The sequence below is a fragment of the Aotus nancymaae genome, unplaced genomic scaffold (genome assembly GCF_030222135.1).
Source record: "Aotus nancymaae isolate 86718 unplaced genomic scaffold, 86718_ANA_hifiasm-v0.15.2.pri h1tg000014l, whole genome shotgun sequence".
NCBI lineage: Eukaryota > Metazoa > Chordata > Mammalia > Primates > Aotidae > Aotus > Aotus nancymaae.
The window spans coordinates 102,562,532-103,139,247 of NW_026988425.1; the positions used below are offsets into that span (position 1 = coordinate 102,562,532).

A 576,716-nucleotide genomic window follows, 5' to 3' on the forward strand; every position below is an offset into this window, starting at 1 on the left:
CTTTGTAGCGATTGTGAATGGCAGTTCGTTCTTGATTTGGCTCTCTTTAAGTCTGTTATTGGTGTATAGGAACGCTTGTGATTTTTGCACATTGATTTTGTATCCTGAGACTTTGCTGAAGTTGCTTATCAGTTTCAGGAGCTTTTGGGCTGAGATGAGGGGGTCTTCTAGATATACAATCATGTCGTCTGCAAATAGAGACAATTTGACTTCCTCCTTTCCTAATTGAATACCCTTTATTTCTTTTTCTTGCCTGATTGCTCTGGCTAGAACTTCCAGTACTATATTGAATAGGAGTGGTGAGAGAGGGCATCCTTGTCTAGTGCCAGATTTCAAAGGGAATGCTTCCAGTTTTTGCCCGTTCAGTATGATATTGGCTGTCGGTTTGTCGTAAATAGCTTTTATTATTTTGAGATACGTTCCATCGATACCTAGTTTATTGAGGGTTTTTAGCATAAAGGGCTGTTGAATTTTGTCGAAGGCCTTCTCTGCATCAATTGAGATAATCATGTGGTTTTTGTCTTTGGTTCTGTTTATGTGGTGAATTACATTTATAGACTTGCATATATTGAACCAGCCTTGCATCCCCGGGATGAATCCTACTTGATCATGGTGGATAAGCTTTTTGATGTGCTGTTGCATTCGGCTTGCCAGTATTTTATTGAAGATTTTTGCATCTATGTTCATCATGGATATTGGCCTGTAGTTTTCTTTTCTTGTTGAGTCTCTGCCAGGTTTTGGTATTAGGATGATGTTGGTCTCATAAAATGATTTGGGAAGGATTCCCTCTTTTTGGATTATTTGGAATAGTTTCAGTAGGAATGGTATCAGTTCCTCTTTGTATGTCTGGTAGAATTCGGCTGTGAACCCATCTGGACCTGGGCTTTTTTTGGGTGGTAGGCTCTTAATTGCTGCCTCGACTTCAGACCTTGTTATTGGTCTATTCAGGGTTTCGACTTCTTCCTGGTTTAGGCTTGGCAGGAGGCAGCTGTCCAGGAATTTATCCATTTCCTCCAGGTTTTCTAATTTATGTGCATAGAGTTGTTTGTAATAATCTCTGATGATGGTTTGAATTTCTGTGGAATCTGTGGTGATATCCCCTTTGTCATTTTTATTGCATCTATTTGATTATTCTCTCTTTTCTTTTTTATTAGTCTGGCTAGTGGTCTGTCTATTTTGTTGATCTTTTCAAAAAACCAGCTCCTGGATTTATTGATTTTTTGAAGGGTTTTTCGTGTCTCTATCTCCTTCAATTCTGCTTTGATCTTAGTTATTTCTTGTCTTCTGCTAGGTTTTGAGTTTTTTTGATCTTGCTCCTCTAGCTCTTTCAATTTTGACGATAGGGTGTCAATTTTAGATCTCTCCTTTCTTCTCATGTGGGCACTTATTGCTATATATTTTCCTCTAGAGACTGCTTTAAATGTGTCCCAGAGATTCTGGTATGTGGTGTCTTCATTCTCGTTGGTTTCGAAGAACGTCTTTATTTCTGCCTTCATTTCATTGTTTATCCAGTCAACATTCAGGAGAAAGTTGTTCATTTTCCACGAGGCTGTGCGGTTCTGGGTTGGTTTCTGAATTCTGAGTTCTAACTTGATTGCACTGTGGTCTGAGAGACTGTTTGTTATGGTTTCCGTTCTTTTGCATTTGCTGAGGAGTGATTTACTTCCAATTATGTGGTCAATTTTAGAGTAGGTGTGATGTGGTGCTGAGAAGAATGTATATTCTGTGGATTTGGGGTGGAGAGTTCTGTAAATGTCTATTAGGTTTGCTTGTTCCAGGTCTGAGTTCATGTACTGGATATCCTTGTTAATTTTCTGTCTCGTTGATCTGTCTAATATTGACAGTGGTGTGTTGAAGTCTCCCACTATTATTGTGTGGGAGTCTAAGTCTCTTTGTAAGTCTTTAAGAACTTGCCTTATGTATCTGGGTGCTCCTGTATTAGGTGCATATATATTTAGGATCGTTAGCTCTTCTTGCTGCATTGATCCTTTTACCATTATGTAATGTCCTTCTTTGTCTCTTTTGATCTTTGTTGCTTTAAAGTCTATTTTATCAGAGATGAGAATTGCAACTCCTGCTTTTTTTTGCTCTCCATTTGCTTGGTAAATCTTCCTCCATCCCTTTATTTTGAGCCTTTGTGTATCCTTGCATGCAAGATGGGTTTCCTGGATACAGCACACTGATGGGTTTTGGCTTTTTATCCAATTTGCCAGTCTGTGCCTTTTGATTGGGGCATTTAGTCCGTTTACATTTAGGGTTAATATTGTTATGTGTGAATTCAATCCTGTCATTTTGGTGCTAGGTGGCTGTTTTGCCCTTTGGTTGATGCAGATTCTTCATTGTGTTGATGCTCTTTACCTTTTCGTGTGTTTTTGGAGTGGCTGGTACTGGTTGTTCTTTTCTATGTGTAGTGCCTCCTTCAGGAGCTCTTGTAGAGCTGGTCTGGTGGTGATGAACTCTCTGAGTTCTTGCTTGTTCACAAAGGATTTTATTTTTCCTTCACTTATGAAGCTTAGTTTGGCTGGATACGAAATTCTGGGTTGAAAGTTCTTTTCCTTAAGGATGTTGAATATCGACCCCCACTCTCTTCTGGCCTGTAGGGTTTCTGCTGAGAGATCTGCAGTGAGTCTGATGGGCTTCCCTTTGTGGGTAACCCTACCTTTCTCTCTGGCTGCCCTTAGTATTTTCTCCTTCATTTCAACCCTGGTGAATCTGATGATTATGTGTCTTGGGGTTGCTCTTCTAGAGGAGTATCTTTGTGGTGTTCTCTGTATTTCCTGGACTTGAATCTCGGCCTGCCTTGTTAGGTTGGGGAAGTTTTCCTGGATAATATCCTGAAGAGTATTTTCCAGCTTGGATGCATTCTCTTCGTCACATTCAGGTACACCTATCAAACGTAGATTAGGTCTTTTCACATAGTCCCATATTTCTTGTTGACTTTGTTCATTCCTTTTTACCCTGTTTTCTCTAATCTTGCCTTCTCGTTTCATTTCATTGAGTTGATCTTCGACCTCTGATATCCTTTCTTCTGCTTGGTCAATTCGGCTGTTGAAACTTGTGCATGCTTCACGAAGTTCTCGTGTTGTGTTTTTCAGCTCCATCAATTCGCTCATATTCCTCTCTAAGTTGTCCATTCTTGTTAGCATTTCGTCAAGTCTTTTTTCAAGGTTCTTAGTTTCTTTGCATTGGGTTAGAACATGTTCTTTTAGCTCACGGAAGTTTCTTATTATCCACTTTCTGAAAGCTGATTCTGTCTTTTCATCACACTCATTCTCCGTCCTGTCTTGTTCCCTTGCTGGTGAGGAGTTGTGATCCCTTGTAGGAGGAGAAGTGTTCTGGTTTTGGGTGTTTTCATCCTTTTTGCGCTGGTTTCTTCCCATCTTTGTGGATTTATCCACCTGTTGACTTTGTAGTTGTTGTCTTTCTGATTTTGGTAATTTTAAGTCTGCTGTGGCAGAACTCATAAACCCCCTGCTCTTCCCCCGAGGTGTTCTGTCCCAGGGAGTTACGGTTTTATGATGTTCCCCTGTGCGGTTGCTGTTTTCCCTGCCCACAAGGTGGCAGCCTAGTCACACTCAGGTTGCAGAGGCTTCGCTAAGCTGCTGTGGGCTCCACCCAGCTTCCGTGTGAACTTCTGGGTGTAGTTAGAACTGCTTCCGCTATGTTGGCCCGCCCCTGTAGTGACGGAGTCTCTGTAGTGGTGGATTGCCTTGGTAGAGAGCAGCAGGGTGCCTATGGAGAACGCCCCTCCTCCACAGAGCTGGACCATCCCGGTTTCAGTTGTGTTTCAGGTCTTCTTGCTGGGTAAGAGGGGACACCGTCTCATCTGATCTGCCTCCGGAGCCGCTGCGTTGGCTATAGCCGCGGCTCTGAGATTCGTGGCGCTGGCCTGGCTCCCCGTTTCAGCTCCCCTTGCTGGCTTATAGGGGACTCAGACTCTCTCACTTTATACAGTGAGCCGTTGCCTCAGGGTGCCGGTCCAGTGGCTGCGCCGTTCAAGCCAGCGGCGCCAGCGGCGCTGGCGACCCGTGTGGCTTCTCTGCGTGTGAATCTCCTGGTCTGTGGGCAGTAAAAATCAGTCTGGAAATACGGTGTCCACTCACCCTCTGTGCTTTCTCTCGGAGCTGCATTCCCGAGTTCCTCCTAAGCGGCCATCTTGGATCTCCCCAATCTTTTAGGGATATTTTTAAGAGAAATGTAATTTTGGAAAAAATATGCTGTGAATTGATAGCAATTCTTTTTGGTCTCAGACCTTTATTAAAGCAAAAACATTGCAGCCACACAGAAGTTTGAGTCCCAGCTTTAACTTGTTTCACATAAAAATGCACCAACCACAGTATTCCACAGAAAAACCTGGAGTTTTCAGTGCCTTTAGTTTTGTGGTTTTCTGATTTACGTGGGACATTGTGCATAAATACGCATCCTACTTCCTTGATGATAACAGTCTTTTCTTTTTATTGGTCTGCATACATTGTGCTAAATTTCTCTATATGGAACAAAATTTATGTTGAAAGCTGATTCAAGGAACAATAACTTGACAGGATTTCTCCAAATGTAGCAGAAGTACTTGCTTTAATCGTAGTTCCCAGTGGCTGAGCTGAGTGGATAAAATCATAAGCCAACCATGTATTAATGACAATAATATGATTACTTTTATGAAAAATAAATCAATTTAGGAAATTATACATTGCAGAGAACACTATCCATTTTTCATGAATTTCTATGTAGAATTTCTATTTATCTTCACTCAAGAGACCTGTCATAGTTCAAAAAGTCTTCAGAAACACTCTTTAAGAACTTACAGTATTTTCTATAGTTTCCACCATTCTTTCTAAGCATGTTAGACAGATGTTTTAGGCAAGTTTTGTGAGAACCACACATATAACTCGATTTTGCCCTATTCTGTGTTTCACCTCAGTTCTTGTTGTAACTCTTTCAGGGAAGATATTGCTCAGGCCTTTTGGTAAAAGCTTCATATCACACTTCTTTTCCTTTCATCTTTCTTTCCTTCTTTCTTCTCTTCTTATTTTTTCTCATCCTTCTTCCTTCTCCACTTTCTTCTTCTTTAATGTTTCTATCGAATACCCTCTAATACAATAGGATTCCAAGCTGAGAAGCTTTCATCACTTTAAGTCTCACTGATGACTTGTAGCATCACTGATATTGAGACTATTAAAATAGATACATTCATCAAAGGAAGTGTATTGGCATGATCTGTAGGCAAGTCTCCAAGGTCATCAGTGCTGGAAAACATAGAGCATGTTTCCTGCATCCAAAGAATTTACAGATAAGTAAGTTGTAAAGGCAGGATAGTGGGAGAGACAGTAGGCTAAATTGGTGAAAGTTTAAGAAATCGCTTTCTTTCTGTTTTCTAAAGCATTCCCTTGCCTCACCCACACATATAAGAAAAGAACATTTAGGGCTTCATTTTTCCTTGTTTGAAATGTCTTTGTTTGTAAACAGAAATTATCTTTCAATAAGTGTGATTGTATATTAAAATCATTCTATTTATAATCCATTGGAGATTTAAAATATAATTTTCTAAACCACTTAAGGATAACTTTTCAAAATCAGATATGCAATTACATGAAAATAGTGTTTGAATGGAACCATCACCATGCAAGACTAGTGTGCATGAATGTGACATTTTTCACTGGACCAGAGTTTTCACCATAGCACCTGTAAGTTAAGTCTATTTCATGCAACCAGAACAATAGTCTAAAACCTAGGTGGATTTCACACTTCTTCTAGTGCATTTATTGAGAAATTGACCTGCTAAGAGAGTTATAGTGGCTATGTGGTTGATACAAATCAGCTTGAGACCCATAGTGAAATTTGAGCACACTGCCCTTAACTCTGACCCTACATAATGTTGATTCCACTTTTGACTTGCCTTTAGTTCTTTGAGGTCATTTGTAGTTTTCATGTTACTTTGTGCTGGTGAAGAGAGGTTTTCTGAACCACCTCATTTTCAACACAGTATTTTTTTCAGTTGCATAATAAACTCTATTTTTTTCTAAGACTAAACTCTTCATCTGGCTTTCGAGGTTTTGTTGCAACTATCTGTGGTAGCTATCTGGAGAGAGAGTTTGGCACTCAGCGTTCATTCTTATGCCTTTTTCTGCTTTATCCTGTGGGTCAATGCTACAAGCCTGGGAACTGTATTTTCCAGACAACTTTTTCTTTAGTGTTCTGAATACATTGACTTTTGCCCAGCAGATATAATTAGGCAAGATTTGGAAAGAAGTAGGGAAATGGAAGCTGGAAGCCATTTTATTTTTACTCTGACAGTGGACTATGGGCTTCACAGAGATCAGTTTTGTAATGATCTGTTTTAATTTGCCATTCACCTGGCACAGGTATGTGAAGGATCTTTGAAACTGTTATTAATTCCGCAAGTTTTTAACCTCTAGATTTTAGTTTCTGACTCTGTCCGGGCCTTTCCATAATTTATAAGCTTTTAATTCCCTGTGTTTTGTCCTTTTCTGTTTTAAATAAATAGAATGACTTCCATTTTTCTACCTGAACACTGACTATGTAATATAAACCCTCCTATAATAAAGGCTCATCAAACAAAAAGCAGAACATGAACTGACACCATGCTTTGGTCAATTTCCTGTCTTTCCCTTTGTTTTGCCTATTCTAATCCATCTAGGTCTGCCTCCATGTGGTGTTTCCTGCTCCTGAGCCACAACTATAACCACCATTTTTAACTTTTTTGGTGGTATCAGCTTATAGTAAACAATTTCTGAGTTTCAATTTTAATACTCTTTTGTACTGGTATTTTTAAATCCTGTTTGTCTCTTTAGTATCTACCATTAAATTGTAAGCTCTCTGAGACCCAATCTATTACTTTAGTTTTCTTTTGACTTGCTTCCAGAGGCAACACAGTATGTGATGCAAAATGGATGTACTAAAAGCCAAACAAACAAAATTTGTAGATTTGTTTTGTGGTTATAAAAGTTATGTATGTTATTATATAACACTTGCAAAGTATAGACATATATAAAAAGATAGAAAATATTCTTTTCTAATTCAGAAATGATCACTATTAACAGTACTTTTTTTTCATAAATATTTAAATACAATTTGAGCTACATTAGATATAGGAGTAATGTTTTATATATCATTTTTTCTGTGAACATTATTAAACAAATATTTGCTATCATTAAAAATTTTACATGAGCATTGAGATGGGTTTACAGCACTTGATTATACAAATGTGCATCATTTAGTTAACCACTTTTCTATTGCTAAATTTTGGGTTGTTTTCACATTTTTTACTATAAGTAATGCTGCAGTAAAAATCATTGCACATAAATTTTGTTAGCATCATAAAAAGTTCTCAGCATATTGTTTCCTTAATATTAAAGATACTTAGAGTTTATATATTCAAAACAAATAGTATTGTAAGCAGTTAGCAAAGAGCTATGAGAATGCAGAAGGAAAACAAATAATTTTTTGATGGGATGGCTTTCCTCAAATGACTCACAGTTCCGCATTGCTGGGGAAACCTCAGGAAACTTACAATCGTGGTGGAAGGCAAAGGAGAAGCAGACATTTTTTCCACAGGGCAGCAGGCTGTAGTGAGTGCAAAAGGGGGAAATGCCAGATGCTTATAAAACCATCAAATCTCATGAGAATCACTCACTATCATGGAAACAGCACGGGGGAAACTGCCCCCATACTCCAATTATCTCCACCTGGTCACATCCGTGACATATGGGGAATTACAATTCAAGATGAGATTTTGGGTGGGAACACAGTCAAACCATATCAATAATCAAATGAATTAGAGAAATAGACCTTGTATTAGGCCATTCTCACATTGCTATAAAGAAATAACTGAGACTGGGTTATTTGTAAAGAAAATAGGTTAAATTGGATCGTGGTTCTGCAGGCTGTACGGAAAGCAAGATGCTAGCATCTGCTCAGCTTCAGAGGAGGCCTCAGAAAACTTACAATCATGGTGAAATGCAAAGGGGGAGCAGGCACATCACATGGCAAAAGTGGGAGCAAGAGCAGGAGGAGTGGAGGAGGCACCACACACTTTTAAACAACCAGATCTCATGGGAACTGACTCAGTATCATGAGAGCAGCACCAAGAGAATGGTGCAAAACCATCCATGAAAAATCCACCCTTAATTAATTAATTCTATTTATTAATAGAATTTGAGATTTTCAAGCTTTTCTTTCGTGAAAAAAATTGATGAAAATCTGGTCCATATTAACACTGTCAAGTTGGAATCCAGGCAATAAGATTATTTCACTTTCCATTTTAATTTAAGTACAAATCACTGAAGTTCAGTGAAATCCACAATAAGGTTATACTGAAGGCCCTTGGAAGACAAGTAGTGGCACTTTGATACTGTGGTCTACCTGAGTAGAAGCAGATTGCGTGGAAGTAGGAAGGAGGCACAAAGGAATATTGATGTGAGCTAATGCAAATGTTCTTGGCTGACGGAAGTATTTTAAGAATTAGTCATTTTAGAGGACTGCTCTCAGGACTATTGCCTAGCTGAGCAATATGACGAGATCATTCTTCAAATGAAGGAGTTGCAGTGAGTGAGCAAAGACAGGTATTTTCAAGTTAGCCTCTGGGCAGTCAATTCATAGAATTGGCATTTAGCATGTTGGACACTTATGGTTTCTTTTTTACCACTTTGGTGCTTATAAAAATGGAAAATCATATCACAAAAATATAATAGAAGGAAAATAAAGGTCAGACTTTATATAATAAAGGAAATCAATTTGCTCTGCTGACAATCTCTAGAACTTCAGCACTCAGGATGTTCAGAGATAGCTGAATGATAAAAAAAAAAAAAAATCAGAAAAGGAAGCGTTTTTAAAATTACCGCAAATCCAATGAGCAAGATGCCTTTCAAAAGTATTCCAGAAGAAAATCTTGAAAGAAGGAAAGCACAACATGAAATAATGTTGGTTTATGTAATGAAATAAGGTTTCACTTTGCAGAAACTTCTAGACAGCCTTCTCTTTTGTTTGGCATGAGTGATTAATAGCTGGTTCGGTCCATAATTTGTCTTCTCCCACACTGGGCTCTCAGCACCCTGATGTATGTGCAGTCCACAGAGCTGGAGAGGTGGTGTCTATCACAGCTCTAACTTTGGGACTGGATCTTGACAGGAATAGTACTCAAGGCAGAGTGTGTATTCTGTTGGTGCATAGTGTTGGGTGACCTAGGAGTGGATACACGGTAGACCTTCCAAATATGCTTTAATAAGGAGTCACAAATGAGATTTTCACTCTTGAAGACAATAATAAGCGTTTAAGAAAATTACTTAATTTGAATCTGACACTATTTTAAGTACCTTATGTATATTAATTCATTTAGTCTTCACAACAACCATAAGAGATAAGTACTAACATGATCCCCTATGAAGAAAGTAGGAGCACACATAGAAACATGTAGAATTCAAAGGATTTTCCTAAGTCACAGAACAGAGAATTGAATCTGAGAGTTGAATTTTCTGGGATTCAGCGCAACACCCTTTTCCTTGAAATCTCTTTGATGGCTTTCCAATGCTATGTAAACTAAATCTTTACTAGTCTGGTCCCAAACATCTTCCCTGTCTCATCCCCTGCTGCTGCACCATGCATTCTGTATTCTAGGCACCCACATAATTCACCATTTGCAAAATGTTATTTGACTCATCTGGTCCTCATCTACCTGATGTACACTTTGCCTCTTTATTGTTTGGCATATTTCTGCTTCAAAGCTCAAATGTAAGATCTATTTCTAAAGTCAATATAGACATCTTTGCAAGAGAAGGTAATTGTTCCTTTCTCAGTTCTCCAGTAGCCTTGCTTCCTTGCTCTGAATGGCAATACTCATGTTATATCACACAGAATTTTGCTGTCTTTCAAATGGTGTTCCTTCAGAAGAGTAACAGGAACAATGTGCTACTCATTTTGTTAAAATCCCTCATCCATAGCAGAATGCATGATACCTAATATGTCATTGATAGGCTTATGTTGAACTAATAACAGCAAATAAATTATTGGCAGCATAAATAATTATCAAACATCAGAAGAGTAGAAACATTATCAAATTAGAAATAAATGGTGATTATCTATCTAAATTTAAAGATAATATCTGTGTGATATGATCTAATTTGCTGGTACTGTTATATATAACATCTGGAGAGGGTAAACGGCTGATTTATCCAGGACATTTTTCCCAGAAAAACATCTCCAATTTTTGCTTCACTTCTACCTTCAACTTTTGCTGTTGCCTTCATGTTACTCTGATCTGGTCATTTTCCATAGAAATCATGGACCATGAGGTCAGAGAAACAGCTGCTGGTGAAGGATCAGCACTCATTTCTCACCCTTTTCTCCCTCACAAGACTCTGATTCTTGGTGATGTTTAATTATTTCTTCCATAAATATTCATGAGTGACTTCTACATATCAGACAGTGTTCTAGGGGCACAGAAGAGTATTAAGAAAGACACTCTTCCTTCCCTCATAGCGTAGCGGGAGTAAGCACTGGAAAAGCAAGCAAGCAAATGATCACTCACTGTTTTAAGGTCTTCACTTCTCCACTTTCAGTCTCCTGATTCCACTCTTGGTGAGACCAGTTGCCAAGACTAGAAACTTTGGTTATGATCAATAATAGGGAAGGGGTTATCCCAAGAAGCCAAAACCATCTTGAGCAAAAAGAACAAAGCCAAGGCATCACTCTGCCTGAATTCAAAACCTTCTACAAAACCAAAGTAATCAAAACAGCATAGTACCAACCTAAAAACACATAGACTAATGAAACAGAGAGCCCGGATATAAACCCATGAACTTACAGTTAATTGATTTTTGACAAAGATGCTAAGAACACATAATGGGGACAGGACAGTCTCTTTAATAGTTTGTGTTGGGGTAACTGGATATCCTCATGAAGAAGAATGAAATTAGATCCTTATTTCATGCCACATATGAAAATTAACTCAAAATGAATTAGAGGCTTAAATGCAAGAAAGGAAATCATAAAACTACTAGAAGAAAACATAAGAGAAAGCCTTATAACATTTGTTCAGGCAATGATTTTTTGGGGTATGACCCCAGAAGAATAAGCAACTAAAGCAAAATCAGACAAATGGAGTTACATCAATTAAAAAGCTTCTGCACAGCAAAGGAAACAATCAACAGAGTGAAGAGACAGCCTAAAGAATTGAACGAGATTTTTTAAACCATACAATTGATAAGGAAATAATGTTCAAAATATATAAGGAACTAAAATATTCAGTAGTAAGAAAAGAACTCAGTTAAAAAATGGGCAGAGGACCTCAATAGACATTTCTTAAAAGAAGACATACAAATGGTCAATGGATACCTTAAAAAATGCTCAAAATACTAATAATTAGGGAAATGGAAATCAAAACCACGATGAGATGTCACTTACACCTGTTAGAATGACTGTTATTAAAAAGACAAGAGATAACAAGCATCTGTGAGAATGTGGAGAAAAGAGAACCCTCACACACTGTTGGAAGGAATGTAAATTGGTACAGTAATTTTGGAAAATGGTATAAGAGGATCCTAAACTAACAATAAGGTTACCATATAATCCAGAAATCCTACTTCTGGATTTCTAAGATATCTACCGAGATATCCTAAGGATGTAAATCAGAATGATGAAAAGGTAGCTGAACTCCTATGTTCATTGAAGCACTATGTACAATAGCTGAGATATGGATATAACCTAAGTGTCCATCAAAGAATAAATGGATTAAGAAAGTGTGGTATATATAGGCAAGGAAATACTATTCAGACTTAAAAATTAAGAAAATACTATCATTTGTGACAACATGAATGAACCTGAAAAGCATCATGTTACGTGAAGTAAACCCAGCACAGAAAGACGAATAGTGTATGATCTCATATGTGGAATCTTAAAAAGTCAAACTCTTAGAAGCAGTGAGTAGAATGGTGTTTCCACAGGCTCAGAGATGGGGAGATTATGCTGATGAAGAGATGAGGGGATTGGGGAAATGTTGGTCAAAGAATACAAAATTTTAGTTAGAAGAATAGGTTCTAGAGATCTATTGTAAATCATGGCAACTACAGTTAATAACAAAATATTGTACTTGAAAATTTGCTAAAAAAGCAAATTTTATGTATTTGACCATAAAATAACAATAAGTACATTAAGTAACACATATGTTAATTATCTTGATTTAGCTTTTCCACAATGTATCAAAACATGTTGTACATAACAATATAATATTTATTTGTCAGTTAAACAACAGCGAAAACAGAGTGAAGGAATTTTGAGAGGAGACTAGTATGGCTAGGGTAACAGGTGAAATGAGTAGAAAGCAGTGAGACAGAGGCCTACCTAGCAAGGAGAGGAAATGGAGAAATTCTGCCACAGTGTATACATACTTTCCTCTGACAAAAGCGTTCATATCACTTTGAGAGTAGAGAAACAGAAAAAGCAATAAATAAAACAATAAAAGCACATAGCATTTATCATATAATACTGTTCTAAGTATTTAGCATATTTTAACTCATGTAGTCTTTATAAACTTCATAAGGTAGCTGGTATAACCCCCATTTTATAGGTGAGAAGACTGAGGTATGAAGAAGTTACATAAGTCAGTAAGTGACAAAGCTAGGATTTGCACCCAGGCAGTATAGCTCCAGAGTCCTTGTTCTGAATTACTAACTGAAATGTCTCTTAACAAAATACTTCTTTAAGTAAAAGCTGACGTAAATTGTCTTACTACATTACAGAAAATCAAGTGCTCTGAAAGTACTTGATTGCTTTGAAAGATGGTCCAGCCAAATTTTAGTTATTATGAATTGATTTTCTGGTATGTAGATAATTGAAGTGTTTCGGTTTTGCTTCCTCTCTATGGACCATTTTTGACTCTGCTGACAAACCTTGTATGAAAGAGAACAAAGAGGAAAAATGAATTGCACCATTTCATTAGGCCTAACCATTCAGTGTTCCTTTGTGTCTTGACACCAGGAAAATTTAAAAACTTAATGCTATATATGTAAAGCAATTTTCTGTAGAAATGTATGTAGAATTTATTAATAGAATTCGAGATGGTCACTAGGGTGGACTATGGAGAGAGAGGGGGAGTTGATGATGCTGAAGACCAGTCTCATGTAGGAAACAGGCACTAAGGTTGTGACATATCAGCCGTGGTAGGGAACTGGATAAACTTCCAAAGTAAAAGCATGTGGGCCATTACTACTGAATAAATATGACTACTAAAGAAAAATTAGTCTTCATAATGGGTTAGAAAAGGGGTCAATGAACTTTCTCTGTAAAGGCTCTGTGGTAAATATTTTAGGATTCGGAGCCACATGGTCTGTGTCACATACCTACTCAGCTGTGCTTCTGTAGCTCAAAGAGGCTAGAGACAATACCTGAATGAATGGGCGTGGCTGTGTTCCAGTAAAACTCTATTTATTAAAACAGAGAGTGGGACAGATGTAACCTGTGGGCCATAGTTTGCTGATTCCTAGTTTAAAACCATAGATGAAAAAGTCAATTGCCACTGAAGAGTATAACTCATCTTCTCACTATTTACTATGCTTCTTTTAAACAGTGCAGAATCAAAAGACATTGGTCATGGTTCAAAGGAGAACCTCTCTGGTTAGGAATTCAATAAACCTTACCTTAAATAATAGAAGTGTTAGGATGGATGGTGGAAGTAAATATATAGACAAAGGGAAGAAGAATGGCCTGAAGTCCAGGAAAAGGTGGTGGAAAGCAGATAAAGAAGTAATTTTCTTATTTGAGGGCTTAGAGCCTAGGACTCCAACCATCAGGTATAGGGGCCAGAGAAGATGCAGAACAATGGCCTCACAGTCTAAGGCCTGTGACTCCATGATGCCTCCAGGGAGAGAAATGGAGGCTGCTGAGGAAGCCTCCAGGTAGTTGCAAGGCCATCCCACGTCTGTTCTAGGATAAAAGAGTGACATGAAAGAGGTCAGGAAATGTTCTGGGGCTTGGGTATCTTGTAAAATGTAAGGCTAGGATAACTTACTTACCTTAGGATATGGAATCTATATTATATAGACTCATTGGTTTCTATGTGTTTTGTGTTTTATCTTTATCTCATTTAAAAATGTTTTCCTAAAGTTTTTTAAAGGATTATTTTGGAAAAATTTCAAGTTTCACCTTCTGTAGACATATCCTTGCCTAGCTTCCTTTTTGTCAACTACCACTGCCTGCATTCAGGCTCTCGGGTTTCTAGCATGGATTATTGGTCAGATTAACCAGTTGTCTATCCATAGCCTTAAACGTTCTCTTCCAGACGGTAATATATCTATTATTTGAAATCTGACCATGCCATTTCTTTGTTCATAAACCCTTTGGTGGCTTCCAAATATGTACAGAAAAAAGTCCAATGACCTTAAAATGGAAAAAAATTCCTTCACTTTTTTTCTGCTTATCCAGGATCTCTTTGCCCATTATAGTAATGTCCCACATGATGATCTTTTGGTTAATGACAGACCACATATACAACAGTGGTCTCATAAGATTATAATAGAACTGAAAAGTCCCTATCATCTAGTGACATCATGCTGTCATACATTGTAGCGCAAAACATTACCTTCTCTATGTTTCCATATGTTTAGGTACATAAATACTTACCATTATGTTACAATTGCTTATAGTACGCAGTACAGTAACATGCTGTATAGGTTTGTAGCCTTGGAGCAATAGGCTACAGCATCTAGCCTAGGTGTGTGGTAGGATATCTCATTAGGTTTGTGCAAGTACACTCTTATGATGTTTGTGCAATGACTAAATCTCTTAATGGCACCTTTCTGAGAACATATCCTCATTGTTAAGAGATGCATGATTGTACACTCTGAACTTCATATTTGAGCAACATCAAATGATTGTTAGTTTCCTACCATGCCGAACTATTTCTTCTCTTTGTACCTTTGATCATGCCAAAATCCTTCTTCCTTTACAAGTCTGCCTGACTCTCATCCAGGCTTTAAGACATAGATCCAATTACTTTCTCTCAATCTGTGCACATTCTCTGATTGTGTTAATAAAATATATTGTTTCTTTACCTTCTCCTTCACTAGAGTGTCATCAGGGTCTGTTTTCCTGTGTCTATAGCACAGGGATTGGCACATATTAAATACCTTTCAAATCAATAACAAATGAATAAATAGGCATGATAACTAGGTGAGAAGAATATTTCCAGGGGCAAGGTTCAAAATGGGGAAAGAGGAGAGAAGTCAAAACATGGGGACAGAGGAACAAATACAGCACATGTACTAATTGCTTTCAAGCTAGGATGAATTGTGGATTAAAACAAATTTTGACTAAATGAGAAAAATATAAGCCATTCCACATAGTTTCTTTGTAATTGTTTTTGGGAAAAAATGACACATATGAGTCTGTATATTGCAGTTTAAGGTGATTTGGGCATTTATATGAACGCTGAGCAATACAAGTACTAATAGAAATGTACACATAATTTTTTTCCCTGTCACAATTTATAGCCTTAACTTTTAATGATGGCCTCTGCCCTTGGATCTGCAGACATTCAGAACAATTTGGTGGGGCATTTTAATGTGCAGAAAAAATACGTAATGACATTATACAATAGATGAATTTTTAAGTCTTTTCTGCACTTATGTAGCATGATGTAGCTGCATTAGCTCATTACCATGGTGATAAATAGTTGGTGATGCTATCCCTAAAATTTCCTGCACAAGCCAATAAAAATATCAACATAACTATTTATTGTTGGTTATGCCCAACATCATGATAAGCACTTCACATGCATAATTCCAACTAATCACAATAGGTCTATGATACAAATTAGGAATCTCAGGTGCAAGGCCACTCATCAGCAGAGAAAGGATTCTGACTCCAGTGACTATGCCCTTTATCATCACACTATGTATTTGCTCTAATTTATTAATTCCTTTAGGTCTTCTTATGTTCCGATGACTTTAATCAACATACCCTCTGTGGGATCTGCACACCTACTGGAAATAGCATGGTCTGCTCTATTCCAACCCTCCAGCTGACTGTGTAAGTCAGTTCCTAGTTTCTAGCTCAGGCTCAAAGTGTAGCCTCTTTTATGAGATTTCTGGCAGCAAGCTGGTGAAAGAAAGAATTCAAAACCATTTCTTTTGTTGAGAGAGACATCAAGCAGTTGGGAGGAAGTGGGGCTGTCTGTCTGACAGAGCTCCATTCAGCCTACAGTCTAGTCTCTTGGAGGGCAGCACTAAAGTTTTCCCATAATTGCCTTCCTAGAAGGTGGAACATGGGATGTGCAATGTCACAGCAAATGAAGGCGTGCTGAACCCAATACTACACATCAGTGAGATGGCTCAGGGATTAGCGAGGCACCCTTACCCATTTTTCTCATTTTGTTTGATTCAAAGAAATACTGCTTAAAATATGCAGCAATAACCTATAGCTTAAAGTGCTTTCTTCTGACAGCACATATTAGTGCATGATTAGAGTTGAAAACTGAGAAACCAATCCTTTTTCAGCAATGACTTGCAGTGTGGAATGTAGTTGGATAACCTTCCTGAGGATCAACCAGACAGCAAGAATGTATGTATTAAGTACCTATTAGAAGTTCAGTGTGAATTTTTATGGTTTGGATACCAGTGTGAATTTTTACGATTTGGGTATCAAGAAAAAAGTTTCAGCTTAAGATAAGTGAAACAATGAGCAATGCACAAGACAAGATAATGCATTTCAGTGCTTAAATGACTGGCAGTAACTATAGCTATTGAGACCATAATGAGGTGAATGATGGCTGGAATGGTCAGGCATAGTGGGCATTTGCTCTTCCTTTCCACAGTCTCCTCATTTTACCTCTTCTAGTATGATGCAGGTTTTGCTCTTAAAAATCATACATCTCTCCTCTCGGGCCGTTTAGTTTGGGTGATGACTAAGACAGAAATGGGCCAATAATTGAATTAGGGCCAATGGGGATATCTTTAAAAATATTCCTAGGTTTCCTGTGGCTGAAGCCAAACTTACACAAGGAGTTTTCAATTAGATGAAACAATATATTCTCTTTTTCTTAAGCCAGTTGGCACTGGGTTGCTTGCTACTTGCAACCAAAAGTTTTCTCACCTGGATTCTTTTGTTTCTATGTCGGGTTCCATAGACTTCTGCTTCACGATAAGGTACAGTAGGTGCTGGCATGTAATGTTCCTACTACAAAGCTAGAAGCAGGTAAATTACAAAAATCACGTTTTTGGCTGCATGAGAGAGCTGTGCAAGTAACAAGGTTGAGATAAACCCTAATTCCTCAGAGAGGAGAAGTGAGTAGACTACCTCCAGCCATTTTTCAGTCTGGGCTCTCTGCCAATTTTTGGTATGACCCAAGGGCTAGTTGTGCTGAAGCAGCAGGACTCTGCTGGTGGCAGGAGGAAACACCAAAGTTTTAAGCAGTCAACTAGGAGTAGTGTAGCAATTTGGAAACTTGAGGAGACTGAGTTGCTTGTTTTCCTCAAGGGACATTTGCCAGAGCTCCAGAGTGGCTAAATCAGAAGCTTTTAAATGCAGAAAAAATATTCAGAGTCTGTTGGTGCTTGAGAAGAAAGATCTGCCAATAAGAGAGCTTGCATCAAGAGCATCACCTATCAGTAACTCAAGACATTTGTTAGCAGGCTGGCAACAATGACTGAAACTTATAAAGAGCAGAGATGGAAAAAAATGTACTCTTCTGGGCCTCAGCAGACAGAGTCTTAGCAGGGTTCTAATGAACAATCTAGGAAGCTAATTCCTTTGAAGCAGTGGAATCAGAAATGGACTGAATATTACAAATATTGCAATCTGGTTTTGTCTCAAATTAATTTCTAATTGAATTGAGGTGAGAACACTGGAGATAAAATGATTGGGACCACATGGCACTTTTATTCATTGTATTTGGCATACAATAAAAAACTAGTAGACCTGTGAGGAGGGAAAATGAAAGAAGAAGGTAGAAAATAGATGTCAAATCACTAATCTAGGTAAAAGAATTAGCATGTGAAGTATTTAGAATAAAAATAAGTAATATGTTAATGAATCATAGGAAAGGAAATAGATGAAAGGATATCTATAAAAATCGAATAAAGAACTAAGGAATATACAGTTTTTAAAACTTAAAATTAAATGGATGGGTTTACCAGTAGCAGTCTGGATGCAGTAGAACACAGAATTAGTTAGTTCAAAACAGGTCAATAGAAAACATCCAGAATGACACAAATATGGGCACATCATAATAATTTTGGTAAAAATAATTAAAAGGAAAATAATCTTAAAAGCAGAGAAACAATCACATTGCCTTCAAATAAAATGAAATAAAATTCTTAGCCGACTTTTTTATAAACACAGTAAAAGCCAAATAGTAGTGGAATAATATCTTTAAAGTGTTGAATAAAAATAACTGCAAAATTAAAATTACACACCATGCAAGAATATCTTAAAATGTAACTGGAATGTTTTTAAAGGCTATGAGAAAACTTTTCTCGAGTAAGTCTCAGTAAAAGGAAACCTAAGTAGAATTCATCTGCTGAAGGAAGATGATCAAGCTAGAAACAAATGCAAGAAGGAATGAAAAAGACCAGAAAGAATGAAGAATAAATATATCACAAATACATAGAGATATAGAGATATGAATTTGATGATATATTTACATGTCAATATTGATTCTACAAAACTATTTTATGTCTATGGAGTTTAATTTATATGTAGAACTAAAATGACTAAATAAGGCAATGAAAGACAGGAATTTAAAAGTCGTAAGTTACTCTAAAATAATATATGTAATAACCTGTATTGGACTGTATAATTCAAGAATGTGTTTATAATATGGATACTGCTAACAGAAGGTTATATGAATATGTTTAACACATAGTAGATAGAAAATATAGAACAATAAACACATATGATTTAACCAAAATAAATCAACAAAAGAAGAAAATGAACAAATAGGAAAAAATGGAAAATGAGTAAGATGGAAAATATAAACCAAAGTAGTATTAAAATTAAATATAAATGGACTAAATTCTCCAAAGAAAATCTAAGATACTCAGACTGAATAATAATTAAAAACCCTTTTATGCTTCTGACCAGAGGCACACATTACTTTTAAGGACATAGTAAGTTTTAAAGAAATCAGAAACATATGTTACTTTATAAACATTGATCAAAACAAACTAGCTGATTTAAGGGACAAAGTGACAATAATAGAAAGAAGCAGGGATATGATATAATAAGGTTAATCTAACAGAAAGATATCCTCATTTTTCATTTGTATACAACTAGTATTATAGATTTAAATTAGATAAAACACAAAAAAAAAACTAAAATGACATGTGAAAATTCCTACAATTAAAGCTGATTTTAAAAGCTGACAAAAAGTAATATAGATGATCTGAACACCAAAATTAATAAACACGACCTTACTGACATATATAGAACACCTTATAAAATTTAAATTACTGTTATGTGCACATGATAAAACTGATTATATGTTGCGCCAAAAAAGCCTCAAAAAATTTCAAAATGTTAAAATTATTGTTTGTTTTATAAGTACATTGGAATTTAGCTAAGAATCACTAACAAGCACATATTCAAGAAAATCCCAAGCTCATACTTCTAAGTAATCCATGGGTAGAAGATGCAATCAAAAGGAAAATTAGAAAATAATTTAGAGAACATTTTTAATGGAATGACAAAAGATATTAGCATATCAGAACTTTTGAAATTAATCTCAATCAGTGTTTACAGGAAAATTATTAGCTTAAAGGCCTTTAAACAAAATTATAAAGGTAAAAATAAATATTTTAAGCTTTCATTTCAAGAAGCTAGAAAATAAAGAGCAAACAAATTTGAGTAAAATAGAAAAAAAGAAATTATAAAGGTAAGGGCACAAATAAATGATATAGAAAGATGATTTAGTAAAATAAATATTTTCTATAGAGAGAGACAGTGAAAGAGTGAGTGAGAGAGAAAAGTGTCAGTACAGATTTTATTTTAAGGATAAGGAAGATGTTATGGACTTTCAGCAGATAAACTTGATAATTCAAATTAAATGGGCAATTTCTATGAAAAAATACCACATAACCCAAACTGACAGAAGTAGAAATTAAAAATCCAAATAACCTTGTATCAGCTAACAAAATGGAAATCTGTTACTAAAAATTATTTTTCAAAGAAAACTTTAGACTCACATGACTTCATTAGTGGGTTGTTCTATTTACTCCAGAAAAAAAAAAAAAAACACTCAACTTGGACAAATGATTCCTAAGAAGATAAAATGAAGGATCAGTTTCTAATACTTTTTATGGGGTCAGCTTACTTGATTTCAACTCTTAAGAGAGAAAAATTACAGACATATTTCTGTCATGAACATGAATGCAAAAATCTTTAACAGAAATTAGCAAATTAAATCTAGTAATACATTAAAGAAGCAAAATACTTTACAATCAAATGCAGCTTATCCCAGACATGTAGGGTTTATTTACAGTTTGAAAAATCAATTTAATTTGCCACATTAATAGAGAAAGAAAAATTACATGATTGTTTCAACCTAAAGTATACTCTGATTAAATCATGCTAAAAAGCACTAACTCATCTATCAGGGATGAATGCTTCTTGACCTTGAAGCATTAATATGAAGAAGAGGCCCTGTTGCCTGCCCTGCTAGGCTTTCCCACTGGGGATGTTGCAGATAGAATTCCAGTATTGAATCAGGTTCTACAAGACGACGACGAAGTTGGCTTTTAACTCCCTGAGCCCATGATTCACATTTTTTATCAACAACAAATTGAATTATAGTTTATCAGCTTCCACATGTGCTTACCAGTATAGTCCCAACTTTAAAGGAATTTACCCTTCAAAGAAGTAGATAACAGTTAACAGTTTGATAGTAGTTGCCCAAAATAGTTGAGGAGACTTTTTTTAAAAAGAACCATATATGCTGTTAACATAAAGACTATAATTTCCTTGTTAATTTATCCAGTGAAACAAAAAGACAATGTAGTAGAAACCTTAAGAAGATGAGCTTTGTCATCACAATACTTCCTAGTGTTTGGGTTCTTGCTCTGCTTTGCATTAGTTTTCTCACCTTTTGGATTCTGAAATCTTTTTTTGCCGAGAAATCTGGGTGCTAGTGACCTCTATTACCTATAGTTTCTTACAAATCACTGAAATGACCCTCTGTACAGAAATTCTCCCAAGTATTTTTATCTGTAAAATGAGAATAGTAAAAATAACTTACTCATTGAATTGTTATGAAAATTCAAGAGATCATTTCAGTAAACGTTTAATACAGTACCTGGAACTTACTATGTGCTCAGTATTTATTAACTGTTATATGAGGAAGATTATTATTCTGATTTTCTTTCATGTAAGTACTCATAGAAGCGTAATTCTCACCATCTCAGAAATATTGCAGATGTTTTGATTTGGCTCTGGTAACCACTATTGACTTTCCCAGTAAATATATATATATATATTTTGCACTTGGGTAGGTTTGTAAATTAAAGACCCTGTCATCTTGCTGGCTTCCTTACTTAATCCAGTAGCCAAGCCTTTCTAAAGCACAGTGAGACTGACCACAATAGCGAGGTTTCCCTTTTGCTTTAATCTAATTAGATTTCTAACAAATGAGAACAAAATAGAAAGGGTGTTAATTAGTTTTTATTGCCTTTCCTTGGTGGTTACAGCGATAAAAGCATGCTTTTATTTAGAATAAAAGTAGGCTTTACGTGTGGCCAGGAGCTGGGTGGATGGCAGATCACTGTGGGGGTGGTTTTATAAAGCTAATTTCTCTACGGGCCAGAACAATCCCCAGTCTGATAAAGAGGCGAATGTACAAGCAGTTCCGTAGACAGGAGTCTCATCTTCTTTAATAAATCCTTAGTGTGACGTTTGTTTCCTCTAATCGGTCTTATCTTTATGCATCAATATTTATTATGACTTATAGGCTCAGCAAATAGTAGGGTAAAATGGGCTGTTTGATTACGAAAGAGAAGAAATCTTTCTGGTGACCCATGGTAGAGATTTCCCATTTCTAGAAATAGAATTTTTTTTATGAAACTATAGTTAAACTCTCATCATAGCTTAAGTAATGTGGTTTGACATAGATTGAAGTTCATGGTGTACTACCTGCTAGAAAAGTATTTTTGCCTCTTGGGCATCTGCCTGAGCTGATAGTGATAGAAGTCTGATTTTGGAGGATGTAATATCATTCATGGTGGTATGATCCCAATAAAATGGTTCATAATTATCTATAGGCTCTGCCAGATACTTTATAATTTCTGGAGGCAGCAGGAAGAAATGTTCCTTTCTCAGCTACATCTCCCATCTGCTACTGCAAGAAATCTCGTCACTCAACGGCACAACCCCTCATTCTAAAATAAGCAAGATGTTTAAAATGTCAAACACTCCTAAGAGAGGTAACATGTTGACTTAAATTTAGCCTACGTTACAAACGTCTGTCTGCAGAAAACTTCCGGGACCGTTTTTTGGCTATGGATGGTCCATTCGAGCTAGCAGTAGGTGGAGCACCCTCAAGGGAAGAAGACAGTACTCTGTAAAGAAAATATTTATCACTTAGTTTCATCCAGTGTCAGTCTCTGCGTTGCCTAAAGTAATATCTTTCAAGGTTTTGGGGTACCTTAAAAATTCACATTTCTGGGAGTCTCATCACACTTGATGTATCTGGTGGAGGTGGGCAAGACCCAGGAACCTGCATTTGTCTAAGTTTCCATATGATCCTTTGCACATTCAAATTTGAGAATCTCCATCTTAGGGCAATTGACTCTATGCATGATTGGGTACAGCCATGTAGAAAGAGGGTACCACACAGGACTGCAAGGGTAGGCTCAACTTGGCACTCTGCTTGCCTGCTTGGGAGGGATGCCATTTAGGAGGCTGGACTTGAGCAGCCACTCTTGACTCTGCTCTTTGCATATTTATAGCTCCTAGCATGACTGAAAGCAGACATCATCCCCTTCATCATTTTAATTTTTTTTTCCAGAATCTCTGCCCACTAATACTTTTTCCTTTTCCAAACCATTTGACTTATTAATGCTACCCTGAAGAACATGCAGCAATTGTTTGCAATACCCAGGAAAACACACACCCCTTCCCCCAATACCACAAGCCACTATGTTAGAAATATGAGATGATTAATTCTTGCTACTCCCACTCCTATTAGACAGCCTGGTGTTCATGTGTCCTAATAAAAATAAGATGTCATCGTCATACCCACCCTTTCCATTATACTCGCTGGTGCAGCTGCCGTTTGTCTGTGAATCTTTTCAATAACAGCCACAGGATTCTGCTCCGGAGTCCAGTTCTTGTCTTGGCTTTTGTACTAGCTGGTTTGCATGCATTCAACCTTCAGTCACCGACAGCACTGCTCTCTGAATCTTCAGCCCTAGTTCTAAAGCTTTCTTTGAAGAGAGAGAGAGAGGACAGAGAGAGAGACAGACACTGACCCTTAGTGGCGGCTCTGCCTTGCTCCCAGCTCCTTTCCTTTCCATCCCCCATCTCTCATGCTGACTTGTTATCTTTATATCTTTCTCAGAAGTTATGAGCTTATAGGCATCACTCTCTAGTGGACTCAAGCAAGCTTTGGAGGAGGTCACTTTAGCTGAGGTGAGTCTGGCCTTGGGAATAAGCATAGACCTTACACACTGGTCCAAGGGGATGGCAGGTCTGTAGCATGGTCACTTCATGTTACAGGCCAACTGACAGACAGGTTACCACTGCAGGCATAGAAGCTTGGCTGGCTTCGGTGACAGTCTCCCCAGACCCTCTGGAATCTGCAAAGTGCCTCCTCAGTGTCTCTGAAGTGGAGGAGAACATTCCACATGGGGAACCTTTATTCTTGGGCCTCATTAGGCTGTACAATAGCTGACAGACTGCACACACCCGCTGCCCCTCCCTGCCTCATGGCCTGATAGTATAAGGGCAAGCCATAAGTGGTCTGACTCATGCAGGCTTCACAAGGCTCGGAGAAAGAGCAATGTTACAAGTCAGAAGGATGCGAGCAGGTTTCACTTTGTGCACAGACAGCATTTTAAAATGGTTAAATCTCTCTTCATTATGTAGCTTTTTAAAAGGAGAGGTAAAAGGCACATGCACAGAAATAGATCTTTTGAGTTTGTATATGTGTGAAGGGACAAAGAACTATAAAAACTGTATTCCTCTCTTTTGCCAGACCAGGGATATCAGCTCTGTTCCAACCCTATCAGGTTAGAGGCAGCAGTGTTCGGTGCTTTTCCCTCCCCCACAGCCCCTCAGTCTCCCAGGAAAATTGGGGTCTCACATCACTGATGGGATACCAACCACTTCTGTAGATAATTAACATCCTAAACAGTGCTTGGCCAGCTTGAGAGATGTCAATAATATAGCTTACTCAGTAATAACCCATGACATTGAAAGAAATCTGAAAAGCTTTCAACTTTTCAAATGTCCTCAGAACACTGAGTAGCGCTGGTTCCTTGATCCGCTCCTTGACATGGATTTTCTTGTTTCCTGTACATAATGTTTCTGAAGTGATGGCATGGTTCAGGTAAAATTTGATCCAAGTCTGAACCAGATATACTTTTTATGTTTAGTTATTTTCATGTATTTCTGTTACTAATTTATAGGATTTGAGTTTAATTGTTATTTTGTTTCTCATTTGGCTTAAAAATTCTCCCAGTGCACATGCACATACAGGACAATTTCTGTTAGAGCCAAAAGCACAGAGGTAATTGAAAACACTTGATTTCCACTTTTAATTGTTCCTTGCCCCTTAGCCTTTCCTGAGCCCTGGAGGACAGAGATATCATTGAGAGTGTTTCCAGGGAGAACAGATTTAGGATGGTTGCTGAGAAAGATGAATTGAAAACATAAAAATGTAACAACAAAGAGTTCATTTTCCAGGTGAAGAGATATGGAGGTGAGGAGAGGCGTAGCTCTCAGGAAAAACACAGAGGAGAAATGAACACAAAGGTTAAGAACAGGAAACGATCAAAGGGAGGAACTGAAATAAATCTACTAAACTATTGATCTGGTGTGGACCTGCTTTAAAGAAGCAGATAGCTTTAAGAGGTGTTGAAAGTCAGGGATAGAAACATATGTTACCTTCTTTCAAGTGTGTCTGCTAGTCATAGCTGGAAAAAATGTATATACACAAAAACTAATAAGACAGTACTACCCCTCAACAAAATCTGTGCACAACAGCCTTTGAACAAATATATGGAGGTTGTCAAAAGCTGGCAAATGATCACCGTCTAGTACCCATCACAGGGAAACACATTAGACAAGGTGACAACTTTCTTATTTAATGCTCTGCAGACACGCCTTAGCTTCAGGTATGGCAACTACTGCCATGTCCCCAAGATCATTTGAACATCCTTCCTTGAAGACCTGGAAACTGTGACTGATAATGCCAAGATAAATAAGAAATCTGTAGCTTCCTCTAGGCCCACAGTAGAATCTCCTCAACTGGAAGCCACCTAAAGGGTCTTGGATTGAAAAACAGACCGAGAGAACGAGCCTTCTACACTAATCACAAGGCTAGAACTCTTTGGGTTAGAATGCTCATGTTTTGAATGCTACGTGTTAGAGATGGGCTGATCAAAGCGTGGTAGAGAAACAGGGATTGTTTTTATGAATCCGTACACATTGTGTGTATGCATTAGCAATTGGTATAGGAGTTTCTAGACATTTATTGGATCTAGAAATTTATAGGGAATATTGGGCTAATGCTTCAGTTTCTTAACACATTTTATGTTTTCCCTCTTATTGGAAAACAAAAAGACTTTTTGTTTTTTCCAACTAGCATCCAAACTTTCTTCTTAGCACTGCTTAACTGTGGCCCAATACCTCTGCTTCTGATGTGTCTGCTACTTCCTTTGCCCTTGTGCAATGTGATTTTTATCTTCACAACTATTGGACCTTCTGTCTTGAGAGTCACTAGTGTCTCCCTCTGCCTTACACAATTCTTAAGTGTACCATTAGACTCTCGAGAAAGTTTCTTCTTTAATCTTTATGTTGGCCTGGTTTCTATTACACAAGACTTCCTGGACTCTGCTACTGCGTTTCATGGTTCTTTTTCCTGTTCCTTCTTCCCCATCCTTGTTTTTTTTCTTTCTCATCTTCCCTTCCTTGGTAGGTAGGGAAGATGGTAGATCTTCATGATTCCTTATCTTGTCCCTGTCTTTTCTCTCTATATGTTCATTTTTTACTGAGGTCATATATTTTTGTATCTATAATATCACTGTGAAGAAGAGGACTTCCAAACTGGAAATCAACAGCACCAATTTAATGTCTATAGTAAGGATCTAATGTTATAAACTTGTCCGACCATCTAAAAGTCAGTATGTATAATCCTTTCTCACTTCTTTTCCCTCGAATTAGATTCCCTCTCCTATTTCAATTTCTGTCTTTCTAGGACTAAAGTTAGGTTGGGAAGGTCCCTGTCCTATGTAGCTTTTAGCCTCTCTAAAAGCTGCTGCCGTTCTTTTGATGTGTTCTTACAGTTGTGCTGTCCATTTTCTTCCCCATTGCCGCTAATTCCATCCAGGGCTTCATCTCATTTTGCCTAGTTTACTGCCAACCCTGTTCTGAACATGTGGTTGGAGGTTGTGTTTATATTTGAGATGAGGTGTGAGGATGGTGGCTGACTACTCTCACCCTTACGTCTTCTTTTCCATCCTTTTCTCCTATTTCCCTAAAATTACCTTCAGGCTGAGCCTTCAAAACTGCTGCCATCAAGGCAACACTGAGATGTAACGCACTGGAACTGGTTCTTAAGAAACAGTAAAAATAAGAAAGCGACAACAACAGAACAATGCGTTTGCATATTTAGGCAACTGGTCATGGTAAGAGAGAGGTGAACTTGGGGATGGCTTGGTATTTCTCAGGTTTGGTAAATTAGGACAAGTCTCAACCTCTCTGTGTCCCTGTTTCCTAATCTGTAAAGTGAGCATGTTAGTAGGTAGCTCCATTGTGTTATAGTAAGGATTCACCAAGATGGCCTTAATGTTTCTTTCAGCTTAAGTACCTTTTAGACCAAATTTCCTGACCCTTAGTCTAGATGGAATCTGACTAAGTTTCCTTCTGTCCATTTTTTTTTTTTTTTTTTGAGACAGAGTCTCACTCTTGCTCTGGCTGGAGTGCAATGGCGCCATCTCAGCTCACTGCAGCCTCTGCCTTCCGGGTTCAAGCAATTCTCCTGCCTCAGCCTTCCGAGTAGCTGGGACTACAGGCACGTGCCAATGTGCCCAGCTAATTTTTGTATTTTTAGTAGAGATGAGGTTTCACCATGTTGGCCAGGATGGTCTTCATCTCCTAACCTTGTGATTTGCCCACCTTGGCCCCTCCAGGTGCTGGGATTACAGGCGTGAGCCACCGCACTCGGCCCTCCTTTCCCTTTTCTTAGATCATCTACTTTAGAAAACTATAACTATAATAATAAATTATTCTTCTGCCATTTTGAGATGTGAATCATAAAATGCCTCTTTCCACTTTGACAACCCAGGACTGTCTTTCTTAAGAACCTGGGAGTCATTCTGTGAAACATAATCAATCATTAAGGAATATAGAGTCCCTAGACATCCTCCTTGTGGGAGAGTGGGAGACTAAATTTGGTGAGTGCCTTTTCTTTTTATCTCAGTTGTAAAATGATCTCCTGTCATGAAGATAAGTAAAAGCTTACTTTTCCTTTAGGTAAGGTGAGTTCACACACATAGATGGCCTTTGGTCCACCCATCCCATCTCTTAAAAACTCTCCAGCCCTTTGATTCAATGGAGTTAAATTCAGACTTAGTTCTGAAAAAATTATGAAAATCCTACCATACTATGCAAATCTTAAATATGATTATAATAATCCTTTCGGCAGTGTACAGACAGACCAGAAAATGTTCAGAGAATCCTTGATTTTTGTACCAACAATAAAAAAAAAGTTGGGGATGAAGGAGGGGACGGGGTCATCCAAAGCACTGAATGATCTCAAACTCATTGTGATGTGTTATGAGTCCTGAAGTGGGCAGCAAACCAAAGTCCAAGGTTAGCTGCACCCTGAGCTAATGCACCAGCTGGGAGGCAGGGCACACAGAAATCTGCTGAAGGGCAAGAGGAAGGCAGGCTGTTTTTTCCTGTTTATTGTTTGTTTGTTCGTGTTTTTAAGTTGCTAGAGTAATTGAGAGTTGATGAATTTTACAGAATGCCATTAAGTCCTTTGGTCCATACCCCCTTATGCCTTGGATAATTCCCAATTATTAGAGTTGAAAAGAAGAAATTAGAGATAAGATTTATTGCCATACTTAATGACTCACTTTTCTTCCACTACACACACACACACATACACACATACATTAAACTAAACTTAAAAAACAGCCTCAGCCATTTTCATTCATTCTTCATTGTTGGCCAAGAGGAAGTAAAGTCCAGTAGGGGTTCTTCAGATAATGGTTTTCTTCACAATAGAATTGCTGCTTTTGGCCTCAGGGCTATTTTCCAGAGGACAGAGATTTCCTGTATTGCCTCAGTCTGGTGCTATTATCTCCCAGTTGCCTTGGACTTCTTCTCCTTGCCAGAAATACAGAAGGACCTTGGTTATGCCTTCTTCCCAGCTACAGGTGCCAGAGGAATGAATAATCACTGGGGAAAGACAAGACTTGTTAGTAGGCTGTTGAATCTCCCCTCAAAATATCTGATCAGTTAGTCTCCAGAAATCTGCCTATTCTGAGATAAGGAAGATAAGTGAGTGTGGTGGTAGAGTGTGTGTATGTGTTTTGTCCTCTTTGTGTGTATGTGTGTGAGGTCTATTTACAGTGATGGTAGCATCTCAAGTCATTCAACAGCAAGGTCTTGCTGAGACTTATTATTGCAAAAATAGCAGTGTCATAGTATTCAGGGCTATAGAAGGTCTGGGGGAGGATTGATCCTGGAGTAAGGGGCCCAGAACACCCATGATAGACACCAAATACAGGCAGAAGAGAGAGGCAGCACCAGGCTCCTCACCACTTCTGCTATGTTGTCCAGGGTGAGGGTCCTTCACTGTTTTCACTTTCTACTCAAGTTCTAAGAGATATAGAACAAAGGGACTTCACACAGTAACAGCTGAATGTTTCCCTGGGCCTGAGTTTCTTCCTTGGACCTTTTCCTGCCTCTTCCCTATGATAAACCATACTGGACAGCACCAACAAATGACTATTTTAAGACTGTCTGTCTTTAGAGCATTCTATCCCATTGTCTCCATAGGCACATTAACTGAATTCTTGATTCAGTTGTTTTTTTGTTTCTGTTTTTGAAAATAAAAATATCCTAGCAGTTTAATTCCTTTTTTTTAAAATTGTACTTTAAGTTCTGGGGTACATGTGCAGAACATCCAGGTTTCTTACATAGGTATACATGTGCCATGGTGGTTTGCTGCGTCCATCACCCCATCATCTACATTAGGTATTTCTACTAATGCTATCCCTCCCCTAGCCTCCCACCCCCCGGCAGTCCCCATGTGTGATGTTCCCCTCCCTGTGTCCATGTGTTCTCATTATTCAACACCCACTTATGAGCGAGAACATGTGGTATTTGGTTTTCTGTTACGGTGTTACTTTGCAGAGAATGATGGTTTCCAACTTGATCCATGTTCCTGCGAAAGACATGAACTCATCCTCTTTTATGGCTGCATAGTATTCCATGGTATATATGTGCCACATTTTCTTTATCCAGTCTATCATTGGTGGGCATTTGAGTTGGTTCCAAGTCTTTGCTTTAGTGAACAATGCTGCAGTAAACATACATGTGCATGTATCTTTATAATAGAATGATTTCTAATTCTTTGGTATATACCCAGTAATGGGATTGCTGGGTCAAATGGTATTTCTATTTCTAAATCCTGTCACACTGTCTTCCACAATGGTTGAACTAACTTATACTCCCATCAACAGTGAAAAAATGTTTCTATTTCTCCACATCCTCCCCAGAATCTTTTGTCTCCTGACTTTTTAATGATCACCATTCTAACAGGCATGAGATGGCATTTCAATGTGGTTTTGATTTGCATTTCTCTAATGACCAGTGATGATGAGCTTTTTAAAATATGTTCGTTGGCTACATAAATGTCTCCTTTTAAGAAGTGTCTGTTCACATCCTTTGCCCATTTTTTGATGGGGTTGTTTGTTTTCTCCTATTCTGTAGGTTGCCTGTTCACTCTGATGATAGTTTTTTTTTTTTTTCCTATGCAGAAGCTTCTCCATTTAATTAGATCCCATTTGTCTATTTTGGCTTTTGTAGGCACCCTAACTCATATAAGAGCAAGCTGCAGATGAGCTGCTGCTATTCCAGGTACCTTAGTTTATAGGTTCCCAAGAGTCAACTCTCCCTTCAAAATAAAAAAACAACACATGCACATATGAAATCCTCAGGAAGCTCCTAAACATTTGTTTATTTAGAGTTATTGTCCTTATAGAGTTATTGTCCTCATGTTGCCAAATATCTTGTCTCCCACTGGGGGATTTCTGCCTTTGCATTTAGTTGAGACCATGAGATTAATTTCTTGCTAATTAAAAGTAAGCAAATGTGATGTATAGAAAGCATGGGAAGTCTCTTTCCTCTCTTCCTCATTACTTATACTGATGCTTAGAATGTTGCTGTGATGGCTGGAATTCCAGCAGCCTTTTGCACTATAATAGGGGTCATATCCTAGTAAGAGTCTTCAGTGACCCTGGAGCTATTATTCCAGCCCAGGCCTGGCCACCTTCATACTTGTTACAAATGTTTAAGAAATAAACTTTTATTAGCCTTTCCAACTCTAGTTGGAATACTATTTTTAATAATCTTTTAAATACATTATCAGCGTGTGCTAACACACTGAGCTTGATTTTCTCCTATTGTTATTCTGTATTATATTTTTATTGTAGATGTTAACATCTTTATATAGCTTCCATTTTAACCTTTCCCTTAAACAAACTTCAGTGAAAACTAATGTTCCAGGAACTATGCCAGGTTATTGGAAAACAAAGATTGGTAAAATAATACTTCACAGTCTTGAAACACTCATTAGCCCCTCAGTCTACAGAGGTACAGGTGAGAGACATGAGATGAATAACTAGTATTACAAAAATCTGCTTTGTTGTAAGCATTAAGAAAAGAACAGGCCTAGTTTCTGGCCTTGGAAAAATTTTTGCCTAATAGTAAAGGAGAACAGAAGGGCATAAAATAATAAATGTTTACAAGCATTCAGGGAGAGAGCTAGATTAGTGCCTCTTTTGCTTTCAGGCTTATTGTTGAAAAATTACTAATCACCTGGAGGCCTACTATTAAAATGGAGTCAGCAGTGACTTCATAGGGAGACCAGGACTTTCAAATTGTATTCCCTCTTCCCTTCACTGATTGGGAGCAATCCAAAAATGGGATGGCTATGAATGGCCAGACATCTGCAAGACAGTTTTTCTTTTCTCTAATTTTTGCAATTATTCTAATTTATATTTGAAACAAATAGTACTTTCAGTCCTTGAGCCCTGTTAGAGCCTTCTGAAAACATGGATGAATTTATACAAGGAGAAAATACCATTTTTTTTTTTACCTTTTTCCCCCAATCTAGGGTTTTTGAGGTTGGCTAAAAGGACTAAAATGTTCAGTTAAGCCAAGTGCTCTTGAAGCTTGCAGGATGAAAGCTGAGGGTTGAGGTATGAGTATTATTAGGATGCTGACTGCTCCCCCTCCTCCCGTTCGTACCCCTGTGACTACCAGCTTTGCTGTGCATACTGTGCACTAGATACTATGCATTATGGCTTTACAGAGATGATCTTTTTAATCCCCATACTCATTCTGTAAAGTAATATAAGCATTGTTTTACAGGTTAGTAAGCTGACGCTTGGAGAGATATAACCTGTGCCAAGTCACATAGCCAGGAAGTGCTGTAGCCAGAATTTAGCTCTAGGCAGCTTGACTCCACAACTCTGTTTTTAACTGCGATGCTGAAGTTTTTCAAATGAGAAGAGCTCATAAGCATAAGAAAAGACCAGAACCTTGTCAGGACAGGGAGCTAAAGCCTCTGTAGCAAGCTGCCACCTGCCTTCTTTCTGTCACATGGATATGGGAGGTTATGATCTTGTAGAAGGAGGAATCTGGAAGAGAAGTTAATTTAAACTTGAGCATATAATAACTGCCATGAAAGTCTAACTCTCTGAGTGGGCCATGCTCTAGCCCCTGGTGTGAATCTCATGATAGGTTGTGCTATTATGAAATAGCACAGACATTTGAAGGTAATTTTCATTACATAAAACAGGGGGTTGGGGTGAGGGGGCTGTTACTTCAGGAGGGGTGGGAGACATGTCCTAGTCATCTGTGATTCTTCCTTTTCTGATGTTAATCTCCTTTCTTTTGAAGCTGAGAGGCAGTCTACTGGTTCTCTCTCTTCTGGTGCATCTGGACCACCTGAAAGGACAACCTGTCAGAACGGAGGCCACACTCATACACAGCTCATATGATGGTGGAAGACTGTCTGGGTCAGGGATCAAGTTCATCATGCTCAAAAGTAAGTTAAGCAAGGTGATAGGCTTTATGTTGGCTCTTCTCTTTGCCAGAAATGCTCTCTCCTTCTTGCAATTCACCTATTATGTAAATTTTACCTCCCCATCTAGGCTTTCTCTGGGCAGCCAATCTTTAATATCTCCCTCTAATATCATCCAACCCTGCTTAATTTTCTTCTGAGAAAGGATTTTTACTCTCTGAAATCCCTAGTTACAATTACTATGTAGTTACAGTTATCACTAGTTTTAATGATATATACGAGTTATATCGCTAATTTTATAACTGATGATATATATAACTAGTGATAAATGATAGTTATCACTAGTTATAAGTGCATTGTTATCACTAGTTAAAATTGCATTTAGGACTTTGGTCTTTTCTTGTTTCACACTAAATCCTCAGCTTTAACAATTAGTGCCTGGTATACAGAGGTGGTTATTATTGTTGAGATGGATGAATGAGTCCAATTCTATTCTTTTGATAGGACTAGTTAAAACAGCCTGTCAAATACAATTAGAGTTGGCATAGGTTGGACAAAGTTTAGTATGCATTTCACTTTACAATACAGTCCAGAATATGGGAATATTCTTTTCCCCAACTAACCAATATGTGTGCTATATAGCTTGGCCAATTAACTTTAATAGTTTTCAAAGAGAAACTATGCCCTCCCTCCATTCTTGCCTCCTGAAGAAAAATTACAAACTCTTCCTGAGCTAGTTGTTCTGTTTTCTGCAATTGTCTTGTGCTTTCTTTGTATGTGTGTGTGTGTGTATGTGTGCGCGCGTATGAGTGTGTACATATGCATATGCATGTGTGATGCCATCTAATATAGTATCATGCTATAAGGTGCTTTAGTGTCTGTCCTACCTCCAGATTAACCCAGTAGGAGAATATGTGTGACTGACAGGGACCAGATGCTGGTTGGAGTGGGCCAGGAACCTTGTCAAGCCACTCCCTGCTGGAACTTGAATAGCAGACAACACCTAGAAATGAGGGAAAATCATTCACAGACTTCAAAATAGAAGGGCAAAAATAAGATAGACTTTGCTTTGTAACCCAAAATGAAGATTTTGTACAAGCTTATGGCATTTTCCACCTGTCTCCATCTCTAGTGCTACCAGGGGGCCTAACCTACTTAAAAAAGCAGGCATTTCAGGTTCCCAATTGATTAATCCTCTAAACCATCCATTATTCATTGTGTACCCTCTGTGCTCAGCATCTTGCTAAGTGCTATAGGGGACACAGAAGACATGGCCTTGCACTCTAGGATCTTATATTCTGGGAGGGGATATGAGACTAATCCTATTTATCACAGAACATAATTAAGACTACGTTGGCTTTCAGGACAATATTGTGTTGTCATAGCATTGTTTCAGGTTTGTAAATCTTACATACAAAAAAAGATTGTGAATTACAGGGATTGTGTGATGTACTTCTACATTTTTAGTGGCAGTAACTGATGCAGTCCTAGATACGTAACAAACACTCATTGAAAAATGGTGGCTTCAGTGTTATGGAGCCTTACAGGTTCTAGAGTTATAGAAGTCAGTCTAGGCTGCTGTTTTGCAAACTGAAAGGAATGGGAGGCCGGGTAGTGTTCCTGTTCTAATACCAGGGCACCTGCAAAAGGTAGAGTTACATGAGCAATCTCAAGAAGCACCACTAGAAGGACATTGAATTCAAGTTGGATCAGAAAGTTTCAAGGTGTCTTTAGAAAAGGTGGCAGCTATAGGCTGGGTGCAGTGGCTCACACCTGTATTCCTAGCACTTTGGAATAATCTGAGGTCAGGAGTTCGAGACTAGCCTGGCCAACATGGGGAAACCTCATCTCAGCACTGTTCACAATAGCAAAGACTTGGAACCAACCCAAATGCCCATCAATGATAGACTGGATAAAGAAGATGTGGCACATATACACCATGGAATACTATGCAGCCATAAAAAAGGATGAGTTCATGTCCTTTGTAGGGACATAGTTGAAGCTGGAAACCACCATTCTCAGCAAACTGACACAAGAACAGAAAACCAAACACCACATGTTTTCACTCATAAGTGGGTGTTGAACAATGAGAACACATGGACACAGGGAGGGGAACATCACATACCAGAGCCTTTTGGGGAGTGGGTGATAGCAGAGGATTGGGGCATTGGGAAGGACTAACATTAGGAGAAATACCTAATGTAGATGACAGGGGGATGGGTGCAGCAAACCACCATGACACATGTATACCTATGTAACAAACCTGCACGTTCTGCACGTGTACCCCAGAACTTAAGTATAATAATAAAAAGTATAAAAATTTTCCAGGTGTGGTGGTGGCTGCCTCTAATCCCAGATACTCAGGAGGATGAGGCAGGAGAATTGCTTGAACCTGGGAGGTAGAGGTTCTATTGAGCCGAGATCATGCCACTGCACTCCAGCCTGGGCAACAAAGAGCGAGACTCCATCTCAAAAAAATAAAATAAAACAAAAAAAGAAAAAGAAAAGGTGGCAGCTATAATATGACATGTCTGGGAGACCAGAATGGTGCTTTAACACTCCCTATTTAATTACACTGTTGCCAGATCCTCAGGAGCCCTGGCTCCCTTAGAGGCCTGGGAAGCTCTGCGTGGCCACAATGCCATTGTCTGCCTGCGTTTGTTGTTGGATTCCCTGCTCCTTCCCTGAGCTTAAGTTTGCCCTTCTTTTGTTCAATCCCTTTTTTTTGACCAGCTGCCCTGAACCTCATTCAAATGCCATGTGCGTGTTTCTGAAACTTGGCCATTTAATTCACAGAAGAGCCTTGGGAAACTTTTAGGTTTTATGTTATGCAGGGGTCATATTGCTTTGAGTTTTAGCCTCCAATTGATGCTTTAAAAAGATTCAAAGAAAGACGCCAGCTGTACCTTCTGAGTTTCACCAGGTGTATTAGCAGAAGCCAGCAGAAAAAGAAGCCAGGCTGATTGGAACCATGTCACAGGATTTCAAATGGATTTACTGTACTTGTTATATGATATTTCATAAATAGCTGTGACTGTTCATCACAATAAATGGAAAATACAAGAAGGGAGGAATCAAAAGCCACCAGTAAAAATAATCAGTCTTGTGTTACTGGGACCTCAAGCTGAGAACCATAGTACTCAGGATTCCATTTGTCCCAGCTCCAGGCTGCCACTGCTGTCTGTTCTTTCAGCTGAGGCCTTTGTATAAACCCCTGGATTCTGCAGACCCCTGCAACCTTATCTGTCAGAATGAGGAAAAGAAACCCTATTTGGCTTCCTGGGACCTCAAGACTAGGAATCATGTCTCAGTGGAAAGGTATTTTGGAAAGTCAAATGGCTTTGAATCTCAGAAGCAGAAGTGAGGAAAGACCTCGGGAAGTCTCATACCTTTTCTCCAGAGCAGTGTTGCCACCAGCCACCCCAGAGATACTCTTATTTCCTGTTTTATTTTGTAAATGTCCCTTAAAAATCAAATAATTTCGGTCCAACTGTGTTGTCCACTCCCTCTTTTATGAAGTAGAGCTAGAGCATATATAATATGACATGACTAATTCCCAATAGACATAAAGTGAGTGGGTCTCCCTGAGTTATTATTCCAAGCAGAAGATAACTCTGATTGGGTGTGCCCCTGGTGTCTCTCTTCACTTTCACTGGGTCTTCGAAATCTGCTCCTCCAGTATGCTCACCCATGATTTGATTCTCAAGTACAGATTTGCCAGTGAAGAATTATTTAGTTGTTAGAAAGAATGTCAGGCACATGAGGGAGTGTAAAAAATCTGAAAAAATGGGGGCGCTTTCTCTTTATAGAGGAAGCTAGCAAGCATGTTTGCAATTAAATGTTTTTTCTCAACTTTTAAGTCTGTTGGCTCGTGGTACAATTCAGGCTTTTAGTTACATCATTGCTCCTTCATAATGAACCTGCTATTTCTTAAAGCCAAATCCTGCCAGGTTGAAAGTATTTGAAACTCTATACTCATCTACAATCTCATCTCAACAAAGGACTTTCATTTTTCCAGAAGCTTTTCAAATGAACTTCATTCACAGGAAAAAAAAAAATTCCTTGCACGCGTTAAGTTTTCTGGACATTTATTTTTCTTTCCTAACTGACACATTGTCATTTCCTCTGTCATACACAATTTGGCCTATTGAATTCTTTGCCATTTGATCTCCTTAAGTGCCCCAGCTTCAACAGCCTCTTCTCTGACATTGAGAGGTTTTGCTCTGTGCTGAATGCAAATTGCCACTTTCCAGTGCATGAAAAATGGCAGGGTTTCTGATTTTATCTGGTTTGTGCATAGTATTATTAAGTATCAAACATAATAAGTATTCAACTCCAAGAAAATATTCCCAAGAGCTGAGGTCCAAAAAGTGGACAGACCTAAATTTAGGTAAGGACCAAACTTTTTGGCTCTGAAATTCTTCACCTTGCTTTGTGCTTTTTAGTTTATGCATCTGACTTCAGTTATCTTTTCTTGAAGCTCTGACATTCCACTCATCAGAAGAATAAATGTTCTCTCTGCTTAAGGTACTTCATTTATAAAATGGAGAAATTAATAGCAATTGGGTGGTTGATGGATTAAATGAGATACTACATGTTAAGTGTCTAGAACAGCACCTGACATTTAGACATTGCTCCAAAATGTTGAATCACTATTGTTCTTGTAATAATTACTGAATTGGTTATTGAAATGGGCATAGTTTAAATGACTTTTGGTCCCAGATATCAGGTATTAGAAATTCTGAGATTATTTATGACAGAAAAGGACTCTCTGAATGTACAGCCACATGACCCTGAGGCCCTCCAGGTACACCCTGCGGCTCATTAGACTAGTCACCACCATTCCAAATAAAAAGAATACTGCTCTCTCACTTTTTTTTTTTCTTTTAACTCTCATACTCCAAGTGTGTGTTCTTACTGAATCTGGCATCCCTTGTACTTCCATTACATTAATCCCTAAAAATGCCCACTTTTAAATAGATGAATTCAATAGACAATGAGAACAGATGCTTTCCATATTTTGCATGTATCACAGAGGTCAATCAGGTGTTCCCTCTACCAACAGATTGGATGCCAGTGCACTCAGTTCAGACACTGGAGATATTCTTTAAAGTACTTGCAGAGAAGAGCACTGCACATTGCCATTCGTAATTTGTGCCAAAATACTGTATAAAAATTTTTGTTTGACCCACATATGTGTGTCTTATTAGCTTTATCTTCTTTGTGTGGGTCTGCTAAGATACTTAAAATAATTTCCCTAAGGACCATCCTATGCTTTTTATTTTTGTTTTAAATGATGCTACTGCTAATTTTTCCTTGGTATTATGGATTCTGTATGATCTGTTAACTCAAGTGCAAGGAAACCCAATTCAAACTGACTTAAGAGAGATTTAATATATCACTTAACTGAGCAGAGCAAGGATGGGGCAGCTTCTACTGCTGTTTATGTCAGGAGCAAAGGACATCACTTAGACCAGGTTTATCCCTCTCTATGTCACTCTCTCTTCTCTATATTTGTTCTATTCTCCTGAAGGTTCTCACTTCACCTCCATAATATATTCCTATAGCTCTTGATTCATTTTTAGCTTCTAGTTCAGGGGCAAAGAAAGGATCATAGTAAAATAAACAGGTTTTCACAAGCATCAATTACAGAATTATGATTAATAACTGGTGATAGGGATGAGTCCTCTAGCAGGGTGCTGGGATCAGAACTTTTGGGAAGGTGATTTTACATATATTTTTAAATTTTTAAATTATTGTGGGTACACAGTAGGTATATATATTAATGGGGTACATGGGATGTTTTGATACAGGCATGTAATATATAGTAATAATATCATAGAGAATGTGTCCATTGTCTCAAGCATTTATCTTTGCATTACAAACAATCCAATTACAGTCTTTTAGTAATTTTAACATGTATAATTAAGTTATTATTAGCTACAGTCATCATGTGCTATCAAATACTAGGTCCTTTCCATTCTTTCTAACTGTGCAAGGTAATTTTTTTAAGTAAGGGCTACATAAAGAAACAGCCATAAGAATGTTCTAATAAAGATTGATTATCCAAAGCAGAAGAGACAGCAGATGCACATTTCCTGAGACAAATAAGAGCCTGTCATATTCTATGTGAAAAAAGGCCATTTATAAAGGACCTCTTTCCTTTTTAAATTACTCATTCCTAGGTATTACTTTGTGAATGATAGGATTTGGAGGAAGAGAAGCTCAGAGGTTGGCAGGGTTACAGTTTATGGACCCCTATAGATCACCACAAAAAGGAGTTTGGGTTTCATTTTTATACTGTAGTAAAATAAAGCCACTGGAATATTTTTACCAGGATTTATTGATTTGAATTAACTTTCAAAAGCTAATTTCGACTGCTGTCTTAGTCTGTTTTGCACTTCTATAAAATAATACTTGAGACTGGGTAATTTATAAGTAAACAGACATTTATTTCTCAGAATTCTGGAGGCTGAGACATTCACGACCAAGGTGTTGATGTCTGGTGAGGGCCTTCTTGCTGCCCTGCCAATAGCACGGTGGAAGGCATCATGTGGTGGAAGAGCAAGAGAGGGAATAAGGAAGAGAATGAGAGAGGGAAAACTGAACTTGTCCTTTTATAAGAAACCAACTGCTGTGATAATGAACTCACTCTCATGATAATGGCATGAATTTATTCTTATGGGGAAAGCCCCCATGTTCTAATCACCTCTAAACAATAGAACTATAATCCTTATAGTTCTTCCTTTTTAAAATCCACAGAAGATTGTATCTAAAAACAACAGCAGCTGGGTCTTGTTGTTAAAAGCTCTATATTTTTCTATAATATTGAATGATGAACTTTCCAATTTTTGTTGTATTTTAATACAGATAAAAAAGAACAAATTATTTGAGAGTGAAAGATGTTGAAAATAGAAAACTGAGAAGATGCCTGCTGGACTTGATTATGTTGCCTTATTATAACAATTTTTGCTGAGCAATCTGTTATGGGGTCAGGCATTTATTTAGCATTTTGATGTATCTATGAATAGAACTTTATGATTTGAATGAAGCACTTGAAATATTTCATATATCTCAGTTTATTTGGGATCTGAGTATATTATAAAAAATTCTGTGAGCTAATTTCAATTTATGATCACTTATGTCTTAATAACTAAAAAAAGGAGTACCTTGAAGAAAATAGGAAACATGTTGAGAGTAAAGGGCCTGACACCACAATAGAAGATAAGAGAATGACACATCTGCCTGTTTGTGTTTTGGGATCAATAACAAGGTGAGACTCAGGAGAGACTGTGCCTATCTTTGCACTCAGCAGAGGGTCAGCAAATACAGAGAGAGAACTCAAGTCAGGAGGCATTTAAAAACATCACACTAAAAAAGAAAAATAAAGAAGAACCCCCAGACTGTGAAACATAATATTGTTAAAGTTTTGTGGAAGAATTCCCAATAAAAATAAACAGGAAATAAGGACACCTCAAGCAGAGAATAATGTTGCACAGATCACTCAAAGATCAGGTGGCTAACCTACACCCATTTGGGGTAGTAAGAGAGGAGGAAATATCTGAGCTTGAACCAATACACATAAACTGTGCTGAAGGGCTAGCTGTCTCCTGGGATCCATGTGTTCTTGGGGAGGACTGATTTTCTAAAAATTAATTTCTTCATCCTGGTCTATGATATGGTTTGGCGGTGTCCACACCCAACAACTCATTTTGAATTTGATCCCCATAAGTCTCACATGACAAGGGTGAGACCAGGTGGAGGTAACTGGATCATGAGGTTGATCTCCCCATGCTGTTATGATAGTGAGTCTCATGAGATATGATGGCTCTGCCTTCTGCCATGAGTGAAAATTTCCTGAGGCCTCCTCAGCAGTGAGGAACTGTGAGTCAATTAAACCTCTTTCCTTTATAAATTATCCAGTCCTAAGTATTTCTTCCTTTTTTTTTTTTTTTTCAAGATGGAGTCTGGCTCTGTTGCCCAGGCTAGAGTGCAGTGACATGATCTAGGCTCACTGCAACCTCTATCTCCCAAGTTCAAGTGATTCTCCTGCCTCAACCTCCCAAGTAGCTGGGATTACAGGCACTGGCCACCAGACCCAGCTAAGAGCAGTGTGAGAACGGACTAATACATTTTACTTGCCACTTCCTTTAGGATTACTGTTCAAATATACAAATTTGATCTGTTATTGTTGAGGTCATGCTTTTCTTCCTGATGTATCTATGATAACCCACTTACTTCTCTGATGGCCCTAAAGAATTTTATACTCCCAGACTTGGGACTTCTGTTTGTCATAGAAGTTAATCATACACAGCTAGGTTTTGCTTTCCAATATAATTCTCTCTCTCCAGGGGTCTTTTCAGAAGAATTCAGTTTTCTTGCCCCAGGCCTTGAATCCAGAATCCAAATTGTAGTTTAAGCATAAAGGAAAGATAGAGAAGCAATGCAGACAGACACAAAACACAGGTAGGAATCCAATTGCACAGCAAAATAAAACCCTGCGTTGATTTTGTATTTTTTGAGGTAAAAACACGCTAGGTACTATCACAGATAAACATGGAAATCTCAGCAACTCTATAAAGTAAAATTTTTGTCTTGTTCCTCTCAGACTTGTTCTGGCCAGTATGTAAACCAGCCCATGGGTAGAGGGGTCAAGTAGGAGGGTATTCTATTCTACACAACCATTAAGGAGTCAAGGTTCCTGCTTTTCATGCCTCAGTCTTCTGGGAATGTCTTCTCTGTCTTCTCATTCTGATGGTGGATACAGACAGTTCTGATCTCATGTTGGGGAGAGGTGGGTGTGTGAGGTCCCTGGCCAAGCCTCAAAATGATACGCATCATCTGCTTCTAACCCATTTGTCAAAACTTGGTGTAAAAGGCCACATCCTGGTCAACATGGTGAAACCCCGTCTCTACTAATACAAAAAATTAGCTGGGCACGGTGGCGCGTGCCTGTAATCCCAGCTACTCAGGAGGCTGAGGCAGGAGAATTGCCTGAACCCAGGAGGCGGAGATTGCGGTGAGCCGAGATCGCGCCATTGCGCTCCAGCCTGGGTATCAAGAGCGAAACTCCGTCTCAAAAAAAAAAAAAAAAGGCCACATCCAAATGCAAGGAAACTGTGGTACATCTGTTTTCCCAGGTGGCACCAGCAAGCCCTGCCACATGTATCCTGTGTCTGCTCCTTTCCAGCCCATTTGCTGTCACTCAGCCCATCCACCAAATGGAGGGCTGGAGGGGACCAGTGCCAGTTCACAAGAGCCAACTGTCAAATTTCCAAGAATTTTGAAAGCCAGTTGTTAAACACAGCCATTATTAAAAATCTATAAATCTACTATTTAAAACTATTTAAAAATCACCTGCTATTTTAAAATTAAAGACAAGACAAATATTGAAAATGCATAACTTCTTAATTATTTTACTATACTTTTTCTTAACTATGCTCGTGAAGCTATTTCTGATGTGTCTGTGTGGAGGAAATCCTACATAACAGCATGCTACTGTACTACTCCCCCCAAATTTGCATTCATTGACTTTTCATTGGTAACCTGAAATCAGTCATGGTGGGAATATGCACACTCTGGCAGTTGGCAAATAGTACAAATCAGGGCTTGATTTATTGTTTTGTTGATTGTCTGAATTTATGAAAGTGATTGGGAAAGTAATAATAATTCAGAGTAAATTTAAAAGTGTTGTAAGCATTGCATAGCAGATAGCACTAAACTTAAAAATTCCTTCAGTAGTTAAAATATTATCCAATTCAGCAGTGCGTTCACGTAATTGAGGAAACAGTGGAGTTCTGAAATGTGGTAGCACAGAAGCCAAAGGAGGTTCTGAATTAATGAACATAATTTGTATTTCACACAGATTCTTCACATTAAAAACAGAATGACCAAAGGATCCAGCAATCCTACTTTTGGGTATATATCCAAATAATTGAAATCAGGATCTTAAAGAGTTACTTGTACTCTCATGTTCATTGAGGCATTTTTCACAATAGCCAAGATATGAAAACAACTTACATGTCTATTAACAGATAAATGGATTAAGAAAATATGATATATCATACAACGGAATATTATGAAGCTCTAAAGGAGAATAAAATCCTTCCATATATGATAACATGGATGGACCTGAAAGGCATTTTTCTAAGTGAAATAATACAGTTAGAGAAGGACAAATACTGCATGAGTCTACTTACATGAGGTATCTATAAAACAGTCAAACTCACAGAAGTAGAGAATATAACAGTGGTTGACAGGGGATTGGGGACCTGAGAAATGGGGAATTGTTCGAAGGGTATAAAGTTTTAGTTACATGAGATGAGTAAGTTCTAGAGATCTGTACAGCATAGTGTTTATTGTTACAAATACGATCATGTACACTTAAGCAGGGCACATCTCATATTAAGTATTCTTACCACAGAAACTCCCCAAACCAAAACCAAAACCAAAACAAAAACCAAGCACCCAAGGAAACTTCGTGAGGTGTTGGATATGTCTATTACTTCGATTGTGAAGATGGTGTCACGAGTGTTTGCTTATGGCCAAACTCATCAAATTGTATATTAGAGATATGTTCAGCTATTTGTATACAAATTATCCCTCAATAAAGCTGTTTTAAAAAATAAGTTTTTTATAAGAAACAGATGTAATGACAATAAATTATTAGGAAAAGTTAGTGAATTGATATGCAACACTAATTGTCAAATCATAATTGATTTGAAACTATAGGTTGATCAAAGATAGAAGAGTTTGGTAAAAACCAACAAAAACTTTTTTTTCTTTTTAAAATTAGTTGACTATATGGGACTTACAATAAAGAGTACTATATATTTCATTAATATTTGTAAATAAAGGGCATATCATTCTGCTGTTGCACTGGTATAAGGAAATACCTGAGAATGGGTAATTTATAAAGAAAAGAGGTTTAATTGGCTCATGGGTCTGCCGCCAACAGAAAGCATGGCTGGGGAAGCCTCAGGAAACTTGCAGTCATGGCAGAAGGCAAAGGGAAAGCAGGCACATTTTACATGACTGGAGCAGGAGGAAGAGAGAAAGCGGGGAGGTGCCACACTTTTAAACAACCAGATCTTGTGAGAACTCTATCACAAGTAAGCACTAAGGGGATGGTGCTAAACCATTAGAAACCACCTCCATAATCCAGTCACCTCCCACCAGGCCCCACCTCTAAAACTGGGGATATCAATTCTACATGAGATTTGGGCAGGGACAGAGATCAAACCATATCAATGGGCTACGCATCATTCATGTCAGTCAAATTTACAATAAAGTTACATTTATATGTTTTTATAGATTACGGGTCTATATATACATTTATATTGTGTGTAGGTACATTTTCATCCCTGGAGACTCAGTCATTAAACGTTTACCAGTAAACTTCTGCACTTACCTCTCACTACAGCCAGGTGTATCTCCTAGCACTATTCTGAATGTTCTCTTACATCTCTCTCAGATGTAAGATGCTGTTTCTTCTCTCTCCTCTCCTTCTCTCGCCCCACCCTTTGCTTGCACACATCTTATTTCTTATAAACTCACCTCAGCTGTCATGTTCTTCAGGAATTCTTTCCTGGTCAAGTTTTCACCCTTCAAAAAATATACATATTTTTAAATAATAAAAAGTAACAATACAACAATAAAAATAGGATATAACAATTATTTACATAGTATTTGCATTGTATTTGAGGTATTATAAATAACATCGAGATAATTTTTACAAGACTTCAGTATCTGAGGATTTTGGTATCGGGGGGCAGTGTCCTGGAATCAACATCCTGGGAATACTGAGGAATGGCTGTAATACATTTAAATATAAAAAAAAGTTTTGAAATGTATATAAATTATAAGATATAGATGTATTCTCCTAAAACTTGCTTTCTACTCAACATTTTGTGTCTGAGACACGTCTATATTGAGGCCTATAGCTACAGCACACTTATTTTCACTTCAGATTGGCATACCATTGTATGATTGATCACAATTCATCCATTCTTTGCCTGAAGACACTTAGGGATTTTCACCCAGTTTTTCACTATTGAAAGCACTTAACTGTTAGAAGCATGAACATTATGATGTGTGTTTCCTAGTTTTCATGTGCATGATACTAAAATTTAAATTTATTAAGTAATACCAAATTATGTTTTGTTTTGTTTTTATTGAAACTTTCATGAGCAGTATCTGTACATTTCTGTTGGCCCAAGTTCATTTATACATTTTGATCATTTTTCTTACAGATTGCCTTTTTCTTGTGTTCTTAACAAATTTTGTAGCTTCCATTTTTACTTTGTGGGTTTTTTGGTAAACACAAGTTCATAATTCTAATGTATTCAACCAGTCATTTATTTTATGGCTCCTGTGCTTTGATAAGAAAACCCATTGGCACCATTCTCTCATATAGATAATATCTTATATATCTTCTGAAAGTTTTAAAAAGCTTTGCTTTTCCCCTTCAAGTCAAATCTAATTTTGGATGACAAATTCTTTCCACAGTTGCATTTATCAGATTGTCTATCCATTCCACCCTGATTTATAATATACCATGTTTCAATATATTCATGGATCTATTTCAGGACTCCGTATTCTGGTTCACTGGTTTTTTTTTTTTAATTAATTAATTTATTTTTTATTGCATTTTAGGTTTTGGGGTACATGTGAAAAACATGCAAGGTTGTTGCATAGGTGCATACATGGCAGCATGATTTGCTGCCTGCCTCCCTCCCCTTCACCTATATCTGGCATTTCTCCCCATGCTATCCCTCCCCAACTCCCCAACCCCCCGCTGTTCCCCCTCCCCCCAACAGACCCCCATGTATAGTGCTCCCCTCCCTGTGTCCATGTGTTCTCCTTGTTCAACACCCACCTATGAGTGAGAATATGTGGTGTTTGATTTTGTGTTCTTGTGTCAGTTTGCTGAGAATGATGTTTTCCAGGTTCATCCATGTCCCTACAAAGGACGTGAACTCCTCGTTTTTAATGGCTGCATAATATTCCATGGTGTATATGTGCCACATTTTTCCTGTCCAGTCTATCATCGATGGGCATTTGGGCTGGTTCCAGGTCTTTGCTATTGTAAACTGTGCTGCAATGAACATTCGTGTGCATGTGTCCTTAGAGTAGAACGATTTATAATCCTTTGGATATATGCCCAGTAATGGGATTGCTGGGTCAAATGGAATTTCTATTTCTAGGTCCTTGAGGAATCGCCACACTGTTTTCCACAGTGGTTGAACTAATTTACACTCCCACCAACAGTGTAAAAGTGTTCCTATTTCTCCACATCCTCTCCAGCATCTGTTGTCTCCAGATTTTTTAATGATCGCCATTCTAACTGGCGTGAGATGGTATCTCAATGTAGTTTTGATTTGCATTTCTCTAATGACCAGTGATGATGAGCATTTTTTCATATGTTTGTTGGCCTCATGTATGTCTTCTTTTGTAAAGTATCTGTTCATATCCTTCACCCATTTTTGAATGGGCTTGTTTGTTTTTTTCTTGTAAATCTTTTTTAGCTCGTTGTAAATTCTGGATATCAGCCCTTTGTCAGACGGGTAGGCTGCAAAAATTTTTTCCCATTCTATTGGTTGCCGATTCACTCTATTGACTGTTTCTTTTGCCGTGCAGAAGCTGTGGAGTTTGATTAGGTCCCATTTGTCTATTTTGTCTTTTGTTGCCAATGCTTTTGGTGTTTTGGTCATAAAGTCCTTGCCTATGCCTATGTCCTGAATGGTTTTGCCTAGGTTTCCTTCTAGTGTTTTTATGGTGTTAGGTCTTATGTTTAAGTCTTTAATCCATCTGGAGTTAATTTTAGTGTAAGGTGTCAGGAAGGGGTCGAGTTTCTGCTTTCTGCATATGGCTAGCCAGTTTTCCCAACACCACTTATTGAACAGGGAATCCTTTCCCCATTGCTTGTTTTTATCAGGTTTGTCAAAGATCGGGTGGTTGTAGATATGTTGTGTCGCCTCCGACGCCTCTGTTCTGTTCCATTGGTCTATATCTCTGTTTTGGTACCAGTACCATGCTGTTTTGATTACTGTAGCCTTGTAGTAGAGTTTGATGTCCGGTAGTGTGATGCCTCCCGCTTTGTTCTTTTTGCTTAGAATTGACTTGGCTATGCGGGCTCTCTTTTGGTTCCATATGAAGTTTAAGGTGGTTTTTTCCAGTTCTGTGAGGAAGGTCATTGGTACCTTGATGGGGATAGCATTGAATCTGTAAATTACTTTGGGCAGTATGGCCATTTTCACGATATTAATTCTTCCTAACCATGAACATGGAATGTTTCTCCATCTGTTTGTGTCCTCTCTTATTTCATTGAGCAGTGATTTGTAGTTCTCCTTGAAGAGGTCCTTTACGTTCCTTGTTAGTTGTATTCCTAGGTATTTTATTCTCTTTGTAGCAATTGTGAATGGCAGTTCGTTCTTGATTTGGCTCTCTTTAAATCTGTTATTGGTGTATAGGAATGCTTGTGATTTTTGCACATTGATTTTGTATCCTGAGACTTTGCTGAAGTTGCTTATCAGTTTCAGGAGATTTTGGGCTGAGGTGATAGGGTCTTCTAGATATACAATCATGTTGTCTGCAAATAGAGACAATTTGACTTCCTCCTTTCCTAATTGAATACCCTTTATTTCTTTTTCTTGCCTGATTGCTCTGGTTAGAACTTCCAGTACAATATTGAATAGGAGTGGTGAGAGAGGGCATCCTTGTCTAGTGCCAGATTTCAAAGGGAATGCTTCCAGTTTTTGCCCATTCAGTATGATATTGGCTGTCGGTTTGTCATAAATAGCTTTTATTATTTTGAGATACGTTCCGTCGATACCTAGTTTATTGAGAGTTTTTAGCATAAAGGGCTGTTGAATTTTGTCGAAGGCCTTCTCTGCATCAATTGAGATAATCATGTGGTTTTTGTCTTTGGTTCTGTTTATGTGGTGAATTACATTTATAGACTTGCGTATATTGAACCAGCCTTGCATCCCCGGGATGAATCCTACTTGATCATGGTGGATAAGCTTTTTGATGTGCTGTTGTAATCGGCTTGCCAGTATTTTATTGAAGATTTTTGCATCTATGTTCATCATGGATATTGTTCTGTAGTTTTCTTTTCTTGTTGAGTCTCTGCCGGGTTTTGGTATTAGGATGATGTTGGTCTCATAAAATGATTTGGGAAGGATTCCCTCTTTTTGGATTATTTGAAATAGTTTCAGTAGGAATGGTATCAGTTCCTCTTTGTATGTCTGGTAGAATTCGGCTGTGAAACCATCTGGACCTGGGCTTTTTTTGGGTGGTAGGCTCTTAATTGCTGCCTCGACTTCAGATCTTGTTATTGGTCTGTTCAGGGTTTCGACTTCTTCCTGGTTTAGGCATGGGAGGAGGCTACTGTCCAGGAATTTATCCATTTCTTCCAGGTTTTCTAATTTATGTGCATAGAGTTGTTTGTAATAATCTCTGATGATGGTTTGAATTTCTGTGGCATCTGTGGTGATATCCCCTTTATCATTTTTTATTGCATCTATTTGGTTATTCTGTCTTTTCTTTTTTATTAGTCTGGCTAGTGGTCTATTTTGTTGATCTTTTCAAAAAACCAGCTCCTGGATTTATTGATTTTTTGTAGGGTTTTTCGTGTCTCTATCTCCTTCAATTCTGCTTTGATCTTAGTTATTTCTTGTCTTCTGCTAGGTTTTGAGTCTTTTTGATCTTGCTCTTCTAGCTCTTTCAATTTTGATGATAGGGTGTCAATTTTAGTTCTCTCCTTTCTTCTCATGTGGGCACTTATTGCTATATATTTTCCTCTAGAGACTGCTTTAAATGTGTCCCAGAGATTCCGGTATGTGGTGTCTTCGTTCTCGTTGGTTTCGAAGAACATCTTTATTTCTGCCTTCATTTCAGTGTTTATCCAGTCAACATTCAGGAGAAAGTTGTTCAATTTCCATGAGGCTGTGTGGTTCTGGGTTGGCTTCTGAATTCTGAGTTCTAACTTGATTGCACTGTGGTCTGAGAGACTGTTTGTTATGGTTTCCGTTCTTTTGCATTTGCTGAGGAGTGATTTACTTCCAATTATGTGGTCAATTTTAGAGTAGGTGTGATGTGGTGCTGAGAAGAATGTATATTCTGTGGATTTGGGCTGGAGAGTTCTGTAAATGTCTATTAGGTTTGCTTGTTAGAGGTCTGAGTTCAAGTCTTGGATATCCTTATTAATTTTCTGTCTCGTTGATCTGTCTAATATTGACAATGGTGTGTTGAAGTCTCCCACTATTAATGTGTGGGAGTCTAAGTCTCTTTGCAAGTCTTTAAGAACTTGCCTTATGTATCTGGGTGCTCCTGTATTAGGTGCATATATATTTAGGATCGTTAGCTCTTCTTGTTGCATTGATCCTTTTACCATTATGTAATGTCCTTCTTTGTCTCTTTTGATCTTTGTTGCTTTAAAGTCTATTTTATCAGAGATGAGAATTGCAACTCCTGTTTTTTTTTTTGTTCTCCATTTGCTTGGTAAATCTTCCTCCATCCCTTTATTTTGAGCCTTTGTGTATCCTTGCATGTGAGATGGGTTTCCTGGATACAGCGCACTGATGGGTTTTGGCTTTTTATCCAATTTGCCAGTCTGTGTCTTTTGATTGGGGCATTTAGTCCGTTTACATTTAGGGTTAATATTGTTATGTGTGAATTTGATCCTGTCATTTTGATGCTATCTGGCTGTTTTTCCCATTGGTTGATGCAGATTCTTCATTGTGTTGCTGCTCTTTACCATTTCGTGCATTTTTGGAGTGGCTGGTGCTGGTTGTTTTTTTCTATGTGTAGTGTCTCCTTCAGGAGCTCTTGTAAAGCTGGTCTGGTGGCGATGAAATCTGTGAGTACTTGCTTGTTAACAAAGGATTTTATTTTTCCTTCACTTATGAAGCTTAATTTGGCTGGATATGAAATTCTGGGTTGAAAGTTCTTTTCTTTAAGGATGTTGAATATCGGCCCCCACTCTCTTCTGGCCTGTAGGGTTTCTGCTGAGAGATCTGCTGTGAGTCTGATGGGTTTCCCTTTGTGGGTAACCCGACCTTTCTCTCTGGCTGCCCTTAGTATTTTCTCCTTCATTTCAACCCTGGTGAATCTGATGATTATGTGCCTTGGGGTTGCTCTTCTAGAGGAATATCTTTGTGATGTTCTTTGTATTTCCTGGACTTGAATATTGGCCTGCCTTTCTAGGTTGGGGAAGTTTTCCTGGATACTATCCTGAAGAGTATTTTCCAGCTTGGATGCATTCTCTTCGTCAAATTCAGGTACACCTATCAAACGTAGATTAGGTCTTTTCACGTAGTCCCATATTTCTTGTTGACTCTGTTCATTCCTTTTTACCTTGTTTTCTCTAATCTTCCCTTCTCGTTTTATTTCATTGAGTTGATCTTCGACTTCTGATATCCTTTCTTCTGCTTGGTCAATTCTGCTGTTGAAACTTGTGCATGCTTCGCGAAGTTCTCGTGTTGTGTTTTTCAGCTCCATCAATTCACTCATATTCCTCTCTAAGTTGTCCATTCTCGTTAGCATTTCATCAAGTCTTTTTTCAAGGTTCTTAGTTTCTTTGCATTGGGTTAGAACATGTTCTTTTAGCTCACAGAAGTTTCTTATTATCCATTTTCTGAAAGCTGATTCTGTCATTTCCTCACACTCATTCTCCGTCCAGTCTTGTTCCCGTGCTGGTGAGGAGTTATGCTCCCTTGTAGGAGGAGAGGTGTTCTGGTTTTGGGTGTTTTCATCCTTTTTGCGCTGGTTTCTTCCCATCTTTGTGGATTTATCTGCCTATTGACTTTGTAGTTGCTGTCTTTCTGATTTTGGTAATTTTAAGTCTGCAGCAGCTGAACTCATAAACCCCCTTTTCTTCCCCCCAGGTGTTCTGGCCCAGGGAGTTAGGGCTTTATGCTTTTCAGCTGTGTTGCTACCGTTTTCCCTGCCCACAAGGTGGCAGTCTAGTCACACTCAGCCTGCAGAGGCTTCGCTGAGCTGCTGTGGGCTCCGCCCAGCTTCGGTGTGAGCTTCCCTGCAGTCCTGTTTATATGGGTGTAGTTAGAACTGCTTCCACTATGTTGGCCCGCCCCTGTAGTGATGGAGTCTGTGTAGTGGCGGGTTGTCTTGGTTATGGCAAATTGTCCCGGGAACTGCAGGGTGTTTCCCGATGGAGGACGCCCCTCCCCCACAGTGCTGGACCTTCCCGAGTTCAGCCGTGTTTCCAGTGGCGCCCTCTTTGCCCGGGAATCTCTTGGCTTACCTCCTTGCCTCAGCTCCCCTTGCTGGCCCAGAGGGGACACAGTCTCGTTCACTTTGCTCAAGGAGCCGCTGCTCCCTGACCCCGGTGTAGGCCGAGTGGCTGCTCCGGTCCGACCAGCGGCGCTGGGAACCCGTGGAGCTTCTCTTTCTGTGAATCTCCTGGTCTGTGGGCAGTTAAAATCCGCTGCCCTGTGTGCTGCTGCGTCAGCCGTCAGCTGAAGCAGCAGCTCTGAGATTTGTGGCGCGCCCTTGCCCGGGGGTCTCCTGGCTTGACTCCCTGCTTCAGCTCCCCTTGCTGGTTCAGAGGGAACTCTGTCTCTCTCGCTTTGCATAAGAAGCCACTGCCCCCCACCCCAGGGCGTAGGCTGAGTGGCCACGCCGCTGGGGCTTCTCCTCCTGTGAATCTCCTGGTCTGTGGGCAGTAAAAATCCATCTGGAAATGCGGCATCCACTCACCCTCTGCGCCTTCTCTCGGAGCTGCAATCCCGACTTCCTCCTAAGCGGCCATCTTGGATCGTCTCCCGGTTCACTGGTTTTATCTGTCTCTGTTCTTGTACCATGTTATCTTAATTCTATTTTTTTTAAATTGTACTTTAGGTTGTGGGGTACATGTGCAGATCATGCAGGATTGTTGCATAGGTACATACATGGCAATGTGGTTTGTTGCCTCCATCCCCCCATCACCTATATCTGGCATTTCCCCCCATGTTATCCCTCTCCAACCTCTCTACCCCCACACTGTCCCTCCCCTGGTACTCCCAACAGACCCCAGTGTGTGATGCTCCCCTCCCTGTGTCCATGTGTTCTCATTATTCAACACCCACCTATAAGTGAGAACATGCAGTGTTTGATTTTCTGTTCTTGTGTCAGTTTGCTGAGAATGAAGGTTTCCAGATTCATCCATGTCCCTACAAAGGACATGAACTCATCATTTTTTATGGCTGCATAGTATTCCATGGTGTATATATGTCACATTTTCCTTGTTCAGTCTGTCATCAATGGGCATTTGTGTTGGTTCCAGGTATTTGCTATTGTAAACAGTGCTGCAGTGAACATATGTGTGCATGTGTCTTTATAATAGAATGATTTATAATCCTTTGGATATATACCCAGTAATGGGATTACTGGGTTAAATAGAATTTCTATTTCTAGGTCCTTGAGGAAGTGCTGCACTGTCTTCCACAATGGTTGGACTAATTTACACTCCCACCAACAGTGTAAAAGTGTTCCTATTTCTCCACATCCTCTCCAGCATCTGTTTTCTCCAGATTTTTTAATGATCACCATTCTAACTGGTGTGAGATGGTTATCTCAATGTGATTTTAATTAGCATTTCTCTAATAACCAGTGATGATGAGCATTTTTTCATATGTTTGTTGGTCTCATATAAAGTGTCTGTTCATATCCTTTGCCCACTTTTGGACGGGTTTTTTTTTTTTTAAATCTGTTTTAATTCTATGATATCCAGAAAGGAGAGTTTCCCCACCTTATTCTTATTTTGAAGTGTCATAGTTATTTTGGACTATTTTTTACTTGATGTCCATTTAAAATAAACTTGTCAAGTTTAATAAAATACCTTGTTGACAACTGATAGGTCTTGCATAATCTTTATCATAATTTTAGGAAAAGTGACATCTTTACGTTATTTAATCTTTCTCTACATGAACATAAACCTCCTTTCTCCACCCCACCCCCACTCTTGCTTCTTTATCTCTCTCATTTAGGCTTCTTTAATGTCTTCTAATAATCTCTAATAAATTTCTCCATTAAGAACTTGTAAATTTTGTTAGATTTCTACCACAAAATATTATATCATTGTGACTACTATAAATGATATATTTTTAAAATTACATTTTTAACTATTTGTGTGTGCATGTGAATGTGTGGGCTGTATCATATCATGTAATGATAGCTGCTCAAACAAAAAACACCAAAGCAGTATAAAGTCTCAAATTTATTTCCTGCTCACATGACAGTATTTGGCAGGTGATCAGGATGGAGGAAGGCACTCCTTCATGCATTTTCTGGGACCCATGCTCAGTGACATTCCATCTTTGACACATTGTTTCCAAAGTTGCCTTGGAGGATTGAATCCATTTCATCCTGCCTAAGGGTAAAAAAGTTTGGAGGACACTGCTGGAGGCGTAACAGGCCTCAGGTGCACATAGCGTCCACCACTTCTGTCTCTTCTGTCTTATCCCAGTGGACAGAACTTGGACATTGGACCATCTTAACTGCTTGTATTAGTCTGTTTTCACAATGCGATAAAGACATAACTGAGACTGGGTAATTTACTAAAGAAAGAGTTTTAGCGGCCTTACAGTTCTACATGGCTGGGGAGGCCTCACAATCATGGCAGAAGGCAAGGAGGATCAATTCATGTCTTACATGGATGGCAGCAGGCAAACAGAGAGCTTGTATTGGCAAATTACCATTTTTAAAACCATCAGATCTCAAGAGACTCATTCACTATCACAAGAACAGTGCAGGAAAGACCCACCCTCCCACAGTTCAATCACCTCCCACCAGGTTCCTCCCACAACGTGGGAATTGTGAGAGTTACAATTCAATATGAGATTTTGGTGGGGACACAGCCAAACCATATCAATGCTGAAAGAGAGCAGGGTCAGAAGTTCAGTCCAGGCCTGGAAAGTCAATTTCCAGAGATAACTCTGCATTCCTGATGTGAAGACATGCAATTCCAGTGGACAGTTACCTGTCCTTGACAAAGCCTACCCCACTGGTTTTCAAATATATTTTCACACTTTGTGTCCACATATAGACCATGCCTCCTGATTAATCATTACCCCATCTAGCTCAAAGCCTATAATATCTGGGTGTTACACTGTGCCATATGTTACGCTTAAAGAGCCTTCATGTCCAGCAACCCAGGATCTAAGAGAGCGTGCTATCTTGAGAAGGATGCTGGGGTGTTCCATTTGGACCTCCATTCCAGATTCTAGAATGTGCTAGACCCAGTACTAGGTGAGTGTTGATGGCTGACAGAAATTAGCTGCCTTCTCCAAGGTCATGCTGCTCTCTGAGTTCTAGTGACTGTTCACTGTGGGGCAAAAAGACCCAGTTTTGTCAGTCTACCTCAGGATAGTACTAAGGGCACATTCCATCTTCATGTTTAGAACTCTTCATGGGGTAGCTGAAGCTTGCACTGAGACTGTTTTACAGACCTACTTCTCCATCGTCTTAGTCCTGTTTCGTTTTTTTTTTGGTTTCTCACAGATGTTGTTCACAAGAACATTCCCTAGCAAACCTCCTGGTATTAATCTCTGTGATAGAGTCTGCTTCTTGCCTGACATTACCAAATAGGAGAGTCAGGATTTAATTAAAGAACTTGTTCTACTGTCAGAGAGGGGACCTCGGAAGGCCTGTCCTGATAGTTACTTCATTGCTATAGATTAACATCTGTGGTGTATTTCTTATTCTTCCCTCTTCTAGATGGACCTGTGCACTCCTGTTATCTGCTTCCAGTTGTACTATTGTTTCCTTGGCTGTCTTTGATAGAGGTGGGGGACAGTGTGACCATAAAGCAGTAGCAGGAGGAAATTTCTGTGGGGTCAGGAAATTTCTGTCTTACTTTGTCATTGTGATGGTAGTTATATGAATCTGTATACATGTGATGTATTTCATAAACTCTAAGAACTAAAAGAAAGATTATGTAAAAATGTGTGAAATCTTAATAAGGTCAATGGTTAATAGTATTATATCAAATACAACTTCCTAGTTTTGATAATTTTATTATAGTTACATAAAATGTCATTAGAAGAAGCTGGGTGAAGGGCACACAGGAACTCTTGGGAATATTTTTTGAAACTTATACATGAAACTAAAATTATTTCAAAATCAAACATTTTTAAATTTTATACATTGCTTTTTAAACTTAAGTTCATGGTGGATATTACTTAACTAATGAGTGAGAAAAATCACTCTTGGTTTCTATAGAAGGAGCCTGAGAGTGATGGAATGAGAAGGGCTACTGACTTCATCTCTGTCAGTCAGTTGCCACCAGAGGGCATTTACTACATGTAAAGCACTACACTACACTTCACTTCTAGGTCCTCAGCAGCTGGGACTTTTAAGCCTCAAATAGACTAGATTTTCTATTTCTGAACTTCCCAGAGGCTACCCATTTGGGGACACTGATGAATGGGAAATAGGTATAGGAGAGACCAATGCTGTTCCCAAAGAGCTTATAGTCTCATTTGGGAAGCAGAAGAGGACAAGTGAAAGGATTTGTCCCTCCCAGGTAGCACATGAATACCTGTAAACAAGTAGATAAGTAAATAAACAAAAAGGCAGTGAAAGTGGTGAGGTGGTACTATGAGGAAAGGACAGAATTCTAACCAAACACTTCAATAAGGTCGGTTTAGTTTTGTGGTAGAATAAGAAATGGTTGAAAATTATTTGATATTCTTCCCATTGATGCATTGGGTCTCTTTCCTGTTTCCTTGACCTGGGTTGGTTTGTGACTGCTTTGATCACTAGGATACAGTGGTGTTACAGTCTTTCTAGCTAGTCTTTAAGATGACAGGGCAGTTTTTGGCTCTTTTGGAACCACAAATCTCCTTGTTACAAGTTCAAATATTCTGTGGAACAGATTACATAAGAAGTAGAGGGGTCGAGTAGAGCCCAGTTTTCAGATGCCCTGCCGAGGTGTCATGAACGTGGCTGAAGCTGCCTTTGACTCTCAAGATAGTCCAGCTGCCAGCTGGGGACCACCTAGTAACCCAGCCAACAATTTAGGACAGGAGAAATGCCCTGCTGAGTTCTGCCCAAACTCCTAACTCATAGAAGTGTGAGATGGTTTTGATCACAGAATAAAAGACCTGAAATAAATGATTTATTACAGAGATTAGATGTTATAATACTGTAAGAAACAGGGAAGCATGAGTCCAGAGGAACTAATCAGGGACCACAAAGGGAAAGGCATCTAAGGAAAGCTATTGCTTCTGCAATGGGAGCAGGTTGTAATCACTGTGGGTCACAGACAGGCAATGGGAAAGACAAGCTGGATGTAGGTCAGGGACATAGGAAGCTGTAGGGACAAACGGAATTGACAAGGACAAACTGGAATCCACGTTCTCCCTACCTCTCGCCTTGATGATGGAGAAGACCTGCTGGAGGATCTGAAGCATTTTGCTGTAGAGCTGCATATGAACCTGGAAATAAATGAAAGAGGAGATTTGGTAAGAGGCAAAGGACTGCAGGCCCAACCTGCCCTGAGTAATGCAATAAGGTGAGTTATCAGATCAGCAGTAGTGTGTAAGAGCTTTAGAGGCTCCTTCTGGGCATAACGGCTGCTGCCCACCTCTTAATCCTGTGCAGATGTCCCCTGTGGCCAATTCTGTCATGAACCACACAGAGAAGAGAGATCTGAGAAGTGTAGTTCCAGCTTAGCTAAACCACAAACACCAGTTTCATATCTGAGTTATCTACTTACTATTTAGAGGCTTTAATGATGGTCAGAATAGGGCTTTATGAACTTTTTGGAGGGACTGAATGACTTAGAAACACCAGAACCTCATGTGTTCTAAGATTTAGTAAACGTGAACTCGAGAGAAGCAAAGTGAATTGGTTGCTTATGGTTGTTTTAATAAGCCAGAAGCATAAACAGGAATGAAAACCAAGATCCTTGGCTTTGTTTCCACCTCCTTTCTTGACAAGTTGAGGAAACACTAAATTCATTCGTCTCACTTGTGCCTTTCTTCAGAAGCTCAGAGTCACATAAATGGCTTCTTTTTCTGAGAGGAAGGTTTGTTGCATTAGTTATTTCCTCCTGTCAGGACTGAAAGTCACATCATTAGCAGATGACATCATTTTCATGTCTTCTCGGGGGACTCGATGGATTGGAGCTTTAGCAGGAGCATTCCGTGGAGACCATAACCTGCGATTTGGGTTAAATGTGACATAATACCTTAAGTACTCAACCCCTTCACACGAAAGCAGCTTTATCAAAGATACAAGGTTGTTCATGGCTTTCCAGGATTTAGTGTGACCTCAGAATCTTGACACTTCACGCTTCCTTTGAGGGAAAACGAGCTTTTCTCTCTTGTTGTTTTCATGTCTAATGAATGTGTTTTTCTTGAGAGGCTTTGATGTCAGGTTATTTCTCACCCAGAGCTACACTTTAATGTGTTATCTGTGGAGTGCAACTAGTAGAGCTTTACAGTGCTATTAAATTAGGTAGGCCTGGGAGCTACTGCAGCAAAGGAAGGCTGAAATCTTTTCATTTTATTATTAAAGAGTCCCCATTGGAAAGGGAAGTGGGGAATAATTTTTGCTTGGTCTATAGTCTTATGAGGGAAGGAGAGAAGAAGATTTCTCATTTGCGTTCTGCCGTTATGGGATTTTAAATAATATACGAAGGTGATTACAGTTAATTTTAGGCTTCATGAGAACTTAGCTATCAGGGTTCAGTCTCTCTAGAGAGGCTGGTTTGCAGAGAGAACAAAAAAAATTGCTGGTTTCAAAATGAGAGAAAAATAACAACATTAAGAAAAAAACCTCCCCGTTTTGTTCTTAATGCTTTGGGAGTGGACTCCAACACTGTTCTTAGGTTATTCCTAGTACCAATGGGATGGCCAAAACAGATTTTCAGTTCTAGGGATTTCTGAGCTCCTACAGGTTAATGAGCACCTAGACTAACAGCGCTATTGTGAATTCAATTTAGAGTTCTATGTAAGGCAATATCCACTTCTCATGAGTATAAATTTTTTTTTTATCTACGCATAGGAGTTGGCTCTTGGGATTAAAACAAAGTCATCTATTGGGTAATTTCTTCTCAAATGCTTTATCCAAGCTAAAACAACAGTGAAGTCCAAATTAGCCTATGATAATAATGATGATGATTAACACCTTCAGTTTTTTTAAGTTCAGTATAGCTTACTCTTGAGCACAAACATAAACTGACTTGAATTTATGCACAGAAGCATCATCAATGCTAAGAGACATGCTACTCTGCATTAATGAATGTGTTGTATTATAGTTGGCTAGCAGTGGTCTCTCCGCAATAGAGATGTTACTAAATGTCATTATTTTTGGATTTAGCTTTTGTGACCTTTAGAGGCTAGCTAAACACTGGGGAAGAGAGGAAGACATATCTTACTGTGCAGACAATGTACACTGTAAGACAGGTGGCAAAAAGCTATTGGTTTCATCACATAAATCTCCTCGCCTCAGAGATGCTGAAAAAATCTTAGTGATTCATGGGTACAAACTTTAATTTACTATTTTTTCCTGGGAGGCACTGAGGAATGATAGGAAGGAGAAACCTTATTACAAGGAGCATTATTCTTGTATTGAAAAAAAAAAAAAAAGGATGTGAAGGGAGGATTCAAGAGTTGCTTATCACCATGCATTTGCTTGCTATCAAAAAGACTGAATAAAATTTCTTTGCAAAATTGAGAAGTCTTGCAGCTCCATTAATTTTCTTTTGAACTGCTCACAAACACCAAGGCACTAGTCTGGTACTTTGAATAGTTAAGTTCTCTGTCATGTTGGGATAACTAAAGAAAATTATTTTCCCAAGCATATCTTTTTATGTGTGCCCACTTTTTTGGTCTCTGTTGAAGTAATGTGTGATAGATGAAATAGTGTTGAAAACATAGTGAGTGACAAAATATACAGAGATATATTGTGTACTCTTTTTTCACTGGGATTTGTCATGCCTTTGGGGGGAGACGGTTCAAAATATAAAAACCAGGTAGGAAAGAACAGCCTCTTTTGTCTGTGATCTATCAATTGTTTGTGATGTGCTAAAAGAGGCCTAAAGCATCCAGACTGCGGTTTTGCCTCTGATAATGATATATGGACCCATTTCCCAGCACTGTGGTGGAGTCTTTTTTATTATTATTATTTCCAGTTATCTTCAAGATGCAACAGTTACTAAAACACATCTCTGCCAGAGACCAAACCCAAAGCATAGATGCTTCATCATCTCATTTAACACTGAGGCAGCAATGTCAGAGACATGAAGCCACAGGAAGTCCCTCAGAAATTGACTCCCCAGTGTTCACAGCACCAATAGAAGTTCTCACACCTGCCAATAATAGGCATCCCTGGCACTGTTTTGCAGAACATAAATCTCCTTTCCCAAGGCCCTTTCTAAATAGAGGCTCTCTTGAGGTGACACTCTAACACTGGCACAAACTCTACAATGTACCCAGAATCACAAGAGCGCAAATCATGCTGGCAAACAACATTTAATAGATAAATCAAATAGCACACTCATTATCTCCAAGGACCTTAAAACTAGCACTGGAAATTAAGTTGAGTTTCAGGCTGCCTTGGTTCTGCTTTGAGAAAAACAGCAGATAATTGGAAATATTTTCATGGACACTAATAATACTGTAGTTTGGGAATGCAACCCTTAGTGAAACTAGTGGTCCATACATCTTGAAAATAATAATGATGATTAAAACAAAAGGGAACTGTTTTTCTTTCCTCAATATTTATAATTTAATAGGCAAATCACATCAACTTAACTGAGATCATGAAGCAAGTTCTTTTATATGCTCTTTGCTCCTGGCATAGCAGGAAGAACATTCTAGATTTAATGCCTATCCCTCAGAGGCTGATAGACTCAAGCCAGCTTACTGTAATCTGATACATGCTATATTGGAAAATTTGCCATTTTTTTCACTTATATGTCTTTGAATATTCTTAAATTGTTCTAAACCCATAGGCATTGTTTTATGTGACAGTATATTACAATATTAATTTTTATTTGTATTCTCATTTCTTTTCCCAGCAGGTAGACAGCTCCTTATTTTTTTCATGCTTCGAGGTGTTTTTGTAGGACCAAAAATAAAGCCACCTGATATGGTTTGGCTGTGTCCCCACCCAGATCTCAAATTGTAGCTACCATAATTCCCACATGTCGTGGGAGATAACTGAATCATGGAACCATTTCTTAAATCCTGTTCTCATGGTAGTAAAAAAGTCTTATTAGAGTAGATGATTTTTTTAAGCGGTTTCCCCTTTTGCTTGGCTCTCATTCTCTCTTGCCTGCCGCCATGTAAGATGTGCCTTTTGCTTTCCACCATTGTGAGGCTTCCCCAGCTATGTGGAACTATGAGTTCATTGAATCACTTTTTATTTATAAATTACCTAGTGTCAGGTATGTCATTATCAGCAGTGTGAAACAGACTAATACACCACCTAGAGTCTGTATTTTCTTGCCTTTTGTAATGGCCTAAATTCTTTGAAGGAATGATGTTGGTGTCCTTGAAAAGGGAAGGGGAAATGGGCTACTCAGGAGTAACCAGTGCAAACGTTCTGGATGCTGTTGCACAGAAAATGACATTTGCAAAACTCTGGGGGAAGAAGGAGCCACAGTAATGACTGTAATTAAGCTCAATATTGAATTTAAATTTATTTAAAGAGAACACAATATTTCCTATATAATAGAGTTTTCAGGATGAAATCATACCCTCCCTTGTATTTTCTGTGTTCTGGAGATTATGTGATACTTCTTTTAATAGTTTGCATAAATCATTCTACTAAATTGTAAGCTGTAAGGGTGAGCTAATGAATAAACTACTGTTATGGTTTGGATGCATCCCCCAAAAATTCATGTATTGGAAACTGAACTGCCATTATAACAGTATTAAGAGGTGGGGCCTTTTAAAAGGTAATTAGGTTATTAGGGCTTTACCCTGATAAATAGATTAATGGCATTACAGAGAAGTGGTTTAGTTATGATGGGAGTAGGATTGTGATAAAAGAATAAGTTGGATCCCATTTCTCTCTCTGTCCTACATGTCCTCTTGCCCTTCTGCCATCTTATAACATAGTGAGAAGGACCTCACCAGATGCCAACATTGTGTTCTTTAAATTCCTAGCCTCCAAAGCCATAAGCCAAATAAATTTCTCTCTCTCTCTCTTTTTTTTTTTTTAAATAAATTACCCAGGCTGTGGTATTCTGTTACAGCAGCAGAAAATGCACTAAGAAAATTAGTATCAAGGAGTGGGACTGTTGCTATTAAAAAAAAAAAAAAAAACTGAAAATGAGAAAGCAGCTTCAGAACTAACAAGGAGTAAATGCTGGAAGAATTTGGAGGAGCAGGCTTTTAAAAGCCTATATTATGGTGAATAGAGTGTTAGGAAAAATTCTGGTGAAGGCTCAGAAGAAGACAAATGTAGAAATGTCTGAATCTTCTTAAGGATTACTTAGATGATTGTGACCAGAATGTTAGTAGAAATATGGACAGTAAAAGCCATTCTGATGAAATCTCTAATGGAAATGAGGAATAAAGAAGCCATCCATTTTATAAAGTAGCAAATACCTTGGCTGAATTGTTTACTTATTCTAGGACTTTATGGAATGAAGAATGTAAGAGTGATAAACAGAAGAACTATCTAAACTTCAAAGCATTTAGGCTGTTGTGTGGTGACTTTTAACTGCATGTAGTAAAACATGAAAGAAATGGAATGACTTTAAGACAGAATTTATAATTAAAAAGAAGGCAGAGTGGAAAGCATGAGAATTCATAGCTTGTCCACGTAAAGAATAAAAAGACAGCTTTAGGAGATCAAATCAAGGGACTGGCCAAATGACTGTTTGTTAAAGAGATTGCCATGGGTCGAAGGAGCCAGTTGCTATTTCTCAACACAATGAAAGACAGAACCCAAAAGCATTTCAGATATCTATGAGGCTGCTTTTCCTATCACAGGCCCATAGCTCTAGAAGGGCGTATTGATTTTGGCGAGGTGCCCTCTACAAACTATTTCTCTGCTCCACATGTTTCAGCACAGCACTCCTCAGCCACCCCAGCTGTAGCTCAAGTGGGCCCAGGTGCAACTTCACCTATAGCTCCAGAAGGTACAATCTGTAAAGAGTGGTGGCACCCACAAGATGCTAATTCTGCAGGTGTACAAAATGCAAGAGTTGTGGGAATATGCTTATCTCCACCTAGATCTCATGTGACAGATAGCCTGGAGCCCAGGCTGAAACCTACCACAGGGCAGAGCCACCATGTCTCCATTAGGATAATGTCTGGTGAAGCCACAGGAGTAGGAGTAGGATCACTCACGGACTTCAGAACTATAGAGCTACCAGCAAGCTACTCCAGCTTGGGAAGGAGCAGACATGTGACTCCAACTCAAGAAAGCTGAAGTGTGTGCTGAGCCTAGCAAAGCCATGGGGGGCTGGGTTGTCTGAAGACTTGAGGCCCAATCCCCACTCCAGTATATCAAGGAAGTATGACATGAAGCCAAAGATTATTTTCCAACTTTAAGACTTAACTTTATTTTCTTTGTTGGGTTTTTAACTTAGTTGAGACAAGTTAGTCCTCTTTCCTTTTTTCTTTTTAAGAGAGTATTTTTTTTATTATTATACTTTAGGTTCTGGGATACATGTGCAGAACGTGCAGGTTTGTTACTTGGTTATACATGTGCCATGGTGGTTTGCTGCATCCATCACCCCATCATCTACATTAGGTATTTCTCCTAGTGCTGTCCCTCCCCCAGACCCCCATCTCCTGACAGGCCCCAGTGTGTGATGTTCCCCTCCCTGTGTCATGTATCCTCATTGTTCAACTCCCACTTATGAGTGAGAACATGCAGTGTTTGCTTTTCTGTTCTTGTGTTAGTTTGCTGAGAATGATGGTTTCCAGTTTCATCCATGTCCCTGCAAAGGAGTTAGTCGTCTTTTCTTATATTTCTCCCTTTTGGAATGGTAATGTCTACTCTATGCCTGTCTTACCATTGTATTTTGGAAGCTGATAACTTATTTTGATTTCACAAGCTCACAGCTTGAGAGAATTTGTCACAGAATAAATCCTGTCTCGAGTCTCACATGTAACTGGTTTTAATGAGATTGAGGACTTTGGTTTTTTCAGATGCTGTTGAAATGAGTTAAGATGTCTGGGACTAATGGGATAAAATGAATGTATCTTGTATGTGAGAAAGACATCAATTTTAGGGTCTAGATGTGGAATGCTATAGTTTGAATATGTTCTCCTAAAGTTTGTGCTTTGGAAATTTAATTGCCATTGTAACAGTATTAAGAGGTGGGGCTTTTAGTACGTGATTACGTCATGAGAGCTTTGCTCTCAGGAATTGATTAGTGCCATTGTCGAGGTACTGGGTTAGTTATTGTGGAAATAGGCTCTAGATGCAGGGATGAATTTGACCTCATTTCTTTCTGTCTTGTGTGCCCTCTTGCCCTTCTGCCATGTTGTAATTCAGGTTCCCACCAGATGCCAACATCATGCTCTTGGACTTCCCAACCTCCAGAATGGTGAGCCAAACGAATCTCTCTCTTGCGCTCGAAAACAAAATACCTAGCCTATGGTGTTCTGTTGTAGCAGCAGAAAATGGACGAAGCCTGCTACTGTTTGAAGCTGAAAGCCTCGAATCCCTGGTTTTGTGCTCTGCTTTGTGATGCTAGGATTGAGACTCTATAGCCACATATATGCTTTGCTCTACTTATTTGCTTTTAGGTTCTGCCCATAGGAAAACTAGGAGATCAAAGATTAGAAAAAAAAGAAGAGGCACTTACCTTTTCATTGTCTTCCTGTTTTTCTAAGTGCTACCCTAACAACACCTCTGCCTTTCAAATATGCCAGGAAATTCTACTAGGAGCGCTTGATGTGAGTTTGTCGCCTTCCCACTTAAAAAACCAACAGCACTTTGCCTTCTCAGATTCCAGCACCAGCCAGCCAGCCCTTTGCATAGATCTGATTACTAGTCACACACATCTCTTCTGCTGAGCTGAGAGACACTAGTACCTACAGGCTGACCCTTCCTCAAAGGTCTCAGTTTCAGATCTGTGGTTCCTACCTCCAAGATTTTAAATTTTTAAAATTCCATCCTTTTCCCTCTAATTTACCAATCCCAGGGATAAAAGCTATGTCCTACTACCTTTGTGATAGCCAAGCATCTCATTGATGCCTTTCAGTTTTGTTTTTGTTTTTGTTTTTGTGAGCCCCAGTGCTGGGTGTTGCCCCTCCTCAAAGGAGCTCAAATTCAGTTTCTTTTAATACAGTAGTCTTCCCTTTCTGTGCTTTTGCTTTCCATGGTTTCAGTTACCTATGGTCAGTCACGTTCCTAAGATATTACATGGAAAAATTCCAGAAACAAACAATTCATAAGTTTTAGGTTGTGTGCCGTTCTGGAAAACATAATGCAATCTTGTGCTTTGTCCCATCTGGAATGTCAATCATCTGTTTGTCCAGCATATGAGTGCTGTATTTCCTACTTGCCCATTGGTCACTGATATCATCTGCTCCAGACTTCCAACCATCAACATTACTTGGCCCATTGATGATCCAGAATCAACTGAAGCAGCTGATTCATCTTCTGCTGTATTTTCCGAGGTCAATAGTAGACTAATGTTACATCGCAGTGCCTACATCATTCACCTTACTTTCTCTCATCATTTAGGAATTGTATTATTTCACATCATCCAAAAAGGGCAAATATAGTACAATAAGATATTTAGAGAGACAACATTCATGTAACTTTTATTACAATATATTGTTATAATTATTCTATTTTGTTATTGTTAATCTTTTACTGTGTCTGATTTATAATCTTTATCATAGGTATTTGCATATAGGAGAAAACATAGTATATGTAGTGTTTGGTGCTCTCTGTGGTTTCAGGAATCCACTAGGGATCTTAAAACGTATTCCCCACATGTAAGGGAGAACTATCACAGCTAGTTTATTGTTCTGTACATTCTGTATATAACATTTTTCCCTCTTAAAGTAACTTATATGATTTCTATCTCCTGACTAGACCTTGATGGACACAAGGTAATTTTTCTTGCTCATGCCACTTTTGCTTCAGATGCTAGAATGACACCTTGGACTTAATATGTGCTTAGTAAATATGTCTTAGTTTGAATTCAATGCCACAGTGTAGCAAGAGGGTGGTCTTTAAAGCACAGTGGTAAAGACCAGGGGCTTTGGAATTTGACAGACACGGGTTCAAATCTCAGTTCTGCAACTTAGTAGCTGTACTGCTTTAGGCAAGTTATTTAATCCTTCTGTGCCTTAATTTTCTTATCTATAAAATGAATATAATAAAGCATTCACCACGTGATGTTGCAGTAAACATCAAATGGGCCACTCTATGAAAAACTCTGAGCACCTGGTAAGTGTTCTATAAGTGGTAGTTATTATTATTTCTACAAAGGGGATCAAATTCAGAGGAAGAAGGAAAATGACTTTGCAAATCGTACAGCATTGAAGAAAAGTGAGAGAAAGCAAGAAATGGGGCAAGGTTAGGAAAACAAGAAAGCTGAGTGTGTATATGGGGGCTGTTGAGGGATGGATGTTAATACAGGGAGGAAAGTGAGTAAATGGTAAAGGTACCTGAATTGATTTTTAATAAAATATGTAATCATGTATAAAATTATAGTATAGTTCATGCTTTCATTTGTCCACTTAGAATAAAATCATGACAAGTCACAATGATGTTTCCTTTATTCAGTTCAAGATAACTGAATTTCTGAATATCAAATATTTGTTCATATTTGACTGCTTCTGTTGGAAATATTCCTTAAAAAGATTACATATTCTATTACCTTCTTTTATTCTTTCCACTGCTCTATACTTTAGAAGAGAAATATTACTTTCTACTTTGATAGCATGTCAAATGTTTCTTCGTATCTCTTCCTAAAAATGCTTCCTTCTTTTCTATTGAATTCAAAAGTCCATGCCCTTAAACATGGATCTTGTAACACTTCTGTCACATCCCTAAATGGTATTGTAAAAGCATAAAACTCATTTGCTCAAGCTGAGATTCAATTTTGTGGGAATGACAGACTGCAATTTGCCTACAGGTTTGTGAACCAATAATTGGACTGAGCTCATATCATACGATCTTTTTCCTGGTATATTTTCTAGTATTTGTATGTTATGCTGAATGCCATGTATAAATCAGTCAATGCCCATAAAATGCATGCTGGTGAGATTGAAAACAGTACTTCAGGTCTTCAGAGGAGGTCTCTTATAGACCAAATTACTCCTTATATGTTGTATTTGACAAATAAGTCAGTAGGGATGACATAAACTTGAGCTCACCTGTAACCACTGCTCTGTTTTGAGAAAAAAGTCACTGTATTTGCCACAACACTCACATGTACACCATTTATACTGGTCACCATGAATGTTGTACAGATTTATTTGACACTATACTGAGTGGTTCCAGGGGGCTATGATTTATAAAGACAAGGTAGAATGGTGAGAACAGACATAAAAATCTAAAATAAAATTCAACTCGTATTTATTTGTGCAGCAATATGGATCAATATGTATGTACACATATACATATTAGGTGTACAAATATATGTGTGTATATCACATACACAGATGTTTCTTTTAACTTTCTCCACTGTTTGTTTTCAAGGGCTTCATGGTCTCCTTTCTCCCTATCTGCCCATTAACCACTTCTCTCTGTTGTAATCTACTGGATCCTACTGGAAAAAAAAATGGGCAAAATTACCCTGATGGTTGTGTGTTCTAAGAAATTAAAATCAAAGATGAGGCTTCCTTTTGGTTACAATCCTAGTGCCTGTATAAGTAAGGGAAGCATCAAAATGATGTCTTTGTTTGTGTCACAGAGAAGGAAATGTATGTAGGATGTGTGTGTGTGTGTGTGTGTGTGTGTGAGAGAGAGAGAGAGAGAGAGAGAGAGAGAGAGAGAGAGAGAGAGACTGACTGCTAGATAATGGTCAAGGCAGAAGACTGTTAGAGGCACCAGGGCAATACGAGGTGGATATCAAGATGCAAGGAGCCAGTAAAGATAGAAGAATAAGTAAATTAGAAAGTTTGAACAAAAGGCAGCTTGGTTAAAAACAAATGACAGTGTCAATGACTTTGTCTGGTCATTTATGTGTATAGAAGCTACATCTGTATTGATTGACATGAACAATTTTAAGGGCTTGAGACAGAGCAGGCAGCAATTGCCAGTCTGTCTTGAAACCCCCAAATTCATTTTCCTTAACTTTTTCTGCTATAGTCTGTTAGGCCTTAAAAATCCAGGCAAAAATACTGTTAGCCTGTTGTTCACATTAAAGTTAAACAGTTGTGAATCCACAATTGGTTTGATGTGTATAATAGATTCCTGAAGATTACTAGTTTGTGTTCTTTCGGGAGAGTAAAGGTTTTTGCGTATGTAACTGATTTTAAAAATAGATTTAAAATAGTAGTTTTAGCTTATTAAAAATTTTATCTGTAAATTATAACAACCAAATATTCCACTAGAATTAAATTAAGTATTATAAATTCACTGTAAAGGCTCTGCACTGACAAAGGGGTTAAAAAACTAATATGTTAATTAAAAAATCAAAAGGTAAACTGGAAGAAAATTTAAAAATTTGCCTGTACTTATATAAAAATTATTAGAAGTATATTTCCCAATTAAAAACTTTTTTTGTCTTTGTTCTGAATATATATTTCTCATTCCCTTTGGTTCTGCCAAAATCTCTTCTTAATAAATTATATTTTATGTATTTATTAATGAATTTAAAGGACATCACTGAGGAGCCTATCATATGCCAGAATCATTCTAGCCATAAACAATAGAGTGGTAAACAACACAGAAATGATCTTTTTCCTCCTGGAACTTTCAGTGGAGGAGACAAAAAGTGACTGAGAAATCCAAGGAACATCCTATGTTTTCAAAAGAAGTTCTCAAGAAAAATAAACTGAAAAAGAAAATGGAGAGGAAACACATAGGAGTATATTAGATGTGGTGATGAGTTAAGCTTCTTTTAATAGGTGGCCTTTGATTACTGTTGAATGCAAAAAGTGAATCATGTAAGGATCCAGGCCTCCTAGATAGAGAGAACACCAAGTTACAGAATTTGAGACAAAATGTGCTGTCACGTTCAGTGAAGGGCAAGAAAACCTTAGGCAAAGATAAAGTGATGAAAGGGAAAATGGTAGAAGGTAAAGTTGGATAGGTGTTTCAGTTATCTATTGTTATCCATTATGCACAATTAATATCTGGAAGTAGCAACCATGTGTTTGGTCACAATTCTGCAGTTTGGGTTGGGCTCAGCTAAATGGTTTTCTATTTATAGTGTGTAGGTTGCAATCTAAGGTGGCTTGATTGGAGCCAATGACCTAAGATGGTCTTACATATCTGATGGTTGGTCCCTGGCTCTTGGCTGCTTATGTATCCCCAATCAGAGTTGCTGTACATAGTAGCATCAGTATTCTAAGAGAGTAAGTCCTATTTCCCAAGTACATAACATGCTTCTGCTTGCATCACATTTGCTGATGTCCTAAACAGCAAATGAATCACATAGTCAGGTATAGGATCAAGGTGGGAGGAGATGTCATGAGCGTTAGAATACTGCAAGACATGAACCATTGGGGGTTATAAGTATGAAATATACCACAGAAGGTGGGAAGGAGCCAGGTGATTTTATTTTTTCTTATATCATTACTCTTTCTACATTTTTTCTCTTCATTTATTCATGCTCTGGACTGAGCATAAATCTATAGTTTTTCCAAGAGCTCAGATATTTATTTATTTACAATTTTTTCCTTTTTCATTTTTTAAATGTTTATGGGTACATAGTGGGTATATATTTATGAGGTACATGCAATGTTTTGATATAAGCATGTAATATGAAATAAACACATCATGGGGAATGGGATATCTAGCCCCTTAAGCATCTATCCTTTGAGTTACCAACAATCCAGTTACACTCTTTATGTTAAGGTGGACAATTGAGTTATTATTGACTATAGTCACCCTATTGTACTATCAAATAGTAGGTTTTATTCATTCTTTATAATCATTTTGTTGTACCTGTTAGCCATCCCCACTTACTTCACCAGCCCTTTGCCGGTTTTCCCAGCCTCTGATAACCATCCTTCTACTCTCTATGTCTATGAGTGCAAGTGTTTTGATTTTAAGATCTCACAAATACAGTGAGAACATGCAGTGCTGCTTTTTCTGTGCCTGGCTTGTTTCACTTAACATAATGATTTTCAGTTCCATCCATGCTGTTGCAAATGGCTAGATCTCATTTTTGTTTATGACTGAATTATACTCCATTGTGTATATTTACCATATTTTCTTTATCTATTCATCTGTTGATGGACACTTAGGTTGCTTCTAAATTTAGCTATTGTAAATGGTGCTGCAATAAACATGGGAGTGCAAATATCTCTTTGAAATACTGATTCCTTTTCTTTTGGGCATATGACCACAAGTGGGATTGCTGGATCATATGGTAGTTCTATTTTTAGTTTGTTAAGGAACTTTCAAACTGTTTTCCGTGGTGGTTGTACTAATTTACATTTCCACCAACGGTATATGAGAATTTATTTTTCTCCATACCCTTGCCAGCATTTATTATTGCTTGTCTTTTAAATATAAGCCATTTTACTCGGTTGAGATGATATCTCATTGTAGTTTAACTTGTATTTCTCTGATGATCAGTGATGTTGAGCACCTTTTCATATGCCTGTTTGATAATTGTATATCTTCTTTTGAGAAATGTCTATTCAGATTTTTTGCCAATTTTAATAAGATTTTGAGATTTTTTCCTAGTTTTTCAGCTCCTTACATATGCTGGTTATTAACCCCTTGTCATATGGATCGTTTGCAAAGATTCTCTCCCATTCAGTAGGTTGCCTCTTCACTTTCTTGATTGTTTCCTTTGCTGTGCACTTTTTAAATTGATGGGATCCAATTTTTCCATTTTTGCATTGGTTGCCTATGATTTTTGGCTATTACTCAAGAAATCCTTGCACACTCTAATGTCCTGGAGAGTTTCCACAATGTTTTCTTTTAGTATATTTAAGGTTTGAGGTCTTAAAATTCTTTAACCTATTTTGATTTGATTATTGTATATGCACAAGAGATAGGAGTCTAGATTCTTTCTTCTGCATATGGATATCCAGTTTTCCCTGCATCTCTTATTGAGGAGATTATTCTTGCTCAAGTACATGTACTGGGCATCTTTGTGGGAAATGGATTTACTGTAGATGTATGCAATTGTTTCTTGATTTTCTATTCTCTTCCATTAATCTATGTATCTCTTTTTATGTTAGTACCACTATAGTATAATTTGAAGTCAGGTAATGTGATTCCTTCAGTTTTATTCTTTTTGCTAAGAATTGATTTAGCTATTCTGGGTCTTTAGTAGTTTAAATTTTAGCTTTCTCTTCTAATTCAGTGAAGAATTTCATTGGTATTTGATTAGGATTACATTGACTCTGTAGATTGCTTTGGGAAGTGTAGACATTTTAACAATTGATTCTTTCAATCCATAAATAGAGGACGCTTTCTGATTTTTTAGTGTCTTCAATTTCTTTTATTAGTGTTTTATAATTTTCATTATAGAGATCTTTTACTTCCTTGATCTTAAGTTAATTATTAGGTTTTTAATTTTATGTGTGGCTATTGTAAATGGGATTAATTTTATTTTCTTCAGTTTGTTAACTATTGGCATATATATTTTTGTATTTTGAGTTTGTATCTTGCAACTTTACTAAATTTGTTTATCAGTTCTAATAGTTTTTCTCTGAGGTCTTTAGGTTTTTCCAAATATAAGATTATATCATTTGCCAACAAGAATAATTTGACTTCTTTCTTTCCAATTTGGATGCTCTTTATATCTTTCTCTTTTCTGATTGCTCTAGCTTGAACTCCTAGTAATACATTTAAAAACAGTGGCGGAGGCCAGGTGCAGTGGCTCACACCTGTAATCCTAGCACTTTGGGAGGCTGAGGTGGGTGGATTACCTGAGGTCAGGAGTTCAAGACCAGCCTGACCATCATGGTGAAACCCCATCTTTGTTAACAAAAAAAAAAAAGAAAATAACAGTGGTGGAATTGGGTATCCTTGTCATGTTCCAGATCTTAGAGGAAAGGCTTTCAGCTTTTCTTCCTTCAGTATAATACTAACTGTGGGTTTGACATATATATCGCTGTTATTATATTGAGGTATATTGCTTCCACCAATTTTTTGAGGGCTTTTAACGTAAAGGGGTATTGACTTTTATGACATGTCTTTTCAGCATTACTAAAAATGGTTTTACATTTTACCATATAATTTTTATCCTTCATTATATTCACATAATGTATCACACTGACTGATTTGTACATATTGAACCGTCCTTGCATCCCCAGGATGAATTCCATTTAACATCCTTGGATCCCCAGGATGAATTCCATTTAATTATGATGTATGACACTTGTAATGTATTGTTGAATTTTGTTTGCTAGTATTTTGTTGAGGATTTTTGCATCAGTGTTTATCAGAGATATTGGCCTATAGTTTCCTTTTTGAAATGTGCCTTTGCCTGGTTTTGGTTTCAAGGTAATACCTCGTAAAATGAGTTTGGAAGTATTCCCTCCTCCTCTATCTTTTTCAATAGTTTGAGCAGGATTGGTATTAATTCTTCTTCAAATGTTGGGTAAAATTCAGCAGTGAAGCCATCAGGTGTCAAGCTTTTCTTTACTGGGAGACTTTTATTGTGGCTTCTATCTTGTTACTTTTTATTTGTTTGTTCAGGATTTGAATTTCTTTCTTGTTCAACCTTGGTAGATTGTATGTATCTAGGAATTTGTTCAGTTCTTCTTGAGTTTCCAATTTATTGACATATAGTTGCACACAGTAGCCACTAATAATCCTTTGAATTTCTGCATTATCAATTATAATGTCTCATTTTTCATTACTGATTTTATTTATTTGAATAGTCTTTTTTCTCCTTAGTTTGGCTAAAGGTTTGCCCATTTTTTTTAACTTTTCAAAAAAATCAACTTTTTGTTTCACTAATCTTTTGTATTTTTTTTTTACTTCATTTTTATTTATTTCTACTTTTATCATTATTTCTTTTCTTCTATTTATTTTGGTTTTTATTTGCTCTTGCTTTTCTAGTTCTGGGAGATGCATTGTATGTTGTTTATTTAAAATTTTTCCTCTTTTTTGATGTAGGCAGTTATAGCTATAAACTTCCCTCTTAGTACTGCTGTTTTGGTATATTGTTTTTACATTATCATTTGTTTAAAAAATTTTTCAATTTCCTTCTTAATTTTTTCATTTACCCACTTGTCATTAAGGAATATATTGTTTAATTTCCATGTATGTGTAGCGCTTCCAAAATTCTTATTAATTTCTAGTTTTATTCCATTATGATCAGAAAAAATGCTTGATATTATTTCAATGTTTTGAATGGTTTAAGATTTGTTTTGTGATAACATGTAGTCTATCCTTGAGAATAATCCATGCTGAGGAAAAAATGTACATTCCGAAGATTTTGGATGAAATGTTCTGTAAATATCTCTTCGATCCCTTTGATCTATAGAGATTAAGTCTAATGTTTCTTTGTTGATTTTCTGTCAGGAAGACCCATCCAATGCTGAAAATGTGGTGTTGGAGCCTCCAGCTCTTAGTGTATCAAGGCCTATCTCTCTCTTTAGCTCTAACAATTTTTTCTTTATATATCTGGGTGCTCCAGTGTTGGTGCATATATATTTACAATTGTTATATCCTCTTTCTGGATTGACCCATTTATCATTGTATAGTGACCTTCTTTGTCTCTTCTTTAAGTTTTTCTTTTGAAATCTGTTTTGTCTAATATAATTATAGTGACTCCTGCTCTGTTTTGTTTTTTGTTTTTGGTTTTTTTTTTTTGGTTTCCATTAGCATAAACTATTTTTTCCATCACTTTATTTTCACTTTCTGTGTGCCTTTATATATGAAGTGTGTTTCTTGTGGCAACAGATCAATGGGTCTTGTTTTTTCAACCATTCAGCCAGTCTATGTCTTTTGATTCACAAGGTTAGTTCATTTACATTCAGTGTTATTGTTTATAAGTAGGAACTTACTCTTGCCATTTTGTTAATTGTTTTCTGGTTCTTTCATGTTATTTTCTTCTTTCTTCCTTTCCTTCTGGCCTTTCTCTAGTGAAGGTAATTTTCTCTGAAGATATCATTTAATTTTTTGCTTTTTATTTTTTATGTACCCATTGTATGCTTTTTTGGTTTGAGGTTATCATGAGGCTTGCAAGTACTATTTTATAACCCATTCTTTTAACCTGATAACAACTTAACAGTGCTTGCATAAACAAACAATCAAGAAAATTAATAAACTTCATGCCTTAACTTCAACTCCCTGCTTTTTAACTTTTTATTTTTGCTATTTATATCTTATTTTACTGACAATGTCTTGAAAAGTTGTAGCTATTATTTTGATTGGTTTATTATTTAGTCTTTCTACATAAGATTAGTTTACACACCATAGTTACAAAATTATAATATTCTGTGTTTTCCTGTTTACTTACTATTACCAGTGAGTTTTGTACCATCAGGTGATTATTTATTACTCATTAATGTCTTCTTTCCAATTGAAGTACTCCCTTTAGCATTTCTTGTAGGACAAGTCTGATGTTGATGAAATTTTTCAGCTTCTGTTTGTATGGAAAATTCTTTATTTCTTCTTCATGTTTGAAGTATATTTTCACTGGATGTATTACTCCAGGATAAAGTGTTTTTTTTTTTTTTTTTCAGCATTTTAAATATGTCATGCCTCTCTCTCCTGGCCTGTAAGATTTCTACTGAAAGTCTGCTGCCAGACATAGTGAAGCTCTATTGTATGTTACTTGTTTCTTTTCTGTTACTGCTTTTAGGATCCTTTCTTTTTTTAATCTTTGACCTTTGGGAATTTGATTATTAAATGCCTCAAGGTAGTCTTTGGATTAAATCTGTTTGATGTTCTGTAACTCTCCTGTAGTTAAATATTGCTATCTTTCTCTATGTTTGGGAAGTTTGTTTTTATTATCCCTTTGAATAACCTTTCTAATCCCATCTCTTTCTTTACCTCCTCTTGAAGGTGAAAAACTCTTGCATTTGCCCTTTTGAGATGACTTTCTAGATGCTGTAGGCAAGCTTCGTTGTGTTTTATTATTTTTTCTTTTGTCTTCTCTGTGTATTTTCAATCAGCCTGTCTTCAAGCTCACTTATTCTTCTACTTGATCAATTCTGCTATAAAAGACTATGATGCATTCTTCTGTATGCCTAGTGCACTTTTCAGCTCCAGAATTTCTGCTTGATTCTTTTTAATTGTTTCAGTCATTTTGTTAAATTTATATGACAGAATTCTAAATTCCTTTTCTGTGTTATTTCGAGTTTCTTTGAATTTCCTCAACACAACTATTTTGAATTCTCTCTCTGTAAAGTCATATATCTCTGTTTCTCCAGGATTGGTCCCTGGTGCCTTTTTCTCCAGGATTGGTCCCTGGTGCCTTTAGTTCATTTGGTGAGGTCATGTTTTCCTGGATGGTGTTGATGCTAGCAGATGTTCTTCAGTATCTGGGCATTGAGGAGTTAGGTGTTTATTGTAGTTTTCACTGTCTGGGCTTATTTTTAACTGTTTTTTTTTTGGGAGGGGTGTTTTTAGATATTCAAAAGGACTTAAGTGTTGTGATCTAAACTGTATCTGCTTTAGGAGCACCCCAAGTTCAGCAACGTTGTGGTTCTTCCAGAGAGGTACTGCCTTGACAGTCTTGGACAAGATCCAGGAGAATTTTTGGATTACCAGAGATTCTTTTTCTCTTCCTTTACTTTCCCCCATACATATAGAGTCTCTCTCTCTCTCTCTCGGATCAGAGGCACCTAAAGCTGGGGGTGGAGTGATACAAGCACCCCCATGGCCATAATTACTATGACTGAGCTAGGTCAGACCTGAAACCAGTATAGCACTGGATGTCACCCAAGACCAGTTCCTGGCTACTGCCTATGTTCACTCAAGGCCCTGGGGCTTTATAGTCAGCAGATGGCAAAGCCAGTGAGGCCTGTGCCCTTCCCTTCAGGGCATTGAGGTTCTACAGGCCATGGGGTGGGGGGTGGTGGGGTGGGTCTGGGGTGGGTCCTACAGCACCATCTGGGAGTCAGGAAGTGGTCAAAACCTTAGAAGTTTATCTGATTTTCTATTGTATTGTGGCTAAGTTAGCCCTCAAACCACAAGATGCAGTGCTTTTCCACTCTTCCCTCCCCTTTCTAATGGCAGAGGAGCCTCACTTCATAGCCACCACCACTCTAGGCCCAAGGAGTACTGCGAGACTACTGCCACTTGTTCCCATGAGGCCCAAAGTCTCTTAAGTCAGCATTTCATGAATGCTGCTTGGCCCAGGACTCACATTTCAGGGCAATGGACTCCTCTCTATCCCAGGGCAGGTCCAGAAATGACATTTAAGAATCAAGACCTGGAATCAGGGACCCCAAGATAACTCTTGGTACTGTAGCCCCCTGAGGTTCTACTGGTACCTAAGTTGCAAGGCCAAGTCTCCTTTACTCTTCCCTCTGCTTTTCTCAAGTGAAAGTTTTCCTCTGTAGCCACCAAAACTGGTAATGTGCTGAGTCTCACCTGAAGCCAGAAAGTCTCAGAGGCTCACTCAAGGCCCCTGATGTAGTATCTGGTTGTTGCTGCTGATTACTCAGGGTCCAAGAGCTCTTCAGTTATCAGGCAATGAATGCATCCAGGAATTGGTCCTTTTCTTCAAGGCAGCAGGTTTCCTTCTGGTTCAGTGCATATCTATAAATGTTTGGAATCCAGTGACTGGAACAGGGACCTTATGACCCTGACTGTTGCCCTATCCTGCTTTGGCTGAGCTGATATCCTAGATGCAAGACAAAGTCTTCCCTACTCTTCCCCCTCTTCTCCTCAAGTGGAAGAAAGGGGTCTATTTGGAGCCAGAGCTGTGCAGCCTGAGTTTAGGTGAGGGGTGATACCAGTACTCCCTTGGCTGCTCCAGCTGGTTTCTCAGTATCTTGCATGCTGCCTCAGTCTACTGCCTCTGGGCCTAGTTTAGCCCTAGAACTCACCTGAGTGTTACAGTCCTTATGGCCTAGACTGCCTTTCAAGTTTATTTGGAGATTCAGAGTACTGTAGACATCAGTAGCAAGATTTGCAGGCACTCATGTTTGGACCACTGCGATGGGTGATTCTCCTTTGGCTGGGGCCAGTTTAAATGCTCCCTCCATGAGTGGGCATAAGCTGAGTTTGGTCTAGGTTTTCTTTCTGCTCTAACAGGACAACACAGAGTTCAGTGCCACACAATTGCTGTGTTCTTTCTCCCCTAAGGACTAGAGACACTGTGCACCATGCTGCCACTGCTGGATGTTGGAAAGGAGTGGCATCAGTAATTCAGGACTATTATTTTAAATCTCTTCAGTGTCTCTTTCAGTGACATAAAGTTAAAACTAGATACTATGAATGCTCACCTAATTTTTGGTTCTTATAAAGTGTTTCTATGTAGATAGTTGTTGACTTGGTGTCCTTGTAATGGTGGGGGATGATTTGTGGAGCTTTCTATTATGTCGTCTTTCTCTTTCCTCTCTCTCCTAAGGGTTTAGATGAAATATTCTGTCATTCTAGAGCAATTAAAAACAAGGGGACTTTCAGTTCCAAAATGGCAGCATAGAAGCAAGCTGGATCCCCCCATCAATAACCTTGTAAAACAAAAAACAGATATACAGTGCAGAGATTATTACCAGAAATATCCCCAAGCTCAAACATAAAGATAAAACAATTCCTGGGGTCACAGAGAAGAGAAAAAACATAAAGATGGTTGTAAGAGAACCAAACTTTCACATCCATGACAACCCTCCTTCCCATTCTGCCCAGTACCAGGTGTACAGAAAATTTTGCCCCAAATCACTGCTTTCACTCTGAAAAAGTGGTATCTAGGTAGACAACAACTTTCTCACCTCCTCAAATTCCCTGGCAGAATATTTGTCCTTGCCTTAACCAATAAGAAACATCTCAGGCGCCAGAAAGGAGAAATATCTCTGAAAAACATGCAGAGAAAAGGAGGGGTGGGGGACAGAACTACCATCCCCAATCCTGGAAACTCTGCTTTGTAACTCAACCAAAGGAGATGTAACTCAGCCAAAGGAGAAACTAATACCAATTCTCAATCCTTAATCCTCAAACTCTTCAAAAGAAATAGAAGAGGAAGGAACACTTAAAAACTCATTGGACAAGGCTGGCATTACCCAGGCCTAACCAGAGTGGCTGTTTAGCAGCACCACACCATAGGAGATGTGTTTCCTAGGTCCCAGAAACAACCCCTTCATCAGCCTTTCACACTGCTAGGACATGCCATTTGTAATCCTTCCCCATTCAGAAAGGGTAATGTTCAAATCATTTACCAGAGGCAAAGCAAACCTGAGCTTAAGGATCTGGCCAGAGTCATGGGTTGGAAAGAAGCAATGACAAAGAGATAAAGGGATCTCTAAGAAAATATATTCAATAAAAAACAAAACAAATCAGACAGAGAAGCCTGGAATAAATCCTTTAATACAAAGACATAGACATATATCCACAAGATACAACAGCGAACAGGAAACCATAAAGCCCATAACTGGCCCTAATGAGATGGCTATATGCAAGCTCTCTAACCAAGAATTCAAAGTTAGTATTTTTAAGGAAACTCAGTTATCTCCAAGATAACACAGAAAAGCAGTTCAGAAATTTATCAGAGAAACTAAACAAAGATACTGAAATAATTTTAAAAATCAAACAGAAATCTTTGAAACAGAGAGATGCATTTGCTGAACTAAAAAATTCACTATAGGCTCTCATCAGTGGAAGGAATAAAGCAGAGAAAAGAATCAGTAGAATGGAAGACAGGCTACTTGAAAATATATAGTCAGAAAGAGAAAAAAAATAAGGAATGAAGACCTCCTACAAGATTTGGGAAATCACCTCAAAGAATTAAATCTAAGAATTATTGATGGTCAAGGGGGAATTGATTAAGAGGTAGGGGTAGAAAGTTTATTCAAATAAATAATAACAAAAAAATTTTCAACTTGAGAAAGATAAAATATTCAGGTACAGGAAAGTCAGAGAACACCAAACAGATATCCAGACAAGACAATCCCAAGATATATAATAATCATGTTCTCAAAGATTCAGGACAAGAGAGAATCCTAAAAGCAGCAAAATAAAAGAAGCAGATAAGAAAAAAGGAGCTCCAGTTGGTCTGACAGCAGACTTCTCAAAGGAAGCCATACAGGCAAGGGAAAGTAAAATATTTTTAAAGTGCTGCAAGAAAAACACTGTCATTTAAGAATACTGTACCCAGCAAAGTTATCCTTCAAATATGAAGGAGAGATAAAGTCTTTTCCAGACAAAGAAAAGCTGAGAGAATTCACCACCATCAGACCTGTCTTACAAGAAATACTAACCAGAGTTATTTAAGCTGAAAGAAAAAAACACCTGATATGGTCTGGCTCTGTATTCCCACTCAAATTTCATGTCAAATTGTAATCCCCACATGACTTGTTGAGGGAGGGACCTGGTGGGAGGTGATTGGATCATGAAGGCAGTTCCCCAAAGCTGTCCTCATGATAGTGAGTTCTTATGAGATCTGATGGTTTAAAAGTGTGGCACTTCCCCTTCCCTCATGTCCTGCCACCATATGTAAGACATGTCTTGCTTCCCATTAGCCATCTGCCATGATTGCAAGTTTCCCATGGCCACCGCAGCCATCTGGAACAAGGATCTTGTGACTCTGACTGGTGCCCTAAGTCAGTTAAACCTCTTTTCTTTATAAATTACCTAGTCTCAGGTAGTTCCTTGTAAAACTGTGAAAATGGACTAATACAACACCAAAGTGCAAAACTAAAATGATAAAAAAATATACAGAATATTTAAAAGTTATAAAACTCACTGGCAATATTAAGTAACTGGACAAACCCACAATACTCTAATATTGTAATTGTAGTGTGCAATACACTCATAATGCTAGCCCAAAAGATAAATCTATCAAATCAATAATAGCTACAACAATCTATTAAGAGATAGATGATATAAAAATATGTAAATATAAAAGTAAAATGTGGGGGAGATGGAGTTAAAGGGTAGACTTTTTTTCATTTTCCTTTTGTTTCTATTCTTTTATATTTGACCTAAGATAAGTTGTTTTCTCTTTAAAAATAGCATAATATCTATAAGATGGTTTTTGTAAGCCTCATGGTAACCACAATGCAGAAACCTGTAATAGATTTGCTAGAGACAAAAAGCAACAGATTAAAACATACTTCCAGAGAAAATCACTTAGCCATAAAGGAAGAGGATAAGAAAGGAGAAAGGAAGAGATAAGTTACAAAACAACCAGGAAACAAGCAAAGAAATAGCAGTAGTAAGCTTTTACTTATAAATAATAACATTTAATATAAATGGACTGAATTTTCCAATTAAAAAGCATATAGTGGCTGAATGGATAAAGAAATAAGACCCATCTTTATGCTCCATATAAGATACCCAGTTTACCTGGACACACAGACTGAAAGTGAAGGACTGGAAAAAGGTATTCCACGCAACTGGAAACAGGAAAAGAGCAGGAGTAGGTATACTAATACAAGAGAAAATAGACTACAAATCTAAGATGGTACAAAGAGACAAAGAAGTTCACTACATAGTAACAAAGGGGTCAATTTAGTAAGAAGACGTAACAGTCATGAATATTTATGGACTCAACATTGAAGCTTTCAAATATAAAAAGACAAACATTAAAAAATCTGAGGGAGAGAGAGACTGCAGTATGGACTTCAACACCATACTTTTAGTAATGGGCAGATAATCCAGAAAATAATAAACATCAGAGTTAAACTATACAATACATCTAATTGGCCTAAATTACATTTTCAGAACATTTCTCCTAACTACTGCAGAATACACATTCTTTTCTTCAGCACATGAAACATTCTTCAGAAAAGGTATCTTAGGCCACAAAACAAGTCTGAAGAAATTAAAAAATACAGAAATGATATCAAGTACCTTTTCTGACCAGAATAGAATAAAATTACAAATCAATAACAAGAGAACCTCAGAAATATTACAAACACATGGAAATTAAAGATGCTCATGAATTACCAATAGATCAATAAGAAATTAACAAAATTTTACAAATGTCTTGAAACAAGTGAAAATGAAAATACAACGTACCCAAATCTATAGGTTGCAGTACTAAGAAGGAATTTTATAGCAATAAACATATATATCAAAATAGTAGAAAGACTTACAAAAATAAACCTAATGTTGCACCTCAAGAAACTATAAAAGCAAGAATAAACTGAACCCAAAATTAGTAGAAGGAAAGAATTCATAAAGATCAGAGCAGAAATCAATGAAATTGAGATTTTTAAAAAAATACAGAAGATCAAAGGAACAAAATTTGATTTTGAAAAAGATTAAAAAAATTAATAAACCTTTAGCTAGATTAAGAATAAAAAGAGAGAAGACTCAGATAAATAATATCAGAGGGAAAAAATAACAACTGAGACCATAGAAATATGCTAAATTGTTGAAGAATATTACGAGGAACTATTTGCCAAAAAATTGGAAAACCTAGAATATATGAGTTAATTCTTGGACGCATATAAACTACCAGGATTGAACCATGAAGAAATCCAAAACCTCAATAAATCAATAATGAGTAATGAGATAAAAGCTGTAATAAATGTCTCCCATCAAAACAAACAAAAAAAACAAAAAGCCCAGGACCTGATGGTTTCACTGCTACTGCTGAATTCTACCAAATGTGTAAAAAAAGAACTAATACCAATTCTCAGTCCTCAATCCTCAGACTCTTCAAAAAAGTAGAAGAGGAGGGAATACTTACAAACTCATTGTACAAGGCTGACATTACCCAGAAACCAAACCCAGACAAGGACACAATGAAAAAAGAAAACTACCAGCCAATATCACTGATGAACATAGAGGCAAAAATCCTCCACAAAATACTAGCAAACCAAATTCAACAATGCAATATAAAGATCACTCACCATGATCAAGCAGGATTCATCCTAGGGATGCCAGGATGGTTCAACATATGCAAATCAATAAAATTGATAGATGACATTAATAGAACCAAGAATAAAAACGTGAACACTTCAACAGACGCCAAAAAATAATTTCATAAATTTCATCTATTTATGTTTAAAATCTCTCATCAAATTGGGTATAGAAGCAAGATATTTCAAAATAATAGACTATATATGACAAACTCAAAGATAACATTGTACTAAATGGGGAAAAATTAAAGACATTTCCTCTAAGACTTGGAACGAAACAGGGATGTCCAGTTTTAATGCTTTTATTCAATATAATATGGAAGTTCTTGTCAGAACAAGTAGGGAAGAGAAAGAAATAACGGGTATCCAAACGGAAAGAAAGAAGTCAAATTAGCCTTGTTTTCAGATGACATAATATTATACTTAGGAAAAAAAAATTTTAAAATCTGACAAAAAAACTGTTAGAACTTATAAATGAATTTGGTAAAGTAGCAGTATACAAAATCAATATGCAAAAGTCAGGAGCATTTATAAATGGCAACAGTGAGTAATCTAAAAAATACATCAAGAAAGCCACCCATTTATAATAGCTACAAAGTATATAGATTATTTAGGAATCAATTTAACCAATGAAGTAAAACATCTATACAAGGAAAACTATAAAACACTGATGAAGTAACTGGAGGACAACAACATCTACAGTCCATATTCATGAATTGGAAGAATGACACTTCTATCAAAAGCAATTTACAGATTCAATGCAATTCCTATCAGTGACATTCTTCACAGAAATAGGAAAAAAATTCTAAAATGCATATGGAATCCAGTAAGAACCCAATAACTTAAGTAATCCTAATCAGAGAACTAAACTAGAGGCATCACACTACTTACTTCAAAATTTACTACAAATCTAGAGTAAACATATTTATTAGCATGGCACTAGCATAAAACAGACACATAGACCCATGAAACAGAGTAGAGAACCCAGATATAAATTCATACATTTACAGCCAACTAATCTTTGTGACAAAAACCCCAAGAACATGAAATGGGAAAAGGACAATCTCTTAAATAAATGGTGCTGGGAAAACTGGATAACTATATGCATAAGAATGAAAATAGACTAATATGTCTCACTATCCCCCCAAAAAAATCAAAATGGACTAAAGATTTAAATCAAAGACCTAAAGCTATGAAACTACTAGAAGAAAACTTTGGGAAAATGCCCTAGGATATTGGTCTGGAAAAAGATTTCTTGAATAAAACCTTAAAAAAAATCAAATATACGAAATCAAAACAAAAATAGACAAATGGGATTATATCATGCTAAAATGCTTCTGCATAGCAAAAGAAACAACAAACAAGGTGAAAAAAAATCAGAATGGGAGAAAATGTTTGCAAAGTAATACATCTGACCAGGGACTAATAATCAGAATATAGAGGGAGCTCAAACAATTCAATAGTAAAAACCCAAATAATCTCATTTAAAAATGAGCAAAAGAACTGAATAGGTATTTTTTCACAAAAAGACATCCAATGGCTGACATTAATATTTAAAAATGCTCAACATCACTAATAACCAGAGGAATGCAAATCAAAATCACAGTGTGATATTACCAAAGTGGCTTTTATCAAAAAGACAGGCAATAACAGATGCTGGCAAGGATGCAGAGAAAAGGGAATCCTCATATATTACTGTGTAAATGTAAATTAGTATAATCACTATGGAGGACAATATACAGCTATCTCAAAAAACTACAAATGGAATTGCTATATGATCCATAAATCTCACTGTTGGGTATACATTCCCCAAAAAGGAAATTAATATATCAAAAAGACATCTGCACTCATATTAGTCAGGGTTCTCTAGAGGAACAGAATTAATGGAACATATATACATAGAGAGGAGTTTATTAACTCACATGATCACAAGGTTCCACAGTAGGCCATCTGCAGGCTGAGGAGCAAAGAGAACCAGTCTGAGTTTCAAAACTGAAGAACTTGGAGTCCAATGTTTGAGGGCAGGAAGCATTCAGCACAGGAGAAAGATGCAGGCTGGGAGGCTAGGCCAGTCTCTCTTTTCACATTTTTCTGCCTGCTTATATTCTAGCCATGCTAGCAGTTGATTAGATTGTGCCCACCCAGATTAAGGGTGGGCCTGCCTTTCCCAGCCCACTGGCTCAAATGTTAATCTCCCTTGGCAGTGTCCTCGTAGATACACCCAGGATCAATACTTTGTATCCATCAATCCAATCAAGTTGACACTCAGTATTAACCATCACAAGTCTATCCCTTGTCAATGTAGACCCATACACATCTCCTGAGATCATACATAATCTTCATATAAAAACAATAAGGTCATAATTGCATCTAACATAATACCACTATGCTTCGTACAACCGGAAATGCACCAATCCCCAACCGAAATACTATTACATTTAAGTATTAACAATACTTAAATGCTGATGTGATATCAATAAATCTTATGTCACATGATAAAAGAGAAAATAAAATGAAGTTATTTTCTTAATTCAAGCATATACATGCACAAACATGTTTATAACAAAAGGAGAAAATACTCATGTCAATTACAGTCCTCGTTTCATATCTGGTATTAATGACTACCTTCTTCTACACATTATGCATTCCCTTTGCCTTCAGTGAGCACCTCAGCAGTTGTGTTTTTTTTTTTTTTCCTGTGGAGTGACCCAAACCTTCATTCCTGAAGGGTCTAGGCCATTTGTAGTCCTACCTGGATTTGGCTATTGCAGTTTACCATTGACCTTAATCACAGGGCATGGTAATATGAGTGTTTCAAGTCCTTGATGGCAGCACTAATCACCGTAATCCTGCCAGGGATGCAAAATTGTTTTTGATTTACTATTTTTCTAGGTAGAGGCAGCTCTAAAGGCTTCTATTCAGCCCTTCCCACCATAATGGCCCTTATCGTACAAGTCAGGGAGTCAATGTGGGGGTTATGCCAGTTGATAAGTATGTCTGTGCCAATTGTGTATTCTGGCATTGGGGAAATTACCACAGAACAAGTCCAGGGACCCACTGGGCCCACTGTAAGTCAGACCTGAGCTAAAACTCCAGTAATTACTTACCTCCATGAATCCCTACTTTAACTGGAGGACCACAGTGACGTTTTCAGACCCCTGGAATCACGTCAGCTTAGAGCCAGCATCCAGCAGTCCCTGAAATGTCTGATCATTTCCCTTTCCCCAATGCAGTTGCCCTGGTAAAGATGAGAGGTCTCCTTGGGGAAGGATGGGAAAAATATTCACTGCATGAATTGTTGATAATGTAGTGGGGTCCTTCCTCAAGGAGACCCAGCCAAGGGGTTCTGGGTCTGTAAACTGGCTCAAGTTTGGAAACTGAATGAGGGGCTGTGATTCTCTGTTTTTAAAATTCAAATTAGTCTCTTGTCCATTTGACCTGGAAGTTTTCTGCTTATATAAATTAAGTAGGAATGCAGTAGGCTTCCTATCAATTTTACTTCTAGGAACACTGTGATTAATTAGCCACTGCCAGAGCACTATATGAGTCACACTATTCTGATTGTCGCTTTGCCTGTGCTGTCCATTATGGTAGCTACGCCCAACACCTACCTTGCTTTTGAGGGTTGAGTACTGCCACTTGGCCTTTACCACCTTGGGACCCAATTATTTCCATTGTATTTAAATTTTATAGTTGAGTGACTGTAGTTTTCACTATTAGATCTGCTATACAGAAATTACAGGGCTCTTCAAAGATGCAGGTTCTACCCTCACAAATGTATTTCACAAGGCATTGGTCAGGGGTAAATCCTCTGGACCCTTCCAGCTGGGATGAGTAGGTCCAAAGTGACTACTCCTCTCCACCATCCCAGTCTCCCTCAGCCTTTGGATCCCTTCCTTTACATTAAACCAAATGAGATCATGCATTTTCAGCTTGCTCACAGTGGGCAATCTTTTAATCCATACTTCAGCTAAACAAGCAAATAAACTATTAGAACCTTTATTAACTCCCCAAGTTCCAACATTAAATGCAGAGTCCCTACTTAGTGGTCCCAAATCAATAAATTCAGCCTAATCCATCTCTATGTTTCTTCCATCATTATCTCACACCCTTAGTATCCATTCCCTTGCCTGTTCTTCAGATTTCTGTTCACATAAATTAGAAAACTCAAGGACTTCTTTCTGAATGTAGCTCACCTTCTCATGGGTCATACTCTCAACTTTACCTCTAGGGGCCCACCAGGACTTCAGTGTAGTTATAAGTCTAGAAGTAAACAGGGTTGCTGGGGGTGGTTCCTGAGGAGAATCAACATTATTTTTCCTGCCAACTGCCTCAGGGGAGGCCATCACGGTTAGACCTTAGGTAGTGCAAGGTTTATCTCCTCAGACAAAGGTGGAAAGGCTGATGGCAGCATGGGTCAGGGAGGGCATGTTGCCACTACTGGGGATGGAGAAGCTGTTTCTTCTGGCAGAAAAGGTTCATCAGGGTTTACAAGCTCAGTGTCTCCAGCTTCATCAGGGTCCTTGAATACATCTCCATTCTGAGTTGCAGGGTCCCATTATTTTCCAATCAATGCCTTCACTTTAACAGGAGACACCTGGTGAGGCTGTGCATGCACCTTTCATTGCAGGTCAGCCACTCCCATGATAAAAGCTTGTGTCTGATTTTCTACAATTTTAGCTTTTCCCTGAGTTCATCATTTTCTTTCATCACTTTGTCCACTGAACTTAGGGACAGCCAGCCAGCTTCAGTATGTGCCTTGGTTCTCCACACATGGTCAAAGGTATTAGGTATAGAGTCACTAAACTTGCCTCTTATGAGCGGTGAATCAGGAGTGTCAAATGCATTTACTTTGCATAACTCTCTAAAGAGTTCATGCCAAGGACTATCAATGTTCTTCATACTGTTAGAATTAGAGTTTGAGCATTTTTGGGTTAGTCATATTAAGCAGCCAACTCCAGAAACCCCAAAACCAACAAAAGAAATTCATGCTTAATATTCCGTTCCTCTAGAACCACTCCTAGCATCAAAATAAGTATTAGGGTTTACTAGAGGGACAGAACTAATAGAATATATACATATATGACATATACATATACACATAAAAAGGGGAGTTTGTTAAATATTAACTCACACAATCTAAAAGCCCCACAGTAGTCTGTCTGAATGCTGAGGAGCAAGAAGAGCCAGTCTGAGTTTCATAACTGAAAATCTTGGAGTCTGATATTCGAGGGCAGGAAGCATCCAGCATGGCAGAAAGATGTAGGCTGGGAGGCTAAAGCAGTCTCTTTCTTCACATTTTTCTGCCTGCTTATATTCTAGCCATGCTGGCAGCTATTTAGATTGTGCCCACCCAGATTAAGGGTGGGTCTGCCTTTTCCAGCCCACTGACTCAAATGTTAATCTCCTTTGGCAACACCATTACAGACACAGCCAGGATCAATACTTTGTATCCATCAATCCAATCAAGCAGACACTCAGTATTAACCATTACAACTCCCATGTTTATTGCAGCACTATTCTCAGTGACCAAAATGTGGAATCACCCTAAGTGCACATCCACAGATAAATGGATAAAGAAAATGTGATAGACATATATATATACACAATGGAATATTATTCTGCCATACAAAATAGTGAAATCCTGTTATTTGCAACAACTCTGATAGAACATGAGTCATTATGTTAAGCGAAACAAACCAAGTAGCCTGTAATCCTAGCATTTCCTTAGGCCAAGGTAGGTGGATTGCTTTTGCCCAGGAGTTAGAGACCCACCTCGGCAACATGGAAAAACCCCATTTCTACAAAAATACACAAAAATTAGCCATGTGTGATGATGTGCACCTGTGGTCCCAGCTACTCAGGAGGCTGAGAAGTGGGAGAACTATTTAAGTCTGGGAGGTTGAGACTGCAATGAGCTGAGATAGAGCCACTCCACTCCAGCCTGTCTCAAAAAAAAAAACAAATAACAAATAACAAAAGACAAATAACACAGACTCTTACTTATATGTGGGAGCTAAAAACGTGGACCTCATGAGGATTGAGAGTAGTTTAGTGGTTGCTAGAGGTTTGGAAAGGTGGGGTTGAGGGGGCGGTGAAGATGATTTGATTAATGAGTACAAATATGTAACTGATAGAGAAATAAGACCTGGCATTAGGACAGTAGGGGGACTGTAGTTTAAAATAATTTATTGTACATTTAAAATTTGCTGGAAGAGAAGAACTTGAATGGTTCCAGCATAGAAAAAAGACAAATATTTAAGGTGATGGATATTCCCAGTATACTCATTTGATCTTTATGAATTATATGAATGTATCAGATTATCACATATACCCTGAAGCTATGTATATCTGTTATACATCAGTACAAAGATTAATTGTTCTTCATAATTGTCATAGTACAGATTTTTATATTTTCCTCCAGCATGGGCAAAGATTAGGAGAAATAGCTATATTTCAACATCAGTGAGATGTTTATCCAATAGTAGTTACTTAAAAATAATTTAGGTGATGGGGGGATGGAGGCAGCAAACCACCATGGCATGTGTATACCTTTGTAACAATCCTGCAAGATCTGCACATGTAATGCCGAACTTAAAGTATAGTAAATATATATATATATATATACAAAAAAAACTTATATAAAAAAATTGAAAATTAAAAAAACATAATTCACTTCCAACAATAAGACTCTACTATTAGACTTGTGATTATTGATATCACCCTTCTTCATTAGTATATGAAGTCATGAGGACAGGGGTGGTATCTGACTTACGTCTCTAATGTACAGCACATTGTAGGTGCTCAATAAGTACTCATCAAATGAAAAAAAAAATTCTTATATGAGAAAAATTAACTTTTTCTTTAAGCCAATTTTTAAATTTCTTGACTCAAAATGAATTCCCAACTGACATTATTTATTGAACAATTTATTTGTGACAGATATAATGCTAAAAGCATTATATGTATAAACATACAAACCATAGGCTCAGCTTGACAATATATTCATAGAAACATCAATCCAGTTTTCAAAACAGTTAGAACACAATTTAAATAAATTATTTCCTCAAAAAAATACAAAACAGAAGTCATGGTCATAAAACACAGTAAAAATTCTTAGAATCCTGCTCCTCACTCTCCTAATGTCTTTCCACTTGAGCACCTGCCCCCAAATTGTCTTTGCAGCTTTTCTCTCTCTACATGAATGTCCTCAGAACGCTCTTATAACTTCAGCCATGTTATCCCTTTTGTCTGTTATTTCCAGTTTAATTTCAACTCACTTCCTAATTTTTCTCTTCATATATTACCCTGAATAAGCACAGAGGCTATCACAAAGTGAAACATTTACTGTGGCAGGCATTACTAATGTTTACTAATATATGTTTCTCCTCTGTTTCCAAGTTCATAGAATATTACACTGTCCAGCTCCTGAACTTAGGTGTGACCATGTGACTACTGTGACCAATACAGTTAAAAGAAACATCCTTTAATTCTGGGTAGAAATATCAAACATAGGCGCTTGATTCTCTAGCATTCTGTTCTCCTGCCAGCATGTTGTGAAAGCATTTGTTGATATAGAGGTGCCATAAGATCCAAAGAGCAGAAAATGCTGAGCCAACAGTGGAGGACAGCTCCTCAGAGAGTTGTCTGCAGAGAACTTAGCTGAAGGAGCTGGAGGTTGTTTGTTATCACAGAAAACCTAACCTGTTTTTATTTATGCATTTATTTCTGGTGGGTAAGAGAAGGGGCTCTAAATATTTATATGTTAACATTCTTCACACTTGCATCTTCTCATTGAATTATCAAAACAGCCCCATAAATTGGTACCACATTTACATCGACTTTGTAGATAAGGATACAATAGCTCAGGGAAGTGAAGTTGCACCAGAGCAGTAGCTTCTAAAATGGCAGAGCTGGGGCTTACCCCCAGGTCAGAGCCCATGCTCCTTGACCCTACACTCTGTTGCCTCCAGTAGTAGTTGTTCATCTGCCAAGTAAAGCACTAAACACTTTTCTCTTTGATATCACAGTCCTCACACATCTGATGAGCACCAGTTGTGTTCACAGCCTCATCCCAGATGGTTGCGTAATAAATTTAATGATAGAAAAGGTGTTATTATCTTCTGGTTACAATGATGTGAGAAAACTGAATAAAAACAAAAGCAATTAGCCTGTAATTGAGACTATTTTAGACTTAAAAACCTGTTAAAAGAGTAGATCTCATGTTAAATGTGCTTACTATAATTTAAAAAACCATGTTTATTACACGTATTTATCACATATATTATGATTATTTCCAAAGGTGATTTTGAGAGGTTACCCAATTTATGAATTGAAAACATTGTAGCAGTGGTATACTCGTAAGTAACCAATGAAAGGCATAGTTAAGCAAATCTATGCAGAATGAGATTGGGTCATTTGGAATGTGGTGCCCTCACATAACACATTTTATTTCAGTTCCCCATTCTAGTTGATTGATTAAGTAGACACTTCAGGTTCTTTGGACAACTTAACTCCAGTGGTCCATTCTACTGACCTTTCTTTTAGCTTCTTTTAGAAGTCACGAGTTTCTTTCAAACTACTCCATGTCTTGTAGTAACCATATTTCACAAATCTTTTTGAATCATCAAGTTCTTGTTTCTGAAACAAAGATCTAGTTACATTCATTGTGAATGCCTTCCTTTAGCCAGGTAAAATTGAAACTCTGTTTTTATCTGTTCAAGTATCTACCAGTTCATTTAGAGGCCACAGAGAAATCAGCAGAAATGCTTGCTGCTCTACACTTCGGTGATTCTAGTTACTACAGTTAAACAGTGAAAAGGATGCATTTTCCTGATGTGTTACCAATTTTTAAATTTTACATATTCCTTCTGTATTCAATATATAGTGATTCAAAAAATAAATGCAATTTATAGATTTACATTGTCTACTCCAAATATTTTTATTCAATATTTTATCTTTTCTAAAGTGTGTAAGTTTAGGTAGATGTTATTATAGTCCATGACATTTGGCATCTAGACTTGGTATTGCATTTGATAAAAACCAGCAAAAAATGTAATCATTGAAATTGATTGTAGTTTCTGATAAAATAAGCCTTTATCAGTTTGAATCATACATTAAAGAACACCGGAACAACCAACTAGAATTTACAAATGTTATTAATTTTCTGGATGTTCTTATAAAACAATAAGAGACATTTCAAATTTCTTGGTGCTTTCTGCCTAAAATAGACTCCTTACGTTGTACTTAAAATATGAAGTGTAGATTGATATTTGAAAACATCTGATTAAAAACATACTGACTCAGGAGTGGTGAGGGCAAAATGAAAACTCAGCAGAAAGTAGCAAGGATAACTACCTACAAACACAAATTCAAATGGCTTTGCATTACAGCCCCACACAACATTTTTCTAACTGTGTTTCTTTACAGGATATAGGTTCAGCATCATTACTTTGCTGAGTGGAGGGAGTCAAGATTATGGTAGTAACTGTCACTTAAAAGATCAGGGAATCTAAGCTAGGTATGGTGGCTCAAGTCTGTAATCCCAGCACTTTGGGAGGCTGACACAAGAGGATCCCTTGAACTCAGGAGGTGCACACTTCAGTGAGCCGTGGTCATACCAGTGTACTTCAGCTTGGGTGACAGAGCAAGACTCTGTTGCTTAAAAAAAAAAAAAAAGTTCAGGGATTCCAAATTTACATAGTACTAACTCCTTGTTTTGCCTATACTATCACAGAAAGCACCTAAAGTTGGGCGTAGAACTTTGTGATCATAAAAACATGATGAAAACTATATAAACTTTGCAGTGAAATCTATGTACTTATCAACAGATTATTCTGTTGGTATTGTTTACATATCTGAGCATCTCAAAGCTCCCAAGTAATCTAATTCGTAAGAAAGATAATAGCTTGTGAGACATTTGCAATTCATAGAAATTGAGTATTTTTCATATGATGTTAACAAGCTGTTAGTAGGAGTCACATTTTAATCCAGACTTTGATGTATAATTTGGTAGTCTATTGCTGCACAAAACCTACCCCAAAACTTAATAATTTAAAATACAAACTATTATTCACTCTAGAGATTGTAATTTGTTGATTTCAATTTTTCAAACAATGGAAATTGTCAATTGGGCAGGATTAGGTGTCGTCAGTCTGTCTCTATTCTATATGGTACCACCTGGGGTAGTGCAAATGAGGCTGACAGATGCATATCTAAGCTCACTTACTCAGTGGCAAACACATTGTTGATGGCTGCCAGCTGGTAACTCAGTTGGGGCTGCTGTCTACAGGCCTTGATTCTTCTTCCTATGGACTTCTCCATGTGGTTGCTTGGGCTTCCTTACAGCATGGGGGCTGGGTTCCAAGAGAAAGAAAGCAGAAACTGCTAGTTTTCTTAAAGACTAGGCCCCAAACTGGCACAATAGCATTTCCACTGAATTTAATGGTCAAAGCAGTCCTAGGCCAACTTATATTCAAGAGGGTGAATGAAGGAATAACCTCCACTTGAAAGGAGAGTTTCACACCTGTATAAAAAGCAATAAATTAATAGTGGCCATCTTTGCAATGTAAATCCCTACATTGTAAACAGAGGATACTAGATTTGAAAGTAGGAATGAGTAATATTAGAAATTTGATCTTTGTTCAATATAATCTTCAGTATTCATTTCAGAAAATTGTAGAAACTCCTTCTTTGTTGAATAATCAATTTCTTCATCGTAAATGTCAGTTACTAGTGATTATTTGAAATATAGAGAAGGCTGAAGCCTATCACAAAAATCGATCAGATACAGAGAACACAATTAGTTTGAAGAGGGGGAACTTAAAACCACAGTATGGCTCTCCACTAATACCGCTGATATGATGGTGTGCAGGGATGCCTAAGAAACTGACTAGCTTTTTGAATTTTTGTATTTCTCAATATAATCATAACTAATATTAGATACATTTTTTTGCTACAGATTGAAAAAGAATCTTTAGAAATCAAGATATGAAATAGCAATATATGAAACACAAAGTAGCTGAGTTTGCAGGATTTTAACTCAGAATAGAAGAATAAATGCCTGCATGCACAAAAGTAATCAGTTTTTTGCCAAAATCTTCTACAGAATTTTATCTGAGAGGATGGTTTCTCTCTAGGTAAATCTAAAATGAACATTTTCTGGTGAGGCTCCCAGTCTCGGTGTCAACTTGGGTATTTCAAGCTTGATATAATGTGGTTAGTGAGCTTGAGAGGGTTATATCTGAGTGTCTGAACCTTAGCACTATTGGAATTTGGGGCAGGGCAATTCTTTGTTGTAGGGGGCTCTTCTGTGCACTGTGGGATGCTTAGCAGCATCCCCAGCCTCATACTACTAAATGTCCATAGATTTAGTGGGCAATGAAAACATCTCCAGACATTGTCAAATGTCCGCTGTGGGTAGAATTGTTCCTGGTTAAGATCCACTGCGTTTTAATAAATTTATAACTAAAAAAATTTTCTCTGAGGCTAGCTTTTTTTGTTGTTGCAATAGTGTTCCTTGGTCCTTTCGTAGTTGAAGGCATCTTCATAAGATGTATTTGCTTTAATTTAAATAAAAAAGGTTTTCTTTAACTTAAAATTTAAGTTTTTATCTCAGGAAGTAGAAGTGGATATGTTAGCTTGATTTTAATGCATTTCCCCTCCGATGCTACTTGTGGATACCCCCACTAAGTGATGTTGTTAATTCAAAAATTTTAAGAAAGAACTTCATAAAATAGGAAATATAAGGCAAGAATTATAGACCATACTGTGGAAAGAAACTTCACTATCAGCTGTCATCAGACATACAACAATAGCACTAAAAGGAGTTTAGATAGCATGCTGCCCAAACTACTTATTTATAAATGAAGAAATCGAGACTTAGAGAGGATTATTTGACTTGGTTACATCTTCAGACTTAATCACAGGCAGCCTCAAAATTAGAAGCCAAAGCTCCCAATTTTCAGCTCAGTTCTCTTCTTACTATTCTGCTTTTCAAGGGAGCCCTCTCGTTATCTTCATGACACGGTATTTTTACATAAACATGTGCTACTGTATTTTTAGATAGGAACATATAACACTGTGGGTGTAAGATTGAGAAACTGGAGGAAGGAATGAGATGGCAAGGAATGCTTATTTCAAGGAAATTTCATGTCTGTGGAGTCTGTTATAATGAGGCTTAATAGTAGTAATGAATACTTGTGGGATATGTACATATGAAGTAGTAATGAACACGTGTGTGTATATATGTGTGTGTATATATGTATCTATCTATATGTTGGCTATATCTACTTATAAAACTATCCTTCCTCTGCTCTCCCATCCCAGTAACTGCTTTGATACCAGCAGTGTGGTGGAGGTATGATTTACCTACCTATTTAAGACACAGTCAAATCTATTTCCATTCTCTAGCATGACATTTACACCATAACTTGAATATAGTTTGATGGTTTTTCCAGATAAATTAAACCTAAGGAGTGAGATGAAAGGAGGGTCAAATAGCAACCTCTATTGCAGTGATGAGGAGAAGCGTCCAGAGAAAGGCTCCTTGGGGAAGTCTACAAGCCAGCACTGTCTTCTCCAAAGTTCTGCTGTCTCTACTTTCTAGATTCCTCTCAAACCTTTCTGTCACTGTGCTGACCTTTTGCTATCCCTGATGTCAGAAAACTTTCTTCTTTGCGTTCATTCAATCCATTTTGTATTTACTCTTTAAAATTTAGAATACAGCTTTTTTAAATTTTAAAATATTTAAATAACAAATACAAATTGTGTATATTCAAAGTGTACAATATGATTTGATATATGTACACAATGACTGTATAATGATTACCATAATGAAATTAAATTACACATCCATCACCACCTGCAGTCACCAGTGTGTATGTGTGTGTGTGTGTGTTGAGGACATTTAATATATGCTTTCCTATCAAATTTCAAGTAGATATTATATTACCTATAGTTACCATGCTGTACATTAGATTTCCGTAACTCATAACTAAAACTTTGTACCCTCTGCCCACCAGTTCCCCATTTACCTTACACTCAAGTCCCTGGCAGCCTCCATTCTACTTTCTCGTATGTGTTTGACATTTTTAGATTCTGCACATAAGTGAGATCATACAGTATTAGTTATTCTGTGTCTGATGTATTTCACTAAGCATATGTCTTCCAGGTTCATTTATGTTGTTCTAAATGGCAAGTTTTTCTTCTTTTCTTTAGCTGAATAAGATATCATTGTCTATGTGTGTATGAACACACACGCGTGCGCACACACACACATCAAGGCACTTGATCAATATAGGTTTAAACAACATGGGTATTTACATGTGGATTTTATATCAATATAGGTTTGACAGCATAGGTACACTTATATGCCGATTTTCTTCTGCCTCTGCCATCCATGAAACAGCAAGGCCAACCCCTTCTCTTCCTCGTCCTCCTCAGCCCACTCAACCTGAGGACAGTGACATTGAAGACTTTTATGATGACCCACTTTCACTTGGGGAATAGTAAATATATTTTCTCTTCCTTGTGTTTATCTTAATAATATTTTATTTGCTGTAGCTTACTTTATTTTAAAAATTCAGTATATAATATATATGAGATATAAAATATGTTTTAATTGACTGCCTGTGTTATGAGTAAGTCAACAGTAGGCTTTTAGTCATTCAGTTTTTAGCCAATCAGAAGTTATACATGGATTTTTGACTGCACAGGAGGTTGGTGCCCCAACCCCTGCATTGTTCAGGAATCAACTGTATATATTCCATATTTATCCACTCATCTTTCACTGAGCAATTAGGTTGTTTCCATATTTTAGCTATTGTGCATTATGCTGCAGTGAACATGGAGTGTAGAGATTATATTTTTATTTTTAAACATTTAATTTAACTTTTTTAAAAAAATTTTAAATGAGGTGGAGTATTGCTCCATCACCCAGGTGTGATCTTGGTTTGTTGCAGCCTTGACCTTCTGGGCTCAAACAGTTCTCCCACCCATGCCTTCTGAGTAGCTGGGACTATAGGTACGTACCACAATACCCAGCTAATTTTTGTTTTATTTGTTTTTTGTAAAGATGGTATCTGGCTATGTTGCCTCCTGGCCTCAAGCAATCCTCCTGCCTCAGTCTCCCAAAGTGCTGGGATTACAGGTATGACTCATGATGCCCAGCCCAAATTTTATTTTTTGTGATATTGATTTTGTTTTCTTTGGATATAAACCCAAATGTGTGATTGCTGAATAGTATATTAGTTTTTTTTTTAATTTTTAATTTTTTGAGGAAATTCACATTGTTTTTCACAGTGACTATACCAATTTACATTTTGACCAAATGTGTATAAAGGATTCCCCACACCCTTGCCAGCACTTGTCATCCCTTGTCTTTTTGATAATAGCTACCCTAACCAGTGTAAGGTGATAGCTTATTGTGGTTCTGATTTGCTTTTCCCTGATGATTAGTAATGTCAAGCACTTTTTCACATATCTGTTGGACATCTGTATGCCTTTTTTTAAAAAAAAATTTACAGGTTCTTTGCTCATTTCTAATCAGATTATTTGTTGCTGAGTTCTGTGAGTTTCTTACATATCTTGAACATTTACTCCTTATCAGATATATGGTTTAAAAATATTTTCTTCCATTGCATATTTTGTTTGTTTCCTTTTCTGTGAAGAAGCTTTTTAGTTTGATGCAGTCAAATTGCCCTATTCTCTACTACTTCCTTCTGCTAACATTGGGCCTTCTCTGTTCTTCTTTTCTAGTTCCTCGTGGTGTGAAGTAAGTTGTTTATTTGAGAATTTTTTTCTTAATGTAGGCATTTATCATTATAAACTTCTCTCTTAGAACTACTTTTGTTGCATGTTGTATGTTGTGGTATGTTGTATTTCTATTTTCATTTACTTCAAGATATTGTGATTTTTCTTTATTCTTTGATCAATTGGTTTTCCAAGAAGTGTTTAGTTTGCACATATTTGTACATTTTCCAAAATTCATCCTGTTATTAATTTCTATTTTGATACCATTGTGGTCTGAAAAGCTACTTGAGATTATTTCAGTCTTCTTAAATTTATTGAGACTTGTTTGTGGCTAAGCATATGACTCATCCTGGAGAATGTTTTGTGTGCATTTGAGGAAAAAGAAGCACTGTACTTTGCTTCGTTGGAGGGAATGTCTATATACATCTGTTAGTTCCATTTGTTGTATATTATTATTCAAATCTGCTGTTTCCAGATTTATTTCTATCTGCACGATCTATCCATTTTTGAAAGTGGGGTATTAAATTCCCCTATAGTAACCTTTCTGGTTTTTATGATACATTTTGATTGAAAATCTATTTTGTCTGTTATAAGTATAGCTATGATAAGTATTTTCATGTAATATATTTTATCAGCCCTTCACTGTCAGCCTATGTTTGTCCTTAAGGCTAAATTCTGTCTCAGGTAGGCAGCATATGGTTGGATCTTGTTTTTATTTATCCATACAGCCACTCTGTACCTTTCAATTGAAGAATTAAATTCATTTATATTTAAAGTAATTAATGATAAGGCAAGAAGTTACTATTGTCATTTTGTTACTTATTTCTTATTTTGATTTTAGTTTATTTGTTCCTTTCTTATTCTCTTGGTGTCTTCCTTTGTGAATGTTTTTTGAAGGGGTATGCATTGATTCATTTCTCCTTCTTTTTCTTTTTGTTAAATAGACTTTAGAAATTTTGGGGAAAACATTTTTAGAGAATAATGTACATGGACATTTAATATGGTCTTACATATAAGAAAAAATGGGAACAATTAATACAGTATAGTAGAAATATGGTACATTCAAGAATGTAGAGTGTATGGGACAGTCTACAGCCACAAAATGTCTTCAAAGATATAATTGGTTGAAAAAAATGTTCATTAAAAATGGCTGTACTGATCCCTGTGCATGAGGAAGGGGTTGCAAAGATTATTTCTTTCCTTATGCAAAGAAGTTTTCACATGGGAAAAGGACATTACTAAGTCATTGGCCATTCGGCTAGAAGGTGGAGTTTTCGTTATGGAGAAAGAAAAAGACAGTAATTCTGACATTTGCAAAGAAGATGTCCTTTAAATTTCTTTACTTCACTCTTAGAATTCTTATTTCTCTACATTTTGTCATTCAAAAGTACATGAGTTTAGGAGTTAGGAGATAGGAAACAATTAAGTCTATTAGTCTAATCCTAAACTAGAGGGACTGAGATAGTCCCTTGATGCCTGTCAGATACAGTGAAATTCATTGGAGATGAGGTTATACAAAGAGGCTTCAAGTTAAAGCCTAACAGTAATAACAAGAGCAGATGCTTAAGGTTTTGAGAATTTATGGTGCCTGCTGTCTCTCAATCTCATGCATGATATATTTTATATAAAAAATTAGTCTACCAAACAGCATGCATGATAGAAATAAATAAAAAACGCAATGGATATAATTCAATACACTAATAGTGGTAATCTCTGAATGGAGAAAATATAAATTCCTTCTATTTTTTCCAGTATTTTTTATAAGGATTTTTTTTTACCAGAACAATGACATATATGCAGACCAATACACAGAAACATAGATGCCCACAGAATAAAAAATAAGTGAGGGTACAATCTACTTCAAACTCTGTGGGTATAAGGTTAGAGGTAAAATCAGAAGCCCTAGCTCAAATATGTTAACTGCTTATCCAAAAAAATAGCATGCTTCGATTCTGCTTAAATATTAGTTTAGATCAGTGTTCATCTGGTTGTATAATTTTATATAGAATGTCAGTTTCTTTAGACTTTCTACACAAAGCAAGATTCATTGTTTAGGGTCTGTCCAACATTACACTCTTATTTAAAAAGGTTGCTTGGTTCTGCTCAAGGATGAGATAAGCAGCTCACTGAGCAAAGATAAAGATCTATTTGGTTGGCTCAGCTCTCTCAGGGCCAGTGATGTAAGAACTGGAAGCTAAAATGCCGGGAGAGCCAGGATTTCTCCTAGCTTCTCACCTTGGTGAAGCCAAATACATTATTTTCAGTCTGATTTGGAGGGGCACAACCACAGGAAACAGTAGACACATATAATGAGAGCAGATTAGGCTGGCTTATTGTGGGTGGTAGATAATCATTCCTGCATCACCTCCTTCAGGGCCTGGAGGCATTTATAGCCAGATCCTTTGTGTGTATGGCTTTCAGTCTCTAAATTTCTATCCAGTAATTTCATCCTTTCTCTCTTTAGGGAGGGGTCTCAGCTGAGCTACTGTCATAATTCTGCACAAAATCCTAACCCCTTAGTCTCTAGATGAAAAGCTGAAAATTGAGACAAAGAACAGGAGGGGAATTGGACCTCTTCATGGTTTAAGCCTGAAAACTTCTAGTCTATTTCCAGAAATCTACTAGTGCTACACACTGTTCTAGGTGTTCAGCACCTATTTTCTTTGGTCCTCAGAAATTCTGGGGATTCCAAATCATCTCTCTATCTGTAATGTTTCTGAGATACCTGGGGAAGGCTGGAGGGCTACGGGCATTGCTCTAAATGTACATATCCCACTCCAACCTCCCCAGGAACCTCTGTGGCATCACTGACCTGGAGATGGTCTTATTATCTCAGGACTGAGGCTAATGTCATGTTAAAAATCAGCCCAGGAAGTATACTTTGTTATCCCATGAGATCTTTAATTTAGTGATCATCCATGAATGATCCTGGTGACTGGAATTCTGGAAATGTATATGTGGAAAGCACAAAATGGCAGGAAGAATTCTGAGATGGGCCCAGCCCCAAGATTCATGACTCCTAGTATATATGCCTTGTATAATGGCGTACCATCAAATACGGGTAGAATCTGTGAATATGATGAAATATCACTCCTGTGATGACATTGCAAATCAGTTGACTTGTCTGATTTGGACTGACCTAATAAAGTTATCCCTTAAAAGGTCATGGTCCCTTCCTGGAGAAAGATTAGAGTGTAAGAGTATAGAGGGCCTAAGGAGAGGTGGCATGTGGCAAGAAACAAGAAGTAGCCTCTAGTTCTTAGAGTGTCCCCCATTCGACAACCAGCAAAACAACAAAGACTTCAGTTCAAGAGTTCCAAGGAACTGTGCACCTTGCCACCAACCAGAGTGAGCGTGGAAGAGGGCCCCAGGCATTAAGAGGATAGACATCTTAGAGCTAGCTGACTCTTTGATTCAAACTGGTGAGGTGCAAATAACACACCTCCAGACTCCCGACCCATAGAAACAGTGAGATAAATATATATTGTTTTAAACTGCTACTTTTGTGATAGTTTGCTATAGAGTAATAGAAAACTAATACACACCTCGTAATTCATTTAGTTTATGACCCAAATACTATACTAACAATGTCCACAAAAATGATTATGCAGTTTCTCCTTACATAGTGCTATGGTGTCAATGTTTCTGTCCCCTCATCCTCTAATTCCTATGTTGAAATCCTAACCCCCAGGTGACAGTAAGACTTTTGGGGGGTAATTAGATCATGAAGGCAGAACCCTCATGAATGGGATTAGTGCCCTCCTAAAAGACCCCAAAGAGCTACCTTTCCCCTTCCACATGTGAGGGCACAGCTAGAAGACACCACCTATGAATCAGAAAGTAGGCCTCTACCAGACACCAAATCTGCTAGCACCTTGCTCCTGGACTTCCTAGCCTCCCAAACTGTAATGAATAAATTTCTATTATTTATAAGCTACCCAGTTTCTAATATTTTTGTTACAGTAGCCTGAACAGACTAAGACAAATACCTTCAATGACAAGGAACTCATTTTATTTCAAAGCAACTTATTCAATTGTTGAAGCTTTTAATTATCAGGCATTATGTTTCTTTTCATTCTAAGTTGAGATCTGATCCATAATTTTTACTCATTGATCTTAGATCAATATTATGGGTAATGCAAGACAAATTCCCAATTTTTCTTTCATATGTTAGTTTTTCAATGATCTAAAGACAGCTATCACAGTCAACCTAAATCTAATGTACTCTGTTTAAAAATCCAAGCTCCTGACTGATGCTTCCTCATTTGATGCTTTTTATAGATGTTTCGCCGGTTTGTGCCCTTGAATTTGTTAAACACTCTTAAAACATGGACCTACAACACTGCCCAAGGTAAGGTGTTCTAAGTACAGACGCTGTGCTTTCATCATCTTTCTTTTCTGAGTGTGTAGCAACTAATGATTGTCAGTATTTATCTTAGGGTAGCTGCCCTAAGATAAACAGATGTCAACACAGAGTTTCACTTGCACAGAATTCAACAGACATCAACACAGAGCTTCACTTGCACAGAAACAGACGTCAACACAGAGTTTCACTTGCACAGAATTCAGTGGGGAGTACTTCCAGGGAGAACATCTGTGAGGTCCTGAGAAAAGCAGAGTGAGGCCGAGGAGGCATGGAAGTGCAATGCAGGCAAAGCAGAGCCTCAACCTGTTACACAGGGAGCTCTGGAGCTCTAATGGTCCTTCAAAATTGTCCCAAATTGAAGCATGGGGATTGGACCTTTATATCTCACATCAACTAATAAATCATTGATGAAAGTGCCCCTGGAGAGGAGATGTAAACTTGTATGGTGTTGACAGTTTTTGTTGAGGTCAGTTTTTAACCTCTGAGCCCTTGGTTGGCGATACTCCTGGGCAACAGGGGAAGGAGCATCTCAGGGGATCTTGTGTCACCCAACAACAGTCATTACAGTCTATTTATTGTGCTCCTAAGATCTATTTGCTTCATATAAAATTCTATCCCATTAGGGAAAAGCTCATCCAGGGTTCTGGTTGGTTTTTCTTCCTGAATAAATAAAAGGAAGTTTAGTGGCATGAACCATAGCCTTTTGCCACTAAAGTTCATATACAATGCATTCTTTTTTCTTTCTCCTGTATTACTCAGTTTAGATTCTCCCAACCCTCAATTAGCCCCACGTGGTCAAGATGAATTATTTGATAAGGTGACTCAAACACTCATTGCTGAAGGGTTGGATTTCCCTACCCACCTTACCTCTTTCAGGCATTGTTTGCTGCCTGAAATAAATTGTCTATTTATTGTTTAAATTGTGCAGAAGAGTAGCAAGATATGCCCCTGAATTTCAGGTGTTCCTTCTTACCTTTACTTTGAAAGAGCAAACCTACCTTTGCCTTATAATTAGGTAAATTATGCCCAAAAGGATGTTAATTCTTCCTTGCTTACTTTTCTCTTGGCACCAAGAACCTGAAGCAGTAGAGTAGCAGACACAGCTTAAAATATGACATGATTCTTTCTGCATCCACTGGTAAAAGTATTTCCTTTTAGGAACCAGTACCTTTATAGACACAAAGCCTGGAATTGTGAAAAGAAAAACCCAAAATTCTCCAAGTAGATCATTGGGTGGGAATAAAAGTATGCAGGACCACCGTTTCTATCTCTTTGTTTCACATATTGAGGACATAGCCACCTTCTAATGGTTGTTCATTTAGAGTATATCCTCTGTTCTGGTGGGTAAGTAGCACAGAGCACCATCAGCAAGATGGAACCTCAGTTGTGCCTTCTATAGGCTATTGGATTTTTCTGTCATGTTGGTGGTTTCCAAGGGCTGTTATATGTGACAGGATTAGTGGCTTTAATAGTCATATGCCCATTGCCACATAACTATTTCTGTAAAGCGGCATCTTTAGGTAGATGTATGTTATAAAACATCCCACTTCAGTGAATTAAAACTTTGTAAATCCTATGATAGGCTAAACAGATAAGACTCTCTGGGAATATATACCAAGAATATATGTCAGTTTTGCTCAAGATAAAATGCTGACCCTTTCAGCAATTCCACCAGAAGGAAAAAGCTTCAGTATAACAAAACTGCCAATATTAGGGGCTAGTTAGGCTCCTCATGGAGTGGCACCATATCAGGGATTCAGCATGCATCCTTTTTTTTTCTGGCAGGTTGGATATTTGGCAGTGGCAGAAACTAGAATGGGTTCTGTGGTGTTCCATGCATAGCCTCCACTCCTGCTACCAAGTGACCACATGAATGTTAATGGCAGGTTGAAATTGATTGATTAAGCAGGTTAAAATCAACTGGCTAAGCCATCATGTCAAATTGGTTGGTGGGTCTCTTTCATATAGATAAATTCTGGTAGCCATTAATATGCAATCTGAAGACCTTCACCCATTGAGCGTGATTCTATTGTTGTATTCAAATGCTTCTTTTGAGATTTCCTAATATTTCTCCATCCAGCCCCCAGATTAACAAACCAATCTACTCATCACTTTCAGTGCATTTTAATATATCATTATATCAGGCTACTTCTGTACCTACAGAATGTGAATGATCAAGTTCACTACTTGAAGTTTTGTCTGTTGAGATTTCCTCTCACTATTGTCTTTCCACACCATACCTGAGTAGGGCTATAGTGTAGCTGCAATTCATTTTTGGCTTGTATCAATGTATTCAACCAACCCATCCATGAACCAGTCTTACGTGGTTTTTCTTCTCCATTTGGTTCCTTTGGCAGAGAATTAGTGAATTATAGTCATTGGTATGCAGTGTTTCGTAGTCCTTATTGCAGATTGGTCCTCTTCTTTAGACAATGAACTCGGGGTCCAAAAATGGGCTAACTTCAAGAATCTCAGCAACAGATTATGACTTTTCATTGAGGTAACAGCCTTCAACTTTCTAATCTTCTACTTTTCTTTTAAATATACAAATTAAATAATACTTGTTGAATACCATAAATTTTGCTCCTAGCAACTCCATGTTTCATACCTTTCTGTGGATCAAGTTATGCTGGTTGCCACTCTGAGTATGCTACTAATTTAGATAATTGTGTCTAATTTGCTTCTACTGGATAAATATCATCATCTGATGACTATCACGTAGAGGATTTTTTTTTAAGTTCCCATTGCTATCAGGTTGTAACAGCATTTGTAACAATCAGCCCTGACCTACAGAAGAAAAGCATGACTGAGCTTCTAAATGATTCTCATTCCTTGTTGTTTTAATAAACAGGATAGATACACTTTGGGATCTATTTTTAGGTATAGACAAAAGGACTTGCTGATTAATTAGATGTGGGAAATGGCATAAAGAGAAATAAAACGGACAACTCCTAAATTTTAGACTCAGACAATGAGAGTGCAATGTCACCATTTACTACCACGTGGAAAGCTGCAAGAGCAGGCTGGGTAGAAGGAGATGCTGGAGGAGCTTAGAAACTTGTACATGTAACATTTATTTTTTGACTCAAAGAGAGAACTTTGCATATAACCTACTACAGTTCATCATTTTATTTTTGTTCTGCCTGGTTGGGCTGGCATATTAGGAAAGTGATCATCTGCCTTTAATTAAAACTTATATAGCGAAGCCTGAGTCAGAATCAAACCCATGTCTGGTGTGGTAAAACATGTGCTAAAGGAGCAGGTTGTTTTCCTGGAACGTTTTCAATTCTTCCCATTTCTTAATATTCCATAAGGCTCTGCTTCTTGGGCTGCTGGAAGCAACTGTTTCAGGGAGAGTCATTTTGAGAAGAAGGTAGAGGAAGACGGTACCACTGTTGACATTGTAAATCATGGATTTTCAAGGAAATTAGAGAAGACAAAACCGTGGGGAGCACACTCAACTAGAAATAGCTCTAATATTATTCAGGGGCTAGAGAATCTGACCTTTTTGGTTTAACTTGTTAATGGGGCAGATGATTCTCCTTACTGCACTGCTACAGCTTTCCTGAAAGAATTAACCACCAAATTCATATACTAGTTTGTCAGCAAGCTTTCCTCATACTCTGACTGTGGGGGAGACTGAGCCAGATGCCTCATTAAGAGTCTGGCTTTAAGACAAAGCAGATTATGTTGGAGAACCAGAAATCGTTACACCATTTTATAAATGGAATAATGAGGGGGTGAGGGGAAGTTTTCGTTGTTCTTGTAGTTAAATTCATATTGAAAAATGTCAGAAAGCCTGGAAAAGAAGGGTGCTTGCCAATTTTGGGACCAATTAAAGGGAAATCTGCCCTGTGATGGAAAGATATAGCAAAGAGTTTGACTCTGGCAGCACCTGTGCCCACTGGCATGTTGATAAAATTATTGCAATCAGATTGAAAATAAGATCCTACAGGTTGAAGTGGTTTTTCATGGTCCAGCTCTCCACCTCTAAAAGGTTCATTTGAGCCCATTTATAAAACATTACACAGAAAAGACCCTTTGCTAAAAGCCTTTGCAGCCTCCATCAACCTTCCCTCAGACAAATGTTGACAACTTCCTCAAATTACCAGCTTCCATTCAAAATACACCAATTTAGAAAAATATATTTTTATTTGTATTCATGTATTATTTTTGCATGCAAATCTCTCTTTTGGGGAGCTGGGGATTTGGATCTCAGACTCTCTGACACCTGAGTCTTTCTACACTCGGCAGTTTCTTGTATTGTATGATGATACTTTTTAATTCAGAAAAATTTTAAATGGAAATTATCCTAAGCAGTCAAACTCAGATGTTTAAGAACCCTGACATGGTTAGTAAAAAAGAGCCATTCTCATAGGATAAGGACATAAATTCATTAATACATTGGAAAGAAGAAATATAGATAGCAGCTAAATATTAGGAGTTGGGCAGTTATAATTGGAAGAAACCTTTTCTCATTTCATGCAGTGCTATTTACTTTACCTGTATTTTACAAGTCCTGTATTAAATAATTATAGAGCAACTGACAAGCAGTTAGGTCAAGAAATAGATTATTAAAAAGCATCTATACCTTTGAAGTTGTGATAGAGAGATGAATCATCCCCCAAAGATGTCCACATCCCATTCTCCCTAGTCTGAATATGATACTTTATGTGTCAAAAGAGACACTGCAGATGTGGGTAAGGCAATGGACCCTGAGATGGGGAGATTATCCTGGATTATGTGGGTGGGCCCAATCTAATCACATGAGTCCTCAAGATCAGAAACCTTTTTGGTTAGGTCAGAGAAAGTTGTGATAGTAGAAGGGTCAGAGAGATGTGGTATTACTGGCTTTGAAGATGGAAGAAGGAGGACATGAGCTAAGAAATGCAGGTGGCTTCTAGAACTTGGAAAAGGGGAGGAAGTGAATCTTTTTTAGAGCTTCCATAAAGGAACACAGGCTTGCAGTCAGCCAGTGTATATGTATATATAAACACAGAATAATTGGGATTTTATTGTGTTTATGTAACAACAATAACAAAACTTATTTAGAATTCCTACTCTGCTCCAAGAATGGTGAATTTCATTAATTGTAAAGCCTTTTTTCCCTGAGCTCCTTAATGAACCCATCAAGGAATACATTTACATACCATCTTATATAGCTACCAAGCCAGAAACTTGGCAGTCATCCTAGACTTCTCCTTCTCCCCAATTCTTATCTCTAATCCATCATCAACCTCTGCCAATGTTGCCTTAAGTATTATGCTTGACCATTTCTCTCCATTTCTGTTACCACCACCACATTTGTCTAACCACCATCATAGTCTGCCAGGACTACAATTAGCTTCCTGTGCTGTCTCATTTTGCTCCCACAAAGTAGATCTCCATGCATTTAGAATTATGTTTTCAAAATGCATATCTAATTTATCCTAAGTAAAGTATTTCAGTGATTTTTGTGTTGCTTTAGGATCAGGCCAAAATATCCTAAATTTCTCTAAAAATGATCTGTCGTGACTTTTTTCTGCTTCTCCGTTTGTGTGTGTGTATGTGTGTGCAAGTGAATAAATATTCTGGGTAAAACTTGAAATGTTGACCTTTTGGTCTGGATCACTGTACACTGCAAGGAGACAATACAAGAAAACTTGATGAATTAATTTTGAGGACATTTTAGCCAGACATACCCCTGATAAAAATTGGGATCTATATGGTTTGCATTTCACCTTTTTAACTACATTTTATATGGTATACATTTTTCTGTTTCATTAGAAGTTTTTCACATATAGTAAATGAGAGTAAGAGAGACATTGGAGGTTGGCATGATTCAAGTGAGCCCCCATATAAGACAGTAAATAACGATGGAATCTATAGATCTTGTTGTAACTGCCCAATGGGTTTACCTTGCCTGCTGCCTAGACAGAGCCGATTCACCAAGATAGGGGGAATTGCAATGGTAAAACAGTAATTCATGCAGAGCGGGCAGTGTGGGAGACCAGAGTTTTATTACTCAAATGAGTCTCCCAGAGCATTTGAGGATCAGAGTTTTTAATGATAATTTGTCTGGGGCTCGAGAAGTAGGGAGTGCTGATTGGATTGGAGATGAAATCATAGGGGCTTGAAGTGAGTTCTTTTTGTTGACTTCTGTTCCTGGTTGGGATCGCAGGACTGGTTGAGCCAGATTATAGGTCTGAGTGGTATCATCTGCTGCATCAGAATGCAGGGTCAGTAAAATATTTCAAGCACTAATCTTAGGTTTTGCAACAGTGATGTTATTCCAAGGAGCAATCTGAGGAGGTTGAAACTCTTGCAGCCAGAGGCTTCATGGCCTCTAAACAGTAATTTCTAATCTTATAGCTAATTTGTTAGCCCTACAAAGGCAGACTGATCCACAGTCCAGAAGGGTTTTTTGTTTTTGTTTTTGTTTTTGTTTTTGTTTTTGTTTTGTTTTGTTTTGTTTTTGGGAAAGGGCTATTTATCAATTTTGTTTCAGTGTTTAAATTATAAACCAAGGCTAGTTTGGCCTACAACCATAAGTGAACAAAGATAGTTTACAGGTTAGAAAGCAAGATCGGTTCAGTTAGGTCTGATCTCTCACTGTCATAATTTCCTCAGTTACGATTTTCACAAAGGTGGTTTCATTGTCAAAACAAACCTTAGGATTCTGCAGCTGCTGTAGTTTCTGGTGTCTATGAAAACCATTTCACCCACTGATCTCATGGAAGTTTTCCTCTTCCTGCCAAAACAAAATGAAGAAAAATAAACTGCCATTTATTAAGAGCTTGAGTTGTGCCAAGCGCTGTGACATTTGAAGACTATCTGAAGTATGTAAGAAAGATAGTAACTCTAACCTCTGTCATTCTGCAAAAGATGAAACTAGGTCTACATTTGTCATTCCTCTTAAGAGGTATAAACCAAAAAGCAACTGAGACAGGTCTCAATCAGTTTAGAAGTTTATTGTGCCATGATCCATAACACAGCTTCAGGAGGTTCTGAGAACACGTGGCCAAGGTGTTGGTACAGCTTGGTTTTATACAGTTGAGGGAGACAAAAGGTACAGGCAAAGACACAAATCAATACATGTAAGGTATACATTCAAAGAAAGAAGCAGCCTGGAAAGAAGCAATGTCTCAAAGTGGGGTCAGAGATGGTGGGGGTCTTCCAGGTCATAGGTAGATTTAAAGATATCCTGATTGGCAATTGGTTGAAAGAGTTAAGTTCTTCCTGCAGAGATGAAATTAGCTTGAGCTAAGGTTGGAAGGAGGTGCTATGGAAGCCAAGGTTCTTGTCATGTAGACGAAGCCTCCAGGTAGCCAGCTTCAGAGAGAATAGATGTGTCAGACTCTCTGGAGAGACCTAGTAAGGGAAGGTGATTCTCTATAGAATGCAGATTTCAGGGACATTTCAAAATATGTCAAATAATGTATTTTGAGGGTAAACTACTTTGATTTCCTATTAGGGTCTGTTATCTGTCCTGTGATGTACCCCAATCAGGTTGAAGTTGGGAGCTTACTGCTACAAAGAGTCTGTTCTGTCAGTCTTGAGGTTTCTATTTTACTGTTAATGCTGGTCAGTTGTGTTTCCTGAATTCCAAAAAGAGGAGGGTATAAGAGGCAGGTGTGACACGCACTATTTTCCTGTGGTGATGACTTGAACTAGTTTTTTAGGTTTGTTTGAGTCCCCTTGGTGAAGTAGGGGATCCATTCTGTCAGGTGAGGGGTGTTAGAATTTTGTTTTGGGTTTACAGAGACAATTTCATGGAAAAGTCAAGGGCTAGGGAAGATTACAAGGGCAAAATTCCACACTCCAAGAGAACTAACTGGCTGCCCTTCTTAATCAGGGACTAGAAGCAAAGGGTAAAGAACTAGGGGCAGGGCGTGGTGGCTCACACCTATAATCCCAGCACTTTGGAAGGCTAAGGTGGGTAGATCATTTGAGGTCAGGAGTTTGAGACCAGCCTGGCCAACATGGCAAAATCCTGTCTCTAGTAAAAATACAAAAAATGGCCGCATGTGGTGGCGGGGGCCTGTAATCTCAGATACTTAGATCTGGAAGGCAGAGGTTGCAGTGAACCAAGATCACACCATTGCACTCCAGTTTGGGAGAGAGAGTGAGACTCACCTCAAAAAAAGAAAAAAACAAACTAGGAGCAAGTTGTTGAGAGTCTTGTGCTGATGGTCTTGCAGTCCCTTTGTCAATGACATGTTGATCTGATGAGTGTGGTCCTTAGTATTTCAAATTTTAATTTATTTATCCCATCTTGTCCCAGAAAGGTTTTATGGCAGTCTGTAAGCTATGTACATTACAACAAGATAACATTGATTGAATGCAGGTAAAAGATTAAAAAGAAAAAGATGGGGGAATCATGAAATGAGGAATAAAGTTGAGAAAAATGATTCCCTAGGATATTTTTGGATTCTAAAGCACCAAACTCTGCCAAGATATCAACTGTCTCTGGTGATGGTTTAAGCCCTGATAAGGATAGGCTAGCAGGGTTTAGGCCAGCAGCTGGGACCTCTATTTTTGGAAGAGGCTCCCAAATAGACAAGTTTCTATCTGTTTGCTCCTCAAGCATCTCACACCGTGTCTTCTGCATACTTAACGGTTACCTACGTAGTGTCTGGTTTCTGTGTGTACTTAACTATTAACTCCATCAAAATTGGTCAGGAAGTTTACTAGTATATTTTTCACTTACCACAGAGACTGGCTTTTAGTAGTTACTCATTTTCTTTCCCCCAAGCTAATGAATACTAGGTCAAGCCGGGGGGTGGTGAGGGGGGAACAGAGAGAAATACAGGGGAGCATTAAAGTGTATTTAACTAGAGCTGGGAATAATATTTCTTCTTCAAAAATGACACTTCATAGCTATATAATATGCAATCATGTGGATGGTGCCAGGTTGTGTTTAAACAATCTCCTATTGTTGGACATCTTGTTTATTTCCAATAGTGCTATGCTGATATCTTCACAAATCTTTACTTCCATCACATTTAGACTGGATTTCTAAAGTGAAATCATTGTGCTGAAGGATATGAACTATTAGAAATGAATTACTGCCTTCTTTCCAAGCAGTAACTGCCTTATAATTCTAGCTGGCTGTTTATACTCTCCTATTTTTGTTATTGAGCTTCCTGCTTCAGGGATAATCCACCAACATGACACACTTGAGGTAGACATAATAATGCTCCCACCCCATCACCTCCACCAAGATGTGCCTGTCCTCATCCCCAGAATCTGGGACTGTGTTATGTTACATGGGAAGGGGAAATTAAGGTTGTAGATGGAATTACATTTGCTAATTAGCTGACTCTAAAATAAGATTATCCTACATTATCCAGGACACAATGTATCAACAAGAGTACCCATAAATGAAAGAGAAAAGCAGAAATGTTAGTGTTGGAGTCATGTAATAGAAAGATTTGAATGGTCATTGATGGCTTTGAAAATAAAAGAGGGCCAGGAACCAAGGAATGAGGGGCCCTCTAAAAACTGGGGGGTTTGGGGGAAAGCAAGGAAACAGATTTTCCCCTAGAGACTCTGAAAGGAACCAATGGTGCCAATATTGATTCTATCCTAGTGAGACATATGTTGGGCTTGTGATCTCTAGAATGTAAGATAATACAGTTGTGTTGTTTTAAGCCACCAAGTTTGTGGTAATTAGTAACAGCAGCCACAAGAAAGGAATATAACACTCTATAGCTTCCAAGTCCCCAGCTCTGCTTCACCTCACCTATACCTTCTTTATCAGGGAAAAAACCTTTTTCTGTTTCAATAATGAGTACTCAAGCCAATTGTCCATGCTGCTGTACCATCTGCTTTATGGCTGTGTCCCTTAAGACAAGAAATTTAAAAAAAAAACAAAACAGAGATGGGATTGTCAGATTTAAGCTCAAAACTCTAATTTGGAATTACATTTATTGATTTCTGACCACAAGATCATGCTGATATTGACAGACACCAATCCTTGGCCACAGCCCCATTCCTTTGGCTCTTGTCCAGAGTTCTACCTGCTTTGATAGATGCTAATCAGTACTTATTCTCTAAAGGAGAGGGCAATCTATTAGCACATTTTTTTAAAAACCTGTGTTAGAAGCATGATTCTCTCCTTCACAGACTCCAAAATGAAAAATCCTTTCACATTTTCAAATACAAGCAGCTGACTTAGGTACAGCAGATGACCTTAAACAAGGTGATTGCTTAGCCAACGTTTATTGCATCCTCTCTGTCAACAAATTCCAAGGAGGGGACCAGGTTTTGTTTGTGTCTCCCTGGGAAATCGATTATTGTTTTATGAGACTCTTGTTGCAAATCCCTGTAAACTCTAACTAATCACTCATGGATAGTAACTAAAATATAGGAATTTAACAAATGCGCGTAGTTCTTGCCTATCAGCAATGGTCTTGGTTCCACTGCTCAATCAATACTGCTAGTATCTGGCCCAGGTTCAACTCATGCTTGATGACCCCCATAGTGTAACACTGTTACAGGAATTTTTCACGTGATCTCATTAATTCTCACAATCACCCTCATTTTACAAAGAAGAAATTGTGACTCATAAGGGTTAAACAGAGTTCTCCAGCTCACATAAGCTAGCAACGGACAGAGCCAATATTTGAACTTCTAGTCCTTTGATGTGTATTGAGCGCTCTCTTCACTGTACAGTCTACCTTACTGCACTTAGACTAGGGAGGCGTGAAGCCAGCTCCCCTCTGCAGCCTAGCCCAATGGCCAGTCCCAGGCACTACCTAAGTCCTCTTCCTGTTAACTCTTCTACTCGTGGGCTCCCATGGGGGTTAACATAGGTCAGAGACAGTTGGTGTACACCACAGGGAAGAAAACCCAAGTCTCAGCAGCTGAGAAACAGGAGGTATGCAAAGAAAAGAACATGATATTTTGCAAAGGGGAAACTGATTCTTCAAACTCAGCTGCAGAGGGAGAATTGTACAGGTATTTTACCATCAATAATAGAAACATTATTTAAATAAGTGGGACTAGACACAGAATTATAGAACTGAAGAAGACCTTACACATCATCCAATTCCATTCCTCACTTCTAAGGTAAGAAAACTCGGGGTAGGAAATATTAAGATTTATGGTCATAATTTTATATGACTGAGGATTGGAAATCAAAGGCCTCCCACATTTTAGAACAATGTTTTTTGTTTACATGATGTCATGTCTTCTAAAGAACTACTGTTATAAATAATAAAAATATATAATTTAACTATCTTTCATGTGTTTTAGTGAAAAGATATCATTTCTTCATAGTAATAATCCTATTAAAATGACCTTAAAATATGCAATAGAGCTATTGTGAATTTTGCACTTATTATAAAACCCAGAGTATAATTGTAAAAAACAGACAGACTTCATTTGTCTGCATGAGTGGAATCCTTTGACTGTCATCTTTCTTTGAACAAAACAATTTTGTAAAAATATAGTCTGGATCATATATTTAAAGACAGATGTATCTTAACATTCATTAAAGTAGAAACCACCACTGTTAATGAGGATGAAATGGCAACTGAAAAAAGCATAAAGATTTTGTTTCCAAACCAGCAAAATTATCAATAACTTAATCTCCAGTCTTTATGCTTGCTATATGTAAATGTACAATGAGAAAAATAAGCCAGAATAAAAAACAGGCAATCCTAAAACAGTTTTTGAAATAATTCAATGTGGCCATCTATCTTCTTAAGTTGACTACAAAAGCTTCCGCTCTAGATTCCATCATTGATCTCTATTAAAGACTCTAATGGTTTCTGAGTGAAGGCAGTAAAAATAAAAAACTGTGAAGAATGAAGATAAGAACTTTTCATGATACACTATATTCTGTTAGATTAAATTTAACGTAAATAGCTACTGAGTTTTTCTACAATTTTGATTTATGTGCACATTAGAAATCTTCATCTTCTTCAGGTATGCTATTTAGAGTTTGTAAAATAGAATGTTAACGGTAGTTTTCATAAAGCTGGTGGTAAAAGCTTGTTCAGGAATATAACTGTTATAAATTTATTTTAATGAGGAAATAAATTTTCAACTCCACATAATTCTAACTTAGAGTATTTTATTTTAAGTATATAACTTGCTTTAAGTTTGATGAACATTTGCACCTGGGAGAGTTCCAGGTTCCAGTTACCAGTTCACTAGTAAGTGGTTTATTCGGAAGTCTATCTCATTGTTGAAGCCCAAGAATTTTTGTTCAGAATTTGCTTTAATCTAGATAATTTTTATCATCAGAATTTCGAGGATGGCAACATCCTTTTCCTTTTTTCTCTATGGATAACAGAGTTTTCAATCTCTACCCACTGGGATAGTTATCTGTAATCAGAATGAGCAGGGCCCATTTATTAAGAGACTGCTTGCCGAATTCCTTGGTTTGGAAATAAGCTATCCTAAACTTGGTGCAGCCTAAAGTCTATTTTCTTTCATCTGGGCGTATAGGAGATAACAGGCAGTTACTTTCCTTTCAGACCAGGTTAATTCTTTCTAGATGAAATAGGTAACAGTATTTACATTAACTTAATTAACATAGTTACAAGCAGACTCTTATTCTTACTGTAGATTAGTTGCAAGGAAAACTGGTCCTATTCAAAGCCCAGTATAATTCAATGCAGAGTGCAATGGCATTTTACTTTTTATTCTTAATGATTCTATGATAACACGCAAGTGTATTACCCTCCAGTTTGGAATTTACATTTATGATGTTTGCTATAGTTTGATGGTATGCATGGATACGTGTGTATGTGTGGGCCTGCATGCCCACACACAAGTGTGTATGTGAGTGCATGTACTTGAAGAAATATATGTCTGTGTGTACCTTCTTGCATATCTGTAAACATTAAGTTAAAATATGAACTTGAAAGCATGCTACAGAGTCTCACTCCGTCACCTTGGCCCACTGCAGCCTTCGCCTCCTAGGTTCAAGTGATCCTCTGGCCTCAGCCTCCCAAGTAGCTGGGATTACAAGTGTGTACCACCATACCTGGCTAGTTTTTATTTTTATTTTTGTATTTTTAGTAGAGATGGGGTTTTGCCATATTGGCTAGGCTGGTCTCAAACTCCTGATCTCAAATAATCCACCTGCCTCAGCCTTCCAAAGTTCTAGGATTACAATTAAGAGCCACCGTACCTGGCCCCTTTATTTGCTATTTCCAGAAACCTTGTAATTTTTTTCAGTTTCTTCAGTATCCTAGTGAGGCTGCCGTGGTTTACCATATCATATAGGAAACAAAGTAAATATGGAATGCCTAAGGGATGTAATTACATTAAATAAAAGGGAGATGGAATATGAGGATTCGAGCTCTCTTTGCTGCGAAGTCCTGGTAGTGCCAGGCTGAGTTCTAATTCTTGGTGGAATGGAGACCCATTTGGCAAGGGTCTGTCCTTATGGTGCCAGAACAGGAAAGCAAAAGAGTGGAAGTATACAGCAAACACTCTTCTCTGGGGAGTTCAGCTCACTTCTTTGATTCCTTTTTCGGCTGGATCTCTTTGCTTGGCTCAAAATTTTGTTTTTATTTTGGCATCAATGATTTATGACGTAGAAATTTTGAAGATATTATTCTAAATTTAAGAAGGTAATTTAAGATGTTTCTACTGTTTGGCGGCAAGAAAGCACTAGAAATGTCTGTAAATAAAACATAAACAGAAAATGTTCTTCAGTCATTAGAAAGAGAAAACAGATTGTGCTATTATATGCATATATATAGTCACTCTATTAATGTCTTATCACATTAAAACCTCAGAGGTATAGGTTACAGATGATAATCACCCAAATTAGGAAATATTCTGTAACATCCTTACTGGGATAGTACTGAAGTAAGAAGACTAGAAAGAAAAAATATCAGAAAAACATTAATAAAAAGTACTTAAAAAATTATAGTAAAAATAAATAAAATCACAGCATTCTGAATCTGCAACACTGTGGGATAAATAACTGTAATGTATTTCCCACAAAAATCATCTAAAATAGCTGGGTATAATATAAAAATATAAATAAAGGATAATTTGGGTTGTCATACTAATTTCAGACCAAATAGACTGCAATAAAAAAGTCATTAGTAGAGATAGAGTGACATTTCATAATGATAAAAGGTTTAATTCACTGAGAACGTACAACAATCTAAAACTTTTATGCACTTCTTAATGCAGCGTCATATTTTTTAAACCCCAAAGTGTCAGAACTACAAGGAGAATTAGACAAGTCCATAATTTAATTTAGAGATTTTTAACATACCTCTCACCCTGACTGATAGATCAAGCAGAAAAAATAAATCTATTCTAAGAATATAGAAGTTTTAACAGGACAACTAGCAACCTCAAGATAACAGACATAGAAAGGCACCTCCAACCAACAATGACAGAAGCCTCACTCTTCTCAACAGGTGAAACTTTTATAAAAATTAAACCATGTACTGGACTATAGAATAAAGCTTAAGAACTTTCCAATGCTTGTTTTTAAAAAGGATAGCAAAATAAACTCACACAGAGACAGAAGAAAATAATATGCATAAAAATAGAAGTTTGTAAAGTTAAAAGAGCCATGCAACTGGAAAGATCAATAAAGCCAAATGCAGCTCTTTGGTAAACCACCAGCAAAAACAAACACCTCTCTTGTCTCTCCTGTAAATTATGCCATTTGGACTCTTGGACCCTTGGCCACCAATTCCTTTGTCAGTGGACCTTCTCCTTCCCGTTGGTCTTTCTTATCAGTTATGGTCTCATTTACTATTGGAAATTATTTGGGTAAATGTCTGTCTTTCACACTGGTCACAAAGCTCTTTTGAAAACAGTGATGAAGATATATTTGTTAGAAAACATAATTTTTCAAGTTGGGTAAAAACACTATTAGTCGTGGTGGCTTTCAAAGGAACAACTGCCAAAAACCTGTTTCACTTCTTAATTTCTCCTCAATATACTTCTTTGTTTTGTGGCAGGGGATGGTGGTATTGATATCTTAATGTTTACTTCCCACTAAGAGATGCCACACTACATCTGAGAGGCAATGTAGAAGAAAGAAAATAGTTCAGGATTTTGAGCTATGGAGTTTGTCACCTAAGGGCTTTCTATCCTTTGGGATAATTATAAAACTCTAAGTCTCAATTTTCTCAACTTTAAAATGTTAGTAAGTAGCAGTTAGCAGTTACTTTGCAAGGGTTTGTGAGTATTATGTTAAGGAATATATGCCTAAGACCCAGAATGTAGAAACTGCTCAGGAAATGGTGCCTGTGCCTTACCCATGTTTCAAAAAACACAAAGCCCTCAAAAAGCTGTTCTAATATATCAAAGACTTGGAAAATAAGCTAATATTCAGTTTGTCCCTAATTTTTGTGGTTTCATGTAATTTTGAATTTTTTTCTGCTTCTCCCCTGTGCTTTATTTCTAAATACTATAAATATTTAACACCAAGAGATTCTTCTCTTAGTTCTTCAATCATTGTAAATTTCCCTTTCTAATTGCATTCTACTTTTTGAGCATGATAATGTCAGTTGCTGCTGGATGGTGAGTTCACTAAAGTTGGAGTAGCTTCAAGTACTTCAGTAACTTTAGTTCAGAAGAAGAGCCAAAGGTTACACAGATTCTTTCCCATATATATTTCAATTTAGGTCTTACAAAATCTCACAGTAGCCAAATGGTAGCCATGTAGTTTGTTCAAATGCTGTCACTGTTCAAAAATATTTGTAACAATTGCTTAGTATTCTGGTTATTAAAATCTTCATTATTTATATTTTTATTTTGGGGGCTTTGTGGAGTATATTAATATATGTAACTTAGCCAAATACAAACTCTTCTAGAAAGGCCGACAGCCAAATACAAACTCTTCTAGAAAGGCCGACAGTTAATATTCCTCCAATATTCATTCACAGTTCCTAGCAAGCATTATATATAATCAGTGCTCAAGAAATACATGTCGATTGATAAAGGACTAATCAGACACCTACTAGACTACAGAAAGATAGCTTAAGAGGAAAGGGTGAGAGTTGGAAGGCAGTATATAGAGGGAAAAAACTGAAAAAGATTTCGAAGACTTAATGTTTTGGAAAATCCTCCAAATAACTCTGGAAGTGTGTGCTGGTGTGTGATTGTTTGCAGGTTTCTGATGATGTGGAGTGTAGGTACAGTATAATCCAGAGTTGCAAGCAGGCTGATTTAATTTTTTTTGTTAGCAGTGGCACAGACTATAAAATATTTATATTCAAATTCTAAATATGTATGCCTGGTGTGAATAAATAATTTACTGTATAAGCAATACATTATTTACTAAGTTATTCTAAATATATATATATATACTATTTGCATTTTACTGAAAACAGAACAGGTAGACTGATGATCTCTTAGGTTTCCAAAATAAAAAATGAGAGAAAAGAAATCAAGACTTCAGCTATAGTGGAATTTTTTCTATAAAGCAGAAAGTAATACCAGTAGACAGCCCCAAATATATTGAAAAAAACAAGAAAATTAGCTTTCTTATAGAAAATACTAATTTTACCTGACACCCCAAATACTCAAGCATTAATTATCTGGATTTTCTTGGAAATTTTTGAGCTGGGCTTCTGGATTAGAAAACTCGGCACCACAGATAAAAACTTTTAGAAAATTATTCAATTCCTTAAGAATTGTTGGTGACTTCAAAGAAGTGAGCAAGCTAATACCCTATTTGGGTTGGATGCTCAAATAAAGCATGACTATATGGCTGGTTCATTTTTTGAAATCGCTCTGCTGACTGCAAATCCCCAGCAATGTCTTGGAAGAAAGCTTCTTCCCAATTAAACTTGCTTTCTCCTCAAGCATATTATCTGTTGACTGACCAGTCAGTTCAGACTCATTTCTTGACAAGCAGACTTCTGAGTCAGAGCCAGTTTTGGTCACATCTGTTCTCAACATCAATCATAGAATCATGTCTTCTTGTCTCCACATGCAGGCCCGGATGCTCCCTCACCACAGCTTTGGGAGTTAAATCTGGTGAATGAGAAGTGGGTCCACTGCTCAGGATTCTTATCTCAGTCCTTGAGATAAAACACGGATCCTAATTTGGTAATTAATGATCCTTCCTAATGTACAGAAGTAACTTATTTCAGCTGCATACTAACAAGGACAAGGACATGGGTTCTAGCGGCAGACATTTCAGGCTGCCTCCTCCTGTTTTACCTGCATAATTAGGGCAAATTAACTTCTATATGTGTCAATTTCTCATCTCTAAAATGCTGATAATAATATTACATGCCTCCTAGGTTTGTTATGGGGATTAAATGAGTAAAAGTATATTAAAAAAACAAAAACAAAAACAAAAAACAAACAAACAAAAAACACTTGGAGGCTGGGTACTGTGGCTCAGGCCTGTAATCCCAGCACTTTGGGAGGCTGAGGCAGGCAGATCACTGGAGGTCAGGAGTTCGAGATCAGTCGGACCAACATCTCTACTAAAAGTATAGAATTAGCCGAGTGTGGTGGTGTGCCTGTAATCCAAGCTACTTGAGAAGCTGGAGGCAGGAGAATTGCTTGAACCCAGGAGGCAAACGTTTCAGTGAGCCGAGATTGTACTACTGCACTCCAGCCTGGGCGACAGAGAGAGATTCAATTTCAAAAAGAAAGAACAAGCTCAGCGCCCTCTTGCTTTCTTTAATCCTGTTTGCAATTCTGCCATGTTATGATGCATAAAGAAGGCTCTTACAAAATGCCAGCACCTGGATATCGAGAAATTAATTTTCAGCCTGCAGAACTTTGAGAAATTAATGTTTTTCTTTATAAATTACCCAGTTTGTGATATCCTGTTATAGCATGACAAAACATTTTGATAATTTATATATCTTTTAACCAGATCCCTTAATATTCTTCCTCCCACTTTGTTTAGAAATTGAAAAGTTATTGCTCTGATATGACTATGCCATAGTCTGATGCATTTACCTAGTAATTTGTTTAAAAAAAAAATTGGTGCCTCTGAAAAGAGAATCTCCTGAACTTCTTGGTAATATTTTTGTGGTACATTTATTTTTGGGTTTCTCTTATAAACTTCCTACCAGTGAACACTTACTATAGACAATAATCCTTGGTCATGCAAAAGAGATAGACTTGATAGAAATAAGAATAACAATAATCCTTGGATTATATCCAAGAATGATATAAATAATCCAAGGATTATTGTTATTCTTATTTCTATCATTCTTATTTCTATCAAGTCTGTCTCTTTTGCATAATCCTCACTTCGTGTCCTTACCTCTGTTTCTACTGTTGAAATATGGTAGTTCGTGGAGGGGAAAATGAAGATGCTATTTTTTGATGGTGCTATGAAAGGGTGGTTGACAGCAGGGCTCTTTCCTAAGAACAATTATACTCATTTCTCTTTAGGAACTCCAAAATCACTATGGCTTCTCAGTCATTCATGGGATAATAATAACAGAAAACTCTCTGAGAACATGAATCTAATGGATATTGAGCTGGTTAGCCCTTGTGGCAGCCAGTGGGAGCAATGGCAATATTTCTCCCTGGACTTTCCATGGGCAACCCATGGCCTAGCCTGGGCTTGACTTGCTCCAGTTGCTAACCTGTGAGTGGGCAGGGTGAGGGGCTGCCTGCACCATAGGAGGCACAGGTGCAAAATCTGTGTTGCCAGGTGAGAACCATTAATAGCGGGGCGGGGAGGGAAGCAGCCTACTTTAACCAAGGACTGCAGTATCCGCAGCTTGAGTGTAAGAGTTAAGGGTAAATGTCAACAACAAAGAGCCTGTCCTGTTGACACCCAGTGGAGAGACTTCCTTGCCCTGCCCAGGCCTCATATCTACAAGTAAAAGGAGGTTGCAGAAGAAAAGCTTAATAAAACATTTTGATCTGTTCTAAGAACACTTTTAGCTTTTAACTTCACTTTTTGCTTTTAACTTCATTCTCTCCTTGACATTTACTCTATTCTGTCCCTTGACAAGTCACTGGTGTCACTTTCATCAGTACAGAACTGGCCAAAAGGGAAAAAGTAATGGATAAAATAAGGAGTGAATGAGGCTCGTGGATGGGATGGAGCAGGGAGCTCTGTTGGGCATAATACTTCATGGTACTAACTATGTTGACATTTTGATGTAAATGACTACCATACCAAAATACTCGGTGTCGATTATTTTTACTTTTGGTGATTAAGTATCTGCCAGACTTTATGTAATTTAATATAAATTCATTAGTAGAGATGTTGCTTATGTTATTCAATTATTTGCCACCTAATTCAGAGGTCAAAGTACACATAGCTTTTTGCCATCTCTTCTTCTCTTTTTCCCTTTAAAATATTTCATCTGCAGGAGTTAAAATTCTTTAAGGTCTAAATGTTGTTTGCTTTCTGTGCTTTTGTGCACTTCTTAAATGTTATACAAAGGACTTCCATCATTTCAGTAATCAGAAAAAACTATTAATGTAATAATGAGAGTGCAAAAGAAGAGCTCACAATGCTTCCCAGGAGATCCTCTATCGCTTTCTTTCGTAAAAACATTTTTTCACTTCTCTGCATGTAAGTCACAAGAAGTTGTTCGATGTTTTGTTACTTATTTGTGTCAAGTTTGTCTCTTTTGCATAACTTTCACCTCATCTCCTTACCGCCGTTTCTACTGTGGAAATACGGTAGTTTATGGAGGAAAAAATGAAGATGCTGTTTTTTGATGGTGCTATGAAAGACTTCTTCCAGCATTATGGCATTGATTGTTCATCTGGACACTTACAGCACCTTTCTCCCTTACCCCATCTGCCAAATTCACATTTTTTGGCTGAGCAAGGACTTAAAAAGGAAAGGCACGCACCTTCTCCCATCTCCCTCATCTCAAGTGGCATCTCTCATCTGGCTGAGGGTGGTTGGGATGATTCTCTAAGTCATGCTTAGTATCTTCCTCCCATTGCCATGATACGTAGAAAACACTTCTTGTTCTTGGTTGTACTCAGGTGTAGCTGTTAGTTCATGGCAATCTGTTTTCTATCTTTTTATTTCTTTCTTAACAGTTAGAGAGCAAAGATGTGTTTCTCTATACTCCTTCACCTTTTTCTGCTGCTGATTTAATGTTTGGGCTAAGAGTTGCTTAGGGGAAGCTTGCTGCCTTGTTAAGATCCTTCTCTGCTTTCTCCTGAGTCTTTCTTTTGAGAATCAGTCCTTGGCTTTACTGAGCCTTGGACTCACTCCGTGGAGCACTGGGGTTGGGGTGGGAGGCTGGGGTTTCACTGGATCTGTTTCTTTGATTCCTCCCATTCTTTTCTCCTCTGTGTGGTTCTTCCATTGAAGAGTTTTAACAGACATTATTAGGAAGACACTTTATAATTACGTTTCCTGGAAGGAAAGAGAGAGAGCTATGTATACTGGGGACCTAAACATTCCACACGGTGATGCCTGAAAACGCCTCTGAGGGAACAAGGTTCTGATTCTCTGTTTAAGCAACACTTTATCTCAGACACGGCACAATCAGAGTACAGTGATCTACTTTTCTGCTGGAACACTGTCCTCTCACTCACTTGCCTGGCTAATTTCCACTCATCCTGCAACAATCAGCTCAAGCACCTACTCTTCTTGGAATTAATGACATGTTCCTGCCTTAACTCACATGCATGCCTTCCCCAGAGTCTACCCCTATTTAGCAAGGTGACCACCCTCCAAACGCCCACAACACCCTCTGTGCCACAGTCCTCATCTTGCATTGGATGAAATTACTTGCTTTTTCCACCAGACTTTGAACATTTTCAGAACTTTTCAGCACTTTCTTTTCTTTTCATCTTGGAAACCTGGCTTAGAGCACAGTAGGATCTAAGTATTTGTTGAATGACAAATGATTGAGGCTGTGGTCATTCTTTTGCAGCAGAAAAAGACACAGAACCCATAGTAGGGGACAGGCATCATACTGTGTCTTAAAAGTTCCTTCCTGGACCTTCGCTGACCACGCTGTCCCTGGTGGTACTTTCTGCTGCCACCACAGCAGCCCCCTCTCTGAAGAATGCAGCCTTCCTAGGTCCAGGGGTATTGCAGGCAACAAGGACCTTTCACACAGGGCAGCCACACCTTGCCCCTCTACCATTTCTTCCTGAATATGGAGGAAAAGTTCATCTTGGACTGATCCCTCAGGAATTCTTCCAGTTTCTTTATCCTAAAACCAGTGTAACAGGACCCTATGTGCTCGGAACTGGGCTTAACGTTGTATGCTTTATCCAAGAAATGTATCTGTTTATCGCAGACACCTTCTCTACCTTATTAGTAGTAGGGTTACTTGTCTATGCAATTAAAAAAAATATGGTGGCCAGGCGCTGTGGCTCACGCCTGTAATCCCAGCACTTTGGGAGGCCGAGGCGGGTGGATCACGAGGTCAAGAGATCGAGACCATCCTAGTCAACACGGTGAAACCCCGTCTCTACTAAAAATACAAAAAATTAGCTGGGCATGGTGGCGTGTGCCTGTAATCCCAGCTACTCAGGAGGCTGAGGCAGGAGAATTGCCTGAACCCAGGAGGCGGAGGTTGCAGCGAGCCGAGATTGTGCCATTGCACTCCAGCCTGGGTAACAAGAGCAAAACTCTGTCTCAAAAAAAAAAAAAAAAAAAAATGGTGCCTCTGTTTCAGAATTTGCTTATAAACTCAATGAGCAAAAACTTGCCCAACTAGAAGAGGTGAAGGAGGCTTCCATCAAGCAAATTCAGGATGCAACTGATTTGGAGAACTCATAGCTGGCACTGGTTCAGAAGCACCATTACCTTTCTGATGTGCAGAGGAATAACACTGCTATGGCTTTGGCTGTTACTTACTGGGAATGAGTTTATAGAGTATATAAGGAAGTCAAGAATCTCCTGGACTGTCATATATCTGTGTGGAACATGATGCGTCGAAAGGAACAAGAGCACATGATAAATTGGGTGGAGAAGCACGTGGTGCAGAGCATCTCTGCACAGCACGAAAAGGAGGCAATTGCCAAGTGCACTGCGGACCTAAAGCTGCTGGCAAAGAAGGCTCAAGCACAGCCAGTTATGTAAATGTATCTATCCCAGTTGAGACAGCTAGAAACAGTTGACTGACTAAATGGAAACTAGTCGATTTGACAAAATCTTTCTGTATTAGTGTCTACTGAAGTTATGGTTTACCTCTCCTAAAAATGAAAAGTTTGTTTCATATAGTGAGAGAATGAGATCTCTATCGGCCAGTCAGGTGTTTCTCATCCCTCTTACTGTGCATTTGAGTTGTTCTGTGATCACTTCTGAATAAACAGTTTGCCTCTATAAAATCTTGCTGCCTGAGTAAAGATTATCAGGTTATAAATTTGTAGTTAATTCTACCATCTTGGAATAAAGTGACAATTGAATGGAAAAAAAAAAAAGTTCCTCCCTGGCTGGGCATAGTGGCTCATGCCTGCAATCCCAGCACTTTGGGAGGCCAAAGTGGATGGATCATGAGGTCAGAAGTTTGAGACCAGCCTGACCAACATGGTGAAACACTGTTTCTACTAAAAATACAAAAATTAGCCAGGTGTGGTGGTGTGCACCTGTAATCCCAGCTACTCAGGAAGCTGAGACAGGAGAGTTGTTTGAACCAGGGAGACGGAGGTTGCTGTGAGCCAAGATCACACCACTGCACTCCAGCCTGGGTAACAGAGTGAGACTCCATCTAAAAAAAAGAAAGAAAGAAAGAAAAAGAAAAAAAAATTCCTCCTGTAACTCAAATGGTCAGTGAAAATTTTTTTGTTGGAAATATAAGATGCCAACAGAGTATAGCTTTCCTGAAAATGAAATCCCCGTATAATGTCTGGAACTCCACAGCAAAGTGCCCATCGTGGAAAAGGCTAAACTGTACCACTGAGCTCTTCATCTTCAGTTGTCAGCCCTCAGCCATCTCATGCAACTTTCATTTTGGTTGTCTTCGTGATTCTTAATCTCTCCTGTTGGCAAGAGGAGGGTGAACAAGAAAAATGTCTCTGATGTTCCCCCGCAGTTTGGCAGTCAGTCACAGCTTTAGGAATCCGAAGACTGTCCTAGTGTTCTCTGTGCAGTGGCATAGCTCCAAGTATTTTAGCTCTGAAAAATGAGTGCAGTTTCTGTCTGTAGGCTAACATATGCACTTTACACACACTCTTGTGTTAACTATGTGAAGAGAGTGCTCCAGAATAAAAATGCCAGAACTGAACAGGCTCCTTGAGTTCATACTCTCATTTTTCGACAGAAGAATTTGAGTCAGAGAGGTGGAGTGATTTGCTCAAGGTCACACAGCATTCACCAGTAAAAATGGGAGGAAGAATAGGAGCCGAGTCCTGTACCCAGTCTGATGCTTGTTCTAAACACCACACTACTGTCCTTTCTAGCCTAGAGATTGACTGATGACTTAGAATTTTTTAGGGAGAAGGGAACAGATATCCCTTTATGTAAAGAAATGGGGTGCTTGATTCTGTAAGGACTGGGATGTGACCTCAAGCAGCTATGAAACCTCTCTGATCCTTAGTTTCCTTATCTTTAAAGTGGGACTGACAATAGCTGCCTTACCAGCTGTTTTGATGATTCTGTGAAATCATGTCAGCACAGTGCCTGGCTCAGAGCCTGTCCTTAGGGGATGCTCAGTGAACAAGAGCCGTTATTACAAACAAGCATGTTGTCCAGCCCTGTTCCCATTCCAGCTCCAGAAAGCTTCCCAGTGGGCAATCAATGCAGTAAGCCACTGGCTGTGGGGCAGTCGAGCAGGACACATTTGAGAAGAGATTGAGAGCAAATCTAGTATGTAAGAAAACAACCAAATTCCCATAAAGCCTAATTATTTGCACTGTTTATTAATAGCCCTGTTCCTCCCCCTCTCCCCCAGCAACAAATTGGGATCTGACTTGAGGTACGGCTCTGATTAGGGAGGACCTTGTGCATTTCTGCAGGGGGTATCTCCTGCATAATGCATCTTGGCATCTAAAGGGAACCTGGATGGCTGCCCGCTCTCAGCTTCCCTTTGTATCTCCCATCATTGCCCATAAAAGCCTTCATTATGATCTGGGTCCCCTTTATTGCACATATAAATAAAATCTGACAGAATTGTGCGTAAATCCTTTAGTGGCAAAAGCTAATAGAAGAGGGCAAAAATTAATTTTATGCATGAAGAATCTCATTAAGTAGCTTCATGGAAACAAAAGGAGCTGGCATCAGAGACTGGCAGGGTGTGTGCTTCTCTAGGCTGCATTTCTCACAGCTTTGCCCTGGAAAAGACAGTCCGCTCCTGCTTCCACTGGTGACTCCAGGAGTCACAGGTGGTGGCAGAGCTGCACTTTCTGGGAAAGGCTTAGGTTTCTGAGGCAGGTAAAGCTCAGTCCCCTTGGGAGCTTCTGCCTTCCACTCCTGCTCTCAGAAGGGGTTCCAGGCACCCTGAGTGAGGTTCTCGTGGAAGGCAGCAGGCATCGTCCCTCGAGAGATTGCATTCCCTGGGCTAAGAAGGCACACGCCTTCAATATACCTACAACCAGCTTCAGATGCTGCTGTGTAGGACCCTCTGGTTCTAATGTTAACCACATAGGCTGCTCTCTCTTAAGAATGGGATGAATGAGGTGAGGAGGGGAGAAGTGAAATGCAGCAGAGGACACTGTGGGGATGGCTCCAGCAATGCCAGGATCCATCTGCTGGGGTAAGGAAATATACAGTCAGCTCAGATGCTCTGGCAGTGAGGCCCAAGTTTCAGTGGTTGATTCTATATTCATTCTTGATTGGCTGATGCCATGTTAAATCACTGCATTTTTCTGCTTTTGATTCATATTGTGTGGAATCAATGATCCATTCGACGTGGTCTGTTTTCCCTCCTAGAAAAGAAGCTGCTGACATAAAGGCAAAAGTCATCTGTTTGGTCTATCTTCTCAAAACATTTTTCTGTTTTAAGTTGTTATATGTCCCAGCCTATGCCATCCATCAGTATATGATAGGCTTACATCGAGATGTAAAATCAGTCATTGAAAGTTACTTGTGGTTTCAGGATACAAAGATCATGTCATACAGAAATAGCTTATTGCAGATATGTTTGATTGGTCAGCTATGTAAGAACAACATATTATAAACACACTGAAATTATGCAGAGAAGATACAGTTATAACAAATGGTTACATTCTTATTTTCCAGCACTGGTGAGTATCTCATAAGGAACAAGCAATCAGATACAATGGTAGCTCTGTTAGTTATCAGAGAAAAGAAGCAACCACAGCAATAATAAAAACAAGGATAATAAGGTAATAGGAAAAACATCCCTTAATAACAGTCCTTTATTGGTGTTAAATTGCTTCATAGTAATTCCATCTGTGATATGGTAGCTGTGTCCCCACCCAAATCTCATCTTGAATTGTAGTTCCCATAATCCCCATGTGTCCTGGGAGGGATTCTGTGGGAGGTAAATGAATTATGGGGAAGGTTACCCCATGCTGTTCTTGTGATAGTGAGTGTGTCCTCATGAGATCTGATGGTTTTATAAGGGGCTTCTCCCCCTTGCTTGGCACTTTTCCTTCCTGCCACCCTGTGAAGAAGGTGCCTTTTTTTTTTTTACATCTCCCTTCTGCCATGATTGTAAGTTTCCTGAGGCCCTCCCAGCCATGTGGAACTGTGAGTCAGTTATATCTCTTTTCTTTATAAATTACCCAGTCTTAGGTATTTTTTCACAGCAGTGTGAAAACAGACTAATACAGTAAATTGGTACCACAGAGAGTGGGGTGCTGTTATAAAAATACCCAAAAATGTGGAAGTGACTTTGAAACTGGGTAACAGGCTGAGGTTGAAACAGTTTGAAGGGCTCAAAAGAAGACAGAGAGATATGGGAAAGTTTGGAACTTCCTAGAGACTTGTTGAATGGCTTGGACCAAAACGCTGATAGTGATGTAGACAATGAAGCCCAGGCTGAGGTGGTCTCAGATGGAGGTGAAGAACTCATAGGAAACTGGAGTGAAGGTCACTCTTGCTATGCTTTAGCAAAGAGACTGGTGACATTTTGCCCCTGCATTAGAGATCTGTGGAACTTTGAACTTCAGAGAGATGATTTAAGTTATCTGTCAGAAGAAGTTTCTAAGCAGCAGAAAGTTCAAGAGGTGGCAGAACATAAAAGTTTGGAACATTTGCAGCCTGAACATATGATAGAAACAAAAATCTCATTATCTGCGGAGAAATTCAAGCTGGCTGCAGAAATTTGCATAAGTAACAAGGAATAATGAGGAGCCGAATGTTAATTGCCAAGACAGTGGGGAAAATGTCTCCAGGACATGCCAGAGACCTTAGTGGCAAACCCTGTCATTACAAGCCAGGATGCCCAGGAGGGAGAAACGACTTTGTGAGCTGGGCCCAGAGCGCCACTGCTCTGTGCAGCCTAGGGACTTGGTGCCCGGTGACCCAGCCACTCCAGCCATGGCTAAAAGAGGCCAAGGTACAGCATGGGCTGTGGCTTCAGAGGGTGCAAGCCCCAAGCCTTGGAACACGGTGTTGAGCCTGAGAGCGCACAGAAATAAAGAATTGAGGTTTGGGAACCTCCTCCGCTTAGATTTCAGAGGTCATATGGAAATGCCTGGATCTTCAGGCAGAAGTTTGCTGCAGAGGCAGGGTCCTCATGGAGAACCCTAGCAGGACAGTGCGGAAGGGAAATGTGGGGTGGGAGGTTCCACATAGAGTCCCCACTGGGGCAGTGCCTAGTGGATCTGAGAGAAGAGGGCCACCGTCCTCCAAACCCCAGAATGGTAGATCCACCTACAGCTTGCACCATGTGCCTGGAAAAAGTGGCAGATACACTATGCCAGCCCATGAAAGCAGTCAGGAGGGCACCATATCCAGCAAAGCCACAGGGGTGGAGCTACCCAAAGCTGTGGGAACCCATCTCTTGGATCAGCATGACCTGGATGTGAGACATGTTTTGGAGCTTTAAGATTTGGCTGCTCCACTGAATTTCAGACTTAAACTTACATGGGGTCTGCAGCCCCTTTATTTTGGCCAATGTCTCCCATTTGGGACTGGTATATTTACCCAATGCCTGTAACCTCATTGTACCTTGAAAGTAACGAAGTTGCTTTGGATTTTACAGGCTCTGGGGAGGAAGGGACTTGCCTTCCTCCCCAGAGCCTGTAAAATACAAAGATAAGACTTTGGACTTGGACTTTTGGGTTAATGGTAGAACAAATTAAGACTTTGGGGGATGGCTGGAAAGGCATGATGGTGTATTTAAACATGAGGACATAAGGTTTGGGAGGGACCAGGGAGGAATGACATGGTTCGGCTGTGTTCCCACCCAAATCTCATCTTGTAGTTCCTACTTCCCATAATCCCCACGTGTCATGGGATGGACCCAATGGTAGATAACTGAATAATGGGGGCAGTTACCCCATGCTGTTCTCATGATGGTGAGTGAGTTCTCATGGGATCTGACCCTGTTATAAGGGCCTTCTCCCCTCTTTGCTCGGCACTTCTCCTTCCTGTCACCTTGTGAACAAGATGCCTTTATTTCCCTTCGCCTTCTGCCATGATTATAAGTTTCCTCAAGTCTTCCTAGCCATGTAGAACTATGAGTCAATTAAATCTCTTTTCTTTATGAATTACCCATTTTTGGGTATTTGTTCATAGCATCATGAGAATGGACTAATACAATATGTATACTCCTGAAACACACTGGAAAATACTAAACATGCTAACATTTGCCTGTGTACGTGCACATCAACAGGGCAGAAAATGTGTTAGAAGAATCGTCAGAAGGGCATCAATTTCAGAAGCAGCAGGAAGTGACATAACTGGGTTTGAATCTGGGTTTCATCTCTTATCAACTCGGAGACCTTGTGTAAAATAGTTAATCTTTCTGGGCATTGGTCTCCTTATGGTTCCCTTGAGATTGCAGAAAGCTATCCAGTGCAGTTCTACCACAGCCTCTCCAAAAATGACAGCTCTTATGAGCCTTTAGGGAGCTGAGATTGGATGTATAAGGTGAGCCAGATTGTAATCTCTGGGACTCTTCCAACCATGCGCATCTGACTACTCCTTCATCTCACTGAATATTTTTGGTTCCATATGTCATGCCTTCACTTTGATAACAGCACCAAGGGGATTAGAATAAAGAGCAAATACATTTTGAAAGTCAGCCCCAGAGCATTGTTTGGATATGGTTTCCAAATTCCTTTCCAAATTATTTTCAAAGAATCTAATTTTCTTTTTAAACTATGCTTGCTGATCAAGGCACCTGCTTCATCGGTTGGGAACGCCTTTGACTATATAAAGCTCCATCTTCATCATAAGCCCAAACTTAATTGTCTTGCTCTCAATTGCTGGATTTGCCTCTTGTTTTGGTGGTGACTGAAAAAGGTAATATTTTAGCTATTAATATCTCATTTAAAATGAATTTAAAGTGAAAAACATCTAGCTGTTGTGCCTGCAACTTATCAGAGAATTACTCATTTGTCATTAAATGAAGATAGTTTTGCTTAAAACTTTAAAAAAATGTGAATTTTTTTCCAAGTGCTTTTTTATGGTTCTCTACCTCATCAAGCATTGTTTGACAGAGCTAGAAGGAATGTCATGGTTTTTCGAACTTGCTGCACATCCCACCTCTTGTGGGACCTTAAAAAAATAAAGAATCTTGAAACTTACCCCTAAATATATAGGACTAAGACTTAGGGAATTATTTTACATTACCTATGTGCATAGGTATATCACATAGGTGATGTAACGTTACCTATGTGATAATATTCTCAGATCAGAATATTAAGCAGTAGAGGAGTTAAGGCAACTGTCAGGATCACAGAGCTGGATAATAGCAAAACAGGCTTCTGACTACCAGGGCTGTTCTGAATCCATGACTCACTTGAATACTGCTTCTAGAAACACCTGGTTTGATGCTATCTGTATAGCAGATGGGATTGATGGGATTTTACAATTTATGATTTAGATTATATAATGCATAGCCTCATGGAAAAGATATTACAATGTGCAAAGGACAAAATACGTAGGTGATGGTAGAAGATGCCTCCAAATGAATACAAGTCTGGAGAGGATGACATAACAGAAAATCTCAGTTTTGCTTTTCTAGCAGTTCCTTAAATGTACCTTCCTTAGCTGACTGACATATTGTGTCTTAGGCAATGTGTAGCCAACCAAGATATCTTTGCTTATTTAGCAACTATATCTGACTCCTGCGTTGATGGTCCAAGAACCATAGAACTGGTGCTGTAATTGACCACCAATGGCATGACTGATTTTGCTGGAAAGAGGAACAGGGATGCCGTCTGATGACTCTTCGATAAGTCAGATAATTCCGGGTGGTAGAATCTGGGCACTTCCCCCGCTATTTCTTCCGCTTCTGCCTTCTCTTCTTCTCTTGAGACTGGTGCTGGGAGAAGTAGCTGGAATAGACGTAAGTGCCAGAAATTGTTCAATAGACACAGAATGGCTGGAGTTAGAGCTGATGGAAATCCTTCATCCCATCCTCAGACTCTTTATGCCCTCTGGATTGGCAGCTGTAAACCCCTGTACTCTGTTCTTCTCTTTTTCTCAGGTCTCCTTTACCATGATAATGGCAGAAACTAATTCCTTTTTATGTCTTCCAAGTTTGAATGGTTTGAGTTCCCCTGTAGAAACTCAAAGATAATTTTTTTTTTTTTGAGATGGAGTTTCGCTCTTGTTACCCAGGCTGGAGTACAATGGCGCGATCTCGGCTCACCGCAACCTCCGCCTCCTGGGTTCAGGCAATTCTCCTGCCTCAGCCTCTTGAGTGCCTGGGATTACAGGCACGTGCCACCATGCCCAGTTAATTTTTTTGTATTTTTAGTAGAGATGGGGTTTCACCATGTTGATCAGGATGGTCTCGATCTCTTGACCTCGTGATCCACCCGCCTTGGCCTCCCAAAGTGCTAGAATTACAGGTGTGAGCCACTGCACCCGGCCTCAAAGATAATTTTTATATTAAGGGTTTATTAAATTTGGAGCCTCCATTTCCTCATTGGCAAAATATGAAAATTCAACTGTTAGCACAGTGCTTGGATACAAATACAAATAAAAAAAATAATAACTTCTGATAACCCTTCATTGCTATTAATTATATTAACAATTTTGATACAGAAGTTTTTCTTATAAAAGATTCCAATTTCCTTCACCATATGCAGAAACAAATATGCTCAGCCTGCAGAGTTAGCAGCTTTTTAATCTACATTCCCAAAGCATCTTGTATTAAAAGAGCATATTTCTATCGCTATACTTTTCATAATGCATTGTAGTTACTTGTTTTGAGGTCCTCCTCTTCTTTACCAGACTTAGAGCTCCTCAAGGGCAAATTGCCATACCTTATTCACTTCTGTATCCTTGTCATCTAATGCAATGCCTGGTACATAGTAGGTGAATGCTTGTTGAATGAATGAGGAGAACCTCTCAGGCTCAAGAAGACACTGAGTAGTCATGGCAACCAACAGAAGACTCCCAGTTTAAGAACCAGAAGCACCCTGGACTTGGAATTTTGTTTTTCCAAATTACAAAGGATTGATAATCAGCTTTGTTCTCCTGCCTGCCTGTGACTCATGCTGCTATGGGTTAGATGCCTTGGCAGAGAGAAGGCAAAAAGCTATTCTGTCAAACTTGGCAAGTTGCTATAAATATGGATAACAAGTCTCCTCAGTTTTTTAAAAAGATGAGGCAGTCTGGGCTTTCTGTTGCTTTCACTGGAGTCAGATAGTTGTAAATTTTCTTCAGGCTTCATTTTACTCCCTTCTGTTATAAGGGAATAAGGAAATCACTGTAGGGGAACTTACATTAAGCTGGTCCTCTATGGCTATGTGGCCACTTGCTACAAAAGGGATTGTTTGCAAGAAAGCTTTTCAGAATTTAGAGCTTTCTACAGAGACACACTATATTGGCTTCTTGGTTTAATAGTGATACCTAGGGAGGCACAACTGACCTATGCATTTATTCAATAAATATTTGTTACGGTTTCAGTAAATTAGGCCAAGATTTTCCCCTACAGTTACTTTTGAAGATAAAGCACCGGGTAAGCAGAAGAGCTTTAGCAGTTCTCTAGAGATTTAGCAGATATTCTATTCTCTTTTGCCAGTGTAGAATCAGCAAATGTTGCAAAGCGGCTTCCTAGAATCGGTCAGGGGTCACATCCTAGGGCTTCAGCAGGCAAGAGTGGGCTGCACTAGATGATGTGAGGGGGAAAAAAGCAAGCAGTGTCCTCAGCCCTGCTCGTGCTCCACCTCAAATGCATTTATGCTCATCTTGCTGACTTGGTATGAGCTCAAACAGAGCCTGCCCATTTTGATTTGCTCTTTTCTCTTAATGATTTCCAAAAGGTAACAGGAGAATTGCAAATAAAGGAACAAATGAGGGAAAGAAGATACACTCTAAGTAGTTTTTAAACAATTCATCTGGAAAGCTTACGCACAGCTGCCTATGAGTCTGAAGGCCATTACCTGTTCCTGGAAGGATAATATCTCCACTTCCTGTTCACTGCATTTATCTTCTCTGCTTGGCAGGAGAAAACCATTCTGTTTTGCCTTGCAGGAGACCAGGGACCAATTTTCATCTCACCTGCTTTCATCTACCACCTAGTAAGGCGCTGGGTATGTAGTGTTCAGTAAACATTTGTATACTTTACTCAGTGGTGCTATTTTCTTCTACACTAATCAAAACAAGACAAAGTCATTTGAAACTGAGATGTCTGAGGTAGGCTCTATTTAGAAACAGAGTGTAGGAAGATGCTAGGCATTCTTTGTGTAAGGTTGTACCCTACCAGCTACGTCATAATGATCATTTCACCTTAGGTGAGTGTATTAGGTTGTTCTTGCATTGCTATAAAGAAATACCTGAGATTTGGTAATTTACAAAGAAAAGAGATTTAATTGGCTCATGGTTCTGCAGGCTTTATAGAAATCGTGGTGCTGACATCTGCCAGGCTTCTGAGGAGGCCCCAAGAAGCTTACAATCAAGGAGGAAGGTGAAAGGGGGACAGGCACATGATATGGTAAAAGCAGGAGCAAGGGTTGGTGGTGGGGAGAGGTGCCACACACTTTTAAATGTACAGATCTCAAGGGAACTCACTATCACAAAGGCAGCACCAAGCGATGACAGATCTGCCTCCGTAATCCAAACACCTCCCGCCAGGCCCTACATCCAGCACTGGGGATTACAATTCAATATGAGATTTGGGTGAGGACAATATCCAAACATTATCAGTGAGATTGTTTATGACCAGGAAATTAAAACACTTGAACACTTGCCCTCTGCTGCTTGCAATAGCCTGATAGCCATTTGTGATGATTGGTAAATGACAGAGCATCTCATTAGGCTCCTGTCCTGCCACTACATGACTGCAGAGAAATTACTTATCTTGGTTGGACATTTTTTTTATATGTTCATTGAGAAGATTGTCGTAGATCATCTCTAATATTAGAATGGCTAAGGTTTTCTCTGGGTCCCAATGCCACTCTGTTAGCGAGCCGTGCTTAAAACGCTGTGCTGTGAAAAGTTGGGAGGCCTCATTCTGGCATAGAAAATGAGTGCCTAGATTGAATATTGATATGTGCTGTCAAAGAAAGGTGAGTTTGCAGATTGAGTGATATGCATATGTCAGCCAACCATGTTTCAATCCTCACTATCTATGTGGCCGGGGACAAATTACTTAATTGGTTTTCTCATTTGTAAATGAGCATAATGTTAGAACCTAACTTGTGGAGTTGTTGTGAGAATTAAATATAGTGATACAGATAAAGCACTCAGAGCAGTGACTGAAACTTAAAATGTACTCAGCAAGTGTTAGCCATTATTTTTTGTGGTTATAATTTTACATTTCAATTATATACCTAATATAGTTTTCAGCTCTGATATTTAATTATGATAAGCCAACACCTGAAATGGATGAAAAGTAGTAGATTGGTCTTATACTGTGCCTTGAAATACTTAATTTTGGATAATCTATTAAGAAGTGTCATTAGTGGTTTGCCACTGGGGCTCAGGAGCAAAAGGATTCAAGGGAGTACAAAATTAGATATAGAGAATTATTTTCTCCTTGGTGGCAAAGATTCTTTGCTTGGCCAAACTTTAGTCAGGCTTCTGAACCTGCTCCCTAGTATCTGTGGACTTTCTTGAAAAATCCAGTTTTAGCAAGAACCTTGCTTAGTCGGTTTAGTGCTTTGGCAAGAACCCCCTCCTCCGTCCCTAGTGTGTTATGTCCCCTGATACCTGATCAGGTCCTCATCCTCTACTGTCCCTCAGGTGATGACCAATTACCCTGGCCTGTCTTCAGCAAGAATCCTATTAGGTCCATTTAGCCAGAATCTCCCTTACCCTTGAAGTTTTCTCTTTGTAATTTTACATCCACTGACCCCTACGCTGCTCCTTGGCTATAAAGTCCCACTTTCTCCATCCTGTATTTGGAGTTGAGCCCAATCTGTCTCCTCTACTGCAAGACCTCATTCCAGTGGTCCCTATTTCTATTGTGATGGTCCTGAATAAAGTCTTCCTTGCCGTGCTTTAACGAGTATCATTGATGAGTTTTCCTGAACAATAGGAGGTTGCAAATAAGTAAATACTATTTCTATATCAAGTGAACTTTCAAGTAACTTCTACATCAAGTGGACTTTCGGGAGTTTCAGGACTCTGAGGTAATGGATTCATTTTCTGCTTTTCATGTATTTAAGACATAAAGTACATAACTAGTGAATACCTCCTATATTCCAGACACCATTGTAGACACGAGATGCAGTAATAATTAAGACAGACAGGATCCCTATTCTCAAAGAGCTTAATTCTAGTGGCAGTGATAGGCAACAAACAAGCAAACAAATGAAGAACAAAAAGTCTCAGACAGTAATAGGTGCTATGATGACAATAAAGCAGTTGTGTGATAGAGGACACTTTACACTGGTGGTCAGGGAAGACTTCTCTGGGGACAAACATTTATACTAAATGCTGACTTGTAAGTAGAAATCAGCTACTTATATAAGAAATGAGCTATTAAAGGATATGTCAGAGGGAACAGCATGTGCAAAGGCCTTCATATGAAAGCTTAGTATAATCAAGGAACAGAAAGAAGCCCAGTGCGGCAGGAGCAGAGTTAGCACAGGGAAGAATGGTGAGGGCTGAGATGGGGGATTAAGTAGGGTTTGACCAGGCTTGCACATTATACACCCTAGTATAGGGAAATTTGATTTTATTCCACAAGTATTGCAAAGACATTTGAATGTTATAAACAGGGAAGTGACACAATCTGATATACATTTCTAAAAGATCACTTTCACTTCTTTTTTTATTTTAATTGTATTTGGCCTTTGGGGTACATGTGCACGTCCTACATCCTGCAGGATTGCTGCATAGGTACATACGTGCCATGGTGGTTTGCTGTCTCCATCCTCCCCATGCCCCTGCCCATCACCTACGTCAGGCATTTCTCCCGGTGTTATCCCTCCCCATCCTCCCTGCACCTCCCTGCTGTACCTCCCACCCCCCTACCTAGCCCTGTGAGTGTTGTTCCCTTCCCTGTGCCCAAGTGTTCTCATTGTTCATCACCTAACTATGAGTGAAAACAAGCAGTGTTTGGTTTTCTGTTCTTGTGTCAGTTTGCTGAGAATGATGATTTCTAGATTCATCCATGTCTCTACAAAGGACATGAACTCATCATTTTTTATGGCTGTATAGTATTCCATGGTGTATATGTGCCCCTTTTTTTTTTTTGTCCAGTCTATCATTGATGGGCATTTGGGTTGGTTCCAGGTCTTTGCTATTGTAAACAGTGCCACAATGAACATACGTGTGCATGTATCTTTATGATAGAACGATTTATAATCCTTTGGGTATATACCCAGTAATGGGATTGCTGGGTCAAAGGGAATTTCTATTTCCAGATCCTTGAGGAAGCACCACACTGTCTTCCATAATGATTGAACTAATTTACACTCCCACCAACAGTGTAAAAATGTTCCTTTTTCTCCACATCCTCTCCGAACCTGTCTGGACCTGGACTTTTTTGGTTGGTAGGCTATTATTTGCTGCTTTGACTTCAGACCTTGTTATTGGTCTGTTCAGGGTTTCAGCTTCTTCTTGGCTTAGTCTTGGGAGTATGCAAGTGTCCAGGAGTTTATCCATTTCTTCCACATTTACTGGTTTATGTGCATAGAGCTGTTTGTAGTAATCTCTGATGGTAGTTTGTATTTCTGAGGAATCGGTGGTGATCTCCCTTTTATCATTTTTCATTGCATCTATTCGATTCTTCTCTCTTTTCTATTGGTCTAGCTAGCAGTCTATTTTGTTGATCTTTTTTAAAAAAACTAGCTGCTGGATTTATTGAATTTTTTTGAAGGGTTTTTTGTGTCTCTATCTCCTTCAGTTCTGCTCTGATCTTAGTTATTTCTTGTCTTCTGCTTGCTTTTGAGTTTTTTTGATCTTACTCCTCTAGCTCTTTCAATTTTGACAATAGGGTGTCTATTTTAGATCTTTCCTTGTTTCTCATGTGGGCATTTATTGCTATAAATTTCCCTCTTGACACTGGTACATTGTGTCTTCATTGTCGTTGGTTTCAAAGAACATTTTTATTTCTGCCTTTATTTCTTTGTTTATCCATTCATTGTTCAGGAGCAAGTTGTTCAGTTTCCATGTGATTATGTGGTTTTGAGTGCTTTTCTTAATCCTGAGTTCTAATTTGATTGTGCTGTGGTCTGAGAGACTGTTTGCTATGATTTCTGTTCTTTTGCATTTGCTGAGGAGTGATTTATTTCCAATTATGTGGTCACTTTTGGAGTAAGTGCAATGTGGTGCTGAGAAGAATGTGTATTCTGTGGATTTGGGGTGGATTGTCCTGTAATTGTCTCTTAGGTCTGCTTGGTCCAAATCTGCGTTCAAGTCCTGGATATCCTTGTTGACTTTCTGTCTCATTGATCTGTCCAATATTGTCAATGGAGTGTTAAAGTCTCCCACTATTATTGTGTGAAAGTCTAAATCCCTTTGTAGGTCTTTAAGAACTTGCTTTATGTATCTGGGTTCTCCTGCTGCATTGGGTGCATATATATTTAGGATAGTTAGCTCTTCTTGTTGCATTGATCCTTTTACCATTATGTAATGCCCTTCTTTGTCTCTTTTGATCTTTGTTGGTTTAAAATCCATTTTATCAGAGGCTAGGATTGCTACCCCTGCTTTTTTTTGCTCTCCATTTACTTGGTAAATCTTCTGTCATCCCTTTATTTTGAGTCTATGTGACTTTTTGCATGTGAGATGGGTCTCCTGAATACAGCACACTTATGGGTCTTGACTTTTTATCCAGTTTGCCAGTCTGTGTCTTTTGATTGGGGCGTTTAGGCCATTTACATTCAATGTTAATATTGTTATGTTTGAATTTGATCCTGCCATTTTGTTACTGGCTGTTTTGCCCGTTAGTTGACGTGGCTTCTTCATTGGGTCATTATTCTTTACCATTTGGTACATTTTTGCAGTGGCTAGTACTGGTTGTTTCTTTCCATGTTTAGTACTTCCTTCAGAAGCTCCTGTAAGGCAGGTCTTGTAACCACGAAATCTCAGCAATTACTTGTCTGTAAAGGATTTTATTTCTCCTTCACTTATGAAGCTTAGTTTCGCCAGATATGAAATTCTGGGTTGAATGTTCTTTTCTTTAAGGATGTTGAATATTGGCCCCCACTCCCTTCCAGCTTGCAAGGTTTCTGCTGAGAGATCCAATGTGAGTCTGATGGTCTTTCCTTTGTGGGTGACTCAGCCTTTCTCTTTGGCTGCCCTTAGGGCTTTTTCCTTCATTTCAACCCTGCTAAATCTGACGAGTATGTGCCTTGGAGTTGCTCTTCTTGAGGAGTATCTTTGTGGTGTTCTCTGTATTTCCTGGATTTGAATGTTGGCCTGCCTTGGTAGGTTGGGGAAGTTCTCTGGGATAATATCTTGAAGAGTGTTTGCCAACTTGGACTCATTCTTCCCATCACATTCAGTTACGCTGATCAAGCGTAGATTAGGTCTTTTCACATAATCCCATATTTCTTGGAGGCCTTGTTCATTTCTTTTCACTCTTTTTTCTCTAATCTTGCCTTGTTTTATTTCATTGATTTGATCATCTATCTCTGATATCCTTTCTTCTGCTCGATCGATTCGGCTGTTGAAACTTGTGTATGCCTTGCTAAATTCTAGTGCTGTGTTTTTCAGCTCCATCAAGTCGTTTATGTTCTTCTCTAAGCTGGTTATTGTAGTTAGCATTTCGTCTAACCTATTTTCAACGTTCTTAGTTTCTTTGCATTGGGTTAGGATATGGTCTTTTAACTCAGAGAAGTTTGTTATTACCCACCTTCTGAAGCCTGCTTCTGTCAATTCGTCAGATTCATTCTCTGTCTTTTTTTGTTCCCTTGATGGTGAGGAGTTGTGATCCCTGGGAGGAGGAGAAGTGTTCTGTTCTTTGATTGTTTCTTCCTTTTTGCGCTGTTTTTTTCCTCATCTTCATGGATTTATCTCCCTTTAATCTTTGAAGTTGGTGATTTCAGGAGTAGTCTCTGAGTGGACATTTTTTTCTATTGAGGTTGGAGCTGTATCTTTTTTTGGCCTGTAGGGGGCGTTGCTGGGCTCTCTAGGATTCAGTCAGGTTGCTGGGTGGGTGGTCCTTCCCTGGAGTTTGTTTGCAGATGAGATTGGCCCCACCTTCCCAATGGCGTCTCTCCTTCCCCGAGCTGGATCTTCCTGGTTGGGGTCAAACTGGTGTATTTGCTGCCAAGCTCTCTAGCGAGGGCTTCAGGTTGAGTTCTGTGGAGGTGGGGCCTGCCAGGCCTTATGGTCTGTTTCCCTGCTTTCAACTCTGCCTCCTTCTGTAGGACTGTCCATCCTGCTGGCCTTAGTCCAAACTCCCACCCAGGTCCCTGCAACAACTTGTCGTAATCCGCGGTAGCCGCTGCTCAGATTTGCATTGACAACCCACGTTGCCCCACAGTCTAGCAGGGCTCTCGTGGACAGTGGGTTGCTGGAGGGATGAGGTAAGCACAGAATCTGATTTGGAGGAGTGAGGGAGTTAAGTCCCCTGACCCTCCAAGCCAGCTGCACATTTCAGGTGGGGATGCACCCCCCCCCGTCTTGATTTAACCCCCCTTGGTGGCTCTCGCCCTGCAGCTCCTTCCCTGGGCCTATTTTCAGAGCCCTGTGAGTCCCACAGAAACGAACCCACTCGTTTGGAATCGTGAAGTCCTCTAGCCCTCTGCATCTCATTCACTGGGAGCTGCATTCCATTGCTGGCTTCTCTCGGCCCCACTTTCACTTCTTTGTGGCAAATAGATTTTAGTGTGCAAGAGTGACATCAAGTTAACTAGTTACCACTAATCCAGGCTTGGAAGGAAAAAAAATGGATGGCTTTGAGGTATATTTTCACCAGTGGAGGTGAAAAGGTTTGCCTCAAAAAGTGTTTAGCATCTTTACCTAATGTGACATTTGACCCGTGTCTGTAGACTTCTCTATGGCCCTAAGCCCACCGTTTCCTCATGTACTTAAAGTATTTATCTTGGTGATCTAAAAGCCTTCATGCATAAATGCAACTTTTCTATTTGTCTTGGAAGCAAAAGTTGCTCACATGCAGCTAGCTCACACACTGAGGAACGGAATCAATAGGTGCTGCTAAAATAAATATTATTGCTTGGTGTCTTGGAGCTGTCACTGTGATTCTTACTTTCTTCCACATGAAATAAATTATTTAAAGTTTACAGCATGTAATTAAATGCCTACTAAAATCTTCACTTGTTAGAGAGAGAACATAAAGGAACCTGGGTTCTTAAGGAACTCTGAACACATACAGCCGTCCTCCCCTCCCCTCCTTGGCTGTTGTCACATGTACGCACTCCCTTCTTCCTACATTCCTTCGGCCCAGGAGAGATTAAACTAGTCAACTTGAAACCCAACTTCCCCAAAGGAGACTTTAATCACCACATTCAGTGCTTTTGTCTCTGCTACACTGATTTTGAGATATGTTATCTGGAATTGCTGCCACCCTGGAGGAAGGATTCAGAGCTCCAGTTCTTTTTCTTTCCATTCAAATGTGGGATACAGCTCTACTTTTTTTCCATTTTATATCTTGTTTTACTCTTTTTAAAAAAATTTTTTCAATATTTTTAATTTAAGATTTTAATTGACACATAACAGTTGTACATATTTATGGTATATATAGTGATGTTTTGATATATATAATGATAGTGGTCAGATCAGGGTAATTAGCATATTCTGCTTTTATCTGCCTCTTTTATCTGATTATGTTTACATCTATCTATAGGTATGTTTCTCCATCACTGTGTGATTTTCACTGTGAGCAAACTTGGCTGTTCATTTGTAAAGTATAGAATACATAAAATATAGTTGAAGAGACAACTAATCAGTATGTGTATTACTCAGACCTTTAGATTTATGTTTTAATCCCTAATCTTTCTAATGTAAGCAGAAAGATCGTTATAGAAGGATAATGGGTAGTTTTGGAATAGAAGGAAAGACTTGGGAAATGAAAAGCTGAGGTAAGGTAGGCGATGAGAACTACTGCTGAGATCACACCTAGGAGGAATCTGATTGGAATGCCACCACCTGCCCTGTCGCTGTTGCTTGGCCCCTGTACCCACATTGGCCCCACTGCTGCAGGATGAGCAGACAGTGAGTACTGCTGCTGTACTGATGCCTCCTCAGGCAGAGCAGCTTCTGCTTTCCTGCTGCTACTGTTTCTGTCTCTGCCACTATCAAATTGAATTCTGGGCTGTTTGTAGGTTTTTTGTTTTGTTTTGTTTTGTTTTGTTTTGTTTGTTTGTTTGTGTTTGAGACAGAGTCTTGCTCTGTTGCCCAGGCTGGAGTGGAATGGCACAATCTTGGCTCACTACAACCCCCAGCTTCTGGGTTCAAGTGATTCTCCTGCCCCAGCCTCCATAGTGGCAGGGATTACAGATGCATGCTGCCATGCCCAGCTAATTTGTTTTTTGTTGTTTATTTAGTAGAGATGGAGTTCTGCCATGTTGCCCAGGCTGGTCTGAAACTCCTGACCTCAGATGATATACCCACCTTGGCCTCCCAATGTGCTGGAATTACAGGCGTGAGCCACCATGCCCAGCCTGTTCTTAGATTTTTATGTCACAATAAACACATTCAAAGTTCCAGGAGGCAGCACCCCATGGCTCAGATGGCAGGAATCATGAGAACTAAACTGGGATTTTTGGCTTTTGTAGTGTTAGGCAGCACTTTGCATCTCAGTCTTTTTTTCTTTGTTCTTAATATACCTTTTTGATGTTTGGTTAAAGTTTGTTGGGAGTAACTTTTTTAGTTTAAAATAACATTGTCTCTATTTTATATTCTTTCTCTAACAGTTGTATAAGTATATAATTGATATAATAGCTGCATATATTTAAATTATAGAATTTAATACATTTTGAGGTATACATAGGTACATATTGATCACCCTTAAAAGATTCCTTGTACTCATTTCTATTTCTTCCTTGCTGCCCCTTGTAGCTCCCCAAAACAACCATACAGATTAGCTTGCATTTTTCAGAATTGTATGAAAGTGTCATCACACTATATATTGTTCTATGTCTGAATTCTTTTACTCAGCATAATGATTTCAGATTCATCCATGTTGTGTGCATTAATAGTTCTTTCTTATTACTCAGAGGTACTCAATTGAATAAGTATACCACAATTTGTCCATTTACAATTTTATGAACATTTGGGTTGTTTCCAGGTTTTGACTATTACATATAAAGTTCTTATGAAGGTTCGTTTTGTACGCACATTTGATTTTATTTTGTTGACCCAGGAATAGAATATCTGGGTCATATGGTGTCTATATGTTTAACTTTTTAAGAAACTGCTGAAGCAGGATATTTCCTTGACCCCTTAGCTGGTGGGAACTGAAATGCAGGGGCACTGGAACTAACTAGCCACTTTGGTGCCTGCAGGGGCAAATTCCGCTCACTCAAACCCACTGTGCTTCACCCCTCATGGGAAAGGGAGCACTCAGGTTAGTAAGTATAGGAGCTGGGGTGCATGCTTTTGGGCACTGGCAGGAGCAACACTCCATGTGGGCCCCATGACAGCATCTGTGGTGGGGGGGTGCCCATGACTCCCCGGAAGGAGTGTTACAGTGCCCTTTTAGCTTTGCCATTTGTGGACAGCTTAAGTGTTAACAGCTCAGTGGAGGGTCAGTGTGACAGCCTTTTGCTCCTACTCCAATTTCTTGTCTGCCTTCCAGAAGGAATGAAGTTACATGAATGAATTGAAGATGGTAAATGCTGGGGATTTCTTTTTGCCAATGAAAGTAGTTCTCAGTGGGAGGGGGAGCTACGCCATCAATCTGTTCCTCTGAAGTCAAGCTGCTTCTCTTTGACGTCCAACCATAGTCTCTAACATCCAGCTGCTTTTTCTCTCTCTGCTGACTGAGTCTAGAGTTTTTATTGGCATAGGATGGGGGTGGGGTGGGCCATGGGTGCTTTTAGAAAAGGCAACATTTGAGCAGGAAAACAGGGATGTAAGTTCTTACTTTGGGCCATGGTATCGGGCTTTTTGTCTTAAGGGTCCTTGTTGGGGACTGCCACACTTCTGCCCAGAATTTCCCTACCTGTTTTCCCTATCACTATCAAATTATTTTCAAAATATTTATACTATTTTACCACTAATAATAAATGAAAGTTCAAGTTGCTCCATGTCTTTCTCAACATTTAATCAGACAAAAAATTGGTATAGTCAGGCTGTCACAGCTCTGGAAACACTTACTTACAGTTTACCAGCCAGTAGAAAAGACAGATTTCCTTTCTAATACCATATATAATATATTAGAAACTAATTCTGCCATTGTGCCAGTCACTGTCCCATGATGTTTTTGGTAAAGAGAGGAGAGAGATTGAACCTGAAATTTCCATCATGACCACAGAAAATAGAAAAGAAAGTTTCCCAAAAGAATGGAAAGGTTATTACCAGAGGAATGGAGAAAAATTCCAAATAAATCAAACACTAGATGTTTTACTATTGTTTCAAATTTAAGAAGTTTGGAAACTGAAGGAAACCCTAGTGAGAATATCCAGTAAAGTATAAATAATACGTAAAATAGGCAATATAAATTTGGTATTGTATGGCCATAAAGAACACAGGAAGAAGGGAAGCGTGGTTCATGATAAAAAGCCTACAGTGTATAGTGCCACCTCATATGAATCCTGTGGGCTGACCAGGAAGTGCTCAGTGGGAGGTAAGAAATTAATCTTGAAATAATTCCCTGAGCCAAGGGAAAAAACAACACAGTGGCTTTTAGTATTCCTTGAAAACTAAAGAGTGCCTGCTGCAAGTCCAAACTTCATTACTTAATTGATTACTATTAGTAACAGTTAAAAGATTCTGTCAAGTGAATCATATATGTAACATGGAAAACAAAAAGTTCAAGAATGATTTAATTACCTCCAAATTAAAGCAGTCCCAGTCTTCACCTTCAGAAATGTTCTGTGTCATCTCCTTTATAATTACATCTTTTCATTGAAGTCTAGTGCTTCTTTAAGAATATGCTCAGCTAGTGGGGCTACATTGGTTATATAGTGTCCTCGGTACAATAGATAATTCTGGTGATTAGGGTAGTACTCAAGTAGAAATATGGACGGTTATATTGAGGTACTAATTTGTCATCTGCTTCTGTAAGCCTGATTTTCTTTCTGTGTATTTTTATCTTTAGTATAGCAGTGACAGGTCTAATGTTGATGTTGTTATTCTGTAATTACAGCTTGCTGATACTTTGCAGAAGTAAAGCCCATTACATGACAGAGAAGAGATTGGTGTGGGATATTGGTGTCTCTCAAGTGTTTCAGAACTTAAGCCTAAATTGTTCCCATTTCTTATGAGGCTTAAATAATTATCTCATGAAATGTATATGCAATTGTTGCTATTGTTAAGAAGTATTTCATTGACAGGTATTGTGAGTGTCTAAGTGTTGAAATGAAGATAAAGAAGACCATTTGACTTACAATGTTTCAGATGAACTGGGTTGACATAGAAATTCTTTAGCTCTGTCTTATCTACCTGGTTCCTCTCTATCTCATTAAATTGCTGTGATAGACTTGCTTACTCTTAAAAGTCTTGTCTGAAAATACAAGTATTGCTCCCGGGTTTTCTCAGATATAATCATTCTTTATAGTCAGGCTTAAGGTCCTTAGCTTTCATTGCTTCTTTCATCCAAAATTCCAAGGCCAGTGTTTTGTCACATGACTGAAACAGCCTTCAATTACAGGGGCTGGGTGTCATGGCTGTAACAAGACCACAGGAACTGAAAAGACAAAGGTGCGTTATTTTATGTACTCTAACTTGCTTGGTTGATTCTCTTATTCATTGCACACAGAGTGGCTTCTTTGCTTTGAACTTCAGACTTCCATGAATCAGAAAAGAAAGTTAGATCTGATATGGAAAATGTTCTGCAAGTGACTTCCCTAAAGGAAAATACAACTGCAATTAACGGAAAGCTTCTAAGGGTCTCAACAATCCCTCTGGAAAGTTAAGTCAAACAAAAAAGGTACTTCTAAATAAACCCATTCCAAGAACAATAGTGAGCAAAGTCTTTGAAGCAGATGTCTTAGGAGTTGAATTTTCTCAGTAAACACCATCACACATTTATAGAAAATTTTCATATAAAAGTTGAACATTACAATGTTACTTTTCCTCATACATTTCACTGAATGATTGAAGGTGCTTGTTACCTTTATCATATGATGACTTAGCTAAATATTTCTCAAGGTCTATGGGATTAAAACTGTGGATACAATTAAGGGAGTTGAAAAAAGTAGAAATAAAAACTATTCCCTTATAATCTAGTAGTAAAGCTAAAATAAGAACAATCAGAAAAACAAGGAACCAGTTATTATAGTGTAACAGTAAGAGCATGGAACTGGGATTCAAGACATCTGTGTAGGGCTTCATGCTCTGCTAGTTACTTGCTGAACAGCTCTGGGCAAACTACGTAGTCTTTCTGAACCACAAGTTCCTTATATGTAAAATTACAGTGATAGATTAACATTATGGGATTGCTTTACTCATGCAATCATAGGTTTTCAGTCAGAGACAATACAAAGTGAGGTCCAACATATTTTTGTTCCCATTTTATTTCTTACATGGATTACCAATAGCATCCTATAAACTAGGAGCTTATTGTCATCCAATTAGGTTCTGTTCTGACATTTCCCAAATGACACTGTCAGTACAAGTAACAGTGGACAAGGCTGACACCATATCCTGAATCTTCTCCTTTTCTGCCTTTATGATAACCTGGAAAACTGTTTCTTCCTCAGCTTCCTCCATGGTCAGAGGTGGTCGAGTTACTCATCAGATTAACAGAGATGCAACCAGAAGTTTAGTGGAGTTATCTGGGAAAGTTTTCTTTCCTTCTTGTACTCCCCTCTCTCCTTTCATTGCTGTTTTAAACACTCACATGATGCCTGAATCTGAGGCAACCATCTTGTTTTATATGGAGTCACTAAACCAACCAATGGCCGCCTAAATCCAGATTCTTGTATGAAACAGACAACTCACCTACTTTTATACCAGTGTAAATTGGGTTTTATCTTACTTATATTTTAAATTATGTCCAACTGATCGAGCATACTATAATGTAATATCCATATAAAACTTTCATTATCTGGGGATAATTGGTACTTTAAAAAAGACACTTAAGGTGAAATCATATAAATCAGGGACATAATATCATAGTGAGTAGGGATAAAATGTTTAATTGGGATATAATGTTGGCAAATGAAACTAAACAATTGGCGAAAATAATTAATAATTAACATTTAGGTTATAATTATAACTACAAGCAATGAGACCACTGTGATTTTAAAAACAGCATTATAGGAATATAATTGAACTATTACAAAATTTATTTATTGTAAATGTACAGTTAGATAATTTTTAGTAAGTTAATACTATTGTACAGTTATACCCACAATTCTATTTTGGAACATTTCTATCACTCTTAAAGGAAAGTTCCCTCATGCATGTTTTCAGTGAGTCTCTGCTCTTGCCTCTAGCCTCAGATAATCAGCTTTTTGTCTCTGCAGATTGGCTTTTTAAAATTGTTTTAGAAATTGTATGTAAGTGGAACAATATGATACATAGTTTCTTATTTATAGGTTCTTTCATTTAGGGTAGAGTTTCTGAGATACATCCATGTTGTTGCATCTATCGGTAATTTGATCTTGGTCTTTTACTGAAGAGTGATCCATTGTTTATATGTACTACTTTTTTTTTTCATTTATCAGTACACAGGTATTTAGATTGTTTCTATTTTTGAGTTATACTGCTATAAACATTTGTGAACAAATCTACAAAACATATGTGTAGGCATATGTTTTTATTTCTTTTGTGTAAATACCTAGGAGTTATTTTCTGGGTTACATGGATAGTATATGTTTTAATTTCAGAAACTGCCAAACTGTTTTCTAAAGTGACTGTACCAATTTGCATTTCTACCAGCAAAACATGTCTTCCAGTTTCTCCACATGCTCCCCAACACTTTTGATTGTCGTTTTGTTTTAGGACATTTTAGTGAGTTTCTAGTTTTTTTCTCGTGGTTTTATTTTTTATTTCTGTAATATCTAATGATGATAATTTTTTATGTACCTGTTGTCAATTTGTATGTACATTTTGCCCATTTTAAAATTGCTTTTTTAAAATTTCTGAGTTTTAAGAGTTCTTTATATGTTTATACAAGACAAAACACTGGATAGATACATAATTTGCAAATATTTTTCTCCATTCTGTGGCTTGTCTCTTCATTTGCTTAATGGTGTGTTTTTCAGAGGTTATGCTTTAAAACTTTGATAATGTTCAATTACTCAATAGTTTCTTTTATGAATGGTTATTTTAGTGTCCTAAATGACATATATGTGTTTAAAGTAATTTCACAACAATTTTCTTCAATATTTTCTTCTAAAATATTTATAGTTTTAGCTCTTTCACTTGGATGGATAATAGTTTATTATCCATTTTGAGTTCATTTTTGTATTTTATATGAGATGAGCATTTAACAGGAGTTTAAGTTATTTTCTTCTATTTTCAGACGTGGCTATCCAGTTGTCCCAGCAGTCTGTTAAAAAGACATTTTTTCCCCATTGAATTTCCTTGGCATTTTTGTCAAAAATAAGTTGTCCATAAATATTAAGGATTTATTTCTGGACCCTCAATTTTGTTTTATTGATGTACATGTCTGTTCTTATGCCAATGCTACCTAAAATCAGATTGTATGACCTCCAATTTTATTATTTTTCATAATTGTTTTGGCTTTTTTAGGTCTTTTGCATTTCAATATAAATTTTAGGATGACCTTATCAATTTCTACAAGAAAGCCTGATGAAGTTTTGATACAGATTGGATTAAATTATAAAATCAATTTTGGGGAAAATTGTCATTATAAAAATATTTGGTTTTTCAATTTTCTAATTTGGTATGTCTATCACTTTTTATGTCTTTAAAAATTACTCTCAGCAATGTTTGGTAGTTTTCAATGTACAGATTTTACCCTTTGTTTAACTTTTAAATTTAGGGGTACATGTGCAGGATTTTTAAACAGATAAATATGTGTCATGGGGATTATTTCATCACTCAGGTATTATGCCTAGTATTCATTAGTTCTTTTTCCTAATCCTCTCCCTCCTTCCACCCTCCAGTCTCTGATAGGCCCCAGTGTATGCTGTTTTGACTATGTGTCCATGTGTTCTCATCATTTAGCTCCCATTTATAAGTGAGAACATGCAGTATTTGGTTTTCTGTTCCTAAGTTAGTTGGCTAAGGAAGGTGGCCTCCAACTCCATCCATGTCCCTGCAAATGAAATGATCTCATTCTTTTTTATGCCTGCATAGTATTCCATGTTTCATATGTACTACATTTTCTTTATCCAGTCTATCATTGATGGGCATTTGGGTGGATTCCACGTCTTTGCTATTGTGAATAGTGCTGCAGTGAACATACATGTACATGTATCTTTATAACAGAATGATTTATATTTCTTTGGGCGTACACCCAGTGATGACATTGCTGGGTCAAATGATATTTCTGTCTAGATATTTGAGGAGTTGCCACACTGTCTTCCACAATGGTTGGACTAATTTACACTCCAACCCTTTTTTGTTGCAAATTTTCCTAAGCATTTTATTCATTTTGATGTTATTTTGAATATAATTTTCTTGATTGAACTTTTGGATGTTTCTTTTGGATTACAGTCCTAGATTCTTAGGAATATACTATGTATTGAACTTGTATCTTGCTACTTAGATTTTGTTATGAACTCTAGTAAGGGGTGTATGTGTGTGTGTGTGTGCATGTGTGTGTGTGTGTGTGTGTGTGTGTGAATTGTTTAGAATATTCTACATGCAGGAGGATTATGCTGTTTTATATTAAGACAATTTTAATTATTCCTTTTCAAAATATATGCCTACAATGCCTTTATGATCTGACCTGGGAAAACCTCCCCTATTGTCTTCTCTGTCCATTATACTCATCAGTCATGACTTTCTGGTCACATTGACCTTTATTTCATAAGGTATATCTACCCTCACTTCTGTCTTAGGGCATGTGTATATGCTATTCCTTTTTGCTGGCAACACTCTTTATCCAAATGTTTTGTAGCTACCTCCTTTCATCATTTTCGTCATTTATGTCTCAAAAATCATTACTTCAAAGTTAACTTCTCTGGCCATTTTAAAAGGGTTTCACCACTAAAACCATTCTATATCATTCTGTAAACTACTTTTTAGAGCATTTACAACCCCAAATGGTTTTATTTATCATCTTACACATTTATTTTTATATTTATTTATTTTACACGGTAAATAAATGTGTAAAAAGAAAATAACCTTCAGCTTGAATGTAATTTCCTTTAAGACAGTGACCTCGTCTACTATTTCCACTGCTCAGTCCCAGGGCTTAGAGTAATGCCTGCGTCATATCAGATACACTTCCCCACCCCCTTTTAACTATATGATTGATAGAAGTAAAAAGAGAAAAAACGTTAAAGCATACAGACGAAAACTGTTCAAGAGTGATGTGCGTACTTTTGTTTAGTTATTACTGTGAAATTAACTGGAAATTATCACATGAATTAACTATTCTGAAGGGACGAAATGGCATTATATAAAGGTAACCCCCTTTGATTATGTGTTGGAACTTAAAAATATGACAGGATATCATATCTTAGTGTACTCATGCATGGTCATGGGGATTGTCTGTCATACCTTAGAATTTTAAGGAAGGAATACGCAGTTGCATCTACACACCTGTGCATATTCTTTTTGTGAATAAGTTTGAGAGTTAAGAGTGCAAGCTCTAGATCTGGAAGTTTTTATAAAGCACAGACCAGCTCATGACATGTGGGCCTGTGACTTGACTTTTGTTCCTCTGACCTATACCCATCATCTTCCAGCTGCTCAGCCTGAAGCTTAAACAAAGTATCACCATCCTGGGATGTAAGGCTGCAGGGCTAATGCTGCTGACACAGAGCCTCAGGGACTGCTCTAGCATACCATTGCATCTACTGTCGGGACCACCAGATTATTTACTAGTTTCCTTGGTGTCATTGTCTTGACAAGTAACTCTGGGAATTCAGTGCATTTTTCCCCATTCAGCTCGACGCTGCCAGAATATTTGACTCTCTGGATGTGTCAGGCAGGCTATGTAATTAAATGGCTCAGCATTTCTGTTTGTCAGGGTGACATAAAATAAGGGGAAAAAATGTTTGCTTTGTGAAGCTCTGCCATAAAACCTTCAGGAAGGATTATACATCATCAGGCCTTTGGCTCCCAAAGGAAAGTGCTCTGAAAGACAAAACATCTTTAGTGTCAATTTTCAACTAGGAGAAAATTGAATGAAATGAAGTTTGACATATAGAATGGTTTTCATAAGTTGCTTCAAATGTGAGTCACCAGAAAGACCACTTTGAGGATATGCAGAAGATCAGCTGAGATGCTTCTAATAATTTGAATAGAGCCTAGAAGCTGACTTACCTTGGTGTGCTCATGGGTCACGCCCTGGACCACATTCAGTTAGGAGAACTGGACCCTTATCACTTATGACGGCAGAGTTTGAAGTTGTGTCTTATGGTTGATTCTGTCAAACAGGAGGCTGAAACTGGCTTGGAAAATATTCAGGACGACTATATCTGTCTTCATTTACCTAAGGCTATAACTTTAAAATAGCCCTTTCATTGAATACTTCCATCCTTGCATAATTAAAAAAAATTCTCCTACACCAGCAACTTTCCTATATACAGCTAATAACATAGAATAAAATATGATGACTGAAGTTGCATTTTTAAGTCATATTAGAAATTCAGTCTGTTACAGTAATGGCGACATGCTATGATGAAACATAGTTACTGCACAAAACCAAATATTGTAAGAAAGTGTATTTCTCAGGAACTATTGCCATGCGTACATTTTGGGGGGTATTAATTCATATGATTAAGACACAATTTCATAAGGTGTCTATATTGGCTCTAGCCCAGATCATCTTTTAAAGGAATTAGGATTTCCTGATCCTAGTGCCGTGCATTTCTTTGCACAGTTACGGATCATAGTAATATGTGCTCTCCCTCTTTAACTCCTCCCCAATTGCTAACCACCATTTTCCCCAAACACATACAGTAATATGTAGATTTATTTCTGTTTTCTTACAGTCCATGGAAAGTTTAATTAAAAGAGAGGACAAAGCAGCATAATAGCTGTCACTCCCGATCATGACCTCAGCAAAAGCGAGCAATGAATGAGTTAATCTTCCCTTGGAGAGGTGTGGCTGGTGGCTGGAAAGGCAAACTTCCCTCCCATAGGTCGGATGTAAGAAAATAAAAGGGAGCTTTTCATCTGATACTTATAAACGTATTTTACTGTCCCCTCTCCTAATGTCTGAGCCATTATAGTAAGCATAAAAGGAAGAACCTTCCTTTTTGGATTTATAGAGGTCTTGGGGATCACTTGTTTTCTAGGTGAAAGAAAGCCTACCATCACAGACAGAAGTAAAAACATGCAAAGATACAGAAGTGAATTGGCTACTTAGGAGAGCTCCCTGCATCCTGTTTCTTGAGGCTGGGCTTTTCCTGTAGTATCTAGAGCAACTCTGTGTGACAGCCTCTGTGTTTGTGTTTTGGGCTCTCACATGGCCCAAATGCTGATCCTCAGCTGATTTAAAGCAGCAGGCCCTTTAGTATTAGTCATGCTGATCACTTTTAATTGAAAAAGAGAAAGCACTCATTTTGCACAGTGTGTCACAGGGTATATCCACTAATGGAGGTGCTAGCAGGGAAGCCAGAGCATTTTCTACGTGTTTCTCCCCTAGGAGAACTGTCCTCCTTTGATGAAGTCCACATTCTTAGAGGAATACACATAGAGTGAAGAGGAAGAAAATGGGTCACTGGCCTGCTAGCTAGAGCAATCTGATCATCCCTGATTGTCAATGTGCAGAAGGATGTCACAGCCATATGGCACTCCCTGTTGCCACCCTTAAGGGAAATCAAGCTGTTGGACAGTGGCTTTATTGTGCCATACTAAAAATATGTACTATTACCTAAACAGGGAGACTACAGTTTCTCCATATAGATCCCATTTCCTTCTCATCATGGATCTTAGCCCTGGACCCATATGGCTTGTGCCTACCTTTAATATTATCCAAAGAATTTCCCTCATCATGCTCTGGCCAGGTTGATCTTTCTTGGAAATGCCTCTAGCCCTCTTTTTCCATTTCTTTCCCTCTTTCCCCTCATGGTCTTGGTACTTCCACTTCTCTTAGCAAATAAATTTTTCTGAATATTTATGCATAGCTGGTCCCCTGCTTTTCTGTCCTTTGCTCACATAGCATCTTTTCAGAGGGCATTTCTGTACCACCTGGTCTAAAATCATCCCTCACCTCACCATCACTCATGGCCACCTATTCCTGTTATTTTCCCCTGTTTCACTTTTCATAGACTGAAATTGTTTAGTTTGTTTGTTTACTTATTGCCAGCCTGCCTTCCCAGAATGTAAGCTCTGTAACGGGAGATAGTTTATATGCCTTCTACTTCACTGGTGTGGCACTATTGTCAGAACTGTGTCTTGCACTAGTGTTCATCCAACATTTGTGGCAAAACAAATTTGCAAATGGGTATAATTATTATCACTGAATTTATTAGGAAATTGCATTTTACAGAAGCCACTGACCTGCTTATAACCACTAAATGGCAGTGAAGGAATTTGAATTGAGGTTTAGCCAGACTAGATTCTAGGTGTACAGGCTAATTGCAGAGCTAAGATCCTCTTTCCTTTCAGAATTACCTTGCCATTTCTCCAAGAAATTTAATTCATTCATGTAGCCTATCTGCTGAAAAAAATTGGATCAGCAACCAACTATTTATCTAGACAATTTGTTTTAGAATTCTGAGAGCTCTATCTGAAGAATTTTTTTCTCCAGTGACTTGGCATTTTAAAAAATAAATAAGCAAATACATTTTAAAACATTCTTTCCTCCTGACTTTTGCTTTTGGGATTTGAAAACCTGTAATACTTCTGTTCTTTTTTGTGTTTTACTTTATTGATACATAATATTTTATATAACATAGGGTACATGTGACTCCCAGAATGTATAATGACCAAGTCAGGGTATTTGGAGATTCCATCACCTCAAGTATGTATTAATTCTACGTGTCGGCAACATTTCAGGTCCTCTCTTCTAGCTACTATGAAATACACGATACATTGTTGCTAACAATAGTTACCTCATGGCTATTGAACATGAGAACTCATTTCTCCTATCTAACCATAAGTTTATACCCATTTACCAACCTTGTTTTTTTTTTTAATAACAGCTTTGTTGAGATAAAATTTACCATTTTAATATATTCAGTTCAGTAGTTGTATATTTACAGAGTTTTGCCACCATCACCAGTAATTAAAGTTTTCTTCACCCCACAAAGAAACTCTGAACCCTTTAGCAGTGTTTCCCCATTTGCCTTTCTCGACAGCCCCTAGAATCCACCAATCTACCTTCTGGCTCAATTCTGGATATTTAATATAAATGGAATTATGTTATATGGACCTTTTGTATCTAGTTTCTTTCCTGTAGCATATTTTCAAGTTTCATCCATATCAACGTTTCATTCCTTTTATTTAATTTTATTTATTCCTATTATTTAATTCCTTTTATAAAAGCAAATGATACTTTATATGCCACATTTTGTTTAGCCATTCATCAATTAATGTACATTTTGATTATTTCCACTTTGTGGCTGTCATGCCTAATGGTGCTGTTAACATTTATATACAAGATTTTGCATGGACATATGTTTGCAATTCTTTTGAGTGTATACCTGGAAGTGATTGCTGGTCATATGGTAATTATGTGTATTTACATAGTCTATCATTTAAGGAAATGCCAAACAACTTTTTAAAGCAGCTACACCTTTTTATATTTCCATTAACAGTGTATGAGAGTTCCAGTTTCTCCACCTTCTCACCAGTGTTTGTTATTATCCATTGTTTTGGTTATAATCATCCTAGCGGGTATGATTTCTTTCACGGTTTTGATTGCATATCCCTAATGACTAGCAATGTTGAGCATGTTTTTGTGTGTTTATTGGCCATTTGTATATCTTCTTTAGAGGAATAGTTATTCATATACTTTGCAAGATTTAAAATTGGTTGTCTAAGTTTTAAATTTCTTTATATACTCTGAATACAAGTTCCTCAGCTATACAATTTGTAAATATTTTCTCTCATTGTGTGAGTTATCTTTTTATTTTTCCAAAAAGATGATTTTTTGAGCAATTTTAGGTTCACAGTAAAATTGAGCAGAAGATAGAATTCCCATATATTTATACACTGTCTGCTTCCACCCATGCATAGCCTCTCCTGTTATCAACATCTTCCACCAAAGTAGTACATCTTTTACAATTGATGAACCTCCATTAACATATTATAATCACCCAAAGCCCATAGTTTGCATTGGAGTTCATGCTTGGTGTTATATATTCTACAGGTTTGGGCAAATGTATAATGACGTGTATCCACCATTGTAGTATCTTGTAGACTAATTTTACTGCCCTAAAAATCCTCTGTTCTCTGCCTGTTCATCCTTCCTTTCACACTAACTCCAGGAAACATTGATCCATTTACTGCTCCTGTACTTTTGCCTTTTCTGATGGGCTTCTTTCACTTAGCAAGTAATATGCTAAGTTTTCTTTTTGTCTTTTCTGACTGATAGCTCATTTCTTTTTAGTGCTGAATAATATTTCATTGTCCAGATGTACCAATTTATTTATCCATCTACCTATGGAAAGATATCTTCTTTTTTTCCAAATTTTGGCAGTTATGAAAAAACAACCATGTGCAGGTTTTTGTGTGGATGTGTTTTCAAATCATCTGGGTAGACACAAAATAGTGCAATTCATAGACTATATGGAAAGAATATGTTTAATTTTGTAAGAAACTGTCAAACTGTCTTCCCAAGTGACTGTACCATTTTGCAGTCTCACAAGCAATGAATGAGAGTTCAAATTGCTCCACATCCTTTCCTTGGTGTCAGTGTTCTGGATTTTGGCCATTCTAATAGGCATGTAGTGGTATGCCATTGTTGTTTTAATTAACACTTCTCTGATGACATATGATATGGAATTTTTTTTCATGTTTATTTCCCATCTGTATATCTTCTTTGATGGGATTTCTGTTAAGGTCAATGAGCCATTTTTGAATTGGGTTGTTTGTTTTTTTACTATTGAGATTAAAGTGTTCTTTTTATATATTAGATAATAGCCCTTTTCAAATATGTCTTTTGTAAATATTTTCTCCCAGTCTGTGGTTTGTCCTCATTCTCTTGATAGTGTCACAGAGCATAAGTTTTAAATTTTAACAAACTTCAGTTTATCACTTCTTTCTTTCATAGATTGAGCCTTTGGTGTTGTGTCTAAAAATGTCACCATCAAACCAAAGGCCATCTAGATTTTTTCCTATATTATCTTCTAGGAGTTTTATAGTTTTAGATTTTACATTTCGGTCTGTGGTCCATTTTCAGTTAGTTCTGTGAAGGTTTGTGTCCAGATTCATTTATTTTTGCATATGGATAGCCATTTGTTGAAATTACTATTTTTTTTTCATAGTATTACCTTTGTTCCTTTGTCAAATATCATCTTACTGTATTTACTTGGGTCTATTTTTGGACCCTCTATTTTATTCAATTGATTTATTTGTCTGTTTTTTCACCAATACCACATTGTCTTGATAACTGTAGCTTTATAGTAAATTTGAAAATTTGGTACCGTAAGTCCTCCAACTTTGTTCCTTTTTTCCCTTCAATATTGTTTAGTTTCTTCCAATAAACTTTAGAATAAGTTCATTAATATCCACAAAATAACTTTCTGAGATTTTGGTTGGAATTACATTAAATCTATAGATCACGTTAGGAAGAACTGACATCTTGTCAATATTGAATCTTTCTATTCATGTACATGGCATAGCTCTCCATTTATTCAGTTCTCCTTTGTTTTCTTTCAACAGAGGTTTGTAGGTTTTCTCATGTAGATCTTATACATATTTTATCAGATTTATACCAAAGATTGACAACAAAGTGTCACATTGTCTGGGTTGTATATTCACTTTTATGATTGTGTCCACGAAGTACAAAAGTTGATTTTTTTTTTTCTTAGTCAAGTCCATTTGTCTACATTTTCTTTCGTTGCTTCTGCTTTTGGTATTGTATCTAATAAATTATTGTCTAATCCAATGTCAAAAATATGTACACCTACGCTTTCCTCTAAGAGTTTTACAATTTTAGCTCTTACATTTAGGTCTATGATTCATTTTTCAATTATTATTTTTACATAATACAATGAAGAAATCCAATTTTCTTTTTTTCTTTATTTCTTTTTTGGGGGGCATATAGAAATCTAGTTGACTCAACATCATTTGTTGACTATTTTTCTCCATTGAATTGTCTCAACACTCTTGCAGTCAAGAATCATTTGACTGCAAAAGTAAGGGCTTATTTTTGACACATTACTGTTTCTTATCTTTTTATCTTGCAAAACTTTGTTGCCTTTAGAGTAACAAGTTTTGGATCTGATATGGTTAGGCTTTGTGTCCGCACCCAAATCTCATCTTGAATTGTAATCCCAGATGTTGAGGGGGAGAACTGGTGGGAGGAGACTGGATCATGGGGGTGGCTTCCCTCATGCTATTCTTGTGATAGTGAGGGAGTTCTCACGAGATCTGATGGTTTTATAAATGCAAGCTTTTCCCTCTCTCTCTTACCTGCCATCATATAAGATGTGCCTTTTCCCCTTAAGCCATTATTGTAGATTTCCTGAGGCCTCCCCAGCCATGCGGAACTGTGAGTCAGTTAAACCCCTTTTCTTTATAAATTACCCAGTCTTGGGTATCTCTTTATAACAGTTTAAAAATGAACTAATACAAAATACCTCTCTTAGTAATTTCAAACCACATTCTCTGTACAAAAAATACTTTATTAATAGTTTCTCAAGTTCTACCTTCAGTTGGATTCTCCCCAAAGCAGACTCTAAGACCAGGGCCTTAAGTCCAAGTTGCTTACTTAGGAGATGTAGAAAAGAAACATTGGCTGAAAGCAGGGAAAGGACACATGGATGGAAAAGCAAACAATAAAAGTGTATTAGTAAGTCATCTACTGGAGTGGGCAACTCGAGATCAATATTATGGGGAAACACTGAGAAAAGCCAAAACATATTTTTCCAAGTTATACTGCTTAAGGGATGAGGAGACTGGGCGTGGTGGCTCACACCTGTAATCCCAGCACTTTGGGAGGCTGAGGTGGGTGCATTATCAGAGGTCTGGAGTTCAAGACCAGCCTGGCCAACATGGTAAAATCCCATCTCTACTAAAAATACAAAAATGACTTGGTGTGGTGGCATGTGACTGTAGTCCTGGCTACTCAGAAGGCTGAGGCACAAGAATCGCTTGAACCTGGGAGGTTGAAGTTGCAGTGAGCTGAGATCACAGCACTGCACTTCATCCTGGGTGACAGAGTGAGACTTCATCACCCCACCCCGTGCAGAAAAATGAGGTGAGGAAAGTGGAGGTACTTTATACAATTTCTTATCACCCCTGGTAGAGGCTCACTTCTGAGGATAGTAATTCCCTTGCATTTCCAGCCCACTGTGAACATGAGAAATGTGGTTCTCTGCACTTCTTGAGGAAACTTTTAGGCACAGAGAGGCAGATATTGTCAGTTGGAAGAAGGTTGGAGCACACCAAAACAGTAGGGTGAAAGGGATATGGGAAAGGCATTGACAGTGTCTGTTCATGAATGAAGAGTTTGTCTTTCTCACTGGATGCTTAAAACCCAGGCCCTCCCTAAACAAGCTCAAACATCACTTCTGGAGGCAGCCAGAAAGAATGTGAGGAAAGAAAACAATGCCAAGATATTACCCTGTAGCAATATACCATTCTGAACTAATAACTAGAGAAAATAAAACTTAATTCATATGCAGTGCAGCAAGAGGGTGACATGCCTTTATATTTAAGGTCATTGTTTAGTCAAAATTCTTGGGTATAACTGAAAAAAAAGCTAAATTTGCTTAAAGAAAAGATGATTGTATTGTCTTATCTAATAGAAGTATAAAAAGAGCAGGTGGAAGCTGGCCTATGGTTCATCTGGAACTAAGGCCTCAGATATAATTTTGTCTGGGCATTGTGGCTTTTTAAAATCTTCAGCTCCTCTAAGCAGAAGGAACATGAATTTCTACTACTTTTGGCTCACTTCCTTCTAGCTACCCAATTAGAGAGAAATTAGGACTTTCTTGGCAACTACAATTTAAAACAGTCCAAGGGAATAACCCAATTTGCTGACTTTGATAACACATCCTGTCCTAACTACGCTGTCCAGGCTACCTTGACATGGGCCGTGGTTCTGTCTCTGTGGCCAGAGAGTAAAGCCTGTTACCAGAAGAGAAGAAATAAGACTGGGCAGTTGAAGCAACTGATAGGAAAAAAAAATTATTGATCCCTGGAGGTGAAAAATCAAGAGCTACACAAAAACAAGCAAATAAACAAAGACATCTTTCTGTCCCCTGAGTCCTTTCTGTCCCCTGAGTCCTTAGCTTACTGTGGGACACTATTTCATGTGCTTTTAGGGAGATCCTGCTTCTTACAATTCCCATCTTTCTGTCAAATCACAGCTCTAGCAAGGTTACATCATGCCATGGGACAGCTAATCTCTTTTTGATATAATTATAAGGGGGAAATTAAAAATCTTAACAGTATGAACAAGTTTCATCTGTTTTTGCCCTTTTTAAACTCCTCAGATACTGGCTCATTAGAAAAGAAGTTACGAATTTCAATGCTGCCTAGTTACCAAGAGCAATTCAGCTGTTTTAGAAATCAGGGAGTGACATCAAATATCAAATAATCAGTCTTTGAGCAAAGATTAGGATGAGAAAGCTAATAATGCTTGGGAAACTCTAGAGGGTTCCTTCATTGTTTCCAGTTAATTATCTCCATTCATAAACCTCAGGAACCCACCATACTGCAACGCAATCTACCACCTTTTTTGGGGAATGGCAAGTATTATGACCTGAATGTTTGTGCCCCCTCAAAGTTCACACGTTAAAACCTAATCCCCAGTGTGATAGCATTAAAGGGCATGTAAACTAAAAATAAAATTCTAAAAAGTCCCCGCTCTCCCATCGCCAGCTATCTGAATGGACCCCTCCTTTCAGTCGAGGGCATTTCAAAGCTAGCCTAGAAAATCTATTCAGGCCGGAAGCTGGTGGGGCAGACCTGCCTCATTATACCCTCCTCCCTTCTGAAATTCAGGAAAAGCCAACCAGCATTAGCATCAACACAGATCTTAAGTCTGATAAGGAACATTTGTAATCTATTGTCTCTGAAGCCTGCTACTTGGAGGTTTTATCTGCATGATAAAACCTAGGTCTCTACAACCCAAATCATAACCCATACATTCCTTTCTATTGATAAGTATTTCAACCAATCGCCAATCAGAAGATTTTTACATCTACCTGTCATCCTGAAGCCCCCCATTTTTAGTTGTCTTGCCCTTTCAGATCAAACCAATGTAAATCTTACATGTATTTAATTGATATGTCATATCTCTCTAAAATGTATAACACTAGGCTGTGCCCTGACCACTTTGGGAACATGTTCTCAGGATCTCCTGAGGGTTGTGTTTGTTGCACAACATTTGGTCACTGATATTTGGCTCAGGATAAAAATCTCTTCAAATATTTTAGAGTGATTTTTTTTTTTTTTTGTCAACCGGTGGGACCTTTAGAATGTGATTAAGTCATGAGGGCAGAACCTCAGTATGGCGTTAGTGCCATTATAAAATAGACCCGGGGAGCTTGTTTGCTGCTTCCTGTGATTTTGTGAACTAGGAAGTAGGCTCATGCCAGACACTCAATCTGCTAGAGTTCCTAGTTTCCAGAACTGAGAAATACATTTCTCTTGTTTATAAGCCTTCTAGTGTGTGGTATTTTGTTACAGTAGCCCAAATGGACTAAGGTTTTGCTTGTGAGGGAGAAATCTCAAGTAAGGAAAAATAAGAACATCGAAACTACTTTTACTAATGATATGACAAACATAGCAAGTACTTACATGCAAATTTAGGCTATCACTTTTAATTAGGTCTTGAGGAGGCGAGTTCTCCTGTCTTCAGTCTTCATAAATGAGCACTCATGATCAAAGAGCTTCGTTCTTTAAATAATTTAAATAAATATTCATTTTAATTAAGATAGATGTTCAATATTGGATATGAAAATAGTTTTTTTAAAAATCTTTAGCTTTAGTGTCTGCTGCTTAAGTCCCTGTACAGAAGGAAATGACATCTGGCATAGCCCCTATTCAGGGCTGAGGAAGTGTGCACTCAGCCAGAAGCCTCCTGTGATCCCAACACCTCCCTGAGAGAGCAGGTGGGAGGGAATCTCTTCCAGTGTTGCCTGGTGAGTCACTCCACAGATCTTAATGCTGCCAGAGGACAAACCAATCTGGTTCTTCTCTTCTGAAAAAGGGCTAACGTTCTCCCTGACCCCAAATGAGAGTGGTTTGGAATGCAGCAAAGCATTTGATGAATCATTAGCTAGACCTTCAAAATTGTGTGAAAAGGTCCCTGCCGAAAAGATGACATATTCAAACTATGTAGAGACCTGGCTGTGGCCCACATATACCCTGAGAAGCAATACCCTACCCGGACTTTTAGGGTGACCAAAGAAGCCTGTAAGAAACGTTTGGCAAAGAACCACTGGGGGCAAGATTTCAGCTGTTCTGCAAATTTTCAGTAGTTACCTCTCACTTTGTACTTTGTTATAGCACTTTCTCCTCTTCGTTTTCTGGTACTTTCTGTTTTGCTCCCAGATCCCCAGGTCTGTAGTACACAGAAGCTGTAAACAGCAAATCCAATCACAATCACATTCAAAGGAAAGTTCAGAGAGAGAGAGAATTGTAAAGGAGAGATTGGATATCATAGAGAAGATTTTATTTAGTTATGTTTTCTGATTCCCATATGCCCATAGGCTTCCTTGTAGGCTTCTGAAAAAAATAAACTATGACTTTTTTTCTTCTTCTTCTTTTTGAAAAATGTTTACAGATCCCACTTAAACTCACCAGTCAATGGTGATTTCATTTATGTAACATTCCATTGAAGAGGAAATAATAGATTAAATATTATCATTATTCATTTTAAGGATGGCTTCCATTAACCAATGAAAAATATTTATAAAAATCCATAAAAATCAATCATGAAAATACCCTTCTAGATGTTTATAAAAAATTGTACAGCCGACTGCAATCCTTTGAAGATGCTCAGTGAGCTCCCATTCACTGAATTGGATTTGCCTCTTGTCCTTTTCACGTTCTCTGACTGCCCGACATCTCCTTGGCTTTATAAGTCAAACTCCTTTTCTCTGATTAATATTTGACCATCCATCACCAGCTTTGCTCTTGGAACATTCTCTGAGAAGGGCTATAACATCCTTTTCCTTGTAAAGTGGAATCGCTGTTTGGGGTAAATACCCAGGGCTCATCATCTAGTGTTAAGAGGATTGAAGATATGTACACCTCTGGATGGGTTAAGGAGCGGCAAGTTTAACAGGTGGAAGAAAGGAGAGAGGAGAGCAGCTCTCTTTCTGTCTCTCTCGTGCGAGAGAGAACTCTAAAAAGGGAAATGTGGCAGACTGAAGCAGATTTTATAGGCAGGCTAGAGGAGGCCGAGTCTGATTTACATAGGGCCTAAGGGTTGGTCTGACCAGGTGTGACACTTATAGAGCCTGCTGGGAGGCTGGCCGCCCCACCCTAACCTTATTATATAAGTGGGCTTTCCACTTGGCCAGCACCATCTTGTCTGCGCCTTACTGTACACATGGCTGGCAAAAAAGAGAAGACTGAGCCACGATTTTAAACGTATCTAGTCCCAGGTAGTATATTGCTATTGGCACAACTGCTGGCATTCATCTGTGTGAGCTTCCAGCTTGCCTGTCTATGTCTGAAGCTCGATTTGACAGGCTTCTCTTTGTTAGAAAAGAAAATGATTTTAGGGTTACTTTCTGTTAAAAGGAAAACCTTACCAAGGTGTTTCGTACCCACACTATCTGCCTAAGTAATTTCTTTTTAACTCCTGTGTCACTTTCTTCGTGCACTATGCATATGAGCAAGAATTGCTATATCTTTCAATCACATCTTCTTAATCTAGGAAGCTTCTTTATTTCCCTACCTGGCCCTAATCCCATAGAAGGAGGATCTCATACAAAAGAGTTGAAAGCCATGTAAGTAGTAGTATTGTTAAAGGAAAATAAAAATAAATAGAACCCAAGACTTCTAAGCAGTGATAGGTAGAGCAGTATATAGAGGACCTAGGTGGGGGCAGGCAGAGGCAGAAGACTACAGATGCAGTAAAGATGAGCAAGGTGTTTTAAGGATGACAGTCATTTAGGGTGGGACTTTCATGTGAGTTAGTCAGAGGGTGGTGCAAGATTAATTGTGTTAGAGGAGAGAAAAATAGTGGAGATAAAAAAGTTGTCATGGGGCCAGGTGCGGTGGCTTACGCCTGTAATCCCAGCACTTTGGAAAGCCGAGGCAGGTGGATCACCTGAAGTTAGGAGTTCAAGACCAGCCTGGCCAACATGGTGAAACCCTGTCTCTACTAAAACCACAAATATTAGCCGGTGGCGTTAGCACAAGCCTGTAATTCCTGCTACTCAGAAGGCTAAGGCAGGAGAATCTCTTGAAGCTGGGAGGTGGAGGCTGCAGTGGGCTGAGATTGCACCACTGTGCTCCAATCTGCATGGCAGAACAAGACTCCATCTCAAAAAAAAAAAAAAAAAAAAAAAAGAAAAGAAAAAGAAAGAAAGAAGTTGTCTCTAACCAGAGAGAGTGTTTACCCTTAGAAACATTAAACAACATTTTTAAGAAACCTAAGAGGCTGACATCTGAACGGATAGATTGGACTCGTCTGTTTTTCCTAACACTGGCAAAAACCAAATCAGTGTGTGGCCGAGCAAAGAACTCATACATTCGTGACTGGAGGATGGAGAATTTGAGAAAATTCTCTTTTGAAACAAATTCAAGAATTTTGATAACCCTGGGTGCAATATTTGTGTTGAAATAAAAGTAAAGTTGTTTGTTCTAACAATTGCATTGGATTCTGACATAAATCTCTGCTGACATAAAAATTCACCACCAATTGCACACAAATGTATTGCATGGCCTTGCATTAGAATAAGCCTTTCAAAGGACTGAATATACTGTAAATTGAGTGAGAATCAAGCTCTTTTCTAGATGCCAATATTAAACAGGTATGAAGATTATCGTGTTTCCACTGGAGCTTGGGAAAACACAGACACTAGAAATAAATGGGCCATTGGCTGTCATGGCTCACAGCTCAGCTTCTTTCTGTTTTTTTTTTTTTTTTTTTTTTGCTACAGTGAAATTCTTAATAAAATGTCAACAAACATGATGATCAAGAAGTCATGCCTGCCTATATCATGTGCAGGATAAAGGTCCTCTGTGACGACACTACTCCCTTCTGCCAAAACATTGGCAATTCTGGTACATATGTTTATCTGTCAGAGAATGGATCATCCTGTGAGAGAGAAGGACTGACTTTCACAGAATTTTATGTCCTGACTTTGGAGTGTACCAAGAAATAAAATGTGGTAGGCCGGGCGTGGTGGCTCACGCCTGTAATCCCAGCACTTTGGGAGGCCGAGGCGGGTGGATCACGAGGTCATGAGATCGAGACCATCCTGGTCAACATGGTGAAACCCCGCCTCTACTAAAAATACAAAAAATTAGCTGGGCACGGTGGCGCGTGCCTGTAATCCCAGCTACTCAGGAGGCTGAGGCAGGAGAATTGCCTGAACTCAGGAGGCGGAGGTTGCAGTGAGCCGAGATCGCGCCATAGCACTCCAGCCTGGGTAACAAGAGCGAAACTCCGTCTCAAAAAAAAAAAAAAAAAAATGTGGCTATATCCTCTCTCACTATACCCATAACCAATTGAGCTTTTTATGACTAAACCACCCTCTTTCCCTCACTTTCCTAGCTACTGCCGTCTCCCACATTTCATGACTGTTATTTCTCTGTAACACATCAGAAGAGAAGAATGGGAATTATAAGGTTTAACTGATACGACTTCACTGCAGGAGTCCTACCTCACAAAAGAGAATGGTCAGATATTTGGCCAAAACATCTCCTCTACTCCCTGCCAGTGAAAAGATTTGGAGGACAAGTCACAGTCTGCCACTTCTTACACTATATAAAGTGACCCTTTATCACTGCTCTCTGGGGATGGACCAGCCTTGGCATGGTGTTGCAGTCCAGCTGAAAATCAGATCTTTTGCATGGTAAACTTTGAGCTGAGTCCAACACATCAGATGTTGTTAATCTCTCTTGCATTCTCTTTACACCTTCAGCATGTCCTTTTATGAGCACTAAGGAGAATGTTGAAGTAGATGGGATCGTATGATGGGTGATAAGGAGTGGCCAAAAGACTAATTGAAATATTCTTTTGTGAGTGTCTTCCCTGTAAGTCATAGGAAAGTCAAAATAGGAATCCATTGAATATCAGAACCTGGTTTTGTATAACATGAACAAACTTACATCTATTCTTTCGACCTCGCAACTCTGTATTCCTTTAAAATACATGGTTTTGATCATGTCATATTTTAGTAAAAATTGAACTTTGGTGATTATAGCATGATAGCACGAAAAGCCATGTCCCTGAGTAAAGCAGAGAATGTGTGTTGACCGTGCTCACCTTTGGGAAGATTCATCTATCATTTGCATGTTAACAAGTTTCAAAGAACTGGCACTGTTTTCTCCCAGTTTCATTACAATACACACACTCTAGGCATTCATTGCCTCTGACAGGAGTTACAACCAGTGGGGTTTCTTCAAGACCCTGCTGTCACAATGATGCCACAGTGGTTTAGACCTTTTGTTTGTTTATTTGTTTGTATATGCGTAGCACTAGCTGCTTGCTTTATTTTATTCCCTCTGTTTTGCAATAAAATATTATGGCAGGGATGGCCTTTTTGCTGCATAGCTTGTAAGTATGCCCTGAGGCTAATAAGCATGGCATATCTGATGAGTAAGATGAGATAACTATGTCAAACACTGCTGGAGAAATGCTGGTACGTGTCCATTACCAAAGAAGTCTGAGGCTCCCATTTGAATGTGCGTGTGTGTGTGTGTGTGTGTGTGTGTGTGTGTGTGTGAGAGAGAGAGAGAGAGAGACAGAGAGAGAGAGAGAGAGAGAGAGAGAAACCTCTGTGGGGTGTGTCCATATCCTGCATTCATTCATTCATTTATTCCCTCTCCCTCATGCAACAAATATTTATTGAGCCAATGTGTCAGGAACTGTGGATAAAATGAGCAAAAACAAGCGATTTTCCATATCCATGATAGAATTTATGTAACAGAAAATGGTATGACTCAAATAATATAAAAAATAGGCAATATGAATTGGACAGGAAATACAGCATGCTGAATTATGCTTAGATCTTAGGTTAAATAATAAGAATGAAGTTAGTTAAAGGTTTGTGATAGAAAGTTATAATTATGGACTAAAGCATATTTAAGAATTGTGCATATTTTATTTTCTTAAGAAAAATAAAATCTATTGATTCAGTAAAATTAATTTAGATTGTTTCATTCAAAGGAAGAATATGTCTTGACCATCAGGATATTTAGAGATCAAGTCAAGATAAAAGTGTACAAATAGTACTCCACTTGTGACAACAAGAGAATAAAAATTACTGAGCTGGACTACACAGCAGTTTGGACAAGGGTAGAGTAATAAATCAAATAGCGTAGTGAATGGATAAAAGAAACATGCAAAGCCTGCAGGCTAACTGATAAACTGAGCTTAGTACATGACACTGTGTCTTCTACATACATATGCATTATATGGCCTATGCATTGTTACCCTAACTAGAGAAATGGAGAAGAACTCATACCGCTTTGTGTATTCTGCCAGTTATTTCCACTATTCTAGACTATTCTAATGATATTGCTATTGCAGAAGTTTTATTACTTCTGATACTGAAACGTAGCAGAGGTCATTCTTTCCAGGTGGCATTGTTAAATTAGTTGGGGTTGCAACAATTGTGTCAATCTGATGTCTTAATTGCTCTCCTAGTCCCCAGCCTCCAAAAAGAACACAAGGGGATGTGGGATGAAGGAGAGGAGTGAATAAATTCTGAAGAGTCAAAACCTTGGTACAAGGAGCCAATGAGCAAAAAGAGCAAGGCAAGGCTAAGAAATCCACCATCTTGGTAAATGGATAAAAATGATTTGGTAGAAGGAAAACAATTGAGCTGGCGACTCCCTCTGGTTTGGTAATATGCACTGATTTCTTAGTCAATTTAGTCTGCTATAACAAAATACCGTAGACTGGCTGGTTTGAACAATGGATATTTATTTCTCACAGTTATGGAGACAGAGAAGTCCAAGATCAAGGTGCCTGACAATTCCATTCCTGTGTAGGGCCCGCTTACTGGCTACAGACAGGTGCATTTTCACTGTGTCATCACATGATGGAGCGAAATGAGCTCTGGACTCTCATAATCTTCATGCCATATTAATGCCATCATGAGGGCCCTACTTCATGACCTCATATAAACCTATCTCCCAAAGGTTCCACCTCCAAATACCACCATATTGTAGGTTAGGGATTCAAAATATGAATTTCGAGGAACATGAACAGTCAGTCAGTCAGAACAATTTAAACATTTCATTGACCTAACATGGAGTCCCTTAGTCAGCATAAAGCTATATTTATAAGTCTATGTCTAGAAGAGACTGCTTGTTGTCCCACGATATCCCATTTTCTCTCTGTCAATAATAATGCAATATCTAATATTTAAAAGTGAGTCACTTAATTTTCATAAACTTGTTGATTTTCCAGATAGTTCTCTCTTACTGACTACGAATTTAATTCTGTTATGGTCACAGAACATACTTTGAATAATTTCAATTATTTTAAATTTATTGGTGTTTGTTTTATAGTATAGAATATGATATTTTGGGGAAATAGACATGTACACTTGTATATTCTGCTGTAATTGCGTGGAAGGTTCTAGAAATGTCAATTAGGCGAAGTTAGTTGATAGGATTGTTCAAGTCTTTCACATCTTTACAGATTTTCTGTCTACTTGTTCTATCAAATGTTGACAGAAAAGTGTTGAAGTATCCAACAATAATTTTGGATTTTTCTTTTAGTTTTATCAGATTTTATGTATTTTGTTAGGTGCATAAACATTAAATTATTCTTGAAGAATTGACCTATTCATTATCATGTAATATACCTCTCTATCCTGCATATAGTATTTCTTTCTCTGCTGATATTAATGTAGCTTTCTTTTGCTTGTATTTGCATAGCATATCCTTTTCCATATTTTTTATTTTTAGCCTATGTTATTATAATTAAAATTGACTATAGAGAGCATGTAATTGAAACTTGGCTTTTTATCCAGTCCAACTTTTTAAATCCATAACCTCAAGCATTTATCCTTTCTTTGTCTTACAAACAATCCAATTATACTCTTAGTTATTTTAATATGTAAAATAGGGTGGGCACAGTGGCTCACACCTGTAATCCTAGCATTTTGGGAGGCCGAGGTGGGAGGATCACCTGAGGTCAGGAGTTTCAGACCAGCTTCTCCACCATGGGTAAACTCCATCTCTACTAAAAATACAAAAATTAGCTGTGCATGGTAGTGGGTGCCTGTAATCCCAGCTACTCAGGAGGCTGAGACAGAACAATCACTTGAACCCAGGAGGCAGAGGTTGCAGTGAACCCAAATCATGCCATTGCACTCCAGCCTGTTTGACAAGAGCGAAACTCTATCTCAAAAAAAAAAAGGAAAATAAATTATTGTTGATTGTAGTGACTATGTTGTGCTAAAAATACTAGATCTTATTAATTATATTTAAATATATTTTTGTGCTGATTAACTATCTTTATTGCCACCTCCCTCCCTACCCAAAACCTTCCCAGCCTCTGGTAACCATCATTCTACTCTTATCTCCATAAGTTCAATTGTTTTAACTTTTAGCTTCCACAAATAAATGAGAACATGTGAAGTTTTGTCTTTCTGTGCCTGGCTTATTTCACTTAACATAATAACCTCCAATTCCATCTATGCAGTTGAAGATGTCAAGATCTGACTCTTTTCTACATCTGTATGGTACTCCATTGTGTATATGCACTAAGTTTCCTTTATCAAATCATCTGTTGTTGACCACTTAGGTTGCTTCTAAATCTTTGCTATTATGAATAGTCCTGCAGTAAACATGAGAGTGCAGATTTCTGGTCAATATACTGATTTCCTTTCCTTTGGTTATATACCTACTGACAGAATTTGTTAGATCATATGGTAATTCTAGTTTTAGTTTTTTGAGGAACTTCCAAGCTGTTCTCCATAGTGGTTGTACTAATTTACATTCCCATCAACAATTTATGTAGGCACGTTATAGCGATAAGCTTTCCTGTTAGTACTGCTTTCACTATATCCCATAGATTTCAGTCTGTTGGGTCTCAAATACTTGTTTCAATAAATTTTTCCATTTCCTATTTTGTCTCTTCATTGACCCACTGGTCATTCAGGAGCATATTGTTTAATTTCCATGTGTTTGTATAATTTCCAAATTATCTAGGGTTACGTTCTATTCATCATGTGTGCTGGTTTGCTAGAGGGCTTTTTCTCAAAGAGGTAGTGTGTTCTATCCTTAATTTTAGGCCTTCCCAAAAGGCCCTCTACGCCTCCAATAGGATCTCTCTACACGCCCTTGCTTCCCTTCAAGCAATAGGCGACTGCTACTCAAAGCTTTCAGCCTGGTGAGGGAAGAAGTGAGTGGAGGGAGTTTGGGGCATTCTCTGTTGTTTTGCTTAAGTCTCAGTGTTCAACTGGCATTGTTTTCCCGCGTCCTGTGGGTTATGTCTTTCTAAGTGATCTTGTCTCACACCCAACTGTAGGTCTGAGAGGGATAGGTTTTTCTATTCCTCCCTCAGGGGCATAGAGTTTATTGTTGCTATTGTTCCCCTCCCATGGCATTTTCATTAATGCACTAAGAGCAGCAGATTTTGTTGCCCTCTTTCTAGCAGTTTAAGGCATTTGTTTTATAAAAGAGACAGGGGAGAGTAACTGTGCTTACAATACCTCAGTGGCCCCACTGCCCCAGGCCTACATCATAAGGGATACATTTTTCAGGATTCTTACTGATCTTTTGTGTGAGCAGAAAAGTCTGTGATGAGTGAGTTCTTCTGTGTTTGTGCCTTTTAGGGGTTCTATATTCTCTTTTCAGCCCACAGTTGACCTTTAGCCATTCATTTAAAAATCAAGCTTGATTCCTCTTATTTGTGATAAATAGCATCTATCCTAGGTAAGCAAGGGCTCATGTCTCAACTCATATTTGATGTGCCTGACTTTCCTTAGATTTCATGTTAATTGGTACTCATCAGTTCTCTGCTGGGTCAAAGAAAACTTACAAATTTTCAGATTGTTTTGTGTTTCTGCTAATGCTGCTGTTGTAGTTGTTACTGAAAGTATGGGAGTGATACTCTTTATAGCATTCTACATCCTGAGCGGAAACTGAAAATCCCAGAATATATAATATTTAGCTGGGCATGTGACAAGTTGAAATCAAGAATCCATTTTCTGGCCTCTCTTATGACTAGATCTGGCCACTTATACGTACAGGGAGGTGTCTGTGCAACTTCCAGCAAATGTCTGTAAAGGGAGGGAGCATACTTTTCTCTTTCCTTTTCATTGTCCTGCTGACTCAAATGCAGATGAGAGATCTGGAGCTGATGCCACTATCTTACCCTATGAAGTAAATTTGGGAAAAGAGGCCATGCCTGATAATATAAGACAGAAGGAGGCTCACACAAGCACTGTGCATTAGTTCATTTTCATAGTGCTATAAAGAATACCTGAGACTGGGTAATTTATAAAGAAAACAGGTTTAACTGACTCCCAGTTCTGCATGGCTGGGGAGGCCTCAGGAAACTTACAATCATGGCAGAAGGCAAACGGGAAGCAAGGGCACATCTTATATGGTGACAGGAGAGAGAGAATGCAAGAAAAACTGCCACTTTTTAACCATCAGATCATGTGAGAACTCCCTCACTACTTTGAGAACAGCATGGGGCAAACCACCCTCATGATCCAATTACTTCCTATCAAGCTCCTCCCTCAACATGTGGGGATTAAAATTCAAGATGAGATTTGGGTGGGGACACCAAACCGTATCACTTGGTCTCCCTCTATAGATACTCACCTGAGAGAGACAAAAAAGAAAACCAAAACATTATAACTTAATTTACTGTCATCTTGAATATTCTCTTTAATTGCTGTCCTAAGTCCTAACTGACAAACTGTATACACATTTATACAATGATGAAGACAAGGGATAGAGATGAAGTATGTTTTGAGGCATCAAGCTTCTGGTTAGCATTTTTTGTGCAGTAGGCTTTCTCCCGCCTTTACCCACCTACAGCACCCAGCAGCTAACTTAGGAGCTTACAAATCAGTGGTATTTGGTAAATGTTCAATAATAAAAAATGTAGCCATATCATCTGACTGACTGCTCCAGGCTACAAATTTGCACTGCTGTTTTGTTATATTCTTTTATATAGCAACGATTTATAAGCACTTCCTTACCTACATTATTTAATCCTACCTTGAGTCTTTAGACAGAGTTACATAGTTAACAGAATGAATTACTTTTCTTTTTTTCTTTGGGAGGAGGAGATTTTTCCTTGTTAGGGATGTAAGGAGAACTAGAAAGACAAAAATCATGTCCATAGGAGAGAGGAAAATGAGAAGCAGAGAGCTGAAAAACTCATAACTGGAAAAAGTATCCCCTGATAAGTAGGAAGAAGCTATAGGTTATCTACTCAGACAACTCTTTGTCTCTGATTCTGGTTGAAAGTCAGCTCATGAGAGTATTCTTGGAAGAAATATTTCCTTTCCTTTCTCAGAAAGACACTATCTTCCCGTTATTTGTATCCCATGCTGAAGAGGAAAACATTAAGACAGTTCCGCAATCTGTCACAGGACCTTGGAGCAAATGCTTAAAGCTCCTATGAAATAGCCAAATGTGGCCTTAAAGCACCTGGGTCATCTTGATTAAACTCTTAGTTCCTGAAGACTAGATCTATGCCATCTGTTTAAATTTTAGATGTCATACCATGAAAAACATATGTAAGATATTTCTTACACTTATGGTAGCTGTTACTGCAAAAAATACTCCAAATTAATAATTTGAAGGATTTAATTGAGAATGAAGAAAATTGTATAAGAAATATCATCTTTCTATGTAGGAAGCAAAGAAAAAGCATGTTTCTCTTCTTTGTGTTACTAGAACTTGTATGCCCTCCTCAGTATATTAGCGCTAATGGTGCTGAAGCCTATGAAAGATAATTGCCTTGAGTCATTGTCTAGCTATGGAGAAGGTAAGATTAATAAAGAACATTTGTTATAATTTTGCAACCAATTTATGTAATGCAACTCATAATAAATAACCACATTTAACACAATCATTCATCAAAGCCAATTTACACATCAATTTGTTCACTGTGTTAAACCAACCATTTATAAGAATAAGTTGGTTTCTTTCTGTGTCCTCTGTTCTCTCTGTTAAAGTAAAAATTATTGTTAGATATGGTAATTTTTTTGACTCTTACAGAGGCAGCATTGATAATGATATATGTTGGCTTCTCAGCTGCTGTTACATGATATATAATTTTGCACAGCATGTTGCTTCTGTCTGGAGTAAGAGGAAATTATTGTTTTAAAAATATAAAACCATTATTGATAGTCTGTTCTTCTCTCAATAACTTGTCACTCCAGGTGAATACAATTCACCATAGGAGAGGCTGCGGAGTTCCATGGACTGTCAACTCTTAATTATTTCCTGAAAAGGAGGTAGGGAGAACCCAGTAAATAAAATTCACCAACTATCTCCAAGCATCTTATTAAAGCCATTTTCAAGTTACCCTCTTACCCACCTTTAGCCAACATCATCATCTCTCCCTTTTTATCTACCCACTGTTGCAAAGATGTGATAGTTCTCACCTGTGTATATCCTAGAAAATACTGCATTACACAATAATTTACAAATCTGTGGAGAAGGAAAAATGGGTCCACAATCTTATACTGATGGGAAAAATTTGAAGTCAAAGTTGTTGCTAATGTATATAACCTCTACAAGAGAAAGACCAAGATATTAAATGGTTGCTAGTTTTCATCTGGGTAGACTGAATAAAGGACAATGGCTCCTAATCTTGAGTCAAAGACTCCAGGAGGTCTATTAAAGTATTGCCTGCAGGTTCTATAGATGCTCAACAGTGCTGCAGGCTTGAGGATAGGAGCAGAGGCTATGGCTGGTGTCACAGAGCCACAGTCTCTATCAATTCTTGCCATGGACAGATCTGCATAGGCCACCCCTTAACCCATCAGCCCTGATGCCACATGCTAGTTATCTTGGTTTAGTTTGATTATGAGCTATATGCTCAATGAGACTGTAAAGGGTATAAGAAGGTGTAATCGTCTCGGAACACGTCCAGATGCTGAAGAGGTAACATCTATCTAGCCACGTGGCTGCATTAAATCAAGAGATTAAAATGACATTTTAATTTCTCCTCAGATTTCTTAATACAAAATTTATTTTCATTCCATAGAATTTCGCCACTGAACAATAGCTTTAATTACTAGTGTTGTTAGATAATACAGCAAGAATATAAACTATCTACCTTGCTAAACAAAAATAAATAAATAGGGGGCAACATGGTTCTGGTGTTGGCAGCTGTTATAGTGGCTTGCAGTGTAGCAGAAGTAGAGCTATCTTTGGGGCCCGTTACCCACTGTGGACATATGGGGATATTTCTGGAAGGTCAGGCTAGAATCTGTTTTTTCAGCCCTCCAAAGATTCTGTGATCCCCTTAGGTACTTTTAATAAATCCCTTTCTGCTCAAAGTAGCAGGTTCTGTGGTCTGCTGTGGAGAACCCTGAATGATACACCATCTAAACTAGAAGAAAAAAAAAAAAGCTTACACAGCACAAAGAAAGGGAGGACAACTGTAAGAAGTAAACTTTTTTTGACAGTTGGTTTTCTTCTGAGCATAGCCATTAATCCTGCTGTCAGGAAGAATAAAGATACTTCCTGAGTAAGGTGTAAAGAGTTGAGCTGGATTCTTGTAACACTGAGCAGTGGTGGCATGCAGATGTGGATCAGCCTTTGGAGCTCTCCTCTTATTTGATAACTCTGCTCCAAACCAGTTAAAATCTGTGGTGAAATAGCTCTTAAAAAAAAGAACAACTTTTAACTCAGAGAAAATAAGTTTAATTCCTTTGGGAGACAATGAGGGCATTATTCATTGTTCATTATTCAATGAACAATTGCCTCATTATTCAATGAGGGCAATATATGAGATATTTTTATTGATTTATTTCTTTTTTTAAAAGGCCTTCCTCTCACAATAACTGCTTTATTCTTCTAAAATCAGTCTGCACTCCTTACTACAGCACTGAAAGCCCTCTCCAAATCATCATGTGGCTGTCACCCCTTACTCCTGTCCTGGGATTCTCCCCACCCACTGCTCTTTTGTTCAGGTCATTGATGTGGGAAGATAGGTACTGAAGCCTTTTAGCTCTTCTTGATTTCCATCAGCTTCAGAATGACTCCACGTGAACACACAGTAAACACAAGAACTGTTCCTTCATGCAAGGTTAGATCCAAGACAAGTTCCATAGTTGCCTTTTCTTATCAGATTGCCACCTCTAGGATCTTCTTTTCTAGGTATTCTATTCTAAAAACACTACTGAATTATTATCATAGTCTCCCCAAAGTCTTCATATTTAGTGGTGCTGATGTTTGATAGGACACATTCACCAGACTGCTTCTGGTGAGGGACCACTATGAGGGGTACGTCGCAGGGTGGAGTTGGAAGCACTCACAGAAAGCACTCCTTGCTCTTAAGTTCCTGGCATGTATGTGCTTTTACAATGGAACTCTCATTACGTGGTCTACAGCCGGCTTCCTTAGCCTTGTACATAAATGTTTAAATGTCAACTATTATATTTAGAATAATTCCCCTCTCATAGGTCACATCTTACTCATTCTGCCTTACGTTGGTGTAGGCAAGTGAAAAATGCACAATTTGGAATCCATCAGTGAAAAATGCACAATTTGGAATCCATCAGGCTTAAAATTCTGACTGTTCCACCTATAAAATGTGTGATATTGAGCCAATTCTTTAAATTATTTGTATCACAGTTTTCTCAAATGTAAAAGGAAAGGTGACATGTCATGATTTCACTGATATTTTGAAGTGAGAAATATAATTTAAATGAAAGAATAAAGATAATGCCTGCTACATTACCATTTTATGCTAAAATAAATAACAAATGTAATTTTTCTAAATTAATAAGAAATCAGACTTACTCTCATAGAGATGTCATGTTTCACTTCAATAATAGAAGCTTGGGAAAATATGATCAATCCAGATTAAAAAGATATAAGATGCACATCAGATGTAATATGTATATTACACTGCTTCAGTCTATCAGTGGGCAGGGAAAGTCAAGTTAATAAATTCCTTTATTTCCAGAATCCGAAGAAAATGATCACTTAGAATTAATAAAATATAAAAACAGTATAGTGGCACTTATTGGAGTAATGATTTTCAAGAATAAGCAGCTTCTACTTTCCGAGACATACTAAAAACTAAGTGGTATTTTTTGGGGGTAAAATCCCTGTTTATCATACTGGTTGATTTCTTGCTGTCTCCTTTTGTTCTTCCATTGATTTTAATCTAGCCCCTAGGTAAAATTGTTTCTTTTCTTCTCTATAATCATTAGGATATAGATATGTATTTTATCATTTCACCTTCCACTTCCAATCCTTTTACTAAAAGCAGTGAATATCAAAGCCACTTTCTGTACCTTGCATCACAGCAGTAAAATAGCCAATGTCTGTTGTTGCTGTTGGGTGTAAATGAGGCTGACGTGTTTTGGAAACTACCTGTCCAAAGCCACTGTTGTTTGACTAATGGATCTGAACAGTGATGTCAATCTTAGTCTCTTTTAAGCTTGAAGATGCTCAGTGGCAAAGAGTGGTTCAGTTTTTTTTAAAGTAATGCATATAGTAAAATACATTAGCCTACAGGCAACTTGACACAGACACAGCATTCTTTTTTTAAATTTATTTTGGCACTTAAGATCTGAAATGAATAAGTTGTATCAGTTTGAAGTATCAATAACGGATTTTCTTTAATCCATTTCTACATACAACAAAGTGGCTAGAACAATATACCAAGCTAGGTACGACTTGCCTTTTTGAGCAAGAAAAGTGTATTGACATGCCCTCCGGAGCTACTGGCAACATAAGAGTTTTCCTTCTTTAACTTAGCCTCCATCCCTTGCTGGGTCCTGCAGGGTCCCATTAGACCGCCCCTGGAAATTTATTTCATGACTCTGATGGCTTGTTCTGGCTTAAGAGTTTGACTTTTTAAAATAAATTTTGCTTTGCTTCTCATGTAGGTCAAGAGCAGAATGTACATTTGTTTTCCTGGGCTCAACCAATATATTTTTAATTGAATTAACTGCTAATATATAATAAATAATTATACATTTAATGAAAATATTAATATTTCTGACTATAAAACATCAGAAGATATAGGCAATACTGAGCCAGCCTTTCTGATAAGAGGTGATTGTCCAGAGCTGAGGAGTGTTGCCTCATTTAAAGGGTGTATGTTCTTTATCTCTGAGTCCTCATGATTTCTGTTGTTTCTTTGAGAATAATGGCGAGTTTCAGCTGATATCTGTCATTGCACCGGCACTGGTGTTTTTCTTAGTGGAGTAGTATGTCTTTGGCACATGTCTCTATCAGAGGGGGAAAGCGAAAGGAGAAACCAAAGAGGTTGAAGAAGAAAAATCAGCTAGATTATAATTCTTAATGGAAGTGAGAAGTGTCCCAGATGACTCATCCGTTTGCATCATTGCTCATTTCCTACAGATATTTCAGTTTGCAATCCCAGTTCTAAATCCATCTGGATTTAGGGACACCAGAATTGCACTGCCTTACTGATCCATCATTTTTTCTGCAAAGAAGATTGCTGTTGTTGCTTAAGATTGTTTCCTGAATAAATCTTTTACATCTTGCTGCAGTCTCACAAAGTATTGACTTATAGAAATGGCTCTTTCAGGACTTCAATCAAAATATTAAAATAAATGTGTGTATTATTAGAACAGAGGTATATTATGGAACAGCTAATTACTCTTCAAAATCATCTACCATCTGACTAACTTGGAACATTTCTATGAGTTGAATTTTTTTGATCGCAAACCCTGGATAATTTACCCAAAAGAGGATTTAATAGAAGATTAGGGGATGGCACAACAATCAGTGACAGGACTTGGTAGAACCAGTCTCATCAGGTTGGGAGCAAGTACAGCTTAGGGAAGTTGGATGGCAGAAGCTGAGTGTCAATTCTAACAACATGCTGCTGATGACAAGTAACATCTCCAAAAGGTTTTTGTTTCCTTATTCTTTAGTCCATTGACTCAAGACTCAAAGTCCAGATGTTCAGATAGCCTACAGTGAATGACACTTGTCCCTAGGGGAGGTCAGTGTACCTTGATTGACAGCTTCACAAAGACTACAAAAAGTGGTAGAGAGATAAATTCTCCAAAAGAAAATCCAGATCCCTATGACCAGAAGGAGGAAAAGGTTGCCAAAGAGACAGCAAATGCCCACTACAGAAACTGTTCACTACAATCTAATGTCTTTAATTTCGTCAATGTTTTGCAGAAAACAAAAAGACAAAAATAAGACAAGAAATAAAAGAAGAAAAAGAAAAAATAAGACAACTCACTTTGTGCCATTGACACTTTCTCTACAGATTGCCTTTCATGAATATAGGGTCATTTACAGTCAGCCTCATTCCCTACAAAAGGTTCAAGGCCCTAATATAAATAGATTAAGTGTCAGTCTTGGTATTTCAATTCCAGAAAAAATTTTTAGTAACAAAATACTTAGACTGTGAGCAGAATTGGGAAGCCTACCTAAACTACTATAAGGCAGAGAGATAGATCAAAGTGTAAAAATATATTTGAGAGATTTCCCTAATGTAAATGGCTTTATTTACCATCACTCTCAGCTAGATAAAACCTTCTAATCCATGGTGGTGCCTCAGGATAGAATATTCATTTCCCCCTTAGAGTCTGCTGGGATATCTAAGGATGTCCCATATTCTTATTTTGATCTGTGTAGCTTCAGTTACCCATAGATTGTCAGAACTAAAATGATTATTTGTCAGAGAGTTGCCAGGGACCATTCATAGCTCAGAAGATTTTAAAATTATATCAGAGGATATCTAAAGCTTGTGATGCTGCAGACCTGCTGCAAAGATTTGTTAGAAGCAGGGGAATTCTTTATGCTGAAGGGAAGAATTACAATAGAAACACATAGGGATTTGGGCTGATTAAGTCAAAATCAAGTTGAATTTAGTACATGTTACGAACCCCTGTTTGTCAATATAATCCAAAAGCCTGTGAAAATCAGTAAGCTGGAAATACTCAGTATGCAGCTTAGTCCTGTCAGGGAGAGCTGAAGAGACCTGCAAACTGATTTTCAGTTGTGTGTGGAGTGGGGTAGAGCAATGTGAGTAGTGAAGGTGCGGAAATGAAGAAATGTGCTGAGCAGCATTGGTTATAACTTTAAGCAAACTCTTCATGCTAGGAGATGAGAGGCAAAAAAAGAGCTAGTTATAAGATCAAAATGATGATGTGGTTGTTGAGTAGGACTTTTCAATAAAGTTCCCTTTTTAACTTGCCCCTTTCCCAAAGTCTTACCTTTCTCTCTTCACTCCTCTTTAATACCAGACTTCCTATAGGATGCCTGCACTGTCTTCCCATCTTGCCATTTTTATATTTCAAAATGAAATATGGCAAATTTAATATATAAATTTAATTTTGACATTTAAATTTTTTAGAGGCTTAACGTATAATGTCAAATACAAATATACTTCAAAATTGTTTTTTCTTTCTCTAATGTACATCCAAATTCCTTGCCTCCAGCATAATTTCATCATTGCTTTCTGAGCCTACTCTGTTGTTAGGACCTTTAATCCTCATCTCTATTTCTGTTTCTTATGTAAAGAGAAAGGAATAGAAGGTAGCAAGGAAAAAGTAAGAGATAATGGAGAGAAAAACTATTTTATGCAGATCCCATGTAATATTTATCTTTTGTCTATCTTGTCTGCTTGGTTTTAAAAGCTGTACTCTGAAAAAAGTGTTTTAGTTTATTCAGGGGAGATCTAGATATGTGGGCCCTAAAAATTTGCCAAACTGGGGGAATTTTTGTGGAAAAGAATATAAAACCATGAATAGAAATTTAAGTTCCATGATGATTATTTATCTGGCTTCCCCTTCCAGTTTATATGAATAAGAGCGAAAAATATTTTCAAATCATGGTAAAAAACAACAAAATTGACAAAATGGATAAGGACACCTTATTTTCTAAGGGGCTAATACAGAATAGTAGATACAATAAAGCCTTGTTGAACTGAATTCCAGAGAAAAACAAGTGCTTCCTAGTTATAGTACCATGGCAATTTCTCTACCTGGCGAATGGCTCCTGGTCTGAAAATGAATGGGTGGAGGTGTAGGCCTGATGTTGATGAAGAGACTCTGCAGGGTTAAAAAGAAAACAGATAAGCTTTAGATGACACAGTGATGGCAGGAGATATTTGAATCTGGAAGACTCCAAGCAAAAAACAAATTTTTCAGTCAAATAAGTTTCTCTATCTGAATATTATCAAGAATTCAGCCATGAAAGAGAAGCTGATAAGCAGAAAGAAATAACATATTCTTGTGTTGCTTCTATTCTGAAGCCCTGACAAAGTTGAATCCAAAGGTGAACTAAAAATCTTTTAAATTGCATCTCAACTTTCTCTCATTTGGAATATGAGCATGATAAAAAAAGAGAGTAGTGATAACACAGAAATGAAGCAGGGCTGGTCACAGGTAAAGTCAATGCTGTGAGGTAGCACAGGCTCAATTTGGTTATAAAGATTCTGAATGCCAGTACCTTCCCTTAACTTCAAACAGGGGCAGCAGCTTGCATTCACTGGCAAAAAAGCAAAACAAATTAAAATTTTATATACCATATTCATAATACAATAAAACATTAGAAGATATGTGATGAAGCAGGTAAACATGTCCCATCATCAAGAAAAAAAGTCAATATAAATTGAGTTAGAAATGTCCTGGTATCAGATTATGCAGGTCCAGAATTAAACATAAAGATAACTATGAAAAATAAGTCATTTATGGGGAAAAAAAATGGATAAAGAGATGAGCTATTGTGGGAGAGAAGTAGAAGTTGTAAAATAAAAAAATTTGATTAAAATTCTAAAAGTTAAAATTTTAATATTTAAAAATGAATATTTATTGATGGTTCTGAAAGTAAATTGTAAAAGATTCAATGAACTCAAAGATGAATCAATACAAAACATCAAACTAAAGGACACAGTTGAAAAAAAAAGGTAGGAAAAAGTAAACAGACAATCTGTAACTTCTTGGAATTATCAAGAAATTTAACACACTTATATTTGGAGTTCAATAAGGAGAAGAGAGAAAATAAAATATATATTAAATATGATAACCAAAATTTATAGTTTACACATTTTACAAAAAATTATCAATACATTGATTCAAAAGCTTAACAAACTACAAGTAGAAAGAAGAAAAACACACATAGGCATGTTATAGTCAATTGCTGAAAACCAGAAAGAAAGAGAAAATCTTAAAAGCAGACAGAGGGGAAAAAAGAAACATATACAAATAAGCAGCTACAGGAATTATGACCGACTTCTCATCAGAACACTGCAAACTAGTCTACCATTCAATTAGTAGACAAATGGCTGATTAATCTAAATATTGGGAAAGATATGGACTGAATAGAACTCTTATACGTATCTGAGGTAGCTATCAAATGATATGCCCATTATGGAAAATATTTAAATTTTTTCTTATATAAGTCAACTTTCATCTACTTATGACTCAGGTATATATGTATGTATATATATAATATTTTCTATATCCATCTGTTAATGGACATTTAGGTTGATTCCGTATCTTTGCTATTGTGAATAGTGCTTCAATAAACATTAGAGTTTAGATGTACCCTTAGTATATGGATTTCTCTTCCTTTGAATAAATATCCAATTGCTGAATCATATGGTAGTGCTCAAAGAAAAATACTGCAAACTGAGAACATTGTAAACAGAAAAACTATTATTCAACTATGATGGATAGATAAAGTCCTTCACAGGCAAACAAAAGCTGAGAGAATTCAGCACCACCAGACTCATTTTGCAAGAAATGCTGAAGAAAATACTTCTCAAGATATAAACCCACTGGTAAATTAAGTACATGAGCAAACCAAGAATACCCTCTTACTAAATTTGTGGTGTGTAATTCACCCATAACTCTGGTATTAAGCACGAAAGACAAAATATATAAAAAATATAATAGTTACAGCAACCTATTAAGAGAGGTAATTTTAAGAATGTAAATTGAGAAAACTGAAAATCAAAATGTAGTACAAATGGAGTTAAAGTGTAGATTTTTTTCCTTTGTTTGTTTCTATTCTTTTGTGTTCCAAGATAAGTTGCCATCTCTTGAAAATAACTTGTTATGTTTATAAAATGTTTTTGTAAGCCTCATGGCAACCTCAGTGCAAAAATTTGAAACAGATTCACTGAAAGTAAGTTACAATTTAAAACATACCACCAGAGATAATAACCACAAAGGAAGACCATAAGAAAAAGTCTCAAAACCATCAGAAAACAAGCAACAAAATGAGAGTAGTTACTAATTACTTATCACTATAACACATATCGGTATAAGTAATAAGTATATACCTTATATAACTCCTTACTTATCAATGATAAAACCGAATGTAAATGTCTCAATTAGCCAATGAAAAGGCAAAGAATGGCTGAATGGATAAAGAAACGAGACCCAACTACATGTTGCCTCAAGAAACCCACATATGTAGACTAAAAGTGAAGGATGAGAAAAAGATATTACCTGCAAATGGAAACCAAAAAAAAAGTAGGAGTAGCTACATTCATATCATGTAAAATAGCTTACAAATCTATGCTTAAAAGAGACAAATTCACTATATATTGATAAAGAGGTCAATTTAGCAAGAAGATATCATAATTATAAATATATGCGCTCAACACCAAAGATCCCAAATCTATAAAGCCAACATTAATAGACCTAAAGGGGGAGATAGACTGCGATACAATAACAGTGAAGGGCTTTAACAGCCCAGTCTCAGTAACAGGCAGATCATCCAGACAGATAACAACAAAGAAACAGCAGAGCTAAGCTACACGTTAGATCTAATAGGCCTAATTGACATTTGCAGAACGTTTCATCCAACTGCTGCAGAATACACTTTCTTTTCATCAGCACATGGAACATTTTCCAGAAATGACCACATCTTAATCCACAAAACAAGCCTGTGGAAACATTTTTATTTTTAAATCAAGTATTATCTCTGACCACAACGGAATAAAACTAGCCATCAAAAAACAAGAAGAACCTTGGAAAACACAGACAAGATTAGATGTGTTCAGGGTGATATAGCTATAGATGGAATCTTGGAAAATACACAACCTTGGAAATTAAACAACATGCTCCTGAATGGCCAATTGTCAATGAAAGAATTAAGAAGGAAATTTAAATTAAAAAAAATGAAAATGGAAATACAACATACAAAATCTATAGGATACAATAATAGCAGTACTAAAAAGGAAGTTTATAGCAATAGACACCTATATCAAAAAAATAGAAAGATTTCAAAATTAACAGCCTAATGATGCACCTCAAGGAGCTAGAGAAGCAAGAACAAACCAATTAGTAGAAGGAAATTAATAATAAATACCAGAGAAGAAATAAATGAAAATGAGACTTGAAAAACGATACAAGATCAGTGGTGGTGCCTCATGCCTGTAATCCCAGAACTTTGGGAGGCCGAGGTGGGTAGATCACTTGAGGACAGAAGTTTGATACCAGCCTGGCCAATCTGATGAAACCCAGTCTCTACTAAAAATATAAAAATTAGCTGGGTGTAGTGGTACATGCCTTTAACCCCAGCTACTGGGGAGGCTGAGACAGGAGAATTGCTTGAATCTAGGAAATGGAGGTTGCAGTGAGCCAAGGTCACACCACTGCAATCCAGCCTGGGTGACAGAGCAAGATCCTGTCTCAAAAAAATAAATGAGTAAATAAAAAAAAACAAAATGTTTGTTTCTTAAAAAGATAAATACAATTCACAAACTTTTGATAAGACTTATAGAAAAAAGAAAGAAGACCCATATAAGTAACATCAAGGAAAAAAAAAGGAAACATAACAACTGAGAACACTGAAATACAGTGAATCATTAGAGATTGTTAAGAACAACAGTTTTTCACTTGCTCTTTTTGCAATTTTTTGCTATCAGCTATCACCAAAAGAACAGCTAGCCCACTTATCACAGGTGGAGGATGAGAGTCATGAATAGCAGAGACACGAGAAGCCAAGCCATCTGGGTAACTCCCACCTAGACTAGTTGAACCCCAGCTTACCTGGAGACACATGCATGATAATAAATTAGTTGTTTTAAACCGCGGAGTTTTGGGATGGTGCTATGCAACATTACTGTAGCAATAGCTACCCAATAAACTCAGTAACAACATGTTACACAGCTTCATCTATTTATGGGTATCTTTATTTTAAGTTCCAGAATTTACTTTGTTGTTACTTTGCAAACAAATATGAAGTTGCAGGTATTCTTCCAGTAATGAACATTTATTTCATTAATATCCAATTTATTCCCTGCTGTTTGCTTCTATGTCTTTCTGCACACAAACTAGCTTTTTTCATGCCAAATCATAGTATAATCTTTTTAAAGACATTTTAAATAGCAATTCAACACAACTTATATGGAGCCAACAATCCACACAACTCATGTTAATTAAGGTTGGTTGTGAATAGCTATGATCAAGTTCATGCACATGCAGGACCTGACAGCCACGTCAAAACTGTCACTTGGCTGACAGTAATTGTAAATCACTATCAATTATTGGAAACATGTCAGTTACAAGATGCTATATATGTAATGAATGTGATTCTCAGAATCATTGGAAAATGATATATCCCTGGTCACTGCATTCACAGTCTGAGTTGCTGTTGCCACAGTTAGTCTCTTTCTGAAAGAGGTTTATTCTTTTCAAAATGCCTGGTTTCAAGAAAGGTCTTAGAGATAACTTTCCATGTCACTCCTGTCCCTCCATCTGTTGAATATCTTTAGCTCTTGCTACATATTCTTTTTTTTTTTTTTCAGGGTTGGGATGGTCTCTAACTTTGGATAATTATGCCCTTTAGCTATAATTGAAAGATTTTGAATCATTTTTTGGTGCATATTGTCACTCATAGAGCAGGCAAGAGGAGTTCTTACTCTGGGCTTCAAACACTAGCAAATCCTGCTCTGGTCTTCTGGCCAAGGCAAAGAAAGTCTTCTCCCTAGGAGGCAAAGAGTTTACTGTACTAAGGGAATGTGCCTAACTAAAACCCAATCCCCTTCCCCACCTGTACCATACTTCCCCACCTGTACCCCACATTGCTGAAGTCTGTATCCTTGGCCTGATGAGTGGGCAGGGAGTGTCTGTTTATAGGACTATAGATAGAGCTTCATCATGAGTAGGGTAGGCTGACAAAATGCTTGTGCATTACGCCTCATGAAGGACAGAGACTTGTGGGACAAAGGAGGTAGGTGAGAGGCTAGAATACAGCCTGCTTTCCTGCTTCACCAAGTTCCAGTGTGGAACTTTGTGTTAATTCTAAATTTGATTCTGGTCTTCCAATTCATTGTGAAGGTATAGTTTTCAAAGTAAAAGGCTAAAACATATTTTATTTAACAGTTTATTATTAGCCTAATGTATGTTTTAAATATTTATAGATATGATATTCAGCCTCTAGTTGCATCCTTCTCTCACTTCCCACAAATGTTAGATTCAGGCACACAGCTTGAGGAAACTGAAGGAATATCTCTTCTATAGTGGGATCAAAATTTACTTACACTACATTCAATGTACAAAAAACATTTACCTTTATCTTTTTTCACTCCTAAGAACTGATATAATATTTTTTCCTAAGCCACACTGAATTGGATGGCAGAAAATACAAGCTATAGGCTGTCTGAAGTTGGACAACTTCGTTTTTAAGGCAGTGTTAAGAAATCTATATTTGATAGTTCTCCTCATATTCCTTTTTGATAACAATTAAAGCAAAGAATAATGACTGATGATTATTGAGAACTATGTGTCAGGTATTGGGATAGGATTTTCATGTGTATAAACATACCTAATCCTTAAACGACACAGTGAGGTAGGTGGTATCATTACCACATTACATGAAGTGAACTTGAGGTACAGAGAAGTGGATCAATTTGTTTGAGTTTGCATTGCTTGAATGTGGAGAAGACAGAAGTCAAATCCTAGGCAGACTGACTTTGGAGTCTATGTTCTGTCTTTACCATGAATGCTGTTCTGATTCTCTAAGATGACCTGTGTAGGTACTATTTGTTTCTCAGGACATTACGTTAAGAATCCTTTTTGAAACCCTGTCAGCATGTGGGACCTTCTTCATCCCTGACCCTCTCATACTAGACAGGGGATAAGAAGTATCCTGAACTCATGTCATCAGCCACCTTCTTTGAGCATGCTGCAAAAATATCCCCATGCCATGCTGAAGAAAAGGGATGTAGAGTTCTCCTAGAAGCCCACGTTCCTCTAGTTTGCTGTAGGGGCAGCTTGTCTCTGGTCTCCCTGATGCTCCCAGCTCTTCCCATACCCCTCCTGGATGTTTATGTCAGTATATGTTCCCAGAAAGGAAACAATGATACATGCATTGAAGCTCTCTTTCATACCAATATTCTATTTTCTGTTTTCCACTCTTTGCCAGGGGTTCAATGATGTGATGTCTTGTGATGTGTACTTTCTTTATTTTTCTACCAATAAGGATTTCTCCTTCCTTTCTACTTTTTGATAGGATATTAGTTACCTATTTTCCTATTCAAAATATATCTTATTTATTATTTTTAATTGTGGTAGAATACACATAATATAAATTTAGCATTTTAACCATTTTAAAGATATAATTCAGTAGTGTCAAGTATATTCACATTGTTGAGCAATCTCTAGAAATTTTCATTATATAAAACTAAAAGAACATGAAACAACAATTCTCCATTTTTACCTCTCCCATCCCCAGAAACCATTATTCTGCTTCTTGTTTCTATAAATTTGACAACTACAGATACATAAGTGAAATCATAGAGTATTTGTCTTTTCATAATAGTCTTATTTAACTTAGAATAGCGCCCTTAAGTTTATTCCGTATTGTAGCATGTATCAGAATGTCTTTTTTTAAAGGCTGAATAATATTCCATTGTATGTATATATCACATGTGTTTGTCTATTCATCCATTGAGGGACACTTGGGTTGCTTCTACCTTTTGGATATTGTGAATAATGCTGTTATGAATATGGTGTCCCTTCTTCTATTTGAATGTTGTAATATTTAAATTGTTAGGAAGAAACATGATATATAAGGGGAAGAATAAAATGCACAATATATTATTAGTTTCATATTTTCAAAATAACATTCAGATTACATCCTATGTCCCATCTTCTTAGTGTTTTGATCTCAGAGCTCTTCAGAGATTTGATCTCAGAGACACAGAAATAAGTTGCCAAACAAATCCACTCAGTTTTCAAGGATATTAGTGTATAGTGAGAAAGGGTGGTATTTGTTCATCCTTCCCAAAAAGGAACATGATTTTAACATTAAAAACATAAGTCAATAGAGCTAATTACATTTGATGCTGGAGACTTTGTTTTATCCAGCTTCTTACAGCAGGGGATAATTGGGAATTCAACCCTGAACAATCCTATGCCTTGAAAATATCATAGAGGAAAGCTATTGCCAAATCCAATCAAACCTAATTTTCTTGCCATTGATATGGCAACTATAAAGTGAATGAAAATCATTGAAACACCTGAACATGGGCATTGTGAGAGCTCCAGCATGCCTCTATTTCAATTTCCACCTTTCTCGCTTGGGTTGAAGCAATCATGACCATTGATATGTCGAATATTTGACAAAAAAATCAAGACCAGTGTTTCAACTCAATAGTTGCAAAGAAGTAGCTAAACTCTTTTTCTTTTTTGATCAGAATAACAATGATAAGAATTTTTCCCAAGAAAATGTTAAGACCCCTGACTTGGTTTTAAAAGGTTTTTGTTTCATACATTTCTAAATGTTTCAAATGGAAAGATACTAAGACTCATTCTTATTTGATACTGTAATTTATCCAAGGTGTTGGATTAAGTTTAAATCTTTTAATCTCTTAAAATCACAGTTTTATGTGTTAAGATCCTTAAAAAAGCATACTAAACTTTCAGTAGATTAAATATCAATTTTTAAAAAAGTTTTAAGACATAAGTTCCAAAACATTATACATTAGGCTAAAGTTGCTTGTTTCCTCATCCCCTTGCAATAATTTCCACTACCCTTAGTTAAAAATCTAACTTGAAACCCATGTCTGATGTTTAATATTGAGTGTCAACTTGATGAAGGATGCAACATATTGTTCCTAGGTGTGTCTGTGAGGGTGTTGCCAAAGGAGATTAACATTTGAGTCAGTGGCCTGGGAAAGGCAGACCCACCCTGTCTTGGTGGGCATCATCTAATCAGCTGCCAGTGCAGCTAGGATAAAAGCAGCCAGAGGAATATGGAAGGACTAGACTGGTTGAGTCTTCTGGCCCCCATCTTTCTCCCATGCTGGATGCTTCCTGCCCTTAAACTCTAGACTTCAAGTTCTTCAGCTTTTGGACTCCTAGACTTAAACCAGTGGTTTTTCAGGGGCTTTCAGGCCTTTGGCCACAGACTGAAGGCTGCATTTGGCTTCCCTAATTTTGAGGTTTTGAGGCTTAGACTGGCTTCCTGGCTCCTCAGCTTACAGATGGCCTATTGTGGGACCTCACCTTGTGATCATGTGAACCAGTACTCCTTAATAAACTCCCTTTCATATATACATCTATTCTATTAGTCCTGTACCTCTAGAGAACCCTGACACAGTATGGCTTCCATTGTTGTATAATCTGGACCAAACTTACTTTTCTAATTTCATCTCTTCTCCATCTTTCTGGGGCCTCTCTTTCAGCTCTACAGAATTCTTTGCCTTTTCTTGAACATTCTAAACTCATTCCCATTTCATCAGGATAGGTTGGGTTATCATGTAGTAATATGTAACTCCTCAAATCTCAAACACTTAAAACAGAAATGTTTTCCCTTCTCAGTTCCATCATTTTTATTAAGGGAACCAAGGGTATGAGGGTACTCACTATTTTGAACATAAATTATTGTTCTATAGGGAATAAAAAAACACTGTAAATTGTCAAGCCAACAAGTAAATAATTCAGCCCAGAAGTGACACACATAGCTTCTGTTCATAATCATTGGCCAGAATTAACCATATGACCCACCACAACACGATGGGGCCAGAAAACAGAAAACACTCCGATGAATCTCAAAGAAGGGAGAAGCAGGAATATTTAGCAAAAAGCATGAATGATTATCCTATCGATTTTTCACTTGCTACTGATAGTTTGGGGAATGCTCTTTCCTCTGAAAGTCAGATGACTCTCTCTTTCAATTTATTCTGGTCTTAGTCAAAATCCTCAGGTCATTCTTGGTGATCCTACTATCTAAAACAGATTTTCCATTATTACTGTCTTTTTACCTTGTTTTATTTTTGTTCTTCACTTGTATTTACCTGAAATCATATCACATTTTTATATTTTTTGCTTGTTTTACACACAGAAGTGCATTATTTTTAATATGTACAATATTATATTTTCTGTCCTGTTCATTGATTCATTGATATATCCCCAGTGACTAAGAGAGTATTTGGAGCCCAGCAGACAATGAACAAATATTTTCTGAATGAGTGACTGCATATATTAGATTGATGCATACAAGTTTAGACCACCTATCTCTAATTCTATCTCCATCTATATGGTGAAATATCAGTTCATATATGTGTTGCAAATAGGCAAATTTAATTTCATACTACATCTTAACTATAAAGAGAAAATTTAATTTCTGGAGGTTTGGAAAACCATTCAGTTTTTCCTCATGATGCTCCCTCTGCTGGTTTTCTTGGAGCCAGGCGAAGATGAAGCTCAGTAATTCAGTCTTAAAATGATTTGAATCTAGCAAATCAAGAGATCTTTTAAATATTAACTTGCTTTCTTTAGGATAACTGCCTTCATATTCCTCTTCCCTCCATTCTCTTTTCCAATATGGCATTTGGATCTGTAGGGAGGGGTCTGGCCTGCAAAAGGAAGTAGATGGGAGCCTGGGTCCTTAAATCTTCCCAAGGTTCACTTACTCCTCCCTGACCTCAACTGTAGAATGGATGAACTGGTATGCTTTCTGCAATAATGTGCAATGAAGTAGATCTAATTTCTGTCTATTTGGTCTTAATGTGCTAATACCAGAGACCTGTCTCCTATCATTTGCTTCTTTGCTTCTCTTCTCACCCTGACAATTGCGTGTGTCATTGAAAATGTGTGCATGCAATATCCCTCCTTGTGATTTAGCAGATACTCAGTCCTGCAGGAGCTAATGCTACTAACCTGTCAGACTCAGGCTCCTTACTTATTTACATGTTTCAACACCACATCCCTTCTCCTGAGGTAAGGGGTGAGGGCACCAAGCACCCTTAAATCTACCTTTCTCACCAACTTTTTTTTACCCTCCACAATGTCTCTGCTTGGAATAGGTTGTCTTTTCTTCCTTAAGACATACCTTCCCATAAGGCCACAAGTCTTGGGACCTAGTTATCATGTTGGATAATATATGCTATGGAAGAAACTGTACCATATGTGTCCTCTAGTCATTTCTTTTAAGAAGTTTTTTATTGGGAAGCCAAGTGAAAATCTGGAGCTAGAGATTACCAGATTGGTTTGTCCAGATTTTCTATTTCTTCATGTTTTGATGCAACATTCAAAGCATTACTGATTGACAATAGTCTGGCTATGTATTAAAAAGCTGCAGTAGTGATTCTGAGATGTTTGACTTTCACCTTATTCATTAATTTATAAAAGATGATCCACCGCCTTTCCAAAATAGAGTCAGTTTGGGAAATTTTATTGGAAAGTTAGGTATCACAGGGATCCTCCAACTAAAAAATGTTTTGGAAAGACATTTTATTTTTATTTTGGCTTTTCAGTGAAACAGGAAAAAAAAATAAGGTACTAGGTATTATGTAAATAGGTCCCTTAGCTAAAATGATTGGAGGAGAAAGTGAGCAGGAGTAACATTAAAGCCAAATTGTCCTTGAAATGTATGTCACCATGAAAAATGCATGTGGCAAAAAAATAACCAAGTCATCAACAGAATTTGTAAGACTATACAGATATATAAATTTATATTATAGAAGATGATTATTTAAAATGCATTTTGCTATAAGTTTCCAAACACATTCTGTATATCACAGAAAATAACTAGAATCAGTACAAGGAGCCTACAAATACTTAGTCTCCAGTGGCCAACCTGAGGTTGAGAAGTACTGTGTGGACTGAATTTGTTACTACACGTCTTTTCTACAGAGGCATTGGCACAACAGATTTTCATGACTCTACCTTCCTTTGTATTAAATATTTAGCCCACAGAGGAGGTGACAAGTGTCATCAATTAATCGCAAATAAGACAAATAGGGGTGTTCTTATTCATTTTACTTCAGCAAATTGAGATGTGAGGAGGAATGAAGAAGCTTCAGGAGACCTATGGTGATTTTAATTGAGAGTCACTGGCAGACCCAAAGTGAGAGCTTAGTATGTGAGCAGTTGGATGAAGTTTGAAAGCAACCACAAAGCAATTCCCAATCAGATAACTTTGAAATTTGAAAGCCAAGTTCGGAAAAACTATACAATGGTTGTTCTCAACTAGAAGCAATATGAAAAAAGGAGACTCAGAAAACAACTAACTAGTAAACAGTTCAGAGAAGGTTTTACTGGTAGGAACAGAAGAATCAATTACTTGAATTATAATTGTTAAACATCACTATGGAGTTCCTAAAACTGTTGGTGTGGGTTATTTTTATCTGTTACCTCTGTGCGCTCCCTTTCTCCAAACACCGACTTATCAATGCATGAGTCAGGATATTTGTTTTAGATATTTTCTTCCTTAAATGTCTTTTTGTTATGCCCCACAAACCACTGTAAATCATTTGCTTTCCTTTTTTTAAAAAAAAATTACGTCAGGAGAAATGATCATGTTCATTCTTGTGTTACTCAGAATTTACTCCAGTATTCTAATACTCCAGTGAAACTACCTAAAAAGTTTTATGAGTATTCTCAGTGAGGCAGCAGGTGTGAACGAGAAATTGCTTTGGTGGTTACTGAGAGAAATCTATGGAGCATCTATACTAAGTAAATGTAGGCAGTCTTGGGTTTCTTTTTTCAAAATAAACATAAGCCTAAGTGATAAAGCAACATGGAAATAAGTTTTAAATAGGAAGATATTTAGACCTGAGATAGGTTAACACTTTTTAACAGTAGAGGCCCTGTAATCCCAGCACTTTGGGAGGCCGAGGCGAGTGGATCACGAGGTCAATAGATCGAGACCATCCTGGTCAACATGGTGAAACCCCGTCTCTACTAAAAATACAAAAAAAAATTAGCTGGGCATGGTGGCGCGTGCCTGTAATCCCAGCTACTCAGGAGACTGAGGCAGGAGAATTGCCTGAACCCAGGAGGCGGAGGTTGCGGTGAGCCGAGATTGCGCCATTGCACTCCAGCCTGGGTAACAAGAGCAAAACTCCGTCTCAAAAAAAAAAAAAAAAAAAAAAAAAAAAAAAAAAAAAAAAAAAAAACAGTAGAAGCACTTAAAGGTGACTAAGAGCTGTGCAAGGTAGGTAGATACGGAGAATCTTTCTCTTTCTCTGTCTTTCTCCTATCAACTCACAGTGGGAAGAACGGAAAAATAAATAACTAAGGCTGAGAAATCGTAAGCTGAACGACAAGAGAGTAGCTGAAATAATTTTTCTGGGACCCAAACCAGTCCGTGACTCACAGAATCCTTTGTGAGTTTTGAAGCAAAGTGAATACTAAACATAAATTACAAAGAATTTAATTGAATTTGTGTTAAAATAACTTGTTGGAAGAATTAAGGATTAGTTATTAAAATAAATTAGTAAAGTTTATTTTTAAGCCATTTATATCAACTTAAGAGATGATGCTTTCTTTTAAACTTTTTCTTCTCCCCTGGGATATCTTGCAGAATAAGCAGAAAACAGGGCCTAAGATGCAAAGGAAAAGAAGGGAGAGTTAACTTTTATTGCATGGTCTGATATGTTCTAAGCCGTACAGTGTTCAGTTATTTAACTAGTGTCTTTCATTTCAAAGCGCACCCTTGTTTTCTCTGCTTTGTGATGCTAGAAAACAGGAAGCACATGAGAAAGAGTTTCAGGATGAGAGGGAAGAAAACACTTGATTCTTCCCGTTTTCCCACGCTTCCTGATAGTGTGGTTTCAGCAAGATACAAGTTGTTACAGTTTTCATATTTTTCTGCACTCCCAGAAGCAGTTGTATTGTGCCCCCTCAGAAGTACCAGCAATAGCTGGGCAATCTCTCCCCATCAGGGATCCGAGTTTGGCTGTGTGAAGTGCCTTCAGCATGCCTTAGAGTCTCACAACGCAAACCTCTTCTCTCTGATTCTGTGGCTCCAAACGTGGTTGCAGTTTCCTGCAGTTACTGTTTCTGTGTTATTGCTATGTCCCCTTTCCATTTATTCAGTTCTCTAACACCTTCGAAGATAATTTCTTACATTAAATTCTCTGTTAAAATGACTGACAAGTTTGTTTTCTTTCCTAATTAGCCTCTAACTGATACCACTCTTTACATAAATTGTGTCAATTTTATAAATGAGTAAACGAAAGTGAAAATGGGTTCAGTAACTTGCCTACTGTTTCATAGCTGGCAGAAGGCATAACTAGAGTGTGTTTCCAGATCTACAGCCCACAGTCTTTGCTAATATTGCAGAAAGAATCAGCGAAATAGGAGAAAGACCATGAGAGATGCATGTTGCCAAATGTTAAGAATTTTAAAAAATAATTTAAGGATAAAGGTGTATTCTGATTAATCATCTCTCTCTCCCCCCCTTTTCTTTCTTTCTCCGTGTATTTGTATATAAAATTTGTTTAGCTCCCTTCCAAATCACCACTCTGACATAAAAAGGGTTACTTGTAAAAAGGCATGGATCCACAAGAAGAAAAGATATTAGCACATTGGAAGTGTTAATAACATTGTGGAAGTAAAAAAGAAGATGAACAAGTAGAAATAGGCTAAGCAGAGCAGAGAAAACATAAACTTAAGTCTGCAGTGAGGATGCCTTAAGGGCCATGCCTCAGAATGCTAGAAAGTTTCTGAAATTGGAGATATCAGGTTTCTTTTATAAAGATGGTGCTGAAACAGTAGGATTTGTTGAAACTCTTGCAAGTGACAGTTAGATCTCCATAGTACCCTTACTAATACTTACAGCTTAATTGTTATGTCTTGCTACAAACCAATAATGAGAGAATAGTTTGGATGGAAGAATGGGAGAAAACTGAAACTTCCATGGGTTTAGGAATGAGTGTTGAGGAAGGACTTAGGAGGAGACAGTGAATAGTTGATGGAACAAGATTTTGGAAGGGATGAGATTTGGAGAAAGGGGACTGGCTGGTCTTCTGTAGAATTTTTTTTTTCCACAAGTGAAGAAAGCAAAGATAGATGAAGGTATTTGGAAAGGTGTATTGGAAGGTATTTCTAGGAACCTGCATAGTCTCCGTTTGAGAACACAAGGATAATGCAAAAGGTTTGGAAAGAGAAACATAAGTTTGAATTAGCTATATAGGGAATCAAAACAGGAACCTATACACAAGATTTTTCTGCCATATGTGATTGTTATCTTAAATGAAGACTGACAGCTGAATTCACATAATATAGGTCACATACTTTGGCCCATGCATCAAACTTAACTTGAAAATATGTTAGTAAAAAATTAGTTGCCAACATTTGGGTACTAAGGTACTTTTATTTTGAAAAATAGTCCCATTTAAAAGCTTCTTGAAAGACTGGATGATTGTACAATGCTGATACACATTTTAGAATGTAACTGAGTGGTGGGAAATTTCTTTTCTTTTCTTTTTGAGACAGAGTTTTGTTCTTGTTGCCCAGACTTGAGTGCAGTGGCTCGATCTCGGCTCACCACAACCTCCGCCTCCCACATTCAAACGATACTCCTGCCTGAGCCTCCTGAGTAGCTAAGATTACAGGCGTGCACCACCATGCCTGGCTAAATGTGTACTTTTTCTTAGTAGAGATGGGGTTTCTCCATGTTGGTCAGGTTAGTCTCAAGCTCCTGACCTCAGGTGATCTGCCTGCCTCAGCCTCCCAAAGTGCTGGGATTACAGGCGTGAGCCACCATGCCCAGCCGGGAAATTTCTTTAGATGGGATAGGTATTCCTTAGCTGGCTTCACTAATTTATGTTACCTTTCTGACTTGGTAGTCATTTGAGTTTGACACCCTTGTTAAAGTTCTTGTCTTTTGAGTATCACCAAGTCACCTGTGTGAAACTGAGATGTGAATATTATTTGTATTTTTCAGGAAAGGAATACAAGACATCATAAAAACTCCACCCTATTACTCTTACTCACTCATAGGTTCAGAACTTCAGATGAGGTGAGTTCCATTTCTAAAATGACTCCTATTTGTATGAATCTATTCAACAGTTGCTCCTGGACTTTCTAGGATCATACAGATTTTTTCTTATAAACTCACAGAACACAGTAAGACCACTGTCTCTCAGGAGTCCCCTCTGGCATCTGTTAAAGATCAAGACAATCTAAAATGACTGGCCCTTCTGTATTCAAATCTCTGAAATAGGGTTTGTTTGGTTTGGCATAAATTGACTATAAAATGACAATGACATAAGATGCCATAATGTTTTTATTTGAATAATAGTAATTATAGGAGTGTTACCTTATGATCATTCTGTTTTCAAGAAATAATTTTTATATGGTGACTTATTAATTAACTTGTAGTTAATTTCCATCAAACTGTTTGATGAATATCAGCGTTCTGAGAATCAGTTATTACATATGCTGTACAATGAGATAAATGTCAATTGAGAAAAATACTAGATGTGGTATTGGAAAGTTTTGACTAGTGAAATCACTTCATTCAACTGTGATTAAGTTGGTCATTAATTTAGAACTAAGAAATAACTATTAAACAGTTTGTATCAGGATAACAAGTTCTTCTATACAATACCTCAAGTTAATTATAAGAAAGTTCTCTTACTATGTAGCTATCTTGGTATTTTTCATGCTATGTATTTCTGACCTCAGTTTCAGGGGGTGGCATTTTCTTTCTAATTAAGTTACTTCTCTTCTATGAGGAAGCTCATAGGGCTTGGTTTGCTTATGTAGTTTCTCTTCTCTTTTCTTCATAACTTCTTGAAAGTGAATTTTCTCTTCTAACTTCTTATCTTCAAGTTCTTGGGCCTTGCATATTGCATCTTCTTCTTTTCGGATCTTTAGCTCTTCCTGCCACTGTTACAGAGAGAAAATGTCATCCACATATGATTTTCCATGAAAAAATGCATATCAATTTAGCTGCTGAAAATGTAGCTTCTTATATACAATTATCCTCTTTGTTTTTTTCCATGACATTCCTCAAAAATTTTTATCTATCTCACTGGTAAAACATATGTGTCACCTATTAGAATGCATGTAAGTCCCACAAAATAGAACTTCCTTGATATATTTAAAGATTAAAAAACATTCAAAATAAGACATTATAGGTTTTATATTTCTATATTACAAATAGTTTTACTTTCTTCATCAATATTGGCATTTATATGACAGTATGGGTTATACAATGAAGAACCAAATGAAAGCAAAACAGAAAGAAAAAATACAGAAAATACAAACTAAAGAGAAAGGCCAAAACTCTAATACTATTCCATATGAAGCTGAAAATGAAATTATTAGGTAAATGCAGACTATGCAGAAGACCAGTAAAAACACCTCTAAAGAATGTATCTTATTGTCCAAGATAATTTTTCTTTATATTTTGCTTTCACTTAGCTTTTCACTTTATAACCTATGCTGTCATGTAAATAGTAGTATATCTGAAAGCAAGAGCCCTAAGAATGAATCACAGTATTATAAGTAATAATAATCAAACATCATCTTGAAAAAAATATATATACTTCTAATATATTTGATGGAGGAAATGATCCAAATAGGTAGTAAACACTTGATGCTGGGTAAAACATTTGGAGCAGAATGACTCCTGGTATGAAATATTGAAAATTCCTAAGGATTTTCCAATCTTGACTGCCAATTCGGTCTTTTCCAAAGACTGCCAATGCTGTGTTTTTGTCACCTTCAGCTCATGCATATACACAAATGATCAGTCTGAGATTAGCAACCCATCAATTAATTTATAGATTACTATATATACCAGTACTGTGAATCACAAATAACATTTGTCATATGGGATATTCATACAATAAAAAGCAGAGCTAAGCATCAGAGTCCACAGCATGTCACTCAGCTTTGACGAACACAGTAAAATTTTGTAAAATGTTAATATATTCATATTAGAGTAAACATGACAAATAAAAGCACAATATCAAATCCATTATTTATTCCCAGTTAAGTTTTAATTACATAAGAAATACAAAATTAACTGGACTTATCTTAAGATTGTATTTATACACAGTTGTTACTCATATGTTTGGTTTCTCAGGAGCCAGTTTTGCATAAAATATATGGAAATTTAAGGCAAAATCTCCAGAACATTCAGTCACAGGCTGAAATTCATGCTATGGTTTTGTGTACAAGTTCTATGATACTCAACTATGACACATTATTTTTCTCATATAATTAAATAATCTAGTTGTTTAAGAAAATTTTCAATTTTATTAGCATAGAAGTTATAGTTGGTATAACAATGACAGTATCATAAACAAAGAGAACTAATCTATCCTGTATGAAATGTGCATATCTGCTTAATCTAGGTCATTGGCATGTGGGAGAGGTGAGTTGGTGATTATACCATTGTCTTCATTTGTGTCTGTTTGAAATTTTTTCATTAAAAAAGTTACATTAGTTGAAAAAAAAAAGAAAAAAGAAAGATTTCAATGGGTCTTATGATTTTGTTTCTTAAATTCTGAAAAATCAAAGAGAATTAATTCTTAAGAACTGCCAGTAAAATAGAATGCTTGGTTTCACAAACAGCATGTATAAAAGCATCAATATCTATAAAAGCAGCCAAAAAGGGGTATCTTATCATCACTGTCCAGAAGACAGCTTTCCCCCCCTCTCCCTTCTTAGAATTTGGAATGGCTGAAATTCACCATAATGTCAAAATCCTTCTTTTCATTAGGCTTAGGAAAAAGCATACTTTCTTTTTGTCTCTGCTGACCATGACAACAGTTCAATTTGGGTAAATAATTATATTTTCTTGACTTTATCTGCCATTATTATTGTCTGTTGTGGTAGCTAGGAGGATGCAAAAAAATAAAAAAAGATATGTTTGAAATTGATGGGAAATTGAGGCACCATTTACTGATTTATTCAACTTACTCAGTGATTCAATGATCATGCTATGGAATACTAGCAATGTATAAGGTACCTTAATATCTCCTGAACAAGGAGGTATATTTTCTATTTTCTGCATATGATAACCCCTCAACAAAAGTATATTGGATTAGAAGGAGAATTAATATCTGTAGCTGAGGAAATGTGCTTTTGTTCTTCTTTGTCAATATTAGAGATCCCACCCTCCCACCTCTAATTCTGACTAGGAGTTATAAGCCAAGAACTTGAGCAGCTATGAAAAAGTAGAAGAGAAACTAGATTTAGAGTAGGGAAATTTGTTTTTGTGCATAGACTCTGTCATTTACTTAAACCATTGAGCAAGTAACTGAATTGTAAACAACAGTTTGTTTTTCTTATTGGTAAATGTTATATAGGTTTGTGAGGATTAAATTAACTAATGTAAGAGCATTTTGCAAAGTGTAAAGTATAAGTACAAAGCACTATTGCTATGCCCATCTGAAAAGCAGTGGTATATACATGAATACTGAAAAAATATAATATTCAGAGATATTTCAATAAACCTTCCAAGATCAATACTATGAAGTACTAGTTCATTAGGCTAGCCACACATCAAACAAATGGATCTATAAGTTTTCAAGCATATTTTCAAAAAGGATTTCTTTATCCTTCTTTAGCTACAGTATAAGCAGGCCCATGGCAGTGATTACTTGGATAATGCTTATATCCTTAGAAAAAGAAAAAGAGGATGGATGGCTGTTAGGAGATATCTCTGTATCTCTGTCATTCATAATACTTTCCTCTGTCTCTTTAGCCCTAGACAGCCCAAAGTAGTTATTTATATATGTGTGTGTATGTGCGTGTGTGTGTGTGTGTGTGTGAGAGAGAGAGAGAGAGAGATGTTGGCAAGTTGCTATCTCTTACAATCCCTTCTACATTACTTAGTTGACTTAATTAATAGGAAAATGTAGATGTTGAAATTTATAAAATATATGAAATTTTTGAAAATGGCCTATACATATATTAGTTTCTTAAAATTTTGTTAGTGAATAATAGAATATTGCAGCTCTCATTTTGTGATTTCAAGGTATCAGTCAGTCTCCAAAGCCCAATACTTATAGCTATTGCTAGAGTGGCTTAATTACTAGCTATGTGGTAAAAACTATTTAATGTGATCAGTAAATAAAATAATCTCTTAACAAGATTACTACTTAAAAGTAATGTGAAAAAATTAATATAATCACAATCTGATAGATAATATTGAAGTACTAGTAATAAAATTAAGCACATAATGCTATACAGTTTATTTAAAAATGCTATATAGTTTATTTAAAGAAAACAAAAAATAAGTATTTTCTCTCATACTTCAATTCTGCTCCTAAAAAGAACTAGACATAGAATGACTGGTATTTGGTAAGAAATTACCAACTAAATATAGCACAATGAATTAAAGTATCTTCTGTGAATAGCCTTGTATTGCCACTGCTTTTTTTACTTATGCTAAGAACAAAGTGATTAACAGTCTTTCTGATCTGTCAAGGGTAAAGAACGGTCACTGAAAATTGAGCCAAAAGATTTCTGTTCTGTTATTAGAACTACACTGCAGAAGAAATCAGTGTTCAGCATTCAATATAAGACTCTTGTCACAATAAATCAGTACTAATTCAGAAAACAGGATTAGGCTAGTATTTTACAAATGACAGAAGGCCAAATTTTCTGTAACCTGATGAAGACACTAAGGTGTATAGATAACATAGTAAGATATGATTCAGTTTGGCAAACCAATCATGGCTCTACTTTTAAATTCCACATATTAAGGTTTCAGTCTCAGAACTACATATTATAATTTAGCGTGGCTTTAAAGAACAAAGCTTTTGCTGCTAGTTAAAAAAATCAGTCTTACGTGATGGTCAATGATTTTTGCCAACTCTTTATCTGCCTTGGTGAAGAAATCTGGATGTGGTACCATGGGAATTTCTGATACAGTAGGATGTTTCCTTCAAAAGAGCACAAGAACAAATCCAACATTAGGTATAGGTATTCCAATTCCCCAGAAATAGACAGAATTGTAAGTCATAATTTTTTACTAAGCATTTTGATTCTTCATTGTTAACATGAAGTATTTACTTTGTGTAGACTACAGTATGTTAGCTTTTAGGTTTTGTAAGCCATCTTGGGTCAGTAAAAGTGATAATTTTGAGGGTAGGACATGACATATAGGATGATCAAAATGCCCAACCCCATATACAGCTCGACAACCCTGGAAGTTCTAGTGGAAACCTAAGCATAAAGATTTGCTCTAAGATATGATGAGAAATGGTGTGATTTCAATACATTTCCAAAGTCTTCTTATTACTAAGGGTGGAATTATGGTAGACAGACTAGCATAATTCAATGAAATTGTTAGCAGAACAAAGCTGGGCTTCAAACTAAGGGAGACTTAGTGCTAAATTATCCACATAATTATTGTATTATTAAAGTTATTATGAAGAAACCGTGTGAGTCCAGGAATATGTAAAGTAGTAAGACGGTGACAGAAGGTGGTTTTGAGGGTGGGAAAGTGGGTGTAAAGGAGAAAATCTTAGGGAAGAGCCTAAAAAGAGGCTGCCAGTGAGAAATTTTCATATTCAAAAAAGTCTAGTCAATTTTTAAGACTGGAACTCATTTTTTTCTGGTTTCTGCCTTTTCCATTCCAGTGTACTCTACATTCTTGACACACTTATTTCATCAGGTTCTGTTGGTCCACACTGTACTAAAGTCTTCTCAAACCTTCCCAATTACCTTCATCTCCACCATCACTTCCCTAGGCCAAGCCACCATAATCTCTCACCTGGACGAAGGCTTCATGTTCAGAATTCCCGCATCCACCACTCCTTACCCACTTTACTCTTGTCTCTATACAGTAGCCAGAATTTTTTTCAAAATACGAAGTGGATCATGTCAATCTCCTACATCAAACTGTTCATTATTTTTCCATTAGCTTTAAGATTAAGATTACATTTTTTAAGGAAAGCTTGAAGTAGACTGTGCATTTGTTAAAGTGGTTTTGGCTAGTTTCTCCAGATATCTTTCCTTTATTTGCTTGGGTCTATGCATCCCTAATGCAGAGGCTTTCTTGCAGTTGCTGGAATGTATGTTGTTCTAGCCCACTGTCGCTTGTTTTCACATGCTGTCATTTCTTTCTCTAATGCCTTTCTTCTTCCTCTGTCCCTGCTGCGGGACTGGTTAATGCCTACTCACACTTCGGCTCTCAGGTCAAGCCCATTACCATGGCTATCAATCTACCATGAACATTTCCTTTCCTTATACTTCAATTTGTAATTTTACATTTATCATGTCGCTGTGTGAGTTTTATGATTTCCTGCTAGAATATAAGCTACATGATTATGGAGATTTTGCCCATTTTCTTACGATTGTTTCCTCAGTGCCCAACACAGTGGCACTAGATAGTCAATGAATGTTTGTGTATTTGCTGAATGATTAAATGAGTAAATGAAACTATGATATGCTTTAATACCCTTTATTTTCCAAGTCATCAATAAGAAGAGTCTACCATACAACACTCTTGTGTTAGTGAAGTAGTATCCAATAAAGCAAATGGAGGGCAATCTCAGGAGATAGGTTGAGAGTAGAGTTGATGGCAGGAGTTCAAAAGAAAACAATGGAAGTGACAGGCAAGCGTGGAAAATGGAGCCCTCTCCCAAGTTAATAATATTCAGAAACACTGTGTGGCAGAAAAGCACTGAGCCTCTTAATGCATGCAGAATAGGGCCTTTAGCCATTCTATTAAAGTACTGTATTAAAGGGCTGACAGTTGGTTTAACTAAATTCATTTAGTGAAATTTGGACAGTTTTGATACTCAAAGAAATCTGCCAAATGCCGTAAATAGATAAACAGAATTCAAGCAAGAATAAAAGTATTCAAGCAAATTGCCTAAAGTTTTTTCTTGATCAAGAAGTGTTTAAATTAAAAAAAAAATGTAGACAACATAATATCAAAAGACCTTTAAAATGGGAAAAATAAATGAACATGCTTATACATCTGTGATTTCTTAGTTACCTCAGTTGAATTGTGTGCTAGAAAATAATAATGTATAGAGAATATAATGAAAGATAACATGAGACATGAGAGAAGTAAACATTCAAGTATAGGAACAGAAAAAAAATAGTAAAATATCTAAGCATATGGGCTCTGTACTTAGGCAAATCTCAAAGCAAATTTTGGTTCTACCACTTAGTGTTATTAAATCCCTCTGTTCTTCAGTTTCTTCATCCTTAATATTGAAAAAATGATAGCACCTGCCTTATTATGTTTTCACAAGGAATAAAGAGGGATTAGACAGAAACCAAACACTAAACAAGTTTTAGCTGCAATATTGTTATCATCTGCATTGTCAAAAGAATTCAGAGGAAAAAGCTGTGGTGTTTAGCTGGTATTATCAATTATAAGGAAAAGGAATGGAGGACTAGACAATTTTGTCAGCATTAAATGAGATGTAGAATTTTGACATTTGAAGTTAAATGAACAGTAGAGAGAGACTTTTCAAGAAAGATCGTATACTATTTTTTTTTAGGGCTACTTTAACAAATTACCACAAACTAGAAGGCTTAGATAAACAGAAATTCATTCTCTCATAGTTCTGGAGGCTACAAATGCTATATCAGTGTTAGCAGCCTTGGATACTCTAGAAGTTTTTGGAGAAAATTTATTCTTTGCCACTCTTAGCTTCTAGTGACTGTTGGGTCTTCGGTATTCCTAGACTTGTAGACACTTCACTCCTATCTCTTTCTCTATCTCCCCATGGCCTTTTCCTTCTATGACTCTATGTGCCCTTTACCTTTCTGTTTCTTATAATGACACTTTTTTTTATTTTTAATTTTTGTGGGTACACAGTAGGGGTATATATTTATAAAGTATATGAGGTGTTTTGATACAGGCATGCAATGCATAATAGTCACATCACAGAGAATGGGTTATACATCCCCTGCAGCATTTATCCTTCATGTTATAAAAAAATCCAATTATACTTTTTTTTATTTTATTTTTGAGACGGAGTTTCGCTCTTGTTACCCAGGCTGGAGTGCAATGGCGCGAACTCGGCTCACTGCAACCTCCGCCTCCTGGGCCAATTATACTTCTTAAGTTATTTTTAAATGTACAATGAAGTTACTGTTTACTATAGTCACCCAGTTGTGCTGTCAAATAGTAGGTCATATTCATTCTAACTATTTTTGTACACATTAACCATTCCTACCTTCCCCCCACCCCCTACTATCCTTCCCAGCCCTAGTAACAATCCTTCTACTCTTGATGTCCATGAGTTCAATTGTTTTGATAGTATAAAGAAATGTTTTAAAGGATACTGTCATTGAATTTAAGGTCCTTAAACAAGAGAAAGAGAGCTTTAACATTACCCTCAGTTTCCCAAACTTTGGACAGGCCTCTGACTTCTCTTTTCTTAGCACAATATTCACTTTAGAAAACTTTCAATTGTAAATTTTCTCTTTGCCTTTTGGAGATGTAAATATTCTCCCATCCTTTTGGTAGTTGTATAACCCAATGACCTGGAACCATTTATCCTAAGAAAAAAAAAAAAAAAAAAAAAAGCTAGAGGCATCACACTACCTGACTTCAAACTATTACAAGGCTACTATAATCAAAACAGCATGGTACTTGTACATAACAGAGATACAGACCAATGGAACAGAACAGAGGCCTCAGAAGAAATGCCACACAACTACAACCATCTGATTTTTGACAAACCTGACAAAAACAAGCAATGGGAAAAGTATTCCCTATTTAATAAATGGTGTTGGGAAAACTGGCTAGCCATAAGCAAAAAGCTGAAACTGGATCCCTTCCTTACACCTTATACAAAAATTAACTCTAGATGGATTAATGATTTAAACATGAGGCCTAACACCATAAAAACTCTAGAGGAAAACCTAGGCAATACCATCCAGGACACAGACATGGGCAAGGACTTTATGACTAAAACACCAAAAGTAATGGCAACAAAAGCCAAAAGAGACAGATGGGATCTAATTAAATGTAAAAGCTTCTGCACAGCAAAAGAAATTGTCAATAGAGTGAACCAGCAACCAACAGAATGGGAAAAAAATTTTGCAATCTACCCATCAAAGGGCTAATATCCAGAATCTATGGAGAACTTAAACAAATACACAAGAAAAGAACAACAACATCAAAAAGTGGGCAAAGGATATGAACAGACACTTTTCCAAAGAAGACATTTATCCAGCCAACAAGCATTAGAAAGAAAGCTCATCATCACTGGTTATTAGAGAAATGCAAATCAAAACCACATTGAGATACCACCTTATGCCCGTTAAAATGGTGATCCTTAAAAAATCAGGAGACAACAGATGCTGGAGAGGATGTGGAGAAATAGGAACACTTTTACACTGTTGGTGGGAGTGTAAATTAGTTTAACAATATGGAAGACAGTGTGGTGATTCCTCAAGGATCTAGAACTAGAAATAGCATTTGACCCAGCAATCCCATTACTGGGTATATAACCAAAGGATTATAAATCATTCTGTTATAAAGTTGCATGCACACATATGTTTATTGCGGCACTGTTCACAATAGCAAAGACTTGGAACCAACTCAAATGTCTATCAATGATAGACTGGATAAAGAAAATATGGCACATATATACATGTAATACTATGCAGCCATAAAAAAGGATGAGTTCATGAGTCCCTTTGCAGGGACATGGATGAAACTTGTAACCATCATTCTCAGCAAACTGACACAAGAACAGAAAACCAAACACCACATGTTCTCACTCATAATTGGGTGTTGAACAATGAGAACACACAGACACAGGGAGGGGAACATCACACACTGGGGCCTGGGAGATAGGGGGCTAGGAGAGGAGTAGCAGGGAGTGGGTGGATTGGGAAGGGAAAGCATTAGGAGAAATACCTAATGTAAATGACAGGGTGATGGATGCAGCAAACCACCACCAGGGCATGTGTATACCTATGTAACAAACCTGCACAATCTGCACATGTACCCCAGAACTTAAAGTATAATAAATAAGGGAGGGAGGGAGGGAGGGAGGGAGAGAGAGAGAGAGAGAGAGAGAGAGAGAGAGAGAGAGAGAGAGGGAGAGAGAAAAGAAAAGAGAAAAGGAGAAAAAAAAAGAAAAAGAAAAGAAAGAAAAGTACCTTCAAGGAAGATAGCCACCATCTGCCCAGTCTCTGTGGGAGATCCAGGAACCTAACTTAGGTAAGTCACAAACAGCAAACACATCACATTGACCTAATCACATGAATCAACATGCTTTCTAATGTGCTCCAGTATGTTTCCACTAGCTAAACCCAGCACTTACACATCCTCCTTTTTTTTTTTTCAAAAGAGTTGATTTTAATTTCTCTCTTCTATTGCAATAGTCTTGGATAAACTCCTTTTTGGCTGCTTAATTTGTCCAGTACAATTTTTCTTTGACACACTATAATTCAGGATAATCTCATCTTGAAATCCTTAATTATATCTGCAAAAACTCTCTCTCCAAACAAGGTCGCATTTATAGGTACAAGGAGTTAAGACTTAGTCATATCTGTTGGGAAACACAATTCAACCTACTACAGATGACAAAACAGGAACAAAGTCTCAGAAAAAGAAAATAAATAATTCATTTCAGAAAATGTATGTAGACTGACATGGCTGGAACTGAGACTACATGGAAGGGAAGAGGGGGTGAGTAATTTATTCATTCATTTATTCAAACATTTGTTGCAAGAGGATGTTGTTATTAGGAGTGAGAAGAAATAAGAAAAAGAAAAAGCTTCGATTCTTCTCTCCAGAAACTTGTACTTCACATGGGGGCAGACATATAAACAGCCATTCACAGTATACTGGGAAAATGGCTGTAACATATGGTTGTTTGAAGTAGAAAGGTGGGGAGCTGGCATCATTTAACTTAGTCTGAGAGTGGGTAAGAGAGATCTACCTGGATGGATTATGCATGATTGTCTCAATAGGATGATGATTAGATTCATGAAAAGATACATATAGGACATGTTCAGTTTCTTTAATAGTTCAAGGATGAGAAATGTACAAAGATATTTACAAGAAAAGGTGGGGGGGATAATGTAGTTCTTTATACAGAATGATGGTTTTTTAAGTCTCCAAAGCTTTCCTGAAGACATACTGGTATAAAGTGAGCATCCCCTTAGACAGGAGGTATTCCCCAGGAGCAGGAGGCATGCACAGGTTTCAGGCCTCTTTATTCTTACATGTCACACTCTGACCTAAGATTTGGTGTGAAAGCATCAATTCAGTGGATAAAATATTGTTTTTTATCTCAGGAAAACTACAATAACCATTGGAATTATCCAATGAGGGGAAGATGTTTTATCAATTAAACAAACCCTGAACTCCATTCTTACTTACAATTGAATGAGTTGCCCCATTATTCCACTTTTTGAGGAAAATTGGGTACCATAGACTCATTGGTTGTATGGCTTTTCTCAGTACATTTATTCTCCTTTTTGAGATTCATCATAGATTAATGACCTCTCAGTGATTTCAAACATAACTTGCTCCAATTAATTGTGTACATTGTTTGGAAGCTTACCTTATTATTATTTGGCTACCAGAACCTTTTCTTTAGCTACGTTTCTTGTCTTAGTTCTAATGCATTTTCTTCTGATGAAAGCCTTACTTTCTGAAGACAACAAGAAGTCCATGGTATAGACACAGTCCATGGAGCCTTGATTTCTTTTAGAAGAGAATGGTATTAGAAACCTGAATCTGGGATATATAGTGGTAGATTGCATGATTCCTCAAAACTTTTGGAGTTAAGAGGGATGATATCAGAAATAAAAATACTTAAACCACTCTAATAGAATAAGAAAAATCCTCATATCAAAAGATCATGAGTTCATGTTATTTTTTATTAAATTAACTTTCTTTTTAACTTTCTCTAAGAACTTATCACTCAAAGTTTTCTCTCTTTTAATTGGCTTTGTGGTTTTATACTAAAGAGGGTCAATCACATTATATATTGTAGTTGCACAAACCATGTACAATACTTAGAAATTTACTTTTTTGTTGTTGTTCTCAGAGCCCAAATAGGTTAACATTCAGATTGTCACCTTAGAACTATTACAGAAACAATAATTATTTGAAAGGAAAATAAATTTCTTCCTCTCTTTAAGGTAAATTTAAAATATATGCAGGTTCAAAACAGCTGCTATTTCAGATAGAATAACATAAAATCAGCAAGCAATAGCAATAGAAGTTACAATACAGAGAAATAAATGTCTTTAAGGGTTTCTAAAAATAAGTTTTTGTTTTTGTTTTTCTCTAAAATTTCACTTCTTTTTCCATGGTCACTAGTGTCACAATCGTCTATCATGGGAATTTTTATGTTAAATTATAATTTATTATAAATACTTTAATAAATTTATTCTCAGTATTGCTATTAAGAACAATTTCCAAAGTCTTTAGGATTTCTATTTGTCAGTAAAGAGAGTAGCTTGCATCAGATCAATGACCTAATAGATAACAATTGCTATGAGAGCCAAAGATTATTTAATAAAATCTGTTTAAAAGCATTCATGATACATTAAGCAACAGGATTTGAAAGGCCAAAATACCAGAGAGGATAAACCTTGAAGAAGTAAGTAATAAGCTGCAAAATCTACTTTTTTTTAGAGCAATTCTCTGTTTATTTTATGTAGTGAAAGGTAAAAAATTCAGGCAGAGAAATTTTGATCAGAACTTGAGAAGCCAGGAGAGTACTTGGCAATCTTATAGGGTTGAAAAAGCAAAAAAGAGTTTAGAGCTGCAGAGGTGGCCAGGCAGTTCACAAACTTTACAGTTTCTTAAAATTTGGGGCTCAAATCTACAAAACTAGAGAGGCCTTGATGAACACCTTGGGCTCTCCTTTGGGACTCTTGAAAATTTTCACTCTGGGGTTAGGTCAGAATCGCATGTAGATTTAATTTAAAAGGTAGATAACCCTAGAGTCAGTTCAGCTACTGGTTGGATAAAAATGCTCTGTCATCAAAAATTAGCTGGGCATGGTGGCGCGTGCCTGTAATCCCAGCTACTCAAGGAGGCTGAGGCAGGAGAATTGCCTGAACCCAGGAGGCAGAGGTTGCGGTGAGCCGAGATCGCGCCATTGCACTCCAGCCTGGGTAACAAGAGCGAAACTACGTCTCAAAAAAAAAAAAAAAATGCTCTGTCATCAATCAAGATGCATAGCAGAAGAAGGTGAATGCTCTCTCTGCTATATATAGTATGAGCCATGAGTCTTTGTCATTTTTAATACAAAAGATCCAGCACTCAATAAAAAATGATAAGGCATACTGGGCAAATCTCATACCCAGAAGGTTTGTATTGGAGTTACCAGTATGGACTTTAAAATAATTATGATAAATATATTGAAATAAATAGCCAAGTGAAGAATTTTGCCAGAAAACCGGAATCTATCTTAAAATTCACATACTACTTACAGAATTGACGAAAGAGTGGTAAGTGAAATTAAGAAGTTGGTAGGTGTATATAACAGCAGATTAGACATAGCAGAAAAGATTAGTGAATTGGAAGATAGGTAAATACAAATCTTTAGGCTGAAGCAAGGGAAAAAACAGGCAGAATATATAGAAAAGAATGGAAAAGACATAGATGACAATGTTCCTAGCAGCATTGTTTATATAAAATGGGAAATAAATCAAATATTTACTAATAGTTCAAGGGATAAATTTTGGTAGGTTTATAAAATGGAAATACTTTCATTATTTAAAAACTTTAAATACTTTAGCTGCAGTAAGTGAAGTCTAGATGCAACCACATAGAAAAGTTTGAGCACAAAAAATTTATGGAAATAGAGAAGTTGACATGCAGATATAAGTAATCCAGAGAACTCCTGTGAGATACTATATAAGATCACCATCCCCAAAGTACATAGTCATTAGATTACCCAAGGTCAGTAAGTAATAATAATTTTTAAAGATAGCTAGCAAAAGGGTCGTATTTCCTGTAAAGAGAAACCCATCAGACTAACAGAAGACTTACTAGCAGAAGCTATGAAAACCAGAAGATATCAGGGGCCCATTTACAGCATTCTGAAAGAAAATAAATGCCAGCTAAGAATTTCACATCCTGCCAAATTGAGCTTCATAAATGAAGGAGAATAAAGTTTTGCCCAAACATGCAATTTCTAAGGGAATTCATCACCTCCTAACTCGCCCTATAAGAGACACTTAAGAGAGTTCTACACATGGGGATGAAAGAGTAATACTTGCTCCCACAAAAGCACATGCAAGCACATAGCCCATGGTCCCTACAAAGCAAGTGCACAATTAAGACTACAACACAACTAGCTAACAACACTATGAAAGGAACAAAACCTAACATTTCAATATTAATCTTGTAGATAAATAGTCTAAATGCTCCCGTTAAAAGACAAAGTGGCAAATTGGATTAAAGACAAGGCAGACACATTCTTCTGCTGTCTTTAAGAGACCCGTATCACATGTAATGACATACATAGGTTCAAAATAAAGGGATAAATAAAGATCTACCACACTACTGGAAAACAAAAATGAAGAAGAGCTGCTATTCTTAAATCAGATAAAATTAACTTTAAATCAACAACAGTCAAAAACGACAAAAAAAAAAGCATGACATAATGATAAAAGGTTCAATTCAATAAGAAGACTTAACTATCCTAAATATATATGCACCCAATATTGGAGCACTCAGCTTTATAAAACAATTACTTCTAGACTTAAGAAAATACTTTGATATCCACACAAGAAAAGTGGGGTACTTAAACACCTCACTGATAGAATTAGATAGTTCAAGGCAGAAAACTAAGAAATTCTAAATTTAAATTTGACACTTGACCAATTGGACCTAATAGACATCTACAGAATAATCCCCCTAATGACCACAGAATATACATGATTTTCATCTGCATATGGAACATACTCTAAAATTGACCACATGCGGAATCATAAAACAAGTCTCAATAAATTTTAATGAAAATTATACCAAGCATCCTTCTTGGACCACAGTGGAATAAAAATATAAGTCAATACCAAGAAGAATTCTTAAAACCATATAAATACATTAAAACTAAACAAGTTGCTCCTGAAGAACATTTGACCAAACAATGAAACCAAAGTAGAAATAAAAAAGTTCCTTGAAACCAGAATCTACAAAGAACTAAAACAGATTTACAAGAAAAAAACAAGCCCATTCAAAAGTGGGTGAAGGATATGAACAGACGCTTTACAAAAGAAGACATACATGAGGCCAACAAACATATGAAAAAATGCTCATCATCACTGGTCATTAGAGAAATGCAAATCAAAACTACATTGAGATACCATCTCACGCCAGTTAGAATGGTGATCATTAAAAAATCTGGAGACAACAGATGCCGGAGAGGATGTGGAGAAACAGGAACACTTTTACACTGCTGGTGGGAGTGTAAATTAGTTCAACCATTGTGGAAGACAGTGTGGTGATTCCTCAAGGACCTAGAAATAGAAATTCCATTTGACCCAGCAATCCCATTACTGGGTATATATCCAAAGAATTATAAATCATTCTACTATAAGGACACATGCACATGAATGTTCATTGCAGCACTGTTTACAATAGCAAAGACCTGGAACCAACCCAAATGCCCAATGATGATAGACTGGACAGGGAAAATGTGGCATATATATACCATGGAATACTATGCAGCCATCAAAAACTATGAGTTCGCGTCCTTTGTAGGGACATGGATGAACCTGGAAACCATCATTCTCAGCACACTGACACAAGAACAGAAAATCAAACACTGCATGTTCTCACTCATAGGTGGGTGTTGAACAATGAGAACACATGGACACAGGGAGGGGAGCATCACACACTGGGGTCTCTTGGGGGGACATAGGGGAGGGACAGCAGGGAATGGGGAGTTGGGAAGAGATAGCATGGGGAGAAATGCCAGATATAGGTGATGGGGAGGAAGGCAGCAAATCACACTGCCATGTGTGTACCTATGCAACAGTCTTGCATGTTCTTCACATGTACCCCAAAACCTAAAATGAAATTTAAAAAAAGTTCCTTGAAACAATTGAGACTAGAGAGACAGAACATACCAAAACCTCAGGGATGCATCAAAAGCAGGCAAGTTTATATTGCTAAGTGCCTACATCAAGAAGATAGAAAAATCTCAAACTAAAACCAAAAGCTACCTGAAGAAAATAAATAACTAAAATTAGAGCGGAACTAAATGAAATTGAGACTCCCAAAAACATACAAAGAATGAATGAAACAAAATCTTGGTTCTTTGAAAGGATAAACAAGATTGATAGACTGCAAACTAGATTAAAAATGAAAAGAGACAATATCCAAATAAGCAAAATCAGAAATGACAAAAGGTGACACATTGCAACTGATCCTACAGAAACACAAAGATGCTTAGAAACTGCCATGAACATCTCTAGGCATACAAACTAGATCTAGAGGAAATGAATGAATTCCTAGAAAAACACAATCTCTCAAGATTGAACCAGAAAGAAACATAAATCCTAAACAGACCAATAGTGAGTAATAAAGTTGAATCAGTGACAATAATAATAAATCTAACAACCAAATAGCCCTGCACCAGATGAATTTACAGCCAAATTCTACCAGACATAAAAAGAAACTGATACAAATGCCACTATTCCAAAAAAAATCGAGGAGGAAGGACACCTCCCTAACTCATTCTACAACACTAATATCATCCTCATACCAAAATCTGGCAAAGACATCACAGAAAAAGAAAACTACAGGCTGATGAGCATAGATACAAAAATCCTCAGCAAAATGCTAGCAAACCAAATCCAGCAACACATCAAAATGTTAATTCACCATGATCAAGTGGGCTTTATTCCTGGGATTCAAGATGGTTCAACATATGTGAGTCAACAAATATGATTCATCACATAAAGAGAATTAAATTTAAAAATGATTTTATCATAACCATTGATCAATAAATGCAGCAAATGCATTTGATAAAATCCAACATCCATTCATGAAAAAATCTCTCAACAAACTAGGCATCAAAGGTACATCCCTCAAAACTCCTAGCCAACAACATACTGAATGGGTAAAATTGAATGCATTACCACTAAGAAGTGGAACAAGACAAGATGTCCACTCTCACCACTTCTATTCAACTGGAAGTCTTAGCCAGAGCCATCGGGCAATAGAAATAAATAAACATCATTTAAATAGGAAAAGAGAAAGACAAATTATTTCTCTTCACTTGTTGATATGATTCTACATTTAGAAAACTCTAATGATTCCACCAGAAGGCTCAACAAATTTATGAAAGTCTCAGGGTATAAAATCAATGTACAGTAATCAGTAGTATTTACTATTTTAATGCTTAAATTTTTATTTTTTGTGGGTACGTACTAGGTATATCTATACAGTACATGAGATATTTTGGTACAGGAATGCAATGTGTAATAATTACATCATGGAAAACATCTCCTCAAGCATTTACCCTTGGATTGTGTTATAAACAATCCAAGTATGTAGAATTAAATAATTATTGACTGTATATTCCCTATTGTATATCCCCATTTTAAATATTATTCATTCTTTGTAATTTTTTGTACCCATTAACCATCCCCACTCCCCTCCCTCCTGACTCTCCCTCTACCCTTCGCTAAATCCAGTAAACATCCTTCTTTATCTCCATGAGTTCAATTGTTTTGATTTTTAGATTCCACAAATAAGTGAGAACATGTGATATTTGTCTTTCTGTGCCTGGCTTATTTCACCTAACATAATGAACTCCAGTTTCAACCATGCTGTTTCAAGTGACAGAATCTTATTCTTTCTTATGGTTGAATAGTACTCTATTGTGTATAGGTACCGTATTTTCTTTATTCACTTATCTGTTGATGGACACTTAGGTTGTTTCCAAACCCTGGCTATTGTGAACAATGCTGAAACAAATATGGGAGTGTAGATAACTCTTCTATATATGGGTTTCTTATTTCTTGAGTATATATCCAGAAGTGAGATTGCTGGATCCTATAATTATTTTTAGTTTTCAGAGGAAGCTCCATACTGCTCTCCATAGAGGTTGTATTAATTTACATTCCCACCAGTAGTTACGAGGGATCCCTTCTCTCCACATCCTCTCCAGCATTTGTTATTGCCTCACTTTTGGATAAAAGCCATTTTAACTGGAGTGATACCTCATTGTAGTTTTGATTTGCGTTTCTCTGGTGATTAATGATGTTGATCACCTTTTCATATGCCTATTTGGTAATTATATGTTTTCTTTTGAGAAATGTCTATTGAAATATTATTTCCCATTTTTAATCAGATCATTAGAATTTTTCTATAGAGTTGTTTGAGGTCCTTTTGTATTCTGGTTACTAATGCCATACTACATGGTAGTTTGCAAATATTTTTTCTTATTCTGTGAGTTGTCTTTTCACTTTGTGGACTGCTTCATTCGCTGTGCAGAAGTTTTTAAACTTTATATGATCTCATTTGTTTACATTTGCTTTGGTTGCCTGTGCTTGCAAAGTATCAATCAATAAATATTTGCCCAGACCAATGTCCTGGAGTTTTCCCAGTGTTTTCTGTTAGTAATTTCATAGTTTGAGGTATTACACTTAAGTCTTTAATCCATTTTGATTTGATGTTTGTATAAGGCAAGAGATAGGGATCAAGTATCATTCTTCTGTATATGGATATCCAGTGTTCCCAGCACAATTTATTCAAGAAAGTGTCTTTTCCCCCAATGCATTCTTGGCATCTTCGTTGAAAATGAGTTCACTGTAGCTATGTGTATTTGTTTCTGAGCTCTCTACTCTGTTCCAATTGGTCTATGAGTTTGTTTTTATGCCAGTACCATGCTTTTTTGGTTACTACAGCTCTGTAGTATAATTTGAAGTCAGGTAATGTTATTCCTTGAGATTTGTTCTTTTTGCTTAGGATGGCTTTGGCTATTCTGGTACTTTGGGATTCTATATAAACTTTAGGATTGTTTTTCATATTTCTGTAAAGAATGTCACTGGTGTATTCATAGGGATTGCATTGATCTGTAGACTGCTCTGGGTAGTATGGACATTTTAACAATATTCTTCCCTTCCATGAACATGAAATATCTTTTCATTTTTTGTGTCTTTTTCAATTTCTTTCATCAGTGTTTTATAGTGTTCATTGCAGAGATTTTTTTTACTTTGGTTAATTCCTATATATTTAATTTTATTTGTAGTTTTTGTAAATGAGATTGCTTTATTAATATATTTTTCAGATTGCTCATTGTTGGCATATAGAAATGCAGTATGCCCATGTAATAAGCCTGTATATGTAATCTAAATCTGAATCTAAAATTACAGAAAAAAACACAGTGTAATTTTATTTAAAAATATTCATAACAATATAAAACTATACAATTTTAAAGATGCATATATTTATAAAAGACTATAAAGAAAAGCAACAAAATGAATTAAACATTTCAAGATAGTGGTTCCTTCTGTAACGAAGGGAGAGCCAAGTGATTAGGGAAGGTTATGAAAAGAGTTTCCAGTGTTAGTAATACTTATTTCTTAATCTGAGTGGTGAGAACTTTGGTGCTAGCTTTACTGTATTATTATCATTACTACTAGTACATGCATATTATTTACTTCATATATATTACACATTTAACAATTAAAAAGAAAAATATAGGTAAAAAGTATATTTTAGTATAAATTAAATATGTTATGAAGCAGCAGTTTGCCTTCTATAGTAACTACATAATTACCAAGAACAAGAGCTATGAAGGCACTTTTGTATAGGCAATTTGATGAATATGGAGAATAAGATTTTTAGGTGTAAAATATGGCTATGACAAAATCCAAACAGGCTAACCATATATTGGGCTTGGTTCTTGTACCTAGATAGGGCCAATATTAATTGCCTAAGAAATATCTCAGGTGCTATTATTCAAACTATCCCAAATAATTTAATAAACTATTTACTAAGAGGCTGGTAGTGTTGAAGGTTTTCAGTGGATAAGGTAGCATCTCTGTTCAGCCAGGCAGTATTACTATCTGAAGCTACCATGTGGCCCCACTCCCAGGCTTTCTAACATTTGTTGTATTAAGGTTTCTGACCGCACAGGCTGGGGACACTAAGGAACTTGATCTCACTTCAGTCTGCTTCAAGGCAGGGATCTATTGTTTTTCCCTTTTGGGTATTCAGTATTTTGAGTAAACTGTATTCAACTCCAAACCTGCTTTCTCATCTTCTCCTTTCTTAGGTTTTATTTTTTCTCCTATACCAACTGGATCTCACTATGTCATATTCCTCTGATTGCCTTCATTCAGCTTGGCCAGGTTTGGGCTGTGTCTGGCCAGAAATATAGAGGGGCAAAACCTTCCTGTGGCTTTAAGGATTAACGTGGCTCTGCCTCTCCAGGTCCCAGTGAAGGGCCACTTAGGTTACCTCTCCATTCTAATGATGTGAGTGCAGGAATCACTAACAAATTGTGATACATTTTTTCATTAAGAAAATAGATTTGCCCTCCACTTAACATTATTCATCTAATGTCACATTACCTTTTATAAGGTTCTTTCATTTTCTGTAGTATTTATCCATATTTTACTAGGGTGATAGGGGAAAAGAAAACCAACCCCTTTTCTATGATGCATTTGCTTTCTCCAGGTAGAATTTGCAGAAACCAAGACCAGAACTCAGAATTCGAACTGACCAGGACTATTCCAAGGCTTTGAAAGTCCCTGAATAAGTTACCAGTTCCTTCCCTACAACTCAGTTCAAAAAGTTCAGTTTATCATTAACAATATTATATCTGAAGTAGAGCTGTTTAATTCTTCAGTAGTTTTTCTCCCAATTTCATTTAGTTTCAGTATTCTTAGATACCATGTATCATCCTGGAAACTAAAAGTTTTCAAATCCTTAGAGACTCATTTAACTATAACTTTCACACTCAGAACTCCACCTGGTCAGATGTAATCTTTTATGCATCTTAAAGCAAGAGGTTAAAAAATGATTTTCTGGTCACAAAAATAAGATATTTTTATCTCAGTTGAATAATTTTGATTTTCCATTTTGGAGAACTGATTGGTGCAAGTAATAAGTCATACCTGACTATAGTTCAAACATTAGATTTATTTCCTTTGACCCTCATTAGCTTGCCCAAATCACAAAGTGTCAAGATTATAGCTGCCTATAAAGGGAAAGATTTAATGCACAAATATTTACAAGAAAATTATACAAAGTTAAAAAATAATCTAGTACTAAATCAGTTTCCTTGACTGCTTTTTAAAGGGAAGTCAGTAAACAAAGAACTTGTTCTTAACTTGACTATTTTTTTTTTGCCATTACCTATTCCCACATTAAAAATATCTTGTAACTATTTAATTGATCTTGTTTTATACTTCCTTGTATTTTAAAACATTCTATAGATGCAGTCTGCTCATTGAGAGTTAAAATTTTGTTCTGCTCTCACTCTTCTAACATCTACAGCCTGGGCAATTATCCCATTTCTGCTTGGCATGAAAAAGTGCCAGTCAAGGGCAGGCTCCAGGGTCCTTGGGCTTCTGCCATTCCTAGTGATCCCATCCCAAGGGGCTCTGTCTCAGACACCAGCTTCTACAGTTTCAGCCTCACTTTTCCTTGCCAGGGCGTCTATTGATCTGGTGGTTTCCATATACAGTTCCTGCTGGAAAGTTTCAAGTGTCGCTTTCACACTGAGTGGAGCCTAGCAAAGCAACTAAGAAACTCAAAAAGTCAAAGACTTTTTGAATTTTAATTCTTTTTCAATTCACTGAGTCAAAATGGCAATTCTTCCTGCATTCGCAGACACAAAATTTTATAGTCCCGGGCCAAGAATGATCTGCTGCCTCCCTAGCATTACAGAATCATCGTCTGCTGTAGATTATCTACGATCTTCTATATTAACCTATCCATTAGGATCAGGGTCTTTTCATCAATGTCATAGCAGATACTAATCTGTGTGGTTATGACAACAGAATTGTGATGTGACTGACGTCAAAGACATGTCAAAAGACACAGTAAAATTTTGTTATGCAAATGGTTTTAAAGGTAGGAGAAAACATAATGTGCCCCCAGGCAGAGGCTCCAGAATAACTCAGAAATAAATCTGGAGAGATGAGTAGGAGTAAGTTAGTGAGAATAATGGAGCTTATGACTTAAGTGAGTAGAAGTATCAAAGTGTCCTTTAAGAGATAAGGTTGGTGGAGAACAAGTGAGAATTTCTATTTTTAATGTATTAAGTATCTTCTTACACCAATTGAAACTGGTTGCTCCCTGCTGTGTTGCTGTCATGCTGGAAATACTCCTCACCTCTCTTCTCTGTTAGGATCACTGCTTTCTGTACCCACTATGTTCTTTGTCCTTGATTTATTCCCTTCATCTGGGGGCATACATTTTTAAGAAGCTTCTTAAAACATGGTCAATAGACGGTAAATAATCTGAAACCTTTGCTATTTGAAATATTTCATATTGATATTTGAAATGATATTTTAAATATGGAAAGATATTTGAAAATGCTTTTTCTACCTTCACATTTGATAGATTGGGGGCAGGCATATATTCAAGTATCATTTGTTATCTGAACTCTTACTACTTAATTTGAAGAACAAAATAGATTCTGATAAATTTTTATATGAAATCTTATCTATTTTCCAAATGCTATGAACCAAATTATATTTGAAGAAAAGGGATATTTATAATTCTGTAGTGGATATTGCTGTTCCTCAGAGTATTGAGGCAACCTATGCACTGCCTTCTTGCCTCTGGTGCTGCTTTTCAGTCCAGTGCCATCCTGATTTTCAGGCATTTGTAGTTTTGTCTACTTATTTATTGCTAATTTTCTCAACAGACAAATGCTGAAATGTCAACAAAGCACATATTTGCTTCTTGCTTATGTGTCTGATGCAGTTAATAGGAGGTCGCCTCCATTTTGTAATAGTGCCATCTCAACATGTGGCTTTCAAGGTCATTTTGATTGAGGAAAGAAGATGTGGAGAAGATTCACTGGCTCCTAACTGCTTTGACACAGATATGTCACTTCTATTTATGGTACTTGTCAAAAAATGCAAGTTTCTGGATCTTGATAATATTGATATTTGGGGTTAGATATTGCTTTCCTGTGGGGGCTGTCTTGTACCTTGTGAAATATTTAGCAACAGCTCTGGCCTCTGTCCATTACATGTCAGTAACATCCCCTACTATGATAACCGAAGATTTCTATTCACAAGGTCCCATGAGAGGCAAAATTACCCATGTTGAGAATCACTACTCTAACATAATTGCAAGGAAATCTTCTAGGAAAAGTGAAGGAACACATGAAATGTTTTATAATTGCTAATGGTCTCTGTCTCAGGAAGTTTCAAGTTTCCTTTTTCCTAATTTTTTCCATGTTCATAATGAAGTGTGTGGAGACAGATTTCCATGATGGCACCAATAATCCCTGCCTCCTCGAAGTCATGCCCTTGTGTAAGTCCTTTTCCTTGAGTATGGGTTGGCCTAAGAACTTGCTTCTAACCAATAGATATGACAAAGATGATGAGATAGGATTTCTATAATTGTGACTTCTGTCTTGTTAGTTTACTCTCTTTTTCCTTCTTGGCTTTTATGCTGTGTTAAATTGAGTTGCCATATTGGAGAAGCCTCTAAGCAATGCAATGAGGATGGCCTTTGGCTAACAGCCAGCAAGGTGCTGATGTTCTCAGTCTAACAGTTTGCAAATAACTAAATCATGCCAATCATTTACAAGTGATCATAGAGGCCGGATCTTTCCTAGTTTGCCTTCAGGTAAGACTCCTTTCTTGGGTAACACCCTGACATCAGGAATGTCAAGGACCCTGAATCAAAGAATGCAGTCAAGTCATGTATAGATTTCTCAATGCACTGAGATTGTGAGATGATAAATGAATGTTGTTCCTGTGGCTGTTTTTAATTTTTAATTTTTATGAGTGCATAGTAGGTATATATATTTACAGAGTACATGAGATATTTTGATACAGTTATGCAACGCATAATAATCACATCATGGAAAATGTGGTATACATCCCCTCAAACATTTATCCTTTGTGTTACAAACAATCCAAATACACACTTTTAGTTACTTTAGGATGTACAATTTATTGACCCCTGTTGTGCTATCAGATACTACATCTTATTCTTTTAAATTATTTTTTGTGCACATTGACCATCCCCACCTTCCCCTTGTTTCCCCACTGCCCTTCCCAGCCTCTGTTAAAACTCTTCCTATTCTCTATCTTTTTGAGTTTGTTCTAATTTTTAGATTCAACCAATAATTGAGAACATGTGATGTTTGTCTTTTGTGCCTGGCATATTTCACTTAACATAATGATCTCCAATTCTACCCATATTGTTGCAGGTGACAGGATCTCATTCTTTTATATGGATGAATAGTATTCTGTTGTATATAAGTGCCACACTTTCTTTATCCATTTGTCTGTCGATGGACACAGGCTGCTTCCAAACTTCGGCTAATGTGAACATTGCTGCAATTCACAAGGGAGTATAGATATGTCTTCAACATACTGATTTTCTTTCTTTGGGGTACATACTCGGCAGTGGGGTTGCTGAATCCTGTGATATCTCTATTTTTAGTTTTTTGGAGAACCCATTGTATCCATTGTAGTTTTGATTTGCATTTCTCTGATGACCTATGATGCCAATTACTTTTTCATATGCTTTTTTGCCATTTGTGTGTCTTCTTTTTAGAAATATCTATTCAAATCTTTGCCCATTTAAAAAATCAGATTATTAGATTTTTTTCTAGAGACTTATTTGAGGTCCTTAAATATTCTCATTATTAATTCCTTATCAGATAGGTAGTTTGCAAATATTTCTTTCCCATTCTGTGGGTTGTCTCTTCACTTTGTTGATTGTTTGCATGATATGATCCCATGTGTCCATTTGTGCTTTGGTTGTGGTTGCTTGTGCTTGTGGGGTATCATTCAAGAATTTTTGCCCAGACCAATGTCCTGGAGAGTTTCTTCAATTGTTTTGCACAATATTTTCATAGTTAGAGGTCTTAGATTTAAATCTTTAATCCATATTTATTTTTGTATTCAGTGAGAGATAGGGCTCTACTTTCATTCTTTCACTTATGGTTATACAGTTTTCCCAACACAATTTATTGAAGAGACTGTCTTTTCACCATGGTATATTCTTGGCACCTTTGTTGAAAATGAGTTCCCTGTAGGTGTATCGATTTGTTTCTGAGTTCTCTATTCTGTTATATTGGTCTGTATGTCTGCTTTTATGCAAGTATCATTTTGTGTTGGTTACTATAGCTGTGGTGTAATTTCAAGTCAGGTAATGGGATTCCTCCAGTTTTGTTCTTTTTGCTCAGCATAGCTTTTACTATTCTGTGTCTTTTGTGGTTCCATATACATTTTAAGATTCTTTTTATTTCTATGAAGAATGTCATTGATATTTTGATAGGGATTGTATTGAATCTGTATATTGCTTGCAGACATATGGAAATTTTATTGATTCTTCCAGTCCATGAACATGGGATATTTTTCCAGATTTTGGTGTCCTCTTCAAATTCTTTGAACCATGTTGTACAGTTTTCATTGCAGAAATCTTTTATTTCTTTTGTTAATTCCAAGGTATTTAATTTTACTTGTGGCTATTGTACATGGGATTACATTTATTTATTTTTCAGATTGTTCACTGTTGGCATATAGAATTGCTACAAATTTTTATATATTGACTTTGTATCCTGAAATTTAACTGAATTTATCAGTTCTAATAGATGTTTTGGTAAAGTCTTTAGGTTTTTTGAAATATAAGATCATATCATTTACAAACAAAGATAATTTGACTTCTTTCTTTCCAATTTGGATGCCCTTTATTTCCTTCTCTTGTCAGGTTGCTCTACAGGGACTTCCAGTATTATGTTCAATAGCAGTGAAAAATGGGCCTCTTTGTTATGAAAGTGGGTATTCTTGTTATATACCAGATCTTAGAAAAAAGGCTTTCAGCTTTTCCCTATTCAGTATGATACTAGCTGTGGGTCTTCCATATATGGCTTTTATTATGTTGAGGTGTGTTTCTTCTGTACCCAGCTTTTAGCATGTTTTCATCATGAAGTGATGTTGAATTTTTTCAAATACTTTTTCAGCATCAATTGAGATGATTCTACGTTTCTTTTCTTCATTCTGTTGATATAGCGTCTCACATTGATTGATTTTGGTATGTTGAAACATCGTTACATCTCTGGGATAAATTACACTTTGTTACGATGAATTATCGTAATATAAAATTCACTTTGCTGGTAGTTTAATGATTTTTGCATCAATAGTTATCTGAGGCCTGTAATTTTGTTTTTGGATGTGTTTTCTTCTGGTTTTGCAATCAAGGTAATATTGGCCTTGTAGAATGAGTCTGGAAGTATTGCCTCCACCTCTATTTTTTGAAACAGATTTTGAGTAGAAGTAGTATTAGTTTTCTTTAACTGTTTGGTAGAATTCAACATTGAAGCCATCAGGTCCTGGGCTTTACTTTGCTAAAATCTTTTTTTCTTTTTTATTATGACTTTGATCTCATTACTTGCTATTGGTCTGTTCAGGTTTTGGATTTCTTCATGGTTTAATTTTGATAGGTTGTGTCTGAATTTTTCCATTTTCTTTAATTGTTCCAATTTATTGGTGCATAGTTCACATAATAACCACTAACAATCCTTGAATTTCTGTAGTATCAGTTGTAATGCATACTTTTTCATCTCTGATTTTACTTATTTGTGATTTGTGTCTTCTCCATTTTTTTGTCATTAGTCTGATTAAAGGTTTGTCAATTTTGTTTATCTTTTTAAAAATCAACCTTTAGTTTCATTTTCTTTTGTATTGTTTTCTTCATTTCAAATTCATTTCTGCTGTGATTTTTATTATTTCTTCTACTAATGTTGAGTTTGGTTTGCCCTTGCTCTTCTAGTTTCTTAAGATGCTTTATAGGTTATTTATTTGAAGTTTTTTTTTTCTTTCTTGGATGCAGGTACTTATAGCTATAATTTCCCTATTAGTACTGTTTTCACTGTATATCATAGGTTTTGATGTATTGTGTTGACATTATCATTTGTTTCAAAATTTTTCAATTTTTGTAATTTCATCATTGACTTACTGGTCATTTGGGAGTATATTGTTTAAATATGATGTGTTTGTACAGTTTCCAAAGTTTATCTTGTTATTGATTTCTAGTTTTATTCCATTATGGTCAGAGAAGATGCTTGATATTTAAATTTTTTTGAATGTATTAAGACTTGTTTGTGATATAAGATATTTTGTAACAGAGAATGATCCATGTGTTGAGGAAAAGTACTCTAGAGCCTTTGGATGAAATGCTCTGTAAACATCTATTAGGCCATTTGTTCTACAGTGTAGATTAAGTCTGATAATTTTTTTTTTCTGTCTGGGAGATCTGTCCAATGAAAGTGAGATGTTGAGGTCTCCCACTATTATTGTATTGATATCTCTCTCCCTCTATAGTTGTAATAATATTTACTTTGTATATCTGGGCACTCTAGTGTTAAGTGCATATATGTTTACAACTGTTACATCCTCTTCCTGAATTAACTCCTTTATCATTAAATAACTTTTCTCTGTCCCTTCTTAGAGTTTTTGTCTTGAAATCTTTTTTGTCTAATATAAGTATACTGACTCCTTCTCCTTCTTGGTTTCCATCAGCATAGAATATCTTTTTCCATTACCTTATTTTCATTTCTATGTGTATCTTTATAGGTGATATGTGTTTCCTGTGGGCAACAGATCATTGGGCTTTTCTTTTTTTTTTTTGGTTTTTGGTTTTGTTTTTTAGTTTTTGCTGTTGTTGTTTTATTTATTATACTTTAAGTTCTGGGGTACATGTGCAGAATGTGCAGGTTTGTTACATAGGTATACATGTGCCATGGTGGTTTGCTGCATCCATCACCCTGTCATCTACATTAGGTATTTCTTCTAATGCTATTCCTCCCCAATCTCCCCACACCCTGCTATCCCTACCCTATCCCCTTCCCCTCAATAGGCCCCAGTGTCCATGTATACTCACTGTTGCCTTCCCTGTGTCCATGTATACTCACTGTTCAACACACGCTTATGAGTGAGAACATGCAGTATTTGGTTTTCTGTTCTTGTGTCAGTTTGCTGAGAATGATGGTTTCTAGCTTCATCCATGTCCCTGTAAAGGACACGAACTCATCCTTTTTTATGGCTGCATAGTATTCCATGGTGTATATATGCCATATTTTCTTTATCCAGTCTATCATTGATGGGCATTTGGGTTGGTTCCAAGTTTTTCCTATTGTGAACAGTCCTGCAATAAACATATGTATGCATATGTCTTTATAATACAATGATTTATAATCCTTTGGGTATATACCCAGTAATGAGATTGCTGGGTCAAATGGTATTTCTAGTTCTTGAGTAATTGCCATACTGTCTTCCACAATGGTTGAACTAATTTACACTCCCACCAACCATGTAAAGTGATTGATCCTATTCCTCCACATCCTCTACAACATTGATTGTCTCCTGATTTTTTTAATGATCACCATCCTAACAGCGTGAGATGGTATCTCAGTGTGGTTTTGATTTGCATTTCTCTAATGACCAGTGATGATGAGCTTTTTCTTATATGTTTGTTGGCTGCATAAGTGTCTTCTTTTGAGAAGTTTCTGTTCATGTCCTTCACCCACTTTTTGATGGGGTTGTTTTTTTCTTGTAAATTTGTTTAAGATCTTTGTAGATTCTGGATATTAGTCCTTTGTCTGATGGGTAGATTGAAAAACATTTTTCACATTCTGTTGGTTGCCAGTTTACTCTAATGATAGTTTCTTTTGCTCTGCAGAAGCTCTTATGTCTAATTAGAGCCCATTTGTAAATTTTGGCTTTTATTGCCATTGCTTTTGCTGTTTTAGTCATGAAGTTCTTACCCATGCCTATGTCCTGAATGATACTGCCTAGGTTTTCTTCTAGGATTTTTATGGCAGTAGATCTAATGTTTAAATCTTTAATGCATCTGGAGTTAATTTTTTATAAGGTGTAAGTGAGGGATTCAGTTTCAGCTTTCTGCTTATGACTAGCCAGTTTTCCCAACACCAATTATTAAATAGGGAATCATTTCCCCATTGCTTGTTTTTGTCATGTTTACCAAAGATCAAATGGTTCTAGGTGTGTGGCATTATTTCTGAGGCCTCTGTTCTGTTCCATTGGTCTATATCTCTGTATTGGTACCAGGACCATACTGTTTTGATTACTGTAGCCTTGTAGCGTAGTTTGAAGTGAGGTAGTGTGATGCCTCCATGTTTGTTTGTTTGTTTTTCCCCTTAGGTTTGTCTTGGATATGTGGGATCTTTTTTTGGTACCATATGAAGCTTAAGGTGGTTTTTTCCAATTCTGTAAAGATAGTCAATGGTAGCTTGATGGGGATAGCATTGAATCTATAAATTACTTTGGGCAGTATGGCCATTTTCATGATATTGATTCTTCCCAACCATGAGCATGGAATGTTTTACCATCTGTTTATGTCCTCTCTTATTCCTTGACCAGTAGTTTGTAGTTTTCCTTGAATAGGTCCTTCACATCCTTGTTAGTTGTATTCCTAGGTATTTTATTCTCTTTGTAGCAATTGTGAATGGGAGTTCACTCATGATTTGACTCTCTGTCTGTTACTGGTGTATAAGAATGCTTGTGATTTCTGCATATTGATTTTGTATCCTGAGACTTTGCTGAAGTTGCTTATCAACTTAAGGAGATTTTGGGCTGAGATGATGGGGTCTTCTAAATGTACAATCCTGTCTGCAAAGAGACAAGTTGACCTCCTCTTTGTCTAATTGAGTACTCTTTTCTTTTTCTTTCCTGATTGCTCTGGCCAGAAATTCCAATACTATGTTGAATAGGAATGGTGAGAGATGGCATCCTTGTCTTGAGCCAGTTTTCAAAGAGAATGCTTCTAGTTTTTCCCCTTCAGTAAGATATTGGCTGTGGGTTTTTCATAAATTTTCTATTAGTATTTTGAGATACATTCTATCAATACCTAGTTCATTGAGAGTTTCTAGCATAAAGGGCTGTTGAATTTGGTCGAAGGACTTCTCTGTATCTTTTGAGATAATCATGTGGTTTTTGTCTTGGTTCTGTTTATGTGATGGATTACATTTATAGATTTGCATATGTTGAACCAGCCTTGCATCCCCAGGATGAAGCCTACTTGATGGTGATGGATAAGTTTTTTGATGTGCTGTTGCATTCGGTTTGCCAGTATTTTATTGAGGATTTTTGCATCAATGTTCATAATGAGGATATCAGTCTGAAATTTTCTTTTTTAGTTGTGTGTCTGCCAGGTTTTGGTATGAGGATTATGTTGGTCTCATAAAATGAGTTAGGGATGATTCCCTCTTTTTCCATTGTTTGGAATCGTTTCAGAAGGAATAGTAACAGCTTCTCTTTGTACCTCTGGTAGAATTCAGTAGTGAACCCGTCTGGTTGTGGTCTTTTTTGGTTTGTTGACTAATAGTTGCTGCCTCAATTTCAGAATTTCTTGTTGGTCTATTCAGGGATTCAGCTTCTTCCTGGTTTAGTCTTGGGAGGATGTAAGTGTCCAGGAATTTATCCACTTCTAGATTTACTGGTTTATTTGCATAGAGGTGATTGTAGTAATCTGTGATGGTAGTTTGTATTTCTGTGGGATCAGTGGTGATATCCTCTTTATCATATTTTATTGCATCTATTTGATTCTTCTCTCTTTTCTTCTTCATTAGTCTGACTAGCAGTCTATTTTGTTAATCTTTTCAAAAAAGTTCCTGGATTTATTGATTTTTGAAGGGTTTTCTTGTGTCTCTATCTCCTTCAGTTCTTCTCTGATCTTAGTAATTTCTTGTCTTCTGCTAGCTTTTGAACTTTTTTGATCTTGTTCCTCTAGTTCTTTTAATTGCAATGGTAAGCTGTCACTTTTAGATCTTTCCTCATTTTTCTTGTGGGCATTTAGAGCTAAAATGTCCCTCTAGACACTGCTTTAAATGTGTCTCAGAAATTCTGATATGTTGTGTCTTCATTCTCACTGGTTTCAAAGAACATCTTTATTTCTGCCTTCATTTCATTATTTATCCAGTAGTCATTCAGGAGCAGGTTGTTAAGTTTCCAAGTAGTTGTGTGGTTTGCTGAGGAATGTTTTACTTCCAATTATGTGGTCAATTTTAGAATAAGTGTGATGTGGTGCTGAAAAGAATGTATATTCTGTTGATTTGTGGTGGAGAGTTCTGTAGATGTCCATTAGGTCCGCTTGGTCCAGATCTGTGTTCAAGTTCTGGATATCCTTGTTAATATTCTGTCTTGTTGATCTGTCTAATATTGACAGTGGGGTGTGAAAGTCTCCCACTATTATTGTGTGGTAGTCTAAGTCTCTTTATTAGGTCATTAAGAACTTGCTTCATGTATTCAGGTGTTCCTGTATTGGGTGCATATACATTTAGGATAGTTAGCTGTTCTTGTTGCATTGATTCCTTGTTGCATTGGTCCCTTTACCATTAAATAATGTCCTTCTTTGTCTCTTCTGATTTTTGTTGGTTTAAAATCTGTTTTATCAGAGACTAGGATTGAAACCCCAGCTTTTTTCTCTCCATTTCCTTGGTAAATCTTCCTCTTTCCCTTTATTTTGAGTCTATGTATGTCTTTGCACATGAGATGGTTCTCCTGAATACATCACACCAATGGGTCTTGACTCTTTATCCAATTTGCCAGTCTGTGTCTTTCGATTGCGCCATTTAGTCCATTTACATTTAAGGGTAATATTGTTATGTGTGAATTTGATCCTGTCATTTTGATGCTAGCTGGTTGTTTTACCCATTAGTTGACGCAGTTTCTTCATACTGTTGATGATCTTTACAATTTGGTAGGTTTTTCCAGTGGTTGGTACTGGTTGTTCCTTTCCTTCAGGAGCTCTTTTAAGGCAGGCCTGGTGTTACAAAATCTCTCAGCAGTTGCTTGTCCATAAAGGATTTTATTTCTCCTTTTCTTATGAAGCTTAGTTTGGCTGATATGAAATTCTGGGTTGCAAAGTCTTTTCTTCAACGATGTTGAATATTGCCCCCGACTCTCTTCTGACTTGTAGGGTTTCTGCCAAGAGATCCACTGTAAGTCTAATAGGCTTCCATGTGTGGGTAACCCAACCTTTCTCTCTGGCTGCCCTTAGCATTTTTTCCTTCATTTCAACCTGGTGAATCTGATGATTGTGTCTTGGGGTTTATATTCTTGAGGAATATATTTGTGGTGGTCTCCGTATTTCCCAAATTTGCATGTTGGCCTGCTTTGCTAGGTTGGCCTCCCAGTCAGGATACACTGAGATAAGGGAGCCACTTGAGGAGGTAGTCTGTCCCTTATCAGAGCTCGAGCACTGTGCTGAGAGATCCATTGCTCCCCTCAGAGCTGCCAGGCAAGGATGTTTAACTCTGCTGAAGCTGAACCCAGACTGCCCCTTTTCCCACATGCTCTGTCCCAGGAATGTGGGGACTTTATGAGTCCCTGATGGGCTGCTACCTTTTTTCAGAGATCCTCTGCCCAGCAAGAAGGGAGTCTATTGACAGTCTGCCTGCAGAGGCCTTGCTGAGCTGCTGTGGGCTCTGCCCAGTTGCTGTGTAAACTTCCCAAGACTTTGTTTACACAGGTGAGGTTCAAACCACCTACCAGAGCCTTAGCAATGGTGAACGCCCCTCACTCCACCAAGCTCAAAAATCCCAGGTCGAGCTCAGACTGCTGTGCTGGTTGCAAGAATTTCAAAGCAGTGGATCTAAGTTGCTAGTCTTTGTGGGAATGGGACTCACAGAGCCAGATCACTTGGCTCTCTGGCTGCAGGCCCCTTTTTCAAGAGAATGAGCAGTTCTGTCTCACTGGTGTTCCAGGCACCAGTTGGGTATGAGAAAAAAAAAAAAAAAAAAAAAAACTGATGTGGCTATAATGGCTGCCTAGTTTTATGCTGGAAACCCAGGGTGCTGGTGTTGTAGGCACCAGAGGGAATCTACTGGTCTATGGGTTGTGAAGACGGTGGAAAAAGCACAATGTCTGAGCCAGAGTGCCAGAGTCTCGAGAAGAGTCCCTAATGGCTTCCCTTGGCTAGGAGAGATTTCTTCAGCCCCTTGCACTTCCCGGGTGAGGTGATGCCCTCACCTTGCTTCAGCTCACCCTCCTTGGGCTGCACCCACTGTCTAACCAGTCATAATGAGATGAATCTGGTACCTCAGTTAGAAATGTGGAGATCACTCGCCTTCTGCATTACTCTCACTGGGAACTGTGGACCAGAGCTGTTCCCATTTGGCCATCTTGGTGGAAATTACCCCAGGCTTTTTATTTTTTAAAAATCCAATCAGCCTTTCCATGTCTTTTTATTAGAGTTAAGTCCATTTACTTCCAATGTTATTATTGAACAGTTGGGACTTACTCCTGTCATTTTGTTGTTTCCCGGTTGGTTTGTGAGCTTCTCTTCCTTCTGTCCTTTCTTCTTGTCTTCCATTTAGTGAAGGTGATTTTCTCTGTTGGTATGATTTAAATTCTTGCATGTCTGTTGCATGTTTTTTATTATGAAATTACCATGAGGCTTGCAATACTATCTCGTAACCCATTATTTTAAATTGTTGACAACTGATTAACACTTACTACATAAACAAATAGATCAACATGCAGAAAGAAAACTGATAGAAACTCTACACTTTAATTTTGTCTCCCCATTTTTTACACTTTTTGTTCTTTCTCTTTATGTCTGATTGTACTGTCTGTGTCTTTAAAAGTTGTTGTGGTTATGATTTTTGATTCATTGTCTTGCCTAATTAAGGTAAGAATAGATTACAAACCACAATTACAGTGTTACTCTCTTCTGTATAGTTACTATACAGAATAGTATATTTGCTTTCAGATGAGAATGTTCTGTGTCACACCTGAAGTCAACTTATCTCAGTGCCAACAGCCTATGATGTACTACCTGTATATCACTACTGGTTATTCAGGACCCAACGGCTCATTAGTAAGCAGGTGATTAATCCTGCCAGGACTGGGTCCTTCCCTTAAAGGCAATGGGGTCACTTTTGGCCAAGAATCTGTATAGAAATGTCATCATCAGCCAGGGCCTCAAATGGGGTTCTCATGACTCTGCCCAGTACTCTGTGTGCTACTGTGGCTGAGCTGGTATGCAAGATGCAAGACAAATTTTTCTTTACTTACTGCTTTCTTCTTAAGGGATGGAATTGCTTTTATTGCTGAGAGATGTGTTGCCTGGGTTTGGGGAAGGGGTGATGCAAGCACCCCTTTAGCTGCCCTGGCTGGTATCTCCCTAGGTCATGTGCTACCCTAGTTTGCTGGCTCTGAGACTTGCCTTTCTAATTAAGGTAAAAATAGATTACAAACCACAATTACAGTGTTATACTCTTCTGTATAGTTACTATTACCAGTTATTTACCTTCTAGGTATGAGATGCCTAGGTATTGCAGTCCTTGTGTCCTAGATTGCCTTTCAAGTTTACTTAGGACCCCAGAGCACTTCAGCCTCTAATGGCAAGCTTTGTTCTTACCTCTGAGATGAATGATTTTCCTCTGTCTGGGGCTGATCCAAATGCTCCTTCCATGTGCGAGTGCTGGCTGAGCAAGACTTTGCTCTCCATTGTGACAGGGCTGCACTGAGTTCAATGTAAAGCCCCCAGTCACTGAGCTCTCCGTCCCCCAAGGACACAGACTCTGTACCATGTAGCCACTGCTGAAGGGTTGGGGAGGGGTCGTGTCAGTAATTCAAGACTGTCTCTCCTGCCTTCTTCAATACCTCTTTCAGTGATACGAATTTAAAATGAAGTGCTGTGATTGCTCACCTGGTTTTTGGTTCTTGTAATGATGCTTTTCTGTGACAGTTGTTAAAATTTGGTGTCCCTGTGGGAGACAATGAACACTGTAGACTTCGATTCTGCCATCTTGCTCCACCTCTTAAATGCTGCTGTTAGTTGCCACGTTTTGTAGTCATTTGTTACATAGCAATGGATAACTAATAAAAAGGGCCTTATAGTTGGTCTTTTAAAATTTATCTTTGAGCACTATTTGGACTTTTTAAATGTGTAAATTTGCATTTAGTTCTTCAAATTAGAAAATTAATAAGCCTCTTTTGCTTCTTTTCTTTTTTTTCCTGAAATTCCCTTAATTCTAATATAGGTCTCTGGACTATATACCTCTCATTTTATTATCTTCTTCTTCCCATTTTCCTACTCTTTGTCTTTATTTTACTTGCTGGGAGATTTCTTTAATTTTATCTTCTAAACCTTCTGTTGAATTTTCAACTTCCACTATTGCGTTTTTAATGTCTAGGAACTCCTTCTTTCTTATCCATATACTATTCTTTTTTATAGCCTTCATTTTTCATGGATGAAAAATTTTTCATTTATTTCTTAGAGGATAATTTTAGAGGATTTTTTTTGACATTTCTTCTTTCTGTACTGTTTCAATTTTTTTCTGATTTCCTTCTACATTTTATTTATTTGGTTCCCTGTCTGTTATGTCAGAGTCTTGTTTTTCAAAAATTTGATGAGTCTTCTCTCTCCAGTAATATTTTAACAGCTTTGTTAAGTTCTAATTAACACACAATAAATTACATGTTTAAAATATGTAACTTAATATTTATGACATATATATACCTATGGAATCATTATTTCATTCAAGGAGATGAACATTACCATCACATTCCCCTGAATCTCCACCAAGTTTTCCTCATGCTCCTTTTCTCAGTTATTTGTGTTTAAGAGCAAAATAATACAAAAAGTCAATTGGATGCTATGGGTTTCTGGGGCATGTTGAATAATGGCCTTCATCATAGAGTGACTGGGTAGTGATTATATTAGTTATATACTGCTGCATAATAAATTACCCCATAATTAGCAACTTAAACATTTACCATTTCAGTTTTTTAGGGCATGGTCTCTGGCTCAGGGTGTCTGAAAAGATTGAAATCTAGGTAGAGGCTTCAGACATATCAAAATTTAACTGTGGTCAGAGTCACTTACAAGTTTATTTACATGATTATTGACATGCCTCATGTTTTTGCTGGCTGGTGATCAAAGACATCACCTTCTTGCCATTTGAGCTTCCCATCAGAACAGCTCAAAACATGACAATTGCTTTTTTCAGAGTGAGTGAATGAGAAAGTTAAAGAAGCTCCCTTAGAGAGAAGCTACAATCATTTTGCAACCTAGCTTTGAAAGTGGTATCTCATCACTTCTGAGATACCACTCATTCTATTCATTAGAAATAAATCACTAAGTCCAGGCCACATTCAAAGAAAGATTACACAGGGGCACAGATATCAGAGGCTAGGATCATTGGAGGTCATCTTAGAGGCTACCTACCATAAGGGTGAAGCCATTTCCTTGGGAGAACTCTCTAATGTCAGCATCTATAAGCCTTTTTTCTTGTCCTGGACAAAGACATCAGACAATCGCCTGCCTGGGATATGTTACTGGCCTCTGGCCATTAAGAAAAGGAGAGCAGGAGTCAATGTGGAAGTGATAGAGTCAAAGAGTAGGAGCTCTGAATCTGACTGTTCCATATGAAGTCTTTACCTTTATTCAGTACAACATCTTTGCTGTCTTTGAAGGCTTTTAAGCAGTAAAATGAAATAATCAGAATTCTATTTCAAAATTATTGCTCTGACAGCTGTGCAGATGGTACAAGAAATACTTAGAGACATGGGACCATTTCTGGATCTACTGGAATAGAATGGTGGCAATGATTATGAAAGATTGGAAAAGTTGTCTTACCAGAGGAGCAATTGCTTGCCATAGCAACTGTACAAATTTTAGATTGGGGAAACAGGGGTATATAAGAGACCATTTTTTTTCTTTGTTTACAGCCTCTGAGTGACTCCACTGTTACTAGTTAGAAGTTAAAATAGTATAAGACTTTAGGTTTCAGTCTAAACTACTAAGAATTCCTAAATGTCAATATCCCACCACTGTTTTATTCTAGAAGTTCTTAACTGTGAAGTCTTGACAGGCTGTCATATTTCCATAATTGTGAGGTACATTAAAAATTATGTATTGCTAATAGTAGATGCAAGGTTCCTTGAACTGGCTGCACATGTACACCTCCAGATGGACTCCCAGAGCCAGAAAGTCCGAGTCAACCTTATGCCACTGGACCCTGCAGCCTGATTTGCCGACCTTGCAACATTTTGCCATTGTTCTTGCCTTAACTGATAACCCAACCCAACCTTTTGACACTGGACCTTGTACCTTGTGACATCCCCCCCAGCAACCTCCCCCCACTGCCCCCTAGTTTGCAAAAACCACCCTGAACTGTAACTTCTGTAACTTTCCACCGCCTACTCCAAACCTATAAAACCAGCTCCTATCCCACTGCCCTCCACTGACTCTCTTTTTGGACTCAGCCCACCTGCACTCAGGTGAATAAAAAGCCACATTGCTCACACACAGCCTGTTTGGGGGGTCTCGTCATTCACAGCATGCTTAATATTTAGTGCCAAAACCTGGGACGGGGTGCTCCTTTGGGAGACCAGGCCCATGTTCCCGCTCTTCCTCTGTGAGGAGACCCACCTGACCTCAGTGCATCAGACCAGCCCAACAACCCTCTTACCACCTTCAGATCCAGAAAGCAGTCCCTCCCTCTCTCTCTTTTTTTTTTTTTTTTTTTTTTTAGAGAAAAGGAGACAAGTCTCTCCCTCTTTCTCTCTCTTTTCCTTTAGAGAAAAAAAGTCTATCCCTTTCACTGTCTTTTCCTTTAAAGGAGACAAGTCTCTCCCTCTCTCTCTTTTCCTTTAAATCCTTCTCCTTCTAGGTAGAGAAAAGGAGACAAGTCTCTCCCTCTCTCTCTCTCTTCTTTTAAATCTTTCTCCTTCTAAGTAGAGACAAAGGAGACACTCCTTATCTGTGTAGAGACAGAGGAGACAAGTCTCTCTCTCTCACTCAAAAACTCCAACATTGGTCGTGAACTCAGGAAAAGTGTCTGGTCAATCATGGGTATGCCTGCATTGAGCATTCACCAAGGTTACAGCCTAGGACTCAGTCAGGGACACCTACTGAAAACCCTGGTAGCTGCTCGCTCCTTTTTCTCATCTCTCCTCTACTTCTCTCCTTAAAACTTATCTCCTTCATCAGGGGCACTATTTTGCCCTCCATTCCTTTGTCTTTGCCTTTAGCCTACATCCTAAAAAACCTAAAACCTCTTCAACTTTCGCACGATCTGAAACCTAAATGTCTCATTTGTTTTTTCCTGTAGCATTGCCTGGCCTCAATACAAATTAGAAAATCGTTCCAAATAGCCAGAAAATGGCACTTTCAACTTTTCTATTCTGTGAGACCTAAACAATTTTTGTCAACAAATGGGCAAATGGTCTGAGGTGCCGGCTGTCCGGGCATTTTTTTTACACTCCAATCCCTCCTTAATCTCTGCTCTCAATACAACCTATACCAAATTTTCCTTCTCTCCCTTCTGTACATCCTTCCTACCTCTGCCAGCAACCCCAAATCCTCCTTGTCCATCAACCCTTCTGACCTTTCTCCTCCCTGCCTGTTTAAACCAAACCCCAATCCAGGCCCCAACCACCCCCATCCAGAGCCTCCCTTCTCTTCCTCTGCCCACAACCTACCTCCTTATGTCCCTCCTGTCACCTCCCTACCTCATACCCAGTCTGGCTTACAGTTTAGTCCTGCAGCTAACTCCTCCACCCCTGGCCAACAATTCCCCTTCAAGAGGTGGCTGGAGCCAAAGGCATAGTTAGGGTGCACGTTCTTTCTCTTTATCCAACCTTTCCCAAATCAGCCAAAAGTTAGGGTCCTTTTCATCAGATCCCACTAAATATATACAAGAGTTCCAATATCTAACCCTGTCCTATAACTTAACCTGGAGTAACTTAAATGTGATCCTTCTACTCTCACCCCTAAAAAACACTTAATATGCATTTTATCACCCTATCAGCCCCTGACATTGCAAAAAAGCTACAGAAATTAAAATCTGGCCCTTCCCCATAACAGGAATTAATCAACCTTGCCTTCAAGGTGTTCAATAGGAAAAAAGCTGCCTGGCAGTAGTGCGTCTCAAAACTACAGATGCTTGCCTCTGCCATAAGACAAACCCCCGCCACACCACCAGCTCATGGAGACTTCAAAGCGCCCAGACTGCAGCGTCCAGCTGCCCCTCCTGGACCTTGCTTCAAGTGTTGGTAACCTGGCCAGTAGGCCAAGAAATGCCTGCAGCCTGGGATTCCTCCTAAGCCCTGCCTCATCTGTGCAGACCCCCCACTGAAAGCTGGACTGTCTGATTCATGTTGCTGCTCCTTCCTAAATCTCCTCAGCTTAGCGGCTGAAGACTGACGCTGCCTGAACATCTCAGAGGCCCACTAGACCATCACGGACACCAAGCTTCAGGGTAACTCTTACGCTGGAGGGTAAGTCCATCCCTTTCTTAATCAATATGGGGGCCGCCCACTCCATGCTGCCTTCTTTTTAAGAATCTGTCTCCTTAGCTTCTGTAACTGTTGTGGGAATTGATGGCAAGGCCTCCAGGCCTCTCAAAACTCCCCAAATATGATGTCAATTAGGTCAGCACTCCATTCCACATTCTTTCCTAATCATCCCCACTTGTCTAGTTCCCCTGTTAGGCCAAGATATCTTAACAAAATTATCTGCCTCCTTCATTATTGCTGGGCTACAGCCACACCTCATTGCCACCCTCCTCCCCAAACCTGTACCTCCCTCAATAGCTCCCATTATGTCCCCCTACTTAACCCTAGGGTGTGGGACACCACCTCCCCATCCCTTGCTACAATTCACTCACCCCTCATCATCTCCTTAACGCCTAACCACCCTTATCCCACCCAGCACCAGTACCCCATCCCACAACAGACTTTAAAAGGCCTAAATTAGGCCTGTTATCACCCGTCCATTACAACATGGCCTTTTAATTCCTACAAACTCTCCTTATAATTTCCCTATCTTACCCATCCAACAAACCAAATTCTGCAGACCAGTCCAAGACCTCCACCTCAACAAGCAGATTGTACTTCTCATCCATCCTGTTGTACCAAACCCCTATACCCTCCTGTCTCTTCCATAACTCACTATTCTGTTCTTGACCTCAGAAACACTTTTTTTCTAAAGCCCAAATTTCTTCCCCATCCATTACCTATCTTGGTATAATTCCTCACCAGCATACATGTGCTCTCCCTGCCAACCTTATCCAGTTAATTTCCCAAACTCCAACCCCATCCACTAAACAACAGCTTCTCTCCTTCCTAGGCATTGTAGGATACTTTTGCCTCTGGATACCAGGTTTTGCCCTCCTAACCAAACGACTTTATAAACTTACAAAAGGAAACTTAGCTGACCCCATAGACCCCAAATCCTTCCCTCATTCTTCCTTTTGTTCGCTAAAGAAGGCCCTAGAAACAGCCCCTACAATAGCACTCCCCAACTCCTCCCAACCCTTCTCCCTTCACACAGAAGAAGTAAAAGGCTGTGCAGTCGGGGTTCTTACACAAAGCCACGCCCATGACTAATTGTCTTCTTGTCTAAACAACTCGACCTCACAGTCCTAGGCTGGCCATCAGGTTTACACGCTGAAGCTGCCACAGCTGTAGTATTCCTAGAATCCCTTAAAATTACAGGCTACGCTGAATTTACTCTCTATAGCTCTCACAATCTCCAAAGTTTATTTTTCTCTTCACACCTCACACATTAACATTGAGCCCCTCACCTTCTTTAGCTTTATGCACTCTTTATTGAAACCCCCACAGTAACCATTGCTCTTGGACCTGACTTCAACCCAGCCTCTCACTTAATACCCAATATAAACTCTGAACCCTATGACTGTCTCTCCCCAATTCATATAGCATCTTCCCTATTTCCCCATATTTCTCTTTTTCCTATTCCAGACCCACACTACACATGGTGTATTGATGGCAGTTCCTCCAAGCCCAGTCAGTTGGCCAAAGCTGGCTATGCTATTGTATCCCACTCATCTGTTATCAAGCCTGCCACACTCCCCATCGCCCTAACCACTTCTCAGCAAGCTGAATTAATTGCCCTAACCTGTGCTCTTACTCTTGCCAAAGGATTACATGTTAATATTCACACTGATTCTATACTGCTGTTATATGGGCAGAGGAGGTTTTCTTACTACACAAGGGTCTTCTATTATCAATGTCCCCTTAATGAAGGCTCTCCTTAAGGCCACTCTCCTCCCAGCCAAGGCCAGAGTTATCCACTGCAGAGGACACCAAAAACTGTCAGATTCTGTTGCCCAAGGAAATGCCTTAAGCAATGAAACAGCCAAAGAATCAGTGGATGTCCTAGTATCTCCCAAACAAGGCCAGTATTTTTCCTTCTTATCTATCTCCCTACCTATTCTTCCTCCAAATACTCACTTTACTGGTTGCTTTCTACACAAGGCAAATGGTTCTTACACCACAGGAAGTCCCTCTTCCCTGCCTCACAAGCTCATTGTATCCTCTCATCCTTTCATAACTATTTCTATGTAGAAGACAAGCCTCTGGCTCATCTTTTAAAACCCCTTATTTCTTTTCCATCATGGAAGTCCATCCTCAAAATGATCACATCTCAATGTTCTGTTACCCAACTACTCCTCAGGGCTTTCTCAGACCCCCCACCCCCGCCAATTTTTGCTACACATCATGCCTGCGAATTTCCCCCTACTTAAGATTGGCAAATAAATAAGTTTTGCCTAGGTAGGCATTTACCCTGTCTCTCACTCCATCCTTAGCTGCCCTCCCCTTGTTCATCAGACTCTCCTCCAGACCATTCTTCCTGCCTGTTTATACCTAGCCTTGTTAATAAAAATGAAGGGTTACTCATAGATACCAAACACTTTCTCTTACACCATAAAAACAAGACCTCTCCTTCCACACTATTACCCTGTCAAACCCCACTACAGCCTTTAACAGCAACAGCCCTTGCTGGTTCCCTTGGTGTCTGGGTACAAGACCTTAGCTTCCCCAGAACACTTTCTCATCTCTTCAGTCTACAGTTCTGCCTCAGCCAAGGACTTTTTTTCTCTGTGGCTCTTCCACCTACCTCTGCCTTCCTACCAACTGGACAGGCACCTGTACCTTAATTTTCCTTACTCCCAAAATCCAGTTTGCCAATCTAAATAAACCCCTCTCTGTTCCCCTTGTAATACCTATATGACAAAAAGTCATTCCATTCCATTAATCCCCTTGCTTGTAGGATTGAGAGTATCCACTGCTGCAATCGGGACAGGTATAGCAGGCCTTACCACTTCCATCACTACATTCAGCACTCTTGCTAATGACTTTTTCCACCAGCATTTCAGATATAAACACTGTCTGTTCTCCAAGTCCAAGTTAATTCCCTGGCTGTAGTTGTCCTTCAAAACCACTGAGGCCTCAATCTACTGAATGCTAAGAAAGGAGGACTCTGCCTATAAAGAATGCTGCCTTTATCTAAATCAATCTGGCCTTATATATGAGGCCATCAAAAAACTTAAAGACAGGGCCCAAAAGCTTGCTAATCAGGCAAATAATTATTCTGGACCTAGCTGGCCACTCTCTAACTGGGTTATGCCCAGTTTTCTCCTCTTATTCGAAACTTGTCTTTTCCAACTAATCTCTCAAGTCCTACAAAATTGTATCCAAGCTATAACCAGTCAGTCAGTATGACAAATACTCCTTTTAACAATCCCACAATATCAACCTTTGCCCCAAAATCTCTTGGCATTCTAAAATCTTTCCCAGTTTTAGGTTTCTATGCCGCCCACAATCCCGCTCGACAAAGCCCTAAGAAATGTTGCCCATCACCCCTCTTTACTGCCCCCCAAATTTCACTCCCCCCCCCCCACTTTTCTAGTGTTTACTTTTTCCATTATACTATTAATATAAAAAAGGCAGGAATGCAAGGTTGTTTGAACTGGCTGCAACAATAACTACACCATGGTGACCCCTGTGATGCACATGTACACCTCCAGATGGACTCCCGGAGCCAGAAAGTCTGATTTAACCTTATGCCACTGGACCCTGCAGCCTGATTAACCCACCTCACAACATTTTGCCATTGTTCCTGCCTCATCTGTTCCTGCCTTAACTGATAACCCAACCTTGTGACACTGGACCTTGGACCTTGTGACACTGCTCCCGACAACACCCCACCGGTTTGCAAAACCACCCTGAAATGTAATTTTTATAACTTTCTACTGCCTACCCCAAACCTATAAAACAAACCCCTAACCCACTGCCCTCCACTGACTCTTTTTGGACTCAGCCCACTCCTTCCTGGGTGAATAAATAGCCATGTTGCTCACAAAAAGCCTGTTTAGAGGGTCTCTTCATTCAGAGCGTGCTTAACGATAGATAGGACCACAGTCTGGAAATTATTCATTCTTTTGAAATACACTATGTCGGGTTTGCAGTATCCCTATAATAGCTCTCTCATTCTCATTCATTTTAATATGGTTCTTAAATGGGATTTGAACAATGAAGCTACAACCAGGATGCTGAAAAAATTCTGGGTATAATCCAGAATCTATATTTTCTATGTGGCGATCTTCAGTAATCTTTGAGTCAATGGAGCTAGTTTCAAATGGAATTGAGGACCCTTGTACTCTTTCAATAAAAACAGGTGAAAATGCCCATATGAAAGTAGGCAGGCCTCCCTCTGTAACTGTGTTCCCAAGGTAACACAGGCACCAGCAACATAGTTACTAATTTTGCAGCATATACATACCTACATATGTGTATATATAATGTATACATATACCTATATATGTGTATGTATATGTATACATATACCTATATGTATATATGTATGTATATGTATACATATACCTATATGCATATATATGTATGTATATGTATACATATACCTATATATGTATATATGTATACATACACATGTGTATATATATGCATGTATATATGTATACATACACATGTGTATATATGTATACATACACATGTGTATATATGTATATATGTATACGTACACATATGTATATATGTATGTATATATGTATACATACACATGTGTATATATATGTATGTATATATGTATACATACACATGTGTATATATATGTATATATGTATACATACACATGTGTATATATGTATATATGTATACATACACATGTGTGTATATATGTATACATACACATGTGTATATATATGTATATATGTATACATACACATATGTATATATATGTATATATGTATACATACACATATGTATATATGTATGTATATATGTATACATACACATATGTATATATGTATGTATATATGTATACATACACACATATGTATATATGTATGTATATATGTATACATACACACATATGTATATATGTATACATATATGTGTATATATATGTATGTATATATGTATACATATATGTATACATGTAATATGTAATATATATAGCATATATAAGAGTGCTATTACATATATTATAAAATTAGCTTTTGCAGGTCATGCAAAATAATTTGAAAAGGAAATAGAAGAAAATTGATTGGTAGAAATGATATTGCCTCTTAGAAAGTTTCCTTACAACAAATAAATTTCTACTGAGAGGAAGGGACTAGAAACCTATCTCCTTACATTCCAGCACAGCCACATTGCATAAAAGCCTACCAGAGACTAGGAATCAGGTTAGGCACTATGGCTATCACGGTGCCACCTAGCTGCAGATCTACGTAAAGGCTTCAACTAGTACAAAAATGTATACAGAGGGACACAGTACAATTTGTAAATCTTATTTGCTGACAAATGCCAGTCCTATATAGAGATCTTTTCAATACATGGCAGGTTGAAGAAAACCTATAAATAGCCTCTAAATTATTGCAAGGCAAGAAGAATCGTTCCACATATCCAGAAGAAAATAAACTTTTAAAAAGTATTTGCTGCAGGAACTGGAAAGAAGGTACAGAAAACTAATTGGTATACACTAAGGAAGTATGTTATAATATTTATAAAATACGAACTGAAAGTCACAAGAATAGAAAAGTCAGAGGAAAAAAGATTTGAAATGAAGAAGGATGGCAGAAGAGAAAGTGTAAAAGCAGTTAAAGACAAACAGAAAAGACATAAAACATAAAGCAGTGACATGGACTACCAATTCAAGATAATTTCCAAAATTCAGAGGAAACTGTAAAGTGAAAATGAAGACAGAATAGATTAAAATTGAATAAAAAGATGTTATTCAACCCAATAATTATGAATTAAAACCTCTCAAAAATTGTAATTGAAGCAGTATTCAAAGATGACCACAGAAAACTTCGAGATAAAAAATGACCTGAGTATGTATATTGAAAGGACTTACTATACCAGTTCAAAAAATGAATACTAAAGAAAAAATAAACTATAAGAACAAAAGCGATCATCTAAGATGGCGGAATAGGAACAGCTCCGGACTGCAGTTCCCAGTGAGAACAGCACAGAGGGTGAGTGCTCACTGCATTTCCAAACAAGTTTTCACTTCCCACAGACCAGGAGACTCCCGGGCTGAAAAGTGCCACAAGTTTTCAGCACGGCTGTTTCAGCCAGTGTCGTGTCAGCACACAGAAACTCACATAAGTCTGGGCTGACTTTTCGGCAGGTGCCCAGAATGCCCTAGAGACAGAGCTGCCCATTCAACTGAAAGGGAGGGGACAAAGACAGGGAGCCAGGGGATCTGGCTCAGTGGGTACCACCCCCACAAAACAAGCAATCTGAAATGCTCTGGATTTAGAGTCACAGCAAGTGCAGCTGGACCCAGGACTGTCCAGCTCAGTGGGGGGAAGGGTGTCCTTCACTACCAAGGCAGTCCACCAATATCGAGGCAGTTCACACAGCTCAGGGCAGAGTCTGCAACAGCTCAGCAATGCCTCTGCTTGCAGACTGTGACTAGACTACTCCATGTGGGGCAGGGCATCTATAAAAAAAAGGCAGCAGCACAAAAGGGACTTATAAATAAAGTTGACCTTCCTAGGACAGAGCACCTGGAAAAAGAGGCGGTTATGAGTTCAGCTGCAGCAGACTTAAAGGTACCTGCCAAGCAGCTCTGCATGGAACAGAGGAGCTCACAGCTCCTTTTGAGCTCCTATAAGGTCACAGCTCCCTGACCCCTGTATACCCAAAGAGACACCTCATAAAGAGTAGCTCAGGGCAACATCTGCAAGGCACCCTTCTGGGATGAGGATAGTAGAGGAAGAAACCTGCAGCAATCCTTGCTGTTCTGCAGCCCCTGCAGGTGAGCCCCAGGCAGGCAGGGTCTGGAGTGGGCCTCCAGCAGTCCTGCAGAAGAGGAGCATGACTGTTAGAAGGAAAACTAAGAAACAGAAAGAAATAGCTTCAACATCAACAAAAAGGACATCCACTCAGAGACCCCTCCGAAAGTCACCAACTACAAAGAACACAGGTAGATAAAACCACTAAGATAGGAAGAAACCAGTGCAAAAAGGATGAAAACACTAAAAACCAGAATGCCTCTCCTCCTCCAAGGCATCACAACTCCTAACCAGCTAGGGATCAAAGATGGATGGAGAATGAATATGATGAACTGACAGAAACAGGCTTCAGAAGGTGGGTAATAACAAACTTCTCAGAGCTAAAAGAACATGTTCTAACCCAATGCAAAGAAACTAAGAACCTAGAAAAAAGGTTAGATGAGATGCTAACTAGGATAAACAGCTTAGAAAAGAATATAAATGACTTGATGGAGCTGAAAAACACAGCACGAGAACTTCACGAAGCATACACAAGTTTCAATAGCCGAATTGACCAAGCAGAAGAAAGGATATCAGAGATTGAAGATCAACTCAATGAAATAAAATGAGAAGGCAAGAATAGAGAAAAAAGAGTGAAAAGAAATGAACAAAGACTCCAAGAAATATGGGATTATGGGAAAAGACTTAATCTACATTTGATAGGTGTACCTGAATGTGACGGAGAGAATGAATCCAAGCTGGAAAACACTCTTTAGGATATTATCCAGAAGAACTTCCTCAACCTAGCAAGGCAGGCCAACATTCAAGTCCAGGAAATACAGACACCACCACATATTCCTCAAGAAGAACAACCCCAAGGCACATAATTATCAGATTCACCAGGGTTGAAATGAAGGAAAAAATGCTAAGGGCAGCAAGAGAGAAAGATTGGATTACCCACGAAGGGAGGCATATCAGACTCACAGTGGATCTCTCAGCAGAAACTCTACAAGCCAGAAGAGAGTGGGGGCCAATAGTCAACATCCTTAAAGAAAAAACTTTCAACCTAGAATTTCATATCCAGCTAAATTAAGCTTCATAAGCAAAGGAGAAAGAAAATCCTTTATGGACAAGTAATTGCCGAGAGATTTCATCACCACCAGGCCTGCCTCACAAGAGCTCCTGAAAGAATCACTAAACAAGGAAAGGAACAACCAGTACCAGCCACTCCAAAAATGCACCAAATGGTAAAGACCATCAACACAATGAAGAACATGTGTCAACTAACGGGAAAAACAACCAGCTAGCATCAAAATGGCAGGACCAAATTCGCACATAAGAATATTAACCTTAAATGTAAATAGACTAAATGCCCCAATCAAAAGACACAGACTGGAAAATTGGATAAAAAGTCAAAACCCATCAGTGTGCTATATTCAGGAAACCCATCTCACATGGAAGGACACACATAGGCTAAAAATAAAGGGATAGAGGAAGATTTATCAAGCAAATGAAGAACAAAAAAAAGCAGGAGTTGCAATCCTAGTCTCTGATAAAATGGACTTTAAACAAACAAAGATCAAAAAAGACAAAGAAGGGCATTACATAATGGTAAAAGGATCAATGCATCAAGAAGAGCTAATGATCCTAAATATACACGCACCCAATACAGGAGCACCCAGGTTCATAAAGCAAATTCTTAATGACCTACAAAGAGACAGACTCCCATACAATAATAGTGGGAGACTTTAACACTCCACTGTCAATATTAGACAGATCGAGATAGAAAATTAACAAGGATATCCAGGACTTGCACTCAGATCTGGACCAAGCAGACCTAATAGACATCTACAGATATCTGCACCCCAAATCCACAGAATATACATTATTCTCAGTACGGCATGGCACCTACGCTAAAATTGACCACATAATTGGAAGTAAATCACTCCTCAGCAAATGCAAAAGAATGGAAATCATAACAAACAGTCTCTCAGACCACAGTGCAATCAAATTAGAACTCAGAATTAAGAAACTAACTCAGAACCACACAACTTCATGGAAACTGAACGACTGACACTTGAATGTTGACTGGATAAACAATGAAATGAAGGCAGAAATAAAGATGTTTTTTGAAACCAATGAGAATGAAGACACCACGTACCAGAATCTCTGGGACACATTTAAAGCAGTGTCTAGAGGAAAATTCATGGTAATAAATGCCCACCAGAGAAGTGAGGAAAGATCTAAAATTGACATCCCATCATCAAAATTGAAAGAGCTAGAGGAGCAAGATCAAAAAAACTCAAAACCTAGCAGAAGACAAGAAATAACTAAGATCAGAGCAGAACTGAAGGAGATAGAGACACAAAAAAATCCTTCAAAAATCAATAAATCAAGGAGCTGGTTTTTTGAAAAGACCAACAAAATAGACCACTAGCCAGATTAATAAAAAAAGGGAGAAGAATCAAATAGATGCAATAAAAAACTATAAAGGGGATATCACCACTAACTCCACAGAAATACAAATTACAATCAGAGACTACTAAAAACAACTCTATGCATATAAACCAGTAAAACTGGAAGAAAAGGATAACTTCCTGGACACTTACACCCTCCCAAGCCTAAACTAGGATGAAGTTGAAACATTGAGCAGACCAATAACAAGAGCTGAAGTTGAGGCAGCAATTAATAGCCTACCAACCAAAAAAACTCCAGGTCCAGACAGGTTCACAGCTGAATTCTACCAGATGTACAATGACGAGTTGGTACCATTCCTTCTGAAATGAATCCAAACAATCTAAAAAGAGGGAATCCTTCCCAAATCATTTTATGAGACCAACATCATCCTGATACCAAAACCTGGCAGAGACTCAACAAGAAAAGAAAATTTCAGGCCAATATCCATGATGAACATAGATGCAAAAATATTCCATAAAATACTGGCAAACTGATTGCAACAGCACATCAAAAAGCTTATCCATCACGATCAAGTAGGCTTTATTCTGGGGATGCAAGGCTGGTTCAACATACGCAATTCTATAAATGTAATCGACTACAAAAACAAAACCAAAGACAAAAGTCACATGATTATCTCAATAGATGCAGAGGCCTTTGACAAAATTGAACAGCCCTTTATGATAAAAACTCTTAATAAAGTAGGTATTGAAGGAACATATCTCAAAATAATAAAAGCTATTTATGACAAACCTATGGCCAATATCATCCTGAATGGGCAAAAACTGGAAGCATTCACTTAGAATGATAAGGATGCCCTCTGTCACCACTCCTATTCAATATAGTATTGGAAGTTCTAGCCAGAGCAATTAGGCAGGAAAAAAAAATAAAGGGAACTCAATTAGGAAAAGAGGAAGTCAAATTGTCTATTTGCAGATGACATGATTGTATATTTAGAAGACCCTATCATCTCAGCCCAAAATCTCCTGAAACTGATAAGGAACTTCAGCAAAGTCTCAGGATGAAAAATCACTGTGCAGAAATCACAAACATTTCTATACACCACTAACAGACTAACAGAGAGCCAAATCATGAGTGAACTCTCATTCACAATTGCTACAAAGAGAATAAAATACCTAGGAATACAACTAACAAAGAATGTAAAGGACCTCTTCAAGGAGAGCTACAAACCACTGCTCAATGAAATAAGAAAGGACATAAACAAATGGAGAAACATTCCATGCTCATGGTTAGGAAGAATCAATATCGTGAATATGGCCATACTGCCCAAAGTAATTTATAGATTCAATGGTATCTCCATCAAGCTACCAATGATCTTCTTCACAGAACTGGAAAAAACCACCTTAAACTTCATATGGAACCAAAAGAGAGCCCACATAGCCAAGACAATCCTAAGCAAAAAGAATAAAGCTGGAGGCATCATGCTGATTTCAAACTATACTGCAAAGCTACAGTAATCAAAACAGCATGGTACTGGTACCAAAACAGAGATATAGACCAATGGAACAGAACAGAGGCCTTGGAGGCAACACTACACATCTACGACCATCGGATCTCTGACAAACCTGACAAAAACAAGCAATAGGGAAAGGATTCCCTGTTTAATAAATGGTGTTGGGAAAACTGTCTAGCAGCATGCAGAAAGCAGAAACTGGACCCCTTCCTGACACCTAACACTAAAATTAACTCCAGATGGATTAAAGACTTAAACATAAGACCTAACGCCATAAAAACCCTAGAAGAAAACCTAGGCAAAACCATTTAGGACATAGGCATAGGCAAGGACTTCATGACTAAAAAAAAGCATTAGCAACAAAAGCCAAAATAGACAAATTGGACCTAATTAAACTCCAGAGCTTCTATACAGCAAAAGAAACAATCATTAGAGTGAATTGGCAACCAACAGAATGGGAAAAAAATTTTGCAATCTAACCATCTGACAAAGGGCTAATACCAGAATCTACAAAGAACTAAAACAGATTTACAAGGAAAAAAAACAAACAAACCCATCCAAAAGTCAGACACTTTTCAAAAGAAGACACATATGAGGCCAACAAACATAAGAAAAACTGCTCATCATCACTGATTATTAGAGAATTGCAAATCAAAACCACATTGAGATACCACCTCTTGCCAGTTAGGATGGTGATCACTAAAAAATCTGGAGACAACAGATGCTGGAGAGGATGTGGACAAATAGGAACACTAACACTGTTGGTGGGAGTGTAAACTAGTTCGACCATTCTGGAAGACAGTGTGGCGATTCCTGTAGGACCTAGAAATAGAAATTCCATTTGATCCAGCAATCCCATTACTGGGTATATACCCAAAGGATTATAAATCATTCTATTATAAGGACACATGCACACGTATGTTCATAGCAGCACTGTTTACAATAGCAAAGACCTGGAACCAACCCAAATGCTCATCAACGATAGAGTGGATTAGGAAAATATGACACATATACACCATGGAATACTATGCAGCCATAAAAAAGGATGAGTTCCTGTCCTTTGTAGGGACATGGATGAATCTGGAAACCATTATTCTCAGCAAAGTGACACAAGAACAGAAAACCAAACACTGCATGTTCTCACTCATAGGCGGGTGTTGAACAATGAGAACACATGGACATTGGGAGCGGAGCATCACACACTGGGGTCTATTGGGAGGGACAGTGGGGGGATGGGTGGGGAAGTTAGAGAGGGATAACATGGGGAGAAATGCCAGATATGGGTGATGGGGGGATGGAGGCAGCAAACCACATTGCCATGTGTGTACCTATGCAAAAATCCTGCATGATCTGTTCACGTACCCCAGAACCTAAAGTACAATAAATAAATAAATAAATCCAGATGGCACCTTAAAAAAAATAAAAGCAAAATTTTACAAATATTGAGACAGAACGATGAGCAAACAGTATTACTTATATAAAGAGAAATAAAATCAGCCTTAGATCTCTTTCTTGCAGTATCAAATCATAAAAGAATTTTTGCTCCCAAGAAATTTTAGATATTCAAGAACTTAGAATAAATTTCTTCCCTTACACTTTGTATAAAGTACTTAAACTAGCAGATTAAGAATGGAGGTAATTCAAAGTTTAATGCTACTTTTAACCAAAAAAGAGAATAATAAAGAGTAATAGTAGTGAGAGAAAGCCATTAGGCTCTAAGCCCTTTGAGGGAAGTAATCTGTTACGTAGTTCCAGAACCTAACATCTAGCCAATAGCTCTACAAAGACTAGCAGTGAACACTAAATTACATTAAACATAAATTTCAGTCTAAATTATTGTTTTAAATTTGGTTACAAAATTGAATGAAATCAATGTTGCTTGAAGAGAAAATACTTAACATAGTTTGATAATATTAATATAGGTCTTAACATATACATTATTGTTTTAAAATATGAGAAAATAAAGTGAAAAAGAAGTAAAAATGTGGTACATTCCCCCCTCACATGGAGTGAATAAAGTATCAAAAGGAGGAAGTGATGCAAAGTATATATTATTGACTTTTGAAAATTGTGATATAGAAGGGTTTTTTTTTTTTTTTTTAGAAATGTGAATGTAATCATTATAAGAATTAAAAACAGGTTATATGACTTCCAAATCCCTGGGGTACATCAAAATAAGAAAAACATATTTTAAGTAGAGAAAATATACAATAAAAACAAGATGTACTACGAAACAAAAAGAACACAAGACATATAAAGTATGACTAAAAGTAAGTGTCATGAAGTCTGTAGAAGGCAAAGGAAAAACTAAAGTTAAGTCAAGTAAAATTAAAGCAAATCAAAGTAATATTAAGTAGCTTACATGAGACTATTGAAACAAAATGATATGAAAAGAGAAAGAAAATGAAAATGATTCCTTGGAAACTGCAAACATTAAACTATCAAGAGTTGCAATTCTATTTTCAGACAAAGTAGAATTTAAGGCAAAATCATTAAACAGTTCAAAGAGGGTAATTTTATATTGAAAAATTGTATATATTAACAAATGATAAATTCTTCATTGACTTTTTAAAATACATATTTAGAATGACTTGAAGGAAATATGCCAAAGTTAACAATTATCTTAAGACGGATTATAGACAATGATACATGCTATTACACATTCATACCCATAATGATTCAGAAAGGAAAAAAGGTGAATGAAATAAAACCATGTAAAAAATAAAAGAAACATACTCTATAATTCTGAAATAATATAGTTGCTTCTGAGTTCTTAAAGTTTCTTTATCACTTGTCCAATCACCCCTTTAAGGAATTTCTTCTCTGTTTTATGAGACTTTTTTTTTCCAGTATATTCTTTCTTGTAATTATGTGGATTTACTTACTACCTTTCCCTAGGAGGTTTTTATTTCTTCTTTACCCTGATTCTACCTTCACAATTACTTGCTGGACATCTCCACACAAATATCTTAGTGACACCAAAAACTCAGCATATCTAAAACTGAAGTAATTTTGTTTCATTAGTCATTAATTAAATGAATTACTGTGGAGCACCTACTGTATACTCAGCTCTGTATCAGATTGTGGAGTTACCAAGCAAATACCTGGCTTCCAAAAGCTTAGAATCCAATGTCTTCTTCTAAAATTTGTTCTTTTTCCTTGTTTCCTGTATTGGTAAAAGCACTATGAACCTCTGAATTACCTAGGCTTAACCTCGCCGGCATTTATTTATTTATTCCCCAATTATTGATATGGTTTGGCTCTGCGTGCCCAGCTAAATCTCATGATAAATTGTAACGCCCAATGTTGGGTGAGGGACCTGGTGGGAGGTGACTGGATCATGGGGCATATTCCCCCTTGCTGTTCTCATGATAGTGAGTTCCTATGAAATCTGATGGTTAAAAGTGTGTGGCTCTTCCATCTTAGCTCTCTCTCTCCTGCTGCCACATGAAACGTGTTTGCTTCCTTTACCCTACCACCATGATTGTAAGTTTCCTGAGGCCTCACAGCCATGCTTCCTGTATAGCCTAGAGAACTGTGAGTCAATTAATCCTCTTTTCTTCATAAAATACCCAGTCTCAGGTAGTTCTTTATAGCCGTGGGAGAATGGACTAATGCAATTATTTTTTAGCTCTTTCCTCCTTTTGCTTTTCACATCCAAATAGTTGCCTGGATCTGTGTTTTCAGATTTTGCCTATTTGTTTTCTTCTTTAATTTTTTTTTCATCTCTACTGCCTACTGTCCAGGTTTCATCTCACCTGTACTTTTGAAATATAACCTCCTAAATTATCTCATTATCTTCAAATCTCCATTTTTGTTTCATGTTATTAACTACTGCCAGTTCATTCATGCCAAAATGGAGCCTCTGGATTCACTCTCCCTATTGCAGGTTTAGCACAAATGCAGGTAAACTACGGAAATTAATCAAAATATTTAACAACTAAAAGACATCAATCAATCAAAACAGGTGTCGGGTGGATTCTAATGATTCAGAACAGATGCTGGATGTAAACAACCACATACAACTACACCAGTGCTTTCCAGCACTCCTGAATGTACCCACCCCCACTCTACAGTCAGATTATGCTTGGGGCAAATTGCAATGTGTTCATCATAATTTTTATTGTGTCTTTCCTGGACACAAAGCTGGGACACTTTTCTAGGTCTACTAGTTCTCATCAAAGGAGTAAGTGTAAAACTTCTGAGTTAAGTTAGTTAGGCATGTATGCCTCACCCAGGGAAAAGACTTGGAAGGCCCAGAGGACAGTGGAACTACTCTAGGCCTTCCAAGAGGACAGTGGAGCTACTGTCCTCTAGGCCTTCCAAGGAAAGATCCTGAGTCACTAAGGAAGGAACCTGGGTCACTAAATGACCACATGGTAGGTCATCTCAGAAGGAACACCACATTTGGCTGTGATGGAAAACAAAATAAATGCTTATTGTATGAAGCCACTGCTAGTTCAGGACTTAGATGTTTCTGGAGCTACTACTACCTTGTTATATCATCTTCTTTGTTCCCTCAGCACCTTGTAACCATCTGTGTTACAGAAACAGTTGGCATATAAATCATATGCTTTTTGTTTGTGCATGTATCTCTTTCTTTAAACCCCAAATTCCTTGAGAGCAAGAATATTTTCTTTTATCTCCAGAACCTAGCATATATACCTGAAATTAAGTACTCCCTGAAAACATGCATTTTAGATGTTGTTGTTTTTTAATGAATCCTGTTATTCTATGAAATATTTCAACAGCTCTAAAACTTTGATGGCATCTCTTTGCTTAAAACTGAAAAGTTCAAAGTCTTAGTTTGGTTTGCGAGAGTCATCATTGTCCTGTGAGTCTTCATATTTCACTTCAACTTTTATATTCAATGCCTTAATCTTCTAGTCATTGTTTTTAAAACATTTCCACAATCTTCTGCTTTAAAGATTTTGTTTATACTATTATATAGAATGACTTTTTAAATGTTTTCATGTTCAAAATCAATTTTCCCCTTAAAGTCTAACTTAAGTGCCTTACTATCAATTAGACATTTACTAATTCTTCCATCAAGAAGCTTTCTTTCTCTTCTAAAAACTCGTATAGCCCTTTACTTTTCTCATAGCATTTATTATTTATTAGTATCATAGGTATTTATGAGTAGCACTTATACACATTTGGTATTTCACAAGCTCAATAAATTAAATATATTTTAAGGTATGATATCTTTAAAATACAACAAGCAATATAACTATTTTCTTACAGTTCAGCAGTTTATTTAAGGGAAAATCTGTTTAAAAACAAGTGCTAAGATATTGAGAGAAGTTTCAACTACAATTTTTGTTGACTAGCTACATACCTCAACATGTTCTAGCAAAGAAAACCACCATAGACCCTTATTCAGTTTAGACTGTTTTTTCATATCTTACTTCTAAAGTAAAGCTGGCTACAGAATCTTGACTTTAAAAGGCACAATCTTTTCAATTGTAGTAGAGTAACAATTGTTCATCTTGCCACAAAAATATTCCATGTCCATAAAATAAATACAAAATGTTACATACATTCATTTTATAGTAACCAGTTAAGAATAATAATTATATAGTGGGTGAATAAAATGTATTTTGTATACAGAAAACTGATATAATTTTTGTCTACTTGGTTAATCCCTTTCAGTGCTTTAGTTTTACCTCAGTACTCCTCTCAATTTTGATCAGAGAAACACAGTACACTTTTACTTGAAGAATTCATCCAGATCATTTAAATTTCCTTGGGATTGATTTTGTAGTATGTGAAGAACAGAGAGTTTGTTCTGTATGCACACAGAAAAACCCTGAATTAATTTAAAATGAACCAGGTCAGTGTAGATTTAGGCAATGATGACCCATGAGGAAATGCAAATTAGGATTCTCCTACTGAGACCAAAAATAGATATCATCAAATTCTCTCTGACCAGCTTCTAAAAGTGTATCTAAAAAAAGACAGCCATAAAAATTTCAGTATTCCTATAGCAATGTGAATAAGAAGAAATAGATGAGTCAAGGATAAAAGATTTCAATAAAACAATTTCTTAATATATAGCCCAGTGTTTTTATTATCCATATTAATCAGTTTAGAATTAAAGACATTATTAGAAAAACAAATAAAAGACCAGACTACTAGTGACTTTATGCAAAATGTCTTTGTCATTCATGATTCCTCTTACATAAGTATTGAAAGGTAGGGTTTAGCTCCTATTACAATGTAAAAGCACTGTGCATTAATATGTGCACGAGCTACTTACAGTGTGTGAGATGCTTAACAGAATGCTACTGATTGAAGTACCTGGAAAACTAAGAAATCACAGCTAATTCATGAAGCAACTGCACCAAAAACTGGAGCTATTAATAGCTTTATCTGAGAGTTACATTATTATAACAGAGTGATAGTGATACCATGAAGATAATTGTTGTTCCTGTCAACAGTTCCATCTTAGAAAGAGAATGTGGAAAATGATTTTATAACTTATTTTTGGCCCAACTTGCTGCAGCACAATTACTTGTTCCCTGTAATCTGTTACCAAAGAGAAGTGAATTCTCCATTCTGAGAACCTCAGATACAAGATGTTGGACTTCAAATCTCTTCCATATACATTTAGAACTTGATAGTATGGTGCTTATTCAGAGCAAATTCATCAGCAGACATATTTTAGTTTGGGTGGAACCAGCGATTACCCAGTGTAAGAATTTTAGTTCTGACTATGCTACAAAGTAGTTGGGTATAAACCTTGGTTACCTCATCCGAGTTGTTCATCTTAGTCAGTCTGCTGAGTTCTTCTTCTATTTCACTTATTTAAAAAAAAGTTTCAGTTTTAATTCCAGGAACAAAATAATAAAGACCAAGGTTATAAAACATCAGGACCATAGGCAGTGTGACATAAACAAGGAATATTACCTTGTTTATTCGTAAACAAGGCTAAAAAAGAACGTTACAATGTGATTTTTAAAAATCAATTCACTAAGAAAAACAAAAAAACAAAAACCAAGTGTGTGTGAACCTAAATACTGTTTTTGATAATAAATGAAGCAAAAAATAATGTAACTGAATAAAGAAATAGATAAATGTGTAATTATACTTGGGTAGTTCAACAATCCTCTCTTGGCAACTAATATAACTAACAGAAAATCAACAAGGTTATAGAAGCCTGAAACAATACTATCCACCAACTTTATGTAATTAACATGTATAGACAGGGGTTCAGTTTCTGACATCTTACACTAAAACCAACTCCAGATGGATTAAAGACTTAAACATAAGACCTAACACCATAAAAGCCCTAGAAGAAAACCTAGGAAAACCATTCAGGACATAGGCATAGGCAAAGACTTCATGACTAAAACACCAAAAGCATTGGCAACAAAAGCCAAAATAGACAAATGGGATCTAATTAAACTCCAGAGCTTCTGTACAGCAAAAGAAACAATGATTAGCATGAACCGGCAACCAACAGAATGGGAAAAAAATTTTGCAATCTACCCATCTGACAAAGAGTTAATATCCAGAATCTACAAAGAGCTAAAACAGATTTACAAGAAAAAAACAACCCCATTCAAAAGTGGGTGAAGGATGTGAACAGACACTTTTCAAAAGAAGACATATATGAAGCCAACAAACATATGAAAAAATGCTCATCACTGGTCATTAGAGAAATGCAAATCAAAACCACATTGAGATACCACCTCTCACCAGTTAGAATGGCGATCATTAAAAAAATCTGGAGACAGATGCTGGAGAGGATGTGGACAAATAGGAACACTTTTACACTGTTGGTGGGAGTGTAAATTAGTTCAACCATTGTGGAAGATAGTGCGGCGATTCCTCTAGGACCTAGAAATAGAAATTCCATTTGACCCAGCAATCCCATTACTGGATATATAACCAAAGGATTATAAATCATTCTATTATAAAAACACATGCACACGTATGTTCATAGCAGCACTGTTTACAATAGCAAAAACTTGGAACCAAACCAAATGCCCATCGATGATAGACAAGGAAAATGTGACACATATACACCATGGAATACTATGCAGCCATTAAAAACAATGAGTTTGTGTCCTTTGCAGGAACATGGATGAATCTGGAAACCATTGACAGGAACTGACAAGAACAGAAAAACAAACACCACATGTTCTCACTTATAAGTGGGTGTTGAACAATGAGAACACATGGACACAGGGAGGGGAGCATCACACACTGGGGTCTGTTGGGGGTGAAAAGGGGAGGGACAGCAGAGGGAAGGGAGGTTGGGGAGGGATAATGGGGAGAAATGCCAGATGTGGGTGACGGGGGGGATGGAGGCCATAAATAAATTCATAACAAATTTAAATTTAAAAAATTGTACAAAGTTAATTATAAGACCACAAAAATTCTTAAACTAAAAAAAAAGTAAGTCAGGCACAGTGGCATGTCCCTAGCTACTGGGGAGGCTGAGGCAGGAGGACTTTTGGAGCCTAGGAATTCTGGGCAATAATGTACTACAATTGCACCTGTTAATAGCTACTGCACTCCAGCCTGGGCAACATAGCAAGACTCTGTCTCTAAAATAAAAAATAAAAGGTAGAAGAAAGATATCTGGAAAATTTCTAAATATTTGGAAATAAAACACTTCTAAATAACCTCTGAGTCAAAGAGAAAATCACATGAAAAATTAGAAAATATTTTAAATTAAAAGAAAATGAAAACACTGACAAAATTTGAGAGATGCAGTTATAGCAATACTTAGAGGAAAATGTATAGAGGGAAGTGTATAATAAATGTTTATGTTAGGAAAAAAGTCTCTCAAATCAGTGATCTAACCCTCTATTTTAAGAAACTGGTAAAGAAATGAAATTCAACTCTTAGAAGGAAAGGAAAGTATAATAGATATAGGTCCATTAATCAATGAAATTAATCAAAACACAAATAAAAAAAACACAGAGTAATTGAAAACTAAATCCTTGTTTCATAAAGATAAAAACAGATTAACCTCTAATCAGACTTACCAACCAAGTAAAAAGACAAGATACAAATTATCAATATCAAGATAAAAGACAAAATCATCGTTACAGAATTTAGACATTAAAATCGTAATAATAAAATATTACAAACAATTAGATGCAATGGGCAAGTTTCCTGAAAGGTGTAAACTACCAAAATTTCCTCAAGAAGAGATGGATACAACATGACTACTTTGATGTATGTTAAAGGAACTGAATTCATAGTTACGGTATTTCCAAGAAAAAAGAAATGCCAAGCCCAATGAATACACTAATTAATTCTTCCACACTTTTAAGAAAGATATAATACCAATTTTTCAAAAACTCCATGAAACTAACATTTCACAATTCATATCATGAGGCCAGAGCTGCCCAGATATTAAAACAAACCAAAAAATGTTCCAGGAAAAAAACTAGTGAACAGTATTTCCCATGAATGTAGATATAAACTTTTAAACAAAATGATAGCAAATCAAATCTACTAATATAGTAATACATAAAGGATAATAAATTCTGAGCAAGTGGGGTTTATCCTAAGACTGCAAGGCTCTTTCAACACTGAAAAATTAATCATAACCACATCACTAAAAAAGGAAAACCTTTATACGTCTCTTTTGACAGATGATAAACAAGCTTTTAATAGAATTCAATATTCATTCATAATAAAAACTCTTTGAAGACAAAGAATAGAAGAAAACTTCTTCAACCTGATAAAGGGCATCTATGAAAATCTACAGCTTCCATTCTACACAATGGTGAAAAGCAGAATGCTTTGCCTCTAAGATCAGGAATAATGCAAGGATGCTTGCTCTCACCACTTCTATTCAACATTGAACTGGGGGTTCTAGCCAATAAAAGAAATCTTTTAAAAATAGGAAATCAAAAGACACACAAAGTAAAAAGTAGAAAAAATAAAAATTGTCTTTATTTGATGTTTATAGGATTATATATGTGTGTGCGTGTGTGTGTGTGTGTGTGTGTGTATATATTTATTTATTTTTTATTTTATTTTTTTTGAGATGGAGTTTTGCTTTTATTGCCCAAACTGGAGTGCAATGGTGAGATCTCTGGTCTCTGTGTAATCTCCGCCTCCCGGGTTCAAGTGATTCTCCTACCTCACCCTTCTGAATAGCTGGGATTACAGGCATGTGCCACCACACCCAGCTAATTTGTGTTTTTAGTAGAGATGGGTTTTCTCCATGTTGGTCAGGCTGATCTCAAACTCCCGACCTCAGATGATCCGCCTGCCTCGGCCTCCCAAAGTGCTGAGATTACAGGCGTGAGCCACTGGGCCTGGCCAGGATTATCTTTTAAAAATCATTTGAAATCTATAAAAGAAGAATCTACTGAAGAATAATCTACAAAAAGAGATTAGTTAAGTATATTAAAACTGGTGAGTTTAGCAAGATTTAATGAGAAAAGTCCAGTATACAAAAATCAATTGTAATTCTATACACTAGAATAATTAGAAATGAGAATAAAAAGATATACAATAACAACAAAAACATGAAATATGTCAAATATAAATTTGAAAAATATGTGCAGAATCTATGTGCAGAAAAGTATAAAACACTGATAAAAGAAATCAAAAGAGATCTAAATAAGAGATGTACAGTGTTCATGAACTGAAGGAGTAAATATCGTGAAGATGTCAATACTTTTTAAATTAATACAGAGATGCAATAAAATCACAATCAAAATCTTTAAGGATTTTACATAGTCATAGATAAATTGATTATAGAACTTACTCAGAGAGGCCAAATAACCAGAATAACAAAAGCAATCTTAAAAAAAAATACTACCCGACACAGGGAGGGGAGCACTATACACGGGGGTCTGTTGCAGGGGAGTGGGGGGGACAGCGTGGGGGGGAGTTGGGGAGGGATAGCATGGGGAGAAATGCCAGATATGGGTGAGGGGGAGGGAGGCAGCAAATCACACTGCCATGAATGCACCTATGCAACAACTTTGCATGTTTTTCACATGTACCCCAAAACCTAAAATGCAATAAAAAATAAAAAAAATAAAAAAAAAAAAATACTACCCGGTTTCAAGCCTATAGAGCTACAAAAAGTGAGAGTGTGGTATTGTCCTCAAAACAGACAATTAGATCAGTGGAACAGAAAAGATTTGAAAAGCATACTTGCACATAAACAGTCAATTGCATTTTGACAAAGCTTCAAATGCAATTACAATGGATAGAGAACGGTCTCTTAAAACAAATGGTGCTGGGACAATTGGACTTCCATATACGAAGAAGAAAAGAACTTTGACACATACCTTCCATGAGATTAAAAAAGTAACTACAACTAGATCATAGACTTAAATATAAAGCAAAAATTATAACAGAAGAAAAGTATTAATGGGGTTAGGTAAGATTTCTTTAGTTACTATACAAAAAGCGGGACTTGTTAAATTTTTAAAAATAAATAAATTAGACTTCATCAAAATTAAAAACTTTTCCTCTGTGAAATATAATGTTACTGTAAACACATACCACAGATAAGAATATTTGCAAAACAAATCTCTGACAAAGGATTTATGTTCACTATGGAAGAAAACACATCTTAAATCTCATTAGCTTAAAAAAAGCTAGATAAAAGTAGACAAATGATTTCACAAAAGAAGATACATGAAAAAAGATGTATGGATGCTGAGTAAAAGAAACTTTGTTCTGTGTAATTAGTCATTCAGCAAAGATTAAAACCACAATGAGATACCATTGCATACCTGTAAGAATGGCTACAGCTAACAAACAAAAAACCAAAATACCAGCAATACCAAGTGCTGGCAACTAGGACTCTCATATGTTTATGATGGGAAAGCAAATGTTATGGGAACTTTAGAAAACAGTTTGGCTGTTTTTATACATATATTTACCATACAATCTAGAATTTCACCCCTAGGTATTCAGCCAGGTGAAATAAAAATCTGTTTACTCAAAAACCTTTATATAAATATTTATAGTGATATATATGGTCATCAAAAAAAAATGGAAATCAAATGTCCTTGATGTATGAATAAAAACCTAGTATATTTATATAGTGAAATATTACTCTACAATATAAAGGAATTTATATTAATTCCATTACTTTTAATATGTGCAAAAACATATTGGATGATTCTCAAATGCATTATGCTAAGAGAAGGAAGTCACCTAAGAAAGAATGTAGGTGCTATAAGAGTAAATGGAATGCAAATAAGATTTTCTGATTGAAATGATGGTATATATTGGAAGGAACTATTCCAATTTTTAATAAACATGCCTACAAATATCATAGATAATGTGATATATGTTACATTTTATATGTAACATAATATAGTATCTTTATCATAGACTCCTTGAGGATAAAAATTGTATTTTTCCACGAATACTTATAATGTATTTAATTAAAAAGAAATTTTTTCATCAATTATATATTTAAGATCCTGTGTGTATTTATTATAAGTGCTTTCCTTTTTTGTTACTTTTATTTGATTTCAAATTAATCAATCTTTCAACTGTTAATTTTGCTTATTAACTAAGTGACAAAAATTGAATACTAAAACTGTGGTATTCAATTTTGGAAATTTTAGTTGCAGGCTAATTTTAAGTTGATGTTTTTGTTTCTTCCCTCTTTTCTCTAGCCCTCACTTGTCCTCCTTCTTCTTCCTTTGCACAGCTTTCTCTTTGTCTTTGTTTGTAATCATTATTTTCAGGTTGTCTCCGTGCTGTAGTACAAAACAAGATCATATGTTGGCCTTGAGGAGCTCCTTATCTTTATTTCTATGAGAATACTGCAAATGAACAATCTAGCAGGGGACTTAATTCAGTTCCTAGTTTAGGGGTTTATATCTGTGTTCTCCTGATTTTGCAGGAATGCAGATTGATATAAGCCATAGGCCCTGGCAGCATTAATAGTAGCCATCTAGTAGCTAAAGCCCCTCTGCAGGAGAGATGGGTGCTGACTGAAACTACGACAGTGAGCCTAGTTAGTCCCCCACTTTATATGGGTGAATTTATTCCCTGATACTTCTCATAGCAACTGATCTCATGGAAGTCTCTACCTGCTTTTAACCACCAAGTTGAAATTCCTTCATTAATTTCCATTTATTTTATGATTTTGATATATGGATGCACTTTTCTTAGTTTTTAAGACTATATATTTTTAAGTTTAAAAAATATTTTTATATTCCTTCTACAGTTGGGGGAGTTGAAATGCTCAGGGGATGAAATCTTGAATTTGTTGTGCTGGCCTAGTTGGATGCTTTTGCATATAAAAGACTCCACAAAAATATTTGCCAAACTAATTGGTGCTAAATTGCATCTACTATCCAACATTATAGTTATATTCTATTGAGTTCTTTTTTTTTTCTTCTTACTTTCAGCTTTATGTCATACATCAAATCAAAATTAATGTCTCTATTAGAGTAACAAAAATTATTCTGGGGGTATGGCCTTCAGGCATCTTTCAGCAGATAAGACCATTTGATGGTATTTTCAGAGACTGATCTATGCACATTTCTTTACCAGATTTGTTATTTTGTTTACATATTTCCCTATAGCAAATATAAATATTAGAGATTACATTTTATGCTCTTACCTGGGAAATATCAGCTTTCTACTATTTTCAACTGTATCAGCAGCAACTCGTCCCCTGATAGTAGGCAAGTTAAAACTATCTTTAGACTATGGGGACCAACTCTTATATGAACTGGTTTTATTCTTTGATCAATCAACAGACTAGTGTCTCTCAATGTCAAAAGGCTCACAAAGCTTCAAAGACATATGGCACTGAGTTTGATCTTAAAAATACAAAATCAAAGGTTTCTTAATATTAGGAATAAGTCCTGTTTTTTATCTTATATACTAGTGAGTTAAAAATATTACAAGAGCATGCCTATGGGCTATCCAAATTAAAAAAATGAAATTGAAATTAATTAAAAATTAAAAAGCTCTTTCAGGAGAATGCAAAATCATAAATGTTATAGAGGTAGAAAAACAATAATTTTGCAACCATAATTGGTAATGTAAGAAATACCAGACAAGAAATATCAATGGATATTATACTCAGTGGGTAAATAGGCTATTTAGAAACATGCTATTTAGATTGTGTCACAATATTTTCTTACAAATTAGTTAACTACTAAGGGAATATGGAGTAACTTTATGGTGGGAAAATCTATTAGACACCCCTTAACCAGGTGATGAAAATTTAAACCACCAATAAAAGAACAAACCAATATCATCTCTTATATGATACACTGAGAAGGACATACCGCTTCTGTGCTATTCTTGCTGATGATACATAACTTGAAATTAATCATGAGGAAAAATTAAACTCAAGTTGAGTTTCATTCTACAAACTATTCCCTATAGTCTTTAAAAAATGTTAAGATTCAGAAACACAAAGAAAGTTTGAGAAACAATTCCAAACAAATGAGACAAAGGAGACTTGACAATCAAATGTAATGTATGATCCTGGACTAAATCCTGAACCTGGAAGAAAAATAACTATCAAAGAATTTGAAGACAATTGAAAACAACTGAGTATGACTGTGAATTATAAGATACCATTATATCAATTTTAATTTCCTGATTTTAGTAACTGTTCTGTGTTTACATATGATAATGTTACTGATCTGAGGAATACACTGAGGTGTTTAGGGGAAAAGGTATGATGGGGGTTAAACAATGAGAACACATGGACACAGGGAGGAGAACACTACACACCGGGACCTGTCCATGGGTGAGGGCCTAGGGAAGGGATAACATTAGGAGAAATACCTAATGTAGATGACCCATTGATGGGTGCAGCATATCATCATGGTACATTTATACCTATGTAATAAACCTGCACATTCTGCACATGTACCCCAGAACTTAAAGTATAATAAAGTAATTTATTCATGTAACCAAACACCACCTGTACCCTAAGAACCTATGGAAAAATTAGTTTAATGTCTGAAATTTACTCGAAAACAGTTTAGTAAAAATGTGTGAGAGTGTATGTGTGCATGCACGCACACGTGTGTAGATGGAGAGGAAATGAGTGATAAAGTAAATGAAGCAATATGTAAACATTTGTGAATCAGTGAGAAGGGTATATGGGTACTCTGTCATAATCTCACAACTTTTCCTATGTTTGAAATTGTATCAAAGCAAAATGTTAACTCAAAAGTATTTTCATTAAGATACTAAACATTTATTCAGAAAATATTGCAGAGAAATTATCACTTTTGCTCAAATCGATTTTGAAACACTTTAAAAATACTGTCTTTATAATTTCCCACTTCAGACAGACAGACAGACAGACAGACACAGACACACACACACACACACACACACACGCTACTACAGGCATACCTAATTTTCTTGTGCTTTGCTTTATTCAATTGCACAGATAATGCAGTTTTTACAAATTAAAATTTTGTGGCAAGGCTTCAAAGTTTCAAAGGACAGGCTGACTGTCTTGTTAGGGGATAATGCAGCTGATGACTATAAGTTAAAGCCAAGCTCATTGACCATTCCAAAAGTTCTAAAACCCTTGAGAATTATGCTAAATCTACTCTGCCTAGGCTCTAGATATAGATCAACAAAGCCTAAATGACAGCACATTTCTTTACAACATGGTTTGCTGAATTATTTCAGCCCATCGTTGGGAACTACTGTTTCTAAAAAAAGATTTATTTCAAAATGTTATTGCCCATCAACAATGCACCTAGTCATCCTAAAGCTCTGGTGGAGATGTACAAGGAGATAAATATTGGTTTCATGTCTGTTAACATTCCAGAGCCCATGGATCAAGAAGTAATTTTGACTTTCAGTCTTATTATTTAAGAAATATATTTTGTAAGACTGTAGCTGCCAAAGATCATGATTCCTATGATGGATATGAGCAAAATAAATTGAAACCTTTCTGGAAAGGATTCACCATTCTAGATGTCATTAAGAACATTCATGATTGATGGGAGAAGGTCAAAACATCAGCATTGACAGGAGTTGGAATAAGTTGATTCCAACCTTCATGGATAACTTTGATGGGTGGATTTGAGACTACTGTGATGGTTAATATTGAGTGTCAACTTGATTGGATTGAAGGATGCTAAGTATTGTTCCTGGATGTGTCTGTGAGGGTGTTGCCAATGGAGATTAATATTTGAGTCAGTGGACTGGAAAAGAGAGACACCCCTCAATCTGGGTGGGCACAAACTAATCAGCTGCCAGTACAGCTAGGATGAAAGCAGGCAGAGGAGTATGAAAAGACAAGACTGACTTAGTCTTCTGGCCTCTATCTTTCTCCTGTGCTGGATGCCTCCTGCCCATGAACATCAGACTGCAAGTTCTTCAGCTCTGGGACTCTTGAACCTTCAACCACAGACTGAAGACTGCACTGTCCGCTTCCCTACTTTTGAGGTTTGGGGACTTTGACTTTCTTGCTCCTCGGCTTGAAGACAGCCTATTGTGGGACTTCACCTTGTGATAGTATGAGTCAATACTCCTTAATAATAAACTCCTCTTTATATATACATCTATCCGGTCCCTCTAGAGAATCCTGACTAACACAATTACAGTGGCAAAAGTAACCATAGATGTGGAGGAAACAGCAGAATTAATAGAAGTGGAGTCTGAAGACGTGACAACTGTGGCAAACTCATGATCAAATTTGAACATATGAGGAGTTGCTTCTCATGGATGAGCAAAGAAAATGGTTTCTTGAGATGGATTCTACTCCCGGTGAATCCACTGTTGGATTGTTGGCTGTAAACATTGTTGAAATGCAAAATATGATTTAAATATCAAATAAACTTAGCTGATAAAGCTGTTAGCAGTGTTTGAGAGGATTGACTCCATTTTTGAAAAAAGTGATACTGTGAGTCACATGCTATCCAACAGTATTTCAGGTTACAGAGAAATCTTGCATTGTGGCAGACTTTATTGTTGTCTTCTTTTAAGAAATTGCCACAGCCACCCAAATCTTCAACAACCACAACCCTGATCAGTTAGCAGCCATCAACATCAGGGAAGGCACTCCACTAGCAAAAAGACAGTGACTCACTGAAAGCTCAGATGATTGTTAGCATTTTTTAACAATTAAATATTTTCGAATTAAGGTATGTGCATTTTTTGGACATAATGTTATTGAATGCTTCATAGACTATAGTTTAAACATAACTTTTATATGCACTTGGGAATAAAAAAATTGTGTAACTCACTTTATTGTCATATTCTCTTTATTGCAGTAGTCTAGAACCTAACTTGCAATATCTCTTGAGTTCTGCTTGTTTACATATATTTATGTTTATTAGATATCCTAAACTTTATATGCTTCAAACACTAAACCTATTATTCTTAATCATTTAGTTCTGCCTTTTCTTTTCTCATTCAAAACCATTCCTCCCGATTTTAGTTCAACACTACTATTCTCCTATTGCTGAGTCTGAACACATGGGTCTTATTCCTAAGGCCTCTTTTGCCCACCTTATTGCTATATCCAACTTATTAGCAAATATGGTTAGTTCTACCTCCAAAACAGTCTTCACTAACTCCACTTCTCCTGCCCTACTCCACATCCTCTATTGCATCTCACCTGCCTTACATAAAACCTCCCACCTGGTTTCCCTGTATCCCATCTTGCCTCTGTGTTCTCCATCACACTGGCCTGCCTTCTACCCCTTACACAGGCCAAGCAGAATACTTTTCACCTGGAGGCCTTAGTGCTTGCTCTTTGAAATACTCATCTTCCAGGTATTCACATGGCTGTCTCATTTCATCAGGTGGGTCTTAGCTCAAATACCACCTTTTCTGAGAGACCGTTCCTGACCATCCTATATAAAGAAGCCATAATCTAATTTTATATCATTACTTGAACTTCTTTATAGCTGTTTTCACACACTGAAGTTATAGTTATTTGTTGTCCCCATTCAAGAGCCGTAAGATGAGGGAATGTGTCCGCTTTTTATCAGCAGAACACAGTGGCTGAAAAAACGTAGAGACTTAATACATATTTATTGAGTGAAAAATGAACAAAAGCTACAAAACAGTCTTGTACTGTTGTGTCTACTGTACAATAGCATCTTACTATTCATTGTTTGAATCAATGAATGAAGACACTGGGGAAGACAACAAGGGAAAAAGCTTTAAAACTGGAATAGCCATCATGGGCCAGACTAAGTCTGTAATCTAGACTTATAAATGCTTCCACTTTGCTCAAAATGCCACTAATTGGTAGCTGGTTGCAATTGGAAGAATGCCATAAATGTAAATGGATACCTAGGAGTCCAGCCCTGCTGGTATACGGTGTGACTTTTAAGCTCACATTTATTCAGGTGTAACACAAAGCATCAGTCAGAGGATTTTAAAATGTCATCTTTATAAAACAAGGGAAATTTGACACACACTAAGTTAATGGGAAAAGTCATTCCATATAACAAATAAGTGAAGAGCATTACATTTTGAACAAAAGAGATAACTAGGATAATATGAATCACCATAGCATTTAGAAAGACCTGGGAGTTAAACTCATCTATACCATGAAATCATGAAATCTACGATCTCTCTCTCTCTTTCTCTCTCTCTCTCTCTCTCTCTGTGAACCTACTCTAAAATTTCATGCTATAGTTCATTAAATTGCATACATTTCTAAGGACCTTGAGACAGTAAATAAAAGTGGGGCATACTAATGCCCATCCTGGTAATGCTTACACAGGAAGCCAGCCAAAGCTGAGGACTGGCTTCCTTAAGGCAGTACATCCTTATAAACAGACACTTTTCCCGAAGAAAACTGAGATGATCTAGCAAATAAGACCAAGGATAGCACTACCAAGAGACCTTTCTGTTAGTGCATTTGCACACTGTCAATGAATATGCTGACAGAGAAAGACAGGGAAAACCAGGTTGAGAAGATTAGCCTGTTCAGAAAGCTGACTTGGCAAAATATTATATCTGTGAGATATCAAACTGGAAGCTCTCCAGAGCTGAGGCTATGTCCAGCTTTCTATTTGTCATGGGATCTTTACCTTGACAAAGTTGTCACATTCAATTTCTTAAGTCATTCCATCAGTTTCATCTCTGATTGGTGGTTAACATCTTATGACAAGGCAGAGTCCATAAAAGGGTAGCCTAGAGCCCAGTCACTTTACCAGCCCTGAACTCAGGTTGCATAATATTTCACTTGGGTCAGGTTTCAGTATATGGGTCTGAAAGTACCACAGCATTATTTTCTTTTCCTCTTTGTGTATATGTTCATTTGATAAAAATTTTACTTTTCATTGCCTATTTGGAGTCAATATTTTGGTATATAAGTAGACATTTAAAGTTTGCTTTAGAAATTTGACAATTCAAAAAAAAAAAACATGTATACATAATCTAGCAATTTGAACTAAATAAATAAGATGTGTCCAATGATGTATCCACAAATTCATTTATCACTGCATTGTTGATAAAAGTAAAAAAGTGGGTGTTATACGAATGACCACTAATAGAGAATTGGTTAAACGAATTATGATTCCTCCATGGAATATGATACTCAACACTCCCAATTGGTTAGAAAAATAAGAGTTCATTTATTAATTTAGTCCTCCAATATTTATTGGGTATCTACCACGCATGAGCCTCTTTCTGCTTTAGTAATGGAATATGGCAATAAACAAGACAGAAAATCTCCACTCTCATAATACATTCATTCTAGATACATTTAGCAAGTTGGGAAAAAATGATCTTTCATGAGTAACTGAAAATAGCATATAAAAATGTATATACAAAATAATATCAATTATGTAAATTAAAAAGAAATCTATTTACTAATTGAATACAGCTATTTGGATAGAAAAGCATTTATGGAGAGAGTGCATTGTTTGAGAAAAGCTAATCACAACTTTGAAAAATTCCCCAAATTATATTACCTTAGGTAGTGCTAAGACAAAAGAAAGTTGTATCACCACAGAAAAGTAGATTACTTTCTAATGTAGATTCACATAAAGCGAAGTTTTAAAAACAGATACACAAGAACAGAATGCCAAGATGATGATTTACAAAGAACTAATTTAAAAGCATAATCCTCTCTATAGCCAATTTGATGGAGGAAATTAATTATTTTTTTAAAAGTTTGTATATTTGGCAAAAGATCAGAGAATTAGGTATATGGGAGTTGGTTCCAGTACACATTTTTCTATGCTTCCTCTACCTAGTGATCTCCTAATTGTGAACATTTTTCCCATGAGTTTATTTACTCAGTAGAGTTAAGTAACTTGATTGAATAGGATTTTTCTGGTATTTATAATCTGTCCCCATATCCATTAAAGTACATTTATTTCCAGATTTTAAGACTCATAGGACAAGCATAGTATCTTAATATTGTCTGAACTACAGTATTTATGTGTGTGTGTTTATGTGTGTGTGTGTGTGTGCACGTGCATGCGCTGGATAAGACACCTCCAAAAAATAGAACTGGAAGTACCACACTAAAATATTACAATGATTATCATTATTGGGATAGCTGTATCTACCAGCATGTCCTACCAGCTGGATCCAGTTAACAGAAAAGGGATAATTGATGGCATTTCTTTTACTCAATATTTTATAAAATGTATATATTATGGTTAAAAATCAGAAAAAAAAAAAAAACCTTTTAAGGAAGACAGATGGCAGACCAATACTTCTATCAATAAAGTTGGAAAAATAAGCTTACATAATTCATCTGGCTACAGACATTGTGATGCTAAAATCATGAAGACTGGATAAAAAAGGTTTTCAAGGGAAGAAAACCAGTGAGAGGTAGGCTAACCCTCCCCTAGGATACTTTTCTCCATTTAATTTGTCAATTCTGCATGCAGAATGTATGACTAAAAATCTAGGCTTTGACCGGGTAGAAGCCTACTGGTGAAAAACAGAAATTAGGAGAGAATATGGTGGTCTTCTAACGCTGATGAGATAAAACTGAATAATGGTTGAGTTTCAGAATTCAGCTAGTTTGTTTTTTTAAGGTATTGTCAAATTCTAAAGCTTATGTGGTTGGGCAGCTAATACACTAACAGAAAACCACTAAGAATAAAAACTGCATTTGCAGAATAGCTTCAAAACTATGAAAACCATCATTTCCAGTTTTGCATGAAATATTTCCAAAAGCTTTGCAAACAAAAGAGGACAAATACATAAAACTTATGCCTATATACATATTAAAACTACTGAAGGTGAAAGATAAAAATCTTCAAATAATATTTATGTTAGTTTGCTAGGATTGCCATTCAAAGGTACCACAAATTGAGTGAATTCAACAATAGAAATACATTGTCACACAGTTCTGCAAGCTAAAATTCCATGATCAAGGTGTCCATATGGCTCCTTCTGTGAGCCGTACAAGAGAAGTACATCCCATGCTTCTTTCCAAAATTCTAGTCTAGCAGGGTTCTTTTGTTTGTTTGTTTTGGCAATGTTTTATATTCTTTGGCTTTGGCTGCATCACCCTAATATATGCATTTATCTTTACATGACGTTCTCCCTATGTGTACTTTTGTGTCCAAATCCCCCCTTTTTATGAGGATACCAGTCATACTGGACTAGGGGCCCACTCCACTTCAGCATAATTTTAGGGGAACACAATTCAACCCACAACATGGGATCTTCATTGGAAGAAAAAAAATACATTACTTTAAAAGGAAAAAAGGAAGTATTATAGCTAACTTCTCAATAGAAATAATGAAACCCAGAAGACAATGAAATAACACCTTTAAGTTCTGAAAGACAATAATCACCAATCCAGAATTCTTTCCCCAGTGAAAACATATTTCTTTAAGAGCATAAAATAATGTTTTTTTAACATTAAAAAGCATAAAGATTTTATTACTAGCAGACCTTGATGAAATGGTTAAAAACATTACTAGAAAACTTTGAAACTATTTTAAACTGAAAGTGTAGATATATTATTATAAAATGGGATGAACTAAGGTTTAGAGGGACATTTATAGCCCTAAATAAAAACTTGCCTTAAATAAATTTGTAGCTTTAAATATCAATGTAAAAAGAAAGGCTAATCATTAATTAAATTTCTTATAAACAGAAATGTGATAATGTTAAATGAAACACTGGAAAATCTATTTGAATGACATATAAAAACCACAATACATCATGATTATATAAGTATAATCCCAGGAATACAAGGTTAATTCATGATGAAAAATTTACCAGTTTAAGAGAATCGTATAATCATCTTAACAGATGCATGAACACATTTGATCAAATCCAAGATCCTTTAATAATATTTCATAATATTAAAAAAGTCTTGGGAGTAATGTCAGTAAAATGGCTGTATAGAAGCCCTTAGCTTTAACTACCACAAAGTTAGCAACTATATTTTGATAAAAATAACTAAAGGAGAGTACTGGAGTATGTCAAAGTACTAGCAGAAGCCATGTCTAGCACAAAAACTTAAGATAGAAACATAGAGAACCAAAGGAGACACCTGGCCTTCACCAATTCATCCCTCAACCAGAATCAGCTTGAAACCAAGAGGAACTTCTCTCTCTGGGGAAAAAGGAAGCAATAGGATCCCAGCAGCCCTCATCAACATTTTGGATACTTATCTCACCCCTGGGGTCTTTTGCAATCCTCAAGAGAAGTAAGTCCAGTGAACGGAGCTGTCTGGAATCCACACATTGGTGCTTCTCCCATAGAAACAGCTGATACTGTGCCCCATCGCCCTGAGGCTTAGCAACTACTAAATCATCCCTCTCTGGTGGTCCAATATCCCTGAGCTGAGCTGTGAACTGCTGTTATACCCTACCCCATGGGGTCAAGCACCTCTGAAGCCATTCCACCTACCCATCCCAGTCAGAGACCAAGCTGAAGTTACACATTCTTCCTGGGGAAATAATGCCTTGGCAAAGCCACCCCATTTATCCGTCCCAGCCACTGCTGCACCCTGCACCATGAGACCTGAGCTAAAGCTGTGCAGTCTGTCCTAGGGAAATGGTGCCTTGGTGGAGCCGATTGATATATCCCTCCTAGTTGCTGCTGCACCCTGTCCCCCTGAGTCAGCACTGAGGTGATGCTCTGTATCCAGGGGAAGCAGTGCCTTGGCCACCCAGAGCTGTCACTCCCCTCAGCCTGAGCTGAAGTGACACATTGCCTTCCAGGGAATCAGTGCCTTGACTAAGCTGAGCAGCCATGAATACCACGATTGTGCTGATATAGTATTCCATGTCCCAGGGAAAAAATGTAGTGGCTGAGCTGAAACAGCTGCCTTACAGTCCATAAAACTCTTAATACTCCGCTTCTCTGATGTTGGAATAGCCTCCTAAAATTTGAGCTGCTGGACATTTTCTTTCCCAAAGAGTAGAGTCATTCCTGTGCTGCTGCCTGCCCTCCAGAACCCCAGCAACAACCACACTCTACCATGATGGGGTTCTTACTGCTGCTGCATCTGGCTTCACAAAGTTTGGGATACTGTGAAGTCAGTCCCACTATCCCAGGGACCAGAGTCACCACTACACAATGCCTCATCCCCTGAGACCTGAGTTTCTAATGAAATCTATTGGTTCTGGTTCATGCAGTGCACCTGTACCCTCTCCCTGGACCCAATCATCTAGAAAATCTTCTCTTCCCCAGGGACAGGCCTGTATCACGCCCTGCCCCAAGGGTCAGAGTTATAGCTACAACCTTGTTCCCTGGGCCCAAGCTGCTAGAAGATGCTGCATAGTCACAGACCACGGTTCTGTGAGGAATCCACATTCTACCCAACCACAGAGAATGACCTTGTATGTAAAGTCCCAGGTGCCACAAAATGTTCACAGGACACTGATCCAGAACCCCTGCTTCAAAGCCATGGTAAGAATCTGTGCCCTGGAACCCAGCATGCTGCAGCTGCTAATGAGTCAAGTCAGACACAGCACCAAGGGAAATTTCCTTAGCTAAGTGTCCTCATTGCGGGAAATAAAAAAAACAAAATAAGAGGACCATATAAACTTGCCACTGAGGGCCCTAATGACTTGTGCTGCAACCACCACTCCTACAACTTCCTACAGCATAGGCCACTGAGGCACCCAGTTATTGCTGATGTTGACTGCAACTTAGAACCAGAGTGACCATACCCTTCCTAATAGGACATTAAGAACCATTTTCAGGTGAAAGTATTTCTCTCTGAAAGCCTTGTTTCTCATATGTAAAGTATCAGCTCAAAATGCATTACAGACATAAATGTAAGAGCCCCCAAACTATAAACAAAAATAGAATAAAACATAGGGTAAATGCTACATAACATTGATCTGGGCAAATATTTTTTGGATAAAACCTGAAAAGCACAGGCAACAAAAGCAAAAAAAAAAAAAGGACACATAAGATTATATCAAACTAAGAAATTTTACACAGCAAAGAAAACAACCAATAGCATGAAGAGACAACCTGTTGAATGGGAGAAAATTTTTGCAAACTATACTTCTGACAAGAGGTTAAGAACCACAATATATAAGAAACTGAAACAACTCAATAACAAAAAAGTGGAATAAAAACAGGCAAAATAAGTGAATGGATATTTTTCAAAAGAAGACATACAAATGGCCAAAAGTTATATAAAAATGCTCAACATCACTGATCACCAGGAAAATGCAAATCAAAACCACAGTGAGATATCACTGCCCTCCAGTTGGAATGGCCATTATCTAAAAATCAAAAGGTAAGTGTTGGCAAGGATATGAAGAAAAGGGAACCCTTATGCACTGTTCATGGGAATATAAATACAGTCATTATGTTAAGTATTATGGAGGTTTTTAAAACTATTGAAAATAATAAATGTATACACCTACTATGTACTCACAAAAATTAAAAACTTAAAAATTAAAAAAAATATAGAAGTATCACACAATCCAGCAATCCTGCTACTGGGTATATATGCAAAGGGAATAAAATCAGTATGTCAGACAGATATCTGCAGTCTCATGTTTATTGCAGCACCATTCACAATAGCTGAGATACAGAATCAATGTAAGTGTCCATCAGTGGAAAAATGAATAAAGAAAATATAGTGTATATAGACAGTGGAATCTAGTCAACCTTAAAAAAAGAGGAAATTCTATGATTTGCAATAACATAGATAAACCTAGAGGACATTAAGTGAAATAAGCCAGGCACCAGAAAACAAATACCACAAAATAACACTCTTATGTGAAATCAGAAGTGGTTATTATCATAGGCTGGGTGTGGGGGAGGGCGGGGGTATATGGAAATGGGGAGAGGTTGGTCAATAGGTACAAAGTTACAGCTAGATAAAATAAATTCTGGTGTTCTATTAGCGCAATATAGTGGCTACAGTTAACAAAAATATATTGTATATTTCAAAATAGCTATAAGAATTCTGAATGTTCTCACCACAAAGAAATGGTATTTGAGATAACTGATTTGCTAATTACCGTGATTTGATCATTACACAATATGTACTTATATTAGACATCACATGATACCCCATACATATGTACAATAATGTGTCAATTAAAATACAATAAATACAACTTTTAAAATATTAGCAAATTGTGGCTAGAAATTACTTCTTAACCTAGTAAAGATTTTTTAAATCCTACAGCTAATATCACTTTAATGGTGATTTAGTCAGACCTTAATCCATGCTACTGAGAATGACTCAAGAAACGCACACTATGATCACTTCCATCTAACTATAAATTAGATGTTCTAGCTAGTGCAGTGAGGAAAAGCAAGGACATAAAATTCCATACATACTGGAATTTTTTTTAAGTGTTATCCTCAGTGACTTTTATGCTTAGAAAACAAAGATATCCACTTATAAATAATTAGCCTTAATATACATATTTGATAAGTTGCTATAGACACAGTTAATATACAAAATCATTGTCATTTCTTTATATTAGCAAGAAATAAATAGCAAATAAAAATTTTAAGGATGTCATTTGAAAAACATCAAAAAACAAATTATAATTAATGCTAATGAAAAATTATTATGATTTCTATACTGAATATTGACAGAAATAAAAGAATACTTCAGTAAATTGAGGACCATACTATGATCATAGACCAAAAGATACAGTATTTTTCAATACAGTATTAAAATAATGTTTCAATACAGTATTTTTCCTAAATTAGTTCCTAGATTCAACATTGAAATATTGGAGCTAATATTTGTGTAAAAATTCAAAAGTCCTGAAGAGCTCTAAAACAATCTTGAAGTAAAAGACCAAGTATTTAATTATAATTCATCATACAGTCACATAAATTAAAATGATATTAGTGTAAGGAAGTAGACCACTGAAATATACAGTTCCATTGGACATCCAGTTCGAAATGGAGAGTCCTGTAACAGACCCAACCATATACAGTTATAACAATTCTTGATTTAAGACAAAAGTGATCCTGCAGTGCTATGAGAAAAGCCTATATTTTTTCTAAAAAGGAAAGGTTGTATTTTTACTCAAAGTAACTAAGGCTAGATGCACTGGATGTCTATCAGGAGGAAAACATTTGATGCCTATGGAATGCCATTTATAAAATTTCATCCCTGATTATACTTTTAAATATGAATGTCAGCTTTTAGTCAAGAGAGTAACAGATTTCTATTTATACCTCTATATATGTGTGTGTATATATATACATGTTATTATTATTTTTTACAAAAAACAGTTCTCAACACATTGGAGATCAAATAGTGAAGGATGAAAATCTCCAAAGATGGCAAACATATGAGGTCCAATTGTCTCAGCTTACTAGCCAGGGAAAACCACCAATCTCTAAAGCTAGGAGGGAGAATCCAGATGGAGCGTAGCAAATTTCCTGAAGTGAAGGGATAGAGCTAGAAGTACAAGGAGGCCACAGTGGCTACAGTTTGTTCGCAAGGTGGTAGAGAGGTAAAAGCTTCCCAGACAAAGAACTCTGGAGATATTCAGTGTTCCCCACTCAGCTGAATACTCATCAATTGCAACACATGCAAATAAGGACACTACCAGAGGCTGGGGAAAGAACCACAAAAAAAGAGTAGAGAAAACAATCCTTGAGGTTCACGCAGGGCTGGAAAAATCAATTTCCAAGCAAAGTGGAAAATTTCATAGTTCACAGACATCAGGTAGAGTACTTAGATTTTGCCTCAGCAATGAGACAGAAGAGTAAAACTGTGACAGAACCCTTTCAACACAGAATCGTTTTTGTTAGTCTTTGATAAAGATCATATATTAACATGGCTTAATTACTAACTGTAGGTATTGTTGGGCAACCCATTTCACCACTGAATTCTTTAGCTTTTTAAATGTATATTATCATAATCGAAAGGAAATATTACTAGTATGTGTTATGGGCTGCTTTTTGTTCCCCCATAATTAATATGCTGCAGTTCTAATTCACAGCATCTTACACTGTGACTCTACTTGGAGATGGGGCTTTTAAAAGGTAATTAATGTTAAATGAAGTCATATGGATGGGGTGTCATCCAACTTGACTGGTGTCCTTACAAGAAAAGGTAATTTTGACAAAAACTACAACAGGTGTGTGAGTGCACAGAGAAAAGGGCCTGTGAAGGATACAACCAGAAGGCAGCTATCTTACAAGTCAAAGAAAAGGACCCCAGAGGAAAGCAAACCTGCCCACCCCTTTATCTTGAACTTCTAGCCTCTGGAACCATGAGGAAATAAATTTTTCTTGGTTCAGTATCCGAAACTAGTATTGTGTTATGGCAGCCCTAGCAAACTAAAGTATGTGATCCTGAAATATAGAGCTCATAAAATTCCATAAAAATGGATTTGTGATTAATATAGAAAAATATTGTTGTAATGATTCTAGATCATCTTTTCATACAAAGAATTGACAGTGGATTGCCTATGAATAATCATGGTAATGAACAACCTAATGACAAACAGTATCTCAAATCTGCTAGCATTTCCCAGATATAATTATTATGGCACTTTTGGACATTCTAATGTTTATGAGTGTTGGGAGGAATGCATGTGTTTTATTTGCATTTCTATGAAAAATAATACCTTTAGTAGTTACCTCATTTCTTGTATTTTGAAGAAGATTAAACTTTTAATTTTCAGATTTCTTGGCCCTTATAACACCAACAGACAGAAGATGATAATGTAGAAGGTGTTTGGAAACATGAAATTCACTTATATTAAGACAGCCAGCAAATGGGACAAAAAGGGTATGTGAAAAATCAGATCTCCTTTTGGGAATAAATTAACTGTATGACTAGGGTCTATTTTAAGAATTAGAGAAGGTTTTTCAAAACAAACCTGAGGCCTGTTTCACATGTCAAAGAACTGGCATTTCTAAATGAAATGCAATATTCTAAACATATTCAAATGAAGACATCCCACTATTTTGGCATTAATGTATTTTCTACAGAAGAGAGAAAGCAATGGTTCCCATTTCCCATTGAGAAAAATGCTTGGTAAGCCTTAAATGGTTGAAATTCCATAAAAAGTGCCAAATTATCTTTAACCAGGGATATTTTTCATATTATGGTAGTACCTAGAAAGAGGAAATGATGCCCTAGTTTAGTGATATCAACTACTATTCACCAATTATTCAAAGTAACAAAGGTAGTTTTGTAAATGCCTTAGTAGAGCATTCTGAAAAGCAGTTCCGCATACTTTGTATTATTGTGGTTTTTTAGTCAAATAATTATATTTAATTATGTTTTGTTGGCAACTTGAAATGTGAAAGTATATTCATAAGAATATTACAAAAACCTCTATAAATACATCAATCACACTGTCCCTTCATTGTTACATTAACTATTACTCTCTTAAGCCTCCATCTAGTCAAAAACCTTTATTCCCCCAAACCTCCAAGTTTGGTTTCCTGAAACATCTATATTTTCTTTGATAAACTGCTTACCAAAAAAAACTCACAATTTCATAATGATGATAAACCACTGTCAACTTACTACATCAACATCCATCAAATGAATTGATTACATCTACATGTTCATTTTGTATAACAGAAATACAATCACTGCAGTAAAACACTGCCATAGGATTAATGTCTTCTACTCTGAAAATGTAAGTCTTGCCTTTGGCTTGGTATTTTATGAAGCAGCAGGAGACCATTATCCTGTGACAACATTTTATTTCATTGACATCTCAAATATATTCTTAATACCCTTTATATTTATGTTCAGTTTAGAATCAGAGGATTAGAATAGGTGTTATTATAGTGGAAAGGCATTCATTTTTACATTCTGAATAGCGTTATCATGTGACATGTCTCAGCCATAAGAATCTCTTGGCAAGCATTGCTTTATTCTTATGTATTCACAGCAAAGCTGTCTGTATCCCACGCTATGAATTTTTCCTGCATTAATCGTCAACATCGACCCACTTTTGCTGCTATATGGTTCTCACTTTAAGTTATGTACTATGGAAATCAATCTGATCATTAAAATGTTAATGAAATACTTAAAAAATAAAGTTTTTAAACTTTAAGTCAAATAATAACCATAAATTTAAATTCTTACTCTAAAATAGATTTCTTCCTTTCCTTTTGAAATCACTGTCCTCAGCAATTTTCCACATTCTAAATACTGAAGATTTGCCTATGCATGTAAAATGGAGAATTGCAATAATTGTGCCTATAACTCAAACTAAGGGAAACACAACTTCATTTGAAATGTCTAAGCAACTGAGGCCATTTTTTGGCTTGGATTATCCAGAAAATGACTTCAGTTTTTCAACACATTTTGCATGCGTATATATAGAAACACACAGGGTAAATTATTCAAAATAAGTTTCAGAGTGTTAAATGTGAAATGGAAGATAGAATAAGAAACTATGAAAATTCATTTACGGGCACTGATGTTGAAATTCTGTATGTACAGCAAAGGGAATTAACACAATTTTCAAGATGTTAATATCATCATAAGGCAATGTTTTGAGTTTACTGAGCTTTTAAGGTGCCAATGTTGCCTTGTTTGTGTTAGACCACTGCTGTAATTACATTTCAGCTAGCTAATGAAATGCTAAGCAGTGTTTTGTCTATGCATTGTTATGAGAGAAGTAGAAGTGTTTTGATTAAGAGCAAATGGAGAAAATGATTTTTTTTTTTTGCTCTTTCTTTGTGGGTTACAATAAAGTAGTGAAAAGCCATGGATTGATATCCTTGGTTGAGACTTAATTAAAGTGTTATTGAGTCTATGGTTAGATCTACATTACTGTGGTAGAACTAGAAATTCCTGAAAAAGTTGTTGGCTGCTTCTAATATACCACAGGTAGTCTATATATAGTTTTGTGACTTCCCTTTCCCCCTAAAATATTCAAGCACAACTTATGACTCATAACAAGTGATCTTTTTAAGGGCTGAGGTATTAATTGATTTTTTTTTCTTTCTGCCTACTTGTTCCTGCCAAAATACATGCAGACAGAACATATGAAAAGGCAGAAAAAATGTTATTTTAATCATTTGCCCTAGATATTTTTCTCCATGTAGGCTCAACTGAATTATAAGATAAATATATAGGTCATAAAACATACATGCACAACTTGATGAATTATCACAAAGTGAGTGAATTCTATTAAACAACAACCAGATAAGGAAATAAAAAACATTACCAAAATAACAGAAAGCACTGCATGTCCCTCTTTCTAGTAATACCTTCTCTCAAATATAACCTCTATCCTGCCTTATAACACTAGAGATTACTTGTGATTATTTTTTAATATTATACAAATTGTATTATAAAGTATATGTCATTTTTATCTTGATTCTTTATCTTAACATTATTTTACATGTAATCATAGTCTGATCATTCACATTTTATTAATGAATTTACCACAACTTACTTATTTTACTGTCAGCTGGGTATTTTTTGGTGAAGGAGGTTTGGGTTGTTTTAGTTGTCCACTCATTTTTACTTAACAGTCTCTGCTTTGTGGTAGTTATTTGTTAAATGCATAATTTTCAAAATACAGCTGTTGTCAGTGTCTGATGAGACACTACTGAATACAAGTTCCATTCTACATGTAGTCAATTGATGTATCTCCATATCCAATACATTTCTGTAATGGAGTCACTTAAATTCACACCCACATGTTTTGGGTGTGTATTATACAATTATTGAAATACAGCAGTTTTTTAACATATGACTTTTTATTCAGCAAAGAGAAAAAATACATAATTTTATTTTTTTCCTCATGTAAATCTGTTCAGTTAATGGTATTTAAGTATTCATCTTTGAAATAACTACTCATTATTTCTGCATCCTTTTTCTTTTAATTCTTAGTGACATTTAAAGCTTATATACTATAGGAATAAAAAGGGAAAGTTAATGTTAAGTAACTACTTCAGTGTTACTTAAATAAATAGCAGTGGGAGAAAAAGAAACTTCTATATTCTCCATGCAAAAAATCATCTTCAGAGATTAAAAATCAGCATTTTATTTTTTATATTCATCTTTTACTAAAATAGTTAAATGGTATACTTTCACTTATCCTTTATTTATATAGAAATGTCAGCCTTTGAGCAACTCACCTCACAAACATGAAGTTAGAGATGTTTCTTTTCTAAAGAAGTTAATGAGAGATAATGAAAATGATAAACAATTACAGTGTTCATATTAAGTTACTGACCATACCTAGGTAAAAGATTTGGATTTTGTTTGGTTTGGTTATTTGTTTTTTAAGCGATTGCTTGAGAAAGGATTCTGCTAGATTTCTATTTTTTCCTAAGGTCTACAGTATACTTCTTGCAATGGAAATGGTTTCTCATCCATTCCTTTTGACACTGATGGCAACTGTGTGATTGAACTGGTTCTCTATAGCATGGTATGCAGGATGAAAAAATGGCAGACGGATTTCAAAGATGATGCTATTTTATACTATAGGAATGAGATGTGTGGAGGGTGATAGCATAAAATCAGCTATTTCTGATGTCATTCAAAAAAGTATCAGTCAAAATAAATATTCCATTTGTACTTGTATTGATACAATATCAAACTATTCCCTGATAGAATGTACGCTAATGAAGTGGTCAGTAGTAGCAAATAATAAACAGCCTACTTTAAATGCAAATAACTGCTTCATTAACTTATAATCATTTTATACTATAAATTATATGATTAATGTATACAATTTTGTTTTATGTATCTAGTTAATAGGCTTGGTTAGTTGCTATTTGCTATTTTAATTACTCATAAATAACTCATAATTATTTGATAAAGACATATTTTTAAATGTGCTGTGTGAGAATCAACTAAAGTGATGCTAACAGTCAATCTTAGACTTAGTATTTCTATGCAGAATATAATATATTCCTTAATTTTTATAGATTTAAAGTATATGTTAATTTCTCTAAAAATTCATTATGATGTTAAAATTTTACTTGTAAGTTGTACACTGTTTATATAGATACAGGTGATAAAATGACTTTTCAGATTATTATTTCATTAAAAAGACAAATACGACAAAAGGAAAAGCAACAGAAGTCAGAAAATCAAATTTCTGTTCCTAGATATGTTGTTGAAGAGCTAAATATCTTCACAAAAAATTTTGTCTTTGAGCAATAGATTTTATATTTAAAATGAATACACTGGCCACTGGGTTATGACGATAGAAAATAATGCTCTCTGTCTTCCTCCTTTTATTAGCAAATCCCTGAAAATAGCTACCTGTCCCTTCCACACAAACTTATAAACAACAAATGTCTAATATCAAGAAACAAGAGGAAAACAGGAGGCAGTGTCATTAAATGCTCATCCTGTCCAAAATTTTGACTCTGAAAAATAGATATTTGCAGGTTACAGCAGCAAACTACAGTTTCAAATTACAAAAGCATACTACTTCAGAACATGGAAAAGCACTTAGAGCTAGTATTCAAGCCAAGAGTAGACTTTGAAGAAAATATCTGGGTGATGCCTTGGCCTTCTACATCCAGGTTCTTCTATCATTCCCTACTCCACCAAATACTGCTAAACTGTGGAACCAGTAAGTATAAAAACATAGGCCTGAAAACTGAGGTTGTGTCCCGGGATTCTGGTGAAAGTAAATAAGAATAGTCTCTCAAAAAGAGATGATCAGCTCTTGGTGCATACTAGCTAGCAATTATTTCTCATTTTTATCCCTACATAATAAGAAGCAAGATTTATTACACAGACCAAATATTCTAGACAAACTAAAAGAAAAATTTTAATGCAAAAGTAAACATTAAACCAAGAATCATAATATTTGAGGCAAAGAACTGAAGTTCAAAAGAAAATCTAACACCCTAGAAAGTATAATTAATAGAATAGACAACTAAGAAAGGATATCATATCTATACAGCAAGAGCACACCTTTATAATAAAGTTCCAATTAGAGACACCAGTTTCCAGAAATATAAAGTAAACTTAATACCATCCAGAAAGAACATTTATTGAAACATTAAAAAAAAAAAAATTGATTAGGCTAGGCATGGTAGCTCATGCCTGTAATCCCAGCATTTTGGGAGGCTGAGATGGGCAGATTACCTGAGGTCAGCAGTTCAAGATTAGCCTGGCCAACATGGCAAAACCCTGTCTCTACTAAAAATACAAAAATTAGTTGGGTGTGGTGGCGGGTGCCTGTAATCCCAGCTACTCATGACACTGATGCAGTAGAATCGCTTGAACCTGGGAGGTGGAGGTTGCAGTGAGCCGAGATCAAGCCATTGCATGAGATTGTCACCAGCCTGGGCGACAGGAGCAAAATTCCATCTCAAAAAAATTTTTTTAATTAATAATGAGCTTACATAATCAAAAGCAGAGGGAAGCAAATGAATTTAGCATACATTTTAGAAGTAGATTGCTACAATTAAATCCATAAACATGAATGAGTAAAAATAATTAAAGAAGCATCTAGCTAAATCATTAGAAAAAGAACAACAAAACAAGTAGGTAATGGGATTATATATTTAAAGTGCTAAAACAAAAAGAGTATCAACCAAGCATTCTATATCCAGAAAAGACTATTCTTCAAATGCTAAAGAGAAATAGACAAAAATGTGGAGAATTTTCCCATGGTACACTTTCCTACAAGAAATACTAAAAAGAGTCCTCCAGGCTGAAAGTGAGCAGACACTAATTTGAATCAACCTGAAGAAATAAAGTACACTGATAAAGACTGTACAGTACTGCATAATATAAAAGAAAGTATAAATGTATTTTTGTTAATACCTTTTTTCTTCTATATGATTTTAAAAGCCCTGCATAAAGCAATAATTATAAATCTATGTTGTTGGGCATATAATGTATAAAGATGAAATTTACATGATAATAACAGCACAAAAAAGTGGGAAGAAATAGAGGTAGTAAAGAGCAAAGATTTTGTGCACTGTTGAGATTAAGTTGGTATTAATAAGAACTAAATTTTTATAAGTTATAATATAAATTGTAACCCCCAGAGCAGCTGCTAAAAAAAAAAAAACCTTGAAAATGGTAAAATGTAAAATGAAATAACATCTCACATAACTCTGAATGGCTACTATTAAAAAGTTATAATAGATGTTGACAAAGTTACAGAGTAAAGGGAATGCTTATATACACTGTTGGTGGGAATGTAAATTTGTTCAACCATCTTGAAAAGAAGTTTGAAGATTTCTTAAAGAATGTAAAACAGAACTCCCATTTGACCCAGCAATTTCATTACTGGGTATATACCCAAAGGAAAATTGATATTGTTCTACCAAAAAGACACATGCACTCATATGTTCATTACTGCACTATTCACAATAGCAAAGGCAGGGAATTGACCTAAATGTTCATCAATGATGGATTCAATAAAGAAAGTGTGGTACATATACAGCATGAAATACTATGCAACTATAAAAAGGAACAAAATCATGGCTTCTGCAGCAACATGGATGCTGCTGGAGGCCATCATTCTAAGTGAATTAACACAGGAACAGAAAAAAAAAACCCACATGTTCTCACACATACAAGTAGGAACTAAACATTAAGTACACATGGATATAAAGATGAAAACAATAGATACTGGGGATTACTTGGAGGGAGGGGACTGAGTGTTGAAAACTAATTGTTAGGTACTATGCTCACTACCCAGATGACAGAATTATTTTTATGCCAAACACCATTACAACACACAATTACCTACGAAATGAACGTCGACATGTAGTCCTTGAACCTAAAATAAGAGTCAGAAAGATAAATTAATAAATAAAAGATTTTAAAAGTGAACAATTGAAAAAATAAATGTTTAAAAAGTTGAAATGATGCACTAGAAAAATACCTATGTAACACAAAAGGAGGCAGCATTACGAAAAGGAATAAAAAAAGACATAAGACATATAGAAAAAAATTGAAAAATAGAAGATACAAATTCTGCCTTATTAGTTATATTAAATATAAATGGATTAAACATTCCAATTAAAGGCAGAGACTGGAAGAAACAATATTTAAAAATATTCTAAATACACGCTATTAATAAGAGACATACTTTAGATTCAAAGACACATTTAGGCTGAAAGTAAAACATAAAATACATAAACAGCAATCAAAAAAGCAGGAGTATCTAAAGTAATATGAAACAGACTGTAAGTCAAAAATTGCTACTAGAGAAAAAAGGTATTTAATAATAATAAAGTGGTGAACTCATCAATATATAACAGTGTTATATATTCTCAAGAATATATAACAATTATAAATACAATATGAAATATGACCATTATAAATATATGTACAATAGATTCAAAATATATGAAGCAAAAGTTAACAGAATAAAGAGACAATTCAATAATAGTCAAGACTTCAACACCCTACTTTCAGTAATATATAAAACAACTATGCAGCTAATTAACAAGGAATAGAAGACTTGAAAAATACTATAAATCTAGTAGGTATAACAATGTATACAAAACATTACACCATCAACAGCAGAATATACATTCTTCTCAAGTGCTTAATTTTTTTTCCATAAGTTATTGGGGTACAGGTGGTATTTGGTTACATAAGAAAGTTGGTGATTTGTGAAATTTTGGTGCACCCATCACCCATTTGTAGTCTTTTATCCCTCAGCCCCCTCCCACTCTTGCCCTCAAACTCCCAAAGTCCATTGTATCATTCTTATGCTTTGCATCATGATAGCTTAGCTCCCACATTTCAGTGAGAACTTACTATGTTTGGTTTTCCATTCCTGAGTTACTGCACTTAGAATAATAGTCTCCAATCTCCTCCAGGTCACTGTAAATACTGTTAATTCATTCCTTTTTATGGCTGAGTAGTATTCCATCATGTATATATATAGACCACAGTTTCTTTATCCACTTGTTGATTGATGGGCATTTGGGTTGGTTCCACGATTTTGCAGTTGTGAATTGTGCTGCTATAAACGTGCGTGTGCAAGTATCTTTTTTGGAAAATGACTTCTTCTCCTCCAGGTAGATACTCAGTTACTGGATCAAATAGTAGTTCTACTTTTAGTTATTTAAGGAATCTCCACGCTGTTTTCCATAGTGGCTGTATTAGTTTATATTCCCACAAGCAGTGTAGAAATGTTTCCTGCATCCATACCAATATCTACTGCTTTTCGATTTTTTTTATGGTCATTCTTGTAGGAGTAAAATGGTACTGCATTTTGGTTTTGATTTGCATTTCCCTGATCATTAGAGATGTTGGCATTTTTTCATACGGTTGTTGCCCATTTGTGTATCTTCTTTTGAGAATTGTCTATTCATGTCCTTAGCCCACTTTTTGATGGGATTGCTTATTTTTTTCTTACTGATTTGAGTTCATTGTAGATTCTGGATATTAGTCCTTTGTTAGATGTATAGATTGTGAAGATTTTCTCCCACTCGGTGGGTTGTCTGCTTACTCTGCTGACTTTTACTTTTGCCATGCAAAACCTCTCTAGTTTAATTAAAGGTCCCAACTATTTATCTTTGTTTTATTACATTTGCCTTTGAATTCTTAGTCATGAAATCTTTGCCTAAGCCAATGTCTAGAAGGGTTTTTCCAATGTGATCATCTATAATATTTATTTTCAGGTCTTAGGTTTAAGTCTTTAAATCATCTTGAGTTGATTTTTGTATAACGTGAGAGATATGGATCCAGTTTCATTCTCCTACATGTGGCGAGCCAATTATCCCACCACCATTTGTTGAAAAGGGTATCTTTTCTCCGTTTATATTTCTGTTTGCTTTGTCAAAGATCAGTTGGCTGTAAGTATTTGGGTTTATTTCTGCATTCTCTATTCTGAACCATTGGTCTATGTGCCTATTTTTACACCAGTACCATGCTGTTTAGCTGACTATGGCCGTATAGTACAGTTTGAAATAGGTAGTGTGATACCTCCAGATTTGTTAATTTTGCTTAGTCTTGCTTTGGCTATGCAGGTTTTTTTGGTTCCATATGAATTTTAGAATTTATTTTTTCCTAATTCTGTGAAGAATGATGGTGGTATTTTGATGGGGATTGCATTGAATTTGTAGATTGCTTTTGGCAGTCTGGTCATTTTCATAATATTGATTCTACCCACTAATGAGCATGGGATGTGTTTCCATTTGTTTATGTCATCTGTAATTTCTTTCAGCAGTCTCTTGTAGTTTTCCTTGTAGAGGTCTTTCACTTCCTAAGAATCTTTTCCTTTCTTTTCTTTTTTTTTTTCAGCTATTGCAAAAGGGGATGAGTTCTTGATTTGATTTTCTGCTTGGTCACTGTAGGAGTATAGAAGAGCTACTAATTTGTATACATTAATCTTGTATCCAGAAACTGCTGAATTCTTTTATCAGTTCTAGGAGCTTTCTGGAGGAGTCTTTAGGGCTTTCAAGGTAAACAATCATATTGTCAGCAAACAGTGACAGTTTGACTTCCTTTTTACGGATTTGGATGCCCCTTCTTTCTTTCTCTTGTGTGAATGCTTTGGCTAGGACTTCCAGTAATATGTTGAAGAGGAATGAAAGTAGGCATCCTTGTCTTGTTCCAGTTCTCAGAGAAAAAGCTTTCAACTTTTCCCCATTTGGTATTATGTTGGCTGTGGATTTATCATAGATGGCTTTTATTACATTGAGGTATGTCCCTTGAATACCAGTTTTGCTGATAGTTTTAATAGCAAAGCAATGCCCTATTTTGTTGATGCTTTTTCTGCATCTATTGAGATGATTATGTGATTTTTGTGTTAAATTCTGTTTATGTGGGTGTATCACACTTATTGACTTGCATATTAAACCATCCCTGCATCCCTGGTATGAAACCCAATTGATCATGGTAGATTATCTTTTCGATATGTTGTTGGATTTGATTAGCTCGTATTTTGTTAAGAATTTTAGCATCTAAGTTCATCAAATATATTGATCTGTAGTTTTCTCTTTTGGTTATTTCGTTTCCTGGTTTTGACATTAGGGTGATTGTGGCTTCATAGAATGAATTGGGGAGGGCTCTTTCTTTCTCCATCCTGAGGAATAGTGTCAAAAGGACTGGTACTGATTCTTTGAATGTCTGGTAGAATTCCGCTGTTAATTCGTCTGGTCTTGGACTTTGTTTGTAGGTAATTTTTTAATTGCCATTTCAACCTTGCTGCTTGTTATTGGTCTGTTCAGGGTATCTAATTCTTTCTCATTTAAGCTAGAAGGATTTTATTTTTCCAGGAATTTATCAATCTCTTCTAGGTTTCCTAGTTTATGTTCATTAAAGTATTCATAGCAGCCTTGAATGATCTTTTGTATTTCATTGGTGTCAGTTTTAATATCTCCTGCTTTGTTTCTTAGTGAGGCTATTTAGGTTTTCTCTTTTCTTTTTTTGGTTAATCCTGCTAGTGGCTTATCGATTTTGTTCATCTTTTTAAAGAACCAGCGTTTCCCAGGATAAACCATATGGTAGCCCACAAAACAGGCTTCAGTACATTTAAAAGGATTAAAACACAGAACATTTTTAACATACAACAGAATGAAATTAGAAATAAATTTTAAAAATTTGGAAAATTCATAAGTATGGAGAATTAAGCAGTACTTTCCTAAATAAGCAATTGGTTTAAGAAGAAATAACAACGAAAATTGGAAAATACTTTGAAATAAATTGAAATTAAAACACAATATACCAGAATTTTATTTTTTTATTTGCTAACACTTGGAGGAAAACATAACAAAATCATTAAAAAATAAATTTCAAGTCAATAACTTAACCTTCCACTATCTATGAAACTAAGAAAAGTAGAGCAAGATAAACTTAAAGCCAGAAGAAATTAAATAAGCTTAGAGTGGAGATAAATAAAATATAAAATAGTAAAAAATAGAGAAAATCAATAGAGCAAAAGGTTGGTTCTTTGAGAGATCAAGAAAAATGACAATCCTTTAGCTACATTAACCTAGAATAAAAAATAGAAGTTTCAAATTTCTAAAATGAGAATGAAAGAAGAAACATTACTACTAACTTGCATAAATCCAAAAGTTTATAAGGAAACAATATGAACAATAATGTGCCAACAAAACAGATAACCTGATTAAGATAAATACCTAGAAATCAAAAACTAGAGAAAATGACACAAAAAGAAATAGAAAACCTAAAAAGACTTATAACAAGTAAAGACACCAAAGTGGTAATAAAAAAAGTCTCAAAAACAAAAGTGCAGCATAGGATGGCTTTATAGATAAATTCTACCAGACATTTAAAGAACTAACATCATTCTTTCACAAATGTCTTAATTCTTTGAGGTTAATATATTCCTGATACCAAAGACAAATAAATAATATTTCAAAAGACCTATATGTGTTATAAATATAGAAATAAAAATCCTAAGTAGAATGCAAGCAAACTAAATCTGGCAACATATTAAAAGAATTATTCACCATGACCAAGTTGAGTTTATCTGAGGAATGAAAAGTTGACTAACATCTGGAAATTAATGAAATAAAACGTACCAACAGAACAATTAACAAAAATGACATGATCTCAATAGATAGAGAAAAAATATCTAACAAAAGCAATACAATTTATAATAAAAGAATGTTTATCAAAACAGAAATAAAAGTCACGTCTTCAACCTGATAAACAGTATCTGTGAAAAGCCAAAAGATAACATCACATGTAATGGTGAAAGACTAAAATTTTTCCCATTAAAATCAGGAATTAGGAAAACATATCTATTCTGTCACTTCTATTCAATATTGTACTAGAGGCTCTAGCCTAGCAATTAGGCAATAAATAAATGGTATTTATATTAGAAATGAGGCAGTAAAATGATTTTTGTTTGTAGATTATATGATCTTATATATAAAAATCCTAACTATCATGCATAGACAAAAATATTAGCACTAATAAATGAATTTATCAAGGTAACAGGAAATAAGGTCAATATACAAAAATTAATTGTATTGCTGTACACTAGCAATAAACATTATGAGAAAGAAAATTAAGAACATTCAATTTCCCATAGCATCAAAAATAATATAATACTTGGAAGCACAGTTAACAAAAGAAGTACAAGACTTGTACACTAAAAATTACAAAATATCATTAAAAGGAATTAAAGACCAAAATGTATGAAAAGACATTCCATATTTATGAATTATAACACTTGATATTAAGATTATAATACTCTGAATTAATCAACATATTCCACAAAAATTATCAAAACACAAGCCTTTTGTTTTGGAGAAACTGACAAGTTGATTCTAACATGGGAATGCAGTGGAACAAGAATAGCCAAAACAATCTTTAAAAAGAATAACAAAACTTTGAAGGCTCTACATTTCCATAATTTCAAACTGTGAAACTGACATAAGCAGAGAGACAGATCAATTGAACAGAATGGAGAGTGTAGAAATAAACCATCATTTATGAGCAACTGATTTTCAACAAAGGTGCCAAGACAATAGAAGGGAGAATAAAATTCTTTTTGATAAATAGAACAGGGACACCTTCATATCTACTTACAAAAAAAGGAATGTGGACTCTTATCTAACATCATATCGGAAGTTAACTAAACTGCAGCAAAGACCACAGTGTAAAAGCTAAAACTATAGATCTGTCAGAAGAAAAATAGGCATAAACCTTTGTTACCATGGTTTAGGAAATAGTTACCTAGATATAACACCAAAAGCAGAAACAACAGACAAAATAAATAAATTTCACTTCATCAAAACTAAAAACTTTTGTACTTAAAATAGACCCTATCAGAAAACTCCAAAACCAGAATACCTCTTTTCCTTCAAGGGATCACAACTCCTCACCAGCAAGGAAACAAAACTGGACAGATAATGAGTTTGATGAACCGACAGAAGCAGGCTTCGGTAGGTGGATAATAACAAACTTCTCTGAGCTAAAGGGGCATGTTCTAACCCAATGCATGGAAGCTAAGAACTTTGAAAAAGGTTAGACAAAATGCTACCTAGAATAACCAGTGTAGAGAAGAACATAAAGTACTTGATGGAGCTGGAAAACACAGCACAAAAAGTTCCTGAAGCATACACAAGTTTCAACAGCCAAATCAACCAAGCATAAGAAAGGATATCAGAGGTTAAAGATCAACTTAATAAAATAAAGCAAGAAAGTAAGATTACAGAAAAAAGAAAATTAACAAAGCCTCCAAAAAAATGTGGGATTATGTAAAAAGACCAAATCTACCTTTGATTGGTGTACCTGAAAGTGACAGAGAGAATGAAACCAAGTTGGAAAACATGCTTCAGGATATTATTCAGAAGAACTTCCCCAATCTAGCAAGGGAGGCCAACATTCAAATTCAGGAAATACAGAGAACACCACAAAGATACTCCTAGAAAAGAGCAACCCCAAGATATATAATCATCAGATTCACCAGTATTGAAATGAAGGAAATAATGCTAAGGGCAGCCAGAGAGAAAGGTTGGGTTACCCACAAAGGGAAGCCAATCAGATTCACAGCAGATCTTTTGGCAGAAACCCTACAAGCCAGAATAGTAGAGGCCTATATTCAACATCCTTAAAGAAAAGAATTTTTAACCCAGAATTTCATATCCAGCCAAACTAAGCTTTCTAAGCAAAGGAGAAATAAAATCCTTTATGGACAAGAAAATGCTGAGAGATTTTGTCACCCCCAGGCTGGTCTTACAAGAGCTCCTGAAAGAAGCACTAAACATGGAAAGGAACAACCAGTACCAGCCAGTGCAAAACATACCAAATTGTAAAGATCATAGATGCTATGAAGAAACTGCATCAACTAATGGGCAAAATAACCAGCTGGAATCAAAATGGCAGGATCAAATTCACACATAACAATATTAATGTTAAATGTAAATGGGATAAATGCCCCAATTAAAAGACACAGACTGGCAAATTGGATAAAGAGTCAAGACCCATCAGTGTGCTGTAGTCAGGAGATGCATCTCACATGCAAAGACACACATAGGTTCAAAACAAAGGGATAGAGGAAGATTTACCCAGCAACTGGAAAGCAAAAAAAAAAGCTGAGGTTGCAAACCTAGTCTTTGATAAAAACTTTAAACCAACTTTAAACCAACAAAGATCAAAAGACACAAAGGAGGGCATTACATAATGGCAAAGGGATCAATGCAACAAGAACAGCTAACTATCCTAAATATATATTCACCCAATACAGGAGCACCCAGATAGATAAAGCACATTCTTAATGACCTACAAAGAAACTTAAACTCCCACACAATAATAATGGGAGACTTTAACACCCCACTGTCAATATTAGACAGATCAATGGGACAGAAAATCAATAAGGATATCCAGGACTTGAACTCAGAACTGGACCAAGCAGACCTAATAGACACAGAACTCTCCACCTCAAATACACAGAGTACACATTCTTCTCAGCACCACATCACACTTATTTTAAAATTGACCAATAATTGGAAGTAAAACATTCTTCAGCAAATGCAAAAGAATGAAAATCGTAACAATCTCTTAGACCAAGATGCAATCAAATTAGAACTCAGGATTAAGAAACTCACTCAAAACTGCACAACTCCATGGAAACTGAACAACCTACTCCTGAGTGACTACTGGATAAATAATGAAATAAAGACAGAAATAAAAAGATGTTCTTCGAAACCAATGAGAATGAAGACACAACATACCATTATCTCTGCGACATATTTAAAGCAGTATCTACAGGGTAGCTTATAGCACTAAATGCCCACAAGAGAAATGAGGAAAGATCTAATATTGATGCACTAATGTCACCATTAAAAGAAATAGAGGAGCAAAATCAAACAAATTCAAAAGCTAGCAGAAGACAAGAAATAACTAAGATCAAAGCAGAACTGAAGGAGACACAAAAAACTCTTCAATAAATCAATGAATCTAGGAGCTGGTTTTTTGAAAAGATCAACAAAATAGGTAGACTGCTGCCAGATTAGTAAAGAAGAAAAGAGAGAACAATCAAATAGATGCAATAAAAAATGATAAAGAAGATATCACCACTGATCTCACAGAAATACAAACTACCATCAGAGAATACTATAAACATCTCTATGCAAATAAACCAGTAAATCTAGAAAAAAATGGATAAATTCCCAGACACATACACCCTCCCAAGACTAAACCAGGAAGAAGTCAAATCCCTGAATAGACCAATAACAAGCTCTGAACTTCAAGCATCAGTTAATAGCCTACCAACCAAAAACAATCCAGGACCAGATGGGTTCAGAGCCAAATTCTACCAGAGGTACAAGAAAAGCTGGTACTATTCCTTATGAAACTATTCCAAACAACAGAAAAAGAGGAATCCTCCCTAATTATGAGACCAACATCATCCTGATACCAAAACCTGTCAGAGACACAACTAAAAAAGAAAATTTCAGGCCAATTTCCTCATGATGAACATTGATGCAAAAATCCTCAATAAAGTACTGGAAAACTAAACCCAACAGCACATCAAAAAGCTTATCCATCATGATCAAGTCAGCTTCATCCCTGGGATGTAAGGCTGGTTCAACATACGCAAATCAATAAACATAATCCATCATACATAAACAGAACCAAAGACAAAACCCACATGATTATATGATTATCTCAACAGATGCAGAGAAGGCCTTCAACAAAATTCAACAGCCCTTTATGCTAAAAACTCTCAGTAAACTAGGTATTGATAGAACATACCTCAAAATAATTAGAGCTATTTATGACAAACCCACAGCCAATATCACACTGAATGGGCAAAAACTGGAAGCATTCCCTTTGAAAACTGGCACAAGACAAGAATGTCACTTCTCACCAGTTCTATTCAACATAATATTGGAAGTTCTGGCCAGGGCAATCAGGCAAGAAAAAGAAATAAAGGTTATTCAATTAGGAAAAGAGGAAGTGAAATTGTCTCCATTTGCAGATGACATGATTGTATATTTAGAATACTCCATTGTCTCAACCCCAAATCTGCTTAAACTGACAAGTAACTTCAGCAAATTATCAGGATACAAAATCAATGTGCAAAACTCACAAGCTTTCCTATAAACAAAAATAGACAAACAGAGAGCCAAAACATCAGTGAACTCCCATTCACAACTGCTACAAAGAGAATAAAATACTTAGAAATACAACCTACAAGGGATGTGAAGGATCTCTTCAAGGAGAACTACAACCACTGCTCAAGGAAATAAGAGAGGACACACACAAATGCTAAAACATTCCATGCTCATGGTTAGAAATAATCAGTATTGTGAAAATGGCCATACTGCCCAAAGTAATTTATGCATTCAATGCTATCCCCATCAAGCTAACATGGACTTTCTTCACAGAATTGGAAAAAAAAAACACCTTAAATTTCATATGGAACCAAAAAAGAGTCCACATAGCCAAGACAATCCTAAGCAAAAAGAAAAAAGCTGTAGGCATCACACTACCTGACTTCAAACTATACAACAAGCCTACAGTAAACAAAACATCATGGTACTGGTACCAAAACAGAGATATAGACCTATGGAACAGAACAGAGACCTTGGAAGTAAAGCCACACATCTACAACCATCTAATCTTTGATAAACCTGACAAAAACAAGCAATGAGGAAAGGATTCCCTGTTTAATAAATGGTGTTGGGAAAACTGGCTAGCTATATGCAGAAAACTGAAACTGGATCCCTTCCTTACACTTTATACAAAAATTAACTCCAGATAAATTAAAGATTTAAACATAGGCCTAACACCATAAAACCCTAGAAAAGAACCAAGACAATACCATTCAGGACATAGGCATGGGCAAGGACTTCATGACTAAAACACCAAAATCAATGCCAACAAAAGCCAAAATTGACAAATGGGATCTAATTAAACTAAAGAGTTTCTGCACAGCAAAAGAAATTATCATTAGAGTGAACTGGCAACCAACAGAATGGGAAAAAATTTTTGTAGTCTACCCATCTGGCAAAGGGCTAATATCCAGAATCTACAAAGAACTAAACATTGCTTTAAAAAAAAAAAAAAAAAAAAAAGGATTGTCTTACAAATGATAAAGACTGACTATAAAATGGAAGTAAATAACTAAAATGACAATATTAATATAGAAATTAACAAATTCACAAATGGGACAAAGTAGAGAACCCATATGAAGGCTACTGTGTACATGGAAATTTGATATGTAATATATATAGCACTGGCCTATCAATGTGAATGAACAATTGTCAATAAATGGTGGGTAAATACTGGCTATTCTTACGAAAAAATAATCCTACATTTCTATGGAATGCTATGACCTCAAATCTTTTAATAACTTAAATATGAGCAGCAATCTTTTGAAGCTTTTAAAAGAAAGTACAGATGCATATTTTTTATGATACAGGCATGGGGAAGGATTGCTTAAAATGCGCCAAATATCTTAAATATTAAGTTCAATCTCATTAAAACCATAAAACATCATAAATGATCATAAAACAGCATAACAAATATAAAATGCCAAATTATAATTAAATCAATAAAATAAGCCAAAAATATGGTCAAATAAGTATAGACATTTCCAGAGTTATACAATAGGGAAATAAGTACATGACAAAAATGTAACCCATTAAAAATCACTACACTGAACTATTTTTGTTTATCCACCAAATTGCCAAAAATAACCAGCTCTATAGTACTACATGTTGATGAGTACGTGGAACAATGGGAAATCTTGTAAATGCTGATCAGAGTGTAAATCAATACAATTCAGAATGCAGAGAAGGAAATAGCATTATCTTTAAATTTGTACATGCACATATCTTATGACCTAGAAATTTCACTTCTAGGTATAGTTTTAAAAAAAGTATCATATGTCACCAGGAGTCTCTATAGAAACATTCATCTCAACTTTGTATTAAATAACAAAATCTAAAAAGAAGAAATCCTGAATGTTCATTGATAGAGATATTGAAAAATACCTTACAGTATATTCACACAATAAAATATATCTCTGTGAAAATAATTGAATTACTATAACTATGTACAACATGGGAGAATATCTGAACTGTAATATTGATTAATCAAAAATAATTAAAAATTCTGAATACTACAGATAGTATTATCTATATAAAGCATATTATTAAGCTAAACTGGGTAATATACTACTCATGGAAACATACATGTATTATAAGTATTCCTAAAAAAAATAAGTGAAAGATACATAAATTTATGATAATGAAATTAGAACTAGGAATTAGAACTATGAAAGCAGTAGGAGAATGGAATTGTGAATGATTTTTAGTTTTGAAGTTATATGGCAGGCATATAAGCATTTATTATTTTAATTAAACTTCATAACTTCGTTTATGTTGCATATGTTTTTATATATTAAATATTACATAAAACAAATTGAAGACTCAAAAATTAAGTGATTTTATAAGATCACAGCAAATAAAAGGAGAGATCTGTGGTTTAAAGTAGGTCTGCCTTATCCATCTATGTTAACATTCTCCTTCCCTTTGTTTCAGTGGTTCTCAAACTTGGCTGTATACTGCAATAACCTAAGGGAGTTTAAAACATAATGATGCCAAGATTATACTTCTAGGGTGTCTGATTTAATTGGGCTGGGGTAGGATCTTGACATCAGGATTTTTAAATGTTATCCCAGGTAATTCTAATGTGCAATAAAGTGTAACAATGTTATCTATTTTAAAATGCCATTTCAGAGATGATCTATCTTGGTTGAAAGAACAAAATGAAAATATATATCTTGATTAAATAAGACATTATATTTAGCCCAAATGTCCTATTTTGTACTACAGGAATGTTGAAATCAAAACATAAGGTTTACAGATTTAACAATTATGATTTTCTAATCCAAAAAAACTAAATGAGGTGAGAACATATATTAGTATAACATTTATAGTAATAAATACAACACAAAATTGAATAAAATATTTTCTTTGACTCCAGGGAAAAAACACAGACGTTGCTGAGATACTATGAAAATAAACAAAATGAATGACATTAACCTAATGTCACATTTATAACCTTTATATTTACTAGAACTAAAATGAAAGTGATCTTCTCGTCTTTTTTGAAGAATAATTCTATTATTAAATATCAATCGAATAATATAAAGATTTGCTAAATAAAAAAGAACAAACGTTCACTTGCTTTGCCAGTAAAGAACCATTATTAATACTGACAAAGAAATAATAAAACAGAAAATAAGCATTTCATGCACAGAAGCAGGGTATGCTTTTTCCATTATTTTTCAAGTTAGACAGTTATTTACAATTTAATCCTGTAACTTCTTAGGAAAATTGCATTCAAATTACAAAATTATAACAAAAATTTTCACTCACAAATTATTATTGAATATTTAGAGGTTTTGTTAATGAATTTTACAATTATTGTGATAATTTTATTTTGTAGGTTATTTCAAGTTTTCCATTGTACATGTGCTAAAAGTTAGGTATATTAAATTAACTTGTACAATATCTAAGCTCTTTAATAACTTAAAATGATCATTAATGAAGTTTTACTTCATAAAAACAATTGCTACTTTTTCATATCAAGCTCTTTCCATAGAAGCTGCAAAATTTTATGAAATGAAGCTCAGGAACATTATTACTCATCTAGATTTCGAGATTAGAAGAACGTAATTTTCATATCTGTAATGCCTTATGTCTTTATTTCAATGTTGCATTTATAGAAATTGTTTTAGGATGCCATCGTGTGGTATAATGACTATGTTCAAAAGGTAAATGCAGACAAATGTGGAATATATGTCAATTATAGTGATGCTATAATTTTCTTAATAAAATTTCATTCTGTTTAAGAATTTATGAGAGAATCAGAGAACAGATGTCTCAGATGAGAAGACATATGTGGTTATTTCATAACCAGGATACCTCTTTGTCTGTAAGGCTCAAAAGGAGAAACAGATATTATAAAATCAAAATCTTAGAAACAATAGAGTTAGGCCGACTCATAATCTTCCCATTTACAAAAATTAAGTGATTGGATGAGGCCATGTGATACTCAAAAATAATTTATCTTTTTGGCTCTAAAGAATATAATTCTATGTTACTCAGCTACACTAAGAAGAGAACACAGAGGAAGAAACAGAATAAATCCATATTTTGATGTTGAATGAAAAAGTACCTTGTTCTAAATCTATGGACTGTTGTATTTGGTAGAAACAGAAACATCAAAAGGAACTAAATTCCTAGGATCTGGTCATTTATTTTCTGATTAATCAATAGTAAATCAATTGACTTAGTGGGTCTTAGTTTCCTTATCTGTCAAATAAAGAATTTGGATCAGATATATCTATGGTCTCCTCCAAATCAATAAACATCCCATACTTTCATATTCCCTCACGCTTTAAAAAAAAACCTTATGTGCAATACCAACCAAACATTAATAAATGAGTATTGAAAACCTGTAGCAGAAATAAAGAAAAGATGTTGAAAACTGAAGCACAACTCAGTATAAAAAGGCAATAAAATGGTGTGATAAAATGTTTTCTAAACTATAACTATTACAGATTTCACAGAAGGCAAAGATGAACAGTGAAGACTAGAAGACTCAGAAGTTTTGTGGAGACATGAAACTTGAACTGAGTATAGATAATAAGATTTGGGTACACTTGCATGAAAGAGATTCAAAGTAAATGAGAAAGAATATACAAATGGGAGGCTAACCAGCAGCGGGAACAACAAAGAGACAGGGGCTCTGTGTATTAATCAAACATGTTCTGTTTGACCCAAAGGATATTTTAATAATAAGGAAATGACACACAAAAATCCATATTTTCAGCTTCTCTTGGAAGAGGAGATCTGACAACAATGACTCATAGCACTCTAAATGGCAAAAGCTAGTAAAGTTCACCCTTGATACACCCCATGCTTTCTCCAGTCTATCTCATTATGTAGAACTTTCTGATGTTTCCCCAATCTGGCCTGTTTTACACACTTACGGTATTTTTCTATGCCTCGAGGTATTAATTTGAATATGCAACTCTTGGATATGGGTGATATAAGGCAAAGTGGAGGGAATAAGAACAAATTTAAGTGATTGGATGAGGCCAGCACTCCCAATTCTGGAGAAAACAATGCTTCACTTTATCTTTTTGACTATAAAAATCTATGTCACTGAGGTATTAATTTAAATATGCAACCCTTGGATATGAGTCATATAAAACAAAGTGGAGGGAATGAGAACAGAAGATAGAAAATAAATGAAGAGAGTACTTTTACCGCCTCATAACAGTTTAAATGCATTTATTTTATCAAACCTAAGTTAAAGACTCTTGAAATAAGCATGGGAAATCATGTAATGTATATGTAAAATAAAGTATTTCAAATCTGGAAGCATTTATACTCCCTAATCTTATAAAATGAACTCTGTATTAAAGCAAGAAGAAAATAACAATGTCTACTTTAGTCAATCAGCTAGTCCCTATAGCTGCATCATTTAATTCAAAATAAGAAACTGATGATGGAATTATCAAAATAAAAACAAAAACAAACTAATCAGCCCACTGAACAGAGGCTGTGCATGTTTATTTCTATGACTTGCTAAGCCCTATCTAGATCAGAATCTTCCTCAGCTATTTTCATGTGGGAGCCTTAATATTAAAAATAATCATTTTCCCAATTCCAGTGCTGAGAATGAGAGTGTCCTAATTTGAATTACCCTCCCAGAGGTGGCAAACTGGATAAAATATAAAAACTAACTATTTAAGGCACTGGAGAGCAACCAAAAGTAGGCAGAAATGGAAGGGGATTGAATTCTTGAAAGAAAAGGAATGCAACTGGGTGATAATATAAACATTTATGTGACTTCACTAAAGTCTTCCCATGTGCAGAATGAGTAACTCATAGGGAAACCTACAGGTGTATTGCTTTAGGTGTCAGAGGAGATTGTGTATTCTGGAGCAAATGGAAATTAACAGAGAAAGTCCCTGAGAGCAGGACTTTCTATAAATAAGGGATTTTTCCTAAGACTAAGAGCTAAACTAATGAAGTGAAAAATCAAACCTCTGCAAGTTCAAGATGATCAGCCAAAAATTAAATTGCTTGCTATAACAAAAGTCATAACTCTTACAGAAAGTTACTGGAATCCAAACTCTCTACAATGTTCTTACATATAATATAAGGAGGCTTTGATATGTTGAGGATGCTTACAGTAATGCCTTAAACAGCCCAGCCACTACATATAAAATAAAACAGAAGTGTGACCAAAAAGGGGGGCAATAAATAAAATAAAATGAAATAGTTAATCATTTCATTAACCCAAAGTAAGATAGAAAAGAAGAAACAGCAGGGGAAGAAGAGATGCAACACAGAGGAAAAACATAGAAAAATTTGTATAAACTCAATCATAGTAACTTTTACATTAAAGATTCCAATTAAAAAAGAAAAGAAAAATGTCAGATTAGACTTTGTACAAAGCCTGCTTTCTACAAGAGATACTTACTGTTTTCTTTGAAATAGAGTCTCATTCTGTTACCCTGGCTGAGTCCAGTGACACAATCCTCTCACCTCAACCTCCCAAGTAGCAGGTAATACAGTAACATGCAACTATGCCTGGCTAATTTTTTAAAATTGTATTTGTAGAGACAGGGTCTTGCTATGTTGCCAGGTTGGTCTAGAACTCCTGGGCTTGAGCAATCCTCCTGCCTCAGCCTTCCAAAGGGCTGGGATTACAGGCATGAGCCATCATGCCTGGCCAAGAGACACACTTTAAATTAAAAGACACAGATAAGGTGAAAGGAAAAGAGTGGGCAAAAATATATGTGTACACACACACACACACACACACACAAATAAAAGATAAGCATTAAAAATTGGTTGTATGAAAATATTACTTTCAGACAAAGTAGACTTTCAGATACATTTTAAATTAAAAGACATAGACAAGGTGAAAGGAAAAGAGAAGGGAAAAATATATGTATGTACACACACATATACATAAAAAAGATAAGCCTTAAAAACTGGTAGTATGGAAGTATTAGTATCAGACAAAGTAGATTTTCAGACAAGGGATATTACCAGAATTAAAAAGATATATTTCAAATGTTTGATGGAACAAAAAAAGGTAATAGTTAAATCTACAACTATAATTTGACATTTTTATAACCCTCTAATAGATAAAATTTTAAAAATTAGTTAATATAGAGAATATTTAATTATACTACTTTGACCTAATTAGACAAAACTGCCAAATGCATACCCTTTGCAAAGTGTACCTGGAGCATTTACTAATATAGACCAAATGCTAGAACATTTTAAAAGTTGAATTATGGCTGGGCACGGTGACTTACACCTGTAATCCCAGGACTTTGGGAGGGAGGCGGGCGGATCACCTGAGGTCAGGATTCAAGATCAGCCTGGCCAACTTGGTGAAACTCTGTCTCACTAAAAATACAAAATATAGCCAGGTGTGATGGCAGGTACCTGTAATCCCAGTTACTTGAGTGGCTGAGGCAGGAGAATCACTTGAAGGAAGGTGGAGGTTAGAGTGAGCTGAGATCACACACTACTGCACTCCAACCTGGGCAACAGAATGAGACTCTGTCTCAAAAAAGAAAAAAAGAAAGTTTAATTTTTGTTTAAACTGAAATTTTACAAAGTATAACCTCTAATAAAATGGAATTAAATTTGATATGAATAAAATGACAGCTTAAAACTCCCAAATATTTGGGAAGTTAAAACTAATACTTTTCAATGACCATGGGTCAAATAAGAAACCACAAGGAAAATAAAATATTTTACTGAGTTATAATAAAAATGCAACATCTCAAATAAGAGCTTAGAGGGAAACTTATAGCAGTGAAGACCTATCTGAGGAAAAGAATAACAGTTTTTAATTCAAACATCTAAGTTTTCACCTTAAGAAGCTATAAAAGTAAACAAAATATATCCAAACTAAATAGAAGAAAGGAAAAATAAATAAAAGATATATAAGGGAAAAACGCAAGAACTATGGGATAATAACAGCAAATTGTCACAATAAATATTTTCAAGGTTTAAGGGCTAGGCTAGGTTAAAATCTACATTTACAATTGAGTATAGCAGATTTGCTACATTGTCATGGATCTGGAAGAGTCACTTAGGGAGCTGAAATGACAAGAAAATTTGTGTTGTGAGAGTGCAAAGCTTTAGGTTTTTCTCTAGATATATAAATAGTTCTCTCATTATGCAAAAAAAACTTTGACCACCTTTCTATACCTTTGAGAACTGGTCAAAATGCAAGATACACAATAATTTGGTTTGTTTGCAAAAGGCTCTTCCCTTTTTTTAGGAATATGCATTTTATTTCTAGAGTACATTTATTTATGAGACTCCACTAACATGTTTTCCTCAAAGAAAGTGACATTCTTCCCATTGTTTCCATGGCTATAGCAAGCAACAAGGGGTGTAACAAGTGGTCCAAACACTTCTTACTCTCTTATAGACGAAAAGAAAAGAAAAACAACTACCTTTGGTAGTACAAAGTTGCACCAAATAAAAATGCTAAAGAAGCACTTGGGCTAAAAACAATTTCTAATCTGATGCATTAACCTCTTTGAAGACAGAATATTGGCATCTAAGCTATTAATTAACTTGTGTTTATAAAGGAATTGTAAGAGAAAAGTAAAATGTAAATACTAATTAGTCTTATTATAATTAATCATTATATTTTATCCTTATAATAATGTTATATAACCCTTAAGAGGAAATTAAGATTTTAAGTATAATCAAGAATAAAAACTTTTGAGTGCCTACATTACAAAGTTACAGGATGATTTTTCAGGAGACAAATTTATTGCACACAGGTGTAGCCTTAAGATAAATGCAGCATAGGTGACCATCTTAAAGGTTCTCATGGGTTGGTAGAATTTAAGAAAAGGAGAAAGAACTTGCAGGTCCCAAATAACCCTACATTAACTGGCTATATTCCTGGAATTTTCTCATTCAAATTTATTCTGTTGGGTTAATAGCTTTTGGGTCTTCAAGAGATCTCCATAAAACGTTCACCATAGAAAGGAAAAACCGCTAAGATATTTTAAAGGAATACCTCAGAGGTCACTGGTTGAAGCTATCAAAGTGTAAAAGAGCTGGTTTGTGGAAAATAAGCACAATCAGAAGTGGAAAAGAGCTCTCCCATGATTAATTCACTTAGGTCTAATCGTGTAGGAAAGTAAAATTTTGCTTAGTTTTGATGAGTTTTTAATATAATTATATTGAATTATTGGTTGCTAGTGATTTTGTGATAATAAGGGAAAGAGATGATTATCACAGAAATATTATTATTGGGATAGCAAATATATTTTTTCTAAGTGTTTTTGTCTGTTTTTGGCTTTGTTTTGTTTCTGTTATAAACTCCTCCCTAGAGTACGTGTGTGATTATTAAAGGTCCACTTCAAGAGTCTGACCTTTTAGGAATGTTGTAATAGAAAATAGGAATGTCATTTCATAAATGCTCAAGTCTTACGATTCCAATCCCAATAAATGCATTGGTCAAATGTTGTACTCAGCAGGCTAGCAATGGTTTGCCATGGAACTTCTGCAGTTCCCAGGGTTGAAACTAGAGCTGACGAATCACAGGGCTATAGACACAAACTGAAATTTCAGTCACCAAGTGGGAAGGACAAGTTTTAGCAAAGGAATTTTCAAAAATTAGTATAAACCTAGGTCACTTTCAAGACCAGTTTTAAATATTGAAAAGGAAATAAACGGAATAAAAGAAACATCAATTTAGTTCAGTCTTCACCTTTAGACCACGATCCTTTAAAAGGTAAATTGGCTCTTGTCACTCCTCCTGGTTAAAACCTCCAATGACTTCCCTTTGCACTTAGAATAAAACTGGAACTCCTCATTTAAATGTATGAGCCCCATATGGTCTGGCTTCAGTATGCCAACCTCACCTCCTTCCACTCTCCCCTCATTCACTACTTTGTAGCCACATTGCCTACCTTTTAAGAACTGCACATGGTGAGCCCTTTCCTTCATCTGGTCATTGCACTCACTGTTCCTTCTGCCTTTATCCTATGTCTACACTCTTTTTTACAAAGCAAGTTCATTCTCTACCAGAAGGCCTCCACTTAAAAATCCTTTCCTCAAAGAGATATTTCCTGGCTATCTAAAGTAGAATTCTTCAGTTACTTTCAATATTATTATCTGGTTAATTTCAATCACGGGACTTAAAACAATCTGTAATTACTTCCTTTGCTCATTATCTGTTACCTTTTCTAAGGTTATAAGCTATGTAAAGTTAGAAAGCATGTTTTTCTTGTTCATCACCACATCTCTAATTAGCATGGTGCCTGGCCTACAGAAGGGATTTTGTTTATGTTTAGTGTCTTATTTTTACTATGATTCCAAGGCTTAACAAAAGCCACTTTGACAGCTAGATTATCTTGTCTCCAATATCAATTTGTTTTCTTTTTCTAATCATGTGGAAACACTGGAAGTAGTGAAAAGTGACCCGATTTTGGAAATATTTGGAAAGTAATGACTATATGATTGTCTGATAGATTGAATGTGTAATGTAGGTTAGATAGAGTCAAAGATGATTTTAATATTAATGCCAGGATGAGTTTTTCCATTTACTGAGAAAATAATGAGGTGGGCAGGTTTGGGTGAGAGGAAGGGAGATGAGTCCAATTTCAGGTATGTTAAATTTTGAAGTATTTATAAATCCACTTAAATGAAAACAAATATAGATAGTTGCATACCTGAGTATAGTACTGAAAGGAAGATCAGGCTGTTGAGGGACTACCAGAGACCAATATAAAAGGCTTATCATTATGAACCTCACTAACTGGATTAAGGAATGATTGATTCCACTTTTCATCCAGATGTTGCCGCGATGTGCATTCAGAGCCTCGTCTACTCAGGTTTGCCTAGGTTGAAATTCCATGGGATTAATTTAAACAAGAACTTTGTTTTCCATAAGCCCATTATCCTATCCCTGTAACACAGAGTAGGTCTTAAACATTTGCTGAATTTGTAGTATTTCTCCTTCACCTTACCTTCTGCTTTAAAAACACTGATTTGAGTGGTTATGAAATGTCTGTGCATAAAATCGAGCTGTGTGACTTTTTTAGAGGACAATGATGCCTTTACTTTTCTGTCCCCAAGGACCTGACCCTTAAAATTCCATAAGGGCATGGAATAATTGATTATTTGCATATGTCTCTTTTTTCTTTCTTTCCTTTGTTTGTTGTTCAGAAAACACATTTGGACAATGTGTTCTTTGGACTATCTTGGGAGTTTATGAGCCTGAATCAATCAGTTAATTTGTAAGCATGGCACAGGATTTATGTGTACAACTATAAATGAACAAAGTTATTTATTTTAAACATAATAATCACTTTAGACAGTATATTTTTAATTACTGTAGATTTTTGTACTAGTTTTCATCTTAAATATGAGCATTTCACAATCTTCTATTAAAACTCTGCTTTGAAATGTAAAGCTATCGAACTGCAATAAAGAAAACCATAAATACAGATGACATATTTTAACACAGCTACTTAAGCAGAGGAAAGTGGTTTTCCTGTAAATTTTAAATATCATGCTTTCAAAGAGAGATGTTGATGCTGGGATAGAAGACGGCAAAGCTGCAGCATTGAAGGTAATACAAGAATTACCTTTATTATTCAGAATTCCCCACAGAAACAAAACTAACAGGGTGGGTGCCTGTGTGTGTGTGTGCATGCGCACGTGCTCTGCTTTACTCACAGAAGGGTTAGCCTTTTTGTTCTATTCAGACCTTCAACTGACTGGATGAGGGCCACACAAATTAGAAGGCAACTTGCTTTACTCAGTCTACTAATTCAAATGTTGATCTCATCTAACAGCACTCTCACAGTCACACCCAGAATAATGCTTGACCAAATATTTGAATGCCCTAATGCCCAGGCAAGGTGACAAATAAATTAGCCATCACATTGCCACATAAATATGACCAGGAACTTACTTTCATACAAGAAACAAGTTTTCCTTTAAAAAAAAAAACAAGCTAATTCTTATTCATGTATACCTTCTTTCCTCCCAAGAGAGTCACTTTTAACCATTAGAGTGCTGCTACATCTCTTTGACAATTATGGGAGTTTTCCATAACCAAACCGGAAGAGAAGACATCTTGAGTTCTTATACTAAGTCTGATGCCCAGCTCCCTAACTCCTGGGTGATCTTAGGACAAGTCAATCAACCTTGTGAAATTTTAATTTCCTCAAATACAAGAACATTGGACCAAAGGGCTCCTATGGCTCTTCCATGGGAATGACTCTTAAACTGGAGATAGCTACCTTGTCTGCTGCTCTGGATGTTTGGACCCCTTAGAGGTGTAAGTGAACTCCCCAGATTTTAGCCTAAGAACAGTCTTGTCATGATCATGATGGTTAGTGGAGCAGAAGAAAAAAAGCAACACTATATGCTACCTGAATTGCTTGCACTGACCATAGTTGGAAGAAAAATAGGTCTGAAGTACTCAATATGTCCTAAATATGCATTTTCTTTTCTTCTTCTTCTTTTTTTTTTTTGAAACAGAGTCTTCTTGATCTGTCACTCAGGCTGAAATGCAGTGGCATCATCTCGGCTCACTGCAACCTCTGCCTCCTGGATTCAAACCATTCTTGTGCCTCAGCCTCCCAAGTAGCTGGACTATAGATATGCACCACCACACCTGGCTAATTTTTTGTAATTTTTGGTAGAGATGGGATTTCACCATGTTGGCTAAGCTGGTCTGGAACTCCTGGCCTCAAATGACCTCCACTGCTAGGCCTCCTAAAGTGCTAGGATTACAGGTGTGAGCCACTTCACCCAGCCCTGAATGGGCATTCTTATCTTCATGTCATTATACAAAATTAAACCATGTTTCTTTATCTCCTTTCTTTTTTGTTATTTTATTAAAATGTCTACTCAGAACTTGGTCAAGGGGAGGAGAAGGAAGTATGAAAGGTGGAGGAATCTGGTCAGTTCAACAGTACCCCCCACAGGTGTGCCCAAATCAGACTTGCATATCTAATTCTTTGAATTTTCTTTACACTAAAATATAGAGGGTGTTTATTGCTCTGAGCTAGTTTCACCATCAGTAACTCTCTAACGGTAACTTGTTTTCTTCCAAGACTGTGATAACCACAGTAATGTCCTGTGGTCCAGTTATACAATAGACTAGAAGTTTACTTTCTATCACATTTTACAGATAAAAGTCGATGTTAAATTGACCTATTGTTTACACCAACCTTAAATTTTTATTATTGTTGATGACTTTTTGTGTTGTTTTATGGAGTTGTTTTTGTTTGGGTTGTTTTTGATGCAAACCTCTTTTCCTCAGATGGTTAATTCTAGTATTTTTTAAATCTACTGGAGTTCAAATAGACTAATATATTTTATGGTTAATTTCACCCTTTATCATTTTATACCCCAGTAAAATCTAAATGCAAATAGTCTGAGAAAACAGTATTTAGAAGTAGTTGTCCACATACTGGAGTAAAAATATGGCAATTATCCAACTGTTGTTACTCCCCAAGACAGCCAAATAGGATCATTCAAGTCCTAAAGGGAGTTTCAGGGGTCTCAATTACTCACTTTGCCTGTCTACATCAATCAAAATAACTACCCTCTTTTCCAATTCTCATTCATGCTGTAACATATAGCTACAATTACAGGTAAAAGATATGGAATCACTTTCTGACAGTGAGGCTTGTTCAGCAACAGAGCATATAAACACTGAATAATTTCCATTTCTGATCACTGGAAACCCCATTGAGTCATGATTGGATTAGATGCAGCTCTGACTGTGGAAAGGAGAGAAACTTCCTTATTGAGAACTCTTTTAGTACTTTCATTTATTTAAGTATATTATTTCCTAAATATGTATTCTGTCTATATATTCTCCCAATAAAGCAATTATATTTTTCTTTTTTTATATCTTCCAGCCAAATTACTACACTCTTGGACCTATAACTTTATCATACTCCTGAAAATATTTGACCAAGTGGTAATAAAATTTTGAAATACTGGGCTAAAGTTACTACTTACTGAGCCAGGAGTACTAGAATTTATAGTAATACTACTCACTGGACCTATCCTGGCTCATGTGTAATAGTGATGGATTTCTAGCACAAAGAATTTAGAGATTTTTCACTCTTTTCACAACATTGGGATTATTAATAGAGCAGTACATGAAACTGAACAAGAGAAGGGAAGGGGAAAAGGGAGTTTGTAAATTATTTTATGTGGCTTTTTATTTTTATATGCATGTACTTGTCACAACCTCTCATTTTGTTTCAGTATGCAAGTGTGGTTGATTCTTTGGCAAACTCTGTGCAGAATTCTGTGTGACAGCAAATGCAACATGATGACTGAGAACATGACGATGATTGCTGCTACCACTTCTACAACTACTCTATCTCCACCATCGTCACCACCACTATTGCAGCATACTGCTAGATTGATAATAAATCTGGAAATTTTACTCTGTGTTAATCCAACTCATACTTGACTAAAATGCCTCAGAGCCAATATGCAGAATATTAACATATGATTTCTGACTCAGGTTCTCAGAGTGGACTTAATCACCCCTAATAAGCCTGTGGTGACTAAGAGTCACCTTGCTGACTCTTAGCAGGCTTGACTCTCCCGCCAGAAATAGTTCCATCATGGAAGTTGTCTGAGTGCCAAGTAGATTTGCCACATATTGTTCTTCTTCCTGTATTTAATTTAGGGACAGAAAGAGAGCATTATTGGAATAAAACCCTCAGGCATTCGAGAATTTCTGAGGATGAGTATGTCAGATTTCTTTTTTTTTTTTTTTTTTGTAATGCAAGGCCTTTAGAGAGAGACTTGGAAAATCACTGCTGCCTGTACTGCATATCATTTCTAATCCAGCAAGAAAAGAGGTGAGGAAAAATTATTTTATGTGACTTATTTTTCTGTGATTTACTTATCACAATCTCTCCTTGCTTGATATCAGTATGCTAATAGGTGGTTGACTCGTCAAACAGCTGTGTCCAGAATTCTGTGTGACAATATTGGTTTGCTTAAATAAATGGTTTAGTAAAATTTCCACACTTAAGATGGGAATTTTTCTTTAAATAGTTTCATGTAGGAAAAAAAATAAAAACAAGGGACCACTTGACGTTAGTTCTGGCCCAACAAGACACAGGTTAGTGAACTATTGTGAACAGTCGAGAATTTAGTGACATATCACTTCAGCTATGATGGATGCTTAGCAATTACTGATCTTATATTGCACTGACAGAGTTGGCGTTGAAAGTGGAAGCTGTTTAGAATGATAAATGGATATGACAATTTATTTAAGATAGAAGGCACGATTAGTGTTGGATGTAGATGCACCCCTTAAAAAAGGATCTAGGAGATGAAAGATAACTAAAACAAAATTTTAAATATATATACATACACATACATACATATCTTGGGGGTAATGAAGACATTCATGAAACATAAATGTCACACAATTTTTAAACAGTCATGGTGTTTCCTCTTCTCCTGACTAGTATATTCCTCATGCCCTCCTCCTGGTCATTAGTATTTCCTCTGGGAGTCCATATTGCAGAGCACCTAAAGCCTGTTTGGAGGATCTTTTAAGTCTGTTCTTAGACTTCAGATTTCATTGTTGCCCTTGGCACGAACATTTTCACGTAAAGTCTGGTCAAGTTGTTTGTGCTGTTTCCCTTTCACGAATGAAAATGAAGTACTAGAACTAAACGTGTTGTGGAAAGAGAATAATCCCCTAAATATGCATATATGCTTTGTTTGTTGGATAAACTGATAGAAGAGACACAAAATGCCATTGCTAATGACACACACACATATATACATATATATGCAAAAATAATTCACAAATCTTACTTTAAAAAATTTTTGGGCTGGTCATGGCAGCTCATGCCTGCAATCCCAAGACTTTGGGAGGCTAAGGTGGGAGGACCAGTTGAGGACAGGAGTTTGAGACCAGCCAGGGCAACACAGCAATACTTTGCACAAAAATAAAAATAAAAATAATTTAGCCAGGTGTGGTGGTAAGCACTTGTAGTCCTAGCTACTCAGGAGGCTGAGGCAAGAGGATCTCATGGGCCCAGTAGTTTGTGTGTGCTGAGTTATCTTTGTGCCACTGCACTCCAGCCTAGGCAATAGAGCAAGAGCATGTCTCCAAAACAAAAAGCTCTAACAGACTAGTAAAATTTTACAAACACCTATAAACTTGTGAATTCACCAGAAAACTCATTAAATTTTGCTTCTAAGTAATAATCTGCCTTCATGATTTCTTGATATTTTGAAATGTATAAATGTTTTATTAGAGAATATAATTCATTTCTGTTATGTACACATAAATATACATATATTATACATCTTAAATAATATTACTATCCTTCTCATGTAATTCTTTAAAAAAAACTTGAAAAAATATTTCATTAGGTTGCTACTATAAGTTCTATAGAAATATCATTCACACATATGTGAATGACTCCTGTTGTCACCTACATTCAGTGAACACAATATACTGCTCAGATAAAATGAAAGATGAAGGTTCTATCACTATCTGAGTGGGTAGATCTTAGGAAAGTCTTCATCTATCCTTGAAATCAACATCTCCATACACTTAAAACATGTTAAAGCATTACAATATTTTAAGGTTATCACAATCTTTTATAAATTTTTCTTAAGTTTTTATAAGTACTTTTGCATTTTCTTCTAAATCTCTGACAGTTTCTAAGGTTTTGTTTGGTTTTTGCCTTTATATCCTTCTCCTTTTTCCGTATATTGAATGGTGACATTCCTCAAAATTCTACCCTAGGCCTGTTTCTCAACTTACTCTGTGTTCCTTCCCAAGGAAATGTTGCTTGTGCCCATGACTTTAATCATCATATTTATTCAAATGACTCACAGCCCAGACTTCTTTCCTGAACTACAAAACTGTGAAATTCACTGCCTACTGAACATCTCCACTGAAAGAACTCAAAAGCAGTACCACAAATTCAACATGTCCAACACCAAACCCACAATCTTTTCCTACCCCCAAAACTGCCTTGTCCTCTTCCATCATTCTTTGTCTTAGTGAATGGCACAACTATTCAATCAGTTGCTCAGCCTGGATAAAAAAAAGAAGCATCTTGGATACTTTCATCTCCTTATTTCCTGTCACCCTTTCATATTTAATGATCACTAAATGCTATTGCTCTTTATTCTAAATATTATGCAATTCATTCACCTCCTTTCCATTTCTATTGCCACTAATCTAGTGCATGCTAGATTGATTGGCATCTTTCACCTTCTCCCTACCTAACAAAGCCAATAATGGAAGTAATAAAACAAATGTACAAGTAAAAAACAAACACCCCCATCAAAAGGTGGGCAAAGGATATGAATAGATACTTCTCAAAAGAAGACATTTATGCAACCAACAAACTTATAAAAAAAAAGCTCATCATCACTTGTCATAGAGAAATGCAAATCAAAACCACAGAGAGATACCATCTCACACCAGTTAGAATGGCGATCATTAAAAAAATCAGGAAACAACAAATGCTGGAGAGGATGTGGAGAAATAGGAATGCTTTTACACAGTTGATGGGAATGTAAATTAGTTCAACCATTGTGGAAGACAGTGTGGTGATTCCTCAAGGATCTAGAACCAGAAACACCATTTTTACCCAGCAATTCCATTACTGGGTATATACCCAAAGAATTATAAAATCATTCCACTATAAAGACACATGCACACATATGTTTATTGTAGCACTAGTCACAAGAGCAAAGACTTGTAACCAACCCAAATGCCCATCAATGATAGACTGGATAAAGAAAATGTGGTACATATACTCAATGGAATACTATGCAGCCATAAAAACAGATGAGTTCAGGTCCTTTGCAGGGACATGGATAAAGCTAGAAACCATCATTCTCAGCAAACTAACGCAGGAACAGAAAACCAAACACTGCATGTTCTCACTCATAAGTGGGAGTTGAACACTGAGAACCTATGGACACAGGGAGGGAAACATCACACACTGGGGCCTGTCGGGGGGTGGGAAGCAAGGAAGAGAAATACCCAATGTAGATGACAGTTCGATGGGTGCAGCAAACCACTATGGCACATGTATACCTGTGTAACAAGCCTGCATGTTCTGTACACATATCCCAGAACTTAACATATAATTGAAAATAGTAAAAACTAAAAATGATGATATATTATCAAGTAATAATTATTATAGCAACTTATATTACTATACTAATATATTGGAATATATTCATAGATTATTTTATATTTATTTATATAATAATAAACTTTTTGTGCTTACTTGTTGTCATGTATTGTAATAAACACATTTACTTGACTACCTAATTTGTCATAAGCACCCAACAACAAAGGTATCATTATATCACTTTATATATGAAGACATTTAGGTTTAGAGAAGTTAACTTACCAAAGTCACTTAGTTACAGTACTTCACATCTCTAATTATGTCACAACCTCAAACACAAACACATACTGATTACCTTCCACTTCTCACTCTATCACATAAAATACACTTAATAGTTACTGTGGTTCCTAAGATAAAATGGAAAATCCTGGTCACCTTTCCCTCTGTGGTCTTGATGACCCAGCCATATCACTGGTTTTTAATTCCTTAAATGCTCCATGTTCCTTTTCACCATAGGAACTTACACATCCTGTCCCTTCCGTTTGCATAAAGCCTCCCTTCCCTGAGCCCTCCCTACCAGTACATGCCTTCATACATCATGTACCTCTCCCTCAGGACACATCACTATTTATAATATAATGTAGTTCTCCTTCATCACACTCATCATGACAGAGATTTAAGTCATTTTTTGCTTAATTTTAGATGTACATGTGTGATTTTAATTAACATCTATCTCATACAGTTGACTGAAAGTTCCACTGGGAAAGAAGTATTATTTTTATTATTATATATGAGACATTTTCTTTCATAGTATCTGACTTACACTAGGCATTCAATAAATAGTTATTAAATAAATAAGTTTACGGAAAAGTAAACTATTTGGGTTCAAAGTTCCAAATAACTTTTGGTGGACAACCAACATGCTAGAAACACAAGCAGTAGTTCTAGACAAGAATCCATTAATCATTCTGTTGTGTACAGTTTATTTTTCTTTATATTCCCAGGGCCTACCACAATGCCTTGACACAGAAGTGTTCAATTAATGCTTACTGAAGGAACACACAACCTCTATTAGGAGGTCTGTTTCTTGCTTACATTTAAATCCATAGCAAGAGACCACTATTAGAAGGCTGGGTTGGTTGGAAACATCAATTTTCCTGACAGGTGGACAGAAATCTGAAAAACATCTGCCCTGGATACTCAGGCTTCAGAGAGTTTACATTCTAATTAAGCAGTTAATGCATGTTTATCAACTACTGTAAAAATATTTCATCACAAGCTCAACAATGCCCTTTTCTTTGAAAGAGCAAAGAGCACATAAAAAAACAAAACATAAAACAAAAACAGGTACATCTTGTTGATCTGTATTTGAAATACAGAGTGCTTTTAAATCTTACCAAGATCATTTTAATATTTGTGTTATTTTTATGATTCTGTATCACATCGTATTACTGTGAATGGAGAAGTCCTAGGGTTGATGATTGTATTGAAGCTAGACACTCATCTTATAAGCATAAAGCTACTGCAGTGAAAGTGGCAGCTAAAGTTATTGCCCCATTGATGACACATACAATTCCTGTACAGACCAAGGTTCTGTTTCACCAATGGAAAGACAGAAAAGGAGGGAAGATGTAACAGACAGATGGAAATTGATATATCTCCAAGGCAAGTTTGCAGATAAATTGAGTTATATATTGCAAATGGATGTATGAAGCATAGTTTTGGTATTAACAGTTGGATTCTACCTCTAAGCTTCCAATAGCACTTCAATGTCAACAAAACCAAAAATGAGTAAGTGGAATTACATTACTAAACAAAAGATAAGTGTTGATGGGGATATGGAGAAAAGGGAATGCTTATACGTTATTAGTGAAAATGTAACTTGGTATGTCTATTATGAAAAATAATTTGAAAGTTCCTCAATAAATTAAAAATAGAACTACCATGTGATAGCAAATGTATTAGGTTGGCATAAAAGTAATTACAGTTTTTGCAATACTTAAAAAACTCAAAAAAAACCCAGTGATGTTTGCATCAACCTAATATTTTGAGTATATCTCCAGAAGAAATAAAATCAGTATGCCAAAGACATATCTGCACTCCCAATCTCTGGGCATTTTAACACTTTAAGTAACTGATCTAAGCCAATGATCCAACCCATTTATTTAAACTCAATTATTTCACAAAGGCTCAATAAAGAGAAGTCCATCTCTGAAAAACCTTTCAATGTTCCTTATCTCTCTGCAGCTAACAACTGTGACCAGCAATGTTATGAACATTCTTTTTCATACTATATCTTACCACCATACCCCCTGAAATACCTGTCTGACATAGTCAAAACCAGATATGAATTACTTTTAAATTAAATAACGAAAAGCAGGAAGGGAAACAAAACATAACCGAAAAGGAAATCATCATGAAACTGTATGTTCTCTTGAAAAGTGCTAGCAGCAATTCATCACTTTAAAAAAAGCACAAAAATGTAAACCTTCCAATTATCCTTTATCATAATCTTAGTAAGGTAAGAATTAAATATTATATTCTAAAGAAAAAAATATTTTAGAACATCTAGTAAATTATAGAACAAAAGGATAAGGAACTGACATGTCCAGACTCTTCATCTACCTTCTTTCTCTATATCCTCAGGACAAACCTCAGAGCAATGTACAGCTCTTTAATTTTTAAAGATTAGAAGCCTAAGGCTCAGAGAAGTAACTTACTCTAAATCAATCAGAAAAAGGCTATAAAATAAGCATATTTGATACAGTATGAAGGAGGCACAGACTTATTATATTTTTTCCCTTCATGAAACAGACAAAGACACATAGGTTTAAGGCATTTTACTTAGGAATTCTAGGGGCACAGTCAAGCCTAGACTATATTAAATAAGAGGCCAAGTCTATTTTGGGGGCCCTCCTCTATTTAAACTCTATATATGTACATATATCTCCATTTTGGCTTTAGCCAAAATCACACTGACTTACTATAAAGTGACCCTTCTTTGTCATAAATTTCCTAAAATTAACTGGAGACGTCCAAGGCCTACAAGAAATAAATCTTCTCATGAGAATCAAGTTCTAAAAATCATGAGGCAGAATTTTAAAAAAAAATTCTCTTTGAACATCTTTTTAAACAATTACTCAAGGCTTAGCTATCAGATAAAGTTCATATGAAGGAGAAGAAAATGGCACAGTGAAGTCAAGAGTCAGAATGCCTTTGTTTAAATTCAAACTTCTTAACTTACAGTTGCAAATCCTTGGACTAATTAACCTCTGCAAAACTCAATATCCGCGTCTATAATTGAAGGAAATAATGATTCCATATAAGGGTAGTGCTTCACATAGTGCCTTGCTTATTAAATGCACTCATGTCGGGTAGCAAACAAAATTGATCGTCTTGGATTGCCTGGCAATGTACTAGCTAGAACTGAGGGTCTTAAGAATCTCCTATTTTGTGGAGTTTCTTCTCCTAAACTCAACTTCCCAATGATTCAATGCTTTATTTACAACCATTAAGAGCACCGCTTAAGGCCTCCAAGTTCTGGGCAGCTGGCATTCCGATTATCCCCCTCCTCAGATGATAGCTAACTGATAACTGAACCCCAAACATTTATTTCTCCACCGAAAAGGAGTTTACACTCTTATACGAAGGTAGAGCAGCAGTCAGGAACACTTCCTTTAAAATACAAACCCAATGAATGTCCAAATGCTTCCCCAGACTCCAGTTCCCCTAATCAATGGGATAATTAGAAATGGAAACCATGTACTTTTTTTCTGCTAATGGTTGACTTCTAAGACTCTCCAATAAAGCCTATTCTTAACCTATTTGTTTAATGGTGCATTATAGCATTTACCTTTCCCACCTCTCCAGCATTCAGTAAATGTTAGCTCATCTTTTATTTATTTATTTATTTATTTATTTATTTATTTTATTTTTTTTATTTATTTATTTATTTATTTTTTTTATTGCATTTTAGGTTTTGGGGTACATGTGAAAAACATGCAAAGTTGTTGCATAGGTGCATTCATGGCAGTGTGATTTGCTGCCTCCCTCCCCCTCACCCATACCTCTACTACCATGGCACCAGCTCCTTTTATAAAGGAAGCTCCAGAGGAGGAGCACTAGCCTTGGGTATGGCCATCCTGTAAAGTCAGCTGCGTAAAATCTTCTGCCTAAATGACAACAAATGTTCTCAGTTCATTTTTACTAGCACTACCTGGGCTCTCTTCCAGGTGCTAGTATGATGAATAGTTTTTAACATAAAAATTTGAACAAACTAAGCATGACTAAGGTTTTGTTAATTTTCTCCTAGTCTTTATATATGTGCAAATAATTAGTTGTTTATGGGATCTTAGAGATTTGAGGCATAAGCTTAGAAAATACACTTAAGAGAATCCTCAGAAGTAAGAAAGTCTAGATGTGGGAATTAGTTTTTTAAAATTTGATCTTCGTAGTTCTAAATTCACAGCCTTAAGGTAAACATGAGATAGTTTTACTGACAAATAGAGAAGAGAGAAATACTATGCTTTGAAGAATTATTATATATCTGAGGGGTTTTTTTGACAACTTTTATGATAAAGTACCATAATGATTTTTTCATATTTTTAAAAAAATGCTGAGGGGCAAAAAGAGCATGCATCCAACAACATGTTCCACGAACTTGAAGGAAAGTGAAAAACATTCAACATACAAAAGCAAAATGATCAATTTTCTTTTGAAAAATCATGTAAGGAAAAAAAGCCAAACCTGCAAGCCATTCAGAGCAAAATAATATGTTTATAAACGTATTAAAGACAAAATTATTTTTTAAAATAATCTATAGGCTAAAAACACAAGGAACTTTTTTTTGGAAAAAATTACAGATCATAAGATGTAGCAGATATTTCATTAATAAGGAAGTTCTCATCTTCTCCTTTCTAGAAAACTTTCAGATTTTCAAATGGAAATAAGCATGTTCTAGTGCTCTCAGACAATAATGAAATGTTGTCTTAATTTTCCTGTCCACCGCCCTTTTAAATGTGCCCCATCTTCTATAGGAGTCCTTATATGTTGGCCTTCTTGCTGTCTTTCACATTTCCACTTGCTGAAAACACAAAATGGAGATATCTAGGCACACTAAATAAGGGATCAGTGTTGTGGCACTATGAATAAAGACCTTTCAGGGATGAAAAAGAACCGTATGATTTAAATTATGTCTTTGTATTTATACCTGTGGGGCTTCAGCATGCTCAGGTGTTGGTTCATTCTATTAATTCTGATTTAGGAGCCTAGAAGCTGGAGGAGAAGAATTAATAAAAGGAGCTAGCTATGGAACTGTTGATTAGATGGAGAATCAAGCAAAAGGATGAAATACAGTTTCCCTAAGTTAATGTTTAGTCAACCAGAGAGATGTCTTCAATGCATAGCTTAGATTTAAATTTGCTTTTCAACACCTATAAAAAAGGAGGTATAATCCATACTCCCAATAAGAAAGGAAAGACTGTTTAGCCAGGCCTGACCTAGGTTTTATCTTGATGTCACCAAACTGTAGCTCCATTCCACTTACCCCTGTTTTACCCAGAGATTAGGCCCTAACTGGAGCTGACAGTATGCACAACTCCAGGGAGTGACAGTCACATAAACTATGTGGATGGTGCAATGAGAATGCCGTTCCATGAAACAACACTGAAGTACTCTTGCTGTGCTGCTGAGGCATTCTCATTTGGGGAGGAGACATTCTAAATTTAATTGTTAGAATCTGCAATGAACTGTGAAAAACTGGATGAGCAGATAGCATTTTTTATAAGGCCAGTGATGTATGATTGCCATTTATTTAATGAACTGCAGGCTCTGAAAAAGAAGTTTAATTTACTAATCCCTCAAAGCCTACAGGACTTTTTGGGTCTTAACCCCACCTGCTCCTTTTTTGTCTCACTCTTCTCTGACTTTGCATATTGTCTTTCCCTTCTCCCAAATCCTGTGCACATACTTTTATTTGTACCTTTCATCCTCAGTGTCTCTCCCCTCATATATTTTCTCTTTCCTTTTGTTCTCTTTCATCTTTATTTCTGCTTGCTTTTATTTCTCCATTTGCTATTTTTTCACACATTTCCTATATGTCTACTCTCTGTTCTCTTTCATCTCTTGTGTCCCAGCAGGCACTATTGACCTCCATCTGCTTTTTGTCATCATCTATATACACTTTTCCTTGCTTTTTCTTAATCTACTTTTGTTAACATAGTTTTTTTCCTATTTTTCCAGTTTATTTATTGCTATCCCTTTCTTGAACTGTTCATGACACAAAACCAAAGTATACTTTAATGTCTTCTCTGTGGCTCCAGTTGAATTATTCTTCCATGTCTGTCCTTCAGAATATACAGAATACATCGGGGGACTCTAAATTCCAATACCCAGGCCACTTAGAACTGCCATTTTCATTTCATCTTGACTGTGTTACAGTTTTACAAAAATGTATGAAATACACTGAAGTATTTTTACAATATTTATTTCTGCATACAAGACTACTAAGACCAGGCTGGGTGATCCTTAGTCCCAAATCTATCATATATCTTCCTGACTGATTCCGGAATTCTTGAAAAAATTCCTTAAAACTATTTCAAAACTCAAGCATTTTTTCTGTTGACTATTTGTTTACACAAAGGAAAGCCTGCCCACCAGCCTTGCTGCACTCAATTATTACAGCTGCAATAAATTGTGCCTTTTGGTAGCAATACTCATATGATTTTGAAACTTAAAGATTTAGACAAATGCCAAGGAAGAAAGTTTCCCACATGATTTAGCACCTTCTTCAAGAAATTAGAAAAAGAACCACAAACTAAAGAAGTAACAAACTCATATAGATGAGCACAAAATTATATGAGTTAGAATCCAGAAACTGGTTCATTGAAAAATAAAATAGATTTAGCATCTAGATAAACTAATTAAGGTGAATAAAAATACCAAAATTTAAATAAAATAAGAATTCATTAAGGGCAAAATAATACAGAAACAAAGAATTACAGGATAACAGTGGACTACTTTGTTCAATGATGGTCAAATAAATTCTGAAAATGGGATGAAATAAATCATATTCAAAGAAAATATAATTTGTTAAAATTGACTTAAGAAAGAGAAAGGGGGCCGGGCGCTGTGGCCCACGCCTGTAATCCCAGCACTTTGGGAGGCTGAGGCAGATGGATCACGAGGTCAAGAGATCAAGACCATCCTGGTCAACATGGTGAAACCCCATCTCTATTAAAAACACAAAAAATTAGCTGGGCATGGTGGCACGTGCCTGTAATCCCAGCTACTCAGGAGGCTGAGGCAGGAGAATTGCCTGAACCCAGGAGGCGGAGGTTGCAGTGAGCCGAGATCACGCCATTGCACTCCAGCCTGGGTAACAAGAGCAAAACTCTGTCTCAAAAAAAAAAAAAAAAGAAAAAAAAGAAAGAGAAAGATGCAAATAGACTGATATTCAGGATTGATATTCTAGATGATTTTAAGGCAGGGCTTCCAACAATCAAAACTAAATGTAGCCTTACATGTACATTTGGGCTAAATATGAATCTTGTAAATAGCCATAGAAAAAAGTAAAATTTGACAAAGAACTGCTCTTAGAAGAGGCATAAGGTACTGATGATTCATGTTCAACATCACTAATCATCAGAGAAATTCAAGTTAAAATGACAATGAGATATCATCTCATCCCACTTAAAATGACTTTTATTCAAAAGACGGCAATAATGAATGTTGGTGAAGATGTGGAGAAAGGGAAACACTCATACATTGTTGGAAGGAATATAAATTAGTATAGCCACTATGTGGAACAGTATGGAGGTTCTTCAAAAAACCAAAAACAAAACTGCTGTATGTTTCATCAATCCCATTATTGGGTATATACCCAAAAGAAAGGAAATCAGTATGTCAAAGGAATATTCAACTCCCATGTTTATCACAGCACTGTTACAATAGCCAAGATTTGAAATCAACCCACATATCCATGAATAGATGAACAAATATAAAAAATGTGGTATATATATATACAATGTAATATTATTCAGCTATAAAAATGAATGAAATCCTGTCATTTGCAACAACCTGGAGGGAACTGGAGGATATCATGTTAAGTTAAATAAGCCAGGCAAGAAAGACAATTACTACATGTTCTTACTCATATTTGGAAGCTAAATGAATATTGAATTCATGGAGATGGAGAATAGAATGGTAGCTACCAGAGGTCAGGGGTAGTAGTGAGGAGGGAGGGATAAAGAGAAGATGGTTAATGGTTTTATATATATATATAAAACATATATATTAAATATAATATATATGTTATATATATAGAGAGAGAGAGAGAGAAGGAGTAAGATCTGATGTTCAGTAGCACAATAGGGCAACTATAGTTAATAATTTATTGTATATTTCAAAATAAAAGAGTGGAATTGGAATGTAACACAAAGAAATGACAAATTATTAGGGTGACGGCCTAATTACTCTGATTTAATCATTACACATTGTATGCTTGTTTTAAAATATCACATGTACTCCATAAATATGTACAGCTAGTATATATTCATAATAAAAATTTATAAAGGGGGAATGATACCATAGCTTGAAAGAGTAGATCATTCTGAACTTCTGAAATTATTTTAGAACACAGAAAAAACAGAACTTCCAAAGAATAATGATAATACCAAAACTTGGCAAAGATTGTACAAGGGACATACACAATTATAAACCTATCTCACTTAAGACTACTGATGAAAAATTTCTACATCAATCATTAACAAGAGGATCTAACAGGACACTATTAGACTATTTTATAATAATTAAGAAGAGTTTTGTTTGATCCTGTATTGCTGCTTGAGAAACTGTACCAAAATCTAGTGACTTAAAACAATAATGATCTGCTGTTCCATTCTGTGGGTTAGGAATTTGGGTAGGGCTCACTGGGGACCGCTAATCTACACACTATACAGTATTGGCTGATCTCATTCATGTAGGTCCCTTAAGCTAACAGTTAGGCTGGGATATATGGTCCAAGATGGCTTCCTAGTATGTCTAAGGGCTTGTTGTGGGCTGCCAGGTGTGGCACTGATTCTTTTCTATATGGCCTTTCTCTTCAGGTGGCCTCTCATCCTCAAAGGCCTTTCTCTCACATGGAATACCCTGATGATTACTAACATTGAACATTGTTGTATATACTTATTGCCAATTGTATGTCTTCTTTAGAAAAATGTCTATTCAAGTTTTTAACCTATTTTTAGTAGACCTGAGAGTTTTTGTTTATGGAGTTGAAAGAATTCCTTATATTTTTGAAAATTAACCTTTGTGATATATATGGTTTGCAAATATTTTCTTCCAATCTGTAGGACGACTTTTAACTTTGTTGATTGTTTATTTTACTTTGCATGAGATTTTTAGTTTGATGTAGTCTAATTTGCTTATTTTTGTTTTTGTCACAGGTACTTTTGGTGTCATATTCAAGAAAACATTGTAAAGACTAATGTCAAGAAGTTTTCCTCCTATGCTCCATTCTAGGACTTTTATAGTTTCATGTCTTACATTTAAGTCTTTAATCCATTTTGATCTGCTTTTTGTGGTTGATGTGAGAGTTCAACACATGTGGATATCCAGCTTTCCTAGTACCATTGATTGAACAGATTCTTCTTTTCCTGTTATATATTCTTGGCAAGCTTGTCAATGGTCAATTTACCATACATCCATGAATTTATTTCTGGGCTCTCTCTTCTGTTCCATTAGTCTATATGTCTGTCTTTATGCTAATACAATACTGTTTTAATTACTCTAGCTTTGTAATATATTTTGAAATCAGAAAGTGTGATGCCTATAGTTTTATTCTTCCTTCTCAAGATTGATTTGGCTATTTATGACCTTTTGTATTCCCATATGAATTTTAGAATTATTTGTTTAGAAAATGCCATTGTGATTTTCATTGCATTGATCCTGTGAACATTTTAGCAATATTAATTCTTTCAACACATGAATATAAAATGCCATTCATTTCTGTCTTATTTCATCAAGATTTTGTAGTTTTCAATCTAGAAGTCTTTTACATCCTTATCTAAGTTTATTCCTAAGTATTTTATTCTTTTTCATATTATTGTAAATGTAACTGTTTTCCTAATTTATCATATAGTTCACTGTTAGTGTACAGAAATGTAACTGATTTTATTTGTTGATTCTGTATCCTGCAACTCTACTGAATTCATTTATTACTTCTAACAGTTTTTTGGTGGAGTCTCTAGGGTTACATATACATAAGGTCATATTACCTGACAACAGGGAGTTTTAGTTCTTTCTGATGTAGAGGCCTTTATTTTATTCTCGTCTAATTATTCAAGATAGGACTTATTTTGAGTAGAAATAGCAAGAATGGAATCCTTGTATTATTTCTGATCTTAGAGGGAACCAACATTCAGTTTTTCACTATTGAGTATGATGTTAGCTGTGGACTTTAAATATATGGCCATTATTAAGCTGAAGTATGTTCCTTTTATTTCTTAATTTGTTGACAGTTTTCATCATAAAATGGTGTTGAATATTGTTAAATGCCTTTTCAGCATCTATTGAGATTATCATGTAATTTTTATTTTTCATTCTGTAAATGTGGCATATAACATTAATTGAATAGTGTATGTTGAGCCATCCTTGCATCCCAGGGATAAAACCCCTTTAGTCATGATGTATGATTATCTCAAGATGCTTTTGGATTCTGTTTGTTAGTGTTTTGTTGAGGATTTTTACATCTATATTCACAAAGGTTACTGATGTGTACTTTTCTTGTGGTGTTTTTGTCTGGCTTTGGTATCAGGATAAACCTGGTCTCTTAAACTAGTTCGGAAGCTTTCCCGCCTCATCAGTTTTTGGAGGAGCTTGAGAAAGGTTGGCTTTAATTTTTCAGATGTTTAGTATAATTTACCAATGAAGTCACTGAGCAAGGGCTTTTCATCACAGGGAGGGTTTTTATTTACTGATTCAATCTCCATAGTAGTTATAAGTATATTCAGACTTCGTATTACTATATGATTTAGTCTTGGTAGGTTTTATGTTTCTAGAAATGTATCCATTTCTTCTGGGTTTTCCAGTTTATTGGCATGTAAGTCTTCATAGCTGTCTCTTAAGAGCCTTATATTTTTGTGGGATCAACTGTAATGTTTCTTCTTTCACTTCTGATTTATTTGCATCTTCTTAGTATATCAAGAGGCTTGACAATTTTACCTGTTCAAAAAACTAACTCTGTTGACATTTTCTTTGTTTTTAAAATTGTCTATTTCCTTTATTTCTGCTCTAATCTTGTTATTTCTTTCTTCTGCTAACTTTGAGCTTAATTTTTTCTTCTTTTTCTAGGATCTTGGGATGTAAATTTAGGCTTTTTGAGATTTTTTAAAGGTATTTACCAAAAGGAAATGCCCCTCTTAGTACTGCTTTTGCTGCATCCATAAGTTTTAGTATGCTGTGTTTTCATTTCCATTTTACTCAAGACATTGCCTAATTTTTAAAAATTTATTCTTTGAAACAAGGGCTGCTCAAAAGTATATCGTTTAATTTCTACATAAAGACCTGGCATGGTGAATCATGCTTATAATCTCAAGCAGTTTGAGAGGTCAAAGACAGAGGATTGCTTGAGCCTATGAGTTTGAGACCAGCCTGGGCAACATAGCTAGGCCCTGTCTCTACAAAAATAAATTTTTTAAAAACCTAGCTGAGTGTGGTGTCATGCACCTGTGGTCCCAGCTACTCAGGAAATTAAGGTGGGAATACTGCTTGAGACCAAAAGGTCAAAGCTGCAGTGAGCCATGCTTGCATCATTGCACTCCAGCCTGGGTGACAGAGAAAGACCCTGTCCAAAAAAATAAAATAGGGTGGGAGGCCAGGTGTGGTGGCTCATGCCTATAATACCAGCACTTTGAGAAGCTGAGATAGGCAGATCATGAGTTCAGGAGTTTGAGACCAGCCTGGTCGATATCATGAAACCCCATCTCTACTGAAAATACAAAAATTAGCTGGATATGGTGGAGCCCGCCTGTAGTCCCAACCAGCTACTCAGGAGGCCGAGGCAGAAGAATTGCTTGAACTTAAGAGACAGAGGTTGCAGTGAACCCAGATCATGCTACTGCACTCTAGTCTGAGCGACAGAGCAAGACTCTGTCAAAGTAAAAAAAAAGCGAGAAAGAGGAAAAAAGAGAGAGAAAAAGAAAAAAGGAGAATTTCTACATATTTGTGAATTTTTTAGTTTAGTTCTGCTATTGATTTCTAGTTTCATCTATTGTGATTGGAAGAGAAACTTGATATAATTCCCATCTTTTTGAATTTGTTAAGACGTGCTTGTGACTAACATGTGATCTATGCTGGAGAAAGTTCTATGGCATGTGAGATGAGTATGTATTCTGCTGCTGTTGGATAGAATGTCCTTTATGTCCATTAGGTTCATTTGGTCTATAATGTTGCTGAAGTTCAGTATTTGCTTATTGTTCTTTTATCTGCTTGTTCTATTCATTATTTGAATGTTGGTTATTGATGTTGTCTACTATTTTGTATTTCTATTTCTCCAATTCTGTCAATATTTGATTTACATATTTAGATACTCTTATGTTGGGTACATATATATTTATAATTGTTGCATATTTCTGGTTGGTTAATCCTTTTGTCATTATGTAATGACCTCTATTTTTTGCAACAGTTTTTGACTCAACATCTATTTTATCTGATGTAAATATAGCCACCCCTGCTTTTTTTGGTTAGCATTTGCATGAAATGTTATTTTCCATTCTTCAATTATAGCCTATGTGTCTTTAAATCTAAAATGAGTTTCTTCTAGATAGCTCAGGTTTTTTTAATAAAATTGCTTAATGAACATAAGAAAATGCATCTTTCTTATTCCTAAAACCAGCATCATGATTAACTGGAAAACACTAGAAGTTTTCTTCATAAGAAAAGAAAAAAAAAAGTCAATTCTCACTATTTTTAATCAATATTTTACTAGGTATACTCAGCCAATAAAATACATAAAAGAAAAAATGTTTAAATATAAAAATCAGGAAGGAGAAAATAAATTATTTATACCTGGCAGAATTGTGAATCTAGAAAACTTAAATTCAATAAGTGAATTAACCAAGTTAGTAGAGTACAAAATTAATCCACAGAAAGCAATAGTTTTGAAAATATAAAAGGGAAACCTATCAGAAGCTACATTTGGAGAAAAAAATTAATTTGTATTAGCTACAAAATGGATAAAGTACCTACAAATAACCATAAGAAAAATGCAAGGCATATATGAAAATATTTTAACACTACTGAAGAACTCAAAAGAAATATTAAATAAATGGAAATACATGTCATATTATTAGAGATGTTATATCTCAACATCTTGGAGTGTTAATTTTTCTAAAGTTAATTTAAATGTTTTAAGTGATGTGAGTAAATATACAACTAGGTTGTTAGACAAACTAATTCTAAATTTGATATAAAAATGAATGAATAGCTAGAAAAAAATGAAAAGAACTAGCAATATAGAACTAGCCCTATTAAATATACAAGAAAATCATTAAAACTACATATTAAAATATATTATACAGCCCAAATACAGGCTCAAGGTTAGAACAGATTAGAATAAAGCACTAGTATCAAAAATTCAGAAGTAAACACAAAATAAATGGGAATTTAGTATTTGAAAATGTTGGCAATTAAAATCAGGAAAAGTGTTAAAGGGAGATGGATTACTCAATAAATATTTTTGGGACAAGTGAATAGACAGATGGAACTACACCTCACACCATACACCAAAAAAAAAAAAAAAAAAAAACAAATGGACCAATACTTAGAATGTACATAATGAATCCTTAACAATAGTAAAAGATAATGTTTGTCACATTTTGTCAAATTTTGTTACTTTTAAACTTAGGGTGAAAACTGTTTTCCTAAATAGAACAAAAAAATCCATAAGCCACAGAGGAAAATTAACAAATACATTCTATAAAACATAGAAAAATGACTATATGGCCAAAAAAATGCTATAATCAAAATTAAAAGACAAAAAATGATAAGAAAAAATAAATATTGGTAGCTTGACTAATACAGTCCTGAGTTTTTGTATAGACAAAAATCCAATAAAAAATGGGCAAAAGAAATAATTTCCAAATAAAGAAAAACCAAAAGGCTCTATTAACATATAAAAGGTATCCAAACTACTTAAGAAAGTTAAATGCTAAAAATGACACCATATTTAGAAACCCAAATGTTTAACACCCTCATTGGGAAGACTAAAGAAGAACAGGCACTCTTATATATTGCTGGTGGGGATATAAATTTGCGCAACTCCTCTGCAAGGCATTGGGAAATATGTAATAACATTACAAAGGCATACACACTTTGACCCAGAAATTACACTTTTGAGAATTTATCCTACAGATATTCTTCCATGCGTGTTAAAAGACATATGTACATGGTTACTGTTTGTGGCACTGTTTCTAGTACACAGGAAATCTAAAACAACCCAATTGCCACCCAATATAAAACTGCTTAAATAAATTATGATACATTCATAATAAGTGTGGGGAACACATGGCAACATATTGAAGCTTATGTACATGGCATTTGAGGTTGGAACATGGAAAAATACTGAGGCAATGTTTATGCTATTTGTGCATAGGAATGAAACTCCTTGACCCTGAAAACAGGAAAGTGGAGTGTGTGGTGTGATAAGGAATGCTGAAAACAGCCTCCTGAGAATGCAGTTTGAGTGTGCACAAGGTCACAGGTGCCTCAGTAACCCACCTCAAATGACCATCTAGTGGATGTTTGTAGTTAATACAAGCCCTTTCAATAAATACCTGGTGGACAGATGCTGGGGTGGACTCTTGGAAGAGCTACCCACAATCCCTGCTCAGCTGGAACTGTCTGAGTACTTCATTCTTTGCATTCACTGCAAGCTATAAGCTCTCCAACTGGTGCCCCCAATGTAATCACCTTGAATTTACACGTGAAGATGATGAGCTCATCAAATTTTGGGGAATCCTGGAAAGGGACAGTCCTGACTCCCATCAGCAGGATGGGACACACACGTAAAATATCAGGGGCTAGGTTATCATGGATCAAGAAATGACCGAAGAGCAGAAAGTATTTTTTTTAGAACAGTGCAACAGCTACTGAAAGCTATCCAGTGCACTGTAGAGACTGGAGCTCTACGCAAGCTTATGCTCTTAATTTGGCAGGAATGCCCTTGATTTCCTGATCAAGGAATCTTAGATTTAGAGTTATGGGAGCAGGTAGGTCGCTGCCTGAAAAGAGGATATGAGAAAGGTTATTTTACTAATGTTACTATTTTAACCACCTGAGCACTGGTATGCTCTGGGTTGTATTTTCTTTACCTGCCAGAATGCAATGAGTCAGACTGCCCATCTTCTCCACCTGAAGGGAATTCAGGAGATTTAAAGGAGAAGGAAAAACAGAAACCAGAACAACAGGGAAAGACTTCTCTACCCCCTTTATTCTCTTCTATGGGGAATAAGGAAGAGATTTTTTTCTAGTGAGGATAAAGACCAACCAGAGCCTTTTCCTCCCCCTATAGAAAAGCTATTGCCCTCTTTTCCTCCACCTTTGAAGGGACCTGTATCTGTTGGCCCTGTTCAGCCAACTGTGCTTCCCACTCCCTTAAGGAGATTGGAGGCCGCCCAGAAGATAGTTCTTAGATAAGACCCCTGGTCAGTAAACATCTATATGATTGGTGCCTGCATCTCCTTGACAAACTTCCCTGCTGGAAAATGCCTCCAGGATGGAAGGAAAGTGGCTGATTATAATTGTCTTCCTAATATGCAAGTTCTCACTTCCTACTTCCAGCATCAGCCTTTCTGCCTCACCTTTTTTCTGTTTCCCTGGAGTATAAAGAAAAAGCTGCATGCTGCCTCCTGAGTTTTATCCCAGATAGCTCTGGATTTCTTGCTGGCCACAGAGGCCTGGGGCAGGAGAGTTGTTAAAATGCCAATGGAGTGCCCATTTAGTCACTGGTAGTCTAGGCGAGTTGCCCTTTTCTGGGTTTTTCATGATGAAGGGGAGACCAAGAAGCACAGACCGAGTCCCCAGGTGGCTGCAGGCAGCTCCAGCCCAGTCCTGAGAATCCTCCTCACCATGGTCACGTGCCCTAGTAAGTGTGCCCTGAAAGTGGCCTGCTGCTTGCTGTCCTACTGCTTTTCCTACTTCTGCCCTTTCCTCCCACCCCTTATATGTCCCAGTTAACAAACAATTTCTTGTCTTCCCGGCCCCCTAGAGAAAGGGCTAAGAAACAAGTCTATGTGCGTCCCTGACTTTATTCGTCTAAGGTGGGCAGAGAGGTGTGGAGCAGCCTAGAGTACAGAGCTCTGGGGGAGAAGCCCACTAATAAGGGGTGCTCTCCTGTAGCCATATGTTAAATGCTACCTAGGCTGAGGTGGAGGAGCTCTGACAGCTGCCATCATCTTCAGAAGATAGACACAGCAGTAAGGAATGTTTGTTTCATTTTCTTTATACAATATTGAAAACACTGTGGCTGGGAAACTTTAAAGCAGACCCTGTGCTGCATGTCTGCTCCTCCCCTGAGCTTGGGGGTAGTAAAAATAATAAAAAGCCCAGTATATTTTCAGTACCTTACCTTCCAGGGTTGGCTTCAAGCGTAGGTAGCCTGGAGGATGAGGGGCGTGGTCTTCTCCCAGCCTGTTACCCTCTTGCTTCCTGCCTCCGCACTTTCACACATACTTTACCACCTGGTCATTTTCTGGCCTCCTGCTGCTACTTGTAGTATAAGGGCAGCAACAGGTGGCAGACTGTTAAAAAGAGAGGCTGCCTAAGGGCCCGGAGCAGATGGGAAGAAACCAGTCACGCCCTACTTTTCCAAGCTCACCTCTAAGAACATTCCAGCTAAAGACTAATGCAGGAAAATGGGCAGCACCTAAGGACATTAAAAAAAAATTTTTTTTTTACACACTTAAGCTAAATAAATGCAGTTTTATTATCCTGGTGACTTGCAGTCACATTCTAATGACTTTCAAAGGCCAAAATATGGTAAAAATCACTTAAAATATCCATCCCTTCCATGCTTTAGTTTAACAGGTAGGCTTTATCTTTTGACATTTCTGTATTTTATATGTTATGTACCTGTCTCATAACCACTCTAAACATATACAAAAGACCACAAATTTAATAACTTCTCTTCTCATAAAGGAATGTCAACATTGCATCCAGTTATCAGGATATGACCCTGCTATGCTTCCTACCATTAGACAAGGAACGAGTTCATACTCTTTTAGCTTGTGATCTTGATTGGTAAGTAGCAATGGCTGACTTTATTGGTAATATCAGCTTCCATTTACCAGCCTCTAAGCTCCTAAACTTTTTACAAACTATGCCTGTTAAATTTGTATCTATTGTTGTCTCTGAGCCTTTGTTTCATGCCACTAGTGTCTTTACAAATGGTTCCGAAAAAGCTGAAAAGACAGCTATGGTGTGGCAAGTTGCCATGCAAAATTGGCAACACAAAATCCAGGAACATTTGAAAACTACGCAACAGGTGGAGATAGGTATCCTAATGTTGGCTTTACAAACTTTTCCTCACCAAGACATAAATATAGTTAGTGATTCTGCTTGTGTGGTGTATAGCATTACTCATTTAAATCTTGCACATGTGAAAGGCATTACTAATGAATCTCTACTAGTTTTGTTTCTTATAGTGCAAGAGCTCCTCTGTGCCCATTGTCACCATCTTTACATCACACATATTAGCTCTCATTCTAGGTTACCTAGTCCTTTATTGAAAAGGAATGGTCAAGCTGATGCTCTGGTATGACCACAAATGTGGTTAGCAGACTTTCCTGCTTTTTTGCGAGCTCAAGCTGATCATGCCTTTTGTCATTAGAATACCTACCGTCTTAAACAACAGTTTCATTTACCACTTGCTCAAGTTCACATAATTATTAAAACTAGTTTTGATTGACAACAACATTCTCACTCTCCATTTTCCTTAAAGTTTAGTGCCAACCAACGAGGTCTGGTGCCTAATGCTGTCTAGCAAACTAACATTACTCGGTAACCACCTTTCAAACATTTCAAATTTCTCCACGTTACCATGGACACTTATACAAGCTTAATAGATGCTACCCCTCTGAACTAAAGATGCAATTGCTCATTTGTTTGAATCTATTATAACTTTAGGTCTCCTATAAAAACTGATAATGGACCTTACTATCTTAGTGCTCAACTTATACATGCATTGTAACTTTAACACATACAACACAAAACTGGTATTTCCTATAGCTCAACCGGTTAGGCCATTGTTAAATGAGCTCATCAAACACTTAAAATATATCTTAATAAACAAAAAATGGGGAATATGGGGCTCTCTTCTTGAGAACATAACTTGCCATTGGAGAATAGACCAGCAATCACAGTGATGACACAGAGGGCATCTGACATTACTTGAGGACAGCTAAAGAAATTGGATCAACAAGAAATAGGACATGGATGAACCTGGAAACCATCATTCTCAGCAAACTGACACAAGAACACAAAATAAAACACTGCATGTTCTCACTCATAGGTGGGTGTTGAACAATGAGAACACATGGACACAGGGAGGGGAGCACTACACACTGGGGTCTGTTGGGGGGAAATAGGGGAGGGACAGCGAGGGGTGGGGAGTTGGGGAGAGAGAGCATGGGGAGAAATGCCAGATATAGGTGAAGGGGAGGAAGGCAGCAAATCACACTGCCACATATGCACCTATGCAACAATCTTGCACGTTCTTCACATGTACCCCAAAACCTAAAATGCAATAAAAAAAGTAAAAAATAAAAAAAATTAAAAAAGAAAGGAACTATCCAGCTTGCTGCCGTGGAAGCCATGCAACTGCAGAGAACTGCTTTCTTATGTATCTGGCGGTAATTGGGGAAACTTCTGAGAAAGTAAGATAGATGTGGATGTTAGGGTGGCTGGTAATTCTTGTCCTTTGCCAAGTGGGATCGGCTCAAGAACATGTTTATTGGAGTCATGTTCTAAATCCCCGTTTGTAATGTTATTACATGGTGGGATGCTGACCCGCCTTTGTCATCTAATGATACTTCTTGGACAGGAGGTCGATAGATGCCCCTGTCTTACCCCTTAACTGAAAATTTGAAATGAATTAAACTTAATGATTCCTTGACTTTATTGTCTAGTTATCCCTCTCTTTGTTTTCCAGAATAGCACCTAAGTGTGTTACTCTCATTCCTCAGGAGTGTCTTTACTATCAGCCCAAAAGGGATGCTAAACTTGCAGACTTGACCTTTATTTCTGCTATTACTACTAAACTTACTAAGATCTTTAATGAAGCTACACAAGTGCCTGATCTTCCCATATGCCATCTGAGTAGGGACTGACGATATAAGTTCGATGCCATCCAGAGAGCCTCTGTATGATAATAGCACCTTACTTGATTGGCGTCTCCATGGTTATCAGACTATTGGATTTGGGAGTCCCTCCAATAGTTCTATCACCTGGTCAGAGTACGGGCTTTGAGGGCCAATATTACAACTAAAATGGAAACTAGCTTTAAGCCCTGCTCATGCTCAAATTTGGAGATAAGTACATCTCTTTTTTGAACAAATTCTTTCACATGGTGAGTACATTATTAGTGGTGGCAACTACATCTTCCTTTTATAGAACAATGTTACTGATATAGTCCTGATTTGTATTACCCACCCCTATATACTTCTGTAAGGTATTCCTAATATAGAGCAGAATCTACCCTTTTACAGTATTAAAGTCTCTTCCAGTAGGTGGTATGCTATGTGCTTGTTTCATCAAAATGTTACACAGTTAAATATAACCTATGTCATAATTTTAAAATGGCATGCAGAATTGTGGCTGCCTGTAAATTTAACCCGCAACTGGGAGGGAGATTACACCTTGCAGTTATTTAGAAAAGCACATCTATGAGGGGCTTATCACGACCATTTGTCCTCTCAAATTTCCACTTTACAGTGTGAATTAAAGAATCAACTTGAAGAATGGTCACAGCAATTACAAACAAGTAGCTTTCAGCAATTATGAAAGGTTTTCAATGGTTAAACACGAACACTTGGTTGTCTGGGTTAAACATACACATTTGGGTGATGGCTGCTATACTTACTCTTTTTTGCTAGGCATCTGCACATGACTCTGTGCTGCCATCCGATGCATCTACAACCAGGGAAGAACACTAGAAGCTTACCTTGCATTGGATGACCAGCATGCTCTAAGAATTAAAGAAGGAGGAGATGTGGGGGGTGCACGGCAACTTATTAAGGCTTATGTACATGTCATTTGAGGTCAGGGCATAAAGAAATACTGAGGCACTGTGTATGTTATTTGTGCATGGGAATGAAACTCCTTGACCCTGAAAACAGGACAGGGAGTGGAGTGTGTTGTGTGATAAGGAATGCTGAAAATACCCTCCTGACAATGCAGTTCGAGTGTGTACAAGGTCACAGGTGCCTCAGTAACCCACCTCAAATGACCATCTAGTGGATGTCTGTAGTTAATACAAGCCCTTTCAATAAATACTTGGTGGACAGATGCTGAGGCGGACTCTCTAGGAAGAGCTATCCCCTGTCCCTGCTCAGCTGGAACTCTGTGAGTACTCTGTTCTTGGCATTCACTGCAAGGAATAAGCTCTGCAATAAGGAAAATTTGTCTGATTAAAAAATAATAATTAGAAAATTCTTCATGTATTGGAATGGAAAATTTATGGGAAATGAGCCTAAATGACAAATGCAAGGTTCCAAATATTATGTTTACTATGCTAACTTTCATGTTAAAATGAAGGGGAAAAAATTAAAAATACTAATAATGTATTATGTTTACATTTTATAGAACTTGAAAGGATACACACACAATTACTGATGTTGTTACCTATGATAGGGGTAAACCAGGGAAAGAAGGGCTTATAACCCAAAGAGGCTTTAACTTTCTACCTCTTTTTTTTTTTTTTTTTTTTTTTTTGAGACGGAGTTTTGCTCTCGTTACCCAGGCTGGAGTGCAATGGCGCGATCTCGGCTCACCGCACCTCCGCCTCCTGGGTTCAGGCAATTCTCCTGCCTCAGCCTCCTGAGTAGCTGGGATTACAGGCACGCGCCACCATGCCCAGCTAATTTTTTGTATTTTTTTTAGTAGAGACGGGGTTTCACCGTGTTAACCAGGATGGTCTCGATCTCTTGACCTCGTGATCCACCCGCCTCGGCCTCCCAAAGTGCTGGGATTACAGGCGTGAGCCACCGCGCCCGGCCAACTTTCTACCTTTAATGTACAGAATTTTGGAGCATTTTTCATGAAACAGTATGAAAGAGAATATGTACAGGTTTTCTTAACAAACTGGGGAGATCCTACAAAGGAAAGAGAGTCACATATCCTACTAGACTTTGTAAACACAGGAAAACACTGTGGCAAGTTATAAAGGATAAGTGATTTTACATATTAATCCAAATTATTTCTTATTTGTGGAGGCAAATATAACATATTTTTTAATATTCAGCAGGTATTTAAAATATCTGATAAGACTTAAGTGAAAAATAAATAAAAATAAATACATAAGAAAGTATATATTCAAGAATTGAATAAAACTTACAGTTAGGCTTAAATTTACAGATACATTTTCAGCAACTATTTAGGCCAGCTAAGCTTATTTAACCGGGTTAAATTCCTCTAGGCTAGGAACAAAGGCTTTTAGATTAGACTGTAAAAAGACACAAAGGCAAAGCCAATCAGAACAATATATAGCATGTAAAATTAACAAAAAAATCCAGAATGGCAAAATCAAAATCAATGTGCAATCTATTAATCAATCACAGTCTATCAGGAATGAATTGCTCAATAGAGCACCAAACATATAAAAAAACATTTAAAATACAAGGAAAGCCGACTTTACAGTGACTATTAAAATTAATAGGAAAACATATAACAATATACTCTTCAAATGACTTGGGTTAAAGAGTAAATAAAAAGTTTCCATCTTGATTAAAGCTTTACTAAGAGATCTACAATGTAAAATAAGGCCTGTGTTATATATCAGGAGTAATTTTTCATCTATTTTTAAAATCTGTCTAAAAGTAACTTTTAACATCTTAACATTCTGTGTATGTTAAAATAGTAACAGGGACCCTAAGAATCTGAAACAAATCTACCATGGAAGAAATGATAAATAAATTTGAAAATTATTCACTTTAATAAATTGTTCCTAAGTCCAATGTTCTCTGGAGTCCTTTGAAATAAATTTATGAGGAGTTGAAACATAAAATCTAGTTAGCCTCATAACTGCTATTCTTTGAAGACTAGTATTCAAGACTCTTAGATATGTTAAATACCTATCAAATATATATATATATGTATGTATATACATATAAAATAGGGTCTTAAAATTTTGAATATTGAATGATTTAGTTTCTGCCTTAAGTCAGTATTTCCCACACAAGATTTACATTGACATTGATTTGTATTATGTAATAATACCTATTATAAACACGAAGAAAGAGTTTCTGAGAAGGGAGGAACTTCCTCCGTGATAGGCTACCTAGGAGGTGATGGAGCTGAAATTTGAGTTGAAGAAGAGAAACTGAGTTAAATAATGTGCACATGATTATCTATAATTTCTGTGATTTTGAATTATAATGTATTAGAAAAATTAACAGTACTTCTCTTTACCTTACAGCAAAATGTAGAACTTTCTTTTTCACAGACTCCAGTTTTGTATTTGGATATTTCTTTTGATCTTGTTTTATTGATGATTTCTTCAAAGGAAGAACACAGGCATCAAATGGGGGAAAGAATAGTTTGGAAAGAGTGTTGGTAATCCTCCACCCAATATATTTGGAGAAAACTTCTTCTCTTACATTTGATGAATTTTTTGTACTGTACCTAGTGAAAGGATCTGTTGGATCATTTAACTCAGCCTGTTGAAAGAAAAGAGAAAGGAATCAGTTGAAACAGGACTAAATAGGAGAAAAAAGTCATGTATTATTAAATTTTTTAAAAGTATGTTTATTTACTTTGAGTAATATTGCATTCTTCCTGTTAAATAAAAACAATCTTTATAAGAAAAAAATTGCAGTTTTCCAAAAGATCTCAAAAATCATAACAACAAACTTTCAGTGAAATAAGTAAACATTAATGCATCCAGTCTTGAAATTTTGAAAATTTAATAAGGTAATTTTTATTTTAAATTTGGTATACTTGCCATGTAAGAATTTCATAAGCATTCTGAAATTTCATTTAATAAGAAATTAAGCAATCAGTTGAAGTAATGTACATTTTATTAAATCAGACTTTTATTTTTTATGCACAATCTAAACTGTTCTTGATATCAACAGAGCTTTTTTTTTCTTTTTTTTTTTTTTTGAGATGGAGTCTCACTCTGTCACCAGGCTGGAGTGCGATGGTGTGATCTTGGCTCACTGCAACCTCTACTTCCCAGGTTTGAGTGATTCTCCTATCTCAGCCTCCCAAGTAGCTGAGACTACAGGTGTGCACCATCGTGCCTGACTAATTTTTGTTAGTTTTAGTAAAGATGGTGTTTCATCATGTTGGCCAGGCTGGTCTCAAACTCCTGATCTCAGGTGATTCGCCTGCCTCAGCCTCCCAAAGTGCTGGAATTACAGGCATGGGCCACCACGCCTGGCCAAACAGAACATTTTTATAAAGCAAAAATTGTAAGTGAAAAGTAAATAAGAGCTTTGTATTTTGCTTAAATTGAAGATGTTTTAGATTTTGATTTTGATTATATTGAATATGTTCTAACACCAAAAACTAAAAAGAATATAACAATTTTCCATCACTTAAGCAATGTTTATTCAGGAAAGAGCTATTTTCTGAAATTTCCTATTTATGTTTGATAATGTCCAGGACTAATTTTTAATTACTTCTTTTAAAATGGCCAGAGGCATGTTTTCCTTGGCTGGAATCAGTAATAATAAATGAAAATGTAAGTAAAATGGCATATGTTACAATTTTTTTATTTTCACAATATGTTCATACTGTTAACTCCTTTTCTTGTAAATAAGTTGGATGCTTCCTTTTTTCATTTGTTTTTACAATTTCATTGAGTATTATCTGTCTTCAGGGAGCTCATTACTAGTCACTCAGGATTTATTTTAGATGCATATCAATCTTGTGAGAGGAAAGGTAAGAATAGAAAATGTTTTCTGTATATGAACCTCTAACTTAACCTCTTTCGGATTCTAAAATTAGGCTTGGTTCAGTTAAATTACTGTTGAAAGATTATTGAATTATTTAGACAGAATTATAGTGGAAAAAATGAGTATAGTCTCAGGATATAGACTGAAAGAAAAACAAAGCAATGAGAAAAATAGCAAAAGGCAGGTATGCAAATATGTGTTATCTTGAAAGTCATAGAGGATGAGAAACAATAACACGCAAATAAAAACACTGAAAAAGGATGAGGTGAAAAATCACACAAGTAAGCAAGCATATGATTCAGTAATCCCACTACTGGGTATACACAAAAGAAAATCAGTATGTCAAAGAGAGAGCTGCATGGCCAAGTTTATTGCAACATTACTCTCAACAGCCAAGCTGTAAAATCAAGCTAAGTGTCCATCAACCGATGAATGGATAAACAAAATGTGGTATATATACACAATGGGATCGTATTCAGCCATAAAAAAAGAAGAAAATTCTGTCATTTTTAACAACATGGATGAACCTGGGGGACATCATGCTAAGTGAAATAAACCAGGCACACAAAGACAAATATCACATGATCTCACTTACATGTAGAATCTAAAACGTTTATCTCATAGAAGTACAGTAGGTTGGTGTTTACCAGGGGCTGAGGGGTGAAGAGCTGGGGAGATGTTGATCAAAAGATTTCAGTTAGATAGGAGAAATAAATTCAAGAGATCTAATGTACAACATGCTGACTACAGTTAATGCAAATACATCGTATCTTGAAAAATGCTGAGAGTAGACGTTAAGTGTTCTCAACAGAAATAATAAAAATGTGCGGTTATGCATTTGTTAATTAGCTCAATTTGACCATTTCACAATGTATATGTATTTAAGTCATAAGGAGGGAATGTGTTCTCTTTCTGGGTCCACAAGGGGGTATAGTTTGAAGGGCAAAACTTTCCAGTGCTATGCCTCCTCCCATCTCTCTCCATCCGGGAGATTTAACAATTTCTGTGGGCTTAGGAAAAGGTCACAAGTCAATCACTCCAGCGGAAGTTTAAAGGAACTCTTTTCATTAGTGGGTGAGGGCGGGGATTGGAGAAGGTAGGAATTCCTCCCAGGTTAAAAGTCCCTATCTCCCTCATCCAGGCAGATTTCCCCTCTGGGGTCCCCTTCCACACAGTCTCTCGTGGAAGCTTTCTCTCTTCCTCTTCTTCTTCTCTTTCTCTACCTAAATAAATCACTTTCTGCAAATACTTTTGGGGTCTGATATTTACTTTACAAGTGTACCCACCGTGGTCCCCTCTCCCATTCTTGAGAGCAGGAAACCAAAAGCCTGGAGCCCACCGGGGAGCAAGCTAAGCACTCTTTCCTGCACCCCAAAACTCACCTACAATGTTTTACACAATAAATGTATACAATTTTATTCTTCAGTGTAGAAAAATTTTTAAAGGTTAAAAAATAGTGACACCATCAAAAAAGAGCTCCTCCTTTTTTTACTCAACAGTATTGCAGAAATTAAGATATTATGGTGAGCTCTAGAATTACTAAGAGAGTTATGAATGAATAAATGAATGAGTAAACAGATGGACCAAAACAAAATGATGTTTTCTCATGATATAATTTCTGGTAAAATACATCATAATCAAAGATAACATTACCCTGTGAGGCAGGAGAATAGGATCTGGAGAAAGGGAACCTAAAGCCAATTCACACTGACTTCCTAGAACTAAATCAAAATAAAAATCCCAACTTTCCTTGCCCAAGTTACAAAAGGACCAGAGGCTACTCTCCTTGCAACCTCCGCTTTTCTGTGTGGCAAATGAAAACTGAAAATACCTCTGGTTGGTCCTTTTCCATAACCAGTCAGACTGATGGCAGATTAAGTAATTATTTGCATAGGATTTTGGATTTCTTTTTCTCCTTTCCCCTTTTCCTCTCTACTCCATACAGGGGTGTCTTTGTATTCTCTCTCTTTTTCTCTCTCTTTTCCTTTTCAATTTGGGATCCTTGGTGTGCAGTGCCTAAACACAGAGCCTACTGCATGTTTCTGGCTGGGGTCAATCTCTGGAGAAACTAAAAGGTTTCCATGTGGAAGCACTTGACTGCCACCAGTGGGTTCGAGTAAGGGACTTGAGTCTTTTTACGTTTTTTTCTTTTTTAGTATTTCAGCAGCTGTTTCCTAGTAGCTCCTTGGTATTTGGGGGCAACTGGCCAGGGCCACTCTCTGGTGTTGCCTGTAGTCCAAGGAGTGAACTTGGAAGAGGGATGGACTCTTTCCTACCTTTTCTGGTTACAGTCCCTGATCTCTACGTGTGACACAACTGGCAGTGGCACAGGGCAATCTCACATTTCAGGCCACTTAAACCTTTTTTTCCTACACGTGACACAAATGGCAGCAACAGTTACTCCAGAGTGAACTCATACACATTTCAGGTGACTTGAGCCTTCTTTTTTCATGCTTAATTCTTCTCTTTCTCTACTCGACTGGCCAAGGACAAAAGAAACCACCTAGCTATGCGAAGACGGTTATAAAGAAAAGAGATGACTGGTTGTTTAAAAAGAGGGATGTTTAGTACAAGTCAGATTGTCTGGGCATGTTGCAGATGGTCTGTGTGGGGCATGGCAGGTATTCATAAAAGGGAATTTATGCAGGAACTGATGTACAATCTAATGTGAATTTCTTGCCTAAATTTAGAGAGTAAAGGGGTTGCTTTACTTTAAATAGTCAAAGTTTAAATGACTCATTAATAATATCAAAGTATTATTTTCTATAGGAGTTAGAAAAGCTCACAAAGGAGAACAGCATGACTAATTTCTTGCTACTAAAATTATAGTCATTGGACTATTTTTCTTGACAGTACCTGAGAGCATGTTATCAATGTAGTATCTCAGGCCCTATCTTTGAATGTACATTATGGTTTTAAGAAGGACTAATATCCTTCAAATGGAAAGAAGGAAAAGAAGGGACTAAATGGGAATATCCACTTTCCCTCTTGCTAGTCATGTGATCTTACACAAGTTCCTTAACCTCTCTGAGCATGATTCCTTATCCCTGAAGTGGAATTACGAAAATATTTTACTTCACAAGTTTATAGTAAAGATGAAACAAAAAGCCTGTATTTTCTAGTACAGTCTGTAGCACACAGAAGTGTTTCAATAAACGTTAGTTCCTAGTTTATATTTAATTTTAGAGAAAGCATGAAACAGTAGAAATGGCAGAGCCTTTGAGTCAAGCTCACTCACAGTGCACCCACCATGAGCACCTCATTTTATCCTGTTTAAAACTCAGATCCTTGATCTGCATGAACGATGATGGTGGTAGGAAAGCTGTGGGACTCAAATGAGTTAATATACATGATATATGTATATAAAAGATACTTTGTACAGTGCCTGGTGCATGATAAAGGCACTACAAAAACTGTTTATTATTTTGTTATATTACAATATTATATTTTGTTTTCTTAAAATAATGTATGTGTTACATCGGCATTCTATTGATAAGTATTTAAGGATCTACACTTGTCCAAAAATACTGCTCACTTTCCACACTGTTTCCATTTATGTCAAAAGTAAAGCCACACGTGGAGGAGAGAAATAGGCACTGAGAAAATAGACATGAATCCTGTTGTTTGTTCTGTTTTGCTGCACTACAGAGTACATTAGGGATATGGAAATATCATTAAGAATAAAAACAAATTTTGTTTTAAATATCGCACCATAAAATGCTAAAAACAAAGTGCTTTACCTGATGAATCAAAGGTACTCTGAATAAAGTCACATATTCATTTTAGTTGTACATATTTCTTTTTGATATTTTAGGTCATATAGCAGATGGCAGAAAACACTTATACATGATGACTTTTCCTAGATGTGCCAGCATATGCTGCTGAATTGCCTATACAGAGAAACCTTGCTCATTGCAAGTCTCCCTGGAAGTATTTCAAACAAAGCACTCAATTAACATTTGTTTATTATGCCACTGTGAGTATATGACAGTTTTTAATTTCTTTCCCAAATACTCAGGCAACAGTTGGGTTTATATTGAATTTGTCACATGAAGGGCTCATGTTTCAGGATCTATTCAGAAATGTTTTTTATTACAAATATGCTTATTAAATATTTCACCTCTTCTCCAACCTCCAAGAAGCATCAAATTTTATGAACAAATATAACAAGAGTTGTAGATGATAAAATGTTATCATGGATAAAAGACATACAAGATGAGAGTAGATAATGTAGAGAAAGTAATGTAGAGAGTAGATAATTTAGTTAGGAATGGATTTACCAGTGTGTAGATACATTGAACTATTAAATTAAATATTGTATTTATGAAATTCAACAGTTTATCATATAAATTGCATATTTATTTTAAAGCATAAAAAGAGAAAAATTCTACTTACTTCCATAAAGATTCCATTATAGTCAATCCTTATGAAATAATTCCTTCACCTTATAATGTACAATAGTTTATAAATAAAGTTTTGTGTTACTCTAGGTAGATAATAAGACTATTGTATAACAAAAGGTTTTTGAAGCAAAGAATTAGGAAAGGAGAGAAAGAACAAAAGTTGTGCTATAAACATAGTCATTTGAAATAAATAAGAGTGGAATACATTTTTTTTTTTTTTCTGAGATGGAGTTTCGCTCTTGTTACCCAGGCTGGAGTGCAATGGCGCGATCTCGGCTCACCGAAACCTCCGCCTCCTGGGTTCAAGCAATTCTCCTGCCTCAGCCTCCCAAGTAGCTGGGACTACAGGCCTGCGCCACCATGCCCAGCTAATTTTTTTGTATTTTTAGTAGAGACGGGGTTTCACCGTGTTGACCAGGATGGTCTCGATCTCTTGACCTCGTGATCCACCCGCCTCGGCCTCCCAAAGTGCTGGGATTATAGGTGTGAGCCACCGCGCCCGGCCTGGAATACATATTTTTTTTTGGATCAAAGTGTCTGAGGCACAAGCCTTCACTGTATAGGGGTTTTATAGATGTTCCCTAATTCATATGGAGTAATGAGAGAGCATCTGAAGACTAAGTTTTTAAATCCTTGTGAAATGAAAGCTTCTATATAGTTTATACCACAGAATTTGTCCAAAGAGGTACCACAGGAAAATAATATAAGTTAGTTTAAGGGATTTGGGGAATTAGCAAGTTATTAAGGAAATATAAGGATATTTAGAAATAAATAACCAATCTTTGGAGTTTTATTATGGAAAATAAGTGTTGCCACAGTAATGCCAAAAAAAAAAAAAAAAGAGAGAGAAAACCTCAAATGTATTACACTAAAGTTTTACTTGTAAAATTAAGCACACCTGTAAGATATGCTTAATTTAACTTATAGATAAAGAAAATGTGACACATATACACCATGGAATATTAGGCAGTTATAAAAATGGACAAGTTCATGTCCTTTGCAGGGTCATGGACAAAGCTGGAAATGATCATTCTCAGCAAACTGACACAATGACAGAAAACCAAACACCGTGTGTTCTCATAAGTGAGTTTTAAACAATGAGAACACACGGACACAGGAAGGGGAACATCACTCACCAGGGCCTGTCAGAGGGTGGGGGCCTAGGGGAGGGATAGCATTAGGAAAAATACCTAAGGTAGATGATGGGGTGATGGATGCAGCAAACTGCCATGGCACGTGTATACCTATATAAAAAGCGTGCACATTCTGCACATGTACCCCAGAACTTAAAGTATAATAATAAAAATAAATAAAATTTTAAAAATAAAAAGAACATATTCTGACCATTTCAGGTAATAAAATACAACTTTAACAAGTTCAAATTTTAATTTTTCTAAAACATCTCACCTATAGAGCAAATGTGATAATTTTGTCTTGTTTTGTATTATTTGTGTATGTGGCATCTGGCTGTTTAACTTGGTCTAAGTTGGCATTATTAACTTTCCTAAGAAAGTAGCTTTAAAAAATGTAAACAAGTATTTTTTCTTTTACTCAATAAAATTAGGCATGAGAGGGAAGAAATTTTAACTGTGAAACTCAGGAAAGTAGAAAATCACATAGGTGTAACAACCAAGCACAAGGAAGACAGAAAGAAAAACTGAGACCTGCACAGATGCTAATCACTTTAGTCTTTTGAAGAATTAGGTATGGAAAATTTGAGGCAGTTAGTTTTGACATTAGTACTCCTAAGACCTAGTGCAGACATGTTAATACTGCATTTGACATTAGGAATATACCATCTAATAATAAAATGAAAAAAAAAATCTTTTATAACCAAGGCCATAAAAATGATGCAAACAAAAACACTGGGTAGGAGAAAAATAAACACAGCAAATAGACACCTATTTTATGTTTCATCTATGACAATATATCATTCTTAGTCAATGAAATCATGCTTCAAAATCAAATTGAATAAAAAGTTTCTCAGCTGGGTGTAGTGGCTCACACCTGTAAGCCTAGCACTTTGGGAGGCCAAGGTGGGCAGATCTCTTGGGGTCAGGAGTTCGAGACCAGCCTGGCCAGCACAGTGAAATCCTGTCTCTATTAAAAATACAAAAATTGTCTGGGCATTGTGGCGCATGCCCATAGTCCCAGGTACTCAGGAGGCTGAGGCAGGAGAATTGCTTGAACCCAGGAGGTGAAGGTTGCAGTGAGCCAAGATCATGCAGCTGCACTCCAGCCTGGGTGACAGAGCTAGACTCCACCTCCAAAAAGAAAAGCTTCTCAAATAAATAAAAACTGACAATTCAACATCAGCAGATGCTCACTAAAGGGCTACAAGTGTTTTCTTCAAGCGGAAGAAAAAGAATACCATACAGAAGGTCATAGATTCAAGAATTCAAGGAAGAACAGTAAGGAAAAAAATGTTTAAATATGTGGGTAAGCTTGAAGAATATTGATTACATAAATAATATGCTGGTGTCTATAAACACACACACATGCACACACACACACACACAAACACATCCAGATACACATACATATAATTAAAATGCTAAACAGAATAATTGTATAAGTAAGGGGGTATAAATGGAGTTAAAATATCATAAGACAATTTTATGATCCAGAAAAATACAAAATTTGTTTACATTAGATTTCAAGAATTTATTTTGTAAAATCAGAGGTAACAGGTAACAGTAAAAGAATGTGTAAACACCAATAACTAAAGAGGGTAGTGTGAAATGGTATAATTAAAAAAAAACAAAATAAATGGATAAATTCATGGAAACGTACACTCTCCCAAGACAAAACCAGGAAGAAGTTGAATCCCTGAATAGACCAATAACAAGATCTGAAATTGAGGCAGCAATTAATAGCCTACCAACAAAAAAAAAGTCCAGGACCTGATGGGGTCACAGCCAAATTCTACCAGAGATACAAAGAGGAACTGGTACAATGGTACCAGCTTTGAAACTATTCCAACCAATATAAAAAGGGAATCCTCCCTAACTCATTTTATGAGACCAACACCATCCTGATACCAAAATCTTGTAGAGACACAACTCAAAAAGGAAATTTCAGGCCAATATCCATGAGGACCATTGATGGGAAAATCTTCAATAAAATACTGGCCAACTAAACACAACAACATATCAAAAAGCTTATCCATCACGATCAAGTCAGCTTCATCCCTGGGATGCAAGGCTGGTTCAACATATGCAAACCTAAAATGTAATCCATCACATAAACAGAACTAAAGACAAAAACCACATGGTTATCTCAATAGGTGCAGAGAAGGCCTTTGACAAAATTCAACAGCCCTTTATGCTAAAAACTCTTAATAAACTAGGTATTGATAGAATGTATCTCAAAATAATAAGAGCTATTTATGACAAACCCATAGTCAATATTATACTGAATGGGAAAAAACTAGAAGCATTCCCTTTGAAAACTGGCACAAGACAGGGATGCCTTCTCTCACCACTCCTATTCAACAAAGTATTGGAAGTTCTGGTCAGGGCAATCAGGCAAGAAAAAGAAATAAAGGTATTTAATTAGGAAAGGAGGAAGTCAAATTGTCTCTATTTGCAGACAACATGATTGTATATTTAGAAGACCCCATCATCTCAGCCCAAAATCTCCTTATGGTAAGCAACTTCAGCAAAGTCTCAGGATACAAAATCAAGGTGCAGAAATCCCAAGCATTCCTATACAACAGTACTAGACAGAGAGTCAAATCATGAGTGAACTCTCATTCATAATTGCTACAAAGAGAATAAAATACCTAGGAATACAACTAACAAGGAATGTGAAGGACCTCTTCAAGGAGAACTACAAACCACTGCTCAAGGAAATAGGAGAGGACACAAACAGATGGAAAAACATTCCATGCTCATGGTTAGGAAGAATCAATATCATGAAAATGGCCATACTGCCCAAAGTAATTAATAGATTCAATGCTATCCCCATCAAGCTATCACTGACTTTCTTCATAGAATTGAAAAAAAAAAAAAGCACCTTAAATCTCATATGGAACAAGAAAGGAACCAACCTAGCCAAGAAAATCCTATGCAAAAAACAAAGCTGGAAGCATCATGCTACCTGACTTCAAACTACACTACAAGGCTTCAATCATCAAAACAGCATGGTACTGGTACCAAAACAGATATATAGACCAATGGAACAGAACAGAGGCCTCAGAGATAATGCCACACATCTACAACTATCTGATCTTTGACAAACCTGACAAAAACAAGCAATGGGGAAAGGATTCCCTATTTAATAAATGATGTTGGGAAAACTGGCTAGCTATATGCAGAAAGGATCTCTTCCTTACATCCTATATAAAAATTAACCCTAGATGCCTTAAAGCTTTAAACATAAGACCTACCACCATAAAAACCCTAGAGGAAAACCTAGGCAATACCATTCAGGACATAGTCATGGGCAAGAACTTCATGACTAAAACACCAAAAGCAATGACTACAAAAGCCAAAATAGACAAATGGAATCTAATTAAACAAAAGATCTGCACAGCAAAAGAAACTATCATTAGAGTGAGCCAGCAACCAACAGAATGGGGAAAAAATTTTGCAATCTACCCATCTGACAAAGGACTAATATCCAGATCTACAAAGAACTTAAACAAATTTACAAGAAAAAAACAACCCCATCAAAAAGTGAGCAAAGCATATGAATAGACACTTTTCAAAAGAAGACATTTATGCAGTCAACAAACATATGAAAAAAAGCTCATCATTACTGGTCATAGAGAAATGAAAATCAAAACCACATTGAGATATCATCTCACACCAGTTAGAATGACAATCATTAAAAAATCAGAAGACAATGGATGCTGGAGAGGATGTGGAGAAATAGGAATGCTTTCACACTGTTGGTGGGAGTGCAAATTAGTTCAACCACTGTGGGAGACAGTGTGGCAATTACTCAAGGATCTAGAACCAGAAATACCATATGACTCAGCAATCCCGTTACTGGATATATACCCAAAGGATTATAAATCATTCTATTATAAAGACATTTATACAGTATGTTTATTACAGTACTGTTCACAATAGCAAAGACGAACCAACCCAAATGCCCATCAGTGTTAGACTGGATAAAGAAAATGTGGCATATATACACCATGGAGTACTATGCAGCCATAAAAAAGGATGAGTTCATGTTCTTTACAGCGACATGGATGAAGCTGGAAACCATCATTCTCAGCAAACTAAAACAGGAACAGAAAAGCAAACACCACATGTTCTCACTCCTAAGTAGGTGTTGAACAATAAGAACACATGGACACAGAAAAGGGAACATCACATACAGGGGCCTTTCAGTGGGTGGAGGGCTACAGGAGGGATAGCAGTGGGGTGGGAGGTTAAGGGAGAAATACCTAATGTAGATGACGAGGTGATGGATGAAGCAAACCACCATGGCATTTATATATCTGTGTAACAAACTTGCATGTTCTGCACATGTACCCCAGAACTTTAAGTATAATAATAAAAAACAAACAACCAAACAAACAAACAAAATCTTTTCCCAAAAGGCAAATATGAGATTATGTTAAAAGAACAAGAAACAGGATTCAACTATAGAATAGCAAATAACAAAATGTAGAAATACATACAAATACATTGTAGTGATAGTAAATGTAAATAAACTATTTCAATTTAAAGATAGTAATTTTCAGGTTAAAAAAATACCACTTCTCCTTAGAGATGTACATATAAGAATTCAGGGACCATAAAATTAAAAGATCTAAATAAATATATCATATTTGAATCCAAAGAACCCTAATCAAAAGAGATCTGTTGTATTTATAGTCATAACAGAAAACATTGACTTTTTATTAAAAAGTTATAATGATTAGATTGTCGTGATTGATCATAGTAAAACTGAACTAAAATAAAACAATATAAATGTAACAATAAAATACTCAATATATGTGACACTAAGCCATAGGTTATCTTCTTAGCAATGTATGGTTTAAATAGAGATAACAGAAATTAGAAAACGTTTTGAACTAAATGATAATTAAATATTGCTTATCACACTTTTTAGGATATTACTAAAATTATGTGGGAAAATAAATTAACAGTTTACAAAACACATATTAGAAAAGGAATATACTACAAATCTATGACAAGAAATAAAGTTCAATAATTTTAGGGAAATAATAAATCATTGAATGCAAGGAAATTAACAGAAGAAAATAATAAACCTAATATCAAATATGAAAGAAAGAGAGAAAACATAGTATCAAGAGAATCAAAACCTGATTTTTAAAAGGCTGAGAGGCCAAGCAGTATGGCTCAGGCCTTTAATCCCAGTGTTTTGAGGGGCTGAGATGGAATGATGGCTTGAGCTCAGAAAGCTGACAACAGCCTGGGCAATATAGTGAGGTCCCATCTCTACAAAATGTTAATAAATAAGCTCGGCATAATGGCCTGTATCTGTAGTCTCAGCTACTCAGGAGGCCGAGACAGGAGAGTCGCTTGAGCACAGGAGGTCGAGAGTATAGTGAGCCATGATCACATCACTGCACGAAAGCCTAGGCAACAGAGCAAGTCCCTGTCTCAAAAAAAAAAAAAAAAAAAAGACTGAGAAGTTCATGAGGACTGACAGATTGAAATACGAACAAAGATGAAAATCAGAAGAGTTAGGTATTAAACAGTGGATATCACACCAGAATTTAAAGACATTAAAAAGATATGGAAAAATAGAAGCAACTTTAGAAAATATCTTTCAGAATTTAATTTTTAGAAAGAAAACATACCAATAAAAAATTAGTCCACAATTTAAAATCTTCCCACAAATATCCATAACCAAATAGCTTCACTTGTGAATTCTATACAAATTTTAAAAAGAATTAATGACAAAATACTAACCTCTTCCAGAGTATTTTTAAAAAGATAATTTCCCAATTCACTTCATTAGCCCAGAATAACTTTCATAAAAAACCTTAAAAATATGTTATAAGGCAGAAATATTATGGAAAAATCACATGCATGAATACAAATGCAAAATCTTAAAGTATTATTAAAGCAAACAAAAGAATATTTACATCATCACCAAGTTATTTTCATTCCAGGCATTCAATGATTGGTCAACAAAAGAAAATCAAACAATATAATTTACAACAGTAACAGAATTCTGAAAAAATGTCAGTCATATCAAATGATGCATGAAATGTATTTGGTAAAATTCTAAATCGCTTCATAATAAAATTCTACATCAGTTCTTGTTAAACTTGGAAAAATTGAGTTTCAATTTATGGGAGGTATTTCTAAAAAAATGTAATGCTAAAATGTTGAAAGTTCTATCTTATGAGACTCACATAAAGCATACATATCCAGCATCATCATTTGTATTTAGTCCAGTACCAAAAGTGACTATGCAGTAAAATAAAACAAGAAAATGTAAAAAAGTATATGATGCTTGCAAAAAAGTATGAATTTTTATGTAAAAAATAAACTTTTGAATTATGAAAACAATTTAATAAGATTGGTGGGTAAAAGACTAACACACAAAACTAAATTGTGTTTATATAAACCAGTATAAATTCTATATATGCATACACTTATAAGTATATGATATATATTTTACAATAAGATTGATACATTAAACAGCTAGCAATATACAAAACATTATTAATAGAAATTGGAAAATACCTAAAAAATGGCAGTATGTAAATATCCATGAATTACCTATTATATATTATAATGACATGTATCAATTACCAACAAATAGCTCTCTAGATTCAACGGAAACCCAATAAAAATCCAAGTGGATTTGCTTTTTAAAAAATGGAACTTGACAAGTTGATTTTAAAATTTATATGGAAATGCTACAATAACAAAATAGTTAAGATAATCTAGAGCAAGGTTTGACAAACTACCACCTACAGGCCAAATCCAGCCATTTTCTTTTCACAGCCTAAGAGCTAAAAATGATTTTTACATTTATCAATGGTTATATTTTAAATGGTTTTAAAAGTACCAACATAATAATTTGGATGTTGCCTCTGAGCCCACAATGCCTAAAACATTTACACTTTTGCCTTTTAAGAAAAAGCTTGCAAAAAAAGAAAGAGCTTGCCAACCCTTAACCTAGAATATGAATAAGCCTTGAACACTTACTCAGTGAAATGTGTTTTTTAAGCATAAAAGGCAGAGTGTAACATCTAACATATTTGTAATAGGAATATCAGAGAAAATAAGAGACAATGGAGTCTAAGTAGTATTTGAAACTTCACTGCAAAGAATTTTCCAGAACTGATGAAAAAATTATCAACCCACAGTATTCAGATGCCCTGCAAATGTCAAGCAAGAAAAATACAAAGGGAACTACACTGGATTTATCTTATTAACATTTCTAAAAGCCCAAAAGAAAGAAAAATCCTAAACCAGAGAAATGAAAAGATACAGTAATTTAAAATGAGGAGCTATTGGTCTGACAACTGACTTTTCAACAGAAATGATAGATGCTGAATACATGACTTTACATTTATAAATGCTGAAATATGTCAACCTAGAATTCTATATGCATAAATATGCATATAGAAATAAACACTATTTTTCAGCAAACCAAAAATGAAAAATTTCATGGCCAGGCTACCTGCACAGATTAAAAAACAGAAGTACTAAATTAAGTTCATCAGGTAGAAGGAAACCGATCATACATAGTGGCATAAAAATACAGAAAGAATGAAGAATAAGGTAATAAAATACATTTTGACTTGTCTTAAACAATAATAATGTTTAGAGTAGTAAAAATACAAGTAGAATTAAAATGCATAAAACAATAAATGTTCTAAAGTTCTAGAATTTTCAAGTAAGTGGTAAAAGTAATAATTTAGGTTAGCCTATATAATAAATTAAGGAGACATATTGTGATTCTGAGAATAGCCACAATATGTATTTAGAGTAACATAGTACTAACAAACTAATAGAGAAAAAAATTCAATGATAAAAATATTTGATTAATACAAGAAAATAAGGCTTTCTGGAAAATGCCCTAGATAACATAAAATAGGTTGGTTAAATAGTAAAATGTAATACATATCAAATATTACATTAAATGTAAATATATTTAATACACAAGTAAAAGGTGAAGGTTGTCTTTCAACTATTATGATTAAAAATATCATGCTTAAACAGAACATATAAAGATACAAAAAGTTTAAAGTCAAACAATGAAAAACTACATTTCATGCAAATTTTAATCTATAGATAGCTAATGTAGATATACTAATATCAAAAAGATCAGGCTTTAATATAAGAAGTATTGGTGGAAATAATAAGGAAAATTTCATAATAAGGACTCAAGCTTATTCAAGCTTATATACTCATATCAAGAGAAATATGAAATCTTATAAAATCTCATTTTAAGTCTTCATACACTTAATGCACATCTGCAAATACATAATTTATCATTAAACATGATTAAGAGAATGAAAACCTTATTCATCCATAAATCTTTGCCAGAGCCTATCTCCAGAATGGTATTCCCTAGGCTTTCTTCTAGGGTTTTTATATATAGTTTTTGGTCTCACAATTTACGTCTCTAATTAATCTTGAGTGAGTTTTTGTATATGGTGTAAGGAAGGGGTCCAGTTTCAGTCTTCTGCATATAGCTACCCAGTTATGGCAGCACAACCTATTAAATAGGGATCCCTTTACTCATTGCTTGTTACTGTCAATTTTATCAAAGATGAGATAGTTGTAGGTATGCAGTTTTATTTCTAGGTTCTCTATCTTGTTCCATTGGATTATGTCTGTTTGTGTACCAGTACCATGCCATTTTGGTTACCATAGCCTTGTAGTATAGTTTGAAGTCGAGTAGTGTAATCCCTCTGGTTTTGTTTTGTTTAGGATTGCTTTGACTAATCTGGCCCTTTTATGGTTCCACATGAATTTTAAAATAGATTTTTTTCTGTGCAAAATATTGTTGGTAGTTCAATAGGAATAACATTCAATGTGCATATTGCTTTTGACAGTATGGCCATTTTAACAATATTGATTCATTGTATTCATGAGTGTAAAATGCTTTGCCATTTGTCTCCTTTCTGATTTCTTTCAGCAGCCTTTTGTAATCCATGTTGTAGAGATCTTTCTCCTTCCTGTTAAGCTGTATTCCTTTTCATTTTATTACTTTTGTGACTATTGTGAATTATATTGCATCCTTATTTGCCTTTTAGCTTGGACATTATTGGTATGTAGGAATACTACTGATTTTTGTACACTGATTTTGTATTCTGAAACTTTGCTGAAGCTCTTTATGAGAGAAAAAGTCCTTGGGAATAGACTATGGGGTTTTCTAGATATAGAATCATATCATCTTGTAAGATAAGTAATTTGATTTCTTCTCTTCCTATTTGGATGACTTTTATTTCATGTCTTGCCTGATTGCTGTATTTAGGACTTCCAGTACTATGTTGCATAGGAGTAGTGACAATGAGCATCCTTGTCTGGTTTTGTTTCTCAAGCAGAATGCTTTCAGATAAATTGTTCGATATAATGTTAGCTGTGGGTTTGTCATAGATGGCTCTTATTTTGAGGTATGTGTTTCAATTCCTTGTTTTTTGAGTGTTCTTAACATGAAGAGATGTATGTTATTAAAAGTCTTTTCTGCATCTATTAAGATGATCATGTGGTTTTGCTTTTAGTTCTATTTATGTGAAGACTCACATTTATTGCTTTGCATATGTTGAATCAACCTTGCATCCCAGGAACAAAGCATGACAGTTAATACGGAACATCAACTTGATTGGACTGAAGGATACCAAGTATTGATCCTGGGTGTGTCTGTGAGAGTGTTGCCAAAGGAGATTAACATTTGAGTCACTGGGCTGGGAAAGGCAGACTCACCCTTAATCTGGGTGAGCACAATCTAATTAGCTGCTAGCATGGCTAGAATATAAGCAGGCAGAAAAATGTGAAAAGAGAGACTGGCCTAGCTTCCCAGCCTACATCTTTCTCCTGTGTTGGATGCTTTCTGCCCTCAACTCCAAGTTCTTCAGCTTTGGAACTCAGACTGGCTCTCCTTGTTCCTCAGCCTGCAGATGGCCTATTGTGGGACCTTGTGTTGTGTGAGTTAATATTTAATAAACTGCCCTTTATATACATATATATCTATTCCATTAGGTCTGTCCCTCTAAAGAACCCTGACTAATAAAAAAACCTACTTGATCCTGTTGGGTTAGCTTTTGGATGTGCTAGGATTGGATTCAGTTAGCCAGTATTTTGTCAAAGATTTTGGGCTCAATGTTCATTAGAGATACTGGCCTAAAGTTTTTTTTTCTGTTTGTCTCTGCCAGGTTTTGGTATTATAATAATGTTGACCTCATAGAATGAGGAAGGGAGGAGTACTTCCTCCTCCACAGTTTTTTGGAATAGTTTCGGTATGATTGATACCTGCTCTTTTTCTACATCTAGCGGAATTAGGCTGTGAATCCATCTGGTCTAACGCTTTTTGTAGTTGTCAGACTATGTATTACTGATTCAATTTTAGAACTTATTATTCAACAATGTAGGATTTGAATTTCTTCCTGGTTCGACCCTGGGAGATTGTGTGTTTCCAGGAATTTATCTGTTCCTTCAAGGTTTGCTAGTTTGTCTGCATAGAGGTTTTGTTTATCATTTGTATGGTTTTTGTTTTTGTTTTTGGGAGGGCAGAGGTTGCATCTTCATTTCATTCAGTTCAGCTCTTACTTTGGTTATTTTCTTCTACTAGCTTTGAGTTTGGTTTTCTCTTGTTTTTCTAGTTCCTGTAGGTATGATGTTAGACTGTTAATTTGAGAATTTTTGAACATTTTTATGTGGGTGTTTGGTGCTATAAACTTCCCTGTTAACACTGCTTTAGCTGTATCGTAGAGATTCTGGTATGTTGTATCTTTGTTTTCATAAGTTTTGAAAAATTTATTGATATCTGCTGTAATTTCACTGTTAACCCAAAAATCATTTAGGAGCAGGTTGCTTAATTTACATGTAATTGTATGGTTTTGAGAGACTTTCTTGGTATTGATATCCATTTTTATTAGAGTATAATTGGTATGATTTAGTATTTTTTCTTTACTTTGTTGAGAATTGCCTTATGGCCAAGTATCTCATCAATTTTAGAGTATGTACGATATGCTGATAAGAATAATGTATACTCTGTTGTTGTTGGGTGGAGTGCTCTGTAGATGTCTGTTAGGTCCTTTTGGTAAAGTGTCGAGTTTAGATCCTGAATATTTTTGTTAGTTTTCTGCCTTGATGATCTATCAGTGGAGTGTTGAAGTCTCTATTATTATGTGATTAAGTTGTAGGCCTCTAAAAACTTGTTTTATGAATTTGGGTGCATGAGTGTTGGGTAAATATGTATTTAGGATGGTTAAGTCTTCTTGTTGAATTGATCCCTTTATTGTTATGGAATGCCCTTCTTTTTCTTTTTATCAGTGTTGGTTTAAAATCTGTTTTGCCTGAAATGAGAGTAGCAACCCCTGCTCTTTTTTGGTTTTCATTTGTTTGATATATCTTTCTCCATCCTTTCACTTTCAAACTATAGGTATCCTTGCATATGAGATGAGTCTCCTGAAGACAGCATACAGTTGGGTCTTTCTTCTTTAACCTACCTGCCACTTTGTACTTTTTTAAGTGGAGCAGTTAGTCCATTTAAATTCAAGGTTAATGTTAATATGTGTGGATTTGATCCTGTGATTGTGTTGTAAGCCAGTTGTTGTGTAGTCCTGAATGTATTGTTGCTTTATGGCATCAATGGTCTAAGTACTTAAGTGCATTTTTGTAGTGCCCAGTAACAGTCTTTCATTTCCATGTTTAGCACTCTCTTAAGGACTTCTTGTAAGGCAGGTCTGATGGTATTAAATTTCCTTAGTATTTGCTCGTCTGAAAATGATTTTATTTCTGAGCCACTGTGCCAAACAGAATTTTGTTTCTTTTAGGATGCAGAATATAGGTCCCCAATTTCTTCTGGTTTATAGTGTTTCTGCTGAAAGGTCTGTTAGCCTGATGAGGTTCCCTTTGTAAGTGTCCTGACTCTTCTTTCTTGCTGCCTTTAATATATTTTCTTTCACACTGATCTTGGAGAATCTGATAACTATGAGTCTTGATGATGGTCATCTTGTATAGTATCTCACATAGGTGCTCTGAATTTGAATATTATCCTCTCCAGTGAGGTTAAGGAAATTTTCATTGTCAATATCTTCAAATATATTTTCCAAGTTGCGTGCTTTCTCTCCCTCTCTTCTAGGGATGCCAATAAGTCATAGGTTTAGTTTCTTTTTTTTTTTTTTTTTTGAGATGGAGTTTCACTCTTGTTACCCAGGCTGGAGTGCAATGGCGCGATCTCGGCTTACCGCAACCTCCACCTCCTGGGTTCAGGCAATTCTCCTGCCTCAGCCTCCCAAATAACTGGGACTACAGGCCCACGCCACCATGTCCAGCTAATTTTTGTATTTTTAGTAGAGACAGGGTTTCACCCTGTTGACCAGGATGGTCTCGATCTCTTGACCTCGTGATCCACCCGCCTCGGCCTCCCAAAGTGCTGGGATTATAGGCGTGAGCCACCACGCCCGGCCAGGTTTGGTTTCTTTACATAATCCTATATTTCTTGGAGGTTTTATTCATTCTTTTTGGTTCTCTTTTATATATTTTTGTCTGACTGAGTTGATTTGAAGCTTTGAAGATTTGGTCTTTGAGCTCCAAGATTCTTTCCTCAGTTTGATCTGTTTTGCTGTTAATATTTCTGACTATGTATGAAATTCTTGTAGTGAGTCTCTCAGCTCTATCAGATCAGTTTTGTTCTTTCTTAAAATTGCTATTTCATCTTTCAGCTCATATATCATTTTACTGAATTCTTTAAATTTCTTAGATTGGATTTCAACTTTCTCCTGAATCTTGTTGATCTCTTTGACCATTCAGATTCTGAATTCTATCTTTGTCATTCCAACCATTTCAGTCTGGTGAAGAACCATTGCTGGGGAGCTAGTGTAGTAATCTGGAGGTGAGAACACTATACTGGTTCATTCTCACACTGCTATAAAGAAATACCTGAGATGGATAATTTATAAGAAAAAGAAGTTCAATTGGCTCATGGTTAAGCAGGCTGTACAGGAAGCATAGCAGCTTCTACTTGGCTTCTTGGGAGACCTCAGGCAATTTACAATCATTGGGGAAGCGAAAGGGGAAGCAGGCATATTTTACATGGCTGGAGAAGGAGGAAGAGAGAAAGAGGGGAGGTGCTACACACTTTTAAACAACTAGATCCTGTGAGAACTCTGTCACAAGAACAACACTGGGATATGGTGCCAAACTATTAGAAATCTCTTCCATTATCCAATCACCTCCCACCAGGCCCCATATCCAGCATTGAGGATTACAATTAAACACGAGACCTAGGTTAGGACACGGATCCAAACTATATAAAAGACACTCTGGCTTTCTGACTTGCCATAGTTCCTGTGTTGATTCTTTCTTATTTGTGTGGTATGATACTTTAATCTTTGAGGTTGCTGTCCTTTTGATGGGCTTTTGCTTTTATATTTCAATTTCCTTGAGGGCTTAACTGTGGTATATGCTGTGTTCCATCAACTGGTTTTGTTTCTGAGTTACTTCAGGTAGCCAAAGCACAGATGAGCAATTGTGAGCTGCATGCTCTAACCCTAAGTGGCTGAAACCATGCCCATGCTTTTGTTCTCTAGCTACTTGAGGTTGAGTACCTGCTGTGTTGGAGTGGCCAAGGTGTTTCTGGTATGGTCTGCTGGCAACATCATTCTGACTGGGGATGCCAGCAGAAGTGCTTCATCAGGGTGGTAGCAATGGGGCCCACTCTTATGCACCAGTGACATCAGAGCAGTGATATGGCAAGGTCTGTACATGTGTGCCAATGGTTGTGTGGCAGTGAGGTCCATGTGCACATGCATGCCAGAAGGGTAGTAGAAGGGAAAAGCTGTAGGTGAGAACATAACCCACAGAGCAGTAGGGGAAGGCTATGAGTGGATGTTACTGGGAGCCCATCTGCAGAACTCTCCAATTATTAGGTGGAGTCTTCAGGCAAAGGAGCTATGGTGGTGCCCTCTCTAGGAAGCACCTCAGTTGGGCATCTGAGTCTGCACTGCAAATGTATGTGGTAAGGCAGGGACCCCAGAGAGAGGCCAGCAGACAAACGAGTGCTCAGGTGAGACTAGACTCATCCCACAGGCAAGATAGCCCTGTTCTGCCAGGTCCAACAGTCAAAAAAGGCCAAAGACATCTAGAGAAGCATGGTAAACCTTAGGGGATGGGCATCCCTGGCCATTTTCCACTACAGGCATTGTCACACCAAACTGACTGCTAACTCCCTTCCAACTCTCCAAGCAACTCTCCCTGCCAGCTCAAATGTCTGTGGGGATTATGGGGTCTTCTGCAGCTAAGATTCAGTAGGTCCATGGCAAGAGTGGGCTAACCCATGCCTGTTTAACTCACCCCACCTCTAGGGGCCATTTGGGGCCAGGAAGGAGTCCTGTTGCTTGGCAACCCCATGCAGGCTTCCCAGCTTCCTCTGAGCTGCTCAAGTTCTGCATTCTTCTTCTGTCCACTCTTAGATCTTCCAAAGATCTGCTCAGAGTATGCCAGCCTTCTTAACGGTCTAGTATCTTGGTGAAAGAAGGTCTCCCTAGCTACATCTAGTCAGCCATCATGGCTCTTTCCCTTTTTGGACTTCCTTTAAATGCATGTTTCTGGGTCAATTGGATAATGACAAAGAAAAAAATATAGAGTTTTATTGTATAGTATACAAAAAATCAATTTTAGATGAATTGTAAACCTAATCCTAATCTTAACCATTTTTCTCAGCAGATAATATAGAAAGATATCTTTCTGACTATGGTGTAGGAAAATATATCTTAAATAGTATACAAGTAAACACTAATAATAAGGGATAAGTTTGATAAAAATGAATGGCATTATAATTTTAAAGTTCTGTTCATGAAATAAAATTATTAATAGCATGAAAAGGAAATAAAAAATAGAAGAAAATATTTTAAAACCAACAAAGAGCTAGTTTATAGTATATATAAAAATTTGCACAAATTAAAAAGGAAAAAACTTCGAATTAAAAATAAGACAAATTTCTAGCAGGCAATTTATGCAACAGAATATCAAAATGACCAATAAGCAAACAAAAAGATGCTCAGCTTCATTAGTCACAGGTGAATGCAAATTAAAGCTACAATGAAAGCTGTTATACATCCATCAGAATGTCTACATTAAAAAGGCTGAAAATTGTTCTGTATTGGTAAAGATTATATATTAGTTCCTGGTGTTGTGAGAACAAACTACCACAAAATATGTGACTTAAAGAACAAAAGTTTATCATTTCACAGTTCTGAGGTTAGGAGTCTAAAATGAAGGTGTAAAGGTTGGTTCTTTCAAAGCACTTTGAAGAAGAATCATGCCTGTCTTCTAGCTTCTAGTGATGGCTGGAAATCCTTGGAATTTCTTGGTTTGTAAATGTATCACTCCATTCTTTACCTCTGTCTCCACATGGCTCTATCCCTGTGTCTTTGTTTTCATGTGATTGCCTTCTTATAAAGACACCAGTCTTATTGGACTAGGGGCCCATCTACTCCAGTATGACCTTGTCTTAGCTAACTACAACTACAATGGCCCTGTTTCCAAATATGATCACATTCTGAGATAGCAGGATTAGAACTGTAACATATCTTTTCGGGAGCTACGGAAGTCAACTCATAACAGTTGTGAAGCAACAAGAACTTTCATACACTTTAAAAAGCTACTTGGCATGATCTATTAAGGTTGAATATAGGCATTCCTTATGATCCAGACATTCTACTCTTCCATACCCAATACTAGATTGAGCCATATGAAATTACAGTTTGGGACAACAAAAGCCATTTGAATATTAGCCATTTCATATTGGTCAACCAGAAACACATAAACATTTACATCAGAAGATATTACAAAAATGCTTACAGCATTATTCATAATAGCTTGAAATTGAATACATCCTACAAGTCTATCAATACAATGATTAGGATAATGTGAAAGGTTCACAAGGAAGAAACTGAAAATGTTTCCAATGGTCAAAGTTGGAAAAATTTGAGCAATAACAACAAAAGTACTGTTGGCTAATCATTAAAGAAAGAAGTTATTTCCAGAGTTCACAAAAATAGAAAACCCAAGAGAAATAAAGAAAATAATTTTTTGAGCTAGCAGTTCACTATAGAGAAAATCCAAATGGTGAATAAAAAGTGAAAAGATACTCAAGTATATTTGTATTACTGAGAAAATGTAAATTTAAACACAATGAGTTTTCACATTATACTAATGAGATTGGCTGTCCAGCAATCCATGCTGAGCCCACATTTATAGTCAGGTGAGCTCTATGCTACCCAGCTCCAGCCAATAAATCTGAAAAAATAATTTAGCCCTTCAGAGATCTTCTCATATTTTCATAGCTTGTTATAATCCCAACTTTAATCATCCATTATTTTGTGTGTATTTACCACTTTATTAAAATTATAAAACAGCTTACAGAATGCCATATGAATTATAGCAGAATAAACTCTAAATGAAGAATCGGAACAAAGAAAAAGTGGTAAGGAAATATAATGAAGCCAGAAGCAAAATTATAATACAAAATTTATGTAGTAAGAAATGTTAACAATCCTTTTTATCTTCTTATTACCCTCATTAATATTCAGTTTTTTTGCTTTTGTAGATTTTCTTAAAATAACTCAAGAATTTGATACAAGGGATAACTCACAGGGGAGAATGTTTAAGAGCACTGGCCATCAAAGTAGCATATATGAGTTTGAATTCAAGCGCTACTGATAGCTAGCTATGAATCCATAGTCAAGTTACTTCACCTTGCAAAAAATACTGTTTTCATTTAAAGTTTCAATTTCCTCAATTGTAAAATCAAGAGCATAATGTGTGTGAGTGTGTATATATGTAGGTATACATATACGTGTGTGCATATATATATAAAGTATGGTTTTATGAGAATTGGATAATTAATACACAAAGTGTTTATCATATGACATATGGTAAATATTTATCAAAATCTTAGCAATCATTGTCTTTTTAAACATAATAAATGTGAAAGAAAAAATATTCATATTAAAGAATATAGCAGATTGAAATCCCATTTATGCAGCTTTCTATCAAAAAACCTTTTCTTTGTAAAAATATCACCAAAATCTAAGAGGCTTAACACAACCACTTATTTAGCACACAGTTCCACAGGTCAGCAATTTGAGCTAGGAACAGAGAATGGTTCTGCTGGTCTGAGCTGAGTTTATTTTTGTGCCTGTGGTCAGAGTTTAGGTCAGTTGGAGACTGGCTAGAGTTGTGGATGGGAGTAAATCAGTTAAAACGGCTTGTCTGTTCCATGTTGTCTGTCATCTTCCAGCTGGAAAATGCACTTACTGACATGGCAGTTGCTGGGTTCCAAGAGAACAAGAGAGGGCAGGCCCCAATGAGTAAATATTTTTTAAATCTCTTCTCATATAAATTTGCTTTTGCCTATTATCTAAACCAAGTAACAGTCAAGCCAAGAATTTGAGTGTGGAGAGAATGATGCAAGGTGTGGTTATAGAGCGCACTGAATAAATTGGGAATAATTACTCTAACAATGTACCACGAGTTCCAAAGCAGGAATTCACTATTTTAAAATGTTACAGGAAATTTTACATATAAGTTTTACCCAACATAAATTACCAAACAATTAAAATTCAATTAGAACCAAGAATTTTCCCCCACAATTAATTCCTCCACTTAGCATCTCTGTTTCTATGAAACCATCTAAGTCCCCATCATCTTAGCTTGGTAATCCAAACTAACCTTCCAGATTTACTGCCCATGAGTGCTATTTTCCCAACTAGGCAAGTCAACCTACAGCATTCTCTTCACGGTGTTCTTATTCCTGCATGGCTCGTGACATTTCCTTACCTGCAAGATGTTCTTTGACCCTGCCACTTTGCATCATGTAATCCAACTTATTATTTTCTATCTCAAGTACTATTTAATACTTGAAGCGGACAATAACACATTACAGATAAGAAAATATTAAAGAATTAGGAATCATACATATATCTGGGCTTCTGATGGGGCTAGCCACTTATATCCTCTTTGTATTAGTCTTTGTCTATTTCTGTAGACTGTGCTTTCTGGATGAGACAGTAAAGCTTATGTGTAAAGGTCATGTTTTATACTTCTTTGCATCTTCCACAGAATTCAGCTAGGCTGAATAGACACAGTAAATACTCAATAAATACATATTTATTTCATATTTTCAGTGATTTGGGGAAAAAATTCTATATAATTTTGTAGTTTATATATCTGTAGTGTCTTAAGTAAGGGAATTCTAACTAAATTAAGTGATTTTTTTCAAAGCCACTAGGTTAAATATTTTATCATTTATGTCCATAAATCATATAGACTATTGTTTAATAATCCACTGTCTCTATTTTTAACTTTTAAATAAAATAGGTATAGACTTAACTGTGTTTTAGTTAATATATTCAATGCAAATTAAACATATTTCTTAAACATATACTATGCCTAAATCAGTCTGCTTTTAGAAATTTCTGATTTAGATTTGTCTGTGAAGAAAGCTAACTTCCTCCCTCCATTTGATATTTAAAATGAATGAAAACACACTTTAAATGTCTTCTAAGAATTGAAAACAAATTAGCACAGGTAGTGATTATGTGATTGTTTATTCCTTAATTCTCAGTGCTTACTATTCCAGCAATGAGGTCTTTGCTTGCATCTAACATCTAAAATATATTTGCTATGTCTGATTGACTTATGAATTTCAAATGTAATTATCTATAGATATTTACCAAAATTTTGAAGAAAAAAAGAATATCTTATATCAAATGATTGGTCCTGAAAACAGGCATATAAATAGAATTCTTATTATAGAAATGACAAATTTGAGTTGACTTATTTAGTTAGTTACAGTATAATCCATTTGTGATTTGAGATTTGCATATAAAAATAGTTACAAAACTTGAGAGTAATATAAATAATTGAAAGAATCATGGAAACAGAACAAGAAGATAAGAATAAGGCTAGGTGAGGTGACTGTATGCCATTTTCTATTTCTGTTAGAATTGTTCAAAAATTAGGCTCTAATTTTTTTAGGGTCCAACAAACACTTTATACAAAATTAGTAAAAAGGTTCATAGACTGCATAAGACTAAAGAGGATTTGTTTCCTAATAATGGGGATATTGGGTGATACAGTGGCCATCACTGAAATAAATATATTAATTGTCTGTTTCTCTTTTCTTTTTGGCTCTTACTCCAAAACCAAGGATAAAGCTGAAGCATAGTTGCATAAAAACAAGTCCATGAAATTCAAGACACTATAATTCAAGTGGGCAGCTCTGTGATTGTTTTTTTCCAAGAAAAAAAATAGAATATCTAGAGAAAATGATGAACTGCTTGTGTTTAGATAGTACTCCTTAAGGATTAACATTCCAAATTGTACTTATGGTTAAAAAGCAAAGAGTTTAAGTTTTTAAGTTTTTATTTTCTATGAAGTATCTAGAGTATAGATACTTTGGGTTGCCAGTAACGGCCCATCCATATACTTTGATAACAAGCTGGGCAGAGTAAATGTATTAATTGCCCTTCCTACCTATTAACATTAATTTGTATCCATAATTATTATCTAAAAACAGGATACTAGGAATATTAGAATAATTGCACACATGAAAGTTAGAAATAACCAAGAATTTTCAATGATAGAAAAATGTGTATTTCCTGATTATAAACAGATTAAATTGTTTCAAATAAGACACAAGAAAAAAAAAGTGTTTGATGGCACTTTGAAATATCCTAGGATGCCATATGGAAAAAGCATCACTGGAAAAATTATGTGTAATTTATGAAGAGTGAATAGCCAATTTCAAAATGGTTTTCTCTAAATATAAAGAAAAATATATGTTCATTCAATCAGAGCTAGAAAAACCAAGAAGCTGTAAAATAGATTTAAACTTTAACAAAAAGAGTTTAGTATTGGCCAGTCCAGATTTGCAACATATTGTCTAATGAAAAAGTTAACAGTAAGATCAATTAATAATTTGCCATCCAAATTGAGAAACTTTTGTAAGTGAATTAATTTACTACTAGTTAGAAAGCTTGGACAATAAGCATGAACCCATGCAAAACTGGGAAAATTGGAATGCTTGGTCAGCATACTAATAAATGTCTCCAAAAGATATAAACCCAAAACAGAACAATTATTCTTCCCACAAATCGACTCTCCAGGCTGCTTAGTCAGGGGAATGCCAAGTGCTGGACCTGTAGAGATTAGGGTGGCCACCTGTTCTCATTGCCTGAAGAGAAAATATCAACCAAGTTTTTCTCCACCTATTTTGGAACATAAATAAAGCCATTAGTGAAATCCTTAAACCATATCTTCTCCATCAATGTTGTAAAGTTTTTTCAAGCCTGCCATCTTATAGTTTCATAAGCTTTGTAGGTTGCCTCAGTTAGCAACACCTGTAAGAAACCACCACAATAAAAGAATTTCATTGATTTACTTCATTATTTTCACTTTCTTCATCTGAAATTGATCAACACTTGCAGTTGATTTTTTTTTGTAAAAGCAAATGTTCTCTTATAGTTCTAACAGCACAATAATAAATCATAATCTCTAGAAATATTGAGAAGTAATATAACTTAGAGTATAACAAATAACTTTTTTCTCAGTATATTTTCTTTATCAAAAACTTTACAATGCTTTATAACATGAATTCATTTAGTCATCATAACAAGCCTATGCATTAGATACTATTATTAGCCCCATTTTCAGAGAAGGAAACTGAGTTAAAAATATGCCCAAGATCACTTATCTACTCTGTGGTAGATCACCCATTTGAACCCAGACAACCTTGCCATAGATTCTGTGCTTTCAAAATCATTTAGCTTTCCCGTCTCTTGTGTGATTTTCAGTTACTATCCCTGTCTGTGAGCATTAGAAGTACCCCTTGACACATGGCTAGCCAGTTTTCCCAACACCATTTATTAAAAAGGGAATCCTTTACCCATTGCTTGTTTTTGTCAGGTTTGTCAAAGATCGGATGGTTGTAGATATGTTGTGTTGCCTCCAAGGCCTCTGTTCTGTTCCATGGGTCTATATCTCTGTTTTGGTACCAGTTCCATGCTGTTTTGATGACCAGCCTTGTAGTATAGTTTGAAGTCAGGTAGTGTGATGCTTCCTACTTTGATCTTTTTGCTTAGGATTGTCTTGGCTGTGTGGGCTCTCCTTTGGTTCCATATGAAGTTCAAGGTGGTTTGTTCCAGTTCTGTGAAGAGGGTCATAGGCAGCTTGATGGGGATAGCCTTGAATCTATAAATTACTTTGGGCAGTATGGCCATTTTCACAATATTGATTCTTCCTAACCATGAGCATAGAATGTTTTTCCGTCTGTTTGTGTTCTCTCTTATTTCCTTGAGCAGTGGTTTGTAGTTCTCTTTGAAGAGGTCCTTTAAATCCTTTATTAGTTGTATTCCTAGGTATTTTATTCTCTTTGTAGCAATTGTGAATGGGAGTTCACTCTTGATTTGGCTGTTTTTCAATCTGTTATTGGTGTATAGGAATGCTTGTGATTTCTGCACATTGATATTATATCCTGAGACTTTGCTGAAGTTCCTTATCAATTTAAGGAGATTTTAGAGTGAGACGGTGGGGTCTTCTAAATATACAATCATGTCGTCCTGACACTTTACACTAAAATTAACTCCAGATGGATTAAAGACTTAAACATAAGACCTAACATCATTAAAAACCCTAGAAGAAAACCTAGGCAAAACCATTCAAGATATAGGCATAGGCAAGGACTTCATGACTAAAACACCAAAAGCATTGGCAACAGAAGCCAAAATAGACAAATGGGATATAAGTAAACTCCAGAGCTTCTGTACAGCAAAAGAAACAATCAATAGAGTAAACTGGCAACCAATAGAATGGGAAAAAATTTTGCAATCTAACCATCTGACAAAGGGCTAATACCCAGAATCTACAAAGAACTAAGACAGATTTACAAGAAAAAAACAAACAAACCATTCAAAAGTGGGCAAAGGACATGAACAGACACTTTTCAAAAGAAGATATATATGAGGCCACAAACGTATGAAAAAATGCTCATCAGCACTGGTCATTAGAGAAATGCAAATCGAAACCACATTGAGATACCATCTTACACCAGTTAGAATGGAGATCATTAAAAAATCTGGAGACAATAGATGCTGGAGAGGATGTGGAGAAATAGCAACACTTTTACACTGTTAGTGGGAGTGTAACTTAATTCAGCCATTATGGAAGACAGAGTGGCGATTCCTCAAGGACCTCAAAATAGAAATTCCATTTGACTCAGCAATCTCATTACTGGGTATATATCCAAAGGATTATAAATTGTTCTATTATAAAGACACATGCACACGTATGTTCATTGCAGCACAGTTTACAATAGCAAAGACCTGGAACCAACACAAATGCCCATTGAGGATAGACTGGACAAGGAAAAATGTGGCACACATACACCACGGAATGCTATGCAGCCATAAAAATCAATGAGTTCATGTCCTTTGCAGGGACATAGATAAAGCTGGAAACCATCATTCTCAGCAAATTGACACAAGAACAGAAAACCAAACACAGCATGTTGTTCTTACTTATAGGCAGGTGTTGAACAATGAGAACATATGGACACAGGGAGGGGAGCATCACACACCAGGGTCTGTTGGAGGGGACTAGGGGAGGAACAGCAGGAGGTAGGGAGGTTGGGGAGGGATAACATGGGGAGAAGTGCCAGATATAGGTGATGGGGATGGAGGCAGCAAACCACATTGCCATGTATGTACCTATGCAACAAACCTACATGATTTGCACATGTACCCCAGAACCTAAAGTACAATTTTATATATATATATATATATATATATATATATATATATTGCAAAAGTGCTCAGTACCACTCTTCTGTTTTCTTTAGAAAATATAGTATTTTAAATAAAATACTTATGTTATCATGAAAAAAAAAAGAAGTACCCCTTGGCATACATTTTTCAAAAATAAGAAAACTAAAGCTGAGAAATAACTTGTTCCATGTCTCATCCAAGTCACATCTGTGTAAAGAGATTGTGTGGGGCTGGAATTTAAACTGAATTATTTTATTCTGTGTTCCCAAGTGTTTAGACACTCTAACCTACTGCTTTGGTATGACAAACTAGGTTTAAACATTCTCCAGTTATGACCCAACATATATTCAGTTACCTGCTATATAGGAGTGCACAGGTTAGTATGTCAATAACAATGTTACATATTAGCAATACTAATGAATATCTTAGTCTTGTGCATGATATTCATATGAACAAATCTAGTAGGTCACCTGCAAATTTCTCCAAATCTTTGTTAAAATTTTTATATCCTTTTCAGTCAATTTCCATCATTTATATTTCTTTAGAAAATCATTTATTGCACTATATTTTCACATATAGTTGTAAATTGGTCCTTTTATAATCATTTTACAATTACTTTCTTATAATCACATTCTGTTTACCCTTCTGAATTTTGTGATTAATAAACGTTTTCCTCATTTTTCCATTATATTAGCTAGCCTAAAATAGTTTATGTATTGTTTTTATTTTACCTGAGGAAACAATTTTAAGATTGATCAGTTCTATGCTTTTTATACCCTGCTTTTATTTTTCTAAATGTACTTCCCACTTAAACTTTTTCTTATTTTTTTGCAAACATTAAAAAAAGTATTTCCCAGAGCTTACTACTTATGTGCTACTATTGCCATCTTCAAACAACTCTCCTTACCCACCTGCAAATCTTACCACTCTTTCCTTCCCTTACCAGAGGACAGCACACATTGGTCTTTTTGCTCTCTTAACACACCAAACTAATTCTTTTCTTAGAGTCTTTGCAGAATACATTTTTGTATGCATAAACTCTTTACCAGATAATTTTTTATAGATATTTCCTTCTCATTATTTAGTTCTCATTTCAAATAATGCCTCATTGGAAACCATTCTCTGACCACTCCTGCTAAAGCATCCACTCCCTACTCTTGCTGATCCCATTCCAATAGCTTTTCCCTATTTTGTTTTCTTCATAGTGAGAGAATGTATTCTCTTTGGGGGTCCACAAGTGAGTGTAGTTTCAAGGACAAGAACTTTCCAATGCCCCCCTCCCGTCTCTCCATCCGGGAGACTTAATGGTCTTTGTTTAAATTTTCGTGGGCACAGGAAAATAATCAAAGTCAGTAACTCCAGTGGAAGTTTAAAGGAACTCTTTTCATTTGCCAGGGGACATGGAGAAGGTGGGAATTCCTCCCATGTTAAAAGTCCCTGTCTCTCTCATCCAGACGGATTTCCCCCTCTGAGATTCCCCTTCCACTCTCTTGGAAGCTGCTTTTCCCCTCCTGGATTCCATACTTGGGTCCCCTTCCACACTCTTCGTGGAAGCTTTCTCTTTCTCTCACCTTCTCTTTTGTTTTTCTCTTTTTCTGCCTAAATAAATCGCTTTTCTGAAAAAAAAAAAACCTCTTTGGGGTCCAGTGTTTTCTTATGAGCGCACCCAACGTGGTCCCTCTCCCAATCTAGGGTGAGAGACCAAAAGCCTGGAAAAACATCCTCTCAGGGGAGCTGAGTGCTCCCCTGCACCCCAAAACCCAGCAACAATAGTATAGATGGCACTATTTGATATTTTCTTTTAATTCATTAATTTGCAAGTTTATTGTCAGTCTCCTTGATTCAAACTTTAAATTATATTTAAAATAATATTTATCTGCTTGTTTAAAACTGTATTGCTAGCACACAAAACAATGGGTAGTGCTTACAAATAGATTAATTTCTTCCTAATATTTACTGTATTAGCCTATTTTCATACCGTTATGAAATACCTGAGATTGGGTAATTTATAAAGAAATAGAAGTTTAATGGACTCACAGTTCCACATAGCTGCAGAGGCCTCACAATCATGGCAGAAGGCAAAAAAGGAGCAAAGGCACGGCTTACATGTTGGCAGGCAAGAAAGCATGTGCAGGGGAACTGGCCTTTATAAAACCGTCAGATCTTATGAGGCTTATTCACTATCACAAGAAAAACATGGATAAAAACCCACACCCATGATTCAATTACCTCCCACTATGTTCCTCCCTGGACATGTGGGGATTATGGTAGATAAAATTCAAGATGAGATTTGGCTGGAGACAGAGCCAAACCATATCATTCCACCCCTGGCCCCTCCAAATCTCATGTCCTCACATTTCAAAACACAATCATACCCTTCCAAAAGTCCCTGAAGGTTTTATCTCATTCTAGTATTAACTGAGGCAAGCTACCAATCTTCATGTAACCATGAGACAGCAAACTTTAAAAAAGTTTACAACACTGATGGAGTAGATATGGTTTAGGGATTTCACTAATGGCTTTATGTTGCCAAAATAGGTGGTGAAAAACTCGCTTGGTATTTTCGCTTCAGGCAATGAGAATAGGTGGCCACCTGATCTCTACGAGTCCAAAGTCTCATCTAAAACAAGGCAAGTTTCTTCCACCTATGAGTCTATAAAATCAAAAGCAAGTTAGTTACTTCCTAGATACAAGGGGGATACAGGCACTGGGTAAATATACCCATTCCAAATGGGAGAAATTGACCAAAACAAAGGGGCCATAGGCCCCATGCAAGTTTAAAATCTAACAGGACAATCAATAAATCTTGAAGTTCGGAAATTATCTCTTTTGACTCCATGTCTCACATCCAGGTCATGCTGATTCAAGAGGTGGGCTCCCAGGGCTTTGGGCAGTTGTGCCCCCTGTGGCTTTGCAGGGGATAGCCCTGCTCTTGGCTGCTTTCATGGACTGGCATTGAATGCAAGCTGTTGGTGGATCTACCATTCTGGGGGCTGGAGGACAGTGACTGTCTTCTCACAGCTCCACTAGGCAACGCCCCAGTGGGAACTCTGTGCAGGGACTCCAGCCCTACATTTTCCTTTCACACTGCCCATGTGAGGGTTCTGCCCTTGCAGCAATCTTTTATCTGGACATCAGACATTTCCATACATCCTCTGAAATCCAGGCAGAGGTTCTCAAACCTCAATTCTTGTTTTCTGCACATGCACAGGACCAACACCATGTGAAAGCTGCCAAGGCTTGGGGCTTGCACCCTCTGAAGCCACATCCTGAGCTGTACCTTGGCCTCTTTTAGCCATGGCTAGAGTGGCTGGGATGCAGGGCACCAAACAAGAGGGTCCTGCACCCAGTCCATTTTCCCCTCCTAGGCCTCCAGGACTATGTTGTGAGGAGCTGCTGGGAATGTCTCTGATATGCCCTGGAGACATTTTCCCCTTTGTCTTGGTCAATGGCATCTAGCTCCTTGTTACTTATGCAAATTTCTGCTGTAGGCTTAAATTTCTTCCCCCTAAAAATTGGTTTTTCTTATTTACTGTATTGTCAGGCTGCAAATTTTTCAAACTTATGTTTTGATTCCTCTTGAACATTTTGTCACTTAGAAATTTCTTCTACCAGATATCCTAAATTATCCCTCTTAAGTTCAAAGTTCCACTTTCTAGAGCAAGGGCAAAATACTGCCAGCCTTGTTGCATAGCAAGAGTGACCTTTACTTCAGTTCCCCCAACAAATTCCTTATCTTCATCTGAGACCACCTCAGCTTGGACTTTATTGTCCATATCACTATCAGCATTTTGATCAAAGCTATTCAACGAGCCTCTAAAAAATACAGTAGTCAAACAGGCTGAGAAAAGAGGGAAGAATCTTGGAGCCAGTGGCTTTTTACTTTTTACTTTGTTTTACTTTTACCTATTCATTTCCCATCTGTATTGAAATCACTGAGGTTAGGGCCACCTTTACCCTTTCTCTAGTCCAGTGTCATGATATCACTGTGTTCAGCCTTCTTCCTGGTATTTCTGCTCACTGAACTAAACAAGGGAGGAACTGCTCAAGTGAGAGAATAGGTCTCTGGATTCCTAACATCATAAAAAGCTACATCATAAAACCCCCCCTTGCCCCTGCTATTTGAACCTTACCCACAGCCTGCCTGTCTTGGCACCCCTTGGTATGAGGTAGTCAAAGTGCCTCTACACAGCTCTTTCACAGCCCATCCTAACATAGCCCTCAAATTAGAGGATTGTGTTATGCTCCTTAAAACTTCCATTACCTTCTAAATGTCTTCACCAAGAAAAGAGAAAAAGAATCCTGACTTAATGTTGCTTCAATCTAGTGTACCTATCAGAATTTCCCACCAAGTTAGAGTTCTATGGTGGAATCACCCTTGCTGAGGTGTATTTTTCCCTAGATGTGTTAAATGAATTTAATTATTTTTCTATTACAGACTTTTGGAGGCCTTTACACTACCATCTAGAGCTCAACTCTCTTATCTTCAATCAAAAATAGATCAGTGTTAAGTTTTAAAAATATTATCAGCTGTGAGTCACTAATACTCACTGAATGTAGAGTTTTTTTTACTGTTGAGAGAAATGACAACCATGCTTCCTGATGATAGATGTACATATTTATTGCCCAGTGTTTCACCTTACCTGAGCTATATTGATCGCATTTTGAATTCGTACGTCTTGCTCATAATCCTTTGTTTTCTGCAATGTTTGCCATATCATGTTTCTAAGTCCATTCTGTTCTTCATCTCCTTGAAGTTCCCATGACATTTTCACCAGGTTATACACTAAGCCATAGTAACCAGTCCAGACTACTTGATCACCTGTGTAAAAAGAAACAGTCTTTGGAAATGTGTCATTGTATTCACCTTGCTAAAGTATGATTGTGTGAAAAAGAAGAAACATATTTTACCATAATTCATAATAGTATTCTAAAGTCTGAAATTCTAAGCTGTGGAAATTTCTGACCCTTCACTGCTTTCCCCCCTTTACATTTAAAAAAGATAACAGATCATTTAAAAATTTCTAACCACATGAAAAGAAAAACTGTACCTAACAGGTATACTTCATAAATTTAAGAGTTAAATGAGTAAACTGTGAACTACATACAAAAAACAAATTCTTAGAATTTGTTTTTAAGAATTCTTAGAATTCTTTACTTCTTAGAAGTAAAGAGGAATCTGTTCAAGGAAATATGAACACAGACCACCATGGTGAATTTTTATAATAAAGTAGAGAAACAAGAAAAACACTTCCTGTTATTAAAAAAAATTAAACATTATGAAACATGTTATTTGAACCAAGAAGAAAATGTTTAAATCATGTGTAAAGCATACAAAAATTACTGTTATAATTATAGGCTGAAAAATTCATTTTAATAATAGGGACATAAATCAATTGGAATATATGAAAAAGAGTAATGAAAACAGAGATTTAAAAACTCTAGGACACTTCTCTTCTAGAACTTATATAGCAATTAGCAATTCATATACATTAACAAGTTCCACTTTCAAAATACGTATTTTCCTTACAAAAAAGAGAAAGACATTTCTATTTACTCTTTATGGTAATTATTTCTTATCTTGCTATTGTATATTGCTATGCAGCAATAGGAAAAAAGAATTCCAATTTAGGTAGAGGTGGGAGAAATAAATTTAGGGAATAAAATAATACATTTATCAAAGAGGAGATGAACTTAGTCAAAGAGCAAGATGAAAACACTGAGTATATGTGAAACAGTTAAGAACAAGAGATAATGGTTCAGAAAGGGAACTGAAAGAGTTTTAAATCCCTTTAAATTCCACATTTCACTTTTCTCCAAAATCCTGGTGACAGTCCATTGATGATTGTTGCCCTTCTTGAATAAAGACAGAAAGACAACCTGAAAAGTCATAATCCTCAATTTTTCCAAATGAATCTAGTTTTCATAATGCAGGCTAATCACAATCAGTTACTATAACTAGTTACACTTGGGGGTACCAACCATGTGGTCCAATTTTAGTTTTCACTACAATCCTGCTACGTAGATGTTATTATACATACTTAGAATAATAAAAGTGAATATATGAATATGAACATATGAACTTGAACTTGCTTAGAGAGCTCCCTGGCATCAGACAGTTGTTGAATGAATGATAGAGCAGGTAAAGGCTGGTCAAATCCTGTCACAGGCAGCACAGTCTCTCTAATTTACACAAGTACCTTTCTTTCCAGTCACAACATTCCATTCCATTCATAGGAAAGAGAGAGTTTGAAAGAAAGAGGAGACAGAAGAGAAAGTACGTATGTGTTTTACAAGTAGTAGGAGGAAGGCATATGTTCAGTTTCTAATCTTAAGATATCATCTACCTTTTCTATTATTGGAACTTTAGGAGAGAAAGTATAAGCTGGAAGTAAGAAGCTACAGTTAAGCAGCCAATTATGTTTGAAGTGTCATTTTCTCTTCATAGGAACTTTACTAATTAAAATTGAGGTACCGCAATATTTGAAATAATATATAATATAAAACAAGCTTTGTGAATGAATGGCATTAATATTTTTGCACTGAACGTTTGAAATATAATCAAAAAGCCCAAGTTTAAGGTTTTGGGGTTTTTTTTAAACCATTTTTTGTGTGAATAATCTTACTAAGGTGAGTAAAAGATAATCTGTGTCTTCAAGTAATTGGCGACTCTGGGAGACTAGAATACTTTGTAAGAGAAATTAGAGGGTAATTGTTAAATGAAAAGATGATGGTCATTGATAGAACAACCACAAAAGCAATAGATCAGTGAGGGCTAAAAGAGTATGAAAATGACTGGAGAAAGTATGACTTTACAAGACTTGTCCAATAGGTAAATTTGGGAAAAGTACAGTGAAGATATTGGGGGAATATTTCAAGTGGAAGGATATCTGAAAAAAGGTTAGCTCTGAGAATAAATACTGTAATAGCTTCTTAGTTCTTTCATCTTCCTGTCTTATTATTTACTGCTTCACCATTACTAATCCATGTTGTGCAAACTGACCTTTCTCAATCTCATTATGTCACTTTTCTACTCACAACTTAGCAAAGGATTGCAATTTGTCCCTATGTAAATTCCAAATCTCATGGCCAGGCAATTACTGTCTGTCTTTCTAACATGACATCTTTTTGGAACACATCTTTCACCACTTCTTTACTTCCATCCCTCTTCTAATACACTACAAACAGACAAAACTACTTGAAGTTCTAGAATAAACATTTCATTTAATCTTCTAGCCCTTGTATAAACTTTTCACATAACCAGAAATTATCCCGTCCAAAAATAACTCCACACTACACCTGGCTTCTATCCATTCTCCTGCATTCTTTCTACTAGGAATCCTTTTCTGAATCCCATGGCTAGCTAGGTGTCCTTGAACCTACTATATTGCAATGTATTGTATCATATTGTAATTGCATATCTCACCTATGGATTCTAAACTACTGGAGAATAGAGAATATCTTTTATTCAGTCAGATATTCCTAGCATTTAGCAAAGTGCCTATAACATAGTAAATCTAATTTATAAAAATCTGTTTATTAAATTAGAGAAGTAGGTAGAGAGAACAACTATGTCCATTTGCCTGGAACTGAAGAGTTTCTTGGAACACAAACTTTCAAGGACAAAACAGTGGAAGTCCAGAGCAAACTGACATTTAGATCAGGACTAGAGCCCCAAGCAGTGAGGTAGTTATACAAAGACAGAGGGGAAGAGATGATAGTAAGGATCTCAAATGAAGCTGAGGTGGAGAGTTTATACTAAAAATAAATAAGAGGCCAGGCATAGTGGCTCACATTTGCAATCCCAGCACTTTGAGAGGCTGAGGCAGGACGATTGTTTGAGACCAGGAAATCAAGACTGGCCTAGGCAAAATACCAAGACCCTATCTCTATAATTATTTTTTTAATTAGCTGGGCATGGTGGTGCACATCTGTAGTTCCAGGTACTCAGGAGGCTGTGTTGGAAAGATCACTTCAGCCACAGAGTTTGAAGCTGCAGTGAGCTATGGTTAAAAGAAAAAAAAATAGATAAGGTACCAAAGCTAGCTAAAGATAAATGGGATCAGGTTAAATGATAGATGTTTGAGGAAGGGAGTAATGTTATGTCTGCTCGATGCAATGTGATGTTTATTCAAGTAATAAACTGGGAAAGCAACATAGGAGTTTTATGAGGTAATCTGGGTCTTCATTGCAATGGGCAACAAACGATTGGCAAGGAAGAGACACAAACCTAAGACACTGTGGAGAAGATCTAATTGGACTTCTTAGCTATGGGAAAAAAGGCAAAAATAAAGGGGAAAGGAGAAGTCTATTTTTAAGCTCAGGAGACTGAAACAATAATAAAACTGCTTGAAGAAATAAGAAGAGTGTGTAGAAGAGTCAGTTTTAAGAAAAAGAAAATAAATATTATTTGGAAAATGTGGCATGGGAGGGGGGAATTTAATTTTCAATGTCTTGTAGTTTGTTGTAAAAATATGGCTAGAATGCAAGTAAAATAGCAAGAGTGAGATTGTTGATTTGTGAGTCATTAGCTTGAAGTCAATATAGGTAGGGAAACACATTATTTTTTAAATTAATAATTTTTCATTATGATCCTCAGAGAAAAAAATAAGTTTTTGAAAAATATTACAAATAAAACATACAGTGAATTTTAACTAATATCTAAATTTACTTACAGACTCTAAACAATGACACAAATGATTGACAAAAATATATACAAACCACTTTCCTCTACATATTTTAAATTATTACTTAGTGAAGGTCAATATTTTATAAAACTACAATAGTTGAATTATCAAAATGAGTATAGTTTGGTTTTAGAATCCACAAGACCAATGATAAACCATAAAACATATTCTGACAATTATGCTCTAGGAAGTCACAATTCCTTTTAAATTCCATTTATATTTTTAAAAGTGAGCTGTTCACCTGTTGATCTAAACTGCACTGAAGTACTGCTGATGAATAATATTTGCAGGGAGAATTTATTACATCCAATTGACTGGCAGTTAATGAAGGAAAAAAACCTTATAAAGACAGATGGTATGTGTTACAACTGTCATAAAAAGTAGACCACATTCTAATTTGCACATCTAGACATTTGCTGAGAAGCATGTCTGCTATGAAATGTTTCAACAAGGGACCAAGCTGTAGCATAAGGCACTCTTCTGTTCTGCTTTGAGTGACCCTGTGGCAGCTATCAAAGATGTCACTTTAAATATACTGAGAGAAAATATGTCTGTGTCTGCAGCTAAGCAGACAGTATCCTAGGATATGTAAAAGCCAAACCAAAACAAGTTCTTAATAAATTCAAAAATTTTTATTAAGAAACCACCACTGCACTTGAAAAACATCAATATTATGCACCTTTTTTTGTAGCAGTAATGTCTTATTCCAGTGTTTGAACTCTTTAGTAGCCTTTAATTGCCACTGAAGATATTTAGACTTTATATATTTAGTGAAAGTTAAATACGAATATTTCTACTTATATGAATGAATGTGAGTATAGCCTTCACAATTTTGTCAAATGTAACATGACACTACAAAATCAAATGTGCCACTCAAAGGTAATTCAAATGCAGAATGTGGTTCAGAGCACTGATGTTATGCAATGCCATGTAGAGTTGAAGGAACCAGATCAACACCAAGAAACTAATGATTAGACAAGAACCAGTCAGCCAGCCATGCTTTTAACTAATGTTTTCTGAGTGAATGCTAGATGCCAGCCACTGTTCTCCATACTAAAGAAAAACACAAACTGCTTCCTTGGGTATACTTAATTCTGATGGACAGAGACAGATACAAAGAAAGTAAACAAAACAGTATCAGTTGATGATGAATGTTATGAGAATAATAGAAGATGGTAATATAACCAACAATGACTAGAAGAAGAAAACTACCGTAGATAGAATGAGAGGAAAACTTCTATGAGGAGGTGATGTTGAAGCTAAGATCTAGTTGATGAAAAACAGTTAATCATTGAAGGAACAAAGGAAAAGTGTTTCCAAGAGTAGAGGATCAAAAATGCAAAGCCTTTGAACCTAGAATAGCTTGATAGTTTAGAGAAACAGGAGAAAGGACAGAATGAATGTGTTACAAGACACCTGAGGGTCATGGGACAAGACTATTTCAGGTAGGTACGACCTTTTACACAGGTACACTCTGAATGATTACAGCCAATTTGTGGGCCATGGAAAAGAGTTTAGATTTTATTCTTAGTATAATAAAAAATTATTATGGCATTTTTTTACTAATTCAAAATCATAAGATGCTTAATAAATATTAGTCAGCAACTCATTCCTCTCTCAACAGAATACCAGTAAAGAGTACATTTTTGCCATATACAATTTATCACCTATAAGCTTCATGTTGTACATTAGCTCTGTAGACTTGTTCATTCTACATGTCTGCTACTTTGTATTACACCCTTTTAAATAAGAAAAGGAACTGTCACATTTTACCTTTTTGGCTTCTTGGTAGAAAATGGACTTTATGGAATATAAGAGGGAAACAGGAAGACATTTAACTTTTTGAAGTAATCTAGAAGCAAAGTGATGATAGGCTGGACTTGGGAAAGGTGCGCTAAAGAATTAACCATGCTCAAAGAGACAGTTGGCCTTTGTCCTTGGCTCTAGGTGTTAATCTCATAGGCCTTGGAATGTCCTGCCTAATAAAAATGACATTATTTACCTGGGGTCTTTGGGTTATGTCAAATAGTCTGTGCCATAAAATTTGATTCATGGTGGAGTGGCTTGGGCCATGTTGTATCAGCTTGAACATTGGCGGGGCCAGATACTTCAGGTAGTTAACCAAGTGTATGTGACCAAGCCCCAATAAAAATTGTAAATTCCAAAGCTAGGGTGAGCTTCCATAGTTGACCATACTCTATGTATATTGTCACACATCATTGCTGGAAGTAAGTGTTCTTCACACAACTCCTCTGAGAGAGGACAATGGGAAGCTCTGTGCTTGAGTCTCTCCTGGACTCTGCTCTATGCATCTCTTCCTTTGGCTAATTTTAATTTGTATCCTTTCACATAACCATGAATAAAATGACTTAAACCATAACCATGAGTAAAGTGACTTTGCTGATTTCTGTGAGTCCTTCTAGCAAATTATCAAACACGAGGGATATCTTAGGGATCTCCAGACTTGCAGCTGGTGTTAGAAGGTAGGGTGGTTCTGGAAACTCCCAAACTTGCAGTTGGTGTCAAAAGAGAGAGTAGTCATGAGGACACTTGAACTTCAGAGGAGATAACAATAGATGTGGGGTGGAAAAATTAGGAATATATTTTTGGATAGTAGGATACAAAGAATTCTAGGACACTGTTTTCAGAACGTTATACTATAGTAGTACTAGTAATGACAATGATGATATATTGATCACTCTATATGTACATAATATATATATTAGTGAAATTGTTATTTGTTATTTTTCATATATCATCAGATTTGATCATTATATATTTTAAACAAATATTAAACAGAATAAACTGAAGAGAAGTGAGGTATTATACGCCCATATTTTGTTGCCAGTAATATGGAAAACCAAAATTTCAAAGTCAGCAGATTCTTTTATTAGAATGTGGTAGTTGATTGAAGAGCAATAGAAAGTAGAATGCCCAAATGTAGATGAATAATGAAGACACTGAGTAGAACTTGCCTTACTTAAAATTTCATAATATTTTCTAATTTTCAATTATGAAAATGTATTAATTAAAAATAATTATTGTGGCCAAGACAGCCAACTAGAAGCAGCTGAGGTGTGTGGCTCCTGTGGAGAGAAATGGAAGGGGTGAGTAAATACAGCATCTTCAAGTGAAACGTTCAGGTACTACCCTTGGGACTAATCAAGAAAACAACTCAACCCATGGAGAATGAAGAAAAGCAAGACAGAATGACGACCAACCCGGGAGTAACATGGAGCCAAGCAAACCTTCCCTCACTCAGAGAAGAAGTGAGTGAATGTGTGACCCCAGGAAACCATGCTTCTCCCACAAATCTTTGCAACCCTTGGGTCAGGAGATCTGCTCATGAATCCACTCCACCAGGGCCTTCAGTCTGACACACAGGGTTATGTGGAGTCTCAGCAGAGCAGCTGCTCAGGCATATGAGGAGACCTGGGAACCTTAGATACTCTAACTTTCTGGGCTTCCTGGCAAAAGTAACTGCAACTCTAGCAAAGCAGGAAGTTAGGCCCCTGTATATACCCCTAGGAAAGAGGCTGAATCCAGGGATCCGAGGAGTGATGGTTTGCAGACCTCACTTCCACAGCACCTCCCAGGCCATCCAAATAGGAAGAAAGGAAGTCAAACGATCTCTGTTTGCAGATGGCATACTACTACTTTTAGAAAACCACATAGTCTCAGTTCAAAAGCTTCTTAACTTGATAAACAACTTCAGCAAAGTCTGAGGATACAAAATCAATGTGCAAAAATGTTAGCATTCCTATACAACAAAAACAGTCAAGGCTATTCACAAGTGCCACAAAAAGAATGAAATATCAAGGAATGCAGCTAACTATTGTGGTAAAAGATCTCTGCAAGGAGAACTAGAAACTACTGCTCAAAGAAATCAGTGATACAAACAAATGAAAAAATATTTCATGCTCATGGATAGGAAGAATCAATATTGTTAAAATGTCCATACTGCCTAAAGCGATTTACAGATTCAGTGCTATTGCTATTAAACTCCCACTGACATTCTTCACAGGACTGAAAAACACTAAAAATCCATATGGAACAACAACAACAAAAGCCTGAATAGCCAAGGCAATCTTAAGCAAAAAGAACAAAGCTGGAGGCATCATCCTACCCAACTTCAAACTATACTACAGGGCTACATTATCCAAAACAGCATGGTACTGATACAAAAACAGATACACAGACAAATGGAATAGAATAGAGAACCCAGAAGTAAGACCACACACCTACAATTATCTTATCTTCAGTAAACCTAACAAAAACAAGCATTGGGGAAAAGATTCCCTATTCAATAAATGGTGCTAGGATAACTGGCTAGCCACATACAGGAGATTGAAACTGGACCCCTTCCTTACACCATATACAAAAATTAACTCAGTATCAATTAAAAACTTAACTGTAAGACCCAAAACTATAAAAATAGTGGGAGACAACCTAGGTAATACCATCCAGGACACAGACAAGCAAATATGTCATGAGGAAGATGCCAAAAGCATTGCAACAAAAGCAAAAATTGACCAATGGAATGTAACTAAGCTAAAGGACTTCTGCACAGCAAAAGAAACTAGCAACAGAGTAAACAGACAACCTAGGGAATAGGAGAACATTTTTGTAAATTATGTACAATGGTCCAATATGCAGCATCTATAAGAAAATTAAACAAATTTACAAGAAAAAATAATCTCACAAAAAGCAGGTAAAGGATATAAACAGACACTTCTAAAAAGAAGACATACATGTGGCCAACAATCATATTTTTAAAAAGCTCAATGATCATTAGAGAAATGCAAATCAAAACCACAATGAGATACCATCTCACACCAGTCAGAATGGCGATCGTTAAAAAGTCAAAAAAGTAACAGATGCTGGCGAGGTTGTGGAGGAAAAGGAATTCTTATACACTGTTGGTGGGAGCATAAATTAGTTCAGCTATTGTGGAAGACAGTGTGACAATTCCTCAAAGACCTGAAGGCAGAAATAGCATTCTACCCAGCAATCTCGTTACTGGGTATATACCCAAAGGAATATAAATCATTTTATTATGAAGATACATGTATGGGTACATTCAATGCATCACTATTTACAATAGCAAACACATGGAATCAACCTAAATGCTTATGAATAGTAGACTGAATAAAGAAAATGTGGTACATATATGCCACAGAATACTATGCAGCCATAAAAAATAATGAGATCTTATCTTTTGCAGGGACATGGATGGAGCTTGAGGCCATTACTCTTAGCAAACTAATAAAAGAACAGAAAACCAAATATTGCATGTTCTTACTTATAAGTGTGAGCTAAATGATGAGAACACATGGAGACACAGAGGGGAACAACATACAGTGGGGCCTTTTTGGAGGGTGGGGGGTGGGAGGAGGGAGAGGATCAGGAAACATAACTAATGGGTACTAGGCTTAATACTTGGGTGATAAAATAATCTGCACAACAAATCCCCATTACACAAGTTTACCTATGTAACAAATCTGCACTTGTATCTCTGAACTTAGAAGTTAAAAAATTAAAATTAAAAATTATAATAAATTTTAAAAACGTATAAAAATATACGTCTGGAATTCTAACTGGAAACCAAGGTTAAAAGTAGTTAATGTTTTTTTCAATAACCATTGTGATTCTAATAAATAAACTAGAAGAATATCAGACTTCTGACTTTGGTTTTATTTTAAATTTCACAAAGCTAAATTTATACCACCAAGAGATATGGAATAGTCAATTATAAGTAGATAATTCTCACAGATTTCTGTATTCCTGGGGCAACAAAGAAATAAAGAAGAAAATAACAAAAATGCTCTTGGAAATAATAAAATAGAATATTTTACCTTTGTAAGTACATTATGTTACATGCAAAAAAAAATTTTTAAACACATAACTTGAAGAAACCACGATTATGACAGATATAACAGGTTGCCTAAATAATCTAAAACTGAGTTGTGACTCATCCAAAATTGCTGATATCTAAAATTGCTGACACTAAATCTAGTCCAGTGAAAATTTCTTCACCTATATCTGCCTTTCTTGAAACCGTTTTGGTATTATTTCTCCTACTCTTCTTACCTTGTCTCCTACTTCATCCCATTTGAGGACTTTTATTAATTCTTCTAATCAGTGATTACTGATTAGAAGGGATCTCTTTAAAAAGTGAAAAAACTCTGGTGACATTAGCAAGATGGCAGAATAGAAAACACTGCACTCTCCTTTCTTTCATGGAAACATCAATTCAACAGGAACCAATGGATCAATTCCCATTGTGAAAAATCTGGAAACTAGTAGAAGGGCTTAGATTTAGTGTGTAAATCTAGCCACACCAAAACCAGTAGTAAAAGCAGAAAAACCCTTGTGCCATAACCCCTACCACTTGCACAGTGCTCTACAATTTAGAAAACATAATTGGCTGGAAACTTCCCAAATCTAGGAAGGAAAATGTATATCCAGATCCAGGAGGCCCAAAAGATCCTAAACAAAATTAACCCAAAACACTGAGACACATTATATTCAAGATATCAAAAGTAAAGGATATAATTTTGAAAGCATTAAGAGAAAAACAACTTGTCATGTACAAGGGGATGATTGTAAGACTATCAGAAGACTTTTTAAAGCAGGAGTCTTGCCTGCCAGAAGGAAGTAAGATGATATATTCAAAAGGATGAAAGAAAAAAAGTCTGCCAGAAAGAGTATATATGGAAAATTGTTTAAAAATAAAGGAGAAATACTTTCTCAGACATACAAAAGTTGAGGGAACATGTTATGACTAGAACTGTCTTACAATAAATGCTAAAGGGAGTTCTTCAACTTGAAGAAAAGGATGCTAAACCACAATATGATAGCATAAGAAAATATAAAAATTGGTAAAGGTAAATATATAGACAAATACATAATAATATATTAGTGTAACAATGGTAAGTAAATCAATTTAAAAATCTGTTTATGTATACATAATATAAATAGATGTTAATTGTGACATAAGCATAAAATATTTATTAGAGCTTTGAGAAGTGTAGAATTTTTGTATAAGATTGATGTTGTTTTCAACATAAAATAGATTGTTGTATTTTAGATAAGACTCATATTAATCTCAAAGAAAATACCTACAGAAGTTACACAAAATAAAAAGAAAAAGGAATCAAAGCATGCCAATACCAAACACACACACATACACAGACATAAAAGAAGGCAGAGCAGGAAAAGAGAGACAAAAATAAAACAAGTAATAAAATGGCAATAATAAATCATTTCCTATCAATAATTAATTTAAATGTAGATGAATTAAACTTCCCAATTAAAAGACAAAAAGTGGCTAAGTGAATTAAAAAATAGGACCCAAACATAAGGTATGTATAAGGGGATCACTTTATATTTAAAGATACATATAGGCTGAAAGTAAGCATGGAAAAGATATTCCTTGCAAATGATAATGAAAAGAAGAGTGGCTATACTTACATAGAAAAAAAAACTTTTATTTAAAAGTTTAAGTCCAAAAACTGTCACAAGAGACTAAGGAAGCTTTATCTAATACAAAAGGATTAATCCACTAGAAAGATATAATAATTATAAATATATATACAACCAAGATCAGAGTACCTTAATACAGCCATGTGCCACATAACAATATTTCAGTCAACAACAGACTGCATATATGAGAGTTGTCCCATAAGATTATAATGGATAGAACTGAAAATTCTATATTAACTAATGATATCATAGCTGTTGTAATGTTGTAGTGCAATGCACTACCTTTTCTATGTTTAGATACACAAACAGTTAGCATTGTGTTGCAATTGCCTATAGTATTTAGTACATTAACATGCTGTACATGTTTATAGCCTAGGAGAAATAGGCTATATCGTGTAGCCTTGGTGTTTAGTAGGCTATACCAACTAGGTGTGTGTAAGTATACTCTATTATACATGCATAATGATGAAATTGCTGAATGATGTATTTTTAAGAACATATTCTTATTCTTAAACAATGCATGATTATATATGAGGCAAACACTAACAGAACTAAAGGAAGAAATACAGCAATACAATCATAGCAGGAAATTTCAATAATAACCAGACAAAAAATTAATAAGGAAATGGCCGACTTGCGCAATACTAAAGACTAAATAGACCTGAAAGACATATACAGATTACATAACACCAAAGAGGAGAATTTTTTTTCAAGTACACATAAAAAATTCTCCAGAACAGATCACTTACTAGGTCACAAAGAAAGTCTTAACAAATTCAAGAAAATTGAAATTACACAAAATATTTTTCAACCACAGTGGCATGAAACTACCAACTGAGAGCAGATGAGAGCCAAATCAAGAATGCAATACCATTTACAATAACCACAAAGAAATAAAATAATTAGGAATAGATCTAACCAAGGAGGTGAAAGATCGCTATAAGGAGAACTATAAAACACTGCTGAAGGAAATCAGAGATGATACAAACAAATGGAAAAACATTCTATGCTCATGGATACAACAAATATAAAATGACTATACTGCCCAAAGCAATATAGAGTCAATACTATTCTTATCAAACTACCAATGTAATTTTTTATAGAAAAAAAACCACTATGCTAAAATTCATATGGAATTGAAAAATAGCCCAAATTGCCAAAGCAATCCTAAGCAAAAAGAACAAAGCCAGAGGCATTACATTATTCAACTTCAAGCTATAGAACAAGGCTACAGTAGCCAAAACAGCATGGTACTAGCACAAAAACAGACACATAGATCAATGGAACAGAATAGAGAACCCAGAAATGAAGCCACATACTTACAACTATCTGATCTTTGACAAAATCAACAATAGCAAGAAGTGGGGAAAGTACTCCCTATTCAATAAGTGGTGCTGGGATAACTCACTAGCTATAGACAGAAGATTGAAACTGGGACCCCTTCCTTAAACTATACACAAAAATTAACTCAGACTTAATTAGAGACTTAAATATGAGACCAAAAACTATAAAAATCCTGAAATAAAACTTAAGAAATACCATTCTGGACATAGGCTCTGAGAAATAATTCATGATGAAGACACCTATAGCAATAGGAGCAAAAACAAAAATTCACAAGTGGGAACTAATTAAATTAAAGAGCTTCTGCACAGTCAAAAGAACCAACAACAGAGCAGACAACCTACAAAATGAGAGAAAATGTTTGCAAATTATGCATCCTACAAAGGTCTAATATCAGAATCTATAAGGAACTTAAACAAATTAACAAGGAAAAACCAAACAACTCCATTAAAAAAATGGGCAAGGACATGAACAGACACTTCTCAAAAGATGCACCTGCATCCAAAAACCACCTAAAAATGCCCAACATCTCTAATCATTAGAGAAATGCAAATTAAAATCATAATGAGATACCATCTCACACCAGTCAGATTGACTATTATTTAAAAGTCAAAAAAAGATTCTGGCAAAAGGTGCAGAGAAAAGGGAATGCTTATACACCGCCATTGGTGGGAAGGCAAATTAGTTCAGCCACAGTGGAAAGCAGTTTGGAGATTTCTCAAAGTTCTTAAAACAGAACTATGATCGACTTAGCAATCTCATTACTGTGTATATACCCAAAAGAAAATAAATTATTCTAACAAAATACAACATGCACTTGTACATTCACTGTAGCACTATTCATAAAAGCAAAGACACGGAAGCAACCTAGATGTCCATCAGCAGTAAACTGGATAAAGAGAATGTGGCACATAGACACCATGGCATACTACATAGCCAGAGAAAAAAACAAAATCATATCCTTTACAGTAACAACTGCAGACAATTATCCTAAGCAAATCAATTCATGAACAGAAAACCGAATATCACATGTTCTCACTTACAAGGGGGAGCTAAACATTGAGTACACATGGATGTAAAGATGGAAATAATAGACACTGGGACTACTAGAGGTGGAAATGAGAGGAAGGGGCAGTGTCTGAAATACTAATTATTGGGTACTATGCTCACTAACCTGTAGCTCACTACCTGGACCAGAAACAAGGCAAGGTTGTCTACTCTGGTGATGTCTGTTTAACAGAGTACTGAAAGTGCTAGCCAGAGCAATTAGGCAAGATAACTAAAAGGCAACCAAAAAAGATAGGAAGAAGTAAAAGTATCTCTGTTTGCAGTTGACATAATCTTAAATAAAGAAAATCCTAAAGACTCCACAAAAACAAGTGTGTTAAAACTAATAAGCTAATTTAGTATCGTGAATGGTACAAAATCAATATATAAAAATTATTTGTTTCTATACACTAATAACAAGCTATACAAAAAGGAAATTAGGAACATATCACATTTATGATAGCAACAAAAAAATAAAATACTTAGCAATAAATCTAACCAAATAAGTTAGACTTCTGCATTAAAAGCCACAAAACATTGATTTAAAAAATTAAATGAGACATAAATAAATGAAAAGACATTCTTTGTTCCTAGATTCAAATACTTAATATTTTTAAATGTTTACACTATCTAACATAATCTACAGATTCAATGCCCTCCCCATCAAAATCCCAATGGCATTTTAGACAGAAATAGGAAAAAGAAAACCTCAAAAATTCAATGGGCTAAAAAGATCCCAACTAGCGATAACAATCTTGAAAAAGAACAAACCCAAAGGCATCACATTTGCTAATTTCAAAGTATATTTCAAGACTACACAAATTAAATGGTATGGTACTGGCCTAAAGACTGATATATAGCCCAATGGAACAGAATAGAGATCCCAGAAATAAATCCACACATATACAGCCCCCTGATATTCTACATGAGTGCCATGAATATATAATGGGAAAAGGATAGTCTCTTCAACAAATGGTGTTGGGAAAACTGGATATTCAAACGTAAATAATAAAATTAGAACCTTATGCTATACACAAAAATCAACTCAAAATTGGTAAGAGATGAACAGAAGACCTGAAACTAAAATTCGTAGAAGAAAATATGGGGGAAAACCTCTTAAAATTGGTTTTAGCAATGATTTTACGAAAATAACACCAGAAGCACAGGAAACAAAAACAAAAATAAGTTCAAGTGGAACTACATCAAACAAAAAGCTTCTGCACAGCAAAAGAAAAAATCAACAGAGTAAAAGGACATCTTACAGAATGGGGAAATACATTTAGAGACATCTATATAATGAGACATTAATCTTTAAAATAATAAGAAATTCTTAAAACTCAATAGTAAAATAAAACTAGCAACTGGATTACAAAATGGACAAAGGACTTAAATAGACATTTCTCCAAAGAAGACATGCAAATAGCCTAACGGTATGTGAAAATAAGCTCAGTGTCACTAATTATCAAGGAAATACAAATCAAAATAATAATTAAATATCACTTCACAAGTGTTAGGATATCTATTATTAAAAAAAAAAAAGAAAAAGTGTCGGCAAGGTTGTGAGGAAATTGGAATCCCTGCAGCATGCTATTGGTAGGATTGCAAAGTGGTATAGCTGCTCCAGAAAACAGTATGCAATTTCCTCTAAAAATTAAAAATGGAATGGCTGTATGGCTGTATGATCTAGCAATTCCATTTCTGGATAGTGATCCAAAGAAATTAAAATCAGGATATCAAAGAGATATAAGCATTCCTATGTTTATTGCAGCACTGTTTATAATAGCCAAAATATGGAAACAACCTAAATGTCTGTTGACAGATGAATGGATAAGGCAAATGTCATATATATATATGACATATATATATACATGTATATACATATATATATGACATATATATATATGACATATATATATACATGTATATACATATATATATGACATATATATATATGACATATATATATATTTTTCTATATACATATATAGAAATATATTCACACCTAAAAAAAAGAAAATTCTGCAATATGCAACAACATGGATGAACACTGAAAACATTGTGCTAAGTGAATTCAGCCAATTACAGAAGGGTAAATACTATATAATTCCACTAAATGAATTATCTAAAATAGTTATGCTGCCAGAGGCAAAGAATAGAATAGTAATTATGAGGGATTGGGTGGAGGGAATAAGGGAATTGCTAAGCAGTGGGTATAAAATTTCAGTAATACAAAATGAATAATTTCTAGAGATCTGGTGTTAAATGTGTCTCTAGATGCAAGATTAATGTGTTTGATTAAATTAATGATTTCTCTGTCTATGAACATATCATCATGTTACTCTTGATGGATGGGAGGAGTGAAGAGTAAAGAGACACTATAATTTTAGTATTCATTTCTGTACTATATTAAATGACAGAAAAAAAATCATTCTGAAGCATGCTGAAGGATCTTTGTATAATTCTTACTGGTACAACAAAGAAATTTATAAGCACTTAGTGTGCTATTTTCATTAGTGAATATATATCACCATAATAATTTAGTAGGAAGCCTAAATCTATCTTATTTTTTCTTCTCTGCTATATTATAAAAAATTAATTTTAAAAATGACATTTTGGAATGTACTTTAGCACCATAAATACTTTGGAAACATTGCATTATTTCTACTTCATGGGTCTTTTTCCTCTCTGTTCAGCTACAGGTGGATTTTAGACCATTGGATCTGAACTAAATACTTTGTATTGTTTATGCTTCAAATATGTGAGGGATATTCCCTTAAGATTCTCAGCTCCTTCATCTTAAGTAGGTGGTAAAAGGCTTTGGACTAAAAGTTCCAATATGTTTCTTCTAGCCCATCCCAACAAAAGGAACAGTTACCAACCATACAAAGGAATAAAAAGAATGGAAAATAATGGGAAACTTTTAGTTTGAACAGGTACACGGCTAGATTAAAATTATTTAGTAGGAATGATAGCAAGTCTTCTTGAGAAGAATAGCAATGTTTTACCTTTATCCTGGTTATTTGGGGCTTTGAGAAAATGATCAAGTAAATTTAGAGGGTGAAGTCTCACCTCCACAGTTAGTAACTATTTTCCACAGGCCCCATAGTTTAAGCTTTAACTGTGGAAGCAGTGTTGACAGTGTAGAAATTTGTCAGATTTTCACAATGTTTGTTGGGTACAAAGCACTTTTAGATCTCAAAATATAGGTCCTATTCAAGATTTGGAAAATGGAGTTAAAAGTGGGCAATCTTAGAATATTTGGCCACAGGGATTCTTCTTCCTTCACCTTAAAATTTCTAGCTTTTCTTCTCACACATTCTAAACTGAAACTCTTCTCTGCCCTCACTATAATTCCACGGGCTCTGGGTGACAGCTCAGCCCAAGGCTGCAGGAAGTGGGAGGGAGGAAAGAGTGCCTGCAGCAGTTTCTCATCTAGCTCCCTGCTGTCTCTGAAGTCCCTGGCTTAGGGCTATTTTCCTGAGATGTCCGGTTCCAGGCTCTTCTCACCCTAACCTTGAAGTACTAATGCAAACAAGGAAGAGGAAAGCATACTGCTACAACCTAGAGATTTGACGAACTCATCCCAAACTAGTCACTGTATACATTTTCTCAGAGAAGTTTGCAGGTTTGGAAAGAATATGTTAGATTTTCTGAGCTACTGACTTACAGGTCAACTTGTGGCACATAGCTTAATCACAGGGAAGGGGGCAGTGGAGAGAAAGAGATACAGGTCAAGTTAGGATTTAAAATTGGTCCATTTATGGCCATCTAGCAAGTTTAGAAACCACACTGAAAGCATGGCAATAGTAACAAGTGGTATTTCTGGTATTATTATTATCTCTATTTTATAATATATACATATATTTCCAAACTTTCACTTTTAACTTATTTTAATTTTCTCTCATTATTTCCTGCCCAGATATTGCATATTTTTGTATAAATTTCCAATCATATCTTTTTTAATTTGTGATTTTTCTGTTTTGTTTATGAAACCCTTTCTTGTTTGATGGTCATAAAGGTACTGTGCTCTGTTTTCTCCTAGTTATTTTAAAAGTTTTAATTTATGAGAAATGTTTGGAACTTAAGTGTGGTTATGGTACTTAATAATCACTTTTTAAAAGTCAAATAGACAATTAATAACATTATTGGTAATTCTTTCCCCCATGAAAGTGCTACATTTATAAAATATCAGCATAGAAGGCATATTTCCATACACCCCCTTTCACACACACAAAATTACACACACAAATATATCTCAAGTTTTTTTTACATCAAAAACATTCTTAATATGAATGGGACATAGAGGGCCAAAGGCCAGAGGTGCTTAGCAATGCTTCCCTAAAAGATGGAGCACAACAACACAAAACAGCACAGCAAGGAAAGACTTTCACATCCTATTGGTAGACTTACAAAAATAATAAGCTATAGATAATCATAGGGCGAGTTTATGTTACTCCTCATAAATTTTTAGATTTAAATTTATCACTACTATAGTTAAAGACCCAGATGCATTAGGATCAAGTTTAATGTTATAACATTCTCAAAAGAACATAGTAATTAAGCTGCTGAGTGTTATTTTATTTCAAAAACCAACCAATAAAATAAAAACTTGGAGGACATAAAAAAGCAATACAGTCTCTGTGGGGAAATTGTAAGTTATAAAAAGAGAAATTAATAATAAAGCAGTATTAGACAAATGTAACTAAAATAATCTCCAAAAAGTGACAATTTATCCACTTTAAATAAGGACAGAAGTTATCAATTATTTTAGTAAATCAACATAATGGGTCATTATGTGTGTGTGTGTGTGTGTGTGTGTGTGTGTGTATCTATACACACATATAGATATACATAGTCATATACACACACATAATAAATTCAGGTTAAAACAACATAGTACAAAAGACACCAGGTGAGTATTAAAATAAAACATCTTACAGGTATTTCATCTTACAAAATAAACTATTAGACTTCATATATCTCCAGCATATTCAAAACCCCTCTGACATGTGCTATTATCATTTGCTATTGACATTATCAAACAAGATGATAAACTCCAAATGTATAAGTATTGTGGCTGTTCAAATTGCTAGTACCGTGACTATTAAAACTTGCAGACAACAAAACATCTAACTAAGTTGTGTTAGTTTGTTGTGCACAAGCCTCACATTTTCTCTGTTAAAGGAAAGTCATTACTATATTTAGTTGCCTACCCACCAGCCATGTCCTACCCTTTCCTTGAAAATAGAAGCCTCTTTTGTACCCAGATCCTAAGAAATAATTCTTATGGGTCATCTTTTATTATAATGATGGTTTCATGGCTAAGTGTATAAATATGTCAAATTGATCCAACTGTAGAGTTTAAATATGCACATTTTATTGTGTCAATTATTCCTCAATACAATTATTTTAGAAATCTAAAAAATAGATATATTTGGTTAACTTCTTTATATGTACATAATATAATCAGTGATATTATACTTTTAGATCAGCACACAGAACTGTGAATGATTAAGATTGCCTCAATTATATTGCTAACATACATATACATTTTTTAAGGAGTAAAATATTTTCCCTGTATAAAAAGCACAACCTTATTACTGAGTATTTTCCTGAATAACCTTCACCAAGGTAAGAAGTATATTAAAGATTTAATAGAGTATCATTAAAAGTTTCAGTTGGTTCTAAGATTCCAATTAACTTTCATTTACTTTTTAAAAAGGAATTCTTGCTCTGTGCTAATGTTTTTTCCTAAGTTAAAATGAATCAAAATGAAGCATACAAAGTTATTTCACAACTGTGACACATATTTCATTCACTACTATCATTGGAGAACCAGCTTAGAAAATCATTCTTAACAAACAAATGAAAGGAAGAATGCCATATTTTACTTTTGTCATTCTGAGACAACACTAAAGGGAAAAGTACTTGGGTCCTACGCACATGTCTTCACATCATATTATATTATTGGAATAAATTATTGTAAATCTAGGCAAAGATGCCAACACAACAAACTCCCAGCAAACTTAAGAAGTTAGTTATAAGCCATATGGAAAATATGTTTTTCATGTACTACAAAAAATTACCACAAGAACTTGGCAGTAAGCAAAGAGATAAGGGATGACAGCAGGGTGGAGAGGTGGTGAGGGAAACCAATGTAATTATCTTCACATACTGGAAGGGCTTGCACGTGAGAAAAAGAATCAATTTATTTTGATTGCCTCCAGGGCACAAAATTTAAGCCAAGGTTTGGAAACTATCGAAAGAAAAATTTCATTGCAATGTAAGGACAGATCTTTCCAAGTCTAAAAGTGGAATGACCTGCTTTGGGAGATCCAGAGTTCTATCTCTCTGTTGACTTTTAAACAGACTTTGTTCACTGTTTGCAAACATCTGAGATTTGTGCATTAGATGAGTGCTGTATCATTGAGAAGAGTTACTACTCTGAGATATTTTGGGGTCTATCATTCATTACCTATTTCTAAATATTTCACTCTCTTATACAAGATACACTAACGCAGTGTCTGTTGGTTTCCCACAGAAGACACTATTTCCAAGTTTTATTATCACAACACAGACTCCAGATAATTCAGGCTTTTAAAAAAACTATCAGTTTTTCACTCTGAAACCAAAGTAGGAATATAGGAAGGCGATATTTCAAATGTAAAAGATAGAACACAAAGCTGTGCTTCCCTGTTAGTAGTTATATACATGTCGTCAGAAATAAATACTAACACTCTGGATGCATAAAGGGCTTTAACAGCAATTAAGATAAATATTTTCCTTGTAATGATCACATTTTACTATCATGTTTAACAGCTAAACATACAGGCTAGGTTTTCTCAAACTATAACATAGAAAGTGTTTTAATGACACAGACCCCTGGACCCCACCTTTTAAAAAGTCTGATGCAAAAAAAAAAAAAGTCTGATGCAAAGTTCTAGAACAAGGCTCAGGAACTTACTATAAAAATATGCACCACACATGATATAGAGTCTGTGGCAAATAGTGCTGTAGGATAATGACTGTCTGAGAGAATTTCTCAATGTCACTTTTTGTACATTCTTCAACATGCAGATGAACTTTTTTTAAAATTTCATTGAAGGGACCATCTAGTCTAGTTAGTTTAGTATAGTGAGGCAGTTACTAGTATGGACTCCAAAATGAGCATGGCTGCATATGTCCCAAATAAACCATTTATTAATTATACTTCTTTGGACAAATATACTTTTATTGCCTCAGTTTTCTCATCTTGAAAATGTGGATAATATAGAAATCTATGTTATAATCTTGTTGTCATGATTAATGAGTTAAGTCATATATGTCATGTGTCTAGAAAAATGCCTCGAACATTCAAAGAGCTTAATAAATAAATAAATTAAAGAAAGTTAATTATTAATATCCTTTTTGACCCATAAGGGCAAAACGTTTTTCAAAATCAGAATCTCAACAGGGATCAAGTAAAAATTCTGTATGTTTAAATAAATTAATTTTCATCACCTTCCCTCATAGTTTTCTAGATCAAAATAGTCTCTTCTTAAGACTATGCTGAAAAAATTTGTATTTCAAATAAGGGTTTATTTAGGCACTTGAACATATTCAAACCTTTCTGTAGCTCAACTCCATTGAGACATGTGTAGGATGGTTCTCCATAAAAGGAATAATAAAAGTCAGACTCTTTGACTCAGATTTCAACCAAATGTTAAATGCATAAGTCATATCTGTAAGCATACAAAAATGTTTCTATTCAATTAAAAAAATACCGCTCGGCACTTCAGTCACTAGACAGCGACCCCAACTTGAATTAATAGGCATTTTACTCTGTGAAAAGCTTGTCTCACACAAACCTCAGAATGGAAAAGAGACATGTTAAATAGCCTTTCTGTCCTCTAGATTCTTCAAGTTCTGTTCCTGTATCAGATAAACACGGGTCCCCAAACCTATCAGTCAGTGGCCTGTTAGGAACTGGGCCATACAACAGGAGGTGAGTGGCCAGCAAGTGAACATTACCACCTGAGTTCTACCTCTTGTCAGATCAGTGGCATTAGATTCTCACAGGAACATGAACCCTATTGTGAACTGTGCATGAGTGAGACTTAGGTTGCAGCTCCTTATAAGAACCTAACTCATGCCTGATGATCTGAGATGAAGCCGTTTCATCAAAACCATCCCCCACCCCACTCCACCCCACTGTCATTGGAAAAATTGCTTTCCAGGCAACTGGTCCCTGGTGCCAAAAAGGTTGGGGACCACTGAGATAAGATCAAAGGAAAGTATCTTCATATTATCTTCATGGGAGTTGTATTCATCTGTTTTCATACTGCTATCAAAAACTTCATGAGACTGGGTAATTTACAAATAAAAGAGGTTTAATTGACTCACAGTTCTGCATGGCTGAGGAAGCTTCAAGAAACACAATCATGGTGGAAGGGGAAGCAAGCATCTTCTTCACAAAGTAGCAGGAGAGAGAAGAGCAAAGGAGAAACTTCCAAACACTTATAAAACCATCAGATCTCCTAAGAACTCACTCACTATGACAAGAATAGCAGGGGAAACTGTCTCCATGATCCAGTCACCTCCCACTGTAGACATGTGGAGATTGCAAGTCCCTCCCTCAACATGTGGGGATTACAACTGGAGAAGATTTGGGTGGAAACCCAAAGCTAAACCATATAAGGAGTCATTATTTTTGTTTCCAAGAATAATGCCTTCACGAATCCATGATTTAAATTGTTTCTTTGTAATAAAGGCTTTATGTAAAAATGGTCCATAAAAACATTATTTGAGACCAGGTGCAGGGTTTCATGCCTGTAATCCCAGCACTCTGGGAGGCCCATATTCACTTACTGCCAGGAGTTTGAGACCAGCCTGGGCAACATGGTGAAACCTAGCCTCTATTAAATATACAAAAATTAGCCAGTCATGGTGGCACATGCCTGTAATCCCAGCTACTCAGGAAGCTGTGACATGAGAATCACTTGATACTATTTTAAATGATTTTCAATGTCATATATACCTTATACAAAAATAAAGTAAGCATCCTCCAGATATATGGTGTACATAGGAATAAGCATTATAAAAAGAAATACTTCTTCACTGATACTTTCTCACTATAATAATATTAACAAACTACATTAACAACTATAACACCTATTAATATTTACTGGACTTTTACTATGCACTAGGTAATATGCCATGTGTTTATATGTCTCCATAGTTTTTCTCACCAACTGATATAAAAACCAAAGATCCAGTAGAAACAGGAAGTGGAAGTCAAAAGTTTATGTCTGGGACTACAGACATGCACCACCACACCCAGCTAATTTTTCTATTTTTAGTAAAGAAGTAGAAGTAGGCTGGGGCATTGCCTCACCAGGGAAGTGCAAGGGGGTGGGGAACTCCCTCCCCTAGTCAGGAGAAGCCCTGAGGGATTGTACCATGAGAAACTGTGCTATCCAGCATAGATACTACACTTTTCCTGTGGTTTTTGCAACCCACAGACCAAGAGATTCCCTCGTGTGCCTACACCACCAGAGCCCTGGGTATCAAGCACAAAACTAGGTGACTGTTCGGGCAAATACTGAACTAGCTGCAGGAGTTTTTTTTTTCATACCCCAGTGGTACCTGGAATCCCAGCAAGAGAGAACCATTCACTCCCCTGGAAAGCGGGCTGAAACCAGGGAGCCAAGTGGTCTTGTTCAGTGGGTACCACTCCCATGGAGCCCAACAAGTCAAGAACTACCTGCTCAAAATTCTTGCTGCCAGCACAACAGTCTGAAGTCAGCCTGGGACAATCAAGCTTGGTGGGGGGAGGGGCATCTGCCATTACCGAGGCTCCAGTAGGCAGTTTTCCCCTCACAGTCTTAAGGAAGCCAAACTTACTGCAGCACAGCAAAGCAGCTGTGCCCAGACTGCCTCTCTAGTTTTTTCCTCACTGGGCAGGGCATCTCTGAAAGAAAGGCAGCAGCTCCAGACAGGAGCTTATAGATAAAACTCCCATCTCCCTGGTCCAGAGCACCTGGGGAAAAGGGCGGCTTTGGGTGCAGCTTCAGCAGACTTAAACATTCCTGCCTGCCAGCTCTGAAGAGAACAGCAGATCTCCCAGCACAGCACTTAAGCTCTGCTAAGGGACAGACTGCCTCCTCAAGTTGGTCCCTGACCCCCATGCCTCTTGAATGGGAGACACCTCCCAGCAGGGGCCAAGAGACACCTCACACAGAAGAGCTCTGGCTGGCATCAGGCAGGTACCCCTCTGGGATGAAGCTTCCAGAGGAAAGAGCAGGCAGCAATCTTTGCTGTTCTGCAGCCTCTGCTGGTGATACTCAGGCAAACAGGGTCCGAAGTGAGCCTCCAGCAAATTCCAGCACACCTGCAGAAGAGGGACCTGACTGCTAGAAGAAAAACTAGCAAACAAAAAGCAGTAACATCAACATCAACAAAAGGGATACTCACTTAAAAACACCATCCGAAGGTCATCAGCATCAAAGATCAAAGGTAGATAAATCCACAAGGATGAGTAAAAACCAGCACAAAAATGCTTAAAAAATTCCAAAACCAGAATGCCTCTTCTCCTCCAAATGATCACAACTTCTCTCCAACAAGAGCACAAAACTTGATAGAAAATGAGTTTGATGAATTGACAGAAGTAGGCTTCAGAAGGTGGGTAAAAACAAACTCCTCTAAGCAAAAGGAGCATATTCTAATCCAATACAAGGAAGCTAAGAATCTTGATAAAAGGTTACAGGAACTACTAACTAGAATAACTAGTTTAGAAAAGAACATAAATGACCTGATGGAGCTGAAAAACACACCATGAGATCTTTATGAAGCATACACAAATATCGATAGCTTGATCAATAGCATTGATCAAGCTGTGAAAGGGTATCAGAGATTGAAGATCAACTTAATGAAATAAAGCATGAAGAAAAAATTAGAGAAAAAAAATAAAAAGGAATGAACAAAGCCTCCAAGAAATATGGAACTATGTGAAAAGACCAAACTTACAGTTGATTGGTGTACCTGAAAGTGATGGGGAGAATGGAACCAAGTTGGAAAACACGCATCAGGATATTATCCAGGAGTACTTCCCCAACCTAGCAAGACAGGCCAACATTCAAATTCAGGAAATACAGAGAACATCACAAAGATACTTCTCGAGAAGAACAACCCCAAGACACATAATTGTCAGATTCTCCAAGGTTAAAATGAAAGAAAAAAATGTTAAAGGCAGTGTAGTGATTCCTTAAGGATCTAGAAATAGAAATTCCATTTGACCCAGCAATCCCCTTACTGGGTATATACACAAAGGATTATAAATCATTCTATTATAAAGACACATGCACACGTATGCTTGTTGTGGTGCTGTTTACAATAGCAAAGATCTGGAAACAACCCAAATGCCAATCAATGATAGACTGGACAAGGAAAATGTGGTATATATACACCATGGAATACTATGCAGCCATAAAAAATGACGAGTTCACATCCTTTGTATAGACATGGATGAATCTAGAAACCATCATTCTCAGCAAACTGACACAAGAACAGAAAACCAAACACCACGTTTCCACTCATAGCTGGGTGACGAACAATGAGAACACCTGGGCACAGGGAAGGGAACAACACTCACTGGGGTAGGTGCGGGGGTGGAGGGGAGGAAAGGGGAGGGACAGCAGCGGGGGGGAGGTTAGGGAGGGATAACACTGGGAAAAATGCCTGATGTAGGTGACAGGGGCATGGAGACAGCAAACCACCATGGCATGTGTGCACATATGCAACAACCCTGCAGGATGCAGGATGTTCACATGTACCCTAGAGTCTAAAGTGCAATTTTAAGAAATGATGTTTGCCACAGCTGTTTTATAGATACTCTTCATTAAATTAAGGAAGCTCCTTTCAAAAAAAACGTTAAAGGCAGCCAGAGAGAAAGGTCAGGTTGCCAACAAAGGAAAGCCCATCAGACTAAAAACAGATCTTTCTGCAGACACCCCACAATCCAGAAAAGAGTAGGGGTTGACATTCAACATTCTTAAAAAAGACATTTTTAACATAGGATTTCATATCCAACCAAACTAAGCTTCATAAGTGAAGGAGAAATAAAATCCTTTACAGACAAGCAAATGCTAAGGGATTTTGTCACCACCAGGCCTGCCTTACAAGAGCTCCTGAAGGAAGCCCTGAATATGGAAAGGGAAAACTGGTACCAACCACTGCAAAAACACACCAAAATATAAAGACTAACAACACTATGAAAAAACTGCATCAACTAATGTGCCAAATAACCAGCTAGAATCATCATGATAATAGGATCAAATTCACATGCAACAATATTAACCTTAAATGTAAATAGGCTAAATGCCCCAATTAAAAGACACAAACTGGCAAATTGGATAAAGAGTCAAGACCCATCAGGGTTCTGTATTCAGGAGATCGATCTCATGTGCAAAGACACACATAGGCTCAAAATAAAGGGATGGAGGAAGATTTATCAAGCAAATGGAAAGAAAAAAAAAAAAGCAGAGGTTGCAATTCTAGTCTCTGATAAAACACTTTAAACCAACAAAGATCAAAAAAGATAAAGAAGGGCATTACATAATGGTAAAAGGATCAATGCAATAAGAAGAGCTAACTATCTTAAACATATATGCACCCAATACAGGAGCACTCAGATTCATAAAGCAGGTTCTTAGAGACCTACAAAGAGACTTGGACTCCCACACAATAATAGTGGGAGGCTTTAACACCCCACTGTCAATATTAGACAGATCAATGAGACAGAAAATCAACAAGGATGTTCAGGATTTGAACTAAGCTCTGGACCAAGTTCACCTAATAGACATCTACAGAACTTTCCACCCCAAACCAATAGAATATACACTCTTCTCAGCACCATATCATGCTTATTCTAAAATTGATCACATAATTGGAAGTAAAACACTCCTCAGCAAAAGCAAAAGAATGGAAATCGTAACAGTCTCTCAGACCACAGTGCAATCAAATTAGAACTCAGAATTGAGAAACTCACTTAAAACCACACAACTACATGGAAACTGAACAACATGCTCCTGAATGACTACTGAGTAAATAATGAAATTAAGACAGATATAAATAAGTTCTTTAAAATCAATGACAACAAAGGCACAATGTACCAGAATCTCTGGGACACAGCTAAAGTAGCATTAACAGGAAAATTTACAGTACTAAATGCCCACATAAAAAAAGTGAAAAAAATCTACAATCAACACCCTAACAACACAGTTAAAAGAACTAGAGAAGCAAGAGCAAACAAATTCAAAAACTAGCAGAAGACAAGAAATAACTAAGATCAGAGCAGAACTGAAAGAGACAGAGACATGAAAAACCCTTCAAAAAATCAACAAATCCAGGAGTTGGTTTTTGAAAAGATTAACAAATCTTTTCATAAGATTCATAACAATCATTTCTTAATAAACTGCTAGGCAGATTATTAAAGAAGAAAAGAGAGAAGAATCAAATCGGCACAATAAAAAATGATAAATGATATCACCACTGATACCACAGAAATACAAACTACCATCAGAGAATACTATAAACACCTCTATGCAAATAAACTAGAAAATCTAGAAGAAATGGATAAATTCCTGGACACATACACTCTCCTAAGACTAAACCAGGAAGAAGCTGAATCCCTGAATAGAACAATAACAAGTTCTGAAATTGAGGCAGTAATTAATAGCCTACCAACCAAAAAAAGCCCAGAACCATAGGAAATCACAGCTGAATTCTATCAGAGGTACAAAGAGGAGCTGGTATAACTCCTTCTGAAACTATTCCAAACAATAGAAAAAGAGAGACTCCTCCCTAAGTCATTTTACGGGGCCAGTATCATCCTTATACCAAAATCTGGCAGAGATACCACAAATAAAGAAAATTTCAGGCCAATATCCCTGATGGACATCAATGCAAAAATCCTCAACAAAATCAGGCAAACTGAATCAGGCAGCATATAAATAGCTTATCCACCATGATCAAGTTGGCTTCATCCCTGAGATGCAAGCCTGGTTTAACATACACAAATCAATAAACATAATCTATCACATAAACAGAACCAATGACAAAAACCACGATTATCTCAATAGATGCAGAAAAGACTTTGATAAAATTCAACACCCCTCCATGCTAAAAATACTCAAAAACCTGGGTATTGATGGAACACATCTCAAAATAATAAGAGCTACTAATGACAAATCCATAGCAAATATCATACTGAATGGGTAAAAGCTGGAAGCATTCCTTTTGAAAACTGGCACAAGACAAGGATGCCTCTCTCACCACTCCTATCAACATAGTATTGGAAGTTCTGGCCTAGGAAATCAGGCAAGAGAAAGAAATAAAGCATATTCAAATACGAAGAGAGAAAGTCAAATTGTCTCTGTTTGTAGATGACATATTTATATATTTAGAAAATCCCATCGTCTTAACCCCAAAACTCCTCAAACTGATAAGCGACTTCAGCAAAATCTCAGGATACAAAATCAATGTGCAAAAAATCACAAGCTTTCCTATACACCAATGATAGCCAAATCATGAGTGAACTCCCATTCACAACTGCTAGAAGGAAATTAAATACCTAGGAATACAACTTACAAGGGCCATGAAGGACCTCTTCGAGGAGACCTACAAACCATTGCTCAAGGAAATAGCAGAGGACAAAAACAATTGTAAAAACATTCCAGGCTCATGGATAGGAAGAATCAATATCATGAAAATGGCCACACCATCCAAAGTAATTAATAGATTCAATGCTATTCCCATCACACTACCACTGAATTTCTTCACAGAATTAGAAAAATCTACTTTACATTTCATATGGAACCAAAAAGAAGCCCATATAGCCAAGACAATCCTAAACAGAGAGAACAAAGCTGGAGGCATCCCGCTACCTGACTTGAAACTATACTACAAGCCTACAGTAACAAAAACAGCATGGTACTGGTATCAAAACAGATATATAGACAAATGGAACAGAACAGAGGCCTCAGAAATAACAGCACACATCTACAGCCATCTGATCTTTGACAGACCCGACAAAAACAAGCAATAGGGGGAGGATTCCCTATTTAATAAATGGTGTTGAGAAAACTGGCTAGCCATATGCAGAAAACTGATACTGGACCCCTTCCTTACACATTACATAAAAATTCACTCAATTGGATTAAAGACTTAAATGTAAGACCTAAAACCATAAAAACCCTAAAAGAAAACCTAGGCAATATAATTCAGGACATAGGCATGGGCAAAGACTTCATGATTAAGATACCAAAAGCAATGGCATCAAAAGCCAAAATTGACAAATGGGATCTAATTAAACTAAAGAACTTCTGCACAGCAAAAGAAATTATCATCAGAGTGAACAGGCAACCTACAGAATGGGAGAAAAGTTTTGCAATCTATCCTTCTGACAAAGGTCTAATATCTAGAATCTACAAGAAACTTAAACAAATTTACAAGAAAAAAAACCATCCAAAAGCGGGTGAAAAATATGAACAAACACTTCTCAGAAGAAGACATTTATGGGGCCAACAAACATATGAAAAAAAAAGCTCATCATCACTGGTCATTAGAGAAATGCAAATCAAAACCACAATGAGATACCATCTCACACCAGTTAGAATGATGATCATTGAAAACTCAGGAAACAACAGATGCTGGAGAGGATGTAGAGAAATAGGAATGCCTTTATATTGTTAGTGTGAGTGTAAATTAGTTCAGCCATTATGAAAGACAGTGTGGCGATTCCTCAAAGATCTAGAACTAGAAATACCATTTGACCCAGTAATTCCATTACTGGGCATATACCCAAAGGATTGTAAATCATTCTACTATAAACACATGCACACACATGTTTATTGCAACATTATTCATAATAGCAAAGACTTGAAACCAACCCAAATGTCTATCAATGATTGACTCAATAAAGAAAATGTGTCACATTTACACCATGGAATACTATGCAGCCATAAAAAGAAATGAGTTCATGTTCTTTGCAGGGACATGGATGAAGCTGGAAACCATCATTCTTAGCAAAGTAACACAGGAAGAGAAAAACCAAACACCACATATTCTCACTCATAAGTGGGATTTAAACAATGAGAACACATGGACACAGGGAGGGGAGCATCACACACCAGTGCTTGTCAGTGGTGGAGGGAGCAAAGGAGGGAGGGTGTTAGGACAAATACCTAATGCACGCAGGGCTTAAAACCTAGATGACAGGTTGATGGATGCAGCAAACCACCATGGCACATGTATACCTATATAACAAACCTGCATGTTTTGCACATGTATCCCAGAACTTAAAGTATAATAATAAACTTATTAAAAATCATACTGCTAAGGAGGAAAAAAAATGTGAGTTTTGTGAGTGTCCACAGAAACATTTAATCCCATCATCGTAAGGTTATGTAAGAGTTCAGGGGTCATGACCAAAGGGAAGCCAAGAGGTTTCTGCTAGTAAAGGTTCTTCCCATAGAGGGCCTTTTCTGGACCTGCCACTAGAAGTCAGGAAAAACTAACCTACAGACAAGAATTGAAGGCCAAAAGGGTAGATGAGTCTGTTTAGTGATGATTTAAAAATCATGGATTGAGCTGTTATATATGAAAATTTCTGACATTCCCAATAATTAAAATTGTGAACAGGAAAAGAAATGAATACCTGTATCTTCACTTTATTAATAATATAAACATGAAAGAGATATAATTTGAATACTTAAGAATAAAGATCTGTTTAAAATTGGCACCAATAAAAAAATAAAAGCTTAAAAAGAGGAAAAAGGTCAACCTAATTCCACTTAGAAATGCTGGGTTTCAATCTATTTATCAAGCAAAAAATTTATTGAAAGCAGTTTAAAAATAGTGAGCAAATTTCTGAGAATGAAATTTGCATCTACTTCTAAAGTCTTACTATTTAAAATTATATTTAAGCATAAATTTCCAAAAATCAATGAATTATGGTTCTGGCTAAAGATAGTATCTTACCTCTTTCAATATTTTCAAAATCTTGCAATTATATCTGACATTAAATGATTTATTTAATTATGTTACAAATCCACTATCATAATTACTTGTTATTATGTGTTATTATGCTAGATGCTGGGTTAATAAAAATGTAATTCAGACATGATTCTTCAGTCTCAATTATCTCAGTATTTAATGGAAGTGAGAGTCACATACACAATAGACTATAACAATATACAAACTGCAATTATTTGTCTCAATAAACCTATAAAGTTTTATTCAACCAAAAAAGACTACTTTAATATTGTCCCCATAGTACTCGTTGAAAAATCAAATTTTATTCTATTATCTCCCATAAATGCAAAAGCAAAATGACCTTTAGTCTTGAGACATAAGATAGCTACTATTTGATGGACTATAAGATGTCAGATATAACTATTGTACTAGAATAATTGAGTGAAGTAATTGTAGAGAAATCCTCTGGGAAGGAAAAAAACAAGAGGGAAACAGTAAATGCCTAGAGAAAATGGAGGAGAGAAGATAAATCCTATGGGGAACAAAATAAAAATAAAGAGGAAATAAACTTCATATATACTACCCAGGTTTGCTTAAATGCAGCTTTTGTTTTCAAGAAATATAATTTGAATAATCAGTCAACTGAACCTAGTTTCTATTTCAGTTGTTTCAAAATTATTGATAAAAACTTTCTGACTGGGTGTGGTGGCTCACGCATGTAATCCCAGAACTTTGGGAGGCTGACGTGGTAGATCACTTGAGGTCAGGAGTTTGAGACCAACCAGGCCAACATGGCAAAACCCCGGCTCTACTAAAAACACAAAACTTAGCCAGGCGTGGTGGCAAGTGCCTGTAGTCCCAGCTACTCAAGAGGCTGAGGCAGGAGAATCGCCTGAACCAGAAGAGGAGGTTACAGTGAGCAGAGATCGTGCCACTGCACTGCAGCCTAAGTAACAGAGTGAGTGACACTTGGCCTCAAAAAATATATATATGCTATATACTTTAAATTTTAGAAATTTAAAAATTTTTTCTATTTCTAAATATTAACTTGTAAAATGCTTGTTACTATATATAGACAGGGACGCTTGAAAACATTACTCTCAAAGTGAAAAAACAATCTACTTACAATTATCTGACATTTTGGAAGAGAAATATTCCAAAAGACTTAAAACACTTGTTTCCTTTAATTCTGGCTGTACTGATTTGTCCAGGTGTAAAATATATTTTCTGGAACTTTTACAGTGACAGAAACCGATTAAAGCAGTTTTTCGCAAATCAGAAGTGGCCGCATACAAGCAGATTTCTGCAAGAATTACTGTATATATGTAGACTACATTCCAGGCCCAGGAAAAATCTTCTACCTTACAACTTTCTTCCTGAAAAAAGAAAATAGATATTTGATCATCAAAGTATGTCTCTGTATATTAATAACTACATAGTGTATGTATAATAAGTATCTTCAAATTTATGGGGTTGTTAAAAGACCATAATAAAATAATATTTCTAAATGTGTTCATTCAAAAACAGGTTTGCCATGAGTAGATTGCATAAAATACAGTCCAAAGAATAAAAAATGTAAATAGCTAATAATTAGATAAAAAACAACTTTGCAATTTACTTAGTAATTAATGGAATGTAAATTAATCCAATGAGTTACTATTTCCCATATTACATTCAAAAGGAATCTTTTTGATATACAGCTCAATTCTAGATGTGACAATTTCATTTATTGTTCATAGGAATGCAAGAAAGTTATTAATATATCTTATGGAAAGTAATTTGGACATCTGTCCTAAAAACTTGGAAAGAAGCTTCATAGTCTTTCACTTGGTAATTTAATGTTATTAGCCTACTCTAAAGAAACAGAAGTGTACATAGAGATTTTACGTATGATAATAACAATAACAATTCAACATTACTTCTAATTAACTGTGAACAATTAGAAACAAATTTAATAATCAACAATACAGAAATGTTTCCATAAGTTATCTTAACTCAAGCAAAATACAAATTTTAATATCATGTAATGAAAATGAAAAATGTTTATGATAAATGGTTAAGGTGAATTTGCTTTTATATTTAATTAAAATTATTATTACAGAGTTATACACATTATATGCCCTAATATGATATACAATTTAAATAGTGGCAAAAATAAAATCTCTTTTTCTTCAGTTCTCTTTTCTCATATAAATTAGTAATATTACCTGATTTTGAACAGACATAATGCTTGAAACAAAATCTTTCACTAGGTCCATTAAAGCTTTCAAGCAGGCCATGTTTAATTTGGCAGCCTCCCCAAGGACCAATAAAGCCAGTACTGAATCCAACCTGAAAATTTTATGGACAAAAGGATAAAGATTGTAATGGAAAATAATAATAATCAACTTTTTAATGTTAAAAAAAGGTAATAGGCCAGAGGAAATACATGTCTGGATTACCAGATATATTTATTTTCAATAAAGATTAGTATTGGTTCTCACTTATTATGGTAAAAATCTGCAAAGAAGAGACACATTTAGGTAAGATGTTTGAGTTCAGAGTAGTGCTCTGATGAATCTGAGTAATAAATACTACAAATAATCACATTTCTTCATAGATCCTGAACAACAAGCAATCAGGGGCTCTGGTTCCAGAATGCCCCTCAAAGCTCACAATAGGTTTTAATTTTTAACCTCTTGCAACTGATTCTACAAGGTGACTTTCAACAGAGGATTTTCTTCTCCAAAGAGAGCAATTTTTAAAAGATGGGCTTTCTCTAAGATACTTCAAAGATTCAACACTCTTTGATTTTGCAGAAAGTACAATTTCTCAAAATAAAATTTGTATTTCACATGAACAAAAGACTAAGTATTATTTTTTAAATATTATAAAAACTAGGAAATCACACAAGAATTTGTTAGTTATAAATGTACGTATATTTTGAAGGTTTTGAAATTTACAAATCTGTGATTTTTTTTTACTTAAATGAAAAATAGTTTGAACGAGAACTGGTAAGAATACAAATTAAAAATGTTTTGTGTGTATAGCTGTTTATTGCCTTGATTTGTATGCAATTAATACATTTAAAAGTTAGTATATTTTACAAGAATATTTGAATTTCACAACTGTGATATTTCAGGCCCATAAGTTCAAGGTCATCATCATTTTCTAAATCAAACTTTTCTGATTATGAAAATTAAAGACAATTCTTTACATTATATAGGGCTTTACAGATGTTGATGTGCTTTCACATAAATTATTTCATTTGATTTGAAAAACAATTTTTGACACCTTTAAGATTTTTCAAGACCTTTTTTCATGTTAGAAAACTGAGACATAAATAGGTCTGAGGGACTTATCCGAGTTCCCTTTTTGAGCTAGGTTAGTTGTAACTCAAGTGTTCTCTCATCAAGAAGTATTTCCTGTCTTGCAATTCTGCTTCTAAACCATTACATAAATGTCCATATGTAACCTTAGTGTGGCAGGCGCTGCCTATTGCCTACCTAATACTATTTGTCTCCTTTTCTGATAGAACCTGAATTTTGTTCAAGATGACAAGATGCTCAATTAAGTTTGCCCCCTCAAGATGGAATTCTCTGTATCTTGACTGGAGTAGTGATTACATGAATGTATGCATTTGCCCAAGGTCACAGACCTGTGTACATTAATGTATGAAGTTCATGGTGTCTAATTTATATTTCAGTAAGTTTGATTAAAATTGACTGCCTAGACTCCCTTGAAGTTTAGAATAGCCCTACCCTACAGTGTAGATTTGGTAATGAGCTAAAAATGGAAGCATATTATGAAGGCTTCCACGTAAGCTATTATTTTTCTGGTGAAGAAAAAAATTTTTAAATTAAATAACAGTTGTTATTTTACTCCTTTGCTCATCCTCTTCCTCCTGCTTGTAATGCATATATTGCATGATACCAGAGACACAGCAGCCTTCTTACAACAAGGAGGACAAAAATCACCTGCTATACATGACAGAAAAGGTAACTAGAAGAAGCTTGGGTCTTGAAGATTTCCTTAAGTACCCACATCAGCACTGCACTACTTGTTGTGTGCAATAAAGAAAGTCCTGTTTGGTTATGCAATTGTAGTCAAGTTTCTGCAAAATGAAGAAGACAAAATCCTAATTGATGCATTTAACATAATGCTCATGAACATGAACTTTAGAGTCAGAATCAAGATGAAATCTTAGCTCTGCCACTAATTAGGTATATGTTACAGGGCAACTTATGTACCGTATCCCAATCTTAATTTACTTGTCTGTAAAGAAAACATAGCAAAATTCACTTTTTAGAGACCTTTGTGAGATTTGAATGAAATGCTCTCTGTAAGATGACTAGGTTCAGAATGCTAAATTGTATTCAATTATATACTATTTCTTTGAAGTAAAAAAGATGAGTTTGATAACTTTCTCATTAAAGTCATAGAGTGACTGGAAGAAAAATTCTGTCCCAATGACCACCAAGATAGAGGATAAGTCATTCCCCAGACTACTTATCATTTATACTTCACATTACAGTCAATTAAATTAAGAGAAGATACTCATAGAGTTCATAAAACTTCTTTTCCATTGAATATACTTCATAATCAGAAGCTTTTCATTCTTCTTTTCTCTTTTAAATCTGGAAAATTGTAGCTAACCTAGGGTAGTCTCATTGAACTACGGATTGAGAAAATCCATCAGTGTCAGCCACCTATGGTAGAGAAATGCTTCACCAGAAATATATTATTTTTAATTAATTCTGCTGATCACAAAATCGTCTGTGAATGAAAATGCTTTCATCAAAAACAGAAACATTCATACTTATGGAGTTTGTTAAAAACAAAAGTAAAATTGAAAATCAATGCCATGGAAAGAAGAACTCAAATTGGATTAGGCTAGAAATTTTCATATAGCACTAGCTTCTTTGTGAACTCACTATAATACAGAAAGCCTCAAGTATCCACATACTGACTTGGTTTCACATTGTCGTGAAATCAAAGTTGTATAAAATAATATGTAAGTATAATATATTTGCTCTAATTTTGTAAATAAAGAAACTGAGCTGAGGTTTACTGGCTTGTCCAAAATAACAATATATACATATACACACACATTTATAGAGGTTAGGAACATCAGCATTTAAAAGTTTTCCTAGGTTCTTCTTACTCCTCTACATCCATTTTCTCAATTACTAGATTTTATCTTTTTTCATGGAATTAAAATGTCTCTAAGTAGTAACCCTTGCACAACTTATTTCAACATTGCTATAAATATTTCAGAAAGCACTGACAATATCAAAAATTTACATGATCCTGAAAACAGAAGGAAAGAGATGTCACTAACAATAGCAACTTATAGAGAATTTCCATAAACCATAAAGTTGATGAAGCTGAAAGCAATAAGGAGCACCCACATGCCACTTCTTGAAACACAGCAGCCTTGTTTTCCCCAAAAGAAAGTAAAACAAAAAATATTTTAAAGAAAAAAATTATCTCTACTGTTTTGCATAGAATCTCAGAGAAAGTGCAGCTAATCCTTTATCTTGAGGCCCTGATTTTTTTCAGTAGCAAGAGAGTATTTCTGGGCTCATCCTCATCTCACCATATTTATTCAGAGATGATAACATCCAGTATCAATATACAGTACCTAGAGGTATGTGGGATGGGAGAAGACAGAAGCGGGGATGATAAAATTGGAATACAGAAGTGCATTTTCTCCTCACAGGTAGACTATCAAAGAGTAAGGAGAACAACAGGAAGCTCCCTGATAATATCACACATTGAGTGTTGTAATTTTTACCAACTTTGTTATGAATGCTGTGAAAAAAAACTATTTATTTAAAAATATCATTTTTATATATTTCTCCTGGTTCTAGAATAAGTAACTGGAAAGTGAAGAAGAGGGATCTACACAAGAGCAGTGAAAATAGCCTTTTAGCAAAGGCTAAAGAAAATATCAGTCTCAAAATCAGAGAAGGTCATAATTCTGAAAACGATTTCTCACAGGAACCAGAAGTTATTTTTACAAGACCCTTATGCATCTTTAATAAAGCTCAGGATAATAAACCACAATGAAAAGCCTTGATGCTGAGATGAAAGGTAGCAGAGCAAGATAAGAGATTTCAAAGAAATTAAAATGTAAAAATATAATTAAAATCCATAGTTGAGGAAGTTAACTGCAGAATAACACTTGGAAGAGGAAATTTGAGAGAGCCTTTCATAATTTATAGGAAAATGTGGAATGTATATCTATTACTAATTATTATTGAAACAGACAAAAATCAAGAAAAAATGTGGTAGTCCTACAGAAGGAAGGAAGGAAAGAAGGAAGGAAGGTAAGAAGGAAGGAAGGAAGGAAAGGAGGAAGGGTGGAAGGGAGGAAGGGAGGAAGGGAGGGAAGGGGGAAACGGGGAGTGGGGAGGGAAATTTAAAGTTATGAAGTAAATGAGGCCCAACTAAAGAACAACCTTTCTAATAACAAGAAGTCCAAAATTGAATGCAGGTGTCCACAAGATATATGGGATTTCCCACCATAATGTAAAAAATAAAATAAAAATAAAAACCCTAAGCACCGACCAAGAGGCAGAAGTTGGGAACACATATGAACTATGAGTAGTCAGTAAAAGATCTTGAAAAACTGTAGACCAGCAGCCATAGTATTTGTGCACAGCTTCTCAAAGTGGAGTTTCTCTCTAGGTAACCTAGATATTACCTCAACAGGCTCCTAACATGGACAAGAAAGGGTGCCAGTTAACTCCTGCCTACTAAATCACAAAGATGCTCCTAAAAAATGATGGACTGATCATTAAACAACAAAAAAAGAGAACTTTGAACATCTCATCATAACTGTGTTAGGAAATAGCACAGTAACATTTAGTGATTTGAAGGCGGAATTAAACAAAAAATAAACACTGTAATCATAGACATCTATTACCAGACAAAATGTACATTATCCTTCTTAGGGGAAAAATAAATGGTGATAAACGTAACCAGCCAAGGTTTGTATATAATCATGGGCTTACCTACTATAATAAGTAATCTATAAACACATTTAGAAATTTATTCAAGCTAAGAAACAAATTAATAGTATTTAACAGTTTAAGAAAGGAAAATCCTAGTGTTAAATGACTGCAGATGAGTAGAAGAAAAATAGATAAATTTTAATAAAAATAATTTTGTAAACATGACCAAATAATTAAATGCAGATATGTAAATAATTATTTAAGGAGAAGATACAACATTTGAAATAATAACTACAATGTTATCAGAACTCAAGATTATATTAGCAGACTAGAAAGGGGAGAATTAAGAGTAAATAAATTAGTCTCAGTCATTGCTGCACATGGAGAAGAGGGCAGTTAATATTTCACTCTTGATTTTTACTACTTAGAGAAATCAGTTCAAAGAATATGTTTACAATAAAATATTGGTGAACCGAATACAACAGCACATCAAAAAGCTTATCCATCACGATCAAGTTGGCTTCATCCCAGGGATGCAAGGCTGGTTCAACATCCACAAATCTACAAACCTAATTCATCACTTAAACAGAACCAAAGACAAAAACCACACGATTATCTCAATAGATGCAGAGAAGGCCTTTGACAAAATTCAACAGCCCTTTATGCTAAAAACTCTCAATAAGCTAGGCATCAGTGGATGGTATCTCAAAATAATAAGAGCTATTTATGACAAACTCACAGCCAATATCATTCTAAATGGGCAAAAGCTGGAAGCATTCCCTTTGAAAACTAGCATAAGACAAGGATAACTTTTCTCACCACTCCTATTCAACAAAGTATTGTAAGTTCTGGCTAGGGTCATCAGGCAAGAGAAAGAAATAAAGGTATTCAATTAGGAAAGGAGGAAGTCAAATTGTCCCTGTTTGCAGATGACATGACTGTATATTTAGAAAACCCCATTGTCTCAGCCCCAAATCTCCTTAAGCTGATAATCAACTTTGCAGTCTCAGGATACAAATCAATGTGCAAAAATCACAAGCATTCCTATACACCAATAACAGATAAACAGAGAGCCAAATCATGAATGAACTCCCATTCACAATTGCTACAAAGAGAATAAAATACCTAGGAATACAACGAACAAGGGATATGAAGGACCTCTTCAACAAGAGCTACAAACCATTGCTCAACGAAATAAGAGAAGACACAAACAGGTGGCAAAACATTCCATGCTAACGGTTAGGAAGAATCAATATCATGAAAATGGCCAAACTGCCCAAAGTAATTTATAGATTCAATGCTATCCCCATCCAGCTACCAATCACTGTCCTCACAGAGTTGAAAAAAAAAAAATACCTTAAACTTCATATGGAACCAAAAAAGAGCCCACATAACCAAGACAATCGTAATCAAAAAACAAAAACAAAAAAAGCTTGGAGGCATCACTCTACCTGACTTCAAACTATATCACAAGGCTACTGTAATCAAAATGGCATGGTACTAGTACCAAAACAGAGATATAGACCAATAGAACAGAGCAGAGGCCCCAGGAATAATGCTACACAACTATAGCCATCTGATCTTCAACAAACCTGATGAAAACAAGCAATGGGGAAAGGATTCTCCATTTAATAAATGGTATTGGAAAAACTGGCTAGCCAAATGTAGAAAGCTGAAACGGGATCCCTTCCTTACACCTTATACAAAAGTTAACTCCAGATGGATTAAATATTTAAACATGAGGCCTAAAACACCATAAAAACTCTAGAAGAAAACCTAGGTAATATCATTCAGGACATAGGTATGGACAAGGACTTCATAACTAAAACACCAAAAGCAATGGCAACAAAAGCCAAAACAGACAAATGGGATCTAATTAAACTTAAGAGCTTCTGCACAGCAAAAGAAACTATCAATAGATTGAACTAGCAACCAACAGACTGAGAAAAAAAGTTTTGCCATCTACCCATCTGATAAAGGACTAATATCCAGAATCTACAGAGAACTTAATCAAATTTACAAGAAAAATACAAACAACCCCATCAAAAAGTGGCCAAATGACATGAACGGACATTTTTCAAAAGAAGACATTTATGCAGCCAACAAACATGAAAAAAACTCATCAAATCACTGGTCATTAGAGAAATGCAAATCAAAACCACATTGAGTATACCACCTCACACCAGTTAGAACAGTGATCATTAAAAAATTAGGAGACAACAGATGCTGGAGAGGATGTGGAGAAATATAGGAGTGTAAATTAATTCAACCATTGTGGAAGACAGTGTGGCGATTCCTCAAGGATCTAGAAATGGAAATACCATTTGACCCAGCAATCCCATTACTGGGTATATATCCAAAGAATTATAAATCATTCTATTTTAAAGACCTATGTGCACACATATGTTTATTGTGGCAAAAACAATTTACAATAGCAAAAACTTGGAACCAACCCAAATGCCCATCGGTGACAGACTGGATAAAGAAAATGTGGCACATATGCACCATGGAATACTATCCAGCCATAAAAAAGGATGAGTTCATGTCCTTTGCAGGGACATGGATGAAACTGGAAAGTGTCATTCTCAGCAAACTGACACAAGAACAGAAAACCAAACACTGCATCCTCTCACTCATAAGTGGGTGTTGAACAATGAGAACACACGGACACAGAGAGGGGAACATCACACACTGCGGCCTGTCGGGTGAAGGGCTAGGGGAGGAATAGCAGGGGATGGTGGGGGACACGGGAGGGATAGCATTAGGAGAAATACCTAATGTAGATGACCCGGCAATAGATGCAGCAAACCACCACCATGGCACGTGTATATCTATGTAACAAACCTGCACAATCTGCACACGTACCCCAGAACTTAAAGTATAATAATAAAAAAAGGACACATTAGAGAAAAGAAAAAGAATATATTTACCTTGCCATTGCCAGATTTTTGTTACTCAGAAAAGATGGATGAAAAAAATCTAGCCTTTAGCATGTCTGCTAAAAGGCTTTTTCTCCTGCTTTCAGGACTTCATTCTTTGAGTTCCAGGGAAGCTGGTGTGGAGAGTGAAGGGATGGAGCCTCAGATGAGCAATGACTGCCCTCTCATCAGGGAAGGCAGAGGTGGGGCACTAATTGTTTCCTTCCACCCAGACCCATCAGGCTCTCCTGGCTATTGGTTGGTTGGTGGTAATTAAACCTATTAGCAGAATCTTTCAGTCACCATCTTTGTTTTTATTTTTTTTTTAATATAATGGCAATTTATGAGACACTGATGGAGTTGCTGCCTCCATATCATGTAAAACAGTTCTTATTAAATAATTTTAAGCTGGAGAGTGTTATAGTCACATTTATGTTATAACCCTGGCAGCACAGTGTATGACAGACTGTTGAGGGGAAGGACTTAAGGCAAGGAGACCAGTGACGCTGGTCAAGAGGCAATAAGAGCCCAAACTGAGGTCGTGATAGTGGGAACAGAGAGCAGGAGAACAATTTTGAAGTGTCATTAGTACAACATTGTCAGATCCTGAATTGGATGGGGAAAGTGAGACAGAGAAGATAAGATGTCTGATTTGGTTTCCTGGAGGAGAGGACATGACGATGTGCACTGAGGTAGAAATTCAGGAGGCAGGAGCCTGACTGGGGAAAAATTAGTTCAAATATGAACTGGCAGGACGTGTAGTATCTAGGGAAGAACTAGAGTCTAATAGGTGTTTTCATATTACTTATCTCACTTAAGTCTTTCAAAAGCTCTTTGAGGGGGCTGTTATCTCCATACAACTGCTAAACAGACCCTGGGGTTCAATAGGGGTTAAGTGACATTCAAAATTAGACAGGTAGCAAAAGACAAGACTAAAACTCACGTCTTCTGGTTTCAGGTTGCATTGTTGTTTCACTGTACAATAATGTAGCAGCATACAGAGTGGATATTTTCCCTTGATACAGACTAGTTATAATTGGCTCCAGAAATCAAAGGATCATTAAGAAATCCAAGAAACTAATCAAGAAGCATCAAGGAAATAACAGAAGAATGAGAACCTACATTGGGACATTTCAGTTCATGAGGAATGAAGGAGTCTTAATGCAAACCTGTTTGAATGGTCTAGTTTAGGCCATCACATGGACATTATAATTACTAGGATCAAGGATATAGACAATGTGGATATCAGTGATCCAGCTGAAAAGGAAGTGCCTTGCTGCCCATACAAAGCAGTTAATTCCTTATTTGATTCATTTTGATGCAAACACAAACACTGTATGTCTGGAAAACACTTGCCATATTCAAGACAGTTTTAAATTGTCAGGCTTTTTGGGAATACACTTATGGAGCACATTAAATCAGTTATTTTGTGTTGGGGGATATAATTTTATGTCATACTGCTGGATTGAAATGCCATACTGCATTTCTCAGCAGTCTTCGTTGGCTAATAATTCAATTATAAACACAATTCATTATTTTCATGTTAGATTAGAAAGCCTTTTGCGTTGACTTGAGCTATCTCCCCAGAGCAAATGGTGCCCTGTATAAAAGGCCAAACCACAGGGTGGAGCATTGAGAGTACGAAGCATCATGTAAAATTAAACTGCATTAAATGGAAATCTGCCTTCCAGCAAGCTGCTTATCTCCAGCTATGGGCAGATAAAGGCCAATGCATCGCAGCTGGGAGGGGGCTCCTGCATTCTCTTTTCCTTTACTTCATCGGGTTTTACAGCCTTCAGTGTATTCTTTCTTCAGTTTTACCCTGTCCTCCAGCAAGGCTGCTCTAATTCTGTGATTGCCTTCCTTGAGCCCTTTCTTTGATCCTGAACCTGCTCTTTTCCAGGCTCAGCTGAAACCATTTGTTTCTATTTGTATTGCAGGATCTTTATAAAAGGGTATAAAGAAGTCACCCACGGAGATACATGATGAATTACCTACTGACCGACAGCATCGGAAATGGACAGATAAGTACATTTCACTTTCATGGGCACAAGCACAAGCGATTTTTGCCACTATAAATAAAATTTCTCCTACTATTTCAGTTGAATGGGCTCTCTTTGCTTTCTAAATCTCTGAACATTTATTCAACATTATGTTACTTTCCTGAGATGTATGGCAAATGAAATTGCTCAGGTTACTCCAGCTAATGGTCACTGGTATTGAATTTTAGGTGTTAAACCAAAAGTGACTTCCACCAAGTGTTACAATTTTAAGGCTATTTGGACCAGCAAATCCTGATGAAGTCTTAATGTATCATCAGGGCCTGGTGCCTCAATATTTCTTTATCATTCTAAAAACATGCAGTTCATTTTCTTAATTTTTTGCATGTACTCAGTGGTATCTTAGGAGTACATGAGACCAATATTAAAGTTTCCCTAAAAACATAAAATCATTTCTATTTTTATTTTGGTAATTATATTATAGATTGTATTACTTTATCTGGGGTAATGGCCTCTTGAAATCTATATAGGTCTTTATATAAATAAATATTTTGTAAGGAGAAAAGTTGATTTTAAAATGTTATCAATTTACCAAATATTTTTAAATCAACATTTAAAAGTTGATCAATTAATCAACTTTATAAAGTTAGTCAAATTGCTAACTTAAAAACACAAATTATTATTTTAATGTCAATAGTTTTTCTTTGCTAGAACCAACTATTTTTTTAAAAAAAGATCAAAACTTTTCTTTAAAATAAAAAAAGACAATATAAAAAATAGAATCAAAACTATTTGGCAGTACTCTTTTTAGCAATTATTGTTTTCCTTTCTATTATGAGCAGTCACTGTATTTTTCACTTTACTCCTCTGTTCATTGAGCATTGTCTAAACACTGCTATCCCCTTCTTCACTTGATAATTTTCACAATATCCTCCCAGAAAAAGAAAAGTCAGGTTTCAGTGACAGGCTGTCTCAAAGCAGTTATCTGCTTAACAATGCAACTAGAATGACAGTTGAATGATGTATTGGAGAGAGTGCTATATCAAAACTCTTAAAATCTGGTTCCACTCATCAGTAAGCCTAATAAACGTGGCATCAGTTTCTTTATTTTTAAAATAAGAATGGTTTTTTATTGTCTGTAATGCTCTAAATTTATAAAATACTAAGTTTTAAAAAAACTGGTACATAAATATTTACAACCTTAACCACAAATCATTAGCAAGTTAAATTAAATAGATGTCGATGCAATACAGCAAAATCTAAAAATTGGTTAAAGAAAGAATTGATTTCCACCATTCGATATTCTTAATTGGCTACATTTGCTGTTTTGGCAATCATTTAAACTTGTTTATTTGGTAATTATTAGAGTACTTTTAAAATAAATTTGACAAAGTCATACAAGATTTATTTTTATATGTTAAAATACAATTTTGGTTATGTTCTAAATCCAGTTAGAGTTTTCCAAGAGCTTAAGTAGTTCTAGTCATTTGTCGTCTTGAAAAATAAATTAAATATTTGAATACTCAACAACTTATTTCTATCATTAAAAAGGGTCTAAAAGAATCTCCACAGCTTCCAGAATAGCCTAATTTGCACCAATAAGAACCTCTAAATTTTTTTGTTTATAGAAGATCTGTATTAAAATATAGTAAGTAAAATTATATTATGTACTATTGTAGTAAATATTATCTATTTGCATTTTAGTTTCATATTTATAAATAATATTCTTTATTTTAAAATGTAAAAATATCACAATCTTTGTCAAACTGCAATACTGAACAGGTTTCTCCCATCAGACTATGAGACAAAACAAATTATTGATTAACTCTAATCTAAAGTAGGTTATTTTTAAGGAAATTAGGTAAACTTTAAGCCATCCTCCAAAAATCTTTATTTAATCCAAAATCCCACAAACTTCTAAATACAAGTGGGAAAATAACTTTTGTTCATAAAAAGTGTTTCAGACTTTTAGAAGGGTCTACATTTGAATCTCAGGGACTTAGAATTTACATATACAAAGGCCTTTGGTGTAGAATGAGCTGCCAGAGGCTTAAAAAGAGGAATTAATTAAAAAAAGAAAGAAATATGGCAATTGTATTTTCAACTTGGTATTGCATTACAAATTATTATTTTTATTATCATTGAAAAATAATTCAAAACTCTGGTCCTCTTTAAAAAAGAATGCCCTCTGATCAATTTCCTCAGAAATACTCCTCAAGACAATAAAGGTAGTATATGGCAAGCCTACAACTAACATTATCCTCAATGGTGAAAAGTTGAAAGCTTCTCTCTAAAATCAGGAAGAAGACAAGGATGCTCACTCACACCTCTTCTGCGTAACATAATACTAAAGGGCCTAGCCAGAGCAGTTAGTCAAGAAAAAGAAAAAACAAAGTCATCTAAAAAGGAAAGAAGAAAGTAAAACTGTTTTCGTTTGCTGATCAAATGATCTTATATATAGAAAACCCTAAAACATCTATTAAAGCAACACACAAAAAAAACTGTTAGAACATTAAATGAATTCAGTAAAGTTGAAGTTTGCAGGTGACAAAAATCAACATATTAAAATCAGTAGCACTGCTATATACTAATGACAGACTATCTAAAAAAGATATTATGAAAGCAATCTCATTTATAATAGCAAAAAGTAAAAAAATAAAACACTTAAGAATAAATCAAACTAAGGAAGTGAAAAATCTGTACACTGAAAAATATAAAATAATGAAAAAATTAAAGCCTAAACAAATAAATGGGAAGATATTCCATGTTCGTGGATAGGAAAATGAGTGATTTACAGGTTCAATGCAATTCATATCAAAATTTTAATGTTATTCTTCACAGAAGCAGAAAAAAAATTAAAATTTGTATGAAATCACAAAAGTCTCTTAACCAAAGCAATTATGAGCAAAAAGAAAAATGCTGGAAACATCACAATACTAGATTTTAAAGTGCATTACAAAGCTATAGTAATTAAAACAGCATGGCAATAGCATACAGAGACATTTGCCAAAGGCACAGAATAGAAAGACCAGAAGTAAATTCAAGCATTTATGGTCAATTGATTTTTGACAGTTACCAAGAATACACAATAGGGATAAAATAATCTCCTCAATAAGTGGTAATGGGAGAAGTGAAAATCCACATGCAGAATAATTAAATTAGCCTCTACTCTCACACTATACAGAAAAGTTAACTCAAAATGGATTAAAGACTACTTCAATTATAAAATGAAACATTAACAAAGTAAAGAGACAACACACATATTTGGAGAAAATATGTGCAAACCGTACATTTGGTAAAGGGCTAATATCTAAAATATAGAAGGAACTGAAACAACTCAATAACAAGAAAACAAATATACCAATGAAAATGTGAGTAAAGGGCCTGAACAGACATTTCTCAAAAAAAGACATACTAACAGTCAACAGATAGATGAAAATGTGCTAAACATCACTAATCATAAGGAAAATGCAAATTAAAACCAAAACGAGATATCACCTCACACCTGTTAGAATGGCTATTATCTAAAAGATGAAAGATAATAGACGTTGATGAGGATGTTGAGAAAAGGGGATCCTTTCACATTATTGATGTAAAAACAGTATGGAGATTCCTCAAAAATTGAAAATAGAACTACCATATGATCTAACAATCCCACTTCTACATATATATCCCAAAAAAGTGAAATCAGTGTGTTGAATAGATAAGTGAATTTCCATGTTGATTGCAGCATTATTCATAATAGCCAAGATATGTAATCAACCTAAGTGTTCATTGATTAATGAATGGATAAAGAAAGTATGATATCTATACACAATGGAATACTATCCAGTCTTTAAAAAGAAGAAAATTCTGTCATTTATAAACCTTGAATGGACATGGAGGCATTATGCTAAATGAAATAAGTGTAGTATAGAAAGATAAATACTGTATAATCTCACTTGTACATGGAATCTAAAAAAGCCAAACTTGTAGAACTAGAGCATAGAATGGTATAAGACTTGGGATGGGGAGTAGGGAAGAAGGAGAAAAGAAGAGATGTCAATCAAAGAGTTCAAAGTTTCAGTTAGACAGGAAGAATAAGATCTAGTGATCTATTGTACAGCATTGTGACTATGGTAAAGAAAAAAAGTATATTTCAAAATTGCTAATAGAGTAAATGTTAATTGCTCTTACCACCAAACAATGATAAAGATGTGAAGTGATGGATATGTTAATAAGCTTGATTTACTCATTCCACAGGATATACATATATCCTAACATCACATTGTACCCCATAAATATAGACAATTATTATCTGTCAACTTAAAAAGTCTTTCCTACACTGAACTCATGCCGAAACAATGACTCTTCATTTTCTCATCCTAAATTAATGTATGTACAGAAGAAAACTACTATTTATCAGTCAAGATTTATTTTTGTATGGGTGCAGTAACTCACACCTGTAATCCCAGCACTTTGGGAGGCCTAGGTGGGCAGATCACTCGGGCTCAGGAGTTGGAGACCAGCCTAGGCAACATGGCGAGACCTTGTCTCTAGTAAAAAAAAAAAAAAAAAAAAACCAACAAAAATAGCTGGCATGGTGGTGTATGCCTGTGATCCCAGCTACTTGGGAGGCTGAGCTGGGAGGATCCCTTGAGCCAGGGGATGGAGGTTGCAGTAAGCCAAGATCCCTATACTGCATTCCATCCTGGGTGATAGAGTGAAAGCAAAAAAAATTTTTTTAAAGATTCGGTTCTGTTATACACTAAAATAAGGCATAAATACAGTATCAGTATATTTTCTTATACATTACAATATGATTGTAATGTATAACAAAATATAAAATATGAAAGTATAAAAAATATGTAAAATATATTTTATAATATATATTTTTAAAATATAAAATATATAAAAATATAAAAAATATAATAATATAAAAGCATCAAAATATTGTAATATATAACAAAATACAAAATCAGTATATTTTGTTATACATTACAATAAGGCATAAATACAGTATCAGTATATTTTCTCCAATAATATATTGTACTTCACTGCTTTTGTTTAACAACTTGGAATATAAAGGCTATTTGCAATGCAGGAATAAACTTCTTGTCAATAAAAAAACTGCATTTAATAAAATAAACTATGCAGTGCATGCAGGCACATCTAGCAAAACAGAAAAAGAGAGAAACAATGTATTGATGAAATGAATTAATACTAAACATGTAAATTGCCCTTGCCTTTGGAACTGAGATTATAAATTTGTTTCATAGCCAACTGAGGTGTGATTAACATTTAGGTACAAAGGTTATTTAACATTTAAGCACAAAGATTTCTCCATGAGTTACTTTGGATTTATAGGATCACTCTTACCAGCATTTCTTTTGAAGATGTGTTTTATGGAAGATGAGATGTTCAAGCACGTTATTCAACTGAGGACTGTTATTCTGAACACAAGACCAAGCAGCAACACAGTGCCAGAGCAGGTGGTTAATTTCATATCCTCCCTGATTAAATTGCAAATGTTTCAGGAATTAAAATATAAAAATATATGTGAGAAAGAGTTCTTTGACTTGAACAAACATGAAAATAAATTTTAAATATCCGAATGAAAATGCATATTCTCTTACTCTTTATATTTCACCAAGTGGAGAAATTTACATAAATATATTTTTGAAGTATATACAGTTAACCTGAACCTAATATATATTTTTTTCACATGGGTCCCTTGTGTTCAATGATATCAGCTCTACAATATGGCAAAAATTCTGCATCCCATAAGGGATAGCTATTTGACACAATTGTGGTTCATAGATTCCATGTGACTTAGTTCTCCCTGACACTTGAGAAAGAAGGAATTGGGAAAGTTTGAACAAAACTCTAACAGCAAAGTATGTTTTAAAATGTGGATTTCTACTTTAAGGACCAAAATATATGCCTAGAAAGACATCATCAATGTCTTATAGCCTAAAAATTCAGATAACAAATAAGCTGTTCTTTAGTTTTTTTCTTAGAGTACTTCCCAACACTTTTATACATTTAATTGGTCTACTAAAGTAATTGGTAGAAAATGACATAGCACTCTGAATTTTTGCCAGCAGTGAAGTTTCAAATACACATTCTGTAATACATACTTGAATTGTTAATTTAGTTGATATTTTGTGATTTTATGTTAAAATGAAACACTTAGAATCTAAAGGGCTTCATTATTCTTATTTATTAAATTTTTATGTTGAATACTCTTCAGATAGAAGACCAGAAGTTCACAGATAAATTTTAAGCTAAGATACTTTAAGTTTCTAACATAATGTTTAGTTACGTCTTAGATATGTGTATTTATCTACTTTATCCCAGGAACACTGTTAGATTCTGGAGATAAAGGCATGAGGAAGACAATGTCTGCACAAGGCTACTGACTCTGGGGAACAATAATTCAGAAGAGCAAATGAAAACAATTCGATGTTTAGAGTGTTAGAATACACTATAGAAAAGCTCTATTCTAAAATAATGTAAAGCATCAGTCTGAGACATATTGACTTCAATAAATCCACATATAACTCAATTTTCTGCTTTGTGGTAGAGTCTATCCCAAAACTGGAACCCATATAAATAATTCTTTTCTCAAATTGCTCTAGTTGTCTCAGCCTGGATGCCTGACAGTCCTCATATTGGAAACTTATTTTAAATAAATAGGTAAATAAATATGTTTTAAAACTTTGAAATGACTTGACTGGTTAATTTATAATAAATATTATTTTAATCATAGATATTGCAGGACTATATGAAAAATTCAATTAGGTCAACCATTCTGGCATTAATGTATTTATGTACCATCATCAGAGAAAATTTCAAAAGCATTTTTAGTAAAGAAAAAAAATCAGGATTTAGACAATGAACAAGATTTAAGTTTTATCTTCAATTTTACATTATGTCAATTTTACACATTGTGGAGAAATTAAAAAGCATCCTCTCACATCTGGGTCTGATTTGAAATACTATTACAAGCTGGTCTGATACTCACAGCCAGGTTATTTTGATCTCCTGTTGCACTCACAAAATAGCAATTTCAGACAATATTACTCTGAGACCATAATAAATAAACAAAGCCACTTGACAATTTTTTTCTAAGCACAGATATAAACAAAGTCACTTGGCCACCCACAAAATACCTAATCACAGAATTGCCCCACTTTTTGACAGAATCAAACCTCTAGAGAGAATTCTTGCTTCCTTAGAATCCTCCCAAGATCATCCAAATAAAGTCCAAATCCTATAGTAGACTGCTTCTAACGCAATCTTATGAAGATATCCCATAGTTCCTCGTGGTATGTATTTCTCTCTCTCTCTGTCTCTCTTTCTCTCTGTCTCTCTCTCTGTCCAAGTAATAAACCCTTCCAGATAGGTGGGGCTTGTTATTTAGTCTCACGAATTTTATGTATTTCAAGCATTCCTTTTTTTTTTTTTATGAGACAGTCTCGCTCTGTTGCCCAGGCTGGAGTGCAGTGGCACGATCTCCGCTCACTGCAACGTCCGCCTCCCGGGTTCAAGTAATTCTTCTGTCTCAGTCTCCCGAGTAGCTGAGTAGGGATTACAGGTGCCTGCCACCATAGCCAGATAACTTTTGTATTTTTAGTAGAGACTGGGTTTCACCATTTTGTTTAGGCTGGTCTCAAACTCCTGACCTCAGGTGATCCACCTGCCTTGGCCTCCCAAAGTGCTGGGATTATAGGCATGAACTATCACACATGGCATACTCTTTAGCAAGAAACATTTTCCAAACAAAAACTAAATTTATTAAATTTGGATGAATTAATAAAATGATAATGATTATGTAATTTAACACAATCATCACATATATCATTAGTGCAGAAGACCAAGAGTGAGCAATGTTGCTTTCTCTTGGAGTTCTGTGCCTTTACACTAAGTCAGTCCTGCTCAAGGTGTGGTTGGCAGATAACTGCCATTTGCAAACTGGTAATGAGAGCACAAAAATGAAAAATATATATTTAGAACCTTTCATAACAATTTGACAAAATAAGTATACATATTCAGTCTATTATAAATTAAAGCTTGTGTTTTTATGTCTTTTCTAGTTTAGTTTTCAGTAATTCATTATTGTTATTATATTATACAAAATTATCTGTGGTAGTTTGGAAATTTAAACATAAATTAAGAGAGATCTTTTACCACGGTTTGAAAAGCACTGAGCACTGCCTTAAATGACTCCCAGAGAACTTTTTTCCCCTCCCTCTTTTTCTTCTTTCTCTCCCTCCCTCCCTGTCTTTGTTTTCTCCCTCCTTACCTCCCTCCCTTCCTTTCTTTTTTGGCTTTTATAACCACTTTCCACAGTTCTTTCATCTCCCGCCCTTGCTGTTCAGCTTTGGGCTGTCAGTTGTAGCTGGAACGATGCCTACTTTGAGAAGCCCACCTACAAAAGTGTTGTTAATCTACTGTTGGCTGAAAATTCAGATAACACCACCAGCTTAAATTTTATGCAAATTTAAGTACATAAATTCTGAGTGTCTGACTAGGCTCTCTTTTATAACAGAAATGAGCTTTCAAGCATGGGCTCTATTTTGGCTGCTCAGGGACAGCTTTCTGGGTTTCATGTAGTTTTAGTTTTCAGTCATTTTGGGGATGGTTGACATTGCCATGAAAGAATCTCTCAGTACACAGTGTTACCTCGATAATATGATGTGAATCATAGAATAATGCTCCTAATTTTAAGGAATTTATGTCTCAGTCTAATAATTCCTAGTAACCATTTACCATTACAGGATACCACAAAATGTCCCAAATTTAGGTAATGCCTCTAACACTTAAGTGTTAGAGGATGAGATTGCTAATCACACTAAAATGTAAACTCTGTGTTTGCTAGTTTTCAGAGAACTATTTGTACTTTAGAACAGATGAAGTCATTTAAGAAAAGGCCTACTGCATTGCAGCAGGGTTTGTCTACCTGCTCCAAAGAACCGTTATTACTACTATGTGTCAACTGTGCTTAGGAAATTCAGCTTTGCTTGTGAGCAAAGGACAGAATGGAAAACTCAATCCAGCATTCTGGCTTTGCTAAAAGAGCTAATTAAGTGTACCATTTGTCAAAGTCAATGAAAACCCTGTGTCTGGATCACTTAAAAAGGCATTAAAAAGAGAAATGGGGTCCAACAGCAGAGGAAAGGAAATTTCTTATTCTTAACTGGAACCTATGCTCATATGGTATGTATCCTAATGCATCATAATATCTATAAAACTTTCAATGCAATTTTGGTCGCATTTTGACAACAAATTAAGTAATTATGCTTTTATTTCAATGCATATAAGAATATTAAAAACCAAATACTTTACAGCGGCCAAAGTATGCTGCTATGAAACTTTTAGCATTATCAAATGATAAGGGCTGTAAGAATAAATTCACAAATCCTCTGCTATAATATACTAAAATAATCATGAGGGAAGAAGAAGAGATTGAAGCAAATGTCTTTTATATTTCCATTTCTATCATTTTTACATCTTTTTTCCTCTTTCCTTTTGCAGGTGACAGAGATGGGTATTGAATGAGTAAATACTCAACTGAACTGGAAAGGCTGGCTGTACTGGAGAAATTGGGCTGAAACTGGGGAACTTTTAAGACATGCAGTCAAGCACTGACTGAGGGCTGATTAGCCAAATCAGCAATTTTAGCAGCACTGAGGCTATGCCATCCTATATTTATAGTCTTTATATTATGAGATAAGAGGAGGAGGCAATAAACCTGATAGGCCAAACTCTGTTATAATCCCCTTACAGGATCACATGGATAGAGCTGAAATAGAATTTAGAAGAGATTGAATCTAAGCTTTGTTCTACAAAGTGGAAAAAGGCACAGAGAGATTTAGTGACTTGTCCCACTCTAAGCTGATATGTTCCTTTAATGTATTGACATTTTCGCCCCTTCCGATTCAGGCTGAGCTGTACAGCAGTAAGCTTCCATTTGCTTGCTATGGGTGTGCACCAAGAGTGACAAAATGGATTCATTCTTAAAGAGCATCAGAATCAACACTGACAATTGCCTACCTCATAACCAGAGTATTCAAGTTGCTAAGATTTCATGGACTCTTATTTGCTTAAAGGAAAAACATTCCAATCACTACATTAAGTCAACATACTTAACATCCTTAGATGAAAATATTATAGTTCACTGTCAAGGGTGAAGTGAGGTCCTAAATACATTCTTCAATAATTATTATTCATGTTTGCATGGCATCTAACAATTTTATAAACACATGCTTTTTTCGCAATCTTTCTAACAACCCTGTAGAAGGGTTATGGCAGATTGATGATGATGATGATGATGAATATGACAATAATGATGACTTTTTAAAGATATGTAAGTGGAAGTTTGGCAAGATGGATGGACCTTTCCTAGATCACAGAACCACTTCATAAGCAGGTCTGTTCTCTTCATGACCGGTGCTCTTTCTGTTGCTCAGTATATTACATTATATATTTACTGTTAAAACACTTTTTAAACTTAAAAACAGATCCCTTTCTCACATGAGGCAATTTGTGCTCATTAGTAATTATAACCAGAAGGCTCAATTTACTTGGTAAATGTCACTTATTATATAAATGGTGAACTGGTAATATGCCAAAAAGAAAACACTTAGGCCTGGAAAGACTACAAATACATGTGTTTGAATGTTTTTTTTAATATATATTTAATTTATAGCTGATTTTAGAAAGGGCTCACAGGAAGCATGGGAAAATTATAAGGTAACAGATAATATTTAAAAAGGGAATCTTCTTTTAATTTCCTTAGGTGTTTCAACTTGCATTATGTTAAATGTATTTTTCCTTTTTTAGAAGTTGTTAGAAAAACAAATTTTCTATTTATAAAATACCAAATAATAAATATGTTTAACAAAAAATAAAAGAAGGTTTTGAAATGCTTACTGTTCTTTTTTGGAAAATATGTGAGGAAAGAAAGGCATTATTGGCCCCAGAAATTAAAAGTTGTCTTTTGAAGTGTATTAATCTATAAGGCATATGCACAATTATATGGCTCACTGTACTTGGGTTTACATAATTAGTTTATTATATACAAACAAATAATATAATTAGAACAATTTTTTAAGGATTACTAATATCTGAGTTAGAAATTAAGATTTATCATAATCTAAAGATTATTATTTCATAATTTAAACTATTTTTTAAAGTTTTTGGTTGATTTTAATAGCATATTAAATCTTATTTCTTTTTTTTTTTCTCTTTTGAGACAGAGTTTTGCTTTTGTCGCCCAGGCTGGAGTGCAATGGTGCCATCTCAACTCACTACAACCTCCGCCTCCCAGTTCAAGTGATTCTCCTGCCTCAGTCTCCCAAGTAGCTAGGATTACAGGCATGTGCCACCACGTCCTGCTAATTTTGTATTTTTAGTAAAGATGGGGTTTCTCCATGTTGGTCAGGCTGGTCTCGAACTCCTGACCTCAGGTGATCTGCCTGCCTAGGCCTCCCAAAGTGCTGGTACTACAGGCGTGAGCCACTGCACCCAGCCATTAAATGTTATTTCATATGAATTATGAAAGCATCAAAATAATATACTTGCTTTCATAAATAATTTGCCCTTTAGACACTTTCCCTTTAATAAAAATATAATATCTTAAAATGTTAATTTACAAGTCAGTCTCAATTATGTTGCAATTTTTAATTAAGTAGGTGAGATGGAACTTCTGAAGGAGAAGGTATTATGGCATTACTCCATTTAAAGTACTAGTAGTATATACTGATACCTCACTACTCATCCTATTAACTACTGTCCAGGAAATGTGCATATGGTTGCATGAAATTCATGTCTTTGCTGTTCACCCCTCTCCCACAACTAAACTCATCATTCCTCAATGCATACTGTATTGATAAGCACCATTATTTAATCACAGTAATCATATCTGATGCATCATGCAACAGGATATACCCACCATACCAGATTACCCACCATATCAGAATCTGTGTTCTCATATCTTTTTTCATTTTCCACAGGGCTAAAAATTGATTCAGAGCGGAGTTCTCTTTTACCTATAATTTCTGAGGCTTTCAGGATGAATTGCACATTTGAAAAGATGTTTGGATACTTGTAATATGATTCTCCAGAGAAAGAAAGTGCTATTGTAAGAAAAATTATTCGTGAGAAATATTTCATTAATGTTTTGCATTGTGTTTCATTTGTCTTTTAGCTATTAAACTATAATTAAATTCAGTATTTAGATGCAGAAACTGCTGTACAGTTTCCTATTTAAGATTTATAATGTTATGTATGCCCCCTGGTGGTGTAATAGAAAACTAGATGGTAAATAATTTATACACACGAGTTTATATAATTCAGAACAGCAATTTCATAATCATCGAATGCCCAATTAAATATAGTTACTGTTCAACAATGCTTGGAAGCTTCCAGATGAAAATAAATCAAGTTATAATAGATGCTGTATTCATAATGGATACTTTGACATTGTAATTCTACAAACAAATCAATGTCATTGATTCTAGACCAACATTCTCCAGTTTTATTCCTTCTCAAGATGTTATTATTTAGTTTTGAAAATAAATATTTCAAATATAGGCAATAACAATGCAATTTAACATAACACCATGTTATATTTAATGGAACCATCTCAGTGCTGCTCTTACTATAAACTTTTAGACAAACTTTGGGTTTTAGTCCATCCACACAAATAATGACCATTCTACTGGACAGCTATGTGGAGAGGTAGAGTTGCTGATAGCTTCAGTAGAAAACAGCCTATTGTTAAAGGTAAAGCTGTACCCTAAGCCTCTACAATAGTTGGTAAGAGGGCACAACTGGGGATTTTATTCTTGCATATGAAAGAAAGACTAGGGGCATATATCCTCAATAACAAGCTAATATGAGAACTTGAGGTTTTTACTCAAATAATCTTTCAAAGTTTATTTTTGTAATCATCTGAATATTTGATAAGTCACTATGCCAAACACCATGAGGAGTTAAGAAGTTGTATAATTTAATGAAGATATAAAAACAAGTGAAATGTTAGACAAGAATTCCTATTCTGTCTGTCTACAGCCACATCTGATCAGGACATATGCTAATGGTACTAATTGATAAGTCTCCAAAACACTTCTGCTATTACCTTGGTCATGGTTCCATCCATCATGACTTTTTCATCAATATTATTCCCTTTCTTTATCTTGAATCCCTCCTTTCTTTATCCTACAATATACTAATATTTTGACTTTGATTTTCCACTTAAACTACTGATATATTTACATATCAGCATAAATATTTATAGCTAAGCTTTTTTTGAAATAGGTCACAATCTTTGCCTTATGCTTAAATTTTCCCTCACTGTTTACCTTCAATCTGAATTCTGCTTTCACCTCTTCACTGGGTATGCTCCCAAGATCAGTAGTGATTTTCTGATTGCAGAAACTTACCATTATTTGTTAGACCTTCTACTATTTAATATTTCTATGGCAATGTTGATCTTGAATTTCTCTCCTTAAACATAATTTCTCCCTCTTATCTCCCTTATTTCTCTTTTACTGGGCTCTGTTACACCAATAATCCATTAAATGTGTATGTTCCCCAAGATTTCATTCCTGGAATTAGTTTCTCCCTGCCCCTCACCCTCAGCCATATTAATGTGAATGACTGTCAATTCCATATTCCAGGCAGGCTTCACTCATTTCCCTAGTTCCAAACCTATGTTTTCAATAGCTTGCTGAGTATATATACCTGAGTGACCTTCAAATTCGATACGACCAATATTTCTCCAAATTTTTCCTAGTTCAGAGCATCATTGTCTCATGCTATTACTCAATATGCAAAACTTCAGCTCCCACTTGAATTCCTCACTCTTCTTTACATATTGCTTAGATTCAGTTGATCACCAAGTCCAGAACCTTACTAAAGTATGAATTTAACTTTCCTGAAATCTAGGGAGGTAGACACTATTACAAATAAGGAAATTGAGTCACAAAAAAGCTCATACACTTACGTGGCAAAGTAAAAAGTAGAATACAGAATGAGGGTTACCAGCGTCTAAAGCAGGGAGTAGGTTGCGGGAATGGTTGGGGATGTGGTAGGTATTAGATGCAAAGCTTCAGTTAGACAGAAGAAATAAGGTATAGTGGTCTGTTTCATGACATGATGACTGCAGTTTATAATACTGCATTTTTCAAAATTGCTGGGAAAAAAAGTAGAGTTAGATTTTAAATGTTCTCACCACAAAGAAATAAAAATGTATGGGGTTGGAGGGACAGGGAGCTGAACAAATGCAATCTGGCCCTGAAGCTGTGCTCCTCAACACCACACCTCTTTCATGAAAAATAAAATGCAACTTATGTTCTTTATAGTGACAGTCTGAGCCTCTCAAAATATAACAAAACATTTATAAGTGCAAAAAATAAAAGATATTCTACCGTATAAATGTGGTTGAAGCCTAAGTAAATGTTGTTTAAAACTTTCTAGATGACCATGCAGGAAAAATATAAAAAGTCGTAAGAAGACCAAATAGCCAATCTGTCAAAAGAGAAAAGAAAAACGCGTGTTTGTGTTGCATCAATAAATGTTTAAAATCCGTAAGAAAAATCAACCATTTTATTATTACATTTTCTTTTGAGAAAACAATTTTAAACTCACTCAATATTATGTTTTTGAAATAACATTAAAACATTTATATCAAGATTGAAATACTAGTTCAGCCAAAAAAACTTTTATAAATCATCTCTACATTACATATAATGACCAACACTAAATGCTATTTTGTTCTGTGTTGTTTAGAACAGTGTTTTTCAAATTGCAAGCCATGCCCCTTAAAGGAGTCATGAAATCAACTGAGAGCAGATTTTTAAATAAAATAAGAGAAGAAAAAACATAGTTTATTGTACAATTCATTGTTTCAGTATATAAGTGAGTGTATATTATATTAGCTGATTGCAATGCAAAAGGTATTTCTTTCTATGTGTCTCAGTCAAAACAATTTGAGAACCATTGCATAGTCAGTGTTGAGAACTATCCTGCTTCTTCATAGTATGCTGTGCTAAGCTCCATATTCCCTCATGAAAAAAGACCTCTCACAGAGTCATTATTAAATAAGCAATGCAAAATCTTAATTCTGTAAGATTAGTAAAAATATAGTTTGTTTCACACAGACTACATAAAATGGAATGTCTGCAAAAATATATAATCTGCAACATTTTACAGAAAAATAGAAACAAACAGATTGACTGAAGAAATAAACAGAATACAAGTTGCTAAATTATGGAAAGACCCAAATAACAGCAATGGCTGTCACTATCCTGTGTGTGTGTGTGTGTGTGTGTGTGAGTGTGTGTGTGTGTATCTCCAAATTCCCTTAACAGAAATGCAAAGTATCATTCGATATACATGTAAAAAGAAAATAAAATTAAAAAGATAAATCTAATGAAATCTCAGTGCTTCATCCAAGACTATAAAGCAAATAAGTAGCATTACTGGAATTTGAACCCAGGAATGTCTATATTGCTCCAAAAGCCATGAGCTTTCTACTATGGCAGTTATTTCCAATTTTTTTTTTATTACAAACCTCTATTATTACAAATAAATTTTGAGAAAGCATTATTAGTATTTATAAATGTATTCATAAAGTATAAACATATACTATTTGTAGACTTATAAAGTATGTAAAAATAACATGTTTATAAGGTATGCCCAAGACATCTCTTCATATATACAACTTTGTTATAGTACTGTGTTTCTCTAAGAGACTGAAGTTAAATGTGAAAAAAATTTAAAAGAATATTGAAATACTCTACGGAATTAAAGGAAACTACTCATAGATATAGACAATAAATGAATAGCTAATCAGAAGAGGGATAATTTAGTATTTTACAAGGATGAGATATAAATACTGAAAGGAATATAATATTCAAAAATGTAATAGGAAACAAAATAGAAAATATGTGAAAAGCATGTCAGTATGAATAACATCTATATTTATACCTCAATCTGGTCAAAGATTTCACCTGGCCCAGAGACTAACTTTAGTTATAGCTATACTCGAAAAATGGTTTTAAAAGCTTTCATCTTAATATTCTTGAAGGCCAAATTTTTATTGACAAATCTACCTTTCCATATTGTATATTGGACTTTCTATGTATTGTTCTTCATGTATTATTTGTGTACATATTCTCTTTGTTGTTTGACAACTCAAGCTTTGCCTCCTACATTGAATTTCTGCTTGTTAGTTTCTCTTTCTCAGCTCTCCCATATTTCCTTCATTTGACCTTTACCTCCTTCTTCTCTCTTTCTATTTCCATCTCTTCTCTTTTGTCTGACCCTTTTAGCTGACTGTGAAATTGAAGGCTGGCTATTTATTATGTTTGTATTTTAATAGTTATATGTTTTATGTTCTTGCATAGAATCTTGAGGAGCACCACTTATATCTCTATCTAATACATATAAAACTGCTGTTGCTCATACGTTATTCTGTATACTTCTGTAGGCAGAATTCAATAATTAAGAATATTGTAATTAGAATTAAGAATATTGTAATTAGAGCTAGATAGAAAGGAAAGAATGTAAACAAAATATAAAGAAAATAATATTTGGGGATCATATATCTCTGGATCTATTCAACCCTGAGCTACTTCTCCAAAGGAGAAACAAAACAATGCACCTACAGTGGGTGATGCCTCTATGATAAAACCCTTTAATAAAGCATTCTGTCAAAAGAAAAGCAAAAGGGAGGTTTCCAATAGTCTTTCAGATACATAATGAAAACCCTGCAAAGGCAAGGAGGACAACTGAAATGGTTTCTTGCTCCTTGAGTTCAAAGTACTTATAGATAAAGGGCATGCTTATTTCCACAAGACAGTTTAAAGTAGCTAGAACAATGAAGAGCAAGCTTTAAAATTAGTAAATCTTGGGATTCCAGCTGAAGATGGCTCACTAGAAAACACCGCATACGCCCTCTCTCCAGAAAGAATGACAATTATGAATCAATAATCACACCTCAGATAGAACAACGAGGAGGGAACACTGGAGTCCAACAGAGAAGTTACGGGAAACACCTGAGGCGCAGGGGTGATGTGGTTTGGCTCTGTGTTCCCACCCAAACCTCATCTCAAACTATCATCTCAGGTGTTGGGGGAGGGGCCCAGTGGGAGGTGACTGGATCATGGGGGTAGACTTCCCCTCTACAGTTCTTGAGATAGTAAGTGAGTTCTCATGAGATCTTGTTTGAAAGTGTGTGGCATTTCCCCTTTTACTCTCTCTCCTTTGACATGTGAAGATGTGCTTGCTTCTCCTTCACTTTCTGCCATGATTATAAGCTCCTTGGGACCTCCCTGCCATGCTTCCTGTTAAGCCTGTGGAACTGTGAGAATATTAAACCTCTTTTCTTCATAAATTACCCAGTCTCAGGTACTCTTTTATAGCAGTGTGAGAATGAACTAATACAGAAGGGAAGTAAAATCATCTGGGAACACATAGGGACTTGCTATTGGGGGAAAGGGTGTGAAAATTTCAGTGGGTCTATGTCCCTACCATGAACTGCTGCAATCTGAATGATGGCAGAGCTCCTCTACCCACATATTTCCTGACACTAACATGGACAGTGAGCTAGACACCCCACAAGGGCATTGCACCAGGCAGAGAACTTGTGCCGGTTCACTCACACCCCTGAGACCTAAGCAACTACAGTAGGGTACCATTGTGAGAGCACAGCCATCATGCGGCTGTATCCTCCCTTTAGAAACATAGCCTTTGTATCTCTATATCCCAGGAGCCCTCACTGACATTCCTCAGTGTCTACCCAGAGGGCTACAGTGGCACAGTACTGCTGGACACAAAGGTGCTATGGGGCCCCAGTACTGTGGCCCACAAGTAGTACTACTTCTAGAAAAGAGATGGTGCAGTACACTAACATGGCAGTTCCTAGGTCAAAGAAAACCAAAGCACACACTTTCCAGAGCCTGACAGCTTCCTGTCTGGGGCTATGAGAAGAAATCTTGCCCCAGCAGCAGCATACATTCTGTGTTCAGGCTTGTGAGCAGAAAGTGAGATCCCATTTGCGCCACCCACCCAACACTACAGCAGCAGTTGCTGCCACTGGGAACCCAAATGGAAGCCAGCTACCTGGGGCTGAGGGCAGTGACCCCACTCCACTGGTGGAGTGTTTAGGCTCATGCACAGGGATTTCCTCTCCCGCTCTGCATACCTCTGCAGGCTCAGCCACTGCTGCTGCCACTAGAAGCTAGGGCAGGTGAACCTGATGGCTCCTTTCTGGCCCTGTGTGGTGACCACACTCCCACTGGTGGAATGACTTCCATGATCAAGCTCATGTGCAAAGGGAAAGGCTCCTTAGCTTTATGTGTAGCACTGCAGTGCTGCTACAACTGAGAATAGGCAAACCTGAGAGCTGCATGACTGGGGCTGTGGGTGGAGACTGCATTGTAACCGTCTCCAACATCAGCATGCACTGCTCAGGACCCAGAAGGTTGTCCCACCACTGCTACTACCACTACCCACACCATGCCACCTACCCAGGGAACCAAGAAATCACTCACCTGCCTGGTCCACCACTGTCACTACCAGGAGCTAAGTAGAATACCTAGAGGCCCAAGAATTGGCCTTCCTGGTTCTGCCAATACCAGAGCAAGTATTTTGTAGGGGGCACAAGAACAGGCATACTCACCCCACTGCTGCTACCACTGGGAATCAAAGACTAACCCATCTGGAATCCCTATCCCCAGCCAAACTTCCCCATAGCCTCCACTTTTAACCACACCCTAAACCACTGAGAAATCACAGATAACACTGAAGCTGTTTACAGCCAAAGAAATTATATAAGGATTGCACAACTGCATGTACTCAGAATCAAAGACAAAGGGCTCTACTAACCAACACTATGGATACATCTTCAGGAAAAAATCCTCCACTGTGAATGCAAGTTCAAAAAATTGGAATACATTTCTATTACACCAGATACACAGTTATCAATGTAAGGAAACATGAAAAAATAGGCAAATATGACACTTACAAAGGAACACAGTAATTCCCCAGTAACATATCCCAATCAAAAAGAAATGTGTGAAATCACAGGGGAAAAAAATCAAAATCATGACACTAAAGAAACAGAGTGATATACAAGAGAATTTCAAAAACAATACAAAATATCAAAAAAAAAATTCAGATATGAATGAGAAATTTATCAAAGAGACACATATCATACCAAAGAACCAAACAAAATCTGGAATCGAAGAACTTCTTTAATTAAAGAAAAAGTACAATCAAGAGTTTAAACAATAAATTAAAACAACAAAACAGAATCTCAGAACCTTAATACAGGTCTTTTGATATAACTCAGACAAAAATAAAGAAAAAATAATAATAAAAAAGAATAAACAAAGTCTCTGTGATATATGTGACACCATAAAGTGACCAAATACATGAATTATTGGTATCCCTAAAGGTAAAAAGTGAATGAAAAAGTTCAAAAACTTATTTAACTAAATAAGAGATGAAATCCTCCCAAGTCTACCAAGAGATTTAGACATCTAGATTGAGGAGACCTCACAATCCCAAAACAGAATCAATGCTAAAGGCCTTTTCCATGTACATTATAGTCAAGCTATCTAAAGTCAAAGATAAAGAGAAAATTCTAAAATAAACAGAAAGAAAAGTCATCTAGTCAGCCTTGAGCAGACTAAAAGTAGATATCTCAGTAGAAACCTACAGGCCAAGAGAGAATGGAAAGATATATTCAAATTAATGCAAGAAAAAAAAAAACACTTGAAAAACCCTGGCACCCAAGGATAGTGTATCCAGCAAAATTATCTTTCATAAATGAAGAAGAAATAAAGTCTTTTGCAAACAAGAAATGGCTAATAACATTCATCATCAATAGAGTAGCCTTACAAAAAATGTTCAAGGGAGGCCTAAACCTGGAAGAGAAAAGATACAAAACATACATGTTTGTATGAAAACATACAAAAGTGTAAACCTCACAGGTAAAGCAAAGACACAAAAGAAGAAAAGAGAAGACTCAAATAGTACCACCACAGAAAATCAGCAAACCACAAGGACAAACAATAAGAGAAAAAGAAGAGAACAAAAAATACACAAAACAACCATGATATGGTTTGGCTCTGTGTTCCTACCCAAATGTCATCTTGAATTGTAATCTCCACATGTCAAGGGAGGGCCACATGTCATGGGATGGAGGTGACTGATCATGAGGGTAGTTTCCCCCATGCTGGTCTGGTGATAGTGAGTTCTCATGAGAGCTGATGGTGTAAGTCTTTGGAAGTTCCTCCTTTGCTCTCTCTTTCCTGCTGCCTTGTAAAGAAGGCCCTTGCTTCTCCTTTGCCTTTTGCCATGATTGTAAGTTTCCTGAGGCCTCCCAGCCATGCAGAACTGTGAGTCAATTAAATCTCTTTTCTTTATAAATTACCCAGTCTTAGGTGTTTCTTTATAGCAGTGTCAAAATGGAATAATACAAACCAGAAAACAGTTAACAATATAACAGAAACAAAACATCACATATCAATAATAACCTAAATGTAAATGGAATAAATTCTTCACTTAAAAGATATAGACTAGCTTAATACATTTTTTACAAACATAATCTAACTATATGCTGCCTATAAGAAATATACCTTACTTGTAAAGACACACAGACTGAGAGTAAAGGGATGGAAAAGCATACTCCACACAAATTGAAATTAAAAGCAAGTAAGAGTAGCTACACTACACTTCTATCAGATAAAACAGACTTTAAGTCAAACGTGTTTTTTAAAAAGACAAAGATCATTACATAATGACAAAGGAATCAATCCAGGAAGAGAATATTACAATTCTAAATACATATGCACCCAACATGAGAGCACCCAGATTTATAAAACAAATACTACTAGATCTAAAGAGAAACATAGACTGTAATACATTATTAGTGGAGAACTTCAACACTCCCCTCTTAGCATGAGGCATATTATTTAGACAGAATATCAACAAAGAGACATTGTATTTAACCTGAACTTTAGACTAAATGGACATAACAGATATTTACAGAACATTTTTCCCAACACAACAAGAGAATGTACATTCTTCTCATTAGCACATGAAATATTCTCTAGGTTAGATAACATGCTAGGCTAAAAATAAGTTTCAACAAATTTTTAAAATCAAAATTATACCAAGTATCTTCTCAGACTACAACAAAATACCACTGGAAATCAATACCAAGAGGAACTTTGAAAAGTATAAAAATACATGGAAATCAAACAACATGTTTCTGAACAACCACTAGATCAATAAAGAAGTTAACATGGAAATCAAAAATATCTTTTGAAACAAATGAAAATGAAAGCAAAATATACTGAAACCTGTGGAATACAGCAAAAGCAGTATTAAGAAGGGTTTATAGCAATAAATTCCTGCATCAAAAAAAACAGAAAGATTTCAAATAAGCAATCTAACAATGCACTTCAAGGAACCAGTAAAGCAAGAACAAATCAAACCCAAAATTAGTAGATGGTGATAAATAATAAATATCAAAGAAGAAATAAATAAAATTGAGACTAAAAAAGCAATACAAAAAAGATCAACAAAATGAACATTTTTTTAAAGATAAAATTGATCAACTGCTAGCTAACCTGACCAAGGAAAGAAGCAAGAAGGCCCAATCAAACAAAACCAGAAGTGAAAAAAGGGACATTACAACTAATACTACAGAAGTACAAAAGATCATCAGAGACTATTATAAACAACTATACGCTAACAAACTGGAAAACTAGAGGAAATGGATACATTCCTGAAAACATACAACCTACCTAGATTGACTCAGAAAGAAATACAGAACGTGAACATACCAATAATGAGTAGCAAGATTGAATCACTAAAAAAAAAAAGATTACCCAGAAAAAGAAAAGTCCAGTACTAGATGGATTTGCTGCTGAATTCCACCAAATAGATAAGGAAGAACTAATATTAACCTTCCTCAAACTCTTTCCAAAAGTTAAAAGGGAGGGAAATCTCCCCAGCACATTTCCCAAGGCCAGTATTACCCTAATACCAAAACCAGAAAAGGTACAACAAAAAAAGAAAATTATAAGCTAATATCCCTAATGCACATACACTAAAATATCCTCAACAAACTACTAGCAAACTGAATTCAACAGCACATCAAAAAGATAATATAACATCATCAAGTTGGATTTATACCAGGGATTCAAGAATGATTCAACATATGCAAATCAATAAACATGATATAACACAACAGAAGGAAGGACAAAAACCATATGATCATCTCAGATGCAGAAAAAGCATTTGATAAAGTTCAACATCCCTTCATGATAAAAAGTCTCCAATCTATGCACAGAAGGAACATGCCTCAAAATAACAAAGACCATATATGACGAACCCACAGCTAACATCATACTGAATAGGGAAAAGTTGAAAGCCTTTCCTTTAAAAACTAGAACAAGACAAGGATGCTCATTTTAACTACTCTTATGCCACATAGTAATAGAAGTCCCAGCCAAAGCAATCAGGCAAGAAAAAGAGGTAAAAGGCATCCAAATTGGAAAAGAAGAAGCTGGGCGTGGTGACATAGCCACTCTGGAGAGGCTGAGGCAGGAGAACTGCTTAAGCCCTGGAGGTAGAGGTTGTAATGAGCCAAGATTGTACCACTGTACTCCAGATTGAGAAGCAGAGTAAGACTCCATCTCAAAAAAAAAAAAAAAAAAAAGAAAAGAAAAGAAAGAAAGAGAGAAAATAAAAGAAAAAGAAAAGAAAAGAAGAAGTGAAATTGTCTCTCTTTGCAGATATGATTTTATATTTAGAAAAAAAAAAGATTCCAGCAAAAGACTTTAGAATTGATAAATTCAGTAAAGTTACAAGATACAAAATCAACATATAAAAATTAATAGCATTTCTATACACCAATAATAAAATAGAAGAAAAAGAAATCAAGAAGGCAATCTCATTTATTGCATTTATAATAGAAAAAAACTCTAGGAATAAATTTAACAAAGACAGTGTCAGATTTCTACAAAGAAAACTACAAAACACTGTTGAAAGAAATTGAAGAATATGTAAACAAATAGAAAGACATGCTATACTCATGAATCAGAAGAATTAATATTGCTGAAAAGACTGCTCGAAGCAAAATACAGATTTAATTCAATTCCTATCAAAATACCAAGGGCATTTTTTACAGAAATAGAAAAACAATTCTAAAATTTTTATGAAACCAAAGAAGAGGCAAAATAACCCAAGTAATTCTGAACAAAAAGAGCTAAGCTGGAAGCATCACACTACTGGACTTCAAAACATATTATAAGACTATAGTAACTAAAAAATCATGATATTGTTATAAAAATAGACAAAGCAAATAGTGGAACAGAATAGAGAACCCAGAAATAAATTCACATATTTATAGCTAACCAATCTTCAACAAAGCCACCAAAACCAAACATTGGGTAAAAAGCACCCTTTTCATAAATGATGCTTGGAAAATAAGATATCCATATGCAGAAGAATGCAACTGCAAATCTCTCACCATTCCAAAATTCAACTCAAAATGAATTAAAGACATAAACATAAGAACTGAAACCATAAAACTGCTAGAAGACATACGAAAACACCTTCAGGTCAAAAATCTTGGGCAAAGATTACATGACTAAGACCTCAAAATCACAGGCAACAAAAACAAAAATAAGCAAATGAGACTATATTAAACAAAAAAGCTCTGCACAGTAAAGAATAAACGGAGTGAAGAGACAACCTGTAGAGTTGAAGAAAATATTTTCAAACAGTGACTAATATATTTAATATACAAGGAACTCAACTCAATAGTAAAAAAAAAAAATCCAATGAAACAAAAAGCACAAAACCAAATAATATCATTAAAAATAGGCAAAAGACATAAACAGATATTATCAAAAGAAGACATATAAAAGGCCAACAGATAGGTGAAAAATGTTCAAATCACTAATCATCAGGAAAATGCAAGTCAAAACCACAATGAAGAATTATTACACTCCAGTTAGAATGGCTATTACCAAAAAGAAAAAAAATGCTGGCAAGGATGCAGAGAAAAGAGGACTCATATGCTGTAGGCTGGAATGTAAATTAGTACAGCCACTATGAAAAACAGTGTTTAGATTTCCTAAGAAACTAAAAATAGAACTACCATATTATCCAGCAATTTCACTAGTAGGCATTTATCTCTTAGGAAGATAAAGCAAATCAGTGTATTATAGGAATACCTGCACTCTCATGTTTATTGGAGCACTCTTCACAAGTTTAAAGACATGGAATTAATGTATGTGCCCATTAATGGGTAGATTCGATAAAGAAAATGTGGTATATATGCACAATACAATACAATATTGTCATAAAAATAATGAAATGTCATTTGCAGCAATATGGATGGAACTGGGAGTCATTATGTTAAGTGAAATAAGCTAGGCACAGAAATACAAATGCCACATGTTCTCACTCATATGTGGATGCTAAAAGATTTGATTTCATGGACAAAGAGAATAGAATAACATTATAGACATCAAAGACTGAAAAGGGTGGGTGAGTGGGAGGGGAAGAGAAGTTGGTTAATGGGTACAAATATAATATTAAATAGACTGTTTGATAGCAGAATAGGGTGACTATACTTACCAACAATGCTTTATATATTTCTAAGTAACTAGAGGAGAAGAGTTGAAATGACAAATACATAGAAACAATAAATACTCAAGGTGATGTATACTCTAAATATTCTAACTTTATCATTATACATGCTAGTCATATGACAAACACTAACATGTACCTCACGAATATTTAAAATATTATATATGTATCAATAAAAAAAATAAGTAAAAATTAGTAAATCTGAGAACCAAGGTAGATGTGTAGCATCATAGCTGAGAGTCCACTGGACTCTGGAGCCACAAAGCGTTTCAAAACTCTCTCTGCTAAGACTTTTGGGAAGTCACTTAAAACTCTCTATGCTACAGTGACAGATGTGGAATATGTGAAATCATGAATAATCCTAAAAAAAGTAAGTTAATGTGTCTAATACATTTAAAGCATTTATGTTTGTGTAAGACACATAGTTAAATGATGTGTAAGTGTTTGCAGCTGCTATAAGAACTGGTACAAATTGGCTGGCTTTGCAGATAAGAAAATATAGAAATCTTTTAACAATAAAATGACAGGGCATGTGCAAAGTATAAGCAATACGCTCAATGGATAAAACTATATTTTATAGCTATTTTTCTTGCTAGCAGAAATACAGAAGTACAGAAGACAAGAAATGGAGAAAGGTCACTAAAGGAGATGAGAAAGAAAGGAGATAAAACCCAGACTTGCTCTGGGTTTTTCTATTCCATTTCAAAACTTCTATTACATTTCTTTTTTCATTATAAATATGTATATTTAAATTTTTATATTTTATATATTTTATTTTTACTTACATGTTGTTTTTATTATAAATATAAATACACATTTTTAGTGGACAGTTTTGGAAATACAGAAAAAAAATTATCATCATCTCACCATCCCAAGAGAGTTATTGGTAATATCTTGACTATTCTCTACAAAGCTCAGTTTTTTGCATGGTCAATATCTACTATGTGTTCTCTGTATCTGCTTTTGCCTGGTCTCCACAAGTCTTTTACTCCCAAAAGTGTCAGAGAGCATCTAGGTTTGATTTATAATGACTGAAATGTGATTGTCTCCCCAAAATGTTCAACTGATGGACTGATTCACCAATGTTCTCTCATGCTTGATTTCTAACAGTTAACAATCAAAATTTAATTTAAAAACATTTCTGTATAATCAATTTCATTTGTTTCATTCATTCATATATGTGTGTATATATATATATGTACATATATATAGAACCATCTTAAAGAAATAGCCTGTCTTTTCTTTCTTTGCAGTAAAACTATTAAACAAAATTTATTTGACTAATAATATATTTTGCAGCAGTCAACCATAATCATCACTGAGAATGAAACCATAGGATCTCAAGAACCTTGTAAAATATGAGTTACTTGAAAAGAGTTTCTCATTTTATAGATCTAAAGTGACATAGAATACTAGAAGAACAATTAAGCTTCCCAAATTGGGCAGTTATTTAAGGTTATTTGTCAGCATTTTTAAATGGCAAAGGAGGTGGCATTTAAATATCCTTAAAATAGAAAAGAAAAACTCTATACATACTTAGAAAAACAGTTAAGTATATTGATTTTTAATGAAATGTTATTTTCTTACGTAGTTTGTGAAATTATATTTTCTCAAACTATCCCCATTTGGATATTAAGAACTAATAATGTACTACTCACAACAAAAGAATATTCTATAATAAAACTAAATGTTCTGTTTTGATCCTGAAACAGATGTCATTTTGTTACATGTACTATGTGTAATATTTAAAAACATTATGAAGTTTTTCAAAACATACCTTTGCTAGCTTTAGTTCAACTGAATATAAATATGTCTGGAGGGATGCATCACAACAGAGTCTGTATAAAACTGATTCCGCAACAAAAAATAGGGCAGGCAGATGATCATAATCAAAGGGAGCATGGTCCAGGGAAGCATAAAGCATATTTAAAGCTTCTGAAATATTAAAAAAGTAGAAACTGTAGCATTTAAAAATCATCCTGTTTTTCTACATGCTTTAATTAATTTTTGCAATTATTTCCTGTCATCGCAAAGGAAATTGCAGTTTAAAAACACATTTAGAAATTCTTTGACACCTTTCTCATCAAGAGGTGATATCCATATGCCCTTCTTAAACTTGAGCAGGTCCTGTGACAGCTTCAACCAATAGAATGTGGCAGAAATGACCCTATGTGACTTCTAAGACTAAATCAGAAAAGGCAGCACTGCTTGCACTTGGATTCTCTCTCTCTCTCTCTCTCTCTCTCTCTCTCTCTCTCTCTCTCTCTCTCTCTCTTCTTTCTCTCTCTCTCTCTCTTTCTCTCTCTCTCTCTCTCTCTCTCAAGATACTAGCTTTGGAACCCTAAGCTGCCCTGTACGAAGTTCAACTTCATGGCATGAACTGAAACAGAAGCCACCAAGGTCATGAGCCTAGAGGAAGGAAGAAATGTGCAAGGGGGCTCAGCTACTATAGAGCCAACACTATACAGGCCCAACACCAAATAAATCACCAGGCCACATACATCATGGTGAACAAATAGGACAGAACTGGATGACAAAAGGCAGTGCTAAAGATAAAAAGGGAAGAGCAGAAGACTAGAGAATCAAGGTAGAGGAAATAGGGCTGCCCTGTGGAGCTGAAGGAAGAAGAATATAGAGCTAAGATCCTAGAGAAATTAGCTTCTCAGGTCATTACAAAAGTTTTGAGGAGCTTCCATGTAAATATATGAGAACGAACAGCAAACACAGGGACATGAGGAAAGAAGAACCCTGACATCCTCCAGGGACAGATAGGTCAGTATAGCTGAACATAATGAGTAAGTGGGTGGGGGGTATCTAGGAGCCAGCTCATGCAGAGCCTTGTAGGCCATGATACGGAGTTGAGACTCATTTGAGTGTAATCAGAAGCTGTTTGAGTGGAGGGTGGACTATAGAATAAGGAGCAGAAAAGAATACATGTAAAACACCCATTCAGTTATTTTAGTTGTGAAGAGAGTAAAAAGAAGTCATATTGAGTATTATTTAGAGTTCAATATGTGAATGCATTAAAATGCTTTTGCTGTATGTAATAGAAAACTCTGCAAAAATGTCTTTAAAATAAGGAGGTTTATTATTTCGCAAGAATAGAATTGGAAAGGTTCCAGGGACAGCTAATATAGCTGCCCTCTATATCCACATTTCTTTCATCTTCTAGTTCCCCCTCATGTGCATGAGGACTGTGATGACTGCACAAGCTCCAGGCATCATGTTCTTACCAAGCAAACTAGACAGGAACAAACAAGGGTATAGGGGGGAAAGGAACGCTTTTTTCCCAGGCATGTCTTTTTCAAAAGCAAGTCAACAAAAAGTACGGCAAATAGAGCTGTCTTTATATCTCTTTGCTCAGGACCAGGTCATGTGACTACCCCTATCAAATCACTGGCAAGTGAAAAGGAATTGCCATAATTGATTTAGACCAGCTGTCCCCAACCTTTTTGGCACCAGGGACTGGTTTTATCTCATAAGGATTACGCAGTCTAGGTCCGTCACATGTGCAGTTCACCATAGGCTTCACACTCCTATATAGGAGAATCCAATGCCACTGCTGATTCGACAAGAGGTGGAGCTTAGGCAGTAATGCTCACTCCCTGGTTACTCACAGCCTGCTGTGCAGCCCAGTTCCTAACAGGTCACAGACTGGTACCAGTTTGTGGTCCAGAGTTTTGGGACCCCTGATTTAGACCATCCATGGTTCACCCACCTCGTATTGGGCAAGAGCCAGTCCTCCTAAATCACATGACTGCAGGATGTCTAAATAAAACTGAAACTTAATTGTCAATGAAGAGCAAACAGCCTCTTCTTGCTAGTAAACCAAGACTGTTTACCTCAATATCATTTAAATTCTTAATAGAGGTCAGGCTGTGGATGGCACACTGTGATGAAGGACCATAAAGGCAAGTTAAATACAAATACTTCTTACTCTTCCTATTGCTTGAAAACTCCTAGACAGCACCACAAAACCTAATTTACATGGGGAAATTCTCTCTGACCTCATGTGGTTAACATTCTAAAAGTATTTTAAAAGGCATATATATACAACTTAACGATAGTGGTAGAAGGAATTTTACTCCCTTAAAAATAATGTTGTTTAATTTTCTTTTTAGATCAGTTAGAGGATGTTTAAAAGGAGGCATAAATGAGGAGTGAAAAATTAAAAGGTAATGAGTAAAGCTTGCTATTTAAAATAAGTGGAAAACAAATGGTCATTTGATTAATATTTTATAAGGAATAATTATAAAATGCAGAAACAAATTTCTCTAAAGTCTAGTGCCTATTGTAATTGGAATTCATTAAACGACATTTTATATTACTTTTTAATTAGTTGCTAATTTTGGCAAAAAAGTAATAAAAGCTATGCTGAGTATTAGTTTTTAAAACAATTTTGTAACTAAAAAGCTAAGTAGTTAAATTCATAAATGCAATATTATAAAATGAATTTTAATAATAAAATGTATTTCAATAGAAAGTGGAAAACTTTACTTGTCTTCTGTACAATTTCTAAAAATTAAAGTTCTCAAATTTTGCCTTCACTGATAGTCTAGAAAATACTTATGATACCTAATAGGAATTTAAAGTACATACCATCTTGGATTTCCCCTTTGCATTGAGCCAGATATATTACTTCAGTCCATGCAGCAGGAAGATGCACATGCTTCCCAGAGCCCAGGGTTTTGAGACCCAATTTTCTCTGTTATGAGGAAGCATGAAAAAGACAAATCAAAATGTACATCTTTTTATTTATTTATTTATGTTTACCTCTTAATTGTGTTCCAAAAGTCATTCTATGAAGCTAATGCTTGGTGGCCAGAGTTGTATGCAATTTTATATTTTTGCTTTAATTACTCAAATTTTTAGAGATTTTATGCAAACTGTACTAGTGTTAAGATGTAGAAAGTGTTGATATTATGACTAATATCATTAGCTATTTGCTGAAAATAATTCTCATTTTTTACTTTCTGGTGATTACTTCCCATTTCCCCCCAAGGAGATGCATTTTTTTATTTTATAAGGCAAAACACTGAAGAAATTTGATAAAACAGAAGTGAGTTTGATGTTAGTTTGCTGGAAAATCATAGCTACTTCATTGTTGATGTATGGAAGTTAATGAACATAAGGAAGATGATCAGGATTACTCCACTTCCCTTATTGTGCCCACTCCTGGGACTGTTGCAGGGACCACTTGGTCAATTGGAGAAAAGCTCATTGATGAATGCACTTCCTGGCACCTGTCTGCAAACACACTTATCAAAAGTATATTCTTTTAATAATCAAATGTTTTTCAATATGGGCAGCCATGAATTGGAAAATAACCACTATAACAACACAAAAAAAGGTGGCTTAATTTATGCACCAGTTTTGTGCAGCTTTTATTTAAATGAATTATTCATATCAAGCAAAATATGCATGTTACTTCTCTGTAAAACTTAAACTGAATCCAATGTAGACAAGGCAAAGCAAGGACTTACTTTACTTCCTGTTCTGTTTTGATATCTATTTATAAATTTGGGGATTAATGTTATACTCTTAAAGAACATATTTTTCACAAGTTAAGTGAAGAATAGTTTGTGACAAAGAAAGAAAAGAGTACTTTGTTCATGTATGTAATTGTTTAGAAAGGCCTTTTTCCCCTTTGGGACACAGAATATCTCAATTAACTTTTTAAAGAAAAAATAGAATTTTCATAATCAAAAACTTATTTGCCAGACTTAATGTTTAGCTATGGGCTCCTGGATGGGTATCAAGAATTATATTCCCACAAAATTTACAGGGAGCATTTATTATTTGGTTATAAGCTTTAAGTTTAATTTGCATTAATATTTTACCTATCCCTACTTATAATTAAAGAAAGATGTATTCTTATTTTTTCTTACAATATTTTAGAATATGTAATCAGGTACCAACTAGAAAAGGAAGTTAATATGCTGCATAATCAAATGATGTACCATTACCTTACATCTGATAATGATTTTTCTAGCTAGTTCCAACAATTCTTCCTTCTCTTTGGTATTTTGTGTTTGATTGAATCTCATGATGAATTCTGCTGTGACTGAAAATGTTGGCCTAAACAAAAAATTCAAAAATTAACATTCAAAAATTATAGCTATCATTTCCAAATTTCAATTAATCAACTTCCAGTGGCTATGTATGACCATATTCTAGAAAATATAATTACTTTCTTAATAAAAATGTTTCACACAAAAAAAATCAGTATAAGATATATATGCAACCTCCTGGATTTATTCTGTCATATCCTTAGATCAAGAAACATAATTTTCACTGTCAAAGACCTTTGTGGTACCTGAGAAAAAGTTTCTGAGATGACTGCTATAAGTCTTGTTGGTATAAGTCTTCTTCAGATAAAATCTAGCACAGCTTCAATTATGCTGAAGACTGATTTATCTCCTCACATAAATCAGCATTGATTCATTTAAGCTGAACTTTTACTCCCTCTATGCAAGTGGAATCAGCCCAAACATGGTTGGATTTGAGTAAGCAAGGGAAGAAAGAAGTATAAGTATGAAGTAAGGTCAAAGAGATATCAAGTAGCCATATTAACTACATGAGATGGGAGGCTACTGTAGGGTTTGAGAAGAGGTGTGGCATGATTTAACTTGAGTTTCAACAGGATTGCTCCAATGCTATATTGAGAATTGGAGTGGAGGAAGGCAGGATGTAGTAAAATGGGGAGCTTACATGTAGTTACGTGAGAGGCAGTGGTGGCTTGGATCAAGATTATAGAATATAAGTAAGGAGAAGAATTTGGATAATGGATATGTTTTGCCTTTAGCTCCAACCAGACTGGCCAATTAATCAGAAATTAGGCATGAAAGAAAGAAGTTGTGATTCAACTGAGTAACTAGAAGGACAGAATTGCTGTTTACTAAGATGGGGAACACTGTTAAGAGGAGAAGATGTAGAGTGAAGATAAAGAATAATTTTAGTATTGGACAAGCTATCTTTGAGATGACCATGGCCATCAAGTGGAGATGGAGTGTAAGCAGTTGGATATATGAGTTTGAATTTCAGAAAAAAATTCAGACAAGATATATGAATATTCAAGTCATCAGCACTTATATGGAATTTAAAGTCTTATGAATTAAAAGGATCCCATAGGGAAAATGTAGAGAGAGTATATGCAAATTTCAAAGAGAAGCAGGATAAATTAAGTTGAAGGTGTATGCAAAAGAATAACTGAAGTGATTATAACAAGATGGGCATGGGATCAAAGTAATATCAAAGGAATAGTGAACAGTAGAATCAATGAACTGTGTTTTTGTGAAGTAAAATTACTGTTGGAGTCATGCTATTAGAAAGAATAATCTAAAAAAATATTTAAATTACTGTATTTACTGAAATAGAATATACTGAATTTGTTGCTCTGTGGGATAAAGAAAAAAAAATAGAAATCAGATTTTGTCCCTGAGTGACTCAGAGTCCTACTGGGGAGAGACATGTACTAAAAAATAATAATAGTGCTACATGATCACAGGCTGAGCAGAGGTAATAATAATATGTTCTGTAAACTGGAATAAACTATAAGATATCCCAGAACAGAGAAATTAATGAAATAATCAACTCTTTAACTGCTGTTTTTTTAATGGGCAGTTAAATACCAATCTTAAAATGAACATTTATTAATTAACTCATTTACTAAGAATTTATTAACTGTTTTCTATATATCAGGCACTAAGTTTTGCATTGCAGTAGCAAAACAGATGATCCAGCCGTAATGGAGCCTACAGTACAACAGAGGAAGAGGTGATGTGTTAGAACACACAAAGTCTGTGATAATTGGGCATTTTGAAATAAGTAACTCATCTTTGATTTCCTGATTTTCATTCCATTCTTGCTTTTAAAGATATTTGGTGAATGTTGGCTGAAAATTGTTTCTCAACAGTCATCTGGGATAACATATTTTTGATCTATGTGAACCTACTCTACATAAAGTGTCCAAAATAGCTTTAATCTTCTCATTTTTATGTAGAGTTTGGAAGTTAAGAAAGATAGCCCTTCATCCATTTAATTTTGTGTAATTTCATTAGGAATTACATTTTTAAAAATATGAAGATAACAGTGCTGTTTTTAATAAGCCAAACCTTCAGAGATGCATGATCAAAAAGTTAATAGATTGCTTCCCAACACTGCTGCCTCTAGTTTGAACTGTCAAGATTAACAGCCAAGATTAATGACTTAGTGTCTATCTTTACATAATTTTCTCAGTGCTCACAAACCAACCAACTTATACACACATTTTACCAAAGCTTCTGGGATGCAGCAAAAGCAGTAGTAAGAGGAAAACTTAGAACAATAAATACTCACATTAAATGAAGAAATAATTGAAAAAAAAAACAGCTTAACTTTATACCTCAAGGAACTACAAAAAGAATAATCCTATAGTTTGCAGAAAAAAGGAAGTAATAAATATAAGAGTAGGAATAAATAAACAATAAAAAAACTAGAAATCATCCAAACTAAGAGTTGTTTTCTTAAAAAAATAAACAAAATTGAAAAACCATTAGCTAGAATAAGTAAAAATGAGAAGTCAAATAAATACAATCAGAAATGCAAGTGAAAACATTACAACAGATGCCTCAAAAATAAAAGGACCATAAAAGACTATTATGAACAGTTATATACCAACAAATTGGATAACCTAGAAGAAATGAATAAATTCCTAGAAATATACAAGCTAGCAAAACTGAATCAAGATGAAATAGAAAGACTAAACGCACCAATAGAAAAACAAGATTAGTAATGAAAAACCTCCCAACAAAGAAAAGCCCAGGACCAGGTGGTTTCATGGTGGAATTAAACCAAACATTCAAAGATGAATTACTACCAACTCAGAAACTCTTGCAAAAAATACAAGAGGGAACACTTCCAAACACACTTTATGAGGCCAGCATCAACTTGATACTCAAACTATACAAAGACACTACAAGAAAATAAAACTATAGGCCAATATCCCTAGTGAATGTAAATGCAAAAATCATAAATAAAATACCAGCAAAGCAAATATAACAACAAATTAAAACAATTATACACTATGACCATGTGAGATTTATCCCTGTAGTACAAGGATGGTTCAACATACAAAAATAAATCAGTGTCATATACCATATTACCAAAAAAAAGTCATCTCAACAGAGAAAGCATTTGCCAAAGTTTAAGTTCCATCATGATTAAAATTCCCAAGAAAATGGGTGTAAAACAAATTTACTTCAATTTACTTTACACAATAAAGACCATCAAATCAAAACCCCACAGCCAATATCATAATCAATGAAAGAAAATGAGAATCTTTGCCTCTAAGACACAATACAAGACAAGGATGCCCATTTCTACCATATATTTTCATCATAGTACTATAAGAAAAAATAAATAAAAGGCATTCAAATTGGAAAGAAAGAAAATTATCTCTTCTTGCAGATGACATACATGTAGACATTCCTAGATAATCCACAAAAATCTCTTAGAACTAATAAATGGATTCAATAAAGTTGCAGGATAAAAAGGGAATAGACAATAATCAGTTAACATTTCTATATATAAACAATGAATTATACAAAAAAGAAAATGAAGAAAACAATCCCATTGATAATAGCAACAAAAATAATAAGATACTCAGGAGTAAACTTATCAAAGAGGTGAAAGACCATACAATGAGAATTCTAAAACATTGATAAAGGAAATACAGAAGACACAAAAAAGAGACCTACAAAAAAACAAAGAAGATATAGAAAGAAATCCTGTGTTCATGGATTGGAAAACTCGGTATTTTTTAAATGTCCATATTACCCAAAGTGACCTACAGACTCAGTTAAATTGCTATCAAACCCAATAGCATTTTTTACAGAAACAATATTAACATTCATATGGAACACAAAGACCTTCAATAGCCAAAACAATCTTGTGCAAGATGAAGAAAAATGGAGGCCTCACATTGCCTGACTTCAAAATATTATAAAGCCACAGTAATTAAACCAGTATGGTACTGGCATAAAAACAGATATAAAAGCCAATCGAGGAGAATAGAAAATCCAGAAATAAATCCATGTATCTACAGTCATGGGTTGAAAGAATACACAATGAGGAAAGGACAGTCTCTGAATATCCACATGCAGAAGAATATAATTAGACACTTATCCCACACCACATACAAAAATCAATTCAAAATGATTTAAATACTTAAATGTAAGACCGGAAATTGTAAAACTACTAAAAGAATACACAGGGAATATGCTTCTTAACATTGGTCTTCACAATAATTTTTTGGCTATGAACTCAAAGCACAGGTAACAAAACCAAAACTAGACAACAGGGATTGCATCAAATTAAAAATTTTGTGCACAGTATAAAAACAATCAACAGAGTGAACAAGCAATCTATGGATTGATAAAAAAAAATACTTGTAAACCATGTATCTGAGAAGGTGCTAATATCCAAAATATACAAGAAACTGGAATAAATCAGTAGCCAAAAAGAAATGACCTGATTAAAAATGTACAAAGGATCTGAATTGAAATTTCCCAAAAGAACACATACAGATGGCCAATAGGGATGTGAAAGGTTTTGTTTTCTTCTTCTTCTTCTTCTTTAATTTTTTTTTTTGTTTTTCAACTATTTTAAATTAGCAGCATTTAAAACAAATATTTTACTATGGTATACTGGAGTTATAAGTTGTATAGAGACTTCCAGAGAGTTCTAATTCATTTTATACATTTTTTGTAAATCTGTCTACACAAAAGTGCATTATTACAATATTGACTTTGTGTGCAAGCATTGTATATGTACCAAAAAAATGCTGAAACTTCCTCAGTAAATTAAGTGATGTCCTTTTTGTACAGCTGCATTTGTAAAACATAAAATTTCTCGAGATCTCAGTTATTTTAGGTAACTGCGGATGTGGTAGTGACCCATCACAGTTTGTGCTCAAACTTGTCAAGACTTAGGTTGTTCATCAAAGTATATCAGACGACCACAGTTAAAAATTTGGGTGCACACAATTACCAACCATCGTAATATATACTTATACATTTCCTTTTGCCCAGTCCTTTATAAATGTGGTTTATTGCTTATCACTGTTATACCTGTGCAATGGTCATTAATATACCTCTTTATGTTTGCAAAAATAGGTATGTTATTATCACTTATTTTATTGTGTAAAGTGGCCAGTGAAGTTTTTTGTCATGTTTTTATGTGTTTCACAAATAAATACCCCTTTTAAAATGTAAATAAATATCATTTAAAGAATTTTATTTAATTTATTTAATTTCCCAGATTTATATTTTTGATATTTCATCCTTCCAGATTCCAACATTCACCTCCTAAAGTTAAATTGATCTTAATATGCAGAAAATGGATATACTCCAGCAAATGCAATAACTCCTTATTGATTGACATTTCACATTACTTCCTATAAAATGTTGGTTGTGCTAACAATGCAGTAATAATAATAATTATTATAAAAACACCCTCATACACTGACCTGACATTCAACAGAGGCACACTATTCTGGTTTATCAACCCTTGCACTATATCTATAGTTAAATATTTCGGTTACCACTTCTGCTTATACATACATTTATACATATGACTATTTTCTTACTCTAAGACTGTGTCTTCCAAAAAATAAATTAGAAAGCATAAGAGAATGAAAAGGCAAAACTTTAAGTGGTAGAACATATTTTCAACATGTAACTGATACAGGGCTCACATACAGAATATATAAAGAACTTCCAATAAATAGAAACATGGAGAAGAGATTTAAACAGGTAATTCACAAAGGAAGAAATCCAAGTGGCCAATAAATATGGAAACAATCATCAACATAATAATAGGGAAATCCAAATTAAAATCAAAATTAGATGCTACTTCACATTCACCAGAAGGGTTAACACTTAAAAGAATGGCAATACTGGAAATTGAAGAGGATATGGAGTAATAGAAATTCTCACAAACTGCTTGTGGTTGTGTCAATTGGTAAAACCACCAACTGGAAAACAGTTGTGTGTTTTCTACCAAGCTTCAAGGACATACCCACTGACTTAGCAATATCATAATTATATATATATATTCAATAGAAATATGTCCTATGTACCAGGGAACATGTATAAGAATGGTCACAGCAATATTTTTCATAAGGGAAAAAATATGGAATTAAACCAACATTCTATCTTGTGGATCAAAAAATATGGTATGTCTGTAAATAAAGTGTGAAACAAAATACTCTTTCGTTTTATAATGCATAAATTTGAGCTTGGGTTTTTTTTCTAATTCCATTCCCCTAAACTTATAGCAAAAATGGATGTCAGCTGTGTTATTGGGACCACTGCTTATGGTAAAAAAAAAAAAAAGACTCCTGATTGACACATTACATCTGGATTGTGAATAAACTATAAATACCTTATTAGGAGACACTTTGGGCTTCCCTAAGCACATGTTCTTTACAGGAATGCATAAATCCAATTACTTTTTAAAGTAATTGATTCTACTTTGGGACAAAGGATTCCAAGGTTATGTATCTATTACACTCAGCTTTCTAAGTCTCATATTCTTTCACGCACAGTCATTTGGCATAGATATAGAAGACTAGCTCTCATTTCTGTTCTGTGGAGAACTGTTTCAGAAGGTAAACAGTTGCTGGTGTGCTGGCATGCTGTTCCCTGTGAGGTATCCTGCTAAGTGAGGTCAGCGGTTAGTGTGGTCTATAATAACCATATTACTCTGTCTAGTTGAGCTTAAAGACCCAAAGATAAGTATTCAATGTCAAGGAAATAAAAATAAACAAACAGCAGCTATACGCACAATATAGATGATCTTACAAACATACAGTTGATCCAGACACAAAAGAATATACACTATAATATTACATTTATATAAAGCATAAAACTGTGAAGAAAAAGAAAATTTAGGAGAGTAGAAAAAGTTAGCAGGGAAAGAAAAATTTTTTAATTGGTTTATATGTTGCTGAAGACAGCACTAGGACTTCTTTATTTGAAAGGATTACAAAAAAGGTTTCTGAAAATGATTTATTTCTTCACCTAGTGAATACATAAATATTTGCTTTCTAATAATTCACTAATCATTCTATTTATGTTCCTGTAGTCTTCTGTATGTACATTAGCATTTCACAGCAAAAAAAATACAAGAATGTTTATACTTTTAGTTACTAGAGTATGTATACTTTTAATTGTAGCAGATTAAAAAAATACTTTCCAAAAATACTCTAGTCATTCATATACTAGTAAAGCATATACTAGTAAAGCCTGACAACTCCCATTTTTCCACATCTTCAACAGAACAGTATGATTTCAGTTGTTTTGATAATGGCACTTGATTGATGCAGGTATTTCCTTGTAGTATAAAGTTTGTGTTTCCCTAATTGCTAGCATTCCTGAGAATCTTTTCCAGTATGAAGAGCCTTACATTCACTTTTATAAGGCCTATTCTGTGGCATGCATTTTTATGTATTTGTTCATTTTTTCTTATTAAGCTTTTTTGTCTTTTTATTTAAAACCCCAGTATAATCATGAGAAAAACATCAGAAAAATTTCAACAGAAGAACATTCAACAAAATGGCTGACCAGTACTCTTCAAAATTGTCAAGATCATTAAAAACAAAGTCTGAGAAACTGTCCCAGCCTAGAAGAGCCAAAAGAGACATGACAACTAAATATAATGTAGTATCCTGTATGGGATCCCGGAACAGAAAAAAGAAATTAGGTAAAAACTAGAAAAACATGAATAAAATATGGTCCTTAATAATAATGTATTAATATGGTTCAATACTGTGACAAATGTACCATACTAATGTAGGATGTTAGCAATAGGAGAAACTGAGTGCAGGGTACATGGAAACTCTCTGTACTATCTTCTTATGTATCTAAAACTGTTCTAAACAATGAATGTGTTTTACAAAAAGAAATGTTGACAAAAAATAGAAGGTGATGAAAAACATCACTTCAAGATAGAACTCACCCCAGTCATTTGCTGATTCATTGATTGATTCTATATTAATTGAGTCTCTGCTGTGAGTCAAGCATTCTGCTAGGCAAGAGGACACAAAACAGAAGTGAATCAAAATCTGATATGCAGTCACTTGTCTCATGGGTCTTATACTGTTTTGGGAGAGAATATACCAAGAACACCATATATCAACATGGTGATTTCTGAAAGTGATCCATGCTGTGAAAATTTAACTAAAGTGATGTGGAAAAGACTATCAGGGAAGATGAGACTTTGCATGGAGCAGTCAGGGAACATCTTGAGGAAGAGACATTTGAGTTGAAATGAGAAAGAGACAGAAAGCAAAAGACAAAGAAAAGAGACTTAGAAAAAGAAGAGAGAGAGGGAAAGGAGGGAATAAGGAAAGGAGGGAAGGAGGGAAGGAAGGAAGGAAGAAGGGAGGGAGGGAAGGAGGAAGGGAGGGAGGAAAGGAGGGACGGAGGGAGGAATAGGACAGAGGGAGGGACGGGGAGGAGGGAGGGAAGAAAAAAAGAAAAGAGATTGATGAGATCAAAGAGGAGGCTGGGGACTAGTTCTCTCTTAACCATGGGGTAGAGTTTGTATTTTACTCTGAATGTAATGAAAAGATATTACCGGATTAAAATCGGAGCATGACACAATTTTATTAACATTCTTAAAAGATCACTCAGGCTGCTGTTCTGAGAACAAGTGGGTAAGAGCAGGAACAGGGGCACCAGCAGGAGTGTGTGACAGAATGACAAGAATTAGAGCATGTTGACTTGGTTGCCAGGGTAGGGGCAGGTGGTGGAGGCAGTGGACTTGAAGAAACTACGCCTCAGATCACATAATTACAAGAGGCCAGAAACTCATCTCAAGTCTAACTCTAAATCCTATAAAAATCTGTAACATAATTTGATATGAATGTACCTGTCTTATGTTCCTTGATGTAACATTAGTTGCTTAAGTTTCTTTTTACTGTTGTATATACAATTTGCTTAATTAACATCTGGTGTTTGCTTCATATATACTGCTTGAAATGTATAAAATGTACTTTCTTTGTTTTACAAGAAGAAATAGGAGGCTGAGAGAGGTTAAGTATCACACCAAGGGTATATCTTAAAAGTAAACTGAGCCAAATTTGAAATAAACTGTCTGACTCAAAGTCTTTGCATTTAGCTATTTTTCTAAGATCTCTAAGAATGACTTATAGTATAATAATGTGCAATTCATTCTTCTTTTAAAATAATAGTAAATTTGATCCAATTAGATTTCCCCATGACCAACCACAGACAACCCCCAAATACACACAAGCGCGTGCACACACACACACACACACTTCAAGTTTTCAAATACAAATTAAAAATATATTTTCTGAAATTAGATAGTTTATCTCAGCTTTTTCATAGGCTTTAGGGAAAATATAGTTATATCACTTTATTTCTAAAGTAAAGTACAGGCTTAGGATGAAAATAATATCTAATTCAATTTCTGTGCTCAAACTACATTGTATAATAATTTTACTTTTGTCAAACATTTTCAATATGGATTATGCCTTGTAGCACATCACTGAAAACATAGAAAGCTAATTATGTTTGACTTTCTATATAGATCCTGAGTCCTTTAATTGTTCTCCTACAGATCTTGTTAATAAATATTTAGTAAGAAATAAATATAGCTATTTTTAACCAATTCCTGCCCATCACAATAGACATTATTGCAAAAAAAAAAACAACACTTATTTAGTGACACATATAACACATGGTAAGAAGTAAAAGAAAAGTTTAAAAAATAAATACATGCATTTTAAAAAAAAGACTTCAGCTTCACACATTCCAATTTCTCTGAAATATCAAAGGATTTCACTAAGAATATGTAAGCACAGTCCTGTGGAACAGCCAGTAAATAAAGATCATCATTCTAATTTTATTTATAAAATATTTATACTAAAGTCTCCTGGTTAAATAGACACTCCATCCAAACTGACTGTATTTACATTATCTTTGAATTCAGAAATTTTTTTAGCTGACAAGTCATTTGTTCAATGAATATTTAATGAAAGCCACCGACATACAAAATATTTTGCTAGATACCATGACTGCTAGAAGAGAAATTAGCCCTGGCCTCAGGAAGTTCCCATTCTGGGAGGGAAGTGAGACACCTTACAGTGATACACCTCACAGTGATACAACATAAGGAGATGTTCTTTAAAAAAGAAATAAAATTCTGTGGGAGTTTAGAAGTAGAGAGCATGATTCCAGCTCTTCCAAGTCCTGTAATCTTTGCTGAATCACTTAATCTGTGGGAGTTATAATTTTCCATCTGTAGAAATAGTGAAAAGATCTTGCAGAATTTTGGAAGGCATCAAATCAAGCCACACAGCCTAGTTCCTGGCATATATTCAGTGCTGGAAAACTGTTAGTTGTAAGCATTACTCTTTTTGGTTAGATTCGGAAAAAGCTTCTTTGTGGAAATCTCATGTGAGCCTTGAAGCACAGGCAGGAACTGGAAAGGACAGAATAGCAGTTGTCCTTTCAAAGTTCTTTCTCTGCTTTTTCCTGGGCACATGATCACCCAGAATTTAGAGATTAGGTGGAGGTCAAGCTAAATCAAGTTAAAATTGGTCTAGCTAAATCAATAAGGCTTGATAAATAATGGGATATGAGAAATCATGATGCCAAACATACAGATAAGCTCAATGTTTTTGGCCCACATGACTGGAAGCAGGAAGATGACATCAAGAGAACCGGACGAAAGGAATCTGAGCAGATGATCTGTGCCATTCAGGACATAGTGAGGATGATTTACCTATGAGACATCCAGGTGGAAAAGTTTATAATCCAAAAGGACTTGTGAGTCAAGCATTAGGAACTGGATAAGATCTGGAAATAAATATTTCATATTCACCTACATATCAATGATAATCAAAGCCTTAAGATTTTAAGAGGAAGAATATTAAGGAAAAACAAAATAATCAAAGGAAAGTTCTTGTTTGATAAATCTAAGTTAGGCGGCAACAGGGAAAGAAGAAACAGTAAATATGACAGGAGATTCAGGAAAGAACTACAATGGAATTCAGATGTATATATAACATGGGGTGCAAATTCCTTCTCTGAAAATTGTTCATTATTGAAGTCCCTGCTGCATTGGGGCCTAAGTTCTATATAAGTGCCATATAACCTCATGCCCCCTAGCCATTGCTGATTTTGTCACAGTAGACATCTGATGGCAGCTAGACAAATTCAGTACTCTTTCTAAGGATTTTAAATAAAACGATACTTTAAATGGTTGAGATTAGAACTGAAAGGTCATGTAGTGTCAAAACCTGTGGCTTTTGCTGACAGCTTTTTCAAGACAACAAATAACAAAGCACCTCCAATTTCAGAAAGCTGCATGTTCACCATTGTAGCCCCTAGTCAAGGTTTGCTGAATGATTTACTGATGTAAGTCTAGAGTTGTCCTTTTCAATTTTATTACAGCATACATGTAGACTGTATCAGCCAAGCTGGCCATTTATCTCCACATATGTTAAGAGTACTGAATGAAAGAAAATGTCCTAGCTATACCTTCTGCTCTCAAGTTCCATTAACACAGCCTTATATCCCTATGTTAATTTTTTTTTGCATGAGTTAGTTTGAATGCATGCCTGTTTCATACAAACTGGCATCCTAGACTGAGATATCAAAGAATACATTAAAGATAAAGACAATAATGGAAAATGTACATCCACAGAAATATCAAGACTAAATACAAAAAGAAGATCATTAGAGTTAATATTTCAAAATTGTGACTTTTTTAAATTCAATTTTTTATTTATAATCGACACCTAATAATTGGATAAAATGTGATGTTTCAGTGCATGTGTACATAGCCTAATGATAAAATTGGGGTAATTGCCACATCTATCACTTTCAATATTTATCTTTTCTTTGTGGTGACAACATTGAAAGCCACCTCATCCCAGCTAGGATGGCTATTATCGACAGTAACAAATGGTGAGGAGAAAAAAAAACTCACACATTGTTGGTGAGAATGTAAGTTAGCACAGCCATAATGACCTCCACTATGGAGGTTTCTCAAAAACTAAAAATAGAATCGCCATATAATCTAGCAATCCCATTACTAGGTATATATCCAAAGAAAATGAAATCGGTATGTGGAAGAGACATCTACATACCCATGTTTATTGCAGCAGTATTCATGGTAGCCAAGATATAGAATCTACCTATATGCCCATCTAATGATGAATGGATAGATAACTGTGTGTATGTGAGTGTGTGTAGCAGAATACTATAAAGCCATAAAACAGAATGAAATCCTGTTATTTGCAATAACATAGATGAACCTGAACCTGAATAACACTATGTTAAAGCACAGAAAGATAAATACCACATGATCTCATTCACATGTGGAATATTAAAAAGTTTATTTCATAGAATTATAGAGTAGAATTGCTGTTACCAAAGTCTGGGGAGGGTGGAGGTTGGGGGGAACCAGGAGAGGTAACTTAACAAAGTTACGGTTTAGAAGAATATGTTTTAGTGTTCTATTACAGAGTAGAGTGACTATAGTAAATAACAATGTATTGAATATTTTAAGACAACCAGAAGAAAAGATTTTGAATGTTGTCACCACAAAGAAATAATAAATGTTTAAAGTGGTGAAGATCTTTAAGACAGCAGTTTCACTAGAGAAAAACAGAATCCAGATTTTAGGGTGCTAATCAATACCCGGCTTAAAAAAAGAAATGAAAATATTAAATATTGACTACTCTTTTTATACATTTGGTACTATGAGAAGGTAAAAAAATGGAATTGATATAGAAATTTCAAATAACAATTAATATGGCTTCTTCTAAAGACCAGAAGTACCAGCAGAATGAAAGGAAGGTCTGGCTCTTTTTGGTGTGTATATTACATTTGAATGTTTGAGGAATTCAGGGACAGATTTATTAATCAGAAGGGCATAAATAAAGAGTAGGTTATATGAACATCTGCAGAAATTTATTCTATGAATACTGCCCCTGAATTTGCCATTTCTGACTCACTGATTTGGGGTCTGAGCTTTTGAAGTCAGACACTGGAAATATCCTGTCATCCTGATACCCACATGATTGATTACAGCATCATCACATTATAGATATACAAAGGTTTTATGGTATGAAACCAGAAATACAATCCTCATTTCATTTCAAAAAATATCTATGGTTTGATATGTTCTTTTATTGTCTTTGTGTTTCTTTAGCTTTTACGTTTGTTTCAGTCTTAGCAAATGGAATATTGTCTTAAGCTTTGGAAATGCAAGCCCTCCTTCTTAGTAGTTATCAGTAAAGAAAACCCTAAAGAGAATAGAGAAGACTGCTGACACCCACTGAATTTTGAGGAGAGAGCCATTTAGAAGAAAATTGAAGGCTAAAAATATTTTCAAGAATAAAAGCCTACTTCTTTTTCTAAATGATTGCTCTTATACTTGAAAACATTCTATTCTGCATTTGGTAACAGTCATGATTTTTTTTTTTTTTCCAGATAGAGTTTCACTCTTGTTGCCCACGGTGGAGTGCAATGGCACGATCTCGGCTTACTGCAACCTCTGTCTCCTGGGTTCAAGCGAGTCTCCTGTCTCAGCCTCCCGAGTAGCTGGGATTACAGGCATGCAGCCACCATGCTTGACTAATTTTGTATTTTTAGTAGAGACAGGGTTTCTCCATGTTGGTCAGGCGGGTATCAAACTGCCGACCTCTGGTGATCTGCCAGCTTCAGCCTCCCAAAGTGCTGGGATTACAGGCGTAAGCCACCGTGCCCGGCCAACAGTCATGATCTTTTCAAGGTTGTCTGTAAGAAGCCCACTTAGAAACAACGAAACTTCTGACTCCGCGAGACTCTCCCGATGGATGCCAATTCAAAAGATAAGCCCCCTGGAACCAAGGAGTCTGCAATGAATAATGCTGGGAACGCCGCTTTCATTTTGGGAACTGGGAAGATTAACTCATCAGAAGCATGACAAATTACCTCCTAATCCTTGCATACCAGATACTTTTAAATCGCCTTTGAACTTTTCCACAGTAACCATAGAGCAATTGGGAATTACACCGAAAGCTTTGTTAGGAATTCTGCAGGAAAGTCATCATCCTACCTTAAAAAATTCAGATGACGTTCTGCAGTTGGGGTGCAGGGCTCTCACAAATCATCTGATTCGTTTCATCGCTCAGCAGCAAAATATAAAGAATGGTAGGAAATCTCCTTCCCAGGGCAGCCCTGCACTGTATCGAAATGTTAATGCTTTAAGAGAATGAATATCCGCCTTCCAGTCAGCTTTTCACTCCATAAGGAAAAACGAGAAAATGACCGGCCGTCCAGAATTCTCACAGGCAGGCAGGGTGTCCGAGGTGACAGACTTGACCAGAAAGGCAGGTCTTAGTGCATACCAGCAGTCTGGGTTCCCTGCAGTGTTGTCCTCCAAACGTCACGGAATATCCTATCAGAGGGACTTTGATGAAAATCTAACGGATTCTGAAGGAAAAGCAATTGATCTCCAGATATTCGATGATGATTCAGACAGATGTGCAGTTGAAACTTCTGCAGATCTTTCTGATAAATCGTCTAAACCTGGTTCAACACAGTCTGGATTTTTAGTTGAAAAGTTTTCCCCTTTCAGAGCTCACAGAGACTTCAAATGCACTCAAGATTGCTGACTGCATAAGGATCAAGTGACGCCATTTCACCTGACATGTTCACAGCAGAAGTGAGCTCAGACACAGTTCCTGATGTCAAGGCACCAGCTACTCCAGTGTGCAGGAAGGACCTTCCCTCCCCTGAGACCTTTGTACTTCTCTCTGTTCTGAAGAAACCCTCTGTTAAGATGTATCTAGAGAGCTTATAGGAACACTGTAACAACTTCTGTGATGATGATGATGGGACTCGCCCGAGCATAATCTCAAATCTCGCAAACTGTTGCAAAGATAGAGAAGTGGAAGATGAAGAAAAGTTGGAAGCACTGGCCTTCCCAAATATGAGGAAGAGGAAGAGAGTTACTTTTGGAGAGAAGTGAAGCCCGGAAGTGTTTGATGAATCTTTGCCAGCAAATAGTCCATTGTGTAAAGGAGGAACACATTTGTAAAAAGGACTTCAGCGGTCTCAGTTCCCTGCTGCTTGAACAGTCACCAGTTCCTGAGCCATTATCTCAGCCAGATTTTGACAACAAAGGAGAGAATCTTGAAAACATAGAAGCACTTCGATTTCATCTGCTGTTCTGAGTTCTCCTAATAAAGCATCAATCTCTGAGACTCGTTCGGCACTGATACCTTTAGTTCTTCAAATAACCATGAGAAAATATCATCTAACAGAAGAAATCAGTTAGTCAGTTTTGTAGAAGAGAGTGTTTGCAACTTACTAAATACAGAAGCTCAGCCTTGTAAAGAAAAAAAAAAAATAACAGGAGGAAGTCTCAAGAAACAAAGTGTACAAAGGAGCACTTCCTAAGAATCAGGTTTTAAAAAGTTACAGAAAGAAGGAAAGGAAAGGTAAAGAAAAGTGTTCAGAAGTTTTTATATCGGGGAAGAGACCTTCCTTCTAAGAAGCCCCTCTTCAGCCCTATTCCTTTTTTTTTTTTTTTTTTTTTTGAGATGGAGTTTCGCTCTTGTTACCCAGGCTGGAGTGCAATGGCGTGATCTCGGCTCACCACAACCTCCACCTCCTGGGTTCAGGCAATTCTCCTGCCTCAGCCTCCTGAGTAGCTGGGATTACAGGCACGCGTCACCATGCCCAGCTAATTTTTTGTATTTATAGTAGAGACGGGGTTTCACCATGTTGACCAGGATGATCTCGATCTCTTGACCTCATGATCCACCCGCCTCAGCCTCCCAAAGTGCTGGGATTACAGGCATGAGCCACCGCGCCCGGTCAGTCCTATTCCTAAGCTGCCTGAAGTCTCTGAGATGACACCTTCAGTTCCAAGCGTCCAAAGACTGGGTTCAGGTTATTTCAAATCAAATGGCAAAGTGGAAGAAGTGAAGGCTCCTAAAAATCCAGTGAAAAGAAAGGATCTTTTGCCTCAGGACCCAGATTTGCATATGCATCAAGGCTTTGGTAGCTATAATGTGTCTGAATTCTCCTCATATATAAAAAGTTCCTCATCGCTTGGTAATGCTACTTCTGATGAAGATCCAAATACAAATATGATGAACATTGATGACAATAAAAATATTCCAAAAGCAAAAAATAAGTCGGAAAGTGAAAATGAACCTGAAGCTAGAACTGAGGGTCCTGTTTCTTGTGCTTCTGTAACAGAACACATGGCATTAGAGAGTCCCAAACCTGCTCTGATCCTGCAGCAGGGTCAAGAATTTGCTGCTACTGTTCAAAACGCAGAAAACCTTTGTCAAATCTTTAAAATTTCACCAGATCTAAACATAAAGTGTGAAAGACAAGATGACTTCTTAGTAGCTGCAGAAGGAAAACTGCAATGCAGTCATTTAATGCCTAACTCACAAAAAGACTGTCATTGTTTAGGAGATGTCTTAATTGAAAATATGAAAGAATCTAAAAGCCAAAGTGAGGATTTGGGAAGAATACCCATGGAAAGTAGCAGCGTTATGAGTTGCAGAGACAGGAAACATAGAAGACGCTCCATGTATTATTCTGATGGTCAAAGTTTACATTTGGAAAAAATGGAAATCACACACCCTCCTACAGTGTGAGCAGCTCTTTAGAAATTAGTTTAGAAAATTCTGAACTATGTAAAGATTTGTCCGACACCATTGAACAAACCTTTCAGAGGAGGAATAGTGAAATCACAGTGTGACGTAGCATGAGGCTACAGAAAGGTTTGGAAAATGAAGGGCTTTGTGGATTTCACTTCCACTTCCTTTCACTTCCCACAAAGCCAAAAGAACAATATGTACTTTTGACAGCAGTGATTTTGATAGTATGTCTCCCAGAAAAGAAACTGTCCTCCAGACAAAACCAGGGATGGCACCTCCCATCTCAGATCAAGAAAACAGCCAGGGCCCTGCTGCTGGTTTTCTGATGAACCTGGTAAGAGGAGGAAGAGCTTCTGTGCATCTACATTTGCAAATACTAAAGCCACTTCCCAGTCCAAAGGCTACCAGAGAAGATCCTCTCTCAATGGGAAGGGAGAGAGCTCTCTGACTGCCTTGGAAAGGATTGAGCATAGCGGAGAAAGAAAGCAATAACTGACATTTCCTGCAGAGCCTGTGGCAAGAGGGAAAGTGTTAACCATCTATGCTGAAATGATCTGTCTAGTTCCCATCCTCTGTTCAACCTCAGTGTTTCAAAAGTTCCCAATAAATAAACTCATTTGAGTTGAAACAACAACAAAAAAGAAACAACTTAACTTCTAAAGCGTAACATCCTCTCTTGTGAAATGTAATTATTAATCCCAAGAGGGTTAATTAGTAGGCATAGGCAACAGTACCCAAATTGATGTATTTAACTACCGAAGATGGACAAATTGCCTTCATTCTTTGGCTTCAAAGTTCATCTTTGTCTTTCTCCCATTAGCCAATGAAAGTAAAAGTAAATGAGTCTAATAGATTCATGTTACAACCATGCATATGAATTTCTTTTTGACAATAGGTTAATCTTTCACTGAAGCCACAAAGAAAGGTTTGATGAAAGCAAGGACATCCCTTCTTGGGGAAGAGCTCACCGGAAACGTAAGGGCAACAATACCTCAAAAAAGAAAATGGAATAGAACCACACACATGCTTATTTTCTTCCCACAATATATATTTTTGCCAGAGAACGCTGTAAATCAGCTAATTCAAGTAGAGATACAGGTGTTAGGGAAAGTAGTCAAGTCTGAGTGACCAAAGTAGGTGTCAACGGATCAATTAATAATAATAATTGTAGCGTAGTTTCCTTTAGGATTATCTTCACAAAGTATATAGTGTCTTGCAAGATCCACTCTTCCTAACCTCAGGAAGACACATAGAAGGCTACCTTGGTGTCTAGTAGAAAAAGAATGAGAATGGAAAAGAAAAAAGAACTGTTGCTGAGAATATTGGTCCCAACCCAGATTTACACTCTAGACAAACTGATTGTTGGCCAAGAAAACTCAGGCAGTGAATTAAGTTTCAGTTGTCCCACACTGGTACATTTACAGGTGCCTGGCAGAGAAGAGAATGCAAAGATTCTCTGGAGGAGGACGCATTTCTCCTAGCTTTCAAAAAACATGCAGAAATATTTTCCATCCAAGAGAAAGTGAGTAATGACAAGATACAAGGAAAAATATGGGAGAAATGAGAATAAGCAGAAATAACAAACCTACTAAGACTCCAGTCACTGAAACAATCAGACACAAATTATAAAATTATCATGCTCATCCCACCACATGCTTAAAAATACCTTGAAGGAACCAGAAATGTTTAGTTTACATAACAGATTTGAAGAAAACTAAATAAATTACTAAATCTAAGATATAATTTTATAATTCAATGGATAGATTTCAGAATGGGAAAATTAGTCACATGAAAGACAAATCACAGGTTGGAAAAAAATTTTCAAAATGCAGTAGAAAGAGAAAAAAATTGGAAAAGGGGGAAGAAAGAGTAAAAGATGTAACAGACTTAATAACAGTCTGAGAAAAAGAGAAAGAAAAAAACGGGTTGTCAAGGCAATATCTGGTTAAATAATACCCAATAATTTTTCAGGAATGATGAAAGAAACATATATTCACAGATTCAAAAAGTTCCACCAAATCTAAGTAAGACAAGTTTTAAAATTATATTCTGACACATCACAGTAAAACTTAAGAATACAGAAGACAATAAGAAACTTAAAATTGCCAGGTCTGGGGGAAGGAAGCCAAAATAATCTTAAAGAAATGACATTAAAATTTCAACTAACTTCTCAACAGCAATAATGGAAATTGTAAGACAGTGAAGTAATAACAACAGTGTTCTAGAGGAAAAAAGAATAAAAGTAATTAATTTGGCAAAGACATTTTTATGTTTAGTTTTAAACATTTTTCAGTAATAAGAAAAAAAGATATATTCAGACAAAACCTGAGATTTTTGTTGTTGACAAAAACAACAAAATTTGTCTGTTGTCAACAACAAAAATCTAAGTAAGGAAAATTCAAAAAATCTTACAGCAGGCAAATGAGAAACAAGTCCAGAAATAAGGCCTAAGAAGAAAGAAGAGCTAAAAAGTAATGAAAGTGGTAAGCAGGAAATGAAATAAAAAGAAACACTGATTATTTAAAATGGTAATAAAGTCTAGTGGAGGTAAAGTAAAAAAAACTTAAGGTAGAATACCAGATGAAGTTTGACAAAAAAAAGTTATACTTTTTCAAAAACAAGCATGCTTAGATTTACTTTTTGATTTTTTTTTATTTTTAATGATTTGTGGAAACATAGATAGTTGTACATATTTTTGGGATACTTGTGATATTTTGATACAAGCATACAATATTTAATTATCAAGCCAAGGTAATTGAAATATCCATCATCTCAAGCATTTATCATTTATTTGTGTTAGGAAGATTGCAATACCACTCTTTTAGTAATTTTGAAATAGACAATAAATTTTTGTTAAGTATAGTCACCCTATCGTGCTCTTAAACACTAGCTCTTATTCCTTCTGTCTAACTGTATGTTGTCCCCATTAACCAACCTCTCTTCTTCCCCAACCCTTTACCCTTCCCAGTTTCTGGAAACCATCATTCTACTCTTTACCTTTAAGAGATCAATTTATTTTAGTATCCACATATGAGTGGCAACAGTGGTATTTGTTTCCTGTGCCTGAATTATTTTACTTAACATAATGTCTTCTAGTTCTACCTATGTTGTTGCAAGTGACAGGATTTTATTCTTTTATGGTTTAATAATATTCCATTGGGCATATATATCACATTTTCTTTATCTATTTAACATGCATGGACACTTAGATTGATTCTATATCTTAGCTATTGTGTATAATGCTACAATGAATATGAGAGAACAGACATCTCTTTTATTGTTTCTTTTTCTGAGGCACGGTCTTGCTCTGTGGCCCAGGCTGGAATGCAGTGGTGCAATCTTTGCTCACTGCAACCTCTGCCTCCAGGGTTCAAGCCTCCCATCTGAGCTTTTCAGGTAGCTGGGACTACAGATGCACACCACTGTGCCTGGCTAATTTTTGTATTTTTTGTAGAGGCAGGTTTCACCATGTTACCCAGGCTGGTCTCAAACTTCTGGGCCAAGAAATCTACCCATCTTGACCTTCCAAAGTGTTGGGATAATAGGTGCCCAGCAAGCCACCACCTCTGGCCCAGATATCTCTTTAATATGCTGATTTCCCTTCTTTTGGACACATATCCGACAGTGAGATTATGGGATCAAATGACAATTCTATTTTTGGTTTTCTGAGGAACCTCCATACTGTTTTCCATAATGGCTATGCTAAGTTACATTCCCACCAACACTGTAGGAGCATTCCCCTTTCTCTACATCCTCACCAGCATCCATTACTGTCTCTCTAATAAAAGACAGTTTAGCTGGGGTGACATAATGTATCATTGTTGTTTTAATTTACATTTCTCTGATGATTAGTGATGTTGAGAATTTTTTCATATATCTATTGGCCATTTTATATCTTTTTTTGAGAAATGTCTATTCAGATCTTTTGTTCATATTTCAATTAGATTATTTGGGATTTTGTTATTAGGATGTTTGAGTTCTTTATATATTCTGGTTCATAGTCCCTTGTCAGTCAAATGCTTAGAATATTACTTTTAAAACAAGATTGAGATGAAGATATGCAGAATTAATAAGAAAATTTAGTCATATTTGTGTATGTAAAATCAATGAGTAATAATTTACTTTTTTCTGGTAAAAGAAAATATAAATTTTAGAAATCTATATATGCATATAATTTATAAATGGCATCAAAAATAGTAAATACATAGAAATAAATCTAACAATGCCTCTGTTGACAATACTGCTATGAGAATGATGGACAATACCCACATGAAAAAAGCACTAAAACTGTATTGAGAAAATTTTATAAATAACTAAATAAATGGAGAAATATACCATGTTTGTAAATTAGAATACGGTTGTGATAAAGATGTTGTCTCCCCAAATTGATTTATAGATTCTGAAAAATCCAATTAAAAACTCCCTGCAAGTTTTTGAAAACAAAATATGACAAGCTGGTTTCAAAATTAATATGCAAGATACCACTGAATAAAAACAAGTTTGGAAAAATCTACCATATTGACTATTAAATGTTATTACTAAACCATAGTAATTAAGTCAGTGCGGTGTTGCTGTGGAAACAGACAAATGGGCCAGTGAAACAGCATATAGAGAAGATAACCATATCAATTACATGTGAATGCCTAAGTTATACAATAATTTTTTTTCCTTATGTGGTATTGATGAATTGAGTATGCACATCTTAAAAAGAAAATCATACTTGTGCTCAATATTATTCACAAAAATTTCCACATAAATTATAGACATGAAAGAGAAAATAAGGTTTTTAGAAAATAATATACAAGACCATCTACATGATCTGGTGGTTGGGAAAGGTTTTTTAATCAAAATACAAAAAAAAAAAGGCTAATCATAAAATATTAACATATTTGACTTTACAAAAATTAATAATTTCTAGTCACTAAATTTTATATACATATCCTCTGACCCAGCAATTCCACTCAAAAGTTTGTACATTAAGATGTATGCCATGATGCCCATACAGGAATGTATGTAACATTGTTCATAATAACCATAAACCGAAAATAATTGAAATATCCAAAATAACAGAATTAATGGATAATTTGCAATATGTCAATAAAATACACCAGTGAAATGAATAAATAAGCAGTAAAAATAATATAGCTAAACTCAACAACCTTAATGAATCTTAAAAACATAATAACTGTAACATTTTTAAGACTTCCATATAATTAAAGGCATAACAAAAACAAAGTTAAAGGATAAGTCACACCTTGGGAGAATTTATAATAAATATTTAGTAAAACCAACATGTTAATAAGACAACACATGTAAGTAACTCTAATAGCAACAAACATAAAAAGATGTTTAACCTCATAGTTATTAGGGATCTTGAAAAATTAGTTTTGAAACGTGTCACCTTTGACCTATTATATTAGCAAAAATTAAGAAATCTAAGATGATATCCATATGAAAAAAACACTAAAACCATATTGAGAAAATTTTATAAATAACTAAATATATGGAGAGATATACCATGTTTCTAAATTTTAATATGGTTATGATAAAAATGTTAAGTCTACCCAAATTGATCTGTTAGGTGTTAGTGAAGATAAGGGGTGTGTGTGTGTGTGTGTGTGTGTGTGTGTGTGTGTATAGATTGAGATACTTTGGAGACCCATAGAAAGCATCAAGTAAATTTTGAAAAATAATAAATCAAAAATTATACTTGGCTGGGCACAACGGCTCATGTCTATAACCCCAGCACTTAGGGAGGCCAAGGTGTGAGAGCCATTTGAGGTCAGGAGTTTGAAAGCAGCCTCAGCAACAAAGCAAAATTCATCTCTACAAAAATATTTTTTTTAATTATCCAGGTATGATGACATGTTCCTGTGATTCCAGCTACTCCAGAGGCTGAAGCAGGAGGATCTCTTGAGACCAGGAATTCAAGACTATAGTGAGCTAGGATTACATCACTGCACTCCAGCCTGGAAGACAGAGTCAGACCCTATCTCTAAAAATAAAAATAGCAAAATAAAAAATAAATACTTGCACAGATACACAAGGAGAAATGTGCAATGATTTTCACTATGGCATTGATTTAATTGTCAAAAATACAGAAAACAATAAAGTAAGTAAAGAAAATACATTAGAATGTGCAGCAATTAAAATGAATAAAGAAAATACATAATTATCAATATGGATTAAAGTTAAAACATAGCAATGATTTTTTTAAAAAGTCAAGTCATAAATAAATGTATTATGTAGAATTACATTAATAAATGTGAAAAATACAATTTCATATTCATGTATATTAAAGTAGAAAAATGAATTGGAATGATATACGCCACAATTACTATAGTTAAAAGCACATATGTTTAAACAGCCGAAACTGTATCTCTTGAAGTACTCTTTATTCAAGAAAATTATTTGAAACAAACATAATAATATGTGTCTCAGGGTACTGAGGTTTCTATAACAAAACAGTATAAACTGGGTGACTTAAACATTTTATTTCTCCTTGTTCCAGAAGCTAGGAAATCCAAAGATAGGGTGCCAGCATGGACTGGTATTGGTGAGGGCTGTGTTTTTGGCTTGCATACAGCTGCCTTCTTGCTGCATCCTCACACAGAGGAGAGAATAAGTGCTGGTAGCTCTTCCTCTTCTTGTAAGGACACTAATCTCATCATGAGAGCTCTACCATCACGACCTCATCTATGCCCAATTACCTCCCAAAGGCCATACTTCCTACTACCATCACTTTGGGTTACAATTTCACTTTGTTAACTCCAGGGCTTTTCAAATTTGTTTAAACAAAAAACCTAACCCATTTCTTTTTAGCAAAGTATCTTTTACTATCTGGTTTGCTGTGAATAACATAAGAGATTATACACTATTCTTTATGAATTGTGGTAGCCATGATGCACATTGAGGTTGGGACCTCAACATATGAATTTTGGGGGGACACACACATTCAGCCCATAACAATATGCCAACATCTTAAATTCTATGTGTGTATATCACTATACTTTTCTAAGTTTTTAGCGATTTCTTAAAAATTTAAAAATCATACAAAATTTTTTAATTATCAAGAAATATTCTAGTAACACCACATTTTCATCTGGTAAGTTATTTTTCCTAATAAAAATTATGGACATTGAACAGAAATTAATATTCCTTAAAATGTGTTCCATGAGTTCATTCTGGCGAAAAGAGCTATATAGGTAGTACTGGCAAGGCCAGCTCTGCCTCTGTATTAGTTTGTTCTCAAACTGCTATAAAGATAGCACTCGAGACTGGGTAATTTATAAACAAAAGAGGTTTAACTGACTCACAGTCCCACCTGGCTGGGGAGGCCTCAGGAAATTTACAATCATGGCAGAGGTGGAAGGGGAAGCAAGGCACCTCTTACATGGTGGCAGGAGAGTTTGAGAAGGGGGAAGTATCAGACACTTAACCAGATCTCATGAGAACTAACTCACTCACTATCATGAGAACAGCAAGGGGAAATCCATCCCCATGATCCAATCACCTCCTACCAAGTCCCTCATTTGACATATGGGGATTACAATTCAAGATGATACTTGAATGGGGACATAGAGCCAAACTATATCAGCCCCCCTAATGCAGATTTATACTACACATGAGCATATTTTAAAACTGAGCCAGGCACAGAGGCTCATGCCTGTAATTCCAACACTTTGGGAGGAAAAGGAGGGCCAATCACTTGAGGCCAGGATTCAGCATCAGCCTGGACATAAAAGCAAGACCCTATCTCCGCACATGCAAATTTTTTTTTTAATTAGCGAAGCATAATGGCACATGCCTGGGGTGCCAGCAACTCAGAAGGCTGAGGCAGGAGGATCACCTGAACCCAGGAGTTCAAGGTTATAGTAAGCTATAATCACACCACTGAACTCCAGCCTGGGTATCCTTGTCTCTAAAAAAAATAAGTAAATAAATAAATAAGGAAACAAACAAAAAGGCTGAGAATTTTTGGAGCAAAGAAAGCAATTGCACTTTGTTAGATCTAGGGCTTTTGAAATTTGTTTAAATGAAGAATCTAACCTCCTTTTTAGGACTGTGTCTATAACTATCTGGTAGACTGAAAATGACATAAAAGATTATACTCCATTCTTCGTGAATTCTGGTATCCATAATACACATTTGATTTAATCATTGTCTACATAATTTCTGTTTCAGTTTTTTTCTTATAAACATTTCTGTTGTATTCTACTATTCAGAAACTTTTAATTGAATTAGTCATTCTATTATAAAGCATTTGCTATTTTCAATTCTGAAATGTAATTAAAACTACTCTGAACATTTTTATACAAATTATTTTCCTTCTGTTTACCTACATCCTATTAGCAACAGAATTATCTAGTCATGATTTGTATATTCAGGTTTTGTTGCTTTTTATTTCTAGCATCCTTGACCACTTAGATACACTGACCAGTTTTGCTTATTTCTTCAGCATATTATTAAACATATTCCATATGTTTATATGAATAACAGAAAAACTGTTCAGTGTTTTAATAATACATTGAATTTTATTTTCTTCTCTGTAGGACTGTAGATGGATAACAACTTCTTCTGCCACTTTTTTTATAATATGGGTCACTATGGTATTGAGACAAGGATACCACAGAAAACAACTAGAAAAAGTACATTATTTGTGACTATAAAGTCTTTGTGAAAGTTCTTTTAAATTACTCTTGCACTCATTGTAGAAACTTTATCCCAAGGAAACAATTTGAAATATAGAAAAACATCCTATTTTGGTGAAATTTGAAATAGCAAACGTCTTAGAAATAAATAAAATTCTTCATGATACAGGAGTTATCAAATATTTTCTCATGTAATTTACGCATTTTTATGACGAATTAAATAAACACAAGTATAGATCATTATTTCAAACAAAAAATGTAGAATTCAAAATTTTAGAAAGCATATAATCACAATAAGCAAGGCTATTAAAAAAAAACTTCAGTAAACTTTAAAATTTTAATCTTTGGTTAGAAAACTATGGGTGAATTTTTATTTTTCACAATTTTCTATATTTTCTAAATGCTCTACAATACATATGGGTCCTATAATATTTTTTCTAGCTTACCTTGGTTTATGACTCCTTTCTCCACTTAAATGTTGAAAATTTAATTTCCAGTGTTCTTCATTATAAGGGGAAGATATGCCTCCATATGTATTTATCATAGGTGATTTATTAACAGGCATATTCACAGATCATAAATTCTAAAAGTAATATTAAATGTATGTTAGCATACAAATGTACTCGGTATCAAACAATACAGGTTATGCAAATTTATTATTTTTGGAAAAGTAGCGAGAACTAAAGTTAGGCTTAAGGACATTCTATATTAAGGAAGAATTTAAATATATAAGTAAGCTATAAGGATATTATGGAAATAAGTACAAAAAGTTACGATTATAAATGTATCTATCCATATATCTAGTCTTTATTATGCTTTAGCACTTTTATCAGCAAAACCATTGAAAGAGCAGCATGGCATGGTAGCTAAGAGGATAGGCTATACAACCAGACTAAGTGCTCTGTGCCTCAGTTTCCTCACCTGTATGAGAAGAGTATTTCCTCATAGAGTTCTTGTGAGAAATAAATAGTTCAATATATGTAAATTGCTTATATAGGAATATAAATTGCCTAGTAAATAGGAAATTTTATGTAATCACTTGTGATCATATTACTGTTTTCTGTTCTTTAAAGATTCTCATAAATTCCTTTTCATATCTCCTGTCTTTTTGTCATTTAGACAGTGCTTCCTCTGCTTGTCTTACACCCAAATGTTTTTTCTTTTTATTCATATCTGAGTATATTCTATGAGTGTATGACCAAAACTAAAATATCCTATTTGTGTTTAGTGGAGTTTGAGTCAGCAAAATGAAGTAATGAAAGGGTAGTCATATCTACATTGCAATATTTTGCCTTTCATTTTTAAAATAGCTAAATATAAAAATTGATCATTAGATCAGTCAAAGTTTTGGCAGAAAACGCAGAGCACACTCAAATAGGGTACCTGAATCAAGGTATTCTTTCCAAAGACATATAAAACAAGATGGTTCTGTTCTCAGGGACTGACATGAATGAAATAAACTATTATCACTCTTAGGACTGAAGAGGAAGATAGATCAAGACAGAATAGCTATTGAGGAATTGTGTTTAATAAAAAGCTTTGGCCTTTAAGCAAGAAATGCAGCCAACCTGAGGTTGCCGTCTAAGAGAGAGCCTGCAGGATAGAAATTCCAATCTCACTCTCCTTGCATGCTCCACTCCAGTCATCAACGAGAACACATGGACACAAGGAGGGGAACATCACACATCATGGCCTGTTGGGGGTGGGGGATTAGGAGAGGCATAGCATTAAAAGAAATACCTAATGTAGATGATGGGTTGATGGGTACAGCAAACCACTGTGGCACGTGTATACCTATGTAACAAAACTGCACGTTCTGCAGGTGTATCCCAAAACTTAAAGTATAATTTTTGAAAAAAGCCCACTATCCACAAAACAGCATGTAACAGAAATATCTAGAAATATAAATTTGAGTTAGACATACCCTTAGATAAATTAGTTTAAAGCATTTAATGCCAAATGGATGGAAAAGAAAAAACTACAGGCCATCAAGGGAGAAAAAAAGAAATTGAAGGCTAAAACTGGTTTTTGTGTTTGTTATATTAGGCAAATTGACCCGAAGCTTTTGGCTGTTTCCTGAGATCTTTCGTTTCCTGAGATCTTTCACAGAGTTGGCTATGGTTAGTCTTTTTTTTTTTTTTTTTTTTTTAGTTTCAAGAAGTTAAATTGTTTTAAACATTATATTTTAATCACTGAACTTATTGTCCAAAAATTGCCCACATCTGCTGGTAATAGTGGTAGATATTTGCACTTTCTGCTCAACATGCAAGTTCCACAATGCCCTGTTAAAGAAACTTCTCCAGTTGGATGGGGTAAAACCTCAAAAATTTACGTTTCTAAATGCTTACTCTCAATTACTGGCTTATCTTAGCAGTACTGGTAAAAGTGTTCAACCAATACAAGTTTGTAAATCACTATTTGAATAGTGTTGTGATATATAAGAGAAACAATTTGTGCCCCTTAATATATTTTATTACCTAGGATTGCTTTCGACAAAGAGTAATGGGAACAAGAGCTAAATAACTTCAAATTTCCAAAAAAAAATTAATACCTCCAGAAATATTTCTCATAGAGATGTCAAAATTAAATCCTCAGTAATGTAAATAAACAAACAAAAAGTTTCAAAATAACCCTCCCTACCTCCAAAAAATAAAAATATAGAATCTGAAAATATCATCAACTTTCAGAAAAATATTAGTTCTTTTCTAAAGATATTCTTCCCATTTAGATTTTCTAAAGATATCAAATTCCCAGTATAGCCCAAAGCTTGGAGATATCAATGAAAGAATTTATAATAATAATAATTATTATTTTTGCAAGAAAATAGGGCCATATTGCATGGTGTGTTATTTTAAGATTCATTTTCCAACTCCAACACAAACCATAAAAAATCTGAGAAAATGTAAGCATTTAATTTTTAATATGTTATTTTGCAGTTATTGTAATTTATATTGTCTGTTTTTTAACATACTTTTTACATAATTAGCTAAACTAGCAAAGTAAAAATTCATCATATTTTTATTCTAATTTACTGATGGCAAAATAAACTTTACTAGACCTTTTTTGGTCAAGAAAAAACAATAATCAAGAAGGAGGAATGTGCAAAGGAGTTAATTTGTATTAACAATGTAGTAATAATGAAGTAATAAATGTAAATTTGACAAGTGTTTAAAGTGAATCACATAAAATTATGAAGGTAAAAATGTTTAACTTGCATGAATGTCAAAAAAGTAATGAAGCAAATAATGATATTATTCCAAAGAAATAGAAACCAAGAATTTCTACTAGTCTTTTATATATATGTAGTTTGATTTTGCGAAGTGCTAAAACCAAAGTATATTATTTCTGAATATGTATGTCTAATGAAGCAATAAATATCACTTTTTAAATGCCATTTATGTAAAGCATAAAAAAGTTCAAACTAAAAAATTTTTGAAAGTATTACAAGAATCTGAAAAGTATTAATTATTTCTTCTGTTGGCTGTAACCAACAGCATTTTGTGTTGCTAAGACTAAAAAAATATAGTTAATTGACAAGAGTCACAGACTGCATCAGAGATTTCCAATGAATCTTTGCCATGTACTCAGCACTGGTCGACAACATAGTGCAAGGTACTTAGCACTGGCTGACATCATCGCAACTTGGTAAATGCACAGACATTGCAAACTTTGGCAATTGCTTTGCCACAAGTGCAATTTGGACATATTAGTGATATAAACATAGAACTGTTGTACTGGCCCCATTATTTACAAGTATAATTAGCTCTGAATCTCTGAATAGTATAAAACTAGAAAAGCTTGCATTTTTATTATATAGATATAATAAATATAAATATACGTTTATATTTTATATAAATACACATATATATTTTAGATGGAGTCTTGCTTTATCACCCAGGCTGGATGGAGTGCACTGGCATGACCTCGGCTCAGTGCAACCTCTGCCTCACAGGTTCAAGTAATTCTCTGCCTCAGCCTCCCGAGTAGCTGGGATTACACGTGCACACCACCATGCCTGGCTAGTTTTTGTATTTTCAGTAAAGAGGTGGTTTCATTATGTTGGTCATGCTGGTCTCCACCTCCTGACCTTAAGTGATCTGCCCACCTCAGCCTCCCAAAGTGCTGGGATTACAGATATGAGCCACTGTGCCCAGCCTTAAAAATTCTTTAAAGTAAGTTTGTGTAGGACTGCTGCAATAGTAGGTAATCATTTTGAGTAGTTATTGGAATGGAGGAGTTTACACCAGAAACCTTCTAGAAGCTGAGAAATACTGACTCCAGCCAAGTAACAACAATGACAAAATTGAAACAAAAGAAAAACAGGGACTTCATTTCTACAACTGCATGGAGCTGTATTCTGCCAACCATCTGGAAGACCTTAGAAGTAAATTCCTTACAAGAGCCTCCAGGTAACAGACTAGCTCAGCTGGTACCTTTTCTCCACCCCCAGCATTATTGAGCAAATGTTATTGACAAATACAAATTATATATATTTATGTTGTATAATGTGATGTTTTCACATACGCATACATTGTAAAATGATTACCACAATCAGGCTAATTAATATCTCCATTACTTCACAGTGGCCTCCATTTCTCTGATGATTAGTGATGTAGAACATATTTTCATATATCTATTGGCCATTTGTATGTCTTCTTTTGACAAATGTCTATCCAGGTTCTATGTTCATTTTTTAAATTGTCTCTTTTTTCTATTGAGTTGTTTGAGTGCCTTAAATATTTTGGATATGAACTTTTTTTGTATGTGTGATGTGCAAATATTTTTTACAGCTGCTATCTTAGTGTTAATTTGTGAGACACTGAGCAGAGAACCCAGCTGAATCTGCCTAGATTTATGACCTAAAGAACTGTGAGATAGTAAATGAATGCTATTTTAAACCTTTAAGTTGTGGTAATTTATTTTGGTAGCAATAGAAAACTAAAACAAGATATCCCATAATTCAGCAATTATCATCAAAGTGGGTGATAATCTTTACATTGCAGTCTGTAAAAAGTTATCTCTAAGCATTGTGCTATTTGATACAATGTTTAAATTTATTTTCTAAAGAAGATTCACACATAAAGAGTTCATGAATCCAGAATCCATTTCTTTCTTTAAAATGTAATTTAAGTTTGGGTAAAATTTAATAGGAGAACTTATTGGAACTGGCTGCTGGTAAAAAGTTGACATTAAATTTTGAAAATACAGCATAACTTTATGTTAGACAAAAAATTTAACATTCTTAAATGATGAAATTAAAAAAAAATTCTTCTTTGATTCTCATCATCATACCTAGGTAAGACTCATTTTTCTACTACAAATATTATTGAAACAAAACACAGAAACAGTGGAGAGATACATTAGTTCATGCAAAGAATACTACTGAAATTCAACCCAAATATGACAAAATTAAGAAGCATCAGAAAGATCACTGATCATATTAAAAATGTTGATATTTATACACTTAATGTGTGTTCCATGTGTGCACATGAGTTGTTTGCTTGTTTGTTTAAAGACTTTATTTATTTATTTAGAGACAGAATCTCCCTCTGTCACCCGGGCTGGAGTGCAATGGCGTAGTCTCGGCTTACTGCAGCCTCCGACTCCCAGGTTCAAGTGATTCTCCTGCCTCAGCCTCCTGAGTAACTGGGATTACAGGCACCCACCACCACCCCCAGCTAATTTTTATATTTTTAGTAGAGACTGAGTTTCACCATGTTGGCCAAAATGGTCTTGAACTCCTGACCTGAGGTGATTTGCCTGCCTTGGCCTCCCAAAGTGTTGGGCCACCACACCTGGCCTGACTTTATATATATATATATATATATATATATATATATATATATATTTACAGTAGTTTTAAGTTCTGAGCAAAATTGGAGAGGAAAGCACAGAAATTTCCCATATACCTCCTACTCCCATACCTGCCCTATTATCAACATCTGGACCAGAATGGTACATGTGATATAATGATGAACCTATATCAACATATCATAATTACCCAAAGTCCATAGTTTACATTAGGGTTCACTCTTGGTGTTGTACATTCTATGGGTTTGTACAAATGTATAATGCCATGTATCCATTATAGTACCGTACAGAGTATTTGCGATGCCTTAAAAATCCTCTGCGCTCTCCCTGTTTATCAGCCCCACCACTCCCGCCCCCAACCAGGCCTGGCAAATAGTCTTTTTTACTGTCTAGAATTTTGCCTTTTCCAGAATGTTATATAGTTGGAATGAAACACTATTTAGCTGATTTTTATATTTTTAGTAGAGACAGGGTTTCACCATGTTGGCAAGGATGATCTCGATCTCTTGACCTCATGATCCACCCACCTCAGACTTCCAAAGTGCTGGGATTACAGGTGTGAGCCACCGCGCCTGGCCTTTTGATCCATTTTTGGTCCACTTTTTAATCATATTGTTTGTCTACTTCTTTTTGCGTCTGCAAGAGTTCTTTGTATATTTTGAATAACATCTTTTATTGGATGAGTCTTTTGCAAATGATTCCTCCCAGTCTGTGCCTGTCTTCTCATTTTATTGGGATTGTCTTTAACAGAGCAGAATTTTGAAATTTAATCAATTTCAAACTGCTTATCAATTTTTTTTTCATAGATCATATCTTTGGTGTCTTATCTAAAAAGTCATTATCATACTCCAGGTCATCTAAATTTTTTATCTGCATATAGATTTTTAATATATGAAATTACTGTTTCCTTAATATCTTTGTTTTGTTACAATTGAGAAATGACAAAAAGTTATGAGCATAATATTTATCTACCTGTTACATGTATTTTCACTCAATAATATGTATAATTTTGTATTGTTTTCTTTTCCCATGTTATATTTGTCTTGACTGTATTTATCAAAAGCAATTTTATGTCTGTTGATTCTAATTATTTACATTTGGTTTTTGAATATCTTTTTTATTTTTCATTTTATGGTAATTATCTATCACTGTAATTTTTCCAAGACAATTTGGAGTTTTTAAGATTGGTACTTTACAGAGAGTTGGAAAAGCATCTTTAAAAACTAATCTACATGGCAGCTGATTCCTTACATCCTAACTCCAGACCTACTACATTTAGGTCTGGAGTTGTTTAAGAATGCGTGTCTTGTTTTGTTTTAAGATCCCCAGGTGAGTTTGATATGCACCCCGAGGCTGGGTGCAGTGGCTCACACCTATAATCCCAGCACTTTGGGAGACCTAGGCAGGTGGATCATTTGAGGTAGGGAGTTCGAGACCAGCCTGGCCAACATGGTGAAACTCTGTCCCTGCTAAAAATACAAAAATTAGCCGGGCATGGTGGCACATGCCTGTAATCCCAGCTACTTAGGAGGCTGAGGCACGAGAATTGCTTGAACCTGAAAGGCGAAGGCTGTGGTGAGCCGATGTGCCACTACACTCCAGCCTAGGCAACTCTGTCTCAAAAAACAAAGCACAACAAAAATGCAACCTGAGTAGCTTAAAGTAATTGTATAACAAAAATCAGAGCTTTGATATAAACATGAAAAAATACAAGGTTTGCAGAGATGTAGAAAGTAGAATCTTTTTTTTTTTAGTAGAATTTCATTTTGTTCTTTATCTTTTGTCAAGTACAATCCCTTACTCTAGCATAAACATTTTTCTATTATAGAGTAAAACCATATTCTAGTGCAGAAAACCATCTCTATAAAGAAGCTACCTTAAAATTTTAACATTTATCATAGGATGAGCATGCTAGATAGTCTTTTGTCTTTTTTGAAAAAAAATGGAAAATAATTAGAATCAGAAAATCTGTGTTAAAATAACTGCACTGACATTAACATATTTTTCATATTTGAGGAAGGAGGTTCAGACGGTCACAGGAGTTAGGGAAGGAGGGAAAAAGAAAGTAAAATCACCTAAGGAGCTTTGAAATTAACCCAACAAATCTGATTTTCCTTAAAGGAGAAAGGAAAAGGGGGTATGGGAAGGGGGAGAGAAGAATCTGCAAAGAGAAAGGAAGGAAGAAAAGGGGTAAAGAGAGAGGGAAAAGAGAAGGTCAAGGGCAAAGCAAAATGGGGTTTGTTTCAAACTATAAACGATGACACTCCAACACCATGATTCTGCCAATACCATTCTCGACATTCTAAGAGCTTCAGCAGAGAGGTTGAGGAGGAGGAAAATGGAAAGTTTGTAAAAGCCAGAAAAGCCAGGGGAGGTAGTTCTTCCATTGGCTCATCGGTTGAAAACCTCTTGCATATGACAGTTTCTCAGGCCGAGTTGATAGCCATGAAAGTCTAGAAATTTGCCCAAGGGGAGAGACTCCCAATGATGCCTGAAAGGACTGAGGACCAGGGAGGAATGTAAACAGCTACATCTGTATTTTCTATGGCAATTGCTTCTCGGAGGAGCAGGGCAGCAGGAAGGTGGGCAGGAATGCTAGGTACTTGGCTTCTGCACCCCTCCTCCCCAATTATTCAATAAGCACTCCCTACTTGTTCAAGTTTCAGCTTTCTTATCTGTAAAATAGAAATGATAATATCTAAGCAGAGTTGCCTGAGGATTAAATAAGATAAAATATTTCCCATATTTTAAGGTGTCAGTAAATGACAGTCATTTAATGGTTGAAAGTGAGAGAAAGATTAAATATCTATCTTTGTCCAAAAAAGTGGGGGAGTTGTGTTATTCATTGTTGGACTTAAATTCTCAAAGAGACTTAGAAGTAGAATGGAATATATAAATAGTTGAGAACTATTTGCCAGAAGAGATTAGCAAAAACAAGTTACAGTTACAAGTTTAAGTGGAGTTGAATAATAGAACTTGGTCACAAATACTAATCAGTAATGGAGTTGAAACACTCAGCTTCTAAAACGCTATTTGCTAAAAAGAGATTCTTGAACATTCAGCTTCTAAAACACTATTTGCTACAATCTGTTGCAGAAATTATTCATATCATTTCATTCCTTCTCAGGACATTGACATGCATACAGCATGTTGACTTGTGAATTGTACAAAAAGAAGCCAACAGTAGCATATTTCATGATATTTCATAGTCTTTAGTAACCCCAGACCATTTTATAACAGAAATAAAAAATTAAATTTAGGCAGCTAAAAATTTTAATGTCTTCTGATATTAAGTATAAGACACATTTATTTCTTTACTTTGCAGGAAAATCACAATTAAATGTAAAGAGACTAAAATGAACTTGTTAAATTGAATTACTTCACTTTTACATCACTGTCAACAAGAGCTATAGGTTTTCCTGAATCCGCAAAAGATAATGTCAAAGTAAAACTTAGCTTTATATAAATTAAAATTATCCTTAAGATTAAAAAATCCTTTTATTTTCTGTTGTTCCCAAACACAGGGTACTCACTGAATTTGTCGACAGAAATGGAAAAATACCTTAAGTGAATAAAAATGATCTGAATGATTGAATTGCTCTCCTTTTAAAATAAGAAAATCTAATGAAATGAAAGGTTAAAAAAATTATTTTAGATACCAACTATTTCTAGGACCCAGCTCTCTGCTTGCTCTAATATTCTTGGCTTATAAAGCTTTCCACTGTGGAAGACAGTCGGCAGTAGCTGCCAGATTTTCTCTACCACTTCCCAGGGGTAAATTCTGATATTTAAATAGAGTTCAAAGATTTACCTCGAATATTTATGTTAAGTGGCAAAAAAAATGGCTTGATTTTAGGTTTCCATTATATCAGATATGGTTTTTATATTAAATGATATTTACTCTTAACTTTATTCTACTACAAAAAATGTAATATCTGGAATATAGTTTCTGCTATGACCTCAGCTTTGAAATGATCTCTCCAAGACTGACAATAATCTCCAAGTGGACAAATTTACTAAGAGCTTTTCAATACTGATCTTACCTGATCCCTCCATAGTATCTAACCTTGCCAATCATCCCTTCTGGAAATAAGTGTCTTCTTTTTTGTTCATCATTACACTCCTAGGACCTTTGGCTTTTCTCTCTCTCAGACTCGTGTGTGGTATAATGGGTAAGTGTGCAATGCAGGAATCAGCAGCTTATTTTAATATTGGCTCCAGAACAGACTATGTCTGTTTCATTGTGCAGATTACTTAAACTGCAGGTGCCTTAGTTACCTAGTCTACAAATAGGGATTATGTTCGTATTTCTTGTTAACAGGTCCTTACTATCCAAGTGGAGGGGAATATTTCTTACTTATTATGTGGTTTTTTTGTGTAATACCCTTTTAATTAATTATATAAATGCACTAAGCAATAAATACTTTAAACATGAAAAAATTACAAAATTATTACATCAAAGTGTGTGAGTTTAATTGATAACTATAAAATCTAGGTTGAAAGTAAACGGGGATTTATTAACCTTTGTGCATGCTTGGCCTTTTATAATAAAATATTAAAAGTACTAATTCATAATTATATAGATCTAACAATTTTTCAGCATTAAATTACAAATTACAAAGATATATACATACACATATATGTTGTGGCCTTGTAATGTACACACACACACACACACACAGAGAGAGAGAGAGAGAGAGACAGAGAGACAGAGAGACAGAGAGAGAGTACATGTGATTCTCTTAGATGTTTAAACAACCAAAAAAAAAATATATGATATAATAATCAAAGAATAACCAGCACACTTAAACAAAAACTACTTTTAAAATTGTTAATAAAATTGTTTAAATTATTTTATCATTGCCTGTTTTTATTATGCTCATTCTTTCTTTCCAGAATATCTTCCTAAGGCTTTTAGTAATTTTACTATTATTATGCCTTTTCAGAGTTTCAACAATCTTATTATATCCTATACAAAAATATATAACATTTTGAGCCATCCAAGGTTTTAGAATCTGGGCAGTATGGGAAAGGGTACTTATTGGGAAATATTACCTATTAACCTAGCTGCAAAAATTTCTAAACAAAACATAAGAAAACCATACCTATGGATTTCAATAAAAAATAATTCATTATAATGGAGATGGGTTAGTCTCAGAAGAGCAAAGATGATTTAATACTATAAAATCTATTTTTATAAACCATAACATTAATGTATTGATGTATTTAAAGCAAAAAAAGTAGGAAATATTTTGATATATGCCAAAGAATAATTCCATTAAATTCAGTTTCCATTTATGATTCTAAAAACCAAAAAAAACTTTGCAATCTAAGAACAGTTTTCCTTATTTTAATTAAATGTATCTAGGAATAACTAAACAAACATGATAATTAATGATAAAACTTTGGAAGCTTTATCTTAAAAGTCAGAAACAATACAAGGGTATCCACATCATTTCTACTATCCAAAATATAATAGGCAGTTGCAGTCAAGAATAATATTAAAAGAATGAAGAATATGAATATGTGAAAAGATACCTTATTTATTTCTTAAATATTTACATAAAAATCTCTGAAGAATCTGTACATACAAAAAAATAGATTATATCCCATTAAAAAGAGATTTCTGGATAAACAATTAATATAGAAAAATTAGTGATATGGGTTTTAATGCCAGTAAAGATGGCTTTTGGCTCCTGTCTCAAAAAGCAACTTTGAAGGACTAAAGAAGGAAACATGAAATCCAAGATTTAATTATTTTATTTTTATTATAGATTAAAACAAAATAAAGAAAAATCTTGAGCTAAGCCCCTGGAGAAATCAAAAGGTATTTTAAACAGGTTAGAGAAAGAGGTTAGTCAGCGAGACTCTTAGAGAATAAATTAGTAAACGGAAGTCTGAGTTATTCTTTCTTAACTACTGATAAGTATGCAACAACAAACAAGAAAAATTTAACAAAGCTATAGAAGCAATATAATTTCTATGCTTGACCAAATGGACACGTAGAGAATTCTATATTTATTTATTAGAGAATATACATTTTTCCCAAATACACAAAAACAATTTCTCTCTCTTTTTTTTTTTCTATGTCTCCCCTATTCACAATATAGACCAGGCACAGGGCCTAGTCTGAGGCATATGTGGGGTGTGTTTATCTTGTCTCTTTTTCTGTACAGTCAGTGCAAGCACATAGCTGGTGGTTAGCACCAGGAGATCAACAATTTCTAAAACTTGGTCACATTCTAGCTTAGAAAGTATGTTTTAACAAATTGCAAAATGTAGGTAATCTACATCAGTAGATTATATTCCCTGACATCAAAACACAATTAAGTTTGAAAATTATAACAAAAGGATAAAGTAATCCTACATATATCAGGAAATAAAAAATAACAATTCCAAGTCACCTATGACTCAAAAAAGGAAGTAACAATGAAATTTTAAAAATATTTAGAATTAAATAACAGCAAAATACTACATATAAAAACTTATGATGTTCAAGAAAATGGCACTTCAGAGGAAATGTTACATAAACATTCATCTAACAGCAAGGGAAACCCAAAAATTAATTACTGAACATTAAAAATGAGAAAAATAACAGCAAAATAAATCCCAAAAAAGTGGAAGTTAAGAGAAATTTTAAGAGCAGATATCAGTAACATACAGAATAAAATCTGAGAAGGATCAATAAAGCCAATATGTTCAAAATCATTAGTCTTCAGAAAATTCAAATTAAAAGCATAATGAAATACTATTTCACACTAACTAGAATGGCTAACATTAAAAAAAAAAACTGACAATACCAAACTTTGAGGAATATAGATCAATTAAACTCTAATATGTTACTGATTGAAGTGAAAATAAGCTATAACAATGTAGGAAATCTATTTGTACCTTTGTAAGTTAATTGTATACCTATACCCTGCCCCAGAAATTTCATTCCCAAAGAAATGAAAACATTGTTATAAAAATATTTGTACAAGAATGCCTATAGTAGTGTTATTCACAATAGTCCTAAACTAGAAACAATTCAACCATCTATTAGTGGGAAAATGGATTAAATGTGGTATGTTTATATAATAGGATTATTCTCAGTAATAACAAAGAACGAATTACTGCTACATGCAATGACATGCATAAATCTCAAAAATATTACATTGAGTGAAAAAAGCCAAACACAAGAGTATACATACTATATGATTTCATATATGCAAAGTTCAAGCACAGATAAAACTACTGCATGGTGATGGTCTTTGGGAGGCTGGAAGGTGTAAGGACTGAACAGAAGGTAGCATGATGGAAATGTTTTATATTAGGGGTGGTAACATGGGTGGATGTATGTATCAAAACTCATTGTAATGGATTAAATTTCTAAAGATGACCACAGCAATATCTCTCATACTGTATGTTGTTGTGCAATGTGACCTTGCCACTCCCCCATACAAGAGATAGAGTCTAATCCCAATCCTTGTGAATCTGGGCTTAATTAGTGACTTAATTGACTATCAGAATATGGCAGAAGTGACATTCTAGGACTTAAGAGGCCAGACCACTAAAAAAAACCTTATAGTTTGCTCCTGGGTCTCTTGGGACATGCAGAATCCAGCCACCATGCTATGAGAAGCCAATGTCACATGGAGAGCCATGTATAGAGAATCAGGTTTATAGCTCTAACCAAATGCCCAGCTGGATTTCCAAGTGACAGAAAGGAGAAACTGCCAGGCATGTGAGACAGCTGTAAACCCTCAGATGACTAGAGACTCAGCTGACATCAAACCACATCTTGTGGTTTAAGGAGATACCCCAAATGATAATCACCCAGCCAAGACAGTCAACTCCAAAACTGTAGGAGCTGATTTAAAAAAAAAAAAAATTGTTTTCAGCCATTTAGTTATAAATAACCAGAACCCTTATTGAATTGTAATGAACATTTGTACATTTCATTATAAGCAAATTTTACCTCAATAAAAATAAGATTATAAGAGAAAATACTGTATTTGAATTAGGTTTAGTGACATATAACAGAAATACAAATAAGAGCTCAAACAGTATGGAAGTATATTTCTCTCTGATGTACAAAAATAAAAAATAAAAGAATCTAAAAGTTCAAAACTAGACAATGTAGGGTGTATTTGGCAGCTTCACAGTCATAAGATCAAGGCTCTGTCTAAATCTTCCTTTCATGGTCATTGTTAGGTCTCCCCTGACTTCAGGTTGTTCACAGGCTCAGGTAGCATCAAATCATTGGGGAGCCACTACTGGTCACACTATGTACTATTGATCCTCATCTTCAAAGGAGCACTGTTAACCAAGTCTGCTTTCTATCCCTTTGTCATTCTCCCAGGTCCAGGATGTCATTATCTCTGTCCTAGATTAATACAATAACTGCTTATCTACCAGTCTCCTTCTGACCTCTCTTTCTCTTGAGAAAAGAAAAGTAACTCAGAGCAGTCTGACTAGCGCTGCCTCACACGTTATCTTCACGTTCTTGGAATGTGTGGCACAATAAAAACAGGTATAGCTAATCGACAGCTCATGTTATTTTAATGTAAGTTTCTGGTAAACAACTTAGGAATTGCCTCTTCTTTAAAAACCCACATGTAACTGCTGCTAATTGGAGCACATATTCGGGGCAACTAGAATCTGTCTCTTGGGTTGCAGTCCTCAAATTTGGCCCAAAGAAACTCTGTATATTAACGTTCTCTCCATTTTTTCCCTTAGGTTGATATTCTAGTCTCATCTTTTACATGATTCCCAAACAAAAATCTCATCATTTCCCTCTTCTACCAGCCTTTCAGACCCTTTAATTTCAGACCCTTTAAGACAACCTTATTGCCAATAAAATAAAATCCAAACTCATAGGGACTATCCAGATTGCTGGACATAAGGTTTGAGTATATGCTTTATATTTATATCTACTGTTTTGGAAAAAAATAGTTTGTTTTGGTTTCTGTTATAAAGTTAAACTTTCTCTTTCTCTCTCTGTCTCTCTCTCTCTCTGTCTGTCTCTCTCTCTATATATATATATACATACACACACACACACACTAAAAATATATATATACACACACACACATATTCACATCTATATATATACACATAAATATTATAAATCTTAATTGCAGCAAACCTTTGGTGCAAAATATGTTGGAGACTGGATTCTCTCACTGACTTTGGGGTCCCACACTTACTTAAAAAAACACCATTTGGGAACTTACAGAGTAGTGTGAGGGGAAAAGTAAGGCAATGTAACGCAAACTTCCTTTTGGAAATAGTTAAAAGAAATAAAAATGTTTGGTTTGTAAAAGAGAAGTAGAAACACACAGGTGATGGGATATCATTGAAGTCTCTTGAGTGTGAAGGCTTTGCATATTTTGTTTAGTAACTCCTCTCCTAATGGTTTGTACTTCTCCACTCTGAGGAGTGTGTGTGTGTGTGTGTGTGTGTGTGTGTGTAATTTTTACTGTTTTGTTTTGACAATTAAGTTCTTAATTTATCCACAAATGAGTTCTGGCAGAAGATAAAGGTAGAATTTCATTTCCATATGGATAACCATATAGATACAGAGAGACATAGGTAGGTGGATAAATGAAGATTTTCTTCCATTCATACCTGAACTTCAAGGCAGAAAGCTGAAGTTGCCTTATGTCACTGACTTAATAAGACAAAAATGAAAAGCTAAGCTCATTGAAGAGATGACAGTGAATGTCATATAGGGAGGAACAAAATTTTGGGATTGTGGAGAGAGATGTCTCCTCAGACAGGAAGGTAACAGAAGGCATTTAGATACATATCCTCTGTTAGAGTACCACTCCCAGGAGATGACAGTATTTCAAACGAAATGGCTGGGCGCTGTGCCTTAGGAGACTGGACCCACAGCCTAGCAGAGGCTTAAAAATCTTCCTTGGGCCTAACTGTGGCCCATGAGAGGTATGTCAAACCAGAAGAGGCCATATAGATGTGACAATTGACCCAATTCCCTGAGGTACCTCTCCAATGTTTTGTTGATGTCTTAGCCCTGTGAAAGAAAATTGAATTTAGGGACCCCAAACTCATTTAGCCAAAAGGAAAAGTCAAGGTGGGAACTGGGTCACTCAAACTGGCCTCCACCTTTTGGTTCCTAAATAAGATGACTAAAAGATGAAAAGCTACCTGCCTCCCCCATGTTTTGCCCACAAGGGCAAATGATCTGTTAAAACTTCACCATGGCAATGCAAATTGATAGCTTTATCTTTACAGGTGCAGTCACCCTGGTTCACCAGACACAAACGCATATCTGGTTGTTCCCTTACCCTATTTGTCTGTGTTATTTTATGTAAAATGCAGATTAATCCCATTTTTTTCTTTGCCCCTATGGTTTATGTGAAACTGCCTGCTTCCCAGTATACTACCCTTTCCTTTTTTAATTTGGACACCTCAACATCATCTTTAGAGAAAGGCATAGAACTATCTCTGAGGTGCATCATTAACTTTGGCAAATAAATCTTCCAAAAATGATCGAGATTTGTCTTCCATGGACAGCACCCAGGACCTTCGTAAACCTTGGGGTAAGGGCTGGCTGAATAACAGTTGAGAGTGAATATCTAACCAGTCAAGCGGAACAGAGGCTTGGAGTAGTCAATTTAAAGAAAGTATAAAAGTACTATTTCTTGCATACATATGCTCATCAACTGATTCATAACTATTATGTAAATTTTAACTTTATAGTACTAAATTTAAAAATTAGCAATTTTTTCAGAAATAATAAGTGTAAATATAATCTAAAACTAATATGAAACAGTAATATTCAAAATACTGAAAACTGAAGCACTTTCAGTTTAAACTGAAAGTTTAAACCGAAGTGTTTCAGTGTAAACTGAAGTGTTTACAGATGATTTAGAAATCGTTGAACAAGATAGGAAGAATTAATATTATAAAAATGGCCATACTGCCCAAAGTAATTTATAGAGTCAATGCTATCCCCATCAAACTACAATTGACTTTCTTCACAGAATTAGAAAAAAAAACACTTTAAATTTTGTATGGAACCAAAAAAGAGCCCACACAGCCAAGACAATCCTAAGCAAAAGGAAAAAAGCTGGAGGCATCATGCTACCTGACTTCAAACTATACTATAGGGCTACAGTAATCAAAACAGCATGGTACTTGTACCAAAACAGATATATAGACCAATGGAACAGAAAAGAGGCCTCAGAAATAATGCCACACATCTACAACTACCTGATCTTTGATAAACCTGACAAAAAGAAGCAATGGAGACAGGATTCCCTATTTAATGAATGGTATTGGGAAAACTGGCTAGTCATATGCAGAAAATTGAAACTGGACCTCATTCTTATACCTTATACAAAAATTAACTCAAGATGGATTAAAGACTTAAACATAAGACCTAAAACCATAAAAACCCTAGAAGAAAACCTAGGCAATACTATTCAGGACATAGGCATGGGCAAAGACTTCATGACTAAAACACCAAAAACAATGGGAACAAAAGCCAAAATTTATAAGTGGGATCCAGTTAAACTACACAGCTTCTGCACAGCAAAAGAAAGTATTCTAAGACTGAACAGGCAACCTACAGAATGGGAGAGAATTTTTGCAAACTATTCATCTGACAAATGGCTAATATCCAGAATCTACAAGGAACATAAACAAATCTACAAGAAAAAAACAACTCCATCAAAAAGTGGACGAAGGATATGAACAGACACTTTTCAAAAGAAGACATTTATGCTGCCAACAAACATATGAAAAAAAGCTCATCATCACTGATCATCAGAGAAATGCAAATCAAAACCACAAAGAGATACCATATCATGCCAGTTAGAATGGCGATCATTAAAAAATCAGGAGACAACAAATGCTGGAGAGGATGTGGAGAAATAGGAACACTTTTATACTGTTGGTGTGAGTGTAAATTAGTTCAACCATTGTGCAAGACAGTGTGGCAATTCCTCAAGGATGTAGAACCAGAAATACCATTTGACCCAGCAATCCCATTACTGGTTATATACCCAAAGGATTATAAATCATTCTACCATAAAGACACATACACATGTATGTTTATTGCAGCACTATTCACAATAGCAAACACTTGAAACCAACCCAAATGCCCATCAATGATAGACTGGATAAAGAAAATATGGCACATATACACCATGCAATATTATGCAGCCATAAAAACAGATGAGTTCAAGTCCTTTGCAGCGAAGTGGATGAAGCTGGAACCCATCATTATCAGCAAACTAACACAGGAACAGAAAACCAAATACCACATGTTCTCACTCATAAGTGGGAGTTGAACAATGGGAACACATGGACACAGGGAGGAGAGCATCACACACCCGGGACTGTCAGAGGGTGGGGAGTTAGAAGAGGTATAGCATTAGGAGAAATACCTAATGTAGATGACAGGGTGATGGATGCAGCAAACCACCATGGTACATGTATAACTATGTAACAAACCTGCATGTTCTGCACATGTATCCCAGAACTTAAAGTACAAAAAAGGAAAAAAAGAAAAGAAAGCCTTAGACTACAAGGAAAATGAACTAAAAAGCATCATTGAAGTTTAAACAGGAACTATTTTAATTCATCTCCTATCAATCACTTATTTACTCATTTATTCAGGAAAATCACAATGAGCTAACACTGAAATTATAAAGCCCTGTTCTGACATACTTAGTTAAATATTTCAAACCTGCTTTACTCACCATAGGAACTCATTTGGCTTTGATGCAAACTGCTAACGTGATGAATGGTTTAGGAAGGAATTGCAAAAGGGATGTAATTGTCCATGAATTCTTATATTCGTTTATGTTGTGTGCCAGTACTTTTTATTTATTTGCAACTATCAGAAAAAGAAAAATCGAAATAAAGTTCTAAAAGTGGGCCAAGATGGCTTCTGGTTGGCCACATGCATAATAAAAACTAGGCCTATAAAGCAAAGCTGAACTCTCCTCTGCAGGGCTAGATTCTGTCAAATATTTCATTGATGTTTACTGATTACAACTTTGTCTATCAGATAAAACACAAAGGCAAGATATAATAAATCATCACTTTCCAGGACCTAAGAAACCTATATGCTCATTAACATTTTACCCTACATTTAGTAACCACATATTTGCTTTATCTTAGGTATAATGTAAACGAGCATTAACCGTGTTGGGTACCAACCCCAACCCTGTTCATGGGTGCCATGAGCCCCGGTGGTGGTGAGGGATTAAGAAAAGAAATAAAGACTAAGACACAGAAATGGAATTAAAGTGTGGGTCCAGGGGACCAACATGAAGTGCGAGGACCACGTTGGCCCCGAGTTCTGGTTTCCACAGGTTTTTGTTAGGTGCACACACTTGTTAATTGAGGGGTGGAAAGTAAGGTGGAGGTTTTGGAAGGGGCTTGAAACTATTGGGGGAGGCCTTGAAACTACTGTGGGACAAGAGAGCCAGGGTGAGAAGCATGTATCATTAGAATACAACGAAACAGGTAATTCTTCTAAGAAAAGCTAGTCTAGTACACCAAAGCACTGATCATTATCAATATGCAGCTGCACTGGAACACAGCAGGCAGGGCAGTAGGGCGCTACCAGGTCTGACCCCATACAATGCATCAAGGGGCTATTATCTCCCAAGCACTGTGGACATAGGGCAACTGAGATTACCCCATATTCTGAGAACATGGGCAGAGCAGGAGGTGTTCCACTATCGCCGCCTGCAAGGCCTTCCTGCCTTGCCAGCTCCCATCTGCAAAGACCCTCCCAGATCTTGTGAGCAAAGGTCACCAACATTTCCCGGGTGCTTACACAAGCACTCTTTACAAGACCCCTGTGCAGACCCCATGTTGGAAAGGAGTTTGTGGGACCAAGGTAGTGCTTTCCTGCCCTGCAACCACACTGCTGATGTGCCAAGGTTAATGGGGTGCTCTCAGAAGGTCTAACTTTGGGCCTCCCATTACAGCTTTTGCTTGTGCTTTTACAAGCTACAAGCTGTTCCCTTTTGTGCTGTGTTTTTCATTCACTATTGTTTATTTCTAGGTATAAAATTCAGTGTACTTCGAACTCTATAAGCTAATAAGCAAATCAAACTTATATTTGTTTAATCAGTAATGGTAGAGACAGCATATGTCTGCCTCTGGTCATCTGGGCTCATAAATCAAAATTGTAAGAATGTTACCTTCACTTCACTACTCCCCTTATCTCATTTCCTATGGAACAGAATGTATAAATACTGTATTTTGTGTAGCACACTTGGGGACACATTCTCAGTTTGTGATGAGTCTGTGTTTCCCAGGTCATTAGTCCTCAAACTTGGATCAGAATAAAATTAACTTGAAATTTCTTTAAAGTATAATGCCTTTTATTTAACCTTTAGGTTGATAGATGGTGTAGTCGGCAGAATTCCAGTAAGATACAGGGACACACAGAACTCATCTTAAGAAATTCGAACTCAGTGCTTGGTACCAGGGCAAAAGCATGTGTTTGAACCAACTCTAGGAAACTATTGGGTTTCCATGGTGGGTTACCTGGAATCTATACTTCCATCTCTTTTGCTAGAGATCTAAATTTGCTTTATCCTGAGCTGTTTTAGAACCACTAAGAGAAGTAGTAAATCATGTGTTTGCTAAGTTATCCCTAGGGTTGTTATCCCTTTGTTCTAAATTGCTAGGAAAAAAAGAAGGAAAAGTAAAGTCACCCAAGCATTGCTGCAGTTAGAACGGTGGTTTCTTTGATCAGCTGAATGTTTCTCTTTTCAAACCTCTTTTGTATGTACCAACCCTTTTATATTCCATCTGAGAGCAATTGCAATAAAATTGCTCCAAAGTTAAGAGACACTTGCTTCCTCCAGGCCAAATCTCAGATATTGTGAGGTAACTAAGAATCTCTTGGAGGTGTCGGAAGGGGTTCTCTCCTGATGGGAGTCCCATAGGGTTCCCTCATAAGCCAAAAACAACAACAACAAAAAAAAACAGGTAAAATACTTAAAGTCCTCTGGGAAATACTCACAAAGGGGTGGTCCCCTAGCATTTGGAGTACTGCACTGCCTCCTGCGGAGCTGAGCTTTCCTTGAGACATATGAGGGTAACTTACTTGGGGTTGACAGACTGAGGAGTGGACCTTGTAGCAATACACCTTTGACTCTAAACACATCCTTAGCTTGGTGCAGACAAAGAAGGGAAGAGGGGAAACATAAGAAATAAAACATCTAACTGGAAGTATAAGGAGAACCACCTCATGAGACACCAGCTGAATTTATGACTAAGAATTATAATGCTTCATCTTGTAAATTTTGACCCCTTAGACTAACATCATTAAAAATGAAATTAATTTAACTTGGACAAAATGGGGCTCATCTGAGATCCCGAAACTGCTTTACTCATGCGCACAATTACAAAAAGCTGGCTCAAGAATTAAGCAGAAAGAAGGGGATAGTATTTCAAATGGCATTTAGAAACTTATGAAAAGAAAATCACAAAATTGTTTCTATACAGAAAATGAACCACAATATCTTGGAAACCATTTCTCAACTGAAAAAAATATTCAAAGTTTCTACTGCTTCACCTTCTCTCGCTACCACTCCATCCCCTCTGTTTGCTTTCAGAACTACTTTGTCCAGACTTTTCTTCACTCCCTCCTCCATCACCTGCAGAGGTTTTAGCAGCACTGTTTAGGGAGAAAATTAATCCAAGTGGGGAACCTTCAATAACCTCTATTTCCCAAACTAAGGCAGAATTCAGAGATATTGCCAAGGAGTTTCCTGATCCTACCCATGATCCTATAGGTATCAGCAAGAAATTCACTCTAACAACCAGAACTTATGAAACTGACTATTGAAATTTATACCAGTTAATTCATATGATGGTACCTAAAAGAAAAAGCTAAAGAATGGCTATCAAAGGTTGACTGGAAAAATCCACTAATAAATTTTCATAAGCAGGCAGCTGAAGACAGGGAGAAGGGCCAAGAACTAGTAAATTGTTCAGCACAAGTAATTCCCCAGATATTTTCTACGATTGCTTGCTGATCAGTCTGAAGTCCAGCAGTGTAAACAGAGACCAAATGAAACCATGCTAGACTATTCTGAAAAATTTGAAAAGGTTTTCAAACAATATCTGAGAATGAATGAACACAGTCTAAGGAATTGTCAGAATAATTCTTTATTAAATACAACTTTCCTTAACAGATTGGATGAGCAATTGGCCAATGTGGTCAAATTGCACCAAATAAATTGGGATTGTGTGTACACTTCAGAATTAGGGAAACTAACCGATAAATTGGCCAAAGTTATACAGCAAAAGAAGGATAAAAAGGTCACTAAAATCATGAATTTACAACTCCAACAACTCACTGGTCACATATCCAGATCAAAATAGAGGCCTTCCTTTCAAAAGGGAACCTCAGAAATGTCTAAATGTGTCTGTTATTATTTCAAGGATCCAGGACATCCAAAGGAAGATTGCAAATAGCTGAAATGGGCACAGAATCAAAAAAGAAGAAAAATAAAAGAAAGAAAAGGTATGCGAAGCTCTAAGGAAATAAAGAGGGATTCTCTCTGGATTTTAAGTAATAATCTGGGAAAAGTGGAGATATATATAATATGCATATAATTTATATATATAAATTAGATATATTAGATGTATAAGATATATAATAGATATAATAAATAATATATATATTTATATACATTATATTTTATATCTATTACATATATAATAGATATAACAGAGAACAAATCAAAGCATTAATTGACACAAGAGCTACCTTTCTATTCTAAGCCCCATCTTTCTAAAAAGTCTTCTTCCTCAGAGTAATCAAACCATTCAAATATCAGGGTATCTAATCAACCAATGACTGTATATAAATCAAAACATTTGCCTTTAGAATTAGGAAATTTAGGTGTCAGCAAATATCTGTTTGCCTTTACCTGAGATGGTTATATACCTAGAATGTTATGCCTCAAGTTATATCAAAAGTCCAACTTATCTTTTGTAAATATTAAGGGCTGACCAGGCTGAGCTAAATTTTAAAGGCACCTTTTGGTGCCTTCCATGCCAAAACATTATATAGGAAGAGATTTTCTGAAACTTTATAATGATCATATTTTCTTCTCAAAAAGAAGGACAATGATTTTGGAAATGACTGAAAGAGAATTGACTAAAAATGACAGATCCAAAAGTTTGAATCAGATTAAAATTAAAATTCAACCATCAAGTATTAAAACAGAAAAAAACTTGATGATTTATTAACACATATCCCTAACTATGGTTCCAATCATCTATTGATATAGAAGGAATTTTAGTGGCCACTCCAATACAAATACAGGTGGATCCAAATAAGCCACTTTTGAATATTAAACAATATTAATCAAAACAGGAAGCTATAATAGAAATAAAATCAATAATCAAAGATTTCATTGATAAAGGATTAATTATCTCTTGTTTCAGTCTTGTAATAACCCAATGCTCCCAGTAACAAAACCTAATAGGAAAGGATGGAGATTTGTACAAAATTTGAGAGTCATTAACAATATTATGATTCCCCATCATCCAGTAGCTCCAAGCCCTCACACTCTTTTGTCCAATATATTGTAAGCAGTGAATATTTCACTGTAATTGATTCATGTAAGTGTTTCTTTAGCATACCAATAGACCCTGTTAGTAAATATTTGTTTGCCTTTACCTGAGATGGCTTTCAATATACCTATAATGTTATGCCTCAAGTTATACCAAAAATCCAATTTATCTTTTGTAAATATTAAGGGCCGACCAGGCTAAGCTAAATTTTGAAGGAAATTCCACTCTACTTCAATGCATGGATGATCTCTTGTTATGCTCCACCAATCTGCAATATTGTAAAACCTATTCCCCGTACTTGCTGGAACAATTAGCAAAGAGAAGTTATGAGGTATCTGAAGAAAAACTCAAATTTTGCTTAACACAAGTAACATATTTGTAACATTTAATTTCTAAAGGGGTACTACACATAAATCCATATCGAGTAACTAGAATTCTTGTATATCCCACTTCAAAAACTAGACAGCTAAGGGAGTTTTAGGTTTAGCTGGCTACCCTAGCTGATCTCTAATTTTACTCTTAGGGTATAGCAGTTATATACATTATTGAAAGAAGATCAATTTAAGCCCATGTATTGACATTGGAAGGACAAAAAGTTACACAAGAAATAAAAGAAAAGATTACAAGAGCCCCTGTTTGGGGCCATCATTGGGCTGCTGTTTTTCCTTTTTGTTCATGAGAGCCATGGCAGCATGCTGAGTGTTCTAACTGAAAAACATGGAGGACAGTATAGTCCTATTGTCTTATAATAATCTATTGACTATGATAGTCAGCAATTAGACTGTGTAGCATCTGGGCTACCCCCTTGTCTGAGGGCCACTTCAGCCATTGCCATACTCCTTAAGGCCACTCAGGAAATTGTAATAGAGGCTCTGTTGACTTTATATGTATCTCATTCGATAGAAGCTCTCTGGAATTCACATCATATTCAGCATTTTTCTGTTAGCAGACTAGCTTCTTATGAAGTATTCTTGCTCTCTGATCCACATGTTACTATCTCTCCCTGTAATATCTTCATTGCTGCTGTTTTTGCCTCCTGAAACAGTTGATGAGATGCCTCATGACTGTATTTTTCTCACAGAACAGCTTTTGATGTCCAGACAGAATTTACAAGAGACACTCCTGGAAAATGCTGATGTTATCTGATTCGTTGATGGATCATATATAAGGGATAGATTTGGGAAATAATGGACAGGCTATGCCCATTATGCAATTGTGTCCCTTGTAGACATCATAGAGTGCAATCCCTTATCTAAAGAAAAATCAGCACAGTTACCTGAGTTAACAGCACTTATCAAAGCTTGTCAATTGGCCAAAAAACAATGGCTAATATTTACACTGCCAGACATTATGCTTTTGGTGTAGCTCATGACCTTGTAATGTTATGAAAGCAAGAAGAATATTTAACCTCCTCTGGACAACCTATCAAACATAGCTGTCAGGTTTCTGACCTCCTAGAAGCCATCCAATTACAAAAAAATAAGTGGCTATTAAAATTCCTAGACATTCCAAACTTGATTCCCCAGAGAGTAAAGGAAATAATTTTGCTAATACAGCAACCAAAAAGGCTGTTTAACACAAATAGCAAATGAAACTACAAAAGTAACTATGTTTAAAAGAAACGATCAAAAAGGAGTGCCGTGAAACTCAAGAAAAGGCTTTAGAGAGAAAAAAGCAGATATGGCTAATCAACGGGGAGTGCTACCACCCCCCCGCAACAATAGCTCCCCATCCTTACACGTAATTTATGGTATGGACCAATGACAGATCTATTTTGCTGGTGGGATTTCAGTGTGCTATGCTATAAGCTTACTCACTGGGGCTCTAAGAAAATGATTGCCTGGAGAAAACAATACTATAGGAAACCCTTACTGGCATAGCTCATAAGATTTATGTAAAATGTCCAATTTTTTCAAAGCAGAATCCAGGGAGCCTCTTCACAGATCTCAAGGGCATTTCTCTTTGCCCATTGGAGGTTTTAAAATTTGGCAAATGGACTTTATCTAATTACCTCCAGACCAAGGTTATAAATATGTACTAGTTAAGATGTGCATGTTTTCTCATTAGGTTGAAGCATTTTCTTGTAGAACTGCCACTGCACAAGCAGTAGGAAAGTATTTATTGGAATAGGTAATTCCCTCTTGGGAAATTCCTTCTGAATTACATAGTGATAGAGAACTCATTTTGTGAGAGAGATATTTCTCTCAGTTTGTAAAATCAGGCCCTTTTTCCAATTTTTTTTAAATGTGTAAACCATCTGCAGTACTCTGCATTGGTGGAATGAACAACAGAATAATAAAAACCCAGCTGTCAAAATTAATGAAAGGTTTTTATATTACTTGGCCCAAGTCTCTTCCGTTGGTTTTGCTTTACCTAAGAGCAACTTATTTTGGAAAACATCAATTATCCCCCTGCAAGATAATAACAGGTTAATCTGGATGAGACTAGATGAAGGATTACTCCATCCCCATTCAATAAGGAAACAACCTTATTGAAAGGGGATATGCTCCATTTCTGTCAAGGTTAACCAAAAAGCTAAAGTGATAAAACTCTTTGTACAGTACACTGCTAGGGGACGAAGGTCTTAAGTATCATGATCACTAGCCATAGGACTATGTTTATTGGAAGAGACATCAACTGAAAGGTTCACCTGAACTGTGTTGGAAAGAGCCTTATCAAGTATTATTGACATACCATACCTGTGGAGCTACACTCATTGTGCAACTCAACTTGATGGGGTTGACTCCTAGTGTCACATTTCTCATTTAAAGAAAACCCTAACACCTGAATAGACTTCTGAATCTACCACAGATATCCAATTAAAGACCTCTAAGATTCCTGAGCCCTTCAAGGATGGAAAGTAGATAACATCTGAGTAAACAGCATTTTCCAAGATACTGAACTAGGTCTGTACTCATATTAGTATTTTCTACATATACCTTTTGTTTTTGTATTTTCTTTTTATGGTGACTGAAGGTCTGATAATTCCTCCTCCTTTGTTTGATTCCCACTCCTCTTACTGGGAAACCACTAATCTAATCAATATGGAAGTAGGGTAAACCTTTATTTTTCAATATCAAGAGGACATTGAAACCCCGATGTCAAGTTTTTGTAATTAGCCCAATGTTCCTAGAGCATCTTGTTTTTAGGTATACATACTATCAATGTCGCCATTTAAGAAAACACCTCCAGGAAATTCTTCCCAATTCCATGCCTGATTGGGTAGTTTTTAATACTTTGAAAATAGATCACTGTATTACTATGAATACAGATGATCAGTTATTATCCAAAGGCCTTGATCAAATGAAAGACAGCTTCAGCTAGTGTGCCTTGTCATAGTATTTCTTGTTCTAGTGGTCAGGGGCCTTATTTTTGTAACTGCAGTTCTAGGAAGCATTCTAATGAAACTGGGATTCATACAATGGGGATTATTTGGTGGACAAGGATATCAGTGAAGGATAATTTGAGGATCCAACCGGAGAGAATGTGGAAAGCCTTTTGGCATATCCAGACTAAACTATATCTAGAGGTAACTACTATCCATCTCACCTTAACTTGGAACACCCAACATTTTGGGGTTGTCAAACTGTACCCAAACTGCACTTCTGCTATAAGTGCCCAATAGCAACAACATGTTTGCTGTCTTATCAGACATGTCTTATCAACAACCCAAACATGTTTGATAAGATGGCACTGGCCAACTAAGGTCAAAACAGCATTAGGTGCTATAGCGGCAGGACTTAGGATATTAGGACAAGTTGAAAATGTATTTAATAATGAAATATATTGACAAGAAGAGTCAATAATTACCAATCCAAATAAATTAGAAGGAATACTCTTTCAGAAGGAAAATAAGGGCTGGGAAGCTATATGGAAACATAATGATGCTATTGCTAAGTCAGTAAATCAAACTGCTCAAGCAATGAGGAACTATGCCAAAACTCAGCAATGGAAAAAAGCACATGTCCAAACTCAACAGGGTTTACTGACCATGCTAATTCAAATGGAAACAGAGTGCCTCTAAAACATGACCAACCATTTTGGATGCAGCAGCACAAGGTATATATTTATGGAAAAAATGTAGACCCTCTTTTTCCTGAAAAATTACTACCAGGGTTAAGCACCCTGCATATACAGCAACCAGACACTTAACATAGTACTGCTAGCAGGAATAGAGATTATTTTTAACGATATCCATATTCTTCCAGTAGACAGTCAATGGACCATAGTGAATACTTGTATTCACTATGTATGTATTCACTTATATGTAAATGTATGTATATGTGTATATATATAAGTATACATGTATATAGTATATATATATAAGTATACATGTATATAGTATATATATATAAGTATATATGTATATAGTACACACACACACACACACACACACACACACATATACACACACTTATCATCCAATTTCAGTTCTAGATAGTAAAGTAGTAAAGACATTCAGGAAGAATAGTACTGAAGACATTCAAGAAGAACAGTACTGTCCCCAAAACGTTTGGAATCCTGAAATCATGGACCCTAATTTCAATCCCCTTCCAAAATAATATATGCTATATAGGAAAATGATGCTTCTGTTGAGAAGGGAAAAATAATGAGACTGTAACTGTTTCAGATCTTGCTTGCAACAAGATAGTATTTTATTTAAGTTAAACTGCTATTTGGTGTACTACTGGCTCCATAGGGAAGGTACTTCTAGGAAAAAATAACACTTATAATTATGAGAACATTGATAACTAACTATTTTGGGAATCGGAACTCGATCCTTCTCAAGCCATACTCCCAGCAGAAAAAGACTGTCCGAATGAGCAATGAGGTATTATAAATGATCAGTTAATTACAGTTCTAAATAAATTCAAAGATGTTTTGAAGTACAAATACAAACAAACAAAAAGGAAAAATTTATCTGATTATTCACAGACTATCAAAATGTATGTTCAGGTGATGTATGTTCCAACTATCAAAAGGTATGTTCTTTTCTATGTTGTTTCTTTTCTATTGTCTTTACCACAGTGGACCTCTCAGTTACTCACTGCATTATTGATTACTTTTCTAATGTCTATGTTACAAATGTTATAAGTGCTGCAAAGGTTACAAATGTCACAAAAGGAATAGAACCCTAACTAAAATTGCAGTTCATCAATTTGAACCAGAAGACATAGAATGTCTGTAAAGGTGGTTTTCCAATGCCTATTTTGTCTCTTTTCTCTATTTCTGACTGACTGAGGAAGGGCTTTCCATTTTTATTTTTAATCTCAAATTCTCAAGATTTATTAAAAGAACATCACATTGAATATTCTTCCAACTCCTCAAGGCACCTCAGCAATACTGCAGATAATGTAATACATCATCACATCTCAAGAGCTCCTAAAGAAATAATCCCAATGCAATGATCATCTCATTTCTCTGTGAAATGAAAAGACACCAGCATAGGATAGGATAAGAGCCTTTTCACATTCTGAAAAGAAATACAGTAGACTTTACACCCTCACTGACAGATCAGATGATGGTGTTTCATATAGGAATTAAGAAGAGAACAAGGGCATTTCAGAATTCCATTTTGATCCCCTAAATGCTATCATTCTAAACAAATGAGACCCATCCTCTTCAAATCCTTAAGTTATTTTATTTGGTTTTCAAAGTTGTCCCTTGGATGATATCAAAGAAAAGGGAGAAATTTTCAGAAAAGGGAACATCAAAATAAAATTGTAAAAGTGGAAGCAAGATGGCAGAATAGAAGCCTACACGATTTGGCACCTCCTCCCCTGCAGGAACACCAAATTTTAACATGTACACACAGAAAAGCACTGTCACAAGAACCAAAAATTCAGGTGAGTAATTATAGTACCTGGTTTGGACTTCATATTACTGAAAGAGACATTGAAGAGGGTTAGACAGTCATAAATCATCAACATCACACCTACCCCATTTCCCAGCAGACGCTGCTTTGCACAGAGAAAGAATGTGTGGACTTGTGGGAGGGAAAATGCAGTGACTGGGGGACTTAATGTTGAACTCAATGCTGCCCTTTCACAGTGGAGATCAAAGCTCTGCTGGGTTCATCCAGCACCTGTGCATGAAAGTAGCAGTTGGACCAGACTTAGCTAGAGGAGAATCACCCATCCCAGTAGTTGGAATTTTAGTTGGCAAATTTGGTAATCCTTGGCACCACAGGCCAAAGTGCTCTGCAGTCCTAGATAAACTTGAAAGGTACTTGTGGACACAAAGACTGCAATTCCTAGACAACAACTAGTGTTGGGTTGGGCTCAGAGCCAGGGGACTAGGGTGGCACCACCCTAGAGAGACACCAGTCAGAGCAGCTAAAAGGAATGCTTGCTTCACCCCTCTTCCAACCCCAGGCAGTGCAGCTTGCAGCAATGGAAGTGACTCCTTTCTGCTTAAGAGAAGGAGAGTGAAGAGTAAAGGGGACTTGTCTTACATCTTGGATACCAGCTCAGATACAATAGGATAGGCACCATGCAGAGTCATGAGGCCCCTGATACAGACCACAGCTTATGAAGACATTTTTAGACATACCCTGGGCCAAAAGGGAACCTGTTGCCTTTTGCCTTGAAGGGAACAACTCAGTCCTGACAAGATTCATCACCTGCTGAATAAAGAGTCCTTGGGCTCTAAATAACCAACAGCAATATCCAGGTATTATGCCATGAGCCTTGAGTGAGACTCTGAGACATCCTGACTCCAGGTGAGACCCAGTACACTTCCAGTTGTGGTGGCTGTAGTGAAAGACTCATCTCTGCAAAAAAGCAGAGGGACAAGTAAAGGGGACACTGTCTTGCACTTTAGGTACAAAGCTTGGCCATAGTAAGGATAGAGTAATAAGCAGGCTCTTGGAAATCCTGAATAGTATACATCTGGTGAAAATATCCTTCAAATATGAAGAAGAAATAAAGGCTTTCCAAGACAAACAAAAGCTGAGGAATTTCATAAACACCAGTCCTCTCCTACAAGAAATGCTAAAGGGACTTCATCAATCAGAGAGAAAAGAATATTAATGAGGAATAAGAAATCAACATGAAGGCAAAAAACTCACTGGGAATAATAGGCACACAGAAAAATTCAGAATATTATAGCATTGTAATCATGGTATGTAAACTACTCTTAAGTAGAAAGGCTAAATGATGAACCAATCAAAAATAATAACTACAAAACTTTTTGAGACATAGACAGTATAGTAAAACATAAAGACAAACAACAAAAAGTTAAAAAGCAAGTGAATGAAGTTTAAAAGTGGAGTTTTTCTTAGTTTTCTTTTGTGTGTTTGTTTATGCAATTAATACTAAGTTGACATCAGTTTAAAATAATGGGTTATAAGATAGTATTTGCAAGCCTAATAGTAAATACAAATTGAAAAATATACAACAGATTCACAAAAAATAAAAGCCAAGAAATTAAGTCATACCATCAGAGAAAATCAACTTCACTAAAAGAAAGACAGGAATAAAGGAAAGAGGGAAGAGAAGACCACAAAACAAATAATAAAATAGCAGGAGTAAGTCCCTATTTAGCAATAATAACATTGAATGTAAATGGACTGAAATGTTCAATTTAAAAAAAATATAGTGGCTAAATGGATGAAAAAACAAGACCTAATGATCGCTCGTTTACATGAAACACACTTCACCTATAAAGATACAAATAGACTCAAAATAAAAAGATGGAAAAAGATATTCCATGTAAACGAAAACCAAAACAGAGGAGTTGCTATACTTATTTATACAAAATAGATTTAAAGACAAAAACTTTAAGAAGAGAGAAAGAAGGTTATTATTTACTGATAAAGGGGTCAATCCAGCAAGATGATATAAAAATTGGAAATACATATGCACCCAAAACTGGAGCATAAAGATATATAAAGCAAATGTTATTGGAGCTAAAGAGAGAAATAGATCTCAATACATTAATAGCTGAAGACTTCAATACCCTACTTTCAGCATTGGACGGATCTTCCAAACAGAAAAGCAACAAAGAAATAACAATTAAATTTGCACTATAGGACAAATGAACCTAATAAATATTTACAGAACATTTCCTCCAACAGCTGCAGAACACACATTCTTCTCTCCCGCGTAGGGATCATTCTCTAGAATAGACCATATGTGAAGTCACATAATTGGGTTCAAAAAATTTAAAAAAATTAAAATTGTAATCAGGCATCTTCTCTGGACACAATGGAATAAAACTAGAAATCAATAACAAGAGGAATTTTGGAAACTATACAAACACATGAAAATTAAATGATTTGCCCCTGAATAACAAGTGGGTCAATGAAAAAAATTAAGGTGGAAATTTTTAAATTTTTTGAAACAAATGGTAATGAAAACACAACATACCAAAATCTATGGGATATAGTGAAAGCAGTACTAAGAGGGGAATTTATTGCTATAAATGCCTACATCAAAAAGGAAGAAAAATTTCAAATAAGTAACCTAGTGATGCATCTTAAAGAACTAGAAAAGCAAGAGCCAATCACACCCAAAATTAGTAGAAGAAATAAGAAAGATTAGAGCAGAAATAAATGACTTTGAAATGAAGAAAAAATAATCAATTACCATAAAAGCCAGTTTTTTGAAAAGATAAACAAAATTGGCAAACCTTTAGTTAGACAAATGAAGAAAAAAAGGTAGAAGACCCAAACAAAATCAGATGAAAAAAAGAGACATTGAAATAGATACCACAGAAAGTCAAAGGATCATTCATGGCTAATATGAGCAACTGTATGCCGGAAATATTGGAAAATCTAGAGGAAATAAATTCCTAAACACATACAACCTACCAAGATTGAATCATGAAGAAATCCATTATCTGAACAGACCAATAAAAAGCAATAATATCAAATCCATAATAAAATGCTTTCCAGTAAAGAAAAGTGCAGGACTCAATGGTTTCACTGCTGAATTCTATCAAACATTTAAAGAAGAATACCACTGTACTCAAACCATTCAAAAAAATAGAAGAGGAAGGAATACTTCCAAATTCATTCTATGAGACCAGTATTACTCTAATAGCAAAACCAGACAAAGACATATTAAAAAAAAAAAAAAACTACAGGCTAATACTTCTGATGAATATTGATGCAAAAATCCTCAACAATATACTAGCAAACCTACATCAATGATACATTAGAAAGATTACTCATCATGACCAAAAGAAATTTATCCCAGGGATGCAAGGTTGCTTCCATGTATGCAAATCAATCAATGTGACACACTATGTCAACAGAATAAAGGACAAAAACTATACAATTATTTCAATTGATGAAATGATTGATAAAAATCAACATCCTATTTTTTTTTTTTTTTTTGAGACGGAGTTTCGCTCTTGTTACCCAGGCTGGAGTGCAATGGCGCTATCTCGGCTCACCACAACCTCCGCCTCCTGTGTTCAAGCAATTCTCCTGCCTCAGCCTCCCAAGTAGCTGGGACTACAGGCACGCGCTAACATGCCCAGGTAATTTTTGTATTTTTAGTAGAGACGGGGTTTCACCATGTTGACCAGGATGGTTTTGATCTCTTGACCTCGTGATCCACCTGCCTCGGCCTCCCAAAGTGCTGGGATTACAGGCGTGAGCCACCGCGCCCGACCTCAACATTCTTTTATGATAAAATTAAACATCCCTTCATGATAAAAACCATTGAAAAAACTGGGTATAGAAGGAACATACCTCAACATAATAAAAGCCATGTAGGTCAGACTTGTGATACTAACTTGTGATACTAACTAGTATCACATCGAATGGGGAAAAATGGAAAGAATTTCCTCTAAGATCTGGGACATGACAAGAATGCCCATTTTCACCACTGTTATTCAACATAGTACTAGAAGTCTTAGCTACAGCAATCAGACAAGTCTTGAAAGAAATAAAGGGCATCCAAATTAGAAATAAAGAAATCAAATTATCCTTGTTTGCAAATAATATGACCTTGTATTTGGAAGAACCTAAAGACTTCACAAAAAAACTATTAGAAATGATAAACAAATTCAATAAACTTGCAGAATACAAAATAAACAAACAAAAATCTGTAGCATTTCTATATGTCAACAGTGAAGAATGTGAAAAAAAAGAAAGCAACGTCATTTACAAGAGGTACAAATAAAATTAAGTATCTAGATATTAGCCAAATAAATGAAAGATCTCTATAATGAAAATTATAAAAGATTGGTGAAAGAAATTGAAGAGGACATACAAAAAAATTGAAATATATTTCATGTTAATGGATTGGAAGAATCAATATTGTTAAAATGTCCATAGTACCCAAGACAATCTACAGATTCAATGCAATCTCTATCAAAATACCAATAAAATTCTCCAGAGTAATAGAAAAAAACTATCCTAAAATTTATATGAAACCACAAAAGACCCAGAATAGTCAAAACTATTCTAAGCAAAAAGAAGAAAACTGGAAGAATCACATTAACTGACTTCAAATTATACTACAGACCTTCAAATATACTTCAATTATACTACAGGAACCAAAACAGCATGGTATTAACATAAAACAGATACACAGACCAACGGAGCAGAAGAGAGAACCCAGAAACAAATCCACACACCTACAGTGAACTCATTTTTGACAAAGGTGCCAAGAACATACATGGGGTAAAAGCCTCTTCAATAAGTGGCACTGGGAAAACTGCATCTCCATAAGCAAAAGAATTAAGCAAGACCCCTATCTCTCAAAATATACAAAAATCAAACCAAAATGGATTAAAGAGTTATATTTAAGAATCAAACTGAAACTTCTACAATAAAATCTTGAAGAAACTCTCCAGATTCTGGGCAAAAACTTATTGAGTAATACCCTACAAACACAGGCAACCAAAGCAAAAGTGGACATATGTGATCACATCAAGTTAAAAAGCTTCTACACAGCAAAGAAAACAATCAACAAAGAGACAACCCAAAGAATGAGATATAATAGTTGTCAAGTATCTATCTCACAAGGGGTTAATAACCAGAATATATAAGGAGCTCAAACAACTCTATAGGGGGAAAAAATCTAATAATCTAATGAAAAACTGGACAAAATATTTGAATAGATGTTTCTCGAAAGAAGTCACACAAAAGGCAAAGTCATATAAAAAGGTGTTCAACATCACTAATCATCAGAGATATGCAAATCAAAATCTTTTAACCTATATGCAGTGGTAACCGCATCTTTGCTTTATCTCATGTATAAAGTCCCTGAGCACCAATCAAAATTGAAAGAACATCACCTTTGTTTCACTGCTCCCCTTCTCCCATTTTCTGTGTATCAGAACATATAAATATTGTGTTTTGTACAGCCCACTCAAGGAGATATATTCTCACCCCACTTAAAGTTGCTTTTTTCCAAAAGACATACAATAAAAAATTCTGGAGAGGATGTGGAGAAAAGGGAACTCACATACCTTGTTGGTGGGAATGTAAATTAGTACAACTAGTATGGAGAACATTTTGGAGGTTCCTAATCATAGAGCTACCATAACATCTAGCAATATAACGGCTATGTATACACCCAAAAGAATGGAAATTAGTATATCAAAGAGATATCTGCACTCTCATGTTTGTCATAGCAGTGTTCACAATAGCCAAGATTTGGAAGCAACCTAAGTGTCCATCAACAGATGAGTGGATAAAGAAAATATATTTACACACAATGGAGTACTATTAAACCATAAAAAAGAATAAGATCCTGTAATTTGCAAAAATATGGATAGTCATTACGTTGAGTGAAAAAAAACGTACAGAAAACCATCAGGTTTTCAATGATTTGTGAGATCTAAGAATCAAAACAGTTGAACTCATGGAGATAGCACAAGGACTGTTTCTATAGGCTGGGAAAAATAAGAAGTGGTGGGACAGAAGTGAGAATGGTTAATAAGTGTAATACATACACACACACACACACACATATATAAGAATGAATAAGACCTAGTATTTGATAGTACAATGGGGTTACTATAGTCAATAATAAGTTAATTATACATTTAAAAATAACTAAAGGACTATAATTGGATTGTTTGAACTCAAAGTATATATGCTGAGGAGATAGATTTCCCCATTTATCATACTGTGATTATCATGCATTACAGGCCTGTATGAAAATATATCATGTGTCCCACAAATATATACACCTACTCTGTGCCCACAGAACAAAAAGTAAGACTAAAGTTTATGAGCTAAAGCAATAAAGCTATTCATTTCAAAATTTGAAAAAAAAATTTAAGTGACCCAAGATGGCTGCAGATTTGACATATGGGTAATAAAAACTAGGCCTATAAACTAAAGCTTGTTAACAAAAGACCATGAGGATCTATGGAGAGAAAAGACAGATTTATCTTCTTTAAAAAAACAAAAAGTCAATCTTCAGACTGGGAAATAGAAGTGCACTGCCAAGCTGGGTGGCAGAGAGTTAGAAATTATAAAGGCAAACTGCAGGGCAAAGAACTGTCATCAGGGCAATGAGGAACAGTCTTGACTGGAGAGACTTAAACCCCATATTACCAGCCTCTCTTAATTGGCTGGTTCCAGGTGGTTGGTATCAGGTGGTCATTGATGGTCAGTTGAAGAATTCCCAGCTGCAGTTGTTTTCAGGAACTGTTCTTTGACTTGGTTGCAGAAAAACAAATTTTGCAACACTTTCTAAAACCAGAGAGTGTGAGCATACCCCTCACCCTGCCATGGACTTTTGGGTCTACTTTTACTTTTGAGCCACAGGAAGTTCATCTTGTCTGTTAACTGAGTGTATAATTTGGCAAGTTGGAACTCCTTGCTGCAGGATTAGAGTGTGTCAAATATTTCATTGACATGTACTGATTACAACCTTGTCCACGAGATAAAACAGGATATAATCAATCATCTCCCTCCAGACACTAGGACACCTATATGCTCATTAACCCTTTACCCTATATACAGTGGTAACTACATATTTGCTTTATCTTGCGTACAAAGTCTCCGAGCACCAATCAAAATGGAAAGAATGTCACCTTTATTTCACTGCTCCCCTTCTCCTATTTTCTATGTAACAGAACTGTGTCTTGTATAGCCCACTCGAGGACATAGTCTCAGTTTGGGGTGAGTTGGTGTTTCCCAGGTTAGTAATCCTCAAAATTGGCTTAGAATAAAATTAACTTAAAATTTTTTTAAAGTATAGTGTCTGTTATTTAACCTTTTAGCTGACACAATGTCCAACATACAATGTAAAATACACACACACACACACGCGCGCGCACACACACACACACACTCTAAAAGAAAGGAACTGCTTTTGATCAGTTTATATTTAGCACTACCGAATAGAATTAAAATTATAAGTGACTGTCATTTAGAAAACTCAATTTGGTTCAGTTTTTACAAAACATAAAGTGTTAATGATGTGTGAAATTCCTGTATTTTAGAGATACAAAGATAATTAAAATATGGTACCTTTTCTTAAGAAATGAAATCTACAGGAAAAGAACTGACCTGTAAACCAACATTACCACATTTGAAGATGCAAAATGCCATGATAAGGCTGGGGTGATCCTAGGAGAATAATTACCCAAGAAAAAATGTTTGATTAATATCACATTCTGTGTATGTATACGAGACAAATTTTAATTTAAATATGAATAAGACATATTTTTACACATATCTGTCTCTTAACAGGGTTCTTTGTCTATTTTGGCCCTGTATTCAAATAATATAAATATCATTGTCGAATGAACAATATACCTAAAATTTGAAAGTAGCAAAAAATACAATTCCTTCTATTCAAAACTATAAAAGAACATGAAGGCCTTTATTTGCTTTTGTAATCTAACCAAGCCCAGATCAATGTCTTTAGGTCATTCGTGAAGTAGTAAAGAAATCATTAGAGATGAAACAGTAACTAAATAAATTACGAAAAAAAATCCCTAAGCTGAAGAAATGTAAATTTTTTAATTAAAAGGACTAAGAAAAACAAGCAAAGGTATGAAGACTAAATGTAAATGAACAGTGAATATATGAAATAATACTAAACTGTATGAATAGAGGAAATGATTGATTTGTGGCTCACTAAACAAGACAGTATTACTCATGAAGAACTGAACACTTTCAGTGTAAATATTCCAAAGATTGGCTGTAGAAAGTTAAGAAGCTTCCTGATATAAAATATCTGAATACCTTTATGAAAAAACATTCTGTTGACAATTACATTAATACATTTTCTAAGGTGATGTCTGATGAAAGCTGCAAACCAAAAATAAAATTCTAAGTCCCCCTCCAACCCCAACCATCTGAATGGACTCCTTCCTCTCAGCCAGGGCTCTGCAGAGTTAACCTGAAAGACTGGATCAGGCCATGATGCAAAGGGGAGCAGGGGTCAGACATACCTCATTATACCCTCCTCCCTTTTGGAATTCAGGGAAAGCTGCCCAGCATTTAACATCAACACAGACCTTAAGTCTGATAAGAAAATTTACAATCTATTATCTCTAAAGCCAGCTACTTGGAAGATTTATCTACATGATAAAACTATGGTCGCTATAACCTCTTATTATAAACCAGACATTCCTTTCTACTGATAATAAATCTTCAACCAACTGCCAATCAGAAAATTTTTAAATCTACCTATGACCTAGAACCCACCATCCCCAGCTCTGAGTTATCCCATTTTCTAGACCAAACCAATGTATATCCTAATTGTATTTGATTGATGTCTAACGTCTCCCTAAAATGTATAAAACCAAGCTGTACCCTGGCCACCTTGGGCACATATTCTCAGGGTTTCTTAAGGGCTGCGTCATGGGTCATGGACACCCATATTTGGTTCAGAATACAGCTCTTCAAATATTCTACAGCAGTGGACTCCAACCTTTTTGCACCAGAGACCAGTTTTGTGGAAGAAAATTTTTCCACAGACAGGGTGGGGAATGGTTTCAGGATGATTCAAATGCATTCCATTTATGGTGCACTTTATTTAGATTATTATTACATTGTAATTAATAATGAAATAATTATACAACTCCCCATAATGTAGAATCAGTGGGAGCCTTAAGCTTGTTTTCTTGCAACCAGATGGTTCTTTCTAGGGGCGATGGGAAACAGGGACAAATCATCAGGCATTAGATTCTCATAAGGAGCTTGCAACCAAGATCTCTTGCATGCACACTTCGCGATAGGGTTTATGCACCTATGAAAATCTAATGCTGCTGCTGATCTGACAGGAGGTGGAGCTCAAGTGGTAATGTAAGTAATGGGGAGCAGCTGTAAATACAAACGAAACTTCATTTGCTCACACACCGCTCTCTTCTTGCTGTGGTTACTAACAGGCCACAGCATCAGTTGGGGATCCTTGTTTTACAGAGTGTGACTCTTTTTGCCAACAAAACCTTAATCCTAAACTTGAAGAAACAGTTCTGTACCTGTGATGTTTTAGAAGAACATTAACTATGACTGAGGGAAGGAAAGCTACAGGTTTTAAGGATACTAAGCACTGGTTGGCTTTGTGTGCATGTACCAATGGTACAGGATAAACTGGGCAGTAATTAGAAAAAACCAGTGTACACAGTATATGAATTATATAGCAATTTGTGTATGCATCACTAAGCAGACAATAAAGTAGGGATAATCAGATAATTATTTCTTGACTAGTTGAAAGACCACTTTGTACCAGGGACATGAGATCATTATAGGCAATCTGGACTAGAAAAAAAAAACTGTAAAATTTATTCTTCTCAGACAACTGCTCTTATCCTCTCCTGATCCTCTCTGTAAAAAGTAACATTTTCAGTATTTATTAGCCCACACCCCATACACACACACACAATGTAACATCTGCAACAAAGACATATGGACTTGAAATTTTATATTCTATTAATAAAAATATAAACTTTTAACTGTGGGCTAGCTGTAGTTAACAGAGGTCCAAGAATCCAAGATCTGAATGAGTTCAGTATTAATGATGCCATTTACTCTGTTGCTAATACTTGGACCCATGTTGATTTGACATGATACTTGAAAAAGTCATTTAAAAGGCCAGCTATCAAAGTATTAACTCATTACTCAGTAATTCTATTTCCATCCCATCATAAGATACTCAAATCCCTCCCAGCACTTTGGGAGACTGAGGCAGGTGGATCACAAGGTCAGGAGACCGAGACCATCCTGGCTAACCCAGTGAAGCCCTGTCTTTAACAAAAAAATACAACAAATTAGCTGGCCATGGTGGCGGGCACCTGTAGTCCCAGCTACTTGGGAGGCTGAGGCAGGAGAATCTCTTGAACCCAGGAGGCGGAAGTTGCAGTGAGCCGAGATCATGCCACTGCACTCCAGCCTGGGCAACAGACAGAGCTAGACTCTGTCTCAAAAAAAAAAAAAAAAAAAGATATTCAAATCCCACCTGACAACAAAGATGGCACAACTGATGCATCCTCTTGCCCATTGTTCTTAAGCAACCTGAAGTATGATTTAAAAGTCATTGTGTTTAGATACAGGTCTGATATGATTTGGCTCTGTGTCCCCACCCAAATCTCACCTTGAATGTAATCTCCATAATCCTCACATGTTGCAAGAGGAACTTGGTGGGAGGTGACTGAATCTTGGGGCAGTTTCTTCCATACTGTTCTCATGATAGTGAAGATGTTCTCATGAGATCTGATTGTTTTATAAGGGGCTCTTCTCTTTCACTCCTCACTCTTCTATCTCCTGCTACCATGTGAAGAAGGTCCTTGCTCCTGCTTCACCTTCTGCCACAATTATATGTTTCCTGAGGCCTCCCAAGCCATGTGGAACTGTGAGTTAATTACACCTCTTTCCTTTAAAAATTACCCAGTCTTGGGTAATATCTGTATAGCAGTGAGAATAGACTAATACAAGGTCTTTAACTTAGTTTGATTCTGTATGTGTTTAAAAGTATATTGAATATTTTTCTTCAAACTAAGAAGTATCTGCACTTTTTGGTCTATAATTATCCAACTATTTCACTTGTCAGTTTATTTCTATATAGATAAACTGTAATATTGAAATTTATACATATTTGTCCAATTTAGTAAAAATCTACATATATTTGTTTGCAAATGTGTTTATGTATTTGATTATAGAGTGCTGTGCTAGATAGACTTCACTGGGGATATTCTGTGTTATCATTTTAAATATCATAAAAAAATCTGAATTCCAAAAGTCTACCTCCAAAGCTTTAAGGTAAGTGATTAAGAATTGTACCCATACCAGGATTATTACGGAGTTTTCAAAACATAATACATTTTAAGGTTAAAATTTTAAATTGAAGAATGATGTTGATGAGAATCAATTCTGGATAGCTGTTAATCTTATTTCTGTTCTTTTTATGTGATGAGTCATTTTCTCTTGCTGCTTTCCAGATTTTCTCTTTGCAGTTAGCTTCCAGTATTTTTCCTATGAAATGATTGAGAGTGGATCTCTTTTATATTTATCCTAATTGGAGTTCACTGAGCTTCTTTGATGTGAAGATTAATATTTTTCAGTTTTTGTGAAGTTTTTTGCCATTATCCCTTGAATATTTCTTCTACTCCTTTCTTTTTCTCTTCTCCTTCTAACACTCCCATTACATGAAAGTTAGTGTGCTTCAAGGTGTCCCACACTTCTCTAAGGGTTCTATTCATTTGTTTTTTCTCTTTTCTTTGGATTGCACTCAACTCTATTATTCTATCTTCAAGTACACTGATTATTTAGCCTGCCAGTTCAAATCCATAATTGAGACCCTCTACTAAATTTCAACTCCAGAATTTCCATTTAATTCATGAAATATAGTTCATTTATATAGTTATATGTCACTTAATGAGGGAGATATGTTCTTAGAAATGAGTTGTTAGGCGATTTTGCCATTGTGCAAAAATCAAAGCGTCTACTTACACAAACCTAGATAGTAGAGTCTACTACACACCTAGGCTTTATGGTTTACCATGACAGTCTTATGGGACCACTGTCATATATGCAATCATCTTTGACTGAAATGCTATGCAGCACATGATTCTGTGTACATATATATGTGTACATATATATTCTGTGTACATATATATATGTACACACATGCGTATATATTTATGAGTGTGTATAAAATTTCAATCTTTTCTCTTTATTGACATTCTCTATTTGATGAGACATTGTGCTCATATCTTCTTTTACCTCTGTAAACATGGTTTCCTTTAGATCTCTGGACATATTTACAATGGCTACTTCAAAGTCTTTAACAAATCTGACATCTGGTCCCTTTTCCATGAACTTTTTGCAGCTTTTTCCCCACCTGTATATTAGTCACACTTTCCTGCTTCTTTAGATGTCTTATAATTTTTTGTTGAAAACTGATTATTTTAGGGCATATATTGTAGCAATTCTGGGTACAGATTTGCTTCCTCCTTCTGCACTTTGTTATTGTGTGCTTGTTTTGTGACTTGGCTAGGATATTTTAGTAAATTATATTTTTTTCCACTCTGTGAAGCTTTCGATGCCACTCTTCAGAGGGTACAACCATGGACATTCAAACTGTCACCTTGGGATGACAATGAATTTGGCAAGGCTCTCTTTGACCGTCTCTTTCTCTACTCTCTCTGTTAAGCTGTGTGCCTCATTCTGTGTTACATGCCAGCCCGTTGGTCTCCAATAATTATCAACTAATTACTCTATTGTTTTTTAAAATGCTTTAGAGTATAAATTGTTCAGCAGTCTGATTCAATTAAATTCAAGCAGAGACAGTTTTGAGGGCTCTAATTAGTTGTCCCTTGTTCTGGTTCCCTCTGGTAAACTAGATGTCCTGCAGTTTAGCTTGTTGCTCTTAATTTAGAGGAGCTATTATTTTTCAAGAGCAGCATTAGGCTTGAACCTTATGTTCCGAATAAAGTTAGTTTCTTTGGGGATGATTTCAGAGTTTTTTCTTAGACTGCCTTTTTCCCTGGGCAAATTCTCCAAGCCACTATTCTAGGAGCTGGGCAGGGCAGTAGCTTTCAACCTTCTTGGCTTATGTCTTCTCTTGTGAAACCTCTCTCCTATAATGAGCTGCAACAAGGGGAATTAGGGTATCAATATTCTTATCTTGCTGAACCTAATATAAAGCCTCCTTCTTATGCGTGAAGACTGGGTAAAGTAAGAGAGCGCCCAACCTCTCAGCCACAAGCACCAGGAAATTAGTCTTTTAAATTTGGAGTTGAAGAGGAATTAGAAATGCTGGCAGACTGCCCCTACTAGTAAGATACAGTAACTCTTGATTGGAAGCTTAGGGGAGAGGGAGTCCCATCATCTTGGCCACATCTGCACCAAGTTCAGCTTACCTCATGATGAGTTTGGGGGGAAGATGGAATGAGTCATGACTCAAGTGAAACTTTCTATAATAGTGCACTGTTTAAGAGTGATTTTGATGCCAGCCTTCAAGATTTTCTTCCCACTTTACTACATTCACTTTTGTCCAAATCAACATTTGGCCCAACTTGTCACCTAGAACAGCTTGCTTTCAACTAAATTTATTCCAAATTACTTCAGATAAAATCTATACACTTTCTGGACTTGAATCTTGACTGAGTGTTTTGTGCTATATTATACTTCTTTCTATTAATATACCACTCTACATTAATGCATGCTCAATTGTTGATGCACTGTCATTTATAAAGGTCTTTCAGATAAGTTCCAAAAATAAATATAAGAGAAAATTAAACTTTAAACTGGCAAAAAATAGGTAAGAATAAAGTAGGGTCAGAAAATAAGAGAGCTACAGTGAGATCAACATACAAAATCTATGCCAGAAATTCACATATACTCACTTGCTAAAAGGTATAGTGTACATTCATCTTTAAAAAAATGTTCAAAGCTACAATTTACTGTGTCTGTCTATCTGATTAAAAACAAACCAGTTGCAGGAGAAGAAGTTATTCCCAGTAAAGTTATAAGACAATTGTTCCAAAGCCATCATAAGAAAGATAGAATTTAATGTAATGAATAACCTCCTGAAGGTAAAAATAATGAACAGTTTCATGGGACAATCTTTCACACTCAACATAAACATATGACATTACAACAAACACTGATAGATTTTGTGTGACACCAATAAAGTGTAGCCCTGGCTTTCAGCTTTCTAATGGTCTGGCTGCTGCAGAAACCGTGTGTGTGTGTGTGTGTGTGTGTGTGTGTGTGTGTGTTTTAAGAAGTGATTCTATCATGGGAAGTACTACCTTCTAGGTAACATCTAGAAATGCATGGATGTGCTTCTGTTTGTCATAATATCTAAGGTTCTGAAAAAGGACATTCAGTGCCCAGGGTCCAGGGTTGCTAAACATATTCCTCAATTCTGAGAGAGTACCTCATAATTAAGAATTGTTGCTCTCCAGATGACAGTATCACAACCTCTCCTGCCTTGAGAAATACCGATCTCAAATTTTGAATTTCAAACTACGCTCCACAGAAACGACTCATAAGCTATCATATGTGTAAGTTTGTATATTGTGTGTGTGTGTCTGTGCCTGTGTGTGTGTTTGAGAAGTAAGAGGGGAGAGACTGCTTCCCTAGACTGTTTGACCAGAGCAGCTCCATTTTTACCGGTATTGTACACTAGACCTCCAAATAAGAAAGACATAGTTTAAAACAAGAGGAGAAATATAATTTTATTCATCAGAATCCCAGGGTGGCTTAGAAATCTCAGAAGAGGCAGTATGGCAGAGAAGCAGAAGCACATCTATGCATTTACAGATGTTGCCTAGCAGGTGGCACTGTCCCTGATAGTTAAAATCACTTCTTAAAACACATAAAAATAGTATTTATGCAGCAGTGAAACCATTAGAGAGCTGAATGCCAGGGTGATATTTCACTGATATAACATAAAACATTGTCTGTCTAGATTGGGGGTGAAGTGGGAGGTTGCAGAAGATAGAGATGTGGTGGGGTAGAAATGGAAGACAGAATGAGAGAAAAAAGGACTTGGCAGAAATAAAAGTTAGTATACAATGAAATCACCTTTTCCCCTACATCTTTAGAAAAATAAACTCACAAAAGGCTTGGCTATTGTATTAATTGTCTAATTTGTATAACAAATCACTCCAAAACTAACTGCCTTAAAATAATAATAACCATTTATTATCTCTCACAGATGCTGTGGATTAGGAATTTGTTAGTGGCATGGCTGGGTAGAGCTGGCTCAGGGTTTCTCATGAAGCTGCAGTCAAATGGCAGCTGCAGGTTCAGTCAGTCAACTAGGGGTTTCAGTCACCTAAAGATCTGACTAGAATTGTAGTCACCTAATAGACAAGTAGGATTGTAGGATTCACTTCCAGAGTGGTTCATTCACTACATGGCTGTCAAGTTAACACTGGCTGTTGCAGCAGGCCTCAGTTGCTCTTCATGTGGGTGTCTCCTCAGAGCTTCTCCTGTGATCTCATGGATACTGGCTTCCACCAGAAAGAACAATCCAAGAAACCAAGATGAAAGCTTCAATACCTTTACACCTAGCCTTGCAAAGCCTGTGTCATTACTTTACTACCACCATATTTTATTGCTCATACAGACTGGCTATGATTCAATCTCAGTAGGGACTACAAAACGGTATGAATTCAAGAGGCAAAGATTATTAGGAGCATCTTAGAGGCTGGCTACCTCAGTCATAGTATTTTTTGTTTGTGTATCTGTCTGTATGTTAGTGAAAGTGAACAAATCCAGAAGCAGAAGTAGACACAGAGTTAATTCTTTTTATATACTGTTGAATTCAATTTTCTAATATTTTGTTGAGGCTATTTCAATATATTTTCGTAAGAGATATTGGTCTGTAGTTTTATTTTCTTATAATGTCTGTCTTATTTTGGTATTAGGATAATGCTGGCCTCATAGAATGAGTTAGGAAGTATTTCCTGTTCTATCTTCTGAAAGAAGCTTGTAGATAATTGATATAATTTCTTCCTTAAATGTTTGGTAAAATTCACCAGTGAACCTATCTGGGCCTGGTACTTTCTGTTTAGGAACGCTATTAATTATTGATCCATTTCTTTAATAGTTATATATCTATTCATATTATCTATTTTCTCCTTTCTGAGTTTTGGCAGTGGTTATTGTTTTTAATTGAAATTCCTTTAAGGCATTAGACCAGTTGACACATAACTTAAAGACTATGTGTTCAATCAGAAACATACCTCAAATACAAGAGACAAGTGAGGTTGTGTGTTTTTCTGTTTGTTGAAACATCTATTTTTTTTATCAATGTAATAGAGTTCAAATATAGTAAATCATGGTTACTTCTTGGCTAGCATGTTGTTCACAAGTTGTTTATATTTGGGGGCCTACTGAGATTATCATCCATGGGTACCATTGTTTAAATTAGATGCTAAATGAATATCTTGCAAATCTCAAAATCTGTATAGACTGTTAGCTAGTAGTAAAGTATTGTTTCTATTTACACAACTTTCCCTATATGCATTATCATCTACACTCCTTGGGACTGCTATTATCTCTTGGTACCACTAGCTTTCTATCCAATATTCACTCTTCCATTGTTTTATTAAAGCAACCCTAATTTTGTTGGGAGCAGCAAAGTCCTTGGCTAAAAAACATTTATCCTGAAGCTTTCTTTGCAACTACGAGCTCTAGCTAAAGCTTAGTAGGGGATGTTGGTAAAGCTCACTTTTATGATAGAGGCACAGCACCTTCTTCCTTGTCCCTTCTCGATTTATTTTACCTCCCTGGATGATAGACTTAAGAATGGTGATAGAATAGTCACCTTGCTATCTAAAAGAGAAATCAATTATCTATTATTTATTTTTTCACCAAATAGGTATAGAGCACCTGCTACATAATAAATATGATAATGTTAAAAATATGGTTTCAACAAAAAAAGTAATCCTAAAGTAAATATAGATTTAGCAAGTGATTATACTACTCTTGAAAATGCAATGAAAGTAATAGAAATAAAATATTTTACTAAGGTGGTATATCTTTAAAAGAGATTCATTTTCTTTTCTATTATAATGAGTCAGTAGGAAACATTTTAAAGAAATGAATTCACTGCTTTTATGGCAATATAAGCAAAAATAAAAAGTGTGATACATAGTTTAGAACACTAATTTCTAAAATACATCCTGTAAAATACAGCTTCTTGTGATGAAATAACCTCGAAAAGCTTTCTGTTGTGAAATAACTTTGGGAAACCACTGGATTAGACAAAATTAATTAGGTTTGCATACACTAAGATTTCTCAGTGTTAACATGCTCATATATACTGTAAATCTCTCTGAGTAGCAGTGCGACATGTAGTTTTTTCTAAATGTATTGACTAGAGAAACCTTTAGATCATCATCTCCTAGAATTACATACAGGACTCATTTTGGAAAATGTTAAGCATTTGTGAGCAGACACTTTACCAAGAGCTCTGGATGGACAATGAACTTCAAGACAGGAACACTCATCAAATTTATCATGACAATGAATGATTCTGATAATGAATCAGATGTTCAGCAAGAATATAGCACTACTCATTAAGATCATAAGGGTTCATGCAGAACAGGTCTTAGTGAAATAAAAATCTGCTACCTTGAATCAAGTATGTATGTGGATTGCCTAACCAAGGAAGTTTATACTTTAAAGAGAAATGTTTCAGCTCATGCAATGGCTCCAGCAGTCTGCCTGGGTGCTTGGCAGTTCATCTGCAACCTAGCACAGACCCATATATTTTTTTTTTTTTTAGTTTTACTATTAATTCGTCATGCATTTTTAAAAGCTCCAGTTAAAATAAGGTTGAAAATATATACTTTAAAAGAAATTTTCTGAAAAACAGATAACATTAAAATTATATCAAGACTTCGGAAAGTAACATGCATTAGAGAATACAAGATTTAAACTCTAACCTGAAGAAGCAAATCATTTGAATACCAAATGATAGAATTTGTTCAGACACATTGTTAACATGGTAAGGTAAATAAGAGACTCCCACTGCAGTTTTATCTCCTTCTAAAAATATTTCCTAATAGACAAGTTGGATATTTTTCTCAAGATTAACGGCTTTTAAAAGTTGTTTTATTACATATCGCCAATGTACTCCCTCTTTCTCTCTCTTTCTCTCTCTCTCTCTCTCTCTCTCTCACACACACACACACACACACACACACACACACACACACACACGGTGCCAAATTTTTGAACTTTCTCTTTTGAGGTCCAAAAGAGTCTTCATACTAAATAAATATTTAAAAGGTGCAAACCAACCACAGAGGGATGTATGAAGACTGGTCTTCTGAATTCAGGGTTTCCCCAGGACAAGTGAGTCCAAAGGAGATTAAATGAATTTCCCTATTCATAGTAGTAAGAAACTTCCCACCACCTTCATTCTCGCCAGCAAAAAGCTTCCCCTATCAATTGACCTGGCGGCTGTTCCAGGTGGACCGCTTAGACTCTTAGGAGGGGCCCAGACGGGAAGTCTGGCCTGGGGGTGCAAGTAGAAGTTTCTTCTAACAAAGCTATGTGACCCTAAGAAAGGAGGCTCCGTATTCCCCTGTGCGGGTCTTTGTGGGTCTTCCAATTGCCCCGGGACAGTGAACGCGACAATAATCTTAACTCCCAAGTCATCAGAAGCAGGAACTCTTAATCACTCACCGCTGCGCCACGGGCCGCTGGGAACCGAGGCTGGTTGCTAACGACGCTGTGGGAGTCGCTCTGAGAGGCAAAGTGCTCTTTTACAGTCTCGTGACTAAGGCTTAGCCAATCAGGACCTATAAGTGAATTTCCACCTGCCCAGACCCGTCTCCACCACATTTGTGTTCAATTTCGGAAGAATAAATGCAATGTTGTGTGAAAAACCTTTATATGTTTTTAAAGAACATAGTAATGATTTGTTTTAAATATTGTACATACTTGCATATCCTGCCAGAAGCCGCGGCAAGAAGTGGCTTGACAGGGCTTAAATGTCTCCTCAATATCTTAATGCCACTCCCTGAAAACAAATCAGCATGCTTGTCATACCAAAAGTAGCTATGTCTTTGAATCAAATTGCTGTTCGTAAGCTGTCTTCACATAGCAAGTTTGGAGCAGCCGGTGTCTTCAGCACCCGTCAGTGAGTAAACAAAGCACCTAGAATGTTCTGCTATATACTAACCACCAGAGGGTGAATTTAAACACAAAAGAATGCCTATTTTTAAAGGTACTATGCAATAGAATTATTTGAGTCCTTTAAAAACCCTTGTAGAATTCCTATGTCTACTAACGAGCAACATATTTTACTAATGTTCACCAATGTAAAACACTATATGGAATAATGGGGAAGAGCATTTATGATTAAATTCAAATGTAAGCCATGTGCAGTGGCTCACGCCTGTAATCTCAGCACTTTGGGAGGCCGAGGTGGGCAGATCACGAGGTCAGGAGTTCAAAACCAGCCTGGCTAACATGGTGAAACCCCATCTCTACTAAAAATACAAAAATTAGCCAGGCACGAGGGCACGCGCCTGTAATCTCTGCTGCTCAGGAGGTTAAGGCAGGAGAATTGCTTGAACTCAGGAGGCGGAAGTTGCAGTGAGCCAAGATCATGCCACTGCACCCCAGCCTGGGCGACAGAGTGAGACTCTGTTTCAAAAAAAAAAAATTCAAATGTAATGTACAAGGATTGTCCTGCGAAATTAACTGCCTTAAAAAATTAGAACTTTGAAAAAAAATTTAACTTGAAATACCTCTATTCAGAATTAAGTTTCTGTTTATAAAAACTACCAAATAAATCTTTTTTGTTTTTTGATTGCATTTTTATATTTCAAACAGAAATTACAATATTTGATCCCAGGCTTCTCTGAAACATATCACTCCTGGAAGATCTGTAAGTTATAGATAATAATAAAAAGTGAAATTGACAAAGACTATAAACTACATATGTTAGAGAAAAAAATCCTAGAATATCAAAAGCGCTTGCCATAATCCAGATAAAATGAAAATTGAAAGACTTTGGTATTTAATAATGGCCTGGTGGCTTGCTTGTTTTAATTTCAAGAGATCTAGTAAAGTGTTAAAAGCATAAAAAATACAAACTGTTAACCAGGCTATTCATAATAAAATGAAGATTGAATTAAAAAGGAATAAAAGGAAGGCCAAATAAAAAATTCTTCTCCATAATATAAAAATCAATTGAAACTATCGTGCATTTAGAGGAAAAAGTCACCCCCATAGATTCTACCTTGTAGAATCTATCACCCCCATAGATTTAATCCTTGTAAAGACAACAGGAGATGTTTACATAAGGAAGAATTCACAAATATATATATTATATGCATAATATATATATACTGAACTTTTGATATATTGAATATATATAATATATTGTATATATTCTCTTTTGAAGTACAAAAGAGTCTTCATACTAAATAAATAAATAAAAATTTAAAAGATACAATTTCACAAACCACAGAAGGACGTGTAAAGACTGTTCTTCTGAATTTGAGATTTTGAATTTTTAGCAAATAAGATCAAGATGAAAATTGTAATAACTGTGCCCTGGGCAATGGCAGCAGCACCCTTCCAGATTTTCCTGCCAAAAGACAGTTGTAGTACCTCCTACTTCTTGGTCCTCCAGAACAGCATTTTTTTTTTCCTGTCAATTTCAATCCTGGTCTTCCAGCCTTCTATCAATTCTATAAACCCTGATTATTCCATCAATAAATCTCCTGTTTAAAGTAACATATGGAGTTAAGTGAGTCCAAATGAGTTTCCTTATTCATAGCAATAAGAAAGTTCCCACCTTCTTTATCTTCCCCAGGAAAACACTTCCCTATCAAATGACCTGGTGGCTGTTCCAGGGTGGACCGCTTAGACTCTTGGGAGGGACTCAAGAGTCTAAGTATATATATATAAAATATCTACATGTATATAAATACTATATAGTATATATGTATCTTCCAGTATATAGTATATATATATAGTATCTATATGTATATATACAGTATCTATATGTATATGTATAGAGTATCTATATGTATATAGATATTACATAGTATATATATATACTGTGTGTGTGTATATATATATAACCATCTGAGTATGAAGACTCTTTTGTACTTCAAAAGAGAAAGTTCAAAAAAATATATCCAACATATTATATATATTCAATACATCAAAAGTTCAAAATATATATTATGCATATTTTATATATATATATATATATTTGTGAATTCTTCCTTATATAAATATCTCCTGTTTATATAAGGGATATTCCTTATATAAATATCTCCTGTTTATATAAGATTTTTATTTTTTAGCAAATAAGATCAAGATGAAAATGGCAATAACTGTGCCCTGGGCAATGATAGTAGCACCCTTACAGATTTTCCTGCCAAAAGACAGTTGTGGTACCTCCTACTTCACAGCCCTCCAGAACAGCATTTTTTTTTTCCTGTCCATTTCAACCCTAGTCTTCCAGACTTCTATCAATTCTATAAACTCTGATTATCCTATCAATAAATCTCCTGTTTAAAGTAACAAATTGATTTTCTATTATCTTCAACCAAAGTGACACATTCATCTTGGAAGATACCTCATTCTAGAAGCCTTCCAACACAATAATCTTTGTCTCTTTCAGGATAACTTAGAAGGCATCCTTCTAAGGATAAGTGCTATATAAGAGCACTTAGAATGCTAAGGAAACCCTTTAAAGATAAGCACTTATAGCACATATCAAAATTTTACCTAGAGAGATCTACATAGTGAGTGCTCACTAAAAAGTTAGGAAAGAGATGAAACTATTAGTAAGTTAAGCAATTTAAAATAAGAATTATATTTTCTTTAATTCAAACCTTAAGCTTCAGTCTTCCAGCTGCTTGGAATCAAGGTTATTAGGATCTTTACTGCCATGATTCAAAGTAGTCCATAATGCTCAATTAGCTTCCTAGATCAGAACTGATTTTCCAGGGAAAATCAGTTTTTTTCCAGGGAAAACAAACTGACAGCAAAAGTGAATCATAGGGAAAAAATATAGCCATGAAAAAATATTTATCAGTTTGAACTGCTGCATTAGAATTAACATTGATTTTGATTTTTATTTAACAACTTTCTAGATGACAATTTCTTACTATTTTTGATATTCTGTGATATCAGTTTAGGTTTGCCAAGGAATGTATAACTTAATTGTAAATAATTTCCATTCAATACTGTATTAGTTCATTTTCACACTTCTAATAAACACAGATTCAAAACTTGAAACAAAAACAGGTTTAATTGGACTTACAGTTCCACCTGTCTGGGGAGGCCTCAGAATCATGGTAGGAGGTGAAAGGCACTTCTTACATGGTGACAGTAAGAGAAAAATGAGGAGGAAGCAAAAGCAGAAACCCCTGAGAAACCCATTAGATCTTATGAGATTTATTCACCAACACAACACTAGCTCAGGAAAGACTAGGCCCCATGATTCAATTACTCCCCCTGGGTTCCTCCCACAATACATAGGAATTCTGGGACATACAATTCAAATTTAGATTTGGGTGAGGACACAGCCAAACCAGATCATTCTGCCCCTGGCCCCTCCAAATCTCATGTCCTCACATTTAAAAACCAATCATCCTGTAATCCCAGCACTTTGGGAGGCTGAGGCGGGTGGATCACGAGGTCAAGAGATCGAGACCATCCTGGTCAACATGGTGAAACCCTGTCTCTACTAGAAATACAAAAAATTAGCTGGGCATGGTAGCACGTGCCTGTAATCCCAGCTACTCAGGAGGCTGAGGCAGGAGAATTGCCTGAACCCAGGAGGCGGAGGTTGCGGTGAGCTGAGATCGCGCCATTGCACTCCAGCCTGGGTAACAAGAGCAAAACTCCATCTCAAAAAAAAAAAAAAAAAAAAACCAATCATGCCTTCCTAACAGTACCCCAAAGTCTTAACTCATTTCAGCATTAACCCAAAAGTCCACAGTCCAAAGTCTCATCTGAGACAAGGTAAGTCCATTATGCCTATGAGCATGTAAAATCAAAAGCAAGCTAGTCACTTCCTAGATACAAAGGGGGTACAGTTACTGGGTAAATACAGCCCTTCCAAATAAGAGAAATTGACCAAAACAAAGGGGTTACAGGGCCCATGCAAGTCTGAAATCCAGTGAGGCAGTCAAATTTTAAAGCTCCAAAATGATCTCCTTTGATTCCAGATCTCTCTTCCAAGTCATGGTCTTGGGCAGCTCCACCCCTGTGGCTGTGCAGGGTACAGCCTCCCTCCTGGCTGCTTCCACAGCCTGGCATTGAGTGTCTACAATTTTTCCAGGTGCACAGTGCAAGCCATTGGTGGACCTACCATTCTGGGGTCTAGAGGATGGTGGCCCTCTTCTCACAGCTCCACTAGGCAGTACTCCAGTAGGGACTCTGTGTGGGGGCTCCTGCCCCACATTTCCCTTCCACACTGCCCTAGCAGGGGTTCTCCATGAGGGCCCCACCCCTGAAACAAACATTTGCCTGGGCATCCAGGTGTTTCCATACATCTTCTGAAATCTAGGCAGAGGTTGCCAAACCTCAATTCTTGACTTCTGTGCACCTGCAGGCTCAACACCATATGGAATCTGCTAAGGCTTAAGGCTTCCAGCCTCTGAAGCCACAGCCCAAACTCTGTGTTGGCCCCTTTTAGCCATGGCTGGAGCAGCTGGGACACGGGACACCAAGTTCCTAGGCTGCACACAGCACAGGGACCCTGGGCCCAGCCCACAAAACTACTTTTTGCCCCTGGGCCTCTAGGCCTGTGATGGGAGGAGCTGCCATGAAAACCTCCAACATGGCCTCTCAGAGACATTTTCCCCATGATCTTGGGAATTAACATTAGGCTCCTTGTTACTTATGCAAATTTCTGCAGCCAGCTTAAATTTCTCCTCAAAAAATGGGTTTTTCTTTTCTACTGCATCATCAGGCTGCAAATTCTCTGAAATTTTATGCTGTTTCCCTTTTAAAATTGAATGATTGAACAGCACCAAAGTCACCTTTTGAATGCTTTGCTGCTTAGAAATTTCTTCCACCAGATACCCTAAATCATCTCTCTCCAGTTCAAAGTTCCACAAATCTCTAGGGCAAAGGCACAATGCCACTAGTCTCTTTGCTGAAACATAACAAGAGTCACCTTTGCCTCAGTTCCCAACAAGTTCCCCATCTCCGTCTGAGACCACCACAGCCTGAACCTTATTGTTCACATCACTATCAGCATTTTTGTCAAAGCCAGTGACAAAGTGTCTCCCACATTTTCCTGTCTCCTACTGAGCCCTCCAAACTGTTCCAACCTCTGCCCGTTACCCAGTTCCAAAGTTGCTTCCACATTTTTGGGTATCTTTTCAGCAACAGCCCACTCCACTGGTACAAACTTACTGTATTGGCTCATTTTCACCCTATTGATAAAGATATACCTGAAACTGGGACCAAAAAGAGGTTTATTTGGACTTACAGTTCCACATGGCTGGGAGGCCTCATTGTGGTTGTGATTTTGAATCATGGCAGGAGATGAAAGGTACTTCTTAAATGACAGTGGCAAGAGAAAAATGAGGAGGAAGTAAAAGCAGAAACCCCTGATACATCCACCAGATCTTATGAGACTTACTCACTATCATGAGAATAGCATGGGAACGACTGGACCCCATGATTCAATTACCTCCCCCTGAGACCCTCTCCCAACATGTGGGAATTTGGGAGATACAATTCAAGTTAAGATTTGGGTAGGGATACAACCAAGCCATATCAGATACCTCTCTTTATGTTGCCAAATATTTAGAGTTCTCATTAGTATTTTCAAATGCTCTTGGGAATAAATGGAATAGTATCTGAAATTTTGCCTGTCAAAAAGAGAAAGGAAAGATAATCAAATGTAAATTAATAACAGAAAAAAGACAACATACAGAATGGGAGAAAATATTTGCAAACTGTCTATCTGGCAAAGGTCTAATATCCAGCATCTATAGGGAACTTAAATTTATATGAAAACAACAAACAACTTCATTGAATAGCAGGCAAAGGACATAAACAGAAGCTTTTCAAAGAAGACATACATGTCACCAACAAACATGAAAAAAAGCTCAACATCACCGATCATCAGAGAAATGCAAATCGAAACCATAATGAGATACTATCTCATGCCAGTCAGAATGGCTATTATTAAAAAGTAAAAATAAATAAATAAATAAATAACAAATGCTGGTGAAGTTTCCAATGAAAAGGGAACAAATGCTTATACACTGTTGCCTGGGAGTGTAAATTAGTTCAACCATTGTGGACAGCAGTGTGATGGTTCCTCAAAGAGCTAAAAACAGAACTATCATTTGACCCAGAAATCCCAATACTAGGTATATAACCAAAGGAATATAAATCATTCTACAATAAAGACAATGCACATGTATTTTCATTGTACCACTATTCACAATATCAAAGACATGGAATGCCCTTAAATGTGGTACATGTACACCATAGAATACTATCAGCCATAAAAAAGAACAAGATCATGTCCTTTGCAGTAACAGGGATTGAGCTAGAGGCCGTTATCCTTAGAAAACTAATGCAGGAACAGAAAACCAAATACTACATTTTCACTTATAAGTGGGAGCAAAATGATGAGAACACAGAGACACAAAGAAGGGAACAACAGACACTGAGGCCAACTTGAGGGTGAAGGGTGGGAGGAGAGAGAGGAGGAAAAAAAATAACTATTGGGTACTAGGCTTAGTGGGTGACAAAATAACTTATACAATAAACCTCTGTGACATAAATTTACCTGCATATTAAACATGCACATGTACACCTGAAAGTAAAATAAATTTTTTAAAAGGTCAAATGATATTAAAATGGTCATTCAACCTACAAAAATCCACTAGAGGGGTGTTCAGATACTAAATGTGCTTTGCCTAACTTTCCTAACAATGTAATCAAGATCAAATGCACCATAGTGGATTGTTACATCACATCATTTTACAAAAACAAAACAAAAATACCTGTATTTTTTGAAGGATATTTTTTTAAGTTGCCCATTTCAAGTTATTTTACACATAAAATATTTAAAATATTACTAAATTTCACTTTTTAAAGTACTTACCAGGCAGGGCATAGTGGCTCACGCCTGTGATCCCAGCACTTTGTAAGACCAAGGTGGGCAGATTGCTTGAGCCCAGGAGGTCAAGACCAGTCTTGGCAAAACAGTGATAACCTGTCTCCAAAAAAAAGATATAATAGTGTATAGTTGTATCACAGTACCTAACACAGTGATTTACACATAGTAGGTGCTTAATATATGTTGCTGAGTGACTTCTTAAATAAAAAATATAGGTGATTTTTATTTTATCCTATAAGCTGAATTTATTTAGCATCAGAATTTCTGAGCAAAATGTTAAGATAAATGAATGACTTGCTTGTTCTGTACAGGCACTTTTGTTTGCTAGGGCCATAGCATTCTGTGCCAATTCTTGAAAACCGTCGAAAGTCTGCTACTCTTCGTTTGTATTTCAACTCAACCATAATAATAACTGGACTTTCAAAAACATGTATTAACCTCTTTGAGGGGTTATACATATTTCTATCATATAATTTTTTGCAAGGAAAATTAATCCTTTAAACCTATTTACTAAGGAAAAAAGTTTAAAAAAACTATATTATTCTGTTATTTGAGTTAAAATTTTCCTTGTTAATTTTGGTGCCTAATAATATCCTCTACCCATTAATTATTATATAGTGATTTAATATTTTAGTCATTTTACTATATAAATGCTATTGTTTGATAATCCTCACTTCAAAAGATAGTCAAATCCTCTTTCCTTTTAAGTGTGGGGCTGGACTTAGTGACTCTCTTCCAAAAACAGAAAATGGCAGAAGTGATGAGGTGTGATGAGGTCATAAACGACACTGTGCTTCCTCCTTGCTGTCTGTCTGCCTCCCAGCTATTATGTCATAAGGACACTCAAGATGTTCTATGAACTTCATGTGGCAAGGAATTGAAACCTCATTAACAGCAATCAGCAAGAAATAAAGACATTTTTTCTACAGCTGTCTGAGTAAGAGCTCTTAGAAGGGGATTCTCCAGTTCTAATCAAACCCAGTCAAGTCTAAAATGACTGCATCCCAAGTAGAAATCTTAACCGCAACCTATGAGAAACCTAACACAGAACTATCCAGCGAAGTCACTCTGAAATTCCTAAACTACAGAAACTATGAAATAATAAATGTTGTTTTAAGCTGCTTGATTTGCTATGGGGATAATTCACTGTGCTACAATAGAAACTAATACAAATGCTGTATTATTTTCATAAAATGCATTGGCAACTTTATAAATTCATGTTTTAATTTCTGTGTTATGAGTTACTCAAACTAGTTTGAAGCAATAAACTCTGGACAATGTCAGCTAATTATTTTAGAAATATTTTGGATAAATATAGGATGACAGAACTCTCATATACACTAGAGACTACTGATTAGATGATATAAACAGATTTGGTAATCTAAAAAGATATTTATTTCTGTGTCTGCCCAAAATTCAATTTTCTCTATTAATTTTTTTCCTAAAATAATTTTTCTTCTTAGGAAAAAAAGCTAAATTTTTTTTAAGAGCAAAAAAATAAGGCCAGTCACGACAGCTCACACCTGTAATACCAGCACTTTGGGAGGCCAAGGTGGGTGGATCACAAAATCAGGAGATCGAGACCATTCCAGCTAACATGGTGAAACCCTGTCTCTATTAAAAATACAAAAAAATTAGCTGGGTGTGGTGGCATGTGCCTGTAGTACCAGCTACTTGGGAGCCTGAGGCAGGAGAATCACTTAAGCCTGGGAGACAAAGGTTGCAGGGAGCCAAGATCGTGCCACTGCACTCCAGCCTGGACAGCAGAGCAAGACTCCATCTCAAAAATAAATAAATAAAATAATAATGGCAATTTTTAAAAACTATGCAAACCCATGCTCAGATATAACATAATACTATCATTTTAGCACATCTTCTATTCTGTATCTTTAATATTTTAAAAACATAAGACCATACTGTACATGTTTTAAATTGAACATGAATATTTTCATGACATTTAACATTCATCTCTGATGTAACCTATAAACATCTTCATTCTACGCTCTTCTCATCTCCATTACACTATCACTCTAGATTAAATTATTACTATCTTTTGCCTGAGCTGCTTGCCTTTACTAGGTGGAAGGCTTTACCCTTGCCCATACAGAAGCCGGGTGGATTCTTGTAAAATATCAGCACAGTCACATTACTTCTCTACTCCCAAAAAATCAAAATTTTGTTCACCACTGACAACGCTTTGCAAGATCTGGCACCTAGCCTCCTTTCAGCTCTCATTTCCTATCACTTTCATCTTGCTCACTGGCTACCTAGTTTGCTATCAGGGCCTTTCACTTGCTCAGCTCTGCCTGGAAAACGTCTCCCACATATTCACAAATGTCTCACTCCCTCACTTCATTCAGTTCTCTGCTCAAAGGACACTTCTTCGGAGAGGACTTCCTTATTCTAAAAAAGCTCATCTAAAAAAGCTTTCTTTATTACTTAGACTTTTTAAATATAATCATGTCATTATTTGACATTACATTATATTTGACAGGAGATATTTACCTGTTATTTGTCTCCCTAAACTAGAATGTCAGTTCCAACAATGCAAGCACTTTGTCTGGCTTATTTGTCACTCTATCCTCTTTGCTTAAAACAGTATCTGACACAAGATAGGTGCTTAATAAATATATTTTGGTTAAACAACTGTATGGATATATAATTCTAACAATAAATTATTGTTAGTCAATAATAATTACTTGGTATTTATATTCCTGCTTATTTTTTCCTATTATGAGCAATCATGGCATAAACATATGTATATTATACATGCCAGAAACATGTAAAAAACTTCTATATTGTTTTCTAAGATTTAGGAGTCAAAAAATATGGTTATTTTTATAGTTTTTGATGCCTAGTGCCACACTGCTTTCCATCAGAAAGTTATGTTTTATGTCACTTCAGAAATTAATGAAAGCTACTTTCTTCTCACCTGGAAAGACAATGTGGATTTTCCCTTTTAAACATCTTAATAGGTAAAAGATAATTTTTATTAAGATTTACCTTTTTTTAAATTAGTAAAGGACATTTTTATATGAAAATTATCTATTTACATTTTTTTTGCATGAATTGCCTCTATATGTCTTTTGCTCATATTTCTGATTTGCTTTTATTCATTGGTATGAACTTTTTGTGTATATCCATTATTTAAACCATGTTAAAATATCATTTTTCACAGTTTGTGATTTGTCTTTCAACTGTGATTACTATATTTTAAATTTTACTATACAGAAATTTAAATTTTATACAGTCATATTGATTATAGTATTTTACTGACTTCCTAAATGGCTTTTGACTTTGCTGTACTCTTAGAAAGCTTTTCAACTCACTGTTTAAAAGGTATTCACTTATTATTTTATTATTTTCTTCCAGCATTTAATATTGGAAAACTAAAGAAAAATACAGTATATTACAGCTTTACTTTCAGAGTATGTAAGGCTCTTATTGCCTTGCTTTCCCCCTCAACTGGCTACCCAGCTGCTCTCCTTTCAATAATTCTTCCTTTCTCCACTCATATGGATGTGAAATTGTGAGATGCCACTGTTTTTTATATTAAAAGTACAGACACAATTAGACCTTCTAATCTTTCTCCTTAATAAATAAATAAATAAAAAGCTTAGGAACTGATACAATACCATCCTTGAGCCAATCATTACAAAGGAACAGAGAAATATTTTTTATATTTAGCCAATATTCAATTTGATATTAATTATCCAGAAATTTGGCATTAGTACTCCAGTAAGAGACTCAACACCTTTGCCTATGCTACATTGCAATCAAATTTAAGAATGTCAATTTGTTACTCGAAAATATTAATTGTACATTTTTAAATAACTAAAAGAGTGTAATGGGATGGTTTGCAACACAAAGGATAAATGCTTGAGGTGATGGATATCCCATTTACACACATGTTATTATTACACATTGCATGCTGTATCTAAATATCTCATGTAACCCATAAATATATACACCTACTAGGCACTCACAAAAAATAAAAATAGTGATAAAACTAAAAAAAAAAAAAAATGTCAATTCGCTCAAACCAAAGTTAATTATCACTTTCAATCAAGATTCGCATCTGGAAGATTGAGAACAGCACGTCAGGGTTCTCTTGGAAAAGTTCTAGGAATCCTGGGCGTCCATTGAGATGAAGGAACACAGGATAAACCCCTGGAAGGCTTCCTCAGACCTGGGGAGGGAGATTGTCCCCAGAGCCCGTAGAGCTAATGAAAACAGGTAGTAGGGGACCCTCTACAGAAGTCCTCTCAGTTATTCAATTAGGGGTCCCAATTTTGAAGGATATCACTGGGATTTCAATACCCTGAGTGATATAAATACATTAGGAAAAAATACGACAGAAAACTAGTTTCTTTACAGCCTTAGAAAAGTAAAACGCGTAATTCCTAACTCTAGAAGGGCAGTATTCGAGTACATTGGTTTCTTTCTCCCCCAACTTTCACTTGAACTTTTAAAATGCTTGCTCTGGTGGTCCGTAGTATTTTTGCGTTCATATGTTGCGTGCCCTGCCTCTCAATAGATTTCATCCAAAACCCCAAGTGCGGAAGATAAAGCTAGGTGCAACGTTTTAACCCTCCACAACTCCAACCTCTACTAGCTCCCTCGGAGCAGGCGAGGCACCAGCCCCGTGAGAAAACACTGAGATCTGGGGCGTAGCTGTGACGCCGGGTATTTCTGGCCGCGATCTCAGCGGGTAAGGTCCCCCCAGCGCGTTATCAGTTCCCTCCAAGAAGCATCTTTATTTGACCTCCTCCCATGCAGGCCCTATTCCTACACCAGTTCTCTTTCTGGAATCTCTTTGGTACTGTAATTTCATTAATTCCACAACCATATTCCCACCTATTCCCTAACGACAACAAAGTCTGAAGGTCTAGGTTACTGCCGCGTCTCCCTAGCAACCGTACCCACTAATGGTTGCCGGAAAAGGCTACGGTCACGTGCTTCCAAGATTTCCGGGTGGCCAACGTGACTTCCGGTTGTCAGAATTTCCCCCTGACTCGGCGGCGGCCGAGGGGAAGCTGTGTGGTCCCAGGTCGCGGCAGCCCGGGTGGTGGTGGGCTCCGGGCGGGCTCGCGTCATTCTGCCCCCGCTGCGATGCATCCGCGGCGCCCGGACGGATTTGATGGCTTGGGCTACCGGGGCGGTGCCCGGGACGAGCAGGGCTTTGGCGGCGCTTTCCCAGCAAGGTCCTTCAGCACCGGGTCAGACCTGGGCCACTGGGTGACGACTCCCCCAGACATCCCCGGCAGCCGCAACCTGCACTGGGGCGAGAAGAGCCCGCCCTACGGCGTGCCCACCACCTCCACCCCGTATGAAGGCCCCACGGAGGAAGCCTTTTCCAGTGGCGGCGGCGGCAGTGTGCAGGGGCAGAGCAGCGGTGAGGAGCATGGGGACCGAGGCAGGGGTGGTGGGTTAGTGGGGCCGCGGATTGCGGCCTGCAGACCCCGGAAGCGGTGCAGAGCGCCCCGCCTCCTGTTCCTTCTCATCCTATCGCGCGCCACACCCTTTGCCCTCCTTTCGTCCTCTGCCCCTGAAGCAGGCCTCCTTAGTCTTCCTCACATAAACGAATTCTACGGGATCAAATCCAAAAAAGACATCTGCCTTAGCTATGGGGTGCATAGTAGGAATATTTAGAGGTTTTGGCATCTCAACTGATGGCCTGAGTTAAGAATGGGAGTGGATTGTTTACTGTTACCTGATTCACTTTGGCAGCTGTATTTTCTTGATATAATTAATTGATTTGTTTACTTACTTGTAGTTTTGTGTTCTGAAAAGAGAAGCCTTTCAGCATAAGCAAATTTGGGTTCAAACTTGGTTCTGCCACTCATAATCTGAACAACTTAACCTCTGTGAGCCCTCAGTTTTCTCATCTTTAAAATGTGTAGAAGAATCCAGTATGGGACGCATAGGCCAAAAAAAATTGTTTCCTTTCTTTTCTTTTTTAAACACAGTCTGCTTTTGAAATCCCCCAGTCTAGAAAGTTTCCTTCTTATAATTTTCCTTTCTGCTTTCCTTCTAACCTAAAAACTACACATAAAAGTTAGAAACACTGATACAATTTCAAGATAGGACTTTGGAATCATGACAAAATTATTCTCCATGGGATGTCAGAAAACCTGCAACACTGCATGATGTAGATATTTTAATCATACTTTTTTATTCATAAAATGTGAATAATGGCTACCTCTTTTCATTCTCTTGGAATTGTTAGAATAATAGATCATTTAATATTAATTTTATTGTAGATATCAGCTTTATTCTCATTTCCTCGACTTTGACTTGGAAGTACAATAATATTTATTTGCGTTAAGTAGGAAGAATAGACTTTAACAAATGTCTAGTTAGTAAATGAGGATGTGAAGAAGAGTCGATGAGTTACCTAGTGTCATACAATTAGCTTTTTGACTAACTGTCCCCCCTCCCCCGCCACCCACGTGTTGTGTCTCACTAGTCCCAATACTCCCAATACTAGTCCAGAATAATACTAGAAAGGTTTTGCAAGTTATAAATAAAATAATTTAAAAATACATATACCTTTGCTACACAGTTATCTTCTTAGGCAGTAAAGTTTATGTTTTTATCTTTTCATAAGTTATGCTTTGATGGTTACAATGAGAAGGAGTTCCTTGACACAACCAGGGTTTATTTTGCAGCCCTAACAGGTGGGTGAATGTTAATTTTGCACCAAAGATAGACATCTAAGAGACACAGTAAACAAGAATAAACCTTCCTAACACCTTTTAGAAAATCTTAGTAGCATTTTCTGTTACTACTTGGGGATGATATATACATATAAAAAGGGTAAAGTCTAAGGTAAAAGTACCTTAAGTGGGTAAAAGAAGCTTTCTATTTAGCTTGTACATTTTTCTAGAGTGAACCATGTAGTTTCCCGGGAACATGCTTAGGTGGCCTTGTTCTGATCGAAAGGGAATAGTGGCCTGGTGAGGTGGCTCATGCTTGTAATCCCAGCTCTTTGGGAGGCCGAGGTGGGCACATCATGAGGTCTGGAGATTGAGACCAGCCTGACCAACACAGTGAAACCCTGTTTCTACTAAACATACAAAAATTAGCTGGGCCTGGTGGTGGGCACCTGTGACCCCAGCTACTCAGGAGGCTGAGGCAGGAAAATTGCTTGAACTCAGGAGACAGAGGTTGCAGTGAGCTGAGATCACACCACTGCACTCCATCCTGGGTGACAGAGCTAAACCCTGTCTCAAAAAAAAAAGGGAATAGTAAGGGCAATTGCTTCATTTGAAAGAGAAGAGGAGAAAAAGAATTGTCACTTGTGAATATTGTATTATAGTTAGAATTTAAGTCTGGTCCCTTGGGGTTGTAATAGTTCACCACTATGACTCAGTTTAGTCAAGGAGAAAGGCTTTTCTCTTTGACATACGCATAGTAATGTTTTCCAGCTGTGAACTTTTCCAGTAACACAACAGACATGCCATCAGTAGTAGCATATATGTATCCAGTAACCTATTGCAATTAATTAAACAGATAGTCTCAAACTATTTAAAATCTGAAGAGATGGCGAAGAAGAGAGCTGTATTTACCCATTTTGGTTATTCCTAAGTCCCCTTTCAAATTAATAATTTAGAGGTGATTTACTTGCAGTTATTGGTTTAATAAAGTGCTCTCCATCAATAACAGTGAATAACTAGTTTTACAGCATAGGATGTCAAGTAGTAGGTGGAAGTATCAGCTGTGGCCAACCACAGAAAGTTTTTTATTAGAATGCAATCAGAAGCTGGTAGCCCTTAGGTTCTATCTGCATATTGGTTTCATTAGGCCCAAACAATATTTTAACAATTTTTGAAATAGTTGTCCAGGACTTTAAAATTGGAAGATGCTGTATAAAAATGAGAATATCTATTTTTGAAAAATTACAGCTTCAAAACCCTGCGCCCACAGTCCCATTTTGCAGTATTGAATTGGAGTGAAAGAGTAATTGTGCCTTTAAAAGGTCTACACCTTTCAATCTGCCTCAAACCCCTGCAGAGTCCTTCATTCATTTAAATTATTTCCCTGGCCCCTACCAGAATTTGACTTTGAGGTTTCAATGAGCAGCATGTTAAAAAAATTAACTTTTTAAAATTGTTTTTAGAGTAAACCTAAATATTAGTTATCAGTAATATTATTATTATTATTATTTTCATTTTAGAACAGCTGAATAGATTTGCTGGATTTGGTATTGGACTTGCAAGGTAATGTTTTATCTAAAGACATTTAAAGCTTTTATTGATTTAATTTAGAGTTTTTCTTAAATTTATAATATCAAATGATTATTATTGCTTCCTTTAGGTTGTTTCTTTGAAGCAGTAGTTTAAATTTTGAAATATTTTGCAGAAAAAAAATCATTATTTAAAATAGATAATTTGATAGTTTTCCTAGTAAAGATAGACTAATCATCCAATTTTATAAACACAAAATAATTTTGTAATTGTAACTGCTTTCATGGGTCTGTCCGAAGAATAAAATGAAGTGTACTCTTATCTCTCTTTCATCAAAAAATGTAATTTTGAATGGGGTTCATGAAGATCTAATGGCTCTGCTGATAGGAACTTTGTTCATAGGACAATTTCTGAAAGACATAAAAATTACATGGCATTTAATGTTGCCATTTAATTGATGTGTCATTTCCACATCAAACATACAGAAATTTAGTTTCATTGTATACTATAGATATTAATATTACATATTATGTATTGTTTCCCTTATTTGCCCATTTGCAGATCTGATTTTCATTCTTTTCATGGATCTATCCAAAGAATAAAATTAAATGTAATCTTATCTCTCTCCCATCAAAAAAAGTAATTGTGCATGGAGGCCTATCTTTAATGCTTAGCAGATATTCAGCAGCATAGCTTCTAGATTTTGTTTATAATCATCGTTTGGTGATAGCATTACTTTTTTTATATCTAGTGATCATTTTGTTTAAGAAAAGCCTTTAGTCTTGAATATTGTGATCCTTAGTGAATATCATTTTCAGAAATACTAGAATTGCACAAAGCTTACATTTCATGCAATAATGATCATCATTATTTTAATTTGAACCAAGAAAAAAGAAAACCCTTATTTTCGTAATTAAACCCGAGGGTGTTTAATGTCAATATAAATAAAATCTATGTTTTCCATTCTGCTGGAGTTGTTTTTGCTTCAATATTTATACTTAAAACTTTGGTTCTTTTGATAGACTATTATTACATGTAAATATGTATGTGCATATATGTATATGTCACTCTGAGAGCTTAAACCCACAGCTGTAATTGTTTTGTGGGGCACATTCTCAAAAGAAATATTTAATACATAAATATCAGTCAATTAACATGGTCATTAAAAATCTTATAATTTATGATTTATACTTAAATTTATACTTAAACCTTCTGATTTTAGTACATCAAAACCAACATTTTTAGAATGCAGTTCATGAAGATCAAATAGCTCTGCTGATAGGAAGACTTTGTTCATGGGACATTTTCTGAAATAAATAATTTGCATCATTAAATGCTATTTAATTGATGTTTCATTTGTCACATTAAACATACAGAGATGTAGTTTTATCTTTACTGTAGATATTAATATTACGTATTATATATTGTTTACCCTATTTACCAGTTTGGAGATCTGGTTTTCATTCTTTTCCTATTGAATTTTGTTTCTGGTAAAATCATTGGCAAACATTTCTAAACAGTTTTAAATATCTAGATTTTTAAGATTTTTTTTAAGAATGGAGAACATAAAATAATGCATGATTCTTCAGGCAAGAATAACTTTAGAAAGATATATGTTGTAAATTTAATTTGTCTCTATGTAGACACATATATACATAAATTATTTTTATATAGTCTCTTTACAGAAAATGTGTTGGCACATCCTTGCATTGTTCTACGCCGCCAGTGTCAGGTAAATGTAATTTCTGTGATCTTCTGAAGCAATAATTCTGACCCTAATATGAAGGGCACAACTCACATAAATGACATGAAACCAGGTGGTCATTACTTCATGTGAAATGTTCCAAACTTTTTGGTCTCAAAACCTCTTTAAAGTCTTAAAAAATAGTAATGATCCTAAATAACTTTGGTTTATGTTGGTCATATTTATTGGTATTTCCCATTTCAGAAATTAAAATTGGGAAAATTTCAATGTATCTATATAATTCAGTAAGGTAATTTTATGAAAGTAACTATTTTGCATTTTTGCAAATATCTTTAATATCTAACATAATAGGAGACAGCCAGTTTCTCTCATATGCTTCTGCAATCAATTGGTTGCATTACATGGTTTTTGAAAGAAGCAAGGAAGTTTAGTCTTGTACACATGTGTAGTTGAAAGCAGGAGGGGAGTATTTTATATTCTTTTGAGATAATTGTGGGTATTCTTTGCAATTGCACCAAAACTCACTGTGTAGTAGTTCTTAAAGTTATTTGCAATGTGAAATCAGAAATCATTTTAGTGAACTTTTTAACTTTGTTACATAAAAAATCCGTTTATCTACACTGCATCTTGAATAGCTATTTTTACTTATGCATGATTCCATATAATTGTACATAGATTATTTGAAAAATATTGACTAATTGAGTTACATAGATCTTCGAGATGTTAAAACATTTGATTATAAAATATCAAAAAATCATCTTAATTAAAACCACTACTGATGTCACTAGAAAATCTTTAAGTATCAGCAGCTCTCAATGGTGGATATAGATTTTCCAAAATTCTGAGTTTTACTTGAAAACTCAAACTTATTATTGACAATAAATATTGTTAGTTATTTTTGTTTTAATCAACACTCTCACCTTGTTTATTTTTAAAAATATGTCTGTCCCAGTGGTGAATAGGCATAGTCTGTCAATGAGTTTTTCTAAGTAAAAATGATGTTCCATGACAAATGTGGCTAGTTCAGCTTGCAATTCCATCATAGAAGTGCTTTTCTCATGCCCGCTATGTTACTTCTTTATGTAACATACAGGATATTAATTAGAAAGAGGATGTGTACTCAAAGGTCAAGAATTCATAAAATCAACATTTTGTTACTGCATCACCAAGGATATTCCCATATGAAGGTTGCTTTTTGCTTACTATAGGTAAAAAAATGCTTGCCAAAATGAACATGAGTTCGGAGATGTAATTCAATTTAAGGTAATACAAATGTCAAATAACACCCTGTTTATTATATAGCTTACATTATTATGTGTATTCTACATTGATCATCAGACTATATTTATGTCACCATATGCCCTGCACTTTTAATGGGTTATTTAAAGCACTTTTAAGAGTAATTTTGCTTATGTATAATTTATGTCGACTTTGGAATTAACTTTTGTTTATGCTGCAGTTCTACCATGTATCATTGATGGCCTTGTTATTTCTTAACATTAACAGAAAAAAATCATGAAATTTTTTTGCAGGTTAATTACCATGCTCAGCATTACCATCTCACTCCATTTACAGTCATCAATATAATGTACAGTTTCAACAAAACTCAGGTGAGAATTTTGTCTATGGATTCTGTTAAAGTTTCATATAAGTGTCATTGGGCTTAGTAATCATTAACACAAGAACAATTACTTTCAATTTAGTTAATAAAACATCTTAACTATTGTAGTTAAACTAATGTAACATAAGGATATGTTTTTAATCTTCCAAAATTTAATTTAGCAAAAGTACAAATTAATTAATTTAGCAAAATCACAAAGAGCTGAGCTAAGATGGTGTCTCTGCTATCAAGAGGCTCATATTTATTCATGTAGACAAAATCTTAAACAGAAGATTGTGTTGCAATAAGATAAAGGCAATATTAGAAGTACAGAATGCTGCCAGTATACAAAAGAGAAGTACCATATCAAAACTGGGATTGGGCACAGTGTACGACTGGGAAAAACTTTGGGAGAAGAAATGCCTGAATTGTGTACTTATTGTCGAGAAGGCTAAAACTTCGTGATGAGGGTAGAGAAAAGGTTTTTAAAGTAGATGTGTGAAGGCAGAAGACAAAGAGAGATCATAAAGTTTTGGAATGGATTTAATGTAGTACAACGGGAGCTTGAAGTGGAGGCTGAAGAGTAAGAGAGGGTTGAAAAAGTAGCCAGAGAAGTAAGCAGGATCCAGATCCTAAAGCACCTCCTAAGAACTGCACACTAGATCCTAAAATCTACAAAAGTACTGTTGAAGGTGTTTTAGCCATGACCAAAGTATCTTGAAGAACTTTGGATTGTTTGACAGTATCTATCAGAATTAAAATGTACGTGTTCTTTGAATTACTAATTTTACTTCTAGGAACTTATCCCACATAGATGTGCACATATATATGCAAAAATGTATTTACAAGGAGGTCCTATGACATTGCATACAATAGATTGGAAATGATTAAATGTCCATCACTAGGGTACCAGTGAAATAATTATGGTATATTATGGTGAAACACTTTGTAACCTTTAAAAATGAGAGGGTAGCTCTGTGTATATTGATGTGGAATGATCTCTGGGATATTTTTTATGTTGCAACATAATACCACCTGTTAAAAATAAACAAAACAAAAATATTTCTATAACATACACACAGAGATATACTTGTATATGCATGGATTATCTTGGGGATAAATTTTAAAACTGCTGCTGGAGACTGAGATGAAAAGGAGACAAACTTTTCAGCTGGTACCCTATTGCTTCTTATTAATTGTATCATGTCTATTAATAACATAGATAAATAATAGGATTATTACTGATGGTATTATGCAAAGGGGCAAAACCAGAGACAGTGAAACTTGTAGTCAAATTGATATAAAGTAATAGTGTTAAGTATGGAGAAGAGCATGGATTTGTAAGATACTAAGGAAGTAGAATTTATAGAATGTGGTGACTGATTAGATAGGAAGAATGAGAAAAAATGTTTTCTGAATGTATGGTTTGGACACTAGGATGATGAAGCTGCTATCAAGGGAGATAAGAAATACAGCAGAGAAGGAAAGAATTGGTGTAGTATGAGTGAGTATGATTGGGTTAAGATGTGGATATGTAAGTTTCAAGTTACCTATGTGTCATTCATAGGACAGGACTAGTAGGGAGTTGAATATATAGATATTAGGGATATTTAATAAATTAGTTAATCCTTAGGGGGTTAATTAACTGGAATGTTCTTTTTGGCCTAAACATAACTTTAAAATGAGAAAATTAATTTAATTATAGTTCCCTACTAATTGGAAAATTTCTATACAATATCAAGTTTTATTAAGATCTTTTGTGTTTCAGATGTATTAACAGAAATAACAATAAATTTTGTCCATTTTAGGGACCTAGAGCCCTGTGGAAAGGAATGGGAAGTACATTTATTGTCCAGGGAGTCACACTTGGAGCAGAAGGCATAATTAGTGAATTTACACCTTTGCCAAGGTACCTTATTTAGCATTTCTTTAGTATTAGTTTCATGTTGTGTTTTTTGTTTATTTGTTTTTAGATTCATGGGGTGCATGTGCAGGCTTGTACATGTGCATATTGGGTGATGCTGAAGGTTGGACTTCTAATAATCCTCTTACCCAACTAGTAAACATCATACTCAATATGTACTTTTCAACCTTTGTCCCCATCCCTCCCGTTATATTATTTTAATAAAATGCGATAGTTTCCAAAACTGTCTTGAATCTGAAAACTTGTCTGAAGTAACTAAAAGAAGAAACAAAGAATAAAATTAATTATATCTTATTAAATTAGTATGTGATAAAGAAAACGTGTCTTGGTTTAGTATCTATTGAGATGTATCTTTCAGCTTCTACTGCTATGTGCCAGCAACTGCCAACTGAGGAACAAATGTGGGTATGTGAGCAATTCTTGCTCTTTAAGTATTCAGTTTAATTAAGGAGACACATTTAAGCAAGAAGAGGTAACATGTCCAGTGTCATGGAGTTGGACAGTCTAGGTAATAAAAAGAAGTGTCTTCTACTTAGAATATTGGGTATGTATGAAATGGAATATTAGGAAAAGAAACTGAGGTGCTAGATTAAAATATGATTGTGCCTTTGTAAGTTTATTCCCTATGGGGTTGGGAATTTATTTCTTTTTTTTTTAAATATATAGATGTTCTGATCAAGATATACTCAAAGGCAATGTAAAATAAATGGACTAGTATAGATAGATTTGTGGAGATCTATTGTAATAATCTAGGCAAGACTGAGAAGGTTCTGAACTGTGGAACAGAACAGAAAGGGATGAGCTGAATAGACATTTCTGAAGTATAATTGATGATCATTACATTAGCTTGGTAATTAGAGATATGAGAGAATGAGTTGTCAGTAGTGACTGAGATTTCTAGATTGGAAAATGTTAACCAAGATAGAGAATTCATGAAGAAGAATAAGTTGGAGTAGGGAAGAAGATAAAGAATTTATTTTTCAATAAATTAAGTTTGAGATTCTTGGGAGGGGGACATGACTAATATTTGGCTGGAACCATGGATCAGAATTAAAAAAAAAAATTTGAAGCAGAGGCAGAGCTTTGAGTGTTATATCATAAAAGTAGCAATTGAAGCTTAGGATAGATGAAAGCACCTAAGTAGAAAGCGTAGTTTAAATGAATAAACTGGACCAAGGACAGAATCCTAGGCATACGTGTGTGTGTATATGTGTGTGTGTATGTCTGTGTGTGTGTGTGTGTGTGTGTCTCTGTGTGTGTGTGTTTGTGTGTATGTTGTGAGAGGTAGTTGGGGGAGATAATTAGAGAAATTAGAGGGTGTGTGTGTGTGTGTGTGTGTGTGTGTGTGTGTGTTGTGAGAGGTAGTTGAGGGGAGATAATCAGTGAAATTAGAGATGCCTTTAGAACAAATTGGAAATAGCATAAGATGTAGGACAGTCATGTTCTAGAAACCAAAAATGGGAGAATTAGAATTGTAGGTACATTTGGAGAGAGAGGGTAGAGAAATTGGGGAAATTTGCTTTTGGGTCTCTATTTTCTCTGTGAAACAGTATACAGGGTTATTTGGTGAAAAAGGATAAGCACTGGGGTTGTAGTAGAAAAGCATGAGAGGAATGACACATATTTCAGACAGTCACAATGATGAGTAACAAAGGAATCTTACAAAGGGTATATGAAAGGAATGTTAATAGATAATATTGGAAATTAGAAATTTTTAAGGTGCTATTTGGCATTACTCTGTGATTTTTCTATATCAGCACTATATTTTTGTAAATCATTCCAGGGATAATGTTAAAAGCAATGGTTTGTTAATCCAAAGTTATTCTGTGGCAAGGTGAATTTTTTGGATTGTTAAAGAAGTAAGATAGTTGAAGGCATAGCTACTAGTGTATCAGATATGCCCAATGTTGGGATTTAGTCCTTAAAGAGAAAGAAACGAAAGCAAGAAAAACTGATATTAAGCTTTTTTCCAACGTGATTGCTTTCAAAGGACCTTATAGTCTTTCAGTGTCTTAAATACAGCTTTGCTAAAAGGTTTGAAACAAAACAAAGATTAGAAAGGTCAGCAACATTTGGGCAGCTCAAAGTTTCTTATCTTATTCTTTAAAACTCTGTATTTCTTTGTTTGGCTAACTATTCACTTTATTCTATATCACTAGATAAGATCATAAGTTAATACAATCAAATAGTCTTGAAATTCTCTAACAAACAATTCTATAAAAATTTAACGAAATGCAGGAAATTCCATTTGGTAGAGTGAAAAAAATTCGATGCAGTTGTTCCTTGTATCTGCTGGGGAGTGATTCCAGGACCTCCCGTGGATACCAAAATCCACGAATGCTTAAGTCCCTTATATAAAATGGTGTAGAATTTGCATGCAACCTATGCACATCCTCCTGTATACTTTAAATCATTTCTTGATTTCTTATAATACCAAATGCAGTATAAATGCTATGTAAATAGTTGTTATACTATATTGTTTAGGGAATAATAACAAGAAAAAAAAAAACTCTGTACGCATTCCGAACAACTATCCTTTTATAAAATAAATATTTTAAATCTACAGTTGCCTGAATCCATGTATGTGGAACCCATGGGTATGGAGGGTTGACTACATTTGCAATCGGAACACTATTTGTTTAGGTCCTGGCTGTTCCACTTTTTATTTCTGGGACCTTAGGCAAGTAATGTTGTCTCCCTAAAGCAGAGATGAAGGAATAACATTAATTTCAGGTCAAAGGGAAGAAAAAAGAAAAATAGGAATGGGAAGGCATAGGATTTTATAAAATTTTATCATCTAACTTTCTTACTCAGTAGGCAAATAGACATGTCAATTTAGTGGGAAATATATTTTTATCATCTTGAATCTTACTAAAGAAGACAAAATAGTAACCTCTATTGTATTGTCCTACTTGGATAATTCTGGTGATAAATCCCACTCATTAATTCATTCATTTACTTAGCTAGCATTTCCTGAGTATTTACTGTGTGCCAGGTTCTATGCTAAAAACAAGGTTAACAAAAAGGAAAAGAAACAAAAGGTAACTGTTGCCTGGAAGCTCAGAATCTAGTAAAAGTACATTCACTAAGAACAATAATTCCATTTGTGAATAATTACAAGTTGAAATTTATTTTCTAAAGGAAAAGAATATAGTTCTATAAAAGTATTAAATGGTTTGTAACAGTGTCCTTAGTAACGTGACACTTAAGCTAGATCAGAGTGGTAATTAGGAGGTGGATATCGGTTTGTAGAAAAATGCTGTGGCAGTGGGGAGCATAGAGAATTCAGGTAACTGAGAGAAGGCTCATATGGCTGGAGGTCTGGCCAGGGGCAAGGCGCAGAGCAGGTGGGAGCCAGAACATGTAGGCCATTTTAAGAATATTGAAGAGTTTCAGTAGGGTCGGTGACATCAGATTTGTTTTCAAAGGGTCATTGTAACTGTAGATGAAAAGGTTGCGTGAGGACCAAAGTGAATAAAAGGAGACATCTTAGTATGCTTATAACAATAATAAAGGTGAGAAATGATAGTGGCTAACATCCGGGTGTTGTCTTTTGAGATAGAGGTAAGTGGACAGTTTTGAAATATACTTAGGTCAAATCGAGGGAATTTGGTGATGCTTTCCGAATGGTAGATGAAAGAGAAGGCAGTATCAAGGATGACTTCTCATGTTTGGTCTTGTGTAACTAGATGTCACATGAAGCTGTTTTTTTGAAGTATAGTGTGAATATCTTTTAAAAAATTATTTATTCTTCTTTGGGCAGGTTTGACCTTTACTATTTAAGGGAAGAAGGCAGAATTGTGGCAAACAAGGTCACAAAACATTAACTAAAAGCAATTCACAGAAGCTACTACATGAGGAGGATGAGCTCTGGGGTCTCCTAGCCTGGGGTTTCTTAATTGCATAACAATTACTAGGTAGAACAGGTGAGATAGTCTAGCTTTGCCAATGTTTAGTTTTTTTATACAGTTTATGATCAAATCAGAGAGAAAAACAGCAGATCTCTAGTGTTCATTAAATCAGCAAATTTATAATTTCTCAGTAGTATTACTTTTTAACAAATTATATATTACCCAGGATCATCATCTGTGATCTCTTTCTTTATCTACTGCTAAACCCTTCCCAGTCCTCTCTCCCAGTTGGAGTGAGTTAAACCATGTGTTGTTCTACCCCACAGTACCCTTTACCTAATTTACACGTGGCTTTTTCATACTGTTAATGTGAGGTAGGAGTTCCTGTAACCAAGGCTACTGTGTGGTTCAGTCTCTCAGAAAACTGATTTGGTTCAACTCCAACTTAGTTTTGACTCATCACACATTTGCGGTTATACCACTGTAAACATCTTGCAGTCTTCCTCCAACAGTTCCCTCTGAATTTGCTTATTTTAAACACATGTTATTTTAAACACAATGAAATCTTCCTCAAATTCAATAGATTTCCTTTCTGATTAACAGTTCCTGAGTAGGGAACACTAAAAGAGTTTAAGCAGAAAAGAAAGATTTTAAGTTTGACTTTAGGACAAGTGCATTTTCAAGTCTTTTATCATATCCAGGTGGAGTTGTCTGTAGGCACATGATGTGGGGCTGACATGTAAAGAAGTCTTAACTGAAGTTAAATTAATTTGGGAGGTTTTGAAGCTGTAACCTTAGATGTGAGGGTCCGTACAGAATAAGGATACCCTATGGTGGAAGAAGAGGGCCTGAACCTTAGGAACTGCAACAAAGGGTGCTGGATTAGAAAATGTGATCCTGAAAAGGAGTCAGGAGAGACCAGAAGGCAGGATAAAAACCAAAAGAGAATGAGCTAGTGGAGTACAGGGGAGTGCTTCAAGGAGTGAGGAACACGAGGCTCTGATGGCTGCTGAAATGTCAAATAAGGTAGAGAATTAAAAATGTCTATCAGATTTAAAGATGAGATTATTGGGGACTTTAGCAAGAGCTGTTTTTATTCCAAGCAATTTGGAGTGGGTTCGAGGTGAATGGGAAAGTATGGACGTGGAAACAGCAAGTTGAGGAAGTTGGCTCTGACTAGGATAAAGAGAGGTAACTGGAAGATGAGTGCTTCAGGGTAGGTTGGGGAAGATTTTTTTTTTTTAAATGAGGTTAGCTATTTGACCATTTGAAAATTAAAGATAGCTGAGATACACAGTTATTTTAGAATTGTATTGCCTTTTTGTGTGGTTATGCATAGGAGTATGTATTTTGTTCTGTTAAATGAAAAACTAAACTGTTTTGAGAGAAGCAAGGTACTGTAATAAATTTTATTAATTTTTTTGCTCATTAGCAAGGACATTTTTTATGTGAAAATCGTTAATTTAGATATATTTACATGCTTGATATTGGGTAATGAATTATAAAAAGGGTTAATCACAAGTTTTTACACTTAATCTCTACTGAAGCTTTTAAGTATGCTTACTTAAATTTCTAGAGCTATGACAGTAAGTTTTACCCATTTTATAAAGTAGTAGAGAACAAATACAAGGAAGAGTCCCAAAAACATTTTTAAAATGCTTGGTTTTAAGTCTCCTTTTCTTGTATCTTAATGATCTTAAGAATTGGCAGTAGTCATCAAAGGGGAGGTAACTCAGAATTACAGTTATATTTAAAGAGGAGGCTACCCAGTCCTTAGTGTTTAGGACAGTTTTATATTTAAAATTGATGTTATCGTAAACTGTGATAATATTTTCTGAGGCCATGAGTATTAGCTGTGCCAAGATGATTTACAAAGCATGTAACATATTTTGTTTTATAATCATAAAGTAACTGTCAGTAAGATGGGAGGCCTAATCTGTTTTTTATATTTTTGACTTAATCATTGAATAATATCATTTCAGCTACATTTTCTGTGTTGTTCAGGCCAAATAAATATCCTAATATTAATGTAATGAAAGTTTGGCCCAGAAGGTGCTCTAAGGTCTTAGAAACCAGGGGTGGTTGTTCTGTTGTCTGAAAGTATCTGATGTTTGTACCCCTTTATATGCTGCTGTTTTTCAAATTCAGTCATTTGAAATAGAAACTATTTTTGTAGGTTTCTGCTGTAGCCATGATGGAGTGGGTACCAATTCCATCAGAGGAGCTGGTATAGCAACTCTCATCTTCATTTTGCACTTTCCTTCTTTCTTTCTTTTTTTTTTTGTTGTTGTTCTTTTTCATTTTTCTCCTATCTCCTCTGCCTTTTCATTTTTTTCCTCTTACTTACTTTTTTCTGTATATAATCTTGTCTCTTTTTTGACTTTTCTTTGATAGAACTTACCCCTTTTTTCCCCTTTTGTTCTATTTCAGTTTGTCTCTTTGTTTCATCTTTTCTTATCTTTTTTTTTCCTTTTCTTTTCCTTTCTTTTCTTTCCTTTTCTGGTTTCCAAAAGTAACCTAACTAGCAGACAGAATGCACACAACCCTAGACCTTGGTTCCAGACCTGGCATTTTGCCTGTTTCCTTTGAACATTTCCCTGTGATCTTTTTGACCCTGGTTTTTCTCATCAATAAGACAAATGTGACAATATCTGCTCTCCTTATCTTACAAGATTCCTCTTTGTATCAAATAAGTTGAGAGATAGTACAGGCAGAGAGTACCAAGGTTTAGAACACAGTTCCACACTAACTGGTTACTTGGCTTCAGATAAGTTATTAACCCCCTGTGATTCTATCTCCTCATCTATGAAATGGAGAAAATAGTGTTATTATGAAGATTAGAAATAGTTCATGCAAAGCACTTTGCATAATCATTGCATTTAGTAGGTGCTCACGGAGATAATAGAATATAATAATGGTCAAAAAATTAATTGTACTAAGTAAAGATACTTAGAAATTAGGTACTACATAAATGTAATGTGTCAGCCTGTATTAGTGTTACTTAATTTTTTTTTTTATTTCTCCTTCTTAAATACTTTGTAAAGTCTTTTTTAAATCCTGTTGTTTGTTTCTCTATTCTCTTTCTTTTAACCTACCATCTTAATTTTCTTTCTTTAATTTCTCATGTTTACTTTCATAATCAGTTGTGACTCTTGCTTTTCTGTCAGCCCCTTCTATCAGCACATACAAAAACACCTTGTATATTGTATTTTCTGTGTGTAAACCACACAGTTGTTTACAGTATGTTCCAGAAAAGAAAATGTTTACCATTAGAATATATTTCTCCCATAGATTTAAGAAAATTAGAAGTTGATTACTGTTTTGAAGATTGAGCTAATTCCAGATGTTTTAAATAACATTGCTTTTGGCTTATTTAAGTTTATTTTTATGTTTTAGGGAGGTTTTACATAAATGGAATCCTAAACAAATAGGAGAACACCTTCTACTGAAATCGTAAGTATCAAAAAAATGGCATTTTATTTTACATTTCACTAATTTTTATATTATTGGAACTGGAAAAAAATCTTATTAAACAACTGCAGAAAAAGAAATTAGAGCAGTGAAATGTTTGTGGGACTAGAACTTCAAAGGACAAGTAACAGAGTTTAGGAATAAATCCTGAAATAGATATCATCTTTATTAATCTTACTAATTTGAAAGGCTGGAATCACAGACTAATTCTGTGTGTGTGTTCTTAGGAAGTTAGCATAAGTCTTCCATTTATTTAGCCCAAATTTTCAAGGAAAGTATTACTATTTTATTGTTAATCAGGTACAAATTTATTTGTATGGTGATGAGCAAACCCAAAAAACTTTAGTGACATTGAAATGTAGTCCTAAAGGCACTTAATGATTTTACAAGAGTAACCATTTTTGTAGATTAGAATTTTATTCTTCACTTCTTAATTTTTTTTTTGAAGATTGTGAATTGGAAATCCCCCAGCTTGCTGGCTCCCTCAATGGGACATTCCAGCACATTATTACTTAGTGATGTTCCATTCACCTTGAAAACCACTACTTGCCAGGACCTGGCCCATAAGGGTTAGGTAAGTCCCACCTTGATATTATTTTGAATAACTATATTTTGCAGGCTTGCAAAGTTGTAATATTACTATGTCTTAATATTGGTGATAGGAAACAACTTTGCAAAGCTGTATAATGTTGTTTTTTTTAATAATAAAAGGGGACTTCACTCACCATTGAAGACTGGCTTAACTCTACTGGATGGGAAATCTGGGAATAGATATGATAATAGAATACTTGCTGAAATATCACTAAAAAGGCAAACTGTGGAATGGATCCCTCATCCTAAATTTTAAGTTTTAGATTTATAGGCTGCATTAGCTATGCATAGGTAGATGTCCAATGTATTTTCCTTGCAGACTGTCCTTGTTTTATCATTTGTTTTTTTTCATCCCTGTTGAATAAAGCATCCTATGTTACAGGTTTCTGAAGTTAATATTTTTGGGCTATAGGTGTTAATAGTTAAAAACCTTAAAAAGATAATTCTAGCTTGAGTATAAATTTTGTTGACATATTAAAGCAGATATTTAAAAATTTAGTATAAACATCTTATTTCAGTATACTGATAAATTTATTTTAATTTCTACAGCCTAACTTACGTGGTGGCAATGCCTTTTTATTCAGCAAGTCTGATTGAAACAGTGCAGGTGAGCCTTTTTTTTTTTACTGTCATATTTAAATTTAAGAATACTTTTTGAACTACTCAGTATATTGTATATGTGTAATATTTCAGCAAAAAATTTTAAGACAGTGTCTTAAAATTTTTTTTATAAATATCGCATTTACATCACACATTGCTTGTCTGTATATTTCCATTGCAAACTTAAGTCACACTTCTAGTTTTAATTATTTTTGTCCTTTTTATAGGCAGCTATACTCTTCGTTCAGATCTCACAGAACACAGCCTATAACTTGCTCTGAAAACAAAGAATCTATAACCTCTTTAAGGCCCTTACATACAACTTGGATGGTTATGGCTTATCACAGGACAGTAAAATAATTGCCTGAGAATAAACATGATGGATAATCATCCGAACAGGAAGCAGGTTGTCCTCACAGATAGTTTACTAACGGCATTCTTTTTAAATATGCCTTTAAGTAACATTTGATACTATTGGGTGTGGTAAATACTACAAAGCTGAAGCAATTTTCTGCGAGCACTTTAAATTCTGTTTGCCTGTGTTACTAGTCCTAACCACATGGTGGCGCTTCAAGTACATTGAATTAAATGTCATACCCTCCTTCCTACACTTAGAACTGTGAGATGAAGGTAGTTTGAACTTCACCTGTATACAAAATCCAACTGTTTGTACACCTGTCTTCTTCCAACATCAGATCCTCTAGCATATTCTTTTCTCTAGTATATGTGAGTGCCCTCTCTGTAAAAACTCCGACTGGATCAGCCTTTGGTCTTCTAATTACTATTTTCTACCTTGTTTCTTTTTGGCTATATCATTCATCTTTGATTTATTATTGTTCTTATTTTTTCTGTTAGAACCAACTTCAGTTAACTGAAGTTTATGTCTTGTGACCCAAATATACTTTCCTTTCCCCTTCCATTTGGCATTGTGTTAAATAAATGATACAATTTTTGTATGGTTCTATCGAATTTACAGAGTTGTCACTTGTATGAGATATTCTCATTTTAAAGATAAGGGGAAAATGGCAGGAAGGTAATTATTTAAGGAAAAACAACTAAGCAGAATAATTTATTGGGGAAAATAAGTTTTAGCTTAAGACAGAACCATTATCACATTTCTCTGCTTAAATTAGACCTGGGACTTTAGACAGATTTCTTAATCTTTATAATGTTCTTAATTTTCTCATCCATAAATTAGAAATTGTATTTTAATAACTGGGATATAGGCCGGGCGCGGTGGCTCAAGCCTGTAATCCCAGCACTTTGGGAGGCCGAGGCGGGTGGATCACGAGGTCAAGAGATCGAGACCATCCTGGTCAACATGGTGAAACCCCGTCTCTACTAATACAAAAAATTAGCTGGGCACGGTGGCGTGTGCCTGTAATCCCAGCTACTCAGGAGGCTGAGGCAGGAGAATTGCCTGAACCCAGGAGGCGGAGATTGCGGTGAGCCGAGATCGCGCCATTGCGCTCCAGCCTGGGTATCAAGAGCGAAACTCCGTCTCAAAAAAAAAAAAAAAATAAATAACTGGGATATAAAACTGAATGAGTTATTCATGTTAGTGCCTGGCTCACTATGTGATAGGGTTTTTTTCTGTGTATGTGTTTTTTTAACCCAATATTTACCCCTTGTTTTCTGCTTCAAGTTCTACCTGCTAGATATCAAACCTTTTGATATCTTTTGTCTGCTTTTCTAGAACTCTTTTTTTTCTTTAGGTTTCTCTCTCTTGAACATCTTTCAGTAATCTCTTTGCCATCTCTTCTGTTATACCTTAAGGCTCAGTCCTTGACCCTCTGTTTTTTATCCTACACTCATTATTCTGAAAGAGTTTACATGAATCACTATAACTCTAATCTTATGTGAGTTAAATCTTCAAAGTCAACTTTTAAAAATAATCTCATCCCTCTAAAAATTAGCTTCCTTTAGAATCTCTTCTCCCTTGCAATATATTAATGATACTATTGTTATCTTTACACTAAAGACTCAAAACTTTAGTTTTTGTTTGAGGAAAGCTTTTTATTTTTACATTTCTTTCATTCTTCATAATTAACTGGTCATCATGAAGTTTGTAGCGATCTATATTTTCGTTAAGAATCCTTGAGGTGGGGGAGTTCCAAGATGGCTGGTTAGATGCAGCTCAGGATTGCAGCTCCGAGTGAAAGTGCAGAGGGTGAGTGGACGCCGCATTTCCAGACGGATTTTTATTGCCCACAGACCAGGAGATTCTCAGGCGGAGGAGCCCCACGGGTCGCCAGGGCGGCTGTTTTGGCCAGCGCGGCTGTTTTGCCTGCGCCCCAGTGCAGCGGCTCCCAGTGTAGAGTAAACAGTACTGTGTTCCCACTTAGCCAGCAAGGGGAGCTGAAACAGGGAGCCAGACCAGGAGATTCCCAGGCAAAAAAAGCACCACGAATTTCAGAGCCGCAGTTTCAGCCGGCTCAGTGGGTCGCTGCACAGGAAATCACACAGATCCCGACACCTATTCAACAGGCAACCAGGACACCTGGGAGAGAGCCGACCATTCAATTAAAAAACAAAAGGCTCTGAGACAGGGAACCAGGCGATTAGGGTCGGCTGATCCCACCCCCACAAAAACAACAAAAACAAAAAAACAGCAATTGGAAACGCTCAGAGTTGAGAGTTTCACAGCAAGCACAGCTGAACCTGGGACGGTCCTGCTCTGTGAGGGAGGGGCGTCCGCCATTACTGAGGCAGCCTGCTGTTGCTGAGGCAACCTGCCGTTGCCGAGGCAACCCGCCATTACAGAGAGAGTCTGTCATTACAGAGGCGGGCCAACATAGCGGAAGCAGTTCTAACTACACCCATATAAAAGGACTGCAGGGAAGTTCACACGGCAGCTGGGCGGAGCCCACAGCAGCTCAGCGAAGCCTATGCAAGCTGAGAGTGACTAGGCTGCCTCCATGTGGGCAGGGCAGCCCTGAAGAAAAAAAAAAGGCAGCAGCACAGCAGAAACTCATGAAGTCCTAACTCCCTGGGACAGAACACCTGGGGAAAAAAAAGGGGGGTTTATGAGTCCTGCTGCTGCAGACTTAAATTTACCGGCCCAGCAGCTCTGAATGAACAATGGGGCTCACAGCTCAGCACCTGAGATAATATAAAGGACAGACTGTTTCCTCAAGCAGCTCCCTGACCCCCGTATATCCAAAGAGTCACCTCATAAAGGAGAGCTCAGACTGACATTTGGCAGGTATCCTTCTGGACAAAGCAGAAGAAGAAACTGGTAGCAACCTTTACTGTTCGGCAGCTGCTGCAAGTGATCTCCAGGCAAGCAGGGCCTGGAGTGGACCTCAGCAGTTCTACAGCAGAGAGGCCAGACAGTTAAAAGGAAAACTAAGAAACAGAAATAACTTCATCAACAACAAACAGGACGTCCACTCAGAGACCCAATCAGAAAATCAACCACTACAAAGCCGACAGGTGGATAAATCCACAAAGATGGGAAGAAACCAGCGCAAAAAGGATGAAAATACCCGAAACCAGAACACCTCTCCTCCTACAAGGGATCACAACTCCTCAGCAGCAAGGGAACAAGACTGGATGGAGAATGAGTGTGATGAAATGACAGAATCAGCCTTCAGAAAGTGGGTAATAAGAAACTTCCGTGAGCTAAAAGAACATGTTCTAGCCCAATGCAAAGAAACTAAGAACGTTGAAAAAAGATTTGATGAAATGCTAACAAGAATGGACAACTTAGAGAGGAATATAAGTGAATTGATGGAGCTAAAAAACACAACACGAGAACTTCGCGAAGCATGCACAAGTTTCAACAGCCAAATTGACCAAGCAGAAGAAAGGATATCAGAGGTCGAAGATCAATTCAATGAAATAAAACGAGAAGGCAAGATTAGAGAAAACAGGGTAAAAAGGAATGAACAAAGTCAACAAGAAATATGGGACTATGTGAAAAGACCTAATCTACGTTTGATAGGTGTACCTGAATGTGATGAAGAGAATGAATCCAAGCTGGAAAATACTCTTCAGGATATTATCCAGGAAAACTTCCCCAACCTAGCAAGGCAGGCCAATATTCAAGTCCAGGAAATACAGAGAACACCACAAAGATATTCCTCAAGAAGAGCAACCCCAAGGCATATACTCGTCAGATTCACCAGGGTTGAAATGAAGGAGAAAATACTAAGGGCAGCCAGAGAGAAAGGTCGGGTTACCCACAAAGGGAAGCCCATCAGACTCACAGCAGATCTCTCAGCAGAAACCCTACAGGCCAGAAGAGAGTGGGGGCCGATATTCAACATCCTTAAAGAAAAGAACTTTCAACCCAGAATTTCATATCCAGCCAATCTAAGCTTCATAAGTGAAGGAAAAATAAAATCCTTTGTGAACAAGCAAGTACTCAGAGATTTCACCACCACCAGACCTGCTTTACAAGAACTCCTGAAAGAGGCACTACACATAGAAAAGAACAACCAGTACCAGCCACTCCAAAAACACACGAAATGGTAAAGAGCATCAACACAATGAAGAATCTGCATCAACCAACAGGCAAAACAGCCAGCTAGCATCAAAATGGCAGGATCAAATTCACACATAACAATATTAACCCTAAACGTAAATGGACTAAATGCCCCAATCAATCAAAAGACACAGACTGGCAAATTGGATAAAAAACCAAAACCCATCAGTGTGCTGTATCCAGGAAACCCATCTCACATGCAAGGATACACAAAGGCTCAAAATAAAGGGATGGAGGAAGATTTACCAAGCAAATGGAGAGCAAAAAAAAGCAGGAGTTGCAATTCTCATCTCTGATAAAATAGACTTTAAAGCAACAAAGATCAAAAGAGACAAAGAAGGATATTACATAATGGTAAAAGGATCAATGCAACAAGAAGAGCTAACGATCCTAAATATATATGCACCTAATACAGGAGCACCCAGATACATAAGGCAAGTTCTTAAAGACTTACAAAGAGACTTAGACTCCCACACAATAATAGTGGGAGATTTCAACACACCATTGTCAATATTAGACAGATCAACGAGACAGAAAATTAACAAGGATATCCAGGATTTGAACTCAGACCTGGAACAAGCAAGCCTAATAGACATTTACAGAACTCTCCACCATAAATCCACAGAATATACATTCTTCTCAGCACCACATCACACCTACTCTAAAATTGACCACATAATTGGAAGTAAATCACTCCTCAGCAAATGCAAAACAACGGAAACCATAACAAACAGTCTCTCAGACCACAGTGCAATCAAGTTAGAACTCAGAATTCAGAAACCAACCCAGAACTGCACAGCTTCATGGAAACTAAACAACTTTCTCTTGAATGTTGACTGGATAAATAATGAAATGAAGGCAGAAATAAAGATGTTCTTCGAAACCAACGAGAACGAAGACACCACATACCAGAATCTCTGGGGCACATTTAAAGCAGTTTCTAGAGGAAAATATATAGCAATAAGTGCCCACATGAGAAGCAAGGAGAGATCTAAAATTGACACTCTATCGTCAAAATTGAAAGAGCTAGAGGAGCAAGATCAAAAAAACTCAAAACCTAGCAGAAGACAAGAAATAACTAAGATCAGAGCAGAATTGAAGGAGATAGAGACATGAAAAACCTTTCAAAAAATCAATAAATCCAGGAGCTGGTTTTTTGAAAAGATCAACAAAATAGACAGACCACTAGCCAGATTAATAAAAAAGAAAAGAGAGAATAACCAAATAGATGCAATAAAAAATGATAAGAAATTCAAACCATCATCAGAGATTATTACAAACAACTCTATGCACCTAAACTAGAAAACCTGGAAGAAATGGATACATTCCTGGACAGTTGCCTCCTCCCAAGCCTAAACCAGGAAGAAGTCGAAACCCTGAATAGACCAATAACAAGGTCTGAAGTCGAGGCAGCAATTAAGAGCCTACCACCCAAAAAAAGCCCAGGTCCAGATGGGTTCACAGCTGAATTCTACCAGACATACAAAGAGGAACTGGTACCATTCCTTCTGAAACTATTCCAAATAATCCAAAAAGAGAGAATCCTTCCCAAATCATTTTATGAGACCAACATCATCCTGATACCAAAACCCGGCAGAGACTCAACAAGAAAAGAAAACTACAGGCCAATATCCATGATGAAATAGATGCAAAAATCTTCAATAAAATACTGGCAAGCCGATTGCAACAGCACATCAAAAAGCTTATCCACCATGATCAAGTAGGATTCATCCCGGGGATGCAAGGCTGGTTCAACATATGCAAGTCTATAAATATAATTCACCACATAAGCAGAACCAAAGACAAAAACCACATGATTATCTCAATTGATGTAGAAAAGGCCTTTGACAAAATTCAACAGCCCTTTATGTTAAAAACCCTCAATAAACTAGGTATCGACGGAATGTATCTCAAAATAATAAAAGCTATTTATGACAAACCAACAGCCAATATCATACTGAATGGGCAAAAACTGGAAGCATTCCCTTTGAAATCTGGCACTAGACAAGGATGCCCTCTCTCACCACTCCTATTCAATATAGTACTGGAAGTTCTAGCCAGAGCAACCCAGCAAGAAAAAGAAATAAAGGGTATTCAATTAGGAAAGGAGGAAGTCAAATTGTCTCTGTTTGCAGACAACATGATTGTATATCTAGAAGACCCCATCATCTCAGCCCAAAATCTCCTGAAACTGATAAGCAACTTCAGCAAAGTCTCAGGATACAAAATCAATGTGCAAAAATCACAAGCATTCCTATACACCAATAACAGACTTAAAGAGAGCCAAATCAAGAACGAACTGCCATTCACAATTGCTACAAAGAGAAATACCTAGGAATACAACTAACAAGGAACGTAAAGGACCTCTTCAAGGAGAACTACAAACCACTATTCAATGAAATAAGAGAGGACACAAACAGATGGAGAAGCATTCCATGTTCATGGTTAGGAAGAATCAATATCATGAAAATGGCCATACTGCCCAAAGTAATTTATAGATTCAACGCTATCCCCATCAAGCTACCAATGACCTTCTTCACAGAACTGGAAAAAATCACCTTAAACTTCATATGGAACCAAAAGAGAGCCCGCATAGCCAAGTCAATTCTAAGCAAAAAGAACAAAGCGGGAGGCATCACACTACCGGACATCAAACTATACTACAAGTCTACAGTAATCAAAACAGCATGGTACTGGTACCAAAACAGAGATATAGACCCATGGAACAGAACAGAGGCGTCGGAGGCGACACAACATATCTACAACCACCCGATCTTTGACAAACCTGAAAAAAACAAGCAACGGGGAAATGATTCCCTGTTCAATAAGTGGTGTTGGGAAAACTGGCTAGCCATATGCAGAAAGCAGAAACTCGACCCCTTCCTGACACCTTACACTAAAATTGACTCCAGATGGATTAAAGACTTAAACATAAGACCTAACACCATAAAAACCCTAGAAGAAAACCTAGGCAAAACCATTCAGGACATAGGCATAGGCAAGGACTTCATGACCAAAACACCAGAAGCATTGGCAACAAAAGCCAAAATAGACAAATGGGACCTAATCAAACTCCACAGCTTCTGCACGGCAAAAGAAACAGTCATTAGAGTGAACCGGCAACCAACAGAATGGGAAAAAATTTTTGCAGCCTACCCATCTGACAAAGGGCTGATATCCAGAATTTACAATGAACTAAAACAGATTTACAAGAAAAAAACAAGCCCATTCAAAAATGGGCGAAGGATATGAACAGATACTTTACAAAAGGAGACATACATGAGGCCAAGAAGCATATGAAAAAATGCTCATCATCACTGGTCATTAGAGAAATGCAAATCAAAACTACATTGAGATACCATCTCACGCCAGTTAGAATGGAGATCATTAAAAAATCTGGAGACAACAGATGCTGGAGAGGATGTGGAGAAATAGGAACACTTTTACACTGTTGGTGGGAGTGTAAATTAGTTCAACCATTGTGGAAGACAGTGTGGCGATTCCTCAAGGACCTAGAAATAGAAATTCCATTTGACCCAGCAATCCCATTACTGGGTATATATCCAAAGGATTATAAATCGTTCTACTGTAAGGACACATGCACACGAATGTTCATTGCAGCACAGTTTACAATAGCAAAGACCTGGAACCAACCCAAATGCCCATCAATGATAGACTGGACAGGAAAAATGTGGCACATATACACCATGGAATATTATGCAGCCATCAAAAACGATGAGTTAGCGTCCTTTGTAGGGACATGGATGAACCTGGAAACCATCATTCTCAGCAAACTGACACAAGAACACAAAATCGAACACCGCATGTTCTCACTCATAGGCGGGTGTTGAACAATGGGAACACATGGACACAGGGAGGGGAGCACTATACACTGGGGTCTTTTGAGGGGGAGTGGGGGGGACAGCAGGGGGTGGGGAGTTGGGGAGAGATAGCATGGGGAGAAATGCCACATATAGGTGAAGGGGAGGAAGGCAGCAAATCACACTGTCACGTATGCACCTATGCAACAATCTTGTATGATTTTCACATGTACCCCAAAACCTAAAATACAATTAAAAAAAAAAAAAGAATCCTTGAGGCCTAGGCGGGCGGATTACGAGGTCAGGAGTTTGAGACAAGCATGGCCAACATAGTGAAACCCCGTGTCTACTAAAAATACAAAAATTAGCCAGGCATAGTGATGAGCGCCTGTAGTCCCAGCTATTCGGGAAGCTAAGGCAGAAGAATTGCTTGAACCTGGGAGGCGGCGGTTACTGTGAGTCAAGATCACGCCACTGCACTCCGTCTGGGTGACAGAGCGAGACTACATCTCAAAAAAGAATCCTTGTACTAGTCCCTGCATTTTAAAAGTCAATTCTTTGTACTCATACAAGATTGTTTTTAAGTTGCAATGCTTATATATCCTTTAACTGATTAAGGATTCATATTGACTCTTATTCCCTAAAGTCAACTTCAGACTTCTTATCATAGTTTTAAATCAGGGTTTTAATTACATCACTTTACCTTTCAGATTATCTTCCTTAACTGCTAAACTTTAAAAAAAAAAAATTATCAAATATTTATTGAGTGCTTGCCTGTATCAGGAACTGTTATAGACCCTAGGGATACAAGAGCAAACAAAACCAAAATGTTCTGCGCTCATATCACTTATATTCTTATGGGGAAAGTAGACATACACAACATAAATATAAGGTCTACTTCATGGTGATTAACTGCTAAAGAAAGCAAAAATAAAGCAAGGAAGGCAAATAGGATGTGTAATGAGTAGGGACGAGCAGTTAATATTTTTTTTAAGAATATAAATAAAGGCCTCACAGAGAAGGCAACATTTGTGTCAAGGTCTGAGGCTAAGAACAACATGGATATTTGGGAGAATATTCTAAGCAGAGGGAAGGCAAGTGTGAACACCCTTATGTGGGACTGTGTCATGTGTGTTTTATCATACATGCTTGAGAAGTAGTAAAGAGGCCGATATGGTTGGTGCTAACTAACCACAAAATAAGCAAATATTAAGTTTTATTTAGAGGGAAAGTAAGTGCAAAACTCTTAAGTGGGACTGTGTCATGTGTGTTGTATCATATATGCTTCAGAAGTAGAAAGGAGGCTGTTATGTTACGGTTGGTGCAAGGGGGAATATGGGAGATGAGACCTGAGTAGTGAGAGGGGACCAGATTATATAGGACATTGTAAATCATTGTCATAATTTGGCTTTTGTTTAAGAAGGATGGAAAGTCTTTGATAGGTTTGAGCTGAACAGTGATATGATCTGACATATCTTTATTAGGATCCTTTGACTATTGTATTAAAAATAAACTGGAGCGGGAAAGAGGTCAGGGTCAGAAGTAGGAAGATGGATTAGAAGGCTAGGCAAGCTCATTGTAGTCTCAGAGTTTTCAATATCATCTATTTACTGAAGACTCCCATATTTATAATACAGTGCTCCTCTACTTACAATGGGATTACATCCCAGTAAACCTGTCATAAATTCAAAAAATCGTAAGTTGCAACATCATAAGTTGGAAAACACCTGTAGGTCCATTGTGTACGTTTTTTCCTGTAATTTCTATTGTGAACTCTATTTGGAGTTAGTTTATTTAATATTTATGAACTCTTGATCTTCACCAAATTGCTACTCTGGCAGTTTGTCAACTCAGTAAAAGGCAGTGCTATTCCCCCAGTCCCTCTGGACAAGAATCTTAGGGTTATCTTTGACCCTTCTCTTGCATACTCCAAGTGCAATCCACCAGTAATTCCCGTAGACTTTGATTTTAGGATAAAAGCACAAATGAACCACTTTACTTCTGTTGCCATCATCTCTTTACTGGATGACTGCAGTAACTTTTGAACAGAACTTTTAAATTTTATCTTCTACTTTTCTGCAGTCATTGCTGCAGCCAAAGAGCCCTTTTAGCAAGTTCTTTTCTATCTATACCTCTGTAATCCGTATCAAACTTTCTTATTCATAGCTTCAAAATTCTACAAAAGCAGACATTACAGATGATAGTAAAACTAACATTTATTGAGTAACTACTCAGTGCTAGACCTTTTTTCATTTAATATTCACAACAACCCTGTGCATACAAAGCAGATAGTGCTCATTTCCATTTTTGTAGAATGGTAAACTGTACTTAGGAGAAGTTAAGTAACTTGACAATGGTTACATGGTCAGTAAGTAATGGAGGCAGGATTTAAACATGTTTAAGAACTATGAGCACTAAACTGTCTCTTTAAGCATCACATAGTTACTGCCTTTCCACGTGAGTTCTAAGGAGTTTCTTGAGATGTATCCACTTATACATCTCCCTAGTCTCCCTACCCCAGTAAGATTAGCTTCCAACTTCACTGCTAGCAATTTTATGAGATTTCATCTGAAAAAAAAATCTGATGCCTAGGTAACAGTTAACATCTGCAAATCATTGACATTTTCCTTTTCAGTCACTACTTAAAAGGAACTTAGAGTCCTTTTTGTGTGGCAAAATAAGCAAATGTTAAGTTTTACTTGTTCTATCATTTTTATTTCAGAGTGAGATAATTCGAGATAATACTGGCATTTTGGAATGTGTTAAAGAAGGAATTGGAAGAGTGATAGGCATGGGAGTGCCTCATAGCAAACGACTTCTTCCGCTTCTTTCCTTGATCTTCCCTACAGTGCTTCATGGAGTTCTTCATTACATCATCAGCTCAGTTATTCAGAAGTTTGTCCTACTAATTCTAAAGAGAAAGACTTATAATAGCCACCTAACTGAGAGCACTAGCCCTGTGCAGAGTATGTTGGATGCTTATTTTCCAGAACTTATTGCTAACTTTGCTGCCAGTCTTTGTTCTGACGTTATACTTTACCCATTGGAAACAGTTTTGCACCGCCTTCACATTCAAGGAACACGCACAATAATTGACAATACAGACCTTGGCTATGAAGTGCTTCCAATTAATACACAGTATGAGGGAATGAGAGACTGTATCAATACCATAAGGCAGGAGGAAGGAGTGTTTGGTTTTTATAAAGGGTTTGGTGCTCTTATAATACAGTACACACTGCATGCAGCTGTTTTACAGATTACCAAAATTATTTACTCTACACTTCTTCAAAATAACATTTGAGATTTAGGTTCCTTCACTGAGTAGTCTGGAAGATAGAACCTGGATAATTTGCTGTGAAGTTATGAGGGATAGAAGCGAAATACTGGGGAAGAAAACAGATTGGAAAGTAAAATTGGTACAAAAGCCCATGCTGATTATCTTGACTTTGTTTTTTAAGGCATAGGTATATGTTTTGGATCAAAACTCTTCCAAATTTGAAAACTCAATGATGAAAATAACACTTATTAAATTCTAGTTATTGTAGCACTCATGCTGAAGTAAACATGATCCTAGGCAGAAGCAAAATTTTATTGTAAAATATAAAACTTTATAGAGTTGAATCTATTCCATCTGACTTAAATATTTGTTAAATGTTTATTTTACCTTCTGGATTGATGTTGGTATAGTATCCTTAATACGGTGTAGTGTATTGATGTCCTTAATACAATCAGGAGGTTTTTACCTTTAAGCAAATAAATTACATCATTGTTGAAAAAGACTTAAGGGATGATTAGATTTGTCAATATGTAATCAGGAGTATAAACGTTTTAAATTGCATTGTCCCTATATAACTATTTTAATGGCTAGATATATGTATTTTATAAAGCCATTTATGTACACACACAAAACTTGGAATTTCCTTCATCCCTACAAGTTTTCTACACTTATATCACGTTATTGCATAAAACAGAGTCATGAACTTTCTGCTTGAACATCAAAATATCAAAAGCCAAGGTACCCAAAAGATGCAAGTCAGATACAACATCCTTGTCCATATCCAAACCTAGTGTTACAGTGCTAGCAACTTAATTTGTCATACATTTATAGAGTTTGGTTTGCTTTGTTAACTGTGTGAATCATCAGGCTGTTTTTAGAGCCACTCTTGAGAGAGAATATACAATAATCATGTCAATTACTACTGTTTCCACGTTTACAAATTGTATACTTAAATGAACCTCATTTGCCTTTTATTTCTGAACGCCTTGTCTGAGAGGAAACAAAATTAAAATTCATCTGAGAATTTGTGCCTCTTGTCTACTATATAGTTGTCACTAAATAATGGCTTCTGTTTTTATTTTCTTTCAGTTTTTGCTTTAAGTTTTTGTTTTCCAAACTAGATGTACATGGAGGGAAAAACAATTAGTCTTATCACCTTTTATTTAAACTTCTTTAGATGAATACTAAAGAAAAATCCAAACCTTAAAGGAAATGTGCCCTTGTGTTTTATGTGTGAGGGGGAAAACTACATTTCAACATGTAATAAGCAAAAAAAAAAAAATCAGTTTAATAAGAACATGTCTGTTTCTAAATTTAATTTGGTGGGTTAAGCACTTTGTATAGTAAAATGATATTTGTTTGCTCTATCATTAGACATTTTAAAGTTTCATTTCTTCACATAAATAATCACAGTTGTATAACGAACCATTTAGTACTCTGAAGCACAGTGACTTTGCACTGATATTGTCCAACCAAGAGTGCATACTAGCTGAAATTTATTTTACTTGCTAAAGGTCACAGTAATGGTTACTTTTTGTGACTGGTAGTGTTGGAACAAAAAAGTGATATCCAAAATGTGTAAAAACAGTAAGAAGTAGCAAATCTCTTGTGTGTGTGTGTGTGTGTGTAATTACTGAAACACCTACATTTTCCATTTTTAAATTCCACCAAGAGGGAGAAAATAAAATTAAACACCACTGATCACATTTTATATTTTATGGCAAATCTCTTAGATTAAGGTTTACTTTGTCTAACCAATAGCATTTAAATTGCTTCAATTAGGATAGTTTCAGATAAGAGTAAACTAGAAAATTTCAAGTTTGAAAATTTCTAGAAAAGAATCTGAATAGAATCAAGTATTTACTAGTAAAAATCTGTAGGATCCTTTATTTAGCTAAAAATTAAATATTTCAAGATTATTTGTTGGAAGTTAGCATGAAATATTTACATAAATGCATTTTATTATGGAATAATTCTAAGAGTGATAGGCTGAACCACACACAAGTAAGGTTGATCTTGTTTTCCTTTTTGGAGGAAGAGAATACAAATTAACACTAAAATTGAAATGTAGAAAGTAAAATAAATGGAATTTTTTACTGCCATTCCAGAATAGTTGAAACAAAATCTTGAACAGTCAAGCACTTAAATTTAAGCTAGCCAAATATGTTGCACTGAATTTTGAAAAGAATAAGTGAGATAACCATAAGATACACTCTTTCCCTTTTTAAAATTGTTATTTTTCTTTAACATGGGTGCCAAATCAAATATCCATGGGCTATACTTCTTAAGATAATAACACTCAAAATAATATTTTTTAATTCAATAGAACTAAAACCATTATGAAAAAGATTCTATTAAATGTTCCATAGGCCCACTGGTCCTCTTATATAAGCCAGATTTTGGCCATTGAGCTTGTGATACACTCGCCTTACATTTTAGGGTTTCTTAGTTTGAGTCAAGTACACTGAAAGCAATTCAAAACTGGTAAATATTAATTTACTATGTAAAGTGAACTTATGAATTAACTTACTAAATACATATATGTAGAACTTCCTGAGATGCCATTCTCAATTTTATATTATGGGCCTTTAAAAAAATTATCTGGGTTAATAAGGTTATCTATTAAAGCCTCCAAAATCTCAGCACTAAGTTTTATAAATATGAAATAGAAACAAGCTAATTTGAAAATGCATATTTGATACATTAGCTGGTGTTTTCAGAAACATATAAAACTGGAGAGGTGAGATCTTGCTTACTTTTGCAGGTATACCTGACTACTCACAACTGTCCTTTCAGCTGTGGCTTTGTTAAAACTGCACAAAGCATTCACTTTATCGATTGAGCACAAATGCTTTAGTGTTTCTACCTATTAGTGTATCTATTCAGGAAATGAAAAAAAAAATGCTGCCTTGTATTTGTTTTATCAACTGAGGTTGTGGAGGATGTTTGTCCACTGATCTCTTGAAACAGGACTACTTTGTTGGCCTCTAATAAGTTAGCCAGGTTTGAATTACTTCCAAAATTTATATAAGCAAATAAAGTCTCTTGATAACAATTCACATTGCACTAGAATTTGAATGATACTGTCAGCATTTCTGTTTTCTCTTTCAAGTAGTTGTAAATAATCTTTTTCTCATATAAACCGAATGTGTAATGTCTTACTCTTGAGTCATTTAGTGTCATTGATGTGGTACCAAGTTGTATAGCAGAGTAACAAAAACATGATTTGACAATGAAATTTGCATATTATTGCCTCATCACATAGAGATGTTTTGTCTGTATGACTTTTTTTTTTAAGTTTGTCTCACTGTTACTTTAAACATTTTGGGTAAATTGTGTAATATGAAAAGTTCAATAAAATGTTGAAATAAAACCAGTGTTTTTCTCCTACTGAGTTGAGAGGACTACTCAGGCTGATGGTATAAGATAAAGTATATTTTTTTAGGTAGAAATGAAGTTTAAGAAAAATATGTGACATTAAACTTTTTTGCACACTATTTTAAAAGGTCTCTAGCATCCTCACAACATTCCTATGACATTTTTGGAGTTGTGCAATTTGATTAAGAAGGAAATAGATACAAAGAAGTGTTGATTTGTCCCACATTTAGCAACTAGGAGAGTAAACAACAGAAAAATGGCAAGTAGGCAGCTCCAAACTCCCATCCCTCCATGGAAACAGGAAAACAACCAGAAACTATCAGAATCAACTCTGTCAGACTCTGGAAAACAGTCAAAAGTTTACATAAGAATGTTAAATCAATAAAAAGGCACCTTATTGGTAGGAACGTTTTGTGGCTTTGACTTACCTTGGCTCTCATCTTCTCTGTGGATCAGTGGCATGGCAGTCTTGAAAATGGCAGCTTGGGTGCCCGGTGTAGGACATGATTCTTGGTTCTAGAAGGAATAGAGCAGGCATAACTTGTAAGGCGGTAAAATGACATCTTTATGATGCTGGAAATAAATAATTTGGGTAAAAGATTAAATAATTTTATATCTAGCAAAACTACCCTTCAAGAATGAGGGCAAAATTAAGATATTCCCATGTAAACAAAACCTAATGAAATTTGTTATTAGTAGAACTCTCTTATAAGAAATAAAAGCAGTACTTCAGGCTGCAAAGAAAAGAACAGATAGTAAGTAACTTGAAGTCATATAAAGAAATAACACAGGTAAATGTAATTATATAGGTAAATATAAAAGCCAGTATTACTGTACTTTTAGTTGGTAACTCCTGTCTCTTTTCTGCATAATTAAAATGTCAGTGCATAAAAGTGGAATCTGTTTTAATGGTCACATGATATATAAAGATATAATCTATGACAAGAACAATATAAAGCGAGAAAGATGGAGATGTATAGGAGCATAGCGTTTGTAGGCTATTGAAATTAAGTTGATATTTGACTTGGTTGTTACATGTTTAAGATGTTAGTTGTAGCCCCTGAGGTAAATACCAAGAAAACTACTTCAAAAACATACAGAAAAGGGAAGAAGGAAAACAAAACGGTACAATAATTGGGAGGCCGAGGCAGGATAATCACTTGAACCTGGGAGGCAGAAGTTGCAGTGAGCCAAGATTGTGCCATCGCATTCCAGCCTGGGCAACAAGAGCAAAACTCTGTCTCGAAAAAAAAAAAAAAGGATATATTACCAAACAAACCACTTAATACCAAAAAAGGCAGTAATATAGGCATTGAGGAGTAAAAAGCATAAAGCATAAAGACATACAGAAAACAAATAGCTACATGGCAGAAGTCTGTCCTTACCTTGTAGTTACTTTAAATGTAAAGGAAAGGCAACAAGTGGCAAAATTGATTTTTTTAAATGATGTAGCTCTACAATATCTACAAGAGACTAATTTTAGATATAAAGACACAAAGAGTTTGAAAGAAAAGGATTTTCCATGTAAATTACGAGAAGAAAGAGGTGGCTATATTTTTATAAGAGACAATAGATTTTAAGTCAAAGTGGTTACAAAAGACAAGGACATCCAACAGCAAGGCTAGGGCACCACGTTCTCACTAACTGATGAATTGCTTCTTAGCTTAATCTTTACTGGAGCCTACAATGGAAGGCTTCTGAGAGCTTTTTGGTAGGTCTTTCCATAGTCCTCTCCATTCCTTTCCCTTCTCCAAGTTGGTATCAACCTGTCTCTATTCTTTCTTGTGATATATAGACCTTGTAGTTTGTGAGGGTCTCTCAAGCTCTCTAAATTTTACACAAGAGGTCATGTTTTCTCCCTACGTCCACTATACATACATAGACATAGACAAATAAGTTACACAGACATAATAAATGTTGAATACATGAATGAACCATAAAATTGTACACCCATTCTTGTCTACATATTTTCAAACTTGTTCCCTTTAAGCTAAGGATTTTAACACTTTCAAGTGTCAAGTGACCTTTGGAAGTCATCTCCCATTAAACCTCTCATTTCATAAATGCTTAAACTGAATCCTAGAGATGTTTGGTGATTTTACTAAGGTCACAGAATAATAGAGCTACTACTGCAACCCAGGTCTTCCCACTCCCAGACTAATCTTTTTTCCCCACTACATCACCATGCCTTTTCTCTTCCATTTACCACTGAGTTTCTCTATACATATCTATATATAGAAACACCTAAAACTCTGAACTCTGTGGCACTTGATAAACTCTTACCTCAAAAAACAAATTATGCTTTTCTTATCTCACTTGCTACTTTCTGTTTTCATTCCATCTTTTATCTTCTTCACTGGTTTCAGTTTTTGTCCTTAGAATTTTCCATACTTTGTTATAAATCTTTATTATTATGTACCTAGAACATATCATCCCACTATGTACTACTTCAATTGACCCCCCAATGTTTATCTTCAGTCTTGATCTCACCTCTAAGCTCCAGCCCCATATCCCTATTTCATGTGCATTGGCACTGTGTTCTCCATTGCTGCCTCAAATTCAATGTATTAAAAGCTAAATTCATTATTTTTCTTGTAAACTGGTTCTTCCTCTCCCATAGTGTCATAATTTTCAATCGTATACAATCAAAGTTTGAAATCATCTTCAGTTTCTCCCATTTTCAAAGTCAATTATCAAAGTCCTATTATAAAAGAAGACCATGCCTTTGGAGCCTGGAAAACCTGGCTTCAAATTCTGGTTACATGCCACACTAAGAGCTCTGATACTCAGTTTTCTCTTCTGTAAAATGAGGATAAAGCCTTCTGTACTGAAGTTTAAATGAGACTGTCTTTTAAAAACCTGCAATACTGAAAATGTTCATCTTTCCAATCTCCTTTCTATCATAATTTGTTATTGTCTCATGTGTAATTAACAGGTCTTCCCTACAGCCTAATCTTTTAATAATTATACACTACAATAACAGTGTTCTTTGTAATTATCATTTTGTTAACATTGCTGACCTGCTCAGTTACATTCAGTGATCACCCAATGCCCATAAAATTAAGTTGTTGTAGGTTCCAGGCACCTACGCCTTTCTCCAGTCTTGCTGTCTCCTCCCAGCCTTTCTCTGACTACTCTCACTGCGGCCCTACATAAGCAGTGGCTAGTGCTGCTACCTCAGCACTTAAACCACTCCTATTCCTGCCTTTACATCTTTGTCAGATTTCTGATCCTACCCAGAATGTATCCTCTCTTCTTACCTATACAAGACCCACCCATCTTTGGGGTTCACAACTCAAATCTTAAGTCACTCAAATGGCAAATGTTCATTGAGCACGTTTTATGTCCTAAACACCCTGATGACATAGCAGGAGGGAGCTATGAATAAGACACCAGCACATGCACAAAGGACTTTTAGCCAAACTTTCCCAAGATACTTCTATTCACATCGATATTTTCTTCTTTAAAGTCTTAGTGATCACATCTGTTGGCGAGTATCATGGATTTCTTATTTAACAACTATGTTTATTATTGTTTCAACAAGATTGTAATCTCCAACATAATAATGGCTAAATTTCATGAAATGTCAGATGTGTGCCAAACACTGTAATAAATACAAATGTCATAAGTATTATGTCATTTAATCCTCACTGGGACTCCATGAGGTAGGCATTATTATTCTTATTTTATATATCATTATATGTAAATGTAACTTAATGGTATATATAACTTAAAAATATAACAATATTATAACATCAATTTACCACCCCATCTCACTCCAGCATTTAGCACATTTCTTGGTGCATATAAATACTCAAAAGTACAAATTGAATTTATTTACTACAAGCAAGTAGCTTAAGAGTAGATTATAATTTTACAATGTAGAAGAGGTCCTTTTGATAATCAAATTCTCGTATTTATGAAATGAGTTTAGAACTCCTAGAATTGTCAACCTGAAATCCAATCTGAAGCCAGGAATTAGCTAGAGATCTGTCGGAGGGATGGCTGACAGCCTCAAAATAAATCTACATTTGTAAGACTATTCAGAGGATCCCTCTGCCCCCAAATCAGATTTTACTGGAATCTGATTTAAACTATTTCAAAACAAACATATAAAGTGTATTAAGCAAACTCTATTTTTGGCTGTTGTAAAATCTAATTCATCTGACCTACCCTGTTGATAAAGGAAAACTTTCCATGTCTCCCTCCAACACACAGTGCCCAGGGAAAAATATGTGTTTGAAGTGATGACTTCTTTAATTACTGGTTTAGTCACAAGATAATTGCATCCAACAATGGAAACATAGGGCCCAGGTTCATTTTATTTCTTTAAAAAGGCTTATGTGATGTGCTGCAACTGGTGAGCACATGACTTCTTTGGGCTAGCTGAATTAGTTCTGAGCCAAGCTGAAAAGAAAGATGTATGGCCTGGATCATGGGGAAAGGATAAACTTAGTATGCTCATGCATTGAATAATGAAAGAGGTTCATTCTGATTTACAAAGTTTGCTATAATTGCTACAGAAAAATCCACAACACTGACATCATTCTCAACCTTTAATAATCAAAGAGAAGGTAAATAAAAAACTATATCCATTACCTATTTTTAACAGTAGCATTTTCTTTAATTAGATCCTAAAGGTTAGGTTCTTTCCCATTACAACAAAAAGGATCTATTTATGATAGATCTATAAAAATATCTGACCCCACTTAAAATAAAATTGGGATATTTATAGTGACATACATCTACATACACAGTATAGCCAAATAAGGCAACAATTTGATAATTCTTGCGATCTCTGATCTCTATTAAAAATATTCACCTTCAAAAGGTAAGGTAATAGACAAGCCACAGACTGCGAGAAAATATTTGCCAAACATAAAATCTGATTGAGGTCATGTATCTGAAACTGGCCGGACGCGGTGGCTCACACCTGTAATCCCAGCACTTTGGGAGGCCGAGGTGGGCAGATCACGAGGTCGAGACCACCCTGGCCAACACGGTGAAACCCCATCTCTACTAAAAATACAAAAAAATTAGCCAGCGTGGTGGCACGTACCTGTGGTCCTAGCTACTCGGGAGGCTGAGGCAGAAGAATAGCTTGAACCCAGGAGGCGGGGGTTGCAGTGCGCCGAGATTGCGCCACTGCACTCCAGCCTGGTGATAGAGCAAGACTCCGTCTCAAAAAAAAAAAAAAAAAAATTCTAAAACTCAATAATTAGAAAATAAACAGTCCAATTAAAAAGTGAGCAAAGATCTGAGCAGACACCTTAACAAAGAAGACACACAGATGACAAGCATAGATACTCGTCATTATACAAAAAGATGCTCACATTATACATGATTAAATAATTGCAAATTAAAGTAACAATAAAATGACACTACATCCCTAGTAGAATGGCTAAAATCCCAAACACTAACACCAAATGCTATTAAGGTTGTGGAGCCCTAGAAACTCTCATACTGGCGGGAATGTAAATGGTACAGCCATTTTAGAAGACAGTTTAACAGTTTCTTACAAAACTAAACATGTCTTATTATACAATTAAGCAATCATGCTTCTAGGTATTTACCTGAATAGAAAACATGTCCACACAAAAACTTGCACATGAATGTGTATCGCAGCTTTATTCTTAACTGCCAACACTTGAATGGATAAACAAACTATGGTACATATGTGCAACAGGATACTACTCCATGATGAAAATAAATTGTTGTCACAAAAAAAAAAGACATGGAAGACCCTTAAATGTATATTGCTAAGTGAAAAAAGTCAGTCTGAAAGGTAATATACTGTATGATTGCAACTACGTGATATTCTAGAAAGGGCAAAAGTGTTCAGATAGTAAAATGGTCAGTGCTGTCCACGAGTTCAAAAGTGAGGAAGAGAGAGACAGATGGATAGGTAAAACACAGGAGATTCTTAAGGCAGTGAAACTATTCTATATAATACTGTAATGGTAGATTTATGACATTATACATTTATTGAAATCCATAGACTGCACAATACAAACAATAAAAGTTAGTGTACAGTACAGACTTCAGTTAATAACAATACATCAGTTCACTAATAGTAGAAAATGTATCATATTAATGCAAAATAGGGGAAACTGTGGCAAGGAGCAGGGCAGTATATGGGAACACTCTGTACCACCTGCTTAATTTTTCTGTAAATTTAAAACTGCTCTAAAGAATGACATCTCTTAATTTAAAAAACTTTATCTCTCAACTCATTTTCTATACTGTTAAATAGCATATATAACCATAGTAAAATAAACAAGAACAGAAAATTAACATTGGAATTATTAGCTACAGACTTTGTTTAAATTTCACCTTTTCTCACCCTTTTTAGTGTCCTTTTTCTGTTCCAGGACCCTATCCAGGATCTCACATTACATTTAATTGTCAAAGTTCCAGTCTTTGTCCTCCATAATCTTGAGAATTTGAAGAGTGCTAATCAGTTATTTCACAGTTTACCCTTCAATTCGGATTTGTCTAATATGTTTTCTTTTTTTTTTTTTTTTTTTGAGATGGAGTTTCGCTCTTGTTACCCAGGCTGGAGTGCAATGGCGCGATCTCGGCTCACCGCAACCTCCGCCTCCTGGGTTCAGGCAATTCTCCTGCCTCAGCCTCCTGAGTAGCTGCGATTACAGGCACGCGCCACCATGCCCAGCTAATTTTTTGTATTAGTAGAGACGGGGTTTCACCATGTTTACCAGGATGGTCTCGATCTCTTGACCTCGTGATCCACCCGCCTTGGCCTCCCAAAGTGCTGGGATTACAGGCTTGAGCCACCGGCCCGGCCTTGTCTAATGTTTTCTTATCCTTAATATGAGATTGAGTGTTTTTTGCAAAATTGCTGAAGAAATAGTATTGTGGTTTTTATTTCTTATCAAGGGATTCATATGTTGCTATGCCTTATGACTGGTGACCTTAACCTTGAATACTTGGGTAAGTCTGCTGAGTTTCTCCTCTGTAAAGTTTACCATCTTTCCTTTTGTAGTTAATATAAAAATTTTAAAAGAGATACTTTGAAATTGCAAATTCTATTTATCTTCAAATTTAACCCACTAATTTTAGTATCCATTGGTGGATCTTGACTGCAAAAATTATTACTGAAGTGTTTGCCCAATGTCAATTCTCTGTTTCTACCTTTTCTTTTAAATTTGCTAGCTGAAAAAGTGTAAGAAAGAATTGTCACTTTTCTGCAGTTTATTCAATTATTTACATATAACAGTAAAAACTCATAGATATAAGGGTTCATTTAAATATTGAATCAAAATCTATGAAAAGGAGATGATACTTATGAATATCCATGCACCAAATAACACAGCAACCATTTATGAAGCAAAACTACTGAAGGTGTAAAGAAACAGATGGAAGCCAATGATAGAATATTTTATTTTTTATTTTTATTATTTTTTTTTTGAATTTTCTCTACCTGGTTTTTCTTTATTTTATTTTATTTTAAAAAAAAAAAGAAGAAAGAGAGAAAGAAAAAAAAGAATGAAGGAGAGGAAGAAAAAGGAAGAGAAAGAAGAAGAGAGAATGGGAGTATTGCTGTATTGCCCAGGTTAGAATGCAGTCTAGAAATGGGTATTGAAAACCTCTTTTATGCCAATAATTGTGCTTAACAATGGAGACAGGAAGGAATAAGGGAAGAAAATAACAAATAAAATTAAAATAGAATATTTTAATATGCTAATCTCAGGAGGACAAAAAAATAGATAAAAATGTGTTGACATTAAATAACATAAATAATCAATTAGATTTTATGAGTACAGATCAAATGTTATATCTTAATAGTCAGCATATCATTGAAATACCTTGTATTAATAAAATGCTCACAAATGTTGATCATATGTTAGGTTACAAAATCAGTATCAGTAAATTCCACAAAGTAGAAAAATAAGCAGTATTCTCTTACTATCATTAATTTAAAAAAAAAACTAGAAATTATTAACAAAAATATTTTGTAATGTCCTTTCCCCTAAAAATTGATAAATATCTTTACTAAATAGCTCTTGGGTAAAAAAGATATAAAAACTGGAATATTGATAATAAGACTACATATTAGAAATCTATGGAATACATTTAAAGCATGATCAAAGAAAAACTCATAGTACTAGATAATTTTATCAATAAAATAAAATATTGAAAATAAATTAATTCAATTCTAAGCTTTCAAAAATTACAATAAAATATACAGAAAGCAAAATTAAATATATACCTCAGATTATATTCAAGAATAAACTCTAAATGAATCAGGAAACTAAATGTAAAAAGACAAGAAAGGAAAAGTAAAAATCAGTTTAATTACTAAAAGAAAATGCAGGTGAATTTCTCTAGAACCTGGATGTAAGAAATGTATTCTAACTATGACTGAAAATCTAAAGACTAGAAAATATAAGATTAATAAATGTAACAATATAAAAATTTTAAAATCTAAATGACAAAAAACTATAAACAGATTCAAAATATAACTGACACTAGAAGAAGCTATTTGCAACATAGTAAAGAGCTATTATTCCTAATATGTAAAAAACTTAAAAATGGATGGAAGTAAAAAAAAGAATTTCATAGAAAAATGGGCAAAAGATATAGCACAGGAAATTTATTTAAAATGTATAAAAGTGGTCTATAAGTATAGAATAAAATTATCAACCTCACTCATAATTAGATATGTAAATTAAAACTATACTGATACCATTTCTCAAATATGAGATTAAATAAAATGTAAAAAGTGTGACAACGCCTTTTGGCTAGATAACGGGGGAAAAGTCTCATGCATTACTGATAGAAATACAAGTAATACAGCTCTTTTGGGAGAGAATTTAGCAACATCTAGCAAAAAATAGATAGACAATTACTATTGACCCAGAAATCTCTTATGTTGTAACTTACCTTAAAGATACATTTTGAAGGAAATGAAAATATGTATTTCCATGGTTATTTATTTCAGTTTTGTTTGTAATTATAAAATATTGAAAATCACAAAAATGCTTTTACAAAGTAGTATGATTGAATATACCATAGTATGTCTTTATGAGATCTATATAACTATAAAAAAATGAGAATATTCTCCATGTGTTGTGATTTTCATTGTATAAAAGTACAAATGTCTCAGTTATAAAAGGAAAAGAAAGTAAATTAACAGACATTTAGAGAAAGAGAAAATATTTGTCATTGAAATTATTTGAGATACAATATTTTAGCTATTACTCAAAAGCTCAATCCATACTTGTTCCGTCCCTCCAGAGCTATTAGGCCTGCTTGGGTACCCCCAGGTACTAAGCTAATGCCCTTTCCTGCCTCCTCCAGAGATACGCAGATAGGAACATCTTAATACTTCCACTGCATCTCAATAACCTGCCTGGAAATTAAGAAATTGAAGGGTAACCAGACTAGATCTCATTAGTGATCAAAAGGAAGGAGATCATCAACTCAACTCATCTCTTCACTTTATCTGAATCCAGCTTCTGAAGATAATGATGTGTCTTAAGAAAAATCTGTAACGTACCATATAAAAGAAGTCCAACAAAATTAACCAATTCGATGAGAAATATTTATCAAACACCAACCCTGTGTCAATAACTGTTCTAGATGACTAAGAGATATTGCTAAACAAAATACACAAAACCCCTGTCTACGTGGAGCTTATCTTCTCACTACGTATGTATGTGTATCAGTCTCTCTCTATTGATCTTTATGTCTCTATAGCTATCTTTATCTATATGAATAACAATATACATTACTTTTGTTGGGCTGCCATTATCATGCATTATAGACTGACTGGCTTAAACAGCAGAAAAACGTGTTTTCTCACAGTTCTGAAGGCTAGAAGTCTGAGATCAAGATGTCGGCGGGGTTTGTTTCTTTTGAGGCCTCTCTCTTTTGACTTGCAGATGGGATAGCTGGCTTCTTGCTGCCTCCTCACGTGGTCTTTTGTCTGTGCATACACGTCCCTGGTGCTCTGTCTGTCCTAATCTCCTCTTATAAGGATACCAGTTAGATTGCATTGCGATCCATCCCAATAGCCTTCTTTTAACTTAATTTCCTCCCTCACAAATCCGTTTTTGGTGAGGATGTAACCAAGATGTTTTTATTTCCAGGACTGGTAATGATGGAGCAAAATCATTTTCATGAACTATGGTGTCTGTTTCCAGTGGCAGCATATTAGGATCATTGCCAAAATCATGGTGTGATGTGGTTTGTGTGTTATTTCCTGCTGCAGGCCCACACACATTGGCTCCTTGGCTCACCAAGGTATGCTGCAAAGTATGTAATAGAATGTAATACATTATTTTTCTTCTTAAACTGTTTAGAGAGATTTTGTTTGCAACTAGAAACATTAACACAGAAATTGATGCTAGGAGAATTAATGCTAAACAAAATAATTTCCTGAACTCCATTTGCTCTCCACCACATTCTCTATCACAGATCTTTGTTTCTATTTTTTCTTGTCAGAAATCCCAACTGATAAAATATTCTGTATTTCTTTGTTAACTATCCCCTTTTACAGAATGTGCGTCCATATGGACAGGGCAGGGATCCTGTCTCTCTTCTTATTTTCTCTCTAAAGTTCAGCATAGTTCCCATCATCGACTCATATTTGGTGAGAGAAAAAATTAGGAAGAAACTTTTTCCTTTGATACCATAGAAAAGAAATAAGAAATGGCAAAAACCTAAATATGTTTGAGGTCGGATGGAAGGAAATGTAAGAAATTATATATGACATTCCAAAACGTATTTTATATTCTTTAGATAGTAGATAATATAAATCAGAGCAGCTTTTTTTTATGGCTTGGGATTATCATTATAATCATCAATTACTGTCTATGCCTCAATAAGACTAGTATAGAACTGAAATGCCATATACCTGAACACAGGTTACGATGGTTAATACTAGGTATTAACTTGATTGGATTGAGAGATGCCTAGATGGCTGGTAAAGTATTCTTTCTGGATGTATCTGTGAGGGTATATCCAGAGGAGACTGACATCTGAGTCATGAACTAGGAGAGGAAAACCTACTCTCAATGTAGGTGGTACCATCCAATTGCCTGCCGACACAGCTAGAACAGTGCAGGTGGAAGAAACGGGGATAAACTTGCTTGCTGAATCTTTCAGCTCTCTTTCTTCCCATGCTGAACACTTGCTTCCTTTCCTCCTGTTCTTGGACATCAGACTCCAGGTTCTTTGGCCTTTGGACTCTAGGACTTGTACCAGTGGTATGCTTCTTAGACCTTCAGCTGCAGACTGAAGGTTGCACTGTCATCTTCCCTGGTTTTGAAGCTTTTGGACATGGACTGAGCCACTACTGCCTCTGTTTTTCCCTAGCTTGCAGATGGCCTGTCTTGGGACTTGGCTGTGTATTTGTGTGAGCCAATTCTCCCTATGAAACTTCCTTTCATATTATGTTCATATACCCTATTTGTTCTGCTCCCCTGGAGAGCCTGGACTAACACACTGGAGTTCCCATGCTGTCTTAGTCTGTTTGTGTTACTGTAGCTAAAGGAATGTCTGAGGCAGAGTAATTTATAAAGAAAAAGGCTTATTTGGCTCATGATCCTAAAGGCTGTACAAGAAGCATGGTGAGGGCCTCAGGCTGCTTCCTCTCATGGGGAAAGGTAAAGGGAATCGAGTGTGCAGTGATTGCATGGTGAGAGAGGAAGCAAGAGGGGGTGGGGGAGGTGCCAAGCCCTTTTTAACTAAGAGTGAGAACTCACTCACCTCCCCAACCACAAAAAGGGAGGGCATTAATCTCTTCATGAGAGATCTGTCCCATGACCCAAACACCTTCCTATTTAGGCCTCACCTCCAACAATGGGGATCAAAATTCAAGTCAAGATTTTGAAAGCACCAAACATCCAAATTATAACACCTTTCCATTCTCATTTTTCTTCTTAGTTCCTTCTCAGCTATCCTCATGATCACTTCTTGTATTATTTGTAAAGTGACTGGTGCCTGAGTTTGAGAAGGTTGTAATAAGAAGAAAATGAATTTTGGTATTAAATAAATCTGGTTGTGAATTCCACCTGCACTCTTCATGACTGACTTGTTCTCGGAAAAGTTATTTAAATACTGGTCTTCAGTTTTCTTTTTCATAAAATGAAAATAGTAATATACCTATCTAACAAAAATGTTAAAAATGTAATAAAATGTGTGTGAGGTTGTGATGTATAGTAGGTTCTCAATAAAAGGCAGCTGTTATATAAGAAAGTAGATCTTATTAATTTTAGAACTCTTGGCATTTTGTCCATTTCTTTGTTTTACGAAGTGCCTAATAAATGTTTGACAAATTGAATTCCCTTTGTTCATGAATCTATTTTCTTATTTCATTACAACTTATTTCCTCCTAATGCTGTCACTTCTAAAAATTATAAATTCTCTCTTCTCTCTTCTGTTTCTTTTCAGAGTTTCTCTTTCCAGTTATTGCCATTTCTTCATTGCATAGTTACAGTAAAATTTGATTTGCATATATATCTCATGAAATAGTACTTATTGTAGATGAAAAATCATGCAGCCATTTTCTCTCTTCTCCCATCTGCGAATGTCATTTTAGTTTTGTTTCCATGGTCTCTCTTCTCAAGCAAATACAGTTTTAATTATTTTTGCTTCTGTGGTTAAAGAGGTCAGTTGAGGGTACTTATTGTAAATATGCCTTGCTGATTAAGGAGGATATCTATAATACAGCCTCTTCAAATATCCTACCCAATGTTTAGCTCCCACTCATAAATGAGAACCTCCAGTATTTGTTTTCTGTTCATGCATTAATTCACTTAGGATCATGGCCTCCAGCTGCATTCACATTCCTGCAAAGGACATGATTTTGTTCTTTTTATGGCTACATAATATTCCATGGTGTATGAACATTTTCTTTGTCCAATCCACCATTGATGGGCACCTAGATTGATTCCATGTCTTTGCTATTCTGAATAGTGGTGCTATGAACATACAACTGCATGTATCTTTTTGGTATATTTGTTTCCTTTTGTATATATGCCCAGAAAAGGAATTACTGAGTCAAATGGTAATTCCATTTCAAGTTTTTTGGGAAATCTACAAACTACTCTCCACAGTGACCGAACTAATTTAATTCTAACCAGCAGTGTATAAGTATCCCCTTTTCTTTACAGCCTCACCAATATCTATTATGTTTTGACTCTTTAGTAATAGCCATTCTAACTCTTGTAAGATGGTATCTCATTGTGGTTTTGATTTGCATTCTGTAATGATTAATTATGTTGAGCCTTTTTTTTTTTTAACGGTGACTTTTGAAGTTGTCCCACCTGGATTCCTGTGCTGCCATCAGGATTCATTTAAGGGTATGGTGGCTTTGGAGAATCCTTCACAGCACCCCTTCCACCTCATTATTATCCTGGAAGGTAATTTTTTTTTTCGCATGGTTATTGGGGTACTTTTTTTCCATAGGTTATTGATTACATGAGCAAGTTCTTTAGTGGTGATTTATGAGATTTTAGTGCACTCATCACCTGAAACAGTCTACACTCCACCCTACTTGTAGTCTTTTATCTCTCACCCCGCTCCTACCCTTTCCCCTAAGTCCCCAAAGTCCATTGTATCATTCTTATGCCTTTGTGTCCTGATAGCTTAGCTCCCACATATCAGTGAGAACATACAATGTTTGGTTTTCCATTCCTGTGTTACTTCACTTAGAATAATAGTCTCTAATCTCACCCAGGTTGCCATGAATGCTATCAATTTATTATTTTTATGGCTCAGTAGTATTCCATTGTATTTATATAACACAGTTGCTTTATCCACTGGTTGATTGAAGGGCATTTGAGTTGGTTCCATGATTTTGCAAATGCAAATTGTGCTACTATAAACATGCATATGCAAGTATCTTTTTCATATAATGACTTCTTTTCCTCTGGGTAGATACCCAATAGTGAGATTGCTGGATCAAATGGTAGTTCTACTTTTAGTTCTTTAAGGAATCTCCACAGTGTTTTCCATAGTGGCTGTGCTAGTTTACATTCCCATCAGCAGTGTAGAAATGTTCTCTGATTACTGCATTCATGTCAACATTTTCTTTTATTGTTATTATTATGGCCATTCTTGCATGAGTAAGGTAGTATCGCATTGTGGTTTTGATTTGTGTTTCCCTAATAATTAGTGCTGTTGAGCATGTTTTTTCATGTTTGTTGGCCATTTGTATATCTTCTTTTGAGAATTATCTATTCATGTATTTAGCCCACTTTTTTTATAGGATTGTTTGTTTTCTTTTGTTTTTTACTCATTTGTTTCAGTTTGTTGTAGATTCTGGATATTAGTCCTTTGTCAGATGTATAGATTGTGAAGATTTTCTCCCACTCTGTGGGTTGTCTGTTTGTTCTGCTGACTTTTCCTTTTGCTGTGTAAAAGCTCTTTAGTTTAATTAAGTCCCAACTATTTATCTTGGTTTTTATTGCATTTGCTTTTCAGCTCTTGGTCATGAAATCCTTGCCTAAGCCAATGTCTAGAAGGGCTTTTCTAATGTTATTTTCTAGAATTTTTATAGTTTCAGATCTTAGATTTAGTTCCTTAATTAATCTTGAGTTGATTTTTGTATAAGGTGAGAGACAAGGATCTAGTTTTATTCTTCTACATGTGGCTCATCAGTTATCTCAGTACCATTTGTTGAAAAGGGTGTCCTCTCCCCACTTTATGTTTTTGTTTGCTTTGTTGAAGATCAGTTGGCTGTAAGTATTTGGTTTTATTTCTGAGTTCTCTATTCTATTCCATTGATCTATGTGCCTATTTTTATACCGGTACCATGCTGTTTTGGTGACTATGGCCTTGTAAAACAGTTTGAAATCAGGTATGTGATGCCTCCAGATTTATTCCTTTTGCTTAGTCTTGCTTTAGCTATGTGGGCTCTTTTTTGGTTCCATACAAATTTTAGAATTGTTTTCTCTAATTCTGTAAAGAATTATGGTGGTATTTTGATGGGAATTGTGTTGAATTTGTAGATTGCTTTTGGCAGTATGGTCATTTTCACAATATTAATTGTAATCCTCCATGAGCATGGGATGTATTTCCATTTATTTGTGTCAGCTATGATTTTTTTCAGCAGTGTTTTGTGGTTTTTCTTGTAGAGGTCTTTCACCTCTTTGGTTAGGTATATTTCTAAGTATTTTTTTTTTTTTTGCAGCTATTGTAAAAGGGGTTGAGTTTTTGATTTGATTCTCCACTTGGTCACTGCTGGTATATAGAAGAGCTACTGATTTGTGTACATTTATCTTGTATCCATAAAATGTGTTGAATTCTTATATCAGTTCTATGAGCTTTCTGGAGTAGTCTTTAGGGTTTTCAAGGTAAATAGATCATCAGCAAATAGTGACAGTTTGATTTCATTTTTACTAATTTGGATGTGCCTTATTTCTTTCTCTTGTCTGATTACTCTGGTTAGGACTTCCAGTACTATGTTAAAGAAAGGTGGTGAGAGTGAGCATCCTTGTCTTGTTCTAGTTATCAGAGAGAATGCTTTCACATTTTCCCCATTCAGTATTATGTTGGCTGTGGGTTTGTCATATGTGGCCTTTATTTCATTGAGGTATGTCCTTTGTATGCCATTTTCCTGAGAGTTTTACTCATAAAATAATGCTGGGTTTTGTCAAATGCTTTATCTGCATCTATTGAGATGATCATGTGATTTTTGTCTTTAATTCTGTTTATGTGGTGTATCACATTTATTGACTTGCATTATGTTAAACCATCCCCACTTTATGTTTTTGTTTGCTTTGTTGAAGATCAGTTGACTGTAAGTATTTGGGTTTATTTCTGGGTTCTCTATTCTATTCCATTGATCTACATACCTCTTTTTATACCAGTACCATGCTGTTTCAGGTCTTAGATCTAATTCCTTAATCAATATTGAGTTGATTTTTGTATAAGGTGAGAGACAAGGATCCAGTTTTATTCTTCTACATGTGGCTTGTCAATTATCCCAGCACCATTCATTGAAAAGGGCATCCTTTCCCCACTTTATGCTTTTGTTTGCTTTGGTGGATTATCTTTTGATATGTTGTTGGACTCAGCCAGTATTTTGTTAAGGATTTTAGCATCTGTTTTCATCAGGGATTTTGGTCTGCAGTTTTCTTTTTTGGTTATGTCCTTTCCCGGTTTTCATATTAGGGTGATGCTGGCTTCATAGAATCAATTAGGGAGGGTTCCCTCTTTCTCTATCTTGTGAAATAGTGTCAATAGGATTGGTATCAATTCTTCTTTAAATGCCGGGTAGAATTCTGTTGTGAATCCATGTGGTCCTGAAATTATTTTTGTTGTTAACTTTTTAATTACGATTTTAATCTTGCTGCTTGTTATTGGTCTGTTCAGGATATCTAATTCTTCCTAATTTAAGATAGAAGGATTGTATATTTCAAGGAACTACCCATCTTGTCTAGGTTTTCTAGTTTATGTGCATAAAGGTGTTTATAGCAGCCTTGATTGATCTTTTGTATTTTTGTAGTGTCAGTTGTAATATTTCTCATTTCATTTTTTATTGAAGTTATTTGGATTTTCTCTCTTCTTTTCTTCACTAATCTTGCTAATAGTCTATCAATTTTATTTATCTTTTTAAAGAACCAGCTTTTTGTTTCATTTATCTTTTGTGGTTTTTTTTTTTGTTTCGGTTTCATTTATTTCAGCTCTGATCTTGGTTATTTTCTTTCTTCTGCAGGGTTTGGGTTTGGTTTGTTGATGTTTCTTTAGTTCTTTGAGGTGGGACTTTAGAGTGTCAGTTTGTGCTCTTTGTGCCTTTTTGACATAGGCATTTAGGGCTATAAACTTTCCTTTTAGCACCGCTGTTACTGTATCCCAGAGCTTTTGATAGATTGTCACTACTGTCATTCAGTTTGAATAATTTTTTAATTTCCATCTTGATTTCATTTTTGACCCAATTATCATTCAGGAGCATGTTATTTAATTTCCATGTGTTTGCATGGTTTTGAAGGTTTCTTTTGAAATTGATTTCCAGTTTTATTCTACTGTGGTTTGAGAGAGTGCTTGATATAATTTCAATTTTCTTAAATTTATTGAGGCTTGTTTTGTGACTTATCATATGCTGTATCTAGGAGAAAGTCCCATGCACTGTTGAATAGAATGTGTATTCTGCAGTTGTTGGATAAAATGTTCTATATATAACTGTTAAGTCCATTTGTTTCAAGGTATAGTTTAAACCCATTGTTTCTTTGTTTACTTTCTCTCTGGGTGAACTGTCTAGTGCTGTCAGTGGACTATTAAAGTCCCCCACTATTATTGTGTTTCTGTGTATCTATCTCATTTCTTAGGTCTATTAGTGATTGTTTTATACATTTGAGAGCTCCAGTGTTAGGTGCACATATGTTTAGCATTGTAATATTTTCCTGTTGGACAAGGCCTTTTACCATTATATAATGTCTCTCTTTGTCTCTTTTAAGTGCTATTGCTTTGCAGTTTGTGTTGTCTGATATAAGAATAGCTACTCATGCTCTCTTTTGGTGTCTATTTGCATGAAATGCCCTTTTCCACTCCTTTACTTTAAGTTTCTGTGAGTCCATATGTGTTAGGTGAGTCTCTTGAAGACAGCAGATGGTTGGTGAGTTCTTATCCATTCTGCAGTTCTGTATCTGTTAAATGGAGCATTTAGGCTTTTTACATTCAATGTGAGAAGTAAGATGCGAGGTAACATTCTATTCATTGCACTATTTGTTGCCTGTGTATCTTGAATTTTTGTTTTTTCATTTTTGCTTTTCAACTTGTATTTTTGTTTTATAGGTCCTGTGAGATTTATGCTTTAAAGAGGTTCTGTTTTGATGTGTTTCCAGGATGTGCTTCAAGATTTAGTGCTCTTTTTAGCAGTTCTTGTAGTAATGGCTTGCTGGTGGTAAATTCTTTCAGAATTTGTTTGTCTGAAAATGATTGTATCTTTCCTTCATATATGATGCTTAGTTTCACTGGATACAAAATTCTTGGTTGAAAATTGTTCTGTTTGAGGAGGCTGCAGGGTTTTTGCTAATCATCTTAATATTAAATAGCCTGAGGACAGTGTGCTTAGGCAATGATCTTTTTGCAATGAATTTCCCAGGTGTTCTTTGTGCTTCTTGGATTTGGGTGTCCAGGTATCTAGCAAGGCTGGAGAAGTTTTCTGCAATTATTCCCCCAAATATGTTTTCCAAACCTTTAGATTTATCTTCCTCCTCAGATACACCAATTACTCTTAGGCTTAGTTGTATTACACAATTCCAAACTTCTTGGAGGCTGTGTTCATATTTTATTATTCTTTCCTTTTTGTCTTTATTGAATTGTGTTATTTTGAAGAGCTTGTCTTCACACTATGAATTTCTTTCTTCTACATGTTTAATTCTATTGCTGAGAATTTCCAGCACATTTTGTATTTCTATAAGTTTGTCCAATGTTTCCTGAAGTTTTGATTGTTTTTTCTTTATGCTATTTATTTCCTTGAATATTTCTCCCTTCACTTCTTATATCATTTTTTGGATTTTCTTGTATTGAGCTTTGCCTATCTCTCATGCCTCCCTGATTAGCCTAATAACTAACCTCCTAAGTTCTTTTTCAGGTAAATTGAGGATTTCTTCTTGGTTTGGCTCCATTGCTGATGAGCTAGTGTGATTTTTTGGAGGGTGTAAAAGAGCGTTGTTTTGTCATATTATGAGAGTTTTCTGGTTTCTTCTCATTTGGGTAATCTCTGTCAGAGGGAAGGTCTAGGGATGAAGGCTGTTGTTCAGGTTCTTTTGTCCCATGGGGTGTTCCCTTGATGTAGCACTTTCTCCCTTTTCCTATGGATGTGGCTTCCTGAGAGCTACACTGCAGTGATTGTTGTCTCTCTTCTGAGTCTATCCACCCAGCAAGTCTACCAGGCTCTGGGCTGGTACTGGGGGTTGTCTGCACTGAGTCCTGTGATTTGAACAGTATATGGATCTCTCGGCCAATGATACCAGCACCTGTTCTGATGGAGGTGGCAGGGGTGAAATGGACTCTGTGTGAGATTTTAGCTTTGGTGGTTTTAATGTTCTATTTTTTTGCTGGTTGGCCTCTTGCCAGGAGGTAGCACTTTCCAGAAAGCATCAGCTGTGTAGTATGGAGAGGAACTGATGGTGGGTGGGGCCCTAGAACTATCAAGAGTATAGATCCTTTGTCTTCAGCTACCAGGGTGGATAGGGAAGGACTATCAGGTTGGGGTAGGGCTAGGTGTGTCTGAGCTCAGACTCTCCTTAGGCGGCTCTTGCTGCAGCTGCTCTAAAGGATGGGGGTGAGGTTCCAAGGTAATGGAGTTGTGTACCTAGGAAGATTATGCCTCTGCTGAGTCATGCAGGCTGTCAGGGAAGTGAAGGAAAGCCAGCAGTCACAGGCCTCATCCAGCTCACACGCAATCTGAAGGGCCTGTCTCACTCCCACCGTGCCCTCATTAACAGCACCAAGTCTATTTCCAGGTAGTGGCCAAGCAGGGCTGAGAACTGGCCAAAGGCTACGTGCCTCCCAGCTGTGAGAGAAAAAAGGCTTTAGTTTCCCCTGCCCACCCACCCCACTTGCCTATGGAGTCTGCAAGCCACGTTCATATCCACCTGAGAATTCTGGCCAGGAGGCTTCTTATCTGGCTCAAATTGTTACAAAGTTCTGCTGGAGACTTCTTTCTCCATGTGGCATTTTCCCAGCACTTCCAGCCGCCCTCCTGAAAGATCCCTGTGGTGCCAGGCAGGAACGGTCTGCTTGGGGACCCAGTGAGCTCCCAGGGCTTTTCTTGTTGCTTGCTCTATGCCTGTATTTTACTTGGCTCTCTAAATTGACTCAGCTCCAGGTAAGGTCGGAAACTTCTCCTGCAAACTAGACCTTCAGTTTCCAAGAACTTTTTTTTATATGCTCGTTGACCATATGTAAATCTTCTTTTGAGAAATGTCTTTTGCCCATTTTTTAATTGCATATTTTGCAAATATTTTCTCCTGTTCTGTAGGTTGTCTGTTTAATCTGTTGATAGTTTCTTTGGCTGTGAAGAAGCTCTTTAGTTTAATTAGGTCCCACTTGTCAATTTTTGTTTTTGTTGCAATTGTATTTTAGGACTTACCTATAAATTCTTTCCCAAGGTACATGTCCAGTACAATTTCTGAGTTTTTCTCCTAGGATTCTTACAGTTTGAGGTTTTACATTTAAATCACTAATCTACTTTGCTTCAATTTTTCTATATGGTAAAAGGTAGAGGTGCACTTTCATTCTTCTGCACATAGTATAGCTAGTCAGCTATCCCAATATTATTTATCAAATAGGGAGTTCTTCACCCTTTGCTTATTTTTGTCAACTCTGTCAAAGATTAGATGGCCGTTGCTGTGAATCCTTATTTATGGAATTTCTATTCTGTTCCATTAGTTGATGTGTCTGTTTTTGCACCAGTACCATACTGTTTGGTTACTGTAGCCTTATATTTAATAGTATAGTTGGAAGTCAGGTAATGTGATGCCTCCATTTTTGTTTTTTGCTTAGAAATACTTTGGCTATTTGGACTTTTTCATAGTTCCATATGAATTTCAGAATAGTTTTTTCCAATTCTGTGAAATATGATGATAGTTTGATAGAAATTGCATTGATTCTGCAGATTGCTTTTGACAGTGTGGCTGGCCATTTTAATAATACTGAGTTTTCCAATTCATGAGAATAGAATTTTTTTTATTTGTTTGTGTCATCTCTGATTTCTTTTAGCAGTGTTTTGTAGTTCTCCTTGTAGAGATCTTTCACCTCATTGGTTTCATATATTGTTAGGTATTTTGTATTTGTTTATGGCTTTGTAAATGGGATTGCATTCTTCATTTGGCTCTCAGTTATTGATGTATAAGAATGCTACTGATTTTTAAAATTTATTTTCTATCCTGAAACTTTGTTGAAGGTCATTTATCAGTTCCAGGAGACTTTGGACAGAATCTTTGGGGTTGTCTAGATATAAAATTGAATTGCTCATTAAGAGAGATAATTTGACTTCTTTTCCTATTTGGATGCCTTTTATTTATTTCTCTCACTTGATTGCCCTAACTAGCACTTCCAGTACTATGTTGAAGGAGCGGTGAGAGTAAGCATCCTTGTCTTGTTCCAGTTTTTGCCCATTCATTATGATATTGGCAGTGGATTTGTCATAGATGGCTCTTATTATTTTGAGTTATGTTCTTTTGATGCCTAGTCTCTTGATGGTTTTTATCTTAAAGAGATGTTGAATTTTATTGAAAGGTTCTTTCATGTCTATTGAGATGATCATATGGTTTTCCTTTTAATTCTATTTACATTGTAAATCACATTTATAAATTTGTATATGTTAAATGAATTTTGCATCCCAGGAATAAAGCCTACTTGATCATTGTGAGTTAACTTTTTGACATGCCGTTGTATTTTGTTGAGGATTTTTTCATCGAAACTCATAAAAGATATTGGCCTGTAGTTTTCTTTATTCATTGTGTCTTCACCAGGTTTTGGTATTGGCGTGTTGCTGGCTTCATAGAGTGAGTTGAGGAGAAGTTCCTCTTCTATTATTTGAAAAAGTTTCAGTGGAATTGTTACCAGCTCTTCTTATACATCAGGTAGAAGTTGGCTGGCAATCCATTTGGTCTGGCACATTTTTTGATTGCTAGATTTTTTTTCTTTTTTTTTTTTATCGTACTTTGGTCTAGGATACATGTGCAGATCATGCAGGATTGTTGCATAGGTACACACATGGTAATATGGTTTGCTGCCTCCATCTCCCTGTCACCTACATCTGGGATTTCTCCCCATCTTATCCCTCTCCAACCTCCCACCCTGCCATTGTCCCTCCCTTGCTCCCCTCAACAGACCCCAGTATGTGATGCTCCACTCCCTGTGTCCCTGTGTTCTCATGGTTCAACACCCGCCTATGAGTAAGAACATGCGGTCTTTGATTTTCTGTTCTTGTGTCAGTTTACTGAGAATGATGGTTTTCAGATTCATCCATGTGCCTACAAAGGGCATGAACTCATCATTTTTTATGGCTGCATAGTATTCCATGGTGTATATGTGCCACATTTTCCTTGTCCACTCTATCGTCAATGGGCATTTGTGTTGGTTCTAGGTCTTTGTTATTGTAAACAGTGCCGCTATGAACATACATGTGCATGTGTCTTATAGACACAATAGAATGATTTATAATCCTTTAGGTATATACCCAGTAATGAGATTGCTAGGTCAAATGGAATTTCTATGTCTAGGTGCTTAAGGAAGTGCCACACTGTCTTCCACAATGGTTGAACTAGTTTACACTCCCACCAACAGTGTAAAAGTGTTTCTGTTTCTCCACATCCTCTCCAGCATCTGTTGTCTCCAGATTTTTTAATGATCACCTTTCTAACTGGCATGAGGTGGTATCTCAGATTTGCATTTCTCTAATAATCAGTGATGATGAACATATTTTCTTATGTTTATTGGCCTCATATATGTCTTCTTTTGAAAAGTGTCTGTCCATATCCTTCTCCCACTTTTGGATGGGTTTGTTTGTTTTTTCTTGTAAATCTGTTTTAGTTCTTTGTAGATTCTGGATATTAGCCCTTTGTCAGATGGGTAGATTACAAAAACTTTTTTCCGTTCTGTTGGTTGCCAATTCACTCTAATGATTGTTTGTTTTGCTGTACAGAAGCTCTGGAGTTTAATTAGATCACATTTGTCTATTTGGCTTTTGTTGCCAATGCTTTTGGTGTTTTAGTCATGAAGTCCTTGCCTATGCCTATGTCCTGAATAGTTTTTCCTAGGTTTTCTTCTAGGGTTTTTATGGTGTTAGGTTTTATCTTTAAGTCTTTAATCCATCTGGAGTTAATTTTCATGTAAGGTGTCAGGAATAGGTCCAGTTTCTGCTTTCTGCACACTGCTAGCCAGTTTCCCCAACATCCTTTGTTAAATAGGGAATCCTTTCCCCATTGCTTGTTTTTGTCAGGTTTGTCAAAGATCAGATGATTGTAGATGTGTGGCATTGCCTCCAAGGCCTCTGTTCTGTTCCATTGGTCTATATCTCTGTTTTGATACCAGTACCATGCTGTTTTGATTACTGTAGCTTTGTAGTATCATTTGAAATCAGGTAGCATGATTCCTCCAGCTTTTTTCTTTTTGCTTAGGATTGTCTTGGCTATGTGGGCTCTCTTTTGGTTACATATGAAGCTTAAGGTGGTTTTTTCCAATTCTGTGAAGAAGGTCATTGGTAGCTTGACGGGGATAGCACTGAATCTATAAATTACTTTGGGCAGTATGGCCATATTCATGATACTGATTCTTCCTAACCATGAGCATGGAATGTTTCTCCATGTGTTTGTGTCCTCTCTTATTTCCTTGAGCAGTGGTTTGTAGTTCTCCTTGAAGAGGTCCTTTACATCCTTCGTTAGTTGTGTTCCTAGGTATTTTATACTCTTCGTAGCAATTGTGAATGGGAGTTTGCTCATGATTTTGCTCTCTGTTAGTCTGTTATTGATGTATAGAAATGCTTGTGATTTCTGCATATTGATTTTGTATCCTGAGACTTTACTGAAATTGCTTATCAGTTTAAGGAGATTTTGGGCTGAGACAATAGGGTCTTCTAAATATACAATCATGTCATCTGCAAACAGAGACAGTTTGACTTCCTCCTTTCCTAATTGAATACCCTGTATTTTTTTTTCTTGCCTAATTGCTCTGGCTAGAACTTCCAATACTATATTGAATAGGAGTGGAGCTGGTACTATTCTTTCTGAAACTATTCCAAACAATGCAAAAAGAGGAAATCCTTTTCAAATCATTTTGTGAGATCAACATCATCCTGATACCTAAACCTGGCAGAGACTCCACAAAAAAAGAAAACTTCGGGCCAATATCCATGATGAACATAGATGCAAAAATCTTCAATAAAATACTGGCAAACCTATTGCAACAGCACATCAAAAAGCTTATCCATCACAATCAAGTAGGCTTCATTCCAGGGATGCAAGGCTGGTTCAACATACACAAGTCTATCAACATAATCCACCACATAAACAGAATGAAAGACAAAAACCACGATTATCTCAATAGATGCAGAGAAGACCTTTGACAAAATTCAACAGCCCTTTATGCTACAAACTCTCAATAAACTAGTTATCGAAGGAACATATCTCA

General features: G+C 36.1%; 2 protein-coding genes, 1 non-coding gene and 2 pseudogenes across 3 annotated transcripts; 3 read left to right on the forward strand and 2 right to left on the reverse strand.

The window, feature by feature from the left end:
- The first annotated feature begins 110,426 nt into the window (after positions 1 to 110,426).
- On the forward strand, positions 110,427 to 121,613 carry LOC105731953 (ATP synthase F(0) complex subunit B1, mitochondrial-like; annotated as a pseudogene).
- A 70,564-nt stretch (positions 121,614 to 192,177) lies between these two features.
- On the reverse strand, positions 192,178 to 460,895 carry TMEM232 (transmembrane protein 232; the record flags this gene model as incomplete). Its single annotated transcript, XM_012473941.3, has 13 exons — positions 192,178 to 192,772; positions 196,692 to 196,785; positions 327,058 to 327,305; positions 361,541 to 361,719; positions 393,594 to 393,843; positions 394,675 to 394,798; positions 409,682 to 409,815; positions 416,279 to 416,445; positions 418,741 to 418,840; positions 430,767 to 430,924; positions 433,589 to 433,694; positions 434,956 to 435,067; positions 460,768 to 460,895. Coding segments are annotated over 13 exons (1,977 nt in total), but the record flags the coding sequence as incomplete, so codon positions are not given.
- On the forward strand, positions 448,859 to 452,162 carry LOC105731970 (cell division cycle-associated protein 2-like; annotated as a pseudogene).
- Positions 460,896 to 472,216: 11,321 nt separating the features above from the next.
- On the reverse strand, positions 472,217 to 472,348 carry LOC135275031 (small nucleolar RNA SNORA51). The gene has a single exon (XR_010342754.1). It is a non-coding gene; the product is annotated as a small nucleolar RNA SNORA51 (small nucleolar RNA).
- Positions 472,349 to 520,708: 48,360 nt separating this feature from the next.
- On the forward strand, positions 520,709 to 552,603 carry SLC25A46 (solute carrier family 25 member 46). The gene is made up of 8 exons (XM_012473935.3): positions 520,709 to 521,104; positions 523,889 to 523,931; positions 525,573 to 525,630; positions 527,136 to 527,213; positions 529,012 to 529,112; positions 536,375 to 536,431; positions 537,590 to 537,647; positions 548,673 to 552,603. Exons 1-8 carry the CDS (start codon positions 520,822 to 520,824, stop codon positions 549,249 to 549,251), a joined length of 1,257 nt encoding a protein of 418 aa, XP_012329358.2. The 5' UTR covers positions 520,709 to 520,821; the 3' UTR covers positions 549,252 to 552,603.
- The last annotated feature ends 24,113 nt before the right edge of the window (positions 552,604 to 576,716 follow it).

Excerpts from the sequence above, each read along its gene's own strand:
- SLC25A46 (XM_012473935.3), top strand. The coding sequence starts at position 520,822 with ATGCATCCGCGGCGCCCGGACGGATTTGATGGCTTGGGCTACCGGGGC. Across the intron at positions 525,631-527,135 it reads TTCTACGCCGCCAGTGTCAG|GTTAATTACCATGCTCAGCA; the intron begins GTAAATGTAATT and ends ATTTTTTTGCAG. Across the intron at positions 529,113-536,374 it reads GAATTTACACCTTTGCCAAG|GGAGGTTTTACATAAATGGA; the intron begins GTACCTTATTTA and ends TTTATGTTTTAG.